Raw genomic sequence first — 576,716 nt, 5'->3', positions numbered from 1 at the left:
ACAATTTCCAAAACAAGAACAAAAGTGAAAGAAATGTTTGCTTTACAGTTTCTTTCTCTGCATTAAGTCCCCTTTGATATAACTTTTGCTGAGATGTTTTTCCAAATGATGACACTTGCACTCAGAGCAAAAGATCAGAAGCAGTGAAGGAACAGTTAGATTAGTAGTCTTATTTTCAATTTCTGTACAAGATGGTAATGACAAAATCTATTTAAATTAAATTGCACGCACTTGTGCATCATTTGCATTCTATTTTAATCAATTGCAATTAGGTTGCTCAACTATTACTAATCAGTTCTTTTTTTCAAATCACAATGATCACATCCATCACTTCATTGCCTACAATTAGTGCAAGGGGTTTGCTCTGATTGTGAAAGTAGTCACACCTGTGAGGAGATTGGTGTCTTTCATATTAAGTCCTCCTGTCAGCCAGCCAGCAGTGCAGCTGATTTTGGCAATGGTAGTACATTGAAAATGGATACCATCAAGATAATATTCCCATCACATAACTTAGTAAAATACAGCACCTGAACAGGCCCTTCAGTCTACAATGTCTATGCCAAACATGGTGCCAACACAAACCAGTCTTATCTGCCTGCACATGATCCATATCCCCTCATTCTTGTATATCCATGTGCCCATCTAAAAGCCTCTTAAACATCAATTGTATCGGACTCCAACACCACCCCTGGCAACACGTTCCAGGCAATGTAAGAAAAAGTTCCCCCACACATCTCCTTTAAAAGTTATCCATCTCATGCTAAAGCTATGCCCTCTAGTTTGTGACATTTCCACCCTGGGAAAAATGTTCTGGCAGCCTGCCTACCCATGCCATCTATCATGTAACATACTATAAATGAAAGGATGTTAAGGTGTACAGAAGACAGAAACTTCCATTTTGGACAGTACGAAGAATGGTCACCCAACTGGTCACCCAACATACGTGACACTGAGGCAAATTGAGCAGGAGTGTGTCGATGATCAGCCCGTTGATAATGGAGACCAATTAGTTACACTGTTCCTTTGACGGGAATGAGTATAGACGGGACTGAGTTCGACCTAATGATCATAGATGGAAACGGTGCGAGAATGAGCAGGATTGCGAGTCGACCCTCCCCAAACTCTTCACTCCCTGAAACCTCAGCCCAGGATGATCAAGCTGCCACTCAGTGCTCCCTTAGTGCTGTCCAGGTTTGGTTCTTGGTTAGTGCTGTAGCCTCACTCAGCCTGAGTAAACCGATCGGGTGTGGAAATTATAAGACATAAGAGTTACTTTAAAACAAATCTTTCGAATTGGATCTGTGGGAAAGGGAGGGTTGACAGAAACGATGTAGTTAATAACGTTGACCCAAAGCTTCGGCCTTTGAGTCCTGCACGCCATCCTGTAACACCAGCCTGACCACTCATTTCAGATGTTGTTGGATTGCTAATCTGGTCTAGTTGGTAGTTTGGTCTGGAAATGATTCATTTCTCATCCTTTACCAGAAGCCGAGATAACCGAGCCAAAAACAAAGGATAAACGGTTTCTAATGTCAAGGATATATCATCTCTTTCTTGAATATTTATTCCCAAAATAAAAGCCTATATATAATCTGAGCGTCAAACTGACTACCAGGGAAGAACATTGAAAAGGCATGGTATACTTTAGGTCTGAATATCCCAGGTGCAAAATGCATTGGCAGGACGACACCTGCTCACACCAGCAGGCGTTCAGCGGGCAATCGCTGCCTTTGTCAGCTGCATTATCCATCCGGTGCGGATTCATTTTATTCTCCCAACAGCCAGATGCTCCCCCTCTTATAGAAAGATCAATACATATGTGAGCAGCCCGCGCCTCGCAGGGTATTTACCCAAACCCGTCATTTCGTTCTATCTCGCGGTGTCCTAAAACTCGCTTACTGCCGAGAACTACTAGTTTGTTCTGGTGCTCGGTGTTTTGCTGATGTGCGCCGTCAAACATCAACCAGCGAGCGTGTAGAAATAGACCCACAGCACAGTTTAGACCAGAGCACACACACGCACACACACACACACACACACAGTCGCACCAAACCGGTCCCTACAACAGAATGCGTGTCGAAAAGATATGTATCTAGTAAATCTAAGAGAAATTTGACGAGGAAGTTTGCCTTATTTATTGACAGCATTCTTAAAAAAACAATTAGTTGGATGTGGTGGGACAAGCGGCTGCTGGCAATAAGCCGCAAGGCCAACATTCAGTCGCCTCCCCCCCCCGGCCAATCCTAGGCTCTCGGTCGCCTTGTATCGGAAGGGGCACTCGAGCCAGTGAACCAGTATCTATTTTCCTTCGCGATATTGCTGTATAGTTTCCCAGTCATTGGCGGCAGTCTGGTGATTTCGAGGGGGGTGAAGTCGGGAAAGAGATTACAAGAACCATTTGATATCATTTAAAAAAAAATAGTTGCACTACAGCAAAACACACAAACTGAACTGTCAGCGCCGCTCAAAGCACCAGTGGCGAAAACAAAAGGAGTAACAAACAGGCATGATTTTTGTAAATCCATCTTCACACCACACAGACAACAACCCGGCAAAGCGCAATTCAACACAACAAAGAGATGGTAGGATAGCGAGACCAAACCAAGGGCAGTCGCTGAACGATATTTGGTTTACGAGGCATTAGGTTGCTAACGAACCACACTGGGAACTAGGTGTACCGTACTGTCATTTTTAGCTTTAAGTTGATGTGCTCCATCACGCACACATCGTATTATATCAAACATATTAACCATGACATGCTGACTCTACTGTGCAGGCAATAAATACTGACATAGATTTAAGCAAACAACCGCATGTATTATGTCTTGCCACTGATTAAATCTAAAAGTAGGCAACTCCCTTCAAACGTCCCACGGCGTTTTTCTAAGCAATGGGCACACGATCCAAACACAATGGGTCGGGGTGGAATACTCACCAGCTGCAAAGTGCAGAGGAAAATTAAAGTACAGCGACCTGTGCAGCAACCCATTCCAACCGGAGGAAAAGTCTTGCGGGAAGAATTTGAAAGGGGTTCTTCTTGCACCTTCTGTACAGCAATCAGAGGGTCTGATCAGCAGAGTCTGGTGTGAGCTGTCACTCCATATACACGCTGCAAATAATGGGAAGCAGGCAGGGAGAAGGCTGGTACAATCCAACAACACTGGGATCGTTGCGGCTGAGAGGACTCGAGTCCCTCCTTGTACGATTGCGAAGCCCGATCCGCTCGCTTGCCGGGGAAGACAACTATGAAACGGGAAGATGGGATGGCCGGGATTTATGGGCTGGGTCAAAGAAAGTTGAATTGAGTTGGTGGGTTTTTCCTGAAACGTAACTCGTCAGGACGCTATGGGCGGGGCTGCCGTTTCCTTTAAAAAAATTATTAATTGGGGGGGAAAAAACGGAGGGGTTAGTGTAAGATACAGAATTGCAAAGAGGGCAGTTGTAGTTTGTATTGGGCGGGAACGGTGTCCAGAGATTGAGCATGATCGGGAATTTCAAGGAACTGGGCGATAAAAGCGGAGCGGGTGAGAATTCGCGCTGAGACAGGTTGTGATGCGAGGGTCCCGTTGATAATCTTGGGTGCTAGGTAATGTGTAAGAATAATGGGCTGCTGTAAATTGGCACCAGCTCTCTATTCAAGCGCCAATTAGTTCAGCACCACACGGGTAAATTCGGATACGACAATAAAAACAGAAAATCCTTGCTTCCAGAATCGCCTGGTTAATAGCGGTGAGCTAGAGGCAGAAAATAAGAGGGGATTGTGTTAAATCAATGAAATGCAAGTCATAAGAGGTGTTGAAACATAAAATTAAAAATATGTAGGATAGACACAAAAAGCTGGAGTAACTCAGCGGATCAGAGCATCTCTGGAGAAAAATAATAGGTGACGCTTCGGGTCGAGACCCTTCAAACCGAGTCAGGGGAAAGGGAAACGAGAGAAAAAATAAGGTACATAGAACAAATTAATGTATATACATGGAACCACACATATATCCCGGAAACACCTAGTGCATTGGCAGTCTGTACAAGGAGAATAACGAGTTACTGTTACAAATAGATATAGTTACAGCAGAACTGGCCAGTTCCGTGGCAAATGGGAAAGGAGTCATCTGAAAGTGTTGAATTCGATATAGTTCCAAAGACTGCAACATGCCTGGATAAAAGAGTCAAGTCAAGATTTGTTTATTGTCATATGCACAAGAACAGTGAGGTAAGACAGGGCCAGATTTTGATGAAGAGAGGCCCTAAGGTGTTCCACTTGTGAGGCCCCTCCCAATTCCCCCACCCCCACGACTAGAGGAAGATGGTCCACCAGATTGACACCGATTTGCGGCCGATTGTGGCCAATGAAATAAGGGGCTGGAAAGCTGCGCTTATTTATTTATTTGTTTATTTATTGCCAGTGCTAGTGTCGAGTTATTGGCTTAAAACACTATTATTCTGAAATGGAAGGCAAGGAAAATTACTGAAGGGTTGTTTAGAGACTACAGTGTGTTGTAACAGCATATGTAAGAAAGGCATATGACAGTGTCAAAAATATTATACACCTTGCTGGGCTCTCATTTAATTTTTTTCTCTCTGTTGTCAGCAGGGCAAACTTGGCAGCTTATTAAGTTGCCAAATGACACATGGTAGTCCGAAGGGGGGGGGGTGCGTTGGGTGCGAACGCACCCCCCTTTTTTCCCCCTAAGAAAAAAGTCACCAAAAAATAAATAAAAAATAAAAATCGGAAAAAAATAAAATAAAAAATCGGAAAAAATAAATAAACACTTTGGAAACGGCCAGTTCTCTGTTCTCCCGTCCCTGGGCGGGAGTGGCTGAATCTGAACCCAACGGCTGTAACCCCAACACCAGACACCACTGCGGCGGAGCCCGCTCCCCTCGCCTCCCCCTGCCGCCGGGGCCCAAGCCATCTTCCCCCCACACCACCCCTGCTGACCCCTGCTGGATTCATGCCACCCCCGCTGGGCTCATGCCACCCCCGCTGGGCTCATGTTACCCCCGCTGGGCCCACGCCACCACAGCTGTGCTCATGCAACCACTGCTGGGCTCATGCCACCCCCTCTGGGCTCATGCCACCACTGCTGGGCTCATGCCACCCCCGCTGGGCTCATGCCACCCCCTCTGGGCTCATGCCACCCCCGCTGGGCTCACGCCACCCCCGCTGGGCCCACGCCACCCCCGCTGGGCCCACACCACCCCCGCTGGGCCCACGACACCCTGGCTGGGACCGCGCCACCCTCGTTGGGCCCACGCCACCCTCGCTGACCCCCGCTGGGCCCACGCCACCCCCGCTGGGTCCACGCCACCCTTGCTGACCCCCGCTGGGCTCACGCCACCCCTGCTGGGCCCACGCCACCCCCACTGACACCTGCTGGGCCCCCGCCACCCCATCTGGGCCCACGCCACCCCCGCTGGGCTCCCACCACCTTCATCCCCCCCGCCCACTGGGCCTGCGCCACCTTCATCTTCGCCCCCCCCGCAAGAAAGAGGGGGGATGTGAGAGGGGGGAGGGGGAGAGAGAGAGGGGAAGGGAGAGGAGAGAGAGATGGGGGAGGGGAGAGGGAAAGGGGGATTATCTTGAGTGAGATTGGAAAAAAATTTAGAGCTATTATATTTTCTCTGCCATATGAATAATATTAAACAATATCAAATAATATCAAACAATTGGAACTGCTTTATTTTCCTTGATATCAATACTGAAAAATATGAATTCCATAGTTTGTGACATAAATACACATTTTAATGGGATCATTATATACAGATGTAACATTTCCATTTCCAGATCAGGGGGAGGGGGGGGGGGGCGGGGGGGCTGGGGGAAAATATGCATCAAGCCGATAGCCTAATCGTTAAAGAGTTAAAAGATAGCCTAATCGATAAAGAGCTGAGAAGAGGAATCAGAGCTGCCAAGGAAAGGTACTCTGAGAAGTTGAGGTTCTCAGCTAATGACTCTTCTTCAGTTTGGAAGGGCATGCAAGAAATCACCAGCTATAAGAGGAAAGCCCCCTGCTCTTTGAACAATCGTCAGCTGACGAACGACCTGAATGAGTTTTACTGCAGGCTTGAAAATCAGAAACGTAACCCTGGTACCCCTTCCCCAACAAACACAGCCAGACCCCAGTCTGCAAAGAATGGACTCTGCACCCTCTCCTTCCCATTCACCACTTCACACCTACTTAAGTCAAGACTCCAGTATGAAAAGAGTGGACCCTTTCACACCCCAACCAACACTTCACCCCCACTCACAGCCTGACCTCAGTCACACCCACTCACAGCCTGACTACAGGCTTGTCGCACTGTAGTCATGAAGACCGTTGAAATGCTTGTGCTGGCCAAGCTGAAAAATATCACAATCCCTCTGCTGGACCATCTGCATTTTGCATATTGGGCCAATAGATCTGTGGATGACGCAGTCAATCTGGGCCTGTACTTCATCCTCCAGCACCTAGATTGCCAGGGGACCTATGCGAGGATTTTGTTTTATTTATTTTAGCTCTGCATTCAACACCATTGTGCCAGAGCTATTACGCTCCATACTTTCTGAGTTGACTGTGCCTGAACCCGTCTGTCGGTAGATCACCAGCTTTCTGACAGACAGGAAGCAGCATGTGAGGCGGGAAAGCATATCTCGAACCCGCAAACGCTCAGCATAGGATGCGTACTCTCCCCTCTCCTCTACTCTCGCCACACCAATGACTGCACCTCCACAGACACCTCTGTCAAGCTTCTCAAGTTTGCGGATGACACAACCCTGATTGGACTGATGCAGGGTGGATCTATACTCTTTTCAGTTTGACATCTTTCCTATAACATGGTGCCCAGAACTGAACACAATATTCTAAATGCGGTCTCACCAACGTCTTATACAACTGCAACATGACCTCCCAACTTCTATACTCAATACTCTGACTGATGAAGGCCAAAGTGCCAAAATACTTTTTGACCACCTGATATACCTGCGACACGACCTTCAAGGAACTATGCAACCATTCCTCTGCCCACCTGGCTAATTGATCCAGATCCTGCTGCAATCTTTCACAACCATCTTCACTATCTGCAAAACCACTCACTTCTGTATCATCAGCAAACTTGCTAATCTTGCCCTGTTCTATGACGTTTCACAGAGTGCTGGAGTAACTCAGCAGGTCAGGCTGAGTATAGAAGTTGGGAGGTCATGTTGCAGTTGCATAAGAAGCTGCCAGGGAAGGTAGTTGAGTTAGGGACTATTGCAACATTTAAGAAACAGTTAGACAGGTACATGGATAGGACAGGTTCGGAGGGATATGGATCAAACGTGGGCAGGTTGGACTAGTGCAGATGGGACATGCTGGGCCGAAGGGCCTGTATCCACACTGTATCACTCTATGACTCTATCTTTCTCTCTCAAACCCATTCTCCTGCCTTCTCCCCATTACCTCTGACATCCATATCAATCAAGAATCTATCAATCTCCTCCTGAAAAATGTCCATTGACTTGACCTCCACAGCTGTCTGTGGCAATGAATCCCACAGTTCACCACCCTCTGACCCTCTGATGCATTCTGAGCCTTATTTTGGAGCATTTTTGCACCAAATTTATGACTAATATTTCAGAAATTAACAGGAATCTGAGAGGTAGCTTTTTCACACAAAAGGTGCTGGGTGTATGTAACGAGCTGCCAGAGGAGGTAGTTAGGCTGGGACTATCATAATGTTTAAAAGACATTTGGACACGTACATGGATAGGACAGATTTAGATGGATATGGACCAAACGCATGTGAGTGGGACTAGTTTAGATAGGACATGTCGGTCGGTGTGGGCAAGTTGGGCTGAAGGGCCTGTTTTCACACTGCATCATTCTATGACTAAAAAGTGAAAAAGAAAAATGCATGTGGATAAGTAGAGCAGATTTGAAAGAGGAGTGAAATGTAAAAGCAGAGAGAGGTTTATGGGTGGAAAGGAACATAGGAAAGGAGGGGGGAGAATGGTCTTGGGCAGATGGGTGAAGGAAAAATAGTCACAAAGTGCTGGAGTAACTCAGTGGGTCAGGCAGCATCTGCGGAGAATATGAATAGGCGACGTCTCACAGAGTGCTGGAGTAACTCAGTGAGTCACGCAGCATCTGTGGAGAACATGGATAGGTGACATGTCACAGAGTGCTGGAGTAACTCAGTGAGTCAGGCAGCATCTGTGGAGAACATGGATAGGTGGCATGTCACAGAGTGCTGGAGTAACTCAGTGAGTCACGCAGCATCTGTGGAGAACATGGATAGGTGACATGTCACAGAGTACTGGAGTAACTCAGTGGGTCAGGCTGCATCTCTGGAGAAAAGGTATAGATTATATTTCGGGTCAAGACCGTTCTTCAGTAATATTCATGATGTGCCACGCATAGACATTCCTGAATGTTACATAAACCATCGTGAGCTACTTTGTTAGAGTGCTTGCCCTCTCCTATAACGTCTCTGCTGCCTTGGGTGATGCAGGAGAGGGCACAAGCTTTGGGACACGGTGTGAAGCTGTTCCGTCTGTCCCAGCCTGGTAAAAACCTGGATGGAGTGGATTTGGAGAGGATGTTTCCACTAGTGGGAGAGTCTAAGACCAGTGGCCACAGCCTCAGAATTAAAAGACATTCCTTTAGGAAGGCGATGAGCAGGAATTTCTTAAGTCAGAGGGTGGTGAACTGTGGGATTCATTGCCACAGACAGCTGTGGAGGTCAAGTCAATGGACATTTTTCAGGAGGAGATTGATAGATTCTTGATTGATACGGGTGTCAGAGGTAATGGGGAGAAGGCAGGAGAATGGGTTTGAGAGAGAAAGATAGAGTCATAGAGTGATACAGTGTGGATACAGGCCCTTCGGCCCAGCATGTCCCATCTGCACTAGTCCCACCTGCCCACGTTTGATCCATATCCCTCCGAACCTGTCCTATCCATGTACCTATCTAACTGTTTCTTAAATGTTGCAATAGTCCCTAACTCAACTACCTTCTCTGGCAGCTTCTTATGCAACTGCAACATGACCTCCCAACTTCTATACTCAGCCTGACCTGCTGAGTTACTCCAGCACTCTGTGAAACGTCATAGAACAGGGCAAGATTAGCAAGTTTGCTGATGATACAGAAGTGAGTGGTTTTGCAGTTAGTGAAGATGGTTGTGAAAGATTGCAGCAGGATCTGGATCAATTAGCCAGGTGGGCAGAGGAATGGTTGCATGGTTCCTTGAAGGTCGTGTCGCAGGTATATCAGGTGGTCAAAAAGTATTTTGGCACTTTGGCCCTCATCAGTCAGAGTATTGAGTATAGAAGTTGGGAGGTCATGTTGCAGTTGTATAAGACGTTGGTGAGACCGCATTTAGAATATTGTGTTCAGTTCTGGGCACCATGTTATAGGAAAGATGTCAAACTGAAAGAGTATAGATCCACCCTGCATCAGTCCAATCAGGGTTGTGTCATCCGCAAACTTGAGAAGCTTGACAGAGGTGTCTGTGGAGGTGCAGTCATTGGTGTGGCGAGAGTAGAGGAGAGGGGAGAGTACGCATCCTGCGGTGCTCCTATGCTGAGCGTTTGCGGGTCCGAGATATGCTTTCCCGCCTCACATGCTGCTTCCTGTCTGTCAGAAAGCTGGTGATCCACCGACAGACGGGTTCAGGCACAGTCAACTCAGAAAGTATGGAGCGTAGTAGCTCTGGCACAATGGTGTTGAATGCAGAGCTAAAATAAATAAAACAAAATCCTCGCATAGGTCCCCTGGCAGTCTAGGTGCTGGAGGATGAAGTACAGGCCCAGATTGACTGCGTCATCCACAGATCTATTGGCCCAATATGCAAAATGCAGATGGTCCAGCAGAGGGATTGTGATATTTTTCAGCTTGGCCAGCACAAGCATTTCAACGGTCTTCATGACTACAGTGCGACAAGCCTGTAGTCAGGCTGTGAGTGGGTGTGACTGAGGTCAGGCTGTGAGTGGGTGTGAAGTGTTGGTTGGGGTGGGAAAGGGCCCACTCTTTTCATGCTGGAGTCTTGCCTTAAGTAGGTGTGAAGTGGTGAATGGGAAGGAGAGGGTGCAGGGTTCATTCTTTGCAGACTGGTGTCTGGCTGTGTTTGTTGGGGAAGGGGTACCAGGGTTACGTTTCTGATTTTCAAACCTGCAGTAAAACTAATTCAGGTCGTTCGTCAGCTGACGATTGTCCAAGGAGCGGGGGGCTTTCCTCTTATAGCTAGTGATTTCTTGCATGCCCTTCCAAACTGAAGAAGATTCATTAGCTGAGAAATTGCTCCTCAACTTCTCAGAGTACCTTTCCTAAGCAGCTCTGATTCCTCTTCTCAGCTCTTTATCAATTAGGCTATCTTTTAACTCTTTAACGATTAGGCTATCGGCTTGACGCATATTTGCTCCCAACCCCCCCTCCCCCCGATCTCGAAATGGAAATGTTACATCTGTATATAATGATCCCATTAAAATGTGTGTTTATGTCACAAACTATGGAATTCATATTTTTCAGTATTGTTATCTAGGAAACGAAAGCAGTTCCAATTGTTTGATATTATTTGATATTGTTTAATATTATTCATATGGAGGAGAAAATATAATAGCTCTAAAACCTACCTTCAATTTGCAATCTCACTAAAGATAATCCCCCTTTCCCTCTCCCCTCCCCCATCTCTCTCTCCCCTCCCTTCTCCTCTCTCTCCCCCTCCCCCCTCTCACATCCCCCCTCTTTCTTGCGGGGGGGGCGAAGATGATGGTAGTAGGGGCCCAGCGGGCAGGGGGGGATGAAGGTGGCTTGGGCCCAGCGGGGGTGGCGGGGGCCAGTGGGGGTGGCGTGGGGGTGGAGTGGGCCCCGCGGGGGTCAGCTGGGGTGGCGTGGGCCCAGCGGGGGTGGCGTGGACCCAGCGGGGTTGGCATGGACCCAGCAGGGGTGGCGTGGAACCCAGCGGGGTTCAGCGGGGGTGGCGTGGGCCCAGCAGGGGTGGCGTAGATCCAGTGGGGGTCAGCGAGGGAGACGTGGACCCCGCATGGGTTGCGTGGGCCCAGCGGGGGTCAGCGAGGGTGGCGTGGACCCAGCGGGGGTGGCGTGGGCCCAGCGGGGGTCAGCGAGGGTGGCATGGACCCAGCGGGGGTCAGCGGAGATGGCGTGGGCCCAACGGGGTGGCGTGAGCCCAGCTGGGGGTGGCGTGGGCCCAGCAGGGGTGGCATGAGCCCTGCGGGTTTGGCATGAGCCCTGCGGGGGTGGTGTGGGGGGAAGATGGCTTGAGCCCCGGCGGCAGGGGGAGGCGAGGGGAGCGGGCTCTGCCACAGCGGTGTCTGGTGTTGGGGTTACAGCCGTTGGGCTCAGATCCAGCCACTCCCGCCCGGCGACGGGAGAACAGAGAACTGGCAGTTTCCAAAGTGGAAACGTTGATTTTTTTTTTTTTTGCTGATTTTTTCTTAGAGGGGACAAAGGGGGGTGCGGTTGAACGGCCATGGTTTAGGTGGTCATTTAAGACGGCTTGGATGACACGTGCGATAATGTGCTCGGACGAAATGCATAGTTACCAGTCGGAATTATGTTCAATGAGGCATTCACATATTATTTCTGCTTCAAATAAAGTCACAAACTAAACATATTCGCCAATCAAGACATGATATATACCACAATGACATGCAGCAAAATTATAATACAGTATCTCAACTCATTTTACAATTTCTATTATTTCTTTCCACTTCCAAACAAAAATGTGGTTGGATTATTCAGCGTATGATCAACCTCGGTGAGACCAAGCGCAGGCTTGGCGATCACTTCACACACATCTTCCCATCTCCTCCCCTGTTGGCTTTCCGCAGAGACCGCTCACTCCGTAACTCCCTGGTCAATTCGCCCCTTCCCATCCAAGCCACCCCTCTCCTGGCACTTTCCCTTGCAACCGCAGGAAATGCTACACTTGTCACTTTACCTCCCCCCTTGACTCCATTCAAGGACCCACGCAGTCTTTCCAGGTGCGGCAGAGGTTCACCTGCACCTCCTCCAACCTCATCTATTGCATCCACTGCTCTAGGTGTCAGCTGCTCTACATCGGTGAGACCAAGCGTAGGCTTGGCGATCACTTCGCCCAACACCTCCGTTCGGTCCGCAATAACCAACCTGATCTCCCGGTGGCTCAGCACTTCAACTCCCCCTCCCATTCCGAATCTGACCTTTCTGTCCTGGGCCTCTTCCATGGCCAGAGTGAGGCTCACCGTAAATTGGAGGAGCAGCACCTCGTATTTCGCTTGGGCAGTTTACACCCCAGCGGTATGAACATTGACTTCTTCAATTTCAGGTAATCCATGCGTTCTCCTCCCCTTCCCAGCTCTCCCTCAGCCCACTGTTTCCACCTCTTCCTTTCTTCTTCCCGTCCCCCCCACCCTCACATCGGTCTGAAGATGGATCTCAACGAAAGGTCGCTATTTCCTTCGCTCCCTAGATGCTGCCTCACCCGCTGAGTTTCTCCAGCATTTTTGTCTACCCATTCACACAAGTTCTGCAGTGGGTCAAAGTTCTTGATGAGGTAGGAGTTGATATGCGCCATAATCGACCTCTCAAAGCACTTCATCACCACAGACGTTAGTGCCACTGGTCGATAGACATTGAGGCACGTCACCTTGCTCTGCTTGGGCACCGGTATTATTGATGCCCTTTTAAAGCAGGTGGGAACCTCAGACCTCAGACGTGAAAGGTTGAAAATGTCCGTAAAAACTCCAGCCAGTTGGTCCACATAGGTTTTAGAACACGACCGGATATACCATCAGGTCCAGGTGCTTTCCGAGAGTTCACCCCCCTGAAGGATCTACTGACGTCGGCCTCTGTGACTGTGACTGAAATACCATCACGGCGAATGGGGGCTCAGGAAGGCACATCAGTGTTCTCCCTGTCAAAGCGTGCGTAAAAGGCATTGAGCTCGTCAGGGAGTGATGCTTCGCTGACATTTGAGCTGCCTCCTGATTTCGCCTTGTAGGAGGTGATAGCATTCAAGCACCGCCACAGTTGCTGAACATCCATCTCATTGTATATATATATATACAAGGTAGTGAAAAGAAAAGGACAGCAAAAACAAGCCACTGGCCCTAAACATGATTAGAAAACAAGAGGTGGTCCATTGTCGAGGCCCAAGAGCCGTTGGAGTGGTCGCTGAGGGAGGAGCTACGCCCGAGCGGTAGGCTTAAAATCCGAGTGCGGGGCTTGTTTCTTACAGAGGCCCAAGAGCCATTGGAGCGGTCGCAGAGGGAGGAACCCAATGCTGTAACGTTCCAACGTTCCATTTGCATTTCAAAACAAGTGGGCTTGAGGAAGCCGCTGATTGGTGGAAGCAAACAAGAGGGAGCAGCTGATTGGGAGTCAGATCCCTGCTGATTGTATTGTAGCAGTTTGTATTGTATTGTATTGTACTTTGTAATGTATCCTAGGTAAGAGGGGAGTATGAGTGCCACGGCAGTTTACTGTTATGGATGCCAGATGTGGGATGTCAGATATGTGGCTATTAATGATTATGATATAGTTGGGATCACGGAGACATGGCTCCAGGATGACCAAGGCTGGGAGCTCAACATCCAGGGGTATTCAATATTCAGGAGGGATAGACAGAAAGGAAAAGGAGTTGGGGTAGCATTGCTGGTTAGAGAGGAGATTAACGCAATGGAAAGGAAGGACATTAGCTTGGAGGATGTGGAATCGATATGGGTAGAGTTGCGAAACACTATAGGGCAGAAAACGCTGGTGGGAGTTGTGTACAGGCCACCTAACAGTAGTAGTGGAGTTGGGGATGGCATCAAACAGGAAATTAGAAATGCGTGCAACAAAGGTAAAACAGTTATAATGGGTGACTGTATAATCTGCATATATATTGGGTGAATCAAATTGGCAGGGGTGCTGAGGAAGAGGATTTCTTGGAATGTATGCGGGATAGTTTTCTAAACCAACATGTAGAGGAACCAATGAGAGAGCAGGCTATTCTAGACTGGGTATTGAGTAATGATGAAGGGTTAGTTAGCAGTTTTGTTGTGCGTGACCCCTTGGGCAAGAGTGACCATAATATGGTTGAGTTCTTCATTAGGATGTAGAGTGACATTGTTAATTCAGAAACAAGGGTTCTGAACTTAAAGAAAGGTAACTTTGATGGTATGAGACGTGAATTGGCCAAGATTGACTGGCAATTGATTCTTAAAGGGTTGACGGTGGATATGCAATGGAAGGGATTTAAAGACTGCATGGATGAACTACAACAATTGTTCATCCCAGTTTGGCAAAATAATAAATCAGGGAAGGTAGTGCATCAGTAGATAACAAGGGAAATCAGGGATAGTATCAAAACAAAAGATGAAGCGTACAAATTAGCCAGAAAAAGCAGCCTACCAGAGGACTGGAAGAAATTCAGTCCAGCAGAGGACAAAGGGCTTAATTTTGAAAGGGAAAATAGATTATGAAACAAAACTGGCAGGGAACATAAAAACTGAATGCAAAAGTTTTTATAGATATGTGAACAGAAAGAGATTAGTTAAAACAAATGTAGGTCCCTTGCAGTCAGAAACAGGTGAATTGATCATGGGGAACAAGGACATGGCAGCCCAATTGAATAACTACTTTGGTTCCGTTTTCACTAAGGAAGACATAAATAATCTGCCAGAAATAGCAGGGGACCGCGGGTCAAATGAGATGGAGGAACTGAGTGAAATCCAGGTTAGCCGGGAAGTGGTGTTAGGTAAATTGAATGGATTGAAGGCCGATAAATCCCCAGGGCTGGATAGGCTGCATCCCAGAGTACTTAAGGAAGTAGCCCCAGAAATAGTGGATGCATTTGTGATAATTTTTCGAAACTCTTTAGATTCTGGAGTAGTTCCTGAGGATTGGAGGGTAGCTAATGTAACCCCACTTTTTAAAAAGGGAGGGAGAGAGAAAACGGGGAATTACAGACTAGTTAGTCTAACATCGGTAGTCGGGAAACTACTAGAGTCAGTTATTAAAGATGGGATAGCAGCACATTTGGAAAATGGTGAAATCATTGGACAAAGTCACCATGGATATACAAAAGGTAAATCATGTCTGACGAATCATATAGAATTTTTCGAGGATGTAACTAGTAGAGTGGATAAGGGAGAACCAGTGGATGTGTTATATCTGGAATTTCAGAAGACTTTTGACAAGGTCCCACATAAGAGATTAGTATACAAACTTAAAGCACATGGTATTGGGGGTTCAGTATTGATCTGGATAGAGAACTGGCTAGCAAACAGGAAGCAAAGAGTAGGAGTAAACGGGTCCTTTTCACAATGGCAGGCAGTGACTAGTGGGGTACCGCAAGGCTCAGTGCTGTGACCCCAGCTATTTACAATATATATTAATGATTTGGACGAGGGAATTGAATGCAACATCTCCAAGTTTGCGGATGACACGAAGCTGGGGGACAGTGTTAGCTGTGAGGAGGATGCTAGGAGGCTGCAAGGTGACTTGGATAGGCTGGGTGAGTGGGCAAATGCATGGCAGATGCAGTATAATGTGGATAAATGAGAGGTTAGGCACTTTGGTGGCAAAAACAGGAAAGACTATTATCTAAATGGTGGCCGATTCGGAAAAGGGGAGATGCAACGAGACCTGGGTGTCATGGTACACCAGTCATTGAAAGTAGGCATGCAGGTGCAGCAGGCAGTGAAGAAAGCGAATGGTATGTTAGCATTCACAGCAAAAGGATTTGAGTATAGTACCAGGGAGGTTCTACTGCAGTTGTACAGGGTATTGGTGAGACCACACCTGGAGTATTGTGTACAGTTTTGGTCTCCAAATCTGAGGAAAGACATTCTTGCCATAGAGGGAGTACAGAGAAGATTCACCAGACTGATTCCGGGGATGTCAGGACTTTCATATGAAGAAAGACTGGATAGACTCGGCTTGTACTCGCTAGAATTTAGAAGATTGAGGGGGGATCTTATCGAAACTTACAAAATACTTAAGGGGTTGGACAGGCTAGATGCAGGAAGATTGTTCCCGATTTTGGGGCAGTCCAGAACAAGGGGTCACAGTTTAAGGATAAGGGGGAAATCTTTTAGGACCGAGATGAGAAAAACATTTCTCACACAGAGTGGTGAATCTCTGGAACTCTCTGCCACAGAAGGTAGTTGAGGCCAGTTCATTGGCTATATTTAAGAGGGAGTTAGATGTGGCCCTTGTAGCTAAAGGGATCAGGGGGTATGGAGAGAAGGCAGGTACAGGATACTGAGTTGGATGATCAGCCATGATCATATTGAATGGCGGTGCAGGCTCGAAGGGCTGAATGGCCTACTCCTGCACCTATTTTCTATGTTTCTATGTTTCTATGTTAAGATTAGGATGATGGTAATAGCCAGAAGAGGGCATGTCCCTGATGGTGGAGATCATTGATGATAGATGCCACCTTCTTGAGGGTTGCTGCTTTTGAGGGTGGAGATCAGTGTGCCCATTATGGACAGGGCTGAGTGACTGCAACATCTAGCATTCCTGTGCGTTGGAATTGCCATGCAAGGTCATGATGCAAACATTAATGATACTTTCTACAATGTATCTGTAGAAATAGGTTAAAGTATTCGATGACATGCCAAATCTCTTTAAACCTCTAGGTAAGTGGAGAGGCTGGTTCACCATCTTCAGGGTTAAATCTCTATGCTAGACCCAAGACAGGTCACTTGAGATGTTAATGCCTGAGACTTTGAAGCTGCTAACTCTCTCCAATGCAGACCCACCAATGGAAATTGGCCCATGTTCTCCCAACTTCCATTTCATGAAATCAATTATTAGTATCTTTGTTATGTTGATGTTTAATAAGAGGTCTGTTGTTGCAGCACCACTCAACTAGGTGTTACATCTCTGTCCTATGCACTGACTCATCACCACCCATGATTCAGCCAACAACAACGGAGTCATAGTGGAATATGTAGGTGGTATTTGAGCTGTGCTTAGTCACATAGCTGCGGTGTAAAGAGAGTAGGGCAAAGGAATAGACACACAAAACTTGAGGTGAAGTATTGTTGATGGTCAGTGAGGAGGAGATGTTGTTATTGATTCTCACTGATTGAAGTCTGCTGATGAGCAAGTCAAGGATACAATTTCAAAGGGATGTATAGAGTTCCAGGTCTTGGAGCTTGGTAAAGGGTTTGGAGGCACAGATGGTGTTGAACACTGAGCTGTAGCCTGTCATCCAGATGGTTCAAAGCAGAGTGGAGAGATTGTGAAATAACACCAGTTGGTGAACTGTTGTGGCGGTAGGCAAATTGAAGTGGATCTTGATCATTTCTGAGGCAGAAATTGATTTGTACTCTAACTAACCTCTCAGAGCATTTCACTACAGTGGATGAAAGTGCTATTGGATGGTAGTCAATGAGGTGTGTATGGTATGATAGATGCCTCTGAAGAAAGTAAGAATGTCAGCCCTCAGAAACAAGAGATTGTTCATCAGTTACATTGGAAAGTGGAGAAGGACACAGACAATTATATCAGATTATGTGTGAGTTGGAAAATTAAGTGACAGACAAGTAGAAGCTCACAGTAAATGTTCAGACTGAATAGAATCATACTGCAAAATTGGCAGTACACTTTTGATTTTTCATAAGAGAGCGTTGTCTGCGGAGGGCGCTCAGCATCGCCAAGGACTGCTCTCACCCCAACCATGGACTGTTTACCCTCCTACCATCCGGGAGGCGCTACAGGTCTCTCCGTTGCCGAACCAGCAGGTCCAGGAACAGCTTCTTCCCGGCGGCTGTCACTCTACTCAACAACGTACCTCGGTGACTGCCAATCACCCCCCCCCCCCCCCCCCCCCCCCCCGGACACTTATTATTATTTATTCAAATCATTTGTTATGTCGCTCTTCCAGGGAGATGCTAAATGCATTTCGTTGTCTCTGTACTGTACACTGACAATGACAATTAAAATCTGAATCTGAATCTGAATCTGAATCTGAAGCAACGCTGACAACACACTGGATAAAGAGGTGGCAATGAGGCCTGAGTAGGCCTGATGAACTTAGCTACACACTACAATATATTGCAGTCTTGGGAAGAGCAGCTGCCATACCGAGCTGCGATGATCCCAATTGGATGATATCAGTGGTGTGGAAATTGAAAAGAGTCGCTGCAGACGTGCTGATGTAAATTCCCAAAGATGTACGTTTGGTTGGGTGTGTAGGAAGGAACTGTAAATGCTGGTTTAAACTGAAGATAGACACAAAATGTTGGAGTAACTCAGCAGGCCAAGCAGCATCACTGTAGAGAAGGAATGGGTGATGTTTTGTGTCGAGACCCTTCTTCAAATTGATCAATCTGAAGAAGGGTCTCAACCCGAAACATCACCCATTCCTTCTCTCCAGAGATGCTGCCTGTCCCGCTGAGTTAAAATAGACAATAGGTGCAGGAGTAGGCCATTCGGTCCTTCAAGCCAGCACCACCATTCAATGTGGTCATGGCTGATCATCCACAATCGGTACCCGGTTCCTGCCTTCTCCCCATATCGACTTCGCTATCTTCAAGAGCCCTATCTAGCTCTCTCTTGAAAGTATCCAGAGAACTGGACTCCACCACCCTCTGAGGCAGAGAATTCCACAGACTCACAACTCTCTGTTACAGCAGCATTTTGTGTCTACCTTTGATTGGGAGGATGTTAGTGCGGCTAAGTGGGAAGTCATTCACTGTGAATAAATTCAGCCAAATGAAGGAAAATAGTCTGTGATGAGGGAAATGTTGGGCATCCATTTGAGGAAGAAATGAAAGGCCCTCACACTCTCCTAATAAGAGGTGCAGGCAACTGGAAACATAAGGTGCCAGAAGGCATTAGAGGTTTCATTACATTCTCAAACTGGGGGCTTCCGAGGACGGTGAAGGGGAAGAGAGATTTGGAGATGTATTAGATTTCAAAAGCTGTTGAAACGTATGATATTTGATGCCCGATATAAGGGAAGAAAGACTCCTACAGCATAAAATGCAGCAGAGCGAAAAGGAAATGGCGACCAGGACAGCATTTGGGATTTGGTTCCCGCATGTCTTTTAAACTTAACTGAGCCACTCTTTACTCTTTAATTTAGCATTCTCTTTAAACTCACTGGAGCCCTTTTCCACTCTTCCCTTTAAACACACTGGGCCTTTATGTCTGGCTATCCCTTTAAACACTTCGGTACCAAATTTCACATCCTCCCTTTAAACTCACCGGGCCCCTATTTCCAGTGTTACTTTTAAACTCCACGGGTATTGTTACCTACTTTCATTTTATCTTCACCATGGCTTCATTTCCTGTGTTCCATTTGAATGCAAAGTGCCCTGCACTCCTTTTAAACCCATTAGGTTCATTGGAAAATGTATTTTTCTATCATGTAGCAGCCTAAAACAAGGCTTTGGTGGTACTAGCAGTAATATCCAATGTGTATACATTTGTCAGTACAGCGCTACCAAAGCCCTGTGGGTGCTAGATTATTGAAGGTTTACTGTAATTGAAAAGTATAAAAATGCAGGACCAATTTCCAATGCTGGAAATCTGAAATAAAAACAGCAAAATACTGGAAAAACTATGCAAGCAAGGCAGCATGTATGGAGGTTAATGTTTCAGGTCAAGTACCTATCATTAGAGGAAAACAATGTTCGAAAGCAAGCATATATTAAGTTGCAGGGGAGATAAGTTGTTGAGTTTTTGAAGCATTCTTTGTCTTCAGGAAGCAAAGCAGAACACACACACTCACCAGTGTGCATTGATGGCACTGAAGTAGAGATGGTTGAAAGCTTGAAGGTCCTTAGGAATAAATATCACCAGCAATTTGTATCAAACCAGCCATATCAAAGCAAAGGCCAAGAATGTACACCGGCGCCACTACTTCCTTAGAAGGTTTAGGAAGTTCGGCATGCCCCAACAACCCTCAACAACTATTACAGATGCATTGCAGAATGCAATTTACTGGGATGCATCGCAGCATAGTTTGGGAACAGCTCCATCCAAGACCACAAGAAATTGCAGAGAATTGTGGACGTAGCCCAGACCTCCCTTCCTCCCTTCCATGGACTCCATCTACACTTCACATTACTTGGCAAGGTCGCCAGCATAGTCAAGGACTTGTCTCACCCTGGTCATTCCCTTTTTCCCCACTACCATCAGGCAAGAGGTACAGAAGCTTGAAAATGCATACCTCCAGATTCAGGGACAGTTTCTTCCCAGTTGTTATCTGGCAACCAAACCATCCTCTCCCCAGCTAGAACGCGGTCCTGATCTCCCATCTACCTTATTGGAGCCCTTTGAAACTATCTTTAAAGGACTTTATCTTACACTAAATGTTATACTCTTTATCATGTATCTGTACACTGTGGACAGATTGATTGTAACCAATTACAGTCTTTCATTCACTGGATAGCATGCAGCAAAAAGCTTTTCACTGTACACATGACAATAATAAAATCAAGTAAACTAAACTTATTGCAGATTCTCTACATCTCTAGTTCCCTCTCTCTCTCTCCATTTATTCATTCCCTTCTATTTACACCTCCTCCAGAGAGAGCAGCTGTGTAACGAGCTTTCACCATCCTCTCTCAGTCAACACATTGATCCCTTGTGTCATTCCCTTTCTTAGTCCTTGGTACCATAGGACATACATTCCCTTAGTTCTCTTCAAAGCCCTCCAATCACAGAGCTTGGAAGAGAGTATCTGTTTTGGGAATGGCAGTGTTGAGAAAGCAATTGAATGTTCTAAATTGCAGCTGTATATGCATTCGTGTGAAGGATGAGCTCCAATAAGGTATAAGGCATGTCTTCTTACCGCGCATGCTCGGCCGACCCGGTCGAGAGCCGGCGCCTCTGCGCATACTCGGCCGCTGCCATGGAGGGCCGGCAGCCGGTCGCCCGCATGCTCAGTTGGTCAGCAGCCGGCCTGACGTCATGGCCAAGAGCCACTACATCTTTAGAGTCATGCAGATGCAGCACAGACCGTTCTAGATGACCTATTTACACGAGTCCCATTTTTATTAGACAAGTAGGCCATTCGGCCCCTCGAGCCAGCACCACCATTCAATGTGATCATGGCTGATCATCCCCAATCAGTACCCTGTTCCTGCCTTCTCCCCATATCCCCTGACTCCGCTATCTTTAAGAGCCCTATCTAGCTCTCTCTTGAAAGCATCCAGAGAACCGGTCTCCACCACCCTCTGAGGCAGAGAATTCCACAGACTCGCCACTCTCTGTGAGAAAACGTTTTTCTCATCTCCGTTCTAAACAGTTTAACCCCTGATTCTGGACTCCCCCAACATTGGGAACATGTTTCCTGCATCTAGCGTGTCCAAACCCTTAATAATCTAAAATGTTTCAATAAGATTCCCTCTCATCCTTCTAAATTCCAGAGTATACAATTCCGGAAGTGGCGGCGCTGTGAAACGGCTGCGGCTCACCTGCAGTCTGTCTGTTTTTACTTTTTTGTGTTGTTTTTTTTGTCTTGTTCAGTTAAACCTTTGGTTGTTAGGTTGTGTTATGTTGCGGGGGGGAGGGTGAAACAGGGCTTTCTGTCTCTCCCTTCGGGGGAATGCGATTTTCTTGTCGTATCCCCCTTCTCTTCCCCCGTCTGAGCTGAGGCCTAATGGCGGAGCTGGCGGCCTCCAACCTACGACCGACCTCGAGGATCCGGAGTAGAGCCAGCCAGGACTTACCAACGCGAGGCTGGCCGTCTTCGAGCTGTGGCGGCGTTCGGGCAGCGGCACGACTCGGCGCTCCCGTGAGGGCGGATGGCACGGGGCTGAGACACTCCTGTGAGGGCGGCCCGGCTCCCGGCTGGAAGGCGCTCCCGTGTGGACAGCCCGGCTCCCGGCTGGAAGGTGCTCCCGTGTGGGCGGCCCGGCTCCCGGCTGGAAGGTGCTCCCATGTGGGCGGTCCGGTGCGGGGCTGAGGCGCTCCCGTGTGGGCGGCCCGGCTCCAGGCTGGAAGGCGCTCCCGTGTGGGCGGCCCGGCTCCCGGCTGGAAGGTGCTCCCGTGTGGGCGGCCCGGCTCCCGGCTGGAAGGTGTTCCCGTGGGGGCGGCCCGGTGCGGGGCGGAGATGGTGCTCCGGTGGCTGAGGCGGCGTTCTGGCGGCGGCGACCTGAATCGGGGCACGGCCGCGGGCCAGTGGATGACATCGTCGGGAGCTCACAGGTCACAGGTTGATGCCTGTTTTCGGGAGCTCCTGTGGTAACAACTGCGTCCGCTGGACTGGAGGGCGGCAGCTTCGACCACCCCCGGGCCGCGGAGCTTGATCCGCGGGACTGACTTACCGTCGCCCGGTGGGGTATCGCCTCAGCGCAGAGGAAGAAGAGGAGGGAAGAGACAGCAACCCTAAGACTTTTGCCTCCATCACAGTGAGGAGGTGCTTGGTGAACTCACTGTGGTGGATGTTAATTTGTGTTTATTGTGTGTTGTTTATTTTTACATGTATGACTGCAGGCAACGACATTTCGTTCAGACAGAAAGGTCTGAATGACAAATAAAGGATTCAATTCAATTCAATTCAATTCAATTCTTGTACACTTCAACCAATGAGGATTGGTTGAAGTGTACAAGAAGATATGCCTTATACCGAAGATCCACAAAACAACAATCTGCTGCCAATCTGCATCAAATATCCAATATGGTCCTGCAACAATGAAGTCCTCAGCTGTGGGGAGAGATTCAACAAGTTATGACGTTATTCCCTGGACCCAGGAGACTGAGGAGTGATCTTATAGAGTTGTATAAAATCATGAGTGGAATTGATTGGGTGAATGCTCAGTCATTTTCCCCAGTTGGGGAAATCAAGAACCTGGGGTATAGGTTTATGATGAAAGGGAAAAGATTTAATAGGAACCTGAGAGGCAACTTTTTCACGCAGTGGGGATGGGTATATGGAAACATAGAAATTAGGTGCAGGAGTAGGCCATTCGGCCCTTCGAGCCTGCACCGCCATTCAATATGATCATGGCTGATCATCCAACTCAGTATCCCGTACCTGCCTTCTCTCCATACCCTCTGATCCCCTTAGCCACAAGGGCCACATCTAACTCCTTCTTAAATATAGCCAATGAACTGGCCTCGACTACCCTCTGTGGCAGAGAGTTCCAGAGATTCACCACTCTCTGTGTGAAAACATTTCTTCTCATCTCGGTTTTAAAGGATTTCCCCCTTATCCTTAAGCTGTGACCCCTTGTCCTGGACTTCCCCAACATCGGGAGCAATCTTCCTGCATCTAGCCTGTCCAACCCCTTAAGAATTTTGTAAGTTTCTATAAGATCCCCTCTCAATCTCCTAAATTCTAGAGAGTATAAACCAAGTCTATCCAGTCTTTCTTCATAAGACAGTCCTGACATCCCAGGAATCAGTCTGGTGAACCTTCTCTGCACTCCCTCTATGGCAATAATGTCCTTCCTCAGATTTGGAGACCAAAACTGTACGCAATACTCCAGGTGTGGTCTCACCAAGACCCTGTACAACTGCAGTAGAACCTCCCTGCTCCTATACTCAAATCCTTTTGCTATGAAAGCTAACATACCATTCGCTTTCTTCACTGCCTGCTGCACCTGCATGCCTACTTTCAATGTGTTCAAAAAGGAACTGCAGATGCTGGAATATCGAAGGTACACAAAATTGCTGGGGAAACTCAGCGGGTGCAGCAGCATCTATGGAGCGAAGGAAATAGGCAATTTCCTTCGCTCCATAGATGCTGCTGCACCCGCTGAGTTTCCCCAGCAATTTTGTGTACCTTTGCCTACTTTCAATGACTGGTGTACCATGACACCCAGGTCTCGCTGCATCTCCCCTTTTCCTAGTCGGCCACCATTTAGATAATAGTCTGCTTTCCTGTTTTTGCCACCAAAATGGATAACCTCACATTTATCCACATTATACTGCATCTGCCAAACATTTGCCCACTCACCCAGCCTATCCAAGTCACCTTGCAGTCTCCTAGCATCCTCCTCACAGCTAACATTGCCCCCCAGCTTAGTGTCATCCGCAAACTTGGAGATATTGCCTTCAATTCCCTCATCCAGATCATTAATATATATTGTAAATAGCTGGGGTCCCAGCACTGAGCCTTGCGGTACCCCACTAGTCACTGCCTGCCATTGTGAAAAGGACCCGTTTACTCCTACTCTTTGCTTCCTGTTTGCCAGCCAGTTCTCTATCCACATCAATACTGAACCCCCAATGCGTGTGCTTTAAGTTTGTATACTAATCTCTTATGTGGGACCTTGTCGAAAGCCTTCTGGAAGTCCAGATACACCACATCCACTGGTTCTCCCCTATCCACGCTACTAGTTACATCCTCGAAAAATTCTATAAGATTCGTCAGACATGATTTACCTTTTGTAAATCCATGCTGACTTTGTCCAATGATTTCTCCACTTTCCAAATGTGCTGCTATCCCATCTTTAATAACTGACTCTAGCAGTTTCCCCACTACCGATGTTAGACTAACTGGCCTGTAATTCCCCGTTTTCTCTCTCCCTCCCTTCTTAAAAAGTGGGGTTACGTTTGCTACCCGCCAATCCTCAGGAACTACTCCAGAATCTAAAGAGTTTTGAAAGATTATTACTACTGCATCCACTATTTCTGGAGCTACTTCCTTAAGTACTCTGGGATGCAGCCTATCTGGCCCTGGGGATTTATCGGCCTTTAATCCATTCAATTTACCCAACACCACTTCCCGGCTAACCTGGATTTCACTCAATTCCTCCAACTCCTTTGTCCCGCGGTCCCCTGCTATTTCCGACAGATTATTTATATCTTCCTTAGTGAAGACGGAACCAAAGTAGTTATTCAATGGAACCAAAGTAGCTACCCCACCTCATTTTCCTTTCTCTCTATCCCTCCTGAATATTGAATATCCCTGGATGTTCAGCTCCCAGCCTTGGTCACCCTGGAGCCATGTCTCCGTGATCCCAACTATATCATAGTCATTAATAGCTATCTGCACATTCAACTCATCCACCTTATTACGAATGCTCCTTGCATTGAGACACAAAGCCTTCAGGCTTGATTTTACAACACTCTTACCCCTTATACAATTATGTTGAAAAGTGGCCCTTTTTGATTTTTGCCCTGGATTTTCCGGCCTGCCACTTTTACTTTTCACCTTGCTACCTATTGCTTCTACCTTCATTTTACACCCCTCTGTCTCTACGCTCACACATTTAAGAAACCCTTTCTCTTTAACTCCATCCTCCACTATCCCATTCGACACCCCACCCCCCTTATTCAGTTTAAAACCACCCGTGTAGCAGTGGCAAACCTGCCTGCCAGAATGCTGGTCCCACACCTGTTAAGATGCAATCCATCCCTTTTGTACAGTTCCCCCTTACCCCAAAACAGATCCCAGTGATCTAAGAATCTAAATCCCTGCCTCGTGCACCAGTTCCTCAGCCACACGTTCAGGTCCCGTATCTCCCTGTTCCTGCTCTCGCCAGCACGAGGAACTGGAAGCAAACCGGAGATAACAACCCTGGAGGTCCTGCTTTTCAGCATTTTTCCGAGCTCTCTAAGGTCACGCTGCAGAATATTCATCCCCTTCTTTCCGACATCGTTTGTGCCGACATGCACTACCACTTCCGGATGTTCACCTTCGCCCTTGAGGATTTTCTGCACTCTGTCCGTGACATCCTGGATCCTGGCACCAGGAAGGCAGCACACCATCCTCGCATCCCGTCTGTTGCCGCAGAAACCCCTGTCCGTACCTCTCACAATGGAGTCTCCCACTACAATGGCGTTGCCTGCCTTAGGCCTTTTTGGTTTTGGCTCAACAGCCCTATTCGCATCACAAGCCAGTCCGCCGCCCAGTGTAAACACCTCTTCTGTCCCGACAGCTTCTAAGTGGGTGAACCTGTTCACAAGAGGTACAACACCCGGGGACGTTGGCATTCCATGCTTCCCTCCCGTTCTCACTGTCTCCCATCTTCTCTCTTCCAGTACCTTAGGTGTAACAATCGTACTGTAGGACTTGTCGAGGAACGACTCCGTTTCTCGGACGAACCGGAGGTCATCCACTTGCTTCTCCAGTTCCCCAACACGGCCCTTCAGGAGCTCTACCTGGATGCACTTCTCGCATTTGTAGCAGCCAGAGGCACTAGCGGTGTCCTTGACCTCCCACATACTGCAAGCATCGCACTGAATCAGCTTGCCTGACATCTCCTTCTTTCGTCTCCTCTCCGAAGACTCTCGAGCCAAAGACTCACACTTTTCTCACAGGGCACTTCACTCACTGCCGCTCGCTAAGAGCAGTCTTGCTTAAATTGACTGATAAATTGCCTGATTTACCAATTTACAAATCAAATTCCTCAGTTTTCAACCGTTTTCCCAGCACTGACTCACTTCTCTCCTCCCACTTGGGCTAGAGCCAATCAGTCGTATCTCTTGCTAAACTCCTGCTGCTGTTGTTGCTCCCAAACCTACATTAGTTCTGAGTCAAGTCTGCCTGTCCTTGGCCTTTACTTTAACTGTTTTCACTTCTCTCCTCCCACTTGGGCTAGAGCCAATCAGTCGTATCTCTTGCTAACTCCTGCTGCTGTTGTTGCTCCCAAAGCTACAGCAGTTCTGAGTCAAGTCTGCCTGTCCTTGGCCTTTACTTTAACTGTTTTCACCTCTCCTCCCACTTGGGCTAGAGCCAATCAGTCGTATCTCTTGCTTAACTCCTGCTGCTGTTGTTGCTCCCAAAGCTACAGCAGTTCTGAGTCAAGTCTGCCTGTCCTTGGCCTTTACTTTAACTGTTTTCACTTCTCTCCTCCCATTTGGGCTGGAGCCAATCAGTCGTATCTCTTGCTTAACTCCTGCTGCTGTTGTTGCTCCCAAAACTACAGCAGTTCTGAGTCAAGTCTGCCTGTCCTTGGCCTTTACTTTAACTGTTTTCACTTCTCTCCTCCCACTTGGGCTAGAGCCAATCAGTCGTATCTCTTGCTAAACTCCTGCTGCTGTTGTTGCTCCCAAAACTACAGCAGTTCTCCAAAACTACAGCAGTTGGAAGTAGTCGAGGCCAGTACAATAATAACATTTAAGAGACATTTCAAGGGGGGGGCGATTTTGAGGAATAAGCGCCAAACATATGGCAAATGGGTCAGCATGTAGGATTTAGGCCAAAGAGCCTGCTTCTGTGCTACATGTCTCCATGACAAGTTGAATACAAAACCAAATTTGGGTCAACCTGGTCAGTTAATAGTGATGCAGTGATGAAAATTTTAACAAATTAATTATTTCTAAATTAATTACTGTTAATGATAAAATGATGCTTCAAGACTTAATGTTTCCACTCTTTCTGTCACAGGCTTTTTATTTTATAAAGTAATTGTTTCAAGGGAAATTCCATACTTGTCTAATGGATGTATTGTATTTAGCTGATAGTGAGAGATTAATTGGCCGCCTCAACAGTATTTTTGCTTTCCCACTATCACAGCGTGTCAGTTTAATGTTATTCATCATTTCTGAAAAAGAAAAGGAAGTTATATTTTAATTCATGAACTAATAAAGAATCACATAAATACAGGGAAGGAATGAATGGATAAGCTAATGGGAAAGTACTATTTATCATTTAAACCACACTCAATTAAGTTGTCCACCTTCATCTTTTAATCAATCAATGCTCACTTTGGCTGCTGTAATGAAACAGTCTTGCACTTTGCATTACATTATCATATCTTTCTGAAATGTCCTAACTTGTGCCAAATGCAATAGTTTTTTGAAGTTGAGTTACTTTCTATGGAGAATAGTGATGGGTGCCGGGAATGCAATGCCAGAGGCGGTGATAGAGACAGACACAATAGTGGCATTTAAGAAGCTTTTGATGGGCACATGGATATGGAGGGATATGGGTCATGTGCAGACAGATAAGATTTGGTCTTGGCATTATGCTCAGCATAGACATTGTGGGTCGAAGGGCCTGTTCCTGTATTGTACTGTTGTATGTTCTGTAAATACATGAGGAGAAAATGATGAGGTGAAATAAAGAATTGGAGTTTAATTATCTTCTCTCTAAATACTTATTTATACCTTGTAATACAACATCAAGATCCCATAATAGACACAAAATGCTGGAGTGACTCAACGGGTCAGGCAGCATCTCTGGAGAGAAGGAATGGGTGACGTTTCAGGTCGAGACCCTTAAGAAGGGTCCTTGAGATGCTGCCTGACACGCTGTTACTCCAGCGTTGTGTGTCTATCTTCGATTTAAACCAGCATCTCAACCAGACATGTAGGGGGCGCTCCTCTGTGTGCAGCCATGTCAGCAGCGCGTCAGTTTTTCCAGCTTTTTAAATTTTTTTAGTATGTTTTAAAGTATGTATTTAATGTTTCTTCGTGTGTTTTGTGTGGGGGGTGGTGTGGGGGGGTAAGGGGGAAACCGCTTCGGTCGCCTCCTCCATGGAGAGGCGACTTTTTCCAGGTCGCCTCCCCCGTGGCCTAACATCAAGGATCGACGCGGCCTTTCCCGAGACGTGCCCGGGGCTTCAGCGGCGGGCGCTGCGTGGACTCTCGATGTGGAGCGGGTGAGCCCTCGCTGGAGGGGAGCGCTCCGTTTCGCTGGCCCGGGGCTGCCGGCAGCCTGAAGTCGCAGCCTGAAGCCGCGGTCTGCAGAGCTCCAGCTGGTGCGGCGTCTACAGCCCGGGATCCCTCGTGGGGGACCCGGGGGAAGAAGAAGCCATCACTGCCGGCCCGCGGCCGACTTCTACCGCGGGTGCGGCATGGACTTACCATCACCCCTGGAGGGGAGCTTCGACCGCCGGCCCTGCAGTCTACGGTGCTTCTGGCCGCAGCGGGGACTTTAAATCTCGACCGCCGGCCTGCGGCCTACAACAATCTAAAGCCGCGGTCTCCGGTGAGGAAGAGCCGATCCTGGACTGACTGGACTCTGGTCCTGTACATGGGGGGGAAATGGAGGAGGACTGGCCAAATTTTTGTGCCTTCCACCACAGTGATGAATGCTGTGGTGGATGTTTGTGTTACAGTTTTATTGTGTGTTCTTTATTATTGTACTGCTGCTGACAACCCAAATTTCCACCAACCCTGGTTGTGTGGCAATAAATTATATCTATCTATCTATCTATCTGCAATTCTTTTGTACACATCAAGATCCCATATTTAGGTGTAGGAAATGCTGATTATTTTTTGTTGGGTTGCTGAGAAAGAAACATTGGTGAAAACACATTTGTTTTCTCCAATTGTTGACAAGACGACTTTCACCTTCACTGAACCATAAGAACAACCTAACCATGCCTCAATGCAAGACTTATGAAATATAATACTTCTTACAATGGAAATTTTGGCAGCACTGCACTGAAGTGTCAATCTTGGTAACATTTTTGATTCTTGATTAGTACAGGTGTCTGAGGTTATGGGGAGAAGGCGGGAGAATGGGGTTAGGAGGGAGATATAGATCAGCCATGATTGAATGGTGGAGTAGACTTAATGGGCCGAATGGCCTAATTCTACTCCTATTCCTTATGACCTTTAAGTATGGAGAGGGACTGAGAAATTGTTAATAATGCTGCCACACAATTTAATGGACAATTTCCAGTTATCAGATTAAGAAGCATGTTTAAGAGGGTATTTTCAAAATTATAAGTTTCATTCAAACTTTATTTTGCTCGTGAAGGTGAACATGGATGTTGTAAACATACTTAAACATATTATTTCTTTGGGAGAGTTGGAGAAGGGGGAAATTAGTGTCGCTGCAAGCTTATTTATAGTTTTCAGTGCCATACCTAGCAAACTTCACTCCCTGAAATACACAGCAGGCAATATGTTACCTGCAGATGTTACTGCAAATTGCAATCTGTGGCTGTGCAAATAGTAGAAAACTCTAAATTAGTTTGCAGGTTGATTAATTAAATGCATGGGGACATTTTTCTTTATGGTAAAATGTTACCGCTGAAGGCTTCAATGCAAGAAACACGAGGTCCAATATGCTGCACTGAATTATTTTCCTTTTAATGGGAAGACTAGAAGAAGTGTATTTCTCCAGAGCTGCAATGACATTTGTTGCAATTTATTAAGAATATCCAGCATGATATTCTGGGCTATGCTGCCTAACCACAAAATAACTGGTTCCTTCTTGGAAATACTGTCAAGCACAAAAGAAATATCTTCAACCTGAAAAAGGGACTGTGCAGTCAAATTCTACTCCCAATTTACAAGCTTATAGATGACACCGCCAACGTAGGCCACATTTCTAACCATGCCAGGACTGAGTACAGGAAGGAGAAAGATAGATTAGTAACCTGTTGGCAAGTCAACAAGCTCAATGTCAGCAAACTGACTATTGACTTTAGGAAGTGAGGTGGGGTACATTCCCCAATCTGGATCAATGGTGCCAAAGTATATATGGACGAGAGCATTAAGCTGCCAGGTATAAATATCACCAACAATGTATCCTGGATCAACCACATTGAAGCTAGAGCCGAGAAAGTAAACCTACTCCTCTCCTTTCTCAAGAGACTAAGGAAATAAGCTTCCGACTATGTATATCCAACGACTCTTACCAATTTCTACAGAAGTACATATTGAGTTGCATCACAGCTTGGTTTTAAACATCTCTGCCCAAGACTGGAATAAATTGCAGAGTTGTTGATGTCGCCCAACCTATTGAATAGACTAGTCTCTCCACCATCAACTCCATCTACACTTCACGCTGCCTCGGGAAAGCAGTAAATATAATCAAGCATCTTTATCATTCTGATCATCCCCTCTTTAACCCTTTCCCGTTTGGCAGAACATACAAAAGCTTGAAAGCACACACCACCAGATTCAGGAACAGCTTCTTCCTCGCTTTTATCAGACACTGAATGGTCCTCCCATAAGTGTATCCCGATCTTCCAACCTACCTTGCTGTGGACCTTGGACTTTTTCTCTGTAACTGCTGTACCACTATGTTCTGCACTCTGGTATTTTTCTCTTTGCCCTACTTGTTGTACTTGTGTATGACTTAATTATACTCAATATAATTTGATTTGACCTTTAAGCACACAACAAAGGTTTTCACTACAGCTCTGTACTCATGACAAGAATAAACCAATATCAATTTCAAAAGCTTAGATACAGAACTGCTTTAAGCCAGCATTTGTTTCCCAAAGTACAACCCAATTTATTTTATTTTTCCAAGCAACTTGGATGTACCCAGGCTATTAAACAGAAGCCTGTGGTATGCTGAGTCAATCCTGGAAATTCCAGCAGGTGGGGCAGTATCTATGGAGAGACCTCACTGAAACCTCTAGTCCAGTACAAAGGCACAATCAGATTTTTTGTTAATATTTATCTTTAGTGCATTCTGCAAGTGAACTGAAACAAATGACTAAATATTTTCAGCTGCTGCTATAGTATCCTGCATGTGCGTTTTACACATTTCTCAATGCAAATTATGCTCTACCAGTGAGCTGCAAGATACACCTATATTATGTTTTGCACTACAGCAAAATATTTCAGAGCATTGGAAAAGGCAAATAAAACTGCAGATGCTGGAAATCCACCAGGTGTCGCCAGCAGTGGCTGCCTTGCCAACAGTCCCTTCCATCTTTGTTTTAATGGTATGTGTTAAATGTATGTTTTTAGAGGTCTTTAGCTTGTTTTATGTGGGGGCGGGGGGGGTGGGGTTGGGGGAAACTTTTTCTAATCTCTTACTGTATTTGAATGCGCGAAGTATAAGAAGTAAAGTAGATGAGCTTGAGGCTCAGATAGAGGTTGGTAGATATGACATTGTGGGGATTACCGAGATGTGGCTGCAGGAGGATCGGGTCTGGGAACTTAATATTCAGGGTTATTCATCCTATAAAAAGGACAGGCAGGTGGGCAGAGGAGGGGGGGGGGGCGGGGTAGCTCTTCTGGTGAGGAATGGAATTCAGTCCCTTGCGAGGGAAGACATAGGGACTGATGAGCTAGAGTCACTGTGGATTGAGTTGAGGAGTTGCAAAGGCAAGACGACACTAATTGGTGTTATCTACAGACCCCCAAATAGTAGCCCGGATGTAGGGTGTAAGTTGCAGCAGGAGTTAAAACTGGCATGTAACAAAGGTAATGCCACTATGGTGATGGGGGATTACAATATGCAGGTAGACTTGGAAAATCAGGTTGGTTCAGGACACCAAGAAAGAGAGTTTGTAGAATGCCTCCGAGATGGATTCTTTGAGCAGCTTGTAATGGAGCCGACCAGAGAAAAGGCAATTCTGGATTTAGTGTTGTCCAATGAACCAAATTTGATAAGAGAACTCGAGGTAAAGGAACCGCTTGGAGGTAGTGATCACAATATGATTAGTTTTAATGTGCAATTTGAGAAGGAGAACGTTAAATCGGAAGTGGCAGTGATGCAGTTGAACAAAAGGGACTATGAAGGCATGAGAGAGGAGCTGGCCAAGGTAGACTGGAAAGGGATAGTAGCAGGAGTGATGGTGGAACAGCAATGGCAGGAATTTCTGGGCATAATCCGGAAGACACAGGATCATTTCATTCCAAAAAGGAAGAAAGATTCTAAGGGGAGTAGGAGGCAACCGTGGCTGACAAGAGAAGTTAGGGATAGAATAAAACTAAAATAAAAGATGTATAACACAGCAAAGAGTAGCCAGAAGCCAGAGGATTGGGAAACTTTCATAGGACAACAGAATGAAACAAAACGGGCAATATGGGCTAAAAAGATGAAGTACAAAGGGAAGCTGGCCAGGAATATAAAGATGGACAGTAAAAGCTTCTTTAGATATGTTAAGGGAAAAAGAGTAGCAAAGTTAAATGTGGGCCCCTTGAAGGCAGACACAGGTGAAATTATTATGGGCAACACGGAAATGGCAGAAGAGTTGAACAGCTACTTCGGATCTGTCTTCACTAAGGAAGACACAAACAATCTCTCAGAAGTACTGGAGGACATAGGATCTAAGGGGGTAGAGGAACTGAAAGAAATTTTCATTCGGCGAGAAATAGTTTTGGGTAGGCTAATGGGACTGAAGGATGATAAATCCCCGGGGCCTGATGGACTGCATCCCAGGGTCCTCAGGAAGGTGGCACTGGTAATAGTGGACACATTGGTGATCATTTTCCAATGTTCAATAGATTCAGGATCAGTTCCTGTGGATTGGAGGATAGCTAATGTTATCCCACTTTTCAAGAAAGGGCATGAGAGAAAATGGGGAATTACAGACCAGTTAGCCTGACTTCGGTGGTGGGAAAGATGCTGGAGTCAATTATTAAAGAGGTAATAATGGGGCATTTGGATAGCAGTAAAAGGATTAGTCCAAGTCAACATGGATTTATGAAAGAAAAATCATGCTTGACTAATCTTCTGGAATTTTTTGAGGATGTGACAATAAAATGGATGAAGGGGAGCTAGTGGATGTAGTATATCTAGACTTTCAGAAAGCCTTTGATAAGGACCCACACAGGAGACTAGTGACTAAAATTAGAGCGCATGGTATTGGGGGTAGGGTGTTGACGTGGATAGAAAATTGGTTGGCAGACAGGAAGCAAAGAGTAGGAGTGAACGGGTCCTTTTCAGAATGGCAGGCAGTGGCGAGTGGAGCGCCGCAAGGCTCGGTGTTGGGGACGCATCTGTTTACCATATATATTAATGATTTGGAAGAGGGAATTAGGAGCAACACTAGCAAGTTTGCGGATGACACAAAGCTGGGTGGCAGTGTGAACTGTGAAGAGGATGTTAGGAGGTTTCAGGGTGACCTGGACAGGTTGAGTGAGTGGGCAGATGCGTGGCAGATGCAGTATAATATAGATAAATGTGAGGTTATCCACTTTGGTGGCAAAAACAAGGGGGCAGTTTATTATCTCAATGGGGTTAGGTTAGGTAAGGGGGAGGTACAACGAGACCTGGGTGTAATTATACACCGGTCACTCAAAATTGGCGTGCAGGTACAGCAGGCAGTGAAGAAAGCTAATGGAATAGCGAGAGGATTTCAGTATAGGCCTTCATAACGAGAGGATTTCAGTATAGGATAGAGAGGTTCTTCTGCAGTTGTATAGGGCTCTGGTAAGACCACATCTGGAGTATTGCGTACAGTTTTGGTCTTCTAATTTGAGGAAGGACATCCTTGTGATTGAGGCAGTGCAGCGTAGGTTCACGAGATTGATCCCTGGGATGGCGGGACTGTCATATGAGGAAAGATTAAAAAGACTAGGCTTGTATTCACTGGAGTTTAGAAGGATGAGGGGATATCTTATAGAAACATATAAAATTATAAAAGGACTGGACAAGCTAAATTCAGGAAAAATGTTCCCAATATTGGGTGAGTCCAGAACCAAGGGCCGCAGTCTTAGAATAAAGGGGAGGCCATTTAAGACTGAGGTGAGAAAAATTTTTTTCACACAGTTGTAAATTTGTGGAATTCCCCGTCACAGAGGGCAGTGGAGGCCAAATCACTGGATGGATTTAAGAGAGAGTTAGATAGAGCTCTAGAGGCTAGTGGAATCAAGGAATATGGGGAAAAGGCAGGCACGGGTTATTGATTGGGATGATCAGCCATGATCGCAAAGAATGGCCTTCTCCTGAACCTATTTTCTATGTTTCTGTGTTTCTTACCTTGACAGAGATTAGATTTTTTTCCATATCGTATCTCCATCTCCACTGCAGCCTACCATCGATCAGTTGGCAGCCTTTGCTGGAGACCGACTTTTGAGAGCTCCACTGTGGGGAGCCTACGGGACTTTAACAATGCGGAGCCTGCAATCCCTTTGCCAGGCATCGACCTTGGAGCTCCAACCGTGGGTGCTTGTGGGCTTAACATCACGGAGCTCGCGGTGTCTAGTCAGAGACCGACTTCGGGATCTCCAAGATGCAGGAGTTTCGATCGCCCCGACGCGGGAGTTTCGATCGCCCCGACGCGGGAGCTTCGATCCCCCCGACGCAGGAGCTTCGATCGCCCCGATGCAGGAGCTTCGATCGCCCCGACGCGGGAGTTTCGATCGCCCCGACGTGGGAGTTTCGATCGCCCCGATGTGGGAGCTTCGATCGCCCCGACGCGGGAGTTTCGACTGCCCCGACGGATGCTTCGACTGCCCCGACCGCGGGAAAATAAAGAGTAAGAAGATTGGACTTTTTTGCCTTCCATCACGGTGAGAAATGTGGGGAATCCGCTGTGGTGGATGTTTATGTTAACTTTTATGTAGTTGTGTGTCTTGTTGATTTTTTTTGTATGGCTGTATGGTAATTTGCATATCATTGTAACTTAATTGGTACATGTGGCAATAAAAGACCTTTGAAACCTTTGAAACCTTAGAATCTGAAATAAAAATAAAGTCCTGTATTTAATGAGCCAGTTAGGCAGTATCTGTGGAGAGGGAGTCAGCGTTTACAAGGTCAATGGCCCCTTTGTCAGATTTAATTCAAGATTTTGGCATATTACGAGGTTATGGGACACAGAGTGATTTAACACACTGGATGTAAACATTGATATGCTGCATTCCAACCATTTTATCCAAAATGTAATACATTACATAAATATGGATAAAGCACTAAACGGTGGTGAATCTGTGGAATTCTTTGCCACAGAAGGCTGTCGAGGCCAAGTCAGTGGATATTTTTAAGGCAGAGATAGATAGATTCTTGATTAGTACAGGTGTCAGAGTTATTGGGAAAAGGCAGAATAATGGGGTTAGGAGGGAGAGATTGATCAGCCATGATTGAATGGCGGAGTAGACATGATGGGCCAAATGGCCTAATTCTATTCCTATTCCTTATGACCTTATGACCTAAAGCTTAGTCAACTCTTTGGGTCATCATCGCTGATACGCGCTTCACCTACCTACTTGCTAAATGTTTCTCCTTTAGTTCAAACCCTTCCATATTATTACCCCTCATTCTATGACACAAATCATGTTTTGTTTTTCATTTACATTTTAGATATAAAACCATGACAACAAATTTTAAAATACAAAGAATAAACATTGCATTGATTGTATCCTGATTAGATAATATATCAAAGCTTCATTGATCTCAACAATTCAGGTACCATAATATAATTATATACAACTATGATTAATCCAGATATTTTCTCCATTCTTCATGTGTAATATCAAGTCAAGTTCACTTTGTTTTCATATGCGCAAGTACAGCGAGGTACGGGTACAATTAAAATTGTGTGTGCAGCGACTTCATGGGAACATAGACTCAGACAATACATTAAAATATTAATTATATATGTAAACTATACGTAAATTCTACACACAGTGATAAAAAAAAAAAACGACGGCAAAAAAAGGACATTAATGCAAAAAAACACCATGAGGAAACAAGTCCAGAATCAATACAAATAGATTTTTATGTTGTATGCTCAGGTATTGTGAGGGACAGGTAGTGCAAGAGGAGTTCTGTTATCAAGGTGAATACATTGTGATGTTTCTAACAGTATTTAGAGAAATAAAATGTCTCTGCATCAAAAAACAAACTCCTATGCAACAATCTGAAAGCATCTTCAACTTTCTTTTTGATCAAGTTTAGTTTCCTACTTAAGATACACACTGTAAATGAGACATTACACACGTGTGACTTTGAAATAGTCTTTAATACATACTCAGACTTAAACAACGCATAAGTAGTGACTGACTCCAGTCTGCTACTGAACTGCACAGAGGGAGAAGTGGGTGTTATTATAAATGATACCTAAGGCGGGATTAGTGGTGCTGAGGTAGCTATATGATTGGTTGCATGCATAAACCATCTACATCCTTCCCCTTAGAAGATTAAACATGGTATGTATCCATGCCAACAAAGTTAAACAAAGTTAAACAAAATTAGACAAAATCGCCAAACCTAACAGGCGGCCTACTGACGCGGCCCGAACACGTATGGACCAAACCTTCCCCCCCTTCATCAGAAAGACCCGAGGAAGGCGGGAACCCAAAGGCGAGAAAGCCAATGGGGGGACAGAAGGTGGCAGGGGGGTCAAGCATGCAGGAGGGGTGAATCTGCAGTCAGATATAGCCGTGCCACGCGGAGGAGAACGGAACATGCCAGCGGTATCGGGCATGCTGGGGCCGGTCACGGGATCAGCAGCGGATGGCGGTAACTGGAGTGGTGGAGCGTAGGGTCCAGCTGGCGGCGGATGGGGCTCCTGTACAGCAAGCAGATGCTGACGGCTCCTGCGGTAAACTGTCCCTTCATAGTGCACAAGGTAAGATCGAGGCGCGTCGGCTGTGCCAAGAACGGTGGCCAGACGGGAATATCCACTTGCAGTTTGTAGGCGAACGACCTGTCCTAGCAGCAGGGGCACGAGCGGTTTGCATGACTTGTCGTGGGACCGTTTCTGGATATCGAGCTTCACCTGAATGCACGACTGGATGGAGGCAGGCTCCCGCACATGAGGTAGCAGCATGTGTTGAGCAATCGGAATTGGTGGTCGCGTCGTTCTGGACATTAACCACTGGGCTGGCGATCCCAGGGTTGCGTCTCTGGCAATGTTCCTGAGGTTAAGTAGTTCAAGGTAAAAGTCCGAATTAGCCAGGCGCGCCTGCTCCATCAGCTGTTTAGCGCTCCTGACAGCCCGCTCTGCAAGTCCGTTACTCTGCGGGTACTCAGGGCTGCTCGTGAAATGGAGGAAGTTCCACTTGTTGGCAAAGAGCTTGAACTCGTGGCTGGTAAACTGCCTGCCATTGTCGGTCTGCAGACGGACAGGCGAGCCGAATGTTGAAAAGTGTTTCCTCAGTTTGCGGATGACCATTTCGGATGTGAGGGAGGTCAGGAGGTCTACTTCGAACCAGTTCGAGTATGAGTCGACTAGGACAAGGTAATGCTTACCGTGCCACTCAAAAATGTCAGCAGCCACCGAGGTCCAGGCCAGGGCTGGCGCAGGTTGTTGCAGTAGGGGCTGCCTTTGCTGGTGAGGTGCAAGACTGTTGCAGGTAGAGCAAGACGAGACATGGTCTCGAATGTACTTGGCCATCCCAGGCCAGTAGAACTGGCACTGTGCGTGGGCGATCGTAGCATCAATACCCGGGTGTCCGCTGTGTGCCACACTGTAGTATTTGTCGTACAGCGAGGAAGGGATCACGACCTTGTGGCCCTTAACAATAACGCCGTCCTGCATGACCAGTTCATCGCGAACGAGGAAGAACGGCTGTGCCTCTGCTGGCGCGCTTGTTCGGCCAACCCCCTTTGATCACTGATGATAGTCGTTGTAGTGCGGGGTCCGCGGCAGTATGTTCAGCCAGGCACTGTAGCCGAACATACTGCCAGGGGACGAAGTCGACGCCAAGCACTAGAAGGTCTTCCCGTTCATACGGGTGGCGGTCACAGGACACTCGAGGTGCACGAGAGAGAGTGTCAGCAACGTGCATGTCAGTACCTTTTTTATAAACAATGGTGAAGTCAAAACGCTGGAGCTGCATCATCATACGTTGCAGTCTTTTTTTTTTTTTTTTTTTTTTTTTTTTTTAAATCAAAAAATGTATTCAATTATTAAAAATAATATTTACATTACAATAAAACAAGCCAGAACCCACCACCATAATACAATACAAACATGTAATAACCCACTATACAACTATGATACAATCCTTATTGAGGATACATTCAACACCCTGCGGAGCCCAGCGGTCCCAGAACTCCCTCAGGGTGCCCGTAGACAGGGCGTATTCCCTTTCTAATCCCACCCGGGCACGGACGTAACCCTGGAAAAGGGGCAGGCAGCTGGCTCGGGTAGAGCCCTCCACCGTCTGGCGCCGTGACTCGCGGATGGCCAGCTTGGCCAGGCCCAGGAGCAACCCAACCAGGACATCTTCAGCCCTACCCTCTCCCCTACGCACAGGGTGTCCAAAGATGAGGATGGTGGGTGAAAAATGCAGCCAGAAGGCAAGTAGCAGCCCCTTTAGATATTCAAACAGTGGCTGCAGCCTCACGCACTCCATGTACACGTGGTACACAGACTCTTCCAGACCGCAAAAGTGGCAGGCGGCTGGCGAGTCTGTGAACCGCGAGAGAAACAGGTTGCAGGGAACACCTCGGTGCAATACCCTCCACCCCAGGTCCCCAATGTAGAGGGGGAGAATCCCTGCGTAGAGGGACCCCCACCGGGGGCCCCCCTCGCGACCGGAAGGGAACGCCGACCGCCACTTGGTGTCCGGACGGTGGACCAGGGCGAGGAAGTGCAGGGTGTGGAGGAGAAGCCTGTACAGGACACGCCTCCCTGCGTCTCGGAGGGAGACGAAGGGTGTCGAGGAAAGGCGGCTCAAATTGTGTGGGACCGGCTCCCGGGATGGATTATGGCGCCTTGGTCCGATGAGTACTTCCGGCTGAGCGGGGTCTTGCTCAACCACCAGTACTCCACACGTTTGAGCCCCCCGGTCACCCGATGGGGCGGGACAAGGACCGGCTGCTCTCAAGCCCGGGACGTCACCCTCCGCCAGTGGAGGTGGGGCCTGGTCAACGGCAACCAGGTTCCAGACTCTCAACAAGTCCCTGTAGAAGCCAGGCATCCCCATCAGGACCGCACGGCTGACCCCCACCATCGGGATCCGCGTACCTCCTTGAAGGCAGGGGCTCCGTTGGAAAAAGTGCGTTGCCAGCACGTGCCACCTGGGAGGATGCCCTGAGTACAGGTATCTCTGCAAGGTCCTGAGGCGGAGAGCCGCCAACTTGGTGCGAATGCACACCAGCGACTGACCGCCCTCCTCGATCGGGAGACTCAGGACCGCTGCAGAGACCCAGTGCTTTCCGTTGCTCCAGAAGAAGTCCACCAACTTCTTCTGGATGATCCCAGCAAAGGTGGCTGATGGGACCAATGTGGTCAATCTGTACCAGAGCATGGAGGCCACGAGTTGGTTAATGACCAACACCCTGCCCCGGTACGAAAGCACTCTGAGGAGACCCGCCCAGCGCCCCAGCCGGGTGACGACTTTCACCTCCAGCTCCTGCCAGTTCGCCAGCCAGGTCTCCGCACTGGGACTCAGGTAGACTCCCAGGTAGAGGAGGTGTGTGGTACTCCACGTGAAAGGCCTCATCTCCTCCGGGAGGGAGTCCACCTGCCAGGGACCCACCAAGAGTCCAGAACATTTCCCCCAGTTGATCCTGGCAGAGGAGGCGGCCGAGAAGACTCGTTGGCACTCACGCATCCTCTGCAGGTCGACGGGGTCGGTGACCATGAGGAGCACGTCATCGGCGTAGACCGAGAGGACCACCTCCATGTCCGGCTCGCGTAGAACCATGCCCGTCAACTTGCTCCAAAGCAGACTAAGGAATGGCTCCACGCAGATGGCGTACAGTTGGCCAGACATAGGGCATCCCTGACGTACTCCTCTGTGGAAGGGAATGGGGGCCGTCAAGGATCCATTGACTTTCACGAGGCACTCTGCGGTGGCGTATAAAATTCGGATCCGGGACACAAAGTGCGGTCCGAACCCAAACGCCCGCAGAGTCCTCAACAGATACTCGTGATCCACCCTGTCAAAAGCCTTCTCCTGGTCGAGGGAGAGAAAGGCAGTGGGTACACCGGTCTCCTGAGCCAGGTAGACCAGGTCCCGGACCAGATGGATATTGTCCTGGATGGACCGGCCTGGGACCGTGTAAGACTGGTCAGGGTGGATCACTTGAGCCAGCACTGGGCCCAGACGGTTTGCCATTGCCTTGGCAAAGACCTTGTAGTCGGTACAGAGGAGGGAGACTGGGCGCCAGTTTTTTAGATGGCGGAGATCGCCCTTCTTGGGCAGAAAGACCACGACAGCCCTTCGCCAAGACAGGGGCATCTCTCCTGTCGCCAGGCTCTCCCTCAATACCATGGTGTAGTCCTCCCCAAGGATCCCCCAGAAAGTGCGGAGGAACTCTGCTGTCAGTCCGTCTAGGCCAGGGGATTTGCCCCTTCGGATCTGATGGAGGGCCGCGGTCAGTTCATCCAGTGTCAGGGGGGCATCCAGACGCTCGGCACCCTCCGGGTCGACCGTGGCTAGACCTTCCCACAGATCACTACACTCGTCCCCGCCAGAGCTATCTGGTGAGAACAAGGTCCCATAAAAGGAACGAACTGCTGCGTTAATGTCCTCTGGTTCAGTGACGGAGGAGTCATCATCAGCGAGCAGCTCCACTAACTGCTGACGGACTCCCCGCCACTTCTCCAGCGAGTAGATGAAGGGTGAACCGCGGTCCAAATCGTGGAGCAATTGGATCCGCGACCTCACGTACGCGCCTCGAGATTGCTCCAACTGTAGCTCCTTCAGCGCGTCCTTCTTCTCCTGGTATTCCCTCCAGAGGATCGTGTCCCCGGTACGTTGCAGTCTGGCAGGTGCAGCATGGATCGGCTTGTTCAGGATCGTCACCAATGGCTGGTGGTCAGTCTCAACTGTGAAGTTGTTCCCGAGGAGAAAGTCCCTGAACTTAGAGCAGGCAAAAATGACAGCAAGCAGCTCCTTTTCGATTTGTGCGTAGTGTTGTTCCGTGTCGGTCATGGTACGGGAGGCATAGGAGACAGGAAGCAGAGAACCATCGGCAGAGGATTGTAGGCAGGCCGCACCAAGCCCGAATCGCGAGGCATCGCAGGTGACAGTGATAGGGCGTTTCAAGTAAAAAAATGTCAGAGTCGGAGTGCAGATAAGCTTGGACTTTAAAGCATCGAAAGCCTTTTGATGCTGCGGGAACCAGGACCAGGCAGTGTCCTTTCTAGTCAGTTGTCGCAGGGGCGAGCTCAACCCGCTGAGGTTAGGAATGAATTTCCCAAGGTAGTTCACCATACCCAGGAAATGCTGTAGGCCGACCACGTCGGTGGGGGCCGGCATCTCAGTGATGGCAGCAGTTTTCTGTGGATCGGGCTTGAGTCCGGCAGGAGTGAATACGTGACCAATGTAGGTGACCTCGGAGACCCGGAACCTGCACTTATTGGGGTTGAGCTTGAGGTTGATCTGTCGTGCCCGCTCCAGGACACACCGTAGGTTCTGGTCATGCTCCATCGCGTCTATGCCGTAGACCAGGATGTCGTCAACAATGATAGCGCACGGTAGGTCAGCGAACAGCTGCTCAATGGTCCTCTGGAACACCTCGCTGGCGGAGTTGATGCCGAAAGGCATTCGCAGGAACTTGAATCTGCCAAACGGTGTTGAAAACGTGGTTAGATTCGATGACCCCTTGTCCAGTGGTATCTGCCAAAACGAGCTCTTTGCATCGAGGACAGAGAAGACGGTGGCCTGTCCGACCTGTGCAGCAACATCCTCAACTGTCCTCATGGGGTAGTGGGGGCGCCTGATGGCAAGGTTCAAGTCTTTAGGGTTAATACACACACGGATCTCATTCTTGTCCTTTTTTAACGTGGCAACCATGGTGGACACCCACTCGGTGGACTCGCTGACCATGTCGTTTAACATGGACTCAACTTTGTCCTTCATGGCGTGTGACACTCGGTGCGGTGCACGAATAACAGCCGCTACCTTTGGATCGGTAGATATTTTGTAGGTGACAGGCAGCTTGCCCAGTTTGTCATCAAACAGATCAGGGTATTCCTTTATCGGGTCCATCGATATCATCAATTTGTGAACCGTTCTGTCGAACGACACCAGTCCCAGATCTTGGCACGCCTGGTTGCCCAGCAGAGTCACAGAGTCAGAGTTCAAAACGTAGAAGGTCAAAGCACGCATTGTCTTTTTTAGCACACAAGTGAAAGTAGCCCTTCCCAGCGGTGTCAGCGCCTCGCCCCCATAAGCATGCAGAGTGGAGCGGTCTGCAATCAGGAGCTCATTATTCCTTATCTTCTTGAAAAGGCTTATTGACATTACGTTCACCTTCGCCCCCGTGTCGAGCTTAGCGTGAAAGTCGAAATTGTTGACAGTTATCAGAACAGTTGGATCGGGTAACTGGCCAGGTGCATGAAGGAGTGAGTACACACTTGCCTCCCCTTGTGAATTAATTGGATCAGCATCATGGGCAGCGCCGAGCAAGGACGGGGAGCCGTATTTTTTATCGACCTGCATCAGCATGTTTAGGTTAGGTCTGGAAGCTGGTGGAACCTTCCCATGAGAACGGCAGGCAGCAGAGAAATGGTTCAATTTTTTACAATAGTTGCAGGCTTTTCCATAGGCAGGACAAGGCAGATAATTGCAATTCGGGCATTTCTTGGGGGGCTCGCTACCAGACGCGGGGTTGGCCCGGGACATAAACCTCATATTGTCCATTTGAGCTCGCAGTCTATTGAACCCAGTTAGATTAATCGATTTGGTGTCTGAATCACGCTGACTGTTCGGTGGGTCAATGACCTCAGTCATTCTGCAGGCATGCGCGGCTTCATCTAAGGTCAGATCTGGTTTGCGAAGGAGCTCCGATCTCAGCTTTTGATCGAGCATCCCTGTCACCAGAATGTCTCTCGTTAATTGGTCAGTCATGGCTTCGAACCTGCACCTCTGGGCCAGGTAACGTAAATCAGCGATAAAGCCCTCAACAGGTTCGTCTGGCAACTGCTTGCGAGTAAAGAATCGCACCCTTTCTAAAATATGATTAGAGGGCAGGTCACAAATCTCCCTGAATTTGCGCATCAGGACATTCGGGTCGTCAGCTGTTTCTACGGGGATCAGTACCTGATCGTCCTCACCCAGGACCGCTGGGGAGTACCGGAAAGTCCTCGCTCTTCTCATGGCATCGGGGCCGGCAAGGTTGAGTAGAAGAGACGCCATGACTTCATCTGGTTCGTTGCGATGCGCGATGTTCATGTAGTGGCGGTAGTCCAATTCTAAAGTAGCCCAGCGCTCAGCGATATCCGAATCGAAGATGAGCTGGGCAGGCTTTCGTCAAGAGGAAGCCATCGTCAAAATGAAAATAAAAACTTAATGAAAGAAAGAAAAACCGGTAAACAGGAGATGCGAGTAGTCTCTATCTGACACCATGTAAATGAGACATTACACACGTGTGACTTTGAAATAGTCTTTAATACATATTCAGACTTAAACAACACATAAGTAGTGACTGACTCCAGTCTGCTACTGAACTACGCAGAGGGAGAAGTGGGTGTTATTATAAATGATACCTAAGGCGGGATTAGTGGTGCTGAGGTAGCTATATGATTGGTTGCATGCATAAACCATCTACACACACAAAAAGCTGGAGTAGCTCTATGGGACAGGCAGCATCTCTGGAGAGAAGGAATGGATGACGTTTCGGGTCGAGACCCTTCTTCAGACTGGTTAGGGAGAAGGAAAACGAGAGATTTAAATGGTGATGTGGAGAGATAAAGAACAATGAATGAAAGATATGCAAAAAAGTTACGATGATAAAGGAAATAGGTCATTGTAAGCTGTTTGTAGGGTGAAAATGAGAAGCTCATGTGACTTGGGTGGGAGAGGGATAGAGAGAGAGGGAATGCCGGGTCTACCTGAAGTGAGAGAAATCAATATTCATACCACTGGGCTGCAAGCTGCCCAAGCGAAATATGAGATGCTGTTCCTCCAATTTGCTTTTAGCCTCACTCTGCCAATGGAGGTGACCGAGGACAGAAAGGTCTGTGTAGGAATGGAAAGGAGAACGAAAGTGTCCAACAACCGGGAGATCAGGTTGGTTCACGGGGGCTGAGTGAAGGTGTTCAGCGAAACAATCGCCCAGTCTGCGTTTGGTCTCACCGATGTATAAGAGTCCATATCTTGAACAACAGATACAGAAGATGAGGTTGGAGGAGGTTCAAGTGAACCTTTGCCGAACCTGAAAGGACTGTGGGTGTCCCTGGACAGAGTCGATGGAGGAGGTACAGCGACAGGTGTTGCATCTTCAGCGGTTGCAGGGGAAAGTACCTTGGGAGGGGGTGGTTTGGGTGGGATTCGGGTGGGAAGGGATGAGTTAACCAGGGAGTTGCGGAGGGAACGGTCTCTGTGGAAGGCGGAAAAGGGTGGAGATGGGAAAATGTGGCTAGTGGAAGGATCCCGTTCGAGGTGGCAGAAATTTTGGAGGATTATGTGTTGTGTGCGATGGCTGATTGGGTGGAAGGTAATGACTAGGGGGAGGGGGAGCAAGGGCAGTGCTGTGGGATACCGAGTGAGGCCATCATCCATGATTGGAGAGGGGAACCTCCGTTCCCTAAAGAATGAGGACATCTTGGATGTTCTAGTACGGAACACCTCATCTTGGGCGCAGATACGGCCTAGACGGAGGAATTGGGAGAAGGGGATAGAATCTTTGCAGGAAGCAGGGTGGAAAGAAGTATAGTCGAGATAGTTGTGGGAGTCAGTTGGTTTGTAATAGACATCAGTCGATAGTCTCTTTCCTGGGATGGAGACTGTGAGATCAAGAAAGGGGAGTGAGGTGTTGGAGATGGTCAAAGAAAAATTTGAGTGCAGGATGAAAATTGGTGGTGAAGTTGATGAAGTCCATGAGTTCTGCATGGGTGCTGGAGGTAGCAGAAATGCAGTCATCAAAAATTTGAGTGCAGGATGAAAATTGGTGGTGAAGTTGATGAAGTCCATGAGTTCTGCATGGGTGCTGGAGGTAGCACAAATGCAGTCATCAATATAACGAAGATTTCTACTATTAGATTAATTTTCTACTTAGTTGTCTGGAAAGCAGCACAAGTTAATGTGGTGCATCAACTACATAACTTCCTGCTCATCTATTTAGGCGCCCCTCCTGATGGATTCATGTTTTATTCCTTGCAATATCTCATTATTTTCTCTATTAATTACTGTATTTATAAAATAAATTCATTTGTCAAAGTGCTTTAATTTGCTATGCAAATGTGAAGGATAGAGGGAAGTTTTGATTTTCTATTAGAATATATCAGAACACTACTATAATGTGGAGAATATGTCAGTAACCTCTGGCATAGGCGTAGAATAAGCTAAATGCAGAAATCCAGCAGTTCTTCCCCCTCACTGTCCATCTTCAAAACCAGTCTTAAAACCCATTTCTATTCCTTGGCTTTTGACCCTGCATGAGACTTTGCTCCTGTTTTAGTGTTTTTAATGTTTTTTTTATTGTTTTTACTCTCTCTTTTAATGTTTTTGTTGTCGTGTAATACTTTTTTGTCCATGATTTGTCATGTACAGCACTTTGTTGCAACAGTGGTTGTTTTTAAAGTGCTCTATAAATAAAGTTATTATTATTATATTATTATTTTCATTTGCTGGCATCCTACAGTGCATTCAGCAGCAATTAATGACTCTGACAAGAACATGAAATATATATTGACTATTCTTATTGCAAACCAAACCCCTGAAAATAACACACCATGATAAATTACGTTTAACTGAGTTGTTAAAGCACTCAGCCATAATTACTGTACTGTGGTGCATGGGTCTCGAAAGGAGGCACGAAGTCCAGAGTTTCGAGAAGCACCTTTATTATATTCCTCCCGGTTGTAGGGAGGACGAAACTAGAGGAAGATGGCACCCAAACCCCTGCCTTTTAAACCCTCCGGCTAAGGGCCGCCTCCGGACTGCACCACTCCTGTGCCGAGGGGTTCGGCAGTATGATGGCACGACCCTTAGGAGCTGCCACAGGACCCCCCCCCCCCCCCCAGAACCAGAGGCACAAAACGCACCGGCGAGCGCACGACCCGGCCGGCCCGCGTGCGGAAGTCAGCAGATCCCGGGGCTTGCGGAGGCGTAGGTGGAGGGACAGGTCGAGGGACCGGCGGAAGGACAGATGGAGTGACAGGTGGAGGGAGCCGTGAAGGGGGGTGCCCTCGGGGCCGAGGTTGGGCAACCAGCACCGGCTGGTCAATGTCCAGGTGTGCCGGCTTCAAACGGTCAATCGACACTGCCTCCGGCCGGCCCCCCATGTCCAGGACAAAAGTCGACTGCCCGTGTTCCAGCACCCAGAACGGGCCCTCGTATGGCCTCTGGAGTGGCGTCCGGTGGGCATCACGGCGCAGGAAAACATACGGGCAGTCCGTGAGGGCCAATGGCACGTGTGGGCGAAATGTCCCATGGCGGGACGTCGGGACGGGTGCGAGCTTGCCAACTCGCTCGCGAAGGCGTTGAAGGGTGGAGGAGGGCGTTCCCTGCTGCTCCGGCGCCAACGGCACGAACTCCTCGGGCACTGTGAGTGGCGACCCGTACACGAGCTCCGCCGATGATGAGGCCAAGTCCTCTTTGGGAGCGGTCCGGATGCCCAGCATGACCCATGGCAACTCGTCCATCCAGTCCGGGCCGGAGAGTCGTGCCTTCAATGCCGCCTTTAGCTGCCGGTGGAACCTCTCCACCAGACCGTTAGCTTGCGGGTGGTAAGCCGTGGTGTGGTGCAGCCGCACACCCAGCAAGCGAGCCATGGCTGACCACAGCTCGGAGGTGAACTGTGGCCCCCGGTCTGAGGAGATGTGCGCCGGCACCCCGAAGCGAGCAATCCAGTGCGCGGACAACGCACGAGCACACGTAGCCGTTGAAGTGTCAGCCAACGGAATGGCCTCTGTCACCGCGTGAAGCGGTCCACCATTGTCAGAAGGTGGGTGATGCCCCGGGACGGCGGAAGAGGCCCCACAATGTCCACGTGGAGATGGTCGAATCGCCGGTGAGGTGGACCAAACTCCTGGAGAGGTGCGCGGACATGGCGCTGGATTTTTGCCGTCTGGCACGGAATGCAGGTGCGAGCCCAATGGGCAACCTGCTTGCCAGACCGTGCCACATGAAACGAGCGGCCACTAGTGCCGTTGTCGCCCAGATTGATGGGTGAGCCAGTCCGTGGATCACCTCGAACACCCTCCAGCGCCAGGTGGCAGGGACGATGGGGCGCGGCTGACCGGACGACACATCGCACAGGATTGTCACTCCCCCAGGACCGAGAGGGACATCCTCAAGGCGGAGGCCGGAGATGGCAGTCCGGTAGGCGGGCACCTCATCGTCCGTGAGCTGTGCCGCCGCCAGAGCAGAATAGTCCATTCCGGGCGCCACCTCGAACACGGCGTTTATAGCGGGGCGGGGCAATGCGTCGACCACCCGGTTCTCTTTCCCCTCGACGTAGCGGATAGATGTGGTGTATTCCGAGATGTAAGCCAATTGCCGCTGCTGTGGTGTGGACCAGGGATCGGAAACCTTCTGCAGGGCGAAAGTGAGCGGCTTATGGTCGGTGTAGGCGGTGAACGGGCGGCCCTCCAGGAAGTAGCGAAAATGGCGCACAGAAGTTGGGCAGCTTAACGGCGACTGCGTCTAGAGCCCGGGCCGGGCTGGCGTGTGAGGGGGCAGGGCTTTCTCGTCCCTCCATCATGATGCTAATGGAGCGTCGGGGTCACCAATGTGGTGCGTGGGTCTCGAAAGGAGGCACGAAGTCCAGAGCTTCGAGAAGCACCTTTATTATATTCCTCCCGGTTGTAGGGAGGACGAAACTAGAGGAAGATGGCACCCAAACCCCTGCGTTTTATACCCTCCGGCTAAGGGCCACCTCCGGACTGCACCACTCCTGTGCCGAGGGGTTCGGCAGTATGATGGCACGACCCTTAGGAGCCGCCACAGTACAATCAAATCTCTGGCTCCAGAAATCAAAAACTTGGAATTTTTCCTTCAGATCAATGCTTTCTTAATTCCATGTTTGGAAGTAATAAAATAATTAGTTTAAAATTCAAATCAAAACTTTGTTTTATTTTAAGTTTGTTTATATTTGTTTGTATTTTGATGAACTAATTTTTATTTTATGTTCATGTTGCTGTCTGTGAGAATTCTGCAATGAGCTTTGTTACTTCACCAAGTTTGATGACTCCACATTTGCTGGATATCAGGGATCGCAAAGAACTAATATTTGGACATCAACTGATGTCCTAAATGGAAAAATCCACACCACTGGTTAAGTTTAGTTTATTTTAGTTTAGAGATACAGCATGGAAACAGGCCCTTCGGCCCACTGAGTCCGCACCAACCAGTGATCCCAGCACACTAACAGTATGCACTAACACAATAGGTACAATTTACAATTTTACCAAGTCAATTCGCCTACAAACCTGTACGTCTTTGTTGGAGGAAACCAGAGCACCGGGGCAAAATCCACGCAGATCACGGGGAGAACGAACAAACTCTGTACAGTCAGCACCCATAGTCAGGATCAAACCAGAGTCTCTGTCACTGTAAGGTATCAACTCTACTGCTGAGCCACCATGCTGCCTAGTTCAGTAAAGGGTGAAGAATAACTCCCTAGCTGAAGAATAGTGAAAGGCTTGGATAGAGTGGATGTGGACAGGATGTTTCTATTAGTGGGAGAGTCGAGCACCAAGGACGTTCTTTTAAGAAGGAGATGAAGATAAATTTATTTAGTCAAAGGGTGGTGAATCTGTGGAATTCTTTGCCATAGAAGGCTGTGGAGGCCAAGTCAGTGGATATATTTAAGGCAGAGATAGATAGATTCTTGATTAGTGTAGGTGTCAGAGGTCAGCCATGATCACATTGAATGGCGGTGCTGGCTCGATGGGCCGAATGGCCTACGCCTGCGTCTATTTGTCTATTCTATTCATTATGTGGAGAATGCAGGAGAATGAGGTTTGGAGATAGATCAGCCATGATTGAATGGCAGAGTAGACTTAATGGGCCAAATGGTCTAATACTACTCCTATTCCTTATGACCTTTTGATTGGGGAAGGATCATTGTTTTTAAGGGTTATAGAGAGTGAGGGAGAGAACATGGAGGGGTTTGAACTTGCACAGAAACATTCAACAAGCCAGAGAGATGACAGGATCACTACACAAAGCTTTTCTCAGGGTCAATAGCACACTCTGTCACTCCTCTGCTGACTACACAATGTAGGATATTAAAATATAATATAAAATATTAAAATATGATTTGTTTTAGATCGAATGGAAGCTTGCTGAGTCAGTGATCTTTAGCTGGAAAATGAAAATGTGTGGAGACAGTCTAGGTTAGTCAAAGAGTCACACAACAGGGAGACAGACCCTTCGGCCCAATTTGTCTATGCTGAAAAGGATATTCCTTTCAAGCTAGTCTCATTTAGCTGCCTCATACCTTTCCTGTCCAAATGTTTTCTAAATGGTGTTATTGCACCTGCCTTAACTACTTCCTCTGGCTCATTGCATACACCAACCACCGTCTATGATAAAATGTCGTCCCTCGTTTTCCGATAGTTCCCCTCCTCCTCACCTTAAAAACTAGAAGGCATAGGCTTAAAGGAGTCCCTACCTCTTTCCTATCTTTCTCACCCTACTACAATTATGCTGAAGAAGGGTCCTAAAACAAATTGGTGGCAATCCATGACCTCCAGAGATGCAGAGTTACTCCAGCACTGTGACCTAAGCATGATTCCAGCATCTGCACCTTGTTGTGTCTCCATCTAAATCCTGCGTTTACCCTGACTAATCTGCTCATAATTTTATACATCTCTATAAGATCGCCCCTCAGCTTCCTTCACTCCAAGGAATAAAGTGCTAGCCAGTCCAAGCTCTCCCTGTAGCTCAGCTTCTTGAGTCCTGACAATGTCCACGTAAATCTTCTCTGCACTATTTCCAACTTAATAATATTTAGGGAGTTAGATGTGGCCCTTGTGGCTAAAGGGATCAGGGGGTATGGAGAGAAGGCAGGTACAGGATACTGAGTTGGATGATCAGCCATGATCATATTGAATGGCGGTGCAGGCTCGAAGGTCCGAATGGCCTACTCCTGCACCTATTTTCTATGTTTCTATGTTTTCCCATAGGAGGATGACTAAAACTGAACACAATTCTCCAAGTGCGGCCTCACCACCATCTTATACAACTGTAACATAATGTCCCAGACACAATTCCCTGACTTATGAAGGCCAGCATGCCAAAAGGCTTCTTCACCACTTTTTTTACCTGACACTCCACTTTCAGGGAACTATGTACTTATACTCCTAAATTTCTCTGTTGTACGACACTCCGTCGGGATTTAACATTCACAGTGAAGGTTTGCACTGGGTTCATCTGGGATGTTGTCCATGAAGAATGGAGAAAGTGACACATCTGTGAAATACTACTTCAACATTCACAACAAGTCAAAGTTGGACAACATTGGAAGGATACTTTTGTTCCAACTCAAATAATAAATGATATAGTCACTGTGTACCTTGGGTGTCACAGATAGTTATTTATTTCAAACTATTCAGTCAAAGACTACAAGTCTGGTCTTTCAGATCTCTTTACCCTCAAAATCTTTGGTAGCAGATCCTGTATTTCAATTCTCACAATAATATTTCTATTACCATGGTTACTAGATCCTAAAAGACAAAGGTCATAAATCCCACAAAATTTACAATGGCAGTAAATGGCTGGAATCTTCTTGTTTATTATTAAACATTTTTCTATATTATTAAATATTTGGGACATTTTTTAACAATGAAAATTCTAGGTATCTTAAAATATTTAACTCTTTAAACTGCAGTATAATAGGTATATAATTAGTTATTAATTCTGAACATTGTTACGTGCTACATTGCAGAAATGAATGAATGGGTTTGCTAACTCACATCCCCCTCTCCTTTATAAAGGTAAGATCCACATTGCTGATCTCATGTTGTATGTTTTGTTTCTTATCAGCCAAATGATAAATCTCAACCCATGGAAGGATGATCTCCTTATCCACTTCAACATTTAAACAATAAAGAAATTCACAATAGGTTCACCATTATAGAACCCCCTCAACCTTTCTATCTCAAAGGGGAAAACAAATCTTCATTCTTTCCTGATGCATATATTGTTACGTTTCTTATGTGACTTTTGCTAAAGGCTCTTCTATCTATTTAAAATACAGTGGTCTGAAATTTAGCCTACCAAGACTTAATACAGGTTTAACATAACTTCCCTACTCGATTCCATCGCATTTGGACAGGTACCTGGATAGGAAGTATGTAGATACATGGGAGAAAGCAGGAGAAAGGGGGATTGAGGGGGGGGGGGGGTTCAGGTTTGTGTTGTTTTTACATTTGTGCAAAAACGGTACTCCATAGCCCTGCGATTTTCACCCGCTTACACATAGTTCTCCTGTGCTGCAAGTGCACCATGTTTTGTTCCCATCGGTGGAATATTACAAAAGTTATGAATGTTTAAAAATTGTAAAAAGCGCCCCTTCCGGCACCCGCTGTCAATCACCGGCGGTGAGGAGAATAAAGCTGAAGGAGCGGAGTGAGTAGAGTGCAGCGAGAGCGGAGTGAGCAAAGTGAGGCCGAAAGCTGAACGAGCGGAGTGCAGAAGTGCGGAGAGAGCACCCCCCTCCCCCACACCCCCCTCCCCCTCCCCCACACCCCCCCCCTCCCCCACCCCTCCCCCTCACCCCCCTCCTCCTCTCCCACACCTCCCCCCTCCCCACACACCCCTCTACCCCACACCCCCTCACCCACCCCCCCTCCCCATACACCCCTCCCCATCCCCCCCCACACACTCCCCCTCCCCCGCACTCCCCCACCTCACCCACATCCCCCTCCTACCCCACCCCCCCTCCCCACACACCCCCTCCCCAAACCCCCCCCCCCCTCTTCCCCTCCTCCCTCACCCCCAGCCCCCCGGCCTCCACCACACTCCCCCCCCCCCACCAGGGACAGGCCCTGCCTGAAGCCGTCCCCCTCCCCTGGCTGCAGGACGTTCCAGCCTGAAACCGTCTCCGTCCCCCGGCTATAGAACACTCCCGCCGTTGTGTTGAGGGAACAGGTAAGTGGTGGAATATTGCATTGGGGAATGGGTTGCGTTGGGGGACCAGGCCTCCCGTGTGACTGACACCCAACGGGTCCCACTTAGTCTAGTTATAAAATATTCCTTCACAGCAGCAGTTCCATTCTGATCTTTCCCCTACCTTGGACAGCTCCCTGTGCTACACTGGCTTGTGTTGAATTATAGCTGTCCATCGAATAATCTTTCCCCTTGTGTTCACAGGAAACAAGTATATCACAACCATTGGACAATACCAGTGCCAACCAGTCCCCTTCTTAACCTACATTTTCCTCTGAGGTGTCACTATATTCTGGATTTTTGAAACAGAAACATGGAAAGATAGGTGCACAAATAGGCCATTTGGCCCTTCAAGCCAGCACCGCCATTTAATATGATCATGGCTGATCATCCAGAATCAGAACCCGGTTTGTGCTTTTTCCCCTTATCCCTTGATTCCATTAGCTCTAAGAGCTAACTCTCTCTTGAAAACACCAAGTGATATGGCCTCCACTCCCTTCTGTGGCAGAGAATTCCACAGATTCACAACTCTCTGGGTGAAAAAGTTTTTCCTCATCTCATTCCTAAATGGCCTACCCCTTATTCTTAAACTAGTTCAGCAGTAGTTATGGATTATTAGAAGCTCAATTGAACTTCATGGAACTGTCCCTTATTTCTGAGTGTTTTTTATAGTGAGGATATTCAGTATTAATTGTTCTCCATTATTTACTGTTTTTCATTGATTAAGCTGGAGAAAGTTGCAACAATGATCCCTGTGGGGGAGGAAAGAGTCATAAAAGCAGTTTCTGTATTTTTCCAGCCAGCGTCATCTGTGCCTACCCAGGAAGTTGTTGTCAGTTTCATGACCTATAAACAGCAAACACATGCAACCCTCCCATCAGAATTGCAACCCAACAAAATTTTAAGTATCCAGCCATTGCTATAAGCAGGCTGACCCTGTTGGCAATCTAAATCAAACCTCTTGAACTGTCATCGGATGTGTCCTCTTCATTATTTGTTGACAATATGGGCTGCAAGAAGGAAATGAGTGGTACATGAGTACTTGTCAAGTATCCTTGGTTTCACATTAGGCCATTTGAAATTAGAATAATAAATGACTGAACAAAGTCTGCAGTGGGCTTGCAGTTATACAGAAGAGCCTGTAAATTCTGTTTTTAAGAAGGATCCAAAGGAAAGTAATTGTTCAAAACAGCTCAGGGTAGGTGCACTACATCTCTGCTACTTCGCAGTAAATTGAATCGAACAGCCATGGGTTTTATGAATTTTTGAGAAGATTTATCACACCTGGCTTTATAACCTGTCATTTTTCACTCAGCCCAGTTGTAGTTGGTTAGGGTATTGTGAATATTGAGAAGATTCAGTTATGAGGAAGTATAAGAGAAAGTAAAATCTTTTTTTTAATCTCCAATTGCATCCGAATTGACCAAAGCTCTGCTTATTACAGCAAAAGCCAAATTAACCAGAGTTTTACAAAAAACAAAGTGCTGGAAGAACTCAACATGACAGTCAGCATCTGTGGAGCGAATGGACTGAAGACCCCAAACATCGTCCATTCCCTCCATCGATGGTACCTGACCCACTGAATTCCTCGAGCATTTTGTTTTGTAGCTGAATATTCCAGTTTCATGTAGCCTCATTTGACCACAGTTAAAATGGTTGTAGCAATTCACTCTGGTTGATTTGCTCTCATTTGCAATTTTACCTTCTTTTCTGAGAAGGAATTCTGCTGAAACCAGCAGGATACTTTAAATGTTCCGACCACAATTTTAAAGTTTAAAGAAAGGTCTACAACAGTGAAAATGGCAATACCCAGCTATAAGGCCCATGAAGATTCAGAGAGATAAAAAATTGATGTTTCCCCATCTGTATAATAATTATTATTGCAGGACCATTTATGTGGTCATCAAATAAGATGTCTAGATGCCTGAGGTTCTATGGATTCTCATAAGTCAGCTTGAACATCCCATTGCTTTGGTCGGGAAATGGGAGCAATTGCTAGCTGAGGTTTCCCTAGTTACATTTGGTTATTCACTAGCAATGCTTTAATCTCAGCACGTCAAATAACTTGGCAAGATTCAGTGGCATAATTTACTAGACATAAGTCCGAAAAAGGTGAATTTATTATGGGGAACAAGGAAATGGCAAATGAGTTGAACAGGTACTTTGGATCTGTCTTCACTAAGGAGGACACAAACAATCTTCCTGATATAGTAGTGGCCAGAGGATCTGGGGTGATCTACATTAGGCAGGAAATGGTGTTGGGTAGACTGATGGGACTGAAGGCTGATAAATCCCCAGGGCCTGATGGTCTGCATCCCAGGGTACTTAAGGAAGTAGCTCTAGAAATTGTGGATGCATTGGTGATAATTTTCCAATGTTCTATAGACTCAGGATCTGTTCCTGTAGATTGGAGGGTAGCTAATGTTATCCCACTTTTTAAGAAAGGCGGGAGAGAGAAAACAGGGAATTATAGACCAGTTAGCCTGACATCAGTGGTGGGGAAGATGCTGGAGTCAATTATAAATGATGAAATAGCCGCACAGTTGGATAGCAGTAATAGGATCGGTCCGAGTCAGCATGGATTTTCGATGAGGAAATCATGCTTGACAAATCTTCTGGAATATTTTGAGGATGTAACTAGGAAAATGGACAAGGGAAAGCCAGTGGATGTAGTGGACCTGGACTTTCAGAAAGCATTTGATAAGGTCCCACATAGGAGATAAGTGGGCAAAATTAGGGCACACGGTATTGGGGGTAGAGTGCTGACATGGATAGAAAATTGGTTGGCAGACAGGAAACAAAGAGTAGGTATTAACGGGTCCCTTTCAGAATGGCAGGCAGTGACTAGTGGGGTACCGCAAGGCTCAGTGCTGGGACCGCAACTATTCACAATATACATCAATGATTTGGATGAAGGGATTCAAAGTAACATGAGCAAATTTGCAGATGATACAAAGCTGGGTGGCAGTGTGAACTGTGAGGAAGATGCTATGAGAATGCAAGGTGACTTGGACAGGTTGGGGAGTGGGCAGATATATGGCAGATGAATTTTAATGTGGATAAATGTGAGGTTATCCAATTTGGTATCAAAAACAGGAATGAAGATTACTACCTAAATGGCGTCAAGTTGGGAAAAGGGGAAGTAGAATGGGATCTGGGGGTACTTGTTCATCAGTCTATGAAAGTAAGCAAGCAGGTACAGCAGGCAGTGAAGAAAGCGAATGGCATGTTGGCATTTATAACAAGAGGAGTCGAATATAGCAGCAAAGAGGTCCTTCTGCAGTTGTACAGGGCCCTAGTGAGACCACACCAGGAGTATTGTGTGCAGTTTTGGTCCCCGAATTTGAGGAAGGCCATTCTTGCTATTGAGGGAGTGCAGCTTAGGTTTACAAGGTTAATTCCCGGGATGGCAGGACTGTCGTATGCTGAGAGAATGGAGCGGCTGGGCTTGTACAATCTGGAGTTTAGAAGGATGAGAGGGAACCTTATTGAAACATATAAGATTGTTTATGGTTTGGACACGCTGGAGGTGGGAAACATGTTCCCAATGTTGGGGGAATCCAGAACCAGGAGCCACAATTTAAGAATAAGGGGTAAGCTATTTAGAACGGAGATGAGGAAAAACTTTTGTAGTGGCCATTTGACTTGTTTTGCATGTCATTGATGATGGCATGTGCCTTTAAATTTTAGACTGCCCGTTATATTGTGGGTGGGGTCTATGATTTGTTTTTGGGTGTGTTTGGAGCTAAGATGCTTGCGCAGAAGTTTCGTTTTTAGTGCAGTTTGGAGCCAGCAGGGAGAAGGTTAACCCTTCGACCATTTGAGTTCAAAAAGAGACCATGCCAGTGTTATGGAGACATGAGGAGTTTTTTAATGTTTAAAGTAATAAGCTGGAGTTCGATGAAGATTGCAGTAACGTCGGAAGAAATTTGGATGTATCTTACTGTTTTCTACAAACAATAAAGCATTTATTCATCAAAAGACTGTGTTTTGAAGCCATATCTGTGAAGAACCTCTGAAGGTCTCTGTGAGCCAGCTTGCATGCGTATCGAAGATATTCCCCTTAACCAAGCTCATCCATTTAGTTAATTTCTCGAAAGATATGAAAATCTGCCACTACAACTTTTTCTCACAGAGAGTTGTGAGTCTGTGGAATTCTCTGCCTCAGAGGGCGGTGGAGGCCGGTCCTCTGGATACTTTCAAGAGAGAGCTAGATAGGGCTCTTAAAGATAGCGGAGTCAGGGGATATGGGGGGAAGGCAGGAACGGGGTACTGATTGGGGATGATCAGCCATGATCACATTCAATGGCGGTGCTGGCTCAAAGGGCCGAATGGCCTACTCCTGCACCTATTGTCTATTGTCTATAATCCATGCAACAGTCCTTTATTAAATGCTGATATGAGAGAGAGAAATAATATAAATATAATTGATCAGTCATGATCATATTGAATGGTGGTGCTGGCTTGAAGGGCTGAATGGCCTACTACTGCACCTATTTTTCTAACCACAAATCCATGACCGATTTTTCATTGTTTTAATCTTAAAATATCAATTTGGTAAGAGGTAGCACAACCCTTAACACAAAATGGTTTTATGCTCTGATCAGGTCTCACTCTTATCAAGAATTAATCTTGACTAACTTGATTCATTCATTTTTTTTCTTTCAAGAACTGGTGTTTTGCCTGGAATTTCCATTTTAGTTTACATTAAGAGTTTATTTTGAGTTTATGCATGATACCTAAATGATTCTGCCTGTCATCTTGCAGACACCAGTAGCAACCAAGTTGCCTCACAACAAGCATGGAAAAAATATATCCTTTATCTTCACTATCTGACAGCTCTGTGTTCCCATTAATATTTATTTGAAATGATCATATGAAAGATGTAAATTGTTAGCCAAGCTGAAGTAAAAATTAACGAGAATAAAAATGTATTTATTTTATTTTAAATTTATTATAGTTATTTTATTTAAATTTATTAAATTATCAATATAACTGACTATTAGAAAATTTAAACCAGCAAGTACTGGAAATGTACAAACATAGCATATTAAAACCAAAAGGAACAAGGAAATTGTAATTTAAGATGCAGATGCTTTTTCTATAAAAGACACTTCAGGAATTAAATGCCCTGAAATAACTGTGCAAAATTTGGAACAATTATGTTAATTTATTCATTGCAAATTGCAGAGTTATTTAATGGAAGACGTAAACTCGCTTGATGTAAGGGTGGGGGAGTGCGGGTCAGAACAGTGGTCATGACAGTGTCACATTTGTAACCAATTAAGAGTATAATTTTAACTCAGAAGAATGAAGCGTTAATCTATTTTTGTTCAACTACTGGCAGACTGGTGCTGTTTGTTGGTATTTTCTATTCTTATTTCAGAATATGTGAATTTATTTTATCTGAGAAGGAATTCAGTTGAAAGCTCCAATAATTATGTTTACAGCCGTCCTTGATGACATTATACAGCTTATTCCAAAATATATCAAATAAATAATAGGTGTTTGTTGTTGGAATATGTATACATTATTTTCATAATGTTAACTAAAAAATAGTGAAGTGGCACAGTGGCGTAACAGTAGAGTTACTGCTTTATAGCGCCAAAGACCTGAGTTCGATCCTGACTACAGGTGCTGTCTGTACGGAGTTTGTACGTTCTCCCCGTGACCTGTGTGGGTTTTCTCCAAGATCTTTGGTTTCCTCCCACACTCCAAAGACATACAGGTTTGTAGGTTAATAGGCTTGATATAAATGTAAATTATCCCTAGTGTGTGTAAGATAGTGTTGATGTGCGGGGATCGCAGGTCGGCACGGACTTGATAGGCCGAAGAACCTGTCTCCGTGCTGCTACGATATGTTTCCGCCACATCAAAACTATGGCCAAGAAAGAACACCAACACCTCTACTTCCTCTGGCTTCAGCAACCTTCACCAACTTCTCCAGATGCGCCATAGAAAGCATCTTATCAGGATGCACCACAGCCTGATTTGGAACAGCTCCATCCAAGACCACAAGAAATTGCAGAGAGAGAGTTGTGGACTTCGTCCATACCATCACACAATCCAGCGTCCCTTCCATCAACTTCATCCATACTTTCAGCGGCCTTGACAAGGGCACCAACATAATCAAGTACCAGTCTCACCTGGTCACTCCCTCTTCTCCCCTCATCTATTAGACAGGAGATACAGAAGTATGAAAACAAACACCTGCAGATTCAGGAACTGTTTCTTTCCAGCTGTTATCAGGCAACTGAACTTTCTCTCACCAGCTAGAGTGTGACCCTGACCTCTTATCTCAACCACATACCTCCTCCCTTGACTCTGTCCAGAGACCCCAACAGTCCTTTCAGGTTAGGCAGAGGTTCACTTGCACCTCCTCATCTCCTCCTCCTCATCTACTGTACCCATTGTTCCAGATGTCCACATCATGAGAGACCAAATGTCGACTGGGCGATCGTTTCGCTGAACACCTTCGCTCAGTCCCTTCCCATGCCCACACTGAACTTTCTGTCTTGGCCTCCTCCATTGTCAGAGTGAGGCCAAACACAAATTGGAGGAATAGCACCTCATATTTCACTTGGGCATCTTACAACCCAGCAATATGAATGGTGATTACTCTAACTTCAAGTAACCATTGCATTCCTTCTCTCTCCATCCCTCCCCCACCTTGGTTGTTGTACTAGCTCGAATGTTATTTTCCTGGTGAGTTTACTTGTCTGTATAACTCGTTAATACCAAGCCCACGGTCATCAATGGACAGTTTCCTTGATTTTTGTTACTTTTTTTGCATATCTCATTCATTTGTTCTATATTTCTCTAGATCACCATCTATATCTTTCGTTTCCCCTGACTCTCAGTCTGAAGAAGGGTCTCGACCCGAAACGTCACCTATTTCTTTCCCCCAGAGATGCTGTCTGCCCTGCTGTCTGATCCAGCTATTTGTGTCTATTGCCTATCTATCTCATTGGAGAGCTTTGAACTTTTTTTAGTCCATCTTTATCAGATTTCAACGTTATATCTTTGTACTAAATGTTCTACCATTTATCCTTGATCATTGCACTGAGAACGGCTTGGCTTTATTCATGTGTAGTCTTTTTTCGACTGGAAAGCACGCAAGCAAAAGCTTTCCACTGCATCTAGGTACATATCTAGGTGACAATAATAAATTAAACTAAAGATAACTGCAAACAATTTCTCGCGTTCAGTTTGTACTTTGTACTTTTAAAGATAGTACAGCATGTGCCAAACATGAGCTATGCAGATATAAAAGAATTGGTCATTAGAAGTTTTCTGGACACTTTTGCATTGCAAGCGTTGTAAGCACAGAGCTCTCTTCTGGTCAGAAGCCAAATTGCAGCCAAGAAACTACTGGCCCCGATAACCGCTGATTGAAAACTGATGATTCCTGATTGACTTGGAATTCCAATTATTTTAGTTGAGGAATAAATAATATCAACATAAGACAACGTTTATTTTTTACTTTTGGAGGAACTAGCGAAAATAAGTTAATGCGATGGCATTATTTTAATTTCCATATTTCCTACTTTAACTAAACACATCCACACTCTTTTAACAGTGAAATAGTTTCTGTCAGTTTCATTTCCTCCAGACTTGACTATTCCAACAATAGAGCGTTGGCTGTTCTCCCATTTTTCCTTTCCAAAGACCCCGTTTCGGCTATCAACCCCGCACCAAGCTGATTCACTTAATTTTCACAGATTTTCGGTGATTCACGGTAAAACTTGAATTTAAATTTTACGACCTTACTTTCCAAATATTACGTTGCTTTGATCCTCCCAGAATATCCCAGAGCCCAAATTCTGGGAAATATCTGACCTGCTCTAATTCTTTGCTTTTGCACAACCCCAAATGTAATCGCTCAACCTTCGGTTGGCATGTTCCAGGCATGCAAGCGCTTGCTACCCTCAAGGAACAAACTCATCAGAAACTGCTGCACGAATACCATGTGGCAACAGGTCATGACCACCCCTCGTCAACATGGGCATTGATCTTCATTGGCTTAGGCCCTTCAGAGGCTTGATATTACAAATTGAGTCTTCAAGCTCAGTTCCTTCTTCTTCCGTGGCCTCTGGTGTGGGCACTGTGCGCCTCTGAATTCAGCGGTATATCCCATAACATCAGCAGTGGGAGTCTTGTCCATTCACTGACATGAGGAACATGGTCGACACAAAATGCTGGAGTGAACAGCCAGATCCTTCTTCAGACCTGAAAGGTCACCCATTCCTTCTCTCCAGAGATACTGCCTGTCCCACTGAGTTACTCCAGCACTTCGGTTTAAAGCAGCATCGGCAACTCCTTTCTACACACGAGGAACATGGTAACCTGCACTCGCATAACTAAACAGAACGGTATAAATTCAGTGCATCTGTGAAATTTGCATTGTGAGAGAGAGTGTTCACTGACCGCAGCAGATTCAATGCCGTGCACCCTCTAAACTCGAGGATGAATTCGGTCGCAAAATGTTGCTTGCAGCCCACGAGATCCGTGAGTTCTCCCATGTGTCTGGGATTCTGCAGTTTGAACTCAATGCGGTTTCTTCACTTGGCAACGTGGGATTTGAGTGCTTGTTGTCTTGTCAGGGGAATCTACACACTCCCTGGACGTCTGCAATTGGAATTGTGTACAGAATGTATTATCTGAACTCGTGAGCTGTGTGTTATCCGAACTCGGATGTGCACTTTTCTGAATTCAACATGAAGCAATTGACGGATATAGCAACCCGACCGAAACGCCATCTGTTCATTCCCTCCGCAGATGCTACCTGACTCGCTGCGTTAAACCCCTGTCCCACGGTACGAGTTCATTCCAAGAGTTCTCCCGAGTTTGCCCTGATTCGAATTCGGAGATTTACGGTAATGGCCACTCGTCGGTACTCGGGGCTCTCGTGGACATTTTTCATCATGTTAAAAAATCTTCACGAGTCTTCCAGTGCTTACCTGCCGTTAGCAAGCCTTCCCGAGTACCTGCCGTTAGCGCTAAGAGACGTCCCCGAGCTCCGACGTACCCGCTACGTTCACTCTCCGTGCTTACCACAAGTTTGATTTTTTTTAAACTCGGGAGAGCTCTTGGAATGAACTTGCACCGTGGGACAGGGCTATTACTCCAGTACTGTCACTGCGGAGATCGGTTAACTTGCCGAGTCCATATAAGTTCAGGGAACAACTGATTCCACACTGTTGTGAACGGAGAACACACTAAATCCACTCAGCAGAGATCAAAGAACGCTGGTCCTGGCAGTTTGAATATCACCCTGCTAACTTTAACCAATGCGTTGATCTTGCACTGACAAATCATAGAGTGTACAATGATCGCTATGCTGAGTTCACAGAACACGCAACATTCGCACTGGCGAGTCCAGTAAAACGCACTGAGCACCCACCGCTGAGTTCAAACAACAGAAAACAAACCTACTATCTAACCTAAAAAAACAGCACTACCTCCCATTTTAATTTTTATTTGCATCCCCCTCTCTTCTACCTGACGTACCTAGACGGGTACTCATTCCCTCTCCCCTTCCACCTATATCCCTTCTTCTGCCTTAACAAATAGCACCTCTTCTGTCCTTATCTCACAACTTTTGTCATTTCATCTCTGGCCTTTGTCCAACTACAAGGCCTGGATAGAGTGAACATGGAGAGGATGCTTCTTCAACATCTTCCAAATTATATCACTTGCCAGGTGTTGTCCCAACTCCACCTTGTCTACCTCCCTTAACATTCTGGCTCCCCTCAAAACAAGAACCGTAACTTTCAACACATCTTCACCTTGGTACACACCTGCACTTCGTAAGCTGAAACAGACTGGTCGCCGACTTGAACGACTCACAAAGAAATAATCTCTCACAGTCCACCATGAAGCTTACAAACTCCACCTCACTGACTACAAAGATGCCCTCATTGCTGCAAAATCTGCCTACCTCTCCTCCATATTCACCGATCCCTGCCTAAACCACAGAACCCTCTTCTCCACAGTGGGCAACCTCCTCAAGCCTCGAGCCAACACTCTCCCTACCTCTACTCCGGATCTCTGCAACTCATTCCTCCACTTTTTCGCTGATAAAATCAGCACCATCTATCAATCTTTATCCCCTGTACCCGACTCCCCAGCAACTACTCCACCACCTACCAAGGCCCCTCCTTTCAACATCTCCACTGACCTCCTTACCCCTCCTCCACACTGCTTCCTCTCCCAGTTTGACCTGGTCACCCCTACTGAAATCTCCAAACTCATCAGCTCTTCCAAACCCACTACCTGCTCCCTCGACCCTCTCCCCACTCCCCTGCTGAAGTCCTGCCTCCCCGTTCTCTGCCCCTACCTCACTAATCTCTTCAACTCCTCATTGTCCCAAGGAATTGTCCCCTCCTCTTTCAAAACTGCTGCTGTCACACCAATCTTAAAGAAACCTGGTCTTGATCCCTCCTCTCTCATTAACTACCACCCAATCTCAAACCTCCCCTTTCTTTCAAAAACCCTGGAGCGTATCGTTGCGTCACAACTTCATTCCCACCTCCTTGCGTATAATCTATTTGAACCCCTCCAATCTGGCTTTCGCCCCCTCCATAGCACAGAAACTGCTCTCCTCAAAGTCCTCAACGACCTCCTCACCTCTGCTGACACTGGTTCCCTCAACATCCTCATCCTCCTCGACCTGAGCGCAGCCTTCGATACAGTGAACCATAACATCCTGCTCACCAGACTCAAAGACCTCGGCATTGAAGGTTCTGCACTCAGCTGGCTCCGTTCCTACCTTTCCAACAGATCCCACTTCATCTCTCTCCATAACCACACCTCTGCTACAGCCACAGTCACTCAAGGCATTCCCCAAGGCTCCGTACTCGGCCCCCTCCTCTTCATCATCTACATCCTCTCCCTTGGTCAGATACTCCGCCACTTCAATCTGGACTTCCACTGTTACGCCGATGACACCCAGATCTACCTCGGCACCAAATACCCCCACAACCCCCCCCCCCCCCCTCTCCCATATCAACTCCTGTTTGTTAGCTATAAAAACCTGGATGCAACATAATTTCCTCAAACTCAACAGCGATAAAACAGAATTCCTCCTCATAGGCTCCAAATCCACACTCAGCAAAATCAATAACCCCACTCTCACCATCGACGGCACCACTGTCTCCCCATCTCCCCAGGCCCTCAACCTTGGCATGATCTTTGATTCCACCCTCTCCCTTGAGCCTCACATCCGCCATGTCATTAAAACCTCCTTCTTTCACCTCCGCAACATCGCCAAAATCAGACCCTCTCTCACACCTCCCGCTGCTGAAAGACTCATCCATGCCTTCATCTCCTCCCGACTGGACTACTGCAACTCACTTCTCCTTGGCATCAGCTCCACCTATATCAACCGACTCCAACTGGTCCAGAACGCAGCCAGCCCGACTCATCACCCACACCAAATCCTGGCATCACATCACTCCAGTCCTCAAACAACTTCACTGGCTTCCCATCTCCCACCGGATCACCTACAAAATCCTGGTCCTCACCTACAAAGCCCTCCACCATCTGGCCCCCCCATATCTCACTGACCTCCTCTCCCCCTACCAACCCTCACGGTCCCTCAGATCCACATCAGCCGGTCTCCTCTCCATCCACAAGTCCAACCTCCGCAGTTTTGGGGACAGAGCCTTCTCCAGGGCAGCTCCCAGGCTCTGGAACTCCCTCCCCCAACTGATCCGCAATTCCGTGTCCCTCACCATCTTCCAGTCCCGCCTCAAGACCCATCTCTTCACCTCTGCCTATCCTTAGCCCCACGTCCCCCTTCCTTTTCATCTGTGCTTGAATTGCCTCATATTGTGTTTTGAATTGAATTCTGTCTTTAATTTGTGTACTAGTCATGTCTCTACTATTTATTTCATTCCGCTTACATGTTTTTCCTCTACTTGCTAAATTTTTGTAAGGTGTCCTTGAGACCCTTGAAAGGCGCCCATAAATAAAATGTATTATTATTATTGTTATCTTATTAGCAGTTTGCTCCCCTTCTCCCCCTTAAGGGGCTGTCCCATTTGGGCAACCTAATTGCCGAGTTTAGAAGAGTTTGAAAAAATGACATGTTGAAGACCTCCTTCGACTTTGTAGAAGACCTCCTTCGACCTCCTTCGACTATGTTGAAGACCAGCTTTGACTAGCTACGACTTTGGGAAAATTGGACACCGAATAGTGGAGAGTGAAGACTACCTACTTCAATCTCCTTCGACCTCTCTTCGACTATGATGAAGTGTATCTACGACTACCTTCGACTACCCTCGATTACCTACGACTAACATGCCAACTTACTCTGACCTACCACAACTAAACCTACGAGTAAAAAAAGTATTGATTTTTTCCATGGCGACCCTTTTTTACTCGCGGGCATTTTTTAAACATATTGAAAAAAACGCCGCGACCTAGCTGAGGCCGCGAGTACACAGAGACCACTGTCGAGCATGAAGGAGAGTTACGAAGACCTCCTACGACCCCGTGTCGACCATGCTGCGGGTATGAGTCAAGGGCAAACTCACCAAAACTCGTGGATTAGGTCGCCCAAGTGGGACAGGCCCTTTACTACAATCAGTCTGAAGAAGGGTCCCAACTCGAAACGTCACTTATCCATGTCCTCCACAGATGCTGTCTGAATTATTACAGCACTTCTCGTCCTTTTTGAAATAAGTACCTGCAGTTCCTTGTTTCTCTTTGTCATGGAACAAATATTATCCGGTGGACAAAAGGGAAAAAAGTGTGGGGGATGGGGGTGGGGGGGGGGGGGGGGGGGGGGGTGGAGTCAATAACGTGGATGCATATCCGTGCAGCTAACGGGAAACAGAGTGTAGGAAAGGTCACGTTTAAACTAACAGGAAAGAGGGATGGGACCCAATGCAAGGAGACAGAGGACCATAAAAGGAGGACAGAAGCAAAAGGTAGAAGGGAGATAAGAAAAACTAACCTGAAAACTTTGTGCCTTAATGCGAGGAGCATTTGAAATAAGGTGGATGAATTGAAGGTGCAGTTAATAATTAAGGGACATGATATAGTTGGAATTACGGAGAGATGGCTCCAGTGTGACCAAGGCTGGGAGCTAAACATGCAGGGGTATTCGATATTCAGGAAGGATAGACAGAAAGGAAGAGGAGGTAGGGTGGGTTTTCAGGTTAAAGAGGAGATTAATGCAACAGCAAGGGGAGACATTAGCTTGGATGCTGTAGAATCGGTATGGGTAGAACTGCGAAATAGCTAAGGGCAGAAAACGCTTGTTAGAGTGGTATACAGACCAACAAGCAGCAGTTTGGGGATAGCATCAAGCAGGAAATTAGGGATGTGTGTAGCAAAGGTACAGCAGTTATCATGGGTGACTTTAATCTACATATAGATTGGGCCAACCAAATTGGTAATAGTGCTGAAGAGGATTTCCTGGAATAATAATAAATTTTATTACAGACTCGAGGTCCAGACAAGGGGCAACATTACATTAACATTGTTTTTAAATGCATTGCATATTAAAAAATATATCATAAAGTACATATAAAATCTTAGTATATCACTTATAAAAGCATCATAAATTATATTTAAAAAAACCCACAATACATGAGTTAAAAATCCAGATTAAAAGAATGATCAATGTCCTACAACGAAACAACGATACCAGTGTCTCCACAACTGGGATTCGTAGCGTGTAGTGCTAACCCTTATGTTTGACAAGGCCACAATAATTACATTTTTAGAGTCATTTATCCTGCAAATGAATTTATACATGTGATTCCTTAGGATAGCTTCTAAAGTACTGACTCCTGCAGCCACAAACACATTACTGGCACTACACCATCTAGGTTGCCTTAGCAGTGTTCTCATGGCACCTTTAGTCTCTGCAAACTTGTTTTTCCATAGTTCGACCACAGGTGCGCAGTGTAGAGTGGTGTGCAGTATGCTCTAAATAGCGACATCTTCACCACATCTGCACACGCTCCAAATTTACGCAAGAGAATATTCGCCTGTACATACAGCATGCGTCGTTGCATCCTCATCATCTGTCATTTGTTCTGTAATAATATGCCCTAGATATTTTACCTTATTACAGACACTAAGATTATTGTCAGAAAATTTAAAATCAGGAAATTTTAGACATTTATCCTCTTTGGTTCTACAGATCATAACAGCACTCTTACTAGCATTATATTTAATACCATGTTACACACCATACACAGAACATATAGTGTGGAGCTGCTGGAGACCAGCGCTAGATGGACTAAAGACCACAAGATCATCTGCATACATAATATGGTTCACTAAAATATTACCAATCACGCACCCAGTATTACATGCTTTCAATTGTTTAGACAGATCATCAATATATAGATTAAAAGGACTGGGGACAAAATTCCCCCTTGTCTAACACCATTGCTAACCCCAAATGGGGCTGAGACCCTATTGCCCCATTTTATTTGCATAGTCTGGTGGGCATACCAGTAGGCCAGAATTCTCACAATGTATTTAGGCACCCCTCTTTGACAGGGTCCTGAACTTGAATAAAGGAGACTTTGAAGGTATGAGACAGGAATTGGCTAGGATAGACTGGCAAATTATACTTAAAGGGTTGACAGGGGAGATGCAATGGCGAAGATTTAAATACCGCATGGATGAAATCCAGAAATTGTTCATTCCCGTCTGGCGAAAAAATAAAACTGGGATGGCGGCTCAACCGTGGCTGACGAGGGAAGTCAAGGATAGTGTTAAAGGCAAGGAAGGCATATATATTGGCCAGAAGAAGCGGCAAAATAGAAGACTGGGAGAAATTTTGAACTTAACAGAGGAGGACAATGGGGTTAATTAAGCGTGGGGGGAGCATGAAAGAAAGCTTGCGGGAAATATAAAAACTGACTATAAAAGTTTCCATAGGTCGGTAAAAAGGAAAAGATTAGTGAAGTTGAATGTAGGTCCCTTATATGAAATGCAGAACAGCTAAATGAGTACTTTGGTTCTGTCTTCACTAAGGAAGACACAAACAATACTAGGGCACCAAGAGGATCTAGTTGGAGGGAGGAATGGAAGGGAATCCACATTAGTCAGGAAATGGTGTTAAGTAGACTGTTGGGACTGAAGGCAGATAAATCCTCAGGGCCAGATGGACTGCATTCCATTGTACTCAAGGAGAAATCTTGAAATCCTAGAAATCGTGGATTTATTGGTGGTCATTTTCCAATGTTCTCTCGACTCTGGATCAGTTCCTGTGGACTGTAGGGTAACCACTTTTTAAGAAAGGAGGGAGAGAGAAAACTGGGATTATAGACCAGTTACCCTTACATTGGGAGTGGGGAAGATGCTGGAGTCGATTATTAAAGATTTTATAGCAGTGAATTTGGAAAGCAGTGACAGGATCGGTCAAAGTCAGCATGAAGGGGAAATCATGCTTGACTAATCTTTTGGAATTTTTTGAGCATGTAACAAGTAAAATGGATGAGGGAGAGCCAGTGGATGTGGTGTATCCCCACTTTCTTTATAAAAAACATATTTTAATTAAAAGCATATGTACAAATAGTAATAAACGACAAATTGGTTACAGATTTCTTACATAGCTTCAATTTTTAAAGTTTTTTTTAAAGAAAAGAAATAAAGAAAGAAAGAGATAAGAGAAACTATAAACTAATAGAAAGATAGAAAGCAAGAAAGAAAGGAGATTACAAATATAAAGATTGTGGAGATAGATCCAGGAGATGTTGAGTTTAGTTGTTCATCCAACCCTAAACTCAAGTTTTGACTTTAATTTTGTGTTAAACCAGTTTACTTTTTTTTAAATTCAATAAATGGAGACCATATTTTTAAAAATAGTTCTGGTTTGTCAATTAAGACAAATCTTATTTTTTCCAAATGCAAGGTCTTGGTCATTTCCGTAGTCCACATTTTAATTGTGGTGGTTGCTGGTTTTTTCCAAAATTTAAATATTAATTTTTTCGCAGTTATTAAACTGTAATCAAGAAAGTGTCTCTGGCTTATCGTAAAGTTTGTGCTATGCTCTGATAATCCAAATAATATTAATTTTGGATCTGGGTCCAGTTGATTATCGATAACTTTAGAGATAATTTTTAAAATGTCCGTCCAAACATTTTGCATTTTTATACAAGTTACAAAAGTGTGAGTTAAATTGGCTTCTTGAAATTGACATTTATCACAGAGAGGGGAAATACTTGGGAAGATCCTGTTTAATTTTGTCTTCGAATAGTGTAATCTATGTAATATTTTAAATTGTATTAAGGAATGTCTAGTGTTTAACGAGCAATGATATATATATTGTAAACTTTCATCCCATGTGTCTTTCATTATGGGTTAAGCCAGTTCATCCTCCCATGCTCGTCTATATGACTGATGACGGAATGTCAGTATCTAAAAGGGTATTATAAATATAAGATATTAGTTTATTTGTATTGGGATGTCGGTTCAGACATTCATCAAGGATTTCTGGACCCCTAAATCTATAATCTTGCGTATGTAATTTTACATAATCTCTAAATTGTAAATATCTAAAAAAATTATTAACATGTAATTCGTACTTCTGCTGTAATTCCTGAAAAGAGAGAAAAGTCCCCTTTTGATAAAGGTCTCCCACCATTTTAATTCCATGAATTTTCCATTGAACAAATCCTCTATCTATGACAGACTGTTTGAAAGAAGGGTTATTTGCAATAGGGAGGAAGAGAGATAAATTACCCAATTTTAAAGTAAATTTTAATTGTTTCCAGATACGGATAACACTATGTATAATCGCATACCCTCCATATGTTTTTTATTCAAATTTATTGGAGCTAAAAGAATCGAGCCTATGTCAAAAGGTAAACAATCCTCCTTCTCCATCTTTAACCAATCTGGCTGTTGATCAGTGTCATCCAGCCAGAAAGTTATATTTTTAATATTAACCGCCCAATAATAAAATAGAAGGTTTGGTAAAGCTAATCATCCATTAGCTTTAGACTTACATAGATGTCTTTTATTTAATCTATGAGTCTTATAATCCCAAATAAAATTAGTAAGCAATTGAATCCATTTTTTTGAAAACAATTTTGGAAGATATATCGGAATTGATTGGAATAAGTATAATAGTTGTGGGAGAAAGATCATCTTTATAGCATTAATTCTACCAACTAGTGAGATGGGAAGTGTTTTCCAAAATTGGATGTTTCTGTGTAATTTAGTAACTAAAAAAGGAAAATTGATTTGAATAGAGAAGTATATTTCCTGGCTCACATAGATTCCGAGGTATTTAAACTTTTCATATGCAATTTTAAAAGGGAATTGTTGAAGTATAGACGGATTTTGTTCCATTATTGGCATAATTTCGCTTTTATTCCAATTAATCCTATATCCGGAGAATGAACCAAATTGAGTTATGAGATTTAATAAACTTGGAATGCTAATTTCGGGGTTTGTGATGTATAATAATACATCATCTGCGTATAAAGTAATGTTATTAACTGTATGTTTAGTATTGTACCCGTGGATATCTGGCTGAGATCTGATACTCTCGGCAAGTGGTTCTATAACGAGGGCAAATAAAAGTGGGGATAGTGGACATCCTTGTCTACAACCTCTGGATAAGTGAAATTTGGGTGACAACATTTGGTTTGTCAGTATTCTAGCTGTTGGGGTTTTATATAGGAGTTTCACCCATGAGCAAAAGTTTTCACCAAATTTTTTTCCATCACAGAGAAAAGATAGGACCATTCCACTTGATCAAATGCTTTTTCAGCGTCTAGCGAGATGATTGCTAAGTCTTCATTTAATATTCTATTTGAATATATTATATTAAACAAGCGTCTCAAATTGAAGAATGAATATCGTTTAGATATAAAGTCTGATTGGTCAGGGTGTATTAATTTATCGATAACTAAACTTAATCTGTGGGCTAAAATTTTAGCCAATATCTGATCAGTGTTTAAAAAGGCTATGGCTCTATTACGAGCCAGGGTCTTCAAGATCCTTATCTCTTTTTGGGATAAGTGTTATTGTTGATTCAGTCAGAGTTTGTGGTAATATTTGTTGTTGAAAGGCATAGCTATATAAAGTTTGTAACCGTGGGGAGACCAAGTCACTAATTTTTTTATAAAATTCATTGTTCAGGCCATCGGGGCCAGGGGTCTTCCCGTTTTTCAGAGACTTGATGGTCTCTTCAATGTCTATCGTAGTTACTTCTGCGCCCAATAACTCTCTCTCTATCTCTTTTAAACCAGAGAGCTTGCATTTCTGCAGAAAGTTTTGCATGTTCGCAGAGCTGGCTGTTGTTTTTGATGAGTATAATGTCTGATAAAATTGCAAAAATCTATCGTTGATGTTCTTGGGTTGTGAAGCAAGTCTCCCTTGTCTGATCTGATTTTGTAAATTGTGCGTTCGACTTCTAGTTTGCGGAGTTGACGAGCTAACAATTTCTGTGGTTTGTCTCCAAATTCAAAGTGTGTTTGTTTAGTATGCTGGACAAGCCTTAAGATTTGAGCTGAATGTATATGATTTAACCTATATTTGAGAGCAGCAATTTTATTATGTTTAATCATAGCAGGAGCGATCGCGTTTTCTATGTCAAGCTGTTTTATCTGTCCTTCGAGCTCATGTTGTTCAGCTCGGTTCTCCTTGTTTTGGAAAGCTTGAAAGGCAATAATACATCCTCTCACAAACGCTTTAAATGTTTCCCAGAGCAGGGAAACGGGTGTTTCTGGAAGGTAATTTGTTTGAAAAAAAGTTTTAATCGGCGAGTTAAGATAGTCATAGCATGCCTTGTCATTTAGAATTTGTGGGTTAAATCTCCAATTTGTCTGTTTCTCTGATATTCCTTGTAGTTTTACCCTAAAGGTTAGGGGAGAGTGATCGGATATAATAATGTTATGATATTTTGAGTTATACGTATAAGGAATAATTTTGGAATCCACTAAAAATAGTCAATCTTGAATATGATTTGTGCACTGGTGAATAAAATGAATACTCTCGCCCTGAGGGGTTTTCAATTCTCCAAACGTCTTTTATATTTGCACTATTTATATATGTCCAAATAGGGATAAGTAAACCAACTTGGCGAAAGGCCACAACATCAGAGCGGAGGACATTGGTGGTCGAGGAGGTGCGGCGACAGGAGGAGGCCACAAGAAGTGCAATGGCGGTCTCTCTTGCCAAACAGGGGCAATGGATGCAGTGGGAAGGTGTGGAGCGGAGGAAGATCAGCTGGAAACAACTATGGGAAATGGAAGCAAGCAAGATCAGCTTCATCATCAGAACGACTTATGACGTGCTTCCATCACCAAAGAACCTCCATCAGTGGTACGGCGAGGATCCAACCTGTGCCCTCTGCCCAACTCCAGCGACCCTCAAACACATCATGGTAGGCTGCAAGACCAGCCTCACGCAAGGGAGATACACGTGGCGGCATAATCAGGTACTAAAAAGCCTGGCATCAGCCCTTGAGAACAGGCGGTGTGCGACCAACTCCTTGCCTCCAAGAGCAAGCAACCCCCCCCCCCAAGGGCAACAACCTTTGTCCGAGAAGGACAGAAAACATCTAAACATCCTTCCACCAGATCAGAAGAAGGAAACCTATGCAGGGCCCGTGACTGGAGGATGCTGGCGGACATCGACTAATTTTTCCACCTGAAATTGCTTCCACCAACCTCAGGCCAGACTTGGTGTTCTGGTCCCCTTCACAGAAGACTGCTTACATCATAGAGCTCACAGTTCCATGGGAGAACTCTGTTGAGGAGGCCTATGAGCGTAAGAAGCTGCGCTACGCAGAGCTTGCAGCAGAGGCAACGCAGCGTGGCTGGAACACCAAAGTCTATCCAATTGAAGTGGGATGCAGAGGATTTGTTGCGTCATCTACCATCAGACTGCTGAAGGAGCTTGGAATCCACGGTCAGGCTCTGCGGAAGACCATAAGATCTCTCTCAGAGGCGGCTGAAAGAAGCAGCCGGTGGATTTGGCTCAAGCGGAAAGACCCATGCTGGGCCCCAAGTACGTCAGGGTGAATGTTTGGGACAGTTTGACACGGGACACGCGCTGAGGGCTGATCATCCTGCAGCGGGCGGCCCTTGTGGAGGGTGTATAGTGTTAAAAGGCCGAAACACCCAGTGATGCAAGGGTACACTACTGATGATGTGTCCTGTGCCCAACTGTCCTGAAGGTTACCCAGGCCAAGATATACGTATCCCCCCCGCCCCCCACCGATGTTAAGCGTCTACCACTCTCAACAATCAACGAATGTTGTGAAATGCTCCCCACCTATTGGCACAAGGGACTTCTTAACATCTTGTCCTGTGTACTTGATTTTAATGTACAGTTTAAATCTCCTCCAATTATCAAATTGTATTGTCCAAATTCTGGAATAGTATTAAATATTTTCTTTAAAAAAAGCGGGTTGTCAAAGTTTGGTGCATCGACATTCACCAATATCAGTCATAGAAACATAGAAACATAGAAATTAGGTGCAGGAGTAGGCCATTCGGCCCTTCGAGCCTGCACCGCCATTCAATATGATCATGGCTGATCATCCAACTCAGTATCCCGTACCTGCCTTCTCTCCATACCCTCTGATCCCCTTAGCCACAAGGGCCACATCTAACTCCCTATTAAATATAGCCAATGAACTGGCCTCAACTACCCTCTGTGGCAGGGAGTTCCAGAGATTCACCACTCTCTGTGTGAAAAAAGTTCTTCTCATCTCGGTTTTAAAGGATTTCCCCCTTATCCTTAAGCTGTGACCCCTTGTCCTGGACTTCCCCAACATCGGGAGCAATCTTCCTGCATCTAGCCTGTCCAACCCCTTAAGAATTTTGTAAGTTTCTATAAGATCGCCTCTCAATCTCCTAAATTCTAGAGAGTATAAACCAAGTCTATCCAGTCGTTCTTCATAAGACAGTCCTGACATCCCAGGAATCAGTCTGGTGAACCTTCTCTGCACTCCCTCTATGGCAATAATGTCCTTCCTCAGATTTGGAGACCAAAACTGTACGCAATACTCCAGGTGTGGTCTCACCAAGACCCTGTACAACTGCAGTAGAACCTCCCTGCTCCTATACTCAAATCCTTTTGCTATGAAAGCTAACATACCATTCGCTTTCTTCACTGCCTGCTGCACCTGCATGCCCACTTTCAATGACTGGTGTACCATGACACCCAGGTCTCGCTGCATCTCCCCTTTTCCTAGTCGGCCACCATTTAGATAATAGTCTGCTTTCCTGTTTTTGCCACCAAAATGGATAACCTCACATTTATCCACATTATACTGCATCTGCCAAACATTTGCCCACTCACCCAGCCTATCCAAGTCACCTTGCAGTCTCCTAGCATCCTCCTCACAGCTAACACTGCCCCCCAGCTTAGTGTCATCCGCAAACTTGGAGATATTGCCTTCAATTCCCTCATCCAGATCATTAATATATATTGTAAATAGCTGGGGTCCCAGCACTGAGCCTTGCGGTACCCCACTAGTCACTGCCTGCCATTGTGAAAAGGACCCGTTTACTCCTACTCTTTGCTTCCTGTTTGCCAGCCAGTTCTCTATCCACATCAATACTGAACCCCCAATGCCGTGTGCTTTAAGTTTGTAAACTAATCTCTTATGTGGGACCTTGTCGAAAGCCTTCTGGAAGTCCAGATACACCACATCCACTGGTTCTCCCCTATCCACGCTACTAGTTACATCCTCGAAAAATTCTATAAGATTCGTCAGACATGATTTACCTTTTGTAAATCCATGCTGACTTTGTCCAATGATTTCACCACTTTCCAAATGTGCTGCTATCCCATCTTTAATAACTGACTCCAGCAGTTTCCCGACTACCGATGTTAGACTAACTGGTCTGTAATTCCCCGTTTTCTCTCTCCCTCCCTTCTTAAAAAGTGGGGTTACGTTTGCTACCCTCCAATCCTCAGGAACTACTCCAGAATCTAAAGAGTTTTGAAAGATTATTACTAATGCATCCACTATTTCTGGAGCTACTTCCTTAAGTCTTGTTGAATGCAATTCACCCACTAATATAACATATCTACCTTCAGTATTAACAATAGAAGAGGTATGTTTAAATGGTGTTCCCTTACGAATTAAAATGGCTACCCCTCTTGACTTAAAGGAGAATGGTGAATGATATAATTTATCAATCCATTTGCCTTTCAGTCTATTGTGTGCTTAGTTTTTGAGATGGGTTTCCTGAAGTAACATTATGTCAGCATTAATTGGTCTGTGGTAAAGTAAATGGTTTAACACATTAGACATAACATTCTGCTTGAATGGAGGGTGAATGAGATTTTGTTCTGTTTGATCTGTCTCCCGAAAGTATCTTCCAAAAAGATATAAATTCTTAATAATGAAATAAAAATTAGAAATGAAATAAGTAAGTAAAGAGTTAAACGAGTGCAGGAAAAAAAAAGAAATGACTAAAACTACAACTTCAATCAATTAGTGAAAGCCACCCTATTGCGGAAAAAAAATCCCCAAACTTCCTTAGCTTTTGATAAAATTAATACTAGCTCCGGTTTTAAAGAATTTTAATTAAAAAAAGAATAAAAGGGGAAGTAAACAGGACAGGCCCAAAATAATTTAATCCAACAATAGGCCACTCCCCCCCCCCCCTCCCCCCTAGGAAGTGTTAGTTGAGTATTAGAGGTAAAGTTTACATAAGTCAAGTATTGCTTGAATTTCTTATTGGTAGTAATTAATAATAATTTTCTAATAGTAGTAATTAGTAGTAATTAATAGTAATTTAACTTGTATCCCCACTTTCAAACAGTATTTGACAAGATCACACACAAGATTAGTGTGCAAAATTAGAGCACGTGGTATTGCGGGTAGCGTATTGACATGGATAGAGAACTAGTTGGCAGACAGGAAGCAAAGATTAGGATTTAACGGGTCCTTTTCAGAATGGCAGGCAGTGACTTGTGGGGTGCCGCAAGGACCCTAGTTGCTTACAATGTATATTAACAATTTAGACGTGGGAATTAAATGTAACATCTCTAATTTTGCAGATTACACAAAGCTGGATGGCAATGTGAGCTGCGAGGAGGATGCTATGAGGCTGCAGGGTAACTTGGATAGGTTGGGTGAGTGGGCAGAAGCAGGGCAGATGCAGTATAATGTGGATAAATGTGAGGTTATCCACTTTTGTGGCAAGAACATGATGGCAGATTATTATCTGAATGATGTCAAATTAGGAGAAGGGATGCAACGAGACTTGGGTGTGCTTGTACATCAGTCACTGAAAGTAAGCATGCAGGTACAGAAGGCAGTGAAGAGAGCCTTCATTGCGAGAGGATTTGAATTTAGGAGCAAGGAGGTCCTACTCCAGTTGTACAGGGCACTGGTGAGACTGCACCTGGAGTATTGTGTGCGATTTTGGTCTCCTAATTTGAGGAAGGATACTATTGCTATTGAGGGAGTGCAGCGTAGGTTCACCAGGTTAATCCCGGGATGGCGGGACTGACGTATGATGAAAGAATGGGTTGACTGGGCTTGTATTCGCTGGAATTTAGAAGGATGAGAGGATATCTTATAGAAACATATAACATTCTTAGTGGATTGGGCAGGGTAGATGCAGGAAATATGTTTCCAATGTTGGTGGAGTCCAGAACCAGGGGTCACAGTTTAGGAATAAGGGGTAGGCCATTTAGGACTGAGATGATGAATTTTATTTTCACCCAGAGAGCTGTGAATCTGTGGAATTCTGTGCCACAGAAGGCAGTGAAGACCAATTCACTGGATGTTTTCAAGAGAGAGTTTGATTTAGCTCTTAGGGCTAAGGGAATCAAGGGATATGGGGGGAAAAGCGGGACGGGGTACTGATTTTGGATGATCAGCCATGATCATATTGAATGGCAGTGCTGGCTCGAAACGCCGAATGGCGTACTCCTGCACCTGTACGGAGGATGCCATCTCAACGGCACTTCACTCCGCCCTCTCCCACCTCGACAACAGAGACACTTACGTAAGAATGCTGTTCATCGATTACAGCTCAGCATTCAACACCATTATATCATCTAAACTGATCACCAAACTCGGTAACCTGGGCATCGATCCCTCCCTCTGCAACTGGATACTGGACTTTCTAACCAACAGACCACAGTCTGTTAGGTTAGACAAGCGCACCACTTCAACCCTCACCCTGAACACCGGCGTTCCACAGGGCTGTGTGCTGAGCCCCCTCCTCTACTCCCTCTTCACCTATGACTGCACACCTGTACATGGTACTAACACCATCATCAGGTATGCAGATGATACAACGGTGATTGGCCTCATCAGCAACAACGATGAGTTGGCCTATAGGGAGGAGGTCCAGCTCCTAGCAGCATGGTGCGCTGACAACAACCTGGCCCTTAACTCCAAGAAGACCAAGGAGCTCATTGTAGACTTCAGGAAGTCCAGGGGCGGCACGCACACCCCCATCCACATTAACGGGACGGAGGTGGAACGTGTTTCTAGCTTCAGGTTCCTGGGTGTTAACATCTCCGATGACCTCTCTTTGACCCACAATACCTCAACTCTGATCAACAAGGCTCACCAGCGTCTCTTCTTCCTGAGGAGACTGAAGAAGGTCCATCTGTCTCCTCAGATCCTGGTGAACTTCTACCGCTGCACCATCGAGAGCATCCTTACCAACTGTATCACAGTATGGTATGGCAACTGCTCTGTCTCCGACCGGAAGGCATTGCAGAGGGTGGTGAAAATTGCCCAATGCATCACCGGTTCCTCGCTCCCCTCCATTGAGTCTGTCCAAAGCAAGCGTTGTCTGCGGAGGGCGCTCAGCATCGCCAAGGACTGCTCTCACCCCAACCATGGACTGTTTACCCTCCTACCATCCGGGAGGCGCTACAGGTCTCTCCGTTGCCGGACCAGCAGGTCCAGGAACAGCTTCTTCCCGGCGGCTGTCACTCTACTCAACAACGTACCTCGGTGACTGCCAATCACCCCCCACCCCCCCCCCCCCGGACACTCCTCCCACAGGAAAAACACTATGTCTGTATATATGCTAATGTAAATATTTATTCAAATCATATGCCATGTCGCTCTTCCAGGGAGATGCTAAATGCATTTCGTTGTCTCTGAACTGTACACGGACAATGACAATTAAAGTTGAATCTGAATCTGAATCTGTTTTCTTTGTTTCTATGACCAAGGAATCTCGAGAAAATATTCTCTGAAAGTGGAGAAGGAGCATGCGGGATGATATTGAGAATCTCAAGGGCATGCTTCAGGTGGACATGGATGTTCTATACAGTGGATGGAATGTAGCTCTGGACATATTAACCATCCATCCGCCCAGTCAACCACCTTTGCTCCTTCTGTGGGAGACTCTGCACTTGGCACACTGGCCTCATTCGTCACTTTAGAATCCACAACACTAGAGTGGAACCAAGTCATCCTCCATCCCAAGGGTTTGCCTAAAACAAAACGATGAAAGAACTAGGTGGTGCGTTACTTAAACCTGTCAATGTGAGGTCAACACATTCCCTCAACCCACAGGGTGAACTCTACAGATTTCTCAAATTGGGTTATGTTCCGATTTCTGCGCTGTGAGCTCTGTAGATCCCACAAACTTGGCGGTGTAAGGTTTATGCCACCATTGAACTCAGTAGTGTGATCCCTATGCACCCTTGAACTCGACATTGTGAGCGTTATCCTTTCCCTGAACTTGGCGGTCTGAGTTCTATGCGACCCTGAATTCAGCAGAAACTCACGCCAGCAGCGTACATTCCTGTGCCACATGAAGTTGATAGCGTGAGTTCTACGCACATTACTTAAGGGGCTGTCCCACTGTACCAGCTAATTCAAGAGCTCTCCCGAGTTTACAAAATAACTCAAACTCGTGGTAAGCACGTAGAATATACATAGCGGGTACGTCGGAGCTCGGGATGTCTCTTAGTAGCTTGCAATGCTAACAGCAGGTACTCGGGAAATGCCGTAAGCTCGTGAAGATTTTTCAACATGTTGAAAAATGTCCATGAGAGCCCCGAGTACCTGAGAGTGACTATTACTGTAACACGGGGCGACTTGACTCAAGATGTAACCAGAGTGAAGTGGTCGTGGTCAAGCACGATATCACACGATATAACGTGGTGTAGATAAAGAGTTCCCACGGTACTCGGCATTTCCGTTATTTGTGCGAGTGACTTGTCCGTCTCCCGAGCTTTCCCGTTAAATCTTGAATGAACATTGTGAACTACACGTGGCACAAATGATGTCACTTTTTTTTTCACACACTATAAATATCCTCCCTTGGTTGAATTGGCTCATTTGGAGACATGCCTATACTAAGTAGTTTCGAGTACAGGATGGTGGTTTTTTTCATTCACGCGCTGTATGCAGCAGCCCACTATGTGCATCGAGGACGCTTGCGTGAAGGCAGAAGGGAGAGATTAATTAAAAAGAGAATTAAGAGGAAGTCTCACTGGGTGTGAAAGAGCAAAGAGGCCATCTCTGCGCTTACTACAATTCACAATTGGGGAGTGTGCCGTGGCAGGACAGCTATATTGATAGGTAGCCGACCACAGGAACACTACTGCATGTTAGCAGAAATGCATAGCAAATAAGCTGACTTTCTAGTGTTGTCCTCTGAAAAGTGCTTCCTATAAGATGTTCGTCCTGCAAAACCTGCCATTTAGCACATTGCATTGTCCCTTTTAATGCCTGAGTTTAGGCTTGTTGCGGAGGTTAATGAATATAATGTGTTTAAATAATCTATCGTGCCTCATTTGTTGATTTTCGTGTTTGCGAGGCCCTTTTATAGACAAATGTTTGGTGTGATGCACCTTCTCTCAATATGTGCAAGAAGTCGTCTTTTTATATTGTCAAATAGGAATAAAGACTTTGTCTCACATTTACCGTGCTGATTGGCTTATTTTATTTTCTACCGAGAGGTGAAAGCTTTCAAACGTTTAAATAGCTCAACAATTAGATGGACCTGAACACTCAAAAATGAAACTTAATGAAAATGTGATTATATCACCTCCCTTCAACTATTTTGTGTTTCAGCATGAGAGGGATTATAACATTAGAGACATTCATCTTGTAGTGATGTGTTAATGAAGAATTGCAGACATCAAGCTGATAGTAAGAAATATATTTATTTAACAATGAGGTAAACAAGCACTGACAATCAAACTGCTGAGGTAAAAGCTTTATCACACTTCAGGCTATCATAAAATGTGGAGCCACCAACAGAAACAAAGTAATGCCCAAGAGGAAAAGACACACATATTAACATACAGACATTTACAGCAAACCCAATCTGTCGAAGATTGACACAAAAAGCTGGAGTACCTCAGCGGGACAGGCAGCATCTCTGGAGAGAGTCTGAAGAAGGGTCCATTTTGTGTCTATCAGTCATATCAATTTACATGCAAATCTTTGATCTTAAACTCATGGTCCAGTTTTGCTGCACAGCGTATTATACAAGTTCACACCAGTGTAATATCCGTGCATAACATAACACAATCAATGACTATCACTGCTGCTGTCCTAATTCCCCATTTACTGGTGCGCTCCCCTAATTCCTCATTTACTGGTGCCCTCCCCTAATTCCTCATTTACTGGTGCCCTCCCCTAATTGACCATTTACTGGTGCGCTCCCCTAATTCCTCATTTACTGGTGCGCTCCTCTAAGTCCCCATTTACTGGTGCGTTCCCCAAATTCACCATTTACTGGTGCCCTCCCCTAATTGACCATTTACTGGTCCCCTCCTGTATTGTTCTATTTTCTGTAAAATCACCCTTCCCATTCCCAGGTTTAAAGCTGGGCTGGGATATTAAAACACTCGCAGACAGGGAATTTTGGAACGGCACTGCGGCACAATAGTGGAGTTGCTGCCTAACCCAGAGATTAGTGCGGGTGTCACAGGTTATGGGGAGAAGGCAGGAGAATGGGGTATGAGGGAGAGATAGATCAGCCATGATTGAATGGCGTAGACTTGATAGGCCGAATGGCCTCATTCTACTCCTATCAGGGAGAGTTAAATTTCGCTCTCAGGGCTAACGGAATCAGGGGAGATGTGGAGAAGGCAGGACGGGGTACTGGTTTTGGGTGATCAGCCATGATCATAGTGAATGGCGCTGCTGGCTCGGAGGGCCAAATGGTCTACTCCTGCACCTGTTTTCTATGTTTCTAAAGCCACACCATCATCTCTCATGGATGGATGGATGCTAGCCACAAGGTAACCTCTAACAACCTCTCTCTCCTCCCATTTCTTACCCTTCCCTCGCCCGCACCCCACCCCACCCCACCCCACTGTGGCCCATCTAGACTCGCACCTCTTTCAGCCCTCCCCTCACCCCTCTCACCCCCCCCCCCCCCTCCTCCCCCCCCCCCCCCCCCCCCCCAAACATTCCTTCCCCATGCTTCACAATCCTATCTTACAGACTATGCTTTAATCTAGGGTCTTTGTTCAAACCATCTGCCCCCTCGCCCGTGTCCATCTATTACCTGAGATAGACACAGAATGCTGGAGTAACTCAGAGGAACAGGCAGCATCTCTGGAGAGAAAGAATGGGTTTAAGGAATGGGTGAGTTTGGGAAACCCATTCCTTCCATCCAGAGATCAAAATGCTGGAGTAACTCGCTGAGTTACTCCAGCATTTTGTGTATCTTCGATTTAATGCAGCATCTGCAGTTCCTTCCGACACCTGCCACGCTTGATCCTGCCTCCTCTTTCCCAGCTGGAACCGAAACGTCACCTATCCATGTTCTCCAGAGATGCTTCCTGCCTGAGTTATTCAAGCATTTTGTGTCGAAAAGTGGAACTTGCTACGAAAAGTGGAATCAGATACAATCAGCAGGTTTGAGAGACATTTGATTTGAAGTTTGAAATTTCCAAACACTTTTTAATCAACTCGCACCGAACGACTAGTTCCAAAGTTTTCGCCAGATAAAGGATATTGAGAACACCTTTTTTACTCACTTTCTGTCCCCTCTGTCCAGCTTCCGGGTTTACCGTTCGCAGGAGTTCCCACGGTAACCACAAGAGTTATTACGGATATCGCACTGGCCACTACGTTCATATAAAGTTGCAATGCTCAACCACAAGTGTACAAGTCACTCTTGGAGAAATACAAGCTTGCTTGAATTTTCTCCCGAGTCACCAAGTTAAAGGGCTTTCTCACGGTGCGACCTGACGCAAGACTTAACAAGAGTTTAACATCGTGGGAACCTCCTGCGACAACAGTACGGCATTCGTGGACCACCGAGGACCTCCGTGGCGCTAACGGCAGGTAGTCGTGTAACTTTGTAAGGTCGGGAGAAAATTCAAACATTTTTGAATTTCTCCAAGAGTGACTTGAGCACTTTTTGATGAGCGTTGCAACATTGTATGAACGCAGATGCCAATGCGATATCCGTGCGATATCCGTAATGACTCTTGCGGGTACCGTGGGAACTCCTGCGAACGGTAAACCCGGAAGCTTGACAGAGGGGACATAAGGTGAGTAAAAAAGGTGGTCTCAATATCGCCAATGGACCATGTGTCCATCAAGGACGTCCCACCTAATTGTCATTGTTTGAGAATCTTTTTCACAGTAAGACTTGCAGAGATGCCTCTCAGAAAAGCGCAAAGAAAGGGGTCAAAGAAAGTCAGAACGTTTTTAGCCATGCAGGTAAATGAGGAGGAGACTCAGCAAGAGGTGGAGAGGCAAGGTGGAGAGGCAAGAGGAAATGCCAGAGATACCACTGCCTGTGGGCTCCTTGGAGCAGGGAGAGGGTGATCAGGGTGGATTTGAGATTGCCTCCCCAGTAGCTGTTGCCTCCCCAATAGCCTCAGCAGACGATAACATAAAGGGAAGATGGCAGAAGGTAAGGCCATATAACTTCAACAGGGAACAAGAGGGGGAACTGGTGAAGTGGTACCAATGCAATGAGATTCTCTATAACATGCAGTAGTGTTCCTGTGGTCGGCTACCCATCAATATAGCTGTCCTGCCACGGCACACTCCCCAATTGTGAATTGTAGTAAGCGCAGAGATGGTCTCTTTGCTCTTTCACACTGGATGTGCCCGAGTCACCTTTCAAACGCTGCAGTGAGACCATTTTCAACTTGTTCGCACCACTTCTCCAAGCACCTAGTGTTACTTCCCCTGTGTCACTGTCCACTATGTCACCGTCCTGGATGGATGTTGCTGATCCAGCAGCTGCACCTCTCATTCGGATCAGGTTGTGCAGAACACATGCTGCATATACTATACTCTCCACATTCTTGGGCCTCTGCTCCATTGTCTTGAGCAAGCATCTAAATCTGTTTGCCAAGATGCCAAAAGAATTTTCCACTACCCTCCTGGCCCTTGACAGCCTGTAATTGAAGATCCTCTGTTCCCTAGTTAGATTCCTCTGTGGATATGGCTTCATAATTCAGGGCCGTAGTGCAAAGGCTTCATCAGCAACCATCGCATATGGGATGTCCGGGCTGTCTTCTCCTGACAGAGGTTCTGGATCAGGCATGCCTGCTGTTCCACCTTCCATTTTCTTTCCAAGCCAGGTTTCTTTCCAAATCCGGCCATCACCAACACTTCCAGGTGTGCCCACATCCACATACAGGAAGTTGTAGTTATAATCAACCACCGCCATGAGTACAATTGAGTGGAATTTCTTGTAATTGAAATAATTTGAGCCATCCAAAGCCCCACATGTGTGAGCAAAGTTCCACCTGTTTTCAAACCCCAGTGCAACTCTCTTCCACGCATCTGGTGTACTGGGGCATTCCATCACTTCAGCTGAATAAAATTGGATGATCGCCTCACAGGTTTCTCGGACAAGAAAGTTGTAAGATAGACTTTTATAAGAATCGCCTGAGGCCAAGTAGCGGAGGGTGATTGCTATGCGCAACCCTGGTTCCAGTGCCTTTCTCATTACAGTGTCAGTCTTCTTCAGCAGAGGTCCCAAATTATTCTTTAACTCATTTAAGAGCTCGGGTGAAATTCTGACAAAGTTTTTGAATGCACATTTATCCTCTTCGCACAGCACATTAAGCAGTTGCTCATATTGTCCAAATTGAGGTCTCTGTTGAAACATGGGCTTAACCCAGTGAGACTTCCTCTTAATTCTCTTTTTAATTAATCTCACCCTTCTGCCTTCACGCAAGCGTTATCGATGCACATGTTGCGCTAATGCATACAGCGCGTCAATGAAAATAACAACCAGCCTGTACTTTGCATAGGCATGTCTGCAAATGAGTCAATTCTATGAATGGAGGATATTTATATAGTGTGTGAAAAAAAGTGACATCATTTGTGCCACATGATTAACTACACTACAGTCCACGATGTTCATTCACGATTAACGGGAAAGATCGGGAGACGGACAAGTCACTCGCACAAATGACAGAATTACCGAGTACCGTGGGAACTCTTTATCTACCCCCCGTTATATCGTGCGGAACTCGTGCTGGACCACGACCACTTCACTCTGGTGACATCTTGCGTCAGGTCGCACCGTGAGAACTGGCCATTACACGATTACCTGCCGTTAGTGCCACGGTGGTCCACGGTGGTCCACGAATGCTGTACTGTTATCGCACGAGGTTCCCACGATGTTAAACTCTGGTTAACTCTTGCGTCAAGTCGCCCCGTGAAAAAGCTGCTTCTCCGAGTTCGAATCAGGGGAAACTCGGGAGAACTCTGTACATTCCCTGAAGTCAGCAGTGAACTCCATACATTTCCTGAAGTCAGCAGTGTGGGCTCCATGCGTCCCTGAACTCAGCAGCGAGCTGTATCCATGCTCTGATCTCGGCGCCTTGAGGGCAGTTGGTCTTCGGAAATCAGCAGTATGAACCCATGCATTTTTAGAAGTTGGCAGCATGAGCGCTGCTCGTAGCCATGGCTTGACTGTGCATTATTTGCACTTGACAATTGAGCGCTGTGCATTCTCCGAGCTCGCTTGTTTTACTTCAATGCGTTATCGGGATTCGGCAATGCGGTTCAATTCTTTGTCCGAACCTGGCTGTGTAAGCACCGTACATTCTCCGAAAGGAGCAGTATGAACTCTGTGGGTTTTTCAAAATCAGTAGTGTGAGCTGAAGTCAGCCAAATGAGAACTGTGCCATCCCTGCAATCGGCAGCATTAAGGGCCTGTCCCACTTTCCCGAGTTGCTCACAATTTCTCCCGAGTTATCCACTTGATTCAAACTCGGAGAATGTCCATAGCGAGTCCGTAGGAGGCCGTAGCTAGTCCGTAGATATTTCGTACTCGGGGTATCAGGTAAGTCGGGACGTTTTTTCAGCATGTTGAAAAATGTCGACGAGTAAAAAAAATAGCCCCGAGTACCTACTGTGTTGGAGTGTCCGGGGTCAGGCAGCATCACTGGTGAACATGAATAGGTGATGTTTCAGGTCGGGATCCTTCAGACTCATTGTCGGGTAGGGGGGGGAAGAGAAGAAAACTGGAGTTGAGGGGCAGGAAAAAGGGCTCACATCTCTAGGCTCCTATACTCTGCTTGTCCATGCTTCTTTCCTGGTGATTAAGAATGTTACCTGTGTTCCTAATCTCATTTTAGGTCCCTAGCTCTATTTGCACACTTAATCATGTTCTCAGTTCCACACATCTTCAAGTCAGTTTCTGATATTTCAGCAGCAGTTAACTTTTGTTTTCCGTGTCTGTGTGTGACTGGAGCGAGCCTGCAAAGCACAGTGCCCCGTGTTATGTGAATGGTTGACTGTGTCAACTGCTTCCCTTTCCAGAGCCTCAAATAAGAGCATCATCTAAAAGTACTCACTAGGCAGGCTTCAGCAGGCAGCTGAATTATTGTATCAGCACAAGAGACTCTTCAATTACAGTCCGCGTGGCAGCATGGTACACCTTGTATGCATGCTGCCCATACATTTGAGTTGCTCATCTGTCAGGAGTGGTATTGTCAGTGGATAGGCTTTTTACTCAATCAGCCGTCACTCTTTGGTTTGTTGCTCCACAGTACATCTCAGAATTTACATCTGACACCTGCAAAACAGCAGGCGTACGCCATGGAGGCAGTTAATCCTTATAAAGTGGTGTGCTCCTCCTGCTTCCTGCAAGGAAGAATGAAATTAAGCCAGTTATCTGACTGCGACTATTTATACTGTGTAACTGGCACACTGCATGATGATGCCAATATTTCCATATCCAGCCTGGAAAGTGTATTAGCATTTATTGTGATGATTACTGCAATAGTGGAGGGTTGTGCAATGAGAACTTACACAAGCTCTTGCTAGCTCTCTTTGTGGACCAGTCCTTGTTTCAGTCTACTTGGCCCACAATGTCACTGCTTTCTGATGTACTATGTCACAGGGATAACCTTGGTTTCCACCCAATACCCTCCATGTCACCAACATTTAAGTGTGAGCATTGAATTATACAATGGTTGCATGTACATCATTGTGTGCACAAAAGTAATGACATCTATATTCTTTGTTTAGAAGAATGAGAGGTGACTTTATTGAAGCTTATAAGATTCTAAGAGGGCATAACCAGGCTGGTGGCAAGATCTTTCTACTATCGGAAAAAACTCAAACAAGAGGACATCCAGTAGTTACAAGATGAGGGGCTGATTGGGAACTTGTTTTCACAGAGAATATTGAATCTCAAATTCTCAACTCATGTAATTTTGGAGGATAGATCATAATGTAGGGGAGAAGGCTCGAAGAATGGTTGGTGCAGACCACAGCCTGGCAATTGAAAGGTGGATGCAAGTGAGAGGAGTTTTGAGTGGCCGATGGGTGGACTAAGGGCAGAGATTGGAAGACAAAAGACTGCAAGAAATAGTAAGAAGATGCATGAAATGTGAAGCCAGAGGAAGACCTTGAATGACGTTGATAAGGAAATATCTGGCAGGCTTTTTCCACGTGTATGCATAAAGTCCAATTTTAGATAACTAACCTACAACTGCAACTGCTGTAGAATTGGGAGCAACAGCAGCAGGAGCTTTGCAAGAGATACGACTGATTGGCTCTAGCCCAAGTGGGAGGAGAGAAGTGAAAACAGTTAAAGTAGAGGCCAAGGACAGGCAGACTTTACTCAGAACTGCTGTAGTTTTGGGAGCAACAGCAGCGGGAGATTAGCAAGAGATACGACTGATTGGCTCTAGCCCAAGTGGGAGGAGAGAAGTGAAAACAGTTAAAGTAGAGGCCAAGGACAGGCAGACTTTACTCAGAACTGCTGTAGATTTGGGAGCAACAGCAGCAGGAGTTAAGCAAGAGATATGACTGATTGGCTCTAGCCCAAGTGGGAGGAGAGAAGTGAGTCAGTGCCGGGAAAACAGTTGAAAACTGAGGAATTTGGTTTGTAAATTGGTAAATCAGGCAATTTATCAGTCAATTTAAGCAAGACGGCTCTTAGCGAGCGGCAGTGAGTGAGCGGCCTTGTGAGGGAAGTGTGAGTCTTTGGCTCGAGAGTCTTATGAGAGGAGACCATGCAATACGCTTGAGAGGTAGAGACGAAAGAAGGAGATGTCAGGCAAGCTGATTCAGTGCGATGCTTGCAGTATGTGGGAGGTCAAGGACACCGCTGGTGCCTCTGGCTGCTACAAATGCGAGAAGTGCATCCAGGTGGAGCTCCTGAAGGGCCGTGTTGGGGAACTGGAGAAGCAAGTGGATGACCTCCGGTTCATCCGAGAAATGGAGTCGTTCCTCGACAAGTCCTACAGTACGATTGTTACACATAAGGTACTGGAAGAGAGAAGATGGGAGACAGTGAGAACGGGAGGGAAGCATGGAATGCCAACGTCCCCGGGTGTTGTACCTCTTGTGAACAGGTTCACCCACTTAGAAGCTGTCGGGACAGAAGAGGTGTTTACACTGGGCGGCGGACTGGCTTGCGATGCGAATAGGGCTGTTGAGCCAAAACCAAGAAGGCCTAAGGCAGGCAACGCCATTGTAGTGGGAGACTCCATTGTGAGAGGTACGGACAGGGGTTTCTGCGGCAACAGATGGGATGCGAGGATGGTGTGCTGCCTTCCTGGTGCCAGGATCCAGGATGTCACGGACAGAGTGCAGAAAATCCTCAAGGGTGAAGGTGAACATCCGGAAGTGGTAGTGCATGTCGGCACAAACGATGTCGGAAAGAAGGGGATGAATATTCTGCAGCGTGACTTTAGAGAGCTCGGAAAAATGCTGAAAAGCAGGACCTCCCGGGTTGTTATCTCCGGTTTGCTTCCAGTTCCTCGTGCTGGCGAGAGCAGGAACAGGGAGATACGGGACCTGAACGTATGGCTGAGGAACTGGGCACGGGGCAGGGATTTAGATTCTTAGATCACTGGGATCTGTTTTGGGGTAAGGGGGAACTGTACAAAAGGGACGGATTGCATCTTAACAGGTGTGTGACCAGCATTCTGGCAGGCAGGTTTGCCACTGCTACACGGGTGGTTTTAAACTGAATAAGGGGGGTGGGGTGTCGAATGGGATAGTGGAGGATGGAGTTAAAGGGAAAGGGTTTCTTAAATGTGTGAGCGTAGAGACAGAGGGGTGTAAAATGAGGGTAGAAGCAATAGGTAGCAAGGTGAAAAGTAAAAGTGGCAGGCAGACAAAACCAGGGCAAAAATCAAAAAGGGCCACTTTTCAACATAATTGTATAAGGGGTAAGAGTTGTAAAAACAAGCCTGAAGGCTTTGTGTCTCAATGCAAGGAGCATTCGTAATAAGGTGGATGAGTTGAATGTGCAGATAGCTATTAATGACTATGATATAGTTGGGATCACGGAGACATGGCTCCAGGGTGACCAAGGCTGGGAGCTGAACATCCAGGGATATTCAATATTCAGGAGGGATAGAGAGAAAGGAAAAGGAGGTGGGGTAGCGTTGCTGATTAGAGAGGAGATTAACGCAATGGAAAGGAAGGACATTAGTTTGGAGGATGTGGAATCGGTATGGGTAGAGCTGCGAAACACTAAGGGGCAGAAAACGCTGGTGGGTGTTGTGTACAGGCCACCTAACAGTAGTAGTGAAGTTGGAGATGGTATCAAACAGGAAATTAGAAATGCGCGCGACAAAGGCAAAACCGTTATAATGGGTGACTTCAATCTACATACAGATTGGGCGAATCAAATTGGCAGGGGTGCTGAGGAAGAGGATTTCTTGGAATGTATGCGGGATAGTTATCTAAATCAACATGTAGAGGAACCAACGAGAGAGCAGGCTATTTTAGACTGGGTATTGAGTAATGAGGAAGGGTTAGTTAGCAGTCTTGTTGTACGTGCCCCCTTGGGCAAGAGTGACCATAATATGGTTGAGTTCTTCATTAGGATGGAGAATGACATTGTTAATTCAGAAACAATGGTTCTGAACTTAAAGAAAAGTAACTTTGAGGGTATGAGACGTGAATTGGCCAAGATTGACTGGCAATTAATTCTAAAAGGGTTGACGGTGGATATGCAATGGAAGACATTTAAAGACTGCATGGATGAACTACAAAAATTGTTCATCCCAGTTTGGCAAAAGAATAAATCAGGGAAGGTAGTACATCCGTGGATAACAAGGGAAATCAGGGATAGTATCAAAGCGAAGGATGATGCGTACAAATTAGCCAGAAAAAGCAGCATACCGGAGGACTGGGAGAAATTCAGAGACCAGCAGAGGAGGACAAAGGGCTTAATTAGGAAAGGAAAAATAGATTATGAAAGAAAACTGGCAGGGAACATAAAAACTGACTGCAAAAGGTTTTATAGATATGTGAAAAGAAAGAGATTAGTTAAAACAAATGTAGGTCCCTTGCAGTCAGAAACAGGTGAGTTGATCATGGGGAACAAGGATATGGCGGACCAATTGAATAACTACTTTGGTTCCGTCTTCACTAAGGAAGACATAAATAATCTGCCGGAAATAGCAGGGGACCGCGGGTCAAAGGAGTTGGAGGAATTGAGTGAAATCCAGGTTAGCCGGGAAGTGGTGTTGGGTAAATTGAATGGATTAAAGGCCGATAAATCCCCAGGGCCAGATAGGCTGCATCCCAGAGTACTTAAGGAAGTAGCTCCAGAAATAGTGGATGCATTAGTAATAATCTTTCAAAACTCTTTAGATTCTGGAGTAGTTCCTGAGGATTGGCGGGTAGCAAACGTAACCCCACTTTTTAAGAAGGGAGGGAGAGAGAAAACGGGGAATTACAGACCAGTTAGTCTAACATCGGTAGTGGGGAAACTGCTAGAGTCAGTTATTAAAGATGGGATAGCAGCACATTTGGAAAGTGGTGAAATCATTGGACAAAGTCAGCATGGATTTACAAAAGGTAAATCATGTCTGACGAATCTTATAGAATTTTTCGAGGATGTAACTAGTAGCGTGGATAGGGGAGAACCAGTGGATGTGGTGTATCTGGACTTCCAGAAGGCTTTCGACAAGGTCCCACATAAGAGATTAGTATACAAACTTAAAGCACACGGCATTGGGGGTTCAGTATTGATGTGGATAGAGAACTGGCTGGCAAACAGGAAGCAAAGAGTAGGAGTAAACGGGTCCTTTTCACAATGGCAGGCAGTGACTAGTGGGGTACCGCAAGGCTCAGTGCTGGGACCCCAGCTATTTACAATATATATTAATGATCTGGATGAGGGAATTGAAGGCAATATCTCCAAGTTTGCGGATGACACTAAGCTGGGGGGCAGTGTTAGCTGTGAGGAGGATGCTAGGAGACTGCAAGGTGACTTGGATAGGCTGGGTGAGTGGGCAAATGTTTGGCAGATGCAGTATAATGTGGATAAATGTGAGGTTATCCATTTTGGTGGCAAAAACAGGAAAACAGACTATTATCTAAATGGTGGCCGACTAGGAAAAGGGGAGATGCAGCGAGACCTGGGCGTCATGGTACACCAGTCATTGAAAGTAGGCATGCAGGTGCAGCAGGCAGTGAAGAAAGCGAATGGTATGTTAGCTTTCATAGCAAAAGGATTTGAGTATAGGAGCAGGGAGGTTCTACTGCAGTTGTACAGGGTCTTGGTGAGACCACACCTGGAGTATTGCGTACAGTTTTGGTCTCCAAATCTGAGGAAGGACATTATTGCCCTAGAGGGAGTGCAGAGAAGGTTCACCAGACTGATTCCTGGGATGTCAGGACTGTCTTATGAAGAAAGACTGGATAGACTTGGTTTATACTCTCTAGAATTTAGGAGATTGAGAGGGGATCTTATAGAAACTTATAAAATTCTTAAGGGGTTGGACCGGCTAGATGCAGGAAGATTGCTCCCGATGTTGGGGAAGTCCAGGACAAGGGGTCACAGCTTAAGGATAAGGGGGAAATCCTTTAAAACCGAGATGAGAAGAACTTTTTTCACACAGAGAGTGGTGAATCTCTGGAACTCTCTGCCACAGATGGTAGTCGAGGCCAGTTCATTGGCTATATTTAAGAGGGAGTTAGATGTGGCCCTTGTGGCTAAGGGGATCAGAGGGTATGGAGAGAAGGCAGGTACGGGATACTGAGTTGGATGATCAGCCATGATCATATTGAATGGCGGTGCAGGCTCGAAGGGCCGAATGGCCTACTCCTGCACCTAATTTCTATGTTTCTATGTTACAACAACTCTTATCCCTTCCCCCCCCAACCCTTTTCATCCATATCCTTTCTTCTGGCTTCGCATTTCGCTCTTCTCTCCATATCTCACAAACTTTTGTCTTCTTCCCATCTCTGGCCTTCGTCCACCCATCTCCAAGTTGGAGGAACAGCACCTCATATTTCACATGGGCAGCTTACAACCCATTGACTATTGACTTCTTTAACTTCAAGTAACCCTTGCTTTCCCTCTCTCCATTTCAACCCCATCCAAGTTCTCTGACTAGTTTCACTGTCCTCATGATTAAATTTTACTGATTGTATGCCTCATAGTCACCTTCCCCCCAGCTAACAATGATCCATTCTACATTTTCCTTGAGCTTCGTCTCCTTTGATCTCCCGTTTTCACACCTTACCCTTCCATATCTCCCTCTCCCCTGACTGCCCTGAAGAAGTGTCTCGACCCGAAATGTCACTCTTATTATACCTTGTGGGGGGCAAAATTAAGAATTAGATCATGCATTTCACTGAAGATAGTCACAAAATGCTGGAGTAACTCAGCGGGCAGGCAGCATCTCTGGAGCAAAGGAATGGGTGATGTTTTGGGTCGAGACCCTTCCTTCTTCAGACTGCGTTATTTCACTGCGTTGGACAAGGTTTTTAAACTCCAGTTGTGCGTTGGGACTCTGATTCCATCTGGGCTGCTCATGTAGCATGTTCCTAATCTTCTGGTTAGAAATTCTCCCTATACATAGGTGAAAGATTAGACCACATGTACCAATTCAGACGTTAAGGTCTGCCAAAGGCTCCAAATCTATATAATTAAAAGTCTCATCTTGACCATTTCTTGTCTGCACTGTATATATTGATTTTAGAAGAAAAAATGCTACCTGTATCACTGTGATTTTTGGCCATCTTACTCACAGTCCTCCTCCGCTGAGCCAACCCTGAGGATGTTTCCCATTGATGAAAAATAAAAAAGTTATGAGTGTTTAAAAAACCTTGAGATCAGCTGATTGGTCCTCTCGCCTGTCAATCATCACGGTGAAGGCAACACCCCTTCTGGGGTGGGCAGGACTATAAAATCCTGGATGCTTGGACATGAGTCAGTCACTCTGCAAGATCACGAGGGAGAGGCCACGATTGTCATTCTAAGCTGTGAATCAACTGAACTGTGAATCTGCAGTGTACTTGCAATAAATGATTTGTTAGCCCTTAATGACAATGCCATGAGTTGTTTGGCCTGCTGCCCTGCCTGTGCTTGAAAGGGCAATGCTTAATTGGAAATGAAATGACAATGCCAAGAGTTGTTTGGCCTGCTGCCCTGCCTGTGCTTGAAACTGCAATGCTTTATTAGGTCCGACTATGTTTGGAAGGAATAAATGCTTTATTAGGTAAGACTGTGTTTAGAAGAAATAAATGCTTTATTAGGTCCAACTGGTGTTTGGAAGGAATAAATGCTTTATTAGGCCGACTGTGTTTAGTCCAAAAGTCCCGCTCATTTCGTGACTTCCGCTTATTGGATAAGTCGTGCTGATTGCGTAATTTCCGGTGAGTGCAAAGGTCACGCTGATTGTGGAAGTGCCGCTGAATGCAGAAGCTCCACCAGAAGACTGGAGAGGTCGCGCTTAGCCGTGTGAGTAGATTCAAGAAAGTTTACTCATATATATATGGTGTGTGAGCGTGTGTGTGAGCGTGTGTGTGTGCGTGTGTGCGCGCGTGCGTGTGTGTGTGTGTGCGTGCGTGCGTGCGAGTGTGTTTGCGTATATTGGAATTGGTGGAAAGGTGGAATATTGCGCTGGGGGACCAGCCCTCCCGTGTGAAGCTGGGACCCAACGGGTCCCACTTAGTCTAGTATTTATTAAACTGAGGTAACTTGTCCTGGAGGATCTGAAGCCAATGTTGAGTGAGATTGGTGGTTATATTTACTTGGCCAGTTTTGGCCTCTGGATTATTCTACTGTACAGGGAAACTACCCAAGTTGTCTCCTTGTAGCAGACCATGAACCATTTCAAACCTATACATTTCTGGACTTAAAACTCTGCACTGGAATTCGAGATATCAAGAAGTCAGTGAGATTTCCATTCAGTTACATTTACAGTATGTAAGCTTAGTGGGTCAAGGGATTTCCTTGTCATGTTGTTTATTTTTAATATTAATACATTACTTTTCAGCGTAATGTATTTCTTATTCTCACAAAGTAGGACCCGTTGGGTCCCAATGTTTAAGAAAGAACTGCAGATGCTGGAAAAATCGAAGGTAGATAAAAATGCTGGAGAAACTCAGCGGGTGAGGCAGCATCTATGGAGCGAAGGAAAAGGTGACGTTTCTGGTCGAGACCCTTCTTCAGATTTTGGTCCCAAAATCGTTTCCAACATCATAGATTATGAAAGACATTTAAATATTTTATGAACATAGATTTTTCTTTGATTTACTTCAATGTATTTTATGTCAATTGATTCGCACATTCTTGGGAAGCCAGTGTAGTGGCCATTTGGCCTGTTTTGCATGTCATTAATCAATTTCGTTCAGACTTCGGTCTGAATGACAATAAAGGCTATCTAATCTAATGGCATGTGCCTTTACATTTTAGACTGCCCGTTATATTGTTGGTGGAATTTATGACGTGTTTTTGGGCATGTTTGGAGCTAAGATGCTTGCGCAGAAGTTTAGTTTTTAGTGTAGTTTGGAGCGAGCCAGGGGGAAGGTTAACCCTTCGACAATGCCAGATCATGCGAGATCATGTGAGTTATAAAGGAGATCATGCCAGTGTTATGGAGACACGAGGAGTTTTCTAATGTTTAAAGTAATAAGCTGGAGTTCAATGAAGATTGCAGTAATATTGGAAGAAGTTTGGATGTATTTTACTGTTTTCTATCAACAATAAAGCATTTATTAATCAAAGGACTGTGTTTTTTGACGACTTATCTGTGAAGAAGCTCTGAAGGTCTCTATGAGTCAGATCGCATGCGTATCGAAGATATTCCCCTTATCCCTGCTCATCCATTTAGCAGCTAGGGAGTTAGTTTCCCAAAAGATATGAAAATCTTCCGCTACAGCCAGTGATTCCCAAAAGGATTATATAGAATGGGCAGCACAATGATGCAGCTGTAGAGTTGCTGCTACACACACTACCTGCGTTCCTCCCACATTCCAAAGACGTGCAGGTTTGTAGTTTATAGGCTTCTGTAAATTGCTCAAAATGTGTCGGACATAGATAGACACAAAATGCAGGAGTGACTCAGTGGGACAGACAGGAATGGGTGACGTTTCAGGTCGAGACATAGACCTAGTTTCGGTGATGGTCTGCTGGTGTACCAAATGGCTTTTTTTCCACACTGTACCTCTAAAAACTAAAACTAAATTCTATATAAGGAGTCAGGTTGGTAGAAGATGAAGATTTTGGTCATCTTTATTTTCATCATGAGATTTTGGCAGTACATGAATAGAAGTATAAAATCATTGAAGAAAATTGCAGAGTCATCTGTTGGAATCCTATGTGAGGCAGTGATCACATACAGTCCCGATGCTCAGAAATCCAAGGATCATAAGAACGTAGATGAGATTAGTTTAACTTGGCATTATGTTTGGTATGGATACAGTGGACAGAAGGACGCATTCCTGTGCTATAATGTTTTGCTCTATGTTCTATGTTCTAATCCGGATGTCATTTGCAGACATTATACCTACCAGAAAATTCACCAGGAAATTAATTGCAATCTGCTTCAGTACTTCCCTTAGTACACCCATCTCTACATGTCCCTATTTTTCTTCGCTGACATGACAAAAAGCAACGATGCATTAATAAAATGCGAATTCTTCTTTTATTTAGTCAAGAAAACCTTGCCAAATGGCTTCCTGCCACATCAAACAATAGCATCACCATTCTTTTGTTCAACTGTTCTGAATTTGCTTCGGGGCATTGTGCAGCTAGAAATCTGAACCCAACAATAGGAGATCACCCAAGAATAAGAAGGTAGACAAAAATGCTGGAGAAACTCATCGGGTGAGGCAGCATCTATGGAACGAAGGAAATAGGCGACGTTTCGGATCGAGACCCTTCTTCAGATCACTCGAGAATAACAGATCAGTAAGTAAGGTTGGACAAACTTGGATTGTTTTCTCTGGAGCTCTGGAGGTTGAGGGACGACCTGATAAAAGTATGAATGCAATAGAGAGACAATAGACAATAGGTGAAGGAGTAGGCCATTCGGCCCTTCGAGCCAGCACCGCCACTCAATGTGATCATAGCTGATCATCTCCAATCAGTTCCCCGTTCCTGCCTTCTCCCCATGTCCCCTGACTCCGCTATCTTTAAGAGCCATATCTAGCTCTCTCTTGAAAGTATCCAGAGAACCGGACTCCACCGCCCTCTGAGGCAGAGAATTCCACAGACTCACAACTCTTTGTGAGAAAAAGTGTTTCCTCGTCTCCATTCTAAATGGCTTACCCCTTATTCTTAAACTGTGGCTCCTAGTTCTGGACTGCCCCAACATCAGGAACGTGTTTCCTCCCTCTAGCATGTCTAAAACCTTAGTAATCTTATATGTTTCAATAAGATACCCTCTCATCCTTCTAAACTCCAGATTATACAAGCCCAGCCGCTCCATTCTCTCAGCATATGACAGTCCCGCCATCCTGGGAATTAACCTTGTAAACCTACACTGCACTCTCTCAATAGCAAGAATGTCCTACCTCAAATTAGGGGACCAAAACTGCACACAATACTCCAGGTGTGGTCTCACTAGGGCCCTGTACAACTGCAGAAGGACCTCTTTGCTCCTATATCCAGGAATATTCAATATTCAGGAGGGATAGACGGAAAGGAAAAGGAGGTGGGGTAGCGTTGCTGGTTAGAGAGGAGATTAACGCAATAGAAAGGAAGGACATTAGCTTGGAGGATGTGGAATCGATATGGGTAGAGCTGCGAAACACTAAGGGGCAGAAAACACTAGTGGGAGTTGTGTACAGGCCACCTAACAGTAGTAGTGGAGTTGGGGATGGCATCAAACAGGAAATTAGAAATGCGTGCAACAAAGGTAAAACAGTTATAATGGGTGACTTCAATCTACATATAGATTGGGTTAATCAAATTGGCAGGGGTGCTGAGGAAGAGGATTTCTTGGATAATGTATGCGGGATAGTTTTCTAAACCAACATGTAGAGGAACCAACGAGAGAGCAGGCTATTCTAGACTGGGTATTGAGTAATGAGGAATGGTTAGTTAGCAGTCTTGTTGTGCGTGGCCGCTTGGGCAAGAGTGACCATAATATGGTTGAGTTCTTCATTAGGATGGAGAGTGACATAGTTAATTCAGGAACAAGGGTTCTGAACTTAAAGAAAGGAAACTTTGAGGGTATGAGACGCGAATTGGCCAAGATAGGCTGGCTATTGACTCTTAAAGGGTTGATGGTGGATATGCAATGGAAGGCATTTAAAGACTGCATGGATGAACTACAACAATTGTTCATCCCAGTTTGGCAAAAGAATGAATCAGGGAAGGTAGTGCATCCGTGGATAACAAGGGAAATCAGGGATAGAATCAAAACAAAAGATGAAGCATACACTGGACTGGGAGACATTCAGAGTCCAGCAGAGGAGGACAAAGAGCTTAATTAGGAAAGGGAAAATAGATTATGAAAGAAAACTGGCAGGGAACATAAAAACTGACTGCAAACGTTTTTATTGATATGTGAAGAGAAAAAGATTAGTTAAAACAAATGTAGGTCCCTTGCAGTCAGAAACAGGTGAATTGATCACGGGGAACAAGGACATGGCAGACCAATTGAATAACTACTTCGGTTCTGTCCTCATAAGAAGACATAAATAATCTGCCGGAAATAGCAGGGGACCGGGGGTCAAATGAGATGGAGGAACTGAGCGAAATCCAGGTTAGTCGGGAAGCGGTGTTAGGTAAATTGAATGGATTAAAGGCCGATAAATCCCCAGGGTCAGTTAGGCTGCATCCCAGAGTACATAAGGAAGTAGCCCCAGAATTAGTGGATGCATTAGTGATAAATTTTCAAAACTCTTTAGATTCTGGAGTAGTTCCTGAGGATTGGAGGGTAGCTAATGTAACCCCACTTTTTAAAAAGGGAGGGAGAGAGAAAACGGGGAATTACAGACCAGTTAGTCTAACACCGGTAGTGGGGAAAATGCTAGAGTCCGTTATTAAAGATGGGAAAGCAGCACATTTGAAAGTGGTGAAATCATTGGACAAAGTCAGCATGGATTTATGAAAGATAAATCATGTCTGACGAATCTTATAGAATTTTTCGAGGATGTAACTAGTAGAGTGGATAAGGGAGAACCAGTGGATGTGTTATATCTGGACTTTCAGAAGGCTTTTGACAAGGTCCCACATAAGAGATTAGTATGCAAACTTAAAGCACACGGTATTGGCGGTTCAGTATTGATGTGGATAGAGAACTGGCTGGCAGACAGGAAGCAAAGAGTAGGAGTAACCGTGTCCTTTTCAGAATGTCAGGCAGTGACTAGTGGGGTACCACAAGGCTCAGTGCTGGGACTCCAGCTATTTACAATATATATTAATGATTTGGACGAGGGAATTGAATGCAACATCTCCAAGTTTGCGGATGACATGAAGCTGGGGGGCAGTGTTAGCTGTGAGGAGGATGCTAGGAGGCTGTAAGGTGACTTGGATAGGTTGGGTGAGTTGGCAAATGCATGGCAGATGCAGTACAATGTGGATAAATGTGAGGTTATCCACTTTAGTGGCAAGAACAGGAAAGTAGACTATTATCTGAAAGGTGGCCGATTAGGAAAAGGGGAGATGCAACGAGAGCTGGGTGTCATGGTACACCAGTCATTGAAAGTAAGCATGCAGGTGCAGCAGGCAGTGAAGAAAGCGAATGGTATGTTAGCATTCATAGCAAAAGGATTTGAGTATAGGAGCAGGGAGGTTCTACTGCAGTTGTACAGGGCCTTGGTGAGACCACACCGGGAATATTGTGTACAGTTTTGGTCTCCTAATCTGAGGAAAGACATTCTTGCCATAGAGGGAGTACAGAGAAGGTTCACCAGACTGATTCCTGGGATGGCAGGACTTTCATATGATGAAAGACTGGATAGACTCTGGCTTGTACTCGAGTTAATTTAGAAGATTGAGGGGGGATCTTATAGAAACTTACAAAATTCTTAATGGGTTGGACAGGCTACATGCAGGAAGATTGTTCCCGATGTTGGGGAAGTCCAGAACAAGGGCTCACAGTTTAAGGATAAGGGGGAAATCTTTTAGAACCGAGATGAGAAAAACATTTTTCACACAGAGAGTGGTGAATCTGTGGAATTCTCTGCCACAGAAGGTAGTTGAGACCAGTTCATTGTCTATATTTAAGAGGGAGTTAGATGTGGCCCTTGTGGCTAAAGGGATCAGGGAGTATGGAGAGAAGGCTGGTACAGGATACTGAGTTGGATGATCAGCCATGATTATATTGAATGGCAGTGCAGGCTCGAAGGTACGAATGGCCTACTCCTGCACCTATTTTCTATGTTTCTATATTCAACTCCTCTTGTTATAAAGGCCAACACGCCATTGGCTTTCTTCATTGCCTGCTGTACCTGCATGCTGACTTTCATTGACTGATGAACATGGACCCCCACATCCTGTTGCACTTCCCCTTTTCCCAACATTTTGATAGTAATCTGTCTGTTTTCCCACAAGGTGGAAATGTCAAATGCTATTGGGCATAGCTTTAAGGCCAGAGGCGGAAAGTTTAAAGGAGATATGCTGGGTATGTTTTTTTACACAGAGAGTTGAAGATGCCTGGAACACACTGCTAGGGGTGATGGTGGAAGTGGACAGCAGTGCCTAAGATGCTTTTAGATTGGCACATGGAATATGCAGAGAATGAAAGAATATGGATCATGATACAAGCACATTGGATTAGTTGAGTTTGGAGCCAAATTTGGCACAAGCATCGTGAGCAAAAGGACTTGTTCTGTGTTTTACTAATGCTGCAGCACGAGGAGGTAGTGACCATAAATATTATAATAAAATTCAACCTGCAGTTTGAGAGGGACGATTAAATTAGATGTGTCAGCATTACAGAGGCAATGAGGGAGAAGTTGGCTAAAGTTGATTGGTAAGGCACCCTAGCAGGAATCACGATGGAGCAGCAATAGCAGGAGTTTCTGGGAATAATTTGGAAGATGCAGGATCTTTTCATCTCAAAGATGAAAAATGGTGCTGGCAAGGGAAGCCAAGGCAGCATAAAACTAAAAGAGAAGGCATATAACATTTCAATGATTAGTGGGATATTAGAGAATTATGATGCTTCTAAAAACAAACAGAAGGTAACTTAAAAAAGCAATATGGGAAGAAAATATGAAATATGAAGGTAAATTAGCCAATAATATAAAAGAGGATAGCAAAAGTTTCTTCCGATAAATAAAGAGTAAGAGAGAGGCAAGAGTGGACATTGGACCACTGGAAAATGATGCTGGATAAATGATAATGGGGAATAAAGAAATGGCAAATAAAGAAAAGGCAGAGGAATTGAATAAGTTTGTTGCATCAGTCTTCACAGTGGAAAACACCAGCAAAGTGCCTGAAAATCAAGAAAGTCAGAAGTTAATGGAGTTATTATTACTAAGCAGAAGGTACTTGGGAAGATTAAAGGTCTGAACGTGGATAAATTTCCTGGACCAGATGGCTCACACCCCAGAGTTCTGAAAGATATGTCTTTAGAGATTGTGGAGGCATTAGTGGTGATCTTTCAAGCATCACTAGAGTCAGGAGTGGTTCCAGAGGACTGTAAAATTGTAAATGTTGCTCTGCTGTTCACAAAAGGAGTGAAGCAAAAGAGGGGAAACTATAGACCAATTTGCCTGACTTTAGTGGTTCATAGAGTTCATTATAAAGGATGAGGTTTCCAGGTACTTAGCTGCCAGGCACGTGCCGTGAGTAATTACTCAGGGTAGGCAGTCAGTCGGCTTTTAAAAAATCTTAAACTGCGCTTGCGCAGATTGTTCTCCTCTCTGTAAGCTGTCAGTCGACTTTTATATAGTCTTCAAAAGCCATATCTCTTAATAAAGTACCGTATTTCCCGGCAATTAAGCCGCACCTGCGTCGAAGATGCACCCTCATTTTGAGTTGCTAAATTTTGAGAAAATACGGTATTTTTAAATTTTGAGGAAATACGGTATTTAAAAACATAAAGCTCAAAGAAATTTACTTACCACATTATTTGTACACAAACTCCATTCTTCTCTCTTTGTTTCTTAAGATACCCTTAAGGTAATGGCAATCCATGTTTGAAAAACCCGCCAAGAAACTTGCGCTGCACATGCTCAGTAGACTGCTGCGCATGCGCAGTCCACGGTGCAAAGGCAGAATTTCTGCTGCCTTCAGCTCCCCTTGTCATTGAAGGCTTGAAGCAGTGTCGACGGCACGTCAGCTGCACATACTTTCGCGTGTTACAAGTACTGCGGATAAAAGGCACTGGAGAATTATGCCTACCTAAGAGTTCAATCTCTTAGGTCGGCATAATTCACCCGTACTTTTACTATTTATATTTAATAATCACCATTTTATAATTTTAGTCAGGGTAGGCAGTGCCGACCTTGCCTACCCTGACGGCACGTGCCTGTTAGCAGCACAAGATAAAATAGGCCGAAGTCAACATGGTTTTACAAAGGGGAATCTTGCCTTACGAATCTTTTGGAATTCTTTGAGGACGTTAATAGCAGAATAGGCAAAGGAGAGTCAGTGGATGTTGTTTACCTGGATTTTCAGATGGCTTTTGATAAGGTACCGCATGTGAGGCTGCTAAAGAAGATGAGAGTACATGGTATTAGAGGCTGGCTGAAGGGCAGAAGACAAAGAGTGTGAATAAAAGAGGCCTTTTCTGGTTCTCTGCCAGTGACTAGAAGTGTTCTGCAGGGGTTGGTGCTGGGGCCGTTACTCTTTATGTTGTATATCAATCATTTGGATGAGTGAATGTAAGGCTTTGAGGCCAAGTTTGAGGATGATACAAAGATAAGTGGAGGGGCAGATAGTGTAGAGAAAGCAGGGACTCTGCAGAAGGACTTGTTGAGGGGAGTGGGCAGAGAAGCGGCAGATAGAATACAGTGTAGAAAAGTGTTCAGTCATGCATTTTGGTAGTAAGAATAAAGGCCAAGACTATTTTCCAAATGGGGATAAGATTCAGAAATTGGAGGTGAAAAGGGACTTGGGAGTGCTGGTGCAGGATAAAAAAAACGCTAATTTGCAAATTGAATCAGTAGTAAGGAAGGCAAATGCAATGTTAACGTGTATTTCGGGAGGATTAGAATATAAATACAGGGATGTAATGCTGGCATTATGAGGCACTGGTCTGGTCGCATTTGGAGTACAGTGAGTAGTTTTGGGACCCACAGGAAGAATGTGCTGGCCTCGGAGAGGGTCCTGAGGTGATTTTCAAGAATGATCCCGGGAAAGAAATGATGAGCGTTTGATGGCACTTGGCCTGTACCCGCTGGAGTTTAGAAGAACGAGGGGGTCCTCATTGAACTTACCGAATAGTGAAAGGCCTGGATACAGTGGATGTGCAGAGGATGTTTCCGCTAGTTAGAGAGTCTAGAACCAGAGGGCATCACCTCAGAATAACAGGACATACATTTAGAAAGGTGAAGAGGAGGAATTTCTTAAGCCAGAGGGTGCTGAATCTGTGGGATTCTATCTGTGGCATAGGTAGGATTAGGGTTGTGCACGTTAATTCAAGAACCTGATACAAGTAGGAAAGTAGTTGTTTTTGAACCTGGTGCAATGGTACTTCAGACCTCTGCACCTTCTGTTTGACAGTGGCAGCAAGGAGAGTGCAGGGCCTGGATAATGAATAACTTTGACAGGGCAAGACCAAATGTCATTATCAGATCCTATCTCTTATCTTCCTCTGTTCCAGCCACTCTCATGTGTTTCACCATCCCTTCTGATCTTCCCACCTCAGATCCCAAATAAACAGAACTCTGCAGAGGCCTCAGCCTCAAGCTCATATGTCCCAATTTTAATGTGTTCATCAAGCTGCTGCTTGACCTGTTGAGTGTGTCCAACATTTTCTGTTTTTATTTCAGATTTCCAGCAATTATAGTTATTTTGTGGAAGTAACCACTTTATCACCTCTTTGATATACACGCGATTTACTAATATCATGTGAGGAAATATTTAAATTATCAGTTTAATCCAAGAATCTATTGCCTAAAAAGATGCATTATGGTATCTTGCATTTATGTAAATATACTGATTATATATTATGAAGCAGCACCTCTGTGGGCATGACATGGGGAATTACTGTTGGGCATGCTTTCTTCATTCATTATGTATATAATTATTGTGCATAAATAATGAATGTTCCCCCACTCACTGCAAAATATTGATGGAAGGGCAATTTGATTTACGTTCAAATTTTGGCTTACCTTCCATTAAAAAATAGCATCTTGTGGCAATAGACAAAGGCAATAGGTGCAGGAGTAGGCCATTCGGCCCTTCAAGCTAACACCGCCATTCAATGTGATCATGACAGATCATCCACAATTAGTACCCCGTTCCTGCCTTCTCCCCATATCCCCTGACCGCTATTTTTAAGAGCCCTATCTAGCTCTCTCTTGAAAGCATCCAGAGAACCCGTCTCCACCGCCCTCTGAGGCAGAGAATTCCACAGACTCACCACTCTCTGTGAGAAAAAGTGTTTCCTCGTCTCCGTTCTAAATGGCTTACTCCTTATTCTTAAACTGTGGCCCCTGGTTCTGGACTCCCCCAACATCAGGAACATGTTTCCTGCCTCTAGCGTGTCCAAACCCGTAACGATCTTATATGTCTCAATGAGATCCCCTCTCATCCTTCCAAACAAGCCCAGCTGCTCCATTCTCTCAGCATATGACAGTCCCGCCATCCCGGGAATTAACCTTGTAAACCTACACTGCACTCCCTCAATAGCAAGAATGTCCTTCCTCAAATTAGGGGACCAAAACTGCACACATACTCCAGGTGTGGCCTTCGTAAACTGGTCATTTGTAGAGTATTCCATCACGAGTATATAGATCTGCTTTGCAGAGTCCATAATTCAATCATTGGCATGTCAGCAATTTGTTACAGCATGCCATTTGACAATGAAATATAGACAATATAAAATATTTCCATACAAATCATTGAAAGCTAAACGTTAAAAGGACTTAATGTTTTTATCATCATAATTTTGCACATTATGATCAATTTTAAATCACTGCAATAAATTAGAATTGGCTTTCATTCATCATGTTGTGTGACAGTCCTTTTACATTCTACTGAGATGTTGGAATACTTCACAACTGAAGCAGAAAGGAAACACACACTCCAATTACAGTTCAGAAACAGCATTTCATTTAATTCAGCTCTATGCTCAAAATAAGTTACTTGAGTCACTCCAGACTTATGCACATTTCAGCTCAATTATCTTCTACATACTGAAAGATCAGTTGGTTCTACACAGATAGTGTGCCATGTTTAATTCTCACTAATATTCAGAGGTCCAATAAGGAAATTTAGCAATAATAGAACAAACACCATTAATATAGCAGTATTAATCAACACATATGTAGTTTTCAGTGCAATGAAGCAACGATGTGCATTCATAATGAACCGAAACAAGATATGCCAGTATTTTAGTCTTACCTTGCGATAATAACCAATCATATGGGTCAAATCTAATGGCTGTGGCCAAGTTTTCAAAGGAACTGTCTGCATTCAGACATTTGTCTTTAATTGAATTGCATAGACCTGCATTAAGCCCAGAACATGCTGAGCAGATGCCCATTACCATTATACAGGCAGAGGAGTCTTAATCATTTGAATGAAGAGTCCTGGCATGAAGATGAGGTAAAAAAAGGTGTTATACCATCTTCTGTCTATCTATCTATCTTACTAAAAGTCTGTTCTTGACCGGTTTTGGCCATCTGTGCTGCGATTTCCGAGAGAACGCCGCCACCTCCGGCCGTCATTTTGGCCAGCTTGCTCAGAGCCCCCCTCCGCCGCATGTGTGCCGAGGATTTTTCCCGTCGATTAAAAATGACAGAGATATTAATGTTTTTACAAAATTCCCCATTCTCTCTGCTGCCCCCGCTGGCGGCAGGGGGGAGGGACTATAAAACCAGGAAGTGGTGTGCCACACAGTCTCTTCAAGATGGAGGAAGGCAGAGGGTCACGTTTCTCTGAGCTGTGAATAACACTGAACACATGTCTACTCAAATGTAAGTGCCTTTAGTGGTTCTAAAATGCTTGCAATAAATGTTTATTGGTTCTAAAGCTTGCAAAAAGTGTCTCTATTGGTTCTAAAGCTTGCAAAAAGTGTCTATTGGTTCTAAAGATTGCAAAAAAAAATGACTATTGGTTCTAAAGCTTGCAAAAAAAATGACTATTCGTTCTAAAGCTTGCAAAAAATGTCTATTGGTTCTAAAGCTTGCAAAATAAATGTCTATTGGTTCTAAAATGGTTCATACTAGCGCTCCAGAAAGCCCCTCCCCCCTTTCCCCTATCCTCCCCCCCTTTCCCCTATCCTCCCCCCCTTTCCCCTATCCTCCCCCCCTTCCCCTATGCCCCCCCCTTCCCCTATCCCCCCCCTTTCCCTATCCCCCCCCTGGTTGGCTTGGCTTGGGTGTGTCTTGAAATTGAAAGGCACTACTTACTGCAAATGGTGGCTTGGTTTCTTTGGCTTGAAGTTGAAAGGCACTATTTACTGCAAATGGTGGCTTGGTTGCTTTGGCTTGAAGTTGAAAGGCACTACTTACTGAAAATGGTGGCTTGGGTGTGGCTTGAAGTTGAAATACACCACTTACTGCAAATGGTGGCATGAAGTTGAAAGGCACTACTTACTGCAAATGGTGGATTGGTTGCTTTGGCTTGAAGTTGAAAGGCACTACTTACTGCAAATGGTGGCTTGAAGTTGAAAGGCACTACTTACTGCAAATTGTGGCTTGAAGTTGAAAGGCACCACTTACTGCAAATTGTGGCTTGAAGTTGAAAGGCACTACTTACTGCAAATTGGTGGCATGAAGTTTGAAAGGCACTACTTACTGCAAATGGTGGCTTGGGCATGGCTTGAAGTTGAAAGGCACTACTAACTGCAAATGGGGGGCGTGGGTGCATTGGCTTGAAGTTGAAAAAGCACTACTTACTGCAAATGGTGGCTTGAAGTTGAAAGGCACTACTTACTGCAAATGGTGGCTTGAAGTTGAAAGGCACTATTACTGCAAATGGCGGCTTGGTTGCTTTGGCTTGAAGTTGAAAGGCACTATTACTGCAAATGGTGGCTTCGTTGCTTTGGCTTGAAGTTGAAAGGCACTACTTACTGCAAATGGTGGCTTGGGTGTGGCTTGAAGTTGAAAGGCACTAACTGCAAATGGGGGGGGGGGGTGGGTGCATTGGCTTGAAGTTGAAAGGCACTACTTACTGCAAATTGTGGCTTGAAGTTGAAAGGCACTACTTACTGCAAATTGTGGCTTGAAGTTGAAAGGCACTACTTACTGCAAATTGTGGCTTGAAGTTGAAAGGCACTACTTACTGCAAATGGTGGCATGAAGTTGAAAGGCACTACTTACTGCAAATGGTAGCTTGGGCGTGGCTTGAAGTTGAAAGGCACTACTAACTGCAAATGGTGGCTTGGGCGTGGCTTGAAGTTGAAAGGCATTACTAACTGCAAATGGGGGGCGTGGGTGCATTGGCTTGAAGTTGAAAAGCACTACTTACTGCAAATGGTGGCTTGAAGTTGAAAGGCACTACTTACTGCAAATGGTGGCATGAAGTTGAAAGGCACTACTTACTGCAAATGGTGGCTTGGGAGCTTTGGTTTGAAGTTGAAAGGCACTATTACTGCAAATGGTGGCTTGGTTGCTTTGGCTTGAAGTTGAAAGGCACTATTACTGCAAATGGTGGCTTGGTTGCTTTGGCTTGAAGTTGAAAGGCACTACTTACTGCAAATGGTGGCTTCGGTGTGGCTTGAAGTTGAAAGACACCACTGCAAATGGTGGCTTGGGAGCTTTGAAGTTGAAAGGCACTACTTACTGTAAATGATGGCTTGGGTGTGGCTTGAAGTTGAAAGACACCACTTACTGCAAATGATGGCTTGGGTGTGGCTTGGGTGTGGCTTGAAGTTGAAAGACACCACTTACTGCAAATGGTGGCATGAAGTTGAAAGGCACTATTACTGCAAATGGTGGCTTGGGAGCTTTGGCTTGAAGTTGAAAGGCACTACTTACTGCAAATGGTGGCTTGGGTGTGGCTTGAAGTTGAAAGGCACTAACTGCAAATGGGTGGGGGGGTGGGTGCATTGGCTTGAAGTTGAAAGGCACTACTTACTGCAAATTGTGGCTTGAAGTTGAAAGGCACCACTTACTGCAAATTGTGGCTTGAAGTTGAAAGGCACTACTTACTGCAAATGGTGGCATGAAGTTGAAAGGCACTACTTACTGCAAATGGTGGCTTGGGCATGGCTTGAAGTTGAAAGGCACTACTAACTGCAAATGGGGGGCGTGGGTGCATTGGCTTGAAGTTGAAAAGCACTACTTACTGCAAATGGTGGCTTGAAGTTGAAAGGCACTACTTACTGCAAATGGTGGCTTGAAGTTGAAAGGCACTATTACTGCAAATGGCGGCTTGGTTGCTTTGGCTTGAAGTTGAAAGGCACTATTACTGCAAATGGTGGCTTCGTTGCTTTGGCTTGAAGTTGAAAGGCACTACTTACTGCAAATGGTGGCTTGGGTGTGGCTTGAAGTTGAAAGGCACTAACTGCAAATGGGGGGGGGGGGGGGGGGGTGCATTGGCTTGAAGTTGAAAGGCACTACTTACTGCAAATTGTGGCTTGAAGTTGAAAGGCACTACTTACTGCAAATTGTGGCTTGAAGTTGAAAGGCACTACTTACTGCAAATTGTGGCTTGAAGTTGAAAGGCACTACTTACTGCAAATGGTGGCATGAAGTTGAAAGGCACTACTTACTGCAAATGGTGGCTTGGGCGTGGCTTGAAGTTGAAAGGCACTACTAACTGCAAATGGTGGCTTGGGCGTGGCTTGAAGTTGAAAGGCACTACTAACTGCAAATGGTGGCTTGGGCGTGGCTTGAAGTTGAAAGGCATTACTAACTGCAAATGGGGGGCGTGGGTGCATTGGCTTGAAGTTGAAAAGCACTACTTACTGCAAATGGTGGCTTGAAGTTGAAAGGCACTACTTACTGCAAATGGTGGCATGAAGTTGAAAGGCACTACTTACTGCAAATGGTGGCTTGGGCGTGGCTTGAAGTTGAAAGGCACTATTACTGCAAATGGTGGCTTGGTTGCTTTGGCTTGAAGTTGAAAGGCACTAACTGCAAATGGGGGGGGGGGTGGGTGCATTGGCTTGAAGTTGAAAGGCACTACTTACTGCAAATTGTGGCTTGAAGTTGAAAGGCACTACTTACTGCAAATTGTGGCTTGAAGTTGAAAGGCACTACTTACTGCAAATTGTGGCTTGAAGTTGAAAGGCACTACTTACTGCAAATGGTGGCATGAAGTTGAAAGGCACTACTTACTGCAAATGGTGGCTTGGGCGTGGCTTGAAGTTGAAAGGCACTACTAACTGCAAATGGTGGCTTGGGCGTGGCTTGAAGTTGAAAGGCATTACTAACTGCAAATGGGGGGCGTGGGTGCATTGGCTTGAAGTTGAAAAGCACTACTTACTGCAAATGGTGGCTTGAAGTTGAAAGGCACTACTTACTGCAAATGGTGGCATGAAGTTGAAAGGCACTACTTACTGCAAATGGTGGCTTGGGAGCTTTGGTTTGAAGTTGAAAGGCACTATTACTGCAAATGGTGGCTTGATTGCTTTGGCTTGAAGTTGAAAGGCACTATTACTGCAAATGGTGGCTTGGTTGCTTTGGCTTGAAGTTGAAAGGCACTACTTACTGCAAATGGTGGCTTCGGTGTGGCATGGGTGTGGCTTGAAGTTGAAAGACACCACTGCAAATGGTGGCTTGGGAGCTTTGAAGTTGAAAGGCACTACTTACTGTAAATGATGGCTTGGGTGTGGCTTGAAGTTGAAAGACACCACTTACTGCAAATGATGGCTTGGGTGTGGCTTGGGTGTGGCTTGAAGTTGAAAGACACCACTTACTGCAAATGGTGGCATGAAGTTGAAAGGCACTATTACTGTAAATGGTGGCTTGGGAGCTTTGACTTGAAGTTGAAAGGCACTATTTACTGCAAATGGAGGCTTTGGAGCTTTGGCTTGGTTGAAAGGCACTATTACTGCGAATGGTGGCTTGGTTGTTTTGGCTTGAAGTTGAAAGGCACTACTTACTGCAAATGGTGGCTTGGGTGTGGCTTGGATGTGGCATGAAGTTGAAATGCACTGCTTACTGCAAATGGTGGCTTGGGTGCTTTGGCTTGAAGTTAAAAGGCACTACTGTAAATGCACTTACTTCCTGTTTGCACTGTATATTGATTTTAGAAAAACGCTACCACTTACGGCTGTGATTTTTGACAATCTTACTCAGTCCCCCTCCGCTGAGCAGGTGCAGAGAATTCTTCCCATCAATGAAAAATAAAAGTGTTATTAGTTTTTTTTTAAATGTTGAGAATCTCTCTCCTGTCAATCACTCCATGAAAGCCACACCTTTTCCGGTGGGGGGGGGGAGGGGTTATAAAACCCGGAAATGTGGTTGTGGCTCAGTCTCCGCAAGATGGAGGAGGGAGAGGTCATGACTCGCTGTCTTTAGTGGCTTTGCACCCTACTTCAAATGGTATGAAACTGCACTTGAATTTGGTGGCCTTGCACCCTGCTAGAAGTGGTAAGAAACTGCACTTGAATTTGGTGGCCTTATACCCTGCTTAAAATAGAATTTCAAGGATTAGTCGTGAGTCAACTACCAGCCCACCAGCCGTGAGTGAGTGAGTTGCCAGCACAACAGGTTTGATTGACTGAGACGCCAGCCCAAGAATCCATTTGGCGCACAATTTGCATACTAGCCCTCTGGAAACCAGTCCCTTCAGCCCACAACACCCACACTAGCGCTCCAGAAAGCCCCCCCCCCCAACTGGCCACCAATATTAGAATTGGTGGAGAGGTGGAATATTGCGTTGGATGACCAGCCCTCCTGTGTGATGCTGGGACCCATCACCATTGGTTGATTCGTCACCAACAACCAAGAAACTGAATACCGTGCACAGGTCAACCAAGCAGTGACCTGGTGCACAGACCATGATCTCTTACTCAACTCATCAAAAACAAAAGAACTCATCATCGACCTAAGACGCCAGCCATCCCCCAAAACTCCTGTGCTCATTAAAGGTGAATCCATCTTCATCACTGACACATTCAAACTCCTTGGAACCCACATCAGCAACAACCTCAAATGGAGGACAAACGCAGACCACATCTATGGAAAAGCCCAGCAAAGACTTTTCCATCTCCGACAGCTAAGGAAGTTCAGAGTAAGGTCTCATCTCATGCTCCGCTTCTATACAGCCATCATCGAAAGCATCCTCACTTCATCCATCACAGTCTGGTTCGGCAGTCTCGACTCACTCTCCCGGAAGAAATTACAGCGCATCATAAACAGAGCATCCAAAATTATTGGCTTACCCCTACCATCCCTTGAATCACTTTACCACAAACGGACACTTCACAAAGCCCGCAAGATCATCTCTGACCCCACTCACCCTGCACACTATGCCTTTCAGCTACTGCCCTCTGGGAGGCGTTACAGGTCAATTGCCTCCAAAACAAACCGCTACAAAAACAGTTTCATTCCCACTGCAATTAACTTTTTAAACTCTGTACGGTGAGGAAATACGAATAAGCATGGCCCTTATGTATTATGAAATGTGTCTGTTTGTATGTATATCTATGTTACAAGTTTAATGTTTGATGAAATGTTGGAACCTGTACCGAGCTGTACTGAAAACAAATTCCACCAGCCTGGCTGTGTTGTCATTAAAATACAATACAATACAGTACAATACAAAAACGGGTCCCACTTAGTCTAGTATACTTATAAAGCTCTCATCTTGTCCTCTTCCGGTTTGTGTTGTTTTAAAATTTGCACAAAAAAGGAACTCGATAACGCTACGATTTTTCGCCAACTGACTCGCCATACTCCTGTGCTGCAAGTGCATCAAGTTTTATTCCGATCGGTGAAATATTACAAAAATTATTTGTCTGCCATTTTCCGGGACGGCGACGCCCCTTCCGGCACCCTCTGTCAATCACTTGTGGAGAGAATAAAGCTGAAGGAGCGGAGTGAGCAGAGTGGACGCAGGCTCGGGTTGTGTGTGCGGGGGAGGGGAGGTGTGGGGGGGGGAGGTGTGGGGGAGGGGAGGGTGTGTGGGAGGGGAGGGTGTGTGGGGGAGGGGAGGGTGTGTGGGGGAGGGGAGGTCTGGGGAGGGGAGGTCTGGGGGAGGGTGGGGATGGGGAGGTGTGGGGGAGAGGAGGGTGGGGGAGGGGTGGGGAAAAGGAGGTGTGGGGGAGGGTGGGGGTGGGGAGGTGTGGGGGAGAGGAGTGTGGGGGAGGGGTGGGGGAAAGGAGGTGTGGGGGATGCGTACGCAGGCGGGGGCTGTGTTCCACTGAGCAGGGGTGGTGGCCACCATGGCGAGCCAGGTGCCGATGAGTGCAGCTGGGGCCAGGAGCTGCTGAGTGTGAGAGGGGCGCCGGGGACGGGAGGCGCCGGGGACGGGAGGCGCCGGGGACGGGAGGCGCCGGGGACGGGAGGCGCCGGGGACGGGAGGCGCCGGGGATGGGAGGTGTCGGGGATAGGAAGAGCCGGGGACGGGAGGCACATACACACCCTCCCCTACCCCCATGGGTGAGTGGTGGAATATTGCAATGGGGGAACAGGTTGCATTGGGGGAACGGGTGAGTGGTGGAATATTGCGTTGGTGAATGGGTTGCGTTGTGGGACCAGGCCTCCCGTGTGACTGGGACCCAACAGGTCCTACAGTCTAGTGTTAAAATCAACTAGACTAAGTGGGACCCGTTGGGTCCCAGCATCACACGGGAGGACTGGTCCCCCAATGCAATATTCCGCCTCTCCACCAATTCCAATATTGTTGGCCAGTGGGGGCGGGGCTTTCTGGAGCGCTAGTATGGGTGTTGTGGGCTGAAAGGACTGGTTTCCAGAGGGCTAGTATGGACATTATGGGCCAAATGGATTATTGTGCTGGCAGCTCAGTCATTCAAGCCTGTTGTGCTGGCAGCTCACTCACTCACGGCTGGTGGGCTGGCAGTTGATTCACAGCTATTCCACTGAAATTCCATTTCAAGCAGGGTGCAAGGCCACCAAATTCAAGTGCAGTTTCCTACCACTTCAAGCAGGTACAAGGCCACCAAATTCAAATGCAGTTTCCTACCACTTCAAGCAGGGTACAAGGCCACCAAATTCAAATGCAGTTTCATACCATTTCAAGCAGGGTGCAAAGTCACTAAAGACAGCGAGTTGTGACCTCTCCCTCCTCCATCTTGCAGAGACAGAGCCACGCCCACACATCTGGGTTTTATAGTCCCTCTCCCCCCCTCCTACGAGAAGGGGTGTGGCCTTCATGGCGTGATTGACAGGAGAGAGAATCTCAACATTTTTTAAACACTAATAATTCTTTTATTTTTCATCCTTGGCACCTGATGAGTGGAGGGGTACTGAGTAAGATGGCCAAAAATAACAGCCGTACGTGGTAGCGTTTTTTCTAAAATCAATATAAAGCGAAGTGGTCAAGATTAGGCTTTTAATTATATAGAAGGCAAGGCAACTTTAATTAGGCAAGGCAACTTTAATTAGGCAAGGCAACTTTAATTAGGCAACACAGCTTTAGCATTTCCAAACCAAAGGCAACACAGCTTTAGCATTTCCAAACCAAAGGCAACACAGTTTTAGCATTTACAAACTATATTTTCAAACCACATTTAGGGCACTGACAGTTCAGTAAAACCACTCACAGTTTAGTAGACAGGTGTTCAGTGTTATTCACAGCTTAGAATGAGAGACGTGATCCTCTTGCTTCCCCCATCTTGCAGAGACTGACTGAGGCACTCAACACTTCCGGGTTTTATCGTCCCTCCGGAAGGGGCGTGGCCTTCAATAGAGAGAATCTCAACATTTTTTAAACATAAATAACGCTTTTATGTTTCATCGATGGGAAAAATCCTCTTGTCCTGCACAGCGGAGGGGGACTCTGAGTAAGATGGCCAAAAAATCACAGCCGTAAGTGGCAGCGTATTTTCTAAAATCAATATACAGAACAGGAAGTGGTCAAGATCAGACTTTTAGTAATATAGATTAACAAAATACAGGTTGATCTGGTACAATGACTGTTTCCATAACATAAATTGGATATAATACAAGTGATCACTATTTGTATTACGCGGGCTGTATTATAACTATTTTGAATGGGATCTAGAGAAGGACTTAAATGTTGTAGGAAAGAACTGCAGATGCTGTTTAAATCGAAGGTAGACACAAAATGCTGGAGTAATTCAACGGGACAGGCAGCATCTCTGGAGAGAAGGAATGTGTGACATTTTGGGTCAAGACCCTTCTTCAGAATTTAAACGTTACTTTGTAAATTGACAAGCAGAAAAAAGACTGTCTTGCTTTTAAACAGAGTAGGTGAAAAAACACTTCCATGGTACCACCCTGCAGTCAGCAGACACCATTTTCTCTTAAGAACACGACTGCTACTTTAACTGTGGGCAGTCATTAAAATTGATATGCAATTACCTCTATGGACACTTGTGCAAGGATATTATATTATACAATGCAACACACAGATTATTATTCTTAGCTTGTAATAACAAAAGTTAACTTAATGTGATTTAAAAGACCTATATTTCCAAATATCGTGCAGGAAAACTAACTGTTATTGTCTAAAACCTTCTAGCGTCTAAGTTCCTTCCATTCATAGAAACATAGAAAATAGGTGCAGGACTCCAGCATCTTTCCCACCACCGAAGTCAGGCTAACTGGTCTGTAATTCTCAGTTTTCTCTCTCGCTCCTTTCTTTAAAAGTGGGATAATATTAGCTATCCTCCAATCCACAGGAACTGATCCTGAATCTATTGAACATTGGAAAATGATCACCAATTTCTAGAGCCACCTCCCTGAGGACCCTGGGATGCAGACCATCAGGCCCAGGGGATTTATCATCCTTCAATCCCATTAGCCTACCCAATACTATTTCACACCTAATGAAATTTTCTTTCAATTCCTCTACCCCCTTAGATCCTCTGTCCTCCAGTACATCTGGGAGATTGTTTGAGTCTTCCTTAGTGAAGGCAGATCCGAAGTACCTGTTCAACTCTTCTGCCATTTCCTTGTCACCCATAATAATTTCACCCGCATCTGCCTTCAAGGAACCCACATTTGACTTTGCTCCTCTTTTTCCCTTAACATATCTAAAGAAGCTTTTACTGTCCTTCCTTATATTCCTGGCCAGCTTCCCCTCGTACATCTTTTCAGCCCGTATTGCCCGTTTTGTTTCCTTCTGTTGTCCTATGAAAGTTTCCCACTCCTCTGGCTTCTGGCTACTCTTTGCTGTGTTGTACATCTTTTCTTTTGGTTTTATTCTATTCCTAACTTCTCTTGTCAGCCACGGTTGCCTCCTACTCCCCTTAGAATCTTTCTTCCTTTTTGGAATGAAATGATCCTGCGTCTTCCGGATTTTGCCCAGAAATTTCTGCCATTGCTGTTCCACCATCATTCCTGCTAGGATCCCTTTCCAGTCTACCTTGGCCAGCTCATCTCTCATGCCTTCATAGTCCCCTTTGTTCATCACTGACCTTCTCCTTCTCAAATTGCAGATTAAAACTAATCATATTATGATTCCTACCTCCAAGCGGTTCCTTTACCTCGAGTTGGCACAATTGTTTTAATAATACAGGTGCACAACCTTTTATCCGAAGATCCAAATAACGAAAACCTCCGAATAGCGGCCATTTTTTCGGTCCTTGAAGAAAGGTCCTTGAAAACGTTCACCGAGGGCGGCCCGCAGAGGTGACAGCGGAACCTCCGGTCGGTCCTCGAAGAAAGGGGAACTAAATCCCCATTCATAAAAGAGAAGGTGAGGGTATATTGCGCGGGAAGGTTAATAATTGACAATATGCTGCTGCCTGCCCGCTGAGTTAAAAAGTTCCCACGGTAGACTCACGATACACAGTGTATCGTGAGTCATGCGTGGGAACTTTTTAACTCAGCGCGCAGGCAGCAGCAGATTGTCGCTCCCTTCAGTTTCACCCCACCTACACCCACCCCTCTGCTTCCCAGCCATGTGTGTGACCCCTTCCCTCCCCTCTCCAGCTCCCCGCCCATTGCACCGGCGCGGGGGCTTTGCACTGTCTTCGCGTCGGCGATTCCAGCAGGTCAGTGCCAGTCACCGGAGACGTCAGGACCAATTGGACATCGACCACCAGGCCCACCGCAAGCACGGAGATCCCAGAGAACCACAGCCAGCAGCAGCCTAGCCCCGCTCCAACTACAGAGGAAAACTGCAAACTGGCCGGAGACGTCAGGACCACCAGAAGCCGTTCCCCGAGCTGCGCCCCCTCATCGGGACACCGGCCCCCAGGCCCATTGCAAGCACGGAGATCCCAGAGACCCACAGCCAACAGCAGCCCAGCCCAGCCCCGTTCCAACCAAAGATCTTTGGTTCCAACTACAGAGGAACCTGGGTTGCGGATGACGGGGCGCAGCTCGGGACGTCGTAGGGGCCCATCGGGGAGCGGGTTCCTGTTGGTCCTGACGTCTCCGGCCACCTGCCATCCTCCGGGAACTGTACCGCCCTTGCAGGAGAGTGGGGTTCTTTGCAGTTGCAGAGGGAGGGGGCAAGGGCGGTACAGTTCCCAGTCTCAGCTCCAGTCCAGGGGGGTGGCCGGAGACGTCAGGACCAACGGGACACCGACCCCCAGGCCCACTGCAAGCACGGAGATCCCAGAGACCCACAGCCAGCAGCAACTCCAGCCCAGCCCCGCTCCAACTCCAGAGGAACACGTAGGGGAAGAAGCTGATGGTGTGCAAGGTACGTCTTGTTCTTGGGGTGGCGGATGAGGGGGCGCAGCTCGGGCTGTGGGCAAACTGCCACTTGTCGCCGTAGCGGCCCATCGGGGAGCGGATTCCTCTGGAATTGGAGGGGGAGGGGGTATTGTGCTGTTTGATCGCCCCCTGCTATCCCAGGGACAGGGAGACACAGCGGCTTTTTAGACTGGTGGGCAATCACTTCCAAAGTTCTGCCCACACCTCTCCTGCACTGCATTTCATACAAACATTTATTCTGCAAGAAAAAACTACATTGAAGACACAAACTCGCGACCGAGTAACTGCCAGGATCGAGGCGCAAACTCGCGACCTAGCTCGGGGATTCTTGAATCCCCGAGCTAGGCCGCCTAAGGGCATGTAGCCCCGCTAGGGTGACATGAGTGCGAGAGGTGATTCAATGCTGCGGGCACATTTACAAATTCAGGAATTCATTCAACACACTGCATTTCATACAGACATTTATTCTGCAAGAAAAAACGACATTGAAGACTCAAACTCGTGACCGAGTAACTGCCGGGATCAAGGCGCAAACTCGCGACCTTGCGGATATGAGCCGAGCACTCTACCACTGAGCCCGCCATTAAAATCTACGCTAAAAAATTTCCATTCCGAAGACCGACAAATTCTGAATTACGAAAAGTGTCTGGTCCAAAGGCTTTCGGATAAAAGGTTGTGCACCTGTACTATTTAATGCTGAATACTATTTTCTATTATATGCAGCTATCGCATTGAAGCAGATCTACCTGTAAGTTGTGAGAAACACCTCCACGAGAAGCCAAATTCTGATGGTCTTCCTAGGTTTAACAAAAGATAACACCTAATTTTCCAATTTAGGAACTTTCAGAAGTTGTATAAGTGCAATTGGAACTCATTTTCTGATGTCTTTATTAATATCATTTGATTCACTTGAAGTGCTCTCCATTTGTGTGACGGATATATCTATCAATTTCAATAATTTGGCATTTAAAACATAATCAGATATTTTATTAACACTGTTTATGCGCGAGTCAACATCAAAATAAATCTGTGCTATGTGTGGCGGTTACGTTATTAGACTTTTCAATAAATAGACACGATTAAGAGAAAGAGTGTTCAAATGCTAATTGTTTCATAATTTACTATATATTAGACTAATAGTTTTAGAATCAAAAAGTTAAATCTAAGTTATTCTTAAATGGTGGAAGTCCAAATAAATGTATGAGTTGTGGCATCAGGAACAACGCCAGGTTTTGGCAGTTACCACAACAAAATTCTCAGTGCGGTGAACTCCAATTATATGTTTTATTTACAATGGTAAGAAAATCCAGGACCACAAGAGGGCACTGTCCCTCACCATCAGATCACATGAGCAATGATGTTGACTCTCAGGCTTGTCCCAGCAGTTTAGCCCTGGTCTTCGAAGCAGGAGGCGTGGTGATCTCAGGCTTCTTCTTGCAGTTCACCCTTGCCTTGAGAGGAGGCGCTATCAGTGCAGGTTTCTTCCTGGCAGTTCAGCTTTGGGTTTGAAGAGACAATGCTGGCCATCTCTGGATTATCCTGGACACATGTTCCTGACTGTCTGCTGGCAGGAATAGGTTCTGGCATCTCAGGCTTGCCCCGGCCACTCAGTTTTAACCTCAGGTAGAGATGCTGGCTGTCTAGGACCTTTCCCGGCAGTCCAGTCTTGACCACATGGTGGCATTGGTGGTCTCAGGCCTGTCCCAGTGGCTCAATCTTCCTTGAACATGTGACAGGGGGAACTCAATTTAGAGGGAAGCATCCCACTTCAACTCCCTTCTCTCTTCATCCTTCTCCCAGACTCTCGGTCTGTTTCTCTGGTTAGAATGTCTGGGTTTTATAGGGAGTAGGTTGACAAAGGTTCAAGTGGTCAACCAATCTCAGCTAATTAGACCAGTTGTTACCAATGATGCTGAGGATTGGTCTCTCGAGGCCTGTCAGCCAGATGAAGGGATCAAAGCAACATCTAAGGGAAGGGGTGCTGCCACAGAGTACATGGATCATTTTGAATATGCTATCTGAATTAATAATTTTAAATATAAAATTGATGTCTTTTTGCTAGGCGTTGGTGTTGAGTGATATTGTATATAATCAGAATAGGTACATAGGATGTGCAAACAACTGATGGGACAGAAGGAAATGGCTGAATGGGCTATGCCTATTCTTATCTTCTTACCAAAGTTTGCAAAGTCCGATTAGACACGTTACCATCTTTTGTTACCCTTGAGCATGTGACAATGGGTATTTGCATATGTTGCCATCACGTGGGAAAAGTACTGTCATAATGCTGTTACATAGGGATTGCTAGGACCCTATGCAATGCATGAACAATGTTGATACATGTTTAGGTAGGCCATGTTAGCATGTGGAGAAACAACACAAAGTGCTGGAGTGACCGCTGTGAGGGGGGGTAGAACAATGGGCAATGGAGATCTGGCATGGGGTAACCACCTTGAGGGAGGGGAGGAAGGGGAATAAAAAAAAAGGGGAACTAGTGTGGAGTGGGGTGGGAGAATTTGTAACTTTATGGGCGACGATTTGCAAGGTATGCAAGCAAAGAATTTCATTGTGTCTTGTCACATGTGACAATAAAGTATTCAATTCAATTCAAGGTCAGGTGGCATCTGTGGAGGGAATGGATAGACGATATTTTGGGTCAGGATCCTTCTTCAGATTGAAGAAGCATCAGTCTGCAGAAGAGTCTGTCCATTCCCTCCACAGATATTGCCTGATGTGCTGAGTTACTCCAGCACTTTGTCTTTTATAGCAGTGTGCGACTTGGCAGTTAAATTATCTCTTACGTCCCTTTCCTTCTGTGTAACGAAGATCATAACTTGAAGGATTGAGGAGGTACTCTGAGATATTCTGGGGAAAAGCCTGCTTGAACTATTAAGAATGCTGTGGCACAGGCAATGACTGATTTAGACATGATGAGCAAAGATAAGTGCTAAGGCATCTACATCTGAACAAAGTATCTCTAACTCTTTATAATTGCAAAGAAAATAAAATTCACTCAGTCATCTTCATGTCTCTGTGTCACTTACCTATAGCTGTCCTCATGTATGTGAGATCTCAGATGGTGAAGAAACATCCAATTTTCTACGGAAAGATAAGGAAACAGTTAAATCCCAATAAAACCACTTTGTAGTGGCCTGGTCAAGGTCAGGAAAAGGCCAGACGCCAGGCGGGTTCAAACAGTAGTCTTTTAATCCCAACAGCGAGAGTACACCACACACACACACACCTCGAGAGCACTAAACCCAGGGTCGTCTGGAAACCCCGTGGCAGACCAACGCCCCATGTCCCTCAACCGGCGAGGGGGATGATCCAAGGAGTGGCCTACCCCCCAGGGACCGCCACAGGACCCCTCCCAAGTACCCGAGGCACGAAACGGACAGGAGGGCGTACACGGCGGCCAGCCCGGGTGCACACAATGCCCGGCCCCGGAACAGGCGACTGATCAACAGGTGCGGGGGATGGAGTAGCCAGAGAAGGAGGTACCCTAGACAGAGGCCGCCCTCGCTTACGGGACGCGCTACCAGCACCGGCTGATCAATATCAATATGTGCTGGCTTCAGCCGCATGCCGACCCCCCATGTCCAGGACGAAAGTCGACGAGCCATGTTCCAGGACCCGGAAGGGACTTTCGTACGGCCGCTGGAGAGGTGTCCGATGCGCATCCCTGCGCAGGAAGACGAACTGGCAGTCCTCCAGAGCAGAAGGAACGTGCGGACGGAAGGACCCATGACGAGACGTGGGCACCGGCGTCAGCTTGCCCACCGCCTGCCGAAGACATTGGGATGAACTCCCTGGGCACCGTCAATGGAGACCCATACCCCAACTCGGTGGAGGAGAAGACCAAGTCCTCTTTCGGTGCAGTGCGGATCCCCAGCAAAACCCACAGCAGAGCATCTACCCAGTCCGGATCAATGAGCCGTGCCTTCAGGGCATCCTTAAGTTGTCGGTGAAACCGCTCCACCAGGCCGTTCGCCTGCGGGTGGTACGCCGTCGTGTGGTGCAGACGAACACCCAGGAGGCATGCCATGGCCGACCACAGCTCTGACGTGAACTGAGGCCCCCGGTCGGAAGTTATGTCCAGTGGAACACCGAACTGGGCCACCGCGTGAAGCGGTCCACGACGGTGAATAGATAGGTCATGCCCTGGGACGACGGCAGCGGCCCCACGATGTCCACATGAATGTGGTCGAAACGCTGCCGAGAAATGGTGAACTCCTGCAACGGCGCACGCATGTGTCGTTGCACCTTGGCGGTCTGGCACGGGATGCAAGTGCGTGCTCAATGTCCAACCTCCTTCCGCAGCCCTTGCCACATGAAGCGGGAGGCTACCAGGGCCGTTGTCGCCCTGATGGAGGGATGCGCGTCCATGGAGCACCTCAAACACCCTGCGCCACCAGGCGATGGGGACGATGGGTCGCGGAACACCAGAGGAGACATCGCACACAGCGTTGCACCCCCAGGACCACAGACAACGTCCTCCAACTGCAGGCCTGAAACAGCCGTACGATAGGCGGCCATCTCCTCGTCGACAAGCTGAGCGGCTGCCAGGGCGGAATAATTGATCCCCTCACCGACTTGGAGAAGCGCGTGGACTGCAGGTCTCGATAAGGCATCGGCCACCCTGTTGAATTTGCCCTCAATGAACCGGATGGAGGTGGTGTATTCAGACTGCCTCTGCTGCCGGCCTGAAACCTTGGCGAACGCGAAGGTTAGAGGCTTGTGGTCCGTAAATGCAGTAAACGGCCTCCCCTCCAGGAAGTAGCGGAAATGATGTACGGCGAGATACAGGGCAAGGAGCTCACGGTCGAAGGCGCTGTAACGACGCTGAGCACCACTGAGATGCCTGCTGAAGAAGGCAAGTGGCCGCCACCATCCATCAACGAGCTGCTCCAACACTGCCCCAACCGCAACCTCAGAAGCGTCCACCATCAGTGCGGTCGGGGCGTCCTCACGTGGGTGGACGAGCATCGTGGCCTCAGCCAGTGCCTGCTTAGCCCTCTCGAATGTCGCTGTTGCTTCCACGGACCAATCAACCTCCTTGCGATGACCAGCAATCAGGTGGAAAAGCGGACGCATGACTGCGGCCGCTGACGGCAGGAAGCGGTGATAGAAGGTGACCATCCCCACAAATTCCTGTAGGCCCCTAACTGGTCGGACGGGGGAACCTGCGGACAGCGTCCTCCCTGGTCGGCAGAGGCACCACCCCTTGTGGAGTCACGCGGTGGCCGAGGAAGTCGATAGCCGTCACCCCGAAACGGCACTTGGACTCGTTCATGGCCAAACCGAAGTCGCCGAGGCGCTGACACAGCTTATGGAGGTGGATGCAGTGCTCTTGCCGCGAGCGACTGGCCACGAGTATGTCGTCCAAGTACACGAAAACGAAGTCCAGGACGCGGCACACGCAGTCCATAAGCCGCTGAAAGGCCTGCGCAGCGTTCTTTAACCCAAACGGCATCCGTACAAATTTGAATAGACCAAATGGTGTAATAATGGCCGTCTTCGGGATATCGTCGGGGCGGACCGGAATTTGATTGTACCCTCGCACGAGGTCCACCTTGGAGAATACGGATGCTCCGGCCAGATGGGAATTGAAGTCCTGAATGTGCGGGACCGGATACCTGTCAGCGACTGTCGCATCATTCAGGCGACGGTAATCCCCACACGGGCGCCAGCCCCCGTTCGTCTTAGGGACCATGTGGAGCGGTGACGCCCATGGGCTATCGGAGGGACGCACGATGCCCATCGCCTCCATCTGGTGGAACTCCTCCCGAGCTAGACGGAGCTTGTCTGGCGTGAGACAACGCACCCGGGCGTGCACAGGCGGGCCAGTAGTGGGGATATGGTGCTCCATCCCGTGCTTGGGGGTGGAGGAGCGGAAGTGGGGTTCAAGCATCCATGGACGACAGGGGGCCATCAGGGCGTGCTACGGGATCACCAGTACGGAGGAAGACCGGCTCCAGCGTGAGAGTGCATCAGGCGCCGCCGCTTGACATCCACGAGCAGTGAATGGGCTCGAAGGAAGTCGGCGCCCAGCAGCGACTGGGAAACGTCGGCAATGACGAACCTCCACGAAAAGGAGCTGCGACCAAAGTTGAGGGGGATGGTGCGAAACCCGTAGGTGCGAATAGCACTCCCGTTCGCCGCGGTGAGGAGGGGGCCGCCACAACTTTACTGTTCCCAGGATATCAGAAACCTAGGCAACAGGTAGACAACTAATAGGAGAACATTCTTGAGGAGATTGGGATAAAATGTTGGTCCTGCAATGGGCTCATTCAGTGCACAAGAACATGATGCAGTGAAAGCCAAAGTAATAATGTTTTTCATAATTATTACCATTATTGAATATAGACATCCAAAATTAATAATATTGTTTATTATGGGTATCATGACATTAAAACAATTATATTTGCTTCCAAAGAAGAAACAGGTATAAGAAAATAGAGAAGATAAATTACCTCCACTTCCAGCATGAAACAAAAATCCTCTTTCTCCCATTCAGATACAGCTCCCCATTATCAGCACTCACCGACACCTAGCATGTTAGGTAACTTAGGTGATAAGAAGTTTCTGCATGAGTAAAAGGATATAATATCGAAAGACCTTGAGGCTTATAAAAAGCTTGTCCTTCCTTCAAAACTGAAGACCATGATCCCATGGATCCTCCACTAATGAGAACATCACACAGAACATCAAACACAAAAGGCTTAGCTCTCTCTGAAAAGACCCGGCAAATATGCAAATGTCTGAGACTAATTACACTCTCTGTACCATGAAGATAATGAGATACAGAGCATTTTGTAGCATATGGGTGAGAATGGAACAACTGCTTTCAATTCCCAGAACAGGGAAAATATACGAATGGGCAGCAATTGTCATGACATTGAAATAAGCATTCAGTAACTACCAGTTTTCAGAGCAGCTTCTAAAGAGTCTGACAAATACTCTGTCACTGTTTTAGGATCTTTTTGTCTGTCTCCCTGCCGATCAATGCTTAATCATGTCTTTGGTCTATTAGGAGTATGGTAGTACATCAAGCAGTTTAATCTCCATCATGGTAGTTATACAGGACAGCTACTTGCACCGTGTCCTCAGATACCTCAATTAGCATAATGAATTATCCTAACATAAGCTATTGTTAAAACTGTCCCAGAGTACCCTTTGCAGCTCTGTTCCTGTATTCATGAAATAATGGTCACTTCTTCTCAATGAAAAACGAAAGTATTTACTCACAACACAATCCTCTACCAACATAAAATCATACCACATACAGGGGCTCCGTGACTTAAAAATCTCCTGACTTACGGAACTCCAACTTTCCAAATTTTCCCACACATTAAAGCATTTTTCAAGCTATTTATAATAATAACTAGACCAAGTGCAGACCCGTTGGGTCTGTTCCCCCAACGTGCGGTTGTGGGGGGCGGCATGCAGCGCCACACACACTAACTATCCCCCCCCGCACTCACGCTAATTACCCCCCTTGATATTATATTAATATTATTAATTTGCTCCTTTTACCCCATAAACACCCTATCTACCGACGCATAGCCCCCAACTTGCAGTCACACCTAGAGAGGGGGGGGGGGGGGGGCGGGGGTAGAGAGTGAGGGCAGAGAGAGAAGGGGCAGAGACAGAGAGAGAGACAGAGACACAGAGAGAGGGGCAAGAGGGAGAGGGGGGTGGAGAGGAGGAGAAGAGGGAGGGTGGGTGAGGGGGGAAAGGAGGGGAGGAGAGAGAGAGGGTGAGAGTGAGGGGGAGAGAGAGGGGGTGTTGAGAGGGGGTGAGGGGGAGAGGTGGGGAGCAGGGAGGAGATGGTAGGGGGAGGGTGTGGAGGCGAAGAGGGTTTAGGGGGTTTTGGAGGGGAAGGGGGTTTAGGGGATGGAGGGGTGCGGGGAGAGAGAGAGGGGGTGAGATGGGGAGGGGGACGGGGGGAGGAGGAGGGGGAGGGGGGGGAGAGAGGGGAAAGAGGGGGAGGAGAGGGTGGTGAGAGAGGGGAGGGGGGAAGAGGTGGGGAGAGAGGAGGGGGAGGGAGGGGGAGGGAAGAGGGGGGGTGGGGAGGGAGGGGGGGGGGGGGGGGGGGGGGGGGGGGGGGGGGGGGGGGGGGGGGAGGGAGAGGGGGGGGAGGGAGGGGGAGGGGGGGGGGGGAGAGGGGGAGAGGGAGAGGGGGGGGGGGGAGAGAGAGGGGGGGAGGGGAGGGGGAGGGAGGAGGGGAGGGAGAGGAGAGGAGGGGAGAGGAGAGGGGGGGAGAGAGGGGAGGAGGGGGGGGAGAGAGGAGAGGGGGAGAGAGGAGAGGGGGAGAGAGGAGAGGGGGAGAGAGGAGAGGGGGAGAGAGGAGAGGGGGAGGAGAGGAGAGGGGGAGAGGAGAGGGGGAGAGGAGAGGGGTAGAGAGAGGGGAGAGGTGGGGAGAGGGGGAGGTGAGAGAGGGGGGGAGAGAGGGGGGGAGAGGAGAGGGGGGAGAGAGGAGAGGGGAGGGGAGAGGGGGAGGGGAGAGGGGGGTGGAGAGGAGAGGGGGGGGAGAGGAGAAGGGGGGAGAGGAGAGGGGGGGAGAGGAGAGGGGGGGGAGAGGAGAGGGGGGGAGAGGAGAAGAGGGAGAGGAGAGGGGAGAGAGGAGAGGGGGGGAGGAGAGGGGGGGGGAGGAGAGGGGGGGAGGAGAGGGGGGGGGAGAGGAGAGGGGGGAAGAGAGGAGGGGGGGAGAGGAGAGGAGGGGGGGAGAGGAGAGGAGGGGGGGAGAGGAGAGGAGGGGGGAGAGGAGAGGAAAGGGGAGAGGAGAAGGGGGGGGGGAGAGGAAAGGGGGGAGAACCTAAAAAAACATTTTAGAACCAAAAAAGACACATTCTGCAAGCATTGTAGAACCAAAAGAGACACTTTTTGCAAACATTTTAGAACCAATAGACACATTCTGCAAGCGTTTTAGAACCACTAAGGACACTTACATTTGAGTAGACATGTGTTCAGTGTTATTCACAGCTCAGAGAAACGTGACCCTCTGCCTTCCTACAGCTTGCAGACACTGATTGAGGCACACCACTTCCTGGTTTTATAGTCCCTCCCCCCTCCCGCCAGCAGGGGCAGCAGAGAGAATGGGGAATTTTGTAAAATCATTAATATCTCTGTCATTTTTCATCGACGGGAAAAATCCTCGGCACAAATACGGCGGAGGGGGGGGGGGGGGGCTCTGAGCAAGGTGGCCAAAATGACGGTCGTAGGTGGCGGCGTTCTCTCGGAAATCGCAGCACAGATGGCCAAAACCGGTCAAGAACAGACTTTTAGTAATATATAAAATATGGAGACAGAAAAAAACAGCAGATATTGAAATCTTAGGCAAAACACAAAGTGCTGGAGTAACTCAGGCAGCATTCGTAGAATGAATAGTCAGATGATATTTCGGATTGGGATTCTTCTTCACACCGATCACAAGTCTGCATTCCTCCCCAGATGCTGTCTGACCTGCTGAATTCCTCTAGCAATTTGCATTTTGTATAAATGATATGGTATGTGGTATGAAATGAACCTCTGCAGGGGTTGTTGAAACAGGTACTAATGCAATGTTTAGGAAACATTTAGACAGATACATGGATAGGATAGGTTTAGAGGGACATGGGCTAAACACAGGCAGGTGGGACTAGTGTAGATGGGACATGTTGGCCAATGTGGGCAAGTTCGGCCAAAGAGCCTGTTTTCACGCTGTATAACTCTATATGATATTGGTAGCAATAGAAAACAGGCATTTCTGACTATCTGAATGATCTGTCTGGAGATATTAGCTTCTGGATAGATCTCAGGAATGGAACTGTGACATAATAGACTGCCAGTGTTTCATGTCATTTTATGAAAGAACATTAAGGCGAAAATATATATATTTTTATCCATATTAAATACTTCACAAATGCTGCACAATAAATATGTTTGACATGCATTATGAAATTATAGCTATTTAACTCAAGTACCCTTTGATTTCCAATTATATATTTCCTAACTGATTATATATTAAGCTAATCACTACCAGCCTTCTGGATGATAAGTTCATGCCATTTGAGAAATACACTGAGCCAATTTGTAATTCAAAATGATATTACTGCAATATAAAAACTGAGTAACTACTGCCGGTCTTAGCTCCAGCAGGTATCTACTGCACTGAATACACAGCAGAATTTTTAGGACAGTGGTACTGATCCTTTTTATTATGCCATCTGGTTACAGCCAGAAATTTGGGCCAGAAGTATCCTTTGTTGGCAGAAAATTGAGCAGATATTTCACACTTCTTAAAATGGGTGCGATGGGCCTGTCCCACTTAGGCGATTTTTCAGGCGATTGCCGGCGACTGTCAAGTTGTAGCAGGTCGCTGAAAAACCGGCGACTGGAACGGCGACTGTCAGAGTGGAACACACACACACACACACACACACACACACATCGCTTCCTTGACCAGCCAGTTATGCAGGCGGGGGACAGGGCAAGCGGGGGGAGCGCTGTCTGAGTGAAATTCACACGGTGCAAAGCCAATGTGATACAGACACACACCGCGATGAACAGGAAGGTTGGTGCTGTAATTAAGATGGTGAAAGTACAGTGTACAGGAAGGATCACGTGTCCTTTAAAAGAGGGCAGAAGGGGGGGAAACGGGGTGGGGAGAAGGAGTGGAGACTACTTTTAAGATGCCAGATACACGGCAGTGAAGCTCGGTGGACATTAACATCACCGGTCGGTTATCCTTGATTCTGAAAACTACTGTTTACGTTTTTTTTCCCCAATGAGCCAATGAAATTCATCGGTCAGCAACCTACAACCTACAAGAACCTATGACCTCCTGGGGACCCACTACCACTGCACCTATGGTACGAGAATTCTCGCTACTCTCCTTGGTGGCTTCATTCTGGTCGCTGCTAATTTTTGTTGAAAAATTAGCGGCGACCAGAATGAAGCCGTGACTAGTTCCGAGAATGCAGGAACTATTCACGACCATGAAGGCGACTCCCCGGCAGCCACCCGCGAACATGTGGCGACTGCATAGTCTCCTGTAGTCGCCTAAAAAGTTGTCTAGTGGGACAGGCCCATAACTCTGGTAAATCTTACTGAGCAAATATGACATGGCACTAAAAACAAAATTGAACTTTGGGCTCTTTGTGTATAACTTTGAATTTTAATCAATCATCTTTTTTTTAGCAAACAACAATGAATGTTAAAATCCAACAGACTGAGTTATAAAAAAGTAAACAAATCATTTTTAATGGAATGGAATACGTTATTGTCACATGTGATAAGGCACAGTGAAATTCTTTGTTTGCATACCAAAGGTATGCAAAGTTACAAAGTACACCGACTGCTCCTTTGTTTGAATAGAAGAGAAGGAGATTAAGGGACTGTTGTTACATCTCCTGCAGTCATAGGGGAAAATACCTGGGGAGGGGGTGGGTTTGGTGTGAAGGAATTAGTTGAACCAAGGAGTTGCGGAGGGAATAGTCTTTACGAAAAGCGTAAAGGGATGGGGACGGGAAGTTATGACTGGTGTTGGGACCACGTTGAAGGCAGTGGAAATGTCGGAGAATAACGTATTAGATGCGGAGGCTGTTGTGATGAAAGGGGAGGACCAGGAGAAATCTATCCTCGTTCCTTCTGAGTGGGAGCGAAACCAAAACAATGGGACACAGAGGAGACACTGGTGAGGGCTTCATCCACAAGAATGGAGTAAAAACGTTTAATGAACAAAGAGGACATAGACAATAGACAATAGGTGCAGGAGTAGGCCATTAAGCCCTTCGAGCCAGCACCGCCATTCAATGTGATCATGGCTGATCATCCCCAATCAGTCATCTCAGAAGTCCAAGAGTGGAAAGAGTTATCTTAGATATTTCATCATCATCTGCTACATGCTGTACAAATTTGCCAATTAAATATAGTAGCTGGTCAAAAAGGTAGAGCTGCAAGAAGACCTCAAGCCTAAAGCCATGGAGAACAAAATGACAATGAGGAGCAGCAGGAAGAAGGCTACCAGGAAAAATGTCCCTGCCTGACATACCAAGCCTCCTTCCCCAAATGAGTGGAGGAGGCAAGTGTTGGCCATACAGAATGTTGTAGATTCCCTGAAAGAGACAAATTGCACATAAACCTGCAAAATCATAGGCTCAATGTAAACCAAGTGACCTTCTCCATATTTCAATTCCCAACCCCCATAAAATAAATGAATGCTATGCCAGGAGAACCCAGATGACTTTCACATCTTGCTGTGCAAATCTCCCTGCAATGAAGATAACATTTCAATGAATGATTCCTTGATCACCTAAATTAAAGGCTTGTTAGAAAATGTATGTGAGTGGCCATTGCTATAAGCAGCCATAACCTCACACACAATATATTTTCCTTTGGTCAGCTCTATCTGTAGCTCTAAACATAGACTGCAATCTTCAACCCATTAGTCTGCTGCTCAACATAGATGGTGGTTACTCAGCATTGTAGTTGCAGCTGTCAAGAACATTTCTTATAACCGCATCTTGATCAGATTAATCTTTTGCTATTTAAATTTTATTTTGAACAATTTAGCATTATTTTGTGGCAACCCTATTCAATGCCAGCTCCAAATGCAACCATGCTTTAGTGCACAAAAAATAAGATGAAGTCCAAATTCTAGGCAAATGTGTTTTAGTAATATTGATTTAAGAATAAATATTAGCTGGCCTGCAGGAATGCTTGCTGCCACTGTTCTGGAAAGATGACCCTCGTAGTGGCACCAAACGTGGTGAACAAACTGTTGATTTATTCAGATGTAATAGGTTCGAAATACATACACGTTTGTTCCTCTAACATATTGTCATTGCTGCTGCAGCTGAGCGAGGGTGTTGTCTCGAGCTCAGGTACCTGTCGACTGGGCTGATCTCAAAGTTAGATATGTAGAGGACACTCCCCTTAACCCCATGACGTCACATGATAGCCCTCGTAACCACAGATGAGGGTTCAACCGCAATTGGTCTGACTACCAGCTGACGCCACAGAACCCCCCCCAGAACCGGAGGAAGGAATAGAACACGCTAACCTTCTACAAGAAGGTGTGCAAGCATGGTCGAGGGCGGCACCTGCTGTGGGTCGGAGGCACCCTAGCCGAGGGTCGGGACGGTGGGCGCAGTCGACACTCCGGCAGTGGACCAATGGGGTGCGAGGAGACCAATGCAAAAGTCACAGGTTTGACGAGCAGTTGCATCTCATCAACCAGCAGGGGATCGTGTCCTGAGAAATATGGCACCCAGCAACGGTTGGGAGACATCGGCAACAAAAATATATATAAGAATAAACTAATTGCTAACCCGGCGAGGTCATTACAGTGTAAACAAAGTGAAAAGAAACAAAACAAACTACAGTGAGCAAACAGGTCCAAAGTGGTAGGAAAGTAAAAGTGCAAATTGTCCAATGTCCATGGTGCAGGATGGGAAGCTGTGCTGGGAAACTGGAGGTTGCAGTGACAGCATCCGACCTGAAGTGGTGTTGTTGCCGGCGGTCAGGCTGCAGAGACGGCATCTGGCCGGATGGTGGCGCTATGGACGGCGGTCAGGCTGCAGTGACGGCATCATGCCGGAAGGTGGCGCTGTTGACGGTGGTCAGAGTAGGTCGAGCGTCGCTTCCCGCCGGCCACGTCGACCATTTTTGCAGTCGCTGCGGCTGCCATGTGGAAGTAGGCCGCAGCCGGCTGAGGCGGCCTTTAAAAGCGGCCGACCACAGCCCAACCGGACAGGCAGCCAGCGGCTGGGGACCTTGGAGGTCTGCGTCGGTGAGGTGCAAAAGGATGTCTTCGGGCAGCCGGCCCAGGTAGGCCTGCTCTACATCGGGAGGCTAGGCCTTGAGCAGCGGACGGCGGGGTAATGGGCGAGCCCGCTCTCTCCCCTCTTCCGGCGGGCGGGCGGCGGTGATGCTGGGGGCGGGGGGCTGCCAAACACGCAGCTCCTGCAGCAGCTGGTGGGGGAGCGACCGCTGGTGGGGAGCGATAGCAGCCACGGCCCCTCAGCTCCGGTGGGCAGCAGCTGGTGGGGGTGGTTGGCTCCGGCCGAGTCATGCGGGAGAGATGGGTGGCCGTCAAACAAGACCCGGACCATGCCCATCGACCTGGGCGGCCTGCAGCATACATTACGGTAGGGCCGGGTTGGCGGCAGCGTCGTTCAGCAGGGCTGGGCTGTCGGCTGCAGACATCAGGTCTCCCGAGGCTGCGTGTGTCGGGAGAAATGCAAAATCTCAATTTGGATCATCGCGGGTCACCAATGTAGCAGAACCAAACGTGGTGAACAACTTATTCAGACGTAATATTTTGAAAATACATACACATTTGGTCCTCTAACTTATTGTCATTGCTGCTGCAGTTGAGCGAGGGTGTTGTCTCAAGCTCAGCTCCCTGTCGACTGGGCTGATCTCAAGGTAAGATATGCTTATGTCGCAGGACACTCCCCTTAACCCCATGACGTCACGAAACCACTGATGAGGGTTCGACCAGAAGTGGTCTGACTATCAGCTGACGCCACACCCTATTCGATTTTAGAAGCTTAGCAGTGCAAGGCAAGATAGTATTTGGATGGAACACTCTCAAAAGATATGATGTGCAATAAGCCTATTTGGGACGACAGATGGCACAATGGGCTAAGAGTTTGGCTGGCGACCGGAAGGTAGCTGGTTCGAATCCCACTTGGAGTGCATACTGTCGTTGTGTCCTTGGGCAAGACACTTCACCCACCTTTGCCTGTGTGTGAATGTGTGTGAGTGATTGGTGGTGGTCGGAGGGGCCGTAGGCGCAGATTAGCAGCCTCGCTTCCTAGGGCAGCTGTGGCTACAGAAGTAGCTCACCACCACCGAGTGTGACTGAGGAGTGAATGAATAATGCGATGTAAAGCGCCTTGAGTATTCTAGAAAGGCGCTATATAAATCCCATCCATTATTATTATTATTATTTCATATGACAATCATCAGTGATGCATTGCATGGATGTTTTTGACCAGGAGTTGTTTTTCCCCGTATTTCTTTGAAATAGTGCCTTGGGATTATTTTATTTATCTTAGAAAGGAGAATTATTGTATTTTCTGAGAAATAGGATCTTTAGCAGAGCAGCAATACCTCATTACTGCACAGAAGTGGCAAACAAGATATTTGTGCTCAAATCCTCTGTGGTTGAACCTGGATTCACAACGTTGTGGCTTAAAGAGACTCCCACTGACTGACATCAGCTTTACTTTCTTTTTTTATTTAAATACTTCCTAAAGGACAATTGGACAGGAACATGGCGAATAAATATTTAGAGGGATAAGAGCCAAATGTGAGCAGGCGAGATCAATATAGATAGGGCATCCTGGTCGTCATAGTCAATTTCAGCCGAAGGGCTTGGTTTCTTGCTGTATGTATCTATGACTCCAAGTCTCTTGGCCTTTTTTTGAGTATAACTTTTAATTCAGAATCTGGACGTGGCTTGACTTTACTAAAAATTTTGATACAGTGTGCTCGTCAAACAGATATTTTTCTCATGTAGAAACAAAGAACTACAGATGCTAGCTTACAAAAAAAGACATAAAGAGCTGGAGTGATTCAGTGGGTCAAGCAGCATTTCTGGAGAACACGGATAGGTGATGTTTCAGTCTGAAGAAGGGTCTCCACCCGAAAAGTCACCTATTCATGTTCTCCAGAGATGCTGCCTGACCCACTGAGTTACGCCAGCACTTTGTGTCTTTTTATTTATCTCATGTACTGCGATTGCCAGTCAGATACCACATTATCAGCCAATTACATAATCTTAGATGCAGGTCGTATGAGCATTGGAGAATAAGACTATAAATATATGCTACTACATAAATGGGAATGGTGCATGACCTGTACATTAAACACACGCAAATTGGTACTATGAAGGGCAATTTCACACCATGAGTTAATTAAGCATTTAATTTTCTTTCCTGCTCACATACTAATATTTCATAATTTACTCCAGCTGTCATACAGAAAATTAGGATAAACTGGAACAGACATACTTCAATTTTATCCCATTAGACTTAAAGACCTTTGATGGAACTGTGCATCGTAATTTTAAGAATGTAAAAAATAATTCATATCCCACTGCCAAATGCACGTGCTCTTTAGCAACAAAATATCAATAATGAATAAGTGCACTAAAAAGGATTTCAAATTAGTGTGGTTCTTGCATGAAAAGGAAATCAACGAATTTATTTGCATTTCTGAAATATGCATTTATATTGCAAGCAAATTTGCGATGACTACAATTAAATTAACCCCCTTTTATTCTGGTGGTTTTAGTGCCAATAGTAATGTAAGTGGAACTGTCCAGAAATCAACAAGATTTATTAGAAATTGTAGTGAAATAATTTAAAACTCTTCAGATTAATTCTTAACTTCATTCAGGCACTATTTCTACTATTGTTACTATCTTCTACCCAACATTCATAAACCGGATTGTCTTGGTAGCTCAATGTTTCTGCCTGTTCTTGCCATATTGAATTTATTTCCTCATACCCTGGAATTTGTTTCCTGTCGTATAATATTTTACACATGAAGCTACTTCTTTTCAGATAATAGAATAATTTTAAAGAAAAATTCATTTTCCTCCAAAATATATTTTGAGATCACAATGTATGACTAAAGCATACCTGTTGCGTCTAATTTTGTCAGCACTTTTATTTTAAACTGGATCCTCATTTGTGTGACTGAAGCCAGCGCTGATTATGACAATATATTCATGCCTCGGGAGACTAGGAACAATCTAATGCTAGCCTGCATTAAAAAAGCCAGTTGGAACTTGTTCATAAAGGAGGGGCTTGTGGCGGTTACGGTGCTAGAAGGCATTCTGAAGCTCGTTCTTACCAAGGAAATTGTGATGGGGAGAACTGACTCCAAGAGATGTGCTCTTTGTACTGGTTACCAGGAGGCCCTTCAGACAAACTCTGCAAAATTAACGCAGATCCGCATAGCTGCTGACTCCAAGCTTCAAGCCCAAGGACTTGCATGCACTGCTGCAAGTATTTCAAGCACTTTACATGTGGTGAAGATCAGTGAATGCATCTTCAAATGCCATATCCCAATAACTCTGTTACTTATCTCATTGTACCACATCATCATCAGTCACTTACCAACATTAATTATCAGTCACTCAGGACTCATGACCTATATTGACAGGTTCATATCACCCTCACACAATGAGCATGTTGTAAGCGTTACACCAATAACTAAAACAAGCATATCAGTGGAGGTGGTACAGTGGCGCAGCTGGTAGAACTGCTGCCTCATAGTGCCAGAGACCTGGGTTCAATCCTGAAGTCGGATACTGCCAGTGTGGAGTTTGTTCATTCCCACTGCGACCACATGGATTTCCTCTGGGTGTTCTGGTTTCCTCCCACATTGCAAAGAGGTGCAGGTTTGTAGTTTGTCAGATTCCTGATTAGTAAAGACATCAAAGGTTATGGGGAGAAGGCAGAATGGGGTTGAGATGGAAAAAATAGATCAACTATGATCGAATGTCAGAGCAGATTCCATGGGCTGAATGGCCTAATTCTGCCCCTATGTCTTATGGCCTTATAATCTTAAATGGCTTCTATAAATTGCCCTTGTGTGTAGATGTGGGTGTGAAAGTGGGATAACGTAGAACTATGTGAACGGGTGATCAATAGTTGGTGTGGACTCGGTGAGCTGAAGGGCCTGTTTCCATGTTGTCTATTTAAACTAAACTGAAATGAAGTTCATTTCAACACTGCACATCCACTTTCCAACATAGGATGGCACACAAGTGGATACTACTGCAGCTAACCGGCAGACCAAAGGCCTGGATGCTGTACATAAAGAAATGTTATTGAAGCATTGAGGTCAGTGCTGAGGCCTCAGCCAGCATTGATTTTGCTCAACTAATTTAAGCTCTCCAAACACATTTTTCAAAAAGTAAAAAGATATGAGAGAAACTTACACATCTGGGAACAGCTGTAAGGACCTTTAAATGGATCCTGCTTGAATTACTTGCCTTAACTTTTTTTCTAGTCATTAATGAAAATAAGCAGAATTCAATAAACAAAATTACAGAATCATAACGGCAACCACATAATGTTATTTTGCCTATCGTTAAATATATTAATAAAGCTGCCAATCTTTTCAGAGAGAAAATGTCATCTCTACTATAAAGATTACTATAATGTTCGCCACTTATGAGCAAAGCTGAGATTTGGTGGAACTCCTTTCCATTTCTTGCTATCAGAAACAATTTTAAAGATAAAATTACCCACATATATCCCAAGATTAATATACATCAATGTGAATCTTAATAAGAAAATAAGAACAGAGAGAAGACACTCCATAAATATTCCTTTCCTAAATAACGGTGGAGTCCAGAATGTGAATACTGAAGATCAGGCCGAAGCATTCAAAAGGACATCCATTCTGAAATACCCAATACAGTAAAACACAAATTGGCCAGCATACAATGGTGCAGAAATCCTGATGGTTCATCAATTAGCTCACTCATCCATACAGATTGGGAGCCGTATGTGTTGGGTGTATAGTTGGAGCCAGGGTCTGCAATGTTTGTATATTTCTTGCTCCCTTCAAACTCATCTGATTCACTTGAAAACTTATTATAATGCTGTCTCATGTAAAAAAGTGTGAAATAAAGTTTTATTTTGTTGTTAATGGAAGTAACATCACATAATCCAAATTATCTGCTGTTCTGAACTCTACCAAAGTTTCAAGGATGTCGGATGATCAGAATTTAGCTGTTTATGTTTTTCCTGGTTTGTCCATAACTTCCTATCATCAGCTCTATTCAGTTCAAGTGCGCATCAAGAAATATCAAATAAACTGCGTATAGAAACTTAGTATTTGACAGATGATGTGCTTAAGAAATCCTAATAAAATTTAGGTCAATATGACTCGTGGAATTTTCTCCAGTGACTGAAATTGTAGCGAAGACAAAAGAGGACAGTTGTGTTTGGTGGCCTTAGAAAATCACTGCAGGAGTTCTTTATGCCACCTTTAAAGAGGCATAACTTTAGTTGTTTATCAATGACCATCACTTCATTCAATAAGGTTTGAAGATGGTGCTGTCCACTTTTGTTTGTACTTTGTTCATTTTCATCACCTAGTCCTCATAACACAAATCTTGTATAACATCCAGGCTTAACTTGTTGAGCCACAAGTAAAATTAATGTTAAAGTCTACACCAATTGTGTACATTATTGATAGAGTGCAACTTCAGAAATTTGCACCAAATAATCAAATGCTCTGTGTTATTGCAACAATTTTCAGTAACTTCCAGTAGCCTTCGTTGTTGTAAGTTCTTTCAATAACTTTGTTTAGTTTTGATGTTTTCCACATTCTTCAGTATTCTAAAGAGGTATTGAGAAAGATACCATGAGACTGTTGTCAGTAGCATGATCAAACATTGATATCTAGACTCTGACCTGCTTCAGAATGATGAAGACTGGCCACAATCCATCCCATGTATGATAACATGGACCTGTCTTGGATGACAATGGGCTGTGTGATTCAATTAAGATGGTACATAATAAGATAGAGATAAAGATCCCCAAGGGAATGGATTTTCAGGCAGGAGGCCTGTCTAAAGAATGAAAATGGTACAGGAAAGACTTTATACTCTACACTCAAGTGACTGTGGTACATAAATCAGAGCAAAATAAAGTAAACATGTTATCTCATTGGTCACAAGGGGAAAGAATGATACCATATCATAAAGTCCTCAAAGGGAGATTCCATTAGATGCTTGACAAGTAAACTGCAACCCCAGGAGAAGTGAAACAGTCAACCGTTACCTGTTCTCTGCATGCAAAGCAGGAGCAGTGAGAATCCTTTGATGATTTTTAAACAAAGTTAAGATTGTTAGTTAATTGTTAGTTAATGTAGTTTTGCAGATTTCTAGGCACAGTGATCCGAATAGCGCAGTGATTTATACTTAACTAGAATATGAGCTAGAGAAAAATCCAGAAAAGTGTATATGAACATGAAGAGCTGCAGAACCATCCAAAGCCAGGTTAAAACATTGGATGGCCAACAGCAGGTGGTATATGCAGTTAAGCACAAGATAAAAGGATGAAAAGGGGCAGTTACAGACAGTTCTGATCACTGATAATGGGTCACATTTCATACCAGGAAGATATGTGAGGTACTCAAAGGACCAGTAGTTACATCACGAAACATCATCACCTCACTTTCCATCGAACATCGGAAAACAAAGAATGCTGTGCAGGTGGTTAAGAAACTGTGAGAAGGAGCGATTGTCAATCAGATCCCGAATTGTGCATCCTGGCCTTCCACAATACCCCAGCCCAAGAGATGATGAGTAGTCCTCTGTGGAGACTTATGGCCGGATAAACTAGGATTCCACTCCCAACAATAGAAAGGCTGCTAGAAGAACACACAAAAGGAATTGACTGGAAGAAGACAGGCATACGACTATAACAGAAATGCCTAAGATTTACAGCACCAAATGTAGGAGACTGTGAGAAACTCATATCAAAAGAATCCCAGATTTGACAAAAGGTTGTAGGAGATATACCATACCCAGAACATATGATATCATGAGACAAGTGATGTCCCACAATGGAGGAACGTGCACCAGCTCAGGAGACTTACTAGATGAATGGTGATATGGAGATTCCAGTGAGAATGCCACAGCTCTGCAATAGGTCTTTTCAGATAATGAGCGCAACCTTTTCCTTTGAAGGGGAGCAGGCAGTGAAGCATGCCATACTACATTAGACATAGCCTTCCTCTTCAAAAGAGATTGAAGATGGATTTATAGTCATAGAGTCATGAAGTTATACAGCTTAACTTGGCCCAACTTGCCTATGCCGACCAAGATGCCTCATCTACAATAATCCCACGTACCTGCATTTGGCCCGTATAACTCTAAGCGTTTCCTATTCATGTACCTCTCCAAATGCCTTTTAAATGTTGTTATATCAGAGATCTTGTTTCTTAGAGAAAATAGGTTTCTCCGATGAAGAAACCACATCATGAGCATCAAATAATATAACCTAAATTGGATCAAATCCAAGTGAATTTCTGTTTCATTTGCAGAGTGTTTGAGTCTCTGGATGTGGAAATCCTCACATCTGAAATCACATCTTGATTAGTAAAGGGGCTGTCCCATTTGGGCGATCTAATCCGCAAGTTAAGAAGAGTGTCTTCGACCTTCAAGCTCGAGGGCACTCGCCTGGAAAGCCTCGAGCTGGATCGACCGTCCGGATTGAAACGACGAGCTGGATCAACTGACCGCGCACACACACACTCACAAACACATCGCAAAGGCGAGGGCCAGGGAAAGCGGGGGAGCGCTGTGCGCGATGAAGAAGGTAAACTGCTGCCACAGTAACCATATAACCATATAACCATATAACAATTACAGCACGGAAAAAGGCCATATCGACCCTTCTAGTCCGTGCCGAACACGTATTCTTCCCTAGTCCCATATACCTGCGCTCAGACCATAACCCTCCATTCCTTTCCCGTCCATATAACTATCCAATTTATTTTTAAATGATAAAAACGAACCTGCCTCCACCACCATCCCTGGAAGCTCATTCCACACAGCCACCACTCTCTGAGTAAAGAAGTTCCCCCTCATGTTACCCCTAAACTTCTGTCCCTTAATTCTCAAGTCATGTCCCCTTGTTTGAATCTTCCCTACTCTCAGTGGGAAAAGCTTATCCACGTCAACTCTGTCTATCCCTCTCATCATTTTAAAGACCTCTATCGTCCCCCCTTAACCTTCTGCGCTCCAAAGAATAAAGCCCTAACTTGTTCAACCTTTCTCTGTAACTTAGTTGCTGAAACCCAGGCAACATGCTAGTAAATCTCCTCTGTACTCTCTCTATTTTGTTGACATCCTTCCTATAATTAGGCGACCAAAATTGTACCCCATATTCCAGAATTGGCCTCACCAATGCCTTGTACAATTTTAACATTACATCCCAACTTCTATACTCAATGCTCTGATTTATAAAGGCCAGCACACCAAAAGCTTTCTTTACCACCCTATCTACATGAGATTCCACTTTCAGGGAACTGTGCACAGTTATTCCCAGATCCCTCTGTTCACCTGCATTCTTCAATTCCCTACCATTTACCATGTACGTCCTATTTTGATTTGTCCTGCCAAGATGTAGCACCTCACACTTATCAGCATTAAACTCCATCTGCCATCTTTCAGTCCACTCTTCCAACTGGCATAAATCTCTCTGTAGACTTTGAAAATCTACTTCATTATCCACAACCCCACCTATCTTAGTATCATCTGCATACTTACTAATCCAATTTACCACACCATCATCCAGATCATTGATGTACATGACAAACAACAGTGGACCCAACACAGATCCCTGTGGCACCCCACTAGTCACTGGCCTCCAACCTGACAAACAACCATCCACCATTACTCTCTGGCATCTCCCATTCAGCCACTGTTGAATCCATCTTGCTACTCCACCATTAATACCCAACCATTGAACCTTCTTAACCAACTTTCCATGAGGAACCTTGTCAAAGGCCTTACTGAAGTCCATATATACAACATCCACTGCTTTACCCTCATCAATTTCCCGAGTAACCTCTTCAAAAAATTCAAGAAGATTAGTCAAACATGACCTTCCAGGCACAAATCCATGTTGACTGTTCCTAATCAGACCCTGTTTATCCAGATGCTTATATATATTATCTCTAAGTATCCTTTCCATTAATTTGCCCACCACTGACGTCAAACTAACAGGTCTATAATTGCTAGGTTTACTCTTAGACCCCTTTTTAAACAATGGAACAACATGCGCAGTACGCCAATTCTCCGGCACTATTCCCATTTCTAATGACATTTGAAATATTTCTGTCATAGCCCCTGCTATTTCTACACTAACTTCCCTCAATGTCCTAGGGAATATTCTGTCCGGACCTGGAGTCTTATCCACTTTTATATTTCTCAAAAGTGTCAGTACTTCCTCTTCTTTGAATCTCATAGTTTCCAGAGCTACTCTACTTGTTTCCCTTACCTCACATAATTCAATATCCTTCTCCTTGGTGAATACCGAAGAAAAGAAATTGTTCAATATCTCCCCCATCTCTTTTGGCTCTGCAGATAGCTGTCCACTCTGACTCTCTAATGAACCAATTTTATCCCTCGTTATCCTTTTGCTATTAATATAGCTGTAGAAACCCTTTGGGTTTACTTTCACCTTACTTGCCAAAGCAACCTCATATCTTCTTTTAGCTTTTCTAATTTATTTCTTAAGATTCTTTTTACATTCTTTATACTCCTCAAGCACCTCATTTACTCCATGCTGCCTATAATTATTGTAGATCTCCCTCTTTTTCCGAACCAAGTGTCCACTTTCCCTTGAAAACCATGGCTCTCCGATTTTTAATATTTCCTTTCAACTGAACAGAGACATAAAGATTCTGTACTCTTAAAATTTCACCTTTATATGTACTCCATTTCTCTTCCACATCTTTCCCATAAAACAAAATGTCCCAATTTACTCCTTTTAAATCCTTTCGCATCTCCTCAAAGTTAGCCTTTCTCCAATCAAAAATCACAACCCTAGGTCCGGTTCTGACCCTCTCCATAATTATATTGAAACTAATGGGAGTAAGTCCTTTAGAGAGCGCAGGGGGGAGGGGGGGGGAGAGAAGGGGAGAGAAGGAGAGAGGGGGGGGGGAGAAGAAGGTGGGGGGGGGAAGAAGGGGGGGGTGGGGGAAGAAGGGGGGGGGGAAGAAGGGGGGGGGAGAAGAAGGGGGGGGGAAGAAGGGGGGGGGGGAGAAGGGGGGGAGGAGAAAGAGTGGAGACACTTTTAAGAAATACTAGAGTACGTGGGACCCGTTGGGTCCCAGCATCACATGGGAGGGCTGGTCCACCAACGCAATATTCCACCTCTCCACCAATTCCAATATTGGTGTCCAGTGGTGGGGGGGGCGCTTTCTGGAGCACTAGTATGGGTGTTGAGGGCTGAAGGGACTGGTTTCCAGAGGGCTAGTATGGATATTGTGGGCCGAATGAATTCTTGGGCTGGCGGCTCAGTCACTCAAGCCTGCTGTGCTGGCAGCTCACTCACTCACGGCTGGTGGGCTGCCGGTTGACTCACGGCTATTCCTTGAAATTCCATTTCAAGCAGGTTGCAAGGCCACCAAATTCAAGTGCAGTTTTTTACCACTTCAAGCAGGGTGCAAGGCCACCAAATTTAAGTGCAGTTTCATACCATTTCAAGCAGGGTGCAAGGCCACTAAAGACAATGAGTCGTGACCTCCCCCTCCTCCATCTTGTAGAGACTGAGCCACGCCCACACTTCTGGGTTTTATAGTCCCTCCCCCCTCCCACCAGAAGGGGCGTGGCCTTTATGGCGTGATTGACAGGAGAGAGTATCTCAACATTTTTTAAACACTAATAACTCTTTTACTTTTCGTCGATGGGAAAAATCCTCAGCACCTGATGAGCGGAGGGGGCCAAAAATCAGCCATACATTGTAGCGTTTTTTCTAAAATCAATATAAAGCACAAACAGGAAGTGGTCAAGATTAAACTTTTAATTATATAGAAGGCAAGGCAACTTTAATTAGGCAAGGTAACTTTAATTAGGCAACACAGCTTTAGCATTTCCAAACCGAAGGCAACACAGCTTTAGCATTTCCAATCCAATGGCAACACAGCTTTAGCATTTCCAAACCAAAGGCAACACAGCTTTAGCATTTCCAAACCAAAGGCAACACAGCTTCAGCATTTCCAAACTATATTTTCAAACCACATTAAGGGCACTGACAGGTCAGTAAAACCACTCACAGTTTAGTCGACATGTGTTCAGTGTTATTCACAGCTCAGACTGAGAGATGTGACCCTCTCACTCCCCCATCTTGCAGAGACTTTTATTTTTCATCGATGGGAAAAATCCTCTTGTCCGGCGCATCTTACTCTGAGTAAGATGGCCAAAATCACAGGTGTAAGTGGCAGCATTTTTTCTAAAATCAATATACAGAACAACAGGAAGTGATCAACATCAGACTTTTAGTAATATAGATAATAATGTTTAGCGGGCATTTTACCTACCGGTTGGTTTTCCTTGGTCCTGAAAACTCCAATGAGCCAATCAAAATGCCCGGTCAGCGAAAGAGACTGCCTATGGCTGCCCTCGACTGCCTGTAACTAATTAGCGACCCCACTTCACTGCACTACGAGTCAAAAAGAACCGTGCCGACCAAATTTTACTCAAGGAAAAATTTTCAACATACTGAAAAATTTTCCGCGACCTAGCTAAGGTCGCGAGTATTCGGAAACTTCCTTCGAGCATGAACGAGAGTTCCAGCGACCTCATAGGACCAGGCGTTGACCATGTTGCGAGTTTGAAGGTCGAAGACACTCTTCTAAACTCGCAGATTAGGTCGTCCAAGTGGGACAGCCCCTTAAGGGTGTCAGGATTATGGGGAGTAGGAAGTAGAAAGGGATTGAGGGGGAAACATAGATCAGCTACAATTGAATGGTGGAGTAGAGTTGATGGGCCAAATGGCCTAATTCTGTTCCTATGAACTTATGAAATGCTGACACAGTGTGAATGCCATGCTGCCAGTAATAAGTGGTGCCCTAAATTCCCCACCAATTCTGAGGCTAAAACTGTTAAAGAATTTTGCTCATGGTAAGAAGAAATGTGACCATGTTTGACAATAGAAATACATCATGACTAACCCTGAGTCACTGATAATGTTTATCACCCACACATAGTCTTAAGCCAAGAAAACCATTCTTGTTAATTGAATTCAAAATTTTAATCAGTGTGTGCACCCTGAGATAATGATATTCAAAGTTCATCATCAGTGTCCAACAAGAATCCGGTTTTGTATCAAATTGTAAACATTTGGGTTTCTACCTGGAATGTTAATATTGGACTAGTGTATAGTATTCATGTAGGATATAGAAGGTAAGCCTCTGTGCACAATAAATGATATAATGTGGACTGTCTACATTGAATGTGCAACAAGATGTGGTTTGTGAGGCACACTAAAAACTTGCACTGAACTTTCATATTGAGAAGTCATAGAGTCATACAGCATGGAAAGAGGCCCTTCGGCCCAACTTCCCCACACTGACCAACATGCTCCATCTAAACTAGTCCCACCTGCCTGCCTTTGGCCCATATCCATCTAAACCCATCCTATCCATGTACCTATCTAAATGTTTCTTAAACGTTACGATTGTACCTGCCTCAACTACCTCCTCCAGCAGCTCGTTCCATACATCCATCAGCCTTTGTGTAAAACAATTACCCTTCAGGTTCCTATTAAATCTATCCCCGCTCAGCTTAAACCTATGTCCTCTGATTCTCGAATCCCACACTCTGGGCTAAAGACACTGTCCATTTACCTGATCTATTCCTCTCATGATTTTGTACACCTTTACAAGATTACGTCTCAACCTCCAGCACTCCAAGGACTAAAGTCCTAGCCTGCTCAACATCCCCCTATAGCTTGAGTCTTGGCAACTTCCTCGTAAATCTTCTCAGCATCCTTTCCAGCCTGGTAACATATTTCCTGCAAAATGGTGACCAAACCTGAACACAATACTGTAGTCTAATGTGGCCTCTCCAATATCAGTGACATAACTTTTAATCAATAGTCTGACTGATAAAGGCCAAGGCACCAAAAGCCTTTAAGACCACCCTATCTACCTGTGACACCACTTTCAAGAGGAAAAAGGTTATCATGGATAAATGGAAATGTGCACCACTGCTAGCCCAGACCAAACATCAAGATACAATTTTAACATGCCTTTTGTTAAATAAAAAAGAATGGCAAAATATTGAACACCTTGTTTTCTTCTTTTTATCTATACCCATTACAATTCCTTCATAAATATTCCAAAATATAAGGGCTCCTAAAATAAAATATTTTGAAAAAACAATGCAATATTTCAAATTCAAATGTAATTAAATGCACTGGAGGATGAGATCTTGTAGAGGTGTACAAAATCATAACAGGGTGACGCATTGAGTCTCTTGCCCAGAGTAGGGGAGTCGAGAACCAGATGACATAGTTTTAAGGTGAGGGGAGAAAGGTTTAATAGGAACTCGAGGAGTAACTTTTTCATACAAAGGATGGTGGGTGTATGAAAAGGAGCTTCTGGAGGAGATAGTTGAGGCAGGTACTATCGCAACATTTAAGGAAAATTTAGACAGGTACATGAATAGGACAGGTTTCTATACTGTGTAACATGATTCAGTCTATATTAAGTATAATGCTTAAAACATGATTAATAACTTAACTCATTGCTTCCTGAATGTAAGAATGTTTTAAATTTCAGACAGCTTGATGATACCTGGATGCCCAGGCACATCAGGTATCAGTGTTGCCCAGGCAGAGTTAGCTTTGAGGTCAGTTGGTGCACTATTCCAATCATTGGTTTTCTTTTGGTATTGTAGTGTTGCTATGTTTCCCATCTATTCTGATCCAACTGAAGGCCGGAAGGACACACCTGAAAAAATGGAAGGGACATCATCCTGGGGTGGGCACAAGTGACAAGAGTGATTTGTTTAAAGATATGTGTATTGTCTTTCCGCTGACAGGTTAGCATGCAACAAAAGCTTTTAAATGTACCTCGGTATACGCAGAGCTGCCAATTCTCACGCATTGAGCGTGAGACTCACGCATTTTGCCCAATTGTCACACTCTAACGCTGATCACAGAATTTCTCACGCTCTGTCAACGAGAATTTAAAAACTAATATCAACTGCTTGTGTGTGCGTCTGTTGACAAGACAGCAGCATTCTTATTCTCTGTTATTCTCACTTGACAGAACCATCACACACCTCCAAACCATGTCCTCAAGCAAATTTACATTGAAAGACACGGACCGGGCAGTGAATGAGTGTAACTCAGCGCAGCAAGTAAGGTCATGTCCTGCTCCCGGCGGCAGTCGGAATTTAAGGATTTGCGGGAGGCGGCTGACATGAGCGAGGCCGGTGAGGGCAGGAAAGAGGTATATGGGCCGCGGAACCAGGGGGGCTGCGTGGTTGGGGGCTGCACTTTTTTGGCTAGATATGTTTCAATATCTCCAGCTTTGGACGAGGCGCTGCTGTGCTCTGAGCAACCTGGTCATGGGTGTTGGCGAGCCGGTCGGAGGGTGGGATGGAAGCAGAAGCAGCGGCAGGGGCAGATACGGACGGGGAGCCGGGGCTGGCAAGTGTTTGCCAGGCTGGTGAGTCGCTAGCTGCAGCTCCGGCCATGGAGCAGCCTCAGTGCAAGAGTCCCGGGCCGTCGGAGGCGTCGGAACGGTTGCGTCGCGGCTGTGAGAGTCTCTGTGCTGAATTCGCCCTGGTGACCGGCATGGATCAGGCTGCGGCTCGGTGCATCCTGGAGGACAACCAGTAGCTGCTGGAAGTAGGTACCAAGCACTGGGTAGAAGCGGTGGAAGATAGTGGCCTTCAAATGGGGGTGGTTGGAGAAAGCATCCTGCTGGCCTGCTAGATTTTCACTTACTGTAACTGCAGGAAAAATGTTCCCGATGTTGGGGGAGTTCAGAACCAGCGGTCACAGTTTAAGAATAAGAGGTAGGCCATTTAGGACTGAGATGAGGACACACTTTCTTCACCCAGAGAGTTGTGAAGCTGTCGAATTCTCTGCCACAGAAGGAAGTGGGGGCCAATTCACGATGTTTTCAAGAGAGTTACATTTAGCTCTTGGGGCTAGTGAAATCAAGGGACATGGGGAAAAAACAGGAAAGAGGTACTGATTTTAGATGAACAGCCCTGATTATATTGAATGGCAATGCGGGCTCGAAGGGCCGAATAGCCTATTCCTGCACCTATTTTCCATGTTTCTATGCTTGAGTATATGGCAATAAAACTCGACCACTTGATTTCGAAGCATTCATGAATGGTGAAGGTATAATGTAGTCATAGTGATATAGTGTGCAAACAGGCCTTTCAGCCCAACTTGCCCACACCCGCCAACATGTCCCAGCTACACTCCCTGCTTTTGGTCCAAAACCCTTCAAACCTGTCCTATCCATGTATCAGTCTAATGGTTTCTTAAATGTTGGGATAGTCCCTGCTTCAACTACCTCCTCTGGCAGCTTGTTCCATACACCCACCACCCTTAGTGTGGAAAAAGTTACCCCTTAAAAAGTTACCTCTTAAAAATACTTTAAACAAAAAACATTGAAATCATACTTCTACAATGCACTAAAACATGATTTTAATACATCAAATTTCAAAAAGTCCCTACCGTGGGAGGGTTGGGTCTCCCCCTCCCCCCACTCGGTCGCTCCACTCCCTCGCCAGGTACCCCCAAGTCCAGTGATCAGTGACCACTCAGCCCCCCCACTTTCAAAAACAATCCACGCGCACCCCCCCCTCCCCCCCAGTTCAGACGGAGGACACTGCCAGATGTGAGCGGGGAACTGAGGCCAGTTGTCCGTGATGTCTGGATCCCAATGCTCAGTGCTTCGTGTTCCGGAATTGGCTAATGTTATTGATTTGTAATTAGTCTGATTTGTAATTAGTTGACAAAACCTTAATTTATTAATCTGGAATATCAAGGGGGATGGGATAAGTGTAATATTAAAATGACATGCAAGGTGTCAGGCTGTCTGTCACAACATACAGCCCCGATAACCCATTGTTTCCTTCAGTTAAATATTGGGAAGGTAGCACTATTGTCATTTGTCACTCAACTATTATGTTTGTTTACCTCACTGACTATTTCTAACACCCCCCCCCCGCCCCCCAAATTCCTTTGAAAGGTTGAATGGAAATGTCCCCAATCTCGTTGTTTTATTAATTGAACATGTAGATGAACATCCTCAAGGAGTGTAATCAGATGGAAACCGATTCAGATGTGATGTTTGTGCTTGTTCAAAGAAGGAGCATATTTTAAAGGAGTGACAGAGATACTTGCAGGGGAATGTGTGAGGAGGTTATTATTTGTCTTTAGTTTTAGCCTGAACAGGACATCTCAAAATTCAAAGTTTAATATAGTAATTGTGCTAATACTGACTCCAACCAAGCACTTAATTAATATCATCCATTCCGGAGGTTTTCTTTTTCTGATGCCATTTAAACTTCACTTGGATTTCAATCACTTCAATGTAAAAGTAATTGGGAATGGGGAGCATTGGACCAAAGATTTGACCTCGGTAAATATTAACTGTAATATAATAATGTATGCATGTTGGTAGGTGCAATCAAAACAAAGATGTTTTTATCATTGTTGTGTTATGAATACCACAGAAAATATTATGTACTCTCAAGATTACATTAAATAGAATATTATTGCTTAAATATATATTATTATTGGACTTTGCATTTCGGAAAAGTTCCAGCTGAGAGGAAGACAGCAAAATACTGAAAATATTTGAGGTGAAAATACCTTCAGGACAGTTTGTTAGGAAAATGAAGGAAATGGTAACAGAATACTTATACAGCTGAGTGAGTATAATTTTATAGATGAGAAATTGTGTTCAACCAATTGATGACTTATTTGACAAAGTAACTAGCATGTTAGATAACAAGGAAGCCAATGGGTGTAGCAAATTTTGTTATACAAAATTTGGTCCGTGAAGTGCCCCATAAAAGATTACATCATTAGATAAGCACCTGTGGACTTGAACGTAATAGGTTAAGTCCAGGGGGTCAGATATGGGGCTTTATGTGTGGGCCAGATATATTGTCAGTGCAGAGGGGCTAGGAGCAAGGCCAAGTGTACATCGAGAGTCAAGGTCTCGAATAGTACTAGGTGTGCAGTCAAAGCTGGGACAATGGGAGTGTTCAGCACTGGGAAACTAAGCAGGTAAGCAGCTATGATCAGGGTAGAATAGGGGGGCGGGTGTAAGGCTGGACTCAGGGTCAGGAATGAGAGAAGGTATGCAACTGGAGTCGGGGTCAGGAGTAGTACCAGGTGTGCAGTGAGACCCAGGTTGGTCAACATGGGCCAAGTGCTTGATTATAATATGATTTCCATGCATGAATACATTAAGAGCATTAATGTGCTGTTGATCAGAGCCTGGCTCTATTGTGGAATGTAATTAGGAATGTAATTTAGCCTAACCTTATTCATAGCTAATCCAATTTAAAGCGTAAATATTGCATTCAAGTATAAATTAAAAGACTCGTTACAGTATGCACCAGATTGCACAATTTCAAGCTGGAAAATGCAAAAGCTCCATACCATGGGAGGGGGGGGGGGGGTCAGCCCCCTCCCACACCTACGCTCACTCGGGCTTGGTCTCTCACAATTTCTCACTCCCAACTCTCACCCAATGTTGGCAGCCCTGGTATACGTGACAATAAACTAAACTGAAATATTACTGAATATAACACTTTGAATATATGGAGAATATATGAAAAGGTTTTGTTTGCAGTTTTTGTTTTGGTTATTCAGAATAAAGTTAAAATAAAAAAACTATTCTGATCTGACTTAAACATGCCCCCAGCCAACTGACAGGAATGTTTAGAACTACCTCCAATGCAACCCCTTGCCAGCCCCACCAAGCACCTTCTGTTCCACCTGCAGCGAAGGCTGCATAAATTGGGAGCAAAAGCCATAACATTGGAAGCAAGTTATCCCGAAACGGCGGGAGACAGCTCGTGGCATATTAGAACCTACCAATCAGCACGGGAGCACCTCAAGGCTGCGTGCTCAGCCCCCTGCTGTACTCAATCTATACTCATGACTGCGTAGCCGGACATGGTGCAAACTCCATCATCAAGTTCGCCAACGACACCACTGTTGTGGGACGTATCACTGATGGGGACGAGTCAGAGTATAGAAGTGAGATTGACCGATTGACCAAATTGTGCCAGCACAATAACCTGGCTCTCAACACCAGCAAAACCAAGGAACTGTTTGTGGACTTTGGAAGGGGTAGGATGGGGACCCACAGTCCAGTTTATCTCAATGGGTCGATGGTGAAAAGGGTCAAGAACTTCAAATTCCTGGACGTGCATGTTTCCGAAGATCTCTCCTGGTCCCAGAACACTGATGCAACCATAAAGAAAGCACATCATAGCCTCTACTTCCTGAGAAAAGTACGGAGAGTCGGTATGTCAAGGACTCTCTTGAACTTCTACAGGTGCACTGTAGAGAACATGCTGACCGGTTGCATCGTGGCATCGTACAGCAACCTGAGCATCCAGGAGTGGAAAAGGCTGCAAAAAGTTGTAAACACCACCCAATTCATCATCGGCTCTGACATCCCTACCATCGAGGGGATCTATCACAGTCGCTGCCTCAAAAAGGCTGCCAGCATCATCAAGTAGCAATGTTACAAAATTTTGAGATTTTAAAAATCAAGTCTGTAATTTATCCCATCAGATAAAGCATAAAAATAAGTTTAATTTGACACCTAATTCACTTTCATATCTCAAGTATTTAAAAAGTTATGGCCATTTTCATACTCGGAAATGAGCATCTTGTTCCCTATTGATTTTCTATGGACATAACAAAAAAGTTGTGATCGTGAACAGTCAAAAGCCCATAACTTTCTTAAAAATTAAGAGAACTGAATGAAATTTTCAGTTATCATAGATTGAAGCATTCTGAAACAAATATAAAATAATCTTACTTGGATGACCTGAAATTAAAGCATATAATTAGTTAGTTACCTAATTGTAGCTAATTTCAGACTTCAATTACTAGATTTAAACATCTATCCATTTCTTAATAAATGATTAACATTTTTAAATAGCCTAAATGTCCAAATAATATTCACAAATAATTCACAATAAAACATGATTTTTAAATCTCATTTACATTAATTTATAGGCCAAATGGAAGGAATTCAGTGTTCAATTGCTGTAAATAAATGCCCATTTAAATCAGCTTTCTAGTGGGATCCTGTGGAACGCGCTGGTTTAGAACGTTCACATTGCGGTAGATTTGTGCCCCAAATGCCCAGAAAAATACTGCGCGATATAATGGGCCCAAAATGAGCTACTCGCAATATTAAACTTTGTATAAAGGGATCTTCAGAAGCCCTTTTTAATGTAAAAATATACAGCATACCTTCAGCTGTTTGCTTTATGAGACCCTGCGGTTGCTGGCGGTCGCGGGTTTAGAGATTGATTTTTAAACTACTATAACTATTATTCAAGGCCTTTAAACCTAATAATAGCTTTTGCGACGGGGTCTTCCAGCGATTTTCGTTAATAATTAACTAGGCTGAACATCTTCGATTTGAACAGCCTAGAGAAAATCGCGTTTTAAACCCGCCCCCTCTAAACGGCGCCAAAATCGCGCACACCCGCAGCGGCAGATTTTCAAAGACGCTTCAGGTAGGCTTTGCAACATACCTACATCAAGGACCCACACCATCCTGGCCACACACTCATCTCTCCGCTACCATCAGGTAGAAGGTACAGGAGCCTGAAATCTGCAACATCCAGGTTCAGGAACAGCTGCTTCCCCACAGCCATCAGACTATTAAACACAACTTCAAATAAACTCTTAACTATAACAGCCTAATGCACTTCATCTGTTCATTTATGTGTATATATATTTGTGTGTGTGTGTGTGTGTGTGTGTGTGTGTGTGTATATATATATATTCTATGGTATATGAACACACTGATCTGATCTGTATTTATGCCTACAATATTCTGTTGTGCTGCAGCTAGCAAGAATTTCATTGTCCTATCTGGGACACACGACAATAAACTCTCTTGACTTGATTCATTTTATTCCAACTATATTTGAGACTCCAGCATTTTGCATCTTTCTTTGGTGGAGAACCAGCATCTGCAGTTCATTCCTACACATTTTGTCTGCTCCACTGCAAAATCTCTTCAAGGTATGCCTCTCGGACAAAAAATCGGCAACTTTCTCTCTCGCTGCTCCCCATCTGTGATTCCTCCTGCTCCCATGCCACATTTTAACCCATACTCTAACCATTCTACATTTCCTTGATCATCGTCTGCTTTGATCCATCGTTTTAACACATTACCCTTCCATATCTCTACTCATTCTCCCCTGACTCAGTCTGAAGAAGGGTCTCGACCCCCGAAACGTCACCCTTTCCTCCTCTCCAGAGATGCTGCCTGACCCTCTGAGTTCCCCAGCATTTTGCGTCTACCTTCCTACACACTTTTTGCGTCTATCTTCCTGCACACTTCGTCTGCTCCACTGCGAAACCTCCTCGAGGTATGCCTACTTTGAGAGATTTCTCCACCTGCCTCTCAGTCTGAAGAAGGGTCTCGACCCAAAACGCCACCCATCCCTGCCTGTCCCACTGAGTTACTCCAGCACTTTGTCTGTATCGGACTTGATTCCCTGAACAAACAGGGAGACGCACTGACCCAACCGAGCCGGCTGGAGCTGGCGCTCTCGCGAGCCCTGGCCGCGTCCATGTTGCCACGTTCGCTGGAGACGCGCCTCACACAACCCTGCTGGTCGGGGGTCGGCCCAGGGAGGCGGGACTTAACGGCCTCCCACCCAATCAGCGCCGGGCAGCCGGGCTCCGATTGGGGCATCCCGCCGTCAATCAACGGTATCGCGGCATGGGGTTAGGTTGCGGCCGCGAGCCGACGTCAAACTGACGGTTGAAGTTTGGTTTAACGTCGCGGTGAAGAGCGGGCAAAGAGGCGATTGTTTACTGTCGGCTCCTTCCCAGTCTCCCCGCTTCACACTGAAGCAAACATCTCAATCAAGCAAGTCATGGCTTCGAAAAGCAAAGGCAACAGCAGCAGATCAAGCTCTGCGGGCTCGAGGAAAGGTGAGAGAGGGCCGGGGGAGAGGGGGAGGTTGCAACCTGGAGGAGCCGATGCCCATTGCCCGGTGCCGGGAGGGAGCCGGGCTCCGGAAGGGGTAATGGGCACCACGCTTGCCCGCCTACCCACAGCGCTATCACGCAGCGAGCATTTGCATGTTGCAAAATGCACCTTCCCTATTTAAATGTGTGTAGTACGTGGCTGCACCCTGAGTTGCGGTGGTTGGAGCTCGCTTTTCATTTAGGATTTGCCTAAATCTGTCGGATCCATGTTTGATCTCCTCGAGGTCAAAAACAAATTCTGACAGGTTTCATACCCGAGATTGGTTGCTTTCTCTACAGAACTGCACCGATTTCATACTTTGGGTGTGAGTTCAGTTGCACGTTCTACCAAACTGTACTGATTTTATATTTTGGATGGGTGTTAGCCTTTTTTCACGGTGCCAAGAAGCAGGTGGATCTCAAGCATTATGTCCGTCCCTAGTTCACTTTTGTATACAGGTAGTTTGAAATTTCACGTACCATGTGCTGCTGCAGTCATTGAAGTTGACGTAGATCTTATTTGTATTATGTACCGAGAGACATTGCCTTTTACTTGGGTTAGAAAGAGACCATTTATTTCATGCCGCATTTGAGCAGAGCAAACCCCCTATTCCTCCTCTTGTTTTCCTGTAAAACTATAACTTATTCTCTCTTGCGTTTCCATTGCTGTTTTTTTTTCAGGCGCTCCTTTCATGACATACCTTGTGAACACAACGTGATGCAGAGTGGTATAATTTCTTTCATGGGGATTTTGACCTCATGTTAAAGTATTTCTGGGAGAACATTATCTAAACCCTACAATGCTGATTTGGGAGTCTGTGTTATTAAAATACTTACATTAAAATCTATCTGAACTCTTATCTCCTCAAGTATTATCACTTGCTTTCACTTCCATTTTTGATGTACAGCATATTCTCTACCTCCCTTCTCTACCTGATCCTCATCATGTGCCTCAATGTTACCCCTCTTCTCAACCTTATGATATACATGCCACCTCTGTCCTCTACTCGCCTCGCCATGTGAAGCATTCCTTCCTGAGCTTGTACCGTACTTCTTTATCTCTCCCAGCCACTGACCGCAATGCCATACTCTCCCCATCATCTTAAGCATATTTGTAATAATTTGTCAGTTGCAGTTGAAACATTTGTCACTTGAACAATAAACCTAGAGTAGGAGTAGGGCATCTAGTCTACAAGTCTGTTCTGCTATTCACCAGTCATGTACTTTGGCTTGTACTCATGTACAATCGGCTTGTACTCGCTAGAATTTAGAAGATTGAGGGGGGATCTTATAGAAACTTACAAAATTCTTACGTGGTGGGACAGGCTAGATGCAGGAAGATTGTTCCCGATGTTGGGGAAGTCCAGAACAAGGGGTCACAGTTTAAGGATAAGGGGCAAATCTTTTAGGACCGAGATGAGAAAAACATTTTTCACACAGAGAGTGGCGAATCTGTGGAATTCTCTGCCACAGAAGGTAGTTGAGGCCAGTTCAATGGCTATATTTAAGAGGGAGTTAGATGTGGCCCTTGTGGCTAAAGGGATCAGGGGGTATGGAGAGAAGGCAGGTACAGGATACTGAGTTGGATGATCAGCCATGATCATATTGAATGGTGGTGCAGGCTCGAAGGGCCGAATGTCCTACTCCTGCACCTATTTTCTATGTTTCTATGGTTGCATATTCTGCTTCAGTGCTGGTACTTGCGCTATGCAAATTTTCCTTTCTTAAATATTCAGTTTCAAATTAATTCAAATTCAGAGAATTCTAAAGAGTTACAATCCTCTGCATGAATACATTTCTCCTCATTTTAGTCTTAAAGTGGCCCTAGGTTTAACACTGACCCCTGGTTCTTTATGTGAAAGCAAGGAAATGCAGACGCTAGTTTACAAAAAAGACACTATCCATTTGAAGAAGGGTCCTGACCTGAAACGTGATTTATCCATATTCCTCAGAGAAGCTGCCTGATCAGCTGAGTTACTCCTGCACTTTATGCCTTGGGTCTAGGTAACCTTTGGAGCCCCATATCTTTCTGGAGCCCCATAAATCCCAACATTCTTCTGAGCTCCAGAGGATATAGGCCTAATTTATCCTTGTAGTGAAAACTTGCCATCCCTTGAACTAGTCCACTATAACAAGAACATTCTCTTTTGGGTACGGACACCAAAAGTGTATCTAATAAATGTGTCGTCATCAAGGTTTATATCATTTTGGTAATTGAAACTAATGGTTCAGTTTTATTGGTAGCAAGCCCTACATGTAAACCTGAAAATGTAAAGGCACTGTATAAAATGTTTTCAATTCTAATTAGTAAGTCAAGAAAAAAATTACAGATGCTGGAAATCTGAAATTATAACAAAAAATGCTGGAAACACTCAGCAGGTCTGGCAGCATCCTTGGAAAGGGAAACAGTTAATATTTTGGGTCAGATACCCTTCATCATAATTTGGTGATAAACCAGAGCTCTCACTTAACGTTATTTCCCTGTTGCCAGCCGGGCAACGTAGGCAGCTTTTTAGGTTGCAAAATGACAGTTTAGGTGGTCATTTAAGACGGTTTGCATGACACGTGCGATAATGTGCTCGGACGAAGTGCGGAGTTACCAGTCGGAATTATGCTCAATGAAGCATTCACATATTATTTCTGCTTCAAATAAAGTCACAAACTAAACATATTCACCAATCAACACATGATATATACCACAATGACACGCTGCAAAATTATAATACAATATCTGAACTCTTTTTACACATTGTAATTAATGCAATTTCTATTAGTTCTTTGCACTTCCAAACAAAAATGTGGTTGGATTATTCAGCGTATGATCAACCTGTGTCAATAAATCCTGGACCATGGTAACATATATGCTTAACCATGCACACTACAGATTGATGCAAGCATGTTTTCTGTGAAGGACCGAAAATTACCATGTCATGGCCATAGCATGGGTCGTTATTGCTATTGGCACAAAAACACTCTCGCTTCCCACATAATTTATCCATTAAAAAATATACAGGTTGCATGGAAATTACTAAAGGCATTTTATGATAATAGCTGTTAAAACCGACTATACCCATCTGACAGGTTAAACATTACACTAACTGACAAGGGATGGCCAAAGGACATAACTGTAGCAAATGTTCTTTTGGTAATATGTTTAAAGGTGTCAAAACGCCACATTACCGGACATTCAGATTAGATGTACGTGTTGTGAACAGCAATGAAGAAACCCAGTTTGTACACACTAGATTTAAAAAAAAATTATTGATAAAAGCTGTTTCCATCATTCCCATAGAAGTAAAACTTGGATAAATCCAACGTATAGCTGTGAATGTTGCTCATTAAATAACTACAGTACTGATACTCCATATTAAGAGCATTGATTTGCCGTTAAAATGAATTCTGTAATAAAGTGTCAACGGTAGCAGTGACAATCGAACACTGCGGTTTTAATGTTTCACGTGTTCACAATTTAATTAATCCATATTTATGGACTAAAACAAATAATAACATTGGGTATTAAAACACATTTGATGGCATTCCGTTATCAAACATAGTCAATGTTCGCTCTGAAGACAATCACATCAATGATCTGGATGAAGGGGTGGTAAATTGGATTAGTAAGTATGCAGATGATACCAAGATAGGGGGTGTTGTGGATAATGAAGAGGATTTCCAAAGTCTACAGAGTGATTTAGGCCATTTGGAAAAATGGGCTGAAAGATGGCAGATGGAGTTTAATGCTGATAAATGTGAGGTGTTACACCTTGGCAGGACAAATCAAAATAGGACGTACATGATAAATGGTAGGGAATTGAAGAATACAGTTGAACAGAGGGATCTGGGAATAACCGTGCACAGTTCCTTGAAGTTGGAATCTCATATAGATAGGGTGGTAAAGAAAGCTTTTGGTATGCTAGCCTTTATAAATCAGAGCATTGAATATAGAAGCTGGGATGTAATGTTAAAATTGTACAAGGCATTGGTGAGACCAAATCTGGAGTATGCTGCACAATTTTGGTCGCCCAATTATAGGAAGGATGTCAACAAAATAGAGAGAGTACAGAGGAGATTTACTAGAATGTTGCCTGGGTTTCAACAACTAAGTTACAGAGATAGGTTGAATAAGTTAGGTCTTTATTCTCTGGAGCGCAGAAGGTTAAGGGGGGACTTGATAGAGGTCTTTAAAATGATGAGAGGGATAGACAGAGTTGATGTGATCAAGCTTTTCCCTTTGAGAATAGGGAAGATTCAAACAAGAGGACATGACTTCAGAATTAAGGGACAGAAGTTTAGGGGTAACATGAGGGGGAACTTCTTTACTCAGAGAGTGGTAGTGGTGTGGAATGAGCTTCCAGTGGAAGTGGTGGCGGCAGGTTCGTTGGTATTTAAAAATAAATTGGATAGGCATATGGATGAGAAGGGAATGGAGGGTTATGGTATGAGTGCAGGCAGGTGGGACTAAGGGAAAAAAGTTGTTCGGCACGGACTTGTAGGGCCGAGATGGCCTGTTTCCGTGCTGTAATTGTTATATGGTTATAAGACATTTCCAGCACAATAGGGTCAGCGAGGGGGGTTGTGTGATTCAGTGCGGGGTGGATAGATGGCGGGGGGGGGGGGTTGAGAAGGCAATCGGTGCGGAATGGATGGATTGAGGCAGGTGAATTAGTACGTGTTGGTTAGAGTATGTAAAATTGTGAGGGGAGAGCACGGGGGATGTCAGTGGTGTTGAATGGGGGGATCAGTACGGGATGGATGCGGGGGATCAGTACAGGATGAATGGGGGGGGGGTTCAGTACAGTGTGGATCGGATGGTCTGTTCAGGATGAATGGGGGATCATTACAGGATGAATGAGGGGATCAGTACAGGATGATGGGAGGGGGTCAGTACAGGATGAATGGGGGGATCAGTAGGATGAATGGGGGTAGACAAAAATGCTGGAGAAACTCAGCGGGTGAGGCAGCATCTATGGAGCTAAGGAAATAGGCAACGTTTCGGGTCGAGACCCTTCTTCAGACTGTTCCCCCCCCCCATTCTTCTTGAATGGGAGGATCAGTACAGGATGGATGGGGGGGGGGGGGTCAGCGCAGGATGAATGGGGGAATCAGTACAGGATGAATGGGGGGGGGGGGGGTCAGTACAGTGTGGATCGGAGGGTCTGTGCAGAGTGAATGGGGGATCACTACAGGATGAATCGGGATCAGTACAGGATGAATGGGTGGATCAGTAAAAGATGAATGGGGGATCAGTACAGGATGAATTGGGGGATCAGTATAGGATGAATGGGGGATCAGTACAGGATGAATGAGGGGATCAGTACAGGATGAATGGGGGGGTCAGTACAGAATGGATGAGGGATCAGTACAGGATGGATGGGTGAGCAGTGCAGAATGTATGGGCGGTGCAGGATGGATGGGAAGGGAGGTCAGTCCAGGATGAATTGGGGGACCAGTGTAGGATGGATGGGGGGTGGCAGGAGAATCAATGCGAGGAGGATAGGGTGATCAGCGCAGGATGAATAGGTTGGGGAGGGGAGCACAGGGGATGTCAGTGAGGACTGAATAGAGGCAGGAATGGGGATAGTGCGGGATGGAGAGGAGGGGTCTCAAGATATGGGGGTGGAGGGGGGCATACAAGAAAGAGAGAGAGGGGCGAGGTGGGGAGGAAGGAAGGTCAGCGCTCCTCGGACAACATCGCACCGCTGCCTTGGGCGTCCCTGTCCGCCGCCAAAGGAGGAGGCGGTTGGGATCTCCTCGCCATCGCCTCTCCTCCTCCACCAGCCAACAGGAAGGTGCAGCTTAAAGATCCTATAGCTATAGATCTTTGGTGCAGCTGCTTCAGACGGCGGAAGGAGGCCTCCCCCTCCCACCATCCTCCCGGCCTCGGCATGCGAGAGGGTTTGTTTTGAAAGCGGTTATCGCTATTAGTGGATTTGCAAGCAGCGGCTGCTATCAGGGCGGGCGGGGTGCGGGAGGAGATGGAGCTGCTGTCACGGCCGCTGTTGCTGCTGTGCGGGACCCGTCATTCGCTCCGACCCTTCGTCACCCCGCACCTGGTATCTTTGCCCCGCACTACAGCCGTCGCCGACACGAAACGTCACGTTCCTTTTCTCCAGAGATGCTGCCTGACCCGCTGAGTTACTCCAGTTTTTTGTGTCTATCTTCGGAATAAACCAGTATCTGCAGTGCCAAGCCGGGCAAAATGACTTGGTGTTTAGGTTGCCCGGTGGCACTTTGGGTGGTCATTGCCACTTGGGCAACTGCTAATTTCGAGCCCTGTAAACAAATAATCACACATTTCAGGAACAATTCACCTCATTCCATTAGACAATGTAGCAAAACATTGGGTTTTAGCAGGGGAGATCAGAGCAATTTATTTACATATTTTCACACCATGCTCTGCTACAAGAGCAGAACATTGTCTGCAACCAATCACTTTAATTTCCCTAAACGTACCCTGTTGGACCTTTGTTTAATCCTTTATTCTTTGTGTTTGACCTTTGTTTAATTTTTCATCATAAGTCCACTGAAAATTGTGATTGTAAGTTAATAGATGTATTTATTTTCAACTGGATCACATAGTTACACATTGTACTTCATTTTTGCACCAAATTATGTAAATCAGGTGTGTCAAACTACCGGCCCGCGAAAGGGTCCAATCCAGCCTGCGGTATGATTAGGGGAAAAAAATTATATTCACGGCCATTTATACTGTATCTGTACACCAAAGACAGACACAAAAATGCTGGAGTAGCTCAGCGGGACAGGCGGCATGCCAGAGGTGAGAATGATCAGAGACAATTAATTAAACCATTCACTTGATGCGGGCGGCGGCCCCCGGGGTGTGCATGCGGCGGGCGGGGACCACTGCACGCGGCGGCGAGCGATGACCACTTCGCATGCACACGGCGGGAGGGGGAGCGTGAGGCTTCCTCTCGGCGTCGCCATGGACGCTCCCGGCACCCGGCTCATCATCGCCATTGGTGGCTGCTTCCTCACTGCGCTAATGGTGGCCACTCCCGACCCTCAGGGCGGAGCGTAGTGTCCTTCCTGCCGGCAGGTGAGGCATCGCCTATGTTAGTCAACCACCCAACGCGCTGACCCCCCCCCAGAACAGACCCCCCACCCCCCATTCCAGACACCCTCCCTCTTCCCCATTCCAGACACCCTCCCTCTTCCCCATTCCAGACACCCTCCTTCTTCCCCATTCCAGACACCCCTCTCCCAGAATAGACATCCCCTCCACAGGCATGAGATTTTTTTGAGAATTTTGAAATTTGGTAAGGCATCGCCGCCGCTGCGAGGCTTCACCGCCGCCGTGGCCCCTTCGTTGCGAGGCTTCACCCCTGTCGACGCCCCACTTCACGCCTCCGTGGTGCCGACCCCGGCCGCAGGCGCCGTCGGCCGCTTCATCCGACCCAGGCTTCTACCCCCGAGACCCCGGCTGAGGTTCTAAGCGGCGAACCAGGAGGCTTCGAGGCCGCGGAGCCTCGATAAAAGCCTCTGGCCGCGTTCCCAGTCCACAGCTGCGGCCCGTCGAGATGCTTCCTGGCCGCGCAATGCAATGTATTGTTGCATTTCCGACTTGAACTCGCCATTGAGTCAGCAATTGGCATTCCTTAATGGTCACTGACTGCAAATTCTGGCAATCAGAAAATGTCCAGCAATCAAAAGAAGATAAAAGATTATTTGATTATTTTTCTTTTTTTTTAAATAATTTGACCATCGATTTAAAGATTAAATCTTTAATTTTAAATTTTGGGAAGTGTTATTTTCAAATAATATCTTAAATTCCAGTTTGAGATGTTAATATTTTGTCCACTGTCCATTTGACTGAGTAGCTATATAGCACAATATGATCATCTTTGAAATAGATGGATCATCATTTTCATCCTAACTGTTAAGAGTTGGATTTGAAATTAATTTGGCGTTTAAATTAAATGGTAAAGGATTAGAGTAAACAAGCAAAGAATCATATACGTGTAGGTGTAATATAAAATATTTTCAATATGACAAGTGTAAACAAGCAAGGAGTTGGTGTCATTTTAAGGTATGATTATCACAAATATTCTGTGTAAATTAAGAAGTGACAAGCAAGTAAAATGTTCAAGAAGGAACTGGAGATGCTGGAAAATCGAAGGTAGACGAAAATGCTGGAGAAACTCAGCGGGTGAGGCAGCATCTATGGAGCGAAAGAGGGTCTTGACCCGAAACGTTGTCCATTTCCTTCGCTCCAGAGATGCTGCCTCACCAGCTGAGTTTCGTCTACCAGCAAGTAAAATGTGTTATTTTAAGGTACAATATTTTTAAAAAATCACAGTACAAATTAAGGGTAAACCGGCAAGAAAACGGTGTCATTTCAAGGTACAATTATCAAAGAATTTCTGTATTAGGGGGCGCTGAACCCCCATCTCTATTCCTCTTTTTTCCGTTTTTTCCTGTCGCACGCCTGCTCCCCCCAGACCAGACACCCCCTCCCCCCAGACCAGACACTCCCCTCCCCCCCAGACCAGACACCCGCTCCCCCCATTCCAGACACCCCCTCCCCCCCAGACCAGACACCCCCTCCCTCCCATTCCAGACACCTCCTCCCCTCCATTCCAGACACCTCCCTCCCCCCATTCCAGACACCCCCAAATCTTAGCCAAAATAGCATGAGGTCAGGTTGAAAAAAACAAGGCAACGAAAGCTATGGGAGCATGAGCGCGTGAGTTTGCGCGTGCACAACTGATCCGGCCCACATGAAGTCGCATTTTGCCCAATCCGTCCTGTGACCTAAAATGAATTTGACACCCCTGATGTAAATGAATAAACATCCAAATACAGCACGTTGGGGATGGAAACATACATAATTTGACAAATGACACTCTTACAATTTCAATCAATTAACCACATTCTCCAGTTTTTAAATGCTTAGATGTTATTTTGTATGTACTCCCATCGTCTGAAGGTTATGATCCCTCCTTAATATCTTTTCTGGGACCTACTCCTGGTGTAATTTTGCATTCGTTTTTCTCAAAGTGGGATGCTAGTTGAGTATATTTTGTGGTGAACTGAGAACTCGAAATTAGAATACTTTGTGTGTTTAGGAGTAACACCCAGCATGTGGTCAGCCTATGTGTGGTTTGTGATAGTTACCCAGCAATAATAGGAGAACAATTATAAACAAAATATTTCAGTTTATAAATGATTGTAATATATATTGTTGCATTTACATTAGGCACGTTTACTGAATTACATGTTAGTTTCCACTAATGAAGCAGGATAGTTTTGTGTTTAAGTGTGATAGCTATGGAATCAGCTGTGGAATTCGTAAATTGGTGTTCCAAAGTGGAAGTGTAATAGTAATAATGGAAACTATATCTAAATGAACAGTTTATATTTTGAATTAGAGCGGTGCATCATTTGATTAAATTATCAGCCTGGATTTTTCAGAATAAAGCTAGAGGTTTTAAATGGATCTGCATAAATTGTGGCAAATTCAGGATGGGAATGTAACATTGGGGAATCTGTCCTTGGATCTGTTACTAGGTTATCACCAATTACAGGATTGGCAGTTCCTTTGATTTCAGTGGGGATAGGGACGAGGGAGAGGAAGTTCCACTTTTAGTTATTTGGCTTTAATATTTCGTTATTTAGTTGATTTTACTTTTTAGTTAATTTTTTTTTAATGGTTCATAAATATTCTGCAGTGCATACAGAGTTGATAGAAAGCAAATCTAGAAGTTGATCGTGCTAGCTTTAGTGCCACCAGTGGTGTTCAGACGATAGGGGAAGGCAAATTAAGTTAGAATTTATCTTTTAATAATATGTAATGGCCACTTTTATGATAGTTTAGAGACACTGGTCCTTTGGACCACCGAGTCCGTGCCATCCAGCGATCCCTGCATATTTACACTATCCTACACAAACAAGGGACAATTTACAATTATACCAAGCCAATTAACCTACAAAGCTGTACGTCTTTGGAGTGGAAACCAGAGAAAACCCATGCAGGTCACAAGAGAATGTACAAACTCCATACAGACAACATTCATTCTCGGGATCTAAACAGGTCTCTGACACTGTAAAGCAGCAACTCTACCGCTGTGCTGCCTGTGCCACTTCCTGTTCTGGTGATTCATTTTTTTGGAGGTCCATATCCAAATAATTCCAGAGTGTAAATTGCATTATTCTATTTGGACTGCACAAATCAGAATGGAAGCTGTTTAAGAAGGAACTGCAGATGCTGGAAAATCGAAGGTAGACGAAAGTGCTGGTGAAACTCAACAGGGGGAAGCAGCATCTACGGAGCGAAGGAAATAGGCAATGTTTTGGGCTGAAACCATTCTTCAGTTTTACAGTAAATGCAAAAGAACAGAAGAAAAACACAAAATATGCAGTGGTTCAGTGATATTTATTTGGAAAATGTGTTTATTATTTCTAAGCCTGTTTCAATAGACAATAGGTGCAGGAGTAGGCCATTCAGTCCTTCCAGCCAGCACCGCCATTCAACGTGATCATGGGTGATCATCCACAATCAGTACCCCTGCCTTCTCCCCATATCCCCTGACTCCACTATCTTAAAGAGCCCTATTCAGCTCTCTCTTGAAAGTATCCAGAGAACCGGCCTCCTTCTGAGGCAGAGAATTCTACAAACTCACAACTCTTTGTGTTAAAAAGTGTTTCTTCATCTCCATTCTAAATGGTTTACCCCTTATTCTTAAACTGTGGCCCCTGGTTCTGGACTCCCCCAACATCGGGAACATGTTTCCTGCCTCTAGTGTGTCCAAACCCGTAATAATCTTATAATAATCTTTAATTTTAACATTTAATATTTTTTAAAGCTCGTCATTTGGGAAAGATAAAATGGCCTGTTGAACATTTAGAAGCACATCCATTGAATAGCAACGGCAAGGAATTTGTGAAATGCAGTCAGTTGCTTTTAAAGCCAGCATAGTACATTGTGCTGACAAGCATGTTCCTTTCATTCTGTTTGCTTCCTTCTATCCTTTGTTTTTTTCCCCCTGAACAATACAATGAATCTTGAACTGTAATAAGCAGGCTGTAGGCTGGTTTGATAATGAAGAGATTACTTTTTTTTAAAAAGAAAAGAGACATTTTTTAAAAGAATTAGAAGTGTGCATCCAACTTGAAATCTGGAGATTAACAAAGGAATAAACTTAATTGGTATTCTGGTTCCTGTTGCAGCGCAGTTTAAAATATGCACAATGTAGAAAGGAAGGGAAGGTTTTGATTTATCAGATTTTAATGTTCTCTTTTTAATAAAGAACACTAGTATATATTTCTCTCTTTGGCTTCCCAGAAAATGTAATGAAAAATCCACTATGTTGGACACTTGACACATCTGCCGACATTTAATTTTTTGTTGTTGTGATTAATCATTGTATTGTGAAATTTGCAGGACCAAAGGACATTTTTCAGACAATTGTGATCATGCCAGCTCCACTGGAGCTCTCCTGGTCTTTGATATGAACTCGAGGCCCAAATTGCCTCATTCATAAGGTGCAATTTCATAAGAAATATGCACCTGTCCCATTTGAGTATTCTTCACTCTCAACAGCTATATACAGAGGTATCAAATCCATGCCCAACTTTCACGATGATAAGTAACAGTCTTTATAATATTAAACATATTTATTTAATTTTCCTGTTCTGTTCAGAATTGTTTAATCATCTCAATTCATATCCCTGACATCCCTTGCATTTTGTTTATGCAATCAATCAATGTTCAAGAAATCATATGCTATAAGAGGCTATTTAAATAATTAACAAACGAAAATATACTAACTGTTCATTACAAACTGCATCAATTCCTTAAAATAACTATCTCATTTGTTTCAAGTTTGCAACTATTTTCCTTTTTGAATATACTTCCAATTCCCATTTGAAGGTCACAATTGAATCTGCTTTTACCATGCTGTCTGGAGGTATACAATGAAAATATTGTGGCGGCTCCTGGTGGCAAGCCACGTACACAATGAACCCTTGGCTCTGGAGGGCGGCGTCTCGTTGTGGGAGGCGCTACTCACGGGGTTTGTACATGAGTTGGTATTTAAGGCCGGGCAACGCCCGTGACCTTAGAGGAGTAGGGATCTGTATCGGAGAGAATAAACAAGTCTCATGCACACAACTTGTGTCAGCTTAGTTTTTGGCTGGACTCCTGCGAGTCCCCGCTACAATATCTACTTGTGAATTATAACTTTGATATTTTTATTACTAAGGGGAAACATATTTTCTCCCTTCCACTCTTATTGAAGCTTTTCAGAATTTTGAGCTTTCTATTGAAACTGCCTTTAGGTATCACTGTCCTGAGGGCTTATTTCCAATCTCTCTTCATAACTGATATCCCTTGTAGCATTTTTGTAAATCTGCTTGGCATCATGTAGTATACATAATAGATAGCTGCTGCCAAGCACTGGTCTACGGGGTCTAATGTTTGTCACATGCTATCAATCGGTGACACCAATATCCTGGCAAGAAGGTTTGCTATTCTGGACGGTTTAATCTAGATGGGCTGGGGGATTGGTTCCAATGCAGGTGCGAGACAGTTGAGAGGCTGGTCAATTTTAATAGTTTAAAATCCACTGGATTACAGATCACCTGAAACCCTGTGTCATATAGTTAATTCATTTAATTAGGTCTCTTAATTTGAATCTCATGTTCGTAATTATTCACGCCTATCTGACCTGTGGAATTAATTGTGTGTTAAAAGTAACAGCTTTCCAAGAGCAGTCTTTGCGGCTGTGGTAGTCCAGGGGATGAATGTTGAGCTTTACAAAAGAACAAACAACTATTTGACAGTATATACAGTGGAACTGTACGCTATTTTGATGGCAGTTCGGTGGATGGAACAGGTGCAACCATGTAAAGTAGTAATATGTAGCGACTCATTATCTGCAATCCAGAGTATTGGGTCTGGTGCATCCCATAGGCGGCCTGACTTAGTTTATGAAATCCTGCTACTATTAAGCCAAGTGACAAGGAGGGGCAGTGACGTGACTTTGTTGTGGGTCCCAGCACACATTGGTGTTCTAGGGAATGAAAAGGTGGATACATTGGCAAAGGAGGCTATAAAAAAAAGAAACAGAGGTAAACTTACAACTATCCAAATCTGAAGGAAAACACATTGTGTGGAAGAAAATAAATCAGGAATGGCAACAATACTGGGAACAGGAGACAAAGGGGAGACACCTCTATTCGCTACAAAACAGAGTGGGCATTACAGCAAGAAGAGGGGGGAACAGGAGGGAACAGGTAGTATTAACAAGATTGAGGATAGGACACACTCACCTGAACAGCACATTAAAAATATTGGGAAAACACCCTACTGGGCTGTGTGAGGAATGTCATCAACCAGAAACAGTTCAGCATGCCCTAGTTGCATGTAGGAGATATGAGACAGAAAGAGGATTTATGATCATTGAAATGAGGAAAATTGGATTGACAGAAATATCAGTAAAGAACATTCTAGAGTGTGGAGGGAAAGGAAAAGGAATAAAGTTGTTGTTTGATTTCTTGAGGGCCTCTGGGCTTATAAAAAGGATCTAATATAAAGACATGAGTACTGTGGAATGAAGCCAGAAGGTGGCAGCAATGCAACATTGCGGATGCTGGCTGCCGTAAAACTCCAAAGAAGAAGAGGAAGAGCAGTTTTTGTGGCAATAGGGCCTACATGTTTTGTCTGTTTTGATTTAAACAAGTTATATAACTTGTTGAATTCATATTTGCTGCCATCTGGCTATTGAACAACATGTCTAACCTGTTTCGATATGTGCAATAATTGCATGTGACTTTTGAGCAGCTTATAGCCTGAGGTATACAATGTAGTTAATCAATTTAAATCCTTTTGAATCAAAATCATTAAATGGTATTTATCTAGTTTTCAAGAATGGGGTGGATTTATCAGCATCTCATTTTGCCTTAAGATTATCTTTTTTATTGGTAAATGAGTTAAATGCAGTTTTTCCTTATGATAATGCGCACCTAAATACTTTAAACCTGTAGTAGCTGAACGGTGTTTCATGATGAGGTTCTGGTAATTATTTTTCTGACTGCATGGAGCCATGGGAGAAATTAATTAATGCTGACAGGTTGGTATTTGATAAAACAAATGCCTGCTAAATGATTTTGTATTAAATTTGGTGCTCAAACACGGGCATCAAGTTGCTGATGTACATACAAATAGATTACATAATAATTTTGCCTAATTAACACTATGAAGAGTTATAAAGTATTATGGGTTTTAACTATTGATTCTTCATCTTGGCACAGAACCTGTGCACCAACACTGCTACAAGCTCATCTGGAATTGTGTGCTTTCCTTGCGACGACTATGACTGGTAATCTGAGAATGGCATGTAGTTGAGTCTTATTTTGTTGGTGTTTTAATGTTCAAAGCTGTGATTGTTGGAGGTGAGTTTGTGTGCTTGCATGCAACCTTATTCTGTTGCTGTGCTTTATCCCCTCCTGTGTTTTCTGAGCATCTTGTAAGCCCAGCACAAGGAAAACTTGCTTGAATTGAAATGTGAGCATTTGTAATGAATTTTTTGAAGTGACCAAAACATGAAGAGATGTGCTAATTTTGTTTGCAAGTTTCTTTGCTATAGTTTTGCTATGTAGCATTGTTAATATTTCGGTTGTGGTGAAGATTGTGTTTTCTGTATTATTATGAACTGATCAAGATTTTTGGCCTAGTAGATTTTGCACCTAACTTTGCATGAATGCTTTCTAAAATAATTTTTGAACATAAAATACAGATGTTTCTATAAAGTAATTAACAGATAGGAAGTCATTGTTTTTATAGTTATATTAACTGTTTGGAATGTTTGTAGGATACCACGTTTAATATGGTTTATGTCCATTCATCATTCCGCTGTGTGTATATATATATATATATATATATATTTTAATTCAAGGTTAAATGCAGTTAGTGGATTACTAGCTGTTTTCTAAGGAGTGAATTATAAATTATACTGTATGATGAAATGTTTAAAATGTTAAGTATGGAGAGAAAATAATACTTCTTATCAATTTCCTTTGTATGTAATCTACCTAAAAACTACTGCAGTATTTCTGCTCTCGACAGTTGGCGTGGACCATAGAGGTTAGATGGCCTGCGACTGTGCTGTATTACTCCATAATCTTCCATGGCCATTTTGCATATCCAAAATCTTCCTATTTCATTACTTAACTAAGACGATTGAATCTTCTGTCCGAACAACCTTACAACCCCATCCCCGATATTAACATACTAACCAGTATATCGATGATGTAATTGATTATCCTTTGATACTAATTCATTACAGCAAACATTTATTGTGTACTTGTCCAAAGAGCTGATTGCTCCACACATTGAGGAGATCATATTCCTTTTAAAACCTTGTTCTTTCTTCCTGTGCACCTTTCCCAATATTTCAGAGCCCTGAGATAAGAAATCATTATCATTATTCCCTCGACTCTTGCAATGTAGTACTGCCGTTCTGATGCCCGAACACGAGTACAATGTTTTAAATGGAGTTCCAGTCTTCTAAACTAATTTTTGATTGTTTTAATTTATGGTTGCGTGTCCCCTCAGGTGAATTTTTGAATTTAATTAGCCTTCAGTAATGACTTTAGAGTGACGAGGAATCATTTGCAGATGTAGAATTTATCTCTTTTTTTTGGCTGATGATTGGTACCTAACCGATGAGTGACCTGTAATGTATTTTATATAGAAAAATTGCCGAAGGCATTAATTCAATCTTGAGTAACCAAGTTATAATTTTTAGATCGTCTTTGGCATGGTGGTGCCTGTTCCATTTAAGTCAGAAACTAGCTTCTTGCCCCACTGCAACAATGAGAAGGTGATATAGATTGATTCTGCAGGATCGGGGGTGGGGGAGTTCTGCATCTTTGGGGGTGAGAAGTTTCGGAAAGACCCATAAAGATCATTATAAACACCTCAACAATATATACATTAACTAATATAAGGGTCATAAACATTCTGAATATTTTCATGTGTTTTTGTTGGCTCTTGTCAGGTGGGTGGTTTGTGCAATGGCATCTACGTTTTACTGTGAGCTTTGAGATGTTCAGAATATTTCTAAATTGTAACTTCTCCCTTGTATTCATCCTTTTTTTTAATCTCCATTTTTTTGCTCAATTTTATTTCTTAATTTGTTCAGATTCTTCAGATATTCTAACTTGTATTATTTTTTTTAAATATTCTGGGCAAGTATCATACCTTTCGGTAACTGTCTCCCTTTAGTTGATAAAATGTAGCATTAATTAGATTTCCCTTTTCCAATATAAGTATTATTTATCCCACTCAGAACAGATCTAGACTTGAAATTTTAGCCAAAATTATGTGGATAAAGTGTTACATTTTAAGTGTTACAATAAAGAAAGAGGAGAAAGCTATCAACTTGAGGCAGAGAGATGTTACACCATGACTCAAGTGTGATGTGCAAGGTTTTAAGGCAGAGAATCTTGTTTCACGCAGGAAAGTTATTTGAAGACAAAATGTAGCATTAATTAGATTTCCCTTTTCCAATATAAGTATTATTTATCCCACTCAGAACAGATCTAGACTTGAAATTTTAGCCAAAATTATGTGGATAAAGTGTTACATTTTAAGTGTTACAATAAAGAAAGAGGAGAAAGCTATCAACTTGAGGCAGAGAGAAGTTACACCATGACTCAAGTGTGATGTGCAAGGTTTTAAGGCAGAGAATCTTGTTTCACGCAGGAAAGTTATTTGAAGACAGTCTGAAGGTCTTGAACTGAAATGTCACCCATTCCTTCTCTCCAGAGATGCTGCCTGTCCAACTGAGTTATTCCAGCATTTTGTGTTTACCTTAAGTTATTTGACCTCTGGTGTCTGCCAGCTATTGGAGGAATTATCTTTTGAATGTCTATTGAATCTACATCCACCACCTCTTAAGACAGTCAATTGCACACCATGTGCGTGATCTTTTGTCAGTTAATTTGGGCTAGTAACCAGTAGGCAGATTTATCTGCAATGAAAGGTCATCGACCTAGCTCTGTTTCTCTCTCTGAGGTTTTGTCAGCAGTTATTCATTGACTTAGTTTAAAACCATGAGCGACTTTAGACAATTTTATTTTATGCCATCAAACAATTTATTTGCTCAGCTTGGAACAGACCCAAGTTCCCCAGGGTCACCACCATGAGCCCCTGCTCGATTTCATTATTCCTTCTGACATTTTAAAACGTGAGGTGCAGAAATTAGTCTGATGTTCCAGCTGGGATCTAATGATTTCTCAAGGTTTAGCGTAAATTATTTATATGCCATTCTGCTAGTTAAAAAATACCATTTTACCAGCAGCTTTTTCAAATATTTGTTGAAATGATTGTACAGGATAAACTCTTGAATGTTTCTGTTCCTGCATCCCTTCTCTTGCTTCTCTTTATCTTTCCTAAAATGTATCCTTTCACACTTTAGCATTAAATTACATGTTAAGCGATTGTTAATTTCACCAGATTGTCCTCCTATCACTAGTATCAGTGCCATTGTTTTCTCTGTGAATTTCTAAAAATATCTAAACATTTCTAAATAGTTTATTATTGGAGGGAAGAGACAGGAGAGGGAGAACAAGGAGGGAAGAGACAGAGACTAAGACTTTTGCCTCCATCACAATGAGGAGGTGCTTGGTGAACTCACTGTGGTGGATGTTAATTTGTGTTTATTGTATGTTTTGTTATTTATTATTATTGTGTATGACTGCAGGCAACGAAATTTCGTTCAGACTGAAATGTCTGAATGACAATAAAGGAATCAAATCAAATCAAATCAAATTATTGTCACATGTACTGAGGTACAGTGAAAAGCTTTTTACCTTGAGTTCTGAATCCTGGTCATTATTTTGTATCAGACATTGACCCTGGAAGACCACACCTGAAATATTGTGTGCAGTTTTGGTCTCCTAATTTGAGGAAGGATGTTCTTGCTATTGAGGGTTGTGCAGCGTATGTTCACCAGGTTAATTCCCGGGATGGCGGGACTGACATATGATGAAAGAATGGGTCAACTGGTCTTGCATTCACTGGAATTTACAAGGATGTGAGGGGATCTTACAGAAACATATAAAATTCTTATGGGATTGGACAAGCAAGAACCAGGGGTCACAATTTAAGAATATGGGGTAGGCCATTTAGGACTGAGATGAAGAAAAACTTTTTCACCCAGAGTTGAGAATCTGGAATTTTCTGCCACAGAAGACAGTGAAGGCAAATTCACTGGATATTTTCAAGATAGAGTTAAATTTAGTTCTTAGGGCTAATGGAATCAAGGGATATGAGGAAAAAGCAGGAATGGGGTACTAATTTTGGATGATCGGCCATGATCATATTGAATAGTGATGATGGCTCGATGGGCTGAATGGCCACCTCCTGCACCTATTTCTACGTTTTTAAAATCTGTCAACTGCACACACTTTTTGCATCTTAAATCGGAAACTTAAAAAGTACTGTCGTGGCTGCTGGTCCCTTTTTCCATTGTGTAAGCACAAGTTGATGAGCACAAGGAAATCTCTGGTTAAAAAGGTAATGAAGTAGGTGAGATGGTCTGATAGTGAAGCAAGACATCTGGTTATTTCAAACGGTAATTTATTTCCATGCTAGTTTGTATAATCAGTAAGTTTAATTTAAAGTTTGCATTCCAGTGGGGCACAATAAGCTCAGCTTTGATTGTGATTTTAAATTATAACAGGTTTCATTTCTTCAGAATATCCCAATTTGCAGTCCATTAAGTACTTTTGAATTGCTGGATATGGAAATACCTTGTTTGGCAGGTCCTGTGATAAGGGAAAAGATCACTGTTTCTCATCTTTTATCAAAACTGGAAAGTATGGAAAGATTTAATGATTGGAAAGTGAGGAGTCAAAAGGGCAAGCTTCATTCCGTGGGTACCGATCAAGGGTACGCTATAGAGCTATGCAACAAGCAGTCATTTAAATCCAGAGATGGTACAACGCATGCAAAATAGGGCATTCCCAGTTTGTGCAATATCATCAATGAGGTATGCGACCATTACCATTCAGGCTGCCTACAAGGGCATGGTGGTTAGGCAGTGGGTTAAGCAAAAGAGGGCTGCGGTAAAAATTCAGTCAGTACTCCATATGAGTCGGTATAGGAAAGACTTCCTCAAACTAAATTATACAGCAATTGTAGTGCAGTCGCACTACCTTGCTTATGAAGCAAGAAAACTATACAGAGCACAAATCAAAGCCATTGTTGTAATGCAAAAATAATATACATCCTATTTCTTGATGAAGAACCAGAGATGTGACTTAAGAAGACAAATAGATGAACAACAGAAAAGGCTTAAACGATACAAAAGGCTTAAACGATATAGGAAAGACTTCCTCAAACTGAAATATACAGCAATTGTAGTGCAGTCTCACTACCTTGCTTATAAAGCAAGAAAACTATAGAGCACAAATCAAAGTCACTGTTGTATTGCAAAGACAATATAGATCCTACTTCTTGATGAAGAACCAGAAATGTGACTTTAGAAGACAAATAGATGAACAACAGAAAAGGCTTAAACGATACAAAGAACGGTTAAATAAATGTGTGACAATGAGTAAAAAGCTGCGAATAGAAAAGTCTAAAGAAGAGAGGCTTGCCGGTCGAGACAAAAGTATGCAGGACCGATTGTGACTAGGACACTTCACCACAGTCCAGTATGGAGCCTCCTTCACTGAGCAATGGACAAATGGTTATACATTACAGAATCTCATTAGACAAGAGCAGATAAATACACAGCGCCAGGAAATTGAGTGACAGAGGAAGCTGCTAGAAAACTAAAACCTGCAGCCATGTGTCAGATCCCACCTACAAATAATAAATGGAAACAGAGGAAAACAGCAAATATATGAAGCAGAAAATGAAACGTTAACTTTAGCAGAATATTTCTTCATTAGTTCAGGAATTTTTCTTTTTTCTTTTTCGTGTCTTTTCGAAATTCTGTTCTTTTTCTTTTCTTCTTTCCTTTTTTTTCCTTTTTCCTTTTTTCCAATTTAGTTATTAGTTTATAAAATGTTAAAATGGAAGCAGTACGAAAATTGTATAATTGTTATGTCGATTACTTTCTCCTTGTATAATTGCTTCTAATAAAATAAATATTAAAAAAAAACTTTAGCAGAATATTAGGAACAGGAAGAAATCTTCAAAATTAGATTAGGGCATTTAAAAAGGGAATGGGCAGAGACAGGCAGAGCTAGAGCGATTAGAAAGAGTGCGCAATTTACACATAAGGGAACGGAAAAGGATAACACATAAATCAAGGGATAATGTATTTTGTTTAAGGAAGATGAGTGGAATGAAAACAGTATAAGTGCAAATATTAGATATGATTATTACAGTTATGAGGATGTATTGTAAGATGACTAATAATACAATTTTGCAACCGTTTATTAATCAATTATATTTTAGGTAAAGAGCATATACCGTGAAGGTGAAATTGAGTTAAAAGGGGAGGAATGCTGTGTATGTAATAGAAATGGTGTTACCTGCCTCCAAACTAAAGGCTGAGGGGTGTTAGGTATCTAATGTAATTAACATATTTGATGTCTTGCGCAATGGTATGCACGCGCAGGAGAGACTCAAGGTGGCGTCCTGGAATAAATAAGCTTGTTTGTTTTACTCCCGTGTCTGAGTGTTTTTTAAAGTCAGTTCCAAGCACCAGATACACAACAGGGTTTGTGAAGAAAAGATGAGTAAAGAATATGACAGAATAGAACAGCGTAAAAATGGCACAACAGATTGTGCTGCTGCTTCACATTGTCAGTTCAATCCTGTCCTCCACTGCAGGTTGTGTGGATTTTGCCCATTCTCCTTGTGACTGCATGAATGCCCCCTGAATGTACATTTCTCCAAAATCCCTAAGATATGGAGGTTAAAAGTAATTTAACCATGATGTGGGTAGGTGGTGGGATAATTGGAGAGTTAATGAGAGTGAATGGGTTGGAGAGTTAATGAGAGTGAATGGGTTGCAGAGAAATAAGTGGGGGAAATTGGGGTTGATGGTACTGACGTGATTGACTAAATTACCTTGTTCTATATCCTAATAAATGTAAAACTAGCAACAATTGTTTGATGAACAGCTGCAATCTCAACCTGCTGATTGAAGTAGATAGCTTGATTGAAAGATGTAGTGATATTTCTCAAATTTACATTGAGCTTCATTGAAGTGATATAGGGTACACGTTTGAAACGATACACAGATGCTCCCTCACCCGCTGAGTTTCTCCAGCATTATTGTCTACCTTTGATTTTCCAGCATCTGCAGTTCCTTCTTAAGCAAGTAGATGTCATGCTCTTTATTGAGATCGAGTGATCAACAAAGACACCAACATAAGAGACTGGTCTGTGCACGTATGTGGCAGAGACTGCAAGTCAGAGTCCTGCTTGTGGACAAAATAAAGTTCTTGTTGTGCAGTGATCTCTGTATATTTGGCTCGTGCAATGATACCACACTGTGGGCCATTTAAACAGCACGCTAAATTTAAAGAACTGTCATATTTTCGTCTGAAAGGAGTGTTTAATGGCCTGGCTAGGAATAAGGGAAGTTGTTTTAAAAATAACACGGATGTTGCATGCAGTTTTCTGAAAGAATACATATGTTGGGGAAGATAGTGAACTTGTAGAATTAGTATTTTTTGATAAACTGGAAGAGGAAGATAGCTGTCTGGGTTGAATGTGGGCATTGATGCAGTCAGGGGGTGAAAACATCCTCTGAACAAAGAAAAATAAGGAAAAAGTGGAGGAAATAGACATACAGTTGTGAGTTCCAATCAACCATGATGAGCAGAATCTTAAACTGACAATAGACAACAGACAATAGGTGCAGAAGTAGGCCATTTGGCCCTTCGAGCCAGTACCGCCATTCAATGTGATCATGGCTGATCATCCCCAATTAGTACCCCGTTCCTGCGTTCTCCCCACATCCCCTGACTCTGCTATTTTTAAGAGCCCTATCTAGCTCGCTCTTGAAAGCATCCAGAGAACCTGCATCCACCGCCCTCTGAGGCAGAGAATTCCACGGACTCACCACTCTCTGTGAGGAAAAGTGTTTCCTCGTCTCCGTTCTAAATGGCTTACTTATTCTTAAACTGTGGCCCCTGGTCCTGGACTCCCCCAGCATCGGGAACATGTTTCCTGCCTCAAGCATGTCCAAACCCTTAACAATCTTATATGTTTCAATGAGATCCCCTCTCAACCTTCTAAACTCCAGAGTGTACAAGCCCAGCTGCTCCATTCTCTCAGCATATGACAGTCCCGCCATCCCGGGAATTAACCTTGTAAACCTACGCTGCACTCCCTCAATAGCAAGAATGCCCTTCCTCAAATTAGGGGACCAAAACTGTACACAATACTCCAGGTGTGGTCTCTCTAGGGCTCTGTACAACTGCAGAAGGACCTCTTTGCTCCAATATTTGATTCCTCTTGTTATAAAGGCCAACATGCCATTCACTTTCTTCACTGCCTGCTGTACCTGCATGCTTACTTTCATAGACTGATGTACAAGGACCCCCAGATCCTGTTATACTTCCCCTTTTCCCAACTTGACGCCATTTAGATAGTAATCTGCCTTCCTGTTTTTGCTGCCAAAGTGGATAACCTCACATTTATTTGCATTAAACTTCATCTGCCATGCATCTGCCCACGCCCCCAACCTGTCCAAGTCACCCTGCATTCTCATAGCATCCTTCTCACAGTTCACACTGCCACCCAGCTTTGTGTCATTTGCAAATTTGCTAATGTTACTTTGAATCCCTTGATCCAAATCATTGATGTATATTGTAAATAGCTGCGGTCCCAGCACCGAGCCTTGGGGTACCCCACTAGTCACTGCCTGCCATTCTGAAAGGGACCCGTTAATCCCTACTCTTTGTTTCCTGTCTGTCAACCACTTCTCTATCCATGTCAGCACTCTACCCCCAATACCATGTGCCCTAATTTTGCCTACTAATCTCCTCTGTGGGACCTTATCAAATGCTTTCTGAAAGTCCAGGTACACTACATCCACTGGCTTTCCCTTGTCCATTTTTCTAGTTACATCTTCAAAAAATTCCAGAAGATTAGTCAAGCATGATTTCCCCTTTGTAAATCCATGCTGACTCGGACCGATCCTGTTACTTCTATCCAAATGTGCAGCTATCTCATCTTTTATAATTGACTCTAGCATCTTCCCCACCACCGATGTCAGACTAACTGGTCTATAATTCCCTGTTTTCTCTCTCCCGCCTTTCTTAAAAAGTGTGATAACATTAGCTACCCTCCAATCCACAGGAACTGATCCTGAGTCTATAGAACATTGGAAAATTATCACCAATGCATCCACGATTTCTAGAGCCACTTCCTTAAGTACCCTGGGATGCAGACCATCAGGCCCTGGGGATTTATCAGCCTTCAGTCCCATCAGTCTATCCAACACCATTTCCTGCCTAATGTGGATTTCCTTCATAGAAACATAGAAATTAGGTGCAGGAGTAGGCCATTCGGCCCTTCGAGCCTGCACCGCCATTCAATATGATCATGGCTGATCATCCAACTCAGTATCCCGTACCTGCCTTCTCTCCATACCCTCTGATCCCCTTAGCCACAAGGGCCACATCTAACTCCCTCTTAAATATAGCCAATGAACTGGCCTCGACTACCCTCTGTGGCAGGGAGTTCCAGAGATTCACCACTCTGTGTGAAAAAAGTTCTTCTCATCTCGGTTTTAAAGGATTTCCCCCTTATCCTTAAGCTGTGACCCCTTGTCCTGGACTTCCCCAACATCGGGAGCAATCTTCCTGCATCTAGCCTGTCCAACCCCTTAAGAATTTTGTAAGTTTCTATAAGATCCCCTCTCAATCTCCTAAATTCTAGAGAGTATAAACCAAGTCTATCCAGTCTTTCTTCATAAGACAGTCCTGACATCCCAGGAATCAGTCTGGTGAACCTTCTCTGCACTCCCTCTATGGCAATAATGTCCTTCCTTAGATTTGGAGACCAAAACTGTACGCAATACTCCAGGTGTGGTCTCACCAAGACCCTGTACAACTGCAGTAGAACCTCCCTGCTCCTATACTCAAATCCTTTTGCTATGAAAGCTAACATACCATTCGCTTTCTTCACTGCCTGCTGCACCTGCATGCCCACTTTCAATGACTGGTGTACCATGACACCCAGGTCTCGCTGCATCTCCCCTTTTCCTAGTCGGCCACCATTTAGATAATAGTCTGCTTTCCTGTTTTTGCCACCAAAATGGAGAACCTCACATTTATCCACATTATACTGCATCTGCCAAACATTTGCCCACTCACCCAGCCTATCCAAGTCACCTTGCAGTCTCCTAGCATCCTCCTCACAGCTAACACTGCCCCCCAGCTTAGTGTCATCCGCAAACTTGGAGATATTGCCTTCAATTCCCTCATCCAGATCATTAATATATATTGTAAATAGCTGGGGTCCCAGCACTGAGCCTTGCGGTACCCCACTAGTCACTGCCTGCCATTGTGAAAAGGATCCCGTTTACACCTACTCTTTGCTTCCTGTTTGCCAGCCAGTTCTCTATCCACATCAATACTGAACCCCCAATGCCGTGTGCTTTAAGTTTGTAAACTAATCTCTTATGTGGGACCTTGTCGAAAGCCTTCTGGAAGTCCAGATACACCACATCCACTGGTTCTCCCCTATCCACGCTACTAGTTACATCCTCGAAAAATTCTATAAGATTCGTCAGACATGATTTACCTTTTGTAAATCCATGCTGACTTTGTCCAATGATTTCACCACTTTCCAAATGTGCTGCTATCCCATCTTTAATAACTGACTCTAGCAGTTTCCCCACTACCGATGTTAGACTAACTGGTCTGTAATTCCCCGTTTTCTCTCTCCCTCCCTTCTTAAAAAGTGGGGTTACGTTTGCTACCCGCCAATCCTCAGGAACTACTCCAGAATCTAAAGAGTTTTGAAAGATTATTACTAATGCATCCACTATTTCTGGAGCTACTTCCTTAAGTACTCTGGGATGCAGCCTATCTGGCCCTGGGGATTTATCGGCCTTTAATCCATTTAATTTACCCAACACCACTTCCCGGCTAACCTGGATTTCACTCAATTCCTCCAACTCCTTTGACCCGCGGTCCCCTGCTATTTCCGGCAGATTATTTATGTCTTCCTTAGTGAAGACGGAACCAAAGTAGTTATTCAATTGGTCCGCCATATCCTTGTTCCCCATGATCAACTCACCCGTTTCTGACTGCAAGGGACCTACATTTGTTTTAACTAATCTCTTTCTTTTCACATATCTATAAAAACTTTTGCAGTCAGTTTTTATGTTCCCTGCCAGTTTTCTTTCATAATCTATTTTTCCTTTCCTAATTAAGCCCTTTGTCCTCCTCTGCTGGTCTCTGAATTTCTCCCAGTCCTCCGGTATGCTGCTTTTTCTGGCTAATTTGTACGCATCATCCTTCGCTTTGATACTATCCCTGATTTCCCTTGTTATCCACGGATGCACTACCTTCCCTGATTTATTCTTTTGCCAAACTGGGATGAACAATTTTTGTAGTTCATCCATGCAGTCTTTAAATGTCTTCCATTGCATATCCACCGTCAACCCTTTTAGAATTAATTGCCAGTCAATCTTGGCCAATTCACGTCTCATACCCTCAAAGTTACCTTTCTTTAAGTTCAGAACCATTGTTTCTGAATTAACAATGTCACTCTCCATCCTAATGAAGAACTCAACCATATTATGGTCACTCTTGCCCAAGGGGGCACGTACAACAAGACTGCTAACTAACCCTTCCTCATTACTCAATACCCAGTCTAAAATAGCCTGCTCTCTCGTTGGTTCCTCTACATGTTGATTTAGATAACTATCCCGCATACATTCCAAAAAATCCTCTTCCTCAGCACCCCTGCCAATTTGATTCACCCAATCTATATGTAGATTGAAGTCACCCATTATAACGGTTTTGCCTTTGTCGCACGCATTTCTAATTTCCTGTTTGATACCATCTCCAACTTCACTACTACTGTTAGGTGGCCTGTACACAACACCCACCAGCGTTTTCTGCCCCTTAGTGTTTCGCAGCTCTACCCATACCGATTCCACATCCTGCAAACTAATGTCCTTCCTTTCCATTGCGTTAATCTCCTCTCTAATCAGCAACGCTACCCCACCTCCTTTTCCTTTCTCTCTATCCCTCCTGAATATTGAATATCCCTGGATGTTCAGCTCCCAGCCTTGGTCACCCTGGAGCCATGTCTCCGTGATCCCAACTATATCATAGTCATTAATAGCTATCTGCACATTCAACTCATCCACCTTATTACGAATGCTCCTTGCATTGAGACACAAAGCCTTCAGGCTTGTTTTTACAACACTCTTACCCCTTATACAATTTTGTTGAAAAGTGGCCCTTTTTGATTTTTGCCCTGGATTTTCCGGCCTGCCACTTTTACTTTTCACCTTGCTACCTATTGCTTCTACCCTCATTTTACACCCCTCTGTCTCTACGCTCACACATTTAAGAAACCCTTTCCCTTTAACTCCATCCTCCACTAGCCCATTCGACACCCCACCCCCCTTATTCAGTTTAAAACCACCCGTGTAGCAGTGGCAAACCTGCCTGCCAGAATGCTGGTCCCACACCTGTTAAGATGCAATCCGTCCCTTTTGTACAGTTCCCCCTTACCCCAAAACAGATCCCAGTGATCTAAGAATCTAAATCCCTGCCCCGTGCACCAGTTCCTCAGCCACACGTTCAGGTCCCGTATCTCCCTGTTCCTGCTCTCGCCAGCACGAGGAACTGGAAGCAAACCGGAGATAACAACCCTGGAGGTCCTGCTTTTCAGCATTTTTCCGAGCTCTCTAAAGTCACGCTGCAGAATATTCATCCCCTTCTTTCCGACATCGTTTGTGCCGACATGCACTACCACTTCCGGATGTTCACCTTCGCCCTTGAGGATTTTCTGCACTCTGTCCGTGACATCCTGGATCCTGGCACCAGGAAGGCAGCACACCATCCTCGCATCCCGTCTGTTGCCGCAGAAACCCCTGTCCGTACCTCTCACAATGGAGTCTCCCACTACAATGGCGTTGCCTGCCTTAGGCCTTTTTGGTTTTGGCTCAACAGCCCTATTCGCATCACAAGCCAGTCCGCCGCCCAGTCTAAACACCTCTTCTGTCCCGACAGCTTCTAAGTGGGTGAACCTGTTCACAAGAGGTACAACCCCCGGGGACGTTGGCATTCCATGCTTCCCTCCCGTTCTCACTGTCTCCCACCTTCTCTCTTCCAGTACCTTAGGTGTAACAATCGTACTGTAAGACTTGTCGAGGAACGACTCCGTTTCTCGGACGAACCGGAGGTCATCCACTTGCTTCTCCAGTTCCCCAACACGGCTCTTCAGGAGCTCTACCTGGATGCACTTTTCGCATTTGTAGCAGCCAGAGGCACCAGCGGTGTCCTTGACCTCCCACATACTGCAAGCATCACAGTGAATCAGCTTGCCTGACATCTCCTTCTTTCGTCTCTCCCTCTGCAGTGTTTTGCGTAGTCTCCTCTCCTCAGCCTCCTCTCCGAAGACTCTCGAGCCAAAGACTCACACTTTTCTCACAGGGCACTTCGCTCACTCACTGCCGCTCCCTAAGAGCAGTCTTACTTAAATTGACTGATAAATTGCCTGATTTACCAATTTACAAACCAAATTCCTCAGTTTTCAACTGTTTTCCCAGCAATGACTCACTTCTCTCCTCCCACTTGGGCTAGAGCCAATCAGTCGTATCTCTTGCTAATCTCCTCCTGCTGCTGCTGTTGTTGCTCCCAAAGCTACAGCAGTTCTGAGTCAAGTCTGCCTGTCCTTGACCTGTACTTAAACTGTTTTCACTTCTCTCCTCCCACTTGGGCTAGAGCCAATCAGTCGTATCTCTTGCTAATCTCCTCCTGCTGCTGCTGCTGCTGCTGTTGTTGCTCCCAAAGCTACAGCAGTTCTGAGTCAAGTCTGCCTGTCCTTGACCTGTACTTAAACTGTTTTCACTTCTCTCCTCCCACTTGGGCTAGAGCCAATCAGTCGTATCTCTTGCTAATCTCCTCCTGCTGCTGCTGTTGTTGCTCCCAAAGCTACAGCAGTTCTGAGTTTTCAGTTTTCAGTTCCTCTGTCACCCCAGATCCTCTGGCCACTACTATATCAGGAAGATTTGTTTGTATCCTCCTTAGTGAAGACAGATCCAAAGTACCTGTTCAACTCATCTGCCATTTCCTTGTTCCCCATAATAAATTCACCTTTTTCGGTCTTCAAGGGTCCCACCACTGGCCACATCTTCCCATCTCCTCCCCTGTAGACTTTCCGCAGAGACTGCTCCTTCCGTAACTCTCTGGTCATTTCGTCCCTTCCCACCCAAACCACCCCCTCTCCTGGCACTTTCCCTTGCAACCGCAGGAAATGTTACACTTCTTGCTTTACCTTCCCCCTTGACTCCATTCAAGGACCCAAGCCGTCTTTCCAGGTGTGGCAGAGGTTCACGTGCACCTCCTCCAACCTCATCTATTGCATCCGCTGCTCTAGGTGTCAGCTGCTCTACATCGGTGAGACCAAGCATAGGCTTGGCGATCGCTTTGCCCAATACCTCCGCTCGGTTTGCAATAACCAACCTGATCTGCTGGTGGCTCAGCACTTCAACTCCCCCTCCCATTCCGAATCAAACTTTTCTGTCCTGGGCCTCCTCCATGGCCAGAGTAAATTGGAGGAGCAGCACCTCATATTTTGCTTGGGCAGTTTACACCCCAGCAGTATGAAAATTGACATCCAATTTCAGGTAGTCCCTGCTTTCTCCTCCGCTTCCCAGCTCTCCCTCAGCCCACTGTCGCCGCATCTTCCTTTCTTCTTCCCACCCCCTGCACCCTCACATCAGTTTGAAGAAGGTTCTCGACCCAAACCGTCGCCTATTTCCTTCGCTTCATAGATGCTGCCTTACCCGCTGAGTTTCTCCAGCATTTTTGTTTCCCCATTCACACAAGTTCTGTTATCCCACTTTCCTCACCCACTCCCTACACATTAGGGGCAATTTTACAGAGACAGTTAACCTACAAAGCCAATGCATCTTTGGGATGTGGGAGGAAACCTACATGCTTGCAGGGAGAATGTGCAAATTCAACACAGACAGTGTCCGAGGACAGGATCGAACACAGATCCCTGGCGTGTGAGGCAGCAAGTCCACCAGCTGTGCCACTATATTTTATTTTCCAACACACAAAAAATTATACGTTGATAACTTTGGTTACTAAAAAAAAAGAAACTATCCATTTTCAGTCTTAAATCTCTAAGTGATGCTATGTCCCCCTTTACAGCTACTGTAGGTTTTAATTCAGTTCAAGACTATGGGGCAGTACATTGGCCATAAAGTTGCTGCCTAAAATTGCCAGAGACCCGGAATTGATCCTGAATATGGGTGCTGTCTGTATGGAGTTTGCTCCTTTTCCCTTTGATCGCATGGTGCTCCGGGTGCTCTTGTTTCCTTCCACATTCTAAAGGTGTGCAGGAACCTTTTTCAGACCCAACCCAAAACTTAATATTTTCCTTTTGTCCAGAGATTCTGTCTGACCTGTTGAGTTACTCCAGCTTTTTGTGTCTATCTTCAGATTAAACCAGCATCTGCAGTTCTTTCCTACACACACACAATACCATAAAATAGAGCTTTATTAATCCAAGGAAGGAAATTGTGTGTGTGTGTGTGGGTATATATATTACATACACACACACATATATATTTATATAGTTATATATTCATATATAAATATACACTATTTTGTTTTCTCGTTGATAACATTGTTTACAGAGTACTATGTTTACATATTCTGTTGTGCTGCTGCAAGTAAGGATTTCATTGGGACATGAGAAAATAAAACAATCTTGACTTAAGTCGCTAATGTGTGGGATAGAACTAGTGTACGGGTGATCGGCGTGGACTCGGTGGGCCGAAGGGCCTGTTTCCGCGCTGTATCTTTAAATTAAACTAAAACACTAAAATCAGAGGAAATCTAAAGAAGGGTCTCTACCCGAAACGTCACCCAATTTCTTCTATCCAGAGATGTTGACTGCTCCATGGAGTTCCCCCGCACAATTAAAGCATGGAATAGTCTTCACCCTACTATAGGTACCCAACCAGAAGCAATTAAATTTAAGGTAGCTCTTTTTTTCCCTAAGAACCTTTTTTGGTTAAGTCCAAGTCAAGAGTCAAGAGTTTTATTGTCATGTGTCCCAGATCGGACCATGAAATTCTTGCTTGCTGCAGCACAACAGAATATGTAAACATAATACAGAACAGGACATAAAAGTTCACTGTGTCTATATACCATAGACCATATATATATATACACAATAAATAAACAGATACAATGCAATAGGCTGTTATTTTTCAGAGTTTGGTGGTGGTGTTTAACTCCAGGGAGTTACTCCAACTCCAGGGAGTGAGTCTGCGTTAGTTTTCCAGCGGTCGCGGCGAGTGGACAACATTGGCAGCCAGATCTCCCACCATGCAAAGGGAGGGAGAAAGTGGCCGACGTCGACCAGTTGCAGTGGCAGTGCTCATGTGCAGGGCGGCACATGCGCACAACCACGGTAGATGATGTGCTGGCCAAAGATCCTCGCTATAGGAACTTTGGTGCTGGCCGTGGTTATGTGCATGTGCATGTGCAAGGCGGCCGGCCGTGCCGGCGGACGAGGAGCGGGCGGAGACCCGAGACACGGACAGCGGGCGGAGACCCGAGACATGGACACGGATAGCGGGCGGAGAAGGAGAGTGACATAGAGAGAGAGAGAGAGAGAGAGAGAGAGAGAAATATAGAGAGGGGGCCCCGCTCAGAATTAAACGAGTGGTGCTTGCCAAGCCAGGTAAAATGGCATGGCTTTTAGGTTGCCCCCCGTCTGTGGGTTGCCATTGGCAACCTGGCAACCGCTAATTTTGAGCCCTGCTGTAGATTAGTTCCATTAGGGTCTTTTTACCCTTAAGACTGGGGAGCAAGGAAGAATTATCGGAAGTACTGGTGTGGAATTTCACACTTTCAGATGAGATGTGCTGGAGACACAAATAGGGTGGAATATAATTCATGTAGGATTTGTACTTGGAAGATTTAGCAAGCAGCTGTAGGAAAATAAACATTTACAGTAGGCATGCAGTTCTGGGCGGCCCATTTTGCGAATTATGTCAAATCTACAAAGAGGAATCAGAAAAGGTTCACCAGAATGATGCCTGGATTAGAGGTTATTAACTATAAGGAGAGGTTGGACAGATTGGGATTCTTTTCGCTGGAGGTTGATGGAAGATCTGATAGGTATATAAAATTATGAGAGGTGCACATGGGATAGACAGTCAAAACCTATTTCCCAGGGGGGAAATGTCAACGAGTAGAGGGCTTGGGTTTAAGGTGAGAGGGGCAAAGTTTAAAGGAGATGTCCAGGGTAAGTTTGTTATATTTATATCAAGGGTGATGGGCGCCAGGAATGAATTGCCATGGGTGGTTGATGTGGCAGATACGGGAGTGGCATTTAAGAAGCTTTTAGATAGGCACATGGATGTGCAGGAAATTGATGGATGTGGATCCTGTGCCAGCAGATAAGATTAGTTTATCTTGGCATGTTCAGCACAGACATGTGGGCTGAAAGGCTTGCTGCTTTGTTGTACTGTTCTCTGGTACAGGCTTGCATGTAAAGATTTATCAATTAAGCGAGGAGTGAGAATAATGACTTGTTGTTGCGGTTTAGTATGCAGTTAGTTATCTGAAGTAGATATTATTCTGATTAAAAATGGTTTAAGCCCAATAATGCAGTGTCAAATGAATACATTTTTTAGCCACATCTATTATTATGGCCTGCCTTGCAGGGAAAATAGTCAGACATTTTGTTCTTTTGTTCCCATTGAGCTATTTATCACTGGATAGTGAGTGAATATTAGTGATGAGTTTTCCTTGGATCACTTGGACAAGGTTGATGCCAAATAGTTGTCATTCAATGAGGAGTATTTCCATATGAGTGCTTGATTCCGTTTGACTAAAAATACTCTGCTCACAGATTCTATTGGCTGACCTCATATCGGGTTATAGCTGAGTTAGCTCTCGCTTTCGACTCTGAGGGTGGTTCCAGAGTTGTGCATTTTGATTTGCTTTTCTTCATAATAAGATTTTGTACAGTTTCTTTACTACTTTATGGAAAGTAGATGACTGATTTCATGGCAGCTGATGCAGGTAACATTTTGCTTTTGTATGCATGGAATGCTGGATGTTTTCTTACTGTGGCATTCCTACCTTTTAAAGACATGTATGCAAACTTTTTTTTGGAACGCTCTAGAATTTTATAGTTGTACTTTGTTATAATGTGGTTGAGAATTTGATATCTTTATTTTGGATTTGTAATGTTAAAGTAAAGTGGCTCTCTGCTTAATGGCAGTACGTCCCTTTCCTGTTTTGGCTGAACTAGCAATAATCTGAAAAGTAGTTTGGCTTCAGTTTTTGATCATGCATCAGATTAAAGATCATGGTATGAAAAAGACCAGATTAGAGTTTTATAGCTAACTTGCACTTCAGTGAGATGTACAACATTTGCTTTATGGTCTGCTGTGTTATTTTTAAATGTGTATAAAAAAATAATTTCCTTCTTTTGAGTTGTAGCTATTTGTCATAAATTTTCTATTTACCATTTCAAGATAATTTGGGGTAAACAATTGGTATATCTAAAGTGTAATTTGGGTGCAAGGCCATGAACTATTTATATTGAAGAATTTAGAGCTACCAGTGCATTCTCTTGTTACAGAGCTTGAAAAAAAGTTGTGCCCCTAAGTAATCTAATGGATTACCCGAGAGTATTTTAAACTGCACAATGCTATTTCGAGTTTGTTTTGCAAACAACAGCTAAATGAAGCGTTTATCAGACCAAATTCCAAGAGATATCGCACTGATTGTCTTTCAGTAGTGGCTCCTTGTTTCTGATTTGTCCAATTCAGTTGTAAATTTGCTTTTAGACAGTGTAGTAGAATCCTAGTATTACAATTTGTTAGGAACCATCTTTTAACACAGATCAAGAATATTCCAGTAAATGGACACAATTAAATGATTATCCTCTTTTTTGATAAATTACATAGAAAAACTGAACAGTGCAAAGGTACATCTGAATCTACTTGGCACATCATTTCAGAAAGTTATGAATTTGGAAAGTAAGCTCCATGTGGTGATATGAAGCTAAATACTGCTGTCATGTAAAATGTTGGGGAAGTCAGTTATATATGATCCCCAATGTTTAATTAAAGGATGCATCAATTTCACCTTGGTTCAAATGACAAATTGATATTGATTGAATGTTTGCGGCCTGGAAGGAAATTGCAAATAATAACAAAAAGATGGTGAAGAATTTTCAGATGAGATGAGGTGACAGAATAATTTAAGCATTGAGAGCTGTTTTGAGCTGAAGTGATTTCCAATTTCTAAGGATTAGGAAAGTTGAAGAGTCCCTCAAGCAGATACTTAACAATAACCAGTGGCTTTCATCTTTCATGACATCATAAATACAAAAAGCACTATAATGCAGCAAACTATGATGCAGTTTATATATAGCAAGTTCTTGCAAATAGTGACAAGATAATAGCCTCATTAACTTGTTTTGGAAATGTTTGTTGAATTAAATGTGAATCAGTTTGTCTTCAGAATTGTTCCAAGGGCTCTTTTGCATTCAGTTGGGAGGGCAAGCAGGGCCTTAGTTTAAGACATGAAAAAATGCAGCACTTTTTTTCATTTGTGTGATGAGGTGTATGTGCTCAAGTTTACAGTGTTCTAATTTGATAGAACGGAATCATGAGCCCATTTGAAGGAGATTTAATTCTCAAGCTTTTTTAAAAATAAAATCTCAACATTGTGTTTGTGCCAAATCTCAAACTATTCCACGTCCATTTAAATGTTGATGTCAACCTAACTAAATTTAAGTTTCTGAAAGATTCACTGCCTGGCTTATTTATCTAAAAAATTAAAGCTAAAATGAAATTAATTTATTTGAATATCTATTTGAGTCATTTAATACAAAAAATGCAAAGAAGTAATTGGTATTGGTGGGGGAAGTAGGGGGAATAATTGCCTGGCATTAATCAAATATACCATGCTCTTAAAGTAGCCAAAGCCAATAGCAGACATTCAACTGTTCAATTCTCACTGAATGCTCAGTTTGCATCAATCGATCAAATCGTACCTAACTTGCTATCCTGTTTCTTCAACAAATGGGAGGCAGAGTAAAGAAACATTACTTGATGAAATCACGACTAATTTTGGTATGCATGGCTGAACTACTTGCTGGGTATGTGCCGCATGTAAGCAAGTTAATGCAGAATATCCATGCTCCAAAGTGTTCCACATGTTCCAAAGTGGCAGAGTAGCGATTCATCAATACTCCTTCACATTGACCCAACTTGGAAAATGTTGAACTGATTTCCTATTCAAATTGTTGTTATTAAACAATTTTAATGATGCAGAATTGGGACTCAGTTGAGTCATGGATACCAACAAAACAGTTTTTTTTTTTCCAAGCTGAAATAGTTATTCTCTCCTAATTGATCATTATGTTCCAAGCATACCACAGATATATAAGAGATTGATGTATTCAAAGGTAGACAAAAATGCTGGAGAAACTCAGCGGGTGAGGCAAATATTCAAAGGATTTCCTTTTAAAGTGAAACAGCTGGATTGAGTTGATGAGTCAGCTAATCTTTTAAATCTATGCCGATTGGTTTTTTAACCCTCCAGTTTCATAGCCCTCCTGACCTCTTCCTTTGTTGTATTACATGGATTTTCAGCATTTGGTGAGTCAAGTAGATTGTAGTGTGTATTTAATCAAGTTGTTGCAATTTGTGCACTAGTTATACAAGGTGCATTGGGATTTTGAAGTTATCTGGTAATGTGACCCTCATTTGCTTAAGTAATAACAAATGTAAAGATGCAGTTGTGTCATCAAAACTAATTTATGGGTGCTGACTTGGAACCCCCCCTGGCACCAGAATACTGTGTTCCAGTTAGGGGACTGTGGTTTATAAATATACTTCACCAAATTAAGTTTATTGGCATTATTACTGTGCATGTTCTGGGGGACATAATCACCAGACAGGGCTTGCCCTTGCATCGACTTCCTCACCACCTGCTGCAAGTTCTAAAAGTTAACTTTAAAACTGCTGAACTGACAAAACCTCACTGAAATTGAATCTACAACAAACCTATTGACTCCCACGGTTATCTTGATTACACTTCCTTCCACTCTGCCTTTTGTAAAGAAACGATCCCCTACTCATAATTCCTTCGTCTCTGCCACATCTGCTCCCAAGATGAGGCTGTCCAGAAGGGGACATCTGAGATGTTCTCATTCTTTAGTGAACATGGTTTCCACTTGGATGTCATGGAGGGATTCCTTACCCGCATCACTTGTGTGTCATAAGTTCATAAGTGACAGGAGCAGAATTAGGCCATTCGGCCCATCATGTCCACTCCACCATTCAATCATGGCTAATCTACCTTTCCCTCTTAACCTTGTTTTGCTGCCTTCTCCCCATAACCCCTGACACCCGTACTAATCAGGAATCTATCTATCCTCTGACTTTAAAATACCCATTGACTTGGCCTCCACAGCGTTCTGCGCAATGAATTCCATGGACTCACCATCCCCTGACTAAAGAAATTCCTCCATCTCCTTTCTAAAGGAACGTCCTTTTATTCTGAGGCATGACCTCTGCTCCTAGACTCTCCCACTCGTGGAAACATCCTTTCCACATCCACTCTATCCAGGCCTTTCACTATTCGGTAACTTGTAACGAGGTCCTCCCTCATCCTTCCAAACTCTAGCGAGTAGAGGCCCAACCCTGTCAAACGCTCATCATATGTTAATCCTGGAGTTCGACCCTCCCTCCCTCCCCAGACGCAACAAGGTTCCCATGGTCCTCACCTTTCACTCCATCAATCTCTGCATCCAAAACATCATCCGCTGACATTTCCATCACCTATGACGTGATCCCATCACTAATCACACATTCCCATCTCCACATCCTGCCGCCTTCCGCAGAGTACGTTCCTTTCCTAACTCCTTGGTTCACTCATCCCTTCCCACCCAGACCACCCCTTCCCAGACACTTTCCCTCACAACCACAGGAGTTGTAACACCTGTCACCTCCTCCCTCGACTCCATCCAGGTCCTTCCGGTTCAGCTCACATGCACCTCTTCTAACCTCATTTAGTGCATCGAGTGTTCCCAATGTGGGCTCCTGTACATTGGCACGACAAAGCGTAGATCCAGTGACCATTCCGCTGAACTCTTGAGCTCAGTCTGCTAAGTCCTACTGGATCTCCCGGTTGCCAACCACTTTAACTCCCATTCCCATGCTGACTTTTCTGTCCTGGGCCTCCATTGCCAGAGTGAGGTCACATGGAAATTGGAGGAACAGCACCTATATTTTACTTGGGTAGCTCACAACCCAGCAGTACGAATGTTGATTTATCCAATTTTAATGGATAATTTATTCAACAAACACCACCCTTGCCCCCCCCCCCCTCCCTCCATGTATGTAACCAATTCCACAGTTTGCAACAATGTATCTAATCCAACAATCGGCCTATCAGGGAACCTCCTTGCCTGAGGTTGCTTGTTGGTGATTTGTCCTGGGTTACTTTTCTTGCTTCCAGTTCCCCCCTTCCCCCTCCACTGCAATCACTCTGACGAAGGGTCCCGATTTGAAACGTCACCAATCTATTTTCTCCAGAGATGCTGCCTGACCCGCTGAGTTACTCTAGCATTTTGTGCTCATCTGAAATGGGCTGATTTGCCAATCAGGCCCAAATGTGAATCTCTGAGATCAGCTATTTTAGTTAGTTTAGTTTAGAGATACAGGCAGAAACGGGTTCTTTGGCCCCCAGTTTGCACCAACCAGTGATTCCCATTTACTAGCCCTATCCTACCCACTAGGGACAATTTATAATCTTTACCAAAGCCAATTAACCTACAAACCTGTACGTCTTTGGAGTATGGGAGGAAACCGGATCACCCGGGAAAAAACCCATTAACTTTTGGGTTAGTTATTAACTGCTTACTCGGTCAGGAACAACTAGCAGTGGGCAACAATGCTGCCATTGCCAGTAGCATACAGATCTTATGAATAGACTAAATATAAAGGTCAGGATATTAACTTTAAGGATAGCAGCAAATAAAATAATATGTGGTGTCAACTTGAGTGAAGCTGTAACACAGAGCTCTCGGACATCGTTGTACAAACGCAAGTAATTCCGCAATGTATCAGATTCTTGGATCGCCCAGCTGGATTATGTGGATGGAATTTAGGAAGTGAGAACGCAATGATCACTTTGAGATTGTAACAAATATGTAAGAAGATCACGGCTTGTTATAAGAATAATAAAAAGCCAACTTGCATAATATCTGACTTGCGCAGGGGGCCGCATGATGTCATCTTTAAATTGGGGGAGCATCTGTAGTTGCTTCACGCACAGATGGTCCTCTTATGGATGGAGCTGCCAGATGAAGCCATAGGGGTAGGTACAATGGCAATGTCAAAACATTTGGATAGATATTTGGACAGGAAAGGTTTAGAGGGATATGCGCCAAGACCAGCAAATGGTCTAGCTCAGCTATAAAACCTGATATTACAGGTGTCAAAGGTTATGGGGAGAAGGCAGAAAAATGGGGTTTGGAGGGAGAGATAGATCAGCCATGATTGAATGGCGGAGTAGACTCAATGTGCCGAATGGCCTAATTCTACTCGCATCACTCATGGCCTCATTATACTGGACAAGTTGGGTCAAAGGGCTTGTTTCCGTGCTGTATGTTCTATGGCTGAATTGTTGAAGTCCTGAAGATCCAGTTCTGAGTGAGGGAGACTTAATTAAATTAACAATAAAAATATTTTTTGAAAGCTGATCATTATTGTATGTGATGGAAATAGGGGGGTTGCACGTAAGGTCACTGGGTCAGAGGGCTTGACCCACGGGGCCGCTCAATCCATCTGGAGGACATCCGTAACTTCCGGTATATGTTATTAATGCAAGAAACGCGTACTTTCCTACCTGTTAAAAACTGTCAAAATGTTGGATTTTTGCGCTGAAAAAAATTGTGGAGGTCGGGGTGAGAGACATATACCCAACTTTAGAATTTCAAAAGTGACGCGAAATCAAGGTAAAGGGAAGCGAGAGCTGAAGGGACTACAACAGCTAAAGTGCTTGGTAAACATTGGCTGTGCAGATATCGGAATTGAAAATATTGGGAATTATCGCGTTTGCTCACCTCATTTCATCAACAGTAAGGCATTATTTGTGTTTTTTCTTGATTCCTTTGGTATCTAAAAAGTCTCAGAAGTGATAAATCTGGCTGTAAATTTTTCTTCAGATGCGTTTTCATTTTATATGTAAAAACCCACTTGAGAACCATGCGCAATTAAAAAAATTTAGCCAGGTTTTATCACTTCTGAAACATTTTAGATGCCAAAGGAATCAAGAAAAAACACAAATAATGCCTTAGTTGATGAAATGCAGTGAGCAAACGGCCAATGTTCGCTAAGCACTCTGTCTGTTGTTGTCCCTTCAGCTCTCACTTCTATCTACCGTCATCTCTCCTCACTTTTGGAATTCTGAAGTAGGCTAAATGTCTCTCACGCTTATCCCGATTTCCATAATTATTTACAGCGCAAAAATTGACAATTTCAGCGGATTTTAACGGGCCCGCTACGCTGGAAACAATGGTGAGTGCTTACCTGCAGTTCATCGCGTGTACTCCATTTGGAGTAGCGTAGCAACAGTACGGGTCATGGCTTGTGACCCGACTGCCGTGAAACCTCCCTATAAGCATTTGCACGGCAGGAATTGTATACATATTATTTAGGGTGATGTAAGCTGTGGTTGTAGTTGTCTACCTTTAACTGTATTGGAGTCATAGAGATGCACAGCATGGAAACAGGCCTGAAAAACACGCTCCACATTTCACTCTTCCTCCAAGCTAATTCAGAAATCTTATTGGGTAGCTCACCTTGGATCTCACGTGATCTAACCGTCCAGACTAGTCCACCATTCGGGACATTGTCTAATCAGATTCTGTTGTAATATAAGATTTGTATCCAAATCAGACTAAATATCATTTGGTGAGTCTATGCCTGCGTATATGTTAAAAAACCATGTTCACCAATTTTATCCGTTTTTACAAACCATAGATGATCAACCACAATTTCTTCTGTTTCAGATAAACATGGTTCTAATAAAAATGGGAAGAAAGGAGATGGGCCTTCTGGAACTTCATTCTTCACGTGGTTCATGATAATTGCTTTACTTGGAGTCTGGTCATCGGTAGCTGTTGTTTGGTTTGACTTGGTGGATTATGAGGACGTTCTGGGTAAGTTTATCATTTTTTTAATTAATCTAGAAAGAAAACTAAATACTTGAACGCTGATCTGTTAGAAAAAGTGGAGTTCAGGATAATTATTTCGTAGCTCAATTCGTTAATTATTTTATTAATTTTGTCCTGTAAATTAGTTATTATTTTGGATCGCATTTCAATTGCATATAAAACTATAGTGGCTAGTGGTTGGTTTCCATGATATGCCTCATTCAATTGTTAGATGGATTCACTTGCAATCTACAGTTGCTCTAACTTTGCTAATATAGTCTTGTATAATCTTGGAATGCACAAGAATTGCAGAATCACAAAACCATATGGAATTTTGACATACAAAATAACTTTTTGGCAATCTCCATGTATTCTACTGGGAAAAGCTTTTAAAAAATCGCAACGGTATGACCACGTTTACAACTGTTGATTTAACCATTTTTCATTGATTTACAGGAATAACGTGTGTGAGTTAAATGCATATTTTTGTGTGCAGTGTAATCTTCAATAGTCTCAATTTGCATTATAGTAAATGAGTTGATAATTAAAAATCTAATTGAAACTGCACTGATCTATTTTGGGATGTTATTTATCTCAAACTTGTCTCTTATAGTGAGTTTTCGTCTGCATGCATAATATATTTCCCACAGTTTTTTAAAAGTTTTATTTTTATCAAACATGCAGCAAAGGCAAAGGAATTCCGTTATAATTTTTCAGAGGTATTGCAAGGTAGGATTTACACTGTTACTGAATGATATGCTCTCTTCTATCCTGAAATCTCATCTCATCATTGTTTTTTGGATATGTTGGCATTTTTATTGTATGTTGAGATTTGCAATGGTAATTAGTTTGTGCTTCAGTGTACTTTCATTTTTGCATACTACTATAATGTAGGTACAAGGATATGAATGAAGTGTTACCAAATCAATTAATTGGTATGTGTATTTACAAGCCTGGCTAATATTTACAAGCCTGGCTAATACAAGCTCCGGTAGGCGGCGCGGCTCTCGTCAGCAGCGGCCTTTGCAGTCCGTCTGCGTTTTAATTATTTTATGTCTATGTTTTTATGTAGTTTTTGTTATTTTTTGTTGGGGTATGTGTGTGTGGGGGGGTGGGGGTGGTGTGGGGGGGAGGGGGTAACTTTTAAATCTCTCCCTGCACGGGAGACCCGACCTTTTCTTTGTCGGGTCTCCGTTGTCGTTGGGGCTGCAACGAGGAGCGGCCTCCAACATGAAGACCGGGGACTCTGGTGCCGACTACTCACCTCACCGTCGCGGAGCTGGCCGAGTCCAGAGCGGGTGGAGCTGTGGTGGACGCTGCTGCGACCCGACCCCCGGAGATTCGGTGGCTGCAACTGCGGGTTTGGCGGACAGTGACACCGGGAGCCCGCGGGTCCCTGGAGGGAGACCGCTTTTCGGGGCTTCCGCAGCGGCGACTTCTCCCGCCCGAGTTGCGGGGTTGAAGAGCTCCTGGAGCGGGGCCTTACACCATCGCCCCGCGCGGCTTGGAATGGCCGCGGGTCTCTGCGAGCGCGCGCCGGGGCTCTAACACCAAGACCCGGTGCGCGACCTTGCATCACCCGGCGTGGCTTAATGGCCACGGGACAAATCGCCATCGCCCGCCGGGGGTTTGACTTTGACTCTGACATCGGGGGGGGAGAGTGCAGTGGAGAGAAAAGTTTTTTGGCCTTCCATCACAGCAATGTGATGGATGTTTATGTAAATTATGTTGTGTCTTGGGTCTATTTGTTTGTAATGTATGGCTGCAGAAACGGCATTTCGTTTGGACCTCAAGGGGTCCAAATGACAATAAATTGAATTGAATTGAATTAAAGAAAGGGTCCTTTTTTAAACTGATGTTCAAATTAAGTATTTTTCTGAATTGGCTGAAATGTTGGATTACTGTTTTTTTCCACAAGTGAAAAGATGATATGCGAGGGTGTGTGTGGACAGCTTGTGATGTTATGTACTCCAGTTGTAGAAACAGGTGTATACTCCATTTTGAATGGTCATGGGCAAGGGGTTCCACAAGTGGGAAGCAATATCCAGAACATAACTGACACATATTTTCTGAATTTTATGTGATCTTTTTCCATGATGTTCAGAGTAAATCGCTTGTTTTGAGAGTAGTATTGGGCATGAAAACACTGCAGTCTGTCTGCTGGTAGAGCACAATCAGACACAATGTTGGCATGGGAGGATATTAATGTTGATTTGCTAGCCTTGCTAATTGCTTTGAAAGATTTTGTAGAGACATTGTTGCTGGTATTCCACTATTGTGTTGAAATCTCTACTGACTCTAGCATATGGGAAAGTGGTTATTACTGTTGCCTGATTTGCCAGGAGCTGGTGCTGAGTTGAAGCCTTTTCCTCAGTTGACTCAATAAATAGCTGGTGACCTTTAGGCACGGTGGCTTTCTACATATGGGAAGGTGTCCTTCGGTCCAGCATCTGCCTGCTAACTAAGTTGACCTGCATTTTGCCCACAGCCTACTGAGTGTTTCCTATCCATGTAACTCTAATTGACTAAAGGATGTTTCAAACATTGAAAATGCCCCTGTCTCTCTATAGCTTCTTCTGGCGTCATGTTCCTTATACCAACTGAACTTTGTGTGGGAAATGTTGCCCTGCGGTCACTTTTAAATATTTCCCCTCTATCATTCCCCAAAACTTTTTTACCCCCTAGTTTTAGACTGCCCTGGTAAGAAGACTATGATCATTCAACTTATCTATGCTCCTCATGATTTTATATACTTTTGTATTAGGTCACCCGGGGAAAATGACTCCACCTATCCAGCCATTCCTTATAATTCAAGTGCTCCATGGTATCCTGGAGGTCTTTTCTACAGACTCTTCAGCTCAATAACATCCTTCCTATAGTTCGGCGATCAGAACTGCACATTCAAGAGAGAAAGAATACAATTCAACTGTATTCAAGAAGAATACAATTCAACTGTATTCAAGAGAGAGTTAGATATAGCTCTTAGTGTTAACGGAATCAAGGGATATGGGGAGAAAGCAGGAACGGGGTACTGATTTCGGATGATCAGCCATGATCACATTGAATGGCGGTGCTGGTTCGAAGGGCCGAATGGTCTACTCCTGCACCTATTTTCTATGTTTCTAAGTATGATCTTGAACAGTGTCATCCCAATTCGGTGCACTGATTGTTAAAGGCAAGCATGCTAAACACCGCCTTGAATGAATTAAAACTTTATTGTCACATGTGACAAGTCACAGTAAAATTCTTCGCTTGCGTACCTTGCCAAGGTGTGCAATAGCCACCTATGAAGGGTGCTTACAAAGTTACAAATCCCCCCCCCCCCAGCGCCAGTTCCCCCTTTGTTCTTCCTCCCTCCTTCACGGCCGTCCCCCATGCTGGGTTGGCTATTGTTCCTCCCCTCCCACACGGCGGGTCCCCTTTACCATTGTGCTACCCCAGCCCCACACACGGCAATCGTCTCCCACCCACCCCCCCTCCATCCCTCGGCAGTGACGTCCTAATTTCTCGTCCGTTGGTCGGCGCCACCATCAGCCGCCTCCTCAACCTCTCCACAATGCTGCCGGGTCTTCTCTGGACTCCTCCATGGCGCGGACCCAGGCCAAAGGTCTCCGGCCGTGGGCTCCACCGACCCAGGCTCCAACAGCCACTTGGGTTCCAACCCACTGGAGCTCCGGCCTTGCCGACTCCGCAGCCCGCCAGGAAGTGTCTGCTGCAGCGGCCCGCCGGGAGGCATACCTTCACCATCCGTCTCTGCACTTTCAGGGAACTATGTATCTGTTCCTTAACTCTTTCTGTCTGTGACACTCTCCAAAGTCCACGCATAGTGCAACACCGAGTACTTGTACGAGTTAAATTCCATCTGCAATTCTTCAGTTCGCTTCCCTAGTTGATCTAGATCATGTTCTGATTGGATCTATGTTAATTTGGATAGATATTTTAATTTGAGAGTCGGCATTGCACAACTTGCAGTCCCCTCCAAGCACGGTAAACTGATTATAGTATGAAACCAACATACTCCATATGTTGAATATCTAAAACAAAATACAAAAGTCCAGAAATATTCAGCTGTGAGGCAGCATCTGCACAAAAGCTAACACTTCAGGTTTGTTAGTTTTAATCCAAATTAAATTGCAAATTATTTTAAAGATAAGTTATCATGCTAATGTATTATGTCAGAGACAAACACAGATTAAAGTAGACTGAATTTCATGTAGACTAACATAGACTAAATTTCACCAAAACGTTTACAGTGGTTTTAGATGTAAAAGTTGTGAAATTATGTCAATCTTATATTGGACTTCACTGGTTGCACTTTTGGACATTTCTGGTCACCAAACCATGAGGGCATCAATGAGCCGAGTGCAAAATTGATTGTAGGTATGGTACCAGAACTAAGATTACAGCTACTGGGAAAGATTGATCCCCCCCACCTCCCACCACACACTTTGTATTGTCCCTTTCTGTTTATCTCGCTCGCCTGCAATACCACCTACCCCTAACACTTCCAGTTTGAAAACCTAGGAGTTGAATGCTTTCCAAAGGAATGTGTACCAGTGCAGGAGAGAGAAATTGGGAAATAAATTCTGACAAGCCAGGTGAGGTATTAGTTATATCAAGTGCAAACACTAGCACAGATTGGTTTGTTTACTCAAGTAGTTAACTAAACGTGCCAGTTGTAGTTTAATTGTCAGGACTTTATCAATCTCAAATTTTCCATGATTTTGTTTTGCGCCTGAGAGACTAAGTTAAAAATTAATCAGTCGTTTGAAACAAAAATCATAGAAAAGATTTTACTATTGAAAAATATTTTATGGAAGATAGATCCATACTCATCAGAGAGTTACATTTGGCTGTATATGCAATTAGAATAAAAATTACGCTATTTAATTTATTGTGTAAAAAAAATATGATTAAACATTCTTTTAGGCTTCAATATCTGGAGCAAATCTTGCAGGATAGTGATTAGTAAGGCTGCTGTTTGGATAAACCGTTCACTCTGCATTGGAGCACACAATTGCAGGTTAAGAATGAAAATAGTCACATTGTAAATTCTGGATCTCAAAGCTTTTCTTGCTTCTAAGAATTGTTCATCAAACATTTTTAATGTGTTGAATATGCTCCAATGAGTGACAATAACTGATGACAGCTGGGAAGAAACTCCCTGAATCTGGGTGTATACATTTTTACACTTCTATACCTTTCGCCTGATGGGAGAGGAGGGAGTTGCGATTCGTCCTTGATTATGCTGCTGGCCTTGCCGAGGCAGGGTGAGCTATAAATGGAATAAATGGAAGGGAGGTTAGTTTGTGTGATGGTCTGGACCGCATCCACAAGTTGCTGCCATTTTTTGTGGTCTTGGATGGAGCTGTTCCCAAACCAGGCTGCGATGCATCCTGATAAAATGCTTACTATGCACCTGTAGAGGTTGGTGAGAGTTGTTGGGGATATGCCAATCTTTCTAAGCTTTCTAAGGAAGTAGAGGGAATGGTGTGCTTTCTTCGTTGTTGCTTCAGACCCATTTTGTAGAATAAATATTGTAGAAAACTGCAATGATTAAAGGCATAATTTTGATTACTACCTTCTGAGATAGTTGAAATCCATACTTTCTGCCTGACCTTTGGCCTTTTTGAATGGTGTGCGATTATTGTGGAGGCATCAAAGATATATTTATAGAACTGAATAAGTGATTTTGGTATTCTGAGAAACGCAAGGAATCATGGGATTCGTCAAAGGTCATTCACCATTCACATACCTAGGCAGTGTTGTGGACATCACCGGAGGGGCAGAGGCAGGCATAAAAAGTAGAATCAATAAGGCTAGGTGGTGTTTAACATGCTCAGGAAGATCTGGAGCTCAAAACACATCTCAATCAACACTAAAATACGCATCTTTAACTCAAATGTGAAACAGGTGATGCTGTATAGATCAAAGACATGGAAAACAATAAAACACACTACAAACAGGCAGCAAACATTCATTGACACCTGCCTTAGGAGAATACTTAACATCTAGTGGAGAGACAAAGTAAGCAATGTGGACCTGTGGAAAAGAACAAGCCAGGAGCCCATTGACTTACAAATTCAAAGGAGAAAATGGAGTTGGATTGGACACACCCACAGGAAACCTGCCACAAACATCACCCGGCAAGCCCTGAAATGAAACCCCCAAGGAAAAAGGAAAATAGGTTGCCCCAGGAATAGCTGGAGAAGATGTGTCCAGATGTCTGAGAGTGGGCTCAACTGGGGAGAACTGCCAACAACCAAGTGAAGTGGAGGACATTTGTCACTGGCCTATTCTCCCTAGAGGAGCAAAGGGCTGAAGAAGATTCACCATAAAGAAAAAGCGAGTGAAGCGCTGACTGTATAAACGGTGTATACATTCTTATTTTTATTCATGATTTACGTGTAAAAATATATTTAATCTGAGGAACGAGAATGCCAGGTAGCGGGAGAGCGGGGTGTAACAGCGCGATAGAGGGGGCAGATGCGAGTGGGAGATGGGGGGCGGGGTGGTGAGACTGGACCGGTGGAGAGCCAAGTGCTGCCAAACCGCCCGGACAGGGACGGGACACCCGGGAGGGGACGGGGATGGCCCAGCTGCAACTCAACAGCGCCCGCAGCGCCAGAGACCATGGACCCCGACCTTGCTCGCTCACTGAAGCATAAAGCAATAAAAACTACGAAATAATCGTAGCTTTTAACAAAGGTACAATAAATAAAACTGATTCATAGTTTGAAAGCAGTATTTTCTTACCTAGAAGAATCAAAGCTGGAAAAAACAGATGAAATGTGTCCATAGTTCCACTGCAATGTTTATGCAGAGTGACCTTTGACCAGGGCATGCGCAGTTGGAATACAGAACTTGCTTATTGCAAAGTGCCAGTGAATCCAATAAGCCTATCCCACGCTGATTTATAGACCACCATGGCTAAATACTCCTTGCAATGGTTTCTTATTGTCACATAGGCAATGCTCAATTAAATTCTTGCACTAAAGTTGTGATAATTCCTAGGGTTATAAATAAAAAGAAAAAAACATTTTTTAAAGAGGGGAGAAATGCTTTAAAATTCCATTCTGACCCTTCAGATAATCAGGACGTTAAGGAGATTCCATAAACCAGTATTCCAGCATGAATCGTGCCTTCCTCACGATGTGATGTCTTTCCCGATGGGGAAACAATCAGCTTCCTGAATAAAGGCAGAGTTAGCACTTGCGCCACCAGCTGCTGGTGCGTTTCACAGACCCTTAGTTCTCTGTACCAGATATTCCTTCTATATTATCGACAAACGTATACCCTAGCCCTTTCTAATCTGTTAAAACTGGAATGATCTATTAGTAGCAAGAATTGTTACCTTCATTGATCTGATTACCTCTGGTTTTGTGGCGCTCTGCACATGCACAGTAGTCTGAAGCATTTGAAGATAGGAATCATTGTACTTTCCTACTTAACCTTTAAAAGCCGCAATAAAGCACATCGAGGTGCTACAAGACTGAACCTTGCCTTCAAGAAACTTCCTGCTGAGTAGAGCTAATCTTCAGGACTAATAGGAAATTATTCAACCTATAGTTCTATGCTCCAGAACAATGGTCTACTCAATTGGCCCTGCACTCAACATCCACAAGGGTAAATGTGGAAACATGGAACTGCATATGCTGATATTTCAAGGAAGAACACAAAGCCAGCATTTGCAGCTCCTTTTTTCTCTACTGTAAAATCTCAAGGTATGCCTACTTTGTGGAAGTTCTCCTCTCTCTGACCTTCCCATGTTCTCCAAGAATGCCTGATCCACTGAGTTATTGTAGCATTTTCTGTCTATCCACAAGGGAAAGATCCTTCTCCACTGTACAACACCACTTTCTGATAATTACGATTCATGACAAAATCTTAAACAGTAAATATTGTTCATATCTCAAGCTAATAGAGACATCTGAAGTTCAGATATCAACTTCTATGCCTATATAAGCTTTGGTCAATGAAACAAAAGGCTGTTTGATAAACAAGAACTTGAATCTGACACCATTCCAACACAGATCTTTCTGAACTCGGTCTCCTCCATTGTCAGAGTGAGGCTAAACACAAATTGGAGGAACAGCATCTCATATTTCGCTTGGGCAGTTTACAGCCCAGTGGCATGGATATTGATTTCTCTCACTTCAGGTAGGCTGGCATTCCCTCTCTCTCTATCCTTCCCCCACCCAAGTCGCACTAGCTTCTCATTTCCACCCTACAAACAGCTTACAATGGCCTGTTTCCTTTATCATCGCTACTTTTTTGCATATCTTTCATTCATTGTTCTTTATCTCTACATCACCATCTATAGCTCTCATTTCCCTTATCCCTAACCAGTCTGAAGAAGGATCTCGACCCAAAACATCACTCATTCATTCTCTCCAGACATGCTGCCTGTCCCGCTGAGTTACTCCAACGTTTTGTGTCTATCTTTGGTTTAAACCAGCATCTGCAGTTCCTTCTTACACATCTTATGGTCTTGCTTTCCTGTATGTTTCTGAAACCAAGATTACTTTCTGCAGTCACTACATGGCATTGGAAAGATAATACCAACATTATCTCTGTAAATCCTCCAAGTTCACCTGAAATATGTGAACCCTTGTCCCAGGAAATAAAATACTGAGATAGTTGAAGAAAATATACACAGATATGCTTAAAGTTTCCATGAAAACATGCAATATAGCAACTGACCTCAGGCATTCTTTGCTAATACCCCAGAAAATTGAGAAAGTGCATTTGTGATGCTATTGAAAGGTTCATGCCTCAGGTGCACACAGAAGACCAATGCAAATGTGGGCAAAAGTGCATCAGCTTGTGCATCAAAAGTGCATCTGTGGAAGAAGCTGTAATATCAGGAAGTAAATATCAGGAAGTGTAGCTGGACTCAAACTGATACCGAGAGACATGATTACAAATGCTCATGGGAGTGATATTTTGCATTTCAAAACTAAAGTCAGTAACCTAGTGTGAAATATCTCAACAAAGATTATCTGAAAGTCCAGGTCTAAAGGCTAAGTAGGAATGAGGGTCTGAGTAGAGTGATAGAATAGCTGCCAAACAGCTCCAGCAAGTCTTTCCGTGACTGCATTGATTTCTCTAACTATCTGTTTTTCTCCCACATTCCAAAGACATGAGGATTGGTAGGTTAATTGACTACTGGTGCGTGTGGAATTGTTGGGAATGTAGGGAGAACAAATGGGTGTGTAGGTGCGTGTGGAATTGTTGGGAATGTAGGGAGAACAAATGGAAATAGTCTGCGTGTTCGTGCCCCACCGAACTCATCTCCACATACCTTGACTCCATCCTATCCCCCTTGGTCAAATCCCTCCCCACCTATGTTCTAGACACCTCAGACACTCTCCGCCGCCTCCACACATTCCACTCTGGGCCCTCACCCCCTCATCTTCACCATGATGTCCGGTCACTCCACACCTCCATCCCCCACCAGGATGGCCTCGGAGCCCTCCGGTTCTTCCTCGACCAGAGGAGCAACCTATACCCAGCCACTGACACTCTCCTCCGCTTAGATGGTCCTCACCCTCAACAACTTTACATTTGACTCCTCCCATTTCCTCCAAACACAAGGCGTAGCTATGGGCACACGCATGGGCCCCAGCTACGCCTGCCTCTTTGTCGGGTACGTTGAACAATTCTTGTTCAATACGTACCAGGGCCCCATCCCCGACCTCTATCTCCGTTACATTGACGACTGCTTTGGGGCCACCTCCTGCACCTACACACAACTGACTGACTTCATCCACTTCACCACCAACTTCCATCCGGCACTCCAATACACCTGGACCATTTCCGACACTTCCCTACCATTCCTTGACCTCACCATCTCCATCGCAGGGGACAGACTCCTGACCGACATACATTACAGACCCACTGACTCACATGGCTATCTGGACTACACGTCTTCCCACCCTGCCCCCTGTAAAGACTCCATCCCCTACTCCCAATTCCTCCGCCTACGCCGCATCTGTTCCCAGGATGAGACATTCCATACCAGGGCACGGAAATGTCCTCGTTCTTCAGGGAACGGGGATTCCCCTCCGCCACCATAGATGAAGCTCACACCAGGGTCTCATCCATACCCCGTAACACTGCTCTCTCTCCCCATCCCCGCACTCGCAACAAGGGCAGAGTCCCTCTGGTCCTCACCTTTCACCCCACCAGCCGGCAAATACAACACATAATCCTCCGCCATTTCCGCCACCTCCAACGTGACCCCACCACTCGCCACATCTTCCCATCTCCCCCCATGTCTGCCTTCCGCAAAGACCGCTCCCTCCGCAACTCCCTCGTCAATTCTTCCCTTCCCTCCCGCACCACCCCCTCCCCGGGCACTTTCCGTTGCAACCGCAAGAAATGCAACACCTGTCCCTTCACCTCCCCCCTCGACTCCATTCAAGGACCCAAGCAGTCGTTCCAGGTGCGACAAATGTTCACCTGTATCTCCTCCAACCTCATCTACTGCATCCGCTGCTCTAGATGTCAGCTGATTTACATCGGGGAGACTAAGCGGAGGTTGGGCGATCGTTTCGCCGAACACCTCTGCTCAGTCTGCAATAACCAACCTGACCTCCCGGTGGCTCAGCACTTCAACTCCCCCTCCCATTCCCAATCCGACCTCTCTGTCCTGGGTCTCCTCCATTGCCAGAGTGAGCAACAGCGGAAATTGGAGGAACAGCACCTCATATTCCGCCTGGGGACCTTGCGTCCGGATGGCATTAACATCGAATTCTCCCAATTTTGCTAGCCCTTGCTGTCTCCTCCCCTTCCTTAACCCTCTAGCTGTCTCCTCCCACCCTCCCATCCGCCCGCCCTCGGGCTCCTCCTCCTCCCCTTTTTCCTTCCTTCTCCCACCCCCCATCAGTCTGAAGAAGGGTTTTGGCCCGAAACGTCGCCTATTTCCTTCGCTCCATAGATGCTGCTGCACCGGCTGAGTTTCTCCAGCAATTTTGTGTACCTTGGAATTAGTCTAATGGGTGTTTTCTGGTCAGCCTGGATTTGATGAGTCAAAGGGCCTGTTTCCGAACCATATGACTTGCTGTCTACAGCATTTAACTCATCCATATCTCATAGCTTCCTCAAATGCTCAAAGCTCTTATGATTCCCTTGTTGCATCTTCCCAATAATGAATAGTAGGTTTGATGGCCTGTAGTCCCCTGACTTTGAATTATTTTTTTATTAAATCACAGCCATTTACTCAAGGTTTTATTATATGCAAACTACCTGGTTTAGAATTATTAAGGATAAATATAAGAGGCTTGGGTAGATGCTCTTCAAATTCCAATCAAGTTACTTGATTTCCTTTAGTTTATCCAAAGTACCCAATCATTTTGATAATATCAGTCTTTGTCCTAATTGAGATAAATTGGTTGTTTTTATGTTAGCTGTCAGTTAATGGTGGGCGCCACAGGAAGTTGGGGCCTCGACAATTTGCCGATGATGCAATGGCAGCAATTTGTGAGGAGAACAAAAATCTGCAAAAGGATAGAGATAGGTTAAATGAGTTGACAAGAAGTTGGCAGTTAAAATATGTGGATAAATGTAAGGTTATCCTGTTTGGAAGGAAAATTCAAGTAGCAAATTATTATTTAAGTAGGGTGAGATTTCAAAATGTTATGGAGCAATGAGTTTTGGCACAAAGGATTGACATGCAGATACAGCAAATAATTAGGAAAATTAATGAAATTATGCCAGTTATTGCAAGTACATTTTGATACACCTTAACAGGATGGTTGACAAAACCACACCTTATGTAATTTATTCTGATTTGACCCCGATATTTAAGGAAAGATATACTTATATTGGAGGTACTGCAGAGAAGAGTCAGCAGGAAGACCAAGTTAACATATGAACATAGGAATTTAGAAAAATGAGGGGTGATTTTGTTGAAATATACAAGATTCTGAGGCTGGTTGCCCCTGAATGGATGCTGAGAATGTTTCCTTTAGAGTAGGTGCCCCGAATTGTGGGCCATAGCTTCAGGTTAAAGGTGTTGCCCACTAACGATGAAATCAAGATTTTTCAGAGAGTTGACTTGGAATTCTTTACCCCTGAGAGCCGTGTATAGAATATAGAACAGTACAGCATAGGAATGTCTGTACCAAACATGATGCCAAGACCATCTCTTATCTGCCTGTACATATTCCTTCATTGTATCCATACTAATGTATCTGCCTCCATCACCATTCCCAGCAGTGATTTCCAAGCACTTGCTACCCTCTGTGTCAAGGGCCTGTCCCATTTGGGTGACCTCCACTGCGACCTTAAGCGACTAAAAAAAAAAAAAAATCAATGTCGCTGTGACCTACGACCTTCCTCAACTATGTGTACGACCTCCTATGACTATGTTGTAGACCTCCCTCGATTATGAAGAAGACCTCCTTCGACCTCCTTTGACTATGTTGAAGACTGGCTTTGACCATGTACGTTTTACTCGAGGATGGTCTCTGGCAAATTGGTCCATGAATGAGCACGACCCCCTTCCACGTCAGAGGACTACACCAAAAACCAACAACGACCAGTGACGAGTGTCTACAGCGCAAACGATCACCTGATAAAATGATGTAATGTCTGCATTTTTTTTCTCACTAAAAAATGCCTTCCAGGTCTTTTTCTATCATTCTGAACCATGCAAGCAAGGCAGGAACTAGTTTGGAGGATGTTAGTAAAAATACAACTACTGCTGTTTGCAGTAGCCCTTTTGCTTCAGCAGCCTTTTAAGAAAGGCCGAAGGGGAAGAGCAAGCATGAAGAAGAAGCACAAGAAGAGGTCTCAATGGGTGAATGGAGATGATGTGATGGACTGTCCCAGTACACCAGATGACTGGAAGAGAGTGGCGCTGGGCTTTGACAAAAGATGGAACTTAAGCACACATGTGGGGCAGTGGATGGCAAGCATGCCATTCTTGTCCCTGTCCCTGTACCCCTCATTTTCTTTTTCTTGCAGGATGGCATTCTGCTGGAACCATTCCTCAAGGTCCCGCTCCTGCTGCCTGGTGAAGGTGTAGGGCATAACCTTCCTCCAGCCCTCCCTCACCACCAATGGGGCATCTGCCTCTGATGCTGTGTCAGACACAGGAGAACGGGCTGCTTTGCTGCCTTCAAATGAGGCAGTGAAGGATGGGGTGGTGGTAGGGACATATACTACCACGCTGGTCTCCTCCTCCAGGGGTCACTCATGGAGGGCTATCTCCTCCTGCACTATCACCTCCTGTGTCATTACCTCCTGCCACTCCTCCTCCTGGGTGAGCAACACCTACATGGCAGTTTTTTTTTAGGGTTGTGCCCTCCCCCTGCGCTGCTGCCTTTTTGCTGCCATCTCTAAAACACAAGTCTCCTCTCCAAAAAACTCTCCAGCTATGAATGAACATGCCTTGGAGTGACAGAGGTGACGTGCTGCTGCATAAATTATCTTTTTTTTTTCTATTGACCTTTTTTCACCCCGGAGCTATTACCTTTGACCACCTTCGACTACCTACGAACTAGCTTCACGACCTACTATTACCGACTTCGACTAGACCTACGACTCGACTAAAATTTATCAATTTTTCCCACGGCGACCTATTTTTAGTCAATTTTTAACATCTTGAAAAATACGCCGCGACCTAGCTGAAGCCTTTACTACGCGGAGACCACTATTGAGCATGAAGGAGAGTGACGAAGACCTCCTATGACCTCGTGGCGACCTTGCCGCGACTATGGGTCATGGGCAAACTCGCCAGAGGTCGCGGTAGAGGTCTCCCAAGTGGGACAGGCCCTCCACTTTGCTCCTTCACCTTAAAGCTACCCCCTCCAGTATTTGATATTTCCACACTGGGAAAAGGGTTTTAACTGCCTACTCTATCTATGCCTCATATAATTTTATATACTTCTGTCAGGTCTCCCTGCAACCTTTGGAATTCCAGAGAAACCATCCAGCTTTGCCCAAACTCTCCTTGTGGCTAATAACTCCTTAAACCAGGCATAATTCTGGTAAACCTCTGCAGCCTTTCCACATTTTCCACATTCTTCCTTTATTAGACAACCAGAACTGCGCATAATACTCCACATGTTGCCTAACCCAATTCCTATAAACCGACATCATGACTACCAGATTTGTACTCAATGCCCCAACTAATGAAGACCATATGCCTCCTTTACCACTCTGTCTATTTATGTTGTTAGTTTCAGGGAGTAATGAACCTGGACCCCACGATCCCTCTGTACATCAGAAACTTTACACAAAATGCCAGAATAACTCAGCGGGACAAGCAGTATCTCTGGAGAGAAGGAATGGGTGACTGAAGCAGGGTCTCGACCCAAAACGTCACCCATTCCTTCTCTCTGAGGTCCCAATAGTGATCCCTGTAAAACTGCACTGGTCACAGACCTCTAGCCTGAACATTGTCCTTCCACTATAACCCTCTGTCTTCTATCAGTAAGCCAGTTTGAATCCATACAACAAAGTCGCTGTTAATTACATTCATCTTAATCTTCCAGCCAGTAGAAACATTTGAGTTTGTTCATAATGAATATCACTAGACATATATAATGCAAAATAGGTCAAGGGATATGGTGAGAGAGTGAGGTGGCACTGAGTCCAAGATTGGATCACCTTTGATCTGATTTGAATTGCAGAGTGGGCAAGAGAGGCTAATTGGTTTACTTTTCCTGCTGCTTATATTTTTATATGTGGATCCACATCTGGAACATTGCTAATTTGCAGCTTAATTTACACCTTTATATACTACAAAAACAAAGTCCTTCAGTAGCTCTGACATCCTGAGAGAAAGTTTGAATCCTCCATTCATGTTCTCTAAAAAGGTCCTTTCTGCTCTTTTTGATCTGTGACGTACCTGAAAAAATCTTTTTGCTTTTGTTGCTACAATTATGCACCATTATCTTTGCCAAAGGTCATCTGTCTAACCCTATTGCTATTTCTGTCATTCATATATGAATTTCTTCAAGGGACTTGGTTTGCATCATGAGGATCTTAAAGTTGTAGTTACACTGGAAGGATTAAGTAAGTTTTCTTGTTCTGCTGATATCTCATAATCTGCATGATCAGAAACAACCCTGATCCCAATGGTAATTCACCTGAAAATGCATTATGCACCACATTATGTGGAGTATGATTGAATAATTTTCTCTAATTGTCTTTTTTTACATGGGAGAATTGGAAATTTTCACTTTGTGTTGATGATTTTATATACTGTATATTTGGTGCACTAAGATTCAAAGGGTAATTATTCTCTTTTCTTTCCCTTTTAAATAGGGAAACTCGGAATCCATGATGCCGATGGTGATGGCGATTTTGATTTGGAAGACGCCAAAATTTTGCTAGGCAAGCATATTTCTGTTTTCATTTTGCACGGAGTTCAAAAGATGCACCTTTGTTTGGCATATGCATGACTGTCTTTGGTTGATGTGAAAACTTAAATTTAAATGCAGCTAATGATACAAATTATGTGATCATTGTTGATGTGTTTGTCATCTCTGAAAACTAAAATTTGTGATTTTGGAGATAAGAGAATATGCAGTTATTCTTGGTGGAGGAGCACATAAATGTACAAAAGTTTCATCCAGCAGGTAAAGGAACCTTATTTGGAGATCTTTTATATTCCACTATATAATTATTTAAAAAACGTATTGTCTTCCAGCATCTGCAGTTCCTTCTTAAACACTTGTCATAAACATACAGTCACTTCAGTTTTCACACTATGTAGTTATGTATTTGTTTATTATAGTGGCCCATGTGTTTAATTCTGTTTTATTTATGTGTCAGGATGATTTGTCAATATGCTGGAGTTATTGATGATCTTGTAATGTTAAATTGTACTCTAAAATTATTTGTTTTAGAAGGCAACACTATTCACAACTTAGCCAAATTTTGGCTGAAGAATAATGAGCATTGGTTCTGTTGATTACAGCCCTATGAGTAAACTCTTCAAATTGCATTCATTTTTAGGTGCATAGGCAGTGATCGCCATACTTTAACATTTTTTAGATCTTAAAAGTCACCTAATTTATTCAGTCACTAAACTGGTGAAACTGAATTGGTTCACAATTTCTTTAATCATAATCAATGAATGCAAATCAGGTGGATGATTGGGAAAAATGTTTACGTTCAGCTGAATTAATAACATTGCACCAGATTGCCACTCGAGTACATCAATGATACTTGTTCAATGCAAAGAGAAAAAAAGTAAATGGTATTCCATTAATCTTCTTTGGCTCCTGGATGGTTTGATGCTTGTGATACTGCAAATGTGAATTGGGACAATGAAAAAAATGATTGCTTTTAAAACTTTTTTATTTTGTGGAGCAATGGGAAAGGTTGAATTTATGCATCAATCTGTCCTCACTGGAAATGGTTTGAGCTAAATCCTGCCCGTCTGACCCGTGAGCACCAGAATCTGTCTGAAAATGTTTCATTTGGTTCTGGTGATGAAATATTTAATGTTGGATTTAACAGATCAGGATAATTTTCTTACTATGTGTCTTTTGTTCTTGATCGATATCAATGCAGCATAATGGGTCTTTTTCTGCTTTTGTTTAAATGCGTCCCAGTTAAGTTGATTATTGCGGGAAACATGATAAGGGCTCAAATGGAGCCATGAAAAGGTTGGGTCCATGGCGGGTTTTAATTTTGTGGTCCAGTCTGAGTTGTTTGGAATGTAGCTGGGGCAAATTAATGTCTATAAAAGTCATGATATTTCTGCTGCAAGATATATTGAACAAAGTAATTATTTGTATTTTAACAATTTTTCATGTACCCATTCTTGTATGTTACATCCAAGAACAAACAGGAAAAAAACATTTGCTTGTCTATGATTATAACAGCTTTTTTCACTGCGAACCAAATTGCAAATTTAATTTTTTTGTTACTGAGTAGGAATAGCCGCACTACAGTAAGATGTACATTTGTCGGTAACACTTTAAATAAGGTAATAATTATAAACATCTGCTTGTTACTTAAATCTTGTATCATAAACATTTGAAGAAATTGTGAAGAGAAATGAAAATATACGGTATGTTGTGCATTGTACCCAATAGGCCTTAAGTATATCTGGCAAAACCTAGGGTTATTAAATCCCAGTGAGTACACTTTCTAAGTTCTACTTCAAGCATTTGTCATTTCGGAAGTAGAATCTTGGTTCTTTGGTTGACCATTTTCAGTCTATCTTATTTGTCTCCTCAAATTACATACAACTGAAGTACTTTGGTTAATAGAATCTTTGCCTTTGCTACCTCGTTGGGAATGCAAAATATATTCCACCAGAATCTTATTCATGAAGGTGGGATATATAGATTGGGCTGGTATTGAAATAAGGAAGTACCTGTTTTCTTTATGAAACTAGAAATGTTGTGATTTTTAAGAGCTGATGTTCATATCCTTTTAAATATGTTTGATCCAATGTACGTCACCTAAACTAGCACTCCGCTACTCTATATTCTTCCATTTCTGTCTGACCACTTCTTTCTTCTCTCCTTTTTCCCTTTTTATTCTTATTTAGGCCTCACTAAAGGTGATGGTAGTGAGGAACAAATTGATACTCTCGAGGAGGTCCTAGATATTATAACAGAGGAATCCTCAGATTGGGTATATGGTTTCCTCTCATTTCTGTATGATGTAATGACGCCTTTTGAAATACTAGAAGAAGAAAATGAAGCATCAGAGGATGTTGCTGGTACGTCAGAGAATGAAGGGTATGAGGGGAAAGAAAATTGTGTAACACTGGATTTACAAAACCAATAGCAGCCAATCGCAGTTCCTACATGAAGTTGGGAGAAAAAAAATCTCAAATCTTTAAAGAGGAGCAAAATAAAATTTGGAGGGAGAAGAGTTCATTGAGGTTGAGATATTATGCAATTTCGCTAATGATGTCTTGGATGCATGTTTAAAATGCCTGTGGATGCATTGTTGCATTACAGGTAACAATAATGGACCGAATTGTGCGAAATATATTTTATTTATGAACCCATATGGGCTGTTTGTGCAATTAAATCCTTCATGTGTGTATATATGGAAAGTTGCTAGAAATTGTCTAGTTTAACAATCTTTGTAAGTGGAAACTGGGGAGAAGATATGCTTGTGTGTATGCATTTAACTTTGTCCTTGCTTGTCTGCCTTTGTCCAACCACTTTCAGTTTATTATTATTTTTTTCCCCATAAACTTGGCATTTAAGCATAGAAAAATGTCATTGGGTTGAGACATTAAAGTATTAAAGTTAACTAATGCTTGGAATGTTCTTTTTGTGCATGATTATGAAGCAAACATTGTATTGTAAACATCTTGTAAATAGCACTTTTATATTGATCTTGTTGTTTGAATATGAATCTGGATCCACTTTTGTTTTGTACTCTGTACAAAAATGCAAATAATCTTTCTGACAAGAGTTTATGATGTTGACGAAGCATGAAAAATATGCATGATGATATTCTGAAGTAAATCATACTAAAGGAGCATGTCTAATATAGTTTCTCCTAACTTTCCTGGTTTTGTGAAAAGATAAATAAATGAAATGTGAAGATTTGATTTTGATTGCCATTATTTTACAATAAGTTTAAACACATTAAACTGCATAACACTATTGTGTGCATTTTTGTGGAGCACTTGAATTGCCAAGGCATACAAGGCTATACATCAAGTGCTGGTAAAAGGGTACTTGATGGTCAGCATGGACATGGTGGTTTGTTTCAGTAGTTTATGACTCTGAATCTGCCTCTATAACTGGACTTAAGACATCTCGTTAAATTTGATGGCAAAATATATTTCTATTCAGATTTTTACATAAAAATAAACTTTAAAATAAGAGATGATACACAAACATCTTTTCTCACTTCCATTTTGGATGCCTTGGTGCTAATATTAATGTAGGTTATGTAAGTGAGCACAAAAGTGCAATGTAAAGATTCAAAGACTCTGATAAATGAGAGGCATTTGAACATGCGTACCTCTCAACGCAGTATTCAAATTTTCAATTAAATTGCTGTAGTTGAGTATTCTAAAAAAAAAAGGAAAATCCAGTAATAGTGGGATTAATGGTCTAATTAGAAAATTATGAGGATGACACTGCCTAGCACTGCTCTTGTGGGGAGCAAAAAGGATTGACTAGAACATTTGCCCCCAAACCAATGTCCATGTCAGGACTTGTTTGCGTAACCATATACATAATTCACAGTTTCCTGTTCATGCATTGGTTTCATTCCATTTTCCATCCTGCTGTTTGGGTGCTGGCCGCCCTGTGCTGCACCAATACTCATCTGGAATTCAAAATCAACCCAAACTTATACAGGTGTCCAAGTTGCCAGCCCTCCCAGAAGCTGCACCAAGTTAACCCTGTTTTATTTCATCTATTTGGGTTAGTTCCCTTGCATTTAGTATTGCATGTTTTGTTTGATTAAAATTAGTTTTTTGCATTTTCGTTTTACTAGCTTTGGCTGGTGAGCTAAAGATGGGACTTCAATAGCTGTCAAAGCTGAACTGTGAGTGCAGCAGATTCTGAATAGGTGTTCTTTTTGGGAGTTGCAAGCTATTTTGTGTGAAAAACTGTGCCCAGAACACAGGCAATGTGTGGTTTAGATAATGGTAGGAATGCCAAGCTTATTCAGTTCAGAAAAATACAGAAACAAGTGATGTGCGGATAAGTAATTTTTAAAACACAAACGTTTTTAGAGTGCATATTTTAGATTTTGTTATTTTAAACAGCTTATTTTCTTAACATTATTCCCTAGCATCTTGAAGTAGTATTACATTTGAAAAAATATTCAAATAGTTATTAAATCTTTGACTGTATGGACATGTTTCACTAGCAACAATATTACATTCGGAAGGATGGAAGAATGCATTCTAAATCTTGTATTCTGTTTGAAGTTGAATAATGTTAAAATGTTATTATGCAGCTTTGATTAAGGTGGGATGGTCACTTATCTTGAGAACTAAACTAACTACATTTGTCAATTTTTTTACCACCCGTCCACTTATTATTCGCATTATCTAGCTTGTACAAAACGTAAGATTTTTAAAATATTTACTTTTGGATTTCTTGAGTTTTGAATGGAATATTGAATTGAATTGTATTTTGGAATTATTGCAACAGAAGGCCACCTATTTAAGTGTTCCAACAGCAAATTTGTTTTGAGTAATATAGAACCAGGTGAGAATCCTCTGTTTTAAGGAACATATTGAATACATTTTGATTAATTAAAATTTCCGTGCAGGATGGCTTTAAAACCAATGCATTTAGGTTGCCAAGCTTTGGTTTTCTCCCAATATTCACTCTCTTCCTATTACTGTGGTGGGAAGCAACTTCACATCTATGATCTTTCAAAAAGTAAATTTTTAGTCTGCCTTGAGGTAGTCTTGGCTACAGCTTCTGGGGAAATAAAACGAAATAAATATTTAACAGCCACTCTAGATTGTTCTTCCACATTATGTCATATAATCTTACAGAGTGGAAACAAGCCCTTTGGCCGAAGTTGCCCACACTGGCCGAACATGTCCCTTCTACACTAGTCCCACATACCGGAGTTTGGCCCATATTCCTCTAAACCTGTCGTATCCATGTACTTTTCTAAATGTTTCTTAAAAGTTGCGATAGTACCTGCGTCAACTACCTCCTCTGGCAGCTTGTTCCATACACTTAACACCCTTCGCATGAAAAAGTTGCTCCTCAGATTCTTATTAAATCTTTCCCCCTTCACCTTAAAACTATTTCCTCTGGTTCTTGATTTCCCTACTGTGGACACGAGACTCTGTGCTTCCACCTGATCTATTCCTCATGATTTTATACACCTCTAGGTTCACCTCTCATCCTCCTGCGGTCCAAGTAATAGTGTCAAAATCTAAGGAAATTGTGTTGATTTTGTGAAGGACAAGCTTGGCTTGGAAAAAAAACTTGCCTGGTATTTTATTCTATGTCCTGGAGAAATTAGCTTTCAATAATGATTTGAAATACATTTACTATTCCCATGCAAGTGATCGTTTAGTCCTTGTACTACATTTAGACTCTGTGAACACTACATAAGATGCTGGTCTGGTTGAGGGAAAATTGGTATCTAGAGCACTGATAACAAATTATTGTTTTAACAGTATAGCGGGATCTTTGACATGCAGTAGAAAGTGAGAAATGCTCACTGAATTACTCCAACTGTGACATGCTCATGCTGAGCTGTTATATGCATTGGATAACTTTAGTGAAAATATTATCGTCGCTACTTTCAGGAATTATTTTGAGTTGATGCTTAAAAGCAGCAACGTGTTGGAAGTGAGCAAGATAACACCACCAGAGGTTGCTGGATATTGATTGGGGACTCTCTTCAAGATCAGCAGTGATTGTGGTTTCACTGTTAATGCCAGGTCTAAGCCAACAACATTTTAATCTACACTTGGGTTCTGTATCTGCAAAACAAAATATGAATATTTAATCTCTCTACTGTTTATACTGCATGGTAAGGAACTGGAGGCCTGCATTTAACTTATTGATATTACTCAGTCTTGTCCTGACAGATATGCATAGTTAGATTAATGACGACATTATCCAGCCCCATACTGGTGTGATCAATTTGTATTGATAGAATAAACTGAGTTGATGTAATTTTTCTAGAATGGAATGTGAACATGAAAACCTGTAAATGTCCTTAAAAATGCTTAAGGGGTTCTAACTGCAAATGCTTTATATCTTTGGGAAAGGTTGGGCAGGCTAGGACTTTATTACTTGGAGTGCAGGAGGCTGAAGGATGATCTTTTAGTAGTACAGAAATTATGAGGGTAAACTCCTTCAGTGGAGTTTAGACGGATGAGGGGAGATCTTATAGAAACATATAAAATTATAAAAAGGATTGGACAAGCTAGATGCAGGAAAAATGTTCCTAATGTTGGGCGAGTGCAGAACCAGGGGCCACAGTCTTAGAATAAAGGGGAGGCCATTTAATAATAATAATAATAATATATTTTATTGTCATTGCACGTCAGTGCAACGAGATTTAGTATGCAGCTTCCAACCGATGTAAAAGAAAAGTAAAATAAATAAATAAGCTGTGTGACGTGACCATCCGAGGGAGACAGTCCAGGGGGGGTGGGGGGCACTCAGCAGGGCCGGTTCAGAGCCCCTATAGCTCTGGGGATAAAGCTGTTTCTGAGTCTGGAGGTTCGGGCGTAGAAGGCCTTGTAACGTCTGCCAGAGGGAAGTAGTTCAAACAGTCAGTTACAAGGGTGTGAGGAGTCTTTATGGATGCTGACGGCCTTCCTGAGGCACCGTGTGTGGTAGGTGCACTCCAAGGCTGGTAGCTGTGTCCCAATGATCCTCTGCGCTCTGTGGCCGACGCGCTGAAGAGCTCTCCTCTCCGCCTCCGTGCAGCTGAGATACCACACAGAGATGCCATACGTTAATATGCTCTCTGTGGTGCAGCGGTAGAACGTTGTCAGCAGCTGTTGGGGCAGACTGAGGTGAGAAAAAACTTTTTCATCCAGAGAGTTATGAATTTGTGGAATTCCCTGCCAAAGAGGGCAGTGGAGGCCAAATCACTGGATGGATTTAAGAGAGAATTAGATAGAGCTCTAGGGGCTAGTGGAATCAAGGGATATGGGGAGAAGGCAGGCACGGGTTATTGATTGGGGACGATCAGCCATGATCACAATGAATTGCGGTGCTGGCTCGAAGGGCCGAATGGCCTCCTCCTGCACCTATTTTCTATGTTTACTAAGAGATGGAGTAAATGCATAGAGACATTTACCCAGGGCAGGGGCATCAATAAGCCAAAGGATACAGATTTGAGATGTGAGGTGGGGAAAAAAAAATTTGAATATTTAGTGACAACTTTTTCACACAGTGTGGCGGATATATGGAACATGCTGCCAGAGGATGTAGTTGAGGCAGGTACTGTAATAACATTTAAAATAATTGGATAGTTCATGGATAAGAGAGATTTAGAGCGATTATGGGACCAGTATGGACAGGACACTTTGATCGGGTGGGGTGAAGGGCCTGGTAGGATCTGAAGGGGGTGGTAGAGGAAAGTAGTGTAGCATGGAATTAAGTTTGAGTTCATTAGTTTAGATGATCAACATTATTTTAATTTATGGGAATTGAAGTGCTTTTAAAACAAACTTCATGTTTATTAATAGCAGATTTATTTCCTGCAGAAGGCAATTTCTCATGAGCAAAAATGTAGTTTTAGACTGGCTATAAAGAGGGAGAGCACACAAACTTGGAGCTTATTGTCAGCCTGCTTTCAACTTTTTGTATGAATGCTTATGGTGTGGGCATTTGTAGCCTTTTGGTATGTGAATCATTGTTAGACAAGGGTGAGATGCTGGATGGCTGGTGGTCAATGTTGTGCCTCTATTTAAACAGGGCGGCAAAGCAAAATCTTGGAACTATAGATCAGTAAATCTACCATTTGTGAAGGTAAAAATACCTTTGGGAAAATTAACGGAAAGGGTATGAGAATACCCATGCATTTAGATAGACAGGGGTTGATTAGGGATAAAGAGATGGCTTGAAAATTGGAAATTGTGTCTCGTGAATTTGATTGAAACTTTGAGGAAGTAACAAAAAAATGGTTGGCAAAAGCAAGACCATAGATGGAGAAAATATGGAGTTCAGCAGGGTTTTTGGTAAAGTTCTGTGGTAGGCTGCTCTGAAAGGTTTGATCGCATGTGATCCAGGGAGAGTTGGCTAACTGGATATAGAATTGGTAGGAAATGGAAGGTGGAGGTGGAAGATCTTTTGCACTGGAGGCTTGTTTCAAATGGTGGGATCAGTGCTGAGTCCATTGTTGTTTGTCACCTATATCAGCAATTTGGATGAGAATGTGCAAGACACCCTGCAGATCACACTCAAATAGTTAGTATCGTAGACAGTGAAGATGATTATCAAGAATTCCAGTGGGATCTTAATCAGCAGGGTAAATGGACTGAGGACTGGCAAATGGAATTTAATTTAGATACGTGTAATGTGTTGTTTTTTGGGGAGTCAAACCAGGGAACAGTAAATGGTAGGGCAATGGGGAGTGGTGTGGAGAAGATGGATTAAGGAGTACAAGTACATGTTTCCTTAAAGTGTCACGGGTACATAGGGTGGTGAAGGAGGCTTTTGGCACATTGGTGGTCTTCATCAGTTGGGGAATGGCGAATGGAAGTTGGTAAGACGCCATTAAGTTGGAAATTGATAGAATTTGATAGAATTTATTTGCCACACAACCAGGGTCGATGGAATTTGGGTTGTCTGCAACGGTACAATAATAAAGAACACACAACCACAATAAAAATGTAACACAAACATCCACCACAGCATTCATCACTGTGGTGGAAGGCACAAAATTTGGCCAGTCCTCCTCCATTTCCCCCCCGTGGACAGGACCAGAGTCCAGAGTCAGTCCAGGAGCGGCTCTTCCTCACCGGAGACCGCGGCTTTAAGTTGGTGTATGCCGCAGGCCGGCGGTTGAGATTTAAAGTCTCCGCTGCAGCCAGAAGCACCGTAGACTGCAGGGCCGGCGGTCGAAGCTCCCCTCCAGGGGTGATGTTAAGTTCACGCCGGGCCCGCGGTAGAAGTTGGCCGCGGGCCGGCAGTGGTGGCTTCTTCTTCCCCCCCCCCCCCCGGTCCCTCACGAGGGATCCCGGGCTGTAGACGCCGCGCCAGCTGGAGCTCTGCAGACCGCGACTTCAGGCTGCCGGCTGCCGCGGGCCAGCGAAACGGAGCGCTCCCCTCCAGCGAGCCCCAGCGAGGGCTCACCCGCTCCACGCCGAGAGTCCCCGCTGCGCCCGCCGCTGAAGCCCTGGGCGCGTCTCCGGGAAAGGCCGTGCCGATCCTTGATGTTGGGCCACGGGGGAGGCGACCTGGAAAAAGTCGCCTCTCCATGGAGGAGGCGACCGAAGCGGTTTCCCCCTTATCCCCCCCACACAAAACACACCGAGAAACATCAAACACATACTTTAAAACATACTAAAAAAAGAAAAAAAGTTGAAAAGACTAACGCGCTGCTGACATGGCTGCTGCCAGAGCAGCGCCCCCTACTGTTCCTAAAAGGATGCAGAGTAGATTTGCGAGAATGTTGCCAGGCCGCAGGGATCTGAGCTATAGGGTGAAGTCGGGCAAGCTAGGACCTTATTCTTTGAAGTGCATGAGGCTGAAGGTTTAGAGGAATTTGGGTCAAACGTGGGCAAATAGCATTTTGGTCATCTTGAATGAACTGGGCCGAAGGACCTATTTACATGTTGTGTGACTCTGACTCTAAATATCTTGAATGGTTTAGAATAATTAGATTTTATTTTGGGGATGAAAGGTTAGTGATTTACAGTTTTCTAAACCACTCTAACAGTTTTTCAGAGCTTGAGGCTGAGTTTTCATCTCATTTATACTGGCCACACATTTTATGAGTTGTCAAATTAGATGGATTTCCTGATGTGGCCATGTTATGGCATTTGACCATTCCATTTCAAGTCTTATTTTTCACTCCAGTACTTTCGCACTAAAGTTCATGCCTCAAAATCTCAGAACTGCCAACTTAAATTATGGTTCCTTGATACTCACCTGTATTATAGTGTGAGTATGTGGATTTGCTATAGTCTTTTAATTTACATGCAACACTTCATGAAACCAAAAACTACAAAGAAATGTTAAGATCTTGCAGACAGGTTAGAGAATATAGTAATTATTTCAATCGGTTGTTTGCTTAGGACAATAGATAATGTCAAACATTTCAGAGATACCATTGATTTTAACTTATTTCTTCCATGTTATGTCTATATTTTCAACCTGCATGTCTAATTTGTCATCATATTAGTGACAAAGGAGACACAAGTGACATTTGTAATAGAAAAAATCATATGTGGTTAAACTGCACATTGTCAGATTTTAATGAAGGCCATTTTTATACATTTTGTTTCACCATGTGGAGATTACAGCAGTGTTTATATTTATACATAGTCCCCCCATTTCAGGGCACCATAATGTTTGGGACACAGCAATGTCATGTAAATGAAAGTAATCATGTTTAGTATTTTGTTGCATATCCTTTACATGCAATGACTGTTTGAAGTCTGCGATTCATGGACATCACCAGTTGTTGGGTGTCTTCTCTGGTGATGCTCTGCCAGGCCTGTATTGCAGCCATCTTTAGCTTGTGCTTGTTTTGGGGGCTAGTCCCCTTCAGTTTTCTCTGCAGCATATAAAAGGCATGCTCAATTGGGTTCAGATTGGGCGATTGACTTGGCCACTCAAGAATTGACCATTTTGTTAGCTTTGAAAAACTCCTTTGTTGCTCCAGCATTAGGTTTTGGATCATTGTCTTGATGCAGAATGAACAGCTGGCGATGATTTTTGAGGCATTTGTTTGAATTTGAGCAGATAGGATCTGTCTATACACTTCAGAATTCATTATGCTACTACCATCAGCAGATGTATCATCAATGAAAATAAGTGAGCCAGTACCTTCAGCAGCTATACATGCCCAGGCCATAACACCCCCACCACCGTGCTTCACAGATGAGGTAGTATGCTTTGGATCTTGGGCAGTTCCTTCTCGCCTCCATACTTTGCTCTTGCCATCATTCTGATATAAGTTAATCTTCGTCTCATCTGTCCACAAGACCTTTTTCCAGAACTGTGGTTGCTCTTTTAAGTACTTCTTGGCAAACTGTATCCTGGCCATCCTATTTTTGCGGCTAACCAGTGGCTTGTATCTTGCAGTGCAGCCTCTGTATTTCTGTTCATGAAGTCTTCTGCGGACAGTGGAAATTGATAAATCCACACCTGACTCCTAAAGAGTATTTCTGATCTGTCGGGCAGGTGTTTGGGGATTTTTATTTATTATAGAGAGAATTCTACTGTCACCAGCTGTGGAGGTCTTCCTTGATCTGCCAGTCCCTTTGCGATTAGTAAGCTCAGTGCTCTCTTTCTTTTTAATGATGTTCCAAACAGTTGGTTTTGGTAAGCCTAAGGTTTGCCTGATGTCTCTAACAGTGTTATTCTTGTTTCTCAGTCTCATAATGGCTTATTTGACTTTCATTGGCACAACTTTGGTCCTCATGTTGATAAGCAGCAATAAACGTTTCCAAGGGTGATGGAAAGACTGGAGGAAAGACTAGGTGCTGAGAGCTCTCTTATACCTGCATTAAGGAGGCAATTAAACACACCTGAGCAATTACAAACATGGCAGATACAGTTTAATGTGGATAAATGTGAGGTTATCCACTTTGGTGGCAAAAACAGGAAGGCAAATTATTATCTGAATGGTGTCAAGCTGGGAAAAGGGGAAGTACAAAGAGATCTGGGGGTCCATGTTAACTCACTGAAAGTCAGCATGCAGGTACAGCAGTCAGTGAAGAATGCTAATGACATGTTGGCCTTCATAACAAGAGGAATTGAGTATAGGAGCAAAGAGGTCCTTCTGCAGTTGCACAGGGCTCTAGTGAGACCACACCTGGAGTATTGTGTGCAGTTTTGATCTCCAAATTTGAGGAAGGGCATTCTTGCTATTGAGGGGGTGCAGCGTAGGTTCACAGTTAATTCCCGGGATGGCAGGATTGTCATATATTGATAGAATGGAGCGGCTGGGCTTGTATACTCTGGAATTTGGAAGGATGAGAGGGGATCTTATTGAAACATATAAGATTATTAAGGGATTGGACATGCTAGAGGCAGGAAACGTGTTCCTGATGTTGGGGGAGTCCGGAACCAGGGGCCACAGTTTACGAATAAGGGGTATGCCCTTTACAACAGAGGTGAGGAAAAACCTCTTTACTCTGCGAGTTGTGAATCTATGGAATTCTCTGTCTCAGAAGTCAGTGGACGCTGTCAAGAGAGAGTTACAGTGGGTTGCAAAAGTATTCATACCTCTTGAACTTTTCCACATTTTGTCACGTTACAACCACAAACGTAAATGTATTTTATTGGGATTTTATGTGAAAGACCAACACAAAGTGGCGCATAATTGTGAAGTGGAAGAAAAATGATACATGGTTTTCAAAAAAAATTTACAAATAAAAAACTGAAAAGTGTGGCGTGCAAAAGTATTCAGCCCCATTTACTCTGATACCCCTAAATATAATCCAGTGCAACCAATTGCCTTCAGAAGTCTCCTAATTAGTAAATAGAGTCCACTTGTGTGTAATCTAATCTCAGTATAGATACAGCTGTTCTGTGAAAGGCCTCAGAGGGGAAGAGGATCAATAATGAGGTCTCAGTATACACAGGTGAAATGATTGCAATATTGTTAGCGGTACAGTGGGTCGAGGATACTAGGCCTTTAAGGACAGTTATTTGCTCAGATTCAGGTTTAGCAATAAAGAGTTTACAGCACAGCCATTCAGACAGTAGACCAGACATTTTGATTGAAATACAACAAACACTATTCAGAATTTAAATGATGGGGCTTACAGTCATATTTTTATGGGTACCAGCACACATTGGCATTAGAGGAAACGAAATGGCAGATAAGGTAGCAAAAGAGGTAGCAAAAAGAAGTAAAATTGATTTAAGTATTAACATAGGTAAAACTGAAATCAAAGACATTATTAAGCAAAGACTGAAGGAAAGATGGCAAAAGCAATGGGATGAAGAGCGGAAAGGACGGTGGTTCTACAGAGTCCAGAGGAAAGTGGGAGAAATGAGATGTGCAGGAAAAAACAGAAAAGAGGAGACAGTAATCTCAAGAATTAGATTTGGACACACTGGTCTGAACAGTACACTTTTTATAATAGGCAAGCATAATACAGGTAGATGTGAATACTGTGGGCAAGAAGAGACAATAGAGCATGTCATTGTACATTGTGAGAGGTATGAGGAGGAGAGAGAACGGATGAGTGAGCAGTTCAGAAAAGAAAGAATACAATTTGATTTGGTAGATATTTTGCAAGGAAGTTCATATAAGTGCTATCAAATCCTGTTGCATTTTCTTAGGGTAACCAATTTGTTCGGAAGGATATAGGTTATTAGTATATGTAATGGTGTTGTTTGATCCACACTCCATGCCAGTTGGTGGCGGTAATGCACCAAAAAAGTTGTTTGCCAACCGCCAAAAAACACCACATAGAAGAAGAAGAAGAAGGCCTCAGAGGTTTGTTAGAGAACATTAGTGAACAAACAGCACCATGAAGCCCAAGGAACACACCAGACAGGTCAGGAATAAAGTTGTGGAGAAGTTTAAAGCAAGGTTAGGTTATAAAAAAATATCCCAACCTTTGAACATCTCACGGAGCACTGTTCAATCCATCATCCGAAAATGGAAAGAGTATGGCACAACTGCAAACCTACCAAGACATGGCCGTCCACCTAAACTGACAGGCCGGGTAAGGAGAGCATTGATCAGAGAAGCAGCCAAGAGGCCCATGGTAACTCTGGAGGAGCTGCAGAGATCCACAGCTCAGGTGGGAGAATCTGTCCACAGGACAACTATTAGTCGCGCACACCACAAATCGGGCCTTTATGGAAGAGTGGCAAGAAGATAGCCATTGTTGAAAAAAAGCCATAAGAAGTCCCGTTTGCAGTTTGCCACAAGCCATGTGGGGGACACAGCAAACATGTGGAGGAAGGTGCTCTGGTCAGATGAGACCAAAATTGAAGTTTTTGGCCTAAATGCAAAATGCTATGTGTGGCGGAAAACTAACACTGCACATCACCCTGACCACACCATCCCCACTGTGAAACATGGTGGTGGCAGCATCATGCTGTGGGGATGCTTTTCTTCAGCAGGGACAGGGAAGCTGGTCAGAGTTGATGGGAAGATGGATGGAGCCAAATACAGGGCAATCTTGGAAGAAAACCTGTTAGAGTCTGCAAAAGACTTGAGACTGGGGCGGAGGTTCACCTTCCAGCAGGACAACGACCCTAAACATACAGGCAGGGCTACAATGGAATGGTTTAGACCAAAGCATATTCATGTGTTAGAATGGCCCAGTCAAAGTCCAGACCTAAATCCAATTGAGAATCTCTGGCAAGGCTTGAAAATTGCTGTTCACAGACGCTCTCCATCCAATCTGACTGAGCTTGAGCTATTTTGCAAAGAAGAATGGGCAAAAATTTCAGTCTCTAGATGTGCAAAGCTGGTAGAGACATACCCCAAAAGACTTGCAGCTGTAATTGCAGTGAAAGGTGGTTCTACAAAGTATTGATCAGGGGGGCTGAATACTTTTGCATGCCACACTTTTCAGTTTTTTAGTTATAAAAATATTTGAAAACCGTGTATCATTTTCCTTCCACTTCACAATTGTGCACTACTTTGTGTTGGTCTATCACATAAAATCCCAATAAAATACATTTACGTTTGTGGTTGTAATGTGACAAAATGTGGAAAAGTTCAAGGGGTATGAATACTTTTGCAAGCCACTGTAGATAGTGTTCTTAAAGATAGCGGAGTCAGTGGTTATGGTGAGAAGGCGGGAACGGGGAACCGAATGTGGATGATCAGCTCTGATCACAGTGAATAGCGGTGCTACTCCTGCACCTATTGTCGATTGTCTATTGTCTAATTTTTTAAAGCTAATTAGATATTACAATTTCTCATATGTGGAGGAATATCTGTTATAGAGCTCCCTGCTGTCCTGAAGGATTGATATTGTGTGGTGACTGTGGATTTACATAACCTGCATAATAGCCATTCAAATTATAGAATTTAACTCTTATGGAATTTATGTGGATGAAAATATGAAAATAATGCAAAAGAAACAACAATTGTCTTTTTTTTCCCCCAACTTTCATTTTGTGATGCATACGCAGGGAATGTGGCAGGTTTTTTTCAATGTAGGTTAGTTTTTCTGTTTAGCAGCATTTTTTCCCCCAAGAGTTTTTCATACTCTCAAGATGTTTGAAACCAGGCCAGCAAGTTTAAATGCAAATTTTAAATCTAAACGACCATTGTTATATAAGATATGTAATTAAACTCTCTTACCTATATTTGATATGCATTTTAAAGTGTCTCCATGCACAGCCTCTGGCCAGTTAAGAGATTATCTTGTGTCTGTTCTGAAGAAGGGTCCAGAGATGAGCAACGGCTTATCCCACTTAGGCTACTGCCAGGGCCGGGTTTTAATGGAATTCACCTACGACAGCACCTGCGACAACACCTGCGTCAATCTACGACAACCTACAACAATAAAAATTGGCGCCACTGTCACTGAAAAATTCGCAACATGTTGAAAATGTTGTGGCAGTCGCCTGTAGCTGCCCAAAAAATTGCCTAAGTGGGACAGGCCCATAACTCCAGCATTTTGTGTCTACCATAAGGGATTACTCAGTCTATTTCCAATGCTAAATCTCTTAAGAGGCTCCTCTGCCATGATGCAGCAGTTGTGGTACTCATTACTGGTGAGAAAATAACATCCCACAGGAACAAATCTCCACTTATGACATGGGATTCAATGGGAACAGGGATTTGCATTATGGAAAATGATGATGCGGACAGTTCTCTTGGAATGCAACGCCTCCATAATATGTGAGTTGCCTGTATTTAGATACAGTTTAATCATTAGCTTTGCACATATCTCATTTTAAGGTTGTTTTGATGTTATCTTCAGCCTATTTGCTTTTTCTGTTGCCCTTGCCACTTTGACCAGTGAGCCAAGCCATTTTTTTCCTAATTCGTTGGTTTTTGTTCAATTTCATCATATTGTTGTGTCATGCAAGCTTCATTGATGGAAGCTAAGTACTGTATCCCTTTATGTTTCCTTGAGGGAATTGGAGCATGTGCGCATTTCAGCTTGAACGCTTCTTTCCAATGATCTTTAAAATTGTTTCATTAATCCGACTGGTGTAATTATAGAACTTGACTGTCTATAATTAAACTAATTGACAATTTAGTCTATTTTTCCTTCTTGTGACTGACAGAACCAGGAGGGAATGTGAAAGCAAAAGAAAAGTCTAAGGAAAAAGGTATTTTGCTAAAGATCAAGTAATAACCTGAGTTGAATTGGATTTGTGAAGGCATGCAATGCATGAATATTCCTTTTAATGATGAAATGCATCTTCCATCATTGACCCGTTTCATATTATGCTACATTTTCAGGGTGCAATAAACTGTTACATGAACATTTTTGCACGTATTTTTTAAGTTTGAACTATTGGAAGAACTGACAAATCTTACATAGGGTTAATTTAAAAATAATGGGGAAATGCTTTACCAAATTGTCTTTGTTTGATTATTCAGTCGAGCAGTAGTGTCAAGCAGCATATCTTTAAATGTATAATGTTATGAAGAAACAAACCAGTAATTTCAGTGACCAGTAATTTCAGATTAAAGGAACATAAGTAATCAATTAATAAGCAGATCAAAATAAAATGTATATAAACAATGATACAAAAGGTTTAATATGGAGAGTTCATATGGAAATGCAGAAAACATGTTGTAAAGCAGGAAAATATGGCTCTAAAGTACTAATGTAGGCACAATATGTAATTTTGAAGTCTTTTTAAACTTAGATGACCAAAAGAGAGCTGAAAATAGAAATAAACAACCTAGAAATTATGATTTGAGCACAAGAGTGTGTGTGCGGGATTGAAAAAGTATGAAATAATTTTGCAGATGGTGAAGATGGCTATCAAATATTACACCGTGATGTTGATTAGTTGGGTAAGTGGGATGAAGAAAGGCTAATGAAGTTCAATGCAGATATGTACTCAGTGAATTTTGGGAGGCCAAATCAGGGCAGGAACTTAACAGTTAACAGTCCAGCCTTGGGGAGTGTTGTAGAGGGATCTAGTAGTTCAGTTAAACAATTCTGTGAAAGTGGTATCACAGCTAGATAGGGTGGTAAAGAAGGCTTTTGGTACATTGACCTTCATCAGTCAGAGTATTGAGTATTCAAGTTGGGATGTTATGTTACAATTGTAGAAGTTGTTGGTGGCAGCACATTTGAATTATTTTGTTCAGTTTTGGTCACCCTGCTAAAGGAAGGGTGTCATTAAGTTGGAAAGAGTGAAAGGAAGATTTCCAAGGATGTTGCCAGGACTCCAATTCCTGAACTGTAGGTAGAGGTTGGGCAATCTAGGACTTTATTCCTTTGCATGAGGCCACGGGGTGATCTCATAGAGGTGCATAAAATCTTGAGAGGAATTGATTGGTTGAATGCACAGAATCTTTTTTCCAGAGTAGGGAAATCAAGAACTAGAGGACATGGAGTAAAGGTGAGGGTAAAGATTTAACAGGAATCAACCTTTTCACTTGGAGAGTGGTGGGTATATGGAATGAGCTGACTGAGGAGATAGTTGAGGCAGGTGTTAGAAGAACACTTCATAGATGCATGGATTGGAAATGTTCAGAGACATATTGGACCAAATGCAGGCAAATAGGAATAGTTTAGAATGGATATCATGGTCGACTTGGTCCAAAGGGCCTGTTTCTGTGCTCTTTAACTCTTAAGTGGACTAATTACAATGAAAGATCCATTCTTAATGATGTAGGATGTGCTCCAATGTTACCGAATCATTTATCGCAGAAATAGAAACTAGCCTACCACATCCATTACAATCATCATGTACCTAACTACACTAATCAAATTTTTTTGCACATAATCTATAGCCTTCAATGTGCAGTCAATTCAAGTTCTCATCCAGATACCTACTAAATGTTGTACCACTACCTGCCTTCACCATTCTCTTGGGCAGCGTGTTTCAGATTCCAACCACCTCTGGGTGAAAATAGTTCTTCCACTGATCTCATCTCATCCCTACCCTGAATCTATGCCCTCTAGAGTCACAGAGTGATACAGTGTGCAACAGGCCCTTCGGCCCAACTTGCCCACACTGACCAACATGTCCCAGCTACACTAGTCCCACCTGCCTGCGCTTGGTCCATATCCCTCCAAACCTGTCCTATTCATGTACCTGTCTAACTGTTTCTTAAACATTGGGATAGTCCCAGCCTCAACTACCTAATCTGGCAGCTTGTTCCATAGACCCACCACCCTTTGTGTGAGAAAGTTACCTCTCAGATTCCTATTAAAATCTGTTTTCTACAATCTACCTGATCTCTTCATAATCCTGAAATCTTCTATCAGGTCGGCTTTCAACCTCCTCTGCTGTAAGGAAAAGAAACCCAGCCAACCCAGTCTCTCCTCATGACTGAAACGCACCATCTCGGGCAACATGGTAGTGAATAGAGATCCTGCCTTATCCGCTGAGTTACTCCAGCATTTTGTGTCTATTATAGTGAATCATCTTTACATGATTTCCAATCCAATCATGTCCTGCCTATAGTATGACAACCAAATCTGGATGCAGTAATCCAGCTGTGGCTTAATCAATGTTTCATAAAGTTTACCTTAACCTCCTTGCTCTTGCATTCTGTGGTGACCTGGGAGAGATTTTGTGAAGTATTGCTTCTTGTTATCCAAGGCTTAAGGATACCAATAAATAATAACAATTCAGAAAAAAATGGTTCATTGCAGGCTGACAACTGTGAGTATACTTATCATTCTTCAAGTTCTTGTAAAACAGTACACTTATTTCGCTGTGAGCAAAACAAAAAAATATTGGTACAATAAACTTTAATACCTTAGTAAAAATAGTTTTATGGAAAAAAAAGGGCAAGATTATTTTTCCGCAAAAGTGTCTTTTTAATTTAGAGATACAGCATGAAAACAGTTCATGCCTACCATTGATAGATAGATAGATAGATATAGATAGATATAATTTTATTGCCACACAACCAGGGTCGGTGGAATTTGGGTTGTGTGGCAATAGTGAATATTGATCACCCCTATACTTGTTCTATGTTATCCCACTTTTGCATCGTACACACAAGGGGCAATTTCCAGAAGCCAATTAATCTCCTAATTCCCACATCTTTGGAATGTGGGAGGAAACCGGAGTACGTGGAGAAAACCCACAGTCACAGGGAGAGTGTACAAACTCTGCAGCACCCATTGTCAGAATTGAACACAGGTCTTTGCTTTTGTGAGGCAGTAGCTCGAGTGCTGAGCAACTTTTTAAAAATAAATAATATCCCTAGTTAGTTGTGGTTTGTCCATGGTATGAATGGCAAATAGATTACAAATTAGAATAATAGGTCGTGGTTAGAGGATTTTAAATTGGAATGGTTAGAGGGAATGTTGTATTAGGAGCCTAATGAATTGCTGCTGCTTCTAATTTGCATTAATAGTTTTGTGCTCGCAGTTAAAGTAAAGGATGTTTATATTTTAATATACTCATGAATGTTGTGATGTGCATAGGAGGGGAAATGGTCTGCCTTCACTATTAAGAGTCTTCTTCTTCTTGCATGTGGCGTGCACAGCCTAAAGTTGTCGGACAACTTGTTCTATTTGATCTTATTTGATTGTGCACGCCGGGTTGATTGCATTTGTCGAAACAGGGCGGACCACGTGAAGGTTGCAATCTCCCACCCCTCTATTAAGAGTCGTAATAAGTTTGACAATTATTTTGGCTTTTCTAACTTCCAACTTGGAAATAATGTTGTGAGCCACTGTTAATGTATAGTGTGAAATCCATAAATTCTTCAAAATTACCAGATACACCAGAGGGACCTATCACGTCAAGAACTGAAATAAGTTCTTGATGTGCACTAATCGGTGTATGAACTGCCCATGTTTCTTGGATGGCCTAAACTATGTCAAATGAGTTTCCATATCAGTAAATGACAGATTTCTAGAATAATAACTATTTCTGAAAACAATTTTGGGGAACTTAAATATTTCTTCAAAGTGCGACAACAAGGCTCAAGCAAAAAATGTCTAAGATTGTCAAGATTGATAAAGAGATAATACATAGCCTGAAGAAAGATCCTGACCCGGAACGTTGCCTGTCCATTCCCTCCATAGATGCTGCCTGACCTGTTGATTACCTCCTGCGTTTGTTTTTTGATCAAGATTCCACATCTTATGTCTCCACATTATACTTGGAACAAGGCAATTTTGCCCTTTTACTTAAATTAACCCAATTTTTTATTAAAATACTGAATGCGGTGTTTTGTACTAATTGCAGTGTTTGCATTTCAAGTTGTGCACCTACTTTCTGTGAGATCACAAATTAGAATTTGCCATGTAATTGTTGATTGCAAAAAGAGGAATGTATTTGGAGCATGTCTGCATTACTTAGCAATATGGATGCTGCTTGATTTGACAGGGCAACATTCCAAATACTGATTTACTCTTTGTAGTAAAGAGAAAATTTAGTTTAACAATAACATTTCCTTTGGCATTGTGCAAAATGGGTAAAAAGTTATGCAACTATTTAAATCAGGACATAATATCAACATTATTGTTTAAAAATGTTAGAAGTTAAGAAAGTCAAGCGCCTTTAGGACTTGAAGGATTCTATCTACTCCAGGATATTAAAAATAAATCAGAACATCACAGGTCTCCATTATTTAAGAAAAGTTGAGAACAGAAATCACAAACATGTCAGTTTAACATCATATATAAGAATATTACTGAATTCTATCAAAGACATTTCGACAAGTATTTGAGATATGAACCAGAGGAATATTTAATATAACTGTGTCCCCGTTTTGGCAGTATGATGTAGTCTTGAAGTTTAAATATACTTAAAGTGTACTTGCTTGGAAACCTTACGTTTATTAAAAACAATTTTACGAATGGAGCATGTTGCACAAGCATAGCAAGAATTTGAAAATACAAAAGTCATGGCATAGTTATGCAAGGAAAGAGGAAATTAAATACTAACTCTAATGGAATAGACATGATCCACAGTCGAGATTACAAAAAAGACTAAGAAACAAAAGGACAAATGTATCAGCCCTATTGTGACTTTTTTTTTAAATCCCTTGATTCCCTAAATGTGAGAAAAATCTTTCAAACATTCTTGAATATTCATAGCAACCGAACATCCAGTTGAACAAATTGTTTCTCGTATCAGTCATGAATATTTGACCACTTTATTTTTAGGCACTGATGTTTTTAAAGAGGCTTTGTGCCATTACTGGGAAGTGAACACTATCCTGAAAAAACGTAGTGCTTTGTTTTATCTCCAACTAGATTTTATTTTGTTTTCTGCAAAATGAATTTTGTAGTAGTCTTGAGAACTTTTCCAAGAATAACACAAATTCCATGTATTCTATCAAATTGTTTTAATATCTCATCCGTAATTGTATCCAATGTTCCTTCCACCTCACTGTGGAAGTTTGCTCAGTGCAAATGCAGTGTGTTGCTGTGGACATGATGATGCATCATGCTGATAGCAACTAGTATTGGGAACTCAGTGTTTACCACTGTTTAAACCTGTGGATGAGATCGAAAATAAATTATTTGGTTACAGTGTATTTTCTTTTAAAGATCATTAGATTTATTTCTGCTGGCAAAACTTAGAGAGGCAGTTTTGAATTTCTATTCCATACTTCTTTACGAAGTATTTCATCAAGACACAGCTCAATGAAATAAAACCATAATCCATGATTATATTTTTTGATGTTAATATGCCTAGCATGATTGTGTGAATGCTGATTGTGCACAGTAAAGTTTGCGGGAATTCTAATTCTTTATCACATCTGTTCCAAACTAAAATAAAGGTTGTCTTGCTGCTTTCATTTTAACATTATCTGAATTTGACAATCTACACACTAATTTAAAAAATATATATTTTAAGTTAAATTTCCTCCCTTCCCCTTTGTATTTGCAATGTGTTGTATCCCAAAAAATTATTTCGACATATTTAGAGCTTAGGTTCTCATAACCTCATGACACCCACTTCAAATTTATAAATGTTGCATACGCACGCACATTTACATCCATCGTGTATCTGTGAATCTAAGCTGCTTTTGTCGGAGTCAAAATGTTCCTTCAATTAAATTTTCCTTTTTCGTTCATAATTTGATTTTTCTTGAAATAAGTGAAGGAAGTGTTGCGAGAGCTAAAAAAGGCAAAAGAGAAACCCGAAACAAAGAAAGCTAAGCGACCCAAACCTTCAAGAATTGCTGAGGAAAAGTCCAAGAAATCAAAGAAAGAAAAGGTAGAGTTGAAAACGGTGAAAAAGGAAAAGCCTGAGCGGAGTTCTGAAATGAGGAAAAGGGGGCATGAGAATGAGAAGACAACGGCCAAGGTTGAGAAAGTGAAAGCAAAGGAAAAATCAGAGTCCTTGCAAGAGAAATTTAAAAAGTTCTTTCAAAAATTTAAAGTTGAAAAAAATGTGCAAGTGAAAGCTAAAGAGGAACCCAAGGTGGTCAAGGTTAAGTCTATCAATAAAGAAAAAATAAATAAATAAAATATGATCACGAAAAACTGATTAATCAAGCTTTGTGGACCGGTACTGTGACAGCAGTCCAGTAGCTCTCTCCCTAATAATATACGCCGTACCTTTGTTGGTTTAACTGTCTCAATTGCAAATAATAGCGCTTTTCTTTCATAGACTTGAGCAAAAGTGATAAAACATTTTCCCAAGTATACTATCATCCTGATAGCAACATTGTGGTAGTATTGTATTACTCGTAACATGGTGAAAGTGAACTACTGTAGGTATTTAGTAAATGCACCATTTCCTTAGTGTGTTAGTAAAGTTATATTGTATATTGCTGCTTTTTAATGTTGTGTATAGTAGTTTTTAAATATGTTCCTTGAATGATTTTCTCTGAATTTGTACAGATCCCATTCAAACATTATTTATAAAGCAAATTATATCTTGACATCTGTGATCTACCTTTTAACTTTTTAGAAACACCCTGTTTATTTGCATTGCACTTAAGCAGCTTGTACTGTAATCTGGATTTTTGGCTTTGCATTTTTCTTTTTAATTTCATGGTAGCCAGAGGAGAGGATTACAAGCTGTTTTGGATTGATTCAAAAGTGTTCTTCATTCTTGTCCTGGTATTAATTAGTTGTATTGTTGAAATTCACTATTTTTCTGTACAAACTAAAGGGAATCGGGGATTTCCAGAAAATAATTGAATACATTTAAATCTTACGATTTGCTCTGGTTCTCATTCTTTCCTCCTCTGTTGTCTCTTATTTTAGCTTTGATGAACATTGTAATGCTTTCTGTGCCAGTGGTACCACTGCATCTTAGATTTCACCTCCCTTATTGGAATTAATGTCAATTTTATTAAATTGGACGGCTGAAAACCACAATGACTGTGTTTCTTTCTCTTCCACCTCTCCTCCCAGAAATAAATTCAGCCACCTGTTGTTTGGATTTTAAAAAAAAATAATTTTGGGGTGCCAATTGGTGCTGCCGAACATCTGAATAAAGTTGCAAGCTGTGTAATCATGTACATCAATTTAATATATATTACTCTCAGTGAAGAGATAATGATGGTAAGAAGCCTCAGCCCCAGTGAATGCCAGACTATGTGCAGAAATGATTGCAGATCCAGCAAGTATGCAATTTAAATAGGAAAGCACTGGAAAGACTTGGCATGTTGGGTAACATTTGTGGGTATCAACCCTAACCAATGTTTTTCATCTAACCATGCAACAAAACTGATCTGAATCTGTCCAAATGTCCTTTAAACGTTGTTATTATACTTGCCTCAACTACTACCTCTGGCAGCCCATTGCCTATACCCACCATCCTCTGTGTTCCTATTAAATCTTTCCCCTATCAATTTAGTTCTTTATTCATCTCCTCTGGGGGAAAAAGATTCTGTGCGCTCACTCTATCTGTTCCCCTCATGATTGTATACACCTTTATAAGATCACCCCATAGCCTCCTAGCTTGCACAACCTCTTCCAGTAGCTCACACAGTCACGGGCGGGGGGAGGGGTGGGAGTGTGGCGGGGGGGGGGAGAGAGCTCGGGGAAAAGACGGGAGAAGAGCCATGGGGGAGATGCGGTATCACGGGGGAGGGGGGCAGGAGGCAGCGAGGGGGACCAAAGTGGTTGGGGGTACGATGGGGACTCACAACGGGCTCTGGTTGCTTCGCCGGTCGTTCTCTTCCGCCGGGAATCTCTGCTTTCCGTGTGGCGAAATCGGCGCCATCTCTGACTCGGCGCTGGCTGGGTCGGGTCGGGTCGGGCCGGGCCGGCTCATCCAGAGCCTCCCGCAGCTGCAGTAAAGACGCAGGGGGGGAGAGAGCTCGGGGTGTGTGTGGGCAGGGGGAGGGTTGTGAGGGGTGTTTAGATGGGAGGGGTGTGTGGGCAGGGGGGGAGGAGAGAGCTCGGAGAAAAGACGGGGGAAGAGCCTTGGGGAGAGTACGGGGGGAGGGGGGCAGAAGCCAGCGAGGGGACCAGAGGGGAAGGGGTTGGGGTTGCGATGGAGACTCACAGCGGGAGCACGGCTTGTGGACAGCCCCACCTCCGAGGATTTATTCTCCAGCTGGTGCCGGAAGGGGCGTTACGTTCCTGGTGACTGACAGACAAGAAAACCAATCTGCTGATCTCACGCTTTTTTAAACCGTCATAACTTTTATAATCTTCCACTGATCGGAACACAATTTGGTGGCTTGGAGCGGAGGAGAACGGTGAGTAAGGTGGCGAGTAATCCTAGCGATATAGGGGAGCGTTTTTGCGCAAATTTTAATGCACGCAGGCCGGAAGTGGTCAAGATGAGAGTTTTAGTAATAGGATAGATAGACAGACAGACTGACTTATTAGAGAGGGCACAATACTGGACCTCCTCTTGGGGTTTTACTCTCCAGAGATGCTGCCTGTCCCGCTGAGTTTTTCCAGCATTTTGTGCCTACCTCCTCTTTGGGGATGGTTAGGGCAGGTGACTGTCAGTGGGGGAAAACATTTTGAAATCAATGGTTATTATTCTATACATTTTATAGATATGGAGAAATATAGGATTGGCCCACAAGTTAAGGCATTAGCCTAGAATGTTCAAAGTCGTTTGGGACTGTCAGTTTGCACGTAAAGGGCTGGCTCACCTGTGTGAGGCATAAGGTGAGATATTAAGAGTACAGGGGCAGCATCATCCTGATAGGGTGAAAAATAAGGCTGACAAGTTTAGCAAAACCTGGTTGACAAGAGATGTTGTCAGAAAACAGAAGGCATGATCCTGAGGCAGTCAGAATCAAGCAAATCCCTCCTCGAGTGTATGAAGTGTAGGAGGACAAAAAGAAGACAAAATGGAGTTGAAAAGCAGGATAAAGGAAAATCTCAAGGGATTCAACAGATATATTAGAGTAAAAAGGTGGTGAGGGAAAAAATGAGTTCCTTTAAAGTTCATCATGGTTTTCTTTGTGTGGAGCCACAGGAGAAAAATAAGAGATACTAAATTAATACTTCTCATCTGCTTTTACTGAGAAAAAGCAGATGACAAATCTACTAAGGAATTGAAGCTTGGAAGTTGTGATATCTTAGATCAGATATGAATTACCAAAGAGGCTGTTTAACAGCGCATTAAGGGGGATAAATCTCCAGAGCCTGACCAAGTAAAATCTTGCATCCTGTGAGAACTTAGGGAGGAAATTCCAAAGGCCTTTGTAGAAATTTCCATTGGTGTTGACCACAGGTGAAGTTCCAGAAAACTGAAGTGTGACTAATCAGGGCTCTCACTTAACTTTTTTTCCCTGTTGCCAGCCGGCAACCTCGGCAGCTTTTTAGGTTGCCAAATGACAGTTTAGGTGGTCATTTAAGACGGCTTGCATGACGCGTGCGGTAATGTGCTCGGACGAAGTGCGTAGTTACCAGTCGGAATTATGGTCAATGAAGCATTCACATATTATTTCTGCTTCAAATAAACTCGCAAACTAAACATATTCACCGATCAAGACATGATATATACCACAATGACATGCAGCAAAATTATAATACAGTATCTCAACTCTTTTTACACGTTGCAATTAATGCAATTTCTATGATCTCTTTCCAATTCCAAACAAAAATCTGGTTGGATTATTCAGCGTATGATCAACCTCGGTGAGATCAAGTGCAGGCTTGGCGATCGCTTCGCACAAACCTCCACTCAGTTCGCAATAACCAACCTGATCTCCCGGTGGATCAGCACTTCAACTCCCCCTCTCATTCCGAATTCGACCTTTCTGTCCTGGGCCTCCTTCATAGCCAGAGTGAGGCCCACTGCAAATTGGAGGAACAGCACCTCATATTTTGCTTGGGTAGTTTACACCCCAGCTGTATGAACATTGGCTTCTCCAGTTTCAGGTAGTCCTTGCTTTCTCCCTCCTTCCCCTCCCATCCCCAGCTCTCCCACAGCCTACTGTCTCCGCCTCTTCCTTTCTTTTTCCCACCCCTCCCAACATCAGTCTGAAGAAGGGTCTCGACCTGAAACGTCACCTATTCCTTCGCTCCATAAATGCTGCCTCACCCGCTGATTTTCTCCAGCTTTGTCTACCAACGGGATCCCACCAGTGGCCACATCTTCCCATCTCCTTCCCTGTCGGCTTTCCGCAGAGACTGCTCCTTCCGTAACTCCCTGGTCAATTCGTCCCTTCCCACACAAACCACCCCCTCTCCTGGCACTTTCCCTTGCAACCGCAGGAAATGCTACACTTGTCGCTTTACCTCCCCCCTTGACTCCATTCAAGGACCCAAGCAGTCTTTCCAGGTGCGGCAGAGGTTCACCTGCACCTCCTCCAACTTCATCTATTGCATCCGCTGCTCTAGGTGTCAGCTGCCCTACATCGGTGAGACAAAGTGTAGGCTTGGCGATCGCTTCGCCCAACACCTCCGCTTGGTTCGCAATAACTAACCTGCTCAGCACTTCAACTCCCCCTCCCATTCCGAATCCAACCTTTCTGTCCTGGGCCTCCTCCATGGCCAGAGTGAGGCCCACTGTAAATTGGAGGAGCAGCACCTCATATTTCGCTTGGGCAGTTTGCACCCCGGCTGTATGAACATTGACCTTCAATTTCAGGTAGTCCCTGCTTTCTCCTCTGCTTCCCAGGTCTCCCTCAGCCCACTGTCTCTGCCTCTTCCTTTTTTCTCCCCCCCCCCCCCCCCCGCACCCTCACATCAGTCTGAAGAACAGTCTCGACCCGAAAGGTCGCCTATTTCCTTCGCTCCATGAATGCTGCCTCACCTGCTCAGTTTCGCCAGCATTTTTGTCTACCCATTCACACAAGTTCTGTTAGCCCACTTTCCTCACCCACTCCCTACACATTAGGGGCAATTTTACAGAGACAAGTTAGCCTACAAAGCCAATGCGTCTTTGGGATGTGGGAGGAAACCCACATGCTTGCAGGGAGAATGTGCAACACAGTGCCCGAGAACAAGATCAAACTCAGATCTCTGGCGTGTGAGGCAGCAAGTCCACCAGCTGTGCCACTATATTTTATTTTCCAACACACAAAAAATTATACGTTGATAACTTTGGTTACTAAAAAAAAAAGGAAACTATTCATTTTCAGTCTTAAATCTCTTAAGTGACGCTATGTCCCCCTTTACAGCTGCTGTATGTTTTAATTCAGTTCAAGACTATGGGACAGTACATTGGCCATAAACTGCCAGAGACCCGGAATTGATCCTGAATATGGGTGCTGTCTGTATGGAGTTTTGGTTTCTCGTTTATAGCATTGTTTACAGAGTACTATGTTTACATATTCTGTTGTGCTGCTGCAAGTAAGGATTTCATTGTTCTATCTGGGTCGTGAGAGAATAACACACTCTTGACTCTTGACGTACGTCGCTAATGTGTGGGATAGAACTAGTGTACGGGTGATCGGTGGTTGGCGTGGACTCGGTGGGCCGAAGGGCCTGTTTCCATGCTGTATCTTTAAATTAAACTAAAAACACTAAAACCAGAAGAAATCTAAAGAAGGGTCTCTACCCGAAACGTCACCCAATTTCTTCTATCCAGAGATGCTGCCTGCTCCACGGAGTTCCCCCGCACAATTAAAGCATGGAATAGTCTTCACTCTACCACAGGTACCCAACCAGACGCAACTAAATTTAAGGTGGCTCTTTTTTCCCAAGAACCCTTTTTTGTTTAAGTCCAAGTCAAGAGTCAAGAGAGTTTTATTGTAATGTGTCCCAGATAGGACAATGAAATTCTTGCTTGCTGCCGCACAACAGAATATGTAAACATAATACAGAACAGGAGATAAAAGTTCAGTGTGCCTATATACCATACACCATATATATACACAATAAATAAACAGATAAAATGCAATAGGCCGTTATTTTTCAGAGTTTGGTGGTGGTAGGTCCACCAGTTTAAATTCCATTTGGAATATTTTTGGAGGTCCAGGAATCCAAGAAGCAAGAGTTACTCCAGCTCCGGGCAATGATTCTGTGTTGGTTTTCAGCGGTCGTGGTGAGGCAGCAACTGGACAGCAATGGCGTCCAGATCCCCCACAATGCAAAGGGAGGAAGAAAGTGGCTGACGCCAACGGCAGTTGCCGTGGCAGTGCGCATGTGCAGGCCGATGGTTGTGCTGGCCGTGGTTGTGCGTATGTGCAGGGGGAGGATGTGCAGAGCATGGCAGTGCGCATGTGTAAGGCGGTCTGCCATGCCGAGCCGAGACCCGAGAGCCGGACACGGATGGCGGCGGAGACGGAGAGTGACAGAGAGAGAGATAGAGAGGGGCCCCACTCAGAATTAAATGATAGTTGTCCCGGGTGCTTGCCAAGCGGGGCAAAATGGCATGGCTTTTAGGTTGCCCGGAGGCACTGTAGATTGTCATTGGCACCCGGGCAACCACTAATTTCGAGCCCTGCTAATGTTGTGCGGCTATTCAAGAATGGCAGCAAGAACAAGCCAGGGTAATACAGGCCAGTGATGGGAAGTAACTGGCATAATGTATACGCTTTTATAGATTCCTCTGGCAGATCATTCCATATAAGGACTACCCTCTGCCATTCCATACAGGGACTGACCATGGAGGGCATTATTTGGGGATAGGATCCACAAGGAATCTTTCTCTGAGAGAAGTGGAGAGAAGTGATTAGGCATGGACTGATTTGAAACATAGAAAAATAGGTGCAGGAGTAGGCCATTCGGCCCTTCGAACCAGCACCTCCATTCAACATGATCATGGCTGATCATCCAAAATCAGTATCCCGTTCCTGCTTTTTCCCCATATTCCTTCATTCCTTTAGCACTGAGAGCTAAATCTAACTCTCTCTTGAAAACATCCAGTGAATTGGCCTCCACTGCCTTCTGTGGCAAGTGAATTTCACAGATTCACATCTCTATGGGTGAAGATGATTTCCCTCATCTCAGTCCTATATGGCCTGGTGACCCCTGGTTCTGGGCTCCCCCAACATCGGGAACATTTTTCCTGCATCTAGCCTGTCCAATTCTTTAACAATTTTGTGTGTTTCTATAAGATCACCTCTCGTCCATCTAAATTCCAGTGAATACAAGCCCAGTCCACCCATTCTTTCATCTAATGTCAGTCCTGCCATCCCAGGAATTAACCTGGTTAACCTATGCTGCACTCCCTCAATAGCAATAATGTCCTTCCTCAAATTAGGAGACAAAAATTGCACATAATACTCCAGGTGCGGTCTCCTAAACTCAAATCCTCTCGCAATGAAGGCCAACATGCCATTAGCTTTCTTCACTGCCTGCTGTACCCACATGCTTATTTCTAGTGACAAGCACACTCAGGTCTTGTTGCACCTCCCCTTTTCCTAATCTGATACCATTTGGAAAATTACCTTCCTGTTCTTGCCACCAAAGTGGATAACCTTACATTTATCCACATTATACTGCAACTGCCATGCATCTGCCCACTCACCCAAGGTGTCGCGATTCTGCTGTTGGAATAACCAAAGTCTCACACCATGTTTAAGGTCCAAAGACTTTATTAATATTACAACATAGGTGACTCCATACTAGCACGTTACTCTATAATGCCCCTGTCCCACTTAGGAAACCTGAACGGAAACCTCTGGAGACTTTGCGCCCCACCCAAGGTTTCCGTGCGGTTCCCGGAGGTTGCAGGTGGTTGCCAGAGGTTGCAGGTAGTGGAAGCGGGTAGGGAGACGGACAAAAACCTCCGGGAACATCCGGGAACCGGACGGAAACCTTGGGTGGGGCGCAAAGTCTCCAGAGGTTTCCGTTCAGGTTTCCTAAGTGGGATATGGGGCATTAGTGTGAGAACAAGGCAGTGAAGCTTTCTGTTAAACTAGTGGGCGTAACTACAAGCTATGACTCATAACATGAGTGACACTGATCTACATACTTCCACTTAAAGAATTAAACATCAATACAAAACAATTAACTAAGTAAGGCATTGATAATAAACTGGAGGAAAGTCAAACATAGCCCGGGTACTTCGTGACCAGCAGAGTGTCCCAAGACCTTTGTGTGAGCGTCAACCATTTCAGCAATGCGACAGGGGTTTTCAGCAGTCTCTAGAGCAGGGGTTCTCAACCAGGGGGGAATTCCCCCCAGGGGGGGATTTCAGGTTTTCGGGGGGGGAATTGGGACCACAGATTAGCAAACTCAAACTGTTAGAGTGTTGATCTTTTTATTGCCTTTGAGGCTGACAATCTTGGAAAGGATGGGGGGGAATGACATTCTGACATATGGTGAAAGGGGTGCATGGGGCAAAAAAGGTTGAGAACCACTGCTCTAGAGTAAGGTCAACATCCCACAGTAACTCATCACGTAATTTATCATTACGGATGCCATAAACCAGACGGTCACGGACAAGGCTGTCACATATATCCCTGAAATCGCATCGATTGGCAATGTGCTTCAGTGCACTGACATACATCTCCACAGGTTCTACCTGTCTCTGGCTTCGGGAAAAGAACAAATGCCGCTCCATGGCTAAGTTGTTTTGAAACTCACATAACTGTCGGAATTTGCGTAGTAAGCAGTCAGGGTCTCTGAGCAATCTGGACACCAGCCGGGTCAAATCTAGCCACTTCATAGCGAAATTTTCTGGCACGACGAGCAGCTTGTGTGCCTGCCAGATTAAGCAGAATTGATGCTCGAACACCGGGAGCAGCAGTAGGGTGAGCTGCTTCAATGTAAATTGAGAAATCCTCGTCAAATACGCGCCACCGTTCTGCAAGATCCTCATCAAATACCGGGATAGGGAATCTTATCTGGACGAACAACTAGAATTGCCTCGGGGTCAATGGTGATCGTGTACCTGACAGGCAACCTGCCCAGCTTATCGTCAAATAATATCTTGTATTGTGTCAAGATTTGTTGTCTAAAGTCACAGGCTGTAGTCAGGTGACAAACAGAAAGAGAAAACACCCATGTCTTGACATGCATTGACACCCAGTAGAGACGGCACATTTTCACGAACCACATAGAAACTCAGGTTGTAGACACGTGAGTTAAGACAGCAGCGTAACTCAACGACCGATAGGGTGCACTAGTCCTCCTGCAAATGGGACAAGGGAGGCAGCCGTTGGAATAACAATCTCTGTTTTTTGTAACTTTCTAAACACAGCAAAGCACATGACATTGCACCTGGCCCCCGAATCAACTTTCAGATAAAGAATCTTGCCATTAATGAGCAAAACAACCTTGGGGTCCAGTTGTTTATGCATTAAATCAGACAAGGAATGTACATTCACGTCAAAACATTCGCCAGCAGCCTGCAAATCCGTGGGAGCTGGTTGAGAGCACTGGTTTTCGCCGGATCAGTTTTTAGGCCGTCTTTAGTAAACACATGACCTAAGTATTTCACCTCATTTACCCTGAATTTTCATTTTTGAGGGTTCAGCTTGAGGTTGATAGCCTCGGCCCGATCCAGGACCTTTGTCAGATTAGCATCGTGTTCTTCGTGATTATCATCCCACTTCTGACACCATGTTGTGATTCTGCTGTTGGAATAACCAAAGTCTCACACCGTGTTTAAGATCCAAAGACTTTATTAACATTACAGCATAGGTGACTTCATATTAGCACGTTACTCAATAAGTATGTGAACAAGGCAGGGAAGCTTCCTGTTAAACTAGTGGGTGTAGCAACAAATTATGACTCATAACATGAGTGACACTGATATACTGAGCGATTCACCAGGATGTTACCTGGGCTTGCGGGGTTTAGTTATAGGGAGAGGCTGAATAGGCGTGTAGTGTAGGAGGTAAAAGGATGGCCTTTCTGAGGTAAATCCAGCCTTTTTCCCAGGGAAGAGGATTCTAAAACTGGAGAGCATATGTTAACAGTGAGGTGAGAGAGATTTTAGAGGGATTTTCAACAACCTTTCCACACAGAGGGAAGTCTATATGGAATGAGCTGCCAGAGGAATCTATAAATGTGTATACTTTTACGACTTTCAAAAGACATTGAACATATATATGCATAGGAAGGATTTGGAGGGAAAAGGAACCAAATACAGGTAAATGGGACTAGCCCGATATGCCATCCTGGATGGTATGGACAAGGTGAGCCGAAGAATCTGTTTCCATGCTGTACAGCTCTGAATCTCTTACTCTCCCATTCCTTTAAAGTATGTTCCTGGTCCTCATCAACAGTATATCATCTGACTTGATCATCAGCAAAATCACAAAGATATAAGTGTGCATGGGTACAGCTCATCAAATTATTTTGTTGATCTAGTATACTACGTATACTTCCTATACCTGTGGTTTTGTTTTGCTGGTTTTCCATTATTTGCATATCCCTGGTCTCAAATTTAAGTTACAGCATTTTGGATAAGAAGTGTTATAGGTAGACCGGACCTCTGAGAACACCTTGTGTTCGCTGCAAGATGTTTGGGGGAATTGCAGATGGACACAAAATGCTGGAGTAACTCATTGGGACAGGCGAGAGAAGGAATGGGTGACATTTACGGTCTAGAGTTCTATCTCTAGAGTTCTATCTGGAGAGAAGGAATGGGTGACATTTACGGTCTAGAGTTCTATCTCTTCTTCAAACTGAAGAAGGGTCTCGACCCGAAACGTCACCCATTCCTTCTCTGCAGAGATGCTGCCTGTCCCGCTGAGTTACTCCAGCTGTTTGTCTCGTCGGTTTTTTCCTATACATTTGGGGAATTATAAATGTTGGCCCTCAATAAAATAGTGCAACAGCAACTCTATACCACACAACTATAGTTAGGGCTGGTGAGCAGAAGCAGGAAATTGGGGAGATGTCAAACAAATTTTTATTGCTAGAGGTGGAATTTGGGTGTTGATGGCAGATTTCTCATCTCTAATTCCTCTTGGTAAGGTTCTAATTAACTGCTGCCTTCAACTACTGTAGTCCTACTGATGTGCTGTGCTGCCAATGATGAGGCATTTAGGATTTAAATCCAATAATGACGAAGGAAAGGCAATATATTTTCTAGTCACCCATTGTGCATGATTAGAAGGCAACATGCAGATGATGGTATTCCCATACACTTAAAGCCTTTATCCTTTTGTGATGGGATAATTGGGAAGTACAGGTGCATTATCCCGAATGTATAACCACATTGCACTTTGTAGATGGTACAAACTACAGCCATTATATCAAGGTGGCAACAATATATCAAGGTGAAACTGAATGTTAAGGGTATTGGGTTAGGTACCATTCAAACAGACACACATGTCCTGGATACTGTTGAGCTTCTTGATTATTGCAATTGAAGAGTATTCCATCACTCTCATGATGCTTCTTCAGACTGATGGACCCAAAATGTCATCTGATCTGCTGAGTTCCTCTGATTTTTACTGTAGACTTCAGCATCTGCAGCCTCTTGTGGCTCCAATCTTCCGATGTGCTGTTTAAATGGGGAAAGGGTTTTGGTACATGAGCAGGCAAGACAGTTACCTAAGAGAAACCAGCTCCTGGCAAAAGTATTTGTTATTGGACCTATGAATTTCTGGTCATTTGCGATCCCAGTGGACTCCGTAATTGTGAAACCATTGAAGGTAGGTAATTAGACTTTCTCTTGTTAGCAATGACAATTGCCTTTGGGTCTTACGTTAAGGGTGTTACTTGCCATTTATCTGCCCATGCCTGAATGAGACCATAGTGCATTGTTCACCATGCACTGATACATTTGCTGAGGAGTTGCAAATGTAATTGGTCATTGTACAATCATTATAAACATTCCAACTTCAGAACATATGAAAGGAAGGTGATTTGTTAAACAGTTGGGCCTAGGACACAACCCGGAGTAATGTTCTTTTGGCTGCGATAATGGACCTCTGAAAACTAGAGAGGTGTTATGCTTTCCATTTGAGTGCTTTCCTCTGGTTCTCCTTTGATCGGGACTTCTTGATGATATGCTCAAAAGCTATCTTAATATCGAGGGCGCTCAGCATCACTTCACCTCATCTCACCTTCGATATTTGACTCCATGTTTGGAGTAGGCAATGATGGTCTCTGGTGCCAAATGCTCTAAGTGAAACTAAAGCTGGATATCTGCGATCAGGTTATTGGTGAGTAAGTGTAGCTTGATAGCACTGTTGATGATGCCTTCAATCACTTTGCAGATTTCTGAGAGTAGACTGAGTGATTGAGTGGTTATTAACTGGTTGGAGTTAAACAGAATATGCCTGGGTAATCGTCCATGTTGTCTGGTCGATGCCAATGATGTAACTGTACTAAAACAGCTTGGCTGATGCTGCAGCTTGTGCTGGACATTGGCCTAAAGTATTATAGTCTGGATAGCATCTGATCCTATAACCTAGGCTGCATTTGGTGCTCTCGGCTTTTTCTTTATATCACATGGAGTGAATAAAATTGATTGAAGATTTGGTTTCTATGATGGTAGTAATCTTGGACGGGAGTGGCGCCTGGGAGACACATTTTCTGTATGTTATAATAAAGTCATAAAGTACGGAAACTAGCCCATTGGCCAAACTCGTCCATGCTGACTAAGATGCCCATCTAAGCTAGTCCCAGTTGCCTGCTCATAGCCCATATTCCTCTAAACCTTTGCAATCCATGTCCCTATCCAAATGTTTTTTAAGCATTATTGTGCCTACCTTAACTATTTCCATTGACAGCTAGTTCCATGTACCCACCACTCTCGGTGTGAAAAAGTTGTCCTTCAGGTTCCTCCCTCACCTTAAACCTTTGGCCTCTAGTTTTTGATTCCCCTACTCAGAGTAAAAGGCTGTATTCATCCTATCTATTCCCCTTAAATTTCATACACCTCTATAAGATCACCCCCCAGTCTCCTGTGCTCCAGGGAATATACTTCTGTCAGGTCCCCTCAACCTCCAATGCTTCACAGAAAACAATTCAAGTATGTTCAACCTTAGCTAATACCCTCTAATCCAAGTGACCCCTTCCAGGGCTCGAAATTAGCGGTTGCCCGGGTGCCAATGACCACCCAAACCTAAATGCCGAGCCATTTTGCCGGCTTGGCACTGCAGATACTGGTTTACACCAAAGATAGACACGAAAAACTGGAGTAACTCAGTGGATCTGGCAGCATCTCTGGAGAAAAGGAACGTGACGTTTTGTGTCGGCGGCGAAGACATAGTGCGGAGCAAAGATACGGGGGTGTGGGATGACGAAGGGTCGGAACGAATAACGGGCCCCGCACAGCAGTGGCCGCGACAGCGGCAGCGATAGCGGCTCCACCTCCTCCAGCTCCCCGCCCGCCCGCCCTGATAGCGGCCGCTGCTTACCAATTCGCTAACGGCGATACCACTATCAAAACAAACCCTCCCGCACACCGAGGCCGGGTGGAGGGACGGAGGGGGAGGCCTCCTTCCGCCGACTGAAGCAGCTGCACCGCTCGGCCCTGCACCTTCTGTTGGCTGGCGGAGGAGGGGAGGCAGTGGCGAGGAGATCCCTACTGCCTCCCCCTTTGGCGGCAGCACTTGGCGGTGGACAGGGACGGCCAAGGTAGCAGGGCGATGTTGTCCGAGGAGCGCTGACCTTCCTTCCTCCCCACCTCCCCCCCCCTCTCTCTCTCTCTCTCTCTCTCTCTCTCTCTCTCTCTCTCTTGTACACCCCTCCTTATCCTGGGATCCCTCCTCTCCACTGATCCCCATTCCTGCCTCTATTCAGTCCTCACTGACATCCCCTGTGCTCCCCTCCCCAACTACCCCAACCCCCCCCCCCCCCCCCCCCCATCTATTCATCCTGCACTGATCTCCCTGTCCACCTCGCATTGATTCTCCTGCCACCCCACCTTCCCCCATCCATCCTACACTGGTCCCCCAATTCATCCTGTACTCACCCCCTTTCCCATCCATCCTGCACTGCCTCCCCCCATTCAACTTGTACTGATCCCCTCATTCATCCTGTACTGATCCCCTCATTCATCCTGTACCGATCCTCCCGATCCATCCTGTACTGATCCCCTCATTCATCTTTTACTGAACCCCTCATTCATCCTGAACTGAACCCCCCCATCCATCCTGCACAGACCCTCCGATCCACACTGCACTGACCCCCGCCCCCCATTCATCCTGTACTGGTCCCCCATCCATCCTGTAACGATACCCCCATTCATCTTGTAATGATCCCCCATCCATCCTGTAGCGATCCGCGCATTCGTCCTGCACAGACCCTCCGATCCACACTGTACTGACCCCCCCCCCCATTCATCCTGTACTGATCCCCCATTCATCCTGTAGTGAATCCCCCCATTCATCCTGTACTGATTCCCCCCGACAATCCCATACTGATCCACACCATTCAACCCCACTGACATCCCCCGCGCTCTCCCCTCACAATTTTACCAATTCCAACCAACACGCACTAATTCCCCTGCCTCCATCCATCCCGCACCTTGCCTTCTCACCCCACCCCCCTCCCCCCGTCTTCAGAGCGAAAATGCTAGCGTTGCTGGTTAGAGAGGAGATTAACGCAATAGAAAGGAAGGACATTAGCTTGGAGGATGTGGAATCGATATGGGTAGAGCTGCGAAACACTAAGGGGCAGAAAACGCTAGTGGGAGTTGTGTACCGGCCACCTAACAGTAGTAGTGGAGTTGGGGATGGCATCAAACAGGAAATTAGAAATGCGTGCAACAAAGGTAAAACAATTATAATGGGTGACTTCAATCTACATATAGATTGGGTGAATCAAATTGGCAGGGGTGCTGAGGAAGAGGATTTCTTGGAATGTATGCGGGATAGCTTTCTAAACCAACATTTAGAGGAACCAACGAGAGAGCAGGCTATTCTAGACTGGGTATTGAGTAATGAGGAAGGGTTAGTTAGCGGTCTTGTTGTGGGTGGCCCCTTGGGCAAGAGTGACTTTAGGAGGGCACATCATCCGAGGACGTACTCACCTTTGAGGATAAATGGGGATCCTGTGGATAGGGTGAGCTGTTTTAAATATCTGGGAGTCCACATCTCTGAGGATATGACATGGACATCACACGCCGCAGCACTCGTGTGAGTAAGGCAAGGCAGCGCCTTTACCACCTCAGGCAATTGAGGAAATTCAGAGTGTCTCCGAGGATCCTCCAGTGCTTCTACGCAGCGGCTGTGGAAAGCATCTTGTCCGGAAATATTACCATCTGGTTTGGGAATTGCTCTGCCCAGGACAAGAAGGCTCTGCAGAGAGTAGTGCGTTCGGCCGAACGCACTATGGGAACTTCACTCGCTCCCCTGCAGGAACTATACATAAGGAGGTGCAACTCCAGAGCCAATAAAATCATGGGAGACCCCTTCCACCCATGCAACGGACTGTTCCAGCTGCTACGGTCAGGCAAACGCCTCCGTTGCCATGCTGTGAGAACGGAGAGGTTGAGAAGGAGTTTCTTCCCAGAGGCCATTCAGACTGTAAATCTCACCAGGGACTAACTTTACTGAATGTTTTTCCTTCCAATATTTAATATGTAAAAGAATATGTGTGTGTTTATGATTGTGTTTATAGTTTGTTTGGTTGTTTGTTTGTTTGTCTTTTTGCACAAAGTCCGCGAGCTTTGCCACTTTTCATTTCACTGCACATCTCGTATGTGTATGTGACGAATAAACTTGACTTGACTTGCCATAATATGGTTGAGTTCTTCATTAGGATGGAGAGTGACATTGTTAATTCAGAAACAAGGGTCCTGAACTTAAAGAAAGGTGACTTTGAGGGTATGAGACGTGAATTGGCCAACTTAGACTGGCAAATGATTCTTAAAGGGTTGACGGTGGATATGCAATGGAAGGCATTTAAAAACTGCATGGATGAATTACAACAATTGTTCATCCCAGTTTGACAAAAGAATAAATCAGGGAAGGTAGTGCATCCGTGGATAACAAGGGAAATCAGGGATAGTATCAAAACAAAAGATGAAGCGTACAAATTAGCCAGAACAAGCAGCCTACCAGAGGACTGGGAGAAATTCAGAGTCCAGCAGAGGAGGACAAAAGGCTTAATTAGGAAAGGGAAAATAGATTATGAAAGAAAACTGGCAGGGAATGTAAAAACTGACTGCAAATGTTTTTATAGATATGTGAAGAGGAAAAGATTAGTTAAAACAAATGTAGGTCCCTTGCAGTCAGAAACAGGCGAATTGATCATGGGGAACAAGGACATGGCAGACCAATTGAATAACTACTTTGGTTCTGTCTTCACTAAGGAAGACATAAATAATCTGCCGGAAATAGCAAGGGACCGGGGGGTTAAATGAGATGGAGAAACTGAGTTAAATCCAGGTTAGCCGGGCAGTGGTGTTAGGTAAATTGAATGGATTAAAGGCCGATAAATCCCCAGGGCCAGATAAGTTGCATCCCAGAGTACTTAAGGAAGTAGCCGCAGAAATAGTGGATGCATTAGTGATAATTTTTCAACACTCTTTAGATTCTGGAGTAGTTCCTGAGGACTAATGTAATCCCACTTTTTAAAAAGGGAGAGAAAAATGGTGAATTACAGACCAGTTAGTCTAACATCGATGGTGGGGAAAATTCTGGAGTCAGTTATTAAAGATGGGATAGCAGCACATTTGGAAAGTGGTGAATTCATTGGACAATGTCAGCATGGATTTATGAAAGGTAAATCATGTCTGACGAATCTTATAAAAATTTTCAAGGATGTAACTAGTAGAGTGGATAAGGGAGAACCAGTGGATGTGTTATATCTGGACTTTCAGAAGGCTTTCGACAAGGTCCCACATAAGAGATTAGTATACAAACTTAAAGCACACGGTATTGGGGGTTCAGTATTGATGTGGATAGAGAACTGGCTGGCAGACAGGAAGCAAAGAGTAGGAGTAAACGGGTCCTTTTCAGAATGGCAGGCAGTGACTAGTGGGGTACCGCAAGGCTCAGTGATGGGACCCCAGCTATTTTCAATATATATTAATGATCTGGATGAGGGAATTGAATGCAACATCTCCAAGTTTGCGGATGACACGAAGCTGGGGGGCAGTGTTAGCTGTGAGGAGGATGCTAGGAGGCTGCAAGGTGACTTGGATAGGTTGGGTGAGTGGGCAAATGCATGGCAGATGCAGTATAATGTGGATAAATGTGAGGTTATCCACTTTGGTGGCAAAAACAGGAAAGTAGACTATTATCTGAATGGTGGCCGATTAGGAAAAGGGGAGATGCAACGAGACCTGGGTGTCATGGTACACCAGTCATTGAAAGTAGGAATGCAGGTGCAGCAGGCAGTGAAGAAAGCAAATGGTATGTTAGGATTCATAGCAAAAGGATTTGAGTATAAGAGCAGGGAGATTCTACTGCAGTTGTACAGGGTCTTGGTGAGACCACACCTGGAGTATTGCGTACAGTTTTGGTCTCCCAATCTGAGGAAAGACATTCTTGCCATAGAGGGAGTACAGATAAGGTTCACCAGACTGATTCCTGGGATGGCAGGACTTTCATATGAAGAAAGACTGGATAGACTCGGCTTGTACACGCTAGAATTCAGAAGATTGAGGGGGGGATCTTATAGAAACTTCCAAAATTCTTAAGGGGTTGGACAGGCTAGATGCAGGAAGATTATTCCAGATGTTGGGGAAGTCCAGAACTAGGGGTCACAGTTTAAGGATAAGAGGGAAGTCTTTTAGGACCAAGATGAGAAAATCATTTTTTACACAGAGAGTGGTGAATCTGTGGAATTCTCTGCCACAGAAGGTAGTTGAGACCAGTTCATTGGCTATATTTAAGAGGGAGTTAGATGTGGCCCTTGTGGCTAAAGGGATCAGGGGGTATGGAGAGAAGGCAGGGATGGGATACTGAGTTGGATGATCAGCCATGATCATATCGAATGACGGTGCAGGCTCGAAGGGCCGAATGGCATACTCCTGCACCTATTTTCTATGTTTCTATGGAATGCAATCAAATGTGTTTTAAATCCCAATGTTATTATTTGTTTTAATCCATAAAAATGGATTAATTAAATTGTGAACACATGAAACATTAAAACTGTGGAAGTGGAAGAGGGGAGGGAGGGGGAGAGGGGTTGGAGCAGTGGTGGAAGAGGGACAGAGGGGGAAGGGGGTGGGGGAGAGAGGGGAGGGAGGGGGAGGGGTGGGGAGAGAGAGGGGTGGGGGAAGGGGGAGAGTGGGGGGGGGGAGGGGGAGAGGGGTAGGGGGAGTGGTGGAAGAGGGACAGAGGTAGGGGGAAGGGGCGGGGGGAGAGAGGGAAGAGGGGTGGGGATAGAGGGAATGGGGTGGGGGTGAGAGGGATGGAGGTGGGAGGAGGAGGGGTGAGGAGAGGGGAGGGGGAGGAGAGAGGGATGGGGAGGGGGAGAGAGGTGTGGGGGAGGGGTGGAGGGAGGGGAGGAGGGAGATGTGGTAGGGGAGGGAGGGGGAAGAGTGTGGAGGGAGGGGTGGGGGGAGAGAGAGGAAAGAGTGGGATGGGAGAGTGGGATGGGGAGGGGTAGGGGCAGTCCATCTATTCCCTATCACCCCCAATCCTCTTTCTCTATTCCCACACACATGATCACGCGCTTCGACACAGGCTGCGGGGGGGGGGGGGGTGCAAAGGCATATGTAAATGAGATCCATTCCGATTGGACATCAGTGAGGAATGGCATTGTGACATCACACAATGGAATGTGCTGCAACATCAGACGGGGGGGGGGGGGGGAGGCTGGAGCAGAGGCATATATAAATGAATCCATTCCGATTGGACATCTGTGAGCATTGGGCATTGTGACATCACACGATGGAATGTTCACCAGCATTCTATGGTTGGGAGCTGTTTGTTTTTTTTAACATTTTGAAATTTGTGGGGGTGGGGGGGGAAGGATTTTAATTTAAAAATGTGTACATTAAAACGACAAAATTTAATGAGGAGTGGATTTGCGAATGTAAAAGTGAAATCTCTACTGAAATGGAAAACATCTCGGAGTTTCTGTGTGTGATTTTGGCGGACCAAGGAATCAAAGGCCAAAAATCTAATCTGAAAATCTAATCTGAAAATGGAATCTGACATACACCCACAAACACACACACACACACACACACACACACACACACACACACACGGAGTTTTAATATATAGATTGATAGATGAATGATATATGATATGATATGATTATCATAAAATGCCTCTAGAAATGTCCTTGCAAACTGTATATTTTGTTGTGGATAAATTATGTGGGAAGAGTGGTGTTTCTGTACGAATGGCAATAACGACCCATGCTCTGGCCATGTCATGATAATTTTCGGCCCTTCACAGAAAACATGCTTGCATCAATCTAGTGTGCATGGTTAAGCATATATGTTACCATGGTCCAGGATTTATTGACACAGGTTGATCATACGCTGAATAATCCAACCACATTTTTGTTGGGAAGTGGAAAGAACTAATAGAAATTGCATTAATTGCAATGTGTAAAAAGAGTTGAGATACTGCATTATAATTTTGCTGCATGTCATTGTGGTATATATCATGTCTTGATTGGTGAATATGTTTAGTTTGTGACTTTATTTGAAGCAGAAATAATATGTGAATGCTTCATTGAGCATAATTCCGACTGGTAACTACGCACTTCGTTCGAGCACATTATCGCACGCGTCATGCAAGCCGTCTTAAATTGACCACCTAAACTGTCATTTGGCAACCTAAAAAGCTGCCTAAGTTGCCCGGCTGGCAACAGGGAAAAAAAGTTAAGTGAGAGCCCTGCCTTCGGGTAAACATCCTTTGCACCCCATCCAAAGCCTCCACATCCTTCCTGGAATGGGGGACCAGAACTGAACGCAATACTCCATATGCAGCTGAACCGAAGTTTTATAAAGATGCAGCATGGCTACCCGACTCTTTACAGTTCAGTCTATTGTCACGTGCACCGAAGTGCAGTGAAAAACTTTTGTTGTATGCTATCCAATCAGCGGAAAGACAGTACATGATTACAATCAAGCCATTTACAGTGTATAGATACATGATAAGGGAATAAAGTTTAGTGCAAGGTAAAGCCAGCAAAGTCCGATCAAGGATAGTCTGATGGTCACCAATGAGAGAGATAGTAGTTCAGGACTGCTCTCTGGTTGTCGTAGAATGATTCAAGTGCCTGATAACAGCTGGGAAGAAACTGTCCCTGAATCCAGAGGTGTACATTTTCACACATCTATATATTTTGCCTGATGGAAGAGAGGAGAAGAGGGAGTGGCCAGTGTGTGACTCATCCTTGATTATGCTGCTGGCCTTGCCGAGGCAGCATTAGGTATAAATGGAGTCAATGGAAGGGAGGATGGTTTGTGTGATGGTCTGGGCTGCGTCCCCAGTCCCCAGTGCCCCGATCAATGAGGGCAAACATACCATACACTGTCTTTACCACTCTATCTACTTATGTTGACACTTACAGGGAGCCATGGACTTGGAGCCCTAAGATCCTTTGGTACATCAATGCTATTAAGGCTGTTGTCATTAAAACTATACATCTCCTTTATATTCAATTGTACAAGAGGTTGGTGAGGCTGTACTTGGTGGATGGTGTTCCGTTTTGGTCATCCTGCTGCAGGAAATATGCCATTATGCTGGAGCAAAATCAAGAGAGGAATGAATGGGTGAATTACCAACATTTTTCTCAAGTAGGGGAATAAAGAACTAGAGGACACAGGTTTAAGGTGTGAAGGTCCTTCCGTGCTCTGACTTTGACCCCCCTAAAGTACAATCCCTCACACTTGTTCACTAAACTCCATCTGCCATTTCTCTGCCCATATCTATAATGTTTATTCCACTCTATCCTTTGACAAATGTCTTCACTGTCTGCAACTTCACACTTTTTATGTCATTTGCAAGCTTACTAACCAACCCATCTACAGGGTCTCAACCTGAAACATCACCTATTCCTTTTCTCCAGAGATGCTATCTGACCCGCTGTGTGACTCCAACCTTTTGTGTCTATCTTACATTTACCTTTGTGATTCTTATATATCACAGGTCCCCATAGACCATTTTTGTCACAGTACTTAAAGCGTGGGATTTTCTTTAATCTATCCTGTTCTTTTGCCGCTTCTAATTCCCTATTTAAGTATGTTTTTCATGCCCTGTCTGATTTCATTTTCCTGAACCTTACATGGGCTTTCTTTTTCTTTTTGACCAAATTTACAACCTCTGGCCATCCAAGGATTGTTTACCTTGCCATCCCGAAGGCATAGGCTTTAAATATTTTCATTAAATATCAATGTTGCACATCAAAGCTCTGCATTGGTATATTGTAAATCAAAGAAGCAAGATGTTCAGAAAAGCATAAAGTGGATATCTAGCTTTTAGGTGTGTGGATATAATTTGGAGATCTAAGCCATTCTGTGGAAATTTCTATGGAATGACAATATTTAAAAGCAAATTTGTGCCTTACTGGCTTTTGTTTAAAAAAAACAAATTTACTACGAAGACCCAATCACACAAGGCTGGAGTGAAGGCTTGTGAGTTGGGAGGAAAGCTGAATACAACAATTTACATATAATTCTGTTTAAGTCTAATGAAGGTCTACATTTGCTGAACCATTCCATTCAAACATTGTTCAAAAGAATATAATGTGATTGCAGTGATGTTCAAGGTGTCAAGCCCTTTGCAACGACTCCAACTATATTATGGGGAATTTCTAACAGATTCATCTTCTCCTACTTTTTTTGCTTTTATAATATTCATGGTAGTGGATTGGATTGAATTGAACATAATTGATCTAACTTCATTGAGATTATTTGAGTTGGTGTGTTTGAAACAAAGTGATTGGATGAAGATATTTTTGATTTTGGCAGCTTTATTTTTCTAGTGCTAATATTTTTTTGCCAAGTAGCACACTTGTGTACATGAACCCTGTTTGCTTCACCGTCAGCCAGAAATAACATTTGGATTTTGAATGATGCATTCAAATACATGGTGCTATTAAATTTCCTGTAGCATTGTCCATTGTTTTGCAATTCAGATAATGGACACAATACTCTGCTGATTTTTCAGTGAGTGTAATGTAATAATTATTGAGAGTATCCTGAAAATGAAAAAAAAAACTTATTTTGTGTAAAGTTAGTGAACAGGAAATCCTCTTGTTGAGGATGCACAAATTCGTGATTTTTGCTCCCAGTGAAGGCTATGGAGGAAAAAATATCCTCTGGTATCTGTCACTATTACCATCAGCGTACAGTTTGTTTCTTTCCCCCTATTATATACCTGACATATTTTAAAATAAATGTTCTGTTCAAAATGAATAAATGGATGAAATAAAGAGACAGAATACTTTAAATTTGGTGGTAAGCATAGTGTTTGGAGTATCAAAATAACGTTAGTTTTTATATTTAAAAATTGCCGGGCCTCAAAAGCAATTTAATGTGGAAGACGTGATTTACTTTAATGTAATCGTTTCTTTTTATGATAAAATAATAATCAAGAGAAAGAATTGGCTTTTGTAAGTTGAGTTCATAATGGAAGAGCATAGTTGTTCACGTTAATATTCACTACAACTTAAAGTATGATTTGCAGTGCTTGAATGCCAATAATACAAAACTTAGTATGAATGCTTTGGAACTATCTTACTGATATTGACACCATGTGTCCAGGCAAAAATATTTATATGAAAAACCCTCTGGGTGGCTATGCAAAGTAGATTTATGTAGAAACGGATTGCCTGGTGTGATAAATACAACCAATTGTGTCAGCATACAACCTACCATTATCTATAAGAAGATGAACAATGTATACCCATCCCTTCACATTCTAGTACAATATTTTTCAAAGAGTTTTCATTTGCATGCACCCTGTGCTTGTATCACCTAATATTGACAACTCAGCCCATGATCCATCCATACATTTGGTTTCCACTTTTACTGATGGAATTGCCCTTCTATTGATGGACATTTCTAATGCACCCTCTTCTTCTTTAAATCTTCTGTCTTTTCCTATCCCTTCATTTTCCTCCACTCTAATGTGGCTTGTAGTACAGGCTTCTCACATTTTATTTTCTGGTGTAAATTGTTTTGAAAGATCAATGACAACATCAAAGCTATAATACGTAGTCTTTGCTACAAAGTTAGTATGGTCTTGAATCCAAGCCACTGTCTGAGGCTAGCCAGACTATTTGTAGTCTATTGCACCTTAAAATGGTATCAACACTTTATTTAGCTGGATTAGTTGGGATAATTGGCTAAGTACAACTAATGCCACCAGAAATATTTAAATATTCCAGAAAATAAATTGGGAACCAATTCAGTCGTGCATATGTATAAAATTCAAATGTGCATGATTTTGACACAAAACCTTGACCCTTCCTTTCCCCTCTGCAGATGCTGCTTGACCTGTTGTGTTCCTCCAGCAGATTGTTTATTGCTCCACATTACAACATCTTCAGTCTCTTGTGTCAACATTAAAATATTATATAGTTGCCTGTCTGTAGTTTTCTAATGCTTTGCATTACTGAATTTGATCCTATTAAAAATTGTTTTGAAGATTGTATTGAAAGAGTGTTACTCTGTGTTGTAACTTCGCAGTAACTGCATAGTATACCACTGGTATCTTGTTTAGTTGCGTTCCCAGGAACAAATGCTTAATACATTTGGTGCTAAAAAAGATCTTACCATGGTATATTGAGACACAGTGCTGTTGTGCTGGGATTCTGGTGTCAGTCTTACTCTTCATAATGCTGTTGTAATGGAACTTGTTTGAGGCCTCTGCCTCCTGGATTTCTTGCAACAATGAAATACTTAAAGTCATCCCATTGCCTTGAAGCACAGTGTGGGATGAGCTACGGAGGCACTATTCAATGTCTACCTGTGATAGGTTGGTCAATGGGCAAGGTCATTCACTGTTGAGGTGCAGGACTCAGAACTGGCTAGCATAGTGAGGGCAAACTGCTGCCAGGGACCAGCAGCAGCTGCACAATGTATTGACAGACTGCTGGATTCTACAGGGTCCCTCATGACTCTCCCTAATGAGCTTGTTTCCATAGTAAAATCTCCAAGCTTCAAAAAGCTGTTCAAAGAGAGAAAACAGCAGCTTTCATCATGACCATCAGGTGTTGAGAGACCGTGAAAATTGGGTAATACAGAATTTGTATGCCTATAATTTTGTGTATTGCTATTTTAAGAAATAAGCTCTTCCTGAACTTGGTTATAAATTCTGTGTTTTTATGATATTCTTTTGGTGTTTAAAATCAGGATTGAAGGAAGCGGAAGGGCCGATACCTGCTGAACATTTTGGGAAAAACGAAGAGCCAATACATCCACCGGTTGAGACAGGTATTATAGAATTCCTTTAAGTAATAGTGTTACAAAAATGAACGTGCAGAAAAAGCTATAAACCTATCTACAAAGTGCTGTATAGCTCTTTTTTAAATGGAAGTGAGAGAAATTAAAAAATGAATGAACTAATTCCTGTTTGATGAAATTTAAAAACGGAGTAACAAATAACTTAAAAAAAGTTTAGAATACTGTTTATAAAGCCACATTTCCCTAGAGTCAAAGGGAATTCTTGATTCTTGATTAGTACAAGTGTCAGGTTATGGGGAGAAGGCAGGAGGATGGGGTTAGGAGGGAGAGAAAGATCAGTCATGATTGAATGGCGGAGTAGACTTGATTTGCCGAATGGCCTCATTCTACTCCTATTCCTTACGATCTTAAATGGTCAGGAACACAGGCAAAATAAGCTTCTTGCATGGTCTGAGTAGTCGATAAATTAAATAAAAAGAGTTGAGTATAGGAGCAAAGAGGTCCTTCTGCAGTTGTTTTGGGCTCTAGTGAGACCACACCTGGAATATTGTGCAGCTGGGCTTGTATACTCTGGAGTTTAGAAGGATGAGAGGGAATCTTATTGAAACATATAAGGTTATTAAGGGTTTGATAACGCTAGGAAACATGTTCCCGATGTTGGGGGAGCCCAGAACCAGGGGCCACTGTTTAAGCATAAGGGTAAGCCATTTAGGACTGAGATGAAGAAACACTTTTTCACACAGAGAGTTGTGAGTCTGTGGAATTCTCTGCCTCAGAGGGCGTTGGAGGCCTGTCCTCTGGATACTTTCAAGAGAGAGCTGGATAGGGCTCTTAAAGATAGTCAGGGGATATGGGGAGAAGGCAGAAACAGGGTACTGATTGGGGATATGATCACATTGAATGGCGGTGCTGGTTTGAAGGGCCGAATGGCCTACTCCTGCACCTATTGTCTATTGACAATTTGAAGCTTTAAAAGGATCCTTTTTCCCAAAACATTTTTACCTGCAATTTTTTTTGTATGAATTGCTTGTAAATCTTAATGAGGTATTGCCAATAGCTGCTGAAAACCTGAGTTGAAATATTATATTTCTGAAAAGACCTTCAAGAGGGAGATAATGATACATAATATATTTTCTTACATTTTGCTATTTCCATTCAGCAGTTCTGGTATTGGGATCAGGCCAATATAAATTGAAGACATTTCTCTGGTAGTGAAGAAATGAACAATTCAAAAAATGTATTCACCTCCTTAAATTGATTATCATAACTAACAATCAAAATGTGTTCATAATAATCCAGCCTGGGATCATCTTTTTAGTGCAGTTATGAGAATTCACCAACATGGTATTCACCGACTAGTTCTGTCAGCAATGTAGAGCCATATTTAGTCTCAGCACTAACTGTTATATTAGGAAAGTTAATATATCAAGGAACAATTAAGCTGATATAGTGTATTTAAATATTACTTTAGAAACTGAACAAGAAACACCTGGATCAATTGACGCCACTGTGGCACAGGAGTATTTCGCAACAAATATAGGTAGGTATTTATCTTTTGAATTATATTATTCCATAATTCATTTAACATCTAAATAAATATAAATTACAACATTTAATCTCCGTTGGATGCCACGATCATTGAATTGCTGCAGCTTGCTGAAGTAGAATTTGCTTGAACAAATAATTAAATGTTTCTGTAAATATAAATGATTGTAGTTCTCTTGGTTCCTCATGTGGGACTGCCTATTATTAGACCGGTATTTTTGTTAATATGGTCACATTGAGTTTATCTGTTAATGTTCCCTTTGTTATTTATCATGAAAACATAGAATGATTACAGTACAGGAGGAGGCCATTGGTCCATTGTGTTTGTGATGTCCCTCTTCTGAAATAACTATCCAGTTCCCCGTCCTGGTCTAAATTCTGCATCAGTGAAACTTATTTCCTTGCTGTGTGAAGATCTCAATGCAATCTGCACCACATATGCAGATATAGGTCCACTACCAATTTTTCTGACATCCTTGGTTCCAGAGCCTTTCTGGTTTATCAGTTTTTCCAGACCGACAAAGGTTACAGCCTCCAAGAGGAGTTCAACCGCACCGGAACAGTCTGCTAAGGCAACCGGGGAGCCGAGATATCGGCCCGTAAATACCGCCTCTGAAGTCGGCTGTGGGAACGGATCTGCCGGTCCAGCTGGGCCGGAGTTCCAGAGCCTCGGCTGCAGAGAGTAAATTCGACCCGCTGATCGATGTGGAAGTACCGATGAGGTCGAGATTGGCCGCCTCATCCGGCCTATCTACATATTTCATGATTTTATGTCATTGTATTAAATGTCCCCTCGTTTTTCACTAAAGAACATCCAGACACATCTAGCCTTTCAACGGTAATCTTTTATCTCGGGTACCAGTTTTATACGGTAAAAGTAGAAAATCGGTGCAGTCTTAAATAAATCACTACCTTATTACCAAATGCTATAACTTGAGTAAATATTATATCTAACTTTTATCCACCTGAAGGAAGATGATTAGTGTAGAATTCACACTTGTTGTGTTTGTTGGTAATACCGACATGATACCTGTAGTTTAGTTTAAAGATACAGAAGGGAAACAGGCCCTTCGGCCTACTGGATCCACACCGACCAGCGATCACCGCATATTAACACTGTCCTACACACACTGGGGACAATTTTTACATTTACCAAGCCAATTTACCAGCATACCTTTAGGTCTTTGGAGTGTGGGAAGAAACCGAAGATCTCTGAGAAAACCGATGCAGATCACAGGGAGAACGTACAAATTCCATACAGACAGCACCCGTACTCAGGATCGAACCCGGGTCTCTGACGCTGCAAGCGCTGCAAGGCAGCAACTCCACCGCCGTGCCGCCCTATCTAATTAGAGATTACTTTCCCAATTTTAGCTTCGTGAAGATGATACGAAACAGAAGTATGACAACATTAAAATCAAACAAATTTTACCAGTTTTATAACAGAGAATAATTTGCTGTTATATTGTATTGTTTTATTGTAGTCAAAAGTATCCCAAGGCACTTTGTCCAGTGTCAGGAAATATAACTTTGCAGCTTTTGTACAAGATATTAGTCCAAATGATAAAAAAGTTTTGTTAAAGATATGTATTTTATGGAGCAATTTAAAAAAGGAAAAGGTGAGGGAAATTAGGAGAGAGAATTCCAGTGCTTAAGGCCTCTGCAGCTTAAGACATGGCTGTCAAGTGAAACGTATAGATGCACAAGAGACAACGTAGGAGGGTACAAAAATGAGTTGTTAAAGCTCTCCGTAGCTGTTAAGGTTGCAGAGGTATACGGGTAGGATGACCATGAAAGGAGTTGAACATTTTAAAATTGAGGTAGTGGAGAACTGATTGTCAGTATAGGCTTACATGCTTGTTTGATGTTGGTTAATGGAATTCATTAAGAGTTGTGATCTGGGTAGCGGCGTTCTAGTTTCCACTTCTAATAAATGAACACAATTTATTGGGGCAGTATTCGAAACATAATTAAAACCTTGGCCTTCCTTGCTAATAGTATTATGAAAATGTAACCAAAGATTAAATTATTATCTGTAAAACCCTTAGAATGCTATACAATTTATTGTGTTTGCATCTGTCATAGTGACATTGAGCTAATTCTGATCATCGTCTTGGGATTCAAACATTGTATATGCTGTTAACATTTGCACAAGTTTCAGATCATTCATTTTTTCTTCTATAGAAGAGCCAGCAGAGGAGGAGGAGCCAGAGCCAACAGAGGAGGAGGAGGAGGAGGAGGAGGAGGAGGAGGAGCCAGAACCAGTTGAGGAGGAGGAGCCAGAGCAAGTTGAGGAGGAAGAGGAGGAGGAGCCAGAGCCAGTGGAGGAGGAGCTGGAGCCAGAGGAAGAGGAGGAGCCAGAGCCAGTGGAGGAGCAAACAAATGAATTTGATACTGCGGCTGAAGATTCAGAAGCTCCTGAAGCAGGTGAGCTTTCATAAGCCATCTATTATTTACCCATGAGCAAACAAGCTTCCATCAAATGTGCTCCTGGTGTATACAGTATATACAGATATACATAAACCTTGTAAAACAGCAGGATGCCAAATTAATGCACTCCTTTTGCATTAGCTCCCAGCTGAGAGGACTGGTTCATGATGGCAGAGGACAAAATTGGGCAGGATTCTGTTTTGTTGCTAATTAGTGATCTACACTGGATGGTGTGCACTTTTGATATCAGTTTTTGTGCCCTAATGATGACATCAAGCTTACTGAAACTTATTGAGCTTCATGCATGATTAGCGTTTTGTTTTACATCAGGATATATTAGAAGCACCTCGTAAGTACAGTCAAACTTTTGTAACACAATCAAATGTGACAACTGAGCTACATCAAGATCCTGCAAGCAGTAGTTGGGGAGAGAACTCATTAATGTACACAACAACACAAGGAAATAGAAGCAGGAGTTGGCCACCTAGGTGGGTCAAGCCTGCCCCTCCATCCAATGGTATCATGTCTGAAATGGAGAAGCAAGGAGCTGCAGAAGCTGGTTTACAGAAAAAAAATCAAAGTAATTCAGTGGGTCAAGCAATAATGTTGGTTCTGTTAATAAGGTTTTTTCGTCGTCACAAAATAAATTATGAAAGTGAATCTAAAAGTAAGTATATAGACAAATTGTAAACTGTTTTGTAAGGTGTTCTTAAACTGCCACATTCATTGAATGATTTTTAAGATCCTAATAATAATTTTGTTTGAAATTTGCAGCTGAAGTTGAATATGAGGCTGAACCTGACCACGAAAAAGCAGATGCTCGAGGTTTGTACTTTAATTACATTCATTTGTGTCACTCAATGGGGATATTTTCATGAGTTGTAATACAATAGGGGTACTCTTTCAGATTAATTTAAAATGATAGAAAAGGAGATGATGTACAGATATGCAGAATTTCTAGGTTGAGTTGCTGTTCATGAGTTTCAGGTGGCTATTGTGGCTTGAATTGTAAATGGGAATAATGGGAAAGCTGTTGAAACACGGAAAACTTGAAGTTGCTTTCAATGATCCTCTGATTCATTGCAGCCTATTACAGTCATCTTTGATATTAATAAAAATCAGTAAACTTATGAGAATGTAAAGAACTTATGAATTATTCTCACTAAAAATAAAAATGTGCAGTTGAATGTGTCTTAAATCCATTTTAAATAATGTAGTTTTCAGCCATAGGAATATCTCTGTAGTCAGGAATATCTTCTGGGTAACCACTGATAGCTCTGTTCACTCTCTGATACTGGAAGTGAGTAAGGGAAACTAAATTCTATGCTCTCTTTGGAAGCATAGTCCATCTTCAACTCTTTAACAATTAGCCAGGAAAAATGTAGTCACAAATAGAAAATGAAAAGATGCTCCGGCTGTGATTGAAACTGTAGCAAGCTGACTCAATTTATGATTTCCTGTCTTAAATGATTTTTCACCAGTAATTTAGCATTCATCGGAATAGTCTCACCTGAAGCCATCGAGTGAATCCACAAAATTAAACTGCTGCCCAAATAAGAAAGAACGGTGTTCCAAGCCATAATTACTGTTTAACAATCTACTCTAAAAACAATAGCAACTCAAAATTTCCTCAGATTAATATTTGAAAGTTTTGTAGGTTTTCAAACTTTATAAATATTTTACTTTTATGATGCTTAAGATTCAATTCAATTTAATCTCTTGGTCGAATGTGAGTAACTACTCAGCCTACTTGTTATCTTAGTTGCTGCACTTGATTGCAACTAACATCAAGAATAGTGAGATAATGCTATGGCAGTAATTTGCAGGTTCCCTAGATGTCAATGATGTGCACTGTTATTTCATCACTGGCCACAACATCTACTCTTGTATCTTGCAGCATAAATAGATTTTTTTTTCCCTTTTAGATGAGTCTGCGTATGTGGAAGACGAAATATATTCTGAAAGAGAAGAGACATTAGGTAAGGCTTGCTCTTGTTATGATGTCCAACTCTCTGTTAGTACTTGCGCCTTATATTGAGCTAAACAACATAATCATTTGCTGGCTGTTTTAACTAGAGATAATATTATACATTGAAAGTATAAGGTGGAACACTTTTGTGATTAATTTTTCCAACCTAATACTCAGTTGGGGTGACAGCATGCCAAGCTTGTTCTACAACTCAAGTCCTCTATTAACTAATTTATCCCGGTTGTATTTTGTGAGGCATGAAGTCTATAAAGAGCTTTACTAGATGATATAGACTTATTGGTTAATATTTGGGGTTTTTTTGCATCATGCACATTATATTTGCTATTTAGAAGTTTTTACATGAGATTACATAGATCAGTAGTATTTATTAGCAAGACATATGCATGTATGATGGTAATCATTATTGTATGCCTTAGCATTTATCTTGCAGAGATCTGTGTGGAGGATTATCAGAGCAGTAGTTAAAATGCTCACCATTTTAAGTTCTAGAGTACAACTAATGTTTCCCACTGAACATTTCACCATGAATAAAACTAAGAACACCTAGTTACTTTAATATTAACTTTAGTTTTAAAGTGACCTCTCATTGGAAAGATCAGTTTCATGAGAAATATGAGACACATTGTCAACCTCATCCATAGATACTGGGTCAATAATTGCTTGGATGCTGGCCATGTCAGGGCTCTCGCTTAACTTTTTTCCCCTGTTGCCAGCCGGGCAACCTAGGCAGCTTTTTAGGTTGCCAAATGACAGTTTAGGTGGTCATTTATGACGGCTTGCATGACACGTGCGATAATGTGCTCGGACGAACTGCGTAGTTACCAGTCAGAATTATGGTCAATGAAGCATTCACATATTATTTCTGCTTCAAATAAAGTCACAAACTAAACATATTCACCAATCAAGACATGATATATACCACAATGACATGCAGCAAAATTACAATACAGAATCTCATCTCCTTTTACACGTTGCAATGAATGCAATTTCTATTATTTCTTTCCACTTCCAAACAAAATTCTGGTTGGATTATTCAGCGTATGATCAACCTCAGTGAGACCAAGTGCAGGCTTGGCGATCGCTTTGCACAGCACCTACACTCAGTTCGCAATAACCAACCTGATCTCCCGGTGGCTCCGCACTTCAACTCCCCCTCCCATTCCGAATCCGACTTTTCTGTCCTGGGCCTCCTCCATGGCCAGAGTGAGGCCCACCGTAAATTGGAGGAGCAGCACCTCATATTTTGCTTGGGCAGTTTACACCCCAGCGGTATGAAAATTGACCTCCAATTTCAGGTAATCCCTGCTTTCTCCTCCACTTCCCAGCTGTCCCTCAGCCCACTGTCTCCACCTCTTCATTTCTTCTTCCCAACCCCTGCACCCTCACATCAGTTTGAAGAAGGGTCTCGACCCAAAACGTCGCCTATTTCCTTCGCTCCATAGATGCTGCCTCACCCGCTGAGTTTCTCCAGCATTTTTTGTCTCCCTATTCACACAAGTTCGTTTATCCCACTTTCCTCACCCACTCCCAACACATTAGGGGCAAATTTTACAGAGACAAGTTAACCTACAAAGCCAATGCATCTTTGGGATGTGGGAGGAAACCTATATGCTTGCAGGGAGAATGTGCAATTCAACACAGTCAGTGCCCGAGGACAGGATCGTGTGAGGCAGCAAATCCACGATATTTTATTTTCCAACACACAAAAAATTATACGTTGATAACTTTGGTTACTAAAAAAAAAAAGAAACTCCATTTTCAGTCTTAAATCTCTAAGTGATGCTCTGTCCCCCTTTACAGCTACTGTATATTTTAATTCAGTTCAAGACTATGGGGCAGTACATTGGCCATAAAGTTGCAGCCTAAAATTGCCAGAGACCCGGAATTGATCCTGAATATGGGTGCTGTCTATATGGAGTTTGCTCCTTTTCCCTTTGATCGCATGGGTTTTCTCCGGGTGCTCTTGTTTCCTTCCACATTCTAAAGGTGTGCAGGAACCTTTTTCAGACCCAACCCAAACAGAATATTTTCCTTTTGTCCAGAGATTCTGTCTGACCTGTTGAGTTACTCCAGCTTTTTGTGTCTATCTTCAGTTTAAACCAGCATCTGCAGTTCTTTCCTACACACACGAAACTATACGATAGAACTTTATTAATCCCAGGAGGGAAATTGAGTGTGTGTGTGTGTGTTTGTGTATATAGTTATATATTCATATATAAATATACACTTTTGTTTTCTCATTTATAACATTGTTTACAGAGTACTATGTTTACATATTCTGTCGTGCTGCTGCAAGTAAGGATTTCAATGAGACATGAGAGAATAAAACAATCTTGACTCTTGACTTACGTCGCTAATGTGTGGGATAGAACTAGTGTACGGGTGATCGGTGGTCGGCGTGGACTCGGTGGGCCGAAGGGCCTGTTTCCACGCTGTATCTTTAAATTAAACTAAAACACTAAAACCAGAGGAAATCTAAAGAAGGGTCTCTACCCGAAACGTCACCCAATTTCTTCTATCCAGAGATGTTGACTGCTCCACGGAGTTCCGCCGCACATTTAAAGCATGGAATAGTCTTCACCCTACTATAGGTACCCAACCAGAACCAATTAAATTTAAGGTAGTCCTTTTTTCCCCCAAGAACCCTTTTTTGTTTGTCCAAGTCAAGAGTCAAGAGAGTTTTATTGTCATGTGTCCCAGATAGGACAATGAAATTCTTGCTTGCTGCAGCACAACAGAATTTGTAAACATAATACAGAACAGGAGATAAAAGTTCACTGTGTCTATATACTTATATACACAATAAATAAACATAAAATGCAATAGGCTGTTATTTTTCAGAGTTTGGTGGTGGTGTTTAAATTCTAATTAAATTCCATTTCGAATATTTTTGGAGGACCAGGAAACCAAGAAGCAAGAGTTACTCCAGGGAGTTACTCCAGTTCGAACGAGTGATTCTGGGTTGGTTTTCAGCGGTCGCGGCGAGTGGACAGCAATGGCAGCCAGATCTCCCACCATGCAAAGGGAGGGAGAAAGTGGCCGACGCCGACCAGTTGCAGTGGCAGTGCGAATGTGCAGGGCGGCACATGCGCACAACCACGGCCGATGATGTGCTGGCCAAAGATCCTCGCTATAGGATCTTTGGTGCTGGCCGTGGTTGTGCGCATGTGTAAGGCGGCCGGCCGTGCTGGCGGACGAGGAGCGGGCGGAGACCCGAGACACGGACAGCGGACGGAGACGGAGAGAGAGACAAAGATAGAGAGCGGGCCCGCAGAACCATACTCAGTTTTTTCCCATCGTCGATCTTGTCAAGTTTCCTTCAGATTTGATGTTATATTTCACAAGTTATTGATATTTAAAGGTTTAAAAAAGCCAACTTTAAAAAGTGTTTTACTGTTAAATCCTTGCTATCCCAGCTTGCAATCAACTTCCATACAAAGTTGCAATCCAGGAACACTCTATGCTTCCACCAAGTTTTCACCTGAATGGAATCTCATAGTTCTCCACCTGACATTTGCAACAATGTTGCCATCATAGAACACCTAGTCGTGGTCCTGGCAGCACAGGGGGGGGAGGGGCCAGGGGAATTGGAAGTGCTGGGGGAGGCAGGGGAAGTGCAATTGGATTTTTTTTAAGTCCAGTGCTGGGGGAGGCAGGGGAGTGTGGAATCTTACATTGGGAAACGGGTTGCGTTGGGGGACCAGGCCTCTTGTGGGGGCTATGGATGAGTGGGGAATATTGCGTTGGGGAACCAGTCCTCCCGTGTGACAGCGACCCGTTGGTCCCACGGTCTAGTTATCAATAAATATGTAATTCTTGTGATCTGCAGTACTGAGTCTGGTAACAAAAAGTTCTTTATGTTGTAGATGAAGCAATCTTTGAGCCTGAAGAAGTAGTCTCTGAACAAGATAATCCAGGTATATACTTCTTTTGAACAGCTACGTCAAGTTCCTTTGCAGTGATTAGAGGAATTGTATCAGAATTAGCTGGATTTCTTGCCTACTTAAGGTTTAAAAAAAAAAAAAGGATTACAACACCTTAAGCACTAATTGGAAAAGAACTAACTAGCACAAGCTTACCTTTTAGCAATTGAGCTGTAGCCCTGCAGGTCCACCTATGTGTGCACGTTGCAGGTATGCATCCAAGTATTTTTGTAAATGTAATGTGATGAGAATTTTGTCCTGTACTCTTTATAGGAGTTATAGACTCCTCAAACTCTTCTAAGAAACTACTTTAACTCTGTGTCTCCCTGTTTAAAATGCTCTCAATTTTGAATTCCTCTGTCAAAGAAAATATATCTGTCAAGCCTCGTCCTAATTTTCCCAACTCAGTTAGGCCTCCAACATTCATATTTTCCCCCACAGACGACCACCCTAATATTTCTCAATTGTTAAAACAGTTGAGTCTTGAAAAAATCTTCCTAAATCCTCTCCCGTGTAATTGCATCTTTCCTGCAGTGTCGTGACTGGTTTGCACAAACTGTCGAGCATGCTATCCAGTTCTGTCATAATTCTTGTTCTTTTATTCTTTGCTTTTCTAAATAAAGGAAAGCAATTCATGTGTTTTTAACTATCTTTTCGATCTCTCATGCTGCCTTTAAGGATTTTTGAGCAGATACTTTGTTTCCATTCTCTCCCCACATCAGACAATATCCTAATATTTATTTCTATTACAATGCTGTATTGTACCTCTGCAATTACAATACCTTGCTCTTCTCTGGATTAAATTCCATTTTACATGATTCTGCTTAACTGACTAAGCCACCCAGACTTCCTGCACCCTAAAATGTTATACTGTTAACCATCTCATCCAGTCGTTAAGGTAGAATCACATAAGTTCCAAAGGTAAAGGACTGAATACAAGGCTCAGTGTTCAAAAGGGAACTGCAGATGCTGGAATATCGAAGGTACACAAAATTGCTGGAGGAACTCAGCGGGTGCAGCAGCATCACCCGCTGAGTTCCTCCAGCAATTTTGAATACAAGGCTCAGTTAGTTTAACTCGTGACAAAAACACTATTACCTGATCCTTCCTGCAACTAAGCCAGTTTTTGATCAAATTTGCTGTTGTCTCTTGGACCCTAAACACTTTCACTTTTTTGGCCAGCTTGCCATCTGGAATTTCATCAAATACATTAAAATCCTTGTAAATAACTGCAATCACATTGCCCTCATTGATCCTCCTTGTTACCTTCTCAAAACATATTGTTGTTAATCTGCCATGGTCTTGACAAATCTATCTGATTTGTTCCTGATTCATAGAAAATAGGTGCGGGCGGGCGTGGGGTTTAAGTGAGTGAGCGGGGGGGGGGCGTGGGAGTCCAGCTGTGGGAGGCGTGGCGCGAGCGTACTTGGCTTGGCGCGGGGCTTTAATCCACAGCGGCGGGGGGGTCGGCGCCTGGAGGCAGGTGGACCTGGATTGGTTAGCATGTGGGCATTGTGACGTCGTTTAGATTTTAAAATTTGAGTTTTGGGATCAATTTTATTCAAAATCTGGGGAAATAATTGACCAAAGAGTGGATTTCTGAACTCATAAGTTAAATCCCTAGCGAAATGGTAAAAATCTCCGCATTTTTGCGTCTGGTTTTCTTTCCTGTTGCATTTCTACTAATATGCTACTGAAGCAAGAATATAATGTTATGTCTATTCGGAGAATAGAAACATAGAAAATAGGTGCAGGAGTAGGCCATTCGGCCCTTCGAACCTGCACCGCCATTAAATATGATCATGGCTGATCATCCAACTCAGTATCCTGTACCTGCTTTCTCTCCATACCCCTTGATCCCTTTAGCCACAAGGGCCACATCTAACTCCCTCTTAAATATAGCCAATGAACTGACCTCAACTACCTTCTGTGGCAGAGAATTCCAGAGATTCACCACTCTCTGTGTGAAAAAAGTTTTTCTCATCTCGGTCCTAAAAGTCTCGGTCCCTTATCCTTAAACTGTGACCCCTTGTTCTGGACAATGCGACTTTGACTTTCATTACTTTTTTTTATTTCCCAAGATGTTTATGAATCTGAAGTGGAAGATTTCTCAGATCATCTGGACAGTGAAGGTAAAATATCATGGGTTTATTTGTTTTTTCTGTTCAGTGGTGATTGGTTTTATTTACTTAAAATGAGAAGACATGAAGCATGTTGATTTTAACTTTACTATTTATGTTTTTAAGATGAGATCAGCTTTACCAAATGAAGTGAATTTTGTTAGCAGATTATATATAAAAAAAATACCCCTGCTTGTCATTCTTATCGCTAGCCAAGCTTTTTCATTTGTAAAGTGATTTCAGATCCATTCTAAAATGGTATAATTTCAAAATATAATTTATTCTTTTCAGAGGACTAGCTATTTGTGTGTTTAACTGGTGCTAATTTTGTGTGAGGAAATTATTTTAAATTGGGTGAAGTGACAGCAACATCTACACAATTAATAACAACTTGTTGGCATGGGATTTACTGTACAGGAAGCAATGTGTTTGTGTGTGTGTGTGTGTGTGTTCCACTTTGTCAGTCGCCGTTCCAGTTGCTGGTTTTTCAGGCGACTGCCGGCAACTTGACAGTCGCCGACAGTCCGCTGAAAAATCGCCTAAGTGGGACAGGCCCATTTCACTCGTTCCTTTTTAATTATTGCCACAGATTTCAAGAATTTGTTCTTAACCATTTTTTTTAACATTTCTCTCAAGTTTTTAATCTATTTTACTTATTCTGTACCCAGATGAATATATTTTGATTGTTTTCCCACTGTGTTGTTTGTTACTGATTCTACAACAATAAACTAAGTGATGGACAAACTCAGTGGATCACGTGGCATCTGTGGAGTGAAATAGAAATCATTTTGAGATGAGACCGTTCTTCAAATTGATAGAGTAGAGGGGAGAAAGCTGATAACGAGTGGTAGGGGTGAAGCAAGGCTTGGAAAGTGGGTACACGAGGAGGGGTGATTGGCAAATTATGCCTTCCCGTTGGCCACTGGCAAGCTGCACGGCAGAGTGATCCTGGCAAGGCACGGCCATACCTGACAGCAGCGTGGCTCACCCGCCGCAGAACCAGGAACCTGCCCGGAAAAACCTGGTGGGCAGCGGTCCAAACGCAGAAGGACCAGGCGGGCTGCGGCCTGCAGGGGGGAAGTCGCCAAGCCCGACGCCTGCCCGAAGAGGAGGGACCTGTCAAAGACAGTCGCAAGGAGCAAGGCCGGTAGGGAAGTGCACTGGGATCATGCCTTCCGCGCTCTTAAGGTTGGCTGCGGGATGTGCCCCGGGGCAACAAAGGTGGCCGGTCATGAAGAGGTACACCGGTTCGTTGAACGATCCAGACAAAGGCAATGGCTGGAGGGCCTGCAGAAGCCTGGGGCTCATCTGGATTTGTCGCAGCTCTATAACACCAAGCGTTATAAAATCTGGTGACTCAACAATGACTTTCACTATGCTTTGCACATGTGCCATTAAAACACCATTGAAATGGGTGGAAATAGTGACAAAGGTAAGAGGTAAAATGGAGACAAAAAGAACCCAAAGCATTGTCTGTCCATTTCTCTCCACAGATGCAGTCTGGCCTATTCATTTCCTCCAGAACTTTGTTTTGATCTCAAGTTTCCCGCATTTGCAGTCTGTTTCGTCTCCATCAATGATTCTTCAGTCTGATTAGTTACTGAATAAGCTGATCAGGCAAATATAAATTAGTTGCTTTGATGATTTTTTTTTTCCCCATCGAAAACAAAATCTAGTTTGTAATTTGAACAAAGGTGCTTAAAAATTCTCTAGCATTGTATAGTTCAGAATTATCAACCACTTTTATCCGTCCTTGCAGGTGACATGGAGGAAGATTTTCCAATGAGTGATCAATATATTGAAGGCATATTTTAGCTTTCTGCTCATTTATATATTTTTCTTCTGTCCTTTTGACTAATAAATATTCTGCTAAACTGTGGAGAAGAACGATGAGAATTTGTGAGTTGGCTAGCAAATGTTGGAGTGATTGAATAAAATGGAATAAGATCCTGTGAGATAATAAGAGAAATTTCATAATGAACTGAAATAGTGTTATACCATGTAGTTCACATTATAGATCACGCTAATAGTTCATACTGTTATAATGCAGTAGATCTCCTACTACAATCTTTGCATTTTCCATAATGTGAATATGTGTAAACAAAAACTTTATTTATTTACTTTTTCTCCCACAAATTTTGTAATTGGGAAAATTGTGAATTATAATTATGAATGATAGAAAACTTTTTTTTCTTTTCTCTTTCTCTATTGGTTTATATTTCTGCTTCCTTTCCATCTTGCAGTTTTTCTTCTCTCTCTTCACGATGCACACTAATCTTATTGTATGCTTTCTATTAGTCATTTTCCATAAGGATTTTCCATATCTCATTCTCCTTTCATTCTTGCTTTTATAGCTTTTCTCTAGTTTTATTTTTATACATGTTATACATATTTCTTTATTGATTTACTCAACAGCGTGAAAATTGGTACTTTTTAAGGACCATAACAAGTGACCCACGAATGGCACACCCCTATCACAAGACCCATGCTGGTTAAAATCGATCCTTGATGATGCCTTTAAATGCCAATTAATGCCTTTCACAGTTGCACAAATAGCTTGTTTATTTTGCTTTTTTGTATTTGTAAAGCTGGCAACAGAACTGGAATTATTCCATATATCGAGTTTTGTCAGGATGAAGGAAAGAGAGAAAATAAAAGGGAAATATTCATTTATATTTGATTTGCTTGTTGCAGATAAAGAGCTGGAGCTTGAAGATAGAATGGATGAATTTTATGGTTAGTATATTATCTCCAAATGCTTCATAGTTGTAAATATAACTTCTAAGCAGTATGTAAATGGTAAACTCTAAACTGCAGATGGCATGCTCTAAGTATATTCATTCGGGGGGGGGAAATGAGCTGTTGGCCATCTTGTGGTTAGGTGAAAGATTGCAGGTTTAAGATTAAATCTTGATAACTGCATAAAACTGGTTGATGCCAATAAAAAACATGGATTTTAACTAGTTTTACATTCTCTTCTACTAGCTGAAGAGCCAGAGCAAGTTCCAGAGATTGACAACATACAAGGTTTGCTTATTTCAATACATAATCATCCTGTATAGTCAATTCATGGTTAAACTTTGAGAAATCTAGCAGTTAAAAACATTAAAATTTGGAAGAGGCCTGAGCCAGTTGGCCCTTTTTGAGATTGTTCCACCAAATATAAAGATCACAGCTGATCTGCCACAGTGCCCATTTTTGAGCAATATACCCATATCTGTTTGGAGTCTGTTTGGACTGTTTGGAGTCTGTAGACTGGGCAATGTTCAGGGACTCGGCAACAGACCTGAATGAATACGCCACAGTCGCTACAGACTTCATGAAGAAATGTGTGGAGGACTGCATCCCAACAAAAACCTTCCGAGTGTTTCCTAACCAGAAGCTTTGGATGAACCATGATATCTGCATTCTTCTGAAGACCAGATCCCGGGCATTCAGGTCTGGAAATACAGAGGTCTACAAGAAGTCAAGATACGACCTTGGTAAGGCCATCAAAAAGGCCAAAAGGGACTGCTGCTCCAAGCTGGAGGATGAGACGGATGTTCGGCAACTGTGGCGGGGCTTGATTGCAATCACCTCCTACAAGACGAAATCAGGGGGCAGCTCAAATGTCAGCGAAGCATCACTCCCTGACGAGCTCAATGCGTTTTACGCTCGCTTTGATAGGGAGAACACTGATGTGCCTTCCCGAGCCCCCATTCGCCGTGATGGTATTTCGGTCACAGACACAGAGGCCGACGACAGAAGATCCTTCAGAGGGGTGAACCCTCGGAAAGCGCCTGGACCTGATGGTATACCCGGGTATGTTTTAAAAACCTGTGCAGACCAACTGGCTGGGGTTTTTACGGACATTTTCATAGAAACATAGAAAATAGGTGCAGGAGGAGGCCATTCGGCCCATCGAGCCAGCACCGCCATTCACTGTGATCATGGCTGACCTCCCCCTCATCCTTCTAAACTCCAGTGAATACAAGCCTAGTCTTTTCAATCTTTCCTGATATGACAGTCCCACCATCCCAGGGATCAATCTCGTGAACCTACGCTGCACTGCCTCAATCTCAAGGATGTCCTTCTTCAAATTAGGAGACCAAAACTGTACACAATACTCCAGATGTGGTCATAACTGAGCCCTATACAACTGCAGAAGAACCTCTTTACTCCTATACTGAAATCCTCTATTTATGAAGGCCAACATTCCATTAGCTTTCCTCACTGCCTGCTGTACCTGCACGCCAACTTTCAGTGACTGGTGTACAAGGACACCCAGGTCTCGCTGCACCTCCCCCTTACCTAACCTAACCCCATTGAGGTAATAATCTGCCCCCTTGTTTTTGCCGCCAAAGTGAAAATGATCACCAATGTATCCACTATTTCTAGAGCCACCTCTCTGAAGACCCTGGGATGCAGACCATACGGCCCAGGGGATTTATCGTCCTTCAGCCCCATTAGCCTACCCAATACTATTTCTTGCCTAATGAAAATTTATTTCAGTTCCTCTACCCCCTTGGATCCTCTGTCCTCCAGTACATCTGGGAGATTGTTTGTGTCTTCCTTAGTGAAAACATATTCGAAGTACCTGTTCAATTCTTCTGCCATTTCCTTGTTACGCATAATAATTTCACCCGTGTCTGCCTTCAAAGGACCTTGAGGTGCTCCGGTGCCATTTCCTTGTTACCCATAATAATTTCACCCGTGTCTGCCTTCAAAGGACCTTGAGGTGCTCTGGTGCCATTTCCTTGTTACCCATAATAATTTCACCCGTGTCTGCCTTCAAGGGACCTTGAGGTGCTCTGGTGCTGATTGTTATCGAGGATGACACATTTCCACTAATACGGACAGACCGAGGATGAGGAAGTCGAGGATCAACTTCTCACTTCTGAGGTCTGAGGTTCCCACCTGCTTTAAAAGGGCATCAATAATACCAGTGCCCAAGAAGTGCAAGATGACGTGCCTCAATGACTATCGACCAGTGCCACTAACGTCTATGGTGATGAAGTGCTTTGAGAGGCTGATCAAATCAACTCGTACATCGACAAAAACCTGGACCCACTTTAGTTCGCTTACCGCCACAACAGATCAACGGTGGATGCGATCTCACTGGCTCTCCACTCCGCTGTGGACCACTTGGACAACAAAAACTCATATGTTAGGCTGTTATTCATTGACTACAGCTCGGCATTTAATACCATCATCCCCTCCATGCTGGTTACCAAGCTCTCAGATCTGGGTCTCTGCGCATCCCTCTGCAATTGGATCCTCAATAACAATCAATTGTCATCCTCAATAACAATCAGCACGGGAGTACCCCAAGGCTGCGTGCTCAGCCCCCTGCTGTACTCACTCTATATTCATGACTGCGTAGCTGGACATAGTGCGAACTCCATCATCAAGTTCGCCGACTACACCACTGTTGTGGGACGTATCACTGATGGCAACGAGTCAGAGTATAGAAGGGAGATCGACCGATTGACCAAATGGTGCCTGCACAATAACCTGGCTCTTAACACCAGCAAAACCAAGGAACTGATTGTGGACTTTGGAAGGGGTAGGATGGGGACCCACAGTCCCATTTATATCAACGTGTCGATGGTGGAAAGGGTCAAGAACTTCTAATTCCTGGGCGTGCATATTTCCGAAGATCTCTCCTGGTCCCAGAAAACTGATGCAATTTTAAAGAAAGCTCATCGGCGCTTCTACTTCCTGAGAAGATTACGGAATGTCAGTATGTCAAAGAGTACTCTCTCAAATTTCTACAGGTGCACAGTAGAGAGCATGCTGACCGGTTGCATCGTGGCTTGGTTCGGCAACTTGAGCGTCCCGGAGCGGAAAAGACTGCAAAAAGTTGTAAACACTGCCCAGTCCATCATCGGCTCTGACCTCCCTACCATCGAGGGGATCTATCGCAGTCCCTGCCTCAAAAAGGCTGCCAACATCATCAATGACCCACACCATCCTGGCCGCACACTCATCTCTCTGCTGCCATCAGGTAGAAGGTACAGGAGCCTGAAATCTGCAACATCCAGGTTCAGGTACAGCTTCTCCCCTACAGCCATCAGACTATTAAACACAACTTCAAACAAACCCTGAACTATAACAGCCTATTGCACTTTATCTGTTTATTTATGTGTGTATATATATGGTACATGGATACACTGATCTGTTCTGTATTTATGCCTACAATATTCTGTTGTGTTGCAGCAAGGAAGAATTTCATTGTCCTATCTGGGTCATATGACAATAAACTCTCTTGACTGGACTTGATATCCATGGATTTCCTTCATATTGATAAATCTATCAATTTGTGTTTTGAAAGCACATAATGATGCATAAAGGTTTACTTCCTCTGGGTGAGGAAATTTTGGATCATAAGGTCTAAATGGCCTAGTCCTTAAGGGGCTGTCCCACTTGGACGACCTAATCCGCGAGTTAAGAAGAGTGTCCGCGACCTTCAAGCTCGAGGGCACCCGCCTGGAAAGCCTTGAGCTGGATCGACCGTCTGCGTTGAAACCGCGAGCTGGATCGATCAACCGCGCGCACACACACACACATATTGCAAAGGCGGGGTCCAGGGAAAGCGGGGGAGCGCTGTCTGAAGTTCACACCCGCGATGAAGAGCAAGGTAAAACGGCTGCACAGTAACGGTAAGTCCCTTAGAGAGCGGGGGAGGGGGGGAGATGGAGAGAGAAGGAGTGGAGACACTTTTAAGAAGTATAATAAAGTTTAGTGGGCAATTTACCTGCCGGTAGGTTTTCCTTGGTCGTGAAAATGCCTATGAGCCAATCAAAATGCCTGGTCAGCAAAGGAGATTGCCTACGGCTGCCCTCGATTGCCTGTAACTTAATAGCGACTCCACTCCACTGCACTACGAGTTCAAAAGAACCAAATTTTACTTGTGGAAAATTTTTCAACATGCTGAAACATTTTCCGCGACCTAGCTGTGGCCACGAGTATTCGGGAACTTCTCTCGAGCATGAAGGAGAGTTCCAGCGACCTCATAGGACATCCTAGGACCACGTGTCGACCATGCTGCGAGTTTGAAGTTCAAAGACACTCTTCTAATCTTGCAGATTAAGTCGCCCAAGTGGGACAGCCCCTTTATCCTGAAACTGTGGTTTTGGTGTGACGCTTTCTGGCCAGAGGAAAATTTCCCTGTATCTAGTCTGTCAAGACCTTGAGAATGTTCTGTATGACACAGGTTTGCAACCTGGTCAGTTTATAGGCAAAGAGCTGTATATCTGTAAATCAGTCTCTGGTATTCAACTTTACCATCAATAATTTAAATATAGAGTCAGAAAACCAAATTGGTCAACTAGGATGTACGCTGATCCCTCCCAGCAAAGAACAAACATCCTGGACTGTTCTGGGGAAGCTCTGTGATTGCAGAAATAAATTAGCATGAAACTAGCTCCAAAACATATTGTATTCTCATAATTTTTTCCTTGAAAATTGTAGAAATAGGAAAAGTGTATATTATGATGTAATTTCTTCATTTAACTGTAAAGAATATCATTCTGAATCTGTGCAGCAATTTGATAAAATTTTCTCCTACTGTTCAGATTTGTACATAAAATTAGTTTACACCCTGGTAATAGGAGTCAGTGCTAGTACCCCTCCATGATTAACTCTTGAAATATGTTGCTACCTATAGTTTAATGATGTGTGAAAAGATTTGTAGTGGATATGCTATTTATGATCCTGTTGTCCTGTAATTTTTCTTTCAGAGGCATTGCCTGTTCAAGAGCAAGATGAAAATGATTTAGCAGGTTTGTATTGAAATTGCCTTTCTATTTTTATTTCTATCATTCTAATGTGAAAAATATCTAATGATAACTGCCTAACATAAAAAGGGTGAATATTATTAACAAATTCTCAATTTTATTACTTACAACAGCCAATGGATCTCAGAACTTGGATGTGGAATCTGAAATCCAAGGTTTGTTTGTCTAGGCTGCCTTTAGTTTTGCCCTGTCCTCTTATAGTTTCCAGTTTTCCAGAGTTACTTTGCTTGTCTGGGTGGTCAATGTTTTGAGCTGTTACGCAAAGCTTTTCAAAAGGAGTCTTTCAATCTGCATTGGGGTACAATACCACATTGCTTTCCTATGCTGCATCTCTATCTCTCTTGAAATATCTATAGGCAATGAGACATGGTGAGTATTAGAATTGGCCTTGTTTCTCTCCTCTAATGGGCATTCTCCTGCAAAACTCATTGGATAGTTATTGGGTATAGAATGTAGAGCTGCCTATCTCGCATATACCTTCTCCATTCTGAAGCGCTTATTGGCCACTGTGTTTTCTCAGCTACCATCTTGAGTATCTGGTAATTCAAAATTGCCAGCTTTGGTCAAACTCCAAATAGTTGGACCTTGAAGGAAAGAGATGATGGATTCTTATGGTGTAAATATAATCAGTTCGAACACAACAAATTTTAGAAATACAAATTTAAATTGAATTGATGGAGGCTTTTTTGTTCTTATATGGTGTGTGGCTTAATTAATAAAGATATAGGTTACATTGGTTGTAGGGATTTTGAAACGATTTGTTTTGAATGCAACACAGCTGTTTGCATTAAAATAAGCTGCAGATGCTTTAAACATATTTCCTCAGCTTCGTCCTTGTCATAGGCATTAAAAATTGAATCGTCTTCTTGTCTTACAGATGCCGTGCCTCTTCCTGAGGCAGTGGAAGATCTTGTGGAGAAAGGTGGGCATCATTTTAAAGTGTAATTTTTAGTCTCTTCGGTAAGGTATTTATAGATTGTGAGCTACAACCAAACATAAACACACTGGAAAATAGCCAGTTCATCTAGCTTGTCCAGGTTAGTTGAGATGCTTTTTACATCAACATACCGATACTCTGGGAAAGCTGATAGATATTTTATCTTTGAGGTGAATCATTCGATTAAATATTTTTGAAATCAGTATTCCAGTATTTTATTCAGCTAACAGTTTACCTAATTGCAAAATAATGCTTACAGTTAGGTGAAAAATTTGAATAATTTATTTTTTGATAAACTCTTAACTGTCCCATATTTAATGGACCTTGAGGTTATGTTGAGGATATTTTTGTTCTCCTTTGCTAGAACGAACTTAACAAAGTAATAGGATCAAAGTAACTTGTATCTTCTTGCAATCATTAATAAAACATAAATCTATAACTAGAAACAATAACTAGAACATCTATTTACTGGAAAATATTAAAGACAATAACAAAAGTAAATAATGGACCCTTATTTGCTGTGATGGGGCTAAACTATGGGCGAAGAGGTATAATGTGGAGCAATGTGATACAGTGCCCTCCATAATGTTTCCGACAAAGACCCATCATTTATTATTTGCCTCTGCACTCCACAATTTGAGATTTGTAATAGAAAAAATCACATTGGTTAAAGTGCACATTGTCAGATTTTAATAAAGGCCATTTGGAAACTTTTATTGCTGTTTATCAACATGAGGACCAAAGTTGTGCCAATGAAAGTCAAATAAGCCGTTATGAGACTGAGAAACAAGATTAAAACTGTTAAAGACATCAGCCAAACCTTAGGCTTACCAAAATCAACTGTTTGGAACATCATTAAGAAGAAAGAGAGCACTGGTGAGCTTACTAATTGCAAAGGGACTGGCTGGCCAAGGAAGATCTCCACAGCTGATGACAGAAGAATTCGCTCTGTAATAAAGAAACATGCCAAAACACCTGTCAGACGGATCAGAAACACTCTTCGGGAGTCAGGTGTGGATTTGTCAATGACCACTGTCTGCAGAAGACTTCACGAACAGAAATACAGAGGCTACACTGCAAGATGCAAATCACTGGTTAGCTGCAAAAATAGGATGGCCAGGTTACAGTTTGTCAAGAAGTACCTAAAAGAGCAACCACAGTTCTGGTAAAGGGTCTTGTGGACAGATGAGACGAAGATTAACATATCAGAGTGATGGCAAGAGCAAAGTATGGAGGAGAGAAGGAACTGCCCAAGATCCAAAGCATACTGCCTCATCTGTGCAACATGGTGGTGGGGGTGTTATGGACTGGGCATGTATGGCTGTTGAAGGTACTGGCTCACTTATCTTCATTGATGATACAACTGCTGATGGTAGTAGCATAATGAATTCCGAAGTGTATAGACACATCCTATCTGCTCAAGTTCAAACAAATGCCTCAAAACTCATTGGCCGTTGGTTCATTCTACAGCAAGGCAATGATCCCAAACATATAGCTAAAGCAACAAAGGAGTTTTTCAAAGCTAAAAAAGGTCAATTCTTGAGTGGCCAAGTCAATCGCCTGATCTGAACCCAACTGAGCATGCCTTTTATATGCTGACGAGAAAACTGAAGAGGACTAGCCCCCAAAACAAGAATAAGCTAAAGATGGCTGCAAGACCTGGCAAAGCATCACCAGAGAAGACACCCAGCAACTGGTGATGTCCATAAATCGCAGACTTCAAGCAGTCATTGCATGCAAAGGACATGCAACAAAATGCTGAACATGACTACCTACATTTACATGACATTGATGTATCCCATACATTATGGTGCCCTGAAATGGGGGGACTACGTATAAACACTGCTGTAATTTCTACATGGTGAAACCAAAATGTATAAAAATGGCCTTTAATAAAATCTGACAATGTGCACTTTAACTACATGATTGTTTTTCTATTACAAATCTCAAATTGTGGAGTAAAGAGGCAAATAAATAAATGAGGGGTCTTTATCCCAAACATTATGGAGGGCACTGTATAAATGCATTGGTAGAAAGTATATAATGCTGCAAGTGCAGCATATTGAAGTTAGACTTTCTCTTTACCTCCCCCCCTACCATCAGCATAATCAGTCTGAAGAAGGGTCCTGACCCAAAAGGTCACCTATTCATGTTCTCCAGCGATGTTGCCTGACTCGTTGAGTTACTCCAGCACTTTGTCTTTTTTTGTAAACCAGCATCTGCAGCTCCTTGTATCTCCTTGTTGGACTTGTTCTGCTGACGCCAAGATTACTGACTATGTACTCCTGTACCATGCTGTCTCTTCTGTTGGGAGTCCATCGGGCAGGGCTCCTTTCAGTGCAAGTGATCAGCTGTGCTTCCAGAAAGACCTCAACAGACAGTAAGGCCCAGTCCCCAGGGATACTGACTGGCAAACCTTTTGCTGTTCTAACAGAGTAGAATGCAAGCTCCAGGAACTCATCGTCTTTCAGTTGAGCACATTACTGTCTTCTTTATTCAACATTGAATTCAATATTTATAAAGCAAAAACTGCATGTACTGGAAATCTTAAATTAAAACAAATCCATGATACTGATCATGTCAGGCACATGTGACTGAAATGTTATTCTGGTTCCCTCAGTATAGATGCTGCATAGATGCTGCATGAAAGGTAACTTTGAGGGTATGAGATGTGAATTGGCCAAGATTGACTGGCAATTAATTCTAAAAGGCTTGACGGTGGATATGCAATGGAAGACATTTAAAGACTGCATGGATGAACTACAAAAATTGTTCATCCCAGTTTGGCAAAAGAATAAATCAGGGAAGGTAGTACATCCGTGGATAACAAGGGAAATCAGGGATAGTATCAAAGCGAAGGATGATGCGTACAAATTAGCCAGAAAAAGCAGCATACCGGAGGACTGGGAGAAATTCAGAGACCAGCAGAGGAGGACAAAGGGCTTAATTAGGAAAGGAAAAATAGATTATGAAAGAAAACTGTCAGGGAACATAAAAACTGACTGCAAAAGTTTTTATAGATATGTGAAAAGAAAGAGATTAGTTAAAACAAATGTAGGTCCCTTGCAGTCAGAAACAGGTGAGTTGATCATGGGGAACAAGGATATGGCGGACCAATTGAATAACTACTTTGGTTCCGTCTTCACTAAGGAAGACATAAATAATCTGCCGGAAATAGCAGGGGACCGCGGGTCAAAGGAGTTGGAGGAATTGAGTGAAATCCAGGTTAGCCGGGAAGTGGTGTTGGGTAAATTGAATGGATTAAAGGCCGATAAATCCCCAGGGCCAGATAGGCTGCATCCCAGAGTACTTAAGGAAGTAGCTCCAGAAATAGTGGATGCATTAGTAATAATCTTTCAAAACTCTTTAGATTCTGGAGTAGTTCCTGAGGATTGGCGGGTAGCAAACGTAACCCCACTTTTTAAGAAGGGAGGGAGAGAGAAAACGGGGAATTACAGACCAGTTAGTCTAACATCGGTAGTGGGGAAACTGCTAGAGTCAGTTATTAAAGATGGGATAGCAGCACATTTGGAAAGTGGTGAAATCATTGGACAAAGTCAGCATGGATTTACAAAAGGTAAATCATGTCTGACAAATCTTATAGAATTTTTCGAGGATGTAACTAGTAGCGTGGATAGGGGAGAACCAGTGGATGTAGTGTATCTGGACTTCCAGAAGGCTTTCGACAAGGTCCCACATAAGAGATTAGTATACAAACTTAAAGTACACGGCATTGGGGGTTCAGTATTGATGTGGATAGAGAACTGGCTGGCAAACAGGAAGCAAAGAGTAGGAGTAAACGGGTCCTTTTCACAATGGCAGGCAGTGACTAGTGGGGTACCGCAAGGCTCAGTGCTGGGACCCCAGCTATTTACAATATATATTAATGATCTGGATGAGGGAATTGAAGGCAATATCTCCAAGTTTGCGGATGACACTAAGCTGGGGGGCAGTGTTAGATGTGGGGAGGATGCTAGGAGACTGCAAGGTGACTTGGATAGGCTGGGTGAGTGGGCAAATGTTTGGCAGATGCAGTATAATGTGGATAAATGTGAGGTTATCCATTTTGGTGGCAAAAACAGGAAAGCATATCTAAATGGTGGCCGACTAGGAAAAGAGGAGATGCAGCGAGACCTGGGTGTCATGGTACACCAGTCATTGAAAGTAGGCATGCAGGTGCAGCAGGCAGTGAAGAAAGCGAATGGTATGTTAGCTTTCATAGCAAAAGGATTTGAGTATAGGAGCAGGGAGGTTCTACTGCAGTTGTACAGGGTCTTGGTGAGACCACACCTGGAGTATTGCGTACAGTTTTGGTCTCCAAATCTGAGGAAGGACATTATTGCCATAGAGGGAGTGCAGAGAAGGTTCACCAGACTGATTCCTGGGATGTCAGGACTGTCTTATGAAGAAAGACTGGATAGACTTGGTTTATACTCTCTAGAATTTAGGAGATTGAGAGGTGATCTTAAAGAAACGTATAAAATTCTTAAGGGGTTGGACAGGCTAGATGCAGGAAGATTGCTCCCGATGTTGGGGAAGTCCAGGACAAGGGGTCACAGCTTAAGGATAAGGGGGAAATCCTTTAAAACCGAGATGAGAAGAACTTTTTTCACACAGAGAGTGGTGAATCTCTGGAACTCTCTGCCACAGAGGGTAGTCGAGGCCAGTTCATTGGCTATATTTAAGAGGGAGTTAGATGTGGCCCTTGTGGCTAAGGGGATCAGAGGGTATGGAGAGAAGGCAGGTACGGGATACTGAGTTGGATGATCAGCCATGATCATATTGAATGGCGGTGCAGGCTCGAAGGGCCGAATGGCCTACTCCTGCACCTAATTTCTATGTTTCTATCTGTTAAATATTTCTTGTGTTTTTATTATTGATTCTGGCAATTTCAGAAAACTAGCCATTTGAACCTTACATCACCTCATTTCAGCATTTTGTTTTCTCCTTTTTTATGATAATTTCAGATTTTATTTTTCCTCTATTTACAACTCTCTAGAAATACCTTTTGTTATTCAAATGCCCTCATTACTTTTTCAGCCAGCTTCATCACCCCTCACTCCGTCCAGACCTCAGTCTTCAATTTTGTTTTCCATTTGTTCCCCTTTTCTCTATAATTTGTTTCAATTCTGATTATAGATCATTGACCTGAAGCAATTAACTCTGATTCTCTCGTCTGGTGCTGCGTAATTTGCTGTTATTTTAAGCATTTTCCGTTTTATTTCACACCTAAATCTGTCTTTATTGTACTGTTTTGAAAGGAAAACCCCAGATTCTCTGGTGTAGCTGAAATTACTAATCCGTGAAACAATTTACGGAATCGCTTCTTCGTCTTTCCCAGTTTCTACATATCCATCCCAATTCATGGGGAACAGAATTGGATGCAAACTCTAGTTGTGGTCAAGCAACTGTTTGGAAGGAGACAAACATAACCTCACTGCCTTTTTTTAATTCCATGCCACATTTTAACAATTCCATGGATCCCTTGCTTTACCAATTGTGCCCTCAACTTGTCCTGCTATTTTTAAGGACACCCTGGTTCCCCCTGTTGATGCCCATCTTTTACAGTTATGTCGTTTGGTTATTATTCTCTCCCTTCATAGTTTTTGTCAAAATGGATCACTTCATGGCCTGCCATTTATCTGACCATCTGTCTAGCCTATCTATGCACTCTGTTGTTAGTCTCCTTACTGATAATCACACTTATTTTGTATTGTCTATAAATTTTAATGTTTACAATGTTTTAAAATATTAAAAATAATTATTACATGTTAAAAATATTAGCTGAAATCCTAATATGGATCCCTAGGGAGCACGACTGTCCACCATCCCAAAATCACAGTAGGAACCTTTGTCTAAAACGTTTTGTATCTAAGATAAAAACATACACACATAGAAAAATAGGTGCAGGAGGAGGCCATTTGGCCCTTTGAGCCAGCACCGTCATTCAATATGATCACGGCTGATCATCCAAAATCAGTTCCCCGTTCCTGCTTTTTCCCCATATCCCTTGAATCTGTTAGCCCTAATAGCTAAATCTAACTCTCTTCAAAACATCCAGTGAATTGGCCTCCACTGCCTTCTGTGGCAGAGAATTCCACAGATTCACAACTGTCTGGGTGAAAACTTTTTTCCTCATCTCAGTCCTAATTGGCCTACCCCTTATTCTTAAACTGTGAGCCCTGGTTCTGGACTCCCCCAACATGGGGAACATTTTTTCTGCATCTAGCCTGTCCAATCCGTTAAGAATCTCTATGGTTCCATAAGATCCCTTCTCATCCTTCTAAATTCCAGTGAACACAAGCCCAGTCGACCCATTCTTTCATCATATGTTAGTCCCGCCATCCCGGGAATTAACCTGGTGAACCTACGCTGCACTCCCTCAATAGCTATAATGTCCTTCCTCAAATTAGGAGACCAAAACTGCACACAATACTCCAGGTGTGGTCTCACCACAGATCCAATTTAATTAGTATCACTTTTGCTAAGTAGTCTTTTATGTTGGACTGTTGTTATTGAGCTTTGTTTTCTTCACAAATACTGGCACCATAACAGCTAGTTGATTACCGGGAACCAAATTGGACTTCAACAAAACATGAGCTGTGCATATCCTCTCCTCTTCCTATTTTCTTTTGCACTGTGGACTAAAGATGAAATTTTCATCTGTGCATTGTGTTTTTTGAGTATATTAACCAATTGTTTGTAATTGTATTTGCTACAAATGAACAGTTTTAATTGCACACCTAATGTGCGCACGAAGACTGTAATTGCCTTCAGAAGTTTAAACTATTTTGCTGATGAAGCATGTCTCTATTTTGCAGTTAACATCCCAAAAGATAGTTATGGTCTTTAATTGAACTCTGACTCCTGATATAATCAGGAAAGGCCATGTTGACAACTGCCTGTTTTCCTTTTACCAATTACAAGTAGACCAATTCTATTTTTAATTACATTGGCTGTTTTGTTGTCACTCACCTGATAATTTGATTTTTCATGGTAATATTTTTAAAGTTAATTCTTGAACTTTGGCTATTAAGTTTTAATCTTGAATCTTTTTGCAAAAAGATGTGTATGATTTCTTGAAAAGACATTTTTCATGCAGTAAAAATGCAAACATGTCACAGATTCTGGAATCATATTCAACACCAAACTGCATCAGAAGAGGCTGTTAAAGTTATGAAATTCAAATGTTGTTCACTTCACATGAGCCTCTTGGCCTAGATCATTTTCACATATATGCCCGCTCAGTTTTCTGGATCCTGAATAGTATTGATTGACCGAAATAAAATCATTATGGATGAGTACCACTTCTGCAGGAATCCATTTAATAATTGAAGGATTTGCAGCAGGTTTTTACTTATATTTCTTACAATACTGATTCTTGAGTTATAAACCAATATTAAGCCAAGAACTGTTGAAGGAAAGATGTGTAGCTGGTTTACCATCAGCAGGAGAGGATAATTTCTGTTAAACTTTGGATGCTTGAACTATTTGAAATGTAGATGTTGAAACACTACTTGGTTTTTAGCTTCACAAATCATTTATCTGCCAATTAGGAACTTATTTAGTAACATAACTCCTCATTTCCTCACAGAGGATGATACCTTGGAGGCTACAGACAAACATCCAACTGAAGAAGGTATCAGTTTTCATTTCATTTTAAACTGCAACACTAAATTCTATTGTGTGGCTTTTAGGAACATTTTTGTTATTTGCTCATTTGTTTCTGAACTTTGTGCAGCAATGAAGTGCGATCATTTATTTATTAGTTCAATAAATCTGGAAGGTCATAAGTTCATAAGGGACAGGAGGAGAATTTGGCCATTCAGCCCACCAAGTCTACTGCCATTCAATCATGGCTGATCTATCTCTCCCTCCTAACCCCATTCTCCTGCCTTCTCTCCTTAACCTCTGACACCTGTACTAATCAAGAAGCAAACATCAAATTCAGGTTTTATTTTTATCTAAACTATTGATATAGGTTGGTTATAATTTTAATTTCTACAATTTGACCATATCGTATTATCTATATACGTTTAAAACTGTGTGTGTGGGTGTGTGTCATTATGCCTTTGAAACGTATCTCCTCGAAAACCAGATCAAACCAGGGAGATTTTTACATATTTCGGTAAGGATTTACCTAATGATTTCAGAAATCCACTCCTCTGTAAATTTGGTCAATTATTTTCCCAGATTTTTAATAAAATTGTTCACAAAACTAAAATTAAAAAAAATAATCGCCGCTTGCCAGCTGCTGACATCACAATGCCCACATGCCCACCAATCGAGGCCCACCTGCCTCCTGCCCCCCCCCCCCCCCCCCCCCCCCCGCCTACCTGCTGGTCCCCCCCCCCCCCCCCCCCCCCGCTGTGGATTAAAGCATTATTTCTTTTTTTTTCATAGCATTTAATTTTATTGTTTCTCTCTGTCCCTCCCTCTTAGCCCATCTGCTTCTGCAAGCATAAACACTAGTATAATCCCGTGTTATTTCATGCATGTTATCAGATTATTCTTTGGTTCTGTGGATTATGGACAGATTAAATGTGTGAAGGAGGAGAAAGAAACTGAGTGATTGCAGATGGGGTTAAAAAGAAGGGTGTGTGTGAAAGGACCTAGTAGATTTGAAGGAGAGAGAAAGGGGTAGAGAGGAGCAGGTTACCTGAAATTGGAGAATTCAATTGTGGTGCCATGAGATTGTAAACTTTACTTTGTGCTTGGCATTAGCAGCAGTGGAGGTGGTTGAGGAAAAAGGTCAGTGTGACAAGACTTGACAATTTCATTGAAAGACATAAGCTTTTGGTCGACAGTCAATATGGATTCTGAACATACAGATCAACATCTATGGCACTAATGGAACTAATCGAGAAAATCACAAATTGCATAGATAATAAAAAACTTGCAGTGGGAATATTCATAGACTTAAAAAAAGCATTTGATACCGTAAATCACGACATTTTACTCATGAAACTGGATAGGTATGGCATCAGAGGGGTTGGATTGGATTGGGTGAGATGCTATTTAAGAAACAGGCAACAATTTGTAGAAATAGGTGAACATAAATCAACTTACATGAACATAACTTGTGGAGTACTTCAAGGGTCTGTGTTAGGTCCAAAGCTTTTCATAATATACATTAACGACATATGCAAAGTATCAAATATACTGAAATTGATTATATTTGCCGATGATACGAATATTTTTTGTTCCGGTGACAATTTGAAGCAGCTTTTGGAGGTCATGACATCAGAAATGAATAAATTAAAACAGTGGTTTGATGTCAACAAATTGTCTCTAAATTTAAGCAAAACAAAGATTATGCTATTTGGAAAACATAAAACAACCCCTCAAGTACAATTGAAAATAGATAACATAAGTATTGAAAGAGTATATGAAAATAAATTTCTTGGTGTGATCTTAGACCACAAAATCTGCTGGAAACCACATATAAACCACGTCAAAGCAAAACTGGCAAAGTCTATAGCAATATTGGGAAAATCAAGACACATTCTGGACCGCAAATCATTACATACTCTGTAAAATACACTCATATTGCCATATCTGAGTTACTGTGTGGAGATATGGGGTAACACCTACAAAACCAACCTACAGCCGTTATGCACATTACAAAAAAGAGCAATAAGAGTTATCAATAACGTTGGATATCTTGAACATACCAATTTATTATTCTTAAAGTCACATACACTGAAGTTCACCGATCTGGTTAAATTTAAGACTGCGCAAATCATGTACAAAGCTAGAAATAATTTACTTCCAAGAAATATACAAAAACAGTTTATGGAAAGACAGGGTGGGTATAATTTGAGAGGGGAACATAATTTAAAAAAACTCAATATCAGAACAACTTAAAAGTATGCACATAGCAATCTGGGGTGAATTTATGGAATGGTCTGGAACAGGAGATAAAACTTAGCACAAACATAATTCAGTTTAAAAAGATGTACAAAAACACTTTTTTTAAAGGATACTGGGATGAGGATAGGTGATTGTGAGTGGGATATTTGTTATACTGATTGTATTGGGAAGGGTGATTATAGGGTGATGGGTTGTATATACAACTAAGAGATACTGTATAGTATATGAGGGTTTTTTCTTTTCTTTTTTCTTTTTTTCTCTCTTTTTTGTATGGCTTTGTAAATATTTGATTAGTGTATAAATGTAAATAATTTGGTGTACATATAGTTGCTGGTGTACATATAGCTGCTAAATTTGTATAAGATAATTATAAGCAGCTGAATAAGGGGTGGGAATTAATAAGCTTTGGCTTCTTCCTGATCCTTTTTGGACACATACAATTTCATTTATAGATATTGTTAATGACACTTTATAAATATTCTTGTTTTGTTTTTTGTATGCTGTTTCACACTTGCTTTTTATTCTTTTATTCTGTTCGAAATAAAGAATTAAATAAATAAATGAAGTGTGTGAATGGGTAAAATTAAAATGGTGCCAACTGGAAGCTTCAGATGGCCATGTTGGACAGAGTGCATGTGCTTGGAAACATAGACTCCTTATCTGCCTTTGATCTCACCCATTTAGTGGAGGCTGTGTCAGAATACCAAATGTAATAACAAGTTTGGAGAAGGTGCAAGTGAATCTCTGTGAATGACTGTTTACATCTCTGGATGGCGATAAGAGAGGAGGTGTAGGGGCAGGTGTTACATCTACATTTGCAGAGGAAATGGGTGGGGAAGAGAGGGATAAGCGAATCTTGGAGTTATAAAGTGTCTGCGGAAAGCAGAAAGGGGCGGGGAAGGAAGACATGACTGGTGGTGGGATCATGTCGATGCTGGGGAAATTGTCAAAAATGACGTGTTGGACATGAAGGCTGATGGGTGAAAAGTAGGGACCAAGATTACTCTATCCATGTTCTGCCAGAGGGGAGGCGAGGTGAGATCAGAAGTATGGGAAGTGTGAAGTTGTGGGTGAAGGCTCCCACAACCTGACTGGAAAGGAATCCTCGTTTCCTGAGAGAAAGGAAGGCATCGTTATAGGTGTTGTGAATGGAAACAGATGGAGAAAGGGGAAAGATGTGTCAAAAATAGTCCATATGAATTTGAGGGCTGGAAGTTAGTGGTACGTTGATGAAATTGATGAGTTCCACACGGCTGCAGGAGGCAGCACCAATGTAGTCGTCCGTATGGCAGAATGGTTTCACCCGTGGTTAGATGACTAGGTCAGCGTGTGTCCTGCCCTTATTGCCTCCTGACACCTCAAGGCCTTTAGATTATTCACAAGATACAACTCAGCAACATGATGGAATAATTTGGGCTTAGTGAATGTGTGCAGCTGCAACAGCTTGGATTTTTTTTTAAATCAAGAGTAAAGTAGTTCACTAGATTGACATCTCATCACCCTAAAGATTCCTTCCCTCCATCTTTGTTGCACAGTGGCTGTAGTGTGTACCATCTACAAATGACACTGAAGTTACTCTGAAACCCTTGGCCTCCACCACCAAGGAGGAAAAAGACAGCAAGTAAATGGGAACATGGTTACCTGAAGTTCCTCTTTGAACGTACACCATCCTGTCTTGGAAATGTATCATCAGTCTTTTATCATAGTTAAGATAATCTTCTGGAACTATAAAGCAACCGTGGGAGTCCTTTCACCAAAATAACTGTAGTTCAAGGTGGCAACAGGCCACCACCTTCTCAAAGGCCCAAGCAGTGATTTGAACATTTTCTCAAAGGCCCAAGCAATAATTTGAATGCTAGCCTTGGCGTGAATCCTAGATCCCGAAACCAAATGGTAAAAGTGCCTCGGTAATTAGGTGTAATGATCATAATTTGAATATGTGTTTGAGAGAAAGAGAGTAAAAATAGAGAAAATGTAGATCTTCTTGAGTGCATATCTCCAATGGCCACCCTGTGGCACAAAACAATTTAGCTCGTTAGCTGTTCCTGTGCACCACCAGCGTGGATTTTCATCTTGGTTTAAATGCCTCCATTTTCTTTAAATAGCAACAGTGAATCAAGGTGCCAGCTTCAGATTTGAAATCACAAATTTCAAAATGATTAAATGCTTTCTTTGGGTTTTTTTTCATCAATGTGAATTACACAGAAGATCACCCAGAAGTGAGTGAGCCCTTAGAGTCTGACCCCTCAGACACATAACATCTGGAAAACGGATTAGTCAGGAATTTAATTACAATTTCACCAGTTGTTTTTCTACCAACTTGTTTTCCTAAAGCAATCTCAATATCATGCACTTTGTTTGGAATCAAGGTATCCGGAGTCATCTTCGACATTTGTTCTGCTAAATTTGATTTCCCAGATTGTGTCTACAAGATTGTGTCTGCAATTCTGCATAAACCTAATTTAATAGCATAAATGTCAAGAGGTATCTCCTGGATTCTGTATCCCTGAAATTGGAATTAAAGTTATAACTTTTTTGGATTTTGTAAGGATCTGTACACTTCAGGTTTTATATATATGTGTTCCCATTTTTTTATCCATAGGTGAACCAAAAGAAGAAGCAATTGCACCTGAACCAGGTAAACAATAACTGCTTAATGTGGAGGAAAATAGGAGACTTGTATTTATGTTAGCCAGTAATTTTACTTAGCCACTAACTGAGTCACAAATAGACCTCATTAAGAAGTGTTCTTATAAGATGTTATTTATTAAGCCTGTTGCATTTTAATTTGTTGGTGTATGGATCAAATTGTAGTATAAACCGAGCTTTCCTCATGACAATATTTCTACTTTGTTAAAGAATTTGTTCTCTCCAACTATCACAGAGCAGTACAGCACAGCAGCAGGCCCTTCGGTTCACAATGACGTGCTGAACATAATGCCAGGTTAAACTAATCTGTTCTGCCTGCACATGTTCGATATATCTCCATTTCCTGCATAACCATGTGCCTATCTAAAAGTATTTTAAATGCCACTATTGAATCCGTCTCCATCACCATCCCTGGCAATATGATCCAAGCATTCACCACTCTCTGCATAAAAAAACTTGCTCCAGACATCTTTAAATTTTGCCTCTTTTACCTTAAATCTATGCCCTCTAGTCTTTGGCATACTACCCTGGGATAAAGGTTCTGACTATCTACACTACCTCTGCCTCTAATAATTTTGTATACTTCTCTCAGTTCTCCTCTCAACCTCTGACACTCCAAGAGAAAACAATGCAAGTTTGTCCACCTATCCTTATACTAATTACCCTCTAATGCAGGCAAGATTCTGATGAACCTCTTCTGCATCCTGCATCCCGCAGAACATAAATGCTATTAAGGGTCTTGCCATTAACTGTAAACTTTCCTCTTGCATTTGACCTCGCAAATTTCAACACCTTACACCTGCTCGAATGAAACTCCATTGGCCAGTCCTTCACACATTTCTGCAACTGATTGATATCCCGCTGTAACCTTTGACAACCTTCCTCACTGTGCTCAACTCCAATTTGGTATTGTCTGCAAACCTAATAGCCAATCCATTCATATTTACATGCAAGTCGTCTATATTTATCACAGTTATATATCCCATTCTCTTCCAAAAATAAGTAAATCCTGTCCCAAAGCATTCCTACCACTGACATGAGGCACACTGGCCTTCTCGAATTATTTCTATTTCCTTTCTTCACAAAGGAACAACATTAGCTACTCTCTAATCCTCTAGGGTTGAATGAAATTAGAGGGGTGAATGAAGGGTGAATGACAATTTATTCAGATATTTATATATATATTTTCTATATTTAAAAAAGGCATTGCCATTAAAGTGGTTAGTAACCTCTTAGACGATAGACAATAGGTACAGGAGTAGGCCATTTGGCCCTTACAGCCAGCACTACCATTCAATGTGATCATGGCTGATCAGCCACAATCAGTACCCCGTTCCTGCCTTCTCCCCATATCCCTTGACTCTGCTATCTTTAAGAACTCTATCTAACTCACTCTTGAAAGCATCCAGAGAACCGAGCTCCACCGCCCTCTGAGGCAGAGAATTCTGCAGACTCACAACTCTCTGTGTGAAAAAGTATTTCCTCATCTCTGTCCTAAATGGCTTACCCCTTAAACTTATTGGTTTTAATGGCAGTGGAGCTGGAAATTTGATATGTTTTTTTCTCTCTACCTATGGTTTTATAATTTCAAAGTAGCAGGATATTTCCCAAATTTACTGTAATATAACCTTTTAATGAAGACCAGACAAGCTAGTGGGATCATCAATTTATAAATGGCAAGACTGGAGGATTGCCATGGGCAATTGTTGAGCTGTAAAGCACTTAGGCGATTTATTTCGGCGACTAGAGGCGACTAGGCAGGGCTCTCACTTAACTTTTTTTCCCTGTTGCCAGCCGGGCATCCTTGACAGCTTTTTAGGTTGTCAAATGGCAGTTTAGGCGGTCATTTCAGACGGCGGTTTGCATGATGCGTGCGATAATGTGCTCGTTACTAGTTGGAATTAAGCTCAATGAAGCGTTCACATATTATGTTCATGAAGGAACTGCAGATGCTGGAAAATCGAAGGTAGACAAAAGTGCTGGAGAAACTCAGCGGGTGCGGCAGCATCTGTGGAGCGAAGGAAATAAGCAACGTTTCAGGCCGAAACCCATCAGTCTGAAGAAGGGTTTCGGTCCAAAACGTTGCCTATTTCCTTCGCTCCATAGATGCTGCCGCATCCACTGAGTTTCTCCAGCACTTTTGTCTACATTCACATATTATTTCTGCTTCAAATAACTCACAATCTAAACATATTCACCAATCAAGACATGATATATACCACAATGACATGCAGCAAAATTATAATACAATATCTCAACTCTTTTTACACATTGCAATTAATGCAATTTCTATTAGTTCATTCCACTTCCAAATAAAAATGTGGTTGGATTATTCAGCGTATCAACCTGTGTCAATAAATCCTGGACCATGGTAACATATATACTTAACCATGCACACTACAGAGTGATGCAAGCATGTTTTCTGTGAAGGACCGAAAATTACCATGACATGGCCATAGCATGGGTCGTTATTGCTATTGGTACAGAAACACTCTGGCTTCCCACATAGTTTATACATAACAAAGTATACTTTTGTATACAAAGCAAATGTTCTTTTGATAATATGTTTAAAGGTGTCAAAACGCCACATTACCGGGTATTCGGATTAGATTTACGTGTTGTGAACAGCAATGAAGATACCCAGTTTGTACACACCAGATTTTAAAAAAATTATTGATAAACGCTGTTTCCATCATTCACACTTCAAAATTAACGTTAACATTTCAACTGAAATACCGCCTGACCAAATTTGTGATGTATATGACCGACTGTAGAAGTAAAACCTGGATAAATCCAACATATAGTTGTGAATGTTGCTCATTAAATAACTACAGTGCTGATACTCCATATTAAGAGCATTGATTTGCCATTAAAATGAATTCTGCAATAACGTGTCAACAGTAGTAGTGACAACCGAACACCGGTTTTAATGTTTCACGTGTTCACAATTTAATTAATCCATCTTTATGACCTAAAACAAATAATAACATTGGGACTTAAAACACATTTGATTGCATTCCGTTATCAAACATAGTCAATGTTTGCTCTGAAGACATTTCCGGCACAATAGGGTCAGGAGGTGTGTGAATCAGTGCGGGTGGATAGATGGCTTTGGTGGGGAGGGGGGGTGGGGGGTGGTGAGAAGGCAATCGGTGCGGAATGGATGGATTGAGGCAGGTGAATTAGTACGTGTTGGTTGGAGTATGTAATATTGTGAGGGGAGAACACGGGGGATGTCAGTGGTGTTGAATGGGGGGGGGGGGGGAATCAGTACAGGATGAATGAGGGGGGGGTCAGTACAGTGTGGATCGAAGGGTGTGTGCAGGATGAATGGGGATCACTACAGGATGAATGAGGATCAGTACAGGATGAATGGAGGGTGGGTCAGTACGGGATGAATGGAAGGATCAGTGCAGGATGAAAGGATGGGAGGTGCAGGATGGATGGGAAGGGGGGTCAGTACAGGATGAATTGGGGGTCCAGTGTAGGATGGATGGGGGGGGGGGGGTGGCAGGAGAATCAATGCGAGGTGGATAGGGTGATCAGCACAGGATGAATAGATTGTGGGGGGGGGGGGGGTTAGATGAGGAGGGGAGCACAGGGGATGTCAGTGAGGACTGAATAGAGGCCGGAATGGGGATCAGTGCGGGATGAAGAGGAGGGGTCCCAGGATAAGAGGGGTGGAGGGGGAGTACAAGAGAGAGAGAGAGGGGGCGGGGGGGGGAGGGGCAGAGGAGGTGGGGAGGAAGGAAAGTCAGCGCTCCTCGGACAACATCGCCCCGCTGCCTTGGCCGTCCCTGTCCACCGCCAAGTGCCGCTGCCAAAGGGGAGGCGGTTGGGATCTCCTTGCCACCGCCTCCCCTCCTCCGCCAGCTAACAGCAAGGTGCTATAGGATCTTTGGTGCAGCTGCTTCAGACGGCGGAATGGGGCCTCCCACTCCCTCCCTCCTCGGCATGCGGGAGGGTTTGTTTTGAAAGCACCGTTGGCAGAGTGGCAGGCAGCGGCCGCGATCAGGGCGGGCGGGGTGCGGGAGGAGATGGAGCCGCTGTTGCGGCCGCTGCTGCTGCTGTGCGGGGCCCGTCATTCGCTCCGACCCTTCGTCACCCCGCTCCTAGTATTTTGCCCCGCACTACAGCCGTCGCCAACATGAAATGTCACGTTTCTTTTCTCCAGAGATGCTGCCTGACCTGCTGAGTTACTCCATTTTTTTGTGTCTATTGGTATAAACCAGTATTTGCAGTGCCAAGCCGTTTAGGTTGCCCGGCGGCACTTTGGGTGGTCAATGGCTCTCGGGCCACCGTTAATTTCGAGCCCTGCTAGGCTGTTTTCACATGGTCGCAGGGTGACGCTTGTATGGTCGTGAGTAGTCTCAAGTCGCCTAGAGAGTCGTAACATTCGCCGCTGGATTTTGAAACGTTCAAAACTTTTCGGCGACTGGGCGAGAAGTAACTTGTCTTCTCCCGTCGTACGTGCTCTCATAGGTTGTCGCCAGGATGACGCAGGTTGTCGCTAGGTGATGTTGGTTGTCGCCGGTTGCTGACTTCGGTGAATTCCATTGGTGACCACCTCCGTCAACCGGCAACTGGTTCCGGCGACTAAATTCTCTTCAGTTGTTTTCTGTTGTCGCCAACAGGATTGTTGCTTGTTGTAGCTTGTCGCGGGTGGACGTAGGTTAACTTTGGTTGTCGTAGGTTGTCGCCCGTGTGGTCGTAGGTTGTCGTTGGTGGACGTCCTAATGGGTCACCGGTTGTCGGTAGCTTGCCGTAGCTTGATGTCGACTAGGTGGTAGGTTGTCGTAGACATTGTCGTGTGGGGGGGGGGGGTGTCCAGTCGCACGGGAGGGCTGGTCACCCAACGCAATATTCCACCTCCACCAATTCCAATATTGCTCGCCAGTGGGGGGGTGGGGGCTTTCTGCTGCGCTAGGATGGGTGTTGTGGGCCGAAGGTACTGGTTTCCAGAGGGCTGGTATAGACATTGTGGGACGAATGGATTCTTGGGCTGGCAGATCTGTCACTGTGGCCTGGCAGTACAGACCTGGCAGGCTGGCAGCTGAGAAACTGCCAGAAATTCTGCCCAAAACAGGTGACAGACTGTGAGAGAGAAGGGGGGAGGGTGGACTGAATGGATTATTGGGCTGGCAGTTCAGTCACTTACGGCTGATGGGCTGGCAGTGCAGTCACTCACGCCTGGTACGCTGGCAGTTCACTCAGTCACCCCTCCTCCCTTCACCCCCCCCCCCTCCCCACTCTGCTTCTTTTCATTCACACACACACATTCACACACACACACACATACACACACACACACACACACACACACACACACACACACAGACTCATTCACACATACCCACTCATTCACACACAGACTCATTCACTCACACACACCCAATACTAAAATGCCAAGTAACTTCAGAACGTGTTGAATATACAGTGTGTTAAACGAATGTTTAAAGCCTCCTGTAGAGGCTGCTGGTGATGAAGAAAACGTGCTTTAAATAACGTCCAACAAGCACACTCACCAGAGACAGAGCATTTTAGAATCACATTAAGGGCACTCACCGTGGAGTAGACATGTGTTCAGTGTTATTCAGAGCTCAGAGAGATGTGACCCTCTGGCTTCCTCCATCTTGCAGAGACTGAGTGAGGCACACCACTTCCTGGTTTTATAGTCCCTCCCCCTCCCTCCAGCAGGGGCAGCAGAGAGAATGGAATTTTTTTTTTAAAACATTAATATGTCACTGATTTTTCATCGATGGGAAAAATCCTCTGGTCCAGGAAGGCGGTAGGGGGCTCTGAGCGAGGTTTTCAAAAATGACGGCCGTAGATGGCGCCGTTCTCTCGGAAATCACACCACAGCGAGCCAAAAGATCGCTGTCATGATCAGACTTTTAGTAATATAGATATATATATTTACTGCACTTCAATCTACCAGCACTTATTTGCATTAAGTAACATCAATTCTAGCTATATTAAGGAGATTTAAGAAACACCCTAGTCATTGATGATAAAAAAATATACATATAAGTGTAGAAGTATACTGCTTGTCATTTATTTGTGGTAAACTGTACCTCATATTTCGCTTGGGTAGGTTACACCCCAGCGGTGTGAACATTGACCTCCAATTTCAGGTAGTACCTGCTTTCTCCTTCTTTCCCCTCCCCTTCCCAGCTCTCCCACAGCCCACTGTCTCCGCCTCTTCCTTTCTTCTTCCCGCCCCCACCCCCACATCAGTCTGAAGAAGGGTCTCGACCCGAAACTTCGCCTATTTCCTTCGCTCCATAGATGCTGCCTCCCCCGCTGAGTTTCTCCAGCATTTTTGTCTACCAATAAGAAAACATTGTTTCTATGAATCTAATTCTAAATTCCAAGACAGTTGTTCACTAAATTTACTTTATCTAAACTAGAAAAACTCTAATCATATTTCTGTTCTTAATTTTTTTTTGTCACGCCTAGTTGGGAGGATGGGAGGGTGCCAGATATTCGGAACTGAGCAACAGACAATGTTGTGATGATATTTTGAGCCTGCATGTGGCATATAAATGTCTGTAGACATGAACAACTTTTAAAATATATCTGGATTTGGAAGAGCTAGCTTCTGGAGAGAAGTATACCAAATATGGCAAGTTGATATTTGATGGTATTGTGAACTTTCGTCGGGGAGAGTTATAGAAAGTTATATTAGTTGGATACTAATATATTAAATCAAATAAAATGCTCCATGGTTTTTTGAGCTAGTTTTCCAAGGAAAAAAACGTTAGTAATCAAAGCCCAAAAGGGTAGGATGGGGCTGAAGCCCAGTGTTTAGACGTTGGAATGTTTTTTTATCATTCTAATAGAATGATTTTTCAACTCCAATGGTAATTAAACTGTTTTTCTCGCTCCTAGTTTTCTTTACATATTTTTAGAACGTTCAGAAAGTTGAATAAAATAAACACTTAAGAAATGAGTTAATTTATGTTTTTTGCTCATGTGACAAAATAAATTATATAGACAATTATACACAAGGGAGAATAAGACGAAAATTACCAAAAAAAAAACATAAGAAAATTTAGTCAAGGGTGAATGACATTTTGTGATAAAGACTCACGGGTGAATGACACTGAAATAGTTTAAGAAGCACTGCTCTAGGACACCGCCTGTGGCTAGAGAAGATACAAAAATCCTTGTCAAGGTCCCAGCAGTTGATTATTATTATTTTAGTGCAACTTCACACCAATGTGGTTGAAGAGAAAATGGTTGCTTAAATTATGGTCTTCAAATATTCCTTTTCTGATAAAGAGCTAGCAGAGAGGAAGGAACTAGTTCTAACATTACAGATTAAGAACAAGAGAAGTTAAAAATGAGGAATGGTCAAACAGCTCACCTGATTGAATTCATCATTACAAATTTAACTGGACATGTAGAAAATTATAATGTGGTTAGTTAAAAACACCATAGTGCATGGTGATAAAACCCATGTTTGTCAGATCTATTTATGTTTTGAGGATGCATCTAATGGGGTAGATGTTTTGAAACAAAAAGTGGTGGATGCTGTGAATCTTGTCATTCAAAGGCTTTTGATAAGGTATGGTTATGATGGGATTAAGAGTAAAGTTAGGGAGGGGGGAGATCAGTTAAAGAGCCAAAATCAGAATTATTTGTAGATTGGCAAAGCAATACCAACAGGGATCATTCCAAAGGCTTTAAGTTATTCACTATTTATATGAGTGACGTAAATGAGGGGACAGTAGCATTTGCAAGCGTGCTGATGACTCAAAACCAGCTGGGCAAGTAAACTGGGAAGAATGCAGAGTGTATGGAGGTTTAAGGAAGTGGGAAAGAAATTGAAGGATGGAATGAAAAGTTGGAAAACAGGTTCTTATTTAAACAGTGTTTGTTCACTTGATCTTTGTGGATGGCTTGAGAAGTCACATGATGTGCTCCTAGTTTTATTTATATTCTTATGGCATTTAAGGTAACTCAGCATCTCTAACAAGGACAGAATACTGGATCTTCTGGATATTGACGAGTACCAGCAAAAAGTTCTCGCTTTGCAAGTGCTTTAGTTTAAAGGATGTATTCATTTTGATCTTGAATATAAGATTCTAAAAAGGTTTCAAGTGCAAACTAGTTTGCTGAGGAAAAGTCTGGGGATCAATTTATTCAGTTATCCTGGCAGTTGCCTGACAAATGTCTTAAACAAAGCAGAAATACAATCCAACCAACTGCACTGTTACTTGACCAGATTGTCTTTCAGTGAATCTTTCATGATTTCATGATTTTTAACAGTTCTTCTGTTGAGGTCTGCTCTCAGAAAAGTCATCCACTGTTCAGCCATTTGCTCGTTCCTCTGCATTCTTTTTGGTGATTGACAATATATTTGCAAATTTCACTACAGGCTGGCATCCATCCTGTTTTCATTGTATAACAATCCCAGAGCGGCTTGGCTTCTCTATAATTCAGTATTGCAGACTGATATCATAAATTATTTTCCACCAGCCTATTTCAACATGCTAATTGTGAATTCTAAACTCATTGGTAAAACTCTACTAAACTCTTCTTGTAAATATAATTAAAGTAACCTCTTTTAAATTTTAAATTTCATGACTTGAGCATTTGGGGGGAAAATCCTTGTTTTGTGTTAATAATACCTAATATTAAACCCTTTTAGCAATATTTGCCATTTTGTTTCCAATAGATTTCTCTTTGGTGTTCTGCTTACAATGCATTTTAATTAGCTTATGACTAGAGCCAGGATGTTTAGGTGCTAAAAAACTCTGAAATAGGCAGGTAAAAAGGCATAATAAAACTACAAAAAAGGCACGAAAAAGGCATTTATTGACAAAAAAGGCATTTATTTTCACCATCAAAATATGGTTAAAAATTATAATATAATGGTATTCTACATTAAAAGACCAAAGTTGCCTGGTTGCACATAATTACTAGCATTTTTATCAAATTATCTTGTGTTTAATTAACTATGCTGTCTGTCAGACAGAATATGCTTCAGTTGTGAGAAACTTCTTTCTACCTCAGCTGAGGTCACTGGTGCATACCAGAAACAAGCTAAAGACTCTATATTCATGTCGATATCTTGTGCATTACAACTACCTTTGAGAACTTTAGCTATGTTTTGTATTTCTTCAAGATCTTTGTTAGCTAAATTCACTCTCACATTTTCCTTGTATACCTACATCGCCAGGAATTTTACGGATATCATCAGTTACTTTGTTGAAAACCTGCAAGTTATTCACTAATGTTTCGCCACGTTTCTCAAGGGAAGTGATAGCTTGTGGGAAGTTTGCAAAATTGGAAGCAATAAACACAAGATCCTGGTGGAGGGACATTTTCTGCAGGATTTCACTGACGATCCTGACTGCAGCAGATTCTTATTCTTCAAAACAGTTGACGATTTATTTTATCATTTCAAAATTTACTGCATAGTAGAGTACAGCAGAAACCCATGTGCCCCACCTAGTCAAAACAGGCTGAGGAGGTAGCGGAATTTCGGATGCCATTTCCTTGAACAACTGCACACGTGACGGTGCTTTGAGGAAGATTTTCTTGACATTGGAAACTAGGGATCGACATTTGGAAACAAGCTACTTATGTGCTTGACAATTCTATGAAGTCCTTGAGCTAAGGCATGCCAATTGCAACATTTTGGGGAATAAAACTTTAAGAGCACGAGCAGCTTTTTTCATGTATGGAGCTGCATCAGTCACAAACAGAAGAACTTTCTCGTGTTTTATACCTTCTGGCCAAAGTACAGCAAGTGAAGATGAAAATAACTGAGCAATAGTTGAGCTGTTTGACTTCTCCAATACTTTCGATGTCAACAAATACTCCTTTGATGGTTGACCTGTTTCTAGTGTACCGATGACCACATTAGCAACATATCTCCCCACAGCATCGGTTGTTTCGTCTACTGAGATCCATATTTTGTTGCATGCAACTTCATCTCTAATTTTCTGTACAATAATGTTGAAGTTGCTGTCAACATAATTTTTCCGTAATGACGACTCACTCCGTATATGTTCCTCTGTGTATTTCTCTAAAAAAAACACTGAGAGATTTGTTTTCCAATTTCCACAGTGGAATACCAGCATCAATGAATGTCTTGCACAGATCACTCAAACTCAGATTTGCGTCTGGAGCCAGCAGTAAATGTAGTGAGGAGACAAGCTTGGGTATTTGGCTTGGATAGTCTACACTCCAGCAGTATCAACATTGACTTCTCTAATTTTAGATAACTCTTGTCTTCTCCCTCCTCCCCCCCCCCCCCTTACCAGCTCTCCTTCTAGTCCTACTGTCTCTGCCTCTTTCTTTCTTTTTCCCGCCCCCCCCCCACACATCAACCTAAAGAAGGGTCTTGACCCAAAACGTTGCCTATTCCTTCTCTCCATAGATGCCGCCTCACCCGCTGAGTTTCTCCAGCAATTTTGTCTGCCTTCGATTTTTCCAGCATCTGCAGTTCTTTCTTAAATAGGTCTTGGAGAAAACTGAACCAGCGGGCAGCGGCACGAACGAATGAATGACTGACGATGGCGCCCCCGGTTTTGCCCCGGTGGTGGAAATTTTCTTGTAAGTTATACTACGTTAACACGTTAATAATAACATTAATATTAACGTGTTAACATAGAAAACGTCATTTCAGGTCAAGTATTATGTATTTGTTGGTTATTTGGCTGGTCATTATATATTGCCTCTAATTGGGCGATAGGAGAATTGAAAAAGTAGAAGGGCATGTGAGGGTGAAATAGTTACAAGAAATTAAGTAAGAAACAGGATTGATGGAATTGATCTGAGATCCATCACAGTCACACAGTAGGCGGAATGGCTGCCATCTAAGTTACAAAGAAATGTAGAAAAATTAGTAGTAGGACTAACTCTTTCTTGGCTTTGGTTGCCTCTTAGTAGATTTTATTAACAACCTTAAAAAGGAAGGTTCGAATCTATTTCAAATGTGAATTTGACCAGTTTTAAATCTTTTGTTTTGCCAATCTTTCTATTTTCATTTTAATATTGTTGCATGACTTAATTCATAATCCTGCAAATTCTCAAAGAGATACACTTTACTGCCAACCTTAATCCTTTTATGTTATGGGTATACAAGTGGATGCTGGGCCATTTCCCTGAATGTGGCCTCACAGGTAAACAGCGTGGTGAAGAAGGCTTTTGGCATCCTGGTCTTCATCAGTTAGGGTATTGAGCACAAAAGTTGGGATTTATGTTGCAAAGATAGGCTAGACAGTCAGAACTTTTTTCCCCGAGGTGGAAATGTCAAAGACTAGAAGGCCCAGCTTTCAGATGAAAGGGACAAAACATTTTTACACAGGGAGTGATACGTGCCTGGCACATAATGCCAGGTATGGTAGTAGAGGTAGATAGGTTAATGATGCTTAAGAAGCTTATAGATAGGCACATGTTTATGCAGAGAATGGAGAGGTATGGATCTTGTGTAAGTGGATGGGATTAGTTTAGTTTGGCATTGTGTTCTGCTTAGGCATTGTAGATTGAAGGCCTGTTCTTGTGCTGCACTTTTCCACATTCTATGTTGCAGTTGTACGAGAATTTGGTGAGACTAATCTTGGGGTATTGTGTTCAGTTTTGGTTGCCCTGCCATAGGAAATATGCCATTTAAGTTGGAAAGAGTACATAAACTATTTGAGGATGCTGCCAGGACTGAGTAAACGGGAGGGGTTAGGCAGGCTATGACTTTATTCCTTGGAGTGCAGGAGACTGAGGGTTGATCTTAAAGAGGTGTATAAAATCATGAAGGATATAGATGGGGTGAATGCAGTCTTTTCCCAGGACATGGGAATCAAGAGCTAAAAGGCAAGTTTAAGGTGAGAAGGAATTTTAATTGACATCAAAGAGACAACTTTTTCACTGGTGGAAGGTTGGAAGGTTATTTAAGTTTACAGCTATATCAGCTGGGAAGGTGGGCCAAAGAATGGCAAATGGAATTTAACTCTGACAAGTGGGAGGTATTGTACTTTGGCATGTCAAACCAGGGCAGGACTTACACAGTCAATGGTAGAGCCTTGGAGAGTGGTGTAGAACAAAGAGATCTGGGATTACATATGCATGGATCCCTAAAAGTAGCAAATCAGATGGATTGTGGTGAAGAAAGCCTTTGGCACTCTTGCCTTCATGGGGCAAAGTTTGTGGTACAAAAGATGGCACAACTTGGTGCAGCTGCGCAAGTCATTGGTGAGACTGCACAAGTACTTGGTGTGGCAATATTCCAAGTACTCTAGCACTGTTCAGTTCTGGTCACCCAGCTGTAGGAAGGATGACATTAAGTTAAAAAGAGTGCAGAAGAGATTCACCAGGATGTTACCAGGCTTTGCAGGCTTGTAAAAGGAGGTTAAATTGGATGAAACTTCTTTCTTTGGAGCATAGGAGGCTGAAAGATTACCTTTATTGAGGTGGACAAGATCACGTGACATTGAAAAAGTGAACACTCACTGACTTTTCCCAAAGTAGAGAATTCCAAAAGTAGATGGTATAGACTTACGGTGACAAGGGAGCGATAATAAAGTGGCCTCAGGGGCAACTTTTTCACTCAGTAGGTATTCCGTACCTGCATGGGCGGAAATCCCAGGGGGGGGGGGGAACGGGAGTGGCATGACCCTCCCATTTTTTTTAGAGATGTGGGACAATTCCCACCCCCCCCCCCCCCCCCCCATGTTTTGTAATCTGGATTTTGAAAATCGGTGAAAGAAATCTATTAAAATCTCCACTTTCCACTAGACAGTGGGGGTGTCACAATTAAGCACTTGTTAAATGTCTCCATTAACATCGTATTAACACGATGTGTTGCAAATTGTGTTTTGACCTTCAAGCAATACTGAAGGCAAAGATCCTATAGCAAACAAGATAGATCACTCCTTCTAAATGCAATGGGCTGACGTATCGTACGCAACGGAGCGGAACGTGGGCCTTTTTTTCATCCATTTCAGTAACCCGACCCGACTCGCAGTGTAATCAACGTTGCGGGGGGACAGTTTGTGTTAATAAATTATAATTCTGAAAATGAGGAGAAGATTTTTCCCAAATAACTTATTTTTACGAGGATGTTTCCGTAACCGGCTTCCGTCTCCCGTCTCCGCACTAGTATCCTATGGGATCTTTGGTGCCGAGACGGAAGCCGATTACGGAAATGGGGCGGATAATTACCCATGAATCTGCCCATGACCGTACTACGTCTTTTTCGTCGAGAGGGAGTACAGAGAAGGTTCACCAGACTGATTACTGGGATGTCAGGACTTTCATATGAAGAAAGACTGGATAGACTCGGCTTGTACTCGCTAGAATTTAGAAGATTGATGGGGGATCTTATAGGAACTTACAAAATTCTTAAGGGGTTGGACAGGCTAGATGCAGGAAGATTGTTCCCGATGTTGGGGAAGTCCAGAACAAGGGGTCACAGTTTAAGGATAAGGGGGAAATCTTTTTGGACCGAGATGAGAAAAACATTTTTCACACAGATAGTGGTGAATCTGGAATTCTCTGCCACAGAAGGTAGTTGAGGCCAGTTCATTGGCTATATTTAAGAGGGAGTTAGATGTGGCCCTTGTGGCTAAAGGTATCGGGGCATGGAGAGAAGGCAGGTACAGGATACTGAGTTGGATGATCAGCCATGATCATATTGAATGGCGGTGCAGGCTCGATGGGCCGAATGGCCTTCTCCTGCACCTATTTTCTATGTTTCTATGAGTGATCTATCTTGCTTGCTATAGGATCTTTGACTGAAGGTATTCACAGATAATGTCTTTATGCTGTCTGATGTGGGTACAATTACCATTTGAACTAATTGGATGTATTGGTGGATGGGAAAGATTTAAACGGGTATTGGATTTAAATTGGTCCTGTCGAACGGGTTTCCTGGCTGGCTTGCAAGTAAGTCCCCCATTCACACGGTCACTCACGTTATTTAGTATTTTTTTCCCATCTCTCTCTCTCTCTCCCCCCTCCAAGGTTGGTACTTCTGTTTGTCTTTATTTGCTTCAGTTTATTTGTTTAAATGTTATCTAACACATTGTAGCTTTTGAAAGATTCTAGCGGGTATCAGACTCTTTCTAAGGGCTGAATCGGCCCGTTCGCGGAGCCTTTCATCGCCCGGCGCGGCTTAAAATCAAACTGCTGCATCGAGGCGATCGAGGCTCCCGATGTTGAAGCCCCCGCCGCCCTATTTTAAGACGCATCGGTCGATGAAAGGCCCCCTGAAAGGGCCGATTCAAGCCCCACGATTCGGGGTGGACTTGCTGGAGTTTGGAGTCGGTTGCCAACCAGGTCAGCTCCCGATGTTACCGTCCATAAGGCCCACGGCTGAAGCCTCCAAAGCCTCACGTGTGTGTGTGCACGCATGCGCGCGGCCACCAAGAAATGGTGACCCCCCAAATTGTGTCCCCCCCCCCCCCCCCCCCATGTTTTGATAACGATTTCCGCACTTGCGTCCCTGAATGAGCTGTCAGAGGAAGCTATAGAAGCAGATACAATTGAGTTGCATAAGTTATTTGGATCCATATATGGTTGGGATGGGTTTAGAGGCTGTGGGCTAAATTCGGGCAAATGGGACCAGCCAACTTGTTCGGCATGGACAAGGTGGACCGAAGGGACTGTTTCCATGCAGTATAGCTCTACGACTACAAGTCTGATGTCTGAGCTTTCAAGCTCCTATAACTTACATTTTTCAGGGTGTAAGGGTGACATCCTTGACAATGCTTCCAATCTTCTTGATGCCATGTATCATGAAGGTGGACTGATTTGAAGAATGCAATGGCCTGTAATGGACTGGGTTGCGTACACTGTTCTCTGCAGATTCAGGTGGTCAAGAGCAGAGCAGTTGCCATACCAGACTGAGATCCATCCTATCAGAATACTTTCTGTGGTACATCTGTATAACATAGACATAGAAAATAGGTGCAGGAGTAGGCCATTCGGCCCTTCGAGCCTGCACCGCCATTCAATATGATCATGGCTGATCATCCAACTCAGTATCCCACCCGTACCTGCCTTCTCTCCATACCCCCTGATCCCTTCAGCCACAAGGGCCACATCTAACTCCCTCTTAATTATAGCCAATGAACTGGCCTCAACTACCTTCTGTGGCAGAGAATTCCAGAGATTCACCACTCTCTGTGTGAAAAAAGTTTTTCTCATCTCGGTCCTAAAAGACATCCCCCTTATCCTTAAACTGTGACCCCTTGTTCTGGACTTCCCCAACATCGGGAACAATCTTCCTGCATAAAGCCTGTCCAACCCCTTAAGAATTTTGTAAGTTTCTATAAGATCCCCCCTCAATCTTCTAAATTCTAGCGAGTACAAGCCGAGTCTATCCAGTAGCCGAGTCTATCAGAGAATCCTTGTAGACATGCTGAATCTTCTCTGACGCATGAGACAGTAAATATGCCAATGTGCTTTCTTGATCAATGCGTCAGGGTGAAGGGGCCAAGATGTTGTGGGAAACTGGCTTGTTCAGTAAAGTAAATCTTATTGCATATGGATATAATGACACTCATCTGTCCACATTCCACTCATCTGTCCACAGTCTGAAATGGAAATGTGTAGAAGGGTAACGAAAGGGAAGTAGCTAGTCGGGTTGACATGATAACAAACATGGAATAGTTACTTGAGCTAAAGGAAACTGTTTTTCCCCTGAGAAGTCATCATGTTTCTGCTGCAGATTTGCGCATCATATACCTATTAAAAGTCTGATCTTGGATGTGTATGTTTATTTGTTTGTGTATAATCACATCTTCGCGAGAAAATACCGCAGTAACGGTAACATTTTTACATATTCCGGTAGACATTTTTTCCGTGGATAAATAACTAACAGAAACCTCTAGAAGGTCACTTGACCTCAGTCGCGAGGCACTGGCACACTCGTCAGCTTGTACTCCTGACCTCAAGGGGCGTCACCCCCTCAACCACTCCCTCCTCCCCGTTATTCAAAAGACTCAGAAAGAAGTTGGGCTCTGGATTGAAGCCGCCTAACTCGCAGACCTTTGGTTGACTGCCGCTGCCCGGCCACCCGCCCCACTCCCCTCTTCCTCTCCCCCATCCTCCTCTTCCCCCTCCTCTCCTCCCTCCTCCTCCTCTCCCCCCTCCTCCTCTCCCCTTCTCCTCTCCCCCCTCCTCCTCTCCCCCTCCTCCTCCTCTCCCCCTCCTCCTCCTCTCCTCCCTCCTCCTCCTCTCCCCCCTTCTCCTCTCCCCCTCCGCCTCTCCCCCCTCCTCCTCTCCACCTCCTCTCCCCCCTCCTCCTCTCCCCCCTCCTCCTCCCCCCTCCTCCTCTCCCCTCCTCCTCTCCCCTTCTCCTCTCCCCTTCTCCTCTCCCCCTCCTCCTCTCCCCCCCTCCTCTCCCTCGCTCCTCCTCTCCCCCCTCCTCCCCTCTCCCCCTGCTCTCCCCCTTGCGCTCACTGCCGGCTTTCCCCCCTTCCCCCTTCCTCTCCTCTCCCCTTCCCAGCCTCTCCCCTCCCCAGCCTCTCCCCCTCTCTCTCCCCCCTCTCTCTCTCCCCCTTTCTCTCTCCCCTCCTCTTCCCACCCTCTCCACCCCCTCCTCTCTCCCTCCTCTCTTCTCCACCCACCCTCTCCCTCCACTCCACCCCCTCTCTCTGTCTGCCCCCCCCCCCCCGTTATTCAAAAGACGCAGAAAAAAGTTCGGCTCTGGATTGAAGCCACCGAATTCGCAGGCCTTTGGTTGACGACCGCTGCCCAACCGCCCGCCCCGCTCCCCGCTCCCATCCTCCTCTCCCCCCTCCTCCTCTCCTCCCCTTCTCCTCTCCCCCCCTCCTCCCCCATCCTCCTCTTCCCCCCTCCTCTTCCCCCCTCCTCTTCCCCCCTCCTCTTCCCCCCTCCTCCTCATCTCCCCCTCCTTCTCTCCCCCCCTCCTCTGCCCCCTGCTCTCCCCCCTCCTCCTCTCTCCCCTCCCCAGCCTCTCCCCTCCCCAGCCTCTCTCCTCTCTCCCTCCATCTCCACCCCCTCCTCTCTCCCCCTCCTCTCTTCTTCATCCCCCCCCCTCTCTCTCTCTCTCTGTGCCCCTCTCTGTCTGCCCCTCTGTCTCTGCCCCTCTCTGTCTCAGCCCCCTCTCTCTCTGCCCTCTCTCTCTACACTCCCCTCCTCCCTCTCCCTCTCTGGACACGCCTGCAAGTTGGGGGCTATGCTTGAGTGGATAGGGTGGGGATTCGGTAAAAAGAGTGAATGAATAATATTAATTTATTATCAAGGGGGGTGGTTTGTGTGTGTGTGTGGGGGGTGATTAATGTGTGCCCGATGCTGCAGGCCGCCCCCCCCCCCCCCCCCCCCCTGCAACCCGTTGAGGGAATGGCACCCAACGGGTCCCATTTGGTCTTGTACAATTTAAAAGTTGAACAAGTTGTTTGGCTGTGGAATGCAAATGTATTGATGGGTACAGTCGACCCCAGCATTATGCAGGGAGCTGCATTCTAAGAAAACAATTTGTATCACGATGTTCCGTGACGTGATGGTGTGTTATTTGCGCATGCATCAAGTTGCAACTAAAGATGTCCTTACTTACTTATTTAGTTAACTACTCAAAATATCGCAAGAGAGAATTTTGTTTCATGTCCCAAATTTTTGTGGAATAATTTGTTAATTCTTTAAGGACAAATCTTTGTTACCTGAAAGGCCGTAACACAGGTATTATCTGCACTGTGCTTCATAACTTAATACTTGCTCTCTACTTAGTATCCCTCTTTAAATATAATTCCACTTTAGTTAATGTTGCTCTGGTATTCTTCCTCAGTCCTGAGAAGAACATTTTTTTCTTTTGATGCCATAGAACAATAAACATGAAAATTGACATTAATGTGAAATAGAAGGGGGTTTCCTTACGGAAACATTAAATGGCTAGCTACTGGCAGTCTATGATGGACAGACACAATTGATGCAAAACGGTTGGCCATATAATGGTGGTCATCAGGAACACTGAATGCAGTAGGTCGGAAGAGGTGCATACAAACCTCTGTCTCACCCGGAAGGACTGTTATGGTCTGGACTGGATGGATGTGAGGGTGGTGGTATAGGGACAGATGTTGCATCTCCTGCAGTTCTTCTGAAAAGTGCCAGGGGTGGGTTGAATAAACAGAACCAAGAAGTTGTGGATGGATTAGAATCTATGGAAAGTGGTTCAGAGTGGGGAATGGAAAGATGTGCCTCACCTCCTTGTTAATTTCTAACATCATTAAAAGTTTAACTGTAGTTCCGTGAGCAATCAGTTACTTTTATGTATATTTTCAGTATTTTGATTCATGGTGTTTGTCATTATACTGCATATACACCTGGCACAATTTCAGATCTATCATCAAATGCATAGTGGATATCTGACAAGGGAATATTATAGGATACAAAGGAGAGATTAGTGCATAATGGCAGATTTCCTTTTCATTGCATTTAGTCCTGTAGGATTACCTGGGCATTAAGACATCACCTCATAAAAAATGTAGATGTGTTACTGCTATATTCAGAGAATGCTTTGATAAAACATGAGCATAGATTGAGGACAGCAGCAAGAGTGAAACCAAATATTTCCCCCCCAAGTGCTGCTGTAGTTGTGAGGAAGCAACTGTGTAACTGTCATAGAATTGTGCTTTGTTGTGTATCGTGAGTATTTAAAAATCATATCCAAACAAAAATGTAAATTTATCGATTAAAAACAAAGTTATGTTTAATGTGTCCGTATGAATCCTTTCAGCTTGAAATGTTCATAAATGTTCATTAGCATCAGTCTTCACCATAATTATGAGAGAGACACAAGGAGCTGCAGATGCTGATTTGCAAAAAAAAGACACAAAGTGCTGGAGTAACACAGTGGATCAGGCAGCTACCTGAGAATGTGGTTAGATGACATTTTGAGTCGCGACCCTTCTTGAGATGGAAGGACCCGGAACTGAAATGTCACCTATCCATGTTCTCCACAGATGCTGCCTAACACTAAATAATTCCAGCATTTTTTTGTCTTTTTTTTACCAGAGTTAATGCAGGGGAGTGGTCAATCAGGTAAAAGACTTCAGTTAACTGTGAAGATTTGTTGAGATCCTTTATGGCTGAAGTCTACTTGTAAGCATCTTAAAAATTAAAAAAAAGCTAAATTATAAGAGAGTCAAAGGATATGTAATAGAGCTGAGTTAAAAGATCGTTTGTAATCTTCTGGAATGATACAAGATACATTTATTTGTCACATGTACCAATTGGTACAGTGAAATGGCAGAGCAAGTGCAAAAGGCTGATTGATCATCAATACCAAACGTTCCAAACTTGCAGCCTTGAGCCTCACATCTGAGGGCTGAGTGACCACATCGCAAACCATGTCCCTTCCATCACCAGCCCCAGTAGGTGCCACTGCACATTACTTTGCTGGCTTAACCATACCTGCATGCCCCTGCTGATTCATCATCACATGGCCTGGTATGGATAAGCCACCAAATTATATTAAGAACTTGGTATTGATGATGACTGGCAGTGGCTGCTTCATATCGTGTCAGATTCTGGCCTCGTACAGTCTCTTTGATCTCCCATTACCTGGTATGGAATTTTCTGTCTACCTCTTTTCTTGGCTGCACAGCTCTCCCCAGCCTTGATACTTCCATACGTTAACAAGCTCAACAACTAGGGACCATAGTTGAACTTATTGAGGCAAACATTGCACATTGCCTTGGTCATTCACTTAACATCCAAGCTCTGCAAGGATAAGATCATCGTTTCATAGCTGTCAGTGTCATGTTCCTCGCACAGCAACATGCAGTCTGAATGGGTCTCTTTTGAAGTACTTGTTAGCGTGTGGACTCAAGTCACCAAGATTTCTGAAATGGATTAGTACACTGCAAGGCAGCACTAAATAGGGTATCTGTAGATATTGTGTACATTTGAAGAGAAAAATTGTGCAGTAATTTTCAATAATAAAGCGCAAGAGAAATTGATCACTGAGAATTTAAGACTACAAAGCGTTTTGCAGAATTCACAACAAAATGAAGAATTACCTAAAGGTGCAGATGAATTATAATTATCAGCCAGTTCTACCACTGACTGTCAGGACTTTTAATTAACAATTTGTGTTGTTTTGCAGATCTTTAACTCATCACAAAGACTTCAAAATCATTTGGACCAGGCCACTCTACATTCCACTTAATTTTATTTTTGTTCTTAAAACAGCCACTATTAGTGTGAGATCTTTGACGGAAGATAATGTGATGGAACACACTAAGGATATGTGGAATATTTTTCAGACAGTACATGGTATTTTTGAGTTGTATGTACGTGTGTTTTTTAAAAGAAATTAACAGTTTTTTTGTAGTTGTGTGCTTTTATAAATTCTATTTTGCAAAGATTCTGGCTGTGTCAACTCAATCATGTGATACTAATATTGGGAGTGGTTGATATTCAGTGAGATTTGTTACCAATCAGTCTGTATTGTCTCAAACAAAGTCTGCTCTTATACTAATGTGGAATTGTTACACAAAGATAATATATACATTAAAATGAAAGAGCAATCTATAAATGTGAATTATTTTAATAAACTATTGGAGTGGACTGCGGTGACTATAATGTAGTAAAATTTGAAAACGCTATTTGAACAAATTGCAACCATTTGACAGGAGAGGTTTTAACTTTTGTAGGAAATGATTGGAATAGATTTTTTTATATTTGAGGGCACATTTGGCTTGAGTGTTGCTTACAGCTATTGTTTGGAAAGACAAAGTTATCCTTGCAGGGCTTCAGTGCGAAGAGTATTTAATCAGACTAGTTGATTTAGTACTGTATCTGTGAAATGTGGTTGCAAATGGCAGGGAGATTTCAACTGTAACACTTTTTAGAAATATTATGGACTTTTTTGACTAAATTTCATATTATGAAAATTGGTCAGGTTTAGCAATAAAACTTACCAGCTGTGTAATGTTGTTTTTTCTATATATGTTATTTAGTTAGCCTTATGGCTGAAAATGGACAATACTTAATGGTGTATGGTACTTATTTTTTATTAAAGGAAATGTATTAAATTTTAAAAAGCCATAATTGGTGCAAGGGTAGGATATTTGTTAAGAAGCGGTGGCAAGTAATAAAAGATTTAAATGCAAAACATTGCTGATTGCTTCATTAGCAAAGTTGTTTTTAATATCCTATTGTATTTTCATGTTGGCCAAGGAACTTGGTTCTCTTAAAAATGACTTGATAGTCAAAAGTTTACATGGGCACTAACTGACTTTAAGCTAGCTGTTGTAATTTGTTGCCAAAAATCGCGCTAGCATAAAGAAATACTTGGCATTTGCAATTGGTGTAATTTTTAGTCTGTTACCTAAAGTGTAGGTGCAAATCTATTCAATGTAATGTTTCTTTGGATATGTCACTTTTTAACAATAAAATTTTCTAGAATTACCTCTGCGAGTTGTAGTTTTTTTCATGTAGATACAGTGGTTATGCTCTGTATCAAAAGCTACATATTTTAACGTTTCACTGATTTGGAAAAAAGAATTAGGAATGGTAATACCTGCACATGCTGGAATCTAGAGCAAAAAAAACAAACTGCTGGACGAAGGAAGTGTGTCTAACAGCAGCTGTAGAGATAAAGGGATGATTAATGTTTAAGGTTGCAACTCTGCATGAGGACACCTAGGTCAAGGTGACGCTGGTCCCAGCACAGTGTTTCGATCAGAAACCTTGACCATACGTTTGCCTCCACAAATTATACCTGACCTGTTGACTTCCTTCAGTATTTTTGGCTACAGCCAAGAATGGAAGTTTGGCTTTATTGCTGCCTGCAATAAAGAAACCAATATAAACCTGGGCTTTCAAACTATTGGGATGGGTTGAAGACGGTAAGGTGTAAATTAAGAAGTGGGAAGCACCTAGAAAACATATCATTAAATATGAATGTAGGAGGGGGAAGATGAAAACCAATCTCTCGTGAAGTAGTCCACAGCAAAAAAAAGGGTGTGAAACTTTTGCTTCAGGAACGTACCTCTTTCAACAGATTTCTACAATGCCTTGTTTGCAAAATTGTTTTTTTATATAATGCTGACATTTACCTTTTAAAAACTTTGGGAAAGATCATTGTTAAAACTTCATTGAATAAGCAAATCTTATACCTGAGCAACAAATTTAGACATCCAAGGATCTTGGTTCTCATGGTGCTGTGGTTGATTTATTGTAATGCTGTAAAGGCGCGAGGGTGTCATTTAGTCAATCAGTACTCAAATAAAAAAAATTAAGTTTATTTTGTTAAGTGATTACTTTGTTAATTATTTGTTGTTACCTATGTCATGGTTATCCAGTTCCACAATTACTTGGATGTTGTGGGACAGAAAACGTGTGTGAATGCAAACCTTGTGCCACCCAGACTCCTGAACCATCGCTGCTCTTTTTGGGAATGGCAAGGAAGCGATGCACTCAATAACCCTTGTATGCCAAACCTCAGGAAGCTTATATGCTAAACCTCAGGAAGCATTATCCTTCCTTCATTTTGGTCATTACTAGTAAATATGGTGTAATCTAGTTTCAGTAGTGCATCTAAAAGAGCTTCTGCTTCACAGCTTCAGTGACATGGGTTAAATCGTGACCCAGTGCTGTCTGTGAAGTTTGCGTTTGTCCCTGTGAACATTTTAGTTTTCACTGAGTGCTCCCCCATCCCAAAGGTATGCAAGTTATTTGGTAAATTACATCTGTTGTGTAGGTGAGTGGTAGAATTTAAGTAAACTGATGGTGAATAAAATGGGCTATGTGTAAATGGGTGCTGGATAGTTGGTGCTGAAATGGTGAGCTGGGCTGCATTACTGACTTTGGTGAGCATGTAATACCTACAAAAGGGAGAAGCCTGCTTTGTACAATTATGTTAACCCTACTCCTTTATTGAAAAGTAAACCCATTGTCATGCATGCCATATATCTCATTGGTTCTTAATTCTAAAAGGTGGTACTTGAAATGCTGCCTTGATTGTTTTTATACATTTAAGGAAAAGAACATTTATACAGCAATCTATATTAATGAAACTTTTTAGCCACTTCACTTAATCAATGAAATTATTTTTGTAATCTTCCAGAAAAAAGATCTGACTCTGAAATGAAGAAGGAAGAAAAAGGTAAGCTATATGTTATGTATTTATATCAGTAGAAACAATTGAATCAGTTGATTTTGTAAATATTACGTAGCATATTGAAAATGAGCATCTTATTTGTGTGCATTGTCATGTAATTGACCAGAGTTGCAATCCCAGTAATGTTTGACCATTTAAATTTAATAGGGTGGGCTGAGTGAAGTTCTCCACGTTTTAACTGGGTCACGTACATTTTAACATTGGTAAGAAGTGATGAATAAAGAGAACTAAGGCACAATTAAGTATTACTAAGGGTTTCTAGCTGCTTGCTGCTCCCTGCAGTTCATTGTAGGAGCTGTAACAATTCCATTCATTCCTGCTGAAAATGAAATTGTGCTGAGGAAATGCAATGTGTAATTCAATGCCAGTTACAATATGTTTAGAACTGAACCTGACAACTTTCATGTTTGTTAAAGTCCTCCTTAAACATTGGAAATATGTTCCTGTATCAAATAATGTTGCTTGAATTTTACTATTTTGGAAACTCTAAAATGCTGATTTTATCTGATGAATATACAATCAAATAAATGAAAACAGTAGATCTACCTTGGTTTAGTTCAACTTATTCTAAACAAAATAAATCTATTTTAGTGAATTTGAGGGATACTTTGTATTTGTATTCTTGAAAAACACTATAGACACCAGGGCAGTATTGGATAATGATGTGGTTGAGTTAGAAACTGGCAGTTTCATGATACGGGAGACTTAGTATCGGGACCCACGGGGGTAAAGGTGATTTTGATAAAAAAGGAAACAAGAATCTTTATATGGAATTGGAAGGAAATGGAATTTAATACTGAATAGTACTTTAGGTCGATGAAATGTTAATGCTCAAGTTTAGATTGAAAAGGCAGATACAGACTGAGTGAACTAATTGCTTGCATGGAAGATAAATGGCAACAGTGATTAGATGGGGCAAATGGCCTGTTTGTGGTAATTTCTACAGACACATGAAAATATTAAGTGGATTGATTGCTTTCAACTGAAGTGCAGAAAAAAAATATATACCTTCAGATAACTTATGCAATCGCTTTTTAATTTTTTTTTAATTGCACAGATGTAGGCTTCTAATTCAATTATTGACTGTTTCAATTTTGTAACATTTTTGTGGTGGTAAACTTTATTTTATTGAGAAAGAAAACCTTGGGGTTATGTGAGATGCAAAGCTTGTAATGTTTCTACACTAGATGGCACTACAAATTAACATATAATTGAGGCTCATTTTGGGTTAGATGTGTAAGATAGTTTAAAGTGAAAATCATTTTTTGAATGATTAATGGGAATTACATTACTTTATATTGCATGTATGTGCGAGGATTACCATGGGCTACATGCTTCCAACAGCTTTTATCTAGAAAACCAATAGGCATTAATCGAGGAGAGCACGGAGTGAATGTTCTGGAGATGGGGTGCACTATATCAAATACATCTGTCAGTTATTTCTCATGAACAAGAATGTCTTGTGTATTATATAATGTATGGAAAACAGAGCCGATCTCTGCATTGTAAATTGTATTATGTAGACACATTAAAATTTTGTAATGAAAATGGATATGATGAAAATTTAGAGAAGTTCATCAACATGAGACATTCTCTTTGATTATGATAATGGTGCATTATTAGTCCACTCTTATCAAGCTGAATGGAATTGTTCAGATTATTCGTCTCCAGAATCTTTCCCATGATTCAGGTCTGTAGAAGAGGCCAGACTCTTTTACATTTATATTGGCAGTATCATTCTGATACATGGGATCTACTTCCACATGTATACCTGTAATTCACAATGGCAGCTGTGCTCCCTTTTCTATTACCTTCTCTGCCTCTTGGCCTATCTGATAGTTTCCATGAGATTATAGGAGCATAAGAAATAGGAGAGAGGCAAATGTGGCAACAATACATTCAATCCATTGATCTAACTAAGTTCTATTTATATATGCATAGTTTTATATGTAACTAGACCAAGTGCAGACCCGTTGGGTCTGTTTCCCCAACGGCGTTTGCGGGGGGGGGGGGGGGGTGAGAAGAGGGGGGGGAGGGGAGAAGAGGAGGAGGAAATGGGATAGATTTGGGAGGGAAAGGAGAGCGGGGTAGGGGGTGAGAGATGGGGAGAGAGATGTGGGGGAGGGGGGATGGGGAAGATGGGGAGAAGGGAGGGAGGGGGAGAGGGGTGGGGGAGAGAGGGGAAAGAGTGGGGAGGGAGAGTGGAGGGGAAGGGGGAGAGAAGTGGAAGAGTGGGGAGGGAGGGATAAAGGGGTAGCGGGAGTGGTAGAAGAGGGACGGGGGAGTGGTTGGAAGAGGGACAGAGGGGAAGGGGTGGGGGAGAGGGGAAGGGAGTGGAAGAGAGGGGTGGGGGAGGGAGAGGCGTCGGGTAAGGGGATAGAAGTGGAAGAGTGGGGAGGGAGGGGTAGGGGGAGTGGTGAAAGAGGGACAGAGGGGTAGGGGTAAGGGGGTGGTGGAGGGAGGGGTAGAGGGACTGGTGGAAGAGGGACAGAGGGGTAGGGGAAGGGGGCGGGGGGAGAGAGGGAAGGGGGTGGGGTAGAGAGGGAAGGGGGGTGGGGGAGAGAGTGATGGGTGGGAGAGGGAGAGGGGTGATGAGAGGGAAACATAGAAATTAAGTGCAGGAGTAGGCCATTCGGCCCTTCTAGCCTGCACCACCATTCAATATGATCATGGCTGATCATCCAACTCAGTATCCTGTACCTGCCTTCTCTCCATACCCCCTGATCCCTTTAGCCACAAGGGCCACATCTAACCCCCTCTTAAATATAGCCAATGAACTGACCTCAACTACCTTCTGTGGCAGAGAATTCCAGAGATTCACCACGGGCTCGATTTCCTGTTTGTTCTCTTGGACGACATCTTCATGGCAAGTCGCTTGCGAGAGGAACACTGCGCCAGCATGCGTCTACTCTTCCAGCTCCTCAGTGACCATGGCATCGTAATTAACCTGGGCAAGTGCCAATTCGGCCTTCGCGCCATCAACTTCCTGGGCATCGGGTGACACGACATGGAGCAGTGCCTTTGCCGGACAGGGTTGAGGTAATCCGCCAGTTCCCGCGGCCTGCTACTGTACGTGGCCTCCGGGAGTTTGTAGGGATGGTCACATTCTTCCACCGGTTCGTTCCGGCGGCTGCCAAACTTTTGCGGTCGATTTTCCAGTTGCTGACGGACAAGCAACGGGAGAAACGGTGGGACGCTGTTGCCGTGGCGGCGTTTGAAGGGGCGAAGGAGGCTTACTGTGGATGCCTCGGACTCTGCGGTCGGTGGCGTTTTGGAACAGTCGGTTAACGGCCGTTGGCGGCCTCTCGCCTTCTTTAGCCATCACCTGAGCGCCGCGGAGCAGCACTACAGCACTTTCGACCGGGAGTTGCTCGCCTTACACCTCGCAGTGCGGCACTTCCGGTACTTCCTCGAGGGCCATTCATTAGTAGCCTTCACGGACCACAAGCCCCTCACGTTTGCTTTGGTGAAGGTTTCGAATCCTTGGTCCGCTAGTCAGCAGCACTAGCTGGCGGCTATTTCAGAGTATACAACGGACGTCCGACACATCACCGGGAAATGCAACCTCGTGGCAGATGCTTTGTCCCATCCGGAAATTGCAGCCGTGCTTAACTCGGCCTCGGGGATAGATTACTCCGCCTTGGCGGCGGCCCAGCTGTCGGACGATGAGATGCCGGCATACCGCACCGTGATCTCTGGCTTAGACAATAGACAATTGGTGCAGGAGTAGGCCATTTGGCCCTTCGAACCAGCACCGCCATTCAATGTGATCATGGCTGATCATCCCAAATCAGTACCCCGTTCCTGCCTTCTCCCCATATCCCCTGACTCCACTATTTTTAAGAGCCCTATCTAGCTCTCTCTTTGTCTCAGGCTTGGTGCTTGAGGACGTGCCGTTGGGTCCCTCGGGTTCCATCCTCTGTGACATATCCACGGGTCAGCCGAGGCCTATCGTTCCGGTGGCCTGGCGCCGTCGCGTGTTTGAGGTGATCCATGGGCTGGCCCACCCATCCATCCGGGCCAAGGTCGCTATGGTGGCCGCAAGGTTTATTTGGCACTGACTTCGGAAGCAGGTCGCTCGCTGGGCCCGGGCGTGCATCCCGTGCCAGACATCAAAGGTGCATCGACACGTCCGGGCGCCCGTTCAAGACTTTGCAGTGCCTACATGTGGACATCGTGGGGACGCTGCCTCCGTCCCAGGGTGTTCCACACCTGCTTACGGTGGTGGACCGTTTTACGCGGTGGCCAGAGGGCATCCCGCTCACGGACACTTCAACTCAGTCGTGCCCTCGTGGCAACTTGGATTGCCCGCTTTGGGGTTCCACTTCACATCACGTCCGACCGGGGCGCCCAGTTCATGTCTGAACTGTGGTCTGCCATGGCCTGCCTGTTGGGGACGCAGCTCCACCGCGCGACAGCGTACCATCCCCAGTCAAATGGGTTGGTGGAGCGGTTCCACCACTGTCTGAAAAACGCCCTGAAGGCTCACGGTCCCTGGGTGGATGGACGAGTTGCGATGGGTCCTGTTGGGGATTCAGACGGCCACCAAGGAGGATCTGTCATCATCCTCAGCGGAGTTGGCGTATGGTGCTCCCCTCACCGTCCCCGGGGAGTTTGTCCCTGCTGCTGATGGATCCCAGGAACACCCGTCATCGGTGCTGATCAATCAATCAATCAGTTTTATTCGGCACTTGCACATAAAGTGCAAGTGAAAGGAATTTGCCAGCAGCGGTACAATGAAAAAGAACACACAAAAACAGACCCCGCTCCTGATGGTAAGTCCCCGCTGCGCCCGCAGTAGAAGTTGGCCGCGGGCCGGCGGTCGGAGCTCTTCTCCTCTCGGGATCCCAGGCTGCGGACACCGCGCCACCTGGTGCTCCGTAGACCGCGGCTTCAGGCTGCCGCGGGCCAGTGAACGGAGAGCTCCCCTCCGGCGACCCCCAGCGAGGGCTCGCCCGCTCCGCGACGAAAGACCACGCTGCGCCCGCTACTGAAGCCCCGGGCACGTCTCCAGGAAAGGCCACACCGATCCTTGCTGTTTGGCCACGTGGGAGGTGACGTGGGAAAAGTCGCCTCTCCGTGGAGAAGGCGACCGAAGCGGTTTCCCCCTTACCCCTCCACACCACCCCCCACACAAGACACACAGAGGATCATCAAAAACACACATTTAAACACACTAAAAAAAACAAAAAAAGTAGGAAAAACCGACACACTGCTGGCATGGCTGCCAGCTTGCAGCGCCCCCACCTCTGTATTTCCGCTTGCGGGAGAGAGTCGGCGCCCTGTCTCCCATCGCAACGTCGCATCATGGAGTGGCCCCTTCCCATGTGCCACTGCCACTGATGGGCTGCCCGTACGTTTTTCTTTGCCGTGACTCCCACAGGTCGCCCTTGCAGCGCCCGTATGAAGGTCCCTTTCGCATGCTGCGGCACGGGCCTACTACATTTGATTTGGACGTGGGAGGCCGGCGTGAAACTGTGTCTGTGGCTCGTTTGAAACCGGCCCACTTGGACCTGAGCGAGCCAGTCCATGTGGCCCAACCGCCCCATCGCAGGCGTCCGCCGTCCCGGGCTCCCGGAGATTCTTCCGAACCGAGCAAGCCCCCGGGGCGTAGGATTGTATCTACGCGTTCGGGTTGCCTCGTTCGGCGTCCTGTCCGGTTCGGTGCCTCTGGTTCTGGGGGGGGGTCATGTGCCGGCACCTGGTGGCAACCTAAGGGCACAACGAACCATCGGCTCTACAGGGTGGCGTCTTGGTACCTGAGTTGGTATTTAAGGCCTCCGAGGAATAGGGAGCTGTATTGGAGAGAATAAACATGTCTAGTGCACACAACTCGTGTCCGACTAGTTTCTGGCTGGACTCCTGCGAGTCCCCGCTACATCTTCTCCATTTCTGACATTAATTCTTAATAAAGGAAAGTATTACTGTCACTATATCCTACATTATTCAGCTGAGCTTCAAATCTGCAACTCTTCAACCCAAATTACTACTTCCACCTCTGTAACAATCCTCACCATTTTAGTTTATGTCTTGGTTTCTTGGTCCTCCAAAATATTCCAAATGGAATTTAAACTAGAGGTGGTGGAGGGAGGACTTAATCCAGAAAGGATTTTGGGGAAGAAAGAGCTACCTTAAATTTAGTTGCATCTGGTTGGGTAACTATGGTAGGGTGAAGACTATTCCATGCTTTAATTGTGCGGGGGAAGAATGATTTGCTGAACACATCTGTCTTGGTAGCTGGGATCTCAAATTGGATCGAATGCCCTCGTCTGCTCCTAATTGGTTTGGGTTTGGTGTAGGTTTTGTAATCTATGTCGAGCTGGCCATTTAACATTTTGTAAAAACAGGTCTGTAAAAACGGTGAGCTTCATGTCTGTCTTGGAAAGGGTTCCATCCCAGTGAATTCAGATGTTTGGTAGCACTCGCTTCTCTCTCATAGGTATTGTGAGATATATTGTTTGTGCTCACAATCACTACTCAGAGACTAAATCGTGGAAACAAGAAATGCTTTATTTGCGAGTCTGCAGAATCGGGTGCCTCTCCAAGTTGAGACACACCGAGCTAAGGAAAAACGTCTATTTTTATACAATTCAGTATACAGTCTTTATTGATCGGACGCCTCCCCTTCTGACCCCTTCCAATCAGGGTACCGAGGTTCACAATCTTCCAACCCTCCCCTCCGCGCGTCATCAATCATTCCCTCTCCTCCCACATCATACATCGCATGTACATTTAAATTCGGTTCTTTGTCATGAGGGGCGTAAAGTTAATATTCATTTATCCTTTTAAGCATGCGCAGTATCTGTTGGCCTAACCTACTTAATTACCTTTGACCTAAAGAATAGCTTCTGTGTTGTCAGCTACATTCCTTACCTCATCTTGTTATTCTACAATGTTATCAACAGCTCTGAAGGTCTGACTGTTTGTTTGAATCACAAGGTTGGTGATTCCAGCTACTCGGCCCATCATAAGATCGGTGACTACAATCACTCGGCCCCTCGCAATGATGGTGGTTTAATCATCTTATCCCTCACAATCCTCCCTTTTTCTTTTGCTACGCATCCTGTATTAAACCCCATTCCTAGACTTCCTGCTGTTCCAAAGCTAATAACATTCTTTTTATCTCTCTTTCCTCTGGGTCCTCTCTCGGCCTCATTATCATTATCTTCTGGACGCCCCCTTTCTCCCCCATGGGGACTACAACTGCCTGCATTTGGCTTATACTTCTAGTTATAAGAACCCTGAGACATGGTATACAGCAGGGGATAATGATCAATGCAGCTAATGCCCATAAAATCACCAGTCCCACCGCTTTCCACCAGGCTCCTCCTAAGATGTAATCCCACCATCCTGCTCCCATGATTGTGTTCCATCTCTGTACCGGGACATGTGCTATTTTTCTGATTCCTTCTGATATATCCATTACTGCTTGCCCGTTGTCATCTATGTTTAGGCAGCAATTAGAGAGGTTGAATTTTCCGCATACTCTCCCTCTTCGGCTAGTAAGTAGTCTAAGGCCAAACGGTTTTGGTATATCGCTGTTCTCATCTGTGTCTGCTGCTTTGCCAACATCTCTAGTGCAGATGCAGTCTGGTTAGTAATTACTTCCAGCACTGCCTGTAGTCTTATGATCCGATTTAACATATACACTGGGGTTCGGTAGCCCCAGGATCCGTCCTGTGCCCAAGTGGCTGGTCCATAATATGAGATGATTCTTGCAGGTGGCCACTCATCATTTTCCCATTTTCCGATGTCCATTCCTCTCTTCGTTCGGTGTAGATCGTCAAAGATGGGTGTTCCTAGCGACCGCCCCTCCTCAGTGGTCAACAAAAAAAAACCCTGGTTGTATCAGTCCAATTAAACAAGTCCCACTCCATTTTTCTGGCAATACCGAGTATGCCTTGTTTCCGCATATCCATAGCAGTCCTTCAGGGGCAGGTCCACTAGAGGTAACATTGTCCCATATGTCCTGCAACACTGGGATTCCCTGGTAAGGGTTGTTTCCGGTGCAATTCCATAATCCAGTCGATTCGCTTCCATCAGTCTTCATCCAGATAGTACAGTTTCCTTCATCCTTTACAGTGGGATACCATTGAGGTTCCTCTGGCCACCACACTCGGGATTGATTTGGCCACTGGGTGATGATGCGCTGGCAGGGGCTGCTGCCTACTAGGATGGCATCCTTTGCCCAGGGCCTGGCGATACACTCAGTTCCAACCGGGGTGTGTGTCAGGACCCATTCCTGGGGACTTTGATCTCTTCCCACCGTCAAATTCCACTTTATCAGGTCCCATACCTCAATGATAGATCCTCTCCATGGCCAGCATGAGCTCATCGGCGGTCCTCCACAAACCCAACAGTTAGTCACATTCAGGGTTCTGGCTATCCGGAGGGCCAAGTCCACAAACAGGTTTCTCCCCACTTCGGGGATCTCAATCTGCTGCTTTATTTCATCATACATAGTCTGGTGCAGTTGAGGCTGGGAAGGTGGGGGAGGTTTGTTGACTACTGCTTCTGCTAACTTCCCTATCACTACCTCCTTAATTTTGTCTAATGTTTCCTCCCTGGCTCGGGAAGGGATGCCTAACTGTCCTCCCTTGGTCATGCAGACCCATTTCTCCCCTTTTGGGCAGGTAATGTGCCCAACACTTCCTACATGTCCCTTATTTTCTACTACATAATACCCCCTCCCTCCGTCCTGACAAACAGCTCTAGTCCTTAGGTCGTAGCAATCATCACTTACATGGGAATGATAGGTAAATGCTCTGGTTGTTCGCCCTCCATATCTGATAGGATGGTAGCACTTATCACAGTTATTAACACTTCTTATAATGGTTACATACATAGTTAGTAATACTACAACTGCTCCTTTCATGCTGTTAGTTTCATACACTTATTTCTTACTGAAAGTTAATGCCAGGGGCTTATTCCCTGGTTTTACCGTCCACTGATCGTCTTTCTCAGGAACTGATGGCGGGTCAACGGGTCCTTTAACCCGGGTCGCATGTGTCCACCCTTTTTCTTTTGTTCGTACTGCTGTCTCCGTTGTCAGCAATGCCAGGTATGGGCCAGTCCACCGGGGCTGCAGTTTCTCCTCCTTCCAACTTTTAATCAGTACCCAGTCACCGGCCTTTATAGCGTGTATTGGAAAGTTGAGTGGTGGACTTTGTGCCAACAGTCCTTTTATTTTTAATTCTGCAAGGGAACGAGACACTGCCAGTAAATAGTTCCTCAGGAACACATCGCTGCCTTCGAAGGTCAGCGTGCCCTCTACCTTTCCAAGATAGGCCCAAACAACATTTCGTAGGGAGACACCGCAATATCTTTACGGGGTGCCGTTCGTATTCTTAATAATGCAATTGGTAAACACTTAGTCCAGGGTAGTCTGGTTTCCTCCATTAACTTAGTTATCTGTGTTTTAAGGGTTGCATTCATCCTTTCCACTCGCCCAGAACTCTGGGGGTGCCAGGGTGTATGCAATTTCCAATTTATTCCCAAGGTACTGCAAACCAACAGGTGAACCTTAGAGGCAAAATGTGTTCCTCGGTCGGAATCTATGGATTCGATGACCCCGTATCGGGGAATGATTTGTTCTAATAATATCCGGGTTACTGCCTGAGCGGTGGCATTTATCGTGGGAAATGCTTCCACCCACCTGGTGAAATGGTCTACAACTACTAGGAGGTACTTCCACCTTTGTATTCTTGGAAGTTCTGTAAAATCTACCTGTATTCTCTGGAAGGGTCTTATAGCCAATTGTTGTCCTCCACCAGGGACAGCTCTCATTACCTTCTTGTTAACCCTCTGACATAACACACAACCGGAGACTGGCTGCTTAGCCAAAGTATAGATACCTCGGCAAGCGTAGGTCCGTAGTAGTGTGTCACACAGGGCCTGCGCTCCCCAATGTGACTGGGAGTGCAGTTGTGTCATCAAATCCCGAGTTAATCCTTTGGTTAACATTTGTTTCCCATCCGGCGTCCACCACCTCCCGTCAGTGGAACGCCGAGCCCCTAACTCATTCATTTTATCCTCCTCCTCCTGTGAGAATACAGGTATCTTTCCTACTCCTTCCCTTAATGGTATTAAAGACAACATCCTCACTGTTCCTTCTGTCGCTGCCTTTTTGGCGGCTCCGTCTGCCGCTTCATTTCCCCTTGCTTCTAATGAGTTCCCCTTTTGGTGTCCCGCCACATGGACCACCGCTATCATTTCTGGCAAATGTAATACTTCCAGCGCCTTCTCAATTAATTGCTCATGTGCCAACTCCTTTCCTCTTGCTGTAATCATCCCCCTTTCTTTCCATATTCACCCAAACGTGTGCACTACTCCAAATGCATATTTGGAGTCGGTGTACACCGTTCCTTCCTTCCCCTCCAACAATTCTAACGCCCGTATTAAGGCATACAATTCACATGACTGAGCCGACCAACTACCTGGCAACCTGCCCGCCTCCACTCCTTCAAATCCTTCTCCTCCTATTATGGCATACCCACTATATCTTTTTCCATTTATACAGCGGGAAGAACCGTCTATAAACCACCTTTCTCCCTCTACCAGAGGCTGCTCCTCCAAATCCTCCCTGCTCTTGGTCTGTAGTTCTATAACTTCGCTACAGTAGTGTTCTGGTCTCTGCCCTTCCTGCTCGTCGTCCGCCGAGTATAAAAACTGGGAAGGGTTTAAATTCTTATCGGTCAGAATGGTCAAATCGCCTTTTTCCATAAGTATCACTTCGTACTTTAGGATCCTGGAGTCAGTCAACCACCGGTTGGACTTCTGAGTTAGTATTGTCCGGTCCTGCCCCCCCCTATTCCTCCATCAGTGTGTACGATTGTACTTCATGCCTTATCTTTGGACATTCTCTTTTAAAGTGTCCTTCTTTGTGACAATGATAACACCGGGATGGCCCGGTGCGCCATCCCCCTGATCCTTGTTCTTTATTTCCCGGGGGACCCCAACCTTGGTCCCTCCATTCACCCCTTCCTCTTTCTCTTCTTTGAAAGTTTGGGGTCCCTGGTTCTCGCCCCCCCCTCACGGGAGGAGCAGATGCCCTGACCACGGGGGTTCTTTGGGTTGGGTTCCAACGCCACTTATTTCTCAATCCGACAACTCTTCGGATGTCTCAATAAGCCAGACGCACACCTCACCCCCCCCCCCCTCACCCCATCCGTGCAACATCCGCCCCAATGGACTATCAGGCGGAATGTGCGGCTCTTCACCAGTTTGAGCCTTTTTCCCCCGGGCCCTTACTTTGCCCGTTCCAGTTACCCATCCCTGTCAGACCTTTTCCCGTCCAACAGAACCCAATCGCCCGAGTAATACTTAATAGTCAATATTCTTACCCGAGTCCTGTGCACAGAAATTGCTCGATTGATTGATCCCTTTCACCGGATTCCCTCTTGTTTCCAGAGTCTCTTGTCCGAATATCACTCGCTCAAACCGCTGACGGCAAGCAAGGAGATCAGAGACTGCTGAAATCAGCAGGGTGCACCTTCCCTTCCTTTCGTGCCTCCGTCAAGCGGCCGGAGTGGCGATCCCGGACGAGCCCCCAACTTGTGAGATATATTGTTTGTGCTCACAATCACTACTCAGAGACTAAATCGTGGAAACAAGAAAAGCTTTATTTGCGAGTCTGCAGAATCGGGTGCCTCTCCAAGTTGAGACACACCGAGCTAAGGAAAAACGTCTATTTTTATACAATTCAGTATACAGTCTTTATTGATCGGACACCTCTCCTTCTGACCCCTTCCAATCAGGGTACCGAGGTTCACAATCTTCCAACCCTCCCCTCCGCGCGTCATCAATCATTCCCTCTCCTCCCACATCATACATCGCATGTACATTTAAATTAGGTTCTTTGTCATGAGGGGCGTAAAGTTAATATTCATTTAACCTTTTAAGCATGCGCAGTATCTGTTGGCCTAACCTACTTAATTGCTTTTGACCTAAAGAATAGCTTCTGTGTTGTCAGCTACATTCCTTACCTCATCTTGTTATTCTACAATGTTATCAACAGCTCTGAAGGTCTGACTGTTTGTTTGAATCACAAGGTTGGTGATTCCAGCTACTCAGCCCATCACAAGGTCGGTGACTACAATCACTCGGCCCCTCGCAATGATGGTGGTTTAATCATCTTATCCCTCACAGGTATTAATAACAAATCGAGCTGCCTGTTTTTGGACACGTTCGATGGAAGAAATTTTGTTATTTGTGTATGGGTCCCATGCTGCAACTGCGTAGTCCAGACACATGCCTATTTAGCCTGGTTGTCTTGAACAAACTTAGCTCTCGCAAAACTCGGGGCTCATATTCTGTCCACATTTCCTAAATTGGTGTGTGATTTTATTTTTCCCCCAGCATCTCAAATTAAAAATCTCATCCTTTTGTTTAAACACATCAGCGGTGTTGTCACTTCCTTTCTCTGCATCCACTTTAGCCTTGTATTTTCCTTCTGACCCTTTGTTATCCTCATTTCACTTTACCTCTGACTGTGATTTCTGCAGCTGTTTAGGCCCTGTGCTCTAGCTCAAACATCATCTCCTTTACTTCCTAAAAGTTTATTTTTTTAAATCTAATCTCTGGGCAAATATAGACCTGAGGGGCTAAGATTGATATGGCAATATTTGTTTCTCTGAGGGATGTGGTCTTTGAAACTATGTTCCTCATAGGGCAATGGAAGACAAGTCTGTGAACATCTCGAGGCTGAAGTTGATGGATCTAGATTGGCCAGGGGTGAAAGATGAACGGGATTTTTTTCATACCTCTGTTGTTTTAAAGATCAAGTACATGCAAGACTTGCTATTATTGCCTTTTAAATATTATTGCACATTAGGTATTTGAACAAGGTGCTGTGATTTTCACAAATATTATATGGAGAATAGAGAACTACACATCCTGCCTCTTCTTTTTTTGTTTTGTCTTTGAAAGTTTTACAGCTGTGTTGTTTTGGATCCTTACAGTGTGTAAATGGCAGCTAAGTGGCCTTAATGACTGGTGCACCTGATGCTATTATTTTACAGCTTAATTAACAGCAGGGTGGTTAAAATATAAATGATAGCGCTGTTGCCTGTTGTGACTGTAGTACCCAAGGGAAATGGTGGTTTGCAACACCCTGAGCTCATTGTGTCCAAACATCAAATTTTCCATGTGTTTGATTTCTGGATTCTGACCATCATCAGATGCTGAGGGTGATATTAGCCAGTCACCCACATCTTTGTCTATTTCAAGAGTCAAGAAGGTCTAGAGTGTTTCATTGTCTTATGTCCCAGACTGAACAATTCAATTCTTATTTACAGCAGCACAACATAATATGTGAACATAATATTGTTATAATATTATGATGTGATATCCAAAAGTAACCTCTGCCATTTGCGCTTAAAAATTTGGCATTCCTATGGACTTACCAATGAAAATGTTGCTCTTCAACAAGGATAAACAAATTACATTTAACCAAGTAAAGACTAAGTCTCTTTGGTACTCTTTCATAATACTAAAGAGGATCAAGATTTGATTTGATCTTTCTTCACACACCATCCTTCCCATAAAACGTCCACTGTTTAATAGGTTGATGGTAGATGCACATTTCTTCCATCAGTACTTTGAGAGTGAAATGCAAGGCAAGTTTTGTTCCAAGGATCTTTGATTTGCCTCATCCTCTGGTCTTTTAAAAGGCACTGAGCAGGTTCAATAACTGGAATTCTACTGGAAGATGAAAGCAAAAGCTAGGACTGCTGTGTTTGACAAAGTCAGCATGGAAATCCCATGTATACAGATTGTCTAACAAGATTAGACCTGGTATAGGATGAATTACTTTTTTTTATTAGGTTGAAGATAATACAGCAAAGCCAGATAAATTCCACTTTTTTATGCTATTCATTATGCGCATTAAAACATCAGAGTGCCTTTGCAATGTAGTTGAAAGTGCCTCTGAGAGTGAGAAGTGAAAAGAGGTGAGAGAATGTAGCAGAACAAGAAGGAAAAACGTTATTTTAGGAAAGTTGCACTTCATCAACTGAGACCAATATGTAATCCATACTGTAGCAGAGTCTCCAAGATCAAAATGCTTGTTAAGAGATGCAGTCACGTTTTGATGACATTGTCTGCATGATCTTCACAAGTGTCCTGCAGCAAATGTATGGGCTCGTCACTTGTCCTCTCTACTAAAGAAAGTAATGAGGTGTTTAAGAAAGAACTGCAGATGCTGGAAAAATCGAAGGTAGACAAAAAGCTGGAGAAACTCAGCGGGTGAGGCTGCATCTATGGAGCGAAGGAATGGGTGACGTTTCGGGTCGAGACCCTTCTTCAGACTGAGTAATGTTGTGATCATTCATTTTGGTCTGTTCTATCCTGATCACCTTCCTCTGCCTTCTTTTAAGCAACACTATGCAAAGCATGACAGACCTGATTGGAATGCTTCCAAAGCATAAAGTTAAGCAGATATTGGGTTGTGATCCCATCAGCTGGCATGTTGGTAAAAGAGACCCCAAAACTACCTAAATTTGGGTTTGTTATTTGTTACTGGTGTGAGGATAGTTTAGACAAATGGTCCAAGCCAACTCACAAGGATCCTAATATGCTTTGTGTCCATTTGCTAGGGCGTTGGAATTGGTGCTGTTAAAGTTGCTGAGAAGAATGCTAGATTAGCATCAGGGGCACAAGCTGGTTAGCAGATGCAGAGAAAAAGCAGAATTGATCAGTATTCAATGGTGAAAGATGAGATAAAGCCGTGCTGCCCATAATTAAGGACCCCTAAATTTACAAATAGATGGGCAATAAAAGTAATTCAGCGGGACAGGCAGCATCTCTGGAGAAAAAGGATGCGTAATATTTCAGGTCAGAACCCTTCTTCGAACAATACACATGATACATTCTTCTTGGCAATAAGAGTATTTAGAACAGATGTGAACCTGAGACAAGTAGATATTATCATAGTCGTAAAGCAAGATGGAGTGGAATCACATGATTGAGCAACTTGGCAAAACAGATGGATGAGAGCTGAGAAATGTTGGGTATCGGCATGGTCACTATTGGAAAAAGAAAGAGACTGCAAGACCTATGCAGTGGGATCAAGAGGCATAAATGACGGAGTCTGATCAACGAGCATTTGCTGCTATTGCCATGTAGCTCCAGCAACCTAAGTTCAATCCTGACCTCAGCTGCTTTCTCTGTGGAGTTTGCATGTACTTTCATTAAGTGTGTGTATTTTGCTTGGATTGTCTGGTTTTACCCACATCCCAATTACCTTAATGTAGGTGTGCAGATGGCGAAACAGTGAGATTTTATGGGAGTGTGAGAAAGAATAGATTCCAGGAAAACAAAAGGCCTCCTATATTGTAGGAAAAATGAGAAGCATGATATTCTTGGCAGATGTTAATTTAGTATAGGTTATTATTGTCACGTGTACCGAAGTGCAGTGAAAAGCTTGTTTGCTTGCTATCCAGTTAAAGAAATTACATAATTACAATCAAACCATCCACAGTGCACAGATAAAGGGTACATTTAGTGCAAGATAAAGTCCAATGGAAGTTAGTTCAAAAGTCTCCAATGAGGTAGATGGAAGGTCAAATCAGATCATACCATACATCACCTTGCTGATGATTAAGAGGAGACCAATTGGTTGGTAATTAGCTGGACAGATGTGTCTTGCATTCTGTGAAAGAGACATTCCTAGAAAGGTTGTAGACAACTTGAACCAATCTTGAAATTTAAAATTTGAGGATAAAGTTCGATCACAGTATTGATGGGTTCAGTTAAAGAGATGCACATTTGTGCTGTCAATAGTTCAACCTGCTTTAGAAGCATTTCTTTATCATAGAATCATTTTAATTTTACTGAAGCTTCATTGGACAAGTAACTGTGAATGTAATATTTTCAATTTTCTGCAATTTTGGTGGTATCAATAGATTTCTACCTGTTTTGCCAATCAATGCGTTGTAATTTCAAAAATGGCTTTCACGATAAGCTTAAATGCTCTTCATATTGAAATCACAGTGAGAGAGTGTGCATCATTCTCAATTAAATTGTGTATTTAAATATGATATCTGCAATTCAAACTGAATATATAAAAATCCATTATTTTGTGTGCCTTATAAAACAATTACATTAAAAAATGCTAATTTGGAGATCCAGCACTGAAGCGGTTAAGCACTTGTGGAATTTTATCAATTACTTGAGTACACTTGATACAAAACCAAACTAATTTTGTGCATCACCAAATTAAACTTTTATTTCCATAAACCTTTGATTTTCAGTCGGTTGATTTCCATGTCAAAGCAAATGAGAATTACTGCACATGCCAATGTCGTACATTGCTGCTGTGATTTTAAAAAATATATTTTGCACAATTATTTAATTATTGGCTAGAAATTAATATGACAGCCATCCAGAGGGACTTGGGGCTCATCATCTGTATTCATGCATTCAAATAATGTGTGAGATGCAGGATTTGGTCTCCAAATCTTATCAACACCGCTATGGAAGAGTCTGCCATAAATGCAATCATTGTATTTAGCAGCATAATTTGTTCCAGGACTAGACGTTTCTAAATAATTAATTGCATATATAAATGTTAAAACAGTTCTTTGCACCTCACTGAACATCTACATTTCACAGTATGGTTCAGGCCACACTAGTTGGTGTACACCATATAAGGAACATTTTAATTTTTCTGGATCTTTATGCCTTCCTCTGCCATTTATTTCATTAAAAATCATATGACTACTTCACAAATGTAATTCATTATCCATTGAAACTAAAGCAGGTTTTCATGCAAATTGGGTCAATGCCTCATTTTTAAAGTTGGTAAAAATGGCAAAATCCTGTTACAATAAATTGTCACCGGACTAAGGGAACATATATGTAAACAAAAATTCAATTCACTCAATGATACTGAGGGGTCGATGTTTAAATTGTGAATGACAGAATTATATATTTAGACTGAAGCCTTTATTGTTTCTTCGTTGCAAGTTATGAAAGTTAGAATTTTCCAACTTCCTGAGATTCGAGTCAAATGTTTATAGCCAATGCTAAACTTGGAACTGTGGGGGGTAAACAAATAATTGACAAATAGAGGCTGGTGAAATGGACCAATAATCAGTGTATCAGTTTAGTTTATTGTCACGTGTACCAATGTACAGTGAAAAGCTTTTGTTGCGTGCTATCCAGTCAGCAGAAAGACAATACATGATTACAATCGAGCCATTTACTGTGTATAGATACATGATATGGAAATAATGTTTAGTGCAATGTAAAGCCAGCAAAGTGCAAACAAGGATAGTCCGAGGGTCACCAAAGAGGCAGACAGTAGTTCAGCATTGCTCTCTGATTGTGATAGGATGATTCAGTTGCCGGATAACGGCTGGAAAGAAACTGTCCCTGAATCTGCAGGTGTTTGTTTTCATACTTCTATACCTTTTGCCTGATGGGAGAGGGGAGAAGAGGGAGTGGCCAGGGTACCGCTTGTCCTTGATTATGCTGCTGGCCTTGCCGAGGCAGCGTGAGGTATAAATGGAGTCAATGGACATTGGTTTGTGTGATGGTTTGGGCGGCGTCCACAATTTGCTGCAATTTCTTGCCTTTACTGTTCCTAAACCAAGCTGTGAACTTCTGTGGAAGTTGCTGAGAGTTGTAGGGGACATGCCAAACTTCCTCAGCCTTCTAAGGAAGTAGAGGCGTTGGTGTGCTTTCTTGTTCATTACTTCAATATGAGTGGTTCAGGAGAAATAAATGAGCAATTACATTTATTGGAGGACATTATAAAGTGATCATTTTGAAATAAATTATTTTAGAAAGAATTAAATGTAAAATAAATATAAAACTTCTAAAGGTAATGCAAGGATAAAAAGACAATGTGTTCCAGTACACATCTTTGAAGAAGATCGATGAAGTTGAGAATGTTTTCAATATATAAAGCTTGGGATCTTAGACATATAGTAGTACTATAACAAGCAAGTTATGCTGAACTTTTTGAAATTGTTTGTCAGCTTCTTCCCTCGCCCCAGTTTCTCTGATGGCATTACACTTCAGGAAACATGTTATATCTTAGAGAAAGTAGCAGAAATTTTGTTTCTGGAATGGTATTTGGAATGCAGAAAGTGGAAAGATTGTACAAGTTGGTAATTTCCTTTAGCACAGAGGAGATGCGGTGAGATTGTGAGAGATGTTCCAAATCATGAATGGTTTTGTAACAAAAGCTTTTCACTATACCTCGGGACACATGACAATAAACTAAACTAAACTTAACCGAACTGAAGGGTAAATAAGAAACCCTGTTTACAGTGGCGGTGGGTTAATAACCTGAAGCACAAAGTTAAACTAATTGGGGGAACAAGTGAATAAAGTTTTTTTTAAATAAGGTGAGTTGCTCTGACTTGGAGCATGACTTCAATGAAAATCCTGAAAGCAATTCAATCATAACTTTTAAAAGAGAACAGGATAAATTTTTGAACGATTGGTTATAAGTCTGTGGCAAAATGACAGTCAAGTGGAAATAATTGAAATCTCTTTTGAAGAGCCAGCAAATTCATAACAGGCAAAATGGCCCCTTTCTCTGTGGTGCTAAACTAGAACATACACCCTAAACTTCCCTGAAGATTGTCCCAATGTAATTTGGGGTGAGATGTGTGGAAAATACCAGAGGAAAGCTTATTACAGTTGGTTAGCATTGGTTGGTTAGCACGCAACAAAAGCTTTTCACTGTACATGTGACAAAAAACAAATCTAAGCTGAACCATACAGATATCGAGAGTAAGAATAAAATTTATTAAATAATATCATAAGTTATGATAAGAGATCGGTAGGATCTCCATAGAAATCTATAACCTTTTGGGAGCTGTATCACTTATTTACTTTTTAGGAATATTTGCATCTATAATTTTTTTCATTAGCTAAGAAGAAGAAACCAAAACTCTTGAATAAGTTTGATAAGACCATTAAAACCGAATTGGATGCTGCTGAAAAACTGCGCAAAAAGGTGAGCTATAAAATTCTGTATGTTGTCCCTGATGCAGTATTTACGGTAATTCTACTTTGGTTGATGCATGCAATGATTTTAGAATACCAGGGAATGCAGTGATAATTGTAATAATACTTTAAAATGCATAACTTTAATGGAATTTCCTTCCAAGCGGTAGCTCTTTAAATGATGATCATGCACAGTAATTATGATCTTTGATTAGTATTTGAATAACATTGAATATTTTCATTACCAACTTGGAAAATAATCATGAGCCAAGGATTGATGATTAGACTCCAGAACATCTAGGTTCCAATTACTGTCAGATTTCATGAGGATCTTCCAGAGTTTATCACGGTTTTGCTACTTGCAGCAATAACTTTTTTAAAAAGTGTATCTTTTTCTTGCTTCTGGATTAATTTTTGGGAGTTTACTACTATTTCAATATATAAAATATCAGAGCAGACTGCCGAGAGTCACTACCGATGGTCCTTAGTTTCTCAAGTATATTTGCCAAAATCAGCTCTAATGTCCCACTTGCTGTCTGATGTACTGTCCATGTACACTGTTACTCTGAAGTCTCTGAAACACAAGCTTGAGGAATAACTTCTTTCATCTGGGCATGTTGCACCCTTCTGGGCTCAATAACAAATGCTCTAACTTGATTTTACTTCGGAGTCACGTGAGTGACTACGTGAAGAACCCCGCCAGGACGCATGCGTGTCATATCGCTAAACGCATTGCAACAAGTCACAGCCGGGGGAACGACGTTCCCTTAGCGGCAAAATTTGAAAGCCGGGAACAGCAGGTAAGGAGACTCTGCGTTCCTTCCACTTACCTTTTAGGTGGAGACATGGACCAGATCCACGAAGGCTGCGGGAAAGCTGGCGGGGGAGAACCGCGGAGTTGCGGGCAGCCGGCAGCAGCAGCCAAAGGCACGCTAATCTCCCGTAATGGGAACAGCTGTGCCCGACGTCGCTCCCGACTTCGCTCCCGCGCCGGCCCCGGCCGGTCAGGAGAGGTAAGCAACTAACAGAGTCGTTGACTCCGAGGAGCCCGACTCTGAATAGCCGCGAGCGACCAGTGCCCGTGCGCACGGGAGCCGGTTTGAGCGGCTGGGAGCGGGGAACAAAGCAGCCGCGAGCGACCAGTGCCCGTGTGCATGGGGGTCGGTTGGAGCGGCTGCAGGAGGAACAAAGCAGCCGCGAGCGGCCAGTGCCCGTGCGCACGGGAGCCGGTTGGAGCGGCTGCAGGAGAAACAAAGCAGCCGCGAGCGACCAGTGCCCGTGTGCATGGGGGTCAGACAGCCATGGATGAACAGCGAGGTCAGGCTACTGCTGAAAGCACGGGACACCGCTTTCAGGTCAGGCGATGCTCGAGCCTACAGTTCAGCCAGGGCTAACCTGAAGAGGGGCATCAAGAAGGCCAAGCACTGCCATAAGCTCAGGATTGAGGAGCACTTCAACAACAACTCCGACCCCCGACGCATGTGGCAAGGCATCCAGGACATCACGGACTACAGACCCTCCAACACCACCCCCACATCTAGCGACGCCTCCTTCCTTGAGGAGCTTAACCACTTCTATGGCCGCTTCGACAGGGACAATCTAGAGACAGCCATCAAGGCTGTGCTACCTGCCGATCACCAACCCCTCACACTCACCCCCTACGACGTATTTGTGGCACTGAGTAGGACTAATGCACGTAAAGCTGCTGGCCCTGACGGCATCCCCGGGCGCGTGCTCAGGGCCTGTGCTGCGCAGCTGACAGACGTCTGGACTGACATCTTCAACCTGTCACTTGCCCAAGCAGTTGTCCCCACGTGCCTTAAAACCACCTCCATCGTGCCAGTGCCAAAACACTCCACTGCGGCAAGCCTCAACGACTTCCGCCCAGTTGCACTTACCCCCATCATCACCAAGTGCTTCGAGAGGCTGGTCCTGGCACACCTCAAAAGCTGCCTACCCCCCACACTGGATCCCTATCAGTTTGCCTACCGCAAGAACAGGACTACGGAGGATGCCATCTCAACGGCACTTCACTCCGCCCTCTCCCACCTCGACAACAGAGACACTTACGTAAGAATGCTGTTCATCGATTACAGCTCAGCATTCAACACCATTATACCATCAAAACTGATCACCAAACTCGGTAACCTGGGCATCGACCCCTCCCTCTGCAACTGGATACTGGACTTTCTAACCAACAGACCCCAGTCTGTTAGGTTAGACAAGCACACCTCTTTAACCCTCACCCTGAACGCCGGCGTTCCACAGGGCTGTGTGCTGAGCCCCCTCCTCTACTCCCTCTTCACCTATGACTGCACACCTGTACATGGTACTAACACCATCATCAAGTATGCAGATGATACAACGGTGATTGGCCTCATCAGCAACAACGATGAGTCAGCCTACAGGGAGGAGGTCCAGCACTTAGCAGCATGGTGCGCTGACAACAACCTGGCCCTTAACTCCAAGAAGACCAAGGAGCTCATTGTAGACTTCAGGAAGTCCAGGGGCGGCACGCACACCCCCATCCACATTAACGGGACGGAGGTGGAACGTGTTTCTAGCTTCAGGTTCCTGGGAGTCAACATCTCCGATGACCTCTCTTGGACCCACAATACCTCAACTCTGATCAAGAAGGCTCACCAGCGTCTCTTCTTCCTGAGGAGACTGAAGAAGTCCATCTGTCTCCTCAGATCCTGGTGAACGTCTACCGCTGCACCATCGAGAGCATCCTTACCAACTGCATCACAGTATGGTATGGCAACTGCTCTGTCTCCGACCGGAAGGCATTGCAGAGGGTGGTGAAAATTGCCCAACGCATCACCGGTTCCTCGCTCCCCTCCATTGAGTCTGTCCAAAGCAAGCGTTGTCTGCGGAGGGCGCTCAGCATCGCCAAGGACTGCTCTCACCCCAACCATGGACTGTTTACCCTCCTACCATCCGGGAGGCGCTACAGGTCTCTCCGTTGCCGAACCAGCAGGTCCAGGAACAGCTTCTTCCCGGCGGCTGTCACTCTACTCAACAACGTACCTCGGTGACTGCCAATCACCCCCCCACCCCCTGGACACTTATTATCACTTATTATTATTTATTCAAATCATTTGCTATGTCGCTCTTCCAGGGAGATGCTAAATGCATTTCGTTGTCTCTACTGTACACTGACAATGACAATTAAAATTGAATCTGAGAATCTGAATCTAATTGACTACACCACCGTGGTAGCATATGTCAACCATATGGGTGGAAACATATCGACATCATGTGACTATCTGGCCAACACAATTTGGCAATAGTGTATCCAGAAAGATATTAGGATATCAGCTACCAACTTACTAGGTAAACTGAATTTAGTGGCAGACAACAGGTCACGCTAAGTCTATGAAAACACTGTATGGATGTTGGATAAAATATGTATTGCTGGAATTACAGCACGGTATGGAACACCAGATAACGACCTATTCACATCCATGCTCTCACCAGTTATCGAATTAGGTTCTTGGGAACCAGAACCTGGGGCAGTGGCTACAGATGCATTTTCGCTGCATTGGGGGGTAATTTATGCATTCCCTCCTTCTGCCTCATCAGTCGGGTATTTAGGAATAAACAGTAGACTCCGCGTCTGGTATTTTGATAGTACCCGATAGGCCTACTCAACCATCGGTCCCGGTGATATCGACATGGTTTTAGAACCATGCATCACCATCCATCATAGACCTAATTTACTGGTTCTCTCCGCAACAAGGGGAGTTACCCATGTCATAATTATATAAACCTATTAATTTATAGAGTTGAAAGCACCTCTACTACACCTGGGACTGACGGACCGAACAGTGGAATTATTTCAGCGGGCCACAGACAGTCCACCAAAAAATCAGTACTTGGTGTCATCAAGAAATGGGAAGTACTGTCACAACAATAAACATCACCCACAGATCTATGAACATCCCGTCTGTTCTGGAATTCCTGGCAAGCCTCCATTACGATGAGAGGCTCAGCCATAGTGCCATCAACTGCGCCAGAAGTGCTCTGTCAACATACCTGGCGCAAGGAACAGAGCGGCATTCTGTTGGGACACACCCTGGTAACCAAACTCATGAGGGACATTTTAATATTAATCCCCCAAGAACCAGGTACTCCCAAATATGGGATGTGAGCATTGTACTGACCATGTTAAGAAACTGGTCTCCAGCTACAGCTCTGTCCCTACAGAAACTGACTATGAAAACAGTCATGCTGATGGGTCCAGTCACTACAGAAACAAAGGTTGGACAACATGATTATTTCATCTGGAAATTTAACTTTTCACATCAATGAAATAGTCAAACAGAACAGACAGGGTCAGCAGGCCTAAAAACAGAATTCAGGGCCTACCCGACAGATGGTCGTCTCTGTATTGTAACACACTTACTATTATATATGGAGTATACTAAGATCATCAGAGGGAAAGAAATGTCACTTTAATCAGCTACAAACAGCCACTCAAAACAGTGACAGTCCAGACCATCTCTAGATGGCTAAAACAGGTCCTAATAAAGGCTGGAGTAGACACTAGCATTTTTAAATCTCACTCCACCAGGGCTGCAGCTACATCGGCAGCTATGAAGTTGGACGTTCCTATGGACCAAATCCTCAAGACAGCAGGATGGTCAACGGAGGAAACTTTCCAACGACTTTATAACAATCCAGTCATTGAACCTGGAACATTTGCAGAAACAAATTTAAGTTCTGTAATATAATTTACCCCATAAATAGGGGCAATAATTGGCGTTAATATTTTTACCGTTGGGTTTCAATATCGTATTGATGTCTAATGATGTTAACTCTATTCTCCCCAAAATCAAGGCAGATGTGATGCATGGACTCGTTCCACGGCATGAAATCACAGAGCTTTAAAATCTTCACGTAGTCACTCACGTGACTCCGAAGTAAAATAGTAAGATTAAACGAGAACTTACCAGTTTGAAGTTTGATCTTTATTTTATGAGGAGTAACGTTGAGGGAATACGTGCCCTCCGCTCCCACCTTTGATCATATCCTGAACTGGTATCTCTTCTCTAATCTTACTATGTTTAGTCATTACAGTTATCTGTGATTTCACACCGCTGCTTTGAAGAATGACACGCATGCGTCCTGGCGGGGTTCTTCACGTAGTCCCTCAACGTTACTCCTCATAAAATAAAGATCAAACTTCAAACTGGTAAGTTCTCGTTTAATCTTACTATTAACTCACTCTTTCTCTCTTTATGCATTAGAACTGGCCATTTCTACCAGACAGCATTTTGGCATATTTTTATCACAATCACAATAATACTTTATTAGCCAAGTATCTTTTGCAACAAACGAGGAATTTCGTTTGCCAAATCAGTCATACAAATAAAAAGCAACAGGACGCACAAAACACATTTTAACATAAACATCCACCACAGTGACTCCTCCACATTCCTCACTGTGATGGAAGGCGAAAAAAAAAAGTTCAATCTCTTCCCTTGTTTGTTCCCCCGCGGTCGGGGGCCTCGAGCCCTCCGTTTACAGGACAATCTTAACTCCCGTAGCCGGCGGGGCATTCAGCTCCTGCATCGAAGGGGTGTCAGCGCCCCCGCGCCAGGCGATCGAACCCCGAATCGGGGCTGGTCGAACCTCTGCGTTGTTGGAGCTCCCAACATCTATGGTCTCTAACCGAGACTGCGAGTGTGCGCTGGTAAAGTCCGCAGGCCGCGGTTGGAGCGATCCTAGGCAAGGGATCGGCTCCGATGTTAAGTCCACGCCCCGCGGAGGCGCTCAGGGTCAGTCTGAGGAGGCCTCCAGCTCCATCGATGGCAGAACGACCGGAGACACGCTCCGGAAAGTAATCGTATCTCTGGCAAGGTAAGAAAGTAATCGCATCTCCGGCAAGGTAAAAAAAGTTTCCCCGACCTACTCCCCCTCCCCCCCACATAAACAAACCGGAGAACATTTACACAAACTTTTAAAACACACTAAAAATTAAAAGAAAGGACAAAAAAAGTCTATTAGCATAATCTGGCCTGCTGGACATGACCCACAGCCTTACTATTAACAACACATTAGAGACATGGAGGCCTAATTTAAATCTGACTGCCATGTTAATTTATTTGATGCTGTCCTTTTGGAGAGATTTTCTCTGAAATATTCATCTTTTTTGCTACTGAAAATGAGCTTGTTTTCTCTCTTTCAGTTTGATGAAGGGTCTTGAATCTGTAATGCTAAAACAAAAGTTATTTGATCTGTTGAATGTATCCAGCATTTTCTGTTTTTATTCATAGTGATAGGTTTTCTTCTGCAGTAATCTTTTTTTTTAAATAAGGGGCAGATGATACATCACTGAATGCCCAGACTTTGAGCTTCCCTGTCACCATAGAATTTATGTAGCTGCTCCATGAAAGTTTCTGGTCACAGTGACCTCCATGTTATTGTTAGTTGGGAATGCAGTGACAATAATGCTTTTGAATGCCAGACTCTCATATGGGAAATTATTATCATATAGTGTACATAAACTCATCATATTAGCCCATGCCTAACTGATGGCCATGGCTTCTTGCTGCATGTGGTAATATATGGAATTTTTAGGGGGAAGTTTCGAATGGAATTGAACATTGTCCAATCATCAGTAAACATCTTTGCTTGTGATGGATAGAAATTCATTGATGAAGCAGTTGAAGATGGTTAAGCTAAGAACATTGCCTAAAAAACTCCCACAGTAATGTTCAGTAATTAAAATGATTATCCTCCAGTCATCTCATTTATCTTCCTTTGTGCAAAGCAAAACATCACCTAGTATGAAGTTTTCCCCTTGTTTCCCCATAAGCTTCAGTTTTACCCAGGACCCTCGATACCACACTCAGTCAAGTGCTGCCTTAATGTCAAGGACAGTCCCTTTCATTTTACCTCTGGAATTTTTCTTTTTATACAATTTTAGGTCAAGCCTATGGAAATTCAGAACTGAATGGTCCTGGTGAAATTAATCTGCATATTACTGAACAGGATGTTAATAGGTGCCTCCTCGTAACACTGTTAATTACCTCTTTCATCACTTGCTTAACATGAAGAGAAGACAAATAGGACAGTAATTAGTTGCTGTGATTTGGCTTGCATTTGTATGCTCACCTGTTTCTTGATCTTAGACGGAGTGATTCAGATTGGCTGAAGATTGGCTTTTGTCGTGATGGGACCGCAGAAGGATTCAGAGATAGATCACCACTTAGTATTCCTGGCTGAAGAGTGTAGCAGATGCCCCTGTCTCATTTTGCCTTTCACATTGGAGAGCTCATAATATTTGATGATGATGCTATCAAATAATTAAATTAATTAAATCAGCCGTATCCAAGATAAAGCCACAAAAAAATAAGGCGAGACATCAGGAAATACGGTACTGACCGACATACTGCATGGATTCTTTTAATTATTTACAGGATAAATGAGTTTCAGATAAATTAATTTAGATGGTTGAATGGCCTTCTTCAGCAGCTCAAGTTGAATCGTTATACAATTTACTTTTTAAAATACTAATTGTAGTGATTTTGTTTTTGCAGGATTTACAAACATTTCCAAGTATTAAAACTTTTTCTATATCCTTTAGGGTAAATCTGAAGAGGCACTCCAAGCATTTAATGAACTTCTCAGAAAATACCCCCAGAGTCCCCGAGCTAAATATGGAAAAGCACAGGCAAGTGCAGTTGGATATTGAACATGTTATTCCATTTTTTTCCTCTGCTGTGGAGAGATTACTTCAAGATTTGATGTTCTTCCCAGTTGCCTGTATTAACATGCTTCTGTATGCCAATCACCAAAACACATAAAATACATACGGCAGTTTTGAACAGGTGACCCAATTCAACATTAGCACTACACGTAGCATATATTTAATGCGCTAGATAATAATAATAATAATAATACATTTTATTTATGGGCGCCTTTCAAGAGTCTCAAGGACACCTTACAAAAATTGAGCATGTATAGGAAAAACATGTAAGGGGAATGAAATAAATAGTAGAGACATGACTAGTACACAAAGTAAAGACAGAATTCAATACAAAACACAGCATGAGGCAATTAATGCACAGATGAAAAGGGACGGGGACGTGGGGCTAAGGATAGGCAGAGGTGAAGAGATGGGTCTTGAGGCGGGACTGGAAGATGGGGAGGGACACGGAATTGCGGATCAGTTGGGGGAGGGAGTTCCAGAGCCTGGGAGCTGCCCTGGAGAAGGCTCTGTCCCCAAAACTGCGGAGGTTGGACTTGTGGATGGAGAGGAGACCGGCTGATGTGGATCTGAGGGACCGTGAGGGTTGGTAGGGGGAGAGGAGGTCAATGAGATATGTGGGGGCCAGATGGTGGAGGGCTTTGTAGGTGAGGACCAGGATTTTGTAGGTGATCCGGTGGGAGATGGGAAGCCAGTGAAGTTTTTTGAGGACTGGAGTGATGTGATGCCAGGATTTGGTGTGGGTGATGAGTCGGGCGGCTGCGTTCTGGACCAGTTGGAGTCGGTTGATGTAGGTGGAGCTGATGCCAAGGAGAAGTGAGTTGCAATAGTCCAGTCGGGAGGAGATGAAGGCATGGATGAGTCTTTCAGCAGCAGGCGGAGTGAGAGAGGGTCTGAGTTTGGCGATGTTGCGGAGATGAAAGAAGGAGGTTTTAATGACATGGCGGATGTGAGGCTCAAGGGAGAGGGTGGAATCAAAGATCACGCCAAGGTTGCGGGCCTGGGGAGATGGGGAGACAGTGGTGCCGTCGATGGTGAGAGTGGGGTTATTGATTTTGCTGAGTGTGGCTTTGGAGCCTATGAGGAGGAATTCTGTCTTATCGCTGTTGAGTTTGAGGAAATTATGTTGCATCCAGGTTTTTATAGCTGACAAACAGGAGTTGATATGGGAGAGGGGGGGGTTGTGGGGGGATTTGGTGCCAAGGTAAATCTGGGTGTCATCAGTGTAACAGTGGAAGTCCAGATTGAAGTGGCGGAGTATCTGACCAAGGGGGAGGATGTAGATGATGAAGAGGAGGGGGCCGAGTACAGAGCCTTGGGGAACGCCTTGAGTGACTGCGGCTGTAGCAGAGGTGTGGTTGTGGAGAGAGATGAAGTGGGATCTGTTGGAAAGGTAGGAACGGAGCCAGCTGAGTGCAGAGCCTTCAATGCCGAGGTCCTTGAGTCTGGTGAGCAGGATGTTATGGTTCACTGTATCGAAGGCTGCGCTCAGGTCGAGGAGGATGAGGATGTTGAGGGAACCAGTGTCAGCAGAGGTGAGGAGGTCGTTGAGGACTTTGAGGAGAGCAGTTTCTGTGCTATGGAGGGGGCGAAAGCCAGATTGGAGGGGTTCAAGTAGGTTATACGCAAGGAGGTGGGAATGAAGTTGCGACGCAACGATACGCTCCAGGGTTTTTGAAAGGAAGGGGAGGTTTGAGATTGGGCGGTAGTTAATGAGAGAGGAGGGATCAAGACCAGGTTTCTTTAGGATTGGTGTAACGGCAGCAGTTTTGAAAGCGGAGGGGACAATTCCTTGGGACAATGAGGAGTTGAAGAGATTAGTGAGGTAGGGGCAGAGTACGGGGAGGCAGGACTTCAACAGGGGAGTGGGGAGAGGGTCGAGGGAGCAGGTGGTGGGTTTGGAAGAGCTGATGAGTTTGGAGATTTCAATAGGGGTGACCAGGTCAAACTGGGAGAGGAAGCAGTGTGGAGGAGGGGTAAGGAGGTCAGTGGAGATGTTGAAAGGAGGGGCCGTGGTAGGTGGTGGAGTAGATGCTGGGGAGTCGGGTACAGGGGATAAAGATTGATAGATGGTGCTGATTTTATCAGCGAAAAAGTGGAGGAATGAGTTGCAGAGATCCGGAGTAGAGGTAGGGAGAGTGTTGGCTCGAGGCTTGAGGAGGTTGCCCACTGTGGAGAAGAGGGTTCTGTGGTTTAGGCAGGGATCGGTGAATATGGAGGAGAGGTAGGCAGATTTTGCAGCAATGAGGGCATCTTTGTAGTCAGTGAGGTGGAGTTTGTAAGCTTCAAGGTGGACTGTGAGAGATGATTTCTTTATTAGTCGTTCGAGTTGGCGACCAGTCTGTTTCAGTTTACGAAGTGCAGGTGTGTACCAGGGTGAGGATGTGTTGAAAGTTACGGTTCTTGTTTTGAGGGGGGCCAGAGTGTTGAGGGAGGTAGACAAGGTGGAGTTGAGATGGTTTGTGAGATCATCAGGTGAGATGGGGGTTGAGTCCAGTGGGAGAGTGGTGGAGAGCAGGTCAGAGAGATGGAGGGGATCAATGGATTTTAGATTCCGGAAGGTGATTTCTCGGAGGAAGCGGGGGCGAGGTGTCGGAGAAGGGATGGTGAACCGTATAAGCTTATGATCAGAGAGGGGGAAGAGGCAAGGATGGAGGTCGAGTACCGGTTGATTTATGGAGCAGACCAGATCAAGGATGTGACCTTTTTCATGGGTGGGAAAGGTGACGTGCTATCATTTATCTAAGGTTTCTTAAAATTTGGTTCAATATTGTAAATGGTGAAATATTGTTCAAGAAGTACAATTCCAAGGAACCATTATTATGTTCAATATCTTTCAATTATTTCTACACCTATTGTTAATTATCTGAATCATGCCTTTGTGGGCAGCTGAAAGTGGTGCATGTTAATGAGCCATATGCTGAAGGAACAGTAAATGGAGATTTTTTAAAAGAAAATAATATGAAAATAAAGCAACGAGACTGCTCAAAGACAAACTTGTACACACTTGGAATTTATCTCTCACCTCCTATAGGATGCATTGTTTTCCAACTGCAGATTATTAACATATTTGAGTATTGTTTGTTTCGTAAAGTACCTTGCATTAAACTGCATATAGTATTATATATTGTTTGAAATGTTTCTTTGTAGTCAGAGGATGATTTGGCAGAGAAGATGCGAAGCAATGAAATTCTTCAAAAAGCAATCGATACCTATGGAGAAGTGGTCGATATGTCAAATCCACCTGCTGATCTGGTGAAGCTGGCTGTAAGACGACAGGCAAACAGACAACAGTTCTTAGGTGAGGAACATGTTATCAAATTTAATGTAGCTTGCTTTGTTATAGTGAAAAAGGTAATGGATTTTTTGAGGTCTATCAATTAATCACATGACCTAAATTACACAACTATTCGCTATTCATAATGCCAATTTTTGCACCATCAATTTAGTTTATTACTGTCACGTGTACCGAAGTACAGTGACAAGCTTTATGTTGCGTGCTATCCAGCCAAAGGAAAGACTATCCAAAGGAAAGACTATTGATTACAGTCAAGCCGTCCACGGTGTACACATACAGGATAGAGGGTATAACATTTAGTGCAAGATAAAGTCCGCGGAAAGATAGTTCAAAGGTCCCAAATGAGATAGTTGGAAGGTCAGGACCACACTCTAGCTGATGAGAGGACGGCAAATGAGATAGTTGGAAGGTCAGGACCACACTCTAGCTGATGAGAGGACGGTTCAGTTGCCTGATAACAGCCATGAAGAAACTGTCCCTGAATCTGAAGGTATGCACTTTTAAAATTCTGTACCTCTGACCTGATGCGAGAGTGGTGAAAGTGTGTGCCCGGTGTGAGACAGGTCCTTGATTATGCTGGTGAACTTGCCAAGGCAGTGTAAAATGGAGATGGACTTTTGCCTGCCTGCCTCTCTATCCTCAGTCTCTCTGTCCACTATCTCTTTCTGTCTCTTCCCCCCCTCTCTCTCATTTTCTCCATCCACTTTCTCTGTATATTTCTCTTTCCACAAATGCTGCCTGACTACTGAGTGTTTTCAGCATTTTCTGTTTTATTGTTACAAATTTCCATCTTCTAACATTTTCTGATTTTTATTCTGTCCCTACTCTCACCCACTCTGAGCTACAGTGAATTCTCCCAATTTTGTTAGCCCTTGCTGTCTCCTCCACTTCCTCAGCCCTCGGGCTGTCTCCTCCCATCCCTCAGCCCTCGGGCTCCTCCTCCTTTTTCCTTTCTTCTCCCCGCCACCCCCCATCTGTCTGAAGAAGGGTTTTGGCCCGAAACGTTGCCTATTTCCTTCGCTCCATAGATGCTGCTGCACCCACTGAGTTTCTCCAGCATTTTTGTGTACCTGAGCTACAGTCATGTGTGTGCCCTCTCTGACTGTCCCCTCATAGGCTTTGCAAAATGGGCTGACATTAGTGCACCAGGTTTTTTTTTATTACAGTGTCGCAGTTTCAATGTCACCATTACTGATTCCAGATTTATCTAATGAAGTTGTATTTTTCAGGTATTCTGTGGGATTTAGGCATGGAAAGTAATACTTTTGTTAGACAGTTGCTCAACTATTGCCTGTGGTATCACGTATATTGTTGTATATAAGAGCTGATTTGTATGTTGAAACTTTTTGTCAACTTTTATTCTATTTTCTTTGTGTATGTACAGGTCACATTAAACATTCTGTCATGACCCTTAAGAAGCTGGTATCTCTTTACCCAGATGATGTCTCAATTAAGAATGAGCTTGGAGTAGGTTATTTGTTAATGGGAGACAACAATAATGCCAAGATGGTGTATGAAGAGGTAAGTTGTATAGAATTAATGTAGAAAAATATCAGAATTTCAGAAGTGGATTTTTATTCCTCGTGTTTGAATTTCATGTTCAAAGAGAGCATATTCTTGAGGTTATGTACTCTCAAGTGTTTCATTTGGTTTATGAATTACCCATCTTGAAACTAACCCATGTTAAGTATGAAGCTATTAATTTTAATCAGTATTCTGTGCTAATCTCATCTGCCTTATTGCCACAAACACCACACATTAAGAATTGGGGTGGGGTAAGTGAAATACAACGTCTGTTCATGGACAATGGGCAAAGGATTGAATCAAATTCAGTTGATTTCTCCATCATTATTCACTATCCAGCATTACACATGTAGGGTGGTCATAGATAGGGTGCTAAAGGGTCATTTATACAATGAGATTGTGTCCTACTTTTAGGAAAGCAGATTGAAGATGAGAGGAAAAATCATCAAATGTACCTAATACCCACGATACAATCAAAATAATTCCAAAGATTCTTTCTTGCCACTGTAGATGCCCAAAATTCTCAAATTAAAATTGAAATTGCCCAATAAAATATTAATTCCAATATTTCTACAACAATATTTGTTTCTGTTGGAAATGCATTTAATTTTTCCCTGCCAAATTGGTGTAATATGTTAAATTCAGTGGTGATGACCTATGCAGTGTAACTAATTGCATTGATATCAACTCTGAAATGTATATAATTGGGCTGTTAATTTGTGCATGCTTTATTAAATACATAATATCAAGTCTGGTAAAATTACATGCTGTGGATCATAATCATTAAATGAGCCTTGTGTGAGACAATGTCATTGTCAATCTTTCTCAGTGTAATTTGCGCCTCTTCCAGTGACTAGCGGAGTTCCACAGGGCTCGATGTGCTGCTCTTCACGTTGTATATTAATGATTTGGAAGTGGGGGGTTGAAGGCTTTCTGGCCAAGTTTGCAATTGATACGAAAATAGGTGGAGGGGCAGGTAGTGTAGAGACAGCCGAGGTTGTGGAAGGACTTGGATAGGTTGGGACAATGGGCAAAGAAGTGGCAGATGGAATGTAGTGTAGCAAAGTGTGGAGTCATGCATTTTGGTGGTAGGAATAAAGGCGTAGATTATTTTCTAAATGGGGAGAGAATCCAGAAATCGGAGGTGCAAAGGGACTTGGGCGCAGGGCCGGCCTTAGGAGGTGCGGGGCCCAATTGGGATTTTTTTTCGTAGAAATATAAATAAATAATTATAGTTGAGTCACGTGTCGTGAATAACATGACAATTCGGGGGAGAGTTCCTTTCACAGCGTGTGGGGTGTCTAGCCAGGGATAAAATTGCGGGAGCGTTAAGGAGAGGGTCGGGGTTCATGCCAGTAACACTCACTCACCGCTGCCGTGGCGCTCCGGGCGAGGAGCTACCGCATTGTGGCCGGGGAGGGAAGCAGCTCGCGTGGCTACGAGTGGCCTCCATCGCTGGACAGCGGAACCGACTGCCATCTCAGCGCCTTCTGCCGGCCCGCTAACCTCTGGCAGTGCTCTCCGTCTGACCAGTGAGAGGACCAGCTCAAGAGCAAAGATCATAGAGCGGAGCGAGTCAGCGGGCGGTGGAGCTTACTCCTGTGTCAGCGCGAACAAGAGATCAATTGAGGTTACGCGCAGCGACTCTGGAGAGAAGACCCTTCTTCAGACTGAACTGAACTCTCGTCGGTGAGAGTACTTGTGATTGTCTGAAGAAAGGTCTCGACCAGAACCGCAACCCTCTCCCAAGAGCCCCTGCCCGTCCCGCTGAGCCACCACATACAGGGAGTTGAAGGTAGACACAGGGGGGTCCACCTTCAACTTCAGAGCCAAACAAAAAACACAGAGTGCTGGAGGAACTCAGCGGGCAAGGCAGCACCTGCGGAGGGAACATATCACTTATCAGGCGCCGCCACAGGCCTGGACTCTCCCCCCCCCCCCCCCCCCCCCCCAACAGAAAGTATCGCAGATGCAGCCATCACTGCAAAACGTCTAAGAATGAACTGTAGATGCTGAAAAATTGAAGGTAGACAAAAATGCTGGAGAAACTCAATGTGATCATGGCTGATCATCCACAATCAGTACCTCGTTCCTGCCTTCTCCCCATATCCCCTGACTCAGCTATTTTTAAGAGCCCTATCTAGCTCTCTCTTGAAAGCATCCAGAGAACCTGCCTCCAACGCCCTCTGAGGCAGAGAATTCCACAGACTCACCACGCTCTGTGAGAAAAAGTGTTTCCTCGTCTCCGTTCTAAATGGCTTTCCTCTTATTCTTAAACTGTGGCCCCGGGTTCTGGACTCCCCCAACATCGGGAACATGTTTCCTACCTCTAGCGTGTCCAAGCCCCTAACAAATCTTATATGTTTCAATGAGAAACCCTCTCATCCTTCTAAACTCCAGAGTGTACAAGCCCAGCTGCTCCATTCTCTCAGCATATGACAGTCCCGCCATCCCGGGAATTAACCTTGTAAACCTACACTGCACTCTCTCAATAGCAAGAATGTCCTTCCTCAAATTAGGGGACCAAAACTGCACACAATTCTCCAGGTGTGGTCTCACTAGAACTCTGCACAACTACAGAAAGACCTCTTTGCTCCTATATTCGATTCCTCTTGTTATAAAGGGCAACATGCCATTTCTTAGCGCTAACGGCAGGTACTCGGGAAACATGGTAACTCGTGAAGATTTTTCAACATGTTGAAAAATGTCCACATGTAAAATATACTCAGGATGTAAAAAATTGATACTTTTTAACACATAGTCATACTGTAGTAGCTCGTGCGTTTACCGTAGTAGGACCTGGTGTCCTATATCACTATTGTATGTTCATGATGGAAATAAGAACACTCTGTATATTCATTATCTTTGAATTGTAGTTTTATGTAATCCTCCCATAATTTCTGAGTTCCATTTCACAATATCTATCAGACATACAGAATGTTGCAAGGTAATATCTTGCCCAAACTCAGTTGTATCTTTCTATCTCAATAAATATCACAAAATATGCCATTGTTTCAGCCACATTATGACAAAATATAGAATGTAGGTTATTTGTTATCAGTCACACCCATCCCAGAAACAACAGTACTTAAAGAAGAACATTTGTACCATACAGAGTCCGTTGATCCATATCCAACAAACTATTGTGATAATTGCATAAAAGGTATTATTGTTTAAGAAATTTGGTGTGGAATGATAATCCATCTCAGTACTCATTATGCAAGTCCCAAGTTCTCGATACTTTCCCCCAACCCCCAATCCCCCTCGTCCAATCTTCATTGAACCCACCATTTGACTAATCTTTTACTCAGCTGCTGTAACGTTTCCTTCCTATCAAAATCTCTGTGTAGCATCTCTGTCCCTATCTTCCAATTCCCACTTTGAAATAAAATACAACTTTCGACTTAATATTTTCGCAGCAGGATCGCTATATAAATGCAAATATATGGTATTTTATCCTAGCATTCCCCCCCCCCCCTCCCCCCTTATCACCACACAAGAAACGTAACTTGAAGCGTTTGCATTTGGAGAAGTTCGATACGGACCAGGAATGAAAATTAATAGCTATGAATCGATTAACAGCGAGCTACGAGGTGAGATTGAAACACCTGTCAGCAACAACAATCCTGAGTTGACGGCGTATTGTTATCATTTTGCAGCGATCTCACCATATTCTGGTTAAATATTCTTTCCACGGAACCTATTTCATTTTGAAATTATATTCATTTATGACCGTTTGTAACATTAGTAACCACCTTAATATTCATGCGTTCAGTACCGGGTTTGCTTGAAACTATTTATTGTAATGTTCTGTATCTTTTTTTAAAAACTATATCAACCAGGTGTGAAAATTACACTGAATTGAACGATGATTGAAAATGCGTGGGAATCGACTAATTTTTAGGTCGAAGGTTGTATTATATTTCAAAGTGGGAATTTGAAGATAGGGACAGAGATGCTACACAGAGATTTTAAACTCGGGAGAGCCCTTGGGTGAACTCGCACAGTGGGACAGGGCTTGAGGCAGCATCTATGGAGCGAAGGAAATAGCCAATGTTTCAGGCCGGGTCTGAAGAAGGGTTTCGACCCGAAACTTTGTATATTTCCATCGCTCCATAGAGGGGGGGGGGGGGGGGGGGGGGGGGTCAGGGAGTCAGATAGACTGCGCAATGACAGGGGGGGGATCCCAGTGTGAGAGTGAATCACCACCTGCGTACAGCGTTCCCACATCCCTCTCCTCCACCAAGCAAGGCACACTCCTCTCTCCCCTCCGCCCTCACCCCCCCTTCCTTCCCTCATCATCCCCCCCTCTCTAAAGAAGGAGGGAGAGGGAGGTAGTGAGAGGTAGGGAGAGGGAGATCTAAAGGGTAACTGGTTTTGGTCTCCAATCACCTCACAAAGGGCAGCCAACAGTGGTGAGGCAGAAGGGAGAACTCTCTCTCTCTCCCCCTTTCTCTCTCTCTCCCCCTTTCTCTCGCTCTCCCCCATCTCTCCCCCCCCTCTCTCTCTCTTCCCCTTCCTCTCTCTCTCTCCAATTTCCCCTCTCTCTCTCCCTCTCCCCCCCCCCCCCACTCCTCTACCCCCAGCCACGTTTATATCTACAGTTCACTCCACGAGTGTGTGTGTGAGAGCCGAGCAGTGTTTCTCATTCTGACTGCTCCGTGAGCTGCTCGTATTGACAATAATCGTGTCCAACTCTTAACTGAAAACGTGTGGTTTGCATCTGAAAATCCCTTCTCTGTCTGTCCACGGCTCCCCCCACACACACACAGGCAGAGACACACACGCAGATAGAGACGCACAAACACAGCCACAGAGACACAGCAACACAGACACACACAGCCACAGAGACACACACACACACACAGAAACAGAGACACACACATGCAGACAGACACACAGACAAACACACACACACACACACACACACACACACACACACACACACACACACACACACACACACACACACACACACACACACAGACAGACAGAGTTAAATCCCGCTGTACCCCGGCCCAGACATTAACCCTGACACCAATGTTAACACAGACTCAAATCTCCAACCTGGTCTGCTGTTGTACCGGCACCGAACAAGTTAACACAACCCCCAGATCTGTTGTCACAGATTGTCTCCCTCCCGCAATTATCCGGCCAGTTGTCTTTCGTTTCTGCTTCAGGTCTTTTAACTCTATCTCCCCCCCCCCCCGACCAAGAGCGGGCCGGTACGCCGCCGATTTCATACAAATCTGACCCTTTCTTGCCCCCCCCCCCCCCCCTCACGCACACACCACCCGCTCCCGGCGTTTAACGTTGAATACTCACGGCTGAGTTCGCTGCGGTGCTGCCCTGTAGACTCCCCCCCCCCCTGCGGCAGCGAGTGACACAATTTAACGCATTTACTGAGGAATGTGGATCGATATGCATTGAGGACCCATTGTTGTTAACTTCTGGCTGTTAACTGCTACAGTAGCAGTTAACACATCGTTTATTATTCATAGCGCTTGTTATCCATGTTCATTTTGTTAATAAATCCGTATGGCAAATGCTTTTTTACATATCTTTATTTAACAAATCAAATTTGTATTTCCATATGAAATACAGAAAATTAACGCGGGGCCCCCCTTGGGCGCGGGGCCCAATTTAGAAAAATCGGTCCAATCGGCCTAGGGCCGGCCCTGCTTGGGCGTGCTGGTGCAGGATTCCCAAAAGGTAATCTGCAAGTCGAATCGGTAGTAAAGAAAGCAAACTCAATGCTAGCATTTAATTTGAGAGGGCTTGTACACAAAAACAGGGATGTAATCCTGTGGATCTATAAGGGGCTGGTCAGGCTGCATTTGGAATATTGTGAGCAATTTTTGGCACCATATCTGAGGAAGGATGTGCTGACTCTGGAGAGGATCCAGAGGAGGTTTACAAGAATAATCAAAGAAGAGTAAGTTAACATATGATGAGCATTTGACGGCACTGGGCCCATAATCGCTGGAGTTTAGGAGAAAGAAGGCGGCCCTCATCTGAACATACAGAATAGTGAAAGGCTTGGATAGAGTGGATGAGGAGATGTTTCCACTAGTGGGAGAGTCTAGGACTAGAGGCATAGCCTCAGAATTAAAAGACGTTATTTTAGGAAGGAGATGAGGAGGAATTTATTTTGTCAGGGGGTGGTGAACCTGTGTAATTCTTTCCCACAGAAGGCTGTGAAGGCAAAGTCAGTAGATATATTTAAGGCAGAGATAGATAGATTCTTGATTACTACGGGTGTCAGAGGTTATGGGGAGAAGGCAGGAGAATGGGGTTAGGAGGTAGAGATAGATCAGCCATGATTGAATGGCAGAGTAGACTTGATGGGCCGGATGGCCTAATTCTGCTTCTATCACTTATGATCTTATGATCTACTACAACAAACATGCAGGGGTAACTTAGCGGGTCAGCTGAGCCGCTGATTACTCCAAACATTTTGTTGGAGTTGAGCTAATCTTCAGAATTCGTGGGAAGCTATTCACTTACACTCCAGAACCGATAGTATGTAGACAACACTTACATATGCACATGCTTTGAGTCTGACTTTCAAACCACCATCAACACTTTCACTGAAGCAGTTGAGAAAATGGTCCTTACGTTCAACAAGATCAACCTCTACCAACCTGCCCTTTTTACACGGCAATTTCCTTCAACAATAAAGGCTCACTGCAAGATCCTAGAAAAAGTGGATCACTTCCTATAATATATATAGGGGCCACGGTTGAACAATGGCAGGCAATGATGATGAAATTCACCATTGATTTCAATGCATTAGTATGTCCCTTGATCAATTGAGAATAATGTATTTTAAAAATGTTACCTCAGGCCTGACATAAAATTCTACTGGGCAGCAGTAATTCCTGCCCATCTATATGACTGCAAAGTACTGGAAAAGTGCCGCCTGTGTTGTCTTTGTTAAATCCTGCAGATTCACTCAAGGGATAAGTAAAAAAACATCTCACCTTTCCCAGCCCAACTTTGCCTGTGTTGAGCCCCAAGGTACACTCAGTTACCTGTGTTGGACAAGTAACATAGTTTGTATACTAGATACCAGATTCCCCAAAAATCTATTTTGGGCTGTGTCATGGGAAGTAATTCCCAGGTGGACAAAGGAAAAGATTGTGCTCGGCCTCCCTAAATAAATGCAACCCACTGATCCTGGGAATCTCTGGGCCATAGAGTTCAAAGTAGCAAAAGAGCATTGAGATATGGTATTGAAAACCTTGCGGCATGCTTCAAGAGCACTGTATATGTGGTGAGAGGAATGCACCACCTCGCAAACTATACACCCACCTTCACTCTCAGCCACTGCTTGCTCCATCTGAAGAAGAGGCTGCAGTTCCACAGTGGCCTAAGTCTTTTGATAAATAGTTAATTTAAGAATGAAGAAGACTGTGGAAGAGATGTGTGGATAGGAACTGCAGATGCTGGTTTGTACCAAGATAAACAAAGTGCTGCAGTAACTCAGCGGGTCAACTGAGCTGCTGAGTTACTCCAGCACTTTTGTGTATCCACTGTAGAAGAGATGTTGGCTCTCCCCTTCCCAATGAAGAACACGTTTACCTGATGTTTCTTCAGAAAGATATTGTTCTTTTACATATTACCTGGTATCAGACACATAGCCAGCAATGGGAGTGCACAGATCACACTCCAGCGAGTAAAGAAAGTGAGTCAGTTTCAATTATTTCAAATTCTTCTGGACGGTGTTGCCTGAAAACAAAATCTGCACTTCTGTCTAGACTACCAATCTAACTGTGCCAGATCAGCATCATAGACAAGATGTTTTCAGCTGTTAGTTTTCACAAGTTATATTGCCAAAATTCTCATCTGGCCCAGAACCATGCCTGTTCTTTGTTCCCAGACCTATAGCCATGACAGTATTACCATAATTGCATAGTGTTCCTGAATACAGGGGTCAAGCTGGAATTAGAATGAACCCATGGCTTTCTGTAACCATAGCTTTTAACCTTATGGAAATGGAGTCGCTTTTTACGATCAGAATCCACAATTATGAGTACAATGGTTAATGTGAATGCTGCACCTCTATTGTCTCTATAACCTTTGTATTTACATTCAAAGCAGATCTTCTGCTGACCATGATCTCATTCTTTACATATGACCTTCTTTACATACAATTCTTTACATTTTCCAAATCATCTTATGCTTTGAGAATTGAATTAATTTATTTCACAGTTTAGTTGTTTGCTTCTACTTTGTAGCAATACTGGGGTGGCCCTATCTTGTGAAATGGCATGAATAGAAAAGAAATGTGGAGTAATTTTAGATTCAGGAGATAACTTCTCTTAATGTTTAACCTGAAGTGATTTTTGTGACCATGAGGAAAATAAAGAGACATCCCATAACAAAATGTAATATTAATATGTGAAAAGAAAATAGGATAGTGTTGAGGCGAGTGTGACAATGCATTTTTAAGTAATCTCCCTTTCAGTGATCTGCATATTAGTAATTCATAATCAGCCTGTTCTTTGATCCCACTTGGATAATTAAAACTTATGTTGGGAATATTACTTGGATAATTAAAATTTATGTTGGGAATATTATGAAGGGATTTATCAGGGTTAATTTATTTGAATATATGGTTCACTTTTAGTTTACTTTCTAACCAATGCCTGTGAAGGATTTCTGATGGTGAAAACGGAAATAATATTTCTCTTTTTTTTAGGTTTTGGCCATTGCTCCAAATGATGGATTTGCTAAAGTTCATTATGGTTTTATCCTCAAAGCTACAAATCAGATAGCAGAGAGCATTCCATATCTTAAGGTAAGCACAGCTTTCTTTATGTTAACTCGTCCAAAGTTGAATGTTACAGTAATTCATACAGAGATGGGCATGACAACATGTTCGAATGTCTGAATCAATTAGGGTGAATGGAATAATGCAACAGTTTATTGTGGCAATTGAATTGGGTTGCATTGGAAGGGCAATACCAAATCCTGCCTTGCATTCCTTTGCTTTGTTAGATGCCTGGGTTTCAGATTTTGACGGTTCCTTTGAGCTGACTATTTTATGGAGCTGTTGTTACAGCATCTCAATCCATGAAAGCTATCATATGTTTGTGTTATGCCATACATTGTTGGCTGGGCTTTACATGGACGTGGAATATTTGCCAAATCTTGTGGTCTTTTCAAACCATTTCCATGTTGTTCTTTGTTAAGTGATTAAGAAAAGCCTTTTAACCTTTAGTCATGACAGTTAGTACAATTTTAATTATTGCTTCATATAGGCAGGAGGCATTGTAGCAGTGCAAATAGTTTAGCTGTCTCGTAGAACCAGCAACCCCCAAATTTGATTCTGTCCTAATGGTGCTGTCTATGTGGACTTAGTACGTTCTACCCATGATTGTGTGGGATTCCTCTAGGTCCTCTGAATTGTTCCTACATCCTAGAGATGTGCTGCTGGTTTAGATATTTGGCTCCACTAAATTGCCCCTCATGTAGGTGAGTGGAGAGAGAATCAGGGTATGTGTGAGAGAGTTGGTTCATGGGAAATGGGATTGCTTTGAAAGCCAACCCAGACTTGATGGTCTGAATGGCCTCAACCTATGTTGCAATGAGATCAGCAATCAGGTTTGAAACTGATGATACAAATGGGGTTGTACCTGATTAGACTATATTTAAGAGGGAGTTAGATGTGGCCCTTGTGGCTAAAGGGATCAGGGGGTATGGAGAGAAGGCAGGTACAGGATACTGAGTTGGATGATCAGCCATGATCATATTGGGCGGTGCAAGCTCGAAGGGCCGAATGGCCTACTCCTGCACCTATTTTCTATGTTTCTATGTTCTGTTGAAATTAAAGAAAATATTAGGGTTGTGCTGAGTTGAGTGCACTAATATGTTCTATGTGGCCAGAGAAATGAAGACATTCATTCCCCATGTGAAGCTACTCCATTAAATCTAGAATAAGACTTGATTTTCGTCCTCATTGATTGAAAAACCGCAATATCTCTCAATTTAAGTGTATTTTTGCGATTTTGGAAATGGTTAATTCAGGAAACACATCATTTGTAGCAAATGGTGCAAAATCTAATGTGTATGATCTGTGTATTGTGGAATGTGTTTCTTATTTAGCGATCATGTAATATAAATATGTTTTTTTTTTTTGTTTTTTTTTTTTAATTATTTTTATTAGAAGTACGGTAAATTACAATAACACACAACACATATATCTTAATACATTTTTTGTACCGCTTCATTTTTTTTTTAAGCTTTAAGAAAAAGATAGAAGTAAGGAAAGTAAAGAAGGTGCGCAAGAGTCGTGAAGTGCAAGAGAGTGTTGGGAAAAGAAAGCCCCTTAGAAAAGAAGTTAGAGAAGGAAGTAAAGTAAGAAAGTAGACCCTAGAAAAGAAAGAAAAAGAAAGTAAGGACAATCGCTCTATTATAACATTAAACTCCGCAGAAAGACTACCAACCAAGTCTGTTTTTGTTGTTTTACCTCCCATTGCCAGGTCCTGATACCATTTATTTATTTATTTATTTTTAAAATTACTATTGCACCTCATGCTTGTAATAGGTCCATAAACGTAGACCACGTCTTTTGGAATTGGTTTGCTTTACCTGCTAAGAGGAATCTCATCTCTTCCAGATGTAATGTTTCAAACATATTTGATGTCCACATTTTTATTGTTGGTGTGGGCGCATTTTTCCAGAATTTAAGTATGAGCTTTTTTCCCATTATTAACCCGTAATTGAGTAAATTCTTCTGATACACGTTTAATATATGTTTTTTTAAACATAATTTCTTCAGGAAGGATTAATGTCTGGAGACCCAGGCACTGATGATGGACGTTTTTACTTCCACTTAGGAGATGCATTGCAGAGAGTGGGTGATCAAGATGTGAGTGAATATGCAAGTTCCCATGTTATATGAATAGTTTAATGGAATTTATTCATTAAATATTCAATAAAGATTCATTTCAGTAATGCATTTTCTTTACCAAAGTAACATCTCTGGTGATGATAAGTAAATGGAAATTCTACATAATGAAAGATTAGAAAACCTACTTTGATTGCTATGTTGTCATGGGCTTCTACATAAAATAATTAACTAGTTTTCAATTAGAGTGCTCTGAACTACCAAGTACAGTTAAAGCTCATCCAGATACATAGATACGTAGACAATAGGTGCAGAAGTAGGTCATTCGGCCCTTCGAGCTAGCATCGCCATTCAATGTGATCATGGCTGATCATCCACAATCAGTACCCCGTTCCTGCCTTCTCCCCATACCCCTTGATTCCGCTAGCCCCAAGTGCTCTATCTAACTCTCTTTTGAATGCATCCAGTGAATCAGCCTCCACTGCCTTCTGAGGCAGAGAATTCCACAAATTCACAACTCTCTGGGTGAAAAAGTTTTTCCTCATCTCAGTTCTAAATGGCCTACCCCTTATTCTTAAACTGTGGCCCCTGGTTCTGGACCCCCAACATCAGGAATATGTTTACTGCATCTAGCATGTCCAATCCCTTAATAATTTTGCCTCTCATCCTTCTAAATTCTAGTGAATACATTACCAGTCGCTCTATTCTTTCATCATATGACAGTCCCTCCATCCCGGGAATTAACCTTGAGAACCTACGTTGCACTCCCTCAATAGCACGAAAGTCCTTCCTCAATATATCTCCAAATTAGATTTTAAATATAAGCATTTTCTGCCTCATTGTCGGATATACTTTTATTTGTTGCTTTTGTTAGCCTCTCTCTTTTCACCATTACCAACGATATAACTTGGGATATTCAGAAGAAAAATCAGAGTTTCAATCCGTTAAAATCCATACATTGCCCTAAAACCAGATTGATTAAAGATAGAACTTAATGACATGAATGCTAATTAATGATGCAACTCCAGATAACAAGACGTCGAATGCTGCAAATGGAAAGACCGTTTTATAATACCTTTGACAGAGCAAATTCTTTTTTGTGGCACAGCAGTAGAGTTGCTGCATTACAGCACCAGGGACCTGGGGTCAATCCCGACTCCGTGTACTACCTGCGCAGTTTGTACGTTCCTCCTAAGACCTCATGGGTTTTCCCCGGGTGCTCCAGTTTCCACCCACACTCCAAACACGTACAGGTTTGTAGGTTAATTGGCTTCTGTAAAAATGTAAATTGGCCCTAGGATATAGGATAGTGCTAGTGTACGGGGCGATCGCTGGTCGACGCAAACTCGGCTGGCTGAAGGGCCTGTGTCCACACTATATCTCTAAAGTCTAAAGTTTTAAATCATCATACTGTGATCATTACTTTGTCTTGCAAACTAATTGAATCCTTAAACTGGTGCAGTCACAGTGGCACAGCGGTAGAGTTGCTGCCTTACAGCAAAATGCAGCGCCAGAGACCCGGGTTCGATCCTGACTACGGGTGCTATCTGTACGTTCTCCCCGTGATCTGCGTGGATTTTCTCCGAGATCTTCGGTTTCCTCCCACACTCCAAAGACGTACAGGTTTGTAGGTTGATTGGCTTGATAAAAATGTAAAATTGTCCAAGTTGGCGATATGCAGAGTACTGCCCTGCCCACTACAAAATTCAGAAGGTTCAGAAGGTGGAATAAATAAACATTAAAAAATCATTTAATATAATACAGTATTTTTTAGAAGCATTTTATTTCGGGCCATTGGTGCAGCTAGCAGAATGGTTAGTGATTAAAGAGAGCAACAGATGGTATGATTTACAGTGTGAGTAATTTTGCTGGTTCACTGTATCCACAGGCATATGTATGGTATGAACTGGGACACAAAAGGGGCCACTTTGCATCAGTGTGGCAGCGTTCACTCTACAATGTGAATGGACTTAAGGCGCAACCTTGGTGGACACGTAAAGAAATAGGGTATACTGAATTGGTAAAGGTATGTGCACTTTTTAATACCGTCCAATGTTAAGAGTAATTCATCAACAACAATAGGGATTCACATATGCACGGTACCTTAAATGTAAATAATTTTATGATTATAGTATTTCAAGCCAATTATGTATTCATCTTTGTCAATTTTTATTGCACCATGGACTTGAACTTTTTTGTAATAAGTTTTTTGTTGGAATACCATGCTGCAGAGATCTCTGGGTGTTGCAGAAATAGATTGCTTGATGAAGCCTCTTAATGTTGGTGTCTACCACCTCAGCATTTCCACCATATATTCAATCACAGAGTACTTAAAAGTTATGGTTAGGTTTATGTATGTGAAGTCAACAATTCCATAATAGTGATTATACTTAATCCCTAGCTGTGGAGTACCTTGGAAATCCTGAAATTGTAGAAAATGCTATATTTAGGTGCATATATATATATATATATATATATATATATATATATATATATATATATATATATATATATATATATATACTAAATTGGATGAACAGATTGTAGTTATCAGGATTATACTTTTGAGAAAACTTTGTAATGGTCCATTTAATCCATAAAGTTGTTCAGTAATGAGATCCTAAAGGGCATTATCTACATTTTGGTTATCTTATTTCTTTGTTGTAGGCTCTTGAGAGAAATTGGAAGTTAATCCGTGATGAGGGTCTGGCTGTTATGGATAAAGAGAAAGGTTTTTTCTTGCCTGAAGATGAAAATTTGAGGGAGAAAGGAGACTGGGGCCAGTTTACAACATGGCAGCAAGGTAATGTGTAACTGAGAATAACCATGACAGATGTATAATGTTAAAATATATTGATTATCTTTGTCAATATATTGAAATGTGTAAAATCCACATCACTGATTAAACTAAATTGCAATAAGGCTCATAAATTAATGCAAAAACTAATTAAACCTATTGGAGCAAAGCCTTTATTGACCTGGATGTCAAAATTTTAAGTGCACAATTAATGGCACTGTGGCAAAAAAGTGACATGAAAAACCGTTTCGTGCTTTGACAATTCAAATGTCTTAGAATGCACCATAGTGACATTACTTGCAAATAAAAAGACTGCAGATGCTGCACTGTCTGAATTTAAAATAAATTCAAACATAAAATACTCAGCGTCAGATTACAGAAAAAGAACTGAGGAAGAAGCTAAATATAAACTCTCTCATTTGTCAAATCCCACGGGTCGCTGTAGAACATATGTAACTAATTCCAAGGTCTACTTAAGATCTAAAATTAAAGAAAATCTGTACTAATATACTCCAGTTCCTTCTCAGTCCCAAAGATGTGCAAATTTGTAGGTTAATAGGCCTCTGTAAATTATCCCCTACTCTGTCGGGAATGGGATAACATAGAACTAGTGTGAGCGGGTAATCTGTGGTGAACATGGACTCGATGGGCCGAAGGAGCTGTTTCCATGCTATATCTCTAAACTAAACATGAGGAAACATTTTAAGTAGTACGTGGTTGGTGTCTGGAATATATTAAAAAGGGACTGTAATGCAGCAGAATCAATTAAGAGTTGGATAAGTATCTGAAAGAGAATTTGCATGACTAGGGCAGGAAGGTTAAGGAACTGATTGCTCTTACATGGAGCTGGGGTGAATGCAGCATATTGAGTGGCTTCCTTTCCTGCTAAATCATTCAGCGATACTGTGAAAAGAGTTTCTATTCTCGATATATTAATACTGCAACAAAGAGGAAGGGATGGCGTGTGAGAAAATTACAACTTAAACTCTTGAGGTGTGTGTAAGAACAAATGGTCAGTGTATTTGTGGAAAAGCAATAAGTGTGGATAGCCATTGTGTGGATAGCCACGTGCTAAGTACCATGATTCTTTTGACCTAGCTATTATGATTTGACCAGAAAAATGTACAAAATTAAAAATTCATTTTAGATCTAACTATGACTTTATAAAATTATTGTAATGTGTTTGCTGCCTTGTTATACATACTTTCCTTTTCCATTCTAGGCCGTAGGATTGATAATTCCTGTAAACAAGTTCCAAAAACCTGCGCCTTACTGGAAAGATTTCCTGAGTCAACAGGGTGTAAACGCGGGCAGGTATGCAAACGTTTATTGCGGAAATAATTTATTTACTCAATGCAGTGTGTTCTATGAAGCTTTAAAAAGATATTACAAATTTTAATTATAAAATTAGTGGTATGATCTGTGAATTTTCAACTGGGGAAAGCATAAAACATAACCCTTGACTATTTCAAATGAATTCGGGTTTGATTTAAATGTGAATTATTGGTTAAAAATCCACTCGGGTCACAGATATGTCAGACCAGCCACAGGTTTCAGAAATAATGTTTACTGCACAGTTCTTGCCTATCAATTAAAATTTTTGTTTATTTTATGTAACATATCGATCAAATACTGATTAAGCCTTGAAACACACGTGATATTACTAATTGATATCCGTGAAGCTTGGTTTCCAGAGCACCTGCAATTGTAAAATGAAATGAGATTCAGAAGCAATTTAGTTCTTTGGTGACTATCTAGAGACACCCCTTCAGGAATACAAAATTAAGATGTATATATTAGAATGCTGTGTTATGCATTAAAGATGACTAGCTTTAAAGCCTTCAGTTTTACACAAATTAGTAACCACTTGCAAAAAACGTTAATTTTTAAGCTTCTGAGCAACTTAAATGAAATTGCATTTCATATGTGCTTTCATGAGACATAGTGCATGAGGCTTTTAACTCTGATTTGTTGTAATTGGTGCACAGTTGTTGAGAGTGATTGCTACTGGTTGCTGACCGTAATCTGTCTTCAATATCGTGATATCACAGTTAGTAAGTCCCACTTCCTAGTTCCAGTCTTAGGCTTATAGCATTGATTTTGATAACAGCTGTGGACATACTTAGGGTCTGAATCTAAAACAAACAGTAATTGTTATTGTGTATTAAATCGGGCAATAATGTGGTATTTGCACCTGCACTATTAAATGTTTAAAAAATGGTAGATCCTGGTCCAATTTCTCGTCTTTGCCCACCTAGTTGGATTTGGAGGTGCTCAAATAGGTGGATGTGCAAGGAGTTTGGAAGCTGGTGTGCTTCTTCCAACAATTATGCTGGGCTTCTATGTGTTCCTGAAAAATTGACTCCAGAGTTTTCAGTCCCGACCTGATTTCTCCTTCTCAAATTCTCCCATAATGTAGTTTAAGAAAATACACTTTTATCACGAGGTTTGGGAACATCCTTGAATTGTGTCTTCGTCTACCTGGTAATCTCTAGTCACGATGAAACTTGGAGTAAAGATTGGCATCAGGCATTGGGAATGGAACTGGATGCAAACGCCATGTTGTGTTCTTACAAATATTGATTGGAATATCATTGTTTTTGTATGCTTTCTTCATTTCATTGTTCACATATTCAGTAATTTCTTTACAAGACCAGGAGCTCGGATCTTTCTGCAGATATCCCAATTATCTGTCAGTATGTGACCGTTTTTCTCCCTCTGTGTCATTGCTCATGAAATTAATAGACCAAGTACTTGCCGAGGCATTGTGGTGTGCACTGCATGGAAGATACTAAACATTAAGGCAGAGCAGTGATAGCGTTACTGCCTTGCAGCACCCAGGTTTGATCCTGACTACAGGTGCCAACTATGGAGTTTGTACGTTCCCCCTGTGACCACATGGGTTTTTTCAGGGTGCTCCGGTTTCCTCCCACATTCCAAAGACGTGCAGGATTGTAGGTTAATTGGCTTCTGTAAATTGTCAATTGTCCCTAATGTGTAGGATAGTGCTAGTGTAAGGAGTAATGGCTGGTCAGCACAGACTTGGTGGGGCGAAGGGGCTGTTTACATGCTGTATTTCTAAAGTCTAAAGTATGGAAGAACCGAATATCAACACTGGCCACCAAGATTCAGTAAACTCTGAGACTGACACCACCAAACCGGGGTACATGGCTGTTATAGTCATAGAGTCATAGAGTGTGGAAACAGGCTCTTCGGCCCAATTTGCCCACACTGGCCAACGTGTCCCAGCTACGCTAGCCCCACTTGCCTGCGCTTGGTCCATATCCCTCCAAATTTGTTCTACCCATGTACCCGTCTAACTGTTTCTTAAATGTTGGGATAGTCCCAGCCTCAACTACCTCCTCTGGCAGCTTGTTCCACACCCACCACCCTTTATATGAAAAGGTTACCCCTCAGATTCCTATTAAATCTATTCCCATTCACCTTGAACCTTTGTCCTCTGGTCCTCGATTCCCCTACTCTGGGCAAGAGATTCTGCGCATCTACCCGATCTATTCCTCTCATGATTTTATATACCTCTCACCAACGTCTTATACAGCTGCAACATGACCTCCCAACTTCTATACTCAATACACTGACTGATGAAGGCCAATGTGCCAAAAGCCTTTTTGACCACCTTATCTACCTGCGACTCGACCTTCAAGTAACCATGCACCTGGACTCTTAGAGCCCTCTGCTCTGCAACACTCCCCAGAGGCCTACCATTCAATGTGTAGGTCCTGCCTTTGTTAGATGTCCCAGCCAATCGATCCAGATCCTGCCGTAATCTTTCACAACCATCTTCGCTATCTGCAAAACCACCCACTTTTGTATCATCAGCAAACTTGCTAATCTTGCCCTGTATGTTCTCATCCAAATCATTAATGTAGATGACAAACAGTAACGGGCCCAGCACAGAACCCTGAGGCACAACACTAGTCACATGCCTCCAGTCCAGGAAACCTCTCCTGTAATTAAGGACGACTCGTAAATTTCAACCTGGGCTCCGCAATTTCCTCTCTAGTTTCCCACAATATCCTCGGATATATCTGATCAGGCCCTGGAGATTTGTCTACCTTCATACACGATAGTACCTTCAGTACTTATCGACGGTAACACTTACTGCTCTGAAGACACTTCCATTGACTGTCCCAAGTTCCTCCTGTTGATACTAATTCTTTACAGGCTGGGTAGCAGTATATTTCTTTTGTCAGGGTACATTTTATTAATGGTCTTGTGTTAGCAAATATTAAATAACATTAAAGTAAGCTCTTAATTGGACTCCCAAGTCAAACATGGACAGATTGCCTAATGTGGCACACAGAACAGCTGATACTAAGATTATATATGTTTGCAACAGTTGAAGGGAGAGCGATAGAAATGGGCCATGTTAAAGGATATTCAAGCTCTGTATCCTGAGCCTTGCGATGGACAGTGGTCAATTAATAAGCAGTAAAACTACTGTCCCTGAAGTAGTTTGAAGGTTGATAGCATGCTTTTGACCCATAACCTTGCTCTACCTTTTCCTATTTAATGCTTTGCCTATGAATCAATAAAATGCATATAGTAGTTCATTTAAAAAGCAAATGAATCAATAGCATGTCTAAGTCGGCTCAATTTTTGATAGCTTTGAACAAGGACACCATGTCCCAGAAGATGAGGGAGAATGGATATTGTGGGGGGGAAAAAATTGATATTTGAATTTATCCTCACTGGAATTAGACATTTCTTCTGAAAGTGGGTCTTTTTTACACCAACCAAATACCTTGGGAAGGGCTAAAAGATACAATCACATAGAAGGTTACGACTGGACCTCGGAAAAGTGCTAAATTGGTGGGAAGGCTAATTACAAGAGTATTTGTCAGTAGCTGTGGAGAGTAGATTGGGAGCAGTGTCATCGGGTAATTCCACAACTGACGTGAGAGTTGTTTAAATTTCCCAAATATTGCCATCCTGGTCTTTTTACCTCACAAGAAGTTTAGGTTTAAACAGATTAGATACACTGTACATAGATATAATCAGTTCAATCCCAAGTACAATAGATGGAGCAAAGGGGAAGATACAGATAGTTCTCAGCATTGTAACGTACAATTCCTTAGACAAAGTCCAATGTCCTCAATGGGGTAGAGTTGAATCAAACAGTACCCTAGCTTATGGAGGGACCATTCAGAAGCATGATAGCGGAGGGGAAACAGGAGGCTGTTTTTCAAACAGGCTGAAACAAGCAGGAGGCTTGAGTAAAACACAAAGCGCTGGAGTAACTTAGTGGATCAGGCACCATGTGTGGGTGGAATTGATAAATGATGTTTTGGTTTGGGACCCTTTCCAGACATCGGTGAAGAATCGCAACCCAAAAGTCGCCAATCTATTCCCTCCTCAGATGTTGCCTGACTCCAGCACTTTGATTTTTGCTCAAAATTCCAGCATCTGCAGTGTCGCTAAATACTTACATTTTATGACAACAGAGAAGGCTACCATTTGGCTCATGGGATCCATGCCAGCTTGCAAGCAACCTGCCCTACAGTACAATTTTTATTCGCCATAATTCTTCACAATTCTGCAATTTATTTGTTCATCAACTCCCCTTTGATTTGTTTTGCTGTTAACCTGTTAACCAGCACATCTTTGTAAAGTTTAGTTTATTGTCATGTGTACCAAGGTACAGTGAAAAGCTTTTGTTGCTTGCTAACCAGTCAGTGGAAAGACAAACATGATTACAATTGAGCCATTCACAGTGTACAGATACATGGTAAAGGGAATAAAGTTTAGTGCATGATAAACTCCAGTAAAGTCGAATTAAAGAGAGTTCAAAGGTCCGAGGGATACCTGAATAAAACACATGAGATCACAGAATGGGAAAATTCTTTATAGGTGGAAGGGGTGGTCAGGATCAAACTGGATGATGATTAGATTTTTTAATGTGTTGCAGCAACATGCATCCAGGCAAGAGTGGAATACTCATCACCCTTCTGAGCTGTGTAGATTGGCAAGGGATTTGTGAGTAAGATAGTCACTTGAATATCCAGCCTCTGACCTGCTCTTAGAAGCGTAGTATGTTGCTTAATGTCAAGGAATAGATGCTTTCTTATTGTACAACCTTATTATATAGAAAATATGGCAGCAAACATGCATTCTCAAGCAAAATTTCCTCAAATGGTATTTGAATCTTTCGATTTAGTTAAGAAATTGACTGATCTATTTTGTCAGGTCTCCTCAAAATTTCAAATTTGATTAGCTTGAAATTTCTACTTCATGTACCCAAATGTCTAACTTACTTGACCTTTTCTCAAAAAGCTGTATTTTTACTTTCATCTCAAAGTTAATGGAATATTGCTTAATTCTGCTGACGTGCATTATTTCTCCTCTTGCTTATGCAATGGTTGCCGATTTTACTGTAGAAACATTGTTTGGTTTCATGATTTTAGGCACCATCATCTTTATATTATTGCAAAAATAATTCAAATCCTCTAGTTTTAAGTTTTTTTCACTAATCAATGTATGATTTTCTACATTCTCCTTTTGATCTAAAATTTGTAGCTCCTTCTGATTCGGATTGTACAATCCCTTTTTCTTTGCTTTAGTTTTTAATTGGTTATATTATTGTCATCAAACAGTAGAACGGGTACAGTGCTATTTGTTCACTAATAAGTGGCTAACTATTTATATCGTCTTAAATGCACCCATGCAGAGGTGATAATTGATAGCTGGTTATTTGAAAACCGAGTGGTCATAGCATATGTGGGGGAAAATAATCTAGATACTGCCGAAGTTAGACAAAAGTGCTGGAGAAACTCAACGGGTGCGGCAGCATCTATGGAGCGCAGGAAATAGGCAATGTTTCGGGGCGAAACCCTTCTTCAGACTGATGTAGGGTGGGGCGGGGCGGGAAGAAGAAAAGAAAAGGAGGAGCCAGAGGGCTGAGGGAGAGCTGAGAAGGGGAGGAGACAATAAGGGCTACCGGTAATTGGAGAAGTCAATGTTCATTCCGCTGGGGTATAAACTGCCCAAGCGAAATATGAGGTGCTGCTCCTCCATTTCCGGTGGTGCTTACTTTGGCCATGGAGGAGGCCCAGGACAGAAAGGTCGGATTCGGAATGGGAGGGTGAGTTGAAGTGCTGAGCCACCGGGAGATCGGGTAGGTTTTTGCAGACCGAGCGGAGGTGTTCGGCGAAATGATCGCCAAGCCTACGCTGACATCTAGAGCAGCGGATGCCGATATGTCTAGGAGGATTTACTTCAGTCCATTACTTTCAATGTGTTGGACATGGGGCAATTTACACAATCTGACAGAGCTCCAGAGTTCCTCTGTGCAAATGGGAGAACCTTCCAGAAGGACAACTATATCTGCAGCACTCCACGAATCAGGCCTTTATGATAGAGTGGTCAGATGGAAAGCACTCTTCAGTAAAAGATACATGACAGCCCACTTGGAGTTTGCCAAAAGGCATGAGAAACAAGATTCTCTGATCTGATGAAACCAAGATTGAACTCTTTGGCCTGAATGCCAAACGTCGCGTCTGGAGGAAACCAGGCACCTCTCATCACGGTGAAGCATGGTGCTGGCAGTATCATGCTGTGGGGATGTTGGCGGCGCGACTCACCCGTTGCAGCGGCCCCTACAGCCTGTCTGTCTTTTTTTTATTTTTTGTCTAGTTAAATGTAGTGTTGGTGTTTTTTTAATATTGGTTTTAAATGTGTATATGTGGGGGGGCGGGGGGGGGGAGGGGGAAACTGTTTAAAATCTATTCCCTGTCCGGGAAACCCGACCTTTTCCCTGTCGGGTCTCCGTTGTCATTGGGGCCTAGCACCGTGGAGCGGCCTCCAACCTGAACGACCCGGGGGCTCGGGAGACTGCGGAGCTGCGGAGCTGCGGACTACTCACCATCGTGGGGCTGGAGGCTCCAGCAACGCAGCCGCAGGTCTAGGAGGATTTACTTCAGTCCATTACTTTCAATGTGTTGGACATGGGGCAATTTACACAATTTACCTCAGCTCGAGACAGACGGCTCTTGAGTGGAGATCACAACACGTGAATTAAATAGCCATGCTCTCAAAACCAACATTCTGTAGTCTCACAGAGTCATAGAGTCATGCAGCACGTACAGTGTATTCAGAAAGTATTCAGACCCCTTCACATTTGTTACATTACAGCCTTATTCTAAAATAGATTAAATTCTTTTTTTTTATCATCAATCTACACACAATACCCCATCATATTTAAAAAAAAGCGAAAACAGGTGTTTAGAAGTTTTTGCAAAGTAATTAAGAAGAGATAACTGAAATATCACATTTACACAAGTATTCATAAGTATTCAGTACTTTGTTGAGGCACCTTTGGCAGTGATTACAGGCTCAGGTCTTCCTGGATATGGTGCTACAAGCTTGGCACACCTGTATTTGGGTAATTTCTCCCATTCTGCTCCGCAGATCCTCTCAAGCTCTGTCAGGTTGGATGGGGAGCGTCGATGCACAGCTATTTTCATGTCCCTCCAGAGATGTTAGATCGGGTTCAAGTCTGGGCTCTGGCTGGGCCACTTAAGGACATTCACAGACTTGTCACGATGCCACTCCTGCGTTGTCTTGGCTGTGTGCTTAGGGTCATTGTCCTGTTGGAAGGTGAACCTCCGCCCCAGTCTGAGGTCCAGAATGCTCTGGAGCAGGTTTTCATCAAGGATCTCTCTGTACTTTGCTCCATTCATCTTTCCCTCGATCCTGACTAGTCTCCCAGTTCCTGCCGCTAAAAAATACAATACCATTTATTGTCATTTGAGCCTCAGTGAGGCTCAAACGAAATTCCGTTTCCACAGCCATACAAACAAAGACAATTTCCTACAGACATACACACAATTTAATTCACACAAACATCCATCACAGTGAACCCACTGTGATGGAAGGCAAAGTATTTTCTCTCCCCTGTTCTCCATTTCTCTCCCGAAGTCCAAGCCCCAGGCGGGCGATGCTAAGTCCCACGGCCATTTTAGGCCGTGCCGGGCGATTTACGGCCCCGCTCCCGGTCTAAAAGTCACAATGTTGGAGCCCCCGGCGGGCGCTGGAATGTCCCACGTCCATGAAGCCGTGCCGGGCGATGTACGGCCCCGCGACACGGGCTGGAGAAGTCGCGTTGCGGGAGCTCCGGGAAGCGGTCTCTCCCCCCGGACCCGCGAGCTCCCGATGTCCCAGTCCACCGGACCTGCGGCTGCGTTGCTGGAGCTTCCAGCCCCACGATGGTGAGTAGTCCGCAGCTCCGCAGTCTCCCGAGCCCCCGGGTCGTTCAGGTTGGAGGCTGCTCCACGGTGCTAGGCCCCAACGACAACGGAGACCCGACAGGGAAAAGGTCGGGTCTCCCGGACAGGGAAGAGATTTTATACAGTTTCCCCCGCCCCCCCCACATATACACATTTAAAACCAATATTAAAAAAACACCAACACTACATTTAACTAGACAAAAAATTTAAAAAAGACATACAGGCTGTAGGGGCCGCTGCAACAGGTGAGTCACGCCGCCAACATCCCCACAGCATGATACTGCCAGCACCATGCTTCACCGTGATGAGAGGTGCCTGGTTTCCTCCAGACGTGACGTTTGGCATTCAGGCCAAAGAGTTCAATCTTGGTTTCATCAGATCAGAGAATCTTGTTTCTCATGCCTTTTGGCAAACTCCAAGTGGGCTGTCATGTATCTTTTACTGAAGAGTGCTTTCCATCTGACCACTCTATCATAAAGGCCTGATTGGTGGAGTGCTGCAGATATAGTTGTACTTCTGGAAGGTTCTCCCATTTGCACAGTGGAACTCTGGAGCTCTGTCAGAGTGACCATTGGGTTCTTGGTCACCTCCCTGACCAAGGCCCTTCTCCCCCGATTGCTCAATTTGGCCAGGCGGCCTGCTCTATGAAGAGTCCTGGTGGTTCCAAAGTTCTTCCATTCAAGAATGGCGGGAGCCACTGTGCTCTTCGGGACCTGCAACGCTGCAGAAATTGTTTTATATCCAGATCTGTGTCTCGACATAATCCTGTCTCGGAGGTCTACAGACAATTCCTTCGTCTTCATGGCTTGGTTTTTGCTCTGACATGGACTGTCAACTGTGGGACCTTATATAGACAGGTGTGTGTCTTTCCAAATCATGTCCAATCAATTTAATTTACCACTGGTGGATTCCATTCAAGTTGTAGAAACATCTCAAGGATAATCAATGGAAACGGGAGACTGGTGACTAAAATTAGAGTACATGGTATTGGGGGTAGGGTGTTGACATGGATAGAAAATTGGTTGGCAGACAGGAAGCAAAGAGTAGGAGTGAACGGGTCCTTTTCAGAATGGCAGGCAATGGCGAGTGGAGTGCCGCAAGGCTCGGTGTTGGGGCCGCAACTGTTTACCATATATATTAATGATTTGGAAGAGGGAATTAGGAGCAACACTAGCAAGTTTGCGGATGATACAAAGCTGGGTGGAAGTGTGAACTGTGAAGAGGATGTTAGCATGTTGCAGGGTGACCTGGACAGGTTGAGTGAGTGGGCAGATGCATGGCAGATGCAGTATAATATAGATAAATGTGAGGTTATCCACTTTGGCGGCAAAAACAAGGGGGCAGATTATTATCTCAATGGGGTTAGGTTAGGTAAGGGGGAGGTGCAGCGAGACCTGGGCGTCCTTGTACACCAGTCATTGAAAGTTGGCATGCAGGTACTGCAGGCAGTGAAGAAAGCTAATGGAATGTTGGCCTTCATAACAAGAGGATTTCAGTATAGGAGTAAAGAGGTTCTTCTGCAGTTGTATAGGGCTCTGGTGAGACCACATCTGGAGTATTGTGTACAGTTTTGGTCTCCTAATTTGAGGAAGGACATCCTTGTGATTGAGGCAGTGCAGCGTAGGTTCACGAGATTGATCCCTGGGATGGCTGGACTGTCATATGAGGAAAGATTGAAAAGACTAGGCTTGTATTCACTGGAGTTTAGAAGGATGAGGGGAGATCTTATAGAAACATATACAATTATAAAAGGACTGGACAAGCTAGATGCAGGAAATTTTTTCCCAATGTTGGGCGAGTCCAGAACCAGGGGCCACAGTCTTAGAATAAAGGGGAAGCCATTTAAGACTGAAGTGAGGAAAAAACTTTTTCACCCAGAGAGTTGTGAATTTGTGGAATTCCCTGCCGAGGGCAGTGGAGGCCAAGTCACTGGATGGATTTAAGAGAGAGTTAGATAGAGCTCTAGGGGCTAGTGGAATCAAAGGATATGGGGAGAAGGCAGGCACGGGTTATTGATAGGGGACGATCAGCCTTGACCACAATGAATGGCGGTTCTGGCTCGAAGGGCCGAATGGCCTCCTCCTGCACCTTTTCCTAAGTTCAAGTTTGAGTGTCAAAGCTAAGGGTCTGAATACTTATGTAAATGTGATATTTCAGTTATTTCTTTTTAATTACTTTACAAAAATTTCCAAACACCTGTTTTTGCTTCCTCATTCTGGGGTATTGTGTGTAGATTGATGATAAATAAATGAATTTAATCCATTTTAAAATAAGGCTGTAACATAACAAAATGCGGAAAAAGTAAAGGGGTCTGAATACTTTCTGACTGCACTGTAAATAGTTCCTTCAGCAAAACTTATCCATCCGCCCAAGACGCCCCATCTAAGGTTGTTCCATTTGCCTGCATTTGATCCATATCCCTCACAATCTTTCTCATCCATCTACCTGTCCAAGTGTCTTTTAAATGGTGTTATTGTACCTGCCTCAACTCCCTCCTTTAACAGCTCATTCCATATAACCCACCACCCTCTGAAAAAGTTGCCCTCGGGTTCCTATTAAATCTTTCCCCTCTCACCTTAAACCTAAGTCCTCTGGTTCTTGATTCCCTTACCCTGGGTAAAAGGATCTGTGCATTCACCCTATCTGTTCCCCTCATGATCTTATACACCTCTTATCCTCCTGCGATCCAAGGAATAAAATCCTAGCTTGCCCAATCTCTCCTTATAGCTCAGGCCCTTGAGTCCTGGCAATATCCTCACAAATCTACTCTGCATTCTTTCCAGCTTAATGACATTCAACCTGTAGCAGGATGACCGAAACTGAACACATACTCTAAATACTGCTTCAATAACGCTGTGTACAACTGTAACATAATGTCCCAACTCAATACCTTTAATGATGAAGGCCAATGTATCAAAAACCTTCTTTATCACCTTATCTACTTGTGTCGCTAATTTCGAGGAACCGCTAAATGGGCAGATGCTAAATTTGCTTTCCAGATATCACCCAGTTTCTAAATCTATCTCATCTTTCCTGTATCTGACAAATGCTCAGCAATGCCAATTTCAGTCCAATCCTTTCTGACTTTTATATACAAGTAGCCTGTACTTCAAAATTATTTTAGCCTTTAATCTTCTTGGTATTTCTTTACTAACCTCACAGGAGTTTTCAGTCCTGGCAAGCCTCTCTGTAGTAAGGGAATGTTAATAATAATAAAAATGTCAGGACCATTTTAACCTACTATTGTAAAATTATTATCCTAAACTAGTCAAACTCTATAAGAGATTGTAAATTGAGTCATACAGAGTGGAAACGGGCCCTTCAGCCCAACTTGCCTATTCCTCTTATGATCTTATACACCTCTATAAGATCAACCCTCATCATCCTGCGTTCCAAGGAATAACGTCCTAGACTGCTCAACCTCTTCCTGTAGCTCAGGCCCTCGAATCCTGGCAATATCCTCGTTAAAACGTGGGAATTTAATTTTTACTGTGCATTCTTTTTAGATTAAGTATTCGATTATGCAGCCAGGGACACATGTCTGGCCTCATACTGGACCAACAAACTGCCGCCTAAGAATGCATCTTGGCCTAGTTATTCCGAAGCAGGGGTGTAGAATACGCTGTGCGAATGACACCAGGTGAGGTTTTCTTCATGTTACTGAATTTAATTAGAATCAGATCAACAAGCTAGCAGAAACATTTTAATGGTTTGTCCCAGGGATGTATAATCAATTTGGTGCAATGGCAAAAAAAAAAAACTAGCCATGGATTATGGCCACTACTGCTATGAATATTTTGCCTAAATTCGTTTTTAGTTTTTTTCCAATCTACTGTAATTCATAGAAACATAGAAATTAGGTGCAGGAGTAGGCCATTCAGCCCTTCGGGCCTGCACCGCCATTCAATATGATGATGGCTGATCATCCAACTCAGTATCCCGTACCTGCCTTCTCTCCATACCCCCTGATCCCTTTAGCCACAAGGGCCACATCTAACTCCCTCTTAAATATAGCCAATGAACTGGCCTCAACTACCTTCTGTGACAGAGAATTCCAGAGATTCACCACTCTCTGTGTGAAAAATGTTTTCTCATCTCGGTCCTAAAAGATTTCCCCCTTATCCTTAAACTGTGACCCCTTGATCTGGACTTCCCCAACATCGGGAACAATCTTCCTGCATCTAGCCTGTCCAACCCCTTAAGAATTTTGTAAGTTTCTATAAGATCCAAGGTTTCCATTTGAAAACTGGCTGTGAAAATTTCACTTCAGGGTAGTATCCATTACATTTACATTTTAAATAACATTTTTCATTTCATGACCATCAACTGACTTCAATGGATTTGACACTGTTTTGGAAGTATGTTTGTAGGACTTAAACAATAATTGTTCGACCTGATCCCAAATAACCATTTAATATTTTTCAAATGGATGTTAATTTTTTTATTTTAAAAATTCTTATCGTTTGAAAAGCTGAAATGTTTCCATTGTCAAAAGTAAGGCACCTGCCAGATTTTGGAATGCACATTGCAGCTGGTCATTGAGAAACGCATTCTATTTCCCGCCATCTATATCACTCTTCCTCGCCCACTCACAAGTTTCTAAACCAAAGTATTAACCAGAACTTCCAACCCGATACCAGTACTAATGCTAGACCTACTTTCTCAGAAGGACACAACATGCTGAAGTAACTCAGCAGGCCAGGCAGCATCTCTGGAGAACATGTTCCTGCACTTTTCTCATTGCATGTCCCAGCTTCCAACGCTGTCTTGGGTCTGTGCTAAGGAGAACACTATCCACTGTGTTGCTTGCTACCTGTCCCTCTCTTGTACTGGTTGAAAGTAAACAGCGGCGTGGACTCACAAACTGGCGTCCAAGAATACTAATTGGCTTGTTAATGCTGAGCCTGCACCAAATTTAACGAACAGCAATCCCCATGGGAAAAATTGGCTGCCTGCAGATAGGAAAGCACTTATTTTCTATTGCTAATTTTAGTTAGTTTCATTGTTACAAATAGCGTCATAGAATTATAGGGAGGTTGCACGGCAGTCGAGGTCACGACCCGTAACCCGTAGTGTTGCCACGCAACGCCGTCTGGATTACAAGCGGTGATTGTCAGGTAAGCATTTACTATGGCTGCCAGTACAGCCGGCCCTTCTTCTGTCCCAGCATCCGGACTCCACACTCTGGTTCCACACTTGCGGACCCCAGGTCATCTGTCCCCGTGGTCCATTGGGGGGGGAGGGGAGAGGGATGTTCGGGGGGGGAGGGGTTGGGTATGGTCGGAGGAAGGGTAAAGTCGGGGGGGGGGGGTAGGGTCGGGGTCGGGGGGTAGGGTCGGGGGAGGTAAGGTCGGGGTGGGTGCCAGTGGGGGAGGGGAGCAGTGCCGGTGCAGCACGGTCAATGACTCTGGGTGGGCGGAGAGACCAGACTATCACCAACTCTGCTGCCGGACGTTGCTGGGCTTTCGTTCCCGGTCCCACTCCACCCGGCCCCACGGCCCCGTGTGTGGGCACTGCCAACCCACAGCCCGTGACAGTGCGGCTGCACAGAGGTAGGCGAGGCAGCCGTGACCGGACAGCGCTGACCCACGGGGTGCTGTCCCGAGGGATGCGCTCCTTTGGCCGCTTACAATTTGCTCGGGTTCAGAGCAAAGATACTAGAGCATTCAGTCACCCTCCACAATTATTTACAGTACAAAAATTTACCATTTCGGCAGTTTTTAACAGATAAGAAAGTATGCGTCCCGTGTATTAACAGTGTATGCCGGAAGCTGCCATGTCCTCCAGACGGATTGAGCTGCTGCGTGCATCATGACCTTTGACCTGATGACCTTATGTGCAATCCCCCCATACAGCATGGAAACATGCCTTTCAGCCCAACTCGTCTCTAGCAACAAAGATTGCCTGCATATAGCCCATATCCCTCTAAACCTTTTCTAGGAATGCACCTGTCAAAAAGTCCTTTAAATGTTGTAATTATACCCTCCTCAACTTCTACTTTGGCAGCTCGTTCCATGTATCCCCACCCTCTATGTAAAAATGTAATCTCTCGTGTCTCTCTTTCACCTCTCACCTTAAATCTATGCCCTCTAGTTTTATACTCCCCTACCCTAGGAAAAACCATGTGATCATCCATTTTATCTATTCCCCTCATGATTTTATACACTGCCGTTGGTTACCCCTCAACCACCTTCATGCCACTGAAAACAGCCGCAGCCTCCCAGCCTCACATGCCCCTTAGTCCTAATAATATTGTCATAAATCTTGTCTGCACCCTTTCCAGTTTAAAGACACCCTTCCTGTAGCTGGGCGACCACAACTGAATACAGTTTATTTTAAAGTGCATGAATTTTTATTAATGTGTCAATGTAAATACTTTGCATTGTTTTATCAAATTGTAAGTGTTACTAAATGTTCAGTGACATAAACATAAATGCAATAGCCCAGTGACTGTGATAACATTCGTAGCTAAATAAACTGGGGTTGGTGATTTCAACTGGAGACAATGCCATTCTGTGAATGCAAGAGATTGTAAAGTGCTGAGAACTGGGAAACCAGGCGAAATCTCCACTTGAGACCACAATGGAACCAACTGCATGGCGCATGAGCAGGTGGCCAGTAATTTCAGGATAATGCTCAATCTGCTCCATTATTATTTAGGGGTAGCCTCAGATTTTGGATAATTCTCAAAACTCCAAGGTTAATATTACGTATGCACCCAGCCTGTACTTAATAAATCGTGAATGACAATGGTTGTTTCACCCAGACTTCATGCATGAATATTGTATCATATCTAAAGATGTCTCAGATGAGGAAAAAATATTTTTTTCATATTCTCTCAAAATAACATTGATGGCTGGCTGTGGTTTTCAATACTGTTTTTCAACAGATGTTGATCCAAGTTCAATGTTCTCCTATTTTGGCAGAGAATGGAAAGAGGGAAAAGTGATCATCTTTGACGATTCCTTTGAGCATGAGGTTTGGCAAGACGCTGACAGCTACAGACTTATCTTCATAGTGGATGTGTGGCACCCAGAGCTGACAGCCCAGCAACGAAGAACACTTTCACCAATCTAATCGCGTGTGTGGGACATAAAATAAACAGGGAAATTTTGGGAGTTGAGTTAAATGAAGACATGATTATGTTATGAAATGTAGTGAGTTCTTTAGTTGTTTTTTTAACTCTTAGTACAGTGGAGTTTTCTGAGAATGAGGGATGATCTACTTTGGAGAGAAAAATGATCAGTTGATTAGATGAGGAATCTCCAGGAGTATTTTTAAGGGGAGGTTATTTTTATATTAGGTAATGAAAATTTGAGCTCTGACCTCTTCCAATTAAAAAAAAGACATAGTGACCAATGGTGGATGAGATCTTCAGAAGAAAGTTCAACATGGCATTTTTTTATATCGTAATTAGAACATTTTCAATGTACACAATACTTGTCTCAAGCCATTGAACAATCTCTTCATTGTGAAAATCAAGGTGGATTGTATTGTTTTTCACTATGTTACATACGCTGATTATGCTCTGCCTAATTTTCATTAGGCACAGTAACTGTTACATTCACACAACTGGTCTTTCGTATTTCCATATGGAATCAATCTGTATATATTTTGATTATATTAACTGTACACAAGTTCCTTAATTTTACATATTGACCAGTTATGTAAAGATAATCTATGCTTCTCATTATTATACTTAGTCACTGTGTATATTCTATCACAGGTTTAACTGAAATCAGTATTTTATTTCTAGGCTTACACTGACAATTAATTTTTGATGTACCAGTGCACTTTCTGAACAATTAACAAGAAATATTAATTTAGATTGTTTTGGCCTATTTTTCAATTTTGGATTTTCTTTTTGTTTACACAATCAATGCTTCTCCCCTCAATGGAAGAGCTGCCTTTGAGAAGTTACTAAGCCTGACAGTGTGAGCGAGATTGATTAACACACATAGTTGAAATGACATGATCACTGAAGCATTCTGAGTTAGCAGATGTATCTGTGCTTATACTTAGTCTCCCCCACACTGTGCTTAGTAACTTGTCCAAAATCATTCCCCCAGCAGTATCACAAGTGCTCACTGTTCAAGAGGAGTCAAAATTAACATGCGTATTGTAAGTAGAGTAAGTTTATTTTCAGTGTTGCTTGCTGCACTTATAAAAGTGGTCTCCTTTTGAGTGTAAACTTAGATGTATTTGATGAAAAGAACTCAAACTGCATTCCCATGAGATACTAACTGCTTTTGATGCCAACGTTGAACTTTTTTAGCGTGACGAAAATGAACAAATGCCAATGTGAGAGGCACTGTCATCCAATAGCTGGCTGATACATCTGTGCAAAATGCCAAAAAGCAGATGGCCAATGACAGCCTTAATACATCTACAATAAAGTGACCATATGTTTTTACATTCAAATTTATTACACTAAGTATAAATGACAGACTCTGTGTTGCAGGGGCAACACTAGGAGGACTGAATTCTCCACATAGGAATAATCAAGATAATTTTGTCTCAGAGCAGTTATGTGAGCAGTCAGATCCCTGTGGAGAACTGAAGATTACAAGTTAGTCCACAATGTAGGAAACAGCAATTTCCAATTAGTTATTAGTAAATTTTGGCACACCAACTTAAACTGTAGAACATTGGGAACATATCTGTACCTTAATGTTTCTTATTTTGTTGTTGTGTAAATAATTCAGTTGGACTACTTCTATGAATGCCAGTTCTGGTGGATTTATTGACCGAACTACACGGGAATTGGATTAGCTGCAGAAGCGGAAGGAGTGTTTTGTTTCTGTTAATCTGGTTTATTGTTGTCTATCATTTCCATGATGACTTTATTGGAGTCCTATATAATGTAAATGTAATTGAATTACCTAACCTTACATTACTATGGTAACCCTATGAATTGTGGCTTTGTTTTATTTACCTCTTTTTCAGATGCACTGAAGTCAACATGCTTGCAGTGATAACTAAAGCTGTGCAGTACCCAGCCTTCCAGTGACTTTGATCAGATTAGACATCTGTTTATTGTCACGGCAAAGTCAAAAAAGTTACATTAGCGAGATCTTCAATGAGATTTAAAGCAGCTTTCCCTTTGACTTTGGTTTTTCATGTTACAAAAGCAAGAAGCATTTTTTTAGCCATAAATAAAACCATGGTGGGTGATTTGAAAGATTTGTAACATTTAGATAATTGTTATTAAAAATTATTTATTATGGTAAGATTGCTTTACTTATTGAAATATTGTACATGGAAGTTTAAAGAGCCTGTGTTTGCTATCGCATGGTGCTGTATTTTAGGTGGGAGCTGACATTAAGCAGGTGAATACTTTCTTTTCCGGTCCCAAGCATCAGATAAATTCTTGTTTTGCATACTCAATTAGAGCAGTTCAGCTTTGGAAAGGTTATAATAGCTTACACTAATTTTCAAAAAGTGTCAAACACCAATTCACTTCTGTTTCAAAGGACGACATGTTATAGGATTTTTTAAACCTGTGGGAGACTCTACTTTATGTTTTATTAGCTGTGAACAACTAAATTAGATTTTATTTTTGACTTTTTATGAACAGGTTTTTTTCTTCTTTTTTTTTAGTCCACTGGTGACTGCACTGAAATTCTTGTGGATCCTGTCATTGATATGTTGGGATTTTAATTCTGAAGTCAAACCTACTGTATATCATTGGATAAAATGAATTAGCCTCGAGTTTTATGTGTATGTATTATGAGTACTGGTATCTTGTCAAATTGGTACTTCGTTAAAGTATTTTCCTGAAAGTAGGCGTGGTTTTTCTTTTATTCTGAGTACAGCAGGTTTTAGTGCATCTCATGGCCTATGTTCTAGAGATTGAGAATTTTTTATAACTGTGAATCATGTCTTCTCAGATACTGAACGACACAAAGTGTAGTTGAGCTTTGCTTTCATTTTAGATGCCAATTTAGTTTTGGAACAAATGGAATATACATTTTTGAAAAGAGTATAAATCTAGTATTCTTTGAATAAAATGCAGCCGCCACTTTTGAAGCAAAAACTAAATCTGAAATCAAAATAGGAAAATATCAGAAAAAATTAACATGTCAAGCAGCATCTGTGGAGAGAGGAACAGAGTCAACATTCCAAGTCTGTTCATGAATTCTGATGCTGCCTGGCCTGCTGAGTGCATCTGGCATTTTTCTGTGTTTGCAACTATCACTATGCAGATATCAGTACTGTATCTCCAATTGTAAATAGATTTTGAAATTAATAATTGGATGCTTCTCACAAGTTTTGCTTTAGGTTTTTATGCAACTTATTGCATTAGTAAACATTTAATTCCAGTGGAGAATGCTGCGAGGAATGTCTGTGACCTACTATAGAACACAAAAGCATTGTAACCTGCTGTATAAGATATTAATCCTGATGTTTCCCAAAATAAAGCACAAAAAAAACATGATCAATTCTTGTTTATTTGTCCAATTATGCTTTGTGGTTGTGGTTGGCAAAGTTGGTTGAAAGTTTACTGAATTTAACTAAAATACATTGATAGACGTTTGGTGCTCATTCAGAAAATAAATAGGATTGGATCTATTAGGATTGGATCTATTAGATCTTTGGCACATCAATAAACGTTTTTTCATTCCTGTCTTCAGTTTGAAATTTGTCCGTTTTGAGTTTTCCAATCTGATATTGAAATATAAAAGCACTGCCTTTCTTGGGAAGGCACAAATGTGTTGGAAAATTACATGCCTATTATCAAGACCTAAATTGTTCTGTATTTATGGATTTCCCCTTTCTTCCATAAGTAAAGTACCAATATCTGTAATCCTTCCAAAGCCACTGACTGGTTATCTACCACAGATAGAAAATCGTTCAGGTTCCTTATTTTACAGAATTTCACAATTTTAATCAATTTCTGGCTGTTCTGACAAGAAAGCTGATGATACCCGAATTTTGCCATTTTGATGGAAAAAACACGAGGATGAAAGTGACTTGGTTTAAGCAAATGTTTGCACCTCTGAGATCCAGCCGTGTAATGAACACTGTTCAATCCAGAGCCAGTAGTGGCTGGGTGTTATCATCATCTCTGTCTTCGTGCTTCAGCACACCTGGTTCCACCACTGACTGCGACCTGCAAAGCAGATAAATCGCATTACATGTAAACAAAGCTTAGAGGAACGGAAAGCACTTTCAATTCAACTTCTCTTTCAGAATGTAGTGCTTTATTGATATGAATTGGTGACATTACTGCTGTGAGCTGAATGAAACAACACAGAAATTAATGACATTTCCAATGTTAGCAGTGGTCCTAGAAAGATGTACCTCATTAAGGTTTATTGATTGATTAGTCCAGCAACTGGAAAGCTTATTCTAGTTTTATCACTATTTCATTAACCAATAACGATATTCTTTTGCAACTTGTACCAGCTGTAGTATAAAACCAGCTTCACATTTGTTTTTTATGTACATACTTTGCTGGGTTCACATCAGTTGCAAACACATGCTACTATTAGCTGGAGTGAAGGTGCGGCATACAAAGGAAGCAGTAGTGACAGTTCAAAATATGGGTATTAAGATATCTAATCATTTTTTTCTTTATGATTACGTTTTTTGATTGTCACAGCGTTTGAAACCTGTGAGCTTGGCAATTCTATAGTGAAAAGTGGAAATAACAGTAAAGGGCCTGTCCCACTGCGGGGACCTAATTTGAGAGTTTAGGAGAGTTTAAAAAAGTGTCATGGTCTTGTTGTATCGCCCAAGTAGAACACCTCCTACGACCTCCTTCGACTACGTAGAGAACTTCCTATGAATATGTAGAAGACCTCCTTTGACTATGTAGAAGACCTCCTTCGATCTCCTTCGACCTCCTTCCACTATGTTGAAGACTAGCTTCGACTAGCTTCAGGAAAATTGGACACCGAATAGTGGAGAGTGAAAACGACCACCTTCAACTACCTTCGACTATACTAACACTATCTACGACTACCTTTGACTACCTTCGATTACCTTTGACTACCTACCATTACCTACGATTTTTTTCCATGTCGGCCAATTTTTACTCGCGAACAATTGTCTGCATGTTAAAAAATACTCGACCAAACTGAGGCCTCGAGTATGCGGGAACTTCTCTCGAGCATGAAGGAGAGTTACATAGACCTCCTAGGACCACGTGTCGACCATGCTGCGATTTTGAGTCGAGCGCAAAATCTTCTAAACTCGCAAATTAGGTCCTCGCAGTGGGACAGGCCCTTATGCCCCTGTCCCACTTAGGAAACCTGAACGGAAACCTCTGGAGACTTTGCGCCCCACCCAAGGTTTCCGTGCGGTTCCCGGAGGTTGCAAATGGTTGCCGGAGGTTGCAGGTAGTGGAAGCGGGTAGGGAGACTGACAAAAACCTCCGGGAACCGCACGGTAACCTTGGATGGGGCGCAAAGTCTCCAGAGGTTTCCGTTCAGGTTTCCTAAGTGGGACAGGCTCACCAGAAGCCTACTTGGTAAGGACAGCAGCTATCATGGCACTAATTTATAAAATCCAAGAAAACATAGATTAGATTCTTGGTTTCTGCGGAGTCAGTTTGTCAAATAAAGCATGCTCTTAAGCTAAAAGAGGGTGCAAGATTGTGAAATTAACCACTGACAATTGCAATGTAGTTATTAGTACTAAATGGATTTGGACAGCAAGTGAGATACTGTGGAGACACATGGATTCTTGAGCAAAACACAAAGTGCTGGTGAAATAGGCAGCATCTGTGGAAGGAATGGATAGGCGATGCTTTGGGTCAGGACCCTTCTTCACATTGATTGTAGTTGGGTGGAGAAAGCTGGAAAAGAGAGGTGGGGCCGGGACAAGGCTTCTTGGCAAAATTAATTGGCTCGGTCTCCCACTCTAAGCAGAAACATAGTGGCATTTACCAAAACATGTATACTGCCAGATATGGTGTGATCAGGTGAGATGATATTCCTAATTATTCAAATCAGATCATAATTTGAATAACATAATAAATGCACTACATATTGTAACAGTGGGTCATAATGTTTCCTGCGTATAGGCAAAATCTAGTTATCAGTTAATCAAAAATGCTTTATTATTTTTGTGCTTTTAACTAGTGTTGTCAAAACATTAAAGGGGTTAATTGCTGTCATAAAGAATGATCATCCTATGAATTACTTAATCTGTAGAAATTAATCTAACACTTTCTCTCCCAGTCCTCCCACTCAAATCAGCATGAACCTCTGGGCAAACGTTTGAAAACAGGCCTAATTTTCATCAATTTCAACAATTTTACCTTGGTAGAAGCAAAGTAAGACAATAATTTCTTATGTTGATGCTAATAATTGAAAGTTTCCTAAATTCAATCTACAGAGTAAGTCCTGGGGAGGAGGAAAGTGATTGAAAGGGCAGGATCATGCAAAGACACTAACACTGGAGATGATTGATGTGTAGAGGCAGGGGAAGCATCAACTCTTGTCTCCACATTGAGATAAATGAAAAATACAAAAACTTGGCGTGTTCTTTAATGGCCTCTAGGGGTCCTTTTAGGCTACAACATGTCCCAAAAAAGCTGAATGAGCATTGAAAAAATACTTGCTGCCAATTTTCAGGAGTATGCAAAAGGATGATATATTTATGATTAAATGATTATTCACATTTTTTTAAACGTTATAAGCCTCGACAGATTTCATTTTCATTTCACAACACTGATTTTGGGTGCAGCATGATTCCTATTTTTGTATGTTTACACAGTTTGAATATCGCCTGTGTGGCGGCACCTGCTTCATAAATGAAAAGTGCATGAAGAGCACAGTGGAATATCTTCATAGTGGAATATCTTACATAGGCAATGTTGGGTTGCATTCTTAAAATGGGAAGTCAAGTTTCAAATTGGTATCAAGGAGGCTTTCAAAAGGGAAATAAAATCGTTCAATTGTATGAAAATGTGATGTGGTAGGGTTGTGAATTATTTTGATAGGTGCTCCCTGAAGCAAAATATTGCAGACACTGAAAATCAAAATAATGGAAACAGCAAGTCAGGCAGTAGCTGAGGAGAGAGGAAGTTTGAGTAACGTGTAGGAAGGAACTGCAGATGCTGGTTTAAACCAAAGATAGACAAGAAATGCTGGAGTAACTCAGCGGGACAAGCAGCATCTCTGGAGAGAAGGAATGGGTGACGTCTCGACATGAAATGTCACCCATTCTCTCCAGAGATGTTGGAATCTTGGAAACTTTATTGTCATTCAGACCTTTCGGTCTGAACGAAATGTCGTTGCCTTGCAGTCATACATATAATAAAATAACAAAACACGCAATAAACATAAATTTAACATCCACCACAGTGAGTTCACCAGACACCTTCTCACTGTGATGGAAGGCAAAAATCTTAAGTCTTTGTCTCTTCCCTCCTTGTTCTCTCTGCGCTGAGGCGATCCAGGCCTCCGATGTAGTGACCCCCACCGGGTGATGGTAAGTAAGTCCCGCGGCTCAACCGTGCTCCGCGAACAGGCCGGTTCAATCTCCGCGGCCCGGGGTGGTCGAAGCTGCCGCCCTCCAGTCCAGCTGACGAAGCTGTTGCCGCGGGAGCTCCAGAAAAACAGGTCACCAACCTGTGACCTGCGAGCTCCCGACGATGGCGTCTACTGGGCCCGCGGCCGAACCGCCGAAGTCGGGCCGCCGCCGCCGGAACACCGCCTCAGCCCCGAGTCGGGCCGCCGCCAGAATGGCAGAACCCGCCACAGCCCCGAAGTCGGCCAGCCTCGCGCTGGTAAGTCCTGGCAGGCTCTACCTCCGGAGCCTCGAGGTCGGTCGCAGTTGGAGGCTGCCAGCTCCGCCATTAGGCCTCAGCACAGACGGAGACGGGGGATACAAGAAAAGTCGCATCCCCCCGAAGGAAGAGACTAAAACACGTTTCTCCAACCCTCCCCCCCCCCCCCCCCCCACACACATATACAATCTAATAACTCAAATTAGCTAGCTAAAACAGGACAAGAAAACAACAACAAAAGAAAAAACAGACGGACTGCAGGCGAGCCGCAGCTGCCAAGGCAGCGCCATCACTCCAACTATTGCTGCTTGTCTTTTGTCCCGCTGAGTTACTCCAACATTTTGTGTCTATCTTAAGTTTAGAGTAACATTGCAGATCTATGGCCCTTCATCTGAAGTGGAACATGTTCAGTGCACTGGAATAATCTGGAAAGCGACTTCAGTGAATTTGATGTCTGTTTCTATATAGGGAGCCCTGGTTGAAATTTACAAGTCGTCCTTAAATACAGGAGAGGTGCCGGAAGACGGGAGGATGACAAATGTTGTGCCTCTTTTCAAGAAGGGTTGCAGGGAAAATGCTGGGAACTATAGGCCGGTGAGCTTAACATCTGTAGTTGGTAACTTACTGGAGATTATTCTGACGGATAGGTTATACTGATGGCATCCTTGTTTCCCTCTTGTTAGTGCAACTTCCCAGCCAACAATGGGCCATTATGAACTCCTCTTCCTGCGCTCATCTGTTGCTGGCCCTGTTTTGTTCTGACCTTATCTCTCCTCCAGTTCCCCCCCCCCCCCCCCCCCCCTATCTTTCAGTCTAAAGAAGGGTACTGACCCAAAACATAGGTGCAGGAGTAGGCTATTCGGCCCTTCGAGCCTGCACCGCCATTCAATATGATCATGGCTGATCATCCAACTCAATATCCCGTACCTGCCTTCTCTCCATACCCCCGATCCCTCTAGCCACAAGGGCCACATCTAACTACCTCTTAAATATAGCCAATGAACTGGCCTCAACTACCTTCTGTGGCAGGGCGTTCCAGAGATTCACCACTCTCTGCGTGAAAAATGTTTTTCTATTCCTTTTCCTATTCCTTTTCTCCAGAGATGCTGCCTGACCCACTATATACTCCAGCATTTTGTATCTATCTTCAGTATAAACCAGCATCTGCAGTTTCTTTCGACACATGAGGCCATCTATTGCCGGCTCTGATTTGTGCTGGTCTTCCTCCTTCCTGCACACCTGTATACACATCTTGTTCCAAATGCTTGAGTTACAAACTTAATTCTGAAAATAGTGAATCTTCTTGGATCCACCAGTTATGGGCTTAATCGTTCAGTATTCCCAAGCACAAGCTGTTGTTGGACAAGGAGTCAAACAGGCTTCTTCAGACTTTCGGCCTATCAATTCAGAAACCTGTCAGCTGAACTGAATTAAGTAAATGAGATGAAATGACTGCAAAAAGAATGGTAAATAGATCTTTTTATTTGTTTTAATTTAGTTAAAATGTATTGCATTGCCTTAACGGTGCAAAACCGAGTTTAGTGTCTTAATCTTGCTTAATTTATTTTGAGTGTTTATGTTCAACATTCCAGCTAGCAACGTTAGCTAGCTTCAGCAGTGACGATGCTGACCAAAGATCATGGTACGCCACTTGGGAAGGTAGACTTTGTCAGTACATTAGAAAGTTATTAATTTTTTTTAAATAGATCTATACTTATCACAATAATAAAGTCATCATTTTTTGTACTTCTGTACATTTTTGTTTAGTTCATGTAAGGCAGGAATCTCCAAAATATGGCCCGCGGGACACATCAGGTCCACCACCTGATTTTTCAAGCTCAGATTCGAGTCGGGGAATGCGGTGACCCGGGGCTGCTCTTAGTGTTGTTACCGGTTAGATCCCTCGAATTGTCAGAGCCGAGACATCACTGGGCCGCCATGATGAAGGGTGCAATGGTGCGGTGGGAGGGTTCGGCGGCGGTCAGAATGGGACGGCTGCGGGTTATAACGTGCCATCGTTCCTCTCTCCCTTCTCTCTCCCCATTCTCTCTCTCTCATTTTCTCTCTCCTCTCTCTATCTCTCCTTTCTCTCTCTCTCCCTTCTCTCTCCCCTCCCTTCTCTCCCTCTCCCTCCCTTCTCTCTCTCTCCCTCCCTTCTCTCTCTCTCTCTCCCTCGCTTCTCTTCTCTATCCCTCCCTCCCAGCCACGGCTCCACCCCTCTCTCTCCTCGGGGAGAAGTGGTGATCAATACAGGGAGAGCCGGGTCACTGATACTAGCCAGTGCCTCCCCAGCCATTTACCTCACCGCACGTCACTGGTGTGATTGATGCTCCTGAATCAATTGGTAAAACAAGCCCCAACATTTGTTTCTTAATAGCGTCAGAATGCTTATGAATGTCAGAAATGTCGCAAAAAAATCAATGTGAGTGAAAGTTTGAACAGCTGGTGAACCTGAGAATACGACCTCACCAACTGTGAAATCCGGTCTGCAGTGCAGCTGGTCACTTGTAGTTAGAGGGTCCCAGTACTGAGCATCCAGAATCAAGCTGGATGTAAAGTTAGTCTTCAAGCTGGTAATGGTATTAATTTCTCCCAATCGAAACTGCACATTCCAGGCTTTCCTTAACATTTCCATGTGATTCCATTCTGCAATAGTTAATATTTCTGGATATATTGGAAATATTTGAGGAAATAGCTATTCTTTACAGATGCGATATGGATATGCAATTGCTCCAAGCTTTGTGTAGGAAGGAGTTGCAGATGCTGGTTTAAACTTGGAGTACACAAAAACTGGAGTAACTCAGTGGGTCAGACAGCATCTCTGAAGAAAAGAAATAGGTTACTTTTCGGGTCGAGACCTTTCGGAAAAAGAAGGGTCTCAACCCGAAACGTCACCTATTTCTTTTCTCCAGCGATGCCATCTGGCCTGCTGAGTTGCTTCATGCTTTACCAGATTTGAAATATTATTATCATTTACATTCCAGAGACATGTGGATTTGTAGGTTAACTGGCCACTGTAGATTGGCCTGAATGTGTATGGAGTGGATAAAAAAGTTGAATAACAGGATAATGTGAACAGGTGATCGATGATCAGTGTGGACTCAATGGGCCAAAATAGTCTGTTTCCATGCTGTATCTTTCAATCAATATTTATTATTGGTTTATCCTTGGTTCTTATTTTTATACACATTACTGACAGAATTATTCTCATCTCATTTTGATTTATAGTGAGGATACACCTTCAATGGTCTTGCCTTCATTTTCTTATTGAAATCACATTAAACATTTTACCAGCAGCATTAAAGGAGGTCTTTTTCCCCTGCTAGTACATCTGTGACTCCAGCATTGAAAAAAACTGTTGTGACTTTACAATCTATTTGCTCTTTTTCACCATGTGTGATTTATCTCAACTACTTTCATCTCCAGCCTTCTGTTTGTCATTCTTCATTCAGTTCTAATTACATGGAGGGGTTTTTTTTGCAGAGAAGCAAATGTGAAGTGGGAAAAACATCTTTCTCTGTGGCAAATAATTAATTTAACCACGTTGGGAGGAGCTGATAAATAACAACTCAAGGAAGAAAGGAGGGGGTAGTGTTACAGTCCAGGCTCCAGCAATGATTAGAGCTCCCAGGGGAAGGGAGGAAACTCTCCAATAAAAACTGGAGCCACTGGATAAAAGGTCAGCCACAGAGCAGAACTGCCAGGAGGATGAAAGAACAAACTGGCACGATCAAAGCTGCTGGAGATGGAGTTGAAAGGGGGGGGGAGGGGGAGGTGCTAGTTCGCTGCTGCGAGAAGATGATTGTACTAAGAACTTCTGAAACTTTGTCGATGCCAGACACAAGGCGACTCTGTGTACTGCCTAGTGAAGTATGGTTATACCGGATTGTATGCAAAAGCAAAACAATTCACTGTAAATGGGTACATGTGACAATAAATCATTGAATTACAATAGACTGAGGAAGAGAATGTGATTTCGTTTTCCTCAAGTATATCACGGAAACATCATTGTGTCATTAAACTTCAGAGATACATAAGAAATATTGCTTTTAAACCTGGGAAAGATGCACGGGTCTCTGTTGTATGAATAACATAGGCCAGGTATAATTAAGTCTGCTGTGTCACAGCAATATTTCAGGAATTATTTGACGGATGCTTGAGTGTTTGGGCCTCCTCCACTGTCAGAGTGAAGCCAAACACAAATTGGAGTAACAGCTTGGGCAGCTTACAACCCTGCGGTATGAATATTGATTGCTCTAACTTCTAGTAATTCTTGCATCCCCTCCATCTCCATCCCTCACCCGCCATAGACATAGTACTAGTTTCATAGTTGTCCTGCTGAATCTCTTTGTTTGTATTACTCGGTACCATCATTCCCACACCCAACAATGGACCATTGTGGGCTCCACGTTTCCTTGATCATTGTTGCTGGCTTTGATCCGTCTTGTTGCATATCTTTCATTAGCTATGAGTCTTGGTCTGAAGAAAGTTCTCGACCCGAAATGTTTTCTATTCCTTTTCTCCAGAGATGCTGCCTGACCCGCTGAGTTACTCCATCTTTTTGTGTCCACCCTCAGCCCAATTTCTCCATGCCAATCATGATTCCACATCAGGTATAGTCCCACCTGCTTGTGTTTGGCCCTTAGCCCTCTAAACATTTCTTATCCATGTATCTGTCCAAATGTCTTTTAAATGTTGTTATATTACCTGCCTCAACTACCTCCCCTGGTAGCTCGTTTTATATACCCACCACCCTTTGTGCGAAAAAGTTGCCCCTCAGGTTCTTAATAAATCTTTCCCTTCTCACCTTTAACCTATGTTACCTTAACCTACAGCATGAAATCAGGCCATCAAGTCCTCGCCGACCATTGATCACCCATTCACATTAGTTATCCCACTACACACTAGGGACAATTTACAGAGGCCAATTAACAAACCTGCACATCTTTAGGATGTGGGAGGAAACCGGAGCACTCGGAGGAAACCCTTGCAATCACAGGGAGAACATACAAACTCCACCTGAGGTCAGGTCTCTGACGCTGTGAGGCAGCAGCTCCACCACTGGGCCACAGTGCGGCCCAGTTGCTGGCAAAGATAATGAAATTGACCAATTCCACATAGGTGCAAGAAGCAGTTCCAATGAGGTGAAAGACATGTGGGAGCTAGGGTGTGTGCATCAGAATAGGCCTGGAATGAGGACTGTTCCACATAGCCAACAGAAAGATAAGTGTAGTTAGGACCTGTTGAGTGGTCATGGCTGCGCCTTTGATCTGCAGAAATTGGGAGGAAGCGAAAGATAAGTTGTTGAGGGTACGAATAAATGATGAGCATGCTACTGGAGGGGAACTGGGTGGGTCCTTGTTCAAGAAAGTCATTGGTTGGGGCATGAAATATAAGAGTTGGGACATTATGATGCAACTTTCCAAATATTGGCTAGACTACATTTGGACTACTGTGCACAGTTCAGGTCATCGTACTATAGGAAGGATGTGATTGTAAAGGAGAGAGTGTAGACGAGATTCATCAGGATATTCCCTCAATTGGAGGACTTTAGTTATGAGAATAGATTGGACTTGTTTTCCTTAGAGCGGAGAAGGCTGAGAAGTGATCTGATCAAAGTATTCAACATTATGAGAGGCATAGATAGGGGTGTTATTCAAAATATTTTTTCCATGGTTAAGGTATCAAAAACAAGAGGCCAAGAGTTTAAGGTGTGAGGCAGGAATTTTAAAGTGAATCAAAAGGATCTTTTTTTACACACAGAGCATGGATGATATCTGGACTGTGCTGTTAGAGATGGTGGAATCAGATACAATTACTGTGTTTAAGAGGTATTTAGACAGGAATTTAAACAGGCAAGTCATAGAAAGATATGGTCATAATGCGAATATATGAAGATAGCCAAACAGTTCAGCATGGATATGTTGAGTCAAAAGGCTAAATTCTATGTAACTCCACAACTCAATGCTTTAGGAATGCAAAATGTGACCTACAGATGCTTCTATAGACCACAATACTGACCAATCGAATCAGTTTATGGGAGTGGAGTGAAAGTAGCCAAAAGCAACATTAAATAAGAATATGAAGCAGAAAAATCTACACATTTACACGATGAATATTGAAGATTTTGTCAAAAAATAATGAACATTCTCTATTATTTCTTGATTATAATCCTAAAGAATGTATGTTCATCCATTCCGATGTCGGAGTTCCATCATCCCGGCGACAGGGCCTGAACATCGGGCCGCCCGTAGCGGCGACTGCGGGGGGCCCCAACCACGGGTGAACAACAAAGAAGAGGATGACTGAACTTTGGTGCCTTCCCTCACAGTGGGAAACTTTGATTCCACTGTGTGGGGATGTTTATGTTAAAGTCTATCGTGTGTTGTGTTTTTTTATTTATATGGCTGTATGGTAACCCAAATTTCACTGTACCAATTGGTGCATGTGACAATAAATGACTCTTGAACTCTCTCTTGATTTTGATTTAGTTGCACTAAATGGATAATGGCCATAAGTGCATGTCTTGAGTGAACTTTTGTTTTAAACAACTAAAAATATTTGATTATCCCAAAAATTAACAACCCAAAATTTATTCCCACATTATTACATAACTTTATGGTCACATTGAAAACTAGCATAGTTGAGCGATGGAAAGGATTTTACATTTAATTTTTAAACTATAAATCAATTAAAAATGTTAATACATGGAGATATAAGGAATTGCAGATGCTTGGTTACAAAAAAATGGCACAAAGTGCAGGAGTAATTTAGCAGGTCAGGGAATATCTGGAGAAGCTGGATGGGCAATATTTTGGGTTGGGATCATTCTTCGGACTGATTATGGGAGAGAGAGAAAGTTAGAAGAGAGGAGGTTAGAGAGGAAAAAGCGTGGCAGGTTATACGCTGATACAGGTGAGGAGGTGTTTGATAGGGAGATGGAGGACAAACGCCGGAGATGAAAAGACAGAAGGAGTGAGACAAAAAGATTGAAGAGTAGCAAATTGTGAAGCTAGAAGAAGGAATGCACAGTGCATTCAGAAAGTATTCAGACCCCTTCACTTTTTCCAGGTTTTCTTAAGTCAAAGTCAATTTTATTCGTCACATGCACCCGAAGATGCAGTGAAATGAATTTGCCATGCAGCGATACACTTTAAAAGAACACACAATACACAATAAAATGTAACACAAACATCCACCACAGCATTCTTCACTGTGGTGGAAGGCAACAAAATTCAGCCAGTCCTCCTCCTTGTTCACTTTGGTCGGGGGCGATAAACCCTCCTTAGTCGCCGCTAGGGACGACCCGATGTACAGGCCCTCTCGCTGGGATGATTGAAACTCCGACGTCGAGACGGTCGAACACACTCCGCGGCATGGAGGTCCCGAATCGGCACTTTCCTACCGGAGGCCGCGGCTTCAGGATGTTATAGGCCGCAGGCCAGCGGTCGGAGCACTTCTCTGGCGATCCCAGCCTCCGGATGGTAAGACAAGTCACGCCCTCGGCAGACCACAGTCCCATGATGCCAAAGTCACCAGGCCAGCATTCGGAGCACTCCTGTATGGCGACCCCAGGCAAGAGTTCGCCCGCTCTGCAATGGAAAATTCCATGCTGATGCTCCAGGCCCGACTCCCGACTCCGGGAAAGGCCACTCCAATCCATGCTGTTGGGCCGCGAGGGAGGCGACATGGATAAAGTCGCCTCTCCATGGAGGAGGCGACCGAAAATGGTTCCCCCCTTTCCCCTCCCCACCAGCCCCCCACACAAGACACACCCAAACCAACAGTAGACACAGCAAAAAAAAAAAAAAAAGTAGAAATAACGAACACGTTGCTGGCAGGGCAGCCGACTCTCAGCGCCCCAACCGACTTGCATTACAGTCTTATTCCAAAATCGATTAAATTCATTTTTTTAAATTAGCAATCTGCATGCATTGCCCCAAAATAAAAAAGCAAAAACAGGTGTTTAGAAAAATTTGCAAAGCAATTAAAAATAAATAACTGAAATATCACATTTACATAAGTATTCAGACCCTTTATTCAGTACTTTATTCAGTTGAGGCACCTTTGGCAGCGATTACAGCCTCAAGTCTTCTTGGGTATGACGCTACTAGCTTAACTACTAGAATTTAAAAATTCCGGAAGTGGCGGCGCTGGGAACGGCAGCGGCTCGCCTGCAGTCCGTTTGTCTTTACTTTTTTGTGTTGTTTTTTTCGTTTTGTGTAGTTACGTTTTTGGTTTTTAAGCTGTGTTTATGTGGGGGGGGGGTGGGGGGTTGAAATGGGGCTTGCTGTCTCTCCCTTCAGGGGAATACGACTTTTTGTCGTATCCCCCTTCTCTGCCTCCGTCTGCGCTGTGGCCTAATGGCGGAGCTGGCGACCTCGAGGCTCCGGAGGCAGAGCCTGTCAGGACTTGCACTGGGCTCGCTCCCGTGAGGAAGGCCTGACGAGGGGCTGAGACTCTCGTGAGGGGCTGTGACGCTCCCGTCGGAGTGGCCCAGCTCGAGGTGGAACGGCGCTCCCGTCGGAGTGGCCCAGCCCAAGGTGGAACGGCACTCCCGTCGGAGTGGCCCAGCCCGAGGGTGGAACGGCACTCCCGTCGGAGTGGCCCAGCCCGAGGGTGGAACGGCACTCCCGTCGGAGTGGCCCAGCCCGAGGGTGGAACGGCACTCCTGTCGGAGGGCCCAGCTCGAGGGAGGAACGGCACTCCCGTCGGAGTGGCCCAGCTCGAGGGAGGAGCGGCACTCACGTGAGGGCGATCCGGCTCGGGGCTGGAACGGTGCTCCGGTGGCTGGGACGGCGTTCTGGCGGCGGTGACCTGAGTCCGGGGTTCAGCCGCGGGCCAGCGGCTGCGTCCGCTGGACTGGAGGGCGGCAGCTTCGACCACCCCCGGGCCGTGGTGTTTGAGCCGGCCCGTTCGCGGGGTTCGGTGAGCCGCAGGACTGTTTGTGCCATCGCCCGGTGGGGAATCGCCTCAGCGCAGAGGGAGAAGAGGAGCGAAGAGACATAACCCTAAGATTTTTGCCTCCACCACAGTGAAGAGGTGCTTGGAGGATACACTGTGGTGGATGTTAATTTGTGTTTATTGTTGTTTTTTATTGTATGTATGATTGCAGGCACGAAATTTCGTTCAGACCGTAAGGTCTGAATGACAATAAAGGTATTCAATTCAATTCAATTCAATTGGCATACCTGTATTTGGGTAATTTCTCCCATTCTTCTCTGCAGATCCTCTCAAACTCTGTCAGGTTGGATGGGGAGCATCGATGCACAGCTATTTTCAGCTCCTTCCAGAGATGTTCGATTGGGTTCAAGTCCGGGCTCTGGCTGGGCCACTCAAGAACATTCACAGACTTGTCACAAAGCCACTCCTGCATTGTATTGGCTGTGTGCTTAGGATCGTTGTCCTGTTGGAAGGTGAACCTCTGCCCCAGTCTGAGGACCAGAACGCTCTGGAACAGATCAAGGATCTCTCTGTACTTTGTTCCGTTCATCTTTCCCTCGATCCTGACTAGTCTCCCAGTTCCTGCCGCTGAAAAAAATCCCCACAGCTTGATGCTGCCACCACCATGCTTCACCGTAGGTATGGTATTGGCCAGGTGATGAGCGGTGCCTGGTTTCCTCCAGACGTGACGCTTGGCATTCAGGCCAAACAGTTCAATGTTGGTTTCATCAGATCAGAGAATCTTGTTTCTCATGCCTTTTGGCAAACTCCAAGTGGGCTGTCATGTGCCTTTTACTGAGGAGTGCTTTCTGTCTACCACTCTTCCTTAAAGGCCTGATCGATGGAGTGCTGCAGATATAGTTGTCCTTCTGGAAGATTCTCCCATCTCCACAAAGGAACTCTGGAGCTCAGTCAGAGTGACCATCGGGTTCTTGGTCACCTCCCTGACCAAGGCCCTTCTCCCCCAATTGCTCAGTGTCTATGACGAGTCCTGGTGGTTCCAACGTTCTTCCATTTAAGAATGACGGAGCTACAGTGCTCTTCAGAACCTGTAATTCTACAGAAATTGTTTTATATCCTCCTTGTTCACTTTGGTCGGGTTTTTGCTCTGACATGGACTGTCAACTGTGGGACCTTATATAGACAGGTGTGTGCCTTTCCAAATCATGTCCAATCAATTTAATTTACCACTGGTGGACTCCAATCAAGTTGTAGAAACATCTCAAGGATAATCAATGGCAACAGGATGAACCTAAGCTCAATTTTGAGAGCCATAGCAAAGGGTCTGAATGTGATATTTCAGTTATTTCTTATTAATTACTTTGCAAAAATTTCCAAACACCTGTTTTCACTTTTTCATTCTGGGGTATTGTGTGTAAATTGATGATAAATAAAAAAGAATTTAATCCATTTTAAAATAAGGCTGTAACGTAACAAAATGTGGAAAAAGTGAAGGGGTCTGAATACTTTCTGAATGCACTGTAGGTGAAAGTCCAGGTGGTGAGAGGGGGGGGGGGGGGGGGGTTATGTGTTTTTATTAATCAATTTTAATCTTATGCTGCTGCAAGTAAAAATTGCATTGTTCAGTTTTAGAATATTTTACAATAAAATACTCTTGGCTCTTTACTGGTTGAAGGATAAAACATTTGTCAATTTTAAGGCTGAGAGTGTGATACAGGTGGAAAAGTTTGAAAATGGTAATGCACAGAGGAAAAGGAATCATATTATACAGGTAATCTGCATCATATATTGGTGCCAAAAGACTAGCGGTGACAAATTAGTAAAAACCTACTACATACCATTTGAGGCTGAGACAGGAGTGGGAACAAAATAATTTTTGTATTTGACCCTAAATAATTTGGTTATAGGTAAGAGAGGTTGATACTGCCATCAAAGAACTGAATTAAATGGTAAATGAGATACCTGGCTAGCAAGGCATGTAAGGGGATGTCTCTTGGAAGATAGTCAAATTTTATTTAATGGAAATAAAATTTGTGGCAAGCTGTGTCATGCATTTTTAGTTTAATTTTGGATCAAGATTTACAGTATTTTTATTTTAAAGTAGGTCATTTTTTGGACCAAGCAATGACAGCCATAAGCAGTAACTCTTACAGTTGATAGACACAAAAAGCTGGAGTAACTCAGTGGGACAGGCAGCATCTCTGGAGAGAAGAAATGGGTGATGTTTTGGGTCAGCACCGTTCTTCAGACTGGTTGGGATTCCCTTATTCCTAACCAGTCTGAAGAAGGGTCTCGACATGAAACATCACCCATTCCTTCTCTCCAGAGATGCTGCCTGTCCCACTGAGTTACTCCAGCTTTTGTGTCCATCTTCAGTTTAAACCAGCATCTGAAGTTGCTTCTCTCTATACAGTCTTACAGTTGATGTTGAAATAGCAGACTGCAATTTTCTTTCTGAATATGATAGGATGCCTTCCCCATCGGTTTCAACCCAGTGATGGTTGAATGACAAATTCCCATGCACACTGCTTAGTATTCTCATCACTGCTAAAATCATTTTGAATGTAACAAAATAAATTGAGGAACAACTACCCATGGGACTCATGGAAGTTATTGCCTTCAGGAGAGTATATCATTGGAGAAAATAAAATTAGAATTAAAATAATTAATCTCTACTGCTGAAAATCTGAAATTCATAAATGGCTTAGTCAGTATGTAAGGGGAAAACATGTCCCAATTTCAGGCACCTCTGCAGCATTGTTCTATTCCACATCATTACCAATGTCGTAGATTCAGCAATTGCTGAATAGATAATTGAGGCAGTGGATGCTGGAATGGAGTTGGAAGCAGAGAAATTAGAGCTTTAATGAGTTCAAAGAGTGCATCACTCATTGTATGATGAAGCCTCTCTACTAACCTATTGGAATATGGTAGTTTAAATCTTCTTTCTTTGTCTGCCAATCAGCCAATGATCTCTGTGTTCTTGTGCAACTAATGCATGGGATGACCTTTCATTGAACCGTGAACAATCACTTGGAAATGGTGATAATTACTGATGGTAACCAAGGGATTATTCATGGCTGTTAGACGGAATTCCAACAGCACTTAAATTGACTGGAACAGAGAGACACTAACACCATTTTGCTTGGCCACATCAGAATGTATTACTACTCTGGTTCTCTACTGTCAGCTAATTCTGTGCTGTGAAAAAATGTTATAAACATTTAGTTCATATTTTCTATACCATAAAGGCATTCAGAGCTTTGAATATTCATGTCTTTTTCTTCCCTTTCCTCAGTACAGGTTTCCAATTTCCAAATTCTGGTTGTCTTGAGACACAAAGTTGTCTAAAAACTGGAGTCTTTTGGAAAATCAGCCAGCTGCTACCTGTCTGTTTCATTGACAGTGGCATGTTAGTCTTCCTCCCTTGCTCTCAGTTATCCATGAAGCAACTGACATTTTTGGGGTAATGAATAACATGAGAAATTGTTGGTTAGAATTATTTTTTCAATCTTTATTTTTACCTTCTCCAAATCCCACCAGGATCTCAGTGAAAAGGGTGCTGGATTTTTGGCATGTGTTCATTTGAAGATGCATGATTTAAAGTTTCAAGTGTTAGCATTCATTTCGGAGATTTCAGATTCAGATTCAGATTCAGATTCAGATTCAACTTTAATTGTCATTGTCCGTGTACAGTACAGAGACAACGAAATGCATTTAGCATCTCCCTGGAAGAGCGACATAGCATATGATTTGAATAAATATTTACATTAGCATATATACAGACATAGTGTTTTTCCTGTGGGAGGAGTGTCCGGGGGGGGGGGTGATTGGCAGTCACCGAGGTACGTTGTTGAGTAGAGTGACAGCCGCCGGGAAGAAGCTGTTCCTGGACCTGCTGGTCTGGTAACGGAGAGACCTGTAGCGCCTCCCGGATGGTAGGAGGGTAAACAGTCCATGGTTGGGGTGAGAGCAGTCCTTGGCGCCATATGGGCAAGATCCCACCATTACTAAACTGACAGACTGTGTAGGTCAAATGTTTAAGAAGGAACTGCAGATGCTAACAGAATGACAAACTGCAGCAACGGTGCCAAAGTGGAGATAGTCAAGAGATCCTAGGCAGAAATATCACCAACAATCTGGCCTGGTGCAATCACATTGATGGTACACACAAGAATGCGCACTAATGCCTCTACTTCCTCAGCAGCGTAAAGAATTTTGGCATGTCTCGAATGACTCTTACCAATTAAATATCTCCAATACATTTGTCAGGAAATCTGTTCAGATTAATTACGAATACTGGTTGGACTCTGATCTGACTTAAATGTAATTGTACTGGGGCTACTTAAGGAAGTAGCCCCAGAAATAGTGGATGCATTAGTGATAATTTTTCAAAACTCTTTAGATTCTGGAGTAGTTCCTGAGGATTGGAGGGTAGCTAATGTAACCCCACTTTTTAAAAAGGGAGGGAGAGAGAAAACGGGGAATTACAGACCAGTTAGTCTAACGTCGGTAGTGGGGAAACTGCTAGAATCAGTTATTAAAGATGGGATAGCTGCACATTTGGAAAGTGGTGAAATCATTGGACAAAGTCAGCATGGATTTATGAAAGGTAAATCATGTCTGATGAATCTTATAGAATTTTTCGAGGATGTAACTAGTAGAGTGGATAAGGGAGAACCAGGGGATGTGTTATATCTGGACTTTCAGAAGGCTTTCGACAAGGTCCCACATAAGAGATTAGTATACAAACTTAAAGCACACAGTATTGGGGGTTCAGTATTGATGTGGATAGAGAACTGGCTGGCAGACAGGAAGCAAAGAGTAGGAATAAACGTGTCCTTTTCACAATGGCAGGCAGTGACTAGTGGGGTACCGCAAGGCTCTGTGCTGGGACCCCAGCTATTTACGATATATATTAATGATTTGGACGAGGGAATTGAATGCAACATCTCCAAGTTTGAGGATGACACGAAGCTGGGGGGCAGTGTTAGCTGTGAGGAGGATGCTCGGAGGCTGCAAAGTGACTTGGATAGGCTGGGTGAGTGGGCAAATGCATGGCAGATGCAGTATAATGTGGATAAATGTGAGGTTATCCACTTTGGTGGCAAAAACAGGAAAGTAGACTATTATCTGAATGGTGGCCGATTAGGAAAAGGAGATGCAATGAGACCTGGGTGTCATGGTACACCAGTCATTAAAAGTAAGCATGCAGGTGCAGCAGGCAGTGAAGAAGGTGAATGGTATGTTAGCATTCATAGCAAACGGATTTGAGTATAGGAGCAGGGAGGTTCTACTGCAGTTGTACAGGGTCTTGGTGAGACCACACCTGGAGTATTGCGTACATTTTTGGTCTCCTAATCTGAGGAAAGACATCTTTGCCGTAGAGGGAGTACAGAGAAGGTTCACCAGACTGATTCCTGGGATGGCAGGACTTTCATATGAAGAAAGACTGGATAGACTCGGCTTGTACTCGCTAGAATTTAGAAGATTGAGGGGGGATCTTATAGAAACTTACAAAATTCTTAAGGGATTGGACAGGCTAGATGCAGGAAGATTGTTCCCGATTTTGGGGAAATCGAGAACAAGGGGTCACAGTTTAAGGATAAGGGGGAAATCTTTTAGGACCAAGATGAGAAAAACATTTTTCACACAGCGAGTGGTGAATTTCTGGAATTCTCTGTCACAAGGTAGTTGAGGCCAGTTCATTGGCTATATTTAAGAGGGAGTTAGATGTGGCCCTTGGGGCTAAAGGGATCAGGGGGTTTGGAGAAAAGGCAGGTACAGGATACTGAGTTGGATCGGATGGGCCGAATGGCCTACTCCTGCACCTATTTTCAATGTTTCTATGATATGAGGAAAAAGCAGGAACAGTGTATTGATTCTGGATGATCAGCCATGATCGTATTGAATGGCGGTGCTGGCTCAAAGGACTGAATGGACTACTCCTGCACCTAGTTTCTATGTTTCTATGAAGGGACTTGGAATGAAGTACACAGTTATGGTCATCATAATAAAAAATAAATAATAAAAATTATCAAAAGGGCCATAAGAAAATGACCAGACTGATTTTGAGGAATGAGGGACTGCGTTGTGCGAAGGAGCTATATAAACTGGGCATATTCTCTTGGGAAAATAAAGGATCAGAGGCAATATGACTGATTTACAAATCAATTGTGGTATATTTCCATTGTACTTTATTATCGGCGTGGAGAAAGTGAACTAGATGTGTTTTTCTCTAGCAATGCCTATTTCATGTGGAGCAAGATAGCCTGCCAATTATATACATCTCCACAGTCTCAGTAAAAAGGTACATGGTTATCAATAGGTCATTTAGGAAAAGCATTACCTTTAATCAACTATTTCATTTAAGTGGACAAGTGTAGAAATACTCCTTTGAAAATAATCGTATTTGCTTGCTTTGCTTAGTGCAAATTACCTATTGCTTAGTACATGTTGACAGACTACATGGAGATTTTGTTTACACTTAACGGATGGAACAAAACCTTCTGTTCAGATGCAGTAACTAGTCTTCCATTAGAAGAATTGTAAAGTGTGCTAAGAATTGCTAAGTATAAAAATTGTGTGCATGTGTGTGTATAATTACATAAATAACTAGCACTTGTATAAAGTACGGGTTCCATGGATTGCGTGGGGAGAGTCATTAGACTGCTCCTCAAGTGTAAGCCACTTACTCTTTCTTGGATCATTTCATCAAGGGACAGTAATGGAAGTGAAGAGAGAATGGGCCCCTGGATGGATCCAGGAAGCAAGTCCAGTTATAATGTGTGGACATTGGGTGAGGGGATATTGTAGGAGATTATTGCATTATGAGAGCAGGAGGTGTGGTTGTCCTTCATTACCGTTGTGAGCATAAGAACACTAGAAAAGAAATGTGATTTTATGTTGATTTTGGCAGAGTAATACTTGATGAGGAATAGATGTACTTGAAATTATGCTAAAGATAGGCAGAAATTCATTGACTCAAGCGGAAACAAAATTAAGATTGAGGAAAACGGCATGTCCAAAATGTTATGTCTTCTGGTGCATTGAGAGTTAGTGAGGTAACTGCAGATGAATTAGATATTGTTTCTGAGAGGTCTGCTGATTCAGAAAGTAGACTATAATATTGCCAATGTCATTGAATAATTTGAGACCGAAAAGAGGAAATAAATTGTTGACCCATTACACTTACCCTTGGGAGTAAATTTCTGGGTCCATGAGTATGTTCCATGTGAGTGTGGACTTGGGTATATACGAGCTGATCAAAGAGAGCCAGTAATCATGCATTAAATCAGTCTAAGTATGCCGAAAATCTTTAAGAGTTAATGAGTGTGCAAATGTGAACAAATTGGGAGTTTCTTTTCTAGGGTGGATACAGAGAAAATAGTTAGGATTTGTTGAAGTGTATGACAGAATTAATTTGAAATGGCCATGTAGGAATGATATTAAGAGTGAGCAGAAGCCTGCAGCACAATTTAATATATAATGGATATATTGGAATAGGAGAATTCTATGGAGGATGAAGAACATCAAAAACTACCTAAAATATGAAGAGAGATGGCAAGCAGGGCTGAATGTGTGCACAGTGTAGCAGGTGAGGAAAGGAATATCTCTCAGGAATAAATTTCGAATGAAATAGGTGGGTTGCTGATAAATGTCAGAGGAATTCCAAACATTCACTAATAATTGTACTGACATAACTAAAACATTGAAAAACAATTCTGAGCAAGAACACTTGCCATGTGTGAACAGGGTGCTAAGGTACATAGAAACATAGAAAATAGGTGCAGGAGTAGGCCATTCAGCCCTTCGAGCCTGCACCGCCATTCAATATGATCATGGCTGATCATCCAACTCAGTATCCCGTACCTGCCTTCTCTCCATACCCCCAAATCCCTTTAGCCACAAGGGCCACATCTAACTCCCTCTTAAATATAGCCAATGAACTGGCCTCAACTACCCTCTGTGGCAGAGAGTTCCAGAGATTCACCACTCTCTGTGTGAAAAATGTTTTTCTCATCTCTGTCTTAAAGGATTTCCCCCTTATCCTTAAGCTGGAGTAATTCAGTGGGTCAGGCAGCATCTCTGGAGATAAAGGATAGGTGGCATTTAAGGTCAGGACAACAAAGTAAGGGGGGGGGAGACCAAGACAAATCAGCGCCAGCAACGGAAAACCTCAGGCAGGATGGTTCCCTGGTAGGCCTGCGGTTCCCCGGTGAGTCTGAAGAAGGGTCCGGACCCAAAATGTCACCCATCCTCTCTCTCCATAGATGCTGCCTGACCCATTTAATAGAAACATAGACAATAGGTGCAGGAGTAGGTCATTTGGCCCTTCGAGGCAGCACCACCATTCAATATGATTATGGCTGATCATCCAAAATTATTAACCCGTTCTTTATTTTTCCCATATCCCTTGATTCCCTTAGCCCCAAGAGCTAAATCTAACCCTCTCTTGAAAACATCCAGTGAATCATCCTCCACTGCCTTCTTTGGCAGAGAATTCCACAGATTCACAACTCTGGGTGAAAACGTTTTTCCTCATCCCATCCTAATTGGCCTACCCCTTATTCTTAAACTGTGACCCCTGGTTCTGGACTCCCCCCAACATTTTTCCTGCATCTACCCTGTCCAATCCTCTAAGAATTTTATATTCCAGTGCTTTATGTTTACCTTCGGTATAAACCAGCATCTGCAGTTCATTTCTACGTAATCTGTTGCCGGCCCTGATTTGTCCTGGACTTTCCCCTCCCCGATCCCCCCTTACTTTCAGTCTGAAGAGCCGTTCTCCCATCCCAAAACGTCACCTATCCTTTATCTCCAGAGATGCTGCCTGTCCCGCTGAGTTACTCCAGCACTTTGTGTCTATCTTTGGAATGTTTCTTCCTTGTTTGTTATCATGGCCCCTGAGGGACATGTAGAGGTTGTATAACAAGGTGGAGAATATACCCCATCGTGTCTGCTCTCTGGGAACCATATGTACCGCAGAGCTAGGCAAAAGACAGGATAAGAAGAGAAGTGACAGCTTGTGCTGGGGATTATCACAGAACATTGCCCAGATTAGTTTATGGAATGAGTGAAAATTGGTGATCCTGCTGCTGATATTTTAACAATTGTGCCCCTGAAATGGTCAGATGTACAATGGCATGAACAGACCCTCAACAGGATCTGGTCTGAATCTTGAATAATGTTGGACTTGATTGGCTTGAACTGTTAAGGGCCTGTCCCACTTACGTGTCCTTGGCACGCAAATTACGCGACCTTGTGGTCGCGTTGAGGCGCGACGGTCCCGCACGATTTCATGCCTATGCACAGCTGCCTGGAGCGCGTGACGTCATTTGAAGATGGACACAAAGCTGGAGTAACTCAGCGGGACCGGCAGTATCTCTAGAGAGACACGACGTTTCGTGTCGAGACTCTTCTTCAGTCTGAAAAGAAGGGTCTTGACCCGAAACTTCACCCATTGCTTCTCTCCAGAGATGCTGCCGGTCCCGCTGAGTTACTCCTGCATTTTGTGTCTATCTTCAATTTTCTTGGCCCCGCCCCAGGCCGAGTTCGGCAATCGTTTGCCTGCTTCTGCTGCTGTTGAAGGTGAGACATTGCGTCGCGCCAGGGTCTTGGGCCTGTCCCACTGTGGCCGTCAGTTACACGACAGGCCGTTGGCGCACAAAGATTTTGTTCGCTACAAAAACTTCGGAGCCCCGCGCGATGCCGCGCACAACTATATACCTCTCCGCGCTTCTCAGTGGGACCGGCCCCGCGCAGCCATACGACGAGGTCGCATAATTTGCGTGCCTAGGACATCTAAGTGGGACAGACCCTTTAGTCCCACAAATCAACTCCACGAACATTGTAAACTAATCTGATCAATGTTGTTATCGACTTATTCTCAGCTGTTCTGGACACAGTGTTGACTTGCCACTATCAACTGAGCAGCAGCCCAGTGGGTTCAGGATTTGAAACAAGGTTCAGTCCAACAAGTAGCAGCAGATCGGAGGAAAGTGTGCCTGACTGCTGGGAAGATGGCAGATGTGCAAGTGTGGATCATGTCTGGAAACGCAAAGGCAAATTTCCCAACGGTCACTAATTGACCCGGAACTGATTGCCGGCACGACCTAGGAATTGAAAAGTGGCTTTCATTTTCAAATCTCACGTATAATGTATGTACAAATGGGTCCAATTTCTGGGCTGATTTCCTTTCTAAGTTTGTTTATCAGATAATAAATCATATCTGTGCCTCTTCTAAATTTGAGTATAAGAAACCCTAGGGCGTTTCTGGCAAATACGCAGTCAGCAATCAAACAATACTGGCTGTGCTATTTAATCAAGATACCATTGGCCTCCTGTTGACCTAATTAAGTAAAAAAAGCATCAAGAGTGAAGCAGCAGTTAGAAAGCATGTTCCCTCAATTCACCGTTGTATTCAGGGAAGGATCTATTTTCAACCAAAGTGCGACGTATCAGCTTCAAAGAAATATTGAGCAATTACCTTCAGCTAACTGAACATGTTTTTGTTTAAATTCTAAATACCAGGAAAAAATATTATTGTAGTTTGACATTTCCAGGGAGAAAAAACAAAAGCAAAAAGCAAAAAGATATCCCTCTAGTTTTAAATTACTCTACAATGAGATGAATAAATGCCAAATAAACAAAATGCAAATTATGTATTCTCACCGCTGGTGGTATTTTTAAGTAAATACATTGGATTTGGAGATATGAATGGGAACTTTAGTATAAATTATGAAAATGGGTGCAGTAAAGATCCTGGAAATTATGTTAAATTACGCATTATAGTTATCATCACACTATAAATGTCTGCGTACATATGACTGATAATTCAACTGTTCACCGGGGTCTACTGAAAAGATAGCCTGGCTAAACACATTCAAAGTGGTACACATGCAAGCTTGAGTGCATTAGTTCCACCTTGCTAAGGATGCTGGACTTACAATATAAAATCAAAACAATACATGATGGAAATTCTCAGCAGATCAGGCAGAATTTCTTGAGATGAAAAGAGTTAATGTTTCAGATCAATGACCTTTCCTCAGGATATATAAATTGACGTTGCAACTCTGCAGCACAATTCCACATAATGTTCCTCTTTCAGCAGCTGAACATGTCAGCTCAGCTCATGGATTTGCCTCCAATGTGCTGAGTTTCCTTCTAATCTATAATTAATGATAACACGTTTCATCTGTTTCCTTTCCAAAGCACTTAACTTTGCCTTTTTTTGCATTTGACCAGAACCAGATTCAGAATGCATATCTATTTACAATATGAGTATAGTGCTTAACGGAGAAAGAAGAAACAGTCTGTATCAATAATTCACATTGCTGTTTATGGGTGTCACTCAATGGCAAATTGGCTGCTGTATTTTACTTTACAACTTTGATTATACTCCTTGATATAAAACACCGTGAACTGAACTGCGGTCATGAAAGGTGCAATTGAAATGCAAGTGTTGACTTTTTTTTCATTTTTCAACGGTTCTCATGAGTGCCAGAGACATTTCTGGTGTAATCACCACTGGGGTAAGAAATCCAGTCTGAACTATTGGGGTAGAATTTAAATTTGACCTTGCCCATGCAATGCTGTGATCAATATGTTGAAATATGAACCACACGTTTAAAGGCGCGCCAGTAAGCTGATAAACTAAGATGAGCATGATGACATAATCGACAGATAACCGAGTATGTTTTACTGCATTAAAATGAAACAAATAACACTGCAGCTCCACACCGTTCTGTGAAAAAATTGGGCACTGCCCGAGACTTGGGATTCTCCCAAACACTCATTTCCAGGTTATGTACTCGTTCAGAAAGAGGCAATGCAAAGATAAGGAGGCTCCACCAAAAACAAGGGGGACATTGTTTTGACTTCAGACAACAGTGATTGTAAGCCCGTTCTCTATCTGCCCAGATTGTATTTCCATTACCATCAAAATAACTCGCTGACAGTTACAGCTGTTCCAAATTGATCCCAAAACAGCAGGACCTGACTTTATACACACCAGGGAGACAGCACTGACTTTGCATTAACGTGTGCTAAATTTCTAACGTGAATTGCAATCTAGACTTTTCACCTCCAAAATGAGGTTTAGTACAAAAACTTTAATTTACACAGTAACTTTAATATAACATAAAGACCAGAAATTGCTAATGCATCCAAAACCACGAGCTAAAGTGGACCTGTGGAGAGGGTGCACTGCTGTTCCGCAGGTTATGATATTCAACTTTGCATGCGCAAATCTACAAAAAGGCCTTTTCACTGAAAGTCTTGCGAGACAATCATCAAACAATGTAAGAGACCTATCTAACCTACAGAATGATAGATGCCCTTGATGCCCAGCTGCAGCTAAGTAGGTCAGGCGGTATAACTCTCGATGAACCTCAAACCTTCAGTTATGAACTGCCTCAGTGTTAATGGTCCACCTGCCTCATGCTCAGTAGCAATTCATGCAAGTGATATCAGAAAGGATTATGTATGACTTCAAATGTCACTGCCCATGCCCAGTGACCTTGGAATGCAAGTGGTAGACTTCACAATGCGGTAAGATTTCTTATTTTTTTTAAATATTTCAAAGCGGACCTGTTAAAAAAGAGATAGACACAAAGTGCTGGAGTAACTCAGCTTGCCAGGCAGCGTCTCTGGAGAACACAAATAGGTGACATTTCGAGTCGGGATCCTTCTTCAGACTGAAGAAGCATCCCGACCCAAAATGTTACCTCTCCACGTTCTCCAGAGATGATGCCTGACCCGCTGAGTTACTCCAGCGCTTTGAGTCCTTTTGTGTATTAACCAGCATCTGCAGTTCTTTATTTCTTCTTCTAAAAAAAAAATCAGACCCTGAGCCAATTAAGGAGACCATTAAGCAGATGGCCAAATACTTGGGAAAAAGGAGAGGCATTAGTAGAGGCATTTTAAGGGAGAGTGGAGCGATAGTAATAATCAAGGAATGCTTAGGGAGGGAATTAAAAAGCTGAGAGATTTGACAGCCAAAGGAAGGCAGCAGTTCGTGGGACAATTAGGATTGTCCGGATATCACAGAAGGGTGTATGGCTATAACTTATGGCAGGGAAGGGCTGTTAATTGCAGCTGTATTAGTACAGCTGTAATTAACAACATTTTAAGTGCACTTGGAGCTCCAGTGACCACCTGCATCTTTACAATTTTCATTTGCAGTTTCTCTCCTCTAGGTGGCTAATTCATTGCTGAGACAAAGACCACTTAAGCCGAGCTCACTCAATATTTTATATATAAGTTTCAAAGGTGACTCCAGGGCTTCACACGCATGGCTGACCTCATCCGCACCTGCCCCACATGCTCTTCCAGCAGCAGAATCGTTACCTATCATTGGATGCAGAAGCCATACAGCTCCATCTTGTTGAGTTTAGGGTGACACATACAGACCTGTTCTGCCTGCCTCAGGATAAATTACAGGTGATGTTTATTTGTCATTACAATTGAAAAATAGTCAGGAATATATGCAGATTTTGAGAGCTGCAATGGAAAATGCATAAAATAGTTAATGTAACTGGACTGTACAAACCTCCTCATATGCTTGGGAGAGCAACTTTTTTCACAATCATTCAGCGCATCTTTTACATGCATCGAGTTGTAGGAATTGTATGTATATTCAGTTTCATCGTTGTACTCTGGACCCAGCAGTGTCCGTGCCCAGGTTCCCATGTCATACGGGGGTAGGGTACCTCCAAACTCGGACGGCAGATATTCGGGATGGATTAGCTGGTGCAAGCTGTTTAGGTTGTTGCCATGAAGAAAAATCTGGGACAAAAAGATTGAAATTCAAAAGGTAATCACAAAATTACATTAAATTAAAATCAGTCATGCCAAATTAAATTTTACCAGGGCCACAAAAACAAATATTTCCATTTATATTTTACTTTAATTCAGAACTCATTGTTTTAGAATCCACTATATTTGAAATGCAAAACTGATTTTGTTCAATGGTGCCTTGTCATGGTGCGGCACGGTGGCGCAGAGGTGGAGTTGCTGCCTTACAGCGCTTGCAGCACCGGAGACTTGGGTTCGATCCTGACTACGGGTGCTCTCAGAGATGTTCAGTTTCCTCCCACAGGTTTATAGGTGAATTGGCTTGGTGTAAATTGTTGCATATGTGACAAATAAACCACCATTGATTATTTTAGTTTAGTGATACAACGCGGAAATGGGCCCTTCGGCCCACCGAGTCCGCACCGACCAACGATTCCTGCATACCAACACCATTCTACATACACTAGGGACAATTTACACCAAGCCAATTAACCTACAAATCTGTGGAAGGAAACAGAACATCTCAGAGAGCACCGTAGTCGAACCCTGGTCTCTGGTGCTGCAAGCGCTGTAAAGGCAGCAACTCTACCGCTGCTCCACCGTGCCGCCCCATTGAACAAAATCAGTTTTGCATTTCATATATAGTGGATTTCTAGTGTATGTAGAATGGTGTTAGTATGTGGGAATCGCTGGTTGGTGCGACTCGGTGGGCCGAATGGTCTGTTTCCGCGCTGTATCACTAAACTAAACTAATCAATGGTGCTTTCTTTGTCACATATGCAACTGTACATTGAAATTATTTTTGCAAAATGCAGGCACCACCAATTTGTCAATAATTATGCACGAATTATCAAAAAGACATCCTTATTTTTAACTGAAAATCCTTCCTGTTAAATTAAGTTGTAACTGAAGTGATTTAAAATGATAATAGACTGTGCACTGCTAAATGTAGCTGAATTTGTCCAGGTCTTTGTGGTGTCACCTTACTGTCTAATTCCTTTTTGAATCCGGCCTTAATAATTTTTAAAGTTTTTCACTGCCAAAGCGGAATCCACAGGAAAACACCAATTCTGCCAAAGTGTTAAGATTCTCAGATGAAAAGATTTCAATTCTCAAATGCATATGACACCTTGCTTATCATAAGCCTATTCGTCTTTCTTCAGCAGGTCAAAGTAATATTTTTCCTTACATGACCTACATTTCAACAAAGAAATTTACCATGGGAATTCATACGTTGATAAATTGACTTTATCAAGCATTGACTTCAATGAAAAATATATGGCTCAGTGTAAATCAGGCGGCTATAAGCTATTTGTACCACTGACAGAGATCAAATTAAATCATTTTAAAAGAAACTGCAATGTACATTCCAAAATTATTGTCATCTAAAAGTAAAGATTAGTTTTCAAACTTACTTAAATTGTTATTCCAGCATTTTGTGTCAATCTTCGATTTAAACCAGCATCTGCAGTTCCTTCTTACAACGGTACCCACAACCAACCTAATTTAGCTAGATCGTTATACCTTCAAATTAGTTTTGATTGATTTATTTATTCTTACTGTGTTACTGTGGAAATGATCTTGTAAGAACATGGTATTTTCCAGATTGATTCTTGAGTTATTGTTGATAAAGTCAACAAGGAATGCTTTGTCAGAAGCTGAAGCTGAAGAGTATTGTCTTGATTTCAAGGTTCTGATATCACGATCTGAGCACAGACATGGTTGCAATAGTGGGCATTGCCCGCAGAATGACGAGGAGCATTGACAGTAGTCGTGTGGGGCAGGACAATTTACCAGAAGAGTGGGAAGGAGGATGCAGCGAAAAGTTCAGAGCAAGAGGCCACATCCATAGAAAATAGGTGCAGGAATAGGTTATTCGGCCCTTCGAGCCAGCGCCGCCATTCAATATGATCATGGCTGATCATCCAAAATCAGTACCCTGTTCCTAGTTTCTCCCCATATCCCTCGATTCCATTAGCCCTAAGAGCTATATCTAAATCTCTCTTGAAAACATCCAGTGAATTGGCTTCCACTGGCTCCTGTGGAAGAGAGTTCCACAGATTCACAACTCTCTGAGTGAAAAGGTTTTTCCTCATCTCAATCCTTAATGGCCTACCCCTTATTCTTACACTGTGTCCCCTGGTTCTGGACTCCCCCAACACGGGGACAATTTTCCTGCATCTAGCCTGTCCAATCCCTTAAGAATGTTATATGTCTCTATAAGATTCCCTCTCATCCTTCCAAATTCCAGTGAATACAAGTCCAAACGATCCATTCTTTCATCATATGTCAGCCCCGCCATCCCGGGGATTAACCTGGTGAACCTACGCTTCACTCTCTCAATAGCAAGAATGCCTTCCTCAAATTAGGAGACCAAAACTGCACACAGTACTCCAGGTGTCGTCTCACCAGGGCCCTGTACAACTGCAGTAGGACCTCCTTGCTCTTATACTCAAATCCTCTCACTATGAAGGCCAACGTGCCATTTGCTTTCTTCACTGCCTGCTGTACCTGCATGCTAACTTTCAGTGACTGATGAACAAGGACACCCAGGTCTCGTTACACTTCCCCTTTTCTGAACTTCTTGTTTTTGCCACCAAAGTGGATAACCTCACATTTATCCACATTATACTGCATCTGTCATGCATCTGCCTATTCACCTAACCTATCCAAGTCACCCTGCAGCCTCATAGCATCCTCCTCACAGCTCACACTGCCACCCAGATTTGTGTCATCCACAAACTTGGAGTTTCTACCACTTCCACAGATGCAGGTCTAATATCCCATTCTTTAATCTATAAGCCCAGTCGATCCATTCTTTCATCAATGTAGAAAGTGTCAATGTCGTCCATGTAGAATGTTTAGGAAATAAATTTTGTTAACAGATTCAGAGAGAAACAATTAGAAACCACTGATGGAGTTTGTCAGAGAAGTGTCTTCAACGTGCCTATCTTCAGCTGATTCATTGAAGATATTTAATTATCTATGCAAATATTAGACATTAAATCAGTGTTCAGCTCCATTCACCATCCCTCTGATTAAAGTAGCCAGATAACAGCTTACAGGAGGACTTGGACAATATCTAGGCTTCGACTGGTAAATAACTGTCTGGTTTCATAAATGCTGGATGCATTTGCAAGAGGCAAGAAAATGCTCAGGCTTCAACATCTAACCTTTGACAGCAAGACCAATACTCTGGCGCCTGCCATTAAGCTTTTGTATATCGCTACTGACAAAACTTTTAATTAGACCTGTCACGTTAACATATATTGGGGCCACAAGAACAGACCAAAGGATCGATGGTCTGTGATCAGCGGCTCACCTCTTTGCTTGCACCATCAGCAGCATTTAAACCTGGAGCACCACCTAACTGATGCATTCAAAAGAAAGTTAGATATAGCTCTCAGGGCTAATGGAATCAAGGGATATGGGGAGAAAGCAGGAACGGGGTATTCATTTTGGATGATCAGCCATGATCATATTGAATGGCGGTGCTAGCTCAAAGGGCCGAATGGCCTACTCCTGCACCTATTTTCTATGTTTCCATGCTTCTAACTGATGAAACTGTCTTAAAGAAGGATCCCAACCCAAAAACTCTGTAATTTTCCTGCACAGATGCTGCCTGACCCACTGAGACCCTCCAGCAGTTTTTATTGCTCCCCATCAGTGGTGTTCTCTGGCTGCATTAGATACTAAACACTGGTTCCACTACAATCCATTGCTTGCATCTAAACCCCACAGACCCAAAATCTCGAAACCTGATCCATGACTTGGATGTTATCACCGATTAATACTCTGAAATTCTGAACATGAGAATATCACTGTCACAAGGATAAGAATGGTTCAAGGGGATGGTCCACCATAAACTTCCTGTGAAAACTAAGTACGAACCAGAAATGTAACCTTGCCAGCAGCACCTACATCCCAAGAATAAAGTGCACTGAAACTAAGTGAATTAGATGAATGAAACGCATCATTTCACATTGAATGATCATTTGACCAACTGCCCTGAATGTTATAAAATTATGGCATTCATATAAATTATCTAAAAATATGAAATATTAACACAAAGAGTTTTGCACTTTCAATGTATCGTATAGAATATCTTCAAAATTGGCAGTATACCAAAAGTTTGTTTTGAAGCATTTTTAAAGTCAATCAAAAATTTAACTGATTCATTGATCATTGGTGAAGCTGTGCAAGAGTTCCTTCATTGACGAAACTTCAATGACCCTGTCATGGTCTTTGAAGATAATGAGAATCCCTTTGACTGTGAATTTGAAAGAGGATTTCAATAGCTGTCCGAGAATGCCAAGAGACAGAACTTTTAACATCACATGATATTGGGAGATGATTTTTCAGTGTGCCTACCCACTTAAGTGCCTGGTGATTTCATAGCTTTTGAGCGATAAATTGTTCTCAGCATTGCGATATGTTGCAGTGCTGGTCAGCTGACTGTTTAGTTTAGCTTAGTTTAGAGATACAGTGCGGATACAGGCCCTTCGGCCCACCGAGTCCGCACCGACCAGCGATCCCCGCACAGTAACGCTATCCTACTCATTAGGGACAATTTCTACACATACCAAACCAATTAACCTACAAACCTGTACGTCTTTGGAGTGTGGGCGGAAACCGAAGATCTCAGAGAAAACCCACGCAGTCACGGGGAGAACGTACAAACTCCGTACAGACAGCGCCCATAGTCGGGATCGAACCCGGGTCTCTAGCACTACAAGTGCTGTAAGGCAGCAACTCTACCGCTGCGCCACCATGCTGCCCTGACTGCATATCAGTTGTGAATCAGAAGTGACCCGATTCGACAAAGAGAGAAGGGAAGAGAGAAGCATCAAAGCTAAAAGCAATGCTCCTGCAAAGGTTTCTGTTAATGTCTGCCTTTCACCAAATGTTCAAAATTAATTCACTTTGGTCTTATGGATTCATGTTAATTGTATGCAAATTCAAAAACTAACTCATCTTTCAGAAGGTTAAAATGGAGTCTTCCCATAACTAGCCTTCAGTTTCATGACAAGTTGAACACAGATCAGAACTCTGTCTGAGGCAATAAATCACTTAAACTCACTGACACATGCAGATGAACAGATTCCTCTCTTTGTAACTATGCCCTCCACTCCCATTTAACCAGACCGAAGAGTTTTATTATTCTGAACCATGCTTGCAAACTAATTGTTAATTGCCACGGTGAATCATGCGTACCATCTGTCTGAAATCTTAATTACCCTTTTCCTGGTCTTGTCTTTCAGGAATGGCTTTATTATCGTGTATAAAGCGTGGATGTACCATGGCTGGTTCACAAAATGGATGCCTCCAAAGCGCGCAGGGAAGCTGTCCTGCAGAGATCACAGAATCCAATGATTAGTAACTTCAGAGAAACAGAAAATCAGCCATGGTGACTGTTGCCTATATATTCACAGCCACTGGAAGAGAATGTCATCTCTAATTCTGATTACTTTTATTTGTACCACAGAACTCAACCCACAAGTTGCAATGAATGAAATAAGCACTGCTTCTTTTCCATATTTACTTCCCAGGGTTCACCTGTTTAATCGCTTGCATTATGTAACTCCAGTAGCAAAGGTTCCAGTGTTACCTGGGCTTTGCTTTGTTTTACTTGGATTTACACAGCCTCTTGAAGCAGATTATAATAACTGGAGTTGGCCCAGAACAGCAGGCACCAGTGTGGTGTGTAGTGGTGTGAATGTGATTTACAGTTCCGAAGGATGGCACGTGTCATTGGGTCATATGGCCCTTATGCCGAAACCGTCCATGCCGACTATGAACGCGGACACGGCTTGAACAGGAGAGGTGTGGATGGGTTGTGGTGTTGAGGGAAAAATCTGAGAATGAAAGTCGAGCAGCAGATCTTCGGCAATTCACCCAGAAAATTGAGCAATTGAATTGGTGAGCAATAACTTGATTTAACAGACATACTAAGGGATGAAGGGTTTTTGCACTTTCAGATAAGGCAAACAATAAAACCAAACAACACACAGCACTAACCTCAACTATAAACGTCTGTGTACTGGCTTTGGTTGCATTAAGGGGTGGGGGTTTTTTTGCACCTTTATTCAGGCTATTAATTTAATGAATTTTTGGTTATTACATGTTTATGTGTATTGTGTTTATATGTTCGCCATGCTGCTGCAAATAATGACCTATATACCTTTGTCTTGGTTCCCATTTCCCTGCCCTCTCTCCTCATCTTCTACACTTATGTCTCCTTATTTCTAGTTTATATTCACCCATCTGCCCATTAAAATCCTCGCTCACCTGTATCCCACCATCACTTGCCAGGCTTTGTCTTGCCCCAACCTCTTTTCCAGCTTTCTCCCCCCCTATGCAATCAGTCTGAGGAAGGGTCCTGACCTGAAACATCACCTATCCATGTTTTCTAGAGAAGCTTCCAGATCTACTGACTTATTCCAGCACGATGTCTTTTTTTGGAAAGAAGCATCTGCAGTTCCTTGTATCATCAGAGAGCTCTGTTGTTCTTCTCAATAGGTCTTTATGTTTGCTTGCTCATGGTGGGTTTTTACCAAATTTCACATTTGAAGCTAAATTTATTAGCCTGCAAGATAGATAGATAGATAGATAGATAGATAGATAGATAGATAGATAGATAGATAGATAGATAGATAGATAGATAGATAGATAGATAGATAGATAGATAGATAGATAGATAGATAGATAGATAGATAGATATTCTTAATTATTCCTTAGTGTTCTCCATCCTCTGATACCTATCCCCAAATACAATATAAAAACAGAAATACTGGAAATGTTCAGCAGGTCTGGTTGTTCTGCAAAGAGGTCTCAGGTCAATAACATTTTATTACAGGTTATTTTCTGTTTTTCAGATTTTAGGGTTTTGCTTTTCAACCTCCCAAATCCAGTTAGCATTTAAGATTAGAAGCAGCACTAATGTTTGTTCAGTGCTTCCAAATCAAAGGCCATGCATTTAAAGTTTACTCCAAAGAATCATATTGACAGAGAAGGAGGCCCTTTCAACGTTTGAGTCCACTTTGACTCTTTGTAGATCAATCCAATTCATTCCATAAGAATGTCAGTGTTTTTTTTTCCTTCTCAGTGCCATTTTCTTGTACTAACACATATCTCTTGATTCCCTTCATCATTAAAAATCGATCAATATCTGTCTTACACATACTCAGTGACTCCACCTCTATTCCCTCTTTGACAGTGAATTCCAAACTATAACTTATCTTTGAAGAAGGCTCCCGACCTAAAACGTCGCAATCCATGTTCTTCCGAGATGCTGCTTGACCCACTGAGTTACTCTAGTACTTTGTATCTTTTGACACCCGGAGCTGCAGCGTATCATTCGCTCAGTTGAGAAGGTTATTGGCTGCAACCTTCCCCCCATCGACAAACTGTACGGTGCAAGGGCCTCTGAGATGTGAGTGCCTAGAAACTTAAAGCTGGACACTCTCTCCACACTGTCCCCGTAGATGGAGATTGGGGCATATTCCCCATTATGTGTCCTCCTGAAGTCGATAATCAGCTCCTTGGCCTTGGAGGTGTTTCGGGACAAGTTGTTACGTGCGCACCAGTCCGCCAGGTTCTGCACCTCCACTCTGTAGTTTGTTTCATCACCGTTGGTGATTTGCCCGCTCACCATTGTGTCGTCTGCAAACTTGACGATGGTGTTGGTGTTGAATGCAGGAACACAGTCGTGTGTGCAGAGGGAGTAGAGCATGGGGCACAGTACACAGCCCTGTGGTGTGCTGGTGCTCAGGGTGATAGTGGAGGACAGGTGCAGGCCCAGTCTCACTGCCTGTGGTCGCTCCGTCAGAATTTTCAGGATCCAGTCGCATATCGGCGAGCTGAGGCCTAGCTGGTGGAGTTTGGTGGTGAGCTTGGAGGGGATGACCATGTTGAAGGTAAAGCTATAGTCTATGAAGAGCATCCTCACGTACGTGCCCTGTCTTTCCAGGTGAGAAAAACAGCATCGTTCCATGAGCGGTGTCTCTACTTAACAGCTGCACTACACATTACATTCTGGTCTGTAAGCCAATCACTTATGAACTCTCAAAGTGCACTTTAGATATCTACATGTGCAATATTTAGCAAATCTGCCCCATTTTACTCTTGCACTTTATTTTTTAAATGTTTTTAATTATAATTTTTTTTTATTCACAAGTTCTAGGAGTATTCAGCCAGTCAGCGCATCGACTCTACTTCGTCATTCATTCAATCATGGCTGATCTCTGCCCCCCTAATCCCATTTTCCTGCTTTCTCATAACCCTTGACACCCGTTCGAATCAAGAATTATTCTATCACTGCCTTAAAAATATCCACTGACTTGGCCTCCACAGCCATATGTGGCAATCAGTTCCACAGGTTAACAACCCTCTGACTAAAGAAGTCCCTCCTCACCTCCTTTCAAAAAGAGCACCCTTTAATTCCGATGCTATGACCTCTGGTCTTAGACTCTCCCACCAGTGGAAACATTCTTTCCACATCCACTCTATCATTGTCTTTCATTATTCTGTAAGTTTCAATGAGGTTCCCCCTCAACCTTCTAAACTCCAGTGAGTAGAGGCCCAGTGCTGTCAAATGCTCAGCATTTGCTAACCCATTCATTCCTGGAATAATTCTTGTAAACCTCCTCTGGACCCTCTCCAGAGCCAGCACATCCTTCCTTAGATATGGAGCCCAAATTTGCTCCCAGTACTCCAAATGCGGCCTGACCAGCGCCTTTTGGAGCCTCAGCATTACATCTCTGTTTTTGTATTCCAGTCCTCTTGATAGAAATGCTAGCATTGAATTGTCTGCCGTATAATGTGTTTTTACCATGTGCAAGCAAAGCACCGTCAAATTCCTTGGAGGTGTACATACTTAGCCAATAAATTGATTCTGATTCTGATTCTTTTTTGTAAACCCGCATCTGCTGTTCCTTGTATCTACAGTGTACTTAACTCTCTGCTTTTTGCCCGCAGACCAATTGTCCATGCATGTTAATATGTTATCCTCAACTTCTTCAATAAGATTCCCCAAAAATTAATTTTGTGAAAATCCAAAGAAATCAAATCAACTGATTATCCCACCTATTCTGCTGCTTTCCGCATGCTGCCTATTTCTCTTCTGACTGGCTCTCTTTCTGATGATGGAGAAAATCACGGCAGTAGTCACAGATGACATTACTAAAGGATCGTCCAGTGAGGCTTCATTGGTGGAGCTGAGAATGCACACTGTATGCATTATACGTGTGGTACTCAGAAGCGAACACAATACTCCAGTTGTGCTGATGTATTCTGCACCTCTCGGACACCAAATCTAGACTGACATTACAGAGCATTATTAAGGATGTTATCATTAATCCAGTGACCTTTCCATCCCTCAGATCAAAGAAAACCAAACATTTGTTTATTTTCCTAGTCAACATTTATTTCAAACAATACCATTAAAGAAAATTTACTATCATTAACCTCTATTAGTTGTTTTTCTGTGTAATTTGACTGAGCATAATTTGGCTGCCACATTGCCCCACATTATAATAGTTACCACTGAAAGGAAACGCTTAATTAGCTTTGAAGTATTTTGAGACTTTGAGGTCAAGAGTGTTTAATTATAATATGTGCCAAAAACGGAACAATGAAATTCTTTCTTGCAGCAGCTAATAGGCCTGTTAATGCAATACACACAGATGAAGTAAAATAATGAAAAAACATTCAATAAAATAATAACCGGAATACTAGGCAGCCATAATAGATCTATGTAAGCGCAATGTTTTCTTCACAGAAAATAAGCTAATCTTGCATAACTATTGGAGCATCAAATTCTACTTCCAGCATCATCACTAACGAAACACTGAAATAACATTTGGAAAGCAAACTATCCTACATGCCTTGGACACGTACATGAATAGGAAAGGTTTAGAGGGATATGTGCCAAATGCAGGCGTCTGGAACAAGCTTAGATAGGACCTCTTGGTCGGCATGGATGAGTTGGGCTGAAGGGCCTGTTTCCGTGCTGTATGACTTATGCAAGCATAAATGCGTCAAATCAAAACCATTATCTGAAATATCAATGCAAATACTGTGCATGTTGGAAATCTGAGATGAAAACAGAAAAAGTTGGAAAACCTTGATGAGATTAGGATGTCTATTTACTATTTAAGTTTATAATGTTTGTTTAATAAATTGGATAGGAAGAGCAATGTATCACACTCATGTGTTTCCTGCAGGATGTGGGAAGTCAGGGACACTGCTGGTGCTTCTAACAACTACACCTGCAGAAATTGTGCCCAGGTGCAGCTCCTGAATGAACGTGTTGGCGAATTGGAGCAGCAGGTGGATGACCTCCGAACCATCTGGGAAAACGAGAGTTTCCTGGGCAGCACTTACAGTGAGGTTGTCACACCAAGGATACCGGAAGAGCGAAGGTGGGTGACTATGAAAAAGGGGAGTAACCGTGGAGTGCAGGAGACCCTGGTGGTTGTGCCTAATGAAAACAGGAACACCCTCTTGGGAGCTAGTTGAAGGTGGTTGCCGGAGGTTGCAGGTAGTGGAAGGTAAGACCTGCAACCTCCGGCAACCACGTGCAACCTCCGGCAACCACGTGCAACCTCCGGCAACCACCTTCAACTAGCATCGCAAACGGCTTCGACTAAAAAATTACCGATTTTTAAAGCGGCAACCTATTTTTAGTCGCGGCCGGTTTTGAATTTTTTGAAATAATCACCGAAACATAGAAGAAGCAGAAACCACTTTCGACCATTAGGGAGACTGACAAAATCTTCCGGGAACCGCACAGAAACCTTGGGTGGGGCGCAAAGTCTCCAGAGGTTTCTGTTCAGGTTTCCTAAGTGAGACAGGGACATAAGGCACACTGAATTGGTGGAAAGACAAGTAAATCATTCCATACCTGTAAAGACAGTTTGGACCCCAGAAGGTAGGAGTTTTCACCAAAGTATCCCGTGGAATGTGCACCAGTAGATGGCGTAGGTATTTGTACAGGCGAAGGAATGGACACTATATCCAAAAGGGAATGGAGATTGCAGGTGCTTGCACCTCTTCACCTCCCCTCTTTCTACCAACTATCTCCCCTCTACTTCATCAGTCTTAAGAAGGCTCCCAACCCAAAACACTATCAGTTTATTTCCCTCAACGGGTGCTGTCTGACCCATTAAGTTCCTCCAGCAGTTTGTTTTTGGCTCAAAGGGAATGTGTTTCTTCAGATATCGTGTCATACATAATATAGCAGCTTATATCAGAAGCACACTGTTACATGTTACATGCATTGATGTGATGCAGTGTTCCCTCTATCTTGTCCATAGGCATCCTAATCTCAGTTAGTATCATCGTCATGTCTCAGTTAGACAGCATCATCTTCATATCAAAGTTTGCACATCCTTGGCATAAAAGCAATTGACCCTTACCTTATATACAGTAACCTTGCTTGGGGAAAGTACACAGTGATTTAATATGACATGCAGTTTATGCCTATTTTATTTAATAGCTTAAGGCAGAGAAAACCAATCCCAGTGAATGAGTCTCATGACTGTCGTCCTATTAAGAGGTAGATACATTTCATGTTAGGAGAGGGCTTGCAAAAATCATTGTTCTCAAGTTTTACTCGAGTGGAAAACTGAAAATGTATTTTGATTCCTTCCGTAATTGTAGGGTGTGTCAGCAGCTCGACTCAAAATATACCCGTCCATCACTGAGTTAGTCCAGCAGCCATGCAGAAGGTTGTAACTGTGGGAGGATGGTGCTTTTAAACGTTCCATTTTGAGATGTAAAATTATTGGATGTGAATCAGATTCCTCTACTATAAGCAGGTCTGAATAAACCAAACGAGAAAAGAGATGGGTGTCCCAACTCATAGTTTTGTCATTTTCATACAATGCATTGAGTCTGACTTGTCGCTGACTGTTAAACAATACTTCATAAATGGTGTCCTAAAGCATGGAGGCCTTTCTGCCCACAAATCCATGCCATGCATCACCAGTCCAACATTTATCCCACTTTATTCTCCTCAGGTTTCCCTCAACTCCTTCCAGATTCTACCATTTGCCCAAACACGAGGTACAATTTACAGCATCCAGTCCTTCAACCCCATCTGTATCTTACCTAACGCCAGTTAAAGATCATCACAATTTCCTTGTACCATATTTAATGATGCTCAAAACAAGCTAAAATTAAAATTTGATGTTTAATGTATTTTTGCATGTTAAATCCTGCTTTTAAAAATGTGTATATCTTCACTCCTGGATCTATCCCTTTACTCCCCCACTCTGCTCATTCTCTATTAATTTACCAACATTTAACCATATAACCATATAACAATTACAGCACGGAAACAGGCCATCTCGGCCCTAACAAGTCCATGCCGAACAATTATTTTCCCTTAGTCCCACCTGCCTGCACTCATACCATAACCCTCCATTCCCTTCTCATCCATATGCCTATCCAATTTATTTTTAAATGATACCAACGAACCTGCCTCCACCACTTCCACTGGAAGCTCATTCCACACCGCTACCACTCTCTGAGTAAAGAAGTTCCCCCTCATGTTACCCCTAAACTTCTGTCCCTTAATTCTGAAGTCATGTCCCTTTGTTTGAAACTTCCCTACTCTCAAAGGGAAAAGCTTGTCCACGTCAACTCTATCTATCCCTCTCATCATTTTAAAGACCTCTATCAAGTCCCCCCTTAACCTTCTGCGCTCCAGAGAATAAAGACCTAACTTATTCAACCTTTCTCTGTAACTTAGTTGTTGAAACCCAGGCAACATTCTAGTAAATCTCCTCTGTACTCTCTCTATTTTGTTGACATCCTTCCTATAATTGGGTGACCAAAATTGTACACCATACTCCAGATTTGGTCTCACCAATGCCGTACAATTTTAACATTACATCCCAGCTTCTATACTCAATGCTCTGATTTATAAAGGCTAGCATACCAAAAGCTTTCTTTACCAACCTATCTATATGAGATTCCACCTTCAAGGAACTATGCACGGTTATTCCCAGATCCCTCTGTTCAACTGCATTCTTCAATTCCCTACCATTTACCATGTACGTCCTATTTTGATTTGTCCTGCCAAGGTGTAGCACCTCACATTTATCAGCATTAAACTCCATCTGCCATCTTTCAGCCCATTCTTCCAAATGGCCTAAATCACTCTGTAGACTTTGGAAATCCTCTTCATTATCCACAACACCCCCTATCTTGGTATCATCTGCATACTTACTAATCCAATTTACCACACCTTCATCCAGATCATTGATGTACATGACAAACAACAAAGGACCCAACACAGATCCCCGAGGCACCCCACTAGTCACCTGCCTCCAACCCGACAAACAGCCATCCACCATTACCCTCTGGCGTCTCCCATTCAGCCACTGTTGAATCCATCTTGCTACTCCTGCATTTATACCCAACAGTTGAACCTTCTTAACCAACCTTCCATGAGGAACCTTGTCAAAGGCCTTACTAAAGTCCATATAGACAACATCTACTGCTTTACCCTCGTCAATTTCCCTAGTAACCTCTTCAAAAAATTCAAGAAGATTAGTCAAACATAGATAGATAGATATAATTTAATTTAACATGACCTTCCAGGCACAAATCCATGTTGACTGTTCCTAATCAGACCCTGTTTATCCAGATGCTTATATATATTATCTCTAAGTATCTTTTCCATTAATTTGCCCACCACTGAAGTCAAACAAATTTGTCAGGTGGCAGTTCCCTTCAAGAACCATGTTTATCAAGCATCTGCCCTTTCTTTTGTTTCTTGCAACCTTCCCATTAACTTGCAATTTGGTATCATCATTAAAGTTCTTTCCACGACTAAATGGCTTATGTACTGTATATGGACAATAGGAGCTCTGGAACATGTAATTAATCGTGATTTGCTACAACAGACAATAGACAATAGGTGCAGGAGTAGGCCATTCGGCCCTTTGACCCAGCATCGCCATTCAATGTGATCATGGTTGATCATCCACAATCAGTACCCCATTCCTGCCTTCTCCCCATATCCCTTGACTCCGCTATCTTTAAGAGCACTATCTAACTCTCTCTTGAAAGCAACCAGAGAACCAGCCTCCACCGTCCTCTGAGGCAGAGAATTCCAAAGACTCACAACTCTTTGTGTGAAAAAGTATTTCCTCATCTCCGTTCTACATGGCTTATCCCTTATTCTTAAACTGTGGCCCCTGGTTCTGGACTCCCCCAACATCCTGTCTCTAGCCTCTACATTGGAAAAATGTTCATTTACTATTTTGCTTTCTATCATTTTTCCATTGGCCTGGTTAAATCAACCCTTCATTCAAAGTTTGGAAAGAGATAAATGATCGCAGTGAAGGTTAAGGAATCAAACTTCATGTAACATGTAATAAAATAATGGAGAATCTACTTAATGGTGAGAGATCAGGTAGTGTTGATGTTCAAAGATGTGCTTGTACATTAGTCACTGAAGGCCAACTTGCAAGCACAACAAACGATCAGGAGGACAAATGGTATGTAATTACGAAAGGGTTTGTTTACAGGGGTCAGGAGGTCCTATTGCAATTGTATTGGACTTAGAGTATTGTGTGTCGTTTTAATCACCTTAGCTAAGAAAGCCTGCATGCTATAGAAAGAATACAGCCAAGATTTATTGGACTGGTTCTAAATTTTGCAGATTTGCCACAGAAGAGAGGTTGAATTTTCCATTGGTCTGGTTAAATCAACCCTTCACTTTAAAGTTTAGATAGAGCTACATGATCGCATTTAATAGAGATAAATTGGAGGAACAGCATCTCATATTTCGATTGGGCAGCTTACAATCCAGGGGTATGAATTGAGATTTCTCTAACTTCAAGTAACCCCTGCATCCCCTCTCTCTCTCCCTCCCTCCCCCACCCAAGTCATACCAGCTTTTCATTCTCACCTAGCAAACGTTGATAATGGCCTGTTTCCTTTATCATTGTTACTTTTTGCATCTTTCACTCATTTGTTCTATATCTCTCTACATCGTCGTCAATATCTCTCGTTTCCCTTTCCCGTTACTTGCAGTCTGAAGAAGGGTCTCAACCCGAAACGTCACCCATTCCTTCTCTCCAGAGATGCTGCCTGTCCTGCTGAGTCCTGAATGGAAACCTCTGGAGACTTTGCGCCCCACCCAAGGTTTCCGTGCGGTTCCCAGAGGTTCCCGGAGGTTTTTGTCAGTCTCCCTACCTGCTTCCACTACCTGCAACCTCAGGGAACCGCACGGAAACCTTGGGTGGGGTGCAAAGTCTCCAGAAGTTTCCGTTCAGGTTTCCCAAATGGGACAGGGCATTACTCCACCATTTTGTGTCTATGTTCGGTTTAAACCAGCATCTGCAGTTCCTTCCTACACATTGAATCAACTGGTACTCTGTTCACCATTATTCAGAAGAATATGAGAAAATCTCATTGAAACAAAGAAAAGGTTCTTGTCAGGTTAGATGCAGGGAGCATGTTTCCCCTGGCTGGGGAGTCCAGAACAATGGGACACATTTGAAGATAATGAAGCAGGTTATTTCAGAGATGAGGAGATGTTTTTCCACTCAGAGTAGTCCACCTTTGGAATGATCTGAAGTCCAGTCAGTGGTTCCATTCCAAATGGAAGTTATTAATTTTTTGCCCAAAAAAGGAATCAAGGTGGAGTGGAAAAAGTAAAACTTCAGCTATAATTTTGATAAATGTGGGGCAGGCTTAATGGGCCGGACTGCCGACACTGGTTCCTATTTTATATAAGAATTGATATTTCTGAACCATACTTCCTCTCTTGATCTGGGTAGAAAGTGAGTGTAAATTGGCATTGAGTTGATACTGGCAGTATCTATCACTAAAGTTAGTGAATGGGAAAATGTAGAATCTTAGTTTGTCAATACCATACATGGGTATTTACGTATTTGGCATGATATGTTAAATAATCTGCTTATTCTACATCCCATATATTACCCGGGCCTTGTGACAAGCTCAGTTTGCTTCCTGTACCCTCGACAAATGGCTACATGATTCTCAGCTTCATCTTCCTTTCTCCATTTTAGCTGAGCACCATTTTTTCAGGTACATATAGCTGTGCACATTGCTCTGTTGACTGTGGGCTATAGTTTACTGCTCACTTTGATTTAGAAAAACATTTCATTTTCTTCTCTCCCTTTCTATAATAATAATAATAATAATAATAAACTTTATTACGGACTCAAGGTCCAGACAAGGGGCAACATTACATTAAAAATGCATTGCATATCAAATATTATAAATACATATAAAATCACGGTATATCACTTATAAAAACATCATAATTTATATATTTTTAAAACACAATACTTAAGTTAAAAATCCAGTTTAAAGGATGATCAATGTCCTACAACGAGACAACGAGACCAGTGTCTCCACAGCTGGGATTCGTAGCATGTAGTGCTAACCCTTATGTTTGTCAAGGCCACAATAAGCACATTTCTAGAGTCATTTATCCTGCAAATGAATTTATACATGTGGTGTCTTAGGATAGCTTCTAAAGTACTGACTCCTGCAGCCACAAACATATTACTGGCACTACACCATCCAGGTTGCCTTAGCAGTGTTCTCATGGCATCGTTATATGCCACCTTTAGTCTCTGCATACTTGTCTTTAAATAGTTCGACCACAGGTGCGCAGTGTAGAGTGGTGTGCAGTATGCTCTAAATAGCGACATCTTCACCACATCTGCACACGCACCAAATTTACGCAAGAGGATATTCGCCTGTACATACAGCATGCGTCATTGCCTATAAATATCCTCATCATCTGTCATTTGTTCTGTAATAAAATGCCCTAGATATTTTATCTTATTACAGACACTAAGATTGTTGTCAGACAATTTAAAATCAGGATATATACCATATACCAGACGGCACTTTAAAATGTCACAGGACATTTACAAATCGCAAGTACAGACCACTTCTCTCCATAGCTGATAATTGACCCACTGTACAATTCCAGGTCTAACAATATTCATCATCTCAACCCTTCTGCAAAGGTCTTTAACATTCTATTTATCAGAATACACATACAATGAGCATACACATTGTAGTTGCTGTTACTCTCATTAGTGCTTTGTTTAATAATCAGATTACAAGAGATGTTTTTAACAGTTGATGGCACAAATTAACACATTCACACAGCAGATGGATGTATCCCAAACACTATTAATAGTTCCACAACAGCTGCAATGTTCTACTGAGAAGTTGTGAATTGATCAAGATTTAATTTAACACGAGTGATTTCGAAACATAGTCCTGACATTGCAAGATTTTCTGCACAGGAGTTTTTTTTAATAGTTAGTTGCTGACTATTAATACTTGGGTTTTTCTCTATATCACTTACTACTATGTTAGATACGTAGCTTGCAGACACATGGCCCACCCTATCTTATCCTTTTAGTGCAGAGATGCAACGCTTATTAAAATGGGATTACTGTTGAATTCTAGCTTACAGACCACTGCCATTTAATAGTTTGGCTCTGCACAGAGTCCCAGGTAGGTGAGCTACAGTATTTGCTGGCACAAACTCCCACAGCTTCAGCTGATTTCCAAAATAGGTATAGGAATTTTTAACAGAAAACCATGCAATATTCCAAAGGCATCAATTTAGGCATCAAATGCATGGAGAAAATTGGCATCACGTCTATAGTCTATTTACCTTGAATTTTGTTTGATTTTTATCAAGAATAATTTTGATATTCACAGATTCATCAACCTCCTCTTAATGCCCATTCTCTGGCTAACGGCGCCAACACCTTCTATATGATTCAGCCCATGAAGATTTGAAGCTGAACTTGCAAATATTTGGATAATCCCAAAGGACCCTCAATTTTCTGAGTTTACACGGATCCTAATGCAAATATCGGAAAAAGGGTCCTGTCCTGAAACGTCGCCTAGCCATTCCTTCTACAGATGCTGTCTAACCTGCTGAGCTGCTCAAACACTCTGCGTTTTACTCAAGATTCCAGTATCTGCAGTTCCATGCAGCGCATGCAAATATTATTGCCTTGTTCCCATTCCCTTATATGACTATAGGATTGTGGGACAGGCTGGATATAAAGGGCTGGCATCACCCGTCATATTTGATCTGCCATTGAATACTCCAGTCATTAGTCCAGCTCCATCATATGGGAATGCTGAGGAAGTCCAAGCATTAGCATTGGGTGGATTGGTGGGTGTAGCAATGAACCCTTCACCCATTTTTTTTCTTCACTAGCATTCCTTGGGTGCTCACAATGGAAAAGAATATTTTATTTTTGCTCATTATTTTCCTCCAAATGCTCATTGCATTTTCCTTGTTTAGTTTAGTTTAGTTTAGTTTAGAGATACAGCACAAAAACAGGCCCTTCAGCCCACCAAGGCCACGCCTACCAGTGATCCCCGCACATTAACACTATCTAAACACACAAAGGACAATTTACAATTATACCAAGCAAATTAAACTGCAAACCTGTACGTCTTTGGAGTGTGGGAGGAAACTGGAGATCCCGGAGAAAACCCTGGTCAGTCACAGGGAGAACATACAAACTCCGTACAGACAGCACCCATAATCAGGATCTCTGGTGCTGTAAAGCAGCAACTCTACTACAGTGACACTGTGCCACTCATAGTAACAGAATTTCTCTGGTTGCTGCTTTCCATCCTACAAACCTGATTTTTGTTTTGTAGATTGTCCACAAGATGATCCTACCATGGGGCACCCCATTCTCTCCCACTGTTTCCTTTGGCATATCTTTGATCTTTCCTCATCATTCCAAATGCTGTACTCATGAATACAAGAGAAGCCTTGATGCTGATGTGACCTTTTGCTTCCCTTTAGCCTCTGACTTTTTGTTCCTATTTTTACCAGGACCACACAGACTTCCCCTAATTGCACTGCCTCCCATTCTTATAGTATTCTAATGAGACACAGAAGTGTGGAATTCCATAATACTCAATGCAGATCCTTTTTGCTAAATCAGCCTGATTTAAAAACTCAAGCTTTGTATATATTTTTTTATCTTTTTGATTTGCCTTATCCACTTTCACTTTGTGACACTCTACCTAACTTCCTCTTTAAATAAAGTAACTTCATTTGCTGATCTTTCCCTGTACTGCTCCATTTGATTATCTTTTACTTGTTACTCCTATTGTATCTCACGAGGCCAAACAGCTTTCCTTCACTGAAAGCAAGTCAGTTCTGAAAAAAATACTCGTGAGAGAAAAGATTTAGTTTAGAGATACAGCCTGGAAATAGGGTTCTTCAGCCACTGTGTCCACACCAACCATCGATCACCCTTTCACACTAGTTCTATGTAATCCCACTTTTGCATCCTCTCTCTACACACTAGGATAATTTACAGTGGCCAATTAACCTACAAAACCGCACGTCTTTGGCACATGGGAGGAAACTGCAACATCTAGAGGATACTCACCTTGTCACATGGAGAACATGCAAACTCTGCGCAGACAGCACCCGAGGACAGGATCGAACCCAAGTCTCTGGCACTGTGGCAGCAACTCTACCGGCTGTGCCACTGGGCCGCCCATGGTTCTAATGGTTCTAAATAGCTAGTCTTTCCAGTTTGTTTTCCTCATGATTGGGAAGTGCCTAATATCTGCACAGTGCCCTTTGCTGATAGGTAATTCACCTTTCAAGAATAATAAAACATTATTATTGTGTCTTTTGCGGGTGATGAAACAGTGACTGTGCTATATTTTCTCAAATTCTGAAGCTGACAAAGAACAAAAAACATACAACACAGAGATATAACACCACAACAGCAAACATAGAGCACGGGAACAGGCCGTTTGGCCCACAATGTCTGTGCTAAACATGATGCAAAGGCCAACTCTTGCCTGCCTGCACATAACCCATATCCCTCTATTCCCTACATTTACGTTCTGCGTAAAAAAAGTTGCCCTGCACATCTTCTTTACACTTTGCCCCTCTCACCTTAAACCTACGGTCTCCAGTATTTGATATTTTCAATCAGGGAAAAAGGTTCTGACCGTCGAAGATTTTAACTGTGTAAAACAATGAAACTTTTCATTCCAAAATAGATGAAAAAAAAACATGGAATTACTAACCTGCAATCCCTCTATGGCTAGTCTCAGAATGGTGGGAGTCAGTTTGGAGGCTTGTTTGAATGTGAAATTACTCCAGTCTATAATTAACACAAATCCATTTATCTGTAACTCTGGATCTTCAATCAGGATTTCCAGGGACAGGAGAATAGCTCGGAGAATGTCCACAAAGGTATTCCTAAAAAAAAATGGCATACAAGAACAAAGGGATTAGAATTATTTTCCAGTCTTTGAAATAGATCCACAGACCCAATGATTCTGAAAGAATATTTCAATTTTGGGATTTAATTGCTGAAATATTCCATTTTAGTCAATGGCGCATTTCTTCTTACATATGATATATATGCGATTTCCAAACCAGATACTAAAATCCAAATATAATAAAATGGAACAGCAGATGGTGGTTTATACCAAAGAGAGACACAAAATGCTGAAGTAACTCAGCAGGTCAGGCAGCATCTCTGGAGAAAATGGATAGGTGACATTTCTGGTCGGGACCCTTCTTCAGACTGATTACAGAAGGCTATAATCAGTCTAAAGAAGGGTCTTGACCTGAAACATCACTTATCTATTTTCTCCAGAGATGCTGCCTGACCCGCTGAGTTACTCCAGCATTTTGTGTCAATCTTTACAAAAATCCTATTTTTTTTCCAAGTTTACAATAATTCGGATTTCCTACATTTCTCTGATATTATTGGATTAATTTACAATGTGCAATCTGATTATATTAGATTTTCTTGGCACTTCTATGACCATTTTTATTCAATTCTATAAATATTTTAAAAAAGCCTGCTACAAGGACAGTTGTTAATACTTTGTATTAATGGAAAGTAGTTTCAGCCTAATGGGCCTGTCCCACTTAGAAGACTTTTAGGCGAGTGCAGGAGACTCTGCGCTCGCCACATGGTCACCACATGTTCGCTGGTGGCTCTTGGTGAGTCTCCTTCATGGTCGCGAGGAGTTCCCGCATTCTGGGAACTAGTCGCGGCCTCAAGTATGGTCGCCGAAAATTTTGCGTCCAACATGTCGGTCGCCATGGAGAAAATCGATAATTCTGTAGTCGTAGGTGCAGTTGTAGTGGGGCCGCCATGTAGTTATGGGTAGTCGAGGTAGTCGTAGGTAGTTTTAGTTAATCGCCTTTGCTGACTGGTCATTTTCATTGGCTCATTGGGGAAAGAAACGTAAGCAGGAGTTTTCAGAACCAAGGATAACCGACCGGTAATGTTAAATGTCCGCCGAACTTCACAGCTGTGTATCTCTAGCTTATTAAAAGTTGTCTGGCTTCTTAAAGTTGGCTCCACTCCTTCTCCCCCACTTCTTCACCTCCTTCTCCCCTCTTTTAAGGACTTACCATACACTGTGCTAGCCATCTTAATTACAGCGCCAACCTTCATGTTCACCGTGGTGTGTGTCTGTATCATCTTGGCTTTGCACTGTGTAAATTTCAGACAGCGCTCCCCCGCTTGCCCTAGCCCCTGCCTTTGCGATGTGTTTGTGTGTGTGTGTGTGTGTGTTCCACTATGACAGTCGCCGTTCCAGTTCCTGGTTTTTCAGACAAGTGCCGGCAACTTGACAGTCGCCGGCAGTCCGCTGAAAATTGCCTAAGTGGGACAGGCCCATTACTAACCCATATCCAATTTAGGCAAGAAGTTAAGAAATTATTATGGTAAGTAGTGTCCCCCCACTATACCAACCCCCAGAGCAAAGCAAGATGTGGAAAGAACTCTTAAAGATCTTTTTTAATCTTTCCAAGCCACGTTACAATTTAAGGGTATTCAATATGGCAATTATAGAATGCCAGCCTGCAGATGCCTCAGTGTGGGTGGTCTTGTATAAACATCTATAAATTCTAATCTTGGACCGGTACATTTAATATATCGGTGTCCATGTTTTACACATTAGCAGCTTCTAGTAAAATAATCTTTTATCAAGGGTGTAATTATGCTGTCGCTATGAGTTGCTTCTGGTTGAACTCACAATGCATTTAAAATTTAATGGTGAGAGTGAAATTTATAGGTACATGTGCTCAGAGCCAACTCCTGCTTCTTCAGAATGTTGCCTGCAGTCCTGCCATATAAATCAAATGTTGCCAGGCTAGATATGGCTTCTAACTACTGGCTTTTGCTGTAGTAGGAACATTAATATCCTGAAATTGGAATAGTTGGAACTGTAACTTTTTTTCATTGCCTGTCCCACATCTCAATAAATTGGACACAAATAATACAGATTGCTTTTTCAAATGAGCCACATAGATCAGAATCTTATACTCCTGTCCTTAATATATAGATCTAACATTACAAATTGTTAAAATGCCATTGCAGAACATAAGTAATTGGAAACAAGGAATTAAGTTACATAATAGGACTTTGGTTGCTTGGGCGTGAGCAGAGCAGTTACCAGCTGAACTCAAATCCTGACATTCCACTCCACTGACTTTCAATAGAACCATCAAGCATGGGGTGAGTACACTCAGCAGCCAATATGCTTATATCTATTTAGAGTTGGTGGTCAAGGACAAAGTTGTCCAACATCGATTGTGCAGCAAAATATATGAATACAGTAAACTCTTGTTATAACATACCACGGAGGGGGGGGGTGAATGGTATCCACTATTGCAGATTGTCCACTATAACTGAGTACGGTATTATCATTGAAAGTAGTTGAAACAAACAACTGCAGATGATGGTTAAAAGGACATGAAGTGCTGGTGTAACTCAGCGTGTCAGACAGCAACACTGGAGAACACGGAAAGATAACATTGGGACCCTTCTTCAGACTGATTTAGTCTGCTCAGTTATTCCAGTACTTAGTGTTGTTTCACCTTCAAACTAGGCATCAATGCAGCTGGTCTGCACCAGCAAGCCCTTCTTCACCAGCTACCGCATGGTCCAGTAAACGCGGCTGTTTTTGTGGCTCACATTGTAGTCCCTGGCCGTCAGCTCCTTCTTCAGGCCACTGCCAAAGACAAGATGCACTCGGTTACCATGGGACTTCCTCCCCTCTCACCAGCTACCTATTCTTCCTGTCGGCTATCGCTTTGTCCACTCCCCAGCACCGCCGCCTCTTTCTCCTTCTCCCCCGCAGTTGTCAACATCTTCCAAGGTGGAGTATGTTGGTGACTCCAGAGGAGAAGGAGAAGGCGGCAATGAAGGAGGGGTGGGGGAAGAGGCCGACTGGACAAAGCAATGGGGGAAGGAAGAGCAGGCGGCAGTGTGGGGGGGGGGGGGGGGGGGGGGGGGGGGGGAGAGGCTGAGGCAGCGATGGAGCTGGAAACGGACAAAACTACAGGAAGAAAAAGCTGACAGGAGGGAACCCCATGGTGACCAAGCATGTCCTGTCGGTGGCAGCAGCCCGAAGAAATGCTGCCCCCTGAAGCTACAACGTGAGCCGCAATAAAAGTCACATCGACCGGACCATGTGGTGGGTGAAGAAGGGCTTGCTGGTGCACCTTGCAAGCTGGGGCGGGTGGTGTCAGAAGCCGGGGTGGTAAGCGACTGGGAAATAGTGCAAGCCGAAGGTCGGCAGGTTGGTCCACTATAACCAAAAATCGCTACAAAGAGGGTCCATTAAAACAAGGGTTTCCTGTAGATACAAATCTGTAACTTTGAACTGGACCACAGCTAAGTGAGGGCTAAAATCGGACACCACAAACAATTATTTTCCAGGGCTTCTCAAATCTGAGACAGCGTGAGTAGCCACTTTAAGCAAATTAATGCCAACGCATTTTTCTGAAGCAAACTCAGTCTGAAGTTAGAAATTCAGCAGCTGAACAGAGGAAAACATGGTGCAGATGGTGCAGACTATAATAAATTAACGACAGTCGTTGGGATTTAATATTTGGTGGGGATATTTTTTTAACACAATAAATTAAGTGTAATCAATATACACATGACAGATTATACAACGTGCAACTGGAATGTATTGGGACTACCAAACATTCCCTATATTTTAGGGTTAGTTTTAGGTAGCTATTTTAAGCACTGAGTAATATTTGGTATAATATTTGATAGATATGTCTATATCCCTCATTTCCCTTTCCCCTGACTCTCAGTCGGAAGAAGGATCTCGACCTGAAACGTCAAGCAATCCTTTTCTCCATGACATGCTGTCTGTCCCGCTGAATTACTCCAGCTTTTTGTGTCTATCTTCCATTTCAACCAGCATCTGCAGTTCCTTCTTACACAATATTTGAATAAGTTGTGCTCTTCCTTGGTATATTGAGTCCCAACTGAATTTCCATGTCAAACCTACTAGTGGGTTCACATATCAGTAGAGTCAAATGCATATCCTTATTAAATTGGGATTTTAAGCACAAGAGCTCCTTATTACCTTTTATGTGCATCAATAAACTTTTTTTTAAATCTCAGCTTGTTCTCACACAATGTTTATTATTTCTAGTTTTTAACCTTGCAGTTTTACATTATTTTATTATTTATTTGTGTTATTTTAAATTAAGAAGATAGCACATATTTAAAATAGCATATGAGAATATGGTATTGCTTCTGATATATGGCTATATCTAGTTTAGAGATAAAGCTCTTGAGCCCACCAATGACCAACAATCAGCGATAGTTCTATGTTATCCCAGTTTCACATCCTGCACAATAGGGGCAATTAACTGAAGCAATTAACAGAATCTCATCTATTGCATCCGCTGCTCTAGATGTCAGCTGATCTATATCGGTGAGACCAAGCGTAGGCTTGGCGATCGTTTCGCCGAACACCTCCGCTTGGTCCGCACTAACCAACCTGACCTCCCGGTGGCTCAGCACTTCAACTCCCCCTTCCATTCCGTATCCGACCTCTCTGTCCTTGGCCTCCTCCACGGCCAGAGTAAGCAGCACCGGAAATTGGAGGAACAGCACCTCATATTCCGCTTGGGGAGTCTGCATCCTGGTGGCATGAACATTGATTTCTCACAATTCTGTTAGCCCTTGCTGTCTCCTCCCATTCCTACCTCAGCCCTCGGGCTCTTCCTCCTCCTTTTTCCTTTCTTATCACCGCCTCCCCCCACCCCCTATCAGTCTGAAGAAGGCCTATTTCCTTCGCTCCATAGATGCTGCTGGACCCGCTGAGTTTCTCCAGCATTTTTGTGAACCTGTAAACCTATATGGCTTTGGAATGTGGGAAGAAACTGGAGCTTCCGAAGTATGGTCACTGGGAGAACATACTAACTTCATACAGACAGCATCCGTAGTCAGGATCGAATTTGGATCACTAGCGCTGTAAGACGCCAACTCTACCGCAGTGCCACTGTACTGGCGCACTAATAGAATTGTAATTTGTTGGTTCTATATTCTACAAGCTTATCCAGAGTAACAGATGGCCCAGACTCTCCCTCTTGTTCACATCTTCAGGAAAGAGGACAGAAAGTTCTGAGAGGTGCGTTTTTTTAATTGTATAGCCTGGCAGAGAAGGACTTGCAGAACTTCATTGCGTCAGGTTGCTAGGATATGTTGGAGAGCATTTGACAGCTGCTCCCTCCACAAGGCCCCAGCCAAGAAATAAATGTAATCATACCTCAACCCACACCACCCAGAAGACACTGGATTGAAAGATAATCTTGGAGTACTCCAAGGCAAAGAATGAGGCTTGGATTCTCCTTGAAACACTCCCCTCTTTGACCACAGAAAGAGCAGATTCAGCAAGTTTTTCTGGTGTTGGAAAGTTTCTCTCTGCCTCTTTCTGGCCTTTCAAACACCTTTGAGGATGAACAATCTTTTAATGTTTTCTTTAATCGATTCCCACCAGTGTATCAAAGGATCACAGCGAGGTTTTGTGTTTCGTCAATCTGTATAGTCTCTTTTAAGTCCCTATATTTTTTTTGTGTGGACATCAGTTTCACTTTTAGCTTCCATATTTCCCAGCCAGTGTCATGGCCTTCTTATAGCACACAGTCAGCCAGTACGAGACGGTGCTCAGAGTGACTTTGTATAAGCATGAGAATTTGGATCACAAATACGATATCTATCCAAGATCAGTCAGAATCGCCTGGTCTGAATTTGGTGCATTATCATACTTTGCCTGCACAGCTTGGCAATATGTACTGTTGCTTAAATGTAGGATCCAGTTTGCAGATCACTCCAATCACATCAACAATGTACTTTGTTACAGCCAGAACTACCAGCAGGAACGTCAGAAGCCAGCCGTGGATGGACATATGGCATCCAGTGTTGAGTGGTACACCTCAGGGCACAGTACTTGGCCCACATCTGTTTTTGCTTTACGTAAATGACATCCATGAAAAAGTCGCAAGTACGACCAGACTATTCGCTGATGATTGTTTGCTGTACCGTCCAATTAAGTCAGCTGATGATGAAGATGCTCTCCAAAAGGATCTCGATACAATGGTTGAGTGGTCACAACAATGGGGCATGCAATTCAACCCTTCCAAATGTGAAACCATGCCTGTCACCAGAAAGAGGAATCCAGGCGAAACATCTTACAATATACTTGGTGTCACCCTTGAAGAATCCAAACAAACCAAGTATCTTGGCATCAAATTGCAGAATGAGCTGCGTTGGAATGGTCAGACTCATCATGCAACGGTGAAAGCAACAGGTGTCCTAAATTTTCTGAGGCGCAACTTTCATAATTGTTCAACTTCTGTCAAGGAGAAGCTATACTTCACCCTCGTTAGACCTCATTTGGACTACGCAGTTGCAGCATGGGACCCATACACAAATAAAAACATTTCTTCCATCGAACGTGTCCAAAGCCAGGCCGCTCGATTTGTTACTAACACCTATGAGAGAGAAGCGAGTGTTACCAAACTTCTGAATTATCTGGGGTGGAACCCTCCCCAAGACAGACATGAAGCTCACCGTTTGACCTGTTTTAACAAAATGTTAAATGGCCAGCTCGACATAGACTACAAGACCTACACCAAACCCAAACCAATTAGGAGCAGACGAGGGCATTCAATCTAATTTGTGATTCCAGCTACAAAGACAGATGTGTACAGCAATTTGCTCTTCCCCCGCACAATTAAAGCATGGAACAATCTCCACCCTACTATAGTTACCCATGCAGATGCGACTAAATTTAAAGTAGCTCTTTCTTCCCAATAACCCTTTCTGGCTTAAGCCCTCCCTCCACCACCTCCAGTTTAAATTCCATTTGGAATATTTTGGAGAACCAAGAACCAAGACTTAGAGCTGAATTACATATTAATAATCCAGATAAATCACTTCTATACATTATGTCCTCTAAAAGGGATATGAATCAAATAGTCAATGGAATGAGTTCAACTAGGCAACTCGATCTGCATGGACACGTTGGGCCTAAGGACCTGTTTCCGTGCTGTACAGCTCTATGATTCAAACCAGCTCTCTGCAATGATGCAGTGTCTATCTGCAGCAGAATGCCCAGGACAGAGAAATTGTCATTACTGCCTCCACAGATTGACCCCTTGCAAGTCTACCATAGTTGCTAAGGTGTGGTGAGCTGCCCTCCTGCAAAATTGACAGTTTGCCCTTGACCTTGGTGAGATATCACAAAGTTGCAATACATCATATAGTTCTGACCTGCATGCTGTCCCATTGTTCAATATACTCCTCACCCTTCCCCCACCATTTATCTCTCTCCGTGATACAGTGCTTGTCACCCGAGGTGAGGGTTCAGGCCAGAGCTCTGGTCTAACACCAGCGGTCGTGCATGAAGCTTTCATTTAATAGTTTTGAACATAGCACTACTGCTGTAGAAAGTTAACAAATGGAAGCTAGGCACGTATTTGGGGTTTGTGATGTATGGGGGTGGGGAGTATAGGAGTATATTATCTTTATATTTTATATTCTTGGTATTTGTAACACTTGAGATACTTCAATATTATCCTTTATCTATTATTCTTTGTATTAGCTTTGCTCTGCATGTTTGGATTTGGCTTTGTTCTGTATGTTTGAATTAGCTTGTTTATGTTGAGATAAGACCTTTGTGCAAGACAGTTGTGCTCGCCTTTGTGTGTTTTGTTTATATAAATTGAGGGGGAAGGTGTTTGGGTTCTCTCCTCGAAGCCAGCTCAACATTTAGCGTAAATCAGTTGTGACAGTTATATGACCTTTGTAACTTTGTAACACCCCTAGCTGAGATAGAAACATAGAAAATAGGAACAGGAGGAGGCCACTCGGCCCTTCGAGCCAGCACCGCCATTCATTGTGATCATGGCTGATCGTCCCCTATCAATAACCCGTGCCTGCCTTCTCCCCATATCCCTTGACTCCACTAGCCCCTAGAGCTCTATCTAACTCTCTTTGAAATCCATCCAGTGACTTGGCCTCCACTGCCCTCCGTGGCAAGTAATTCCATAAATTCACAACTCTCTGGGTGAAAACGTTTTTTTCTCACCTCAGTCTTAAATGACCTCCCCTTTATTCTAAAACTGTGGCCCCTGGTTCTGGACTCGCCCCACATTGGGAACATTTTTCCTGCATCTAGCTTGTCCAGTCCTTTTATAATTTTATATGTTTCTATTAGAACCCCCCTCATCCTTCTAAACTCCAGTGAATACAAGCCTAGTCTTTTCAATCTTTCCTCATATGACAGTCCCGCCATCCCAGGGATCAATCTCGTGAACCTATGCTGCACTGCTTCAATCACAAGGATGTCCTTCCTCAAATTAGGAGACCAAAACTGTACACGATACTCCAGATGTGGTCTCACCAGAACCCCATACAACTGCAGAAAAACCTCTTTACTCCTATACTGAAATCCTCTTGTTATGAGTGACTGGTGTACAAGGACGCCCAGGTCTCATTTGGACTAATAACCTGTTGAAAACGGGAAGCCACTGGGGACACAGAAGTGTCTAGGCAGTCAGAGGGCCTCTCCGACCCAAAGAATCTGTTCCTAAATTATTTTAAGAGGGGACCCGGAGGATTACTCAAGAAGATTGCGCAGTAGGGTAAGTAGAATATATTAATCTGAGAAAGTAGATTCTGTGAGATAAGAATAAGACCTGTGACTACTGCCCTGAGAAGAGAAAGGGGTCTGAATGGACAAGGCATCCTGTGGCTACCGCCCTTAAGAAGAGTAAGGGGTCTGAACAGGCAGGATAAGAATAAGACCTTGTGGTTACCGTCCTGAGAAGAGAAAGGGGTCTGAACAGACAAGGCATTCGGTGGCTATCACCCTTAGAAGAATAAGGGGTCTGTACGGACAGAACAGGTAACGCCAGGGAGAATAGGGACTAATTAGGTAACAAAAAATTGCAAATTGTTAAGGGCCAAGGCAGAGAAAGAAAGCGCTGTTAAGAAGAGTTCAGAATACAAGCAATTAGTAGTTAAGAACAAGCCCAGTACTGGTAATTTCTCTGGAGACCCCTTGTCTGACATGGCAACCCAGTATATAGAAGGGGGGGGGGGGGGGGGGGGGGGAAGGAACAAATCGGTGGGGAATGAGAAACAAAGTTGAGAATAGTGTAGACCACCTCCCCCATATAAGGCCCAGGGGGGTGGGGGAGGCTCCAGCACCCCTACAGGGAATGGCACTCTCAGACGAAAATGATACTATAGCGACTTGGAGACTGAAAAGGCAGATAAGAAAGAAGGGAAAGGGCTGAGGCAGAAGAAGCAGTTTTGAATTCAGCAGTGAGAGAGCTGAACAAGGCAGAGCACCATGGAGAAAAAACAACAGACAAGCTAAAGAAGAAAAAAGTGCATGAGAATCGAGGCTGCTCAAGATCTTAAAACAAACTCGCCTTCAAACTTTGAATAACTTTTGGCACAATGCAGTGAGCTCGCTTATGCTGAAAAGAAACAGAGAGGAGAATGTGTGTCTTTGTTTGTGGAGATTGATGGGCATGGTCACCCAAATAATCCATTTGGCCCACAATGTCCATACTAGCCCTCTGGAAACCGGTCCCTTCAGTCCACAATACCCATACTAGCGCCCCCCCCCCCCCCCCCCCCACTGGCCACCAATATTGGAATTGTGGAGAGGTGGAATATTGTGTTGGGGACCAGCCCTCCCCTGTGAACATGGGACCCAACGGGTCCCACTTAGTCTAGTAAGGACTACAACTGGACTGATTGATAAAGTGCACTGAACAAGATAATACAATTAGTAAGGTAACTGCAGTTGAACTACTAAGTCAAAAGTTCCCTGTATCTAAAGAGGACATTATAAAGCACTCTGAGAAATGGGGAAAAATAATGGAAAAACAGTTGATGATGTGGCCCAAGGAAGGTGCTTTGGATATAAATAAGTGTGATGAGATGCAAGTGTTAATTAAGAATCATAGGTCCAAAGAAAAGTTGGAAACGCGAAAAAAGGAGAGAAAATGAGTTAGATATACTTAAGCTGTTTAGAGCGGAAGGAAAGGGCTTGAGAAAATGACAAAGAAGAAGGTGAGAGAACCGAAAAGTAGCACGAGAGTCAGAAACCCCAAGGAAAAAAGCTGACCTTATATCCAAGCTTGAGCGACCCTGGGCATCCCCCTCCCTATCCAGGCCCGAATGATACAAAGCAGTGTCCCTTAGTAAAGGGAATAGTGGAGATAGAACGAGAGGTTGCAAGTTGGGTTGATGAGAAGGAAATAAGGGAAGTAGAAGTGGATATCAGGAGGCTGCAGGACTTGAGGAACCAGAAGGATTTTCAGGTATCGCATTCAGGAGAAGGGGGAGCAAGGAAAGTGATAGACCAGACTGGAAACTGATGGACAAGTGGTCACTGAAGGGAGGGCAAGGCAGTGAGGAGAAAACAGAATTGGGAAATGATAGGGGAAATGCGAGGGAAATAAGGGATGAGGATTTAGTGGACGATTTTAAAAGAAAGGTGAAGGAATCTTAAAGGAAGACTAGAATATCTGAGAAGCAAGAAATAGAGATTAGAATGAGAAAGAAGGCACTTCAAGAAGGATTGGAATGGGAAGACATACAGGTGGAAGAAGAGGAACAGGAACGGTGGGATAAAATGATGCTGTTGCTTTTAAAAAGAACACGACAGACACAGTATATCCCTTGGGGGCCCAGAACCTGGAAGGGCTAAAAATGCCTTGCCCACTTTTCATGATGTGGCAGGAAATGGATTAGGGCCCTTGAGGAGGATAACACAGGATGGTTGTTGGCTTTGGGAGATTTGGAGATCAAGGCAGTGTTGATGAAAGTGATAGTTACCACTAAACTGACAGAACTCCTGAAGATGGCTGGTATATCTGCGAGCGGTAAACAATGTGGTGAGAGATTGGCCAGCGGTGGTCCCAAATTCACATACACTGCTGACTAATGTTTCAATAGAGGCAGCTTACTTTTCAGTAGCAGATCTTTGTTCTGTGTTTTTCAGTGTGCCCTTAGCAGACCATTGTTAGTATATTGTTAGTATATGTTTGCTTTTACCTATAAGGGTACTCAATACACCTATGCGAGGATGCCGCAGGGATTCAAACACTCGCCCCTTGTCTTAAATCAGATATTAAAGGCAGATTTGGAAGGTATACCCTTAGAAGGTACATTAATACAATATGTGGATGATTTGTTGGTTTGCTCTGCAGGTGAGGAGCAATGTGAGTGAGACATTTTGATTCTCTTGGAAAGGCTGGCATGCGGAGGCCATAAAGTATCCAGTAAGAAGATGCAGTTTTGTAAGCAACCGGTAGAATATTTAGGACGATTAATATCCAAAGGAGTAAAGGCTATAGCACCAGATCAAATTGAGGGAATAATTATAGCTCCCAAGCCTCAGACAATAGGACAAATGTTGACGTTCTTGGGAATGGCAGGATACAGTTCAGACTGGATTGGAGAGAATGCTGAAACTGACTCCATTAAGGAAAATAATGAAGGATGCAGGACACACAAGCTTGAGAAACATTTTGCAATGGAATGATGAGGCGGAAACAGATTTTAACACTATTAGTGTTAACACTAAAAGTCCACCAGGGGTGCCGGGGGAGATGGTCGCCCTGCCGGCAGTCTGTTTGTTTTTTGATCTTTTTTTAATTTTTAGCGCGTGTTGAAAGTGTGTTTTAATGTTGCTCGGTTTGTTTTGTGTGGGGGAAGGGGGGGGGGGGGGGGGGGGGGGGGGGGAGGGGATCGGAGGAAACTTTTTTTCAGGTTCTTACCTTCCCGGAGATGTGATAATTTTTCGGATCACATTCTCCGGGATCAGCGGCCTTCGATCGATGGAGCTGGAAGCATCCTCGGACTGTTGTGAGCCCCACCGTGGGGCGCGGACTTACCATCGGAGCTGATCCCTTGCCTGGGATCGCTCCCACCGCGACCACCATGGACTTGCCAACAAGGGCTCGCAGTCTCGGGTGAGGCTAGTCGGGAGCTCCAAAGCCGCAGAAGGTTCACCAGCCTCGACGCGAGGTTCGATCGTCCAGCACGAGGGAGCTGACATCCCCTCGATGCAGGAGCAGATCGCCTCGACGCAGTGGGCCCGAGCGCCGCCGGCTACGGGAGTCAAGATCGTCCTGTCAATGGGGGCTCGAGGCCCACGACTGAGGAAGAACTAAGGGAAAGGACTTGAACTTTATTTCGCCACACCATCACAGTGAGGAATGTGTAGGAGTCACTGTGGTGGATGTTCATGTTAAAATGTGTTTTGAGTGATCTGTTTTAATTGTATGACTGACCTGGCCAGTGAAATTCCTCATATGTTGTAAAACATACTTGGCGAATAAAATCTGATTCTGATTCTGATTACGAAGCAGCCAGAACAGCGCCTGGATGCCGATCAGCTGTTATTGTATAGAAACATAGAAACATAGAAAATAGGTGCAGGAGTAGGCCATTCGGCCCTTCGAGCCTGCACCGCCATTCAATATGATCATGGCTGATCATCCAACTCAATATCCCATACCTGCCTTCTCTCCATACCTCCTGATCCCTTTAGCCACAAGGGCCACATCTAACTCCCTCTTAAATATAGTCAATGAACTGGCCTCAACTACCTTCTGTGAAAGAGAATTCCACAGATTCACCACTCTCTGTGTAAAAAATGATTTTCTCATCTCGGTCCTAAAAGACTTCCCTCTTATCCTTAAACTGTGACCCCTTGTTCTGGACTTCCCCAACATCGGGAATAATCTTCCTGCATCTAGCCTGTCCAACCCCTTAAGAATTTTGTAAGTTTCTATAAGATCCCCCCTGAATCTTCTAAATTCTAGCATGTCTATCCAGTCTTTCTTCATATGAAAGTCCTGCCATCCCAGGAATCAGTCTGGTGAACCTTCTCTGTACTCCCTCTATAGCAAGAATGTCTTTCCTCAGATTAGGAACCTCAGGTAAGCACCTCAGGTAAGCTTGAATCTGGAACCCACAGAGGAGGACATAATTGAAATGCAAGGTAAGGCAGCCTTAGCAGAGCAAACAATGTGGATACAAAGGGGAGCTGAGCATAACTTGGAGGGCATGTGGACCAATGAAGAAGGATTGTTGGTAGCACCAACACCATGGCTGACCTTTCTTATTTCAGAAGTGCATGGGTTAGACCATTGTGCAAGGGGGGATGTAATAAGTAAAAAATGATGGGTTTTGGTCACCCTATTTATAGGCCATATTTTGTCACAGTGTGAATTATGTGCTCAAAACAATGTTAGAAAGGGAATAACAACGCCTATAGGTCACATACCTGTGCCCGAAAGGCCATTTAGGCACCTGGTGATCGACTGTGTGGATATGATAAAAGCAGTAAGAGGGAAAAGGTACATTCTAGTAGTGATCGATAGATTTAGCAGGTGGGTGGAGGCAGTACCTTCCAAAGATTTAGGTGCAGGAACTGTAGTAAAGTTTATGACGAATGACGTAATCCCAAGGTTTGGGTGTGTGTACCACCCTCAGTCACAGGGCATGGTGGAAAGAATTAATGGGACGTTGAAGGCTAAGCTAAATAAGATTTGTGCAACTACAAAGTTGAATTGGATTGATGCCCTGCCTTTGGCACTGATGAGCTGTCGCATGCAAACTAATTGAATAACTCATTTGACACCACACAAAATGCTTACTGGCAGACTTATGCCGGCGCCATAATGGAGAAGTCCCTACAAGGGACCAAGTTTGGAGCAGTTAGAGGTAGAACGTAAGCAGTATATGCTACAGTTAACTATGATACACAAGTCTATTCATGTACAGGAAAAGCAAAAGAACCCGGAGGAAGGACCCATTAAACCCGGAGACAAGGTTTGTGTACGAGCCTTCCGAAGGGAGTGGAATGAACAAAGAAGGGAAGGACCGTTCATGGTGGCTAGGGCCTAGTCCACCACTGTTCAGGTAGAAGGTCGATCCCCATGGTACCAACTCAATTATTGCACGAGGGCTGTTCCACAGTTATGGCTCGATAATAACCCTGAGGTAAGTGAACATGAGGACAAAGATGTAAAGGGAGAGCAGAGCTTTAACCAGATAGTAAGTGAGGTTTTTGAAGACACCAGTGAATCTGAGGCTGTTGTAAATGAGGTCAGAGAAAGGGTGTGTGTGTGTCCTGTTTGGGGAACACTGCTGCACCTTCATACCTAACAACACCAGCCCGGAGGGGTCCTTCACTAAAACAATGGATAAGTTGAAGAATCTGAGAAAAGAGCTTAAGCAGAATGCGGGTTTTGGACATCAATTCTTTGATTGGCTAGAAAATATGTTAGGCCGTTGGGGAGCATGGTTGGCTAAGATGGGGGTGACTATTGGAGCTGCGCTGCTAGGAGTTATTGTTGTGCTATGTTGTGTTTTCCCTGTATTATGTCTCTCTAATAAGAGCCACTGCAAAGCAGCTACCCCTCCAGGAAAAAGGTGAATCTGGTCTCCCAGAGAAGAAGACCCCGCTGATAGGCTAGGATGTGCAAAACAAGTCAGAGGAATATTGAACAAAAGTCTGTAAGGGTAGCTGGGTCTTTTTTCCCGCCCCACTCTAATGGTGGTAGGTTTTTGGCCCAGTTACCCAGGATTCCAGAGAAAGAACACCGTGAGGCTGAACATTACAAATATGAGGACCCTGATTTTGGGGGCCAGTTGTAGTTTGATTTGACGCCGATATGTGCAGCTTGTGGGGGTTTTTTCTGTCAGACCATTAGGTCTCAAAGGGGGGAATTATACAGGAGTATATTATCTTTATATTTTATATTCTTGGTATTTGTAATACTTGAGATACTTAAATATTATCCTTTATCTATTAGCTTTGCTCTGCATGTTTGGATTTAGCTTTGCTCTGTCTGTTTGGATTAGCTTGATTATGTTGAGATAAGACATTTGTGCAAGACAGTTGTGCTCGCCTTTGTGGGTTTTGTTTATATAAATTGAGGAGGAAGGTGTTTGGGTTCTCCGCTCGAAGCTAGCTTAACACTTAGTGTAAATCAGTTGTGGCAATTATATGTCCTTTGTAACTCTGTATCAAGCCCTAGCTATGAGAAATAAGGGGCCCAAAAAAGGGGAAGCCATGTGGTTTAAACAAGGGTGGATTACGGAATGGAAATTACTGTGGAAGGAGGAGAAAAGTAAATGCAAGTGATTGGTTATTGCTAAGGGAATGTCTGCAAGTGATTGGGTATGGAAATGCTCTGGGGGTGGGACATAAGAAGGGGAAACTCTTGGTTTGGAATGAACTCTCAGGTGATTTGCTCTTTCAGTGTTCCAGCCTTAATTTGCAAATAAAGGTTTGAACTTCTTGAAGAATTCTTCACGTCACCTGAGTTAATCTTGAGTATCAGTAACCACGACAGGAGGTGAAAGAATGTCACAAAAAAGGGGTAAGTACCATGCATTGTTGGCACATCCCCTCATGATTAGTCACTGGATTGTTACACGTCTTATATTTCTCTGTTTCTGTTGCCTCTGCAATGCTTATTTTTTTAAATGGAATCATTGTTCTGCTTCACAGGCATTCAACTCATCAGCTTGATGTGAACTTAATCCTATATCCCAGACTTGAAAAGCAATTTGCTAACCACCGCACCACCAAACTACTGAGTGCAGTTCCTTGAACCAAAGATGTACTGCAATGTAATTTCATACAAAAAGTTACATATTTATTCCTATTGTCCTGTAATAACAAAAATGCAATATTTCTACTCACAAAATATTTAAAATACATTAATGAAAATATATAATTTTAGTTCATACCATAAAACATCATTGCACTTTTGAAACGGTACAGCTGTAATGATCTTTTAGTGTAGATATACGTCATTAAATTGTCCATTTTACATCATGCTATTTTGGCAGTAAATTAAAAAGTAATAATATCACATTGAAAATATCCTTATTATAGTTCCTCACAGCATTTCTGTTCTACTTGCAACTTTGTTAAATGTCCCTGAATCCACATGAGTTTTGTTCAGTGTTCCTGCATTGCTAAAGAGCTATTTCTATTTAGAGGCACTGGAAAACATACAAAGAACAGCAACAAAGACAGCCCAGACTATTAATCACCGAGCTGCAAGAGAAGCAGCTGTTCTCTCTGGAGAAATAAGATGGGTAAGGGGAACATGATCCATGCTTTTAACATCACTGAGAAAGCCAGGAGGCACAACAGCAAATCAAGAGTAAAAAAAGATTGCAAAGTATCGGCAGACCGGCACAGAACACAGAGGACGTGGACTCTGATGTGCATTTCAAAGGAAATTGTCAATCCGAGATCAGAGCAATTAATTCAGGGCTAAGGTTAAAATGGAAGTGATGTGAGAAAGCTAAAGGGTTTTTTCTCTTTCCCACTATTCGATGTACTTAATGTTTGCTAATCATCAATATGAACGTTGCTTCAAAATCAGTACTTTAAAACAAATGTAATCATATTTTATTTGTAAACATATAAGTGAAGGTGTAAATACCACATTTGATGACCGAAGCAAAATAAAGATTTTTAGATTTCCTTTGATGTCCCAGATGACATTCACAAACTCATGATTCCCGCTAGAAGTATGAGGTCATCCTAAACCAGCTTTACTTTAATTAAGTGCATATTCTCTGAGACTACTTCTGCACCACAATTTGTTGGTTTAATCGAGTTGTAAGGCTAATGGAATGAGATGCAGTAGTTCATTTTCAAATTTCTTACCCGTCACAAGTCAGATGATAATGGTTTCATATTTAGTGACTCAAATGCCCTGTGCCCTTAAGGATGACACGCAAATTCGTGAAGCATTCCATATATTTTTTATCTACCAATGTCACTTTTATCTTTTTTTTTAACCTTAATTTTATCCTTGTAATATCATTGCTGAGGTGACCCGTTGTCTTGTCAAAAACATTTCATTGTATCGTTGACCCTGTGCTAACCTACATATGACAAATAAAACTGAACTGAACTGTCCCTTGTTCAGGTATTGCCTGCCGGCACTTGCCTAAATAGGCCTGGTTCACTTTATTAGGGGAACATTTTAAAAGCTGTTTTTTTAACGTTATCAGTTACTTTTTTACTTGAAAAGTAATAGACGCCAGAGAGGGAGGGATGTTCATGCAACAACTAATTAATGATTATCTTTGCTTAGCCAATACATTTTGATTTAAATAGATGTCACCTAAATTTTTGACATAAGCATTCACCTATCACTTGCCGGGCCCCTCACCTGTATCCACCTATCACTTGCCAGGCTTTGTCCCGCCCCCCATCTCTTTTCCAGCTTTCTCCCCACCTACTATAATCATTCTGTTGAAGGTTCCAATCCTAAATGTTATCTGTCCATTTCCCTCCACAAATCTGCCAACACTTTTTTAAAGTTCTTCCATCACTATTTTTGCTCAAGGTTCCAGCATCTGCAGTTTTATGTTTCTCTATGAATATAAGAAATGAGATCAGGATGAGGTCAATTGCCATTCAGCTTTCTCTGCCACTCAGAAAGATCATGGACGATTAAATCTCGGCCATGGCACCATTTTTCTATTTTATCTTCATATCACCTGACTTCCTTACAGTTCCAACGTCTGTCAATGCCTGCCTTGAAAACATTACTATATTTAATGATTTCACTTTCTTAACTCTCTGGCAAAGGGAATTCCAACACACTGGGAAAATAATTTCCCTCCCATCTCTATCTTCCATGGGAAGCATCTTTTCTGAAATAATGGTCTCTAGTTCCAGATATTACTATGAGAAAAAACTCCTCCAAGCGTCCACATTGTCAATCCCTTCAAAATCATGTATTTTTGAAGCAAAATCACATGATTCTCTTAAACTTATTTTCTTCATTCTAGTTATTAATATAGATTGTACATAGTTGAGGCTACAGTATCGAGCGCGATGGCACTCCTTTGGTCACTGATTTCCAAAAACAAAAATGATTTATTTACCCTGACTCTCTGTTTTCAGTGTATTCAGTCAATCTGTTATCCAACCCAAGATATTATCCCCAGCCCCAAGCACTCATTTTTTGTGCAAAAACCTATTATCTGACACCTTCTGCAAATCCAAATACATTAAATTTATTAGTTCCCTTTTATTCACTGATAGAGAATATCATATCTCCGTACATAGGGGCGGCACGGTGGCGCAAAGGCGGCACAGAGCTGCAGCAGTAGAGTTGCTGCCTTAAAATGCCAGAGACCCGGGTTCGATCCTGACTATGGGTGCTGTCTGTATGGAGTTGGATATTGTCCCTATGACCACATGGGTTTTCCCCAGATGCTCCAGTTTCCTCCCACGCGTACAGGTTTGTAGGTTAATTGGTTTTGGTAAAGATTGCAAATTGTTCTTAGTGTGGAGGATAGTGCCAGTGTATGGGGATCGCCTGGTGGGCTGAAGGACCTGTTTCTGCACTGTGACTCTAAACTAAACTCTCAAAGGACGTGAGGGTGCCCAATTCTGCTAAAGCCTGATTATGGAGTTCTTGGGTCTCAATAACATTTGTTTCAGTTCCTTTATGCTTTAACTGTTTATTTCAGTGGTGCAGAGTTTGGATCAGACGATGTATGTAAAGAAAAAAAAGCATTTAATAGATAGCTTTGAAAATAATCTCTAGTTTCTTAGAATGGGGAAACAAAGCTGTTTGAAGCCTAATTTTGAAGCCTATGTTTGGTTGTTTGTTTGTTTGTTTGTTTGTCTTTTTGCACAAAGTCCGCGAGCATTGCCACTTTTCATTTCACTACACGTCTCGTATGTGTATGTGACAAATAAACTTGACTTGACTTGAACTTGCATTTCTGATGAAAGGTCATGGATCTGAAACATTACCCCTGTTTTTGTCTACACAGTATGGACAGGCGACGTTGTGGCTCCAAAATATTGCCTATCCATTCCCTTCACAGATGCTGTCTGACCCGCACTTTCCTCCAGCTCTTTGTGTTTTGCTCCAGATTCCAGCATCTGCAGTTCCTTTTCTCCTTTGTTTTTCATTTGTTTGTCTCTCGTTTGCACCCCTTCCTTAACTGAATTTATCTGAGCCAATTCAGTACAATTCTTTACAATTATTGATATTAATTAATTATTATTAATAACTATTATTTCTAGTGTGGAAATTTAAATCTAATTTATATGTATAATTTATATTTCTGTGGTTTTGTATGCATTTTGCGTTTTCTAGTCTGTACATTTTAGTACTACATTTTCAGCTGATTTGTTAAAAACCTTCTTTGCCATTGCGGATCTCTGAAGAAGGTTGGCTGCACTGGCTCCGAAGTGTGATCAGTCTATTGTGTACAACATCATATAGATCATTGTGCAAACCCAGTCAGAACCCAATGACAAACTTCACCGGACACAGGAAGATTGAGTTTCACTCTTGTTAACTTCTGATATATTTTGGGCTTTGCCGCTTACTTTACATGCTCAAGTTATTGTCTTCACAGAGAACTTTTGCTGTTGCTGCAACCTTTAAAACAATTTACAAGAGCTGGACATTGCTAGCACTGCCAATATTTATTACATAGAAACATAGAAAATAGGTGCAGGAGTAGGCCATTCAGCCCTTCGAGCCTGCACCGCCATCCAACTCAGTATCCTGTACCTGCCTTATCTCCATACCCCCTGATCCCTTTAGCCACAAGGGCCACATCCAACCCCCTCTTAAATATAGCCAATGAACTGGCCTCAACTATCTTCTGTGGCAGAGAATTCCACAGATTCACCACTCTCTGTGTAAAAAATGATTTTCTCGTCTCGGTCCTAAAAGACTTCCCCCTTATCCTTAAACTGTGACCCCTTGTTCTGGACTTCCCCAACATCGGGAATAATCAGCGCACCCGCTGAGTTTCTCCAGCATTTTTGTGTACCTTCGATTTTCCAGCATCTGCAGTTCCTTCTTGAACATCGGGAATAATCTTCCTGCATCTAGCCTGTCCAACCCCTTAAGAATTTTGTAAGTTTCTATAAGATCCCCCCTCAATCTTCTAAATTCTAGCGAGTACAAGCCGAGTCTATCCAGTCTTTCTTCATATAAAAGTCCTGCCATCCCAGGAATCAGTCTGGTGAACCTTCTCTGTACTCCCTTTTTGGCAAGAATGTCTTTCCACAGATTAGGAGACCAAAACTGTACGCAATACTCCAGGTGTGGTCTCACCAAGACCCTGTATAACTGCAGTAGAACCTCCCTGCTCTTATACTCAAATCCTTTTGCTATGAATGTTAACATACCATTCGCTTTCTTCACTGCCTGCTGTAGGTGGGACTAGTGTAGCTGGGACATGTTGGCCGGTGTGGGAAAGTTGGGCCGAAGGGCCTGTTTCCATACTGTATCACTCTATGACTCTACAGGTCCAGTGTCATTGAATACTCATCATATGTTAAGCCAATCATTCCTGTGATATTTCCGTAAACCTTCTCTGGACCTTCTCCAGATATGGGGCCCAAATGTGGACTGACCAGTGCCTTATAAAGCCTCATTCCTGTTTTTGCATTCTAGTCCTCTCGGGCAGCGTATTTTACACTACAAACATGGTGGCGGGAATGAAGATCTAGTGGATGAGAAATGTGCCAACAATTGGTTGGCCTCATCCTAGATGTTGTCAATCTTCTTGAGTGTTTTAAAATCTGAACCTCTATAGGGGGGTTGCACGAAAAGTCACTGGGTCATGCGGCTCGACGCACGGAGCCGCTAAATCCAACTGGAAGACATCCATCACTTCCGGTATATGTTATTAATGCTAGAAACGCGTACTTTCCTACCGGTTAAAAATCGCCAAAATGTTGAATTTTTGCGCTGAAAAAATTTGTGGGAGTCGGGGTAAATGTGAGAGACATGTACCCAACTTTAGAATTCCAAACGTAAAGCGAAATGAAGGTATAGAGAAGCGAGAACTGAAGGGACTACAGCAGCTAAAGTGCTTGATAAACATTGAAAATATTGGGAATTATCGCGTTTGCTCACTGCATTTCATCGTAAGGCATTATTTGTGTTTTTACTTGATTCCTTTGGTATCTAAAAATTCTCAGCAGTGATAAATCTGGTTGTAAATTTTTCTTCAGATGCGTTTTCATTTTTTATGTAAAAACCCACGAGAACCATGGGCGATTTAAAAAATTACAGCCAGATTTATCACTTCTGAAACTTTTTAGATGCCAAAGGAATCAAGAAAAAACACAAATAATGCCTTACTGTTGATGAAATGCAGTGAGCAAACGGCCAATGTTCGCCAAGCACTCTGTCTGTTGTTGTCCCTTCAGCTCTCGCTTCTATCTACCGTCATTTCTCCTCACTTTTGGAATTCTGAAGTAGGCTAAATGTCCCACACGCTTATCCCGATTTCCATAATTATTTACAGCGCAAAAATTGACAATTTCAGTGGGTTTTAACGGGCCCGCTACGCTGGAAATAATGGTAAGTGCCTACCTGCAGTTCATCGCGTGTAATCCATTTGGAGTAGCGTAGCAACAGTACGGGTCATGGGTCGTGACCCGTCTGCCGTGAAACCTCCCTATAGGCAAGCGCTGGGTGTTTCAGATTGTTCTGACATTCCTCACAGATAGTAAAAAAGTTTTGCGGTGTCAGAAGGTGAATCCTGTGCATACAATACAATACAATACAATACAATACAATACAATTGTATTGTATTGTATTGTATTGTATTGTAAGGTAGCTGGTCCAGTTACGGTTCCTGGTCAAAGACAACCCCCAGTATACTGATGGTGGGTGATTCAGGAATGGTAATGCAATTGAATGTCAAGGCTTGGTAGTTTAATTCTCTCTCTGCTTGGGAATATCTTTTGTTTAGTTTAGTTTAGAGATACAGCACGGAGACAGGCCCTTTGGTCCACCGGGTCCATGCCGACCAGCACATTAACACTATCCTACACACAACACTAAGGACAATTTTTACATTTACCAAGCCAATTAACCTGTACATCTTTGGAGCGTGGGAGGAAATCGCAGATCTCGGAGAAAACCCATGCAGATCACGGGGAGAACGTACAATCTCCGTACTGACAAGCACCCGTTGTCTGGATCGAACCCGGGTCTCAGATGCTGCAAGCGCTGTAAGGCAGCAACTTTCCCGCCGCACCACCATGCCATGAATGTTATTTGATATTCATCATCCCCAATCAGGATGTTGGTTGCCCCTCCTCCCAGGTTGGGTCTTCCAAGGAAACCTACAAGCATAGGGTGCTTCATTGTCTGAAGAGCAATGAATAGCATTGATAGTAGACCATTTTCTGTTTGGTTCCCTTTACCAATAACCCAGGGATCTGTTTACCACAAGCATATGGAGTGTTAGTTAGCCATTCATTCAACTGTAACTTCAATGAATTACATATTATGGGATTTATTAAGATTCATTAACATTATTATTTAAAAGATTTAAAATATTATTTATTACAAATTGTAACAATTATTCATAATGCAATTAATCTATAATTGCAGAGATGTTTTTGTAATGTTTGATATCTGAATAAGAAAGACATGATAGCATTTCAGATTAAATCTTTCCCATAAACTGCAAAATACTGGGTCATAAGTTCACAAATTATGGGAGCAGAACTAGGCCATTTGGCCCAGCAAGTCTACTCTGCCGTTCAATCATTGCTGATCTGTCTTTCACTCCTAACCCCATTCTCCTGCCTTCTCCCCATAACCCCTGACACCTGTACTAATTAAGAATCTATCTATCTCTGCCTTAAAAATATCGATTAACTTGGGCTCCACAGCCTTCAGTGGCAAAGAATTCCACAGATTCATCACCTTCTTACCAATAAATTTCTTCTCATCTTACTAAAGGAACATCCTTTAATTCTGAGGCTATTTTATTTATTTATTTATTTGATTCTTTATTTCGAACAGAATAAAAGAATAAAAAGCAAGTGTGAAACAGCATACAAAAAACAAAACAAAAATATTTATAAAGTGTCATAAACAATATCTATAAATAAATGAAATCATATGTGTCCGAAAAGAAGCAGGAAGAAGCCAAAGCTTATTAATTCCCACCCTTATTCAACTGCTTATAATTATCTTATACAAATTTAGCAGCTATATGTACACCATATGTACACCAGCAGCTATATGTACACCAAATTATTTACATTTATACACTAATCAAATATTTACAAAGCCATACAAAAAAGAGAGAAAAACAGAAAAAAAGAAAAGAGTCTCGCACTAGTGGAAACATTCTCTCCACGTCCACTTTGTCCAAGCCTTTCACTATTTGGTAAGTTTCAATGAGGTTCCCCCCCACTCATCCTTCTAAAGGATACTCCGTCACTCTTGCAAATTTTTATTAATCTGCAGTATAGTTCCAACCAGGCCTGTTTTGAATTGCAATTAATCCTGGTTTTGATTTTTTCATAAATTCCATTTGTGATTTAATTTCAGATTCTTACCACCATAAATTTAGAACGTTGTATTTTATTTAGTGTTTTAATAGTGCAAAACTTGAACTATGAGCAACATTCCTTTAAAATTCATCCTGAATATTCAGAGGAAATGAAAATAAATAACACTTTAAAGAAATACTGATAAAATTACTTGAATTTTTTTTTTAGAAATTGCAAGCAAAATATAACCAAACTATTTTTTCCTTCCTCGTTTCTGTTCATTCCAGTAACTAAACAAAACTGAAAACAAAAGTAGCACAAGATTCTGGATAATTTAATGATTAAAAATCCTGGTGAGTGTTTCTAATCTAAAATATGAAAATATAATATTACTAATCAAAGAAAGTGCTCCAAATACAGTATTTTGTGAAATCACAACTTAAGTAGGCGTAGGAATGTAATATTGTTATAACTTAGTGGCATGATTTTATGAGAGCACTTTGAAATAATCCTGCGTCTTTCAGGAGTTCTGTTTGCTTGGATTGTAAACGAAAAGTAAATATGTTATTGTATATGATGTTTACTTAATGAATAAACTTTGCTTTGTAAAATAAACTGTTTGGTATTATTTCCTGACAAAGATCTTGCCTTCAATTGGTTCACTGATAACACTTTCAAAGACACTACACTTATGTGAGGGGTATTAAAATGAAACCAATAGCTGCAGAATTGATTCTGGCATTGTGTAACATTAGAAGAAACATAGAAAAATAGGTGCAGGAGTAGGCCATTTGGCCCTTCGAGCCAGAACCGCCATTCAATATGATCATGGCTGGTCATCTAAAATCAATACCCCATTCCTCATTTTTCCCCATAACCCTTGATTCCTTTAGCGACAGAGTTAAATCTAACTCTCTGTTACTCTCTTACTCCCTGGGGATAATTCACAGGACCAGGCAAGAGATGTGAATTAATGTGCTTTTATGTACACACATAGATCCTCTGAATATAATTTAGATTTTAAAGGGTTGAATTTCCAGAAAATTTTTCAGGGGAAGACTAACAGAAATATCACGGTCTCCCCTAAGTCAAGGTCTGAACTTATGATAATCCTATTGGACATTCAGTTATCAGAGAACTGGGTTAAATCCTGACCTCATGTGCTGTGTGTATGGAGTTTGCATGTTCTCCCTGCGACCAAATGTTTTTTTCTCCTGGTGCTCTGGTTTCCTCCCACATTCCAAAGATGTGCAGGTTTGTAGGTTAATTACCCTCTGTAAATTGTCCTTGGCATGCATGGAGTGGATGAGAGAGTGGGATAACATAGAACTATAGTGAATGGGTGTTCAATGGTCGGTGTGGACTTGGTGGGCTGAAGGATCTGTTTCCATGTGGTATCACTAAACGGAGCTTGGAAAATGGCAGAAGCAATCCTAACTATGTTGCACATACACTGTGATTGATCAAGAACAGAGCACACATAAGCATGTCACCACATCCAGATCATGTAATGCTTTTCCATGGTCTGGCTTATCCCAAACCCTAATGTTCTGTCAGGATGCACCACTGACCCAACCTGAACCCAGCACATGTACTTGGATACACATTCAAATCTGGTATCGAGGTTTCATCTCAGAGTATAAGCATGTGTATCAAATGGATAAAATCTATGGATCTAAAGTTTTGTGCCCTTTGAAGAGCAATAAGACCTACTAAATGAGTGTGATAACAAGAAAACATATCAGAATGAAAAAAGCAAAGGATGCAGAAGACCACCTGATTAATATTATGAATTATTATCTCATTAAAATATCCATTAGACTTGGATTAAATTGCTAATCTTCATTAAGTAGCAATGATAGTTTAATTACAATTAATGAGATGGAAACAGTGGTCTAACAAAACTAACACATGAACAAGGAAAGACATTTAATTAATATAAATTAAAAAATAACAGGAAATGTACTAGGTCACTTTAAACTGGCTAATGCAATGGTCATTTTCAAAGAGGGCATACAGATGAATTAAAGTTTTATTTTTACCTGTAACAGAATGAAACACTTTGGATTAGTAATAATATCCAAGCAAAAAATTGTCAACATAAAACTTTGAGGAAGTGTCAAATGCACTGTGGTAAAGCCTACAGGGTGGTTCACTCAGGCTTCAAAAAGCATTTGTTAACCGCGCTGATCACATAAAGTATTTTGTTTCGTCTACTGTTAGCCCTTGCAGAGCAAACTGTGCCTCTGCCTGCTCGAACCAGATATCAGGCTCTTCGGTCCACAAAGTCGGGAGTTTTACTGCAACGGCGTTGTTATCCATCACGATGTGTGATGAACGTCGGGGTCACCAGTTAACCATATATAACCATATAACAATTACAGCACGGAAAACAGCCCATCTCGGCCCTTCAAGTCCGTGCCGAACACTTATTTCCCCCTAGTCCCATATACCTGCACTCAGACCATAACCCTCCATTCCTTTCCCGTCCATATACCTATCCAATTTATTTTTAAATGATAAAATCGAACCTGCCTCCACCACTTCCACTGGAAGCTCATTCCACACAGCTACCACTCTCTGAGTAAAGATGTTCCCCCTCAGTCTACCCCTAAACTTCTGTCCTTAATTCTCAAGTCATGTCCTCTTGTTTGAATTGTCCCTACTCTCAATGGGAAAAGCTTATCCATGTCAACTCTGTCTATCCCTCTCATCATTTTAAAGACCTCTATCAAGTCCCCCCCTTAACCTTCTGTGCTCCAAAGAGTAAAGACCTAACTTGTTCAACCTTTCTCTGTAACTTAGTTGCTGAAACCCAGGCAACATTCTAGTAAATCTCCTCTGTACTCTCTCTATTTTGTTGACATCCTTCCTATAATTAGGCGACCAAAATTGTACACCATACTCCAGAATTGGCCTCACCAATTCCTTGTACAATTTTAACATTACATTCCAACTTCTCTACTCAACGCTCTGATTTATAAAGGCCAGCACACCAAAAGCTTTCTTTACCACCCTATCTACATGAGATTCCACCTTCAGGGAACTATGCACAGCTATTCCTAGATCCCTCTGTTCAACTGCATTCCTCAATTTGCTACCATTTACCATGTACGTCCCATTTTGATTTGTCCTGCCAAGATGTAGCACCTCACACTTATCAGCATTAAACTCCATCTGCCATCTTTCAGCCCACTCTTCCAAATGGCCTAAATCTCTCTGTAGACTTTGAAAATCTACTTCATTATCCACAACACCACCTATCTTAGTATCATCTGCATACTTACTAATCCAATTTACCACACCATCATCCAGATCATTGATATACATGACAAACAACAGTGGACCCAACACAGATCCCTGAGGCACCCCACTAGTCACCGGCCTCCAACCTGACAAACAGCCATCCGCCATTACTCTCTGGCATCTCCCATTCAGCCACTGTTGAATCCATCTTGCTACTCCACCATTAATACCCAACAATTGAACCTTCTTAACCAACCTTCCATGAGGAACCTTGTCAAAGGCCTTACTGAAGTCCATATAGACAACATCCGCTGCTTTACCCTCATCAATTTCCCTAGTAACCTCTTCAAAAAAATTCAAGAAGATTAGTCAAATATGACCTTCCAGGCACAAATCCATGTTGACTGTTCCTAATCAGACCCTGTTTATCCAGATACTTATATATATTATCTCTAAGTGTCCTTTCCATTAATTTGCCCACCAGTGACGTCAAACTAACAGGTCTATAATTGCTAGGTTTACTCTTAGAACCCTTTTTAAACCCTTTTTTTGAACAACATGCACAGTACGCCAATCCTCCGGCACTATTCCCGTTTCTAATGACATTTGAAATATTTCTGTCATAGCCCCTGCGATTTCTACACTAACTTCCCTCAATGTCCTAGGGAATATCCTGTCAAGACCTGGAGACTTATCCACTTTTATATTTTTCAAAAGTGTCAGTGTAGCGGCCTGGCCTTTTCCTGACCTCGTCCAGGCCGCTACAAGTGGTTCATTCCAAAATTCAATAGAAATTAGCTGCTTTTGCAGATAATTGCAATGTGGGAGAGGACACGGAGACTTGAGTCAGCTCAGAGATGCGGAATAAATTGGACACCATGTGTGGGCATCATAACAATGCTGATTAAAGCCATAGAAGAGTGAGATGGTAAAAATATTCCATCCCTTCCCTTCTTTACAAAAAGGATTGACATTCCTTAACTGATTGAAGTAGAGATCCTGTGGTTATTGAGGGAGTCTTGTAGCCAATGGGTACCAAGCAACACAACTACAATCACCACGCCACAACCCCCCCCCCCCCCCCCCCCTTCTTACATCAGTCCTCCATCAGCTGCAAACCCACAATCCATACATGGCAAGATCTTCCTCAATATGATGATAATGGTGTTCAACAGGGTTTTAAACAGGCACATTGATGTGCAGGGAATGGAGTGATAATGCAGGGAATGGATCATGTGGAGGTAAATGAGATTAATTTATCTTGGCATCAAGTGCGGGCCAAGCATTGTTTACCAAAGCGCCTTTTCCTGTGCTGTACTAATCTATGTTCTATGACTGCCAAACAATATACCCAAAATCGTTGAGTCCTCTTACTCTCAAACTTTATAGTGTTGTGGTCAATCCACAGCTTGTTTTGATCAAATAGGATCCAAAAATGTCTACTAACACATTATGAATTGCAAAGCATTATAAGGGCTGAACTCCAGCACTAAAGTGGTATGAAATGAAAAAGCTAAATGACCAGTGAAAGATAGCAAATTATGAATGCAGAATGTTAACTTAAACAGATTTATAATAATACAATTGTGGCCAAGAAACCCAACTTGAACAACATAACATTTTGAACTATCTATGTTGCAGAGGATTTATTTACCTTAGAGGGTGATCAGTGAATTCTGACAGAAGCATGCAATCAAAATATGAAATTGTCAATCTTATAATGTTAGAATTGGATGATCTTTCTAAATGGGTGGGTTAAAATTAGTTCACTATTCATCTTCACTTGTAATTAGCTTGTGATTTGAAGTGTTGTGTAAAATATGTGCTTCAGAAGAAGGAGGGAATTTTAAAGCCAATTACTCTCCTACAATCCTGGAGTTATAATTGGCAAGCATTGACAAGACCAAACTTTGGGAGGCTGAATCCTTAAGAAAGTCATCCTACTGGGAATAACCTTGTACAGTGTTTCCATATTGTTTATTTCCCTGTGTGCACAATATCAGGAGAATGTCTTAAAACACTTTAATCCACCGTGCATGGCCAAACACGAAATGGGGGAAAAGTAGAACCTTTACATTTACCTACTCTGGTCCCAGTTGGCAGCAAACAGCACCAGGATCTTCCTCCCGTAGTGATCCGTCTGTTGGAGGACTCCTGGAAAGCCATCCATCAGAGCCCGTTTGATGCCGAGGTCGTCTGCTTTGAAGTTTTTAAACATGTCCAGGTTTTGTTGACGATACTGGAAATACTGAGCCAGCAATTTGAAGGTCTCGAAGTGGTTAAACTTCCTGGCTCTCAGAAAGCGCAGGATGAATGCATCGTCCGTGCGGAGGAAGCCGATATCCGGGCGGGTGATGATCATGTCTCTGACCTGCTGGATGTCCTGGTGCAAGGCATCCGCGTTCTCGTTCAGCTCCAGCCGAGATTTCTCAATGGTTTCAGCGCGGAGCCCAGGCTGCAGATAGGTCATTTTAAACAACTAAAACCACGACCTTGCTCTTATTTTGTTGGGAGGTTTTGGCGATAAGGGTTTCAGTACTCACACATCCCCGACAGCACCAGCGTTGTGCCCATTGTCCCTTCTCGTAGCCGCTGGACTCGTCAGCAGCCTTTGCTTATTGAATATTCTATTCCATCTGTTGACAAAACACGTTGCTGAAGCGAAGCCACATGGCCGGACTTTCTGCAACATACATGTGCATGTATGAGTGAAATATTGTACTCATTTGCCACATAACGATACAAGGGCCATGTTCGAAGCGATTCAGTGAAAAGAGGATAACGTTAAAACTGGAGTCAGAGTAATATCAGTGCTTACTGATAAATTGGGGGGTCATTCACTCATCTACGAACTCTGATTATTTTTGTTTCGAATTTCTGTTCAAATTAAAATCATCCTTAAAAGGTCAGGGTGCGGCAAGTGATTTGGTTTAAGGATGTTTCAACAAATGATAAAATCATGGAATTTATATTCCAGTCATTAAATAAAATCCAGCAATCCCATAAAATAAAAGCAGGTTTAATTTATTTGGTTGCTATAAATCAGTGACTAACTGCAGACAGCTTGTGAAAAGGCACACTAGTTAAAAGGTATGCAATGCAGCGGATTACAAAAAGGTGATTTAAAAAAAAAAAAATTTTGAATGGCCCTTAAATGGATCTGCCTTTTAGTTATGTGTAGGAAGGAACTGCAGATGCTGGTTTAAACCGAAGATATAGACACAAAAACCTGTAGTAACTCAGCTGAGTTACTCTAGCTTGTTGTGCCTTTTAATTATACTCAGATAATAGAAATAAATAGTTACACTTACATTGGTTTTTTTGTAGAACCTCTTTTCCTTGGTCGGGATAAAAAATAAATCCTGGTCTATATTCTTTGGTTTCATTAGTGGATAATGTTTTTTCTGGGTTTGCTCAAAGGGTCAATTTTGTTAAAACTGCTTTATCTAAGAATACCTATCCACCCACAAGCAAGGCGGCCTGTGCCCGTGAACCGCGGTCTGGTCGGTCAGTGGGAAAACACACAGCCAGCGTCCAGACGTGGAGCTGGGAATACGCTGGAGCACTGCAGGACCAGCTGCAGTGGGTGTCCTTGCATTTACATTTACACCAATTTATTATATGCGTTGATAATCCGAAGCAGAGATGCTGCATTGGAAATGGATTATGTAAAATGGGCTATCAAATGAGATCAAACCGCTTCTAACACGTTTTTTAAGATGTGCACGTATCGTCATTTATATCACTGGCATGCATTCAATTCATCAGGGATTGCAAAAAAAAAAAGACTGAGGTGAGAACAAAGCTGTAAATGAATTTAAAAATAAAGTTTTAATTGCAATGATCAGGTTAGACGGTACATTGCTGCTTGTCGCTGCCCATTTCATCGTCAGCTGGTCGGAGCCTGCAGCCCACCATGGAGTGTGCAGAAACCGCAGGGGGAGCGCTGGTGCTGCCCGGGCCAGCGGAGCAGGTGCATGCGGATGAATTGCAGATGGAGGAGCTGTTCATGCGGGGAAGTGCTGCTGAGCAGCCATTGAGAGGGAAAAAAACACTTGGGATGCTGCAATGAATGCCACCGCTTGAAGAATGGAAACCTCACCTTGGTGCGGGCTTTTTTGGCTTTTTTTTGTGTGTGTTTTTAAAAACCCTTCTGTCCTCTAATGTCGTATCCTCAGCTGGACGGCGGAATGATGTATTTGCCATCAACCGATTTCTCCTGAGTGTTTTGAATAAAGCCCCCGGACTCAATATGATGCCAGCAATGGGCGTGTCATTACTGACTCGTCTGCAACGCATTGAGAGGAGCGGCCGGGTCCCAGCGCCCACTCTCCTCTACTTTCTGACTTGACACAGCTTGCAGGACAACCTCCAAGCAAATCTCCATTCCTTATCCCCCTGACATAATTTTGTATAACGACACGTCAGCATACGTTTATTTATTTTTTTCACTTAGGATCTACCAGAGGACATGGGTTTAAGGTGAAGGGGAAAATATTTAATAGGAATCTGAGAGGTAACATTTTCACACAAAGGGTGGTGGGTGGATGGAACAAGCTGCCAGAGGAGGCAGTTGAGGCAGGGACTATCGCAACATTTAAGAAACAGTTAGACAGGTGCATGGATAGGACAGGTTTGGAGGGATATGGACCAAACCGGGCAGATGGGACTACTAGCTGGGACATGTGGGCAAGTTGGGCCAAAGGGCCTGTTTCCACACTGTATGTGTATGACTATTGCTCTAACTTCTTTCACCGACTTTTAACTCACAGGGAGGTAGAATTCCAAAGGTATGATGAATCTGAAGCAGTTATAGTAGCAGACAATCCTGTTCAGTTTAGTTTATTGTCACGTGTACTGAGGTACAGGGAATAGCTTTTTGCTGCATGCTATCCAGTCAGCAGAAACACATTACATGATTAGAATTGACCCATTTACAGTGTATAGATACATGATGGTGATAACATTTAGTGCAAGGTAAAGCCAGCAAAGCCTGATCAGGGATAGCCTGAGGGTCACCAAAGTTGTAGATAGTAGTTTAGCACTGCTCTTTGGTTGTGTAGGCCTAACAATTTGGAGATTAGAATTCCTATCCCAACACAGCAAATGCGGATTTTAACAATAATTATTATTCTGATTTTTTACAAATGTTTCAAAAAAGATTAGCAAAAAAAATACTGGATTATCATAAAAGCCCATCTGGTTCACCACTGTCATTAAGGGGAGGACATACAATGAACAGTACAGCACAGCAACCGGCCCTTCAGCCCACAATGTCTGTGCCGAACATGATCCCAAGATAAATTAATCTCATCTGCCTGCATGTGATCCATATCACCTGCATATCCATGTGCCTATTCAAAATCACTTAAATGTCACTATTGTATCTTCCTCCACTGCCACACCTGGCTGTGCATTCCAGGCCTCCACCACTCGCTGTGTAAAAAAAACATGCTCCACACATTTCCTTTTACATGGATATCTCCCATCCTTATATGGTCTGACCTACATGAGACTCCAACACCATTGATGAGTTTGACTCAGAAAGCCCAGCAAACCACTCAGTTCAAGGGCAGTTCTGGATGGGTAATAAATCCTGACCTTTCAATGCCCATTTCCTAATAAAATATATATATTTAAAAGAATAGCAATGCAAGTTACCCACAGTCTTGTTGTGAAATGGGATCTATATGCTCTATATGATTCCATTAATATTTTTCCGTTGTTTTGGTGGTTGTGTAATCATTGATATATACTGTCAGATGTTTTGTTTGGCCATCCATAGCTAATGGAAATAGTTTCATATAATTCAACATATTAACATTGTCAAATATTATTCAGCTTTTAGTCACAAGATGTCATGTTAACTTGAACCATCTTCCACCACTAATGTAAATCCTCACACTGCTGATAAGCACTATCATTAACATTATTAGTACATTCTATCAAAATAAGCCACAGTTTTTGTTACTGGAGACATGAATCGTTATAGAAACATAGAAACATAGAAAATAGGTGCAGGAGTAGGCCATTCGGCCCTTCGAGCCTGCACCGCCATTCAATATGATCATGGCTGATCATCCAACTCAGTATCCTGTACCTGCCTTCTCTCCATACCCCCTGATCCCTTTAGCCACAAGGGCCACATCTAATTCCCTCTTAAATATAGCCAATGAACTGGCCTCACCCACCCTCTATAGCAGAGAATTCCACAGATTCACCACTATGTCCAACCCCTTAAGAATTTTGTAAGTTTCTATAAGATTCCCCCTCAATCTTCTAAATTCTAGCGAGGACAAGCCGAGTCTATCCAGTCTTTCTTCATGTGAAAGTCCTGCCATCCCAGGAATCAGTCTGGTGAATCAGTCTCCCCTTTTCCTAATCGGCCACCATTCAAATAATAGTCTACTTTCCCGTTTTTGCCACCAAAGTGGATAACCTCACATTTATCCACATTATACTGCATCTGCCATGCATTTGCCCACTCACCCAACCTATCCAAGTCACCTAGTAGCCTCCTAGCATCCTCCTCACAGCTAACACTGCCCCCCAGCTTCGTGTCATCCGCAAACTTGGAGATGTTGCATTCAATTCCCTTGTCCAAATCATTAATATATATTGTAAATAGCTGGGGTCCCAGCACTGAGCCTTGCGGTACCCCACTAGTCACTGCCTGCCATTCTGAAAAGGACCCGTTTACTCCTACTCATTGCTTCCTGTCTGCCAGCCAGTTCTCTATTCACATCAATACTGAACCCCCAATACTGTGTGCTTTAAGTTTGCATACTAATCTCTTATGTGGGACCTTGTTGAAAGCCTTCTGAAAGTCCAGATATAACATATCCACTGGTTCTCCCTTATCCACTCTACTAGTTACATCCTCGAAACATTCTATAAGATTCGAAGCCCATCCTTTCAAGCCCATCCTTTCAAATTCAATTCTTCTATCTCGAATTGGGCTTCGAATTGTGATCCTATGGGATTGCTGTGAAAATGTTGGTAGTTAATTTGAACATTATGGATATTTAAGCTTCAAGTTCATTACAATATTGGACTATAGATTCAAAGAGGTGAGAAATTGCCATTCACTATAAACCATTGGACTCAACCATCATCAAAGATGTATTGTACGGTATGTTTGCAGTTCTTGGGCTGGCACAGACCACTGAAAGAATCTCCATACTTTTTGATGATGATACAGTATGGTTAGTAATTCCATCCAAGGATCTAATGGATTTTACTCACCATTTGAATAATGCTCAAACTTTGAGACATGAGCGACTTCTTTCAAAATGTGGAACATTTTCATTCCATCGCTCAAGAAAGGGTCCTGATGTAATTGAAAGTTTGAACTCTCTCTGAAGGCAGTGTTGATGGATGTAGTTTTTGGGTGCGTACAGTACTTAAGGATCTCCCTGAGATAAAGTTGAGGCTTTGATCTTTCTTTCATTGATAACAAGGTTTTAATGCAGCTTATGCTTGTGGTTCTGGTATGATAGTCAATGTTTGTAGGATATGACAAAGGCTATCCAAGGTAACTATTGGTACCGCTTGTTGAAATAGTATTTCTTAACCATTCAGAATTATTTAACATAAAATGGAAGAGCGTCTTGCACGAGATCCACAAATCAAGTTGCAAGATGTACTTGTGGTAAAGATTGTTGCAGGAAATAATGACTGCAGTCTACAGTACCCTGTCACTAAACCACATGGTATACATTTCTCTAAAGGGGCTGCTCCTCAAACTTTGGTTACATTTCAGCCCCACGCTACTGATCTTTGGTCACACAATACAGAGGGAGTGGGTTGATATGGCGATCTCCCTGTCAATTTGATCCTGGGCCTAGCCAAGATGGTCATTCATGGATCCAGGCAGCAGGCATTTGAGGGTTCTACCCAAGTTGACTGCCTGCCCTTCTTCCAGGCTTATGTTCATGCCTATGGGTCCTTGGAAAGGGAGCATGGGTCATTCACAGGGACTTTGGAGACCTTCTATGAACAGTGGGCACCATGGAAGCTCGAGTGCGCGTGGATATGGCTGGCAATAATCTAATTTGATGGTTGATGTTTGCAAGCTGCACGGATATTAGTTTTGATTAATGCATGACTTTGTAAACTGTGAATATGTAATAAAAGCTCCTTATTAAGGTAAAATGAGTAAAACATTTATCTTGGCCAAAGTGCTTAATGATAATCAAACCTGATTTGAAATATTGATCAAGAAGGCCAAATCAACAAGATCACGAACATGTCATAAATTATATTCACTGGTCCATCAGCTTTATTTGTAGTGGATGCTTTTTGATGAGGAACCTCTCAGCCTTAAAGTGAAAACTACTGACTGTTCTTACTTAAGAGTATGCACTCACACATCTGGAATTCAGTGTCTGCTATTACCGAGTAATGGAGGATAAGCTCAACATCAAAGATGGCAGCAATTATGTTTGCTGGATATGAATTCTGCTTTTCTCCAGAACACTGTTGAGTAACACAATATGAATGAGGGTTTACATATCCGATTGGCCATTCATTATATCATCTTGGAGGTCTAAATCTAAAATCATGGAATATAGCACTATAAATGCAAAAGCTACAATTCAGTGGATCAATGTCCTAATAGAAAAGGCATGCCTTCCGTGAATGCTCATCACCACGAGTGCGTTGCGGATATGGATGACAATATTGTAATGTAATGATTGATAAATTGATTGATGTTTTGATGTTTGCAAAACTGCCTGGTAGTTTTTGATCTCTTCACCATTCTGTAACTGATTAACTGAATAAAATCTCTTGTAGAAAAGGCATGGCACACACAGATTGCTTGAGTCTTGACATTTTACCAACCTGCACGTAAGTTCATGGTTCCTGGGGATTAGGGTATGAATTCAGAGGAATTGGCCTCCATGTAACCTGAAGAGAAACTGCATAGCCATCTCTATGGCTTTGTTTAGAAACTGATGGCAATAGACCTCCAACCAACAGGTTGCCAGAAATAACTTGCTCATGAATTTTATGCCAGACTCTTCAGTAAGTTTTGCCTTCCCCACAGATGAGAACTGTGCAATTGCTACACCCGCCCATCTTTGTTAATTATAGTGAAAAAGTAGGATAAAATTTAGGGCATTATTTGACAGCTCCTTAATTTACATGTCCATATTTGATTTATGCTGTTTCTCCGTTGCTACCTATTACTGGCCTGACTCCAAGTCTGCCAAATTGTTGATTTAAAAGTTCCACACAATATCATTCTGTTTCTCCAATATGCATGTCTCCATGATTCTATTATTGCTCTTCACAAGTACATTCAGGTCATTAAATCAGCCATTTTATTGTTCAGTCACTTTTGAAAACGTGCAACAACATTAAAAGATCACCGAAGATTTATTATGATTCCCTGTCAGTGTTTAATTAACAGTAATGAAGCTGGTTTCTCAGTGGTCCACATTTCAAAACTATGTCCTTGGGATTTTACAAATGGGCTATAAAATACAATGAAAAAAAGAGTATTTTGGCTTGTTTTTTTTAACTGAAGAAGACAATACAGCCCTCAGAGAGAGAGAGATTTGATAGATTTGGACAGCAACAGCTGGGAAAAGGCAAAATGAAAATAAATATAAGATTGATTTGCTTGTTAAAAGAATTACCAACTGAAAGCTGATCAAATACCAGGGGAGAAGCTAGAGGTATTTAACTGTAGGTTTACAGAACTTATATTGACCTTGATTATACCACTATATTCATCCTTGCATTTTTTTAAATTTTGGTGTGATTCAGAAAAAAGCATTAAAAATTGTCTATGGATTCAATGTTCTATTAATTCCAGCACTTAAGACTGTCTATGAAGGAAAAGTTGCAAAACTTCATCGATATATTTGGAAAACAAATAAAGTGCAAGGTCAAAAAATGCAACCATGTGCAAAATTTTTGATAGTCAGCAGACCAGTGGAAATAAAATTGAATGGTAAACATTGCAAATGTAGTTAAATATTCTGCACTCTGTCTGATTAAATGCGTGCGGCAGATTGTGATTGTTGGCACAGTAAATATAAAGTGTGGGCATGGGTATTTTGAGCTGGTGTGAATCCATATCGACTAAAATGAGGATATGAATTCCAATGGTTTCTATCTGTTCTGTTGTTTGTTTTTCTTCCTGATCTGCCTTGATTGACAGGGCCACAGGTGCCAGCAATCTTCCAGAAACTGACCCAAAATGACCTTCCTTTATTTATCAGCCTTGACAGTGAGCGTTTCAGCCTATTTAACCATAGGAGGCATCACATCTGAAGAAGATCCTCTAATGGACTCCTTTTACATTTGTATCCCCTCCTGCTGAGGCCACAATAAGACTTGAGAGGAACCAAGGCTGATTATTCTTTTATTTCCCGTGGCTTTGAGGTGAAATGTAGCTTCCCTACTATCTCTCGTGCTGAGGTTGGCTAATTTAGCAAACACTGGGAATGAAACCAGGGAGCCTTCTGTTCAAAATAAATTAGAGCCACATTGCCAGTTTCCATTCAGTCATAGATGACCCTGCATATTTTGTCACTTTATCCCATTTCTTACAGTCTATTTGCTTTCTGCAGTTTATTCCTTTTGTTAACATTGAAACACTTGAATCAATTTTTTAGATAGTTTCATCTCTTTCTCCAGTGACTCAGGGTTAGGTCTCTCAATAGTTTATTACCACACTAAGGAGAAACTGCCTTTAAATACTTCATTTTCATAGTTAAAACTAATGGCTGTTTAAAGCAACAGGCAGAGATGTTGGAATTTTGCCCAGGTTGTTATAGCACTGGGAACTTTTGAAATTCTATCTTGCTGTTTCTTTTCACTTTGCATTCAGAACATGGTGCAATGAGATCCAGTTTCATTCCTTTCCACCTCATCCTCTTTGGTTTGACGAGGTTGATGTCAGTCTAGAGGAGCTGGGCTGCACCAATCATTCTGATAACGCATCGGAATAAAACAACACATGTCAAGTCTGCTCCTCAACTAGCTTGGAAAATGAGGAATGTAAAATATCAGTCAGCATTGGCAAAGAAATCTCCCAAAAATATTCCTTGGCATTTGACATTCTTTCCCCAGATTTCATGATCCACAGATTTTTCCAACATTTGTGATTTCCTGTAATTTGAATGAGCTCTCTCCTGATGCAGGTGACTATTTTTTAAAGACAGTAGATGGTTTACCACGTAGATTTTGTAAATCAATATTAATAATGGGAGGTCATTGTGATATCTGTGCTTCTTAACGCGTTCCGGTCACGAAGGTGAAACCTTCCGACATTATGACTATTGAGCCATCTGAAGGCCTCAATAGTTTTCTTCCACGGCAAATGATCAATTAATTTCACAGGATCAATTATCTTGTAGCCTTTGTAACCTTTGGAAAAGAAAACATGCAAATTAGTGACAACAAATCTAAAAAACAGGACCCATGAAACTTCAAATTGCATAAGATTAGTATCTGAGAAAAATATTATCTGATTTTTGTTGAAAAGTTGAAAAGGAACATATTTCTAGTGCCAGCCCTGTCAAAGACAAATACAAACTTAATAATAATCCAATGTTTATGTATTTGTGCATTCAGATTTCCTCTTTGCCTCATGGTGAGCTCTCTTTTCTCTTACTGCAGGATGCTTTTCAGTATATGGAATATGGAGGGGTTTTTTTGGGGGGTGATTTTCTGGTTGACACAGGCAGTTAAAATACTTGACTTTGGAAAGAGTGAGTGGTTTCATCCGACTTTTAAGCTAGCATTCATTGAGTTCCCAATGTGAGCTTACGTGGAAAATGGACATCGAAAAATAGAATTTGCCATTCTGGCAGAATGAATGGACTCAATCTTTATGATAAAGAGGTTCCTGTGTTCCTTGCATTTGTTATTGGAAATGGGGAAAGAGTCAAGTGAAGATGGTTTAAGAAGACAATGTGGAGTGGAGGAAAGAATCCAGAATTTGTTTGTACTTTTTAGGGTAATCATGAAATTATAACCTGCTGTCCATTTTTCACAATTCCACATTATATAGCTTTGGGAATTCAATGAATGTATGCTTAAAAAGTACGAAGGATTCACTCATCCTTTCCGCAGACCTTAACCACTTTGTGCCACCCACAAAGAAAGCACTTCCATATTCCACATACTGAGAGAGCTCCTTGAGTAAGATTAGTCACCACAATGCAAAGAGCAACTTTGAATGCATAAATACATAAAATTTGAACCATTATTAACATTGTACTGATGAAATCATTTTACTTCTCTACTGATAAATAAACAGATAATCAGAGTGGTGGGATTGTGTGGTTGAGGTGAAGGCTGGAAATTGGTGGCATGTTGGGGGAATCACAGCAAGAGACATCTAGGGGTTATCTTGCTTTTAGAAATGCATTGGATAAGGAGTGAGAGAGATTGCATGTCCATGACTGTAGAACATATTTGGCACAAGGACTTGTCAGGCCGAAAATACCTTTAAATAAATGATTTAAATGTTGCAACAATTAATTGCCTGCAATTGCACTGTGATCAATGTTAGTTGTGGCCCTCCAAACTTTCACTCCTCCAAACTCTCACTCCTCATCCCCTCAGAAGGTCTTTTGAAAAAATCCACAGATAAATTGCTTACAAATTCATTCAAAAGTGATCTATTGCCAATGATGTCAAAATCCACCTTGGAGATTAAGTCATGAGAGAGTTCCAGCCAGGCGTAATGCCAATGGAGTGAATTACGGAAGTAGAATGATGTTTTGATTTGGAGTAATGATTTGGTTTCAAGAAAAACAGTGTTCAACATTAAAGAGATTTTTTGACTACTGTTCAGCACTGAAACACTGACATGGTGTGCTCTTTACTGGTTGAAACTGAAACTTTGCTACAGCTGGTTCTCATTGCCTTACAGCACAGAGGTGCAACTTTATTGTACACAAAATGAACTTTTGGCATGGGTAATTTACTTTTGAGATTTTCTAGATGGATGGCCTTTCAAGCAGATTTGTACTAATGGGGAACTCAATCAACTCTGAGCTGATAAAGATCGAAAATAGTGCTTGGTCTAAAATGTAAACGAGTAATTATAAATAAAATAGATCCTTTTAATGCGGGAATGAATGTCATCCTATAGGTCCCAACCACGGGGGGAAATGGAGGAGGTCTGGCCAATTTTTGTGCCTTCCACCACAGTGATGAATGCTGTGGTGGATGTTTGTGTTAAATTTTTAGTGTGGTTTTGTGTGTTCTTTATCATTGTACCACTGCTGGCAAATTCATTTCACTTGCACTTTATGTGCAATGTGACGAATAAAACTGATTGACTGATTGATTGATTGATTGACTGATAGACTTTTCATTTATTTTATCTCTGGGTCAAATATTATGCTTGACAGCAGCCATTTGTAATTGTGAGATTTACACAATCTATTGGGCCTACACAGTTATATCAAAAGCAACACTGACTATATTTTTTATTATATTCTTCTCCCAATGTAAAACATTAATACTGCAATGTTAAATGATTTCACCCCAGTGAGAGAAATTGCGAAACGTGTTTCAAATTTGCTTTAATTTTGAAAAAGAAAATCAATTGTGACTTTTGGGTGAATGGCCTTATAAAATAAATAATTCAACTGGAATGATGCTGATTGCTGGATGACATTTTTCCTCAACCTGTTTAGAGGAAGAACACATAATCAAATGAAAAAACAATTTACACTCCATCCAGTGTCACTCCGGTTGGCTTTAATAGAAATATGGGCATATTTAGCATTTCAATGGACTGCAACTCAGTTTCGAACAGGTTAGCTGTGTTTGAATTGCTCTTTGTGTTGGTTTCTTGTTTGTCTGTACTTTCCATCACTTCAGAGATGAAAACTGTTTTACCTTTTCAACTCAGCTCGCAAGTGCCCGCGGGATCTCTCGGTTGCTAACCATTTTAATTCCCCTTCGCATTCCCATAATGATTTTTCTGACCTGGGTCTCCCCCATTGCCAGATTGATGACCACACACAAACTGAAGGAACAGCAACTCATATTCCACTTGGGTAGCTTATAATCCAACAGTATGAACACTGAATTCTCCAATTTTAAGTAAAATCCTCCCTCCCCTCTGTCTCTTTTCTATGCCTCTCCTACCGCATTGCACATTCATTATACCACGATTCTGCTTCTTATTCCCACAACTTACTCCCCTTACCCCTTCCACCTATATTCTTCCCCCTGGCTTTATATTTCACTCCTCTTCTCTCATTATCTGATACACTTTTGTCTCCTTTTCATCTCTAGCTCATGTCCACCGATCTGCCAATCAAACACCCCCCTCACTTGTGTAGGAAAGAACTGCAGATGTAGGTTTAAAGCGAAGACAGACACAAAATGCTAGAGCAACTCAGCGGGGCAAGAAGCATCTCTGGAAAGAAGGAATGAGTGATGTTTCGGGTCGAGACGTCTGCCTATCCCGCTGCGTTACTCCATCACTTTGTGCTTTGTGTTTTTCTCAAATAAGTTGTCTGCTACTTTTTCGCAAGAATCTGCAAGGGTCCAGTGGAATAGTTTTGTGGGCAACTTCCACATCTAAAGTGGAGCTGTAAGAGACCGTGTACTGCAGTCCTAACATGTTGTACCAAAAAATGTGAACTCATGTGGAGTTATTGGCATCGTTGTTTATTTCAGGTCAGTAGACAGATTCACTGGCCACTGATTTCACATTCACTATATAATGGAGGGATATGGTTTTAGGAATTATCTCAGGAAGATTGTTAAAGTTCTGGCTCCAATTGCAGTATTTTCAGGAGAATTGCAGGGTGGACTGTGAGTCAGTTGCAATTCGTTATGATCGAGTCGACAGTGTTTTTGGATGAAGAAGGGTCCCAACCAGAAACATCACCTATCATGTCCTCCAGAGATACCTCCTGACCCACTGCATTACACCAGCATTTTGTGTTTTTTTTATTCCAGCATCTGCAGTTCCTTGTTTCTCCATTTTGTTGCAATGACATTGGACGTCTCTTGCGACTTTGACCATTACTATTTTAAAACAATTTAGAGAAATTCAATAGGGAGTTCCTGGCAAGATGGATCTGTGTTTGGGAAATTACAACATAGTCAAGGACATGGGAGAGAAAATGGAGGATGGAGTGAAGGACTGTTTCCTTGTGAAGAGGAGAGCTGATTGAAGTTTTGAAGATGAAGAGGGCAATTGAGGTGAATTCTTAGTAATCATGACTGGAGATAGGAGAGAATCTGGAGATAACCTGCCTAGGATTGAGGTAAGGATAGAAGCTTATCCTGTGAATGAGGGGAAGAAAGGGAGGTGACAGAGACAGTGGGATGAATGGATTCTATCTTTGTGGCAGAAGTTTCTGAGTTGCTCACACTTGTTATTGGAGATAAAGGTAGAAAAGATCAGAGAAGATGGTTTAAGAAGATGCGCTATAGTAGAGAAAATAAGCCAGAATTTAACTTTACTTTGTCGGATGAACATGGAAATTGTAATTAGTGCTGGCAGAGTTAGAGGATGCAGAGTTTGTCAGTGATAACTATCTCACTGGATAAAACTGACTGAACTGACTAATAGGGTTGGGAAGGAGATGGACAAGATTTGCCAAGCTAGGTGAGGTAAGGCCAGTGAGAGAGGAGGACACTGCAGTGAGAAAGCAGGTTAGGATAAGTGGCGCAGTGGTAGAATTACTGCCTTACAGCATCAGAGACCCAGGTTTAATCCTGACTATGGGTATTGTTTGTACATTCTTCCTGTGACCACATGAGTTTCCTCAAGGTTCTCTGGTTTCCTCCCACATTCCAAAGACGTGCACGTTTATAGGTTAATTGGCATTTGTAAATTATCCCTAGTGTGTTGGATAAAACTAGTGTATGGGTGATTTTGCTGGTCGGTGCGGACTCGGTGGGCCGAAGGGCCAATTTGCGCACTGTATCTCCAAACTAAACTAAACTACAGGGAAATGTGAGGAACATTTCTCGGTTGAAGTTCCTCAGCTAATATTAGCTGAGGTGAACGTTTATGAAGCAATGCAGGCAAAACGTAATTGAGGAAAAATGTCAAGAAAAGCAAGACGTCTTTGAAGCGGTGAGCCTGTCAGCTGGTACACTTACCAGAAGAGTGGAGGACAGGCGTGACGAACTGTTGACGTATGTACAAGAATATGGCCTAAATTTCAATGATCTTTCTGTTGCTCTGGATGAGAATAATAACATTTTTGTTGCAGCTGAGTTTGTGTTGTCATAACATTGACAAATCATTCAACATTATTGAGGAACTGACAGGGTGCATAGTGTGAACGATCCAATTGCAGGGACAAGCATTTTCACAAATGAATGGAAACACTCAAGCATCTGGGTTTAAAGTGAGAAAATCTGAAGTTCGAAAGCACTGCTGGGGCCAGGAACCTGATATGGAAATATGACTGTTGACGGGTAGAATTAACAGCCATGTAGAACAGCCATGTAGAATAAATGGACATGGAAGAAACAATCAGAGTACATTGCATTATCCATCAGCAGTCGATTTGTAGCTTAGCATCAACTGGACTTTGATGAGGTGATGAAATTTGTGGAGACAGTGCTCAATTTCAAACGATTTTGTGTAGTTTACCACGGGTAACCCCAAAGATACAGGTAGGCCTTGCTTAGCACTATCCTGCATACTATAAAGCTCTTTCATTTTGGAGCCTATTTTCTATAAACATAAAATAATAATAATAGCTCTTAGAACTAACGGAATCAAGGGATATGGAGAGAAAGCAGGAACAGGGTACTGAATCTGAATGATCAGCCATGATCATATTGAATGATGGCGCTGGCTCGATGGGCCGAATGGCCTACTCCTGCACCATTTTTCTATGTTTCTATGTTTCTAATAGATAGTCCGCAGAATGAGGCAGCATAAAGTGATTTGTAATTTGACCAACGTGTTAACTCTGCACTGGGAGGAATCTAACAAGATGATTCTACACAGGGAATCAAAGCTCCAGTTGGAAGTAGGCAGAGGAGGAAAGAAGTTGGATTCAGACATATCTCATTGGAACATGTAGGCAAGGGAGAGGACAGGGTAAGGATGGAATGTAGCATGATTCCAGCGGTATAATGCTGGGATAAGGTCCTGCCAGGAGTATTGGATTGGTGAGACTCGATTCATGTGGTCTCAATCCACTGCATAAGGCAGCAAGAGTCCGACAGGGAAGTTGGGTTCCAACAGCATCCCCAGTCCGAAATTGAATGGAATTGACTTGAATACTTTATTGTCACATGTGACAAATCACAGTGAAATTCTTTGCTTGCATACACAAGATATGCAAAGTCACCCGTAAAGGGCACTTACAAAGTTACAAAGTACCTCCGCGCTAGGTGTTCCTTTGTTCTCCCCCTCCCCCTCCTCACGGCGGTCCCCCCACGCCAGATCCTCCATTGTCCATTGTTCTTCCTCCTCCCTCACAGTGGTTTCACCCCTACTCTTCCATTGTTCCTTCCCCGGGCCACCGTGTCCTCACTTCCACATGTCTTCCTCGTCTGTCAGTCAATGCCGTTGTCGACCGCCACACCGACCTCTCCTCTATGACTCTCTATCACCCTCTTCTTTCTTACATGAAGCCAATTCTCTATTCAGTCAGCTATTCCTCCCTGGAATCCATGTGATCTGAACTTCCAAAGAAGCCTACCTTATGGAACCTTATCAAAGGTCTTGCTGAAGTCTATTAGACAATATCTATAGTTTTGCCCTCATCAACTGGTTATTTCTTCAAAACAATCACATTCATGAGACACCACGTACAAAACCATGTTGATTATTCCTAATTAGCCCCTATCTATTCAAATGCATATATATCTTATCTCTCAGAATACTCTTAACTTGCCTTCCACAGATGTTAGACTCACCAGTCTATAGCTCCCAGGGTTTTCCTTGCAGTTCTTTTAAATAGAGGCAGCAGGCACCCTCCAGTCTTCCTGCGCCTCACCTCGTCTAATTATGATTCATATGACTCAGCCAAGGCAGCTTTTTGTGTCTATCTTCAGTTTAAATAAGAATCTGCAGTTCCTTCTTACACCTATAATTTCTTCCCTAGCTTCCCAGTGTTTTCAAATATATCTGATCAGGCCTGGGAGATTTATCTATATACACCTTAGGACATTCAGCACATCCTCGACTATAATACAGACTGTCCTCAAAACATCTCCATTCATTGTCCAATGTTTCCCAATCTCCATGTCTTTCTCCATGGTAAAAACAGAGGAGAAATACTCATTGAGGAACTTGCCCATCTCCTGCGGCTCCACACAGAGATAACCGCCTTGGTTTCTGAGGGGGCCTATTCTTTCTCTAGCTACCCTCTTTCCCTTAATGTACGTAAAATTTCTTTTCATTTTCCTTAATATTATCTGCCAGAGCCATCTCCTGCCCCTTTTTTTTATCCTCCTGATTACCTTCTTTAGTATGCATTACAGTTCCTGATAATCCTCTAGGGATACATTTGATCCCAGTTACCTATACCTGTCTCATACCTGTTCCTTTTTCCTGACTAAAGCCTCAACTTCTCTCGTAGTCCAAGCTTCCCTACTCCCACCTACCTTGCCCTTCACTCTAATAGGAACATGCAGGTCCTGAATTCTTGTCATCACACTTTTAAAAGCATCCCACATTCCGGATATTCCTTTGCCCACAAACATAAAAAAGCAATGAAAAGCATTGGAAATACTGTAGATTTGTGCAGAGCAAAGGCAAGAAAGAACAAGTAAGTAAGGAATGTGTAGGAAGGAACTAAAGTTGCTGGTTTAAACCGGAGATAGACACAAAAAGCTGGAGTAATTCAGTGGGACAGGCAGCATCGCTGGAGAGAAGGAATAGAGTAAAGGGGATGGTACAGAGTGTGGAATATAGTTCTCAGCATTGTAGCATATCAGTTCCATAGGCAAAGCCCAATGATCCGAATTCCGTCGGGTTGAATTGGGCAGGACATTATAGCCTATGGCTTTAACCATATAACCATATAACCATATAACGATTACAGCACGGAAACAGGCCATCTCGACCCTTCTAGTCCGTGCCGAACACTTATTCTCCCCTAGTCCCATATACCTGCGCTCAGACCATAACCCTCCATTCCTTTCCCGTCCATATAACTATCCAATTTATTTTTAAATGATAAAAACGAACCTGCCTCCACCACCTTCACTGGAAGCTCATTCCACACAGCCACCACTCTCTGAGTAAAGAATTTCCCCCTCATGTTACACCTAAACTTCTGTACCTTAATTCTCAAGTCATGTCCCCTTGTTTGAATCTTCCCTACTCTCAGTGGGAAAAGCTTATCCACGTCAACTCTGTCTATCCCTCTCATCATTTTAAAGACCTCTATCAAGTCCCACCTTAACCTTCTGCGCTCCAAAGAATAAAGCCCTAACTTGTTCAACCTCTCTCTGTAACTTAGTTGCTGAAACCCAGGCAACATTCTAGTAAATCTCCTCTGTACTCTCTCTATTTTGTTGACATCCTTCCTATAATTAGGCGACCAAAATTGTACACCATACTCCAGAATTGGCCTCACCAATGCCTTGTACAATTTTAACATTACATCCCAACTTCTATACTCAATGCTCTGATTTATAAAGGCCAGCACACCAAAAGCTTTCTTTACCACCCTATCTACATGAGATTCCACTTTCAGGGAACTGTGCACAGTTATTCCCAGATCCCTCTGTTCACCTGCATTCTTCAATTCCCTACCATTTACCATGTACGTCCTATTTTGATTTGTCCTGCCAAGATGTAGCACCTCACACTTATCAGCATTAAACTCCATCTGCCATCTTTCAGCCCACTCTTCCAACTGGCATAAATCTCTCTGTAGACTTTGAAAATCTACTTCATTATCCACAACCCCACCTATCTTAGTATCATCTGCATACTTACTAATCCAATTTACCACACCATCATCCAGATCATTGATGTACATGACAAACAACAGTGGACCCAACACAGATCCCTGTGGCACCCCACTAGTCACTGGCCTCCAACCTGACAAACAACCATCCACCATTACTCTCTGGCATCTCCCATTCAGCCACTGTTGAATCCATCTTGCTACTCCACCATTAATACCCAACAATTGAACCTTCTTAACCAACCTTCCGTGAGGAACCTTGTCAAAGGCCTTACTGAAGTCCATATATACAACATCCACTGCTTTACCCTCATCAATTTCCCGAGTAACCTCTTCAAAAAATTCAAGAAGATTAGTCAAACATGACCTTCCAGGCACAAATCCATGTTGACTGTTCCTAATCAGACCCTGTTTATCCAGATGCTTATATATATTATCTCTAAGTATCCTTTCCATTAATTTGCCCACCACTGACATCAAACTAACAGGTCTATAATTGCTAGGTTTACTCTTAGACCCCTTTTTAAACAATGGAACAACATGCGCAATACGCCAATCCTCCGGCACTATTCCCGTTTCTAATGACATTTGAAATATTTCTGTCATAGCCCCTGCTATTTCTACACTAACTTCCCTCAATGTCCTAGGGAATATCCTGTCCGGACCTGGAGACTTATCCACTTTTATATTTCTCAAAAGTGTCAGTACTTCCTCTTCTTTGAATCTCATAGTTTCCATAGCTACCTCTACTTGTTTCCCTTACCTCACATAATTCAATATCCTTCTCCTTGGTGAATACCGAAGAAAATAAATTGTTCATTATCTCCCCCATCTCTTTTGGCTCTGCAGATAGCTGCCCACTCTGACTCTCTAATGGACCAATTTTATCCCTCGTTATCCTTTTGCTATTAATATAGCTGTAGAAACCTTTTGGATTTACTTTCACCTTACTTGCCAAAGCAACCTCATATCTTCTTTTAGCTTTTCTAATTTATTTCTTAAGGTTCTTTTTACATTCTTTATACTCCTCAAGCACTTCATTTACTCCATGCTGCCTATAATTATTGTAGATCTCTCTCTTTTTCCGAACCAAGTGTCCAATTTCCCTTGAAAACCATGGTTCTTTCCAATTTTTTACTATTTCCTTTCAACCGAACAGGGACATAAAGATTCTGTACTCTTAAAATTTCACCTTTAAATGTCCTCCATTTCTCTTCCACATCTTTCCCATAAAACAAACTGTCCCAATTTACTCTTTTTAAATCCTTTCGCATCTCCTCAAAGTTAGCCTTTCTCCAATCAAAAATCTCAACCCTAGGTCCAGTTCTGACCCTCTCCATAATTATATTGAAACTAATGGTATTGTGATCACTGGTCCCGAACTGTTCCCCAACGCATACCTCTGCCACCTGACCCGTCTCATTTCCTAACAGGAGGTCCAGCACCGCCCCTTCTCTAGTAGGTACTTCTATGTATTGCTGCAAAAAACTATCCTGCACATATTTTACAAACTCCAGCCCATCCAGCCCATTTACAGAATGTGTTTCCCAGTCTATGTGTGGAAAATTGAAATCTCCCACACTCACTACCTTGTGCTTACTACTAATATCTGCAATCTCCTTACATATTTGCTCTTCCAATTCTCGCTCCCCATTTGGCGGTCTATAATACAACCCTATAAGTGTTGCTACCCCTTTCCCATTTCTCAGTTCCACCCAAATAGCCTCCCTAGACGAGCCCTCTAATCTATCCTGCCAAAGCACTGCTGTAATATCTGAGGAAGGACATTATTGCCATAGAGGGAGTGCAGAGAAGGTTCACCAGACTGATTCCTGGGATGTCAGGACTGTCTTATGAAGAAAGACTGGATAGACTTGGTTTATACTCTCTAGAATTTAGGAGATTGAGAGGGGATCTTATAGAAACTTACAAAATTCTTAAGGGGTTGGACAGGCTAGATGCAGGAAGATTGCTCCCGATGTTGGGGAAGTCCAGGACAAGGGGTCACAGCTTAAGGATAAGGGGGAAATCCTTTAAAACCGAGATGAGAAGAACTTTTTTCACACAGAGAGTGGTGAATCTCTGGAACTCTCTGCCACAGAGGGTAGTCGAGGCCAGTTCATTGGCTATATTTAAGAGGGAGTTAGATGTGGCCCTTGTGGCTAAGGGGATCAGAGGGTATGGAGAGAAGGCAGGTACGGGATACTGAGTTGGATGATCAGCCATGATCATATTGAATGGCGGTGCAGGCTCGAAGGGCCGAATGGCCTACTCCTGCACCTAATTTCTATGTTTCTATGTTTCTATGTAATATCTTCCCTGATAAGCAATGCAACACCTCCACCTCCTGCCCCTCAAATTCTATCACACTTGAAGCAACGAAATCCTGGAATATTTAGTTTCCAATCACAGCCCTCCTGCAACCATGTTTCACTGATCGCCACAACATCATACTTCCAGGTGTCAATCCAGGCTCTAAGTTCATCCACCTTTCTTACAATGCTCCTAGCATTAAACTATACACATTTAAGAAACTCACCCTCTCTTATTCTCTGTTTATTGTCTTTTTCTTCTCTCTCCCCTACATTTTGGGTCAGAGTGCTACCATTCTCTGCCTCCTGCCTCACACACTGTCTGCTAGCTTTCCCAATTTGAGTCTCTCCCCCCAACCATACTAGTTTAAAGTCTCCCCAGTAGCCTTTGCAAATCTCCCCGCCAGGATATTGGTCCCCCTCGAGTTCAAGTGCAACCCGTCCTTTCTGTACAGGTCGCACCTTCCCCAAAAGAGGTCCCAATGATCCAGAAACTTGAATCCATACCCACTGTACCAGTCCCTCATCCATTCATTTATCCTCCACCTTGCTCCATTCCTACTCTCACTGTCGCGTGGCACAGGCAGTAATCCTGAGATTGTTACCTTTGCAGTCCTTCTCCTTAACTCTCTACCTAACTCCCTAAATTCTTCTTTCAGGACCTCTTCTCTTTTTTTACCTATGTCGTTGGTACCTATATGTACCACAACCTCAGGCTCCTCTCCCTCACATTTCAGGATTTCTTGGACACGTTCAGACACATCCCTGACCCTGACACCAGGGAGGCAAACTACCATCCGGGTCTCCTGTCTGCACCCATAGAATCGCCTATCCGACCCCCTGACTATAGAGTCCCCTATTACAATTGCCCTCCTCTTCTTTTCCTTACCCTTCTGAGCAACTGGACCGGTCTTTGTGCCAGAGGCCCGGCCGCTGTCGCTGCCCTCAGGTAGGCTGTCTCCCCCACCCTTACTCAAACATGAGTACTTATTTTCAAGGTGTACAGCCACCGGGGTACTCACCAGTCCCTGCCTCTGCCCGTTGCCCTTCCTAACTGTGACCCAGTTTTCTGTCTCCCGTGGTCTTGGAGTGACCACCTCCCTATAACTCATTTCTATGACCTCCTCGCTCTCCCTGAGCAGACAGAGGTCATCGAGTTGCTGTTCCAGGTTCCTAACACGGTCCCTTAGGAGCCCCATCTCGACGCACATGGCGCAGATGTGGACGTCTGGAGGGCACTCAGACTCCATGACCTCCCACATCTGACATCCAGAACAGTAAACTGCCCTGGCCCTCATTCTCCCCCTTATCCGAATACAATACAAAGCCTTACCCGGGATACAAGCCAATCAGCTGCTTCCTCTAGTCTGTTCGACCAATCAGAGGCTTCCACCACCCCCCTTAATTTGAAGTGTGATCTGCGAATGGAACGTTGCAGATTTTGGCTCCTCCCTCTAACGACTCCTGGGCCTCTGTTGAAACAAGCCCCACGATGGGTTTTTGAACTCACCACACGGACGTCGCTCCTCCCTCTGTAACGGCTCCTGGGCCTTAACTCCCAGAATCCTTAACTCCCAGAATCCTTAACTCCCAGAATCCTTAACTCCCAGAATCCTTAACCTGAAAGCAGAAATGTAAACCCGAGGTTGCACCCAATCAGCTGCTTCCTCTGGTCCTCTTCCACCAATCAGAGGCTCCCACTAGACTCCTTCTCTGGAAGTGAGATGGAACGTTGCAGATTTGGGTATACTCACAGCTCCAGGTAACTCCTCCTCGCACCAACGGCTCCCCGGACCTCTGTAGAAGCAAGCCCCGCGCTGTTTTTATACTCACAGCTCCAGGTAACTCCTCCGCGCACCAACGGCTCCCTGGGCCTCTGTAGAAGCAAGCCCCGCGCTGTTTTTATACTCACAGCTCCAGGTAACTCCTCCTCGCACCAACGGCTCCCCGGGCCTCTGTAGAAGCAAGCCCCGCGCTGTTTTTATACTCACAGCTCCAGGTAACTCCTCCTTGCACCAACGGTTCCCCGGGCCTCTGTAGAAGCAAGCCCCGTGCTGTTTTTATACTCACAGCTCCAGGTAACTCCTCCTCGCACCAACGGCTCCCCGGGCCACATTTAATGAAAACTTCTCCTTGGTATATTAATATATTTTTTAATTTTTACGTTTTTTTGGACAAATTTCGTATTTTCACACCTCTCCACCTATTGTTCTGCATCCATTTTTACAAACCCAATATACAGTGCATTCATAAAACATTCAGACCCCTTCACTTTTTCCACATTTTGTTACGTTACAGCCTTATTCTAAGATGGATTAAATTCTTTTTTTTATCATCAATTCGTTTATTATATCTTCATTATAATAAGAAAATGAAAACAGGTGTTCAGAAATTTTTGCAAAGTATTTAAAAATAAATAACTGAAATACCACATTTTCAAAAGTATTCAGACCTTTTACTCAGTACTTTGTTGAGGCACCTTTGGCAGTGATTATAGCCTCAAGTCTTCTTGGGTATGACGCTACAAGTTTGGCACACCTGTATTTCGGTAATTTCTCCCATTCCTCTCTGCAGATCCTCTCAAGCTCTCTCAGGTTGGATGGGGAGTGTAGATGCACAGCTATTTTCAGGTCCCACCAGAGATGTTCGATCGGGTTCAAGTCCGGGCTCTGGCTGGGCCACTCAAGGACAATCACAGACTTGTCACAAAGCCACTCCTGCGTTGCCTTGGCTCTGTGCTTAGGGTCGTTGTCCTGTTGGAAGGTGAAACTTTGCCCCAGTCTGAGGCCCTGAACGCTCTGGAGCAGGTTTTCGTCAAGGATCTCTCTGTACTTTGCTCCGTTCATCTTTCCCTCGATCCTGACTAGTGTCCCAGTTCCTGCCGCTGAAAAACATCCCTACAGCATGATGCTGCCACTACCATGCTTCACCATAGGTATGGTATTGACCAGGTGATGAGTGGTGCTTGGTTTCCTCCAGACGTGATGCTGGGCATTCAGGCCAAAGAGTTCAATCTTGGTTTCATCAGGCAAGAGAATCTTATTTAGGTGCCTTTTGACAAACTCCAAGCGGGTTGTCATGTGCCTTTTACTGAGGAGTGGCATCCGTCTGGCCACTCTACCATAAAGGCCTGATTGATGGAGTGCTGCAGATATAGTAGTCCTTCTGGAAGTTTCTCCCATCTCCACAGAGAAACTCTGGAGCTCTGTCAGAGTGGCCATCGAGTTCTTGGTCACCTCACTGACCAAAGCCTTTCTCCCCCGATTGCTCAGTTTGGCCGGGCAGCCAGCTCTATGAAAAGTCCTGGTGGTTTTGAAGTTCTTCCATTTAAGAATGGCTGCAGAAATTGTTTTCTACCCTCCCCCAGATCTGTATCTCGACACAATCCTGTCTTGGAGGTCTACGGACAATTCCTTCGGCTTCGTGGCTTGGATTTTGCTCTGACATGCACTGTTTACTGCGGGACCTTATATAGACAGGTGTGTGCCTTTCCAAAACATGTACAATCAATTTAATATTCCACTGATGGACTCCAATCAAGTTGTAGAAACATTTCAAGGATAATCAATGGAAACAGGATGCACCTAAGCTCACTTTTGTGTGTCATAGCAAAGGGTCTGATTACTTATGTAAATATGATATTTCGGTTATTTATTTTTAATCACTTTGCAAAATTTTCAAAACACCTTTTTTCACTTTTTTATTATGGGGTATTGTGTATAGATTGATGATAATTTAATCCATTTTAGAATACGTAACAAAATGTGGAAAAAGTGAACGGGTCTGAATACTTTCTGAATGCACTGTGTGCGTGTGTATATATGTATATATATGCATACATACATATCTATCTATCTATCTATCTATCTATCTATCTATCTATCTATCTATCTATCTATCTATCTATCTATCTATCTATCTATCCTATTACTAAAAGTCTCATCTTGGCCACTTCCTGTCTACTATTTAAATACATTTTAGAAATAAATGCTACCATATATTGCTATAATATTTTTTACCATCTTACTCACCGTCCTCCTCTCCTCCAACTGCCCCAAGTTTTTTTCCGATCGGTGAAATAATAAAAAAGTTATGAATGTTTAAAAAATCATGAGTTCAGCAGATTGGTCTTCTCGCTAGTCAGTCACCATGATGAAGGTAATGCCCCTTCCGGGGGGCCAGGAGAATAAAGCTCCGGAGGCCGGACGTGAGTCAGTCACACCGGAAGACCGTGAGTGAGAGTTGAGTCGAGAACTGTGAGTCTACGCTGTGAGTGAACTGAACTGTGAGTCTGCACTGTGCTGCTTGAACTGAATTGAAGGGTCGGTCTGCAAACTGTACTGCTTGAACTGAATTGAAGGGTCGGTCTGCAAACTGTGCTGCTCAAACTGATTTGAAGGGTTAGTCTGCAAACTGTGCTGCTCGAACTCAATTGAAGGGTTGATCTGCAAACTGTACTGCTCTGAATTGAAGGGTTGGTCTGCAAACTGTGCTGCTCTGAATTGAAGGGTTGGTCTGCAAACTGTGCTGCTCTGAATTGAAGGGTTGATCTGCAAACCGTGCTGCTCGAACTGAATTGAAGGATTGGTCTGCAAACTGTACTGCTTGAACTGAATTGAAGGGTTGGTCTGCAAAATGTGCTGCTTGAACTGAATTTTGCGCTCATTCCGGAAGTCCCGCTCACTGCGGAAGTCCTGCTCAGGGGAATTGCCTCGCTCAACCATTCAAGAGAGTTTTCCTGTTATATATATATGTTGTGTGTGAGTGTGTGAGAGTGTGTGATGGTTGGTGTAAGTGTGTGTGCATGAGAGATGGTGAGTGTGTGAGATGGTGGGTGTGTGTGTGAGATGGAGGGTGTGTGTGTTTGAGATGGAGGGTGTGTATGTGAGTGTGTGTGTGAGATGGAGGGTGTGTGTGTGAGTCCAACAGCCATCAGGGAGTCAACTGCCAGCCCACCAGCCGTGAGTGAGTCAACTGCCAGCCCACCAGCCATGTGTGAGTCAACTGCCAGCCCACCAGCCGTGAGTGAGTCGGCTGCCAGCCCACCAGCCGTGAGTGAGTCGGCTGCCAGCCCACCAGCAGTGAGTGAGTCGGCTGCCAGCCCACCAGCCGTGAGTGAGTCGGCTGCCAGCCCACCAGCTGTGAGTGACTGAGCTGCCAGCCCACCAGGCCCGAGTGACTGAGCTGCCTGCCCAAGAATCCATTCAGGCCACAACACCCATACTAGTGCTCCAGAAAGCCCCCCCCCCCCCCCACTGGCCACCAATATTGGAATTGGTGGAGAGGTGGAATATTGCGTTGGGGGACGAGCCCTCCCATGTGAACATGGGACCCAACGGGTCCCACTTAGTCTAGTACACAACTAAAACTCTGAACTTCCGGTTTGTGCAGATTTTCTATTAGTGCAAAAATGGTATGCGATTGTGCTATGATTTTTTGCCAGTTCACTCACCGTTCTCCTGTGCTGCAAGTGCAACAAGTTCCGTTCCGATCAGTTGTATATTGTAAAAGTTAGCGAGGTTTAAAATTCTAAAAAACCTTGCGTGCGCAGATTGATCTCCTCTCCTGCCAGTCAGCGCCGTGTGGATTGGTCTCTTCTCCTGTCACTCCCTGAGATGGCCCGCCCCTTCCTGCGCCAACGTGTCTTTACTGGAGCTGAGGGAGGCCGGTGGAGGTCTCCAACCGGACACATTTTTCGGAGGGACCAGTAGCGGCGTGGAGTCGGAGATGTCGCCATTGTTACCAAACGGAAAGTGGGGACTCTGATCCTGGCAGAGGAGAATGACCAGCGACCAGCACCCGCTGTGAGTCCCCATCGCACTGCCAGCTCCACCCCGTTCCCTCTGGTCCCCCTCGCTGGCTCCTGCCCCTCCCCTCCCTTGTGACACCCCCCTCTCCCCATGGCTCTCTCCCCATCTTTTCTCCTAGCTCTCCCCCCAAGCCCCCCGCCCACGCACCCCTCTCCCACGACAACCCTCCCGCCCCACATCCCCCTCCCCCCACAACCCACCCACCCCACAAACCCCCTACACACACATCCACTACCCAACCACCCCCACAACCCCCCCCCCCCCTTTAGCAAATGAGACTCCACCATTCATTAAAAAACAGGATAAAATACAGGATTATAATTGTCCCACACCATCATCCCACAGAGACTTGTGGAGAAACTAACCCTGCTGGGCCTCAACACCACCCTGTGTCACTGGATCTTGGACTTTCTGACAGAGAGACCGCAGTCAGTCCGTGTTGGCAAGAACACTTCAGGCTCGATCACGCTGAGCACCGGCTCCCCTCAAGGCTGTGTGCTCAGCCCGCTGTTGTTCACATTGCTCACACATGACTGTACTGCCAGATTCAGGGACAATAAGATCATAAAATTCGCAGATGACACAACAGTGGTGGGACTCATCAGCGGAGATGACGAATCAATGTACAGGGAGGAAGTAAAACAACTAGTGGACTGGTGCGGCAAAAATAATCTAGAATTAAATGTCGACAAAACGAAGGAGATGGTTGTCGACTTCAGGAGGGCGCAGCCAAAGCATACACCCCTCAACATCAGTGGCACTACAGTGGAGAGAGTGGAGAGCATAAAGTTCCTCGGTGTGCAAATTACAGACAGCCTCACCTGGTCCAGGAACACCACTGGGACCGTCAAACGGGCCCATCAGCGACTGCACTTCCTGAGGAAACTAAAACAGGCCTCACTCCCCACCAACATCCTCAAGACTTTCTACAGGAGTACGGTGGAGTCTGTACTCACGTACTGCATAAATACGTGGTACTCCACCTGCAACTGCTCGGACAGGAAGGCTCTGCAGAGGGTAGTGAGGGGAGCAGACAGGATCATTGGCATCTCCCTACCCTCGATACAAGAACTGTTCCAGAGCCGCTGTCTGAAAAAAGCTCAGAGAATTGCTAAGGACAAACTGCACCCCCTCCACATACACCTGGATCTCCTGCCATCAGGCAAGAGATATCGAAGCATCAAAGCCCGGACTACAAGACTGCTAAGCAGCTTCCTACCACAGGCTGTGAGGCTGCTAAACAGTCACTCTGTACTCACAGTCACTTGATTCTGCGGCTGGCACAGACACTTTAATAACTGGCACTGGCCACTCAAATCAGCTGCCCCGGACATTTTATGATTGGTTTATTGTATTTTAACGTTGTGTTTTACCTGCTTTTAACTATTTATACTGTTCCATCAGGGACTGGATTGTTTTTAGTATTATGTGTGAAATGTTTTAAATTTCATGTGCGATGCTCCGCTATTCCCTGGGAAACGTCTTTTCATTTTGCACTGTACAACTGTTGCTTGCAAGATGACAATAAAGGTTGATTGATTGATTGATTGATTGATTGATTGAGTGTGCGCTACTTCAAGCATAATAATTGTGAGTGTTTCCCAGTGTGGGACAAAATTAAAAGGTGCTCAGGTTTATTCCTAATCAGATCTTTCTTTCTCCAATTAATCTATCTATGAGCAGTAGGGGGAGCATCTAATACAGTTAGAGAAGAAAAGCTCTTGAATCTCCAACAATATAATTGCAATTTGATATCCATAATAGTGATCTGATGATAAATGATTAAAATAATTTTGGATATGCATGGATGTGATTGGCTGCACAAATTCTTAGGTACAGTTGTTCATTTCTCTTCTAGATGTGATTATGTTTTTTTTACATGCAACCTCGCAGCTTATCTGTTACCCTTAAGATATGCTTGTCTGCATGATTTTACTTCATTCTAGTGTAAAACTGTGATTAGTTCATGTTCATAAGTTCTAGGAGCAGAATTAGGCAGAATTAGAAAATGGATAGGTGACATTTCAGTTCGGGGCCCTACGAAGACTATATTAGCATACTTCAACAATAATGGTCAAACTAACAGATTATAAATCATAGGGGAGCATAATGATAATGTTTAATCCTTTAGTCACATCATATCATCCAAGTTATGAATGAGGTTCAGGGAAGAACTTGCAGGCTGAAATGTATAAATGTGGATGTGAGAATAACTGACAAAACCCAGGGAGGATTTGTTTGAGTGGTGAATACACATAAGATGGCATGGAACATATAAATTGTTGGAATAGGTCAAAGGGATGCAGGGTTAAATTGATAGTTCTGATAAAAGGTCTGTGAAAGGTCAGTGACCTGAAGCATTAATACTACCAGACCTGCTGACCAACAATCTTGCACTCAACATTAGCAAGGCCAAGGAGCTGATTGTTAGGTTCAGGAAGGGAAAGCTGAGAGAATATGCTTCTGTATTCATCAGCAGAACAGCAGTAGAGAAAGTTTCAACGTCAACCTCCTGGGCATACATACATACATAGAAAATAGAACATAGAGCATAGAACATAAAGCATAGAACGTAGGACATGGCACAGTACAGCACAGGTATGCGCTCTTCCGTCCACAATCCTCGTGCTGAACATGATTACGTTAAATTTACTCATCCTCCTACACATGATCCATATCTCTCTTTTTCCTGCACTTCCAGGTGCCTATCCAAATGCCTCTTAAACACCACTATCTATCTTCCTCCACCACTACACCTGGCCCCCATTACTCCCTGTGAAATAAACTTGGAATGGAATGGAATTGTCGTATGTGACTAGGCACTGTGAAATTCTTTGCTTGCATACACAATGTGTACAAATAACGGCCACCTACGGCGTTGACAATGTTACAAAGCACGCCAGCTCCTCCGTTTGTCAGCGGTTCCCCCCATGCCGGGTCCCCATTGTCCTTTGTTTTCCCCCCTCCCTCCCCATTGTCCATTGTTCTCCCCCCACCTCCCTCACGGTGGTCCCCCCACGCCGGATCCTCCATAGTTCTTCCCCTCCCGCTCATAGTGGTCCTCCACACTCTCATCGACTGTGGGTCAACTCGCGATGTGTTGCCGCCGCCAAGGCCCCATCGTCGCAAGGCTTCACCGCTGCCGCTGCTAAGGCCTCACCACTGTCAACGCCCCACTTCACGCCTCCGTGGTACCGACCCAGGCCCCAGGCTCTGTCGGCCGTTCTGTCAACCCGGACTCCGACCCGCGAGGCCCAGCTCCTCTGTCTGACCCGCAAGGCCAACCAACCTGCGAGGCCCTGACCCAGGCTTCTACATGGCAAACCGGGAGGCATCGAGACCACTGCATCTCGAACTTGCCCCGGACATCTCCATTAACCTTTCCCCCTCTCACCTTATAGCCCTCTAGTTTTGGACATTTAAACCCTGGAAAATTAGGTTCTGACTGTCTACCCCATCTATGCCTCTCTTAGTTTAATTTTCTATATAGTACCTCTCATCTATATAGTTTAAGGGTCTCATCTTGACCACTTCCTGTCTGCGCTGTATATTGATTTTAGAAAAAAAAACTACCATATATCGCTATGATTTTTGGCCATCTTACTCACAGTCCTCCTCCGCTGAGCAGGCCCCGAGGATTTTTCCCATCGATGAAAAATACAAAAGTTATGAGTGTTTAAAAAACCTTGAGATCCTCTGCAAGATTGCGAGGGAGAGGCCACGGCTCTCATTCTAAGCTGTGAATCAACTGAAATGTGAGTCTGCAATGTATTTGCAATAAATGATTTGTTAGCCCTTAATGACAATGCCATGAGTTGTTTGGCCTGCTGCCCTGCTTGTGTTTGAAACGGCAATGCTTTATTAGGTCCGACTGTGGAATTTGCATACTGGCCTTTTGTGATTCATGCAACAGGATGCCCTACACCCTATGAATTTCATAACACTGCAATCTCACCTTTGAAATAATATGATAGGTTACCTTTGAACCTTTGAATATTATACACCGTTTGTCAGATCTTTGCCCACTCACTTAACCACTTAATAATTCTTTGTAGCATCCTTATGTCCTCTTCTTTATCATCTTGATGAAAGGTGCACTTTTATCCATCTGCTCAACCTTCTGGGTCCACTCGTGCAACAAAATGTCTGAAAGGAAACAAAGTCAATGTTATTACACATTTTTTAAACTGCATATTTTATGAAGTGTACTTTTGTCAAACAAAATTCTGGTTTAATTTGTGCCATTCAAATCGCCATATCTCCACACACTGCTCCTTTTACTTTCTTGGTGCGACCATCATTGGATTCTCCTGGGACAAGTTAAGAACCACTGGGCTGATACCTCAAGAAGTCATGGAGTTTTATAGCACAGAAAATTACTATTTAACCCATCACACCCATGCCAGCCTTTTTGTCCATCTGCACTAATACAGTGTGGTACATTAGATCCATATCCTAAACCATATCCATGTCTGTGTCTAACACCTAATTTCGGGCAACACATGCATATTCTTTGCTAGACATTAGAAACATAGAAACATAGAAAATAGGTGGAGTAGGCCATTCGGCCCTTCGAGCCTGCACCGCCATTCAATATGATCATGGCTGATCATCCAAATCTATATCCCATACCTGCCTTCTCTCCATTCCCCCTGATCCCTTTAGCCACAAGGGCCACATCTAACTCCCTCTTAAATCCAGCCAATGAACTGGGCTCAACTACCTTCTGTGGCAGAGAATTCCACAGACATTGTTCTCCTTCCGGCCATAATACCATGTACAGTGAATCTCACGTTACCTGATGCAGTTCCCAATCTCTAACTCCACTTACTGGTTACCATCTCCCACTCTCACAATCCATCATCAGAGATTTTTCTGATTGCCAACCCTTCTGCCCCAGGCACACCTGTGATGTGATCTTACTTAGATCCTATACAAATAGTATCCTTTGACCCAGCCCCTTGTACTGTCCTAGGAGCCGCCATTGTCGGGCACTTGTGTAACATGAGGCCTTGAGTTTGATTAGACCCACAGGGAATCATGAAGAGAGTCAACACAAACTGCAAGCTGGCAGGAGCAGTATATATGAAATAGATCTATTGAAAGTGATTGTGTAATACATCTTGAATTTTTTTTTGCATTGAAGTTCTACAACCGCATTAAATATTGGTGTCTGTAGCGAGCCTAATTCAATACCAATTCTGAATTAGCTGGAATGCTCACTGCTGTAGAACTGATAACTCATTAATAGATTAATAGACTCATTTAAGAATTTCATAAAAACCTTCCTGGGACTGTTTTACTCAATCTGATTATCTTCTAAAAGCTCAAAGTTGTTAAAGGACAAAAATCATAATATATTCAATCTTATGCCTCACTGAGCATTTTTTAATTTACTTTCACAGAACTGCTCAAGGTCCCTCAGGAGATCATCATTCATTCAACTGTGATTCAGATACCATTAGAAAGTTATAAAATCAAAATTTAAGTGCCCGGTTATGTCCTTATTAAAGAGGTGGAGACTTTAGTTACCCTTGTCCCAGGAATGGCAAAGGAAAGGTGAACTAAATGCTTGAACATTCATATCCAAACAAGCAGATTAAATCTGAGTAAAACACAAGACGGTCAAGCACTAAGGTATAAACAAAGGAATTTTCTCCAATCATATAATCATCTTCAATCAAATTTCTAGGAACCTTGTTGAGACATTTAACATTTAACGAGTCTGAAGAAGAGTCTCGACCCGAAACGTCACCCATTCCTTCTCTCCAGAGATGCTGCTTGTCTTGCTGAGTTACTCCTTTTTGTGTCTATCTTCGGTTTAAACCAGCATCCGCAGTTCCTTCTTAAACAACACATTTAAGTTGTTATGTACCCTCTGCCACAAATTTGTGCGTAACATATTACTTAAGGTTTTATTTTGTGAAGTAAGGTCTTTATGGGTACTTGGAAAGGAAACTCTTGAGCAGCAAGTCAACCTTAATACAGCTTGAAAAATCAACAAACAATGCCTTCGGTTCCAGCCCAGAAATCCTACTGAAGGTAATAAAATCCATCTGATTCATTGTTTATTTTGAAACTTGTTAATGACTTGCCTTTCATTCAATTGGTCTACAAATCACAAATGGTGGAGAAAACAATGGAAGTTTCTAAGATCGGCATTTGGACAGCAAGACACCACACAGGAATCCAAAGTAAAAAAATGAGAGGCAGTTTTAAGCTCAGGAGTGATATTGTTTTAACCACTGAGGACACAGAGGGGGAATATAATCCACTTATGGCTAAAACATCAAACTCTTTTCCCTCGAGACAACTGATCTAAAGATTAGAGTCATTTGGACGTAGCACATAATGACAAAAAAATTGTCTACAAGTGGAGGACTGTCAAATGCATGAACACAAAATGCTGGAATAAATCATCAGGTCTGGCAGCATCTCTGAACGACATGTATATGCAATGTTTCAATACATTAAGCCTCCGGATCTGAAGAAGGGGCCCGCTCCAAAATGTTACCAATCTATGTCCTCCAGAGATGTTGCCTTACTCACTGAGTTACTCCAGTACTTTGTGTTCTATGCAGGATTCCAGCATCTGCAGTTCCTTGAGTACCTCTCTGTCAAATTAATGAGTTGATCTAGTATCAGAAGGCAACGTTGTAAAATTGAATTTACTTTGTTGAAAAAGCGTAATTAATTGACAGATGGTAGAAGCAAATTTGCAACTCGATGATGTATTTCCAGGATCTGATGTTTCAGCAGAGGAAATAAATCCATAATAATATTATTGACATTGAATAACACTCAGACTGTGTCATTACAACTCAGTGAAAATTAACTACAACTTAATTGGTTACATTTCCCTACAACATGGCAAAACCCAGCTGGGTATGTCTGATTAAAGAAGCCAGAGGACCCAACAAAGGTTCCAATGAGTAAGAAAGAACTGCAGATGCAGATTTAAACCGAAGTAACTCAGCGGGACAGGCAGCATCTCTGGAGAGAACAAATGGGTGACGTTTTGGGTCGAGATCCTTCTTCAGACCCGAAACATCACCCATTCCTTCTCTCCAGAGATGCTGCCTGTCCCACTGAGTTACGCCAGCTTTTTGTGTCTATCTTTGGTTTAAACCAGCATCTGCAGTTCCTTCCTACTAATTAATCAGAGAATATTATTGAATGGAATACTTACAATTGATACACTTGCTTTTTTCACATTTCCGGTTTTAATGAATTGTCATAACCCTTAAACATTAACTCTTTTTTTCCCAACATGCTGGTTGAACTGTTGATAACCCCGATATTTTCCATGTGATTATAAGTAGGCTCAGACTCCAACTAGCACTCTGCTTGTCTTACACACAGCACCACTCACTCTATCGTTGCCAAGCACCAGGCAGAAATGTGAGCCCAGCAGATTACTGATGGGGAAGGGTGTATCTGATCAAGAGAAAAGGGAGCAAATGAACAGAAGGATGACATCCTTAAAAACCAGACCTTGTGTAAGGATCTTCAAGATATGGACCTAGAATGCATCGATTTTAAAATGTTGTATCAGAGGGTATTAACTTTCAAGTTCAAGTTTACATTTATTGTCACTGTACCAATTTGGTACAGCGAGATTTGGGTTGCCAGACAGCCATAAAAATAAAAATAACACAACACACAATAGAATTTAACATGAACATCCCCACACAGCGGCATCAACGTTTCCCACTGTGAGGGAAGGCAATAAAAGTTCAGTCCTCTTCCTCTTGTTCACCCATGGTCGGGGCCTATTGAGGCCTCCGCAGTCGCCACAACTACAGGAGGAAATAGGACAAACTTGGTTTCTTTAGTTTAGTTTAGTTTAGTTTAGCAATCCCCGCACACTAGCAATATCTTACACACACTCGGGACAATTTACAATTATACCAAGCCAATTAACCTGCAAACCTGTATGTCTTTGGGGTATTGGAGGAAACCGGAGATCCTGGGGAAAACCCACACAGGCTACGGAGGGAACATACAAACTTCATACAGACAGCACCGATATTCAAGATTGAACCCATGCTCTGGTGCTGTAGGTCAGCAACTCGACTGCTACGCCACTGTGCCGCCCATAACGCCAATGGTTGAAGGGAGACCTGATAGGAATTTATAACATTAGTAGACTAAATGGGACCTGTTGGGTCAAATTCTTACATGGGAGGGCTGGTACCCCGACACAATATTCCACCTCTCCACCAATTCCAATATTGGTGGCCAGTGGGGGGGGGAGTGCTTTCTGGAGAGCTAGTATGGGTGTTGTGGGCCGAAGAGACTAGTTTCCAGAGGGCCAATATGGACATTGTGGGCCGAATGGATTCTTGGACTCACAGTTCAGTCACTCACGGCTGGTGGACTCACAGTTCAGTCACTCAAGGCTGGTGGACTCACAGTTCAGTCACTCAGGGCTGGTGGACACAGTTCAGTCAGTCAGGGCTGGTGGGCTCGCAGTTCAGTCACTCACGTCTGGTAGGCTCGCAGTTCACTCACTCACGGCTGGTGGGCTCGCAGTTCATGCACTTAAGGCTGGTGGGCTCGCAGTTCACTCACTCACGGCTGGTGGGCTCGCAGTTCACTCACTCACGGCTGATGGGTTCGCAGTTCACTTACTCACGGCTAGTGGGCTCACAGTTCACTCACTCACGGTTGGTGAGCTCACACACACACACCTTCCATCACACACTCACACACACCCTCCATCACACACACACACCCTCCATCACACACACACGCCCTACATCTCTCTCTCACACACACACACCCTCCATCACACACACACACCCTCCATCACACACACACCCTCCATAACACACACACCCTCCATCACACACACACGCCCTCCATCTCTCTCTCACACACACACACCCTCCATCACACACACACACCCTCCATCACAAACACACACACCCTCTATCGCACACACATCCTCCATTTCACACACAAACGCCCTCCATCTCCCTCTCACACACACACACACCCTCCATCTCACACATACACACACCCTCCAGCTCACAGTTCACTCAGCACGGCATAGACTCACAGTTCACTCAGCATGGCGTAGACTCACAGTTCTGGACTGAACTCTCACTCACGATCTTCCGGGCGGGCTGACTGACTCCGGGGCTTTATTCTCCTGGCCCCCGAAAGAGGCGTTACCTTCATGGTGACTTAGAGGCGAGAAGACCAATCTGCTGATTTCACGATTTTTTAAACCTTCATAACTTTTCTATTATTTCACCGATCGGAACAAAACTTGGTGTCTTGGAATAGAGGAGAACGGTGAGTAAGACGGCGAAAAAATCATAGGGTATAGGGTAGCGTTTTTGCATAAATTTATTTACAACGTAGACCGGAAGTGGTCAAGATGAGAGTTCTTAGTAATAGTATAGATAGATGAGAGGCATAATTTAAACAGGCACATGGATATACATGGAGTAGAGGGATATGAATCATGTACAGGCAGATGACATTAGTTAATCTTGGCATTATGTTTAGTGCAGACATTGTGGGCGGTAGGGCCTGTTCCTGTGCTGTACATTTCTCTGTTCCAACAGTGAAGACAGAATTGTTGATTTAATGCCATGATTTGTGGTCTATATGTCAACATATAGTATAGTAAAAGTTAGATTTAAGGCAATGAGAGGAATGGGGTTTAGTTTACTTTCGTTTAGAGATAAAGCACGGAAACTGGCCTTCCGGCCCACCGTGTCCGCGCCTACCAGCGATCCCTGTACACTAGCACAAATCTGTACACTATGGACTATTTACAATTTTTACCAAAGCCAATTAACCTACAAACCTGTACGTCTTTGGAGTCTGGGAGGAAACCGGAACATCCGGGGAAAACCCACACGATCACGGGAGAACGTACATACCCCATACAGACAGCAGCCATAGTCAGGATCAAACCCGGGTCTCCAGCACTGTAAGGCAACATCTCTACTGCTGTGCTGTTGCAGGGTCTAGGAGATAATGACCATTCTATGAAAGCTGTGCTTTTCTACAGTATTTAACATCTACCTTGCAATAAAATTTGTCCTCCTCACGGTAACAAATTAACAAACTGGGAATAGATCTATATTATAAACATTAACCACAAATATTGTAGACTAGAAAAAAAATATTTTAAAATAATTAGATGTCTACAGACAGTATTTTTTCCAGAATTATTAAATGTTAATTAAGAGGTCAGCTATAGAAAACAAGATAGTTCATTATCTCTCATCACAAGTGGTGAACTGAAATTCAAAGTACACTGACACCATGTGGATAGTTGGAGCTAATACTACAGGATTGTGTCATCAATACATGACCTATGATAGTCAAAGTCCATGTCAATTTAAGCAGAGGAAGGAACAATTTAATGACCCTTCAGAATTTGCATTTTTAAATTGTGACAGCAAAATTGAAAATGAAGGCTTTGCAAGTACTCAAATCAAAGAATTAATGGACCACAGGTCACAATAAACTAAACCAAACTAAACCAAACTAAACTAAACTAATCTAAAATAATCATATATGATGTACAATATATAACCAGTATTTTATAAAGGGTGTGGCTCTTTGTTCAAACATCACAGGAAGGAGAAAAGTCACCATTGCAGCTCCGAATGCAGCAAAGAATAAAGTGGAACTGTAGACCATGAGAGCTTTGAGATAGAGTGAGTCAGTGCTGTTGCAAAGACTCGTAGAGAGCAAGCGTCATTGCATGACATGTGTCGGTGCTAACTTTCTTTACCGTCAGAGACCAAGTAAACCTTGTACATCTCACCCAACCCTTCACCGTGAACATCCACAATGGGACTGTGTTTTTTAATGTACTTTATGGCTCTCGAGTACTGACAGTTACCTTGTCATTACAAAATGCACCCCATATTTTCTCAGTATTTCAACTTTAGTTTCTACTGATATCCTTTTATATGTTACATTTTACCCCTTCTTAACAGAGCAATAGTCATACACCACTGAAATATGTACTTTGGCCCAACTCCTTCATGCCGCCAAAGATGTCCCATCTAAGTTAGTCCCATTTACTTGCCCCAGCCCATATCGCTCTAAACCTTTCCTATCCATGTACCTGTCCAATGGCATATGACAGATGTCTGATCTCCTGAATATCTTCAGCACGTTATGTTTTTACTTCAGTTCTTCCTGAAAATTTATGATTTTGGAATTAATGTCATCATTTTAAGTTTATCCAACAGGTACCCAAGCAGGAGGGCTACTCGGGCTATGGATGAAGAACACTAATCTAATCTAAAGATGTGCAGCAGAAGTTTACATATTTTTACCTCCAGTAGATCCATATTTTTCAGACAAGCTGATTAAGAACAGAAACTCATTGTAATGAAACAAACACCACAAAGGCTTATATCATACTATTGTAAATATAAAATATATTGTGTGGTATAGGAGGCAAGAGAGCAGATGAAGGTAATTCGTGGGCGGAATTTGTAATTCAGTGACATTTAAAGTTGATTTAGAAGAAACAGGATGTAATGTTTAAGAAAGGATAGGGAAGAAAATAGTTGCGATGAAGACAAACAAATATACTGTGGATGGTATAACAGCTTGCCCAGGACAGATGGCTGCTAGGTAAGTAAGAGAGGGTGGAGAATATTAGAATGTGGCAATTATAGAATTTTAATTTACAACAAAGAATTGGAGTGGAGATAGAATTTCACAGATATATTCAGTGACTGCTTCATGACAAAAGTTTGACACAGAGAACCAAGACAGATGCTTTATGAAGCACTCAGTTGTTTACCAGAACAGGTTGGTAACCTGGAAGCAGGTGTGCATATTTAAAATGTGGTTTAATTTAATATTAGGGCTCAGGGCTGAAAATAGCAATGTTAAATTAACCATTAGTGCTTCTACGAAGGTTGAAGGAAAACGGAACAGCAGGACAGTGGAATATTTTCATTCCTCCAAATGACCGCTCTCCACGGAAGGTAACGATTGTCAGTGGGATATGGTTCCACAAGCATCAGCAGCCTTCTGGCACTTGAGACACACAGCAGTTTTCAAAACAGAAACTCATGGCCCTGGGGTTACTGAAACAACATATTGTGGGTAGATGAGTTTACAGTTAGGAGTGGGAATTACTTCTGCCAATTCCACCTCTATTACGAAACAATGCAAAAGAAGATAATATATCATAGACCACATTTCCTGTCATTTCACCCTGTAGAGGAGTAACTGCTCGCCCATGGGATCATTTGAAAGGGTAGTTGCTGTCTGCAATACGGAAAAGCTATTAAAAATGAACTACATTTTTTTATTTTCACCGGTAGACCACAAAGAGCCAACATGTACGAACTGGAGACCCCATCTACAGCTACATCATTCAACATTACGTATGGGTCAATAACTAAGAGGATTATTAAAATATTTAATTTCTAATATTAGAATTATTTGGTGGCAGAACCATTGTGATTGTGTCTTCTGCAATGTGAAAGTAACTCCATCCATCATAATGACTGGAACTATTTACAGGAGAGCAGAGATAATTATGGCATCAGGGGGGCAAGATCTGAGATGAAAATAAACTGAATTATATAAAAGAGGGCTGAAATTCAGTGGGATTTCTCCCATTGCACGACCTTGACAGAATTTCCCTAGACAAGGTTTCTGATAGTGTTACAGGACAGAACATAGGTGGATGCTTGTATCTGATAATGTTAACTTCTCCAGTACAATCAGTTTGATTATACTTGTTTAAAATGTCTTTTATTGCTGGGTGCGCCAACATTGTAATATTCATCTTACAACACATGCAGGATAGTGAATGCCACTACCACGAGGCAAACCGTATAGTCATTGCAAGAACTAAAAATGCTTGCGTAATCGGCAAACAGGCGAGACAGGCAATCGGTTTCAAAACTCTACTGTCTGGTCGAGAACACACTACAGGATTGGAACTTTATATACTCGGGCCCAACATTCAGAGTGGATGGAAAACCAATTAAGGAAATTAATGTACATTTTCAGGAAGAAAATAATTCGTTTTAACAGTAAAAAACAAAAATCCTGAACACATTCAGCAGGTCAGGTACCATCTGCAAGAAGAGACATTTCAGGTTGAATACTTTTTGTCAGGTGCCTCCTACCTCAGTTTAAGAACATCTTTGGTTTTCTCTGTGCAAAGTAGCCTCATCTCCTATGCTGTTGATGATTATCAGAAAGCCTCTCCAATTGATCATTGTCCAATTGTTAGATTTTTCATCTGCATTAAGAACATTAAGTGTCAAACATGAAATGTAGAATGTAAACGGAATACACTGGGAGTGCACTGCAAGTCTGACAGGATCCATGAAGAGAGAAACAGAGCTCGTGTTCCAGGTTGTTGGCCATTAGAATGGGGAAATTCTAGAGATAAACAGTAATTTTAAATATTTTTTATGTGCTTTTTTAAAAAGAGAGTCAGGGGGTGGAAGTTAATGGAGTGGCAGAGGACAAGGAATAGAGCTTTAAGCTTCTTGTAATTGTTCTGCCCTTCAATGGCTGATCACAGCTCCTTATGCCTGTCTTTATCCCATAATATCTTGACAATAACCTACCAATAACAGATATAAAATCAAATATGAATTAGCATTAAAATTAATTGTTGTGTGTGTACACGTTTTTTAAATTTCACTGTTAAAGTTCGGTGTGGCGGTGGGTTCATTGTGGCGGCGCCTTGCGGCAGCGGCACGACTACAGGCCGTCTGTCTTTTTCTTTTTTTGTCCCGTTAGATGTATGTTTTTGGTTTTATTTTTTAGCTGTGTATATGTGGGGGGCGGGGTGGGGGGTGGGGGGGAGGGGGGTGAAACAGTTTAATCTCTTTCCTGTACGGGGACCCGACCTTTCCCTGTCGGGTCTCCGGAGTTGTTGGGCCTAACATAGTGGAGCCGGCAGCCTTCAACCGGAACCAATCTGAGGGCTCCAGTCGTGGAGCCTGCGGACTCACCATCGCGGAACCGGCCGACTTCGGAGTGTGGAGAGCTGTGCTGGCGCGCAGCTGCGACCCGACTTCGGAGCTTCGGAGGCTCCAGCCGCAGGCCCTGTAGACGGTAACATCGAGAGCTCGCAGATCCCTGGTGGGAGACCGCTTTTCATAGCTCCCGCAACGGCAACTTCTCCCGCCCGAATCGCGGGGTTAAAATGACCCGGAGCAGGGTCTACATCGCCCGGCGCGGCTTTAACTACCGCGGGACATACCATCATCCGCCAGGGCCTCTAACATCAAGACCTGGAGCGGGGCCTTACATCGCCCGCCGGGGCTTTAACACCAGCCCCGGTCGCCTCGACGCAGCAGTTGGACTGCTTGACCGCGGGGAAGAATAAAGAACAGGGAAGAGACAAGATTTTTGCCTTCTATCACAGTGAGGAGGTGTTTGGAGACTCACTGTGATGGATATTTATGTAAATTGTGTTAATTGTGTGTCTTGGTTTTTTTTTAAATGTTATGACTGCAGGAACGAAATTTTGTTCGAACCATGTCTGTTTGAATGACAATAAATGGCATTCTATTCTATTCTATTCTATTCTAAACACCATGGCCCTAACTTTCAGAGCATGACTCTTAATTCTGGATGAGCCAAACATTGGATATAGTTTCTGTCTACTCGTCCTGTAATTTCCCTCTAATATCTTGAAAACCAATGAAATGGTCCCATAATCTTCCTAATACCATAATATACAACCTACTTTGCACAACTGCTGCTTATACAGTCATAGAGTCATAGAATTATACAGTGTGGAAACACGCCCTTCGGGTTCCTATTAAATGTTTTCCCCTTCACCTTGAACCTATGTCCTCTGGTCCTCAATTCTCCTACTCTGGGTAAAAGACTGTGCATCTACCCGATCTATTCCTCTCATGATTTTGTATACCTCTATAAGATCTCCCCTCATCCTCCTACGCTCCATGGAATAGAGACTCAGCCTACTCAACCTCTCCCTATAGCTCACACCCTCTGACTGAATCCACTTATTTGGTGCATTATTGTATGTCCCAAGGTTTAAAGTTAGTGGGAGTTACAAGTGTGTTCTATAGTTATTGGAGCAGAATTGGGCTATTCGGACCTAGCCTACTCCACCATTCATCAAGCCTACTCCACCATTCAATCATGGCTGATCTGTCTTTCCCTCTCAACCCTATTTGTTCAAATGCTTTATTTCCTGCTCCCTTCTGTCACAAGATGTGTTCTGCTCAAGCTGTAGTTCTTTCATAACGAGTGCAGCTTGTCATTCTTACGTAAAAATATTGGCAGATACAATATAGAGAAGTTGCACCATTTCCCTGAAATCCCCGTCTCAAAACTACAATAAAATTTAGTGTGACTCAAAAGCCCTGTCAAAAGATATGAATGGGTCACATGACATTCAACAGGAAGTTCCAATTCAAGCAAGGTGAAGGCATTAGAAACTGTTGTTTCAGTATTGTCCAGCCTGCTGCATTCAATCTCGACTCCAGACTGAAGATTCAGTATCTTACAGCCATCTAGTCTGTAATAGAAGATAGGATACTGCTTAGAGATAGTGTTCTTCAACAGTTTAAAATGATCAGTTTGCAGCTCCAGAAAGAATGACATTTCCCTTAGTGCAGCATGCACTTACTGCAATCATTTGAAACTGTTGTGGCTTTCCTGTGACTTTATTTGCAGAATGTTGAAAATGTGGCTTGAAAAGCGTGCAAGTCCATTTCACAGAATTACAAAAGTGATCCAACAATTTTTGCCAGTAAAACAGGAGAACCTGGGACTTGACTAAAGGGGAACCAATGGTTTTGCACTGAAACCTTCCAGTTATTAGATATCATGTATTGTTTAGTTTAGTTTGCCAGTGATCCCTGCACATTAACACTATCCTACACACACTACGGACAATTTACAAATTTTCCAAGCCAGTTAACCTACAAACCTGTATGTCTTTGTAGTGTGCGAAGAGACTGGAGCTCCTGGGGAAAACCCACGCAAGTCACTTCGTACAGACAAGCGGCCATAGTCAGGATCGAACCCGGGTCTCTGCCGCTGTAAGGCAGTAACTTTACTACTGCGTCACTGCACCGCCTGTATTGCTCACTGGAGTTACTGTAAGATTCTGAACCATCAGTCTGGAGTCCTGTTTGAATGCAGCAAGTTGGATAACACAGAGATATGCAACTACATTTTGCTGCATTTGAACCCAATGGCTGGAACTAAATTTTGTTGAATACATATAATACAGATTCTATGCACAGAAAAATTCAGATAAATATCCTGCAAAAATTGGGGCAAGTTTTAAACAAAGAGGCCTTCATTCAACATTCCCTCATGTGTGCATTGATTGGAGACTTGACCCTGCCTGTTGCAAATTGTGAAGGAGAACGTACATTCTTAATGATGGCAGGGATAAATAATTGAAGTGAGATCAAAAATGCATCAGAGGCGCCTGAATATCATGTCTCTGGTGGCAGTTGAATTGAAACTGGTGCAACAACTTGTCTTCAATGACATTGCACAAGATATTTCCTCTCTCGCAGCCTGATCATTTAAATGGCACAACACAAAACCTCATGAGATTTTATATGTTTGTATTTTTCTCCATTTTGGTTTTGTAATTATGAGAAGGGAAGATTAATGCAGGTGTAAACGGGATTGTGAAAGAGATTTTACCGATGATAAAGTTTTGCGACGGTTTGGTGTTTCAGGAATGAGTAAGAAAACATTGATAAGTATTGTGCAGGCAGATTATTTTATTTTAACAGCAAGAATCACTGATCATCACTTTCAGACTTACGTTTGAGCCTGTCATTTTAAGCTGTATTATTCCGGAAGTATGCTGTAGGTATAAAGGAAATTGTCTATTTTAAATCTGGCTTCTCAAACATTTGTCTAAGGCAGTTATTTTATTCAGGTTTATTTGGCAACACAAAGTTGTTAATTTGTTGTTAATTTGTTATCTAAGTTGTTATTTACTAATGTGTCTTGTAAAATATTTCTTGTCCTATAGAATCATAGAGTGATAGACATCCTGGAAACAGGCCCTTTGGCCCACCTTGTATATGCCTACCAAGTTGGCATTCTTATTATTCCTGTTTTCCTGCATATGGCTTGTACCTCTCTAAACTCTTCCAATCCATATATCTGTCCAAATGTATTTTCAAAGTTGTAAAGGTATCCGTTTCTACAGCTTCCTCTGGCAGCTCCTTTGCACTTAGACTATGAACGCTCACTTTATCCATGCCCCTCATGATTTTGCATACTTCAATAAGGGCACCTCCCAGCCTCCTATGCTTCCAAGATCATAGTCCTTCGCCTCTTTAACTTCTCCTCATAACTCAAGCCCGCAAGTTCAAGCAACGTCCTGGTGAATCTCTGGTCATTATATGATTCTCCTCCACCCCCCAATCCCCTCCCCCCTACCTCCCCCCTCCCCCCTACCTCCCCCCCCTCCCCCCCCCCACACCACCCCCCAACCCCTTCCACCTATATTCCACATATTCCTTCCTCTGCCTTTACATGTCACCACATAACAAGGGGTCACAGTTTAAGGATAAGTTGGAAATCTTTTAGGACCGAGATGAGAAAAAAAAAATTCACACAGAGAGTGGTGAATCTCTGGAATTCTCTGCCACAGAAGGTAGTTGAGGCCAGTTCATTGGCTATATTTAAGAGGGAGTTGGATGTGGCCCTTGTGGCTAAAGGGATCAGGGGGTATGGAGAGAAGGCAGGTACAGGATACTGAGTTGGATGATCAGCCATGAATGATCATATTGAATGGTGGTGCAGGCTCGAAGGGCCGAATGGCCTACTCCTGCACCTATTTTCTATGTTTCTATGTTTCCCTCCCGTTCCTGAAACCACATTTGTATCCTTTTCATATCTACCCTTTGTCCACCCATTGACCAGTTAAACCACCCTCACCTGTATCCACTTGTCACTTCACAGGCTTTGTCCCGCTCCCACCTCTTTGACAGCTTTCACCCCCCTCCTACAATCACTCTGAAGAAGGGTCCTGACCCAAACCACTGCTTATGCATGTTCTCTTGAGACTCTGCCTGACCCGATGAGTTACTCCAGTATTTTGAATTTTACTCAAGTTTCCAGTATTTGCAGTTCCTCATGCCTCAGTCATATCACTTAAAGTCCCCAGCTTGTCAGCTGCACAGATCAGTAGCCAGGCTGAAAATAAGACTCCCTGGTCTCTCTCTCTCTCCCTCTCTCTCTCTCATGAATAAGAACGTAGCTGGTTTCCAGAAGTTAATTTGCATCCATTACTCTTTTATAAATAAGTAATGCGTTTCTCAAGCTGTAAGATCTCCTTCTGTCTTGGAGATTGGTTATTGCATGTGAACCAATCATAGTAGAAATAGCATAGTTACCCCCGCCTTAGTGTATGCATCATACTAATACCTACTTCCTACACTGGTCAGTCTTGGAAGCGGTAACGATGAACTAACAGCTAACAACCTGCTGTACTGCTATAATATGTGTACAGATTAATGATGACTTTGAACTCCAGATTGTGCAGCTTGCTTATTTACATGTCTGAAGAATGGTCCCAACCGAAACGTCGTCTGTCTATTTCCCTCCACATTTGCTGTGACTTGCCAAGTTCTTCAACATTTTCTGTTTCGCATCACCTCCTGCTCTCCTGACATAAACATTCCCCTCTGCACACACACCCATCACCACGTCCCCCACTAAGCCAAGGACCCTGTTCCTTCTTTTGACTCCAACCAGCCAGGGGTTTGCAACTCTGACCCTCCATCATCTGCCTGGTTTTAATTTACTGTACCTTCACAACTCCCACTTTCCCCCTTAATCAACACCACTCACTGTACCTCTCACCCTTCTTCTGTCCTTTCCATGATACCATTACCATCCTATCCCCACAGTAAATTAAACATCTTACCACCTGTAAAATACACATCTACTGGGATAGTGCTCATATTGTGTGGAGACAGTGTTGCATAATTCATTATTATTTTTCTCCACGTATTACATTTCTACAGGGAACACATTAATCATACCATCAGATTGTATCTCCACTTCATGAGACAGAAATTCTGTTTTACTTTCCCTTAATATCATGGGACTCTCCCCTTCTGATTTTTCTCAACTTTTGCATCTGGCAAAAACAACAGAGCTGCTGATTATCAAAATGAAGGTATGTATGAAATTAGGACATTAAATAAGCCAAAGGTGAAATATGATTCTGTGTATGCCCATTTTGTCCATTTGGTGAGGCTCGTTAACTATGTACCAAGGCCATCTGGAGTCTCATTGTTCTTGTTCAGAGGAACGTAACCTCCAGTTTAGAACATCTCTTTTCTTTGGGAAATCATTACGTGATGAATGTCAGAAGAAAACACCAGGGTACCACGTTTCTTCCTCTGTTGTGTTTATATTTCTAGATTTGACATTTATTGTCAGGTTTTGCATCATATATTGTGATGTGACAAGCCTTGTAGTAGGTTTGGCCCCCTATATCCCACCATTATATCTTACATTGAGCCCCAGTTTGAATCAGAGACCTGCACCATCCCAAGGTCTAAATCAGCTGGTTGCAGGTACACCGCAGAATCTTGGTGGGGCCTCGATCACTGGTAGTAGAGGCGGGGAGATTCCAGTTTCCAGTGGAGATTGACTGGTGAATGGGTGGTCAGAAGGCTGCTGATACAATGGACTCTGCTGAAGTCGCAAATCTTCTGGAGACACAAGAGAATGCAGATGCTGGAATTTTGAGCAGAAAACAAACTGCTGGAGGTTCTCAGCGGATGAGGCAGCATCTATGAAGGAAATAGGCGACGTTTTGGGTCGAGACCCTTCTTCAGACTGTCTACCTTTGATTTTCCAGCATCTGCAGTTCCTTCTTAAACAAACTGCTGGAGGTACTCAGCAGATCTGGCAGCGTCTGAGGAGGGAAGTGGACCGACGATGTTTCAGTTTGAGCCCCTACTGCAATCTGTAGAAAGGTCATGACCTGAAATGTTGCCTGCCTATTTCCCCATCTTGCTGATTTTTAGATTTATTTTTTTAGATTTAGAGATACAGCGCGGAAACAGACCCTTTGGCCCACCGAGTCCGTACTGACTAGCGATCCCTGCACATTTACATGTCTACACACACTCTACACACACTAGGGACAATTTACAGTTATACCAAGTATACAAACCCAAGCCAATTACCCTACCTACCTGTATGTCTTTGGAGTGTGGCAGGAAACCGAAGATCTTGGGGAAAATTAACACGGTCACGGGGAGAACGTACAAACTCTGTACAGACAGCACCCGTAGTCGGGATCAAACCCGGGTCTCCGGCGCTGTAAGGCAAAACTACCGCTGCACCACCGTGCAGATTGCCATGTTGATCTTCCGATTGAATATATATACTGGCAGTTACAACAGTAATTGTCAGATCATTGTGTGGATATTCTGGCCCATAGAAATAGCTGCATGTTATATTCTGTTTCAGAAATTGTATTTCCGTTTATCAAGCTTAGCTTAGAAATGTAACAAACATAGAAACATAGAAACATAGAAAATAGGTGCAGGAGTAGGCCATTCGGCCCTTCGAGCCTGCACCGCCATTCTATATGATCATGGCTGATCATCCAACTCAGTATCCCATCCCTGCCTTCTCTTCATACCCCCTGATCCCTTTAGCCACAAGGGCCACATCTAACTCCCTCTTAAATATAGCCAATGAACGCCTCAACTACCTTCTGTGGCAGAGAATTCCACAGATTCACCACTCTCTGTGTAAAAAATGATTTTCTCATCTCGGTACTAAAAGACTTCCCTCTTATCCTTAAACTGTGACCCCTTGTCCTGGACTTCCCCAACATCGGGAATAATCTTCCTGCATCTAGCCTGTCCAACCCCTTAAGAATTTTGTAAGTTCCTATAAGATCCCCCCTCAATCTTCTAAATTCTAGCGAGTACAAACCGAGTCTATCCAGTCTTTCTTCATGTGAAAGTCCTGCCATCCCAGGAATCAGTCTGGTGAACCTTCGAAATTCGAAACCATTACAATATTGTATACTTAGCACACGGCCGGGGACTAATTTCTCCAACAATTTCTCTAACACTCTAGTTTGGTTCTCTCAGCTGGCAAGGTTATACACAAATTATACACATTATACACAAATACATAAACTCTGACATATCATAGCTTTATCACAGATAAACAATTTGCCCCACCATATCCTAGCTTACAATGTTTACATCTACCTTTTAAGATGTAGAAATCCTCTTCTTAATTAGTTTTCATTAATTAATTGTCACGTGTACCAAGGTAACTTCTGCTTTTTTTCCACACAAATCAGAACAAATACTGGAGGCGAAAAGCAGGACCTTGTTCCTCCTCTGCACCAAATTCCTACCCTCAAAATCTCATTTCTTTCTTTCTTTACTTGATTTTCTAAATATCACTTCCACATTTTAATCAGGGAGACTAAATGTTGAGTTCGCTACTGCAAACCTTCCAACTTCTCTGTATTACCGTGATCCCCCTGCCAGTCCCTTTAAATCCTCAAGCAGCAAATGGATTTCCATTTCTTATCGAAAAGTCTCAAAGCAGAGCCATTCCTGAACCTTGGATAATTTCTGATTGGAAATAACCTGAAATTATTGCAGTGTCAGAAGACTTCTACTTGGGACCTGTGAATCATACTCCATCATATTTAGTTCAGAATTTTATCCAAGTCAAAAAACATGACCCTTCAGAAGGAATCTAGTCTATGATACTAGAGGGCGCTGGCTCTCCATGCCTTGTTATGAGTCAGCATCTTCAGTAAGGAGAGGTCAAAATTGTGATGTTGGAACGGCAAGTGGGTTTTATTGGCTCATTGGAGCGTGTCCCTGATTGGTATAAACTTATTCTAAATGTCTTTATGCTTCACAGTTTTAAAATAGGGGCCTAAAGTGGCAGTCAATGTAGCTGCTATTATGAAATGCCACTATATTATGTAACATATCTTTGAATTTAAATGTATTTTAATGGGAAATTTTAATGTGTGTGATTAAGTGGCAGATTGTCACATTAGGATTCCGTCCTTGTATCAGGAAGGATTTATTTGAACTTAACTGAGTGTTAGTTATGCGCTGCCTGCAGTTCTATTAACAGTTGTGTTAATGTCATCAAAATGCCTTCTTTCCCAAAGAACTCAGCTGAAAATTCCCAAGAGTGTTGTACCTTCACAGAACATTTGTTTTCCCCTCCCCACAGAACAGCTTTCAGAGTGAAATATTTTAACAGGTGAGTGCCTGAACTATAATAACAGCCTTTATTGTCTGTTATGCTGGTGGATAATGCTCGAATGATGAAATTGCTTCTGTTTCCTGTGTTCAGTTGGTAAGATAGATTTCAGACTTCACATTTAAAATAATTAACGTGCTTAGTTCTCAGAAATGGGTTCAACTGAGCAACAGAAAATGAAACATTGGGTCAGATAAATACACCAGACAGAAAACTTGTCTGGCTCAGTTACAAGAAGGGCAATTTCTCCTTCTCAATTTTCTTCAATGAACTTCAGATAGGTGATAGTTTCCACAAAGTAACAAATCAAAAACTATGTCAATCCATACTTACTTGCAAGCATGTACTTACAAACATGGGTGCAGGATATTTAATCTTGAATTTAACCCTTTGATTCTGACCTCAATTTTGCTCTTTATTCCTGGGCTGGCAAAAAGCGAACACATTTCAAACCTGAAATCTTCATGTTGTTGAGACACCCCATGCAGTTGAGGAAAACGCAAAATGGAACCAGTCGGAGGAGATTAAATGAACACATTCCTAGAATCCATTGGTGATAGGCTGAATATATCAGAAAAAGGACTGGAATCCTTCACCGGAGCTATGCAGCAGAGCGTCATGGAGAGTTGGGCCATGTCGGAGAGATGCTGATATACAATAGTTTTCTTGAGCAGTCCTTTGGGATCCAAGATGACTTTGATGACTCAGGAACAGCTCCTTCTCCTCTGTTATCAGGCTTCAGAATGGTCCTAAGCTAAGGTACTGTCCCAATCATCTCCACCCCATTGCAGACATTGTACTTTGTCTCTGGGAGTGTTGCGCTACAATACTGAGGACTATATGCTCCCTATATCTTCCACTTTGCTCTCCGTATTCTACTTGAGTTTAGCTTGATTGTATTTATGTATAGTATAATCTGATTTGATTTGATAGCATTCAAAACAAAGCGGTACACATGACAATAATAAACCTAAACTGTATCTCAGATTCTTCTTTGATTAATCTGAGGTGGGTATGATGCCATTGTGGGAACCAAAGCCTCTTCCAGACACAAAGTGTTTTAGTTTTAGAGATACACTGTGGAAGCAGGCCCTTCGCCCCACCGAGTCCACGCCGACCAACAATCATCCCGTACACTAGTTCTATCCTACACTCTAGGGGCAATTTACAGAAGCCAATTTATAGAAGCCAAATAACCTACACACCCACACGTCTTTGGAATGTGGTGGAAACCAGAGCATCCGGAGAAAACCTACGCAGGTCTCAGGGAGAACGTACAAACTCTGTACAGATAGCACCCTGTAATCAGGATCTTTGGCGCTGTAGGGCAGCATCTCTACTGCTGTGCCACTGTGCTGCCCTAAGTGCTGGAGTAACTCAACGGATCAAGCGACATCTCTGAAGAACGTGAATAGGTGACAATCCAAGTCAGGACCCTTCTTCAGAAGAAGAATCAACCCAAAACGTCACCTATCCATGTTATCCAGAGATGTTGCCTGACCAAATAGTTAATATGTGTCTTGTTTGTAATCTGGCATCTGCAGTTTTTTGTTTAGAAACATAGAAAATAGGTGCAGGAGTAGGCCATTTGGTCCTTCGAACCTGCATCGCCATTCAATATGATCATGGCTGACCATCCAAAATCAGTACCTCGTTCCTGCTTTCTCCCCATATCACTTGATTACGTTAGCCCTAAGAGCTACACCTAACTTTGAAAGCATCCAGTAAATTGGCCTCCACTGCCTTCTGTGGCAGAGAATTCCACAGATTCACAACTCTCTGGGTGAAAAAGTGTTCCTCATCTCAGTCCTAAATGGCCTACCCCTTATTCTTAAACTGTGACCCTTGGTTCTGGACTCCCACAACATCAGTATTTTTATCCCCTGCATATAGCCTGTCCAATCCCTTAAAAATTGTATATGTATCTATAAGATCTCCTCTCATCCTTCTAAATTCCAGTGAATATAAGCCCAGTAGATCCATTCTTTCATCATACGTCAGTCCCGCCATCCCGAGAATAAACCCGGATGAACCTACGCATCATTCTCTCAATGGCAAGAATGTCCTTCCTCAAATTAGGAGACCGAAACTGCACACAGTACTCCAGGTGTAGTCTCTCCAGGGCCCTGTACAACTGCAGTTGGACCTGTTTGCTCCTCTACTCAAATCCTCTTGCTATGAAGGCCAAAGTTCCATTTGCTTTCTTCACTTCCTGCTGTACTTGCATGCTTACTTTCAGTGACTGATGTACAAGGACACCCAGGTCTCGTTGTACCTCCTCTTTTCCTAATCTGACACCATTCAGATAATAATCTGCCCTCTTGTTCTTGCCACCAAAGTGGATAACCTCACCTTTATCCACATTATACTGCATCTGCCATGCATCTACCCACTCACCCAACCTATCCAAATCACCCTGCAGCCTCATAGCATCCTCCTCACAGCTCACACTGCCACCCAGTTTTGTGTCATCCACAAATTTGTAGTTTGTACCACTTCCACAGATGCAGGTCTAATATCCTTTACTGTGACTCTTGCCTCCATAAGTCTCACTGTCCCTGTGAGGCACAAAAAAGGGCCAGTAGTTATTCCAGTCCTACTTTCTAAAATTGATTTCATAAATATTTCCCCGCCTTTTCATTATTCAATGAAGCTATGGCGGCCCAGTTTTACATTTCTTCTTGCCCATAACTTGTGGAATTTTACTCTTAAATTATTTCAGTTTATAATATTCCCCAACATACATTGATAATGATAATTCTATTTCAGAGATGGGTTAGGTGAAAGCAAGTAACAATATTAAATAGAACCATTTCCAACAAATATCCATTACTTACTTTTCTTGAAAAGCACTTAACAGCACAGCCACCACCACTGATTTTGTAATCTGTGGCTGAAAAATATTAAACTCAATAATAAAACACGAAATGAGTCTCAGTAGAATCATCTTATTAAAGTGTGATCATTATTTTAGTTTTGCAACATTAATTGCCGATGCATGACATTACTTTAAATGTAGCTTCTTAAATATAAAACATTTCATTCTGTAATAAAATACACAGATAGTCTCTGCAACAAAATACACACAGACATAAGGACTGGAAATTCTGCATTAATACATTTTGAATGAAAATTTAATGATCCTAATCACAATATCCTTCGACAAGAAGCCAAAATCAGAAAATGAATGCTTGATTTTTTGATGTAGACCTTTCCATGATTGCAGGACATTCCAAAATACTAAGCAGCTAATGAAATAAAAAACTTTGTTATGACACTGGAAACAAGGCAACCATTTTTTTGCTCAGCAATTTGGCGACCTGCTAGTATTGGCACTCGCCCTACAAACCGTTTGTGTTCTACCGCCAGTAAAAGTAATGGTGTAGCTGAATTTAAAGATCCTGCAGCACTTTAATTGGGAAGGAACAAGTATTAGAAGTGATAGGAAGTTCCACCTCCACCAGCGAGCAAAAGCTTTGCAGCACCAAGAATTACACGGACATTTAAGGGCAGAAATTTATTGTAGGATACATCAACGTGTCCTTTTATAACACAATATTGCATTTGCATTGAACTTTGCGTATGAAATTTAGTTTTGTAATCAATACAACTGAATTTTGGAAGTGTACATTCAGCAATGCAACTGAAGATCTCAGGAAAAAACATATGAAATGGTCACCTCCTAATCTGTCTTGGCCGTGCTAAGAATCTCCACTCTTAACTGTCCCTATTAGATGGATAGGAGCTGAACTGCCAGCATTTTGTGGGGGTTAATTAAAATAGCCTTGGGAATCAAAACTGCATGACCTGTTCCACAGATTGTAGTGAAGATCCTTTTAGAGAAATTGTCGATTGACTTAAAGTGCCGGAGTAATTCTGCATGCCAGGCAGCATCTCTGGACAATACGAAGAAGGGTCCCGACCCGAAACGTTTCCTTTCCTTCTCCTCCAGAGATGCTGCCTGACCCGCTGAGTTACTCCGGCACTTTGTGTCTATCTTTGGTATAAATCAGCACCTGCAGAGTGTTGCACAAACTCCTAAACATGGCACCTTACTAAAAACTCTTATTTCATCAACCAGAAGGGATAGTGGAGTACTTTCCAAGGATTCAGTTACACTTAGAAATCCTTCTCAAACTTGCGGTTACTTCATGACAACATGTAAACCATGATCCTAACAGATCCAAATTCATTACAAAATGGAATCAAACAAATCTATGTCACTGCACTGATACTTTTTTCTACCTTTCTCATCTCAATGCACCTCACTTCCAACGAGGGACCCTCCCAGTCAGATCCTTCCTGCACCATCGGAATCTTCCCGATGCATGCTGCCCTCAGGACGGCTGCTTTGAAGAGGAGACCGTTGTTCACCTCGTGGATGAGGGTGGTTTTACGACGAGGATCAGAGAATGATACAAGGGTCCTTGTCGCGGTTCATCGAAGTAGCCTAACAGAGGACTCTCTTATTTACAGGCTGTTCCCAGGGACACATTCGGAGACAGATATCAAGAGTGTTGGAAAACTTGTTGGCCTCCCAACAGAGCGAGATGTCCATCACAGAATGTTGCCGACAAGCTCCCTATAGGATTGAAGCTAATCTTCATAAATAATGGGGAACCATCCAAATGATGGGGAACCATGGTCTTGAATCAAGTTCAGCCAGAATTCAATGATTGAGTTACAGTACACATGTGATGTTGCTGTTCTATTTGCTGGGAGACCAAGTCGCAATCTATCGACTCATTAAATACAACACACATGAGGATTGGCCTTACACTGAATATCTGCAAGACAATCATCCTTTATCAAACTGTCCCTGCTGCACAAAACTGCTCACCAACATATACTTTCAGTTTGGAACGGTGAAGCATTTCTCTTCTCTCAGAAGCCACTTCTGGTAAAAAGCAGATATTGATGAAGAAATTCAACATTTTGTTTTCAATGTACTAACAGAGTCTTTGGGGAGTTGGGGAAAATGGTACTTAAAACTCAAGAACCCCAAGACCTGGCACAAAGCTTGTGGTATACTGGGCTGTAGTAATCCCTTCCCTTTTAGTATATGCTTTTGAGACCTAGTCTACCTCCAGCAGGCACATCAAAGTAATGAAACGATTCCACCAACATGGTCTCTAAAGATTCCTCCAAATTCAATGCATGGATCAGCAAATCAACATGAATGTCCTCGGTCAGTCCAGCATTTCTGCTTGAGATGCTAGTTACACTTTGTGCCAAGCTGGGCAGGTTACATCACTCACAAGACAAACACCATGCTCCCAAACTGGACAATCTATTCCAAGCTTAGTCATGGGAAGAATTGACTGGGTGGAGAGAGGAAAAGATTCACGGATGTGTTCAAAGATTCCTTGAACAAGCAAAACATCCCACCAACTCCCGGGAACCTCTAGCCCATCATTGCTCAAAGTAGAGAAGTAGACCTTCTGGATGGTATTGAGAACCTTGTGTCTATCCACTGATAGCACACAGAAAAGTGCCTACATGATGATAGGAACATGTCACCTTACCAATTTCTCAAACCAGGCACTTGCTCTCCCATTTGTAGAAGTCTGTGGTTCCCAGATTGGCCCCATTAGTCACACAGAACCTATATAACTGGTGTGGAGGCAAATCTTTCTCAATCCTGATGGATTGCTGAGCGTTTGATATAGTTTAATGCAAGAAATTGCAATTTACTGAAACTCAAGATCAAGGACATCAAATGAAATAATAGGTTTGCTGGAACTGCGTACAGAAGAACATTCCAAACATGTTGCAATTCCCCAAATCAATACAGTAGACTAAATAACTTAACAACTGAGAGCAGAGTAGGCTATGTGTTTGCTCAGACGATAGACACTAAATGCTGGAGTAATTCATCGGGTCAGGCAGCATCTCTGGAGAAAAGGAATAGGTGATGTTTCAGGTCGAGACCCTTCATCAGACTGCATTTCTCCAGAGATGCTGCCTGACCCGCTGAGTTGCTCCAGCATTTTGTGTCTATCTTATACATTTGCTCAGGTCTGGTCTACTGTTCAGGTTTGTTCTTTGATTTGAACTTTGGCCTCAGGTGTGCGTACCTGTCCATTTCTCATAACCCTTGATTCCAATGCAGTCACAAAAAGTTTTCTAGGGAATTTTGAATATACTTCGTGACTCAGCATTCACAGATCACTGGAGTAACATGGCTGTTAAGCCAAAACTATAGCAGCTACAAAAATGAATGAGCCTGAGATCACATGATTCCAGCAAGAATTTGATTGCAACATGTCCCGAAACTGTGCTCAACTATGCTGGCACTTCATTCATTCATGATATTTTAGCTTCCCACATAGTCTACATTGAGAAGTGGTATACTCTTCTTTTTTTTAATCCCTCTCTTATCAAGCAAGTGTAATTGAATATTCTGGGACAAATTCTAAACAGATAGAAACTAAAAAAAAGCATGGTTTTATCACTACTTTAGCCCATATCAATCTCAGCACCTCTGTTTTATTTCAATTGATGCTCATGAATTCAAGGAAGCAATTCTCAGGTCACTGACTGTATCACACAACAAATCAATCTAGAACTGCAGCTAAACATGCACATACATACCTGACTAAGATTAGTTTCCCTTTAATAGCCTTTTACATTTGTGTGACTGCTCTTCGCCTGGTGGCACATGAGGCAACCAATTCCTTCCACATCCAGCAGATCGTGCTCTCGTTCGTTTCCATAACAAAGGCCTTTTTCATGTGGTCAGCTCATTAGCCTGACTCACAACTCTCCAACAGGCATTCCAGCCAGATACGTGGATGGGGGAGGGCCACAGCTCATCTCCCAACCAACATAATTGATCTGCTGGAATTCAGCATGGTATTCAGCGATCAGGACTGTTGTCTGCTCACTGTGGTTGTATAGACTGACATTTGGATTCATAACCCACTGCTCCAGAGCCAGCAAAACTGCCCCTTAACCAACACTTATTGCATATTTGTTTCACTGCAAGCATGTTGTATTGTTAAGGTTTAGGTTTAAGTTTATTATTGTTACATGTGTTACAAGGCACAGTGAAGCTTTGTTTAGCATGCTATCTGTTCAAATCAGATAGAACTATACATAAATACAATCAAGATGAACTCATACAATAGGTAGAGCAAAGGGAAAAATGTCCCTGGACACAAGGGACAGCAGATGCTGGTTTACAAAAAAAGATGCAAAGTGCCGGAGTACCTCAATGGGTCAGGCAGCAGTGCTGGAGGTCATGAATAGGCAATGTTTCAGGTATATCTTCATTGGATATTGAGGTATGAGCATATACATATATGAACTCCATCAAATAGTTTAATGAAATATATTCTATGATTTAATATAACCTCCAGATAAAAGATCTAACAAGCTTTGTGAGGAAATACTAAGAGCAGCATCTTCCTAACTTATTCGATTTCTCGGGTGCTCCTGAATCCTGACAAATGTTTACTCTGCCAACAAACATTATATCTGAGTCATTAATTCCAGACTAATTTGCAGGTTTCCTAAAATTACAGTCAATTTAATCAGTCAACAACTCAGAATGTAAACAAAGCAAAATCATTAGCACATCGCAAACAAAGTGATTAAGCTAATATCTTACCAGCTGTAAGAGATACTAGCCAATGGATGGAATAGCAACCAGCGTTTGAGCGAAGGTTTCGGTTGGGATGGAGGCCCTGGTTTCTTTGTGAGGCCAGGTGGAATACTCCTGATCCTGTCTCCTGCCAGCTTTCACTGCTGGCTTTGGCATCAGACATCAAAGCTGCCAACCAGCAGGTCTGCATGGCATCACTGAACCTTGAAATTTAAATATTAATGTGACTAGGGAGTTAAAATTCAGACGAGTACCTACGCATCTGCAGCTTTTTTGATTTTCAAAATTATTATTATTGGAGAGAGAAACGCACAACCTCCAGTATAGCCCTGGGCCTGTCCACCCTGTTCCTGTCAGGCAAGTGGGATTAAAATCAGACCTTATATGTGCACCAGGTTTAAAAATATTAACAGCAGAGGATAGTTTGTGGTTTAATCTTTGTTTTCCCGCTAAGAGAAATGCAGGTCATACAGGTGAGTAATTGTCTACATTTTCAGTTCTGTGCTTCAAAACAAGTGTTATAATCAAGTGTCTAGCTGTCTGATCTTTTATCTGCTTTTTTTTAAAAACATTTCCACAGATTGGGTGAATTCCCCTGCATTCCTCCAAGGGTTAATCTTTGCACACCACATTCACCCATAGAAAACACTATCAAGCAATTTACATATCAATACCATGCAGAGCCAAGGATATTCAAAATGACCATCGCACTTGCAGCTGTGCAGTCAGAACCTATTCACTATCTGCCAACTATTAATCCCAAACAATGTAAAATGGTTTCATCCATCCGGGTTTCTCAGCACTTGATTGATTGGTTACAAAAAGCTTTTTGACAAGTCAGTTAATTTATTTTCACTTTGTTGTTATAGTATAGGCCAGAGCCATGTAGATATATCTCACAACACCAATGCTACTATAGTGAAACTGAGCCCAGAAGATATATTATGAGGCTCACGTAACTTTGGGAGGCTGTCCCCTTATCCCCCTGCTTTCTTCCCTTACAAGCTCTCCATCGAAGCAAATTATTCATGCTGGGGCACCGTTCTATAAATGTTGTCAGCCTTCCAGCGCCTCAGCCAAATAGCCTTCATTAATGTGTGATCATGGACGCTGATCATCAGTTAATTATTCAACCATGGGAGGGTCTCCATCTCGCTAATGTGTCTCGTCCTTCAGGTTCCTGCAGGTAGTTCACATGCAGGTAGTTTGCTTGCTGGGTGGTCAACAAAAGCAGCCATGATACTCAGTTTCTCCCTTTCTTAGCTTACTGGTACTGAGATCAATAGTAAGCGGCTTCAGTCAAGCTTGTCCGAATTGGCAAGTAGCCGGTCTTAATAATTCCGCTAAGTGTAACATGCAGCCGGGATTTACATGCTAACGAAGATTCAAAGGATGATTTTCTACTACTTTGTCTCTGGTACATACCTGATGTAGTATAGAAATGTTCCACAGAACAGATAGAGGAAGGCAAGGATAGCTCATACCTTTCTTTCTGCTTTCTGTGCAGTGATTCTCATAAAGGTTAGAACCCAGAACACTTTAAATTTCCAACTATAACTGGACTTTATTTAGACACAGTCCAGGCATTGCTTCTTTGGAGAATGTTAAGTTTAATCAAGGACCCCATTGCTGTAGCAGGAGGGGCGTGGAAGGGGGAGGTGTATCCTACAAGGCACTCCAAAAGGGGGCAATCCCTTTGCTGAAAGTGCACTGCACATGTCCAAACTGGGAGCAGGAAGTAGAGGTGTGAGGGGTTGGATTTTTTAAAGTGCAACAGAGCTTTTGTAAACAATCTGTGGATAGTCCGACTGGAAAAAGAGTGCTACAGGATCTAACCTTTGGCAACAAAGCTGGGCAGGTGGAGGGAGTGCCTGAGAGTAGCTTTTGGAGATGGTGAAGGGAAATATCAACTTATTAGGAAGAAGGACAAGGACAGACAAATTAAGCTCCAGAATTGGGGTAAGACAAACCTCAAAATGATAATTCAGGAGGTGGCTAAATTCAAAGTAGGAGTACCTACTTGCTAGTAAATCTTCAGGTGTTCAATGATGAAAAGATGACAGTTCAGGCCCAGCATGAAACAGGCTCTTCGGCCCACCAAGTCCGTGCCCACCAGCAATCATCCCGTACACTAGCATTATCTTACACACTAGGGACAATTTACAATTTACAAAGCCAATTAACCTACAAACCTGTACATGTATGGGAGGAAACTGGAGCACCCGGGAGAAAACCTATGCGGTCACAGGGAGAATGTACAAACTCTGTACAGGCAGCAACCGTAGTCAGGATCAAACCCGGGTCTCTGGTGCTGTAAGACGGCAACTCTAGCACTGTACCACCAGGCTGCCCAGTTAACAAATGCTTTTAATATCAGCGTTCCGCCAAGTTCCAAAGTTATGGACGGCAACTGGGGATAGCATCTTGGGAAATTGAAAAGGGTGACATTCTCCAGTCCACACCTCTCCTAGAACTCTGTGCCCCTCCTGTTCACTCACACACTCCTGTTTTTTTACTAATCCACCAGTTGCAGCCACTTACTGCCTCACAGTCCCTAAACTATGGAATTCTCTCCTAAACGGCATCACCTTCCCACCTCACTCCCCTCATTTACATTGGATCTTAAAGGTCGCCAGAGCTCACAGTTCGTTTCACCCCTTAGTGTTAATTTTCTTTCTCTGTAAATGCTCTGTGAAGCATCTTATAGTATCTTTTATCACATAAAAGTCAGTGCAAATGCTCGTTGTTGTGGTTGTGGTTTAGAGTTCATTGTACTCAAGTGAGTAGTGGCAATTCCAACCTTCAAAGTGAGTCTTGTTGTTGATAGATAAAGATTTCCTGTACACCTTTTCACTTATCTGTATCTACTCATTTCACGCTTGAGATTAGCAAACAATCTCACGCAACTTCATTTTTTAGTCTTGCTTTTTTCGTTTTAAAAAAAATGTTAGTTGTACTTTTGCAAGTCAGGAGAAATAGTACTGACTTTAATCAATGGTGTAGGTACTGAAGTTTGACTCCACTGCTTTACATGAATAGGGGCTTCTCGTAATTTGTCCATGTCACCGACAAGTACAAGCTTGCCAGAGAGCGTGGAAGCTCGGCAGGGAGATCGTAAACTGGAAGTTGTAATGGGTGGCAGTAAGGCATAGATAAGGTAGAGAGTCGGGACCTGCTCCCCCCCCCCCCCCCCCCCCCCCCCATGTTTTGAGAGGTGAGGGACAATCCTCCCCAAGTTTTGTGAAACATGTTTCAGAAAAACCACCCGGGTCTGGCTGTAGCGCCCAGGTCGCCTGAGTGCCACAGGACAGGCTGCAGTTGCTGGGTTGTGAAAACTAATTGAAAAAGAATACGCCTGCGGGCCGGATGATTTTGAGCTAAGGGCCAGATCTAGCCCATGGGCCGTAGGTTGCCGCCCCCTGTCCTAGATGTTAGGCCTCATTGTGTCTCCCCATGTTTTGAAAGCGATTTCCGCCCATGGGCAGTCAGAACCATTTTACCAGGGAAAATCACATACTAGATGGCATAGCTTTAAGATAAGAGTGGAAGAGAAGTGTGTAACTGTAGTGAGCTGTAGTGTTGGGGTTTGAGATATTGGAGATGGAATGAGGGAAGGCCGCCCAATATGCGATAAAAATCCACCCTTCGGTGAAAAGAAAGGTGAAAGATTATCAACTGGAAAATAATTAACATAAAGACGTGCGCTCATTCGGGAGAAAGCTAAATTTGATCCTTTCTTAAAGTTCTAATCAACTTTAATTTTAAACTATGGAGTAGAAACATGCAACTACAGATGCTGGCTTATACCACAGACACAAAGTGCTCGAGTAACTCGGTGGGTCAGGCAGCATCGTATAGAAAAAGGATGTGTAATCTATATAACTAAAAGTCTCATCTTGACCACTTCCTGTCTGCGCTGTATATTGATTTTATAAAAAACGCTGCCATATATCGCTATGATGTTTGGCCATCTTACTCACAATCCTCCTCCACTGAGGCAGCCCCGAGGATTTTTCCGATTCTGAGCTCAGCTGATTGGTCCTCTTGCCTGTCAGTCACCATGATGAAGGTAACGCCCCTTCCGGGGGGACCAGGAGTATAAAGCCCAAATAGTATGAAATTGCATTTGAATTTGGTGGCCTGCACTCTGCTTGAAATGGTATGAAATTGCATTTGAATTTGGTGGCCTGCACTCTGCTTGAAATGGTATGAAATTGCATTTGAATTTGGTGGCCTGCACTCTGCTTGAAATGGTGTGAGATTGCATTTGAATTTGGTGGCCTGCACTCTGCTAGAAATGGAATTCCAAGGAATAGCCATGAGTGAACTGCCAGCCCACCAGCCGTGAGTCAATCAACTGCCAGCCCACCAGCCGTGAGTCAATCAACTGCCAGCCCACCAGCCGTGAGTCAACAGCCAGCCCAACAGCCGTGAGTCAGTCAACTGCCAGCCCACCAGCCGTGAGTGAGTGAACTGCCAGCCCATCAGCCGTGAGTCAATCAACTGCCAGCCCACCAGCCGTGAGTCAATCAACTGCCAGCCCACCAGCCGTGAGTCAACAGCCAGCCCAACAGCCGTGAGTCAGTCAACTGCCAGCCCACCAGCCGTGAGTGAGTGAACTGCCAGCCCACCAGCCCTGAGTGACTGAACTGCCAGCCCACCAGCCCTGAGTGAGTGAGCTGCCAGCCTACCAGCCCCGAGTGACTGAGCTGCCAGCCCACCAGGCCTGAGTGACTGAGCTGCCAGCCCACCAGGCCTGAGTGCCTGAGCTGCCAGCCCACCAGGCCTGAGTGACTGAGCTGCCAGCCTACCAGGCCTGAGTGACTAAGCTGCCAGCCCACCAGGCCTGAGTGACTGACCTGCCAGCCCAAGAATCCATTCGGCCCACAATGTCCATACTAGCCATCTGGAAACCTGTCCCTTCGGCCCACAACACCCATACTGGTGCTCCAGTAAGCCCCCCCCCCCCCCCCCCACTGGCCACCAATATTGGAATTGGTGGAGAGGTGGAATATTGCGTTGGGGGACCAACCCTCCGGTGTGAACATGGGACTCAATGGGTCCCACTTAGTCTAGTGTCTTTTAAATGTTGCTATAGTTTCTGCCTCAACTACCTCCTGCGGCAGCTCATTCCATACACCCACTACCCTCTGTGTGATAAAGTTGCCCTTCAAATTCCTATTAAATCCTCACCCTCTCACCCAATGATCAAGGATCAACTCTGAAAATTCATGGTACCAGTTTTACACTTTCCCAATGCTTTCATTTTGTGACCGTATAGTGTGGCCTCCACCTTTGAAACACAGCAGCCAACTAAAAGTTTACTGCTAGACCAGATGTATCTCCTTTGATGGGCAGAGTGATCTTGGAGTCTTATGTCCACAACTCCCTGAATGTAGCAACACAAGGAGATGAAGTGATAAAGAAGGCATATGGCATGCTTGCCTTCATTGGTCCCAGCATTGAGTGTAAGAGTCAGGAAGGCATGATGCAGCTTTATAGGACTTTGGTTAGGCCGCATGTGGACTATTGTGTACAGTCTGATTACTCCATTACAGGAAGGATGTGGAGGCTTTGGAAAGGGTGCAGACGAGGTTTAGGAGAATGATGACTGGATTAGAGGGTAGTAGTCACAGGGAGAGGTTGGATAATCTTGGATTGTTTTCTCTGGAACGCGGGAAGTTAAGCAGCGATCTAATAGGTGTAGGCAAGTTGGGTCGATGGGCCTGTTTCCGTCACTGTATCACTATAACTCCATGTACATAAAATTATGAGAGGTATAGATATGGTAGACAGTCAGAACCTTTTTATCAGGATGGAAAAGTCAAATACTAGAGTACATAGCTTTAAAATAAGAGGGGGTAAAGTTTAAAGGAGATGTGCAGGGCAAGTGTTTTACACTGAGGGTGGAGAGTGCCTGGAACGCACTGCCAGGGGTGGTATTGGAGGCAGATGCGATAGAGTATTGTGTATTGTACTTCCGGTGGCGCTGGTGCCAGCAGCCTCCACCTACAGCCCGGTATCTTTTTGTTTTTTTGTTTATTTAGTTATGTTAAAGTGTGTTTTTTTGTGGTTTTTTGGTGTTTTTATGTGGGGGAAGAGGGTACGGTGCGGGGGATACCATCCTTCAGCCGCTTCCTGGTGAGGACGCGACTATTATTCGAGTCGCGTCCTCGCCCCCCCCCCCCCTCCCCAGCGGCCTACCTGGATTGGCGCGGCCTTTCCTGCCGGGATCGACCAGAGCTCCAGCAGCGGCGGGACAGCGCTGAAACATCGCGGGGCTGGCGATGCCTTACCGGGGGTCGCCGTCTGGAGCCCGGAGTGCTGGACCTGCTGCACCGACATCATGGAGCTGCGGTTTGCGGGCTCCCTACGCGGGTGGCGCTGATGGACAGCGCGGAGTCCTGCGACTCTGCCCGGCTCGGCCTGCGGACTCGGGAGCTGCGGACTCCGGCTGCGGGAGGCGGCTGATCTGGAGGTCCGGGCCGCTGAGGAGGAAGATGTTCTCCGTCGGGGATCGGCGTCGGTGTTCCATCGGCCCGGCGAGAGGGCCTGGGCATCGGGCCACCCAGGGCGGCGACTGCGGGTGCTCGGAAGGCCCCGACCACATCTGGGAAGAACGGAGGGGAGGCTGGCTGGACTATGGTGCCTTCCTCACCTTGGTGCCATTTATGTTATGTTGTGTCGTGGACTTTCTGTGTTTGTGCTTTTTTTTAATGTTGTGTCGTGGACTTATTTTTAATATGTTTTATTATTTATTATTTATTTATTTTTATGATACTGCCTGTAAGGGAAATTCATTTTGTTGTCTCTAATTGAGACAATGACAATAAATTGAATACAATACAATACAATACAATACAATAGAGGCATTTAAGAGACTTTGGGATAGGCACATAGATATGCAGCTTATGGAGGGATATGGCAGTTTGCGGAAGGGACCCGACCTGAAACATCACGCATACTTTTTCACCAGAGTTGCTGCTTGACCCGCTGAGTTCTTCCAGCACTTTGTGTCTATCCTTGGTATAAACCAGTCTCTGCAGTTCTTTGTTTCTACATTTTGACCACTGGGGGTTTGTCCTCCAGCCGGTTTATCTGTTCCCCTGGAACCTAGTGATCCACCACATGCCGATCTTAACTGCATGAAACTCAGCTGTTATGAATTGTGGCTGTGAATGGCAGATCAAGTGACGTAATTACTTGATCCATCATGTTTTTGTTGCTGGGCTGTTGATATCTATAGCCTGCAAGAGTTTCAGGCAATTGAAGGAAACACTCTGGAAAGAAGGAAACCGTGACTTTTTGGGTAGAGACCCTTCTTCAGCAGGGGGTCTCGACCCGAAACGTCACCCATTCCTTCTCTCCAGAGATGCTGCCTGTCCCGCTGAGTTACTCCAGCTTTTTGTGTCTATCTTCGGTTTAAACCAACATCTGCAGTGCCTTCCTACACAATTGAAGGAAACAAGGCCACATGACTTGACTTACTGTTGGCAGCATGGTGGTGCAGCAGTAGAGTTGCTGCCTTATAGCGCCAGACCCAGGATCGATCCTGACTACTGCTGCTGTCTGTACGGAGTTTGTACGTTCACCCCGTGACCTACGTGGGTTTTCTCCGAGATCTTCAGTTTCCTCCCACACTCCAAAGACGTACAGGTTTGTAGGTTAATTAGCTTGGTATCAAGGAAAATTGTCTCTAGTGTGTAGGATAGTGATAATGTATGGGGATCACTGGTCGGTGCGGACTCGGTGGGCCGAAAGGCCAATTCCCACGCTATGTCTTTAAGCTAAACTACAGTGAGGAGGTAGAGACAGAGGTGAGTGTCTGCACTGTTTGCAGCTTAAGAGATAGTGGGTAGAAAGATAGTTGGATTGTGAGTAGGAAGGTTATGCCCCTGTCCCACTTAGGAAACCTGAACGGAAACCTCTGGTGACCTTGCGCCCCACCCAAGGTTTCCATGAGTCGCTAGAGGTTTTGGTCACTCGCCTTGAAAGCCTCGACCGAAGCGTGAGCTGCATCTACTGACCAAAGATCCTACAGGATCTTTGCTATTGACCGCACACGCACACACAAACACACACAAACACATCGCGAAGGTGGAGGCCAGGGACAGCGGAGGAGCGGAAGAGGAAGATGAAGAGGAAGGAATGGCTGCCACAGAGCACGGTAAGTCCTTTAGAGAGCGCGGGGGGGTGGGGGGGCGGAGAGGAGAGAAGGGGAAAGCACTGAGTGCACTGTATATTGGGATTGTATATTGCTGTATACGGCAATTTCAATGCACAGGAATGGAGGAGACTACAGAGATTAGTGTAGTCTTTCAGGGACTCAGTCCTGAAGTCTTTCAGGGATTCAGTCCTTCCCTCCACTGAAAGCATCTACAGGAGGTGCTGCCTCATGAAGGTGGCATCTATCATCGACGTACCCCCACCATTTGCACTCTCCCCTCTTCTGACTGCTGTCATCAGGCAGGAGGTACAGAAACCTGAACTCCCACTCCACTGGGTTCAGGAACTACCTTCCTACAGCTGTCATCGCAACCCTGATCAAACTTCAACAGCAGAACGTTAAGTCCATCTTTTGCACTATCATGAACTTTTTTTTCTCTACTTATGTTTTGAACTAACATCTTGTTTTTGTACAGCCTTCTTTCTTTTAGAAATTAAAGGTGTAATTTATACGTATTATATGTATAGCTTGATTTTGTGCATTTGTCTATTGCCTGTGGTGCTGCAGCAAGCAGGATTTTCATTGCATCTGTATCTCACCGTACTTGTGCATAAGACAATAAACTCGACTCGAGTCTTCCAAGTAGTTACAGTATGGCAGCAACTGAAGATTCCCAATGTGACACAAAATCGAGCCCACTGTCTACTTGTCACCGCAACATAATATTCACCACGAGACTAGTGTACTTGTATAAAGTCCTTGGAGAGTATGGAGTTCTATAACTTCTTCTTGGTCTGACAACGGACTGCATTGAGTGAAGTGTCTGCTTTCAGGCTGCCTGTCTTTTCTATATCATCTGCCACTACATCGGCCAAGCAATCTGAAATCTAACTGAGAGAAAAAAGAAAAACAGCAATGACATTTATCTCATTTGATGCCAATATTGATCATCTGCTAATGAGCCTTCTAATAAAAAATATATATATTTCACTTGCCGAAGAATTAGTCGCTGTTCCTTGTTACACCTAAGATTCCTATCTTTTTTCATTGGCTGAAAACTATTACCAGATGAAATAATCTGAGCAGTAAATGATAGCTAGACATTAAACCATTAGTCTGAAGAAGCATCCTGACCCAGAACATCACCTGTTCCTTCCCTCCCCAGATGCTGCCTTATACCTTGAGTTCCTTAACACTTTGTATTTTTACATTAAAATGGCAGCTCCATATCTAGCTCTGCCAAGCAGATTGGTACAAAGAAATACGTGTTGTTTTATGGACCACTTGCACCCAATCCCCATGGGCGACTTAGCTTGTGGTTGCCAGCCACTCTGATTCTCCATCCCACTCCAATGCTGACCTATCTGCCTGTGGCCTTGTTTTCTAGTAAACACTGACTGCATTCATGTGCACACAAGGTCTTCCTTTAATAATCCAGACCTGCCTGTGATTTGAAAACGTTTCCATTCCTTAACACACAGATTAGATATGGTTTATTAGAGAAATTCCTTCATGGTGTTTGGCATGTTTCCAGGAAGCACACAAGGCCCCTTCATCCTGGGTATGACTGCAGCAACAGACATTTTGAATGGACAGAACTGCCCAGAGTGTTGGATCCAGAGGGATAATGATAAAACTCTATGTTCCTGACTTCTTGTGCCATTGCAAACCATTGCAGACACAATGAGAGCCAATACATAAAGCACAGTGGCACAGTTGCTGCCTTACTGCCTTACAGTGCCAGAGACATGGGTTTGATCACATGGTATTGGGGGATAGGGTTAGAGAACTGGTTGGCAGACAGGAAGTAAAGAGGAGGAATTAACGGGTCCTTTTCAGAATGGCAGGCAGTAACGAGTGGGGTGCCGCAAGGCTTAGTGCTGGGACCCCAATTATTTACAATACATATTAACAATTTAGACAAAGGAATTAAATGTAACATCTCCAAGTTTGCAGATGACACAAAGCTGGGTGGCAGCGTGAGCTACAAGGAGGATGCTATGAGGCTGCAGGGTGACCTGGATAGGTTGGGTGAGTGGGAAGATGCATGGCAGATGCAGGAAAATTTGGATAAATGTGAGGTCATCTACTTTGGTGGCAAGAACAAGAAGGCAGATTATTATTTGAATAGGTGTCAGTTTAGGAAAAGGGGAGGTGCAACAAGACCTGGGTGTCCTTGTACATCAGTCACTGAAAGTAAGCATGTGGGAACAGCAGGCATTGAAGAAAACAAATGGCATGTTGGCCTTCATAGCAAGAGGATTTGAGTATCTGAGCAAGAAGGTCCTACTGCAGTTGTACAGGCCCCTGGTGAGACCACACCTGGAGTATTGTGTGCAGTTTTGGTCTCCTAATTTGAGGAAGAACATTCTTGCTATTGAGGGAATGCAGCGTAGGTTCACCAGGTTAATTCCTGGGATGGCGGGACTGACATACGATGAAAGAACAGATTGACTGGGCTTATATTCACTGGAATTTAAAAGGATGAGAGTGGATCTAAAATTCATAAAATATAAAATTCTTAAGGGATTGGACAGGCTAGATGCAGGAAAAATGTTCCCGATGTTGGGGGAGTCCAGAACTAGGGGTCACAGTTTAAGAATAAGGGGTAGGCCATTTAGGACTGAGATGAGGAAAAACGTTTTCACCCACAGAGTTGTGAATCTGTGGAATTCTCTGCCACAGAAGGCAGTGGTGCCAATTTACTGGATGTTTATAAGAGAGAGTTAGAGATAGCGCATGGCGAATGGAATCAAGGGATATGGGGAGAAAGCAGGAACGGGGTACTGATTATAGATGATCACCATTCACATTGAATGGCTCAAAGGGCCAAATGGCTTACACCTGCACCTATTTTCTATTGCAGACATCATTATGGAGCGTACACAAAATTGCTGGAGAAACTCAGCAGGTGCAGCAGCATCTATGGAGCGAAGGAAATAGGCGACGTTTCGGGCCGAAACCCTTCTTCAGACTTCTTTCATCATTATGGAGAGCTGCATTTGCACAGACAGGCAAATAGAAGGCAATAGTCAGTGCTGGAAAACGAGCAACAAAGATACAGGAACCTGACAGCCGATAACATCAGGAGGAGTGAAAATGCAAGAGTATTTACTTGTCAATTCTGTAACTTTGTCGGCTCCTGAAACGTGGCGACTCTTTGTGTACTTTGTGTATTGTATGAAAAACAAAGCATTACACTGTACCTAGGTACATGTGACAATAACGTATCATTGAATCATTATCATGCGCAACAGGTCTGGATTGGAACAATGCCATTCATGCTGCAGCTTTACAGGCACAGCAGATGCAACAACAATTTTTTTTTTTAAATTCTAAGTAAATTAAACTGATATTGCACAAAAAGCCCAAAGTATACCAACTATAGTTGTGCAAAGTCCACAGTAGTTTGATACTGAGGTAGATTTGTGGTTAGGGTTGTGAAGAACCTGTTGTTTGATGGGAGGAAGCTGTTCTTGAACTTAGAAGTAACGGTTCTCTGGCTCCTGTACCTTCTTCCTGAGGGTGGCAGCAAGATAAGGGTGGTATGGGGGCTTGAAGATACTAACTACCTTTGTAAAGCAACGCCTCCTGTAGATTTATTTGATGGTGGGGAGGTCAGTATATGTGGATGTCCATTACGCAGTGGTGTAGATGGGACATATTGGCAAGTTGGGCTGAAGGACCTGTTTCCACACTGTATGACTCTATGACTCCATGACTCTAATACAATACTCCTTGGAGGTTTCCCTGGTACCTACACTACTTCAACTCTCCAGATGAATTTAGGAGGTTTGATTCTGATCTGCAAACAACTGGCCGTTTCAGATCAGAGAAAGATATTTCCACTGTGAGCAGGAAATTCTGAAGAAGGGTCTCAACCCAAAACGTCATCTGTCCATTTCCCTGCACAGATGCTGCCTTCACCCATTATATTCCTTCAGCAGCTTGTATTTTGCTCAACTCACTTCCTCCCCTGGTCTGCACTTCCATCAACCCTTTCACAAAAGTCCTTCAAGGGTATGAACTTTCAATTCTCTAATTTTCGGTCACAATTCCTCTCTTTCCTGTGCTCTGTCTAGGTGCACACTCATTGCTCCCACCATCCGCACCTCTTGTCCCTTCCCCCTGTTCCCTTCCACCAAGGAGTGCAAACAGTAGCGAAGCGGTTGAGTTGCTGCCTAACAGTGTTAGAGACCTGGGTTCAATCCTGACTATGGAGTTTATATGGTCTTCACCCGTGACCTGCGTAGGTTCGCTCCCGGTTTCTCCAGTTTCCTCCCACACTACAAAGACATACAGGTTTGTAGGTAAATTGACTTGGTATAATTGTAAATTGTCCCTTGTGTGCAGGATAGCATTAGTGTGCGGGGATCGCTGGTCGGCATGGTCTCAGTAGGCCGAAGGGCCTGTTTCCGCGCTGTATCTCTAAACTAAATTCAACAATGCCCTTTTCTCTGGCTTCAGTTTTCACACCGATTCTTTCCTTATCTCACACCCTTTTGTCTCTTTTTTTATCTCTAACATAGAAACATAGAAAATAGGTGCAGGAGTAGGCCATTTGGCCCTTCGAGCCTGCACCGCCATTCAATATGATCTTGGCTGATCATCCAACTCAGTGTCCCATACCTGCCTTCTCTCCATACCCCCTGATCCCTTTAGCCACAAGGGCCACATCTAACTCCCTCTTAAATATAGCAACTGAACTGGCCTCAACTACCTTCTGTGGCAGAGAGTTCCAGAGATTCACCACTCTCTGTGTGAAAAATGTTTTTCTCATCTCGGTCCTAAAGGATTTCCCCTCTATCCTTAAGCTGTGACCCCTTGTCCTGGACTTCCCCAACATCGGGAACAATCTTCCTGCATCTAGCCTGACCAACCCCTTAAGAATTTTGTAAGTAACATTTGTCCACCATCTGCCAATGAAATCCACTCGCGCCTGAACCACTTGCTAGGCTTTATTTCCTCCCCTCCCCACCTTTTCTCCAGGTTTTCTCCCCTACCCCACTATTACAACCAGTCTGGTCCCAACCTATGTCCTCTTGAGATGCCACCTGGCCTGCTGGGTTATTCCAGCACTTTGTTGTGCTCCAGCCTTCTGAAGTGTTGTCCCAGTGAGGCAACGTGGCAATGGAAGGCCTGATCTTTCTTTGCTGGCAACCAGTCTAACTCATTCCAAGCTCATTCCAAACAGATTTATCAGCCGAATTTGAATAGTAAACAACTTGCAACAATTGAATTCAAGCATGCGGTGGTTCAGCCCCTCCAGAAAAAACCTAACCTAGATCCTACCTTGCCTAGCAACTACAGACCTATTTGCAAACTGCCTTTACTTTCAAAAGTCCTAGAAAAGGTAATTTTAAATCAACTAATGCCTTACCTACACCAAAATACCATCCTGGAAATTTTCCAATCAGGTTTCAGGGCCCACCATAGGACAGAGTCTGCCTTGTTGAAGATACATAACGACATGCTTCTCGCCATTGACTCCGGCAACTGTGCAATCCTGCTCCTGCTCGACCTCAGCGCAGCATTTGATACAGGGGACCACACCATCCTAATTGACCGTCTCCGGTACGGGGTTGGTATTGATGGCACTGCCCTGAGCTGGTTCGTCTCCTACCTCAAAGATAGGAGTTTCTCTACCAACATAGGCAACTCTTTCTCCTCCCCAGCTAGCCTTTGCTGCGGGGTTCCACAAGGCTCCATCCTAGGCCCCATTCTCTCTGTATATGCTCCCCTTAGGCCAAGTCATTCAAAGGCACGGCATTTCCTTCCACTCCTATGCAGACGATACACAGCTCTATCTCCCCCTGAAACCCAACAACCGATCAAATCTACTCAGCCTTATGCATTGCCTTGAGGATATAAAGTGTTGGATGGCCCAGAAATTCCTCCAACAAAACGAGAGCAGGTCTGAGGTCATCCTACTCGGCCCCTCGGACTCCAACAAAACGATAGCAGGCAGCCTTGGAAGCCTTACCCCCTTACTCAAACCTCACCTCAAGAACCTTGGCGTGATATTTGACTCCGCGTTGAAGTTTGACGAACAAGTCAATGCCGTGGTAAAAGCTAGCTTCTTCCAGCTTCGCACGATAGCTAAAATAAAACCATTCCTCCAATTTGACAACCTTGAAAAGATCATCCACTCATTTATCTCCTCCCGCCTTGATTACTGCAACTCCCTTTACACTGGCATCAACCAATCATCCCTGTCCCGCCTGCAATTGGTCCAAAACGCCGCAGCGAGACTTCTGACGGGCACCCGATAAAGGGACCGATTCTGGCCTCTCTCCACTGGCTCCCAGTCTAGTTCAGAATCAATTTCAAGCTCCTCCTTTATGTTTACAAAGTCCTTAACGGGCTTGCCCCCACCTACATCAAAATCTGCTAACCCACCATACTACCTCCAGGTCCCTCAGGTCGGCAGACTTGGGGTTACTGACCATCCTGCGGTCCAGGTATAAGCTCAGGGGCGACCGCGCTTTTGCGGTTGTAGCACCTAGACTATGGAACAGCATCCCTCTTCCCATCAGAATTGCCCCCTCCATCAACTCTTTTAAGTCTAGACTTAAAACCTATTTCTACTCACAAGCATTTCTTGAGGTCCTCTGAGGGAGCACTGTATGTATGTATTTATGTATGTATTGTTAGATCCATGTACCACTGTATGTAGCACGTTAGTACCTGCACTGATGTAAAGCACATTGGTCAAAGAGAGTTGTTTTTAAATGTGCTATAGAAATAAAATTGACTTGACTTGAATAGATGGAGAAATAGAGCTGAAGAAAAATAAACTCCCTATATTTCCTGCATGAGCTGAGAGATGTAAAACTGACACAGTCCAGGTGCGGCAGAGGTTCACCTGCACCTCCTCCAACCTATTGCATCCGCTGCTCTAGGTGTCAGCTGCTCTATATTGGTGAGATCAAGCGTAGGCTTGGCGAGTGCTTCGCCCAACACCTCCACTCGGTTCGCAATAACCAACTTGATCTCCCGGTGGCTCAGCACTTCAACTCCCCCCCTCCCCCCCATTCCGAATCTGACCTTTCTGTTCTGGGCCTCCTCCATGGCCAGAACCAGGGGCCACAGTTTAAGAATAAGGGGTAAGCCATTTAGAACGGTGACGAGGAAACACTATTTCTCACAGAGAGTTGTGAGTGTGTGGAATTCTCTGCCTCAGAGGGCGGTGGAGGCAGGTTTTCTGGATGCTTTCAAGAGAGAGCTGGATAGGGCTCTTAAAGATAGCGGAGTCAGGGGATATGGGGAAAAGGCAGGAACGGGGTACTGATTGGGGGTGATCAGCCATGATCACATTGAATGGCAGTGCTGGCTCGAAGGGCCGAATGACCTACTCCTGCACTTATTGTCTATTGTCTATTGTCTATTGTCGATTGTCTATTGCCAGAGTGAGGCCCACCGTAAATTGGCGGAGCAGCACCTCATATTTCGCTTGAGTAATTTACACCCCAGCGGTATGAACATTGACTTCTCCAATTTCAGATATTCCCTGCCTTCTCCTTCTTTCCCCTCCCCTTCCCAGCTCTCCCACAGCCCACTGTCTCCGCCTCTTCCTTTCTTCTTCCCGCCCACCCACCCACCCCCACTTCAGTCTGAAGAAGGGTCTCGACCTGAAACGCCGCCTATTTCCTTCGCTCCATAGATGCTGCCTCACCCGCTGAGTTTCTCCAGCATTTTTGTCTACCTTCAATTTTCCAGCATCTGCAGTTCCTTCTTAAACAGTGCTGGAATAACGCAGCACGACAGGCGGCATCCCTGGGTAACAGGGAGAGGTGACATTTTGGGTCAGGATTCCCTCTCAGTCTCCAAACAGTCTAAGGAAATGTCCCAAGCCAAAACTTCACCTATCCACATTCTCCAAATATGGTGCCTGACCCATAAGATATAGGAGCAATATTAGGCCATTCAGCCCATTGAGTCTACTCCACCATTTAATATAGCTGAGCTATTTTTCCCTCTCAATCCCATTCTCCTGTATTTTCCCTATAACGGTTCACACCCTTCCTAATCAAGAACCTCTCAATCTCTGCTTTTAAAATACCCAATGGTGTTGGCCTCCACAGCTGTCTGTGCTAATATATTCTACATATTCACCACCCACTGGTTAAAGGAATTCCCACTCCAAACATAGAAACATAGAAACATAGAAACATAGAAAATAGGTGCAGGAGTAGGCCATTCGGCCCTTCGAGCCTGCACCGCCATTCAATATGATCATGGCTGATCATCATACCCAGTATCCCGTACCTGCCTTCTCTCCATACCCCCTGATCCCTTTAGCCACAAGGGCCACATCTAACTCCCTCTTAAATATAGCCAATGAACTGGCCTCAACTACCTTAAGGTGTGTCCTTTTACACTGAGGCTGTACCCTCTGGTTCTGTACTCTCCCACTAGTGGAAACATGCTCTCCACGTCCACTCTATCTGGTCCTTTCACTATCTGGTAAATTTCAACAGTATCTCTCCTCATCCTTCTAAACTCCAGTGTGCATGCACCCAGAGCCATCAAACGCTCCTCATACTCCCTCCCCCAACTGATCCACAATTCCGTGTCCCTCACCATCTTCCAGTCCCGCCTCAAGACCCATCTCTTACCTCTGCCTATCCTTAGCCCCACGTCCCCGTCCCTTTTCATCTGTGCATTAATTGCCTCATACTGTGTTTTGTATTGAATTCTGTCTTTACTTTGTGTACTAGTCATGTCTCTACTATTTATTTCATTCCCCTTACATGTTTTTCCTCTACATGCTCAATTTTTGTAAGGTGTCCTTGAGACTCTTGAAAGGCGCCCATAAATAAAATGTATTATTATTATTATACATAAACCCCATCATCCCTGGGATCATTCTTGTTAACCTCCCCAGGACCCTCTCAAATGTCAGCACATCCCTCCTCAGATATGGGACCCAAAACTGCTCACAATATTCCAATGTGGCCTCTCCAGCACCCTATAAAGCAGCATTACATTATTTCTTTTATATTCTAGTACCCTCGAAATGAATGATAGTATTGCATTTGTCTTACCACTTACCACTTACCACAGACTTAACCTGTAAATTATACTTTGAGGAATCCTGTACCAGCATTCCCAGGTCCCTTTGCACCTCTGATTTCTGAATCTTCTCACCATTTAGAAAGTTATCTATGCCTTTATTCCTTCTACCAAGTACATGCTTACTCAAGCACTTTGTATCTTTTTTTGTCAACCAGCATCTGCGGTTCCTTGTTTCTACTCCTTGATGTAAAACTGAGGTTAGCCACAAAATGCTGGAGTAACTCAGCGGGTTAGGCAGCATCTCTGGAGAAAAGGAGCAGATGACGTTTTGGGTTGAGACTCTTCATCAGACGCTCAGTAAAACTCTCAGTAAAACAGTAAAACTCAGGTCGCAGGCCCCTCTAAGATGGGGGTGGGAGTGAGTGACAGTTAGATTGTCTCTTTCCATCATAAATGAAAAAAGGTCAATGTAATACTAATCACCTGGATGTAAATTCAGTGAAAATACCGCAGATGTTTGGAAACTGAAGCTACAAACGGAAAAATACTCAGCTGGTCAAGCAAAATCCATTTCAGACTTTCGGCCTTGCCTTGACTGGTGGGTGTCACAGATGCACAGCATTTGAAAAGGAACAATAAGGGCAGGGGGAGGGGAGCAGCACTGACAGAGGAGAAAAGAAGTAGAATGACCTGTGACGTGCGGGGTGGAGAACAGGAGGTGATTAAATGGCAGATATGATATTAGCAAGAGACAAAGGCAGCATCAAGAAGAGAAAGCAAAGAAATAAAAGACACATGTGATAAACCTGTCTCTCAGCTGCCCTTTTTTGCAATTTCAACAACAGATACAATTTTATAAACTTGAACTGCATGCACTTAGGCACAAGATTGTTGAATGTATTATAGTAATATCTAAAACATAATATTAACTATCCAACCAAGATGTATCAGCTAAAAAGCTGGGTTTGGCATTTTGTGATATTGTCCTATAGAGGAAAGGAAGTGCGCTGTGTCCTGTTTTATTTGACATGTAGATTAATGAAGCTGACCTTGTTTGAATCTCTGTATCCCTTCTGACCTTTAATGGCGTTCCCAATCAGTGGTGCAGCCTTAAAGTGCCTGTGGCAGCACTGCTTTTGGTTTAGTTCAGGGATACAATGCGGAAACAGGCCCTTTGGCCCACCGAGTCCGCGCCGACCTGCGACCTCCGCATACTATCACTTTCCTACACCCTAGGGACAATTTGCATTTATACCAAGCCAAGTAACCTATAAACCTGTCCATTTTTCGAGTGTGGGACGAAACCATAGATCCTGGGGAAAACCCATGCAGGTCACGGGATGAATGTACAAACTCCGTGCAGACAGCGTCCATAGTCAGGATCAAATTTGGGTCTCTGACGCTTTAAGGTAGCAACTCTTGCCACCATGCCACCCAAAATGTTACCCCTCAGATTATTATTAAATCTTACCCCCCTCACCTTAAACCTATAACCTCTGATTCTTGATTCCCCTACTCTGGCCAAAAAACTTAGAACTCCCCGTCAGGGAATTGATCTCTGGTCTCCCACAAGACAGGCGTGGATGCTAACCACTATACTAACAAGGGTCTGAAGAAGGGTCTTGACCCAAAACGTTGCCTATTTCCTTTGCTCCATAGATGCTGCCTCACCCGCTGAGTTTCTCCAGCATTTTTGTCAACATACTAACAAGGGTGGTGCTTATCTTGACAATAGAATTCCTGCCAGAGATGTCGTGGAACCTCTCCCAGGACCATAGGCGGTAGTTAAGGTGGATCAGGAGAGCCATCCGTCTACCTACCCAACCCCCACCGCATCCACCTATCACTTGTCAGGCTTTGTCCTGCCCCAACCTTTATTATCCAGCTTTCTCCCCCACTACAATCAGTTTGAAGAACGGTCCTGAATTATAACATCTGTCCAGTCCCTTCACAGATGTTGCCTGACCAGCTGAGTCCCTCCAGTACTTTATGTTGAGCTGGATTTCTCAATCTATTGAACTCCAAAATGAGCCATGGTCATATTGAATGGCAGTGCTGGCTCAAAGGGCCGAATGGCCTACTCCTGCAACTAATTTTTATGTTTCTATGTTTCCATAGATTTTGTGAGATGGGGTCAATGGGCCATGAGACCAAGTGAGGGATGGATCTCTCTCCTGCCTGACCCATTACGTTCCTCCAGCAACTTGTCCAGATTACAACATCTGCAGTCTATTTTGCCTCCAGCCAAAGAGAACTAAATGACTACCCTAAAATCATGATGGTTCAAATGTTTGTTTTTCAGTTCTATAAATTCCGGAGAGTATCCAACCAGGCAGTAGAGAAACAATAGAAATAATTGGGAGAAGGGAATCAAGAGAAAAGCAGAGAAACTACTTGATAAAAGATTTGTAAAACAGGAGATTGATGGTCAGAATCTCATCAGAGCATTAACACTGCTCTGAGCTTGTGAACATTCTAGTTCAGATTCAGAAAGGTACCAAAGAGAGGAATTTGTTACTGGGAAAAAATGATGTGAACAAGGCATAGAACAAATGTGGACGCAAAATGCTGGAGTAACACAGCGGGTCAAGAAGCATCTCTGGAGAAAAGGAATAGGTGACGTTTCAGGTCGAGAAATCACATATTCCTTTTCTCCAGAGATTCTGCCTGACCCGCTGAGTCACTCCAGCATTTTATGTCTATCTTCAGTGTGAACCAGCTTCTGCAGTTCCTTCCCACACGGAAATAAATGGTGTTTGTTTTCCCAGTGTTCAGTTGGAGTTTTTCTTCATCCACAACCAAATGATGGACAAGTAACGTGACAATTTAGATACAGTGGTGATTTTAGGAATGGTGGTGGTGGGTGTCAAAAATATGCAGGTAGAAAGTGATACCATGTTTACAAATGACATTGCCTAAGAACAGCACATAGATAAGGAACAGGAGGGACCCAAGGATAGACAGTTCAATAGTTACTTTAACTATTGAACTGTCACGCACCTAGATACAGCAAAATGCTTTGTTTTAGGGCGGTGGAGGCAGGTTCTCTGGATGCTTTCAAGAGAGAGAGAGATAGATAGGGTTCTTAAAAATAGCGGAGTCAGGGGATATTGGGAGAAGGCAGCAACGGGGTACTGATTGGGGATGATCAGCCATGATCACATTGAATGGCGGTGCTGGCTCGAAGGGCTGAATGGCCTACTCCTGCACCTATTGTCTATCGTCTATTGTCCATAATCCAATAAAAACATCTATATAACTAAAAGTCTCATCTTGACCACTTCCTGTCTGCGCTGTATATTGATTTTAGAAAAAAATGCTACCATATATCGTTATGATTTTTGGCCACCTTACTCACAGTCCTCCTCTGCTGATGCAGCCCTGAGGATTTTTCCGATCAATGAAAAATAAAAAAGTTATGAGTGTTTAAAAAAATCTTGAGATCAACTGATTGGTCCTCTCGCCTGTCAATCACCACGATGAAGGTAACGCCCCTTCCGGGGGGGGGGGGGGGGGGCAGGACAATAAAACCCCAGATGCCTGGACATGTCAGTCACTCTGAAAGATTTCGAGGGAGAGCCCACAACGGTGATTCTAAGCTGTGAATCAACTGAACTGTGAGTCTGCAATGTACTTGCAATAAATGATTTGTTAGCCCTTAATGACAATACAATAAGTTGTTTGGCAATTTGGTGGCCTGCACTCTGCTTGAAATGCTATGAAATTGAATTTGGTGGCCTGCACTCTGCTTAAAATGGAATTTCAATCATATCAAAGGTCACAGTGAAGCTGAGAAGGATGGTTACCACTGTGGCAGAACACAGTCGCCATGTTTGCGGCACAGTTTAGGGCAGCACCGTGGTGCAGCGGTAGAGTTGCTACTTTACAGAGCCACACACCTGAGTTCGATCCTGACCATGGGCGCTGTCTGTACGGAGTTTGTATGTTCTCTCTGTGACCGCATGTGTTTCCTACTACACTCCCAAGACTAACAGATTTGTAGGTTAATTGGCGAGGTAAAATTGTAAAATTGTCCTTATTGTGTAGGATAGTTCTAGTGTACAGGGTGATCGCTGGTCAGCGCAAACTCAGTGGGCCGAAGGGCCTGTTTCCACGCTGTTTCTCGAAAGTCCAAAATAAAGTAAAGTAAACACGTAAGTTCAGAATTAGCATAGAATTGTCTGTATCCCACAGCTTAATCTCCATGTTATAACTCCACGATAAAAAAATACACAGCATCTTGTCTCCCATGTACAATGCTGAACGATATAGACTGAAGAATACAACTTTTATGTTCCTGAAGGTGGAATGCCCTTGCCACAAGTCCGTTGAATATTAATTAGACTCAGTGGTGGCAGGCTTACCCAAGCATATAATGTTGGATGACACGCCAAGGGCAGTACTGAGAGAGGGATGCACTATCTGAGGCTCCAACATTTAAAAAACCCATTGTCCTTTTTTAAAGAAAAGCAGAAATGTTCTGAGTAACCGAGGAAATGTCTGTCCTTCATTCAACCAAACTAAAGTTTACCAGAGGGGTGGCTAGGTGGCACGGCAGCATGGTGGCACGGTGGCATGGTGGCACAGTGGCACGGTGGCACGGTGGCATGGTGGCACGGCAGCACGGTGGCACGGTGGCACGGCAGCACGGTGGCATGATGGCACGGTGGCACGGCAGCACGGTGGCACGGAGGCACGGCAGCACGGTGGCATGATGGCACGGTGGCACGGCAGCACGGTGGCACGGCAGCACGGTAGCACTGTGGCACGGCAGCACGGTGGCATGATGGCGGCACGGCAGCACGGTGGCACAGTGGCACAGTGGCACGGCGGCACAGTGGCATGGCAGCACGGTGGCACGGCAGCAGGTGGCACTGTGGCACGGCAGCACGGAGGCATTGTGGCACGGCAGCACGGTGGCACGGTGGCACGGCAGCACGGTGGCATGGCAGCACGGTGGCACGGCAGCACGGTGGCACGGCAGCACGGAGGCACTGTGGCACGGCGGCACAGTGGCATGGCAGCACGGTGACACGGTGGCATGGTGGCACTGTGGCACGGTGGCACTGTGGCATGGCAGCACGGCAGCATGGAGGCACGGCAGCACGGCAGCACGGTGGCATGGCAGCACGGTGGCACTGTGGCACGGCAGCACGGTGGTACAGCAGCACGGTGGCACTGTGGCACGGTGGCACGGCGGCACGGCAGCACGGTGGCACGGCAGCACGTGGCACGGCAGCACGGGGGCACGGCAGCATGGTGGCACGGTGGCACGGCAGCACGGCAGCACTGTGGCACGGCAGCACGGTGGCACGGCAGCATGGTGGCATGGTGGCATGGTGGCACTATGGCACGGCAGCACGGCAGCACGGTGGCACTATGGCACGGCAGCACGGTGGCACGGCGGCACGGTGGCACTGTGGCACGGCAGCACGGCAGCACGGTGGCACGGTGGCACTGTGGCACGGCAGCACGGTGGCACGGTGGCACTGTGGCACGGCAGCACGGTGGCACGGCAGCACAGTGGCACGGCAGCACGGTGGCATGGCAGCACGGTGGCACGGTGGCACTGTGGCACGGCAGCATGGAGGCACTATGGCACGGCAGCACGGTGGCACGGCAGCACGGTGGCACGGCACACGGTGGCACGGCAGCACGGTGGCACGGCAGCACGGAGGCATTGTGGCACGGCGGCACGGTGGCATGATGGCACGATGGCACGGCAGCACAGTGGCACGGTGGCACGGCAGCATGGTGGCATGATGGCACGGTGGCACGGCAGCATGGTGGCACGGCAGCACGGTTGCACTGTGGTACGGCAGCACGGTGGCACGATGGCGGCACGGCAGCACGGTGGCACGGTGGCACAGTGGCACAGTGGCACGGTGGCACGGCGGCACAGTGGCATGGCAGCACGGTGGCACGGCAGCAGGTGGCACTGTGGCACGGCAGCACGGAGGCATTGTGGCACGGCAGCACGGTGGCAAGGCAGCAGGTGGCACTGTGGCACGGCAGCACGGAGGCATTGTGGCACGGCAGCACGGTGGCACGGTGGCACGGCAGCACGGTGGCATGGCAGCACGGTGGCACGGCAGCACGGTGGCACGGCAGCACGGAGGCACTGTGGCACGGCGGCACGGTGGCATGGCAGCACGGTCACACGGTGGCATGGTGGCACTGTGGCACGGTGGCACTGTGGCATGGGAGCACGGCAGCATGGAGGCACGGCAGCACGGCAGCATGGTGGCATGGCAGCACGGTGGCACTGTGGCACGGCAGCACGGTGGCACTGTGGCACGGCAGCACGGTGGTACGGCAGCACGGTGGCACTGTGGCACGGTGGCACGGCGGCACGGCAGCACGGTGGCACGGCAGCATGTGGCACGGCAGCACGGGGGCACGGCAGCACGGTGGCACGGTGGCACGGCAGCACGGCAGCACTGTGGCACGGCAGCACGGTGGCACGGCAGCATGGTGGCACGGTGGCATGGTGGCACTATGGCACGGCAGCACGGCAGCACGGTGGCACTATGGCACGGCAGCACGGTGGCATGGTGGCATGGTGGCACTATGGCACTATGGCACAGAAGCACGGTGGCACTATGGCACGGCAGCACGGTGGCACGGCGGCACGGTGGCACTGTGGCACGGCAGCACGGCAGCACGGTGGCACGGTGGCACGGTGGCACGGCAGCACGGTGGCACGGTGGCACTGTGGCACGGCAGCACGGTGGCACGGCAGCACAGTGGCACGGCGGCACGGTGGCATGGCAGCACGGTGGCACGGTGGCACTGTGGCACGGCAGCACGGAGGCACTGTGGCACGGCAGCACGGTGGCACGGCAGCACGGTGGCACGGCACACGGTGGCACGGCAGCACGGTGGCACGGCAGCACGGAGGCATTGTGGCACGGTGGCACGGTGGCATGATGGCACGGTGGCACGGCAGCATGGTGGCATGATGGCACAGTGGCACGGCAGCATGGTGGCACGGCAGCACGGTTGCACTGTGGTACGGCAGCACGGTGGCACGATGGCGGCACGGCAGCACGGTGGCACGGTGGCACAGTGGCACAGTGGCACGGTGGCACGGCGGCACAGTGGCATGGCAGCACAGTGGCACGGCAGCAGGTGGCACTGTGGCACGGCAGCACGGAGGCATTGTGGCACGGCAGCACGGTGGCACAGTGGCACGGCAGCACGGTGGCATGGCAGCACGGTGGCACGGCAGCACGGTGGCACGGCAGCACGGAGGCACTGTGGCACGGCGGCACGGTGGCACGGCAGCACGGTGACACGGTGGCATGGTGGCACGGTGGCACTGTGGCATGGCAGCACGGCAGCATGGAGGCACGGCAGCACGGCAGCACGGTGGCATGGCAGCACGGTGGCACTGTGGCACGGCAGCACGGTGGCACTGTGGCACGGCAGCACGGTGGTACGGCAGCACGGTTGCACTGTGGCACGGTGGCACGGCGGCACGGCAACACGGTGGCACGGCAGCACGTGGCACGGCAGCACGGGGGCACGGCAGCACGGTGGCACGGTGGCACGGCAGCACGGCAGCACTGTGGCACGGCAGCACGGTGGCACGGCAGCATGGTGGCACGGTGGCATGGTGGCACTGTGGCACGGCAGCATGGCAGCACGGTGGCACTATGGCACGGCAGCACGGTGGCACGGCGGCATGGTGGCACGGCAGCACGGTAGCACGGTGGCACGGTGGCATGGTGGCACAGCAGCACGGTGGCACTGTGGCACGGCAGCACGGTGGCACGGCAGCACAGTGGCACGGCGGCACTGTGGCATGGCAGCACGGTGGCACAGTGGCACGGCAGCACGGAGGCACTGTGGCACGGCAGCACGGTGGCACGGCAGCACGGTGGCACGGCACACGGTGGCACGGTGGCACGGCAGCACGGAGGCACTGTGGCACGGTGGCACGGTGGCATGATGGCGGTGGCACGGCAGCACAGTGGCACGGTGGCACGGCAGCATGGTGGCATGATGGCACAGTGGCACGGCAACACGGTGGCACGGCAGCACGGTAGCACTGTGGTACGGCAGCACGGTGGCATGATGGCGGCACGGCAGCACGGTGGCACGGCAGCACGGAGGCACTGTGGCATGGCGGCACGGTGGCATGATGGCACGGTGGCACGGCAGCACGGTGGCACTGTGGCACGGCAGCACGGTGGCATGGTAGCACGGCAGCACGGCGGCACGGTGGCATGGCAGCATGGTGGCACGGCAGCACGGAGGCACTGTGGCACAGCGGCACGGTGGCACGGCAGCACAGTGGCACGGTGGCACTGTGGCACGGTGGCACTGTGGCACGGTGGCACTGTGGCACGGCAGCACGGAGGCACGGCAGCACGGCAGCACGGTGGCATGGCAGCACGGTGGCACTGTGGCACGGCAGCACGGTGGCACTGTGGCACGGCAGCACGGTGGTACGGCAGCACGGTGGCACTGTGGCACGGTGGCACGGCAGCATGGTGGCACTGTGGCACGGTGGCATGGCGGCACGGCGGCACGGCAGCACGGTGGCACGGCAGCACGGTGGCACTGTGGCACGGCAGCACGGGGGCACGGCAGCATGGTGGCATGGTGGCACGGCAGCACGGCAGCACTGTGGCACGGCAGCACGGCGGCACGGCAGCACGGCGGCACTGTGGCACGGCAGCACGGCAGCACGGTGGCACTGTGGCACGGCAGCACGGTGGCACGGCGGCACGGTGGCACTGTGGCACGGCAGCACGGTGGCACGGCAGCACAGTGGCACGGTGGCACTATGGCACGGCAGCACGGTGGCACGGCAGCACAGTGGCACGGCGGCACAGTGGCACGGCGGCACGGTGGCACTGTGGCACGGCAGCACGGTGGCACGTGGCACTGTGGCACGGCAGCACGGTGGCACGGCAGCACAGTGGCACGGCAGCACGGCAGCACGGTGGCACTATGGCATGGCAGCACGGGGGCACGGCAGCGCGGTGGCACTGTGGCATGGCAGCACGGCAGCACGGTGGCACTATGGCATGGCAGCACGGTGGCATGGTGGCACTGTGGCACGGCAGCACGGCAGCACGGTGGCACTGTGGCACGGCAGCACGGGGGCACGGCGGCACGGTGGCACGGTGGCACGGTGGCACGTCAGCACTGTGGCACGGCAGCACGTGGCACGGCAGCACGGTGGCATGGTGGCAATGTGGCACGGCAGCACGGCAGCATGGTGGCACGGCAGCACGGTGGCATGGTGGCACTGTGGCACGGCAGCACGGCAGCACGGTGGCACTGTGGCACGGCAGCACGGTGGCACGGCGGCACTGTGGCACGGCAGCATGGCGGCACGGTGGCACTGTGGCACGGCAGCACGGTGGCACGGCAGCACAGTGGCACGGCGGCACGGCAGCACGGTGGCATGGCAGCACGGTGGCACGGCACGGCAGCATGGTGGCACGGTGGCACGGCAACACGGCGGCACGGTGGCACGGCAGCACGGTGGCACGGTGGCACGGCAGCACGGAGGCACGATGGCACTGTGGCACGGCAGCACGGTGGCACGGCAGCATGGCAGCACGGTGGCACGGTGGCACGGCAGCATGGCAGTACAGTGGCACGGTGGCACGGCAGCACGGCAGCACGGCGGCACGGTGGTACGGCAGCACGGCGGCACGGTGGCACGGCGGCACGGTGGCACGGCGGCACGGTGGCACGGTGGCACGGCAGCACGGTGGCACGGTGGCACGGCAGCACGGTGGCATGGTGGCACGGCAGCAAGGAGGCACAGTGGCACGGCAGCACGGTGGCACGGCAGCACGGTGGCACTGTGGCACGGTGGCACAGCAGTAGAGTTGCTGCCTTACAGCACCAGAGTCGATCCTGAATACAGCTGCTGTCTGTGTGGAGTTAGTACATTCTGCCCATGACTGTGTGAGTTTTCCCCAGGTGGTCCAGTTTCCACTCACACTCCCACGACGCAAGCTTGTTGGTTAATTGGCTTTGGTACAGATTTTACATTTCCCTAGTGAAGAGGATAGTGCTAATATATGGGGATCGCTGAACGGCATGGATTCGGTGGGTCCAAGGACCTATTCCTATGCTATATCTCTAAACTATACTAAACTAAAAATAAATGTAGGGTCTTGACCCAAATCATTCTGTTCTTCTTCCTCCACAGATGCTGCGTGACCCGCTGGGCTGCTCCCCTTTCATTCCACATTCCAGCTACTGCAGTCTCTCCTGTCTCCAACTAAAATCTCAGCTCATTTGGTCCTTCTCTCAGGGTAGATTGTTGGGGCCTTGATGTGAGCTGTGAATTTTTAAAGAACGTAGTGTAAATGCAAGTCTTTCTTCGTACTCTCTGCCGTCTGTACATTCTGTTGGCTACTCTCCACCTCTTTGTCCTGACGTGTAAACACAGCTGCTTTTAAAGATCGTGCTCCTGTCCAAACTAAGCTCCGCTCTCATTTGATAGACCATTATGATTAAACAGTCGTGCCTCAGTGTCGGCCTGCCCTCCAGCCAGGAAAAGTCGTCCAAGTAACTGTTTGTCAGGCCTCAGGCCTTTTTCCCTATTCGTAGGTGCCCTCAAAGTGCAATCACAGGAAGCTGAGGCAGTGCACGGGAGGGGGGAATGGGAAGGGGGGAGGGGGGGACATTTCCACCTACCTCATTAACACTGCACTGCTGACCCTCTCAACCACTTCAGGGCAGTTTCAAAAACCCTGAGCAACATAAAGAGACACAGACCATGCGAACACGCTGCTCTCTGCACACCCACCACCTCCCCCTTCCGCCCATCACACCCAACTCTTTGCCTGATATTCCGTACCAAGGAACAGACATTTTGAGAGGGGGGCAGGGTAAAGGTCAAAAACATTGGGCTTGTGTTTTCCAGCATGTTGAAGTGATCTTTGTTTTATAAATAGAAAATAATAATGAGCAGCAAGCTTGTAATGTAAGTCAAGGGCTCAAATGATGTCATTGACATCAAGAGCAAAGCTGATTATTGTCATTTGAACTCCGAGATTAAATTACAGTTTTGTATTACTCTCTGGCTAATGTTAATTTTTAGACGTTTTGTCTTTGGCCTTTTGATTCCATGGTGGAACGACATTTTCCTTTTTGCACATTGACAGCGCGCATTCACAATAGATCCCTTGTGATGTTAACAAAAGGATGTTTAAATGTTTTATGTTGATTAATATAACTTTCCTCTGTCACTCTATTCCCTGGTACAGCCTGTGCTAACGTTGGTGTTCCAAAGAAGCAGCAAATGTTGAAAGATTAGTAAATTCAATTAGTGAATCAATTGCAGACCAGCACAGTTGGTGGGATGGGGTTGTGGGGGTGGGTTCGAACAACAGCTGCAAAGTGCATGTGAGTTGCTGCTCACTTCCTTCTTAGGGTTTCCTTTGCTAATATTTTTCTTTCCTGATAAGTGAACCTGATAACATTCCTTTTGTGCCGACCAAAGCCGAAAGATCTATAGACTACATCTGTTCGACGCTGAGCAGCTCACTGCTTTCCCAGTGCCCTTCAGCTGACTGCTGTTTCAGTTCAATGCACCTCATTCATACAAGGCTTCTTTCTCACACCATTCCTGAGCAGACAGCTCGACAGCCCCTCAACTTGTTCTTCAGGACTGCCTGCCTCCAACTATAACCCCTCCCCCTCTATCTTCTCCCATAAATACAGGCTGTCGTAAGTCCCTGCTAACTTTAAGGCATCGATTTTATCTCCAGCATCTTAGTCACGCATGCAACCTGTTCAGGTTACACCCAACAGCATTTATTTAGTTGTGCGACTGGCTTGGTGTGAGAGATATTTATGCAGGTTAAATAACAATTTCCTCTTTGTTCAGAACAGCATTAGGCTTCTCCCTCTGTGAGCCAGGGCCAATGTTGTAAAGCTGAGCTGAGAGTTGGCAATATCATGAGCTGGAGCCATTTAGGCTCGGGCTAGCTGACCTCTGCCAAGGCAGTGACATCGATGCTGCTGTCTCCAGCAAAACCAAGCTGCACTTTAGACTTTAGAGAACAGGCCTTTCAGCCCACCGAGTCTGCGCAGACCAGCAATCATTCCATTCATTAGCACTATCCGACACACTAGGGACAATTTACAATTTTACCAAATCCACAAACCTGCACGTCTTTTGAGCATGGGAGGAAACCAGAGCACCGGAGAAAACCCACGCGGTTACAAGGAAAATCTACAAACTCAATACAGACAGCACCTGCAGTCAGGATCAAACCCAGATCACTGGTGCCTCTAAGGCAACAATTCTACTGCTGCGCAACTGTGCCACCCCTAAAAGGAATATAATAATGGATTCCAGCTCTTAATTGCCAATTCAGTGACTTCTACTGGAACTAGTTTTGTGCCCACGCTTGGGTGTTAAAAATTGTTTGCAAGTGCTGGTGTTTTGGGTCAGGAATCTGAAAAAAGGTCCCAACCCAAAATGTAGTCTATCCATTTCCCTCCATGGATGCTGCCTGACCTGCTGAGCTCCACCAACACTTTGCGGTAGTAGTTGCAGTGGTGGGGAGTGAGCAATTTATTTTTCATCTGCATCCCCAATACTTGGACCCAACAGTGGGTGGGTTGAGCATTTAAGTCAGTCATCATTTAAAGGAGACAGGCTGGCTCGCCATATCCCACACAGTTACAGGGAGAACATACAAACTCCGTACAGGCACCCGTTGTCAGGATCGAACCAGGGTCTCTGGCGCTGTAAGGCAGCAACTCTACCGCTGCGCCACTGTGCAAAGCACTGGAATATCAGCCTGGATTAGGTGCTCCAATTTGTAGAGAGGCGTGAACCCATAATGTTCCTGACTCAATACGATAAATTGACATGCCCAGTTGAATTGAGAAAAATCAGCAGTGAATTTACTTGAAGAAACAGCTCTACTACCATCCACAAAGACAAGATATTAAAAAGGGCAGTTGATTCCCAGATTATTTTTCTATATCATATAAAACAGTGTCACAGCTGGTAGAACTGCCATCTCACAGCGCCAGAGACCTGGGTTCAGTCCTGACCTCGGGTACTGCCTGTGTGGAGTTTGCATTTTCTCCCTGTGACCACATGGGTTTCCCCCGGGTGCTCCTGTTTCCTCTCACATCCGAAAGACGTGCAGATTTGTAGGTTAATTGGCCTCTGTAATTGCCCCTCATGTGTGGGGAGTGGATGAGACAGTGGGATAACATGGAACTATTGAGAAGGGATGATTGATGGTCAGTGTGGACATGGTGGGCTGAAATGCCTGTTTCCATGCTGTATCTCTGAACTAAAACAAAACGTAAAAACACTTTCATGTTTCCATTTGTGTTTCAAAATGCTCATGGCACCAGTGACTATTGGCTTTTCCACATTTCGTTCCCTGACATTGGCCCCTCTCTTGCCTTGTTTTTAACAGTTTGTCTCGTTTATAGCATCAACCTGTGGCACTGCATAATGTGAAGATTAGCTGAGCTTCATTATTTATTTGGCATTTTTCCTCAGTAATTTAAAGTTTTTAATGAATGATTTAGACAAAATACTAAAACATTGGAATATTACCAAAACAATCATTATAGTTGTCCGATAATTTGTCTTGCATATTTTTTATTGAAGTGGAAGCAGTGGAGAGAGTTTTCAATCGCATCTGTCCATTCTGAGTGTTTCCACTTTCTATAATTCCCAGAAAAAGAATTTCTATGATTAATCCATCAGCAAGACGTAAAGAGTAAAGGCGTGTTCTCTTTCATCCTGTGAGGATCTGAATCATTTTCCTTTATTCACAAGATATGAAAGAAACTAGAGATTATTTTTTCAACCAGGTGGTGCAGTTATGTAAATATATCACCACTGAGCTTTGCCAATACAAGCTCCTCACAGAAAATACACAGGGGAATGATAGCAGCTGTTCGTGGTTTTTTCACGATGGTTAGAGAAAAGACTGAGGGTCATTTCAAACTGAACAGCCTGGGATTTTGACAGGACATAAGAACATAAGAAAGTAAAGCAGGAAGCGGTCTTTCAGCCCTTGAGACTGTTCTGCCATTCAATAAATTCATAGCTGATTTTTTACGTCAGTGGCACTCGGCTGCCTTAACTCCACATCCCTCAATTCCTTTAATACCTGGAAGCCACATCCCTCATTGGTAGATAATTCCTAAAATTCTCGACCGAATAGGTGAAGAATTTCCTCCCAATCTCAGTCCTAACTGGCTGGCCTTGTGTTTTGAGAGAGACCCCTGCTTCTAATTAATGGAAAGACCATCGCTTCAACTAACTTGTCACATCTCTACTGCAGTTTGTGTGCTTTAATAAGATCACCCCTCATTCATCTAAACTCTGGAGCACAAGCCTAGGCTCCTTGATTTCCTCTTAAAGGACAATCTTCCCATCAGATTCAGATTCAGATTCAGATTCAATTTTAATTGTCATTGTCAGTGTACAGTACAGAGACAACGAAATGCATTTAGCATCTCCCTGGAAGAGCGACATAGCAAATGATTTAAATAAATAATAATAAGTGATAATAAGTGTCCGGGGGATAATAAGTGTCCCATATCAGTTTGGTGAACCTTGACCCTCCACCCCCACTGCCCCTCTTTTGCATCTTTATCCTTCCTTAGGGAGGGATTCCAATTGCAAGTGCAATTTCACAAGGACCCTATATAATTGCAGTATGACATAGGGCCATAGAGTCATACAGCATGGAAACAGGCCCACCGGCCCAACTTTCCCACACCAACCAACAAGTCCCATCTACACTAGTCCTCTTAAAGCCCTGTCCCACGGTACGAGTTCATTCCAAGAGCTCTCCCGAGTTTGCCCTGATTCGAACTCGGAGATTTACGGTAATGGCCACTCGTCGGTACTCGGGGCTCTCGTGGACATTTTTCAACATGTTGAAAAATCTTCACGAGTCTTCCCGTGCTTACCTGCCATTAGCGAGTCTTCCCGAGTACCTGCCGTTAGCATTACGAGCTGCTAAGAGATGTCCCCGAACACCGACATACCCGCTACGTTCATTCTCCGTGCTTACCACGAGTTTGATTTTTTTTAAAACTCGGGAGAGCTCTTGGAATGAACTCGTACCATGGGACAGGGCTATTACTCATAAAGGAGTCCTACTTTACCCTTGTAATCAAATGCTCTGACAGTAAAGACCAACATACTGGTTGCTTTCTTAACTGAATGCTGTATTGAGGCATTAAAAGGGTTGTCCCACTTGGGCGACCTAATTGGCGAGTTTAGAAGAGTTTAGGAGAGTTCGAAAAAATGTCATGTTGAAGATCTCCTTCAACTATGTAGAAGACCTCCTTCGACCTTCTTCGACTATGTTGAAGGCCAGCTTCGACTAGCTACGACTAACTTCGGGAAAATTGGAGACTGAATAGTGGAGAGTGAAGATGACCTCCTTCGATCTCCTTCGACCTCCCTTTGACTGTGATGAAGACTATCTACCTTCGACTACCCTCGATTACCTACGACTAACATGACGACCTACTATGACTTACTACGACTAAACCTACGAGTAAAAAATTATCGATTTTTTCCATAGCGACCTTTTATTACTCGGGGGCATTTTTCAACATGTTGAAAAATATGCTGCATCCTCGCTGAGGCCTCGAGTGCACGAGGACTACTCTCGAGCACGAAGCAGAGTTACAAAGACCTCCTACGACCTCGTGTCAAACATGCTGCGAGTATGAGTCGAGGGTAAACTCGCCAGAACTCGTGGATTAGGTCGCACAAGTGGGACAGCCCCTTAACTTTCAGTGATTTTTCTACAAGGATACCTGGGTTCCTCTGATCACCTTCCAATCTTTTGCCACAAAAAATACTCTGCCTTTCCATTTCTTCTACCGAATTGATAACCTGATAAGTGGAGTGTGGAATAAAATCTAATCAGATCATTGGCAAGTGATCAGTTTGGATCATAAAGATTGGATAGCAGCTGATTATGGGGCAGGTGATGTTACCAGGACAAATTCTGGGTAAATGCAAATGTATATGGGCCACCAGCAAAGCCAATGCCTTGATGGGGTGGTATGAACTCACATTTAGACAAAGACACAAAATGAGTCCAGAGGACAGAAAATAGTGAAGATAGTGGAAATCAGAAGCGGATATCAGCAATGGTTCAACCTTAGCTCATGATTTATTGATTTCAACAAACAGAATGATAACACTGAAATCCTTGGAAGAAGTATATAATGGTAAGAAGCGGTCAGATTAAAGATTGAAGTCCCCTGAAGCTCCATTCTTCTATTAGTTGTCATATTCTGTTGCCCCAACACGGCTAAATTTCAACATCCATACTGGTATAGAAATCATACATTTGTCATAACAGAGAAGAAGCTCATAGACCCATTGAGTCCATGCTGGCTTTATATAGAACATACTACTCAGTTCCCTCCCCCTGTTCTCCTCCTGGAATTTAATTTATTCTTAGGTCAGATCAAAGCTGGAACTTTACACCAAGTTCTGGTCACCACACTTTAGAAACAACATGAAAATTCCAGAGAAAGCGTTGAAAAGATTTTCTCAAGTGCAAGAAGTGGAGAACTTACTCCTAAGTGTCAATCTGGATTCCTTTCATAAGTTGTTTTCAGCTTAGTTTAGTTTTTCTTAGATTAGTTTAGTTTATTGTCATATGGACCAGGGTACAGTGAGAAGCTTTTGTTACGTGCTATCCAGTCAGTGGAAAGATTATAAATGATTACAATAAAGCAGTTCACAGAACAGATGCAGTATAAAGAGAGTGACATTTAGTGCAAGATAAAGTTCAGTCCAGTCTGATTAAAGATTGAACTACTGCTGTTCAGAAGGAATGTGTAGGAATGAACTGTAGATACTGGTTTAAACCAAAGATGGACACAAAAAGCTGGAGTAACTCAGCAGGTAGTCTGAAACGTCACCTATTCTTTTTCTTCAGAGATGCTGTCTGACCCACTGAGTTACTCCAGTTTTTTTGTCTATCTGTTGTTCCTGAAGGAGTTCCTGACAACAAAATGTGTAAAAATGGCCTTTATTAAAATCTGACAATGTGCACTTTAGCCACATGTGATTTTTCTATTACAATCTCAAATTGTGGAGAACAGAAGAAAATAAATAAATGATAGGTCTTTATCCCAAACATTATGGAGGCCACTGAACTCTTTGCTCTAACTATGAAGCCCAGGCTCACAAAAGCTTAATTGACTATCACTTTCAAGGTATGTGTACATCCAGCACCCTTTAGAAACATGCTATTTTTTCTTCATTGTCACTCATTTCTTTCTGCCAAAATGCATTGTGTTACAGCTTTCCGCATTAAATTTCACCAGCCGCTTTCTTGCCATTCTGTCAGCCTACTAATCTGTGTCCCCATGCAATATATTTCTATTCACCTCATTACTCACCAATAACGTTTGAAATTTTCTCCTGGTCTCCTATTATTAATGGACATTCTAAATAAAACAGTGGTTCTAGCATTTACCCCTGGAGATCATAAATGTCCTGAAATGGGCAAATGGGATGAGAATAGATGAGCAAAAGATCACCATGGATGTTTAGTTTTGTTTAGAGATACAGCACGGAAACAGGCCCTTCGGCCCACCGGGTCCGCGCTGACCAGCGATCCCCGCACATTAACACTATCCTACACCAACTAGGGACAATTTTTACATTTACCAAGCCAATTAACCTATAAACCTGTACGTCTTTGGAATGGGGGTGGAAACCAAAGATCTCGGAGAAAAACCAGGCAGGTCACGGGGAGAACGTACAAACTCCGTACAGACAGCACCCGTAATCGGGATTGAACCCAAATGTGAAGGGTCAAAGGTTACCGTGCTGTACCACTCTATGACTCCATAACATTTTTTTGTTTATAAAACAACCATTCACCATGATTCTCTGCTTTCCATCCTAAAGCCAATTTTGTTTCAATGCTGTCTTTGACTCGTTTATTCCTTAGACCTCAGTATTGCTAACTAGTCTTTTATATGGGATTTGCAATGTCATGGTGTGATAAAGATCACCTACTTTCTTTCCCCTTATTTCATTCTTCCTCTTCCTCATTGACCCTAGGATTAGATTTCTAGTGCTTTCACCACAAATTATATTGGTTTGAACAGAGTTCGGAGGCCATAGGACGTTCTTTGGAATGCTCCTTCATGCACCAGACCAGACCCATCGGAGGTTGAGGGGAGACGACAGAAGAATGTAAAATTATGGGAGGCATAGATAGGGTAGACAGTCAGAAGCTTTTTCTCTGGGTGGAAATGTCCAACATTAGAGGGCATAGCTGTAAGGTGAGAAGTGAAAAGTTTAATAGAGTTGTGCAGGGCAGCGAATAGTGGGGCCCTGGAACACATTGTCAGGGGTAGTGGTGGAGGCAGATACAATAGTGGTGTTGAAGAGGCTTTTAGATGGGCACATACAAGTGCAGGGAATAGAAGGATATGGATCACCTACAGACAGAGGAGATCAGTTTAACTTGGCATCATGTTCAGCACAAACATTGTGGGCTGAAGGGCCCCCTCCTGTGCTGCACTGTTCTATGCTCTATGTTCGATGTTCTACTATCAAGAAGAACTGAAGCCAGTCATAAGATAAAAATGCCACCCTGGCTGAAATTAACTGATTTGGGCAAGCTAGTGCACAAACCTGGAACTTCACAACAGTGGATTAATTTGGGTTGTTCCCACTGAGCAATACACTTGATCTTAATGCAAAGAAAAAAATGGACAAGTGTAAAACAGACTGTCACCCATCGAGTGCTCGGCTACAAATATTAAAACTGATGAATAATTTGATTAGAAAATATAAGCTCACGACGTAACTGACCTGCCTTTTCCTAAGAGGTCATCGGTCGGACGAAAATACATGACATTCAAAATCGGCTTCCTCTGTCAAACAGTTCAAGATTTTGGTTACGCTCAATTTTTAAAGTGTGCGGTGATTCATTGTAATCGAATCCGATGTACTGACATAATCCAGCACACACCACAATGCTGCCAAATGACAGGAAGGAATCAGTTAAATCCTTGATGCTGAAAAGAAGCTGGTGGATATGACTGGAGTGACCTCTGAGCTGGCTCTACCCTTGCCTGCTGCTTCTGTCATGCAGCTCATCTACATCCATATTAATTATGGATGAAGTCTAACTGCCTTGGGAAGATGAAAAAAATGAAATGGGTTCTAAAAATGTACAATTCCTGATTAAGCCAGAACAGAATAGGTCTTATGTTTCCTGCCATTTAATTTTTTTAAAGTAATTAAAGGAACATATATCACAAACTGATAACCTCGAACGTTTATGCTTGCGGTCCAGGATTAATAAACAGCGAAGTGCAATAAACTGAACAAAACAATATGGGCTGAGAGATGTGTGAAAAAGGATTGCATTGGAGAGTAATTTAGAATGTAATATTATCTGATAAACGTGTAAAGTTAATCTAATCGTTTGACAGATGGAAATAGAAGCTTTGAAAAATAGTAACTCGACAATCCTAATGGATGATATGGCAATAAGGCCTTGTTGTCTGAGTCAGCGTCTGGCATGATGGTGGTGTGGGGAGATTCGAGGCTGGCAGTGCGTAAAGATGGGGACGGGGAGATCAGTAATCACTGAGGCATTGTATGGGTTGAAGGGGAGACAATCACTGAGACATTTGTATGCGTTGGAATCAGAGGCTGCCAGTACATCAGCTGGATTGAAGTGTTAGTAGATCAAGTAGATGGGCTGAAGATGGGGGTAAGGGGAAACAATTTATTGCAGGTATGTGCTTAGTTAATTTGCCAGGTTACACTAACCTCCACCAGTCCTGGACTAGAGCTGTACTGGGAAGACCATGTAGCCCAAGGATTGATGAAGGTTGATTAATGAAGGGCAACCAGGGCCATGTGATCTAAGTGTTCCTATGTTCTGCTCCAGTGAATGATGTAAACCCATGTAAGGGTGTCTGATCCGATATGTGCCTGGTCAAATGTCCACAGTGGTGCCAAACAAGAAATGGTTGCTGTCATATTTCACTGTGGAAAAGATTGATTTTCACTTACATAATGTTGGGATTAGTGTTATACAATTGAATTGCAAGGCACACATTTATAAAAACAGATTTGCCAGCTGGTTAAAGCAGGTAGGGGATGTATGGGTTTTGTCTTATCTGGGCATCCCTGTGACTCTAATGTAGGTCTTCAATTTAACTGCAAACAGAACAAAGTCTCCATCATAGTGTAAGTGTGAAATCTTCCATTCTGCACAGTTTAAGCTGTAGCCTCCCCGGTCGCTGACACTCTTCTGTAATTAGTTGGGTGTAGCATCCCTACTTTCTGTAGCTTTGCTGCCCAAACCCTCCCTCACACATTCATATAATGTCAGGAGTTAGAAGGCATGGTCTCCAATGTGCTGACTCTCTCCACTCCCTGTCTCCAAAGCCTACTTGGGGTAAAAATCAATTTCTGAGTCTTTTAGTGTCAATGGTGGTTGAATTGGTTAATGACCAAACTTTGTGGTGCATTCCCATTATCATGATTGCTGTTCTCAGCCAGAATTCCCCGAGCTGGTCATAGACTCCATGCATTAGCAACGAATCAATATCACGGATGACTAAGGCACGGCAGCATCACTTACAGCCAGTCTGCATTTGACAGGCAAAGTGTATTGTGGTCAGAACAGGTGCTGAAAGATGCTGCTCAAGTTAATCTGACCAGGGATGGAGTGAAGAATAGTTGGTTACGGTAAAGAGCACATGGTAAAAGGAGTTTTCAGCTGAAGGTTGGAAGGAGATACCTTGGATCCTTGGGAGATACAGGGTGTTGTAGGCCACCCCAGGCACAAACTTAACTCAGGCAAGTGCAAAGTGATGAACTTTTGGAAGTTAAACAAGAGATATTGTAGAACAGGGAGAGTTGTAGAACTACATAGTTCCCTGAAAGTGGAGTCACAAGTAAATGAGGCGGTGAGGGAGGAGTATGGCATGTGTGTCATCTTTGGATGAGGCTTCAAGAATAAGATGTCATTTTGCAACTGTGTAAGGCATTGGTGAGATGCCACCTGCAATACCGTATGCAGTTCTGGTGGCTGTACTTTAGAATGGATGCAATAAAATAGTAAGATTAAACGAGAACTTACCAGTTTGAAGTTTGATCTGTATTTTATGAGGAGTTACGATGAGGGATTACGTGAAGAGCCCGCTCAGCACGCATGCGCGGCATACTTCAAAGCAGCGGTGTGGAATCACAGATAGACACAGTTATTGAAGTAAACATAGTAAAGACAAGGAGACATCAGTTTATCAGTTTGACCCATATTATTGAGGGTGGGAGCGGAGGGCACGTAATCCCTCATCGTAACTCCTCATAAAATACAGATCAAACTTCAAACTGGTAAGTTCTCGTTTAATCTTACTATTTTACTTCGGAGTCACGTGAGTGATTCCGTGAAGACTTCAAAGCTCTGTGATTTCAAACCGTGTAACAGTTATTACTTCACGCACTGCCGAAGTCCTTGAGGGAGGAAGTGTGTTATCGTAATCAACCAATGAATCTGTTTGTAGAAAAACACAATGGTATTTTTTAACAATAACAACAAAGAAATTAAATTGCTCCCCTGGGCTTAAATTAAATATTTGCAGTCTGTAAAATCTTTCCTGCAAATAAAACAGGTTTTGCCAACGGCTTATTATAAAATTTTCTGAACGGTCTTTCCCCCCACCATCCTGCTGTACCCAGGATGTGGTCTATAGGCACGTCCATTCTTTTAGCCGTCGACGTGGATGCTGCCCTGGTGGAATGAAAATTGTACATGTTAGTTTTTATCCCAGCAGCTTTTAGCACCTGCTTGAGCCATCTCGAAATGGTTTGGCTCGTCACCCGACCATGAGGTTTTTTATGACTGACCCACAAGGCTTTTCATCTCCCTCGAATATGTTGGTTGTGTCTATGTAGGATAGTAGGGTCATGACACATAACCGTGTTTCTGGCGGGTAAGTCCGGAATTCCACAACTGGATTAGGTGTTCCTGGTCTGCTCTGTTTGATCATTCCCTGGATAACGACAGAGATCTGGTCTGGAGCTGTGAGCATGGTGTCCAGTCGCAATAGGTGTAGTGACTGGACCCTCTGTGCAGATACAAGTGCCATCAACATGAGTGTTTTGAGCATAGATTGTTCCAGGTTGAGGGATCTGGCTGGTGGCCATCCCCTGAGGTATGTCAGGACCACACTGACATCCCATGTATGGGTGTACCTTGGTCTAGGGGGTTAGAGTTGTAAATACCCTTGATTAGTTTGACCACCAGCGAGTGGGACCCCATGGCCTGTTGTCCTGGAACTGGTTTTAAATAGACAGGCAGGGCACTTCTAGCTGTGTTGATGGCTCTGTAGCTGAGTCCTTCATCGTGGTGAAGGTTCGCCAGGAATTCCAGTACGTTGGTAACTGTAGCGGTTGAGTAGGTGGTCCCTGTATCCAAGCAGTACTTCTCCCATTTTTTGATGCTGGACAAGTGCTGTTTTTTAGTGGATGTTCGGAGGGATGCTGACATGGTGTCGACGGTTTGTTCTGATAATCCCAGTCCCAGAAGTGGTTTGTGCAGAATCTACAACCCAGGAGTTTGATTTTTTCATGGCACGGGTGGCTTGTGCCCGACACTGGGTGTTAATAACTCTGGGTCACTGGGGAATACCATTGGAGTTTCAACAACCATGTCATGGAGTATTGGGAACCATGGCTGCGTAGGCCAGTCGGGTACTATCAAAATACCTGAAGCAGAGTCCATTTGTATTGTGCGTAGCCCCCGACTTATGAGGCAGAAGGGAGGAAATGCATAGAAGAAGAATTTCCCCAATCCAGCGCGAACGCATCTACCGCTGCTGCCTCAGGTCTGGTTCCCAAGCGACATACATAGGTACCTGGTGATTTAGCCTGGATGCAAATAAATCGATATCTGGCGTGCCATATTTGCTTGATAACTTTTTTGGGGTTTTAACATCCATTCGATGTTGTCATTAAATTTACGTGGCCTGGTGTCTGCCACTGCATTTAGCTTACCTGGCAGGTAAGTTGCTGATAGCCAAATATGTCTTTCGACACACCATTGCCAAATTGTGTTGACCAACTTGTCGCATGATACCGATTTTATCCCGTCCATATGGTTAATGTAGGCCACCACCGTAGTATTTATCTATTTGTAACCGTACATGCAAGTGATGCATATTTGTGCATATGCTTTAAACCATAAAAGTCACCCATCTCTAGATAATTAATGCCCAGTGTAAGTGGTAATGATGACTCCGGGTTAGTCCATCTATTACCTGTGCTAGATATAGAGTTAGTTGCTCCCCAGCCTTGAGCACTGGCATCTGTTTGGATAACTAACATAGGGTTAGTGATGATAATAGGGCTGTAAACTATGCCAAACGTTTTTTGCCCACCACTGTAGTTCTGATATTGCTTCAGTGGGTAACTTCATGACACGATCATAATGACCTGTATGTTGTTTTTGGTGCAAAGGTCCGAATTATGTAGCCGGAAAATGCTGCTACCATTTTTCCAATTACTCTGTTACTTGTTGAGTAGTTGGTAGTTTGTTGACCATTAAATTGTTGCATGATTGTGCCAATTCAACTATTTTGTCTCTTGGCAATGTTACAGTCACGTAGACTGAATTAATTGTGAAGCCCAAGTAGTCCATGATTGTGGATGCTTAAACTTAGATTTATCTGGATGTAAGACAATCCCAGGGTTTCGAATAACTGTTTTGTAGCTGACACAGCTAACATAGTCAATTCCATGGTCTTGCCTACCATTTAAGACATCGCTTTAAACTGCTATAGCTGCCCCATCCAGGTAAATTTCAGGTATCTGCGATGATCCTTGTGAATGGTACTAAATAGTAAACATCTTTAAGATCAATGCTTGCCATGAAGTATCCTTTGGAATGTAGTTGTTTGGCAGTAACAACTGTTTCCATTTTGAAATGTATATACTTAACAAACATATTTAGTGAAGTTAAGTCAATGATGATGCGACATCCACCATCTTGTTTGGGTTTAGTGAATATATTGCAAGGGTTCAGGTTTTCCCATGATACCCTTTGTAATTAGTCTCACCAGTTCAGCTTGTCCCTCTCGTTTCTTTAACGGAGAGGGGAAAATACCCTCTGGGGTGAATGTTGACCTGGTGGCAATTTTTCTAGTATGAATTGTATTTGTATCCACTAATGCCATTGAGTATATACTGATCACTCGTGATAGACTCCCGTGTGTTAGTATTACTCTATATGCTGGTAGGAACCAGACCCACCTACCTCCATGGTTATGGATATTCTTCTGTTTCCTGCCGGTCCAACGAGTGTTGCACGTCGTCTGACATGGCGGTGACGTTGGGGGGTGGCACATTTTCCATGGGGTCCGCTCTGGGCCCTGGTCTAAAGAAGACTTTCGGTGATAGAATGCGGACCCCGAGCTTTCATCAGTCCCATATGGTAGACGTCGACTGATGGACGCGATGGGGTGCTGCTGCTTTTTGTTTTTGGTTTTGCTCGTCCCGGGGCCTGCCCTCATGAGACCGAAAGCTTGTTAAGGCCTCTCCATATCCCTCATATGCTTTGTGAGGTTTTTGCCAGAGAGCAGTGGGTCTGGCTCAGTGGCTGGGGTTTTGCACAACCCCGCAAATTTAGGATTTTATGGCAGGTCTTATGATTTGTTTACGAAGGTTGTGGTCATCTCCATATTGGTCCACGGAACGAGCAGACGATGTGATGGCGGACGTCAGGAGTCTGAGGACCGCTGCAGTTTTAGCTCCTGGTTCCGAATGTTTGCCCCAACGTGCCCCCACTTTTGGCTGTTTACAGCCGGCACTTTAAGAGACTCACAGTTCTCTGCAGCTGTATACCTCATTGACCACCTCTCCTGTAGGGCCTTGAATGGCCTCCTGCACGTGGGGTTGCCACGTAACGGTCCACCACACCTAGCAGCTCTTCCTGTTCCTGCACCCCTTGCATACTCCCGAGATCTTCAGCCATCGTCCCCTCTTTTTGACCAGCCAAGTCCTGGTCACCAAAGCTACCCTCGGGTAAGGAGGAAGCAATGGACAGTGCAGAAGGCACTGTGGAGGGAGTGCCTGAACTCCCCCCTGCGAGAGCGCCCCTCACGAAGCGCGTCTCGCTGGAGCTCCTGCGGGCGGGTGGAGAGACGTCCCCGTCCGACAAGTCGGAAGCCACCGGCCGGACGCCTCTTCCGTGGCTTTACTTCCAGCCCGCTGCTCAGGCGCTAGCGGGCTGGGCTTGGACCCGGTGTCGGGGAATAGCGGAGGCCGGGTAAGCGGTCCTACCGCCTTGTTGCTGCCCCCCCCCCCACTCTTCCGTGGCTTGGGGAACAGGTTTGTTCTAGAGCCTTTCTTCTCTGCCTGAAAGCAGAAGGCTCCTCCTGTGAAAGAAAAACGCGACCTCAGAGCTTACCTGACGGTCCGTTTTTTTCACCCCGTAGCGGGAGCGCCCGACTCCCCCGGAGTCCAAGGGGGGGCCGCTTGCGTCTGGATTGGCACCGGCGCAGCACCCTGTCTGTGGACCGCAGCGTGTGCGGTCCTGGTGGCGTCTCTCCCCCTTCCGTGAACGGAACGCTCCTTGCCCGGAGTCCAACGGGGGCCACTTGCGTCTGCTGCTTTGCTCCACCTGGAGCAACAAACAGACGCGAGTCGCTGGTTAAACTGAAGGTAAGTACTTACCTAAAGCTTCTTCTTTCAGGCTTGTAGCGGGAGCGCCTGACTCCCGCCTGCCGCTGTTGCCTGCTGAAACGTAATTCCGCGCATTCGTGCTGAGCGGGCTCTTCACGGAATCACTCACGTGACTCCGAAGTAAAACTGTAGTTGCTACAGAAAGGTTTCACAAGGATATCGCCTGGGCTGGATAACGAGTTAGAAAGAGGACTGGATAGGTTACCCCTCTATTCTCTGGAGTGAAGGAAGCTGAATGAGGATGGAAGTAAGTAAAATCAAGAGGGGCATAGATAAGGTGGATAGTCACAGTCTTTTTTCCGGGGTAGATGGGTCTAAAACTAAAAGGCATAGGTTTAAAATGTGAGGGGAAAGATTTAAAGGTGACCTAAGAGGCAAGCTTTTCACATGGAGGGAGGGTAGTTGAGAACATGAAAATAGCTGCCAGAGGAAGAAGGTAAAGGCAAGTATGATCACAATGTTTAAAGCACAACTGGATAAGTTATTGAAATGGTTTAGAGTAACATGGACCGATTGCAAGTAACTCGGGCAAGCTCATGGAAGCAACCCGGTTTCCTCCCACACTACAAAGACGTACTGGTTTGTAGGTTGATTGGCTTTGGTAAAAATTGTAAATCTTGCCTAGTGTGTAGGACATTGTTAGTGTACTGGGTGATCACTGGTCTGCGCAGACTCGGTGGGCTGAAGGGCCTGTATCCATGCTGTGACTTTAAACTAAACTAAACTAAACTAATCACAATTTTGGCACTGACACAAACTTCAGACTTCCATCTCTGGGTTGCACAGGCCACCAGCTCGTCAAGCATCTCTCAATCAGACAGACTGGAGGGAATGATGCAGAGCCAGCAGAAGCAGAAGCAAGCCAGCAGGAGAGGACTTAAGGGGAAAAGTCATGATTGAATCCTTGTCACTTAGTGAGTTGACTGAAGATTAAAATATTGTTTATTATGTTATCAATGAGTACAGTGTACCTGTTATGCTGCTGTAAATAAGATTTTTCAGTTTTCAGTTTTCAGTACATTAGCAAATTAAACATTCTTGTTCATGACTCTTGACTCATTGTATGACTCCCTAGTTCCATAATCATTTTGTCAGCTTGGAAATAGTTCCTTCTTACATTCACACAATCATACAATGTGCCACAACACTGACAAAGGGAATTTGGCCCAAAATATCCATTGTTTAGTCTGAAGAAGGGTCTCGACCTGAAACGTCACCCATTCCTTCTCTCCAGAGATGCTGCCTGTCCGGCTGAGCTACTCCAGCTTTTTGCGTCTATCTTTAGTTCAGTTCATTATTGTCACACGTTCCGAGGTAGAGTGAAAAGTTTGTTGTTGCATGCTATCTAGTCAGCGAAAAGATCATATATACATGATTATATTCAAGCCTTCCACAGTGCAGCTACAGGATTAAAGGTATGAGGTTTACTTTTAGGTAAAGTCAAGTAAAGTCGGATTATAGATAGTTTGAATGTATTCAATGAGGTAGATGGCAGGTCTGGACCACTCTTCAGTTGGTGAGAGGATGGTTCAGAGAGGACTGATAACAGCTGAGATTAAACTGTCCCTAAATCTGGAGGTATGCAATTTCAAAATCTGTACCTCTTACCTGATGGGAGAGGGGAGAAGAGCAAGGTTAGACAGATCCTTGATTATGCTGGTCCCTAGTAAGGTTATCACATCAGGCCCATCAGCACAACCCTACTTTTGTGCCCTATTCCTTTCAGCTGCCCAAGAACAGCCTAACAGTGATGACAAAGACACACAGTCATTTAATTCCGCATTTCTGGTCATCAGCTCGGAAAAGGATATTGTGTGTAACTCTGTGAGGTAGACAACAGTGAGACACGAGACATAAGCAATGCTGGTCAGCTCACTCGCACAGTACACCAGCAGTTCACCTTGCTCAATGACAAACTCACAGAGGTGTGCTGTAGAAGAAGACTCGTGTGAGGATTTCAGTGGAGAAGGCTGATGGTTGCACACATGAAAGTGTTCATTCACCATGTAGATTCCTCAAAACCTCTGTCAGTATCAGTAGGCATAGGAAATTCTTGCACTACCTTAGCACTGTTTTTTTTGCAAAGCTTGGAGGCCATCTTTTTCATAATGGAACAGATGACCCAATCCCAGAGGATCTAGCTCCATGTTTCCGGTCTTGATCAGTTTCCAATGCAGTACAGGCACCTTGCACAACATGCCAGATTTCTGCTGTAGAAGGTCAGCCTGTTGCCATTGTCTCTGTTGGAACCAGTGTGCAAAGTCACTTTCAAGGTATTCCCAGATCTCCAACAGATCTGTGCCTTACAAAACCCCTCAGGATATGGACTTCTGCTGAGAGCCTATTCCCACTCCTCCAACTTCCTTGTTACTCACTCTACCAGCAGCTTGCTCTGCCAACTCTATACTCTCCTGACCATGCATTATGTCAAGCTGATGACATCCTGGTCCTCTCTTACCCACACCTGGAAGCAACTGGCCAGTGCAGAAAAATGACAATCAAAAGGACCTCATCAATTACAGTATATGCTTGTGAAAGTTTGATAAATTATAGAAAGTACCCAAAGCTCATGGGAATATAACCGACAGAAAATGCAAGCAGCATCTATCATCTAAGCAGTTGATGCTCTGTTTAAGTCAAGTCAAGAGAGTTTATTGTCATGTGTCCCAGATAGGACAATGACATTCTTGCTTGCTGCAGCACAATAGAATATTGTAAGCAAAAATACAGAACAGTTCAGTTCAATATACACATAAATAAGCAGATAAAGTGCAATAGGCTGTTACAGTTCAGAGTCTGTGTTCAAAAGGGAACTGCAGATGCTGGAATATCGAAGGTACACAAAATTGCTGGGGAAACTCAGCGGGTGCAGCAGCATCTATGGAGCGAAGGAAATAGGCGACGTTTCGGGCCGAAACCGTTCCTCAGACTGATGGGGGGTGGGGGGGGGAGAAAGAAGGAAAAGGGGAGGAGGAGGAGGAGCCCGAGGGCGGGCGGATGGGAGGGTGGGATCTCCTCCATTGCCAGAGTGAGCAACAGCGGAAATTGGAGGAACAGCACCTCATATTCCGTCTGGGGACCTTGCGTCCGGATGGCATTAACATTGAATTCTCCCAATTTTGCTAGCCCTTGCTGTCTCCTCCCCTTCCTTAACCCTCTAGCTGTCTCCTCTCACCCTCCATCCGCCCGCCCTCGGGCTCCTCCTCCACCTCCCCTTTTCCTTCTTTCTCCCCCCCCACCCCCCATCAGTCTGAGGAAGGGTTTCGGCCCGAAACGTCGCCTATTTCCTTCGCTCCATAGATGCTGCTGCACCCGCTGAGTTTCCCCAGCAATTTTGTGTACCCACAGTTCAGAGTCTGTTTGTTGGCGGGTTTAATAGCCTGATAGCTGTGGGGAAGATGCTGTTCCTGAGCCTGGATGTAACAGATTTCAGGCTCCTGTACCTTCTGCCCGATGGTAGCGGAGAGATGAGTGCATGGCCAGGATGGTGTGGGTCCTTGATGATGTTGGCTGCCTTTTTGAGGCAGCGGCTGTGATAGATCCCTTCGATGGTGTGGAGGTCAGAGCCGATGATGGACTGGGCAGTGGTCACAACTTTCTGCATCCTTTTCCCCTCCTGGACACTCAGGTTGCCGAACCAAGCCACGATGCAACCGGACAGCATGCTCTCTACTGTGCACCTGTAGAAGTTCGAGAGAGTCCTCTTTGACATACCAACTCTCTGTAGTCTTCTCAGGAAGTAGAGGCGCTGATGTGCTTTCTTTATAATTGCATCAGTATGCTGGGACCAGGAAAGATCTTCGGAAATGTGCACGCCTAGGAATTTAAAGTTCTTGACCCTTTCCACCATCGTCCCATTGATGTAAACGGGATTGTGTGACCCTATCCAACCCCTTCCAAAGTCCACAATCAGTTCCTTGGTTTTGCTGGTGTTGAGAGCCAGGTTAATGTGCTAGCACCATTTGGTCAATCGGTCGATCTCACTTCTATACTCTGACTTGTCCCCATCTGTGATTCGTCCCACAACAGTGGTGTCGTCGGCGAACTTGATGATGGAGTTCGCACCATGTCCGGCTACGCAGTCATGCGTATAGAGTGAGTAGAGAAGGGGGCTGAGCACGCAGACTTGAGGTGCTCCCGTGCTGATTGTTATCGAGAATTACACATTTCCACCAATACGGACAGACTGTGGTCTGTGAATGAGGAAGTCGAGGATCCAATTGCAGTGGGATGCGCAGAGACCCAGATCTGAGAGCTTGGTAACCAGCTTGGAGGGGACGATTGTATTAAATGCCGAGCTGTAGTCAATGAATAACAGCCTGACATATGAGTGTTTATTGTCCAAGTGGTCCAGAGCGGAGTGGAGATCCACTGTGATCTGTTTTGGCGGTAAGCGAACTGCAGTGGGTCGAGGTTCTTGTCGAGGTAGGAGTTGATCTGCGCCATAATCAACCTCTCAAAGTACTTCATCACCACAGACGTTAGTGCCACTTGTCGATAGTCAGTGAGGCACGTCACCTTGCTCTTTTGGGCACCGGTATTATTGATGCCCTTTTAAAGCAGGTGGGAACCTCAGACCTCAGAAGTGAGAGGTTGAAATTGTCCATAAAAACTCCAGCCAGTCGGTCCGAACAGGTTTTTAGAACACGACCTGGGTATGCCATCAGGTCCAGGCGCTTTCCGTGGGTTTACCCCCCTGAAGGATCTTCTGACGTCGGCCTCTGTGACTGTGACTGAAATACCGTCACGGCGAATGGGGGCTCGGGAAGGCACATCAGTGTTCTCCCTATCAAAGCGTGCGTAAAACGCATTGAGCTCGTCAGGGAGTGATGCTTCGCTGACAATTGAGCTGCCTCCTGATTTAGCCTTGTAGGAGGTGATGGCATTCAAGCCCTGCCACAGTTGCCGAACATCCGTCTCATCCTCCAGCTTGGAGCAGAAGTCCCTTTTGGCCTTTTTGATGGCCTTACCAAAGTCGTATCTGGACTTCTTGTAGATCTGCATCTTCAGACCTGAATGCCCTGGATCTGGTCTTAAGAAGAATGCGGATCTCATGGTTCATCCAAGGCTTCTGGTTAGGAAAAACTCAGAAGGTCCTCCACACATTTCTTTATGAAGTCTGTAATGACTGTGGCGTATTCGTTCAGGTCTGTTGCCAAGTCCCTGAACATTGCCCAGTCTATAGACTCCAAACAGTCCTGGAGTTTTTCTTTATCGTTAGCTTAGAGTCCTCTGACATACCTAATGTGGTCAGTTTTATATCTGGTTCCAATTTAATTTTATATATTTTAAAGAAGATATCAAATATTCCCCTCCAGAAGTTTTGTAACTTTATACAGGAAGTAAAAGAATGGGTTATGGTCGCTTCTTGGAGGTGGCATTTATCACAAATAGGGGAGACGGTTGGGAAGATCTTATTCAATTTGGTCTTTGAATAGTAAAGCCTATGCAGTATTTTAATTTGTATCAGGGAGTGCCTGGCATTGAGAGAACAGTAATGTATGTATAGTAGGCTTTCCTCCCAAATATCCTTTGAAATTAATGAAACCAATTCATCTTCCCATGCTCGCCTATACATCTCAGAAGATGGGGTATGTGCAATTAAAAGAGTATTATAAATGTAGGATGATAACTTGCTTGTATCGGCATGTCTATTCATACACTCGTCTAGTATATCTGGACCCATAAAATGACAGCCTTGTGTATATGTTTTCACATAATCGCGGATTTGAAGATATCTAAAAAGATTGCCTGCTTTCCAATTAAGGTTCTTGAAACGCGAGGAAAATCCCCTTCTGGTAGATCTCCCACTGTTTTAATTCCTGAGTTTTTCCATTGTGCAAACGCCTTATCTAAAGTAGACGGTTTAAACGAAGGATTGTTAGCGATTGGTAACAGGAGAGAGAGATTTCTCAGTTTGAGACTTAATTTCAACTGTTTCCAAATACGCAGGGTACCGTGTATTATCGGATTCTGCTCATACGTAGATTTATTCAGGTGTGTTGGAGAAAGAAGAATCATGCCTATATTAAAAGGCAAACAATCTTCCCTCTCCATTATTAACCAATTTGCCTGTTGACATGTATCATCCATCCAGTAAATTATGTTTTTAATTTTTAGTCGCCCAGGAATAGAAAAGGAAAATAGGAAGTGCTAATCCTCCATTTTCTTTAGATTTACACAAATTGCTTTTATGTATTCCATGGGTTTCATAGTCCCAAATGAAATTTGTGATAATAGAGTCAATTTTTTGTTTTTTTACTTTTGGGGAGATATATCGGTATTGATTAAAATAGATATAGGAGTTGTGGAAGGAAGATCATCTTTATAGCATTTACTCTACCTATAAGGGAAATAGGGAGTGTATTCCAGAATTGAATGTGGCCATTTAATTTAGTAATTAATGGTGGGAAAATTGTTTGAAATAGAGAGGTGTATTTTCTAGTCATGTAGACTCCAAGGTATCTAAATTTTTCAGTAACGATTCTAAAGGGAAATGTTTTGAGTTGTGAAGGGTCTTGAGCTTTTATTGCCATAATTTCACTTTTATTCCAGTTTATTCTATACCCTGAAAAGGCACCAAATTGTTCTATAAGGTTTAATACATTTGGGATACTAACTTGGGAGTTGGTGATGTATAAGAGTACATCGTCTGCATATAACGAAATCTTGTTATTGGTATGTTTAGTGTTGTATCCATGAATACCCGAATGTACTCTGATGCTTTCTGCTAAAGATTCTATGGCTAAGGCAAACAACATTGGAGAAAGGGCACATCCTTGTCTATTACCCCTGGATAATTGAAATTTATCACTAAGCAGCGCGTTAGTTTTTTCAACTTTTTTTATTTTTTTAGTATGTTTTAAAGTATGTGTTTGGTGTTTCTCGGTGTGTTTTGTGTGGGGGGCTTCGGTCGCCTCCTCCGTGGAGAAGCAACTTTTTCCAGGTCGCCTCCCCCGTGGCCTAACATCAAGGATTGGCGTGGCCTTTCCCGGAGACGCGCTCGGGGCTTCAGCGGCGGGCGCAGCGTGGACTCTCGTTGTGGAGCGGGTGAGCTCTCGCTGGGGCTCGCTGGAGGGGAGCGCTCCATTTTGCTGGCCCGGGGCAGCCGGCAGCCTGAAGTCGCGGTCTGCAGAGCTCCAGCTGGTGCGGCGTCTACAGCCCAGGATCCCTCGTGGGGGACCCGGGGGGGGGGGGAGAAGAAGCCACCACTGCCGGCCCGCGGCCAACTTCTACTGTGGGTCCGGTATGGACTTACCATCACCCCTGGAGGGGAGCTTCGACCATCGGTCCTGCGATCTGCGGTGCTTCTGGCTGCGGCGGAGACTTTAAATCTCGACCGCCGGCATGCGGCCTACGCCAACTTAACGCCGCGGTCTCCGGTGAGGAAGAGCCGATCCTGGACTGACTCTGGACTCTGGTCCTGTCCACGGGGGGGAAATGGAGGAGGACTGGCCAAATGTTGTGCCTTCCACCACAGTGATGAATGCTGTGGTGGATGTTTGTGTTACATTTTTATTGTGGTTGTGTCTTCTTTATTATTGTACCGCTGCAGACAATCCAAGTTCCAACGACCCTGGTTGTGTGGCAAATAAATTCTATCTATCTAATTTGATTTGTCAATATTTTGGCTGTCGGGTTGTTATATAACAACTTCACCCATGAAATGAAGTTTTCTCCTAATTGGAATTTTTCCAAAACTGTAAAGAGATAGGCCCATTCTACTTGGTCAAATGCTTTTTCTGCATCTAAAGAAATAATTGTTAAATCTTCATTTATCGTTCTGTGTGAATAAATTATATTAAACAAGCGTCTCAAATTATAAAACAAATGTCGCTTAGGTATAAACACAGTTTGGTCTGGGTGTATTAATTTACTGATGTACAGACTTAGTCTTCTTGCCAAAATCTTGGCTAATATTTTCTGATCTGTATTTAGAAGAGCTATTGTTCTATATGATCCTGGCTCCTCACGATTTTTATCTTTTTTAGGTATCAATGTAATGGTTGATTCAGCAAGGGTTTGTGGTAAGGTTTGTTCTTTAAAATCATGTATATAAAGAGCACATAAGCGTGGGGAAATTAAATAATTGGATTTTTTGTAGAATTCATTACTAAACCCATCTGGGCCCGGTGTTTTCCCACTTTTCAGTGATTTAATAGTCTCTTCAATATCTTTTATTGTAATCTCAGCACCTAATTCTTCTCGTTCCTCCTCATTAAGTGATGGGAGGTTGCAATTTTCAAGAAAGTTTTTGATCTTTACAGAATCGGCTGATGTTTTTGATGCATATAGATTTTGATAGAATTTTAGGAATCTTTCATTAATGTCTTTGGGAAGTATGGGCAGCTCTCCTTTTTCTGATCTAATTTTTTGAATAGTATGATCTTTTTCCATTTTTCTCAATTGGCGTACCAGAAGTTTGTGCTGTTTATCACCAAATTTGAATTTTTTTTTGCTTAGTGTATTGAAATATCTTAATAACTTTTGCATAGAAGATCTGATTTAATTTAAATTTTAATGCTGCTATCTTATTATGTTTAACAGTAGTTGGATCAATCGCATTTTCTGAGTCTGCCTGTTTAATCTGTTTTTCTAATTCCAATTGTTCCAACCTGTTTTTTTATTTTGAAAAGCTTGGTACGAGATAATACAGCCTCGGATAAAGGCCTTGAAAGATTCCCACAATAATGTAGCCGAGATACCAGATTTGTCGTTTGTCTCATAGAATAATGCCATATGTTGCTTCAAATAGTCACAGCAACTTGGCTCAGTTAGTATTTGTGGATTAAACCTCCAAAACGTTTTTTTATTATGCATTCCTTCTAGTTTTAAGGAGAAGGTTAATGGACAATGGTCAGAAATTATGTTATTATGGTATTTGGGATAAAATGTAAAAGGGCTAAGTTTTGAATCCACCAGGAAGTGATCAATTCATGTATACGTTTTGTGAACACCTGAATAAAAAGTATTCTCTTCCAGATGGGTTGGCAATCCTCCATACATCGGTTATGTTTGTGTTTTTTATGTAGGTATTTAAAAGTTCACTGGATTTTGATTTTGAAGTATTTCTCCTTTGCTGTGAAGATTTATCCAAATATGGGTCTAATACACAATTTAAGTCTCCACCAATTATCAGATTCTGCTGACATGAGTCTGAAATTATATTAAATATTTTATTAAAAAATTGTGGGTTATCGAAATTAGGAGCATAAATGTTCACCATAGTAAGTGGGGTTGAATTTAGTTCCCCAGATATTATAATGTACCTACCTTCCTTATCTGCTATAGTGGATTTGTGTTTAAATGGTAAACCTTTGCGAATTATGATTGCAGTGCCTCTTGCTTTGGAAGAAAAGGTGGAGTGATATAATTGACCAATCCAGCCTGTTATGAGCTCCATTTTTAAGATGCGTCTCCTGCAAAAATATTATGTCAGTATTAATAGATTTTAAATGGGCTAAAACCTTGCCCCTATTAATTGGTTCATTAACGCCCCTGACATTCCAACTACAAAATGTAATTCCTCCAATTTTCCTAGCAGCATCGTCTTGCATTTTAAAGCTTACATGGTTTCCTTTGCTTCAAATGGTCTAACACAATATTTAAAATGAATCTTTTAGTTGCTGGGTCGGGTGAGCCCTGTTCCATTTTCCCCTATCCCCTGGAGGTATCTCCCAGAAAAAAGTGCATTAACAAAATAGCTAGGCTATTTCGTCGAAAAGATAGAAAGTGGAAAAGAAAAACAACGGAAATTGCAGCATAAAGAAATAGGTAATTAAATATTGAATATTTATATTAATACATAGGACTTATTAGATAACTTTCTGATATTAGTATGTTAAGTTATTGACCGATTCAAAGTCGGCGAACTTATGGCAACATGTTGATTCCAAGTGCAGTTTACATAGACAATGCAGCCTCTCTCTCTCTCTCTCCCTCCCTCTCTGCCTCCCTCTGCCTCTCACCACCTTTCCCAGACAGGTAGAAGGTACAGGAGCCTGAAGACTGCAACAACCAGGTTCAGGAATAGTTACTTCCCCTCAGCCATCAGGCTATTAAACCTGGCTCGGACAAAACTCTGATTATTACCAACCACTTTCTGTTATTTGCACTATCAGTTTATTTATTCATGTGTGTATATATTTATATCATGGTATATGGACACATTTATCTGTTTTGTAGTAAATGCCTACTATTTTCTGTGTGCTTAAGCAAAGCAAGAATTTCATTGTCCTATACAGGGACACATGACAATAAACTAACTTGAACTTGAACTTGAACTTGAACATTCTGGTGCAATCTCTAACCTTCCCCAAAACTTATCACAACTTGCTCAATACTGCCCAACACTTGCCCAACCCCTCTTTCTCTCTTTACCTCTCCCTATCCCTCTCACTTTCCCCCATCCCTCCTTGCTCTCCCCAAACTTTCCTCACCTTCCTCTACCTAACTCTCACTTACGTTGACTCTCTCTAGCGCTCACTTGCTCCCTCTCCCTCCCTCTACTTCTCTCTCTCTACTGCTCTACCCCTACCCATCCCCTTCTCTGCCTTGCTCCCGCTCTATCTGTCATGCGATCTCTCAAGTTCTCTGTTTGCCGTATTAACCGACTGTGTGTCGGCAACTTTATAACAGCATATTAAGTATAAACACACTATAAATGCATACAATATAAATGAATTATAAGCCCTAACCCTGATTATAACCACTGTATAACTGGATACGCTTTGAATGAATTAAAGACATAGTATAAATTCAGTATAAGTGCAGTGTAGCACTCTTGGTTGGCATCATGATATAAACTCGGTAGTACAGTAAGTCCATCAAGAGATCAGTTTTCCCAAGAGGTTAGTTATCTTATTGTACTCTAATTTGGTAGTTAAATATTGGATATTAGATTAATATACGAAAAGTATTACATAACTTTTTAATATTAGTATGTTAAGCTATTAACCGATTCAAAGTCGGTAAACTTGTGGCAGCTTGTTGATTACAGATGGAGTTTACATAGACAAAGCAACCTCTCTGCCTCTCCCTCCCACTCTGCCTCCCTCTACCTTCCACCACCTTTCCCACACATTCCAATTCAATCTCTGAACTAAACTTCGCTCCGTAGATGCTGCTGCACCTGCTGAGTTTCTCCAGCATTTTTGTGTACCTTCTGAACTAAACTAAACTTCCTTCAGACTTACCAAGACTTGCTCAATACTTCCCAACACTTACCCACCTCTCTCTTCCCCTCTCCCTGCCCCTCTCACGCCCCCATCGCTCCCTACTCCCCCAAAACTTTCCATAACTTCCTCTAACCAACTCTCACTTACATTGACACTCTCTAACACTGCCTCGCTCCCTCTCCCTCCTTCTCCCTCTCTCTCTCAACTACTCTACCCCTACCCCTCCCCTTCTTTGCCTTGCTCCCTCTCTCTCTGACATGGTCTCTCAAGTTCTCTGTTCGGCGTATTAACCGACTCTGTCGGCAATGTTATAACAGCATATTAAATATGAACACAGTATAAATGCATACAATATAAATGAATTATAAACACGGAATAAACCCTAACCCTCTTTATAACCACTATATACAGTAACTGGATACACTTTAAGTGAATTAAAGACACAGTATAAATTGAGTGTAAATACAGTGTGACCCTCTAGGTTGGCATCATGACATAGACATAGACATAGACATAGAAAATAGGTGCAGGAGTAGGCCATTCGGCCCTTCGAGCCTGCACCGCCATTCAATATGATCATGGCTGATCATCCAACTCAGTATCCTGTACCTGCCTTCTCTCCATACCCCCTGATCCCTTTAGCCACAAGGGCCACATCTAACTCCCTCTTATATATAGCCAATGAACTGGCCTCAACTACCTTTTGCGGGAGAGAATTCCACAGATTCACCACTCTCTGTGTGAAAAAAGTTTTGCTCATCTCGGTCCTAAAAGATTTCCCCTTTATCCTTAAACTGTGACCCCTTGTTCTGGACTTCCCCAACATCGGGAACAATCTTCCTGCATCTAGCCTGTCCAACCCCTTAAGAATTTTATACGTTTCTATAAGATCCCCCCTCAATCTTCTAAATTCTAGCGAGTACAAACCGAGTCTATCCAGTCTTTCTTCATATGAAAGTCCTGACATCCCAGGAATCAGTCTGGTGAACCTTCTCTCTACTCCCTCTATGGCAAGAATGTCTTTCCTCAGACATAAACTCGGTAGGACAGTTACTTATCCTTGACGGAATCCGCAGTATCTTGGGCAAACTTGAATGCTTTATCCGGATCGGTAAATAAATGTTCAGTCGCTTTATATGTAACTCGCAGTTTGGCTGGATACAGTAGACCGAATCTAACATCTGGTATGTCCCTCAGAATTGCTCTCGACTTGGTAAAGAGTGCTCTTTTCTTGACTACTTCGGCTGGATAATCTCTGAAGATTCATATGTTATCCCCTTCAAAGGTCAGGTTTCTGTTGTTGGCAACTTTCTTCATGATGTCTTCTAAACGTAGCAATGATGTATCTTCAGAATCAGCTGCCTTGGTTGAGCTGTGAGTCCTGGCCGGGCTCTCAGAGCTCTGTGCGCCCGATCCAGTTTGGGTTTTTCATCCAGGCTAAGTACATCTTGGAGTAATTGAGCCGCAAAATCACGAAGGTTTTTACCATGTTCTTTTCCTTCTTTCACCCCAACAATCCTTAAGTTCTGGCGTTTAGAACGCCTTCCAGATCAAGACATTTTTCAGTTACCTTGGCAAGTTGCCCAGAAATACGCTCCAATTCAGTCATCAGTCTGTGTGTTGTCTGAGCATTTTCGGTAGTAGCAGATTCCAATTCTCGAATAGCTTCGCTATGTTGTTTTGAAGTAGCGAGAATGGGTTCCAACTTACGGCTGATATCAGTTTCGAGCCTTTGAATTTCCCCCTTCAGAGAGGAATTCACCTCCTCTATGCGGACATCAATCATCGATCTTATCACAGATTTCTGCTCTCCCAGCAGCAATATCCGACTTTACAACTGCAAGTTGCTCACCCAATAAAGCTTTGACATCTTCCACCAAAGGTTGTCTTGTTGCTTTTTCATGGGGGTGCTCCATACGCCATAGTTGAGGCTTCTTCTTCAAAGGCTTCCTCACTTTCCACTAGGCATTTCTTCCTTGATACTTTGGGTACTTTAGGTCCTTTAGGAAGTATAGGAAGTCTTCTGGGGTAATGTCTACCGGTCATTTAAAATACCGGGGTCGATTTCTGATGGCGTCACTTACGCGACAACAAACGTCTGCCGGTAAGCGATTTTCTTCTGTCCGTTTTGTGAATTTCCGGCCGTTTTCCCGATTTTAGCGGAGCGGAGCTAAATGGCACATGTCTTAAGTCGCCATAGCGCCACCGGAAGTCTAGGGTGTTTTATACAGTGCAGGTGGATGGGACTCCATCTCGGACTTTACTGGCTTTATCTTGCACTAAACGTTATTCCTTTATCATGTATCTGTACACTGTGAGTGGCTCAATTGCAATTATGTATTGTCTTTCCGCTGACTGGTTACACACAACAAAAGCTTTTCACTGTACCTCGGTACACGTGACAATAAACTAAATAAATTAAACTGAGTGTCCTATAATATTGCTTATCCTTATCAAGATCAGGAGAGCACTTGTGCCAAGCACTCTCTTTTGTTTCCAAATCTGGGATTGGATGCACTTGTTGTAAATGCATGCGGAGTAGTAATCATTTTGTGTAGGAAGGAACTGCAGATGCTGGTTTACACTGAAGATAGACACAAAATGCTGGAACAACTCAGCGATTCCGGCAGCATCTCTAGAGAATAGGTGATGTTTCGGTCATTGGTTAAGGAGCCTCATAGTGCTACAAAACTATGGCACATTGGAAGCAGTGAATCTGTCGGTGGAGGCCCTACAGTAGCCGGAACCTGGCGTAGATCAAACGCCGCTGGAGGCCCCACTTGTTGGATGAGCACTTGCAACAGCTGCACGGCGCAGCGAAGCGGCGGTGGAAGGTATCGACGGCATTGCCAGGCAACCCCTTAACACCAACCCAGTGCTGCTGCCAGAACAATAGGATTTTAAGGCCAAGTTAAGATTCAATATTTTTTTAAACTTGACACTTGAAAAGTACAAGATGGTGCCAGAAACATGGTAACTCTGTGAACTGCCTCAGAAAAAATCAACTGTTTTTTCACTACATTCATTGCACTCTTATTTATGTGTGATTCATGCCTATGTATGGAATGTTTTTACTGGATTATATGTAAAACAAAGCATTTTGCTGTATCTAGATGCATGTGAAAATAAAGTAACTATTGAACTGTCTATCCTTGGCTCCCTCCTATTCCTATCTATGTGCCGTTCTGAGAATGTCATCTGTAAACACAATATCACTTTCTACCTGCACATTTTTGACACCCACCACCACCACTGCTCAACCTCACCACTGTATCTAAGTTGTCACATTGCTTGAACACTGGGAAAACAAGCACCATTTTTTGTGTAAGAAGGAACTGCAGATGCTGGTTCAAACCAAAGATAGACACAAAAAGCTGGAGCAACTCAACGGGACAGGGGGCATCTCTGGAGAGAAGGAATGGGTGACATTTCGGGTCGAGACCCTTCTTCAGACTGATTAGGGATAAGGGAATTGTTCCCGTGTGGGAAGGAACTGCAGAAGCTGGTTTACACTGAAGATAGACACAAAATGCTGGAGTAACTCAGCGGGTCAGGCAGCATCTCTGGAGAAAAGGAATAGGTGATGTTTTGGTGACTGGTTAAGGGGCCTCATAGTGCTACAAAAAAGATCTTATATAAAAAGTATCAAAATAAATTATCAGACGTATTCCAAAGAAAGGTGGTTCATCCATGGCTTGCGAAGAAAGATCAATTCCAATCTGAAAGTATAGGCATATAATCTTGCAAAGAATAGTAGTTGAAAAGAATACTGGGAAAACTTTAGAAATCAGTAAAGAATGACAAAACATAAAATCAAAGGAGAAAAAAGATAACAAGGGTAAGCTAGCAACAACTATACAAACAGACAATGAGACCATTTACAAGTGTATGAGGGAATGAGCAGTTAAGGTGAACCTTGATCCCTTTTGTGGAAGAGACTAGGGAATTAAGAAAACAGCAGATTTTGAATAAATATTTTCTATCTGTCTTTACTTAGAAATTATCAAAAGCATCCCATCAATAATTGTAGAAAATCAGTACAAACGGAAATGAGGGAATTAAAACAATTACAATCATAAGAGGAAAGACTGTAGACAGAGTAATGGGCCTGAAAGCAGCAAATCTCCTAAACCTGATACTCGAGTGTTAAAAGAAATGGCTGCAGAGATACCAAATGTGATCTTTCAAAATTTCCTACATTCTGGCAAAGCCTTAAAAAGGTTACAAAACTGTAAAAGTTAAACCGTGATTCAAGAAATTAAGGCGACAGAAAATAGACATCTATAGTCCAGTTAGTCTGGGATTTAATCTTGGGAAAATGCTGCAATCCATTATTAAGGGAGTAACCACAGGACATTTGGAAAGTCATTTACGTAGTGAAGCAGAGTCAACATGATGAGGAGGGGTGGGGGTTCTGAAAGAGAAACAGGATTTGGCAAATTTATCGGACTTCTAGACTGCAAGGATATAACATGCAAGATCGATAAAAGGGAACTGGTAGATGTGTCTTTGGATTTCTAGAAAGCACTCATTGAGATACCACACAAAGGACTACTGTACGAGGTAAGAACCCATGACATTGGTAGTTATAATGTATCACGGAAGGTGGATTGAGTAATTAAGTGAAAAGAAGTCAATAAATAATCTATAACCAATGGAGTGAGGCAGGTATCAGTGCTGTGGCATTAACAATTAATTACTTTGATGAAGTGACTGAATGTGATGCAACCAAATATAGTGTGAGTATGTTGATTCCAATATAGGTGAGAGGGTAAATTGTGATGAAGGATTATATATAGTTTAAATGAATAGTAAAAAAAATAGCATCTCTAAGATGTGTTTAATCTTATAATGTTTACATATTTAATCAATAATATTTTATTATTAATGTTTAATGTTTTATATATCATTCCTAACCGTCACTGTATGTCATGTTGTCACTTGTGGGTGGAGCACCAATGCAAATTCCTTGTATGTGAATACTTGGCCAATAAACTTATTCATTCATTCATTCATTCATTCATTCATTCATTCATTCATTCATTCATTCATTCATGTGTTGGTGGATTTGACCATTTTAAATGACCTCCAGTGTCCTGATTGACTTGATAGAAGTATACACAATTATGAAAGATATAGAGAGGGTAGATAGTCAAGATATTTTTTCTCATGGTTGGAATATCAAAAATAATATGGAACAGGTTTATGGTGAGAGATAGGACATTGAGAGGAAAGCTGTTTTACAGAGAGTGGTTGATATCTGGAACACACTGCCAGTGGAGGTGATGGAATCAATACAATCATTTAATTTAAAAAAACATTGAGACAGACACTTAAATATGCATGGTATAGAAGGACATAATGGGAAGTGGAATGAGTGTAGATGGGTATAAAGGTTGGCATAGAAGTAGTGGGTTTATGAGCCCTTTACTGTGTAACTCACTTTATTGCACTTATAGCACCTTTGTACAGCGCTTTATTGTACTGTGCAACTCCATGGCTCAATGACTCTATACCTTGGTGAAATATGAGATTATCTACTTTATTAAAATGAACATTAAGTAGCAATGTTACAAAATTTTGAGATTTAAAAAATCAAGTCTGCAATTTATCCCATCAGATAAAGCATAAAAATAAGTTTAATTTGACACCTAATTCACTTTCATATCTTCAGTATTAAAAAGGTTATGGCCATTTTCATACTCGGAAATTAGCATCTTGTTCCCTATTGCTTTTCAATTGACTTAACACAAAAGCTGTGATCGAGGACAGTCAAAAGTCCTTAACGTTCTTAAAAATTAAGAGAACTGAAAGAAATTTTCAGTTATTATAGATTGAAGCATTCTGAAACAAATATGAAACAATCTTACTTGGATGACCTGAAATTAAATAATATAATTAGTTAGTTACCCAATTGTAGCTAATTCCAAAATTCAATTACTAGATCTAAACATCTATCCATATTACATATAACAATATAACAATTACAGCACGGAAACATTAAGAAAAGATTAACATTTTTAAATAGCCTAAGTGTCCAAATAACATTCACACAAGAATTCACAATATAACATGATTTTTAAATCTCATTGTCATTAATTTATAGGCCAAATGGAAGGAATTTAGTGTTTAATTCCTGTAAATTAATGGCCATTTAAATCATCTTGCGAGTGGGATTTTGTGGAACGCGATCGATTGGAACGTACCTGAAATCTGTCCCAGTTATCTGCGTTCACGGCATTAAAAGCAGCTTTTTAGTTTACTCCAACGCTGAAATGATCTAGCGATTAAAAAAAAAACATTTCACAGAACGGGCGTTGGAACAATTCTTCAGCGTTAGTTAGCTCCCCGAGAAAATATATCCAGGACAGGCGGTAGAAAACGGCATTTTAACCCTGCCCCCCCCCCCCCCCCTCCCCTCAAAGGCGCCAAAGTCGCGCACACGGCCAGTGAGAGAACTGCAGTGCCGCTGAAGGTAAGTTTTGTAACATACCTCTACATTAAGGCAGTTCATTGTTGAATAGATAGAAACAACACAATGCTCATTTACAGAAAATTATGCATGTACTCTTGCATAAAACACAGGAAGTTAGCATGCATGTACAGCAAATAATTAGAAAAGAAATAGAACATTGGCTTTGATTGCAAGGTGTACAGAATATGACTGGGCAGGGTATTCAAAAAATCACATCTGGAGCACATACAATTTTGGGCACCTTATTTTTGAAAGGATATATTTGCCTTGGAGGTAGTTCAACAGGCAAATTTCTGGCAAGATGGGGTTATCTTATGAGTAAACATTGAGCTGATTGGGCCTATACTCACAAAAATGTAGAACTCCAATTGGAGGTGTTATTATTGAAATATAGAAGATCAAGTCAAGTCAAGTCAAGTTTATTCGTCACATACACATACGAGATGTGCAGTGAAATGAAAAGTGGCAATGCTCGCGGACTTTGTGCAAAAGACAAACAAACAAACAACCAAACAAACTATAAACACAATCATAAACACACACATATTCTTTTACATATTAAATATTGGAAGGAAAAACGTTCAGTAAAGTTAGTCCCTGGTGAGATAGGAGTTTACAGTCCGAATGGCCTCTGGGAAGAAACTCCTTCACAACCTCTCCATTCTCACAGCATGGCAACTGAGGCGTTTGCCTGACCTTAGCAGCTGGAACAGTCCGTTGCAGGGGTGGAAGGGGTCTCCCATGATTTTATTGGCCCTGGAGTTGCACCTCCTGATGTATAGTTCCTACAGGGGGGCGAGTGAAGTTCCCATAGTGCGTTCGGCCGAACGCACTACTCTCTGCAGAGCCTTCTTGTCCTGGGCAGAGCAATTACCAAACCAGGTGGTAATATTTCCGGACAAGATGCTTTCCACAGCTGCTGCGTAGAAGCACTGGAGGATCCTCGGAGACACTCTGAATTTCCTCAATTGCCTGAGGTGGTAAAGGCGCTGCCTTGCCTTACTCACGAGTGCTGAGGCGTGTGCTGTCCATGTCATATCCTCAGAGATGTGGACTCCCAGGTATTTAAAACAGCTCACCCTATCCACAGGATCCCCATTTATCCTCAATGGTGTGTACGTCCTCGGATGATGTGCCCTCCTAAAGTCCACGATCAGCTCCTTCGTTTTTTTATGTTCAAGAGGAGGCTGTTGTCCTGACACCAGAGTGCCAGATCAGCCACCTCCTCCCGGTAGGCCTTCTCATCGTTGTCTGAGATCAGGCCCACCACCACAGTGTCATCAGCAAACTTAATTATTGAGGTGCTTCTGAGGTGCTTGGCAAGGTTAATGGCAATAGGATATTTCCATTTATGGGGCAATCTAAAACCAGGGCAACGGTTTCAGAATACATTGGTGCCCAAGAAAGATAGCCGTGAAGAGAAATTTCTTCCCTTTACAAGTCAGAAATCCAGAGGGCTGTGGAGGCTGAGTTACTGAATATAATCAAGGCTGGAATGAGCAGATTTTTGATCCATAGGGAATTCAAAGGTTGTGAAGAACATCGGAGGTTGAGGGGAGACCTGATAGAAGTATATAAAATTATGAGAGGCATAGATAGGGTAGACAGACAGTTTTTCCCAGGGTGGAAATGGTCAACACTAAAGGGCGTAGTTGTAAGGTGAGAGGTGAAAGTTAAATGGAAAGTTGGGCAAGCTTTTTACACAGAGAGTGGTGGGGGCCTGGAACGCATTGCCAGGGGTGGTGAAGGCAGTTACGATAGTGGCATTTATAAGGCTTTTAGATAGGGCCCTTTCCTGAGCTGCACTGTTCCATGTTCTATGTAGGAAATGCAGGAAATGAAACAGATAGCAAGATCTGATAAGCCATCATCTTACTGAATGAAGTAGCAGGGTGACTGAGATATTGGCCCTTTCCTGCAGCTTCTATTGTTCTTTTCTTTCATGTTATTTTGTGTCTGTGAAGTCAATTGAAAATGTTGGATCTGAATCTCTGGATACTTTCAAGAGAGAGCTAGATAGGGCTCTTAAAGATAGCAGGGTCAGGGGATATGGGGAGAAGGCAGGAACGGGGTACTGATTATGGATGATCAGCCATGATCACATTGAATGGTGGTGCTGGCTCGAAGGACCGAATGGCCTACTCCTGCACCTATTGTCTATTGTCTATCTCACAACTTATAAATCAAACTTTGACCAGAGTGCAATACTAAAAAATGGAACCTTGTTTACACCCTCTAAGCATTGAACTAACCAATTATAATTTGAGTTGAACCTATGCAGTCCTATGTAACGACTCTATTTATGTGATGTCGAGATTAAATGCCAAACTTTAAATGCCAAAGTTAAATTTAGGATACAGAATAAAACATGATGAGTTGTTGTGATAAAATTATTAAATCGGTGCTTAGTTTAACCCATGGTGTTAGATGTTCTGTGAGAAATGTGAGATGCTGCCTATAATTTACTGTTCAGTTGGACATGGATTCTTTCATGTGTCATATTTTTTACTGCCTGTCATTGTGGGTTTCAGAATAGTTTGGAAATGATATTTCCTTTGCAGGTACTTCCTATAGGTAGAATGAGTTTTAATGTCCACAGAGAAGTAAAGCTTATGGAAGAAAATGCAGCAAAGATTAAAATAATGAGGAAAGATTGTGGAGGGGACTGGGGAGAGAGCATAGTGTCACCTTAGCTGGTGACTTTCTCTTGCCTGAGCCAGTAGGGTTGCATTCAGTCTCATTACAACAATTTATCTTAGAATAAATTGTTAATAAATATGATGAGTATGGTTTTGCTACAAGAATTCATAAGGGAACTTAACGTGGCCAACTTCCCTCTGTCGGTCAGTATTTGTGGTTTCCTGGTGCTTGTGAAATTTAAAAATTGAAGAGGAAATTCCCATGCTTTTTCCTGTATGTTATTCCTCAAATCCGTGGGGGAAGGTTGCTGAAGGAGATGTGTTTAGGAAGTGAGGGTTGGTGCTGCAGCAGTAGTCTTTGGACTGGAGGTGACAGTGTGTATTTGTTACACCCTATCAAGACAGATTGGCACGATGGACTACATCTGAAGAAGGGTCTCGACCCGAAACGTCACCCATTCCTTCACTCCATAGATGCTGCCGCACCCGCTGAGTTTCTCCAGCATTTTTGTCTACCTTTGATTTTTCCAGCATCTGCCGTTCTTTCTTAAACAATGGACTACATGGTCATTTTCAATGTGTTGGTATCCAAGTTGAAACTTTGGTCTGATGCTGCATCTTTTAAAAAAAAAACTAGACATGATGTTCTATCATGTGACGCACGTTTTTATTTCACTGTGACAGTTTTGAAGTAGAGAATCTGCTTAATGGGAAATTACACATGGAAGCAACAGAGTCATCAATCCACATGCAACACATTGGATGACATTGTAGCAGTATATAAGTGCACATATACACACTTCAGGCTAAGTGTTGGCAGCTGCACAGAATTCAGTTGGAGATTTTCATTATGGTGCAAATAAAGTCGGCAGTGTGACAAAGAATAAAGAATAAATTATGCTCCTTTTTAGGTCCAAATTATTTTTCAGGGCAACTTCTTTGGGCTGCAGCAAAACATATGCAGATTATTCTGTCTTGCTATGAATTGTTCATTTTAAATGGTATCAGATGGTAATTGAATAATTTAACAGATTGTATTTATAGTTTGCAAACAAAAACAGAGCAATTACATAACATTTTTTCCATTGCATTTTACATCAAAGGAAGAATATGATCAAGGCTTAACTGGAAGAGCTGCACGGGAAAAATTGTAGTCCAAAGGAAAAGCAAGTTTGTGATCTGGGAAAAGAACAATAATCTTGGCGCTCTCCACCCCTCCCCCTGCTTTCCCTCGCATTAATTTTCATCCTCGGCCGTTACCTTATACAAAACCTTGAAACCGAACTTTCTATCCATGTCATTGTCTCACAAATCTACTGTGAAAGAATTCCTTGGAGGCTTAAACTGTGTGAAGTATTAATGGATTGAAACTCTGCCCTCCCAGTAGATGCTGGATGTCGTTTTCAGCACCTCAGGTTTATTCACTGATAAAATATGGCTGAAAACTCCTTAGGCTAGCTGCAGGGAACAGTGGAATGAAAGGCTGAAACAAGAAGCCTAAAAGTCTGTCAAAGACCATTGCAGAGTTAAATTTTATAGGTGCACAGACACTCATGCGACCTCCTTGTCTCTTCTCAAGTCGAGGAGCACATTTGCATTTTAAGACATTGGTTGTCACAGCTTGAGACATTTTTAATCTTTCAAATGCTTATCCTCCTGTTCTTAAATCAAAAAGGAAAGTACAAGGCAGTTTAGCCTGACTGAATCAAGATCAAAGTAAAATGTTACAGATTAGAAGTATAGCCCGTGCTTCATATTCACTTTGTCCATCTGTCCCTTGAGTCTGCCTGTCTGTCTGGGTTTGAACTGGAAGGATATGTGGAATCTTGTGAACCAGAAGTTGACTTACACACCGAAGCAACATGCAACTCATCACAACTGAATGAATGCCTAATGTGACTGATACCTACCTTCTTCCAGATGACTAATCGGAGTTACACTGGCCACAACAGAGAGAGAAAGTGCACATATCATGGCAGAAGTCACCTATCACATCAGAATGTACTTGACAGGGCTTGAGAGGCCTGTGGCCCAGATCTCCTACAGCAGGAAAGCAACAGTCAAAAGCATCTTCCGAAGGACATGAGCGAGTACAAGATTTGAGGAAATTGGTGGTGGTTGTATAAGGAGAAGCAACAAGAATAATTAAACAGTTATACAGCCTGTTAAATATCAACAAAATACATGCACTCTCTGACTTACATAAGTGTTATGTTCCATGAAAGCTTACATGTCAGATTTTACATAAGTTGGAGTCGGCATCCCCATTCCATGCCCGAAATAACTCACTGAGGCTATTAACTGTCCCAGCAGAGTTTGGTTGTTTCCGTGGCACTTTCTGTGGCGCAAGGCCTTCTGGATAAGCATTGCCACCATTGCCGGCCTGTTTCTGATGTAATCGCACAGCATTGTGGAAATCACAAACTGCCTTGATTGCACTAGGGACTGAGTACAGAATTGTTTACCCAAGTGTGAGTTTACCTAAGTCACCTATTCTGTAAATCAGGGAGTGTCTGCATTACTTTTTTCTAATTACGTTAGAAAAATTCTCACACATGTAAAAGATAGTTGGTTTTGGACACAGATTTTGGTTATATTCAGGGGTTCTGTCACGCTTAAAGAAACATGCTAAGTGGAAATAAAAGTCTAATTTGCATGTAGGGAACATGCACATAGCAGCAGCTCTGAATTTGAACAGGAGGATCTGGTGTCCGTCACTGAAAAACTTGACCTAGTCCCCCTTACTGGGCTACACTCCATCTGCAAGCCAGCACCAACACATGCAGAACCATTCTATATACCTTTCCCAATCATCCACCGCAAGGTGCAGTGAAGACTTACGAGGATGATGCCAGGACTTAAGGCCTGAGCTACAGGGAAAGGTTGAGCAAGTTAGGACTCAATTCCTAGGAGCGCAGGAGGATGAGGGGTGATCTTATAGAGGTGTACAAAATCATGAGAGGAATAGATCAGGTACACACACAGAGTCCCTTGTCCAGAGTAGGGCAATCAAGAACCGGAGGACATAGGTTTAAGGTGAGAGTGGAAGGATTTAATAGGAACATGAGGGGTAACTTTTCACACAAAGGGTGATGGGAGATAGTTGAGGCAGGTAGTATCGCAATGTTTAAGAAACATTTGGGCGCTGGCAAGTGGGACTAGTGTAGATGGTACATGTAGGTCAGTGTGGGGCAGGTTGGGCCAAAGAACCTGTTTCGACACTGTATCTTTCTATGACTGTATTCCAAAAGATACTCTGAAATCTACACAGCAGTCAGCTTCTCTAGGTCCTCTGAGAGCTGTAGAGGATTGCACGCTCTTTGGGCTTCTGTGATATGAATCGAGTTGACATGACAAGGCCACCTGAGCCTTACTTAACAGCACTAAAGTGATGACAAGCTGAACTGGCTTGTGCATGTAAATAAGTTTCATAATTGACTCATAGAATAGTAATTTTTCAAAGTGTTTCGTCTCCTTTCACAAAACTGCTTCTGAACCATGCGAAAATGCGAGTGAGATTTGGATTTGACCATAATATTAAAAGCTTGACGGTCCAACACAATTCTTGAATATAAACCTAGAAAATAAGTAAACAAGTAATTGCATTGCCTGTACTGTGGAACACAATCTTGGAATTCAACATTCCAACATTGAACAGAGGTTATGGGGTGAAGGTAGGAGAATGGGGCTAGGAGTGAGAGATAGATCAGCCATGATTTAATGGCGGAGTAGACTTGATGGGCCAAATGGCCTAATTCTATTCCTATTCTTTATGAACATTCCTTAACCTGCAATAAAGTCTGGAGAAGGGTCTCAACCTATTCCTTTTCTCTGGATATGCTGCCTGACCTGCTGAGTTTCTCCAGTTTTTTGTGTCTATTTCGGTGTCAACCAGCATCTGCAGTTCTCTCCACTACATTCCTTTCTGCTCACTGGATGGAGAAAAAAAAATGAGGATATGCATTGTGCGATTTATTGACGGAAAATGTATTGAAGGTTAAATCCCTATAGGGTGGGATTGAGTAGTGATCAGGGGTGCAGTGCTGCCGGAGCTCATCGGAGCTCTGCACTGACACCTCTGTAAAACAAATGCCAAAATAAACAGCAGGGAATTTTAATTAGTGGGTGTGTGGTCGGGGTAACCTGGTTAAAAGAGGGGGAAGGGGAAGACCATTACTACTGAGGTTCCCCGCAGGAGGAGGAGAGCAGTAGGACCCAGCAGAGTCAGACCAGTGCTGTTTGCATCTTGGAGGTTGTGGGCCTGGTGCTGAGCCTGAAACTTTGGTTAGGTGACGCCTCCGGCCTGCTGGTGCCCCCAGATTTCTAGGATAAATAATTGATTGTCTGAAGAGGGTACAAGTGCCCACAGGTCATGATTTACTTCCTGTTAAATTATTACTCATGCTGGAGCTTTTGCTGGCATTTTAAAATCTAAAAAGCATTATGTTCTACTTGCCGAAATGCAAGGATTTTTTACCTTATTTTGTTCAGCCTGGTTCATTGCAGGATAAGCCAGGGAATTTTAGAAGAATGCACTTTTCATGCAAATGCCGACTGGTGAAACATTTTACATAGATACTGTAACTGGAGCAGAAGGTTTAAAAGAGAAATCATGAAATTTACCTAATTTTGAACATTTATTATTCTTTGCAGAGCAGTTGCTTCCAAGATGGCGCCCAGTGACTACTTGTGTGCTAGCCACAGAAGCAGATCTACAATCACATATTACAATCACTCCACACTCTTCAATCCCTATTCCTACAGCAACATTTCTTACTTTAACTATGATATTCCGTTATAGTAAATGGCTCGATTGTAATCATGTATTGTCTTTCCGCTGACTGGATAGCACGCAGTAAAACCTTTTCACTGTACCTCCGTACACATGACAATAAATTAAACTGAACTGAAACTGAAACTGAACTGAACTTAAATATAAATTTAAGAAATAGGGGAACCTTAAAGTGGCGATTTATTATTGAACATTTTATCCACTCCACTGCGATATCTCCTCAAGGTATGTCTACTTTGAAGAAGTTCTCCTCCTCCCTCCGAAGACAGTTTCTTCTTCCCGCCCCCCCCACCCTGCATCAATCTGAAGAAGGGTTTCGGCCCGAAACGTTGCCTATTTCCTTCACTCCATAGATGCTGCCGCAACCGCTGAGTTTCTCCAGCACTTTTGTCTACCTTCGATTTTCCAGCATATGCAGTTCCTTCTTGAACATTAAAGTAACCTTCACTTTTGCTATCTCAACAATAATCTCAACTCTCTATCTTCATAAATGTTCTCCCCTTCAACTTTCATCATTGCTGTCGATCAGAAATAATCAAGAACCAGCTCACAGAGGAACTCTACCCTCTCAAACCAACCCAATCATTTTGCTCCCCTCCTCAGTTCAACATAGAGGGTGGCACAGTGGCGCAGCGGTTGAGTAGGAATCTTGCAAAACTTACCTTCAGCGGCGCTGCAGTTCTGTCGCTGCCCGTGTGCGTGACTTTGGCGCCTTTGAGAGGGGGGCGCATTTAAAACGCGATTTTCTCTAGGCTATTGAAATCGAGGTTGTTCAGCCTGCCTAGTTGCTGACGAAAAATCGCTGCGACATTAGTTCGCTGCAGTTATTTTTAAACAAAATTGGGTTATTTAATTGTTATAGTAGATTAAAAATGATCCTCTAAAGCCGCGAATGCCGACAGCGGGATGGATGTAGCGGACAAGGCAAGGTAGGTTGTTTATTTTTACATTAAAAAGTGCTTCTTAAGATCCCTTTATCCAAAATTTTAAGTTGCGAGTACGTGACTTGGGGGTCCATTCAAACCCGCAGTATCTTTCATGCCGATGTGGGCTTCAAATCCACCGCAATGGCAACGATCCAAACCATCGCGTTCCAGAAAAACACACTCGCAAACTGATTTAAATGGCCATTAATTTACAGCAATTGAACACTAAATTCCTTCCATTTGGCCTATAAATTAATGTCAATGAGATTTAAAAATCATGTTTTATTGTGAATTCTTGTGTGAATGTTCTTTGGACACTTAGGCTATTTAAAAATGTTAATCTTTTCTTAAGAAATGGATAGATGTTTAGATCTAGTAATTGAATTTTGGAATTAGCTACAATTGGGTAACTAACTAATTATATGCTTTAATTTGAGGTCATCCAAGTAAGATTGTTTAATATTTGTTTCAGAATGCTTCAATCTATAATAACTGAAAATTTCTTTCAGTTCTCTTAATTTTTAATAAAGTTATGGGCTTTTGACTGTTCTTGATCACAGCTTTTGTGTTAAGTCAATGGAAAATCAATAGGGAACAAGATGCTAATTTCCAAGTATGCAAATGGCCATAACTTTTTTAATACTGAAGATATGAAAGTGAATTAGGTGTCAAATTAAACTTCTTTTTGTGCTTTATCTGATGGGATAAATTACAGACTTGATTTTTTAAATCTCAAAATTTTGTAACATTGCTAGGTAGAGTTGTTGCCTTTCAGCGCTTGCAGTGCCAGAGACCCGGGTTCGTTCCCGACTACATGTGCTGTCTGTACGGAGTTTGTACATTCTCACTGTGATCTGCGTGGGTTTTCTCCGAAATCTTCGGTTTCTTCCCACATTTTAAAGACGTACAGGTCTGTAGGTTAATTGGCTTGGTATAAGTGTAAATTTTCCCCAGTATGTGTTAATGTGCGGGGATCGTTGATCGTAGTGGACTCGGTGGGCCGAAGGGCCTGTTTCTGCACTGGATATCCAAACTAATAGAACATCACGCTCTTTCTTCCCTCCCCATGCCACTCCCACACGTTCTGTCAATGACAATCATTACCTTCCCACAGGTAATACATTTTATATGTGGAGTACAGAAGGAATATCTGCATTCTTAAAATATCTAAACAAGTTTGGATCCTCACTCCACCCATCACTTTTTAAATCAGAATAGGAATAAATTGTGTGTGTCGGCCATCCTGAGGTGGTGTCACCCTAATTTGCTTCACACCTATCTCCAGATTTATACTAATAGCCTTTCTTTACTTTTTCCTGTAGCCATTTTATTGCAAAACTAAACTAGCAGCACAACCACATTTTAGCCCGTAATTGATTGCATGAGATTCTGTGCAATTTTATTTTCAGATGTACATTTGAAATGACATTTTTTGAAAAATATAAAAGTTCATTTTGAATTATTATTATTATTATTATTATTATTATTATTATTATTATTATTATTATTATTATTATTATTATTATTATTATTATTATTATTATTATTATTATTATTTAAATCATGGATCATGGATCATGGACCATGATTTATTATTATTATAATAAATTACCATTGATATTCATATTTTAATATATATTTATTTATTTTTACGAGCAAAAGTTGTGCGTCTTCCCATCTTTCAAAAGTGAGATGCATTTTATTTTAAATGTGTAGCGGCACCAAACGTGGTGAATAAACCGTTGCTTTATTCAGGTGTTACATGTAAGTTTGGTCCACTAACATTATTGCCTTTGCTACCGTAGCTGAGCGAGGGTGTTGCCTCGAGCTCAGCTACCTGTTGACAGGGGTGATCTCAAGGTGAGATAAGCTTATGTAGCAGGACACTCCCGTTAGCCCCTGACGTCACGTGACAGCCTTTGTAGCTACTGACGAGGGTTCGACTATAAGTGGTCTGTGTATCAGCTGACGCCACAAATGCAACAATAATTCCAATTGCAAATTTAGTAAAATTATACTCAGAGGTCTTGTTTTGTAGGGAATTAAGATGAAAAATCTCATGCTTTCAGCTCTGTTCAGAAGTTCAGTCCAACATTAAACGACAAAGAAGATGAGAATATGAAACGATAGAGGTATTTCTGTAACACGTGATTTACTTAATAATTATAAGTATTCAGACATGTTTCAGACGAATTCTATGATGCCATTGTATTTCTTAACCTCTCAATGATAATATCACAGCTATGATGTATAATGTGAAGATTCATTTGTTACTAGATTTAAATAGATAATGGCCTTTGGCAGATCAATTGAACAAAACATGAGAACATGCATTAAGGGAATTCGTGTACTGGATAGTCATCCCAAGTCAGATGTTCTAATTGTGTTATATTAAACACATCACCATATTTTACTCGGGTTTTCCAATTTCATACAGGGACTTCATTTCAGGCAACATTAACTTGTGGTAGTGCACTGAAATGGTCAAGCAATCATGCTATCACCATGCTAAGATGGTCCATGATCCATGGTCTTGAGCTTGTTGCTGGAGATTTGGGGATAGATGTGATAAGCAAGGTAGGTGAGCAAGTGCTGAAGGAGATCTGACATTTTAGGACAGGGAAAATGGAGAGTGGTCAGGAGTAATGATGGATTAAGTGGCTCAGGAACAGGTGTTTTGAATATTAAGAGGGAGAGGGAGTGGGGGTGGTGGGGGGGGGGAGGTGAGTTAGTAGGATACATTAAGGAATTGAGAGGCCAGAAATACCAGCAAAACTCAAGGTATCGGAAACATCTGAATCAGGGATGGGGGTATTGAGAATGCCAGAAGGAGATGGGACAAGAGTCTAGGTTGTTGCAGCATTAGGAATAGTCGGCGGGTTGGAGATCGATAGCCTAGAATATTGGAGGGTTTGTGGCTCAGGGGATCTGAAACATTATTGGTTTGAGGTCTATAGATCAGATGGTGAAGTGGAGAGCAGGGGTTGGGGAGGGTCCTGTCAATTCCATCTGATGGGCTAGACAGAGGAATAAATGATACAATGGAACTTACAAGAGTTCCATTCCAGCAGTATAAAATCCTGGGTGCTGTGGAAGAGCCCAAAACACCCAGTGATATCTGGTCCTGAGACAGCCTGGTCTAATTTCCTCTATAATGCTCCAAGAAGGACATTACCCAGGGAATGAGATCATTCCATATGAGCTGACATGGAAATGTGGTGGTGATGGAAGGGTGGAGGACTATGGGAGGAGAATGATCTAATTTCCAGAAGAACCCAGAATTGATCAGGAAATAGTCATTATTGATTTTCACTCCAGGTACAATCAATTTTCGATCACATAACATTGAAAATAAAACATGCAATTAAATTAGTCGTTTATTTTCTATTTTCTCCTTTGTTGGAGCCATTAAATCCTATTAATATTCTAAGTGTGCAGATAATTCTCTTTTTACTATTCTTCATTCAGGG

The 576,716-nt window shown here is 43.5% G+C and overlaps 3 protein-coding genes and 4 long non-coding RNA genes across 11 annotated transcripts in view; 3 read left to right on the top strand and 4 right to left on the bottom strand.

The window, feature by feature from the left end:
* Positions 1–3,257, bottom strand: part of nkain3 (sodium/potassium transporting ATPase interacting 3) — a 492,740-nt gene extending 489,483 nt beyond the window's left edge. For all 4 annotated transcript variants that reach the window (XM_033019791.1, XM_033019790.1, XM_033019792.1 and 1 more), the window contains exon 1: positions 2,936–3,257. In XM_033019791.1, the coding sequence (XP_032875682.1) occupies positions 2,936–2,989 (54 nt within the window). In that variant the 5' untranslated portion in view covers positions 2,990–3,257. The remainder of the gene's footprint in view (positions 1–2,935) is intronic.
* A 69,514-nt stretch (positions 3,258–72,771) lies between these two features.
* Positions 72,772–98,198, top strand: LOC116971731. Its single transcript, XR_004411595.1, has 4 exons — positions 72,772–72,869; positions 87,005–87,010; positions 93,006–93,016; positions 98,187–98,198. It is a non-coding gene; the product is annotated as an uncharacterized LOC116971731 (long non-coding RNA).
* A 51,216-nt stretch (positions 98,199–149,414) lies between these two features.
* asph (aspartate beta-hydroxylase) lies at positions 149,415–372,509 on the top strand. Its single transcript, XM_033020394.1, has 36 exons — positions 149,415–149,649; positions 188,936–189,085; positions 189,764–189,808; positions 204,359–204,427; positions 206,601–206,774; positions 220,912–220,956; positions 226,886–227,254; positions 247,500–247,601; positions 251,287–251,367; positions 252,809–252,877; positions 255,067–255,107; positions 255,643–255,661; positions 256,087–256,137; positions 257,238–257,291; positions 261,154–261,219; positions 263,307–263,357; positions 265,105–265,149; positions 266,040–266,081; positions 266,331–266,372; positions 271,067–271,108; positions 271,237–271,278; positions 272,001–272,045; positions 279,655–279,699; positions 284,536–284,571; positions 307,627–307,665; positions 326,565–326,650; positions 334,235–334,321; positions 337,508–337,658; positions 339,040–339,176; positions 347,884–347,982; positions 349,966–350,055; positions 351,923–352,060; positions 352,702–352,837; positions 354,054–354,145; positions 365,583–365,716; positions 369,003–372,509. Exons 1-36 carry the CDS (start codon positions 149,592–149,594, stop codon positions 369,151–369,153), a joined length of 3,123 nt encoding a protein of 1,040 aa, XP_032876285.1. The 5' UTR covers positions 149,415–149,591; the 3' UTR covers positions 369,154–372,509.
* On the bottom strand, positions 201,388–201,564 carry LOC116972297. Its single transcript, XR_004411764.1, has 2 exons — positions 201,516–201,564; positions 201,388–201,483 (listed from the first exon to the last, which is right to left on the bottom strand). It is a non-coding gene; the product is annotated as an uncharacterized LOC116972297 (long non-coding RNA).
* LOC116972296 lies at positions 255,136–257,324 on the top strand. Its single transcript, XR_004411763.1, has 3 exons — positions 255,136–255,309; positions 256,087–256,137; positions 257,238–257,324. It is a non-coding gene; the product is annotated as an uncharacterized LOC116972296 (long non-coding RNA).
* clvs1 (clavesin 1) lies at positions 371,667–450,699 on the bottom strand. Of its 2 annotated transcripts, none has more exons than XM_033019786.1 (6): positions 450,567–450,699; positions 448,546–449,147; positions 419,615–419,789; positions 404,755–404,865; positions 399,273–399,508; positions 371,667–373,189 (listed from the first exon to the last, which is right to left on the bottom strand). In XM_033019786.1, exons 2-6 carry the CDS (start codon positions 448,932–448,934, stop codon positions 373,105–373,107), a joined length of 996 nt encoding a protein of 331 aa, XP_032875677.1. In that variant the 5' UTR covers positions 448,935–449,147; positions 450,567–450,699; the 3' UTR covers positions 371,667–373,104. The 2 variants fall into 2 exon arrangements, with proteins under 2 accessions (XP_032875677.1, XP_032875678.1); XM_033019787.1 differs by having other exon boundaries at positions 448,546–449,100.
* A 4,228-nt stretch (positions 450,700–454,927) lies between these two features.
* On the bottom strand, positions 454,928–540,587 carry LOC116972294. The gene is made up of 4 exons (XR_004411762.1): positions 540,347–540,587; positions 478,449–478,615; positions 462,566–462,647; positions 454,928–457,846 (listed from the first exon to the last, which is right to left on the bottom strand). It is a non-coding gene; the product is annotated as an uncharacterized LOC116972294 (long non-coding RNA).
* Positions 540,588–576,716: the final 36,129 nt, after the last annotated feature.

This window comes from Amblyraja radiata, chromosome 4 (assembly GCF_010909765.2).
Source record: "Amblyraja radiata isolate CabotCenter1 chromosome 4, sAmbRad1.1.pri, whole genome shotgun sequence".
NCBI lineage: Eukaryota > Metazoa > Chordata > Chondrichthyes > Rajiformes > Rajidae > Amblyraja > Amblyraja radiata.
Note: the sequence above shows the minus strand (reverse complement) of the source record. Positions and strands in the feature narration are given on the sequence as shown.

Bases quoted from the DNA above. Each gene is read 5' to 3' on its own strand.
- asph (XM_033020394.1), top strand. From the start codon at position 149,592: ATGGCTTCGAAAAGCAAAGGCAACAGCAGCAGATCAAGCTCTGCGGGC. The intron at 257,292-261,153 runs GTAAGGCTTGCT...GGTAACAAAAAG, and splicing joins TGAAAGAGAAGAGACATTAG to TTCTTTATGTTGTAGATGAA. The intron at 337,659-339,039 runs GTGAGGAACATG...GTGTATGTACAG, and splicing joins AAACAGACAACAGTTCTTAG to GTCACATTAAACATTCTGTC.
- clvs1 (XM_033019786.1), bottom strand. From the start codon at position 448,934: ATGACCTATCTGCAGCCTGGGCTCCGCGCTGAAACCATTGAGAAATCT. The intron at 404,866-419,614 runs GTTAGTAATTCC...TGATCTCTGCAG, and splicing joins TAGCCATAGAGGGATTGCAG to GACAGCTTCCCTGCGCGCTT. The intron at 399,509-404,754 runs GTAATTAAGATT...TTTTTGTCCCAG, and splicing joins AAGACAAGACCAGGAAAAGG to ATTTTTCTTCATGGCAACAA.